At 39.9% G+C, this 576,716-nt stretch overlaps 4 protein-coding genes and 1 long non-coding RNA gene across 9 annotated transcripts; 3 read left to right on the top strand and 2 right to left on the bottom strand.

The window, feature by feature from the left end:
* Positions 1-26,647: 26,647 nt before the first annotated feature.
* SLC9A8 (solute carrier family 9 member A8) lies at positions 26,648-83,621 on the bottom strand. 5 transcript variants are annotated; one of them, XM_058178163.1, is made up of 17 exons: positions 83,429-83,507; positions 82,682-82,801; positions 78,958-79,136; positions 68,658-68,738; positions 65,378-65,436; positions 64,069-64,152; positions 62,941-63,042; positions 59,459-59,493; positions 58,502-58,645; positions 57,195-57,333; positions 48,884-48,989; positions 44,687-44,803; positions 41,375-41,457; positions 39,193-39,304; positions 37,872-38,092; positions 33,180-33,326; positions 26,648-27,396 (listed from the first exon to the last, which is right to left on the bottom strand). In XM_058178163.1, exons 1-17 carry the CDS (start codon positions 83,440-83,442, stop codon positions 27,289-27,291), a joined length of 1,851 nt encoding a protein of 616 aa, XP_058034146.1. In that variant the 5' UTR covers positions 83,443-83,507; the 3' UTR covers positions 26,648-27,288. The 5 variants fall into 5 exon arrangements, with proteins under 5 accessions (XP_058034146.1, XP_058034150.1, XP_058034147.1 ...); XM_058178167.1 differs by lacking the exons at positions 82,682-82,801; positions 83,429-83,507 and adding exons at positions 71,363-71,456; positions 80,657-81,450; XM_058178164.1 differs by lacking the exon at positions 82,682-82,801 and having other exon boundaries at positions 83,429-83,581.
* A 23,994-nt stretch (positions 83,622-107,615) lies between these two features.
* Positions 107,616-159,591, top strand: B4GALT5 (beta-1,4-galactosyltransferase 5). Its single transcript, XM_058178169.1, has 9 exons — positions 107,616-108,195; positions 131,857-131,991; positions 138,836-138,949; positions 141,518-141,642; positions 142,911-143,027; positions 144,010-144,197; positions 144,374-144,496; positions 150,372-150,473; positions 154,215-159,591. Exons 1-9 carry the CDS (start codon positions 108,072-108,074, stop codon positions 154,360-154,362), a joined length of 1,176 nt encoding a protein of 391 aa, XP_058034152.1. The 5' UTR covers positions 107,616-108,071; the 3' UTR covers positions 154,363-159,591.
* A 6,272-nt stretch (positions 159,592-165,863) lies between these two features.
* LOC131195879 (uncharacterized) lies at positions 165,864-186,664 on the bottom strand. Its single transcript, XR_009154565.1, has 3 exons — positions 186,291-186,664; positions 170,514-170,855; positions 165,864-168,532 (listed from the first exon to the last, which is right to left on the bottom strand). It is a non-coding gene; the product is annotated as an uncharacterized LOC131195879 (long non-coding RNA).
* Positions 186,665-243,386: 56,722 nt separating this feature from the next.
* On the top strand, positions 243,387-317,905 carry PTGIS (prostaglandin I2 synthase). Its single transcript, XM_058177408.1, has 10 exons — positions 243,387-243,753; positions 264,821-264,944; positions 272,517-272,695; positions 282,625-282,768; positions 290,333-290,487; positions 294,884-295,065; positions 303,390-303,561; positions 306,253-306,434; positions 310,898-311,049; positions 312,366-317,905. The coding sequence occupies exons 1-10, from the start codon at positions 243,656-243,658 to the stop codon at positions 312,511-312,513; spliced, it is 1,536 nt and encodes a 511-aa protein (XP_058033391.1). The 5' UTR covers positions 243,387-243,655; the 3' UTR covers positions 312,514-317,905.
* A 9,847-nt stretch (positions 317,906-327,752) lies between these two features.
* On the top strand, positions 327,753-510,223 carry KCNB1 (potassium voltage-gated channel subfamily B member 1). Its single transcript, XM_058178389.1, has 3 exons — positions 327,753-328,070; positions 330,629-331,293; positions 508,178-510,223. The coding sequence occupies exons 2-3, from the start codon at positions 330,727-330,729 to the stop codon at positions 510,221-510,223; spliced, it is 2,613 nt and encodes an 870-aa protein (XP_058034372.1). The 5' UTR covers positions 327,753-328,070; positions 330,629-330,726.
* The last annotated feature ends 66,493 nt before the right edge of the window (positions 510,224-576,716 follow it).

The raw sequence follows: 576,716 nt of genomic DNA, 5'->3' as shown, positions 1-576,716 counted from the left end.
CATTTGGTTGCCACGGTGTAAAAAAGATGTGGAGACTCTAGACTCTATTGCCTGACATAGTGTAAGCCGCCCTGAGTCTTCGGAGAAGGGCGGGATATAAATGCAAATAAAATAAAAAAAATAAAAAAATAAATAGAAAGAGTGCAACAAAGAGCAACAAAGATGATTAGGAGATTGGAAGCTAAAACATATGAAGAACGGTTGCAGGAACTCGGTATGTCTAGTTTAATTAAAAGAAGGACTAGGGGAGACATGATAGCAATGTTCCAATATCTCAGGGGTTGCCACAAAGAAGAGGGAGTCAAACTATTCTCCAAAGGACCAGAGGGCAGGACAAGAAGCAGTGGGTGGAAACTAATCAAGGAGAGAAGCAACTTAGAACTAAGGAGAAATTTCCCGACAGTTAGAATAATTAATCAGTGGAACAACTTGTGTCCAGAAGTTGTGAATGTTCCAACACTGGAAGTATAGAGCATTTTTAAGAAGATGTTCAATAACCATTTGTCTGCAGTGGTGTAGGATTTCCTGCCTAAGCAGGGGGTTAGACTAGAACTCTGTTATTCTATTCATATTTATGACCGTTGCTGTGTCCCTGTGTCATGTTATCACCTTTTGCAACCTTCTGACTAGCGAAGTCAATGGAGAAGCCAGATTCACTTTACAGCCGTGTTACTAGTGTAACAGCTGCAGTGATTCACTTAACAACTATGACAAGAAAGGTCATAAAATGGATCGCTTAGCAACAGAAATTTTGGGCTCAGTTGTGGCCATAAGTCTAGGACTAGCTATACACCAAAGGACATTGGTAAAAAGTCTGCAATCTTTTACACCTGTAAGCAGGCATCATGAAAAGCAGGATGGGACAACTCCTTTGTGGCTCCAGTGAAATGCCTCTTGACACGGCATAGTAGACTCGACATAATCAGAGAGCAAAAGTTGCTATCTGTCTTTTGGAAACTGGGTAGACTGAGAGAAAGAAGAAATTAGAAAAACTATTCAGGAATCAGGAACAGAATGGAATAATTTGGAAAAAGATGAGTCTGCAACAGTTTTTGGTCAGGTTTTTTTGGTGGCTAATCTCCCGAGACCATATGTGCATTAACAACTTCATGGCAGAATAAGTCCTGATTGGTTGGTCCATACCAGTGGTAGGTTGCTACCAGTTCACCCCGGATCAGGCAAGCCGGTAGCAGCAGTGGCGGGAGGCTCCACCCACCTGCACGGACATCTGTATGCATGCGCAGAAGCGTTGTGCGCGCATGCAAGCACATGCACATCCACGAGCGAACCGATAGCGACGGGATTTGAAACCCACTACTGGTCCACACCAACTAAAATCAAACTCTTAAAAAGGAGGTCCTCTCAATGATGAGGTCTTCTTTCTCAAAAGTTCCTCAAGAGACATTCATTTATAGCATTTATAGCAGGGGTGTCAAGCTCAATTTCATCAGGGTTGTGTTTGACCTCAGGCGTGGGAGGCGTGGGCAGGGAGACATGGTCAACTTGATGTCACTGGTATTGGGGGTGGGCTGTGGTGGCCCGAGCACTCTACTAGCAAAAATGGGCTCCTAAGCTCCGTTTTTGGCTGCCATGGCCTCCTGCAACCTTCTGCCAGTGAAAACGGAGCTCTGGAGGGCCGCTCTGTTTTCACTGGCAGAGGGTTGAAGGAGGCTGTGGCAGCCAAAAAGGGAGCTCAGGAGCCCATTTTTTGCTAGCAGAAGCACCATGGGCCAATCCTTCACTGTTTCCAGGGCAGATTGGGCCCCCAGGCCTTGAGTTTTACCCCCCCCCCGATTTAGTCTACATATTCTCTTTATACTTCTAATTGTTTCTCAAATATTTAGATCATGGTCCTCCAGCCTTTTGGCTTGTCTGCATTGATGAAGAGGGATTGTCTTGGGCTGTATATATTGTTTTAACTTTTTGTCTATTGGGTTTTTATTTTTATTTTTTTGTAAGCCACGCAGAGTCACGGAGTGGGCAGCCATATAAATCCTTTAAACAAACAAACAAGCAAAAATATATAATATAGTTTTATAATATAAAATCACATAATAATGTCAATAATGTTATTTGGGGTCACATTACTAGCTGTCCAGGGCTGCATGCAGACCACAGATTGAACACATTTTATTTAGATAAAAATCATGCTTATGCTGCAATTTAGCTATCTGTTTTGGGCTTTTTTCCCCATATATTTTAATTTAGTATAGAATAGAATAACACAGTTGGAAGGGACCTTGGAGGTCTTCTAGTCCAGGGGTCTCCAACCTTGGTCCCTTTAAGACTTGTGGACTTCAACACCCAGAGTCCCTCAGCCAGCAAAGCTGGCTGAGGAACTCTGGGAGTTGAAGTCCACAAGTCTTAAAGGGACCAAGGTTGGTGACCCATGTTCTAGTCCAACCCCTTGCTTAGGCAGGAAACCCTACACCACTTCAGACAAATGGTTAAGCAATCTCTTCTTTAAAACTTCCAGTGTTGGAGCATTCACAGCTTCTGGAGGCAAGTTGTTCCACTGATTAATTGTTCTAACTGTCAGGAAATTTTGCCTTAGTTCTAAGTTGTTTCTCTCCTTGATTAGTTTTCCATCCATTGCTTCTTGTCCTGCCCTCAGGTGCTTTGGAAAATAGCTTGACTCCCTCTTCTTTGTGGCAACCCCTGAGATATTGGAACACTGCTATCATGTCTCCCCTAGTCCTTCTTTTCATTAACCTAGACATTATACTAGACAATTTTTGGGGTGATGTTTTTTACAATTGACTCGGATTCATAGGACATGCAGACTGTTTCTGTGGCTTCCAGGCATCATTCTTACCTTGCATTATTTATGGTTCATTGTTGCACAGTCAGCCAGATGTTTAAATCCTTATTGTTAACATTATTATTACCTTTAAGATAGAGAAAGTAAACTTTGAAATTCAGTAACAAACTGTAATTTTCAACATTTGATGAAAAATCTTCTCATCAAATATCAAAATTATCCTGACATTGTTTTGACATTTTCAATAATTCCATTTAATCATTCTTATTTTATATAACTAAAAACATAAATTGTGCTACTACAATACAATCTTGAAACAGGGATTCTCTCCCTTTCTGGTGTGTGTGTGTGTGTGTGTGTGTGTGTGTGTGAGAGAGAGAGAGAGAGAGAGACAGAGAGAGAGAATTGTTAACTTGTGGTTTTTCATGATTCTCTCTCTCTCTCTGTCTGTCCCCACACACATACATTGAGAGAATGGGGGGAGAGAGGGAGAGGGAGAGGGAGAGAGAGAGATCCTGATTTTCCTGAGTTTTGAATATTACCTCATTCTATCATACGTCACAATTGCTGAAATACCTGTTTAAAATGACTGGATTTGAAAAGATTCGCTTAAGGAAGAGTCATATCACTCCTCCAAGGTAAACTAAACGGGAAAGACAACTAGATGAACCAATTCTACTTCATTGTAAGGCTATATTATCAGAATCTTTCAAGTTTGAAAATATAAACTTCCCACCACCACTTTTAACCGCTTGCTTCATTAGGGTGGGTCCTTCCTAGGTTTCTTTCTCTGAATGTTAAACCTCTGGAGAGTTCTTGCCTCTCTTGTTTGATTGTTTCCTGGGCAGCATCTTTTCCCTCCATTCCCCAAGGTCATTCGCACATGCCATATACCAGCCTCCAAAATTAATCACACACACACACACACCCCTTTGATGAAAGTACTTCTTAACTGAATATCACTTTAAAGCTGTGAGGCTCCTATTGGAAGGAAAATCCATCTGGTTCATCTCCAAGCTGGGAGAAAGACACTGGAAATAAAATGGAGGCTGGAGGTCTGATTGGAAAGAAAGATTCTGTTTATTGGTGAACAAAAACCACTATCTGGGGCAGCTGACCAACCAACTGGGTAAGAGGAAGGGTTCTTATATGATTCTATGTTTTTGAAGTTTTGGGATTTGTGCAATATGGGCTTTGTGTTTCAAAAAGGGTGTTGGGCAATTCCTATTGTGGCTAACAGCTTTTGTCTTGTGCTGGATCTTGGATGAGGGGCTGCTTGTTCTAATCCTATTGTTCTGCTTTTGTTAAGTGTCAAACTTTGCTGCAAGGAGTTTCAAAATATCCTGTCTAGAATGGACTTCTGCTGGCAGTATTTGTGTGGCTTATGAATGGAGCCATCAAGATAGTTGGCTTCCTCTTTCAATAAGCTCGTTATCTCTTAAATGCTGGCATCTGCTGTGGGCTATTAAGCAAGACTGTGGGCTGTTTTCTGCAGGTTTCTTCATTTCTCCTTTCGGGAAATATAATGTTCTGCCTCTTTAATATTTACCAAAATATTTCATTCTTCTAGGACAGGGTCTGTAAACTTGGCTCTTTTAAGACTTATGGACTTCAACTCTCAGAGCTCCTCAGCCAGTGGAAACCCACAAGAGCCAAGTTTGCAGACCCCTGTTCTAGGAGAAGGGGCTTCCCCAACCCAATCATTGATCAAAAAAGTGATCATAATAAACTTAATCTCCCCTCCCTTCTGTTTCTTTTTGCATACATTCAAGCAAAGGATAATTAAGGTAATTAAGATTTTTATTTTAATTTTTCAATGCTTTCATCTAAAACCCTACCCAAGTTCAGGAATAAAAAATGAAGAATGATAGTAAAAAGCCCTTTATGCCCCCAAACTGAAATGTGATTACATCCACCTTCTCCAAATTTAAAATCAGTTACATTTTGAATGAGCATGTTTACTAATTTGAGAAAAATTTGAATAATTGTTAAAAGGGACAATGATAGTTCTGAACACTGGAGCAAAAATGTAATACCTTTTTTTAAAATAGTGGGTCTCCCCTCATATATGTAATATATCTACTAGTAAGCTAACATATAAGCTAATTGTATACCAAGAACACTGCAGAAATTTGTTCAAGCAGTCTCTGAAAATCAGACACATTTCAATGGGGAAAGAATACTGTAGAATACAATGTGTCTATCTAAAAAAAATGGCATTCCTTACCACATATTATAAATTAGGGAACGATCCCAATGCCTTGAGAAAGAAAGCTAAGGTGGGATGTTGCCAATCTATCAAGAAAGAAATTTTGAGGCAGATACAGGACTATTTGAAGATGGCAAATGCCACAAAGCATGGCCCCCTCCCACTCAGGTTAGGAATTGCTTTGTTTCCATTTAAATCCAAGACATTCTTGTCTTTATTCCTTAGTCTTTCCTGGAGATGACAGGCTGAGGGAAAAGGAAACCAGTTAATGATTGGGAATCCTTACAACTGTGGGCAGAGTTACTTCTTCATTAATCATTTCATGCCTGTTTGTATAACAGGTCATAATATAGTAAGTCTGATTGGGGGAAGTTAATTTTTCTTAAGCTAGCTCTCCCACCCCCTTGCTAGTTTAAGAGAATTGTGTAAAAGGGCCATTTTATTATGTTTGGAAGAAATGCCCATCTGGGTTCAGTTCCAAGTGGGCAGAAAGACACTAGAAACATGGAGGCTGTTTGGAGAGATGGTTTTAATGGTGGACGGGATCACATGCCTTGAAGATGTTTGGTGAAGAAAAAAAGGGAAAAGATGCCGAGAGTGCCTGAGTTTTATACCCTCTCTGGGCTTTTGAATTTGAGCTTGTATTCGGATTGGTTGTCAGACTCCCAAAGGGCCATGCACGGCCAACTCTGTAGGCTGTCCTGAGTCCCAGGCTTGGTTGAGCCTTGCTGGGTGATGTAACTTTCCCAGGTGCCATGTGATGAGACGGGTAGAGGGCTAATCCTACCTTTGGGGGGCAAAGGGGGTCCGTGCTTATGATTTAAATCTTGAGTTAAGTCTTGGGGGTCCATGGCCATGGTCTGTAGCCACAAAAGGGCTTAAGGGGCGTGCATAAGAGCCCCAGAGTGCCTACCGTCCCTGTCCTAATGTTCCCTTTAGTTGTATTCATTTTATGTATTCAATTCATGCTTATACTTATATATATTATCTAATATGTACTCGATAAATAAATAAATAAATAAGTAAATAAGTAAATAAATAAATAAATAAATAGGTATTTAAAGGGGGACCATGGTGAAGAAAAGGTTGAGAACCACTGCCTTACTGTGTATCTTTGTCCTGCTCTACCGTGATGGATCTCAATGAGGAAATCTATTGTGCAAAAGGCCCCTACCTCTGCCAGTTGAATAGGAAGATACAAAGTCGTTCAGCTGTGCATAAGCTGCCTTGATATTGGCACCTTTTTTAATGTTATAGGTCAGGAAGAATGAAACCACGAGCATGGGTTGCCCTCTAGTGGTGCCCAAAAGGTAGCAAAAGATTTTCCTGAACTACTATGGCTTGGGTTTCTCGAAACTATTTGAAGTGTGCCGCAAGCTGTATATAAGATGTTGCAAGGGTGTTAGTGACCAGTGGAACAGGATGCGAGAAAGGAACATTTTGCTGCAGGGAAAATGATGATGGTGAAGGCAAAGGATCCCTCCCTTCCCTTCCCTCCCAAATATTGCAGATTGTGTCCTATGATACCAAAGAAGGAAGCGTGGGTATCCTTCAGCGTGTACATTTCCGACAGCCTTTGTGTTTGTTTGTAGAGCATACTAAGTTTTAACCCCGTGTGAACTGGACAAAAGGATGCAGCTGCCACCGCCCCTCTCCCCAAAATATAAGAAATTGGTCATCTTAGGGGATACTCCAAGAGCGCATCCAACCCTACGATGTCTGCCTAACTATTGTGGCCTTTTAAAAGAAAGCACACTTTAGTTCTAAGCTTGTTCTGAAACTTCAGGACACCAGCAAAGGCCTAGGGGAAAACAGCAAACAAAACAGGAAAGCGAATGAAGCAATCTCAGGAAATTGGTCTTGGTTGTGTAAAGACCAAGTGAGCAATCTGTTTTGAAACCAGACTGGACCACAAAAGTTGGGGGCAATACTAATTAAAGTATTGTTCAATAGAGGAAAGGCTGTTTTTCAGACCGACAACATCATTTCAATGCTTCACTTCTCCAAGAAGGATGTGGCAAAACTCTTCTCTGAAATTCGGAAAGCTTGCCACCGCTTATGTCACTGGGGGCATAAACAAATAAATGAACCGACAGGCTGGTGCATTATGGGACAGGTTCTTGTGTCCCAAACTATACTAAATTAGTGATCCCTGCATTAAAAGGACAGGTTTTGATTAGTTATAAATAAGCCTATTCCGGAATTTCAAATATTTTAACTTGCTTCTCTCATTCCAACAAATGCAAGCTAAGTAGAAAGTGGCAATAACAATAAAGTCCAGATGTATAAGTGATAACAGAGACCCCTAAAAATTGCAGTTCTCTGCAATCAGATGGCAATTGTGGAGCAAGCATCTTGGCTCTCATTCACAGAAGTGAAAGCCTCATTTGCAAGTAAACATCCAGTGATTATAGATGCAAATGGAGCAATTTAAAACCTTGCTGGTGCAAACAAATCTATATGGCATCAAACAGACGATATCAGCTTAGCCTGCCATCCCTGCATTTTTGCTTCTATTAACTTGAGTTTAAATTGAAATGTAGTTTCCACCCACCCACCCCCCAATATGTGTCGTTTGGATTAAGAGCTTGAATAATTTGCTGAGTGCACAACAGGCAAGGATGGAATTTTAAACTCGGCCTCAGAGTCAAAATGTTTGGATTCCGACAGGGTTAATAATTTAAACTGAAGGTTGGGAGAAAACAATCAGCAAGATGCTATCTCCTTACTGTGGCTGTTGGATGCAATTCCAATCTTTAATAGGACAGGCCTGCAGGAAAAATAAGTCTGAGTGAGAGTGACCTGATATTAAGAAAGACAGATAGGCTCCCTTCTGAAGTTGAGGGAATTATGATCAGTGCAGTTGGTCATACAAAGGTGAAACAGGTTTCCCCACCTGAAAATTTCTTTGCATAATGATTAGTTGGACAGGAGTTCACTTATGCATTGCTTAAAAAAAAAAGGACGACAAAGTGGGACACAGATTTGTGAAGGATGACTTTTTTATATATAGGCAGAGAAGCAGAAATAATAGAACTGAAATAGAAAGAGAAAGAGAGACTCTAGAAAGAAGGCAGAGAAGAGCAACAAAGATGATTAGGGGACTGGAAGCTAAAACCTATGAAGAACAGTTGCAGGAACTGGCTATGTCTAGTTTAATGAAAAGAAGGACGAGGGGTGACATGATAGCAGTGTTCCAATATCTCAGGGGTTGCCACAAAGAAGAGGGAGTCAAGCTATTCTCCAAAGCACCTGAGGATAGAACAAGAAGCAATGGGTGGAAACTAATCAAGGAGAGAAGCAACTTAGAACTAAGGAGAAATTTCCTGACAGTTAGAACAATTGATCAGTGGAACAACTTGCCTACAGAAGTTATGAATGCTCCAACACTGGAAATTTTTAAGAAAATGTTGGATAACCATTTGTCTGAAGTGGTGTAGGGTTTCCTGCCTGGGCAGGGGGTTGGACTAGAAGACCTCCAAGGTCCCTTCCAACTCTGTTGTTGTTGCTGTTATTATTATTATTATACAGTATATCTCATCATAGAGGAAAAACTAGATCATCAATAAATGATCTAGTTTGATTTTTATAGGTATCAAAATGACTTGGTGGCACATAATCAATAAGAGCAATTTGATGGGCAGTTACAAGCTTCTCCTTTATCATCGTTTCTTTTAGTAAGGTTATGGCCCTTTCTCCCTGGAAAATCTTAGGTAAGATAAAGGAGGCATATTTGGGTTAAAAAGTGCACAGTTGCTTAGTCTTATTCAAAACTATGCGTACATTTGTACGAGTCTCCTTGAAAAAGGAAAATAGAATTTCTGCCACTGTTGAAGTCTTGCATGCTTGCTATTAAAGTGCAGATTTCTTATGAAGGTTTACAAATAGGAGTATAAAATCCAGGGCATATGTGTATTCCATGCTATTTACAGTTGACATGTGTGTGAGGGGAGGGGAGGGAGAGAGTCAGTCTATGGCAGGGGTCTCCAACCTTGGCAATTTTAAGACTTCAAAGCTGCAAAGCTGGCTGAGGAACTCTGGGAGTTGAAGTCCACAAGTCTTAAAGTTGCCAAGGTTGGAGACCTCTGGTCTATGGAGATTCTCAATCATTTATTTATTTATTTATTTGTCAAATATGTACAAGATAGCAGGTATAGGTATAAACATAAAGGAAGGAAGGAAGTACAGATAAATGGGGACAGTAGGAACGCTGGTGTGCTGGTCCACTTATGCACACCTTCTTTATGGACCACTTAGGAATGAAGTGAGGTCCACGGTAAACAGTTTGAGGTTGAAGCTGTGAGGGTTTGAGGCTGTAACAACTGAGTAGTACATTCTAGGCATTGACCACTCTGTTGCTGAAGTCATATTTTTTGCAATCGAGTTTGGAGCAGTTTACCTTGAGTTTGTACCTATTGTTTGCCCGTGTATTATTGTGGTTGAAGCTGAAGAAGTCATTGACAGGTAAGACATTGTAGCAGATAATTTTGGGTACTATGCTTAGATTATATCGCAGGCAGCGCAGTTCCAAATTGTCCAAACCAAGAATTTCAAGTCTGGTGGCATAAGGGATTCTATTGTGAGTACAGGAGTGGAATACTTCTTGTGAAATACCTCTGGACCTGCTTAATCATTTTAATGTCTGATATACAGTGTGGATTCCAGGTGGGATGAGCTGTATTCAAGAACTGGTCTGGCAAAGGTTTTGTATGCCCTATGGTGCTTTTCCAAAAGGCCACTGGACTTTCTTGGTTTTTTTTCCTTGAAAGCACTTAGTTGCTCATCAAAGAATATTCTTCACTTCTTCAGTTCAGATGGGATGAAAAGTTAAACATTTTCAAGGGAAAAAAAACAAGAAAATTGAGTTGCCTTTGGGAAAAGCACCTTTAGGATAAGAGAGAGGAGGAGGGAGGGAGAGAGATTAGCTATGCTTTGGCAACAAAATTTCCATGAGTCTTCTCTGAAAGTATCTATAGTACTTGAGTTTATGGCCAATATTCCTTACCCAGAAATGCTATCCTCTGCATGGTATCACCTGAATTAGGAGAGACCACTTTTATCTTCAGTTGATCTTCTCACAGACTTTCACTCTTTCATTCTGAAGTAAAACACAGCAGAATACTGTGAAAACCCAGTATTTTGAAGCTGGCTCCTGAAGTGTTCTTTTCCCCTCCTGGAAATACACTGATTCTGCTATTAGTAAATCTTCCAGAAGAGAGAGTAGTTCTCATCCAGATGTACTCAGACAACCCCATGCCCACGTTGCAGGCCCTAGTCATCTGAAAAATCCCCAAATTGTCTTGCAAGCTATTCTCCTTCTAACTTTAGTCAGTAGCTGCTGGGTTTGCATCCTGGTTAAAAATAGACAATGGCAAGCAATTTCCTTCAATAATAGTCATTGAGCGTTTTAGACCTGTTGTTACCTGCTAAATTGAGCAACTGATGCTTGACCATTATCTATCAAAACATCTCAGTTCCAGAGCAATTCAAAGCATCTGTTTGCACAAAAATGGCACACGCAGAACGTGTATGAGTCTGCTTTACAACCCAGTTAGCATGATGTGCAAGCATTTGGGCATGAAGGCAGGACAATCTCTCAGATCATTTAAGTACCATCCACTCTTTAATAGAGTCAAACACAATCGAGGCATTATTGCTGAGAGCATGACAGGGAATGTGGAAATGGGGATCCATTTTCAGAGATCAGTTGCCAGGAACAAGCTTCTGAACACAGATAAAGTTAGCCCAAAAAGAATAATGTTTCCAGATGTTGCTGGTCCCTGCATTCATAACAAACAATTAGGCCAGTCTCACACCACTAGAGTTTGCCTGTGGAGGGGCATCTGTTGGCTTAAGGATTATTCTTCTACAATTTTGAAGTAGAAAGAACATGAAATTATAGAATAAGCCTTAATATAGATTTAAATTCAGTTTAACAATAACATACTTGGAAACTTCTCCCAAAGCCAGGGTAAGCAAGAACAAACAATCTCAATCTCAGCCTCTAAAAAGGTTGCCCATCCCAGAGCCTCAAGTCACACCAAAGGTATTTTGCCATCTTTAAAACATTCCCCACCCCCTCCAACAAATCCCTCCAGGCTGCTCTACTCCAGAGGTCTCCAACCTTGGCAACTTTAAGTCTGGAGGGCTTCAACTCCCAGCTTCAACTCCCAGCTTAAAGTTGCCAAGGTTGGAGACCCCTGCTCTACTCCATAGCTCAAGGGCATGTGAGACAGAGGACTGAAAGAGTGAGTCATTCGAGGCTAATGTCTGATTAGCAATTAGGGATGTTTTGCAGAGTGAGATAGGCGGCATAAAATTTTAATAAATAAATATGTTTATGTGTTTAAGGTGAACAACTTTCACTAAAAAAAACCAAGTATCTGCAGTTCTCTGAGTCTCATTTCGGAGTTTTTCAGATGGCTTGTTTCAAAGGTTCTTTGCAGATCTCTCAAAGTACATGTTGCCCTTGTCCAGTGGTGAAATCCAAATTTTTTTACTATCGGTTCTGTGAGCATTGGTGGGCATGGTGTGGCTTGGTGGGCATGGGAGGAGAAGGATATTTCAAAATCTATATAGGATAGAACCCGCTGAATACCACCACTTAATGCCCACAGACTACTACTATTCTGCATTTCAGCAATTAAGTGGATAAAAATCTGTATCATTTTACTTTGTAACTGCAGGGGATGGGGAAGAGGGGAAGAGAGAGAACGTTTACTTTTTACAGTTCTTGTCTGTAGGCATGTCTTATATGTTAGAACGCCAGAAGGCAAAGTGTACTATCTTACTTCAATATTCTTTTGTGCAAAGGCGAAGGTGGATAGTGATTGTACGCTAAAATCCAACCAAATCAAATCTGAAAGAGAGGCGGCCATTGAACGAAGGGAAAGAAGGTAGGGGCTAAGGGGGACCCCTAGTGGCATTTGAATTTTAGATAACAAGTTGATCAAGAAAAGTCAGGATAACAACAGAAGGGAATGAGGGAGAAATCCTGCCACCTGTTTTGAAGCTTGGAATGGCGTGATCTTTACATATGCAGCGCTTAATGCTATTGGAAATGGATTCTGTGCTTATTCTCCATCAATTTTGCAGTGACCTCAAGTGGCCTCTGTTTCTGCAGTAGAGCAAGGATTTTACTCATGAGAGTTTCATTTTGAGGACTATTTAGAAACAGCACAGACTGGCTTATATGTTTTTTTATTGTGAAAGGAACAAAATAAATTATTAATACTTAATTTTATAACATGACATACATATACGTCTAGCACTAGCTATTGCTTGGAATACAAAATCTTTTTGTATCTTTTTCTCCCCCTTATTGGTGTGTGTGTTTTCTTTTACACATATTTAAAAAGAAAAAAAAACTTCTCAGGAGTCACATTCCCAACCATGCGATTTAATTGGCCATTGCTGTTTTCTTATACAACTTGTCACATCCAGTGACTTATGACTATAGTGGACTCATTTTTTTTTAATCACCGTGAAATTTCCTCTTGCTGTTTGATTGCAGCTGTGGATATTTTAAGACCTGCTATTGTTGTGCATGGGTCAGTTCTTAGTTTTCTCTTAAAATAAAAACTGGGGAAGGGAAAATAAAGAAGTCTTAAGGTTTGTTCTTCTTTTGAAAAGTTGCCAGAAAGCATCGTTCTTCATAGGCTCCCTGCTCTACAGCGTCTCATCAAGGGCAACTTCACCTCCAAAGAAGATGAATGGCTACACATACAGCAGCAGGTTTTCAGAAGGGCCTTAAGCCTAAAATGACCAATGGGAGCTGTTCTGGTTTTGTTAACTAATCGACTGGAACCTCTTGAGCAATGGCAGTCATTAGGAACAAAAGTGCCACAGTACAGCGAGTAGGGAGGCTACTCTTTGAAAGACGCCATGACAAGCACTATATCCTAATGCTACCTGAAAGGCTCTGTCCCAGTGGGATGACCTGCCACATGGCTTTTCTGCCAGTCTCTGGCCAGTGGCCACCACTTGTAAGGAATGATCGACATTTGGGAGAGGAATTAGAGACTTGCACAATGACCACCAAATGGAGTTCTGGTTCTAAAGAAGAGCCAAGTTGAGAAGTGAGGATAGGGCAGCTTTAATTGCCCTTTTCATATGCCTTTTTCTCACTGTCCCCTTCCATGGTTTTTCTCTTCCTCCCCTTTCATTGGAAAACCTACTCTAAATATAAACTCTAAGTATCAGCAGTCAGCATCTGTAAATAGCTGCCAGCTCTTCAACTAATTATGAAGCCCCTTGTTATCCATATCTCTTCTTTAACTTAGGTGACTAACTCTATGAGCAATTTGTTTTCCCAATGTGTGTGTGTGTGTGTGTGTGTGTGTGTGTGTGTGTGTGTGTGTGTGTGTGTGTGTGTGTGTAAAAAAACTTGAAGTGTTTCTCAGAGCATTGCTTTTCAGTCAGGTCACCAAGCTGCATCTGGACAAGAAGACAGTTATACCAGGAAAGGATCTTTACCCAAAGCTTCTTAAGCATCAAAATAGTCCTCTCATTTCTATCCTTTGCCACAGCTACAGCACTCCTATCCCAGGCCATCTTTACATCTCCAAAGGAGAAAACAAATAATGGAAAGGCACCTAAAGTTCTTCATCGTATCTCTTTGCTTCTTGAGCACGATGGCTCTAGAGCAGGGGTCTTCAACGGTGTCAACTTTAAGACTTGTGGACTTCAACTCCCAGAATTCTTCAGCCAGCAACGCTGGCTGAGGAATTCTGGGAGTTGAAGTATACAAGTCTTAAAGTTGACAAGGTTGGAGACCCCTGCTCTAGTGAACACATTTTGAGGTCAAGAGATTGGGAAATACCACAGTGGGGTAAGGGATATTGGATTCAGGAATCTTTGTGAGCCAAAGAGTGAGAATGAACCAGTAGTGTGGTGTGGCTGCTCAAAAAGCAAATGCATTTACAGAATCATAATGACCAGATCATGGGATGCTGGAATTCAGTATCCATTTCTGATCACATGTTGAGCAAGAAACCGGATTTACAAAAGTGTAATGATGAAAACAAATCAAGTGCCCAAGGGGACCTTGTTTGCCATCTGAAGAAATCAACCTTAAACCAAGAAAAGCTACATCTGTGATACATTTGTTAGTCCTTAAGGTGCGATAAAAGTATACATGGTTTTAAACTGTAAAAGTATTATTTTAAAAACAGAATAACAGATTTGGAAGGGACCTTTTTTTTTATTATTTACATTTATATCCCGCCCTTCTCCGAAGACTCAGGGCGGCTTACAGTGTATAAGGCAATAGTCTCATTCTATTTGTATATTTACAAAGTCAACTTATTGCCCCCCCAACAATCTGGGTCCTCATTTTACCTACCTTATAAAGGATGGAAGGCTGAGTCAACCTTGGGCCGGGCTTGAACCTGCAGTAATTGCAGGCTGCTGTGTTCTAATAACAGGCTTCTTACCAGCCTGAGCTATCACGGCCCTTGGAGTTCTTCTAGTAGTCCAACCCTCTGCTCAAGTAGGAGACCCTATACCAGGGGTGTCAAACTCACATCGCCACAGTGGCGTCACATAATGTATCAGGACTTTCTCCCCCTTCATTAAACCGGGCTTGGGCGTGGCCAGCGCATGATGCATCTGGCTTGCGGGTTGCAAATTTGACAGCCCTGCCCTATACCATTTTAGACAAATGACTGTCTAGTCTCTCCTTAAAAGCCTCCAGTGATGGAGCATCCACAACTTGAAGGCAAGGCATTCCATTGGTTAATTATTCTTACTGTCAGGAAATTTCTCCTTTAGTTCATGCTCATTGTCAGCATGCTTTTTGAGACATACTGCTTCAGGCTAAGAACTTGATGATTTTCAAGCTAAGAACTTGATGTCCTTTTAATGTTTTGGTTCCTTAATTATGCTTGATGCAACATCTTTTTAAAAACCTGGCTGAACTCTTTCCTCACAAAATCACCACTAGAGGGCAGGAAATGACTAATCTCCATCTGATTCCTTGAATTACGAGTGTGTGTGTATGTGGACACACAAGTATGCATGCATTGTTCATTAATGCAAAAAAAAACTGAAGAGCATATAAATGAATCATACTTCTGCTTAAGTATAACAGTATTACAAATACATGTAGGACAAATGAATTTCCACACATACGTCAGTTTAAAAAAGGAAAGTTCAGTAAAAAAGAATTCCTAAAGTTAATTTTGCTATGTATAATGCCAAAATGCATGTAAGTCTTTTTATGACTCAAAGAAATGAGAATGACATTTGTTGATATTAACTTATGCTTCCATGAGAATTTTTGTACCAGCCAAATCAAATGATCTTTGAGGTTTAATTTTTAGACACCTTTAGAAACAAGGATAGATGAAATTTTTTATAAATAGTATTCTTGGTGACTTAACATGTAATGGTATTATTTCTAAACATTAGACTTTAAATCCAAGATTATTTAAAAATGCATGTCAAAACCTTTCAAAGACATCTGATGTGTGCCTTCTTACAGTATGTCTCTTTCTAGAAATAGGATGTGCCTGCTATAAGTTATAATAGGGTTTTATTCATTGGTGGGTTGCCCCCGGTTCAGACCGCTTCTATAGAACTGGTAGTAAAACCAGCAGGAGGCTCCGCCCACTGATCCGAACATCATCAAAAGTGATCTGCGCATGCGCAGAAGAGCATGTGGGCACAATGCATACCGGTAGTAAAGGTAAATAGAACCCACCCCTGGTTTTATTGTAACTTACTGCCTTGTGTAAATCCTACTAATTATAGTTTGTAAAGTATTGTTTAAGGTTTAGTATAATGCATGAACATATCCAATTCTTGTAGTAACCACAATATAATCCTCTTCTCTGAGCCTGGGAAGGAGGAAGCTTTTAAAAAAAAATAAGTTACAATATTAGCATATGTGGGGAGTACCTCCCGTATCTGGTAGGTGGCTGGCTACAGGTCCTGTTCATCCAGGGATAGTTAGCATAAGAACAATAAAAGCTCTGCCCTAAGGATAAACGTGGCCCTAAAAGAGAATTTATGTCAGGGTTCCTTGCTGAGATTTGTGTGACATGATCCACCTTTTTTTCCTTTTCAATAAAATGGCTGAATAAGCCATTGCGAGAATCTTGTGATGGAGTATAATCAACTGTCAAAAATTCAATACACATTCTTTAACTTTATTTATATAGATGTCCACTCTGCAACTGAGATTCTGGCAGTAAATGCAGGATTAGCAATCAACGAAGAACAAAAACAAAACAAATAATAAACAATAGAAGTAACAATAATAAGCATGACACCCAAAGCCAATGTTTTTCAAAATTGATAACTTTTAGAATGTAGCAATAGATTTAGATTTATATACCACTTATATAGATTTAGATTTATATACCACTTTACAGTGCTTTACAGCCCTTTCTAAATGGTTTAGAATCAGCATATTGCCCCAACAATCTGTGTCATTTTAACAACCTCAGAAGGATGGAAGGCTGAGTCAACCTTGAGCCGGGTGAGATTCGAACTGCCAAGTAGCAGGCAGACAGCAGTCAGCAGAAGCCTGCAGTATTGCATTCTAACCACTGCACCACCACACCTCTTGAAATGTAGATTTCAATTTCCAGAATTCCCCAACCACCATTTCATAACCACCATGCTGGCTGAGGAATTCTGGGAGTTGAAGTTCACACATCTTTTTTTTTTTATTGAAAAAGTTTTAAAAAACAAAAACATTTCCCCCCCTTTTTCCCCCCCTCCCTCCCAGAAAACCCCCTTCCCCCCTCCCCGGTTTCCCAGGTCAATCACAAGGTATTGTTATACATAAACCAAACATAGAGTAAAATTTTCCCTTCTAATCCAATTAACCTCATCCAAATCTTTTCATCTCCCAACCCCCTCCCCATTACATAAAATAATACTTCCTAATTATTCAAAGGCAATCTGATATTTCTTAATCTGATATCTGTTTTGTAGATAATCAATCCATTTTTTCCATTCAATTAAATATCTTTCCTGCGTATTGTCTTTTAAAAAAGCTGAGATTTTAGCCATCTCAGCCAAATTAATGACTTTCAATATCCATTCTTCTATTGTAGGTACCTCTTCTTTCTTCCAGTATTGTCCAATCAACAGTCTTGCTGCTATTAAATTCAGAATCAATTTAGTCTCAATGAAGTTCACACATCTTAATGTTGCCAAGTTTGAAAAACAATGCTCTAAATCAGGGGTGTCAAACTTGTGTTTCATGGCAGCATCACGTGACGTATCAGGACTTTTTTCCTTTTCGCTAAACCAGGCATGGGTGTGGCCAGTGTGTGACACATCCAGCCCATGGCCCGCGAGTTTGACAGCCCTGCTCTAAATCAAACCACACATTATTTATTTATTTATTTATTTTATTTAATCGTATTTATATACCGCCCTATCTCCCAAGGGACTCAGGGCGGTTTACAGGCACTAAAAACAGATAAATAGAATATAAATACAATATAAAACATTTAAAAAACTTATTCTAAAGCCCGTCCAATTAAAAATAGAAATAAAACCCAATTTAAAACCCAAAATTTAAAATCTAGCTCAGTCCTGCACAATTAAATAAGTATGTTTTAAGCCCGCGGCGGAAGGTCCGAAGGTCCGAAAGCTGACGAAGTCCGGGGGGTAGATCGTTCCAGAGGGTGGGAGCCCCCACAGAGAAGGCCCTTCCCCTGGGCGTCGCCAGACGACATTGCCTCGCTGACGGCACCCTGAGGAGACCCTCTCTGTGAGAGCGCACGGGACGGTGGGAGGTATTCGGTCGCAGTAGGCGGTCCCGTAAATAACCCGGCCCAATGCCATGGAGCGCTTTAAAGGTGGTCACCAAAACCTTGAAGCGCACCCGGAAGGCCACAGGAAGCCAGTGCAGTCTGCGCAGGATAGGTGTCATATGGGAGCCACGAGGGGCTCCATCTATCACCCGCGCAGCTGCATTCTGGACTAACTGTAGCCTCCGGATGCCCCTCAAGGGGAGCCCCATGTAGAGAGCATTGCAGTAATCCAGGCGAGACGTCACGAGTGCGTGAGTAACCGTGGATAGGGCATCCCGTCCAGAAAGGCGCAACTGGCCTACCAGGCGACCCTGGTAGAACGCCCTCCTGGAGACGGCCGCCAAATGCTCTCCTAGAGACAGCCGTCCATCCAGGAGGACGCCTAAGTTGCGGACCCCCTCCATCGGGGCCAATGACTCGCCACCGATGTTCAGCCGCGGATTTAGCTGACTGTACCGGGATGCCGGCATCCACAGCCACTCTGTCTTGGCGGGATTGAGCTTGAGCCTGTTTCTCCCCATCCAGACCCGTACGGCCTCCAGACACCGGGACAGCACTTGATAACCGTTGGGGTGGTTCGGTGTGAAAAGTACAGCTGAGTATCATCCGCATACAGCTGATACTTCACACGAAACCACTGATGATCTCACCCAGCGGTTTCATGTAGATGTTAAACAGAAGGCGAGAGAATCGACCCTGCGGCACCCACAAGTGAGGCGCCTCGGGGCGACCTCTGCCCCTGTCAACACCGACTGCGACCGGTCGGAGAGATAGGAGGAGAACCACCGATAAACGGTGCCTCCACTCCCAATCCCCCAACCGCGCAGCAGGATACCATGGTCGATGGTATCGAAAGCCGCTGAGAGGTCTAATAGGACCAGGGCAGAGGAACAACCCCTATCCCTGGCCCTCCAGAGATCATCTACCAACGCGACCAAAGCCGTCTCCGTGCTGTAACCGGGTCGGAAACCGGACTGGAACGGGTCTAGATAGACAGTTTCATCCAGGTGCAAGGGAAGCTGATATGCCACCATATTCTCTACAACCTTCGCCGCAAAGCGAAGGTTGGAGACCGGACGATAATTACCTAAAACAGCCGGGTCCAGGGAAGGCTTCTTAAGGAGGGGCCTCACCACCGCCTCTTTCAAGGCGGCCGGGAAGACACCCTCCACCAAAGAAGCGATCGTAATCGCCTGGAGCCAGCCTCGTGTCACCTCCCGAGTGGCCAGCACCAGCCAGGAGGGGCACGGGTCCAGTAAACACGTGGTGGCATTCAACCTACCCAGCAACCTGTCCATGTCCTCGGGAGCCACAGGGTCAAACTCATCCCAAATAATGTCGCCAAGACCACCCTCGAGCGTCTCACCCGCATCACCGCAATCTTGGTCCAGACCATCCCGAAGCTGAACGATTTTATCGTATAGATAACCGTTAAACTCCTCAGCCCGTCCCTGCAGCGGGTCATCCCGCTCCCCCTGATGAAGGAGGGAGCGAGTCACCCGAAACAGGGCGGCCGGGCGGTTATCTGCCGATGCAATGGGGGAGGAGGCGTAGCTACGCCTCGCTTCCCTCAATGCCACTAGGTAAGTCCTAGTATAGGACTTCACTAGTGTCCGATCAGCTTCCGAACGGCTAGACCTCCAGGAACTCTCTAGGCGTCTTCTCCCGCGCCTCATCCCCCTCCGCTCCTCCGGGGACCCAGGGGCCGGGTGGGGCCTGCGCGCGGTCAGAGGCCGCAAAGGCACGACTCGGTCTAAGGCCCCCGCCGCGGCCCGTTCCCAGGCCGCAACAAGTTCCTCGGCCGAGCCGTGAGCCAGACCCTCAGGAAATGGCCCAAGCTCCGTCCGGAACCCATCCGGGTCCATCAGGCGCCTGGGACGGAACCAACGTATCGGCTCCGTCTCCCTGCGGTGGTGAATGGCGGTCAGAAAGTCCAGGCGAAGAAGAGAGTGATCTGACCATGACAAAGGTTCAGTGACTATTTCCTTTAAGTCCAGATCTCTCAACCACTGACCAGAGAGAAAAATCAGGTCCAGAGTGCCGCCCCCAATGTGAGTAGGGCCATCAATTACCTGGGTCAGGTCCAAGGCCGTCATGGAAGCCGTGAACTCCCGAGCCGCTGTCGATGACGGGCGGAAGATGGCAAGTTAAAGTCCCCATGACTAAAAGTCTGGGGTCTCAACTGCCACCCGGCCAGCACCTCCAGGAGCTCGGGCAGGGCAGCTGTCACGTAGCAAGGAGCCAGGTACGCGATCAGCAAACCCATCTGACACCTATGACCCCATCTCACAAAGAGGATTCGCACCCGGCAATCTGAGGCACAGTGGTCTCCCTCGGCTCTAGACTCTCTCTAATCACAACCGCCACCCCACCACCCCTACCCTGGGCCTCGGTTGATGGAATGCACGGAAACCCGGCGGGGCACATCTCCACGAGGCACACCCCTTCCGTGCCCAACCAGGTCTCCGTAATGCCTATAAGGTCCATGGAACCCCCTGAATAAGATCACAAACAAGGGGGCTTTGTTCACCACGGACCGAGCATTGCACAACATCAACGAGGCCGGGCTCTGAGGATCCTGACCATCCGAGGCAGGAGAAGTCAAGGGGTCGGAGCGTGATCGCTTTCAGACATCGAGCACGCTCCCGAAACTTGGTATGACCCCTCGCTTCCGCCATATCTGCCTCTCCCACTTACCGTGTCAATAGAACCACCCTCATCAATAGGAACACCTCCACCCCATAACCTCCGAACCTGATAAAGAAAGACCGCCCATGAGCATGTGCAGAGACTGGCCCCTTACCCGACGGGTTACCCCATTGCCCGCCCTTACCCTCCCACCCCTTAAAAGTTCCTCTCTAAAAACCCCACAAGCTCTTCTTTTCGCATGCCACCTCTGTGGGTCCCAAGACCCGTCATGGAGGCCGGCCCTCGGTAGTGAGGAGGCCATTCCTGCGGCGGGGCACCTCGCAGGCGCAAGAGTTCCTCATGAGTATAGTGCGTAGCAGCTGAGACTAAGAATCGGCAAAAACAAAAGCTCCATCTCCGAATGGCAGGTGGTAGCAGATGGTACTAGTCCAGAATGAGGACGGACGCAGAATGGAACAGCGATAGGCACCAAATGACAGTCTAGGTGGTATTCTGTCGAGTGTATAGTCCAAAACATCCTGGAACCGGGGGTGAGGGGAGATGGCACTCCAGTCCTTGGGCACATCCTCCTCCGTCTTCCTCTGTCCCCAAATAAGTCCCATTGTCTCCCCCAAAAAGTCCTAATAGGACCAAAAACGGCCAAAGAAGTCCCAAAAAGGCCGAGGGGGGCATGGATGATGTTATCACAGTCACAACCACAGACTGGTTACAGGGGAACCGCTCCGGAATGCCTCCATCATCTCCCCCGCAAACCTCCAACAACCCTCTCCAGACATGGCCAGGAATAAATCCTAACCACCCCAGAGGCCAGGTCTCTCCAGCCTTATCCCCCCAAGAGGCCAGGCCCATATAAACTTCTCCGAGAGGCTGGAGGATATGAAGGCTGCCAAGTCCACAATCCGGCAGCAGGGAGAAAGCCAACAAACCGTGGCACAAGAGGCAGATGGCAGTAGTAAGGGTAGATGTAATACCTCCGCTCTCATCCAAGTTGCAGAGGCTGAAACCCCCAAAGTCCGAAGTCGATGGTCAGAAGAGGGCCGGAAGACGAGTCCAATGGCTAGAGGCCCGCCAGCGAAACGAATCGGCCGAAAAACGGCCGGCTAGAAAACGCCGACTCATCGCCCCACCTCCGAGCCTCAGAACATGGCCTCCGAATCCACCGCCAGCCTACCCGGCCTCGTTCTCGGCAGCCATGTATCAGAGAAGGTCCAGAGACCTCTCCCATGGCTGCTCGAAAAGAGATCTCCCGGGCCGGGGGCAGCAAGCGGCTAGACGGGCCGCCAGGACATTGCCAGCATCGGAGGGGCCTTTTTCTTCGCCGGAGCCGAGTCTTCAGAACAGCGCCATCTTGCGCATGCGCAGAGCTATTCAACCACACATATCAAGAAAAAAAATTGTCAGGCTCATCCAACCTGTCACATGATATGTAAACCCTTTTTCTGTTATTAGCCTGATTCCTCCAGGTCATTTATGCAACCATTCTTGTTGTGGAAGAAGTGACTGTTTCAAAGTGAGGCACAAGGTTGTTTGTCTTTCTGCTATTCTGACCAAATCTAACACAAACCCATATTTCAGTATGTGAGATACAGCTTACACCCAAAGGTGAGGAGTTCAGAGACAGCATTGTGAATTTTGGTGAGAGACACCATATTTTTCAAAGCACTCTCCTCCATCAAAACCTTACCTGGAATGTCTTGGAAAAACATCCTGGCAAAAAAAACAAAAACAAAAACCCAAGTTCCAATATTTAAAATTAACAAACCTGAAGGAATCTGTTGCAGTTCCTCCCAAACTCCCCATCCCCCCTGCTAAGGTGCTTTTTCAGAAATGTTTATTTAGTGCCTATTTTAACAAGGAAATCTTGTTGATGGAGACAGGATTTTTTACCAGCAATTAAAGGCAAGGCATCCAGATTATTGTCAATTAACAAGCTTAGTTATTCTGTGTCCCATCTGCATTGTAGGATAGCTATTTTCTAGGTATCCTGACCTCGTGAGAATACATTAGATATATACAGGAGATAGGTTTGTCTTTTTTTTTAATACGGTGCTGCAGAATTTTGCATTCAATCCATATTTGCCACATTGAACTCATTGAAACAGAACATAAATTAGACTGCACTATTGAAAGAGAAATTTTCTGAACCTACCAAAAAGCGCTCCTGTAGATTTTATATAAACTAGCAAAAATAGAGAATCTGCATCTGTGTTGTTTGTGGCTGTAGCTTTATTCACTTTTATATAGGAGTAAGCTTCACTGAATCTAGTCAGATTCACTTCCAAGTAGGCAGACAAAGGGATTACCTGGTTCTTAATAAAGGACAGGGGTTTGATCATACAGATGTGGTTGCAATCTTTTTTACTTTTCCCTTAAAAACACTCCTGCAACGAAGCAGCTTTGTTGAGTGACATCTTTACTTGTCTATCAGTTGGCAAATACTCTTGCTTATTATGTTTTTTCCATGGACCAGAGGGGGCATGGTTTCTTGTGCTGCCTGCATCCCATGGATGGGGCTTCGCTTGTTTGCACAGACCTGTTTCTGGGATGCTGTGGCCCAATGCCAGTCCACGGACTGGGGTTGGGAACCCCTGTCTTAAGCGAGCCTTAAAGACCTGATACTTCCCACAGATATAGCCCAGGAAGTTGCGAGATTCTACCACTTGAGATTGTAGTGTTATGTTTTCCACACACCCATCAACACGGCCAGTTTTAAAATGATTCTTTTATTAATTGTATTATTTACTTCAACCTTTGTAAAATGCCCAGAATCATAGGCAGCTCGGCAACCTTAGAAACTGAATGAATAAGATTTTTGGCCATTAAATGATCTTCTGAAAGCCTGTTGCAGTTTTACCACTTTGATTTTGTAAAGAAATAGTGCAGGGAGCTATTTTACAAATTTTTTTTAATAAAGATTATTTTTGAAAAGAATTAAAGTCAGGTAAGCAGAGAGCCTGGACGGTACCAGGTAGATGTCTCCAGGAATACTGGTGCCTATAAACATCAGGGAGGGCGGGGGGTGTCTGACATATGCTACCATAAAAATATTTATTTGCTAACCTCTTGTTTTAATAAACCTTATAGCTCAACACTGTAATTTCTATGAAATGACTACCTTTGCGGAATATACTTGCATAGGAAAAATGCTTAATGAGAAGAGTGTACTATTACTCTTTGCAGTAGTTTCAATCCATTATGTGCACTGGTAATAAAATTATATATGCCTACAAATGCACTATCTTGATGTTACAGCCCATGTCTATCTCTACAATAGGATAGAATCACAAAACATTTGGAAAATTGAAATAAATGTACAAATGATAATGTACAAATTAAATGAACAGCTATTAGCTGAACTTAATGAAAGACTAAAATAGCATCTTCCATAGCTACTGTACTGTAGAGATCGGCAGCTAAAGATCCCAAGGCTGAAAATGGCTTTAGTTGATCCTGCAAACTGGCTATTGAAATGTAACAGATATGAGAAGAGAAAGTATAGCCAGGGTATAATGTCACCTGCCAGCAACCCTTCTATGGTGGCTCTAGGAGCTCTCCTCTCCTCAAACCTCCCCTCCCCAGACACCTGGATGGTGTCTGTTTTTATTTTTTCCAACTGAGTGGGTTGGGTAGATTCAAGAGTAAAATGATTAGTACCTTAAGCCTTGAATTTTCAGCATGATTTTAAAAAGAACAGACTTTGGCACTACCCACTAACTACCCACTAATTGAGTGCTAATTAGTGGCACAAAGCCTCATATGAGCCCCGAGGTTTTATAAGATGTACTTTTCTCCATTAGATACAGAACAATTTATTTTATAATCAATAGTTAGAATCGCCTTCACCAAACTGGAGTACCCCAGATACATTGGAATGACAGCTTCTCAAAGTCCCAGAATCAACACTTATGGGGAACTTTGAAAGTTGTAGCCGTACACATATGAAAATATTCTTAGGGAAAGCTTGGCCAGGATATTACACCATCTTCATCTTCATCATGAAGGTAACTCACAAACCTATTTTATAACAGTGGCTGTCCTAGAACTCATGAACTGAGTAGTTTAGGAATATCTGATATTGTAATCAACATAAATTTCCAACCTGCTGCCATCTAATCCATACCTAGAATATTATGCCCAATTCCAGCTTCGCAATTCAACATGAACATTAACAAACTTGAATGTGTCCATAGGAAAATAACCAAGGGGGTAAGAGACTTGGAAAGAAAAAGTTCTGAGTTATTGGAATTGTGGAGTATATTGCGGAAAAACATGTCAGATGTCTTCAGATATCTGATGCTCTGTCATGTACATTACGATCAGTATTGTTCAAGAATATATAATAAGAAACCATGGATTGGCATTATAAGGAAAGATTTCAACTGGAAATCACAAAGTTTTTCTAATGTTAACAACTGTTCAATAAAAGAATCACTTGCCTTGGAAGACAATGAATTCTCCTTCACTGAAATTGTTTAAATAGACGGTAGATGGCCATCTGCTGAGAGTGCTTAGTAGTGGTCAGGTGGTTGGACCAAATACTTTTCAAGTGTCTTCTAACCCTTATATTCTATGCTGTATTCGCTATGTTGATTGGGGATTATGAGAGCCTTAATCTAATATTTTTGCTAGAGGCTAGATAGGAGTTCTAAATAAGCTTCTTTAATAGAATGCAGATTCCTCTGTGTTAATACTACCTTAGAAGTCTACATATGCCTAAATAGTTGGGTAAGCTAAACTGCATTTTTACTATATTTATATTCCAATAATTTTTAAAGAAATTCAGAAATCTATTTACATGATGTTGAATATTTCATGTATTTTGACCTTGTCATTTAAGTTGTCCGAAGTACAGTATAAACCTCAAAAAGAGATGGGTGAACTACGCTTGCACACTGGTAATTGAGCAAGCATTCTTCCACAGTTGGATGATAAAGCACCAATTCCTGTGCCATCTGCAACCTTCAGGGCTAATTTCATTCTAAATATGTGATAGTGTGATCAAGCTGGGGATTTCAATGCAAAGCAAAGCCCATGCACTGGTTGAATTAATCACTGATGGTAATTTTTTTTAACCTTATCTACTGATTTTATTTATCCAGTTTTTTATACTATTTTATGTTTTTCTATAGTTTTTAATTCCTACATGCCAAGGGTCATGAATTTATATGGGAATCATATAAACTGAAATAATAAATAAGGATATAACTTAATGCCCAACTTGCCTAATGTCATTTAATAAGTTTATTTAATGCCAAACTTGCCTAATGTTTCACAATGTGAAAGAACAATATGTCCCTATTCTGTAGGGGGGGAAAAGGAGAAAAGACATCCTCATTCACTTGACTTCAGAACAGTCCTGGCATGTATAGCCAGCAGAATCTGTCAGTAAGAAAAGTTGCTCTTTGCATCCTATAGAATGACTCAGTTTTACTTCCTCTCTTCCACCTTTTGAATTAAGAGTTTTCCTATAATCTCATCTTCTCGTCAGTACAGTGAAGGGTTGCTTAAAGATAGATTTTAAAATTGATCTGAAGTGCACCTACTGCAGCATTCCTGCTCTCAATATTATACAATGTTACTGAGAACATGCTTGTAAAAGAACGTCTGTGCAAGCTTTATCAGTCTGGCATAACAGTATGGCAGAAAAAACAAGGTTAGGATTAGTTACATGAGGAATATTTAGTTATGTTTGTTTTATAGGGCTGATAGGCCATTCCAACCACAACCAACTGAGGATACGGGACTTTCTCAATTCCGTATTTGTTTCTATCTGCAGTGAATCTTGAGACAGTTTTGTGTATGAGGAAAAATCATGTGGCATAAGCTTTCTGAGGCTTATTCCAGTTTGGAATACAAATGGGAATTTATGTGGTTTGCAAAAATATCTCAATTTTCCTCAGGTGGAAAAAAATGCATCATTTCCCCCCCACTTTTAGTGCGATAATATTCATGGCAAAGTTCTAGTAATGTTCCCCACTCAGCTTTTTAAAAAGGTACAGACATTGTGTGATTGATATTTTGCATGAGCATACATGGTTCTGCAAGCATCTAAAAAAAAATTAGACAGTATGTAAAATACAATCTGTGAATAATAAAACAGCAGATGAACTGTTTCCAGTCTTAGGGCTTTCCCAGAAAAAGGAACTCCTTGCTTATTTGCCTCTTCTATGCTCTGGCTTCAAGCCCCACAACCAGAGTTGTGCTATGTAGCTGTTCTCAAAGGAAGGGAGTGAGAAGGGTGGGAATTAAGCTTGACAGATTTCAAATAAAGCTTTATTCTGGAATCAAATGATCTGAAGTTATGGTATGGAACTGTGTGTCAAGTTGTTTCAAACTTAGAAATAACAAATTGGAATGAACATTTCTAGAAATCCCAAAGGCCAAGGGCCTTTAATTAGCTGCTTCTGTCTTCTGTCACTCTGTACCCTGAGTTCAATAAATATTTAAAGAGCAATGTAAAGATAAGCCTTAAATACACTTACTTGCTCACCGTCAATACAAATTCACAGCATTGTCCTTCCAGTACAGGGCCAGTATATTGGCAAAAGTACAGTAAAGTGCACTAATTTTTTTTTTAAAGCTCTTCTACAGAATTTTCTTTAACATACATTTACAGCCGAAAAGCAAAGACAGTCCCAACCATGTTTCTAATTACCCTATTATCCATTAATTATCCCATTGTATTTGGGAGAATTGCTGCCTGAACAGGTGCCATAATTTCAAAAGAGTTTTTAAAAATGGCATTAGAGATGCATTCCAGCACGTGACACAACTTTATACTGGACAAAGAGTCACTTGACAACAACCTTACCAAGTTGCACATGGTATGTGTGTGAGTGTCTGCCTTAAAATTAAAGTTGGTGATGCCAGCAGAAGCGCGCACGTCCAACAGCCTGCTACAACAACTCCTGCTCATCATCTTCTGATCCAGAAGGTCCTTGTCGTACCTCCTCATACCATTTGTTGGTAAGGCTTTTCATCTGTATGCGCCCATGATGTAGGTCCTGTGGTAAAGGGAAGATGCAGCCCCTTTAGAAAGTTAGAATTGCAGTCTTAACATTTTTTAAATGTTTAAAAATATGTCCACCAAATGTTGGAAATGTAATAAATAAACCAGGCACATATTATCACTTGTGGTGGACATGCCCAAAAGCAAAAAATTTTGGGGTGAAAATGCATACTTGGTTAGGAAAAATGTTAAGACAGCATATAGATTTTAAGCCAGAACTATATTTGTGAGGCATAATACCAGAAAAATATGATAAAGGGAATGTATATTTAATATTACATATTTTAACAGCAGCAAGAATTGTATTTGCACAACATTGGAAAAGTAAGGAAACACCTACGGAAGAAGGTCCGTTATTAATAAGGCCCCCCTCATTTCAGATCTGATACAGGAGGGGGGTGCGGACCTGATGGGCGTTACTGAGACCTGGTTGGGCACAGAAGGGGGCGTTCCCCTCGTCGAGTTGTGCCCACCGGGCTTCCGCGCATTTCATCAGCCGAGGGTTCAAGGCGGGGTGGGGGGGTTGCGGTAATTATAAATGAGAGTTTGAATCCGAGGGAGGTCTCTGTCCCGCAGAAAGCTGGCTGAGAGTCTCTCTTTGTGAGGTGGGGTCATGGGGTACAGATGGGTTTACTGGTCACGTACCTGGCTCCCTGCCACGTGACAGCAGCCCTGCCCGAGCTGCTCGACGTGATAGCCGAGGCAGCAGTTGATACCCCCAGGCTTATGGTCATGGGGGATTTCAATCTGCCGTCAGTAGGTGAGTCATCGTCATCAGCTCGGGAGTTCATGGCTTCCATGGCAGCCTTGGACCTGACCCAGTTAGTGAATAGTCCCACACACACTGGGGAACACACGCTGGACTTGATTTTTGTCTCGGGACAGTGGCTGAATGATCTGGATGTGGGGGACTTAGTCATTACTCCCCTGCCGTGGACAGATCATTCTCTCCTTCGCCTGGACTTTCGGACCGCAGACCTTCACTGCAGGGAGACGGAGCCAGTTCGTTGGTTCCGTCCCAGGCGCCTGATGGACCCGAGTAGGTTCCTGACGGAGCTTGGGCCATTTCCTGAGGAGCTGGCCCACAGCTTGGCTGAGGAACTCGCTACCACCTGGGAAAGGGCGGCAGCGGTGGCTTTGGATTGCGTCGTGCCGATGCGGCCTCTGACCCGGCGCTGCTCTCGACCGGCTCCTTGGTTTACTGAGGAGCTGAGAGAGATGAAGCGCCGGAGAAGACGCCTAGAGAGCGCCTGGAGGGCCAGCCGCTCCGAATCTGACCGAACACTAATACGGCCACATATTCAGACCTATCTAGTGGCAATAAGGACAGCAAAGCAAGTATACTTGGCTGCCCTTATAGCATCGGCAGATAACTGCCCAGCCGCCTTGTTTAGAGCGACCCGCTCCCTTCTGTTTCAGGGGGCTCAGGAGGACCCCTTGCAAGGTCGGGCTGAGGAATTTGGAAGTTATCTGCACGATAAAATCACTTAGATCCGGGATGGGTTGGACACAGATTGGGTAGATCCGGACGGGATGACGTGGGCACGTCTTGAGAACATTGTTTGGGCTGAGTTTGATCCTGTGACTCCCGATGACATGGACAGGATACTGGGGAGGTTGAATGCCACCACATGTTTATTGGACCCGTGTCTCTCCTGGTTGGTACTGGCCACCCAGGAGGTTACACGAGGCTGGCTCCAGGGAATTATCAGCTCTTCTCTGAAAGAGAAGAAAGAGGCGGTGGTGAGGCCCCTCCTTAAGAAGCCTTCCCTGGACCCAGCTATTTTGGCTAATTATCGTCCAGTCTCCAATCTTCGCTTTCTGGCGAAGGTTGTAGAGAGTGTGGTGGCTTGGCAACTCCCCCAGTACCTGGAGGAAACTGTTTATCTAGACCCGTGCCAGTCCGGCTTCAGGCCTGGGTACAGCACAGAGACGGCTTTGGTCGCGTTGGTTGATGATCTCTGGAGGGCACGGGACAGAGGTTGTTCCTCTGTTCTTGTCCTGTTAGATCTATCAGCGGCGTTCGATACCATCGACCATGGTATCCTGCTGCGGCGGTTGGAGGGCTTGGGGGTGGGAGGCACCGTTTTACGGTGGTTCTCCTCCTACCTCTCCGACCGCTCGCAGACGGTGTTGACAGGGGGGCAGAGATCGACCCCTAGGCAACTCACTTGTGGGGTGCCGCAGGGGTCGATTCTCTCGCCCCTCTTGTTCAACATCTATATGAAGCCGCTGGGAGAGATCATCCGTGGTTTCGGGGTGAGCTGTCAGCTGTATGCTGACGACACTCAATTGTACATCTCCACCCCGAACCACCCCAACGAAGCCGTCGATGTGATGACTCAGTGTCTTGAGGCCGTTCGGGTCTGGATGGGGACGAACAGGCTCCGACTCAACCCATCCAAGACGGAGTGGCTGTGGATGCCGGCGTCCCGGCACAGTCAGCTTACTCCATCGCTGACTGTGGGGGGCGAATCGTTAGCCCCCAGGGAATCGGTGCACAATTTAGGCGTTCTCCTGGATGCACGGCTGTCTTTAGAAGACCATTTGACAGCCGTCGCCAGGGGAGCTTTTCATCAGGTTTGCCTGATTCGCCAATTGCGCCCTTTCCTGGACCGGGACGCGTTATGCACGGTCACTCATGCCCTCGTCACTTCCCGTCTGGATTACTGCAATGCTCTCTACATGGGGCTCCCCTTGAGGAGCACCCGGAGGCTCCAACTGGTGCAGAATGCGGCCGCGCGGGGGATTGAGGGAGCTCCTCGTAGCTCCCATGTAACACCTCTCCTGCGCAGGCTGCATTGGTTGCCGGTGGTCTTCCGGGTGCGCTTCAAGGTGTTGGTTATCACCTTTAAAGCGCTCCATGGCATTGGACCGGGATATTTACGGGACCGCCTGCTGCCGACAGTTACCTCCCATTGTCCGATACGTCCAGTGCGCGCCCACAGGGAGGGTCTTCTTAGGGTGCCGTTGGCTAGTCAATGTCGGCTGGCGGCCCCCAGGGGAAGGGCGTTCTCTGTGGGGGCCCCGGCTTTATGGAATGAGCTGCCGGTGGGACTCCGTCTCCTCCCTGATCTCCGGACCTTTAAGCGCGAGCTCAAGACTTTCTTTTTTCACCAAGCGGGGCTGGCCTGATTGATTTTAGTATGGGGGTTTTAGTGGGTTTTAATAGGGTTTTACCAAGGTTTTAGTTTTGATAAATTTTGGCTAATATTTTAAGTTACAGCGATTGAATCAGTTTTTAAATTTGATATTTTATTTTAAATTTGTTGGGATTCTTGTGGTTTTATTGGCTGTACACCGCCCTGAGTCTTCGGAGAAGGGCGGTATAAAAATATGAATAAATAAAAATAAATATAATTAAAAAAATATTGGACTGTGCAGAAATGGACAGATTAACACTGAAGTTAAAAGAAAAAGAAGACACAGAATATTTTCGAACTTGGGATTTGTTTTATCAATGGTTGGACAACAGGAGTAGAAATTAGGAACTTAAGAAGTATTACTATGTAAACGAATGGACCCAGACGGTACGCTGTTCATTAAACACATATGTAAACAAATAAAAAATATAAAAAAGAAAATTAGAATTGCACTTCTCCATCTGCCTGTGCATAAGGCAGTACAACTTCAATTCTGCAGCACGCACAGAATTAAATACATCTGATACACTAGGTTTAAAGGAAGAAAAAAAATGCTACAAGACAGTACTATGACAACATTAACATGGATAGATGATGAAGAGTTCCACTGAAAAATCTCAGGTCTTTCTCTCTCCGTGTATATTTTGAAAGTGGGAAGCCACAGAGGGGGAAAAAAACAGAAAAGCCCCTCATTTGAAAATGTTGAATGGCAAGACAAGTCCTTTAGAAGTATGTGACTTTGCTTGCTTGGTTTCCTAGAATGCTTGAATAAAATTTTGTCCTTTTGTTACACAATGTTACTTGCATACACTCTCTGCAAAGTAGCTTAAAGGGATAGAAACAAAGCACATGGTTTGCTACATGCACATAGCACATACATATTATAGTTCAGACTTTTGGTCAGACTATTCCAAGTGGGTCAGGATACAACTGAAGAAAAAACATTTAGACTATTCCAGATTTCAGCTAAAACAAATCCAGAGAAGTCACAATGGACAAGCAAGGCAAGGCTGGTGCACCTCGCTCCCCTCCTTCCTATGTCCTGACCATCAATCTTATTAGCATTGCACCCAACCCTCTCCTTCCTATGTCCTGACCATCAATCTTATTAGCATTGCACCCAACCCTCTCAGCTACCTCTACACTTGAATTCAAGTACAGCACGAGGACCACTCATGAGGAGCAATTCAAGATCTGGCCAATATAATTTTTCTCACATCTTCCTTCTTTACTGCCCCTCCCTACCACCATGAAAGTGCTAGCTATTGACACCCATCCACCTAGTACACCTGACTCACCCACCCTACCTCTCCTGTCACTGCTTGCCTTTCTTCCCTGCTGCCACTCTACAACCACCTGCAAAACATCCCTAAAACCAAATGCTTTTTTTATTTAGTGTCTCGTATTCCAAGCTATTTCTGTTGAACCCTGTGCACTCTATATCTGTGCACAGATGAAACATGCAGTTAAGTACCAATTTTGACTGGTGTAGGAAAGTTGCGTACATTTCAATGCCCCTCTCCCTTTTTTTTGTAGCCTATGACTATCATTAAGTGTTATACCTTGATGAAGGTATCTTTTCTTTTATGTACACTCGGAGCATATGCACCAAGACAAATTCCTTGTGTGTCCAATCACACTTGGCCAATAAAAAATTCTATTCTATTCTATTCTATTCTATTCTATTCTATTCTATTCTATTCTATTCTATTCTATTCTATTCTATTCTATTCCATTCTTAAGATACCTAACGCAGACTCAGACTGATATGTCTCCTTTAATAAGGCATTGTATGGCTACTCATAGTGTTTCAATCATTTCTGTGCACATGCCAGAAAAAAGCATAAATAGAATCTACAAGGAACCACAGGGGGCTTTGTAGCAGAAAACTATCATTAAATGTTTCGATACAATCCTAGATGTTAAATGGCTACCTATTTTGGTGGGTTTGGTTATAATTCACCATAACTCCTTGAGGTTCATGAACAAGAAACTTATATTTGCATGAATTTCCATTGTGCTAAACTGCAATGTTTTTGGTTTAACGTGAATGGGTTGAGGTCCGTGGATTGTTTCAGCCTATTTTTAGCTTAGCTGCTTTTTAGCCTAATTTTGGTTTAGATTGCAACTGTTGTTTAAGATGACATGTGAATAGAGAGACGCATTCTATTATTCTTGTTGTGGTTTTGTTGTGGTTTTGTTTTTTTGCTCCCTTGTCAAGATTCCAATCAATGAAAAGGCACAAAGCAAGAAGAACTCAAGGAAGGAATAAAAGCCAGAAATCTGTCAACAGGCTATGATTACTCTAAGCTAGGGCTGGGCAACTATGGCCCCTTTATGACCTATGGACTTCAACTCCCAGAATTCCTGAGCCAGCATGCTGGCACAGGAATTCTGGGAGTTGAAGTCCATAGGTCATAAAGGGGCCATAGTTGCCCAGCCCTGCTCTAAGCTATGCTTAGAACAACTCACGGCAGAGGTTGCCTGAACTCTAGCCAGTTTCTATAAAGAGAAAGTCAAAATGTTAGTGCAGGAAACTTGGATTATTTTAATACAAATAGCAGTCATTGTATTTTTGGATATCAAATTAGATTGAAAGTCAATCTGCTGTAGGATTTGTTCAGGCTGAACCTACCTCTTGGGTGAGCCGTCTGGTAAAGAAAGGATTCAAATATTTGACATCAAGCCACATAAAGCCTTTGAGATCCTGCCGCTTTATATAATGAGCTTCATATTCTTCCTCTGTCAGTTCAGATAAGTGTTCAGATTCAATGGTGTTGCCCTGAGAGGAGGTGATTATAAGAATAAAAAAAGCAATAGTTTTCTTTGATGTTCCTTTGACACCCTGCTATTTTATTTACTGTCTTTACATGCAAATTCAATAAAAGTGTCAATAACTTTATAGTTATGATGGAAAAATTAAGAAAGTCACCACCGAAAAGTAATATTCAAAAATTAAGGATCGTAAAAGAAGAAAGAAGCCTTGACTGGCACTCAACCATTCTAAGAGCCAATTTCTGATTGCCACAGACTTTAAATGTGTGCTGTTTTATGACTTTGGCAGTTCACATTGCACCAAATGTGAACGAAAAGAAAGCAGCAAAAAACCTGCTAGGAACCAGTATTTCATTAGTCAGGTTATTAACACAAAAATAGCTTGTCTGTTTTGTGCCTTTACCTTCCAGCTGCCTTTTGCCTGATCTGAATTCATACCAGCCACCTCAAAACAAAAGGTGGTTGAAGAAAACGTTAGCAGAAAATGTCCACATTGCAAAATGACCAATGCTGTACATGCGGCAACTGCATTGCAGCACAAAGTAAAATATTTAAAGGGTCTGGGTGGAATTACATCTGAGGATTCCAGCACAAATACACATTTAATATGTAGAAATACTTAAGTGAGCATTGTACAGATTGACGTGCTTTCATATTACATTAAATATTACATATTAAACCTGCAAGTGCTTCAACAACCCTTTAAAAGGATGCAGATTACCAACGGTCTGCAAGGAATATAAATCTTTCCATTCCCCACTATCCTGTCAGAGCTGAAGAAGTTTCTTGGATGAGAAGCAAAATGTCTTCAAAAGAAAAAACAAAAAAGTCCAGTTGCTGCCTGAAAAAACACCTTTGGAACAACCATGACCTGGATGACTGAGATTCTCTACAGACTTTCATATTACAGTTTCAGAGTAAACCATGATTAATTTAACTGGGATTTACTGAAAGACAATACCTCACTAAGTGTATGGACTGGCATGATAGAGCTCCATTTGATTGCCTGCTAAGAGGACTGAAGAGATAGAATTCAGCTTTTATTTTTCCAACCTCTACCATGCATCTCCATCAGGGGTGGGTTCTACTTATCTTTACTACCGGTTTGCAATGAGAGCGTGCACGCTTCTGGCATGCGCAGATCATCCATGATGACATCCGGGTGGGTGGGCGGAGCCTCCTACCGCTTTTACTACCAGTTCACAAGAACCGGACCGAACCAGGAACAACCCACCACTGAACTCCATATATAAAACTAGTTCCATCTAGAGTCATTAGGAAGTTGAGTTTAGACTCTAGATAATTCTAATTTCTAGTTTAGCGCCAGAATATCAGAAATGCAGCATATTCCTTGACTGAGCAAAGCAAAAACCAGCTTCCACAAAGATGCTGCTTTTTATTTGTGCCTCGTTTCCTATAAAACTGGAGAGGAGTTGTCAGAGGAGAAGCAAGAAAAAGGAAAAGAAAGAGAAAGAGCAAAGAAACGCAAAGACCCCTCTCCAATCATCCTCTCTGCAGGGAATATCTGCCAAATGCCAGGATCTTATTGTTACGATGTAAGAGTAAGAGGGATCTCGTTTAGCTGAGCTGAATCTACTGATTTTATTTACAATTCTGTACATGTGGCTATTGCCTTCCCTTGTTTTCCGTATACACCACTTTTGCAAAGAATTCCTTTTATATAGAGAGATATGCAGTTTGATTAGTATGGAGATTTAATGGCATGTATAACATTACACAAGACTTGGGTACTAATGAAATCACATCAGAAGTAAAGGACTGGGAAGGAGACAGACAACAAATTAGTTTTATAACGGGGCTTCTCATTAAAACCTTCCTCTTAAAAATTTAACACTGCCCTGTGCTTCTAAACTGACACTAGATTTGTTATATTCTACGTTTCTGAGCTTTGGGAAAGAAGATCCAAAGCATCTTTCTTTCTATTTGCCTAGAGCTGGGCTGAAGAAATCATGGGTAAAAGATAAGCCCTCCCCTTTGGACAGACTAGGCCAGTGATGGCTAACCTTTTCTGGACTGAGTGCCCAAAGTGCGCATGCCTGTGCATGTCCAAACCCCCAAATTGCAATGCATGGGCCCCTGCATGCGCCCCCACACACGTGTGTGTCCCCACCCATATGCATGTGCGCCCCCCCCGCATGCAACCCCTGTGCATGTGCAGCAGAGACCCGAAGACCAGCTGCCCAGCAGGAAGTGCCCGCACATGCGCAGCAGTGCTGAATTGGGTAAAGGCTTGTGTGCCATCAGAGAGGGGAGTGCGTGCCATCTCTGGCATGCGTGCCATAGGTTCGCCATCATGGGACTTGGAGAGTTCTAACTGACTGATGGCTGCCTGTTCTTAACTTTTACTGGGAAACTCTTAGAAAGCAAGGTCTGCTGGGGAGGTTTTTAAATGACCCTCTCCTCCCAGTTTGTAAGACTAAGCCCTAAATTGTGGTCTATAAGACACAATGGATGGTTTACCCAACATCAGAAACTAACAAGCTATGTAATAACTGTAGATTGTCTGTGAACACTGCAACTGAATGCGTGCAAACATAATGCTAAATAGTACTATTGATGCTTCAGGAATAAGTATGGATGAACCTTAAGTATGCAGGCTGATTCTACTCCTTACTTCATATAGTATAACTGCAGAATTGGACGCTCTTGTTCCTGCTTTCAATTAACTGTCATTATGCATTTGGCCCACCATAAAATAATGATTACAGATAGTCCTCAATTTACAACTGTTCATTTCTCCATGGTTTGAAGTTACGGCAGCCTTGGAAAAATGGACTTACAAGTCTTCCTTGAAGTGACAATCATCATGCAACCTCCACAATCACATGATCACAATTCAGGTGCTTGGTAACCATTTGTATTTTCAATGGCTGCAGAGTTTTGCAGTCACTGGATCACAATTTGCAACATTCCCAGCTGGCTTCCAATAAATAAACTCAATTGTGGAAATCAATTCACTTAACAGACTGCTTGATTCACTTAAATACCACATTATTTGCTTAACAACTGTAGTAAAATGGTTGCAAAATTGGATCTGGTCACACAAAAACTTGCTTAATGACTGCACTATTTAGAAACCAAAATCTCAGTCCTAATTGCAGTCATAAATCCAGAACTTCTTGTAGCATTATTTATGGATTAGCTATGCTAATAAACCAAAGCTCAAAGATCTTGGGTTAACTTTAACCATGATTTATCTAGCTTCAAACATCATGAATAATGCTGATACGTATAATATTTCTACTATAGTATGCATCTTTGAAGTACAGGTATAGAATCAATTTATGAACAGCAAGCTGCATAAAACATATATTTGTATTTAGTTTAAATGCATTTTCAATACAAAATTATTTTCTCAGAATGCTAGCTTCCTCTGAAAATCTTGAGCACTCGATAAAAAGCAAGTCAGTGTCTCAGGTAAGTGTCTTGATTGTTTGACAGAGCTTCTGCTATGCCAAGATAGAGGCTTTAAATAAGCATAGGCCCCCTTCCCAACTTCTGAATATAGACATGCATTTTTTTTTCTTATTTTTGACCTGCTTGGCAGTAATTTACATCTGCAGCTTATCTGTGAAGTGCACCCTATCATCCTTTTGAAAGATGTGTGACTCACCATCTGTACGTTATCGACATCCACTTAGATGTGGCTCAGTCCAAATGGTAGCATTGTCTGAATTTCAATGGGAAGGTTATTTTACTTAAAGGTAGCAGACTGATCATTACACTGCGCTACGTTCACAACCTACCTGCTGAAACAGTGCTATGTGTTAGAAAAAAAGAGAAGTTTCCTGTGCAATAATATTCCAAAGACTCTCAACAGTTCTATCCCCCTTGCCTCTCTTCTGCTTCAATCTACAGAAAGCAGACTTACCCAAATTGGAGTGCTTTGGATGTACTATGGCTGCAATCAAAATCCTCAGCCAATAAGAAGAGTTCTGGTAGCTACAGGTAGTCCTCGACATACGACCATAATGGAGCCTGCCCATTACAATTGTAAGCTGTAACCGTTGTAAAATGTGTCGGTCACAGACCCAATTTTACAACCTTTTTTTTGCAATGGTCGTTAAATGAACACAGAAGTTATAAAGCAGTTAATATGACTGGTAAGCAAACACTGTGGTAGTTTAGCAAACCAATGGTTCACTATTGGCACAGTTTTGGTGAAAATTAGATGTGTCCGTTTTTGGCAAAATTGTTGTAAAACATTCTCATGTGACCATGGGATGCTGCAAACAGACATAAAGGAAGCTAGGTTGCCAAGTACCCGAAATTTAGTCATGTGACCACAGAAGGGACCTGACCATTGGAACCTCAGAACCAGATAGCCCCAAGGTAAGTCCATCTTAACTTCAAACAGTCACTAAGTTAATAGGTTGCAAGTCAAAGATTACCTATATAGAACCTAACGAATTTAGAGGATGCCAAATCAGGAAAAGCAAATATATGGGCATGAAGAAAGACAAAGAGGTTTATGCAAGACTCACATATAAAAGCATCTATCTCATTTAAACATGGAACATGGGAAGCTTACCATTTTCTCTGTTTTGCTGAGATTGATATCCTTCTTGTTCTTCCGCCGGGCTTTAGAGTCTTCAATGTCAATCAGCCTGATTAAAGGCATTGTTCCTCCACCCAGCAATAAGATTGTGAACAGCACAATGATGATTGTGGTAGTGCCAATCAACTGCCGCTTCTCAATTGGTTCCAGGCCCAAGTGGAGGCTCAAGGCATACGGAATTGCCCCACGTAAACCTAGGTAATGGGGAGGAACACAGGGAAGCATATAAGCATTCCTCAGTCCCTCTAGAACTAATATTCTTCAAAGCTATCAAAATGATGGTTTCTTTGTTTTCTGTTTCAAGATTAAGGGACAAGCATCCTGGTTTAGGATAGTCTACAAGGAATTGCTTGCAATGAAGCATTTATTGGCACAAAGCTATGTCGCTTCTACCTTCATAACCATTCATTCCTCTACTCTGTCTCACCACCACTGAAATCTGAGGTTGCTTATACTGCTTTTGACTTTTCTTCCTCCTATACCCAAGATCTATCTTCTCCAGAGATGGGCAGTCTTTTTGCCCTAATGGCTCTATATGATACTCAACAATGGACTGGAAATAAACTTATACGCAAATATATTGACACATAAATACAGAGCTATCTGCCTCCCAGGCAACACTTTCTCCATTTAAACTGAATTTTCAACTGCCTGACAATACGTGTATAAGGTGTCTATGTGCTGGGCAAAACCTGGGAGGAAATGTATTCTTACACATGCTATCAATGGCTAAGGAGGTACAGGAGAAGAACGATGGTGGGCTTGAGAAAAAGACAACATGTGACTTTAAGGACAACATGTGGCTTCAAAGATAACATGAGTGGTCATATGTCCATGTATGACTTGGGACAAAAGTTCCATCTGAGACCAGCAGAAGTCACTTTCATTAGACTTTTCCCACCTTGAAATCCCATATTCTTGGGCTCAAAATTCTGAATTCCCAGCTATTTTTGCAAATTTGCTAGGACAATATAGAAATTGTTTTTACATTACATCTAGATAAGATCATGTGGGGGAAAGCTGAACTACTTCCTATTTTATGCAAAACGGCCAATACAGAATTAGAAATGTACAGTGAAAGATTTATCCCAAACATTTTTCTCTCCTGAGCAGTTAAAGATAATTCCTTTGTATAGTGGGAAATAGCAATCAATCAATCAGTCAAAAATAGAGAAAATGAAAGTTTCTTATCCAGAAACTCAGCATATAGTTTTAACATGATCTTATGAAGACCAAGTTACAATTATGATGCTATACAGAATAATAACCAGGAATGAAAACAGCAAGAACTTACCACTAAACCACATGATGAACATCATTTTGGGAGTGATCTTGTGATCACGGAAGAAATTGAGCAAATAAGAGAGGGGGAAAATATTGACTGCTCTACCAAAAAGGACAAGCACCTGTCAAGAAAAGAAGCAAAATTGAGCTTTTAATAAGAGAAGTAAAAATGGGAAAATGGGGATTGGAATTCCTAACCTCTTTATGGGTCACCTCTATATTAGCATCGAGGGCTAATGTAGAAACAGAATGCTAGCTTAGGTAGCCCTTAGGTCGGATTCAATAGGACTTTATGAGTTGCGCTTAGTAACATACCCATTTTTCTTTTCTCAAATGTGTTGCATCCTTTATATACCTATGCTTATCTTTATTTTATTCTTATTTGGAAGGGGAGGGCAAACCCTCAGTTTGCTATCCCAAGGGTGCTTTTTCAAGAGGCAACTGGACTTTCTGGTTTTTCTTTGAAGATGTTTTGCTTCTCATCCAAGACGCTTCTTCAACTCTGAAGAAGCAGAAAAACCAGAAAGTCCAGTTGCTTTTTGAAAATGCATCTTTGGGACAACCATGATCTTGATGACTGAGAATCTCCATAGATCTCCATATGTTAGTTTATAACAGCTCCTGAATATGACAGAAAGCTTAAAGCATGGTTAAGCAATTATTAAGCTAAGGCTCTAGCCCACTATAAATTCGCTAAACAGCAAATGAAAATAGAAAGTCTTAACCCTCAAACAAACATATATGAGAGTATACTATATACAGTGAAGAGAGGGAAGAAAAGGAGCAAATTCATAGCAATCAGGTTGCATTCAGCTCAAAGAGTACAAGCAATATTTCTTAAATTCTGGGTGTTTTATACAGATAGTCCTCAATGTACGACCACAATGGAGCTCAAAATTTCTGTTGCTAAGCAAAATAGTTAAGTGAGTTTTGCCCCATTTTATGACCTTTCTTGCCACAGTTGTTCAGTGAATCACTGCAGTTGTTAGGAGTAACAGGATTGCTAAGTGAATCTGGCTTCCCCATTGACTTTGCTTGTCAGAAGGTCACATGACCACATGACCCCAGGACACTGCAACAGTCATAAATATGAATCAGTTGCCAAACTTTTGATCACATGACCATGGGGATGCTACAATGATCCTAAGTATGAAAAATGGTCACAAGTCATTTTTTTTCAGTGCCCTTATAACTTTGAAAGGTCACTAAACAAAACGTTGTAAGTCAAGAGCCTATATTGTGTTTTAAATGTTCTGAGCTGCTCAGCATCATGCCTTTGAGATGGGTGACTATATAAAGTGACACAGATAAATAGAATATATAGTGTAAATAAATGCAACTTCACGTTTACTCATTACTTATGAGTTCACAATTAATTCCTAACGAGGAAGTCCTGGGAGTAAAATGCTAGACCAAATTAATATTAGCCTGATTCTATGAAGTAAGTGTTTGCACTCCCCTAGCAATGAGCCTCCTTGTGCTGAGGCTTTCTTTTTAGCCTTGGCTGTCTCAGAATGAATAATAAATGAAGTGGAAATACAAAGCTGCCTTGTAACTGAGTCAGACCTGAGTTTGCTGAATACTAACATGTCAGGAGAAGAGCTATGCTAGTCTACAGTAATCAAAAGTTTAAAAAGAATTTAACTCTTAAGATTATCAAATGTTATAAGGATGCATGCAATTCAATGTCACACAGTTGTAAGGATAACCCCTCTTCTTAAGTTTTAAGACTACTATACAAATCAATGAACATCCTGGATAACACTGAGGTCCAAACTAAGGACCTACAAAACGGCTCACCACGACTTCTTGAAGTAGACCACCACATGGTTATACCAGCAAACCTTTAATTTCAAAACCCACTATTGTTCACCATGAAGACAGTGTCCAATGGCAAAATAATGTCCTATGCACCCACTGGCTCTTCCAGAAGAACCTAAATCGACTTTTAAGAGTCATTTTCGTAGATCTTTTAGAAAGCTATTGTCTACAGTGAAGGAAGAGATGGTTTAATTTGTGTTATTATACATACACATTGCAATGTTTTTTATATTGTAATCCAGCTAGAGTCCAATAAGCAGGCAGCATGCAAATAAATAATAAATAAATTAGAGTTCTCTGTGACACATATCCCTTCTTGCCAGACTGGGGTCAGGTGAAACAAATAATCTCTACTATAATTTGATACCTACTATGCACCAGATGACAAAGGACATTTCAAACTTGTGAGGGAAGCTAAAAATTGACAGGCCCAGAAATGCAAAAACGCATGTTTCTGAAAGAGAAAAATCAGAAATGAGTGTTCACAAAATACAACACTGATCATTCGAGTCCCTATGTTTAATTTTTTAAAACTTCAGTGAAATATTTGAATCAGGTTCAGTCTCTTACATACCTAAACGACATAACCAAGAAAAATAAGAAAGAAAAATGTTCAAAATGACCAGATACATAACCTGTTTCTTCTGAAAGGAAAAGGGCTGACTAGGAGATTCTTCTCTCATGGAGTTATTGCTTTCAGAGGGCCTGGGCCTAGTCCAACAGAAACTTAGCTTCTTCAACAGAGTTTTATTAAAACCTAGCATTTGCTGCATAAGGTTTAGCAAGGGAGCACAGACTTTACAAAAATAAAAGACAGAAAAAACACGCACACAACATGTAACTGGCTAACAGTTGATTGGGGCCTGCAACAAAATACTGCAGCAGTATGATCTGTCTTGCCAGCAATTTTTTTTTTCAGGCTCTCCTGTTTCTCCCAGCTATTTCCTCTTTTCCTCTCTTAACAGATGTTCAATCTTCAGTGACCCTGCATTTTAAACATCAGAAAGCAACATTCAGATCCAATATTAATTTAGCCTTAATAGCTCAGTGAAATGCCCATGTTCGAAGGACAAGCAGCACCCTTAATGATGGGACAAACCACAAGTCTGTTTCTCACATGTTCTGGTCATGTGTCTCCTGGTAGTATCTAGCTGGCTATTGTGAAAGAACACAGGTAAAGAAAGGATAAGTGAAAATGTGATCTAGTCTAGCAATGCAGGTTTTGTGCTTGCGTTATCTTTTTTTGTGTAGCACTGCCTCAGATTCCTGCATCCATGAAATTGTAAGGTTTTCTTTTCATCTCTGGCCCTGTCATTAATACTGTGTTTAGCTTAATTTCTTCTAAATAATAAATACATTTAAAAACAAATACCAGCTAAGAAAGGACAGAATACAAAGGACCACATGCATTTATTGCCTGTAATTTTTTCCCCCTTTTCAAATAGCTTCCTGGTACTGTATCCATAATCCTTTAATGGAAATGAAGGGATGTTGCCTCTCTATCATCTAAAAGTACCCTGGAGGCGAGAAAAAAGTCAAAGAAATCTGTTTTGTTATTAATCTTGTGGCAAGACTTAGCCAGAGCTTGGAGGAGAAGTGAGGACAAGATTTACAGCACATTTTATCCCCCTTGTCAGTAAAGGTGACTTTTCTGCTTGGCAGACTCTATATTAGTAGGTCTGTTCTGAGAATTGAGGTGAAGAAATGCTCCCACAGTTAAAAGAAATAGCTCTGCTTCCTCTTACCCTTAATTCACATTCTGAATTTCTTTGAAATCACAAAAAAATATAGATCAATCAATGATTACAAATTGTAATGTTTAAGGCTGCAATCTTATGCATGCTTAGTTGGGAGTCCTATTGGATCAAAATGGGGCCTACCAAATGTCTGAGCAGTTACACAAGTCGTAATGTAAAATCTCCTTCTGAACCAAAGCAAGGACAGCAAGGTGCTGCCATCTGCTGAGATAAACTCTGCAACCTTCAAAACTATTTTTAAAATACATTTATCTGGCCAGGAGCATCTAAGACAGATGCTCGTGTCAAACTCGTGACATCATGTCATCATGTGACGTATCATGACTTTTCCCCCTTCGCTAAACCGGGGATGGGCGTGGCCAGCACGTGCTACATCCGGCCCACGGGCCGCAAGTTTGACACCTCTGAATTCTGAGACATTAGACTAGATGAGGGAGGAGGAACTCGAGAATGAGGCAGTCCTCACGGGAAAAAGACGCCAGGAACTGATAGGCATCTTCCAGACTGATACTCTCCATTTCTTGCAGGTATTGCCGACACACTTCCCAAATTCTTTCATTATTGACTTGGGTGAATGCAGGTTTACTATACTTCAGCCACACCTGCAGAATTGCAAGTTTCCATCAAACATGAATCAGGGGGAAAAAAAATTTTGATTGTATTCATGAGCTCATGTTAACATACTGCCATTCCTCAGCCTTAACACTGTAATAAAAATAAAAAATACTATATTATATGCAATTTATTGGCACATACATTCTTTGATGACTTGATGAGAAAGGGCCAGCTTTTCCTATGAAGTATAGGTAATAATATGAAATCAAATCCAATCAAGCTGGTCAATAACAATTTACTGGTTGCAATAAAAGTAGGCTTCTGCAATAGGGGCCGGAATTTCCATTGCTTAGCAAGGCAGTTGTTAAGTGAGCTGTGTTTGATTTTTAAACCTTTTATTTTGCCATAGTTGTTAAGCGAATCACTGTAGTTGTTAACTGAATCATGGATTGTTAAGCAAACCCTGTTTCTCCCATTGACATAGCTTGCAGGAACCAGCTGAGAAAGTTACAAGTGGCAATCATTGACCCCAGGGTGCTGAGGTCATTATATATGCATGCCATTTGCCAAGGGGGTCAATTTGTTTTCCCAAGCACCTGAAATTAGGACACGAAACAATGGATGGAAACTGATCAAGGAGAGAAGCAACCTGGAATTAAGGAGAAACTTCCTAAGAGTGAGAACAATTAACCAGTGGAATAGCTTGCCTTCACCTTGAGGGTGCTTCATCACTGGAGGTTTTTAAGAGACTGGACAGCCACTTGTCTGAAACGGTATAGGGCGGTGATGGTTAACCTTTTCAGCACTGAGTGCCAAAACTGGAGCATGCGCACCACAGTCTGGAAGAGAGCAGCTGGCCGGTGCACATGTGCACGGCGGCCAACTGGTCTTCTGGATTCCGTCACGTGCATGCATGTTGGCCAGCTGGTGTGCCATAGGTTTGCCATCATGGGTATAAGGTTTCCTGCTTGGGGTGGGGGCTGGAGGCTGGAATAGAAGACTTCCAAGGTTCCTTTCGGTTCTATTCTGATTGAAGTACCCATATTTTGATCACATGACTGCGGGGATGCTGCAATGATGCAAAGACCAGTCATAAGTCCATTTTTTCAGTGCTGTTGCAACTTTGAATGGTCACTAAATGAATGGTAGTTAAGGAACATCTGCAGAGATAACCCTCAACTCCACTGACCATAGTTCCTGGTCAACTGGCAGGACAAAAATGTGTAATCATAATTGAAACCTATTTGATGTTTAAATTAAAGTATTTCACTTATGTAGTATATTACCACTGCGAAAACTGGTAGGATAATCAGGAAGCATTTTGAAAAGTCTGCTTTGATAGTAAGAGTCCAAGCAATGGACAGCACCTACCACACATGAATGCAACAGTTCTCAGAGTCTGCTGCATTAGGATCTGTGTAACCGGAGAAAGATTATGATGGGTGTAGTGAGACATTACAATGCCGGAAAACAAGATAGCCATGATACCTGGAAGAAAAAAATCACCATTAGATATACTTATATATAAAATCAGGTTTTTCCTTAAACTGTTACTAATTGCAATCCAATAAATAATCAGAACTGTTCTGCAGCACAAGAATGGGAAAGGTAACGATTCAGGTTGGAAGCTCAGGTCTAGCAGTTGCACAATTCAACAACATGAGTTGGGCCAGCTGCCCGGAGTAGTTCAACCTTTGGCTCAACTGCTGAAGGAACAAAAGCACCTAAATATGTATATGCATATTTTGATTGTACTTCAAAATTGGGGGCAGTTCAGCACCTTTGAAGGACTGCTTACACAGGAATTTTCTATTTGCACTGGGAGTAAGTGCTTTCACTTAAGTCTGATGAATATCATTACTCTATGTGAAATATCAAATCTATGTTTTTCTACTGTAAATAAAGACCCAACCCTAAAAATTACAAAATAATTACCCTCCCAATTACATAATTCCAGTTATCAGAAAAGCAACATAGTATATATAAGGGACCCAAAATATCACCACACTTTGAAAGTTGTTTCCACTAGGCCAACAATAGGCCAATAAATACTAGTTAACAGACTCAAGGAGAATAGCCAAACTAAGGCTTAATCATAGATTATAGATATTGGTTTCATCATAAACAATATTCTCACTCTTTCAATGTGGAGAATGTGTTAATGTTTGCAGGAAAATAATGGTAGGATTGAAAAGGCCTCTTTGCGACCAACCTTCCTCTCAAATCTATTGAATTTCAACTCCTGAAGATTATATTCTCCACTTCCAAATTATACTCATACTCCCACATGACTGAGGGCTACAACTAACTATTCAGTATGTTAACTATTACTCTAACATACTGAATAATTGGATCTTTCTGATACAGTAGAGCTTAATCATTCAGGAAACATTTAGAATTGTCAATATTTCTGCATAAATATGCAGGAGATCTGGTGATGCACTGGTTAGAATGCAGTATTGCAGGCTAATTCTGCCCACAATCTGGAGTTCAATTCTCATAGGCTCAAGGTTGACTCAGCCTTCCATCTTTCTGAGGTTGGCAAAATGAGCACCCAGATTTTTGGGGGCAATAGGCTGACATTGTAAAATGCTCAGAGAGTGCAGTGGAGAACTATGAGGTGGTATATAAGTCTAAGTGCTATTGCCATAAAAATATAACCTGAAAGATGATCTGTTCTCCACACAAGTCCTAAAACTAGATAGAGAACCCAATTAAACAAATAATTCAAAAACATTATACTTGATTTATTGAGGGAAATGATCCAAAGCTACTACTTCCCTTCACATGCACTTCCTATATATTCTGTTCAGGGCTAGAAGAAAGTATTCAAGCTACTCCAATGCTGTAGAGACTGAATGGAGATTCCATGGAATCAGTATCATATGGATCATACTACCAGATCCCAACTGGATTTTATTTGACAGTGCTGTTTGTTTATTCCCAGAGTACAAAAACAAGTTTCATGCATAGAAAATGAAGAAGTCGTATTTGATATTATACCAAAAAAGAGAGATGGCAAAGCCGCTGCAAAATGAGAATACAACAGTGATCTGATAACAGCTGACAGATTCAGTGAACCTCAAACTCATCATAATCCTTTTAGTTGCTGCATTACATAATTCATTTTATCCAATTTAAATCTAATATTCCATTGAATGATTATGATCCTATTAGTGAAAGTGCTCCAGAATTTTAATTACTAGTTCCATTACAATTCCCAAGATATTATTTGGAATGAAACGGCTATTAAAACACACACACACACACACACACCAAGCATTGGCTCTCCAGAGGTTACTTCAGGACTAGAGAACAGCTGTAAAATCCACTCTGAGTTATATACGCAAAGTTGCAAATGCTATCATAATTGGACAGAAGTGGTTATAGCTATCAAAACAGATGGTTTCTGGTAAAATCAGCAGGCATACAAATATGTTTAGACTTTACAGTTGTCATTAAGTGTCCATTGTGTTTCTTAACCAATGATACAGCAACAACTAGAAAAGCAGGGGACAAACAGCTACTTGCAGGACCACATAAGTTTCACTCTGAGATGTTTGAGATTAATGAGAGGCACAGTGTACTTAGGGAGAGGCGTATTTGGGACCAAATTCTCCCTGCACCTGCAGATATATAAGAAGGCTTAAATCATAAACACATAGTTAATTTTAAATCTTGCTCTCTACAAGATATCATCGAAAATCTCTTTTGACTGAGGCCAAATCATATCTACAACATCTTTGTAGAAATGGTTTATTAGCTCAGACTGTAAAATAATGTACAGTGTAGGTTACTAAAATAACCACACTAGATACTTAATTTAGCATTCTGTGCAAAAGAAGTTGTTTCTGATTGTGAGAAAACTTTGGTCCTTCAAAACTGTCATCGTCTTCTTCCTTTTCTCCTCTTCCAGTCCAAGCAATATGATATACTTTCCAGATCACTTTTCTTCTTTTCTGGTTCAAGCAATTTGATATACTGCTAGTGTGTCCAATTAAAATAATTACATATTTTTCTATCTGCATACATTGCTGAAGTAAACATTCCAACTCCAAAAATACAAAATACAAAAATCCCAACCAAATAGAGTGCAAAAGATTTATGTACCTGGATTCTCACTGACCTCCAGGTGGCTTCTTCCTTTAATCTATGACTGAACAGTATCTTTAAATCCAAGCTTAGTACAATTTTATTTTAGCTTAGTTTCCAGGCTTTTATGCTGCTTCAATTGCAAACTGGCTCTGAGCAGCTTACATGCCTGAATTCAATAGTAAGATTAAAAACAACTTTTCTCTGCAGGAAGGACAAATTCAACACATTAGATCCCAGGGCTACCTTTAAAAGTGAAGTCTTAACTGTTTTACGGAAAACGCAAAAGTGTCAATTTAATCTCTAGGGCAGTGGTGGGATTCAACCAGTGTAACAATCAGTTCACTGAGCACGCGCTTGTTCTGTCAGGAAATTTCTCCTTATTTCTAGGTTGCTTCTCTCCTTGATTAGTTTCCACCCATTGCTTCTTGTCCTACCCTCAGGTGCTTTGGAGCATAGCTCGACTCCCTCTTCTTTGTGGCAACCCCTGAGATATTGGAACACTGCTATCATGTCTCCCCTAGTCCTTCTTTTCATTAAACTAGACATACCCAGTTCCTGCAACCGTTCTTCATATGTTTTAGCCTCTAGTCCCCCAAATCATCTTTGTTGCTCTTCTCTGCACCCTTTGTAGAGTCTCCACATCTTTTTTACATTGTGACAACCAAAACTGGATGCAGTATTCCAAGTGTGGCCTTACCAAGGTATTATAAAGTGGTATTAACACTTCACGTGATCTTGATTCTATCCCTCTGTTTATGAAGCCTAGAACTGTGTTGGCTTTTTTGGCAGTGCTGCACACTGCTGGCTCATATTTAAATGGTTGTCCACTAGGACTCCAAGATCCCTCTCACAGTTACTGCTATTGAGTGAGGTACCACATATACTGTAGCTGTGTATTTTGTTTCTCTTGCCTAAATATAGAACCTTACTTGTTTCACCACTGAATTTCATTTTGTTAGATACTGCCCAATGTTCAAGTCTGTCAAGATCCTTCTGTATCTTAAGCCTATCTTCCAGAGTATTGGCTATTTCTACTAGCTTGGTGTCAACTGAAAATTTCATGTGTTCCCCATCTATCCCCTCATCCAAATTGTTGATGAAGATGTTGAAGAGTACTGGACCTAAAACAGAGCCTTGGGGTACCCCACTGCATACTTCCCTCCATGTAGATGCAGTTCCATTGAGGACTACACGTTGAGTGTGGTTGACCAGCCAGTTACGAATCCATCAGGTCATGATACTGTCTAACCCACATTTTTCTATTTTATTTAGTAGTAGGTTATGGTCTACTTTATCAAATGTCTTACTGAAGTCCAAGTAAATGTACACACACACACACACACATATCTAGTGTGTGTATGTGTGTGTATAGTATATATATACTAGAAAGTTTGAACACTGCTTGAGCTCTAGAGACATAAAAGCTGTTTCAACACTGTCAATAACTTCAGGGGAAATTGTTTTGCAACTTACCTGAGAGAGAAATTCCTTCTGCAAGTCCATAAGGAAGATATGCAAAGATAATCATCATTCCAAACTCCAGGGAAGGAGTTTTTCGTAAATCAATATGTTTCAGTACGTTAATTACAAACGGTTAAGTAAAATAAGAAGAAAGATAAAATGGGAAAGTCAGATAATTAGGAAGTTTTCATTTGTCATTAGAGCTCCATTAGAAAGCTTAGCATTTCATGTTGAATCATACAGTGCAATTATTTTTCTTCATACTGTTTAACTGATGGATTTTTTCAAGTGGAATAACGGAAGCTACCAGGTCATGATGCTCAGTGCAACACAGAATTATTTTTAGAGAATTTGTAAAGCTTCTAACAAAGTGCATAGAAAAAAGATTTTATTATAAGAGGGCCTTTCATTTTATAATATTCTTAGCTTTACGCCTAATAATTATATTTAAGAACTCACTTGAAAATAATGTTGTAGTTGTTAAGCTTCTTAAATTTTGCAGACTTCAACAAGGTTTAAATATCCTTACATACAACTGTTAACTCTCAGTATATGAGATGCTGCAAATATAATTATCAGTGATCATCTTCTAACAGATTACGGTTCTAAGGACAGATGGGTAAATGTGTCTGGATTACATATTTTTAAGATAGAAAACAATTCCACAGTTACTTTCTTTGTGACTCTATATATGTGGTTTTAACTCATTTGAAAGCATTATCTAGAAAGCATTATTTATTCAATAGAATAAAAATCAACTTACTTTCTCTGTGATGAACATGGATTTTTTTCTATAAAGAAGCCACTTAATAATTTTAGTGGTCAAAATAGCTACAAAAAGAATAAAGATAAAAACAGGGGCCACATTTATGCTTGTTGGCTTGAATAGTCAATCTGACTTTTCAATTATGATCCATTACTATACTTCATATTCAAGGCTAAGAATGGATATGACAAACATACTGCCTCCAATAAACTGCTATCAAAATTCTTTTAAAGACTCCCCTTTAAATTTTTCAGATCTTTTGACTGAAAAAGTACCTCTGAAATTCACTTTTAACAGGTATTTTGCCCAATGTAATATTTCAGTCTGTCCAAAGATCTGCTTTCAAGAATACTTGAATAATTACAGCTTCATAAAGTTGGAGAATCACTATCTAGGAATCACTTTGTCCAATCCTGCTTCTAAACAAGGTTAACCCTGCCTTGATGCTGTTCTAAATCTACTTTGAAACTCTGAGCATTGGCTACTCTAATCTTCCAAGTTGCTCTATAAACTAATTTATATTCTGTTTTAATAGTAGCTAATCCAATGTTGTTGACCTCCCACTCCCTATAGCTCCAGGCACTAGGACTCGTTATTAGGGGTGATGGGAAGCTAAATCTAATGATATTTCAAAAGCCACAGGCCCTTCATTCTAGGCTTGAAAACATCAAAAAGGATTGCTTCAATCAATACATATAAAGAAATAATTTTAAACATTTTATATGCCTTATATAAGCACATTTGAAATATTCTAGACTGTATGCCTACCTAAATCAAGAATGAGATACATTCAATTTTTCTTCTTAAAGAAAATTTTTCTTTAAAATTTTAAATTTTAAGATTGGAGTTAACCGCTCCAATCTTGATTGCAGAAAATATGACTTCAGTAACAGAGTTGTTAATGCTTGGAATACACTACCTGACTCTGTGGTCTCTTCCCAAAATCCCCAAAGCTTCAACCAAAAACTATCTACCATTGACCTCACCCCATTCCTAAGAGGTCTGTAATGGGCGTGCATAAGAGCACAAACATGCCTACCGTTCCTGTCCGATTGTTTTCTTTTCTTATATCCAATTAATATAGTTATTACATACTCATACTCATATATATGCTTATATATTGTATAATTATTTCATGCTTATGCTTATATATACTGTGTGACAAACTAAATAAATAAATACAAAATTAATAATGTGACTCAAACTTTCCAATTAGCATTGCAATGATCTGGCATTGTGTAACTCTGCGGTCTAAAACATTAATTTAAAAGTCTAAAGACAACAAATTGTCTGATCCTGATCTAAAATCTTGATAATACACAAGTGTAATTTCTCACACAAATTTCTAGTTACCAATTTGAGATAACACACAACTCCTTTAACAAAAAGTTAAAGTTCTAATCCGAGATAAAACACAAAGCATGAATAGCTAGAACAAGCTATGATCTCAGAACACATAAAAATGCTGACAACCACCATCAAGATTACATCCTTAACAGAAGCTAAAAAAAGGAAAACAAAACTCCAAACCAAAATGCTCAAGGTGAACTCTAGAAGCAAAGAGGACAAACCTGAACAGGTTATAAAAATGTCCAGTTGCTCACTATCTATCACAACACACAAGATCCCACAGAAAGGCCTCAACTTTAACATAAAGTATGCTTGTTGGTTAGAATTTGCAGCCTTAGAAGCACCATTTAAAACCACAGGCCTTGCCGCAGAGACCTGACAAAACATAAAGCAGACAATCAGACCATCATCAAACAAAGAATCAGAACCAACTCAAAGTAGAGAACAAAGCAGCCCTCAAAAAAACCTAAAGAAAGACCCCAAAGTACTTTTTCAAGAGGCAACTGGACTTTGTGGTTTGTCTTTGAAGACACTTCGCTTCTCATCCAAGAAGCTTCTTCAGCTCTGACTGGATGGTGGGGAATGGAAGGATCTGACCATCTGACTCCATCTAAGAAGCTTCTTGGTATGATAAATGAAACGTCTTCAAAAAAAACCCAGAAAGTCCAGTTGCCTCTTGAAAAAGCACCTTTGGGACAATCATGACCTGGATGATTGAGAATCTCCATAGACATCTAAAGAAGGACCAAACCAACATCCTCTCGGCAACAAAAATTATTATGGTCAGATCACAATACACACAAAAAGCCAAAGAATTACTGGAAATCAGAAACCTACATACCAATAAACATCAACTCAGTACAGGCAGTAGATAACCTAATAAAGAAAACTCTAAATAATCCAACCAAGGTCAATCAGAAAAAAAGAACAGTGGATGAAAAGCTCTCATATTCCTACACTTCTTGGACACCCCAAAATATACAAGCCTGAATACTTCTTTGTCCAATTGTATCATTTACCAAGGACTCCAAAATACAATATAGCTAAAGAGCTTACAAATTTTTTTGGATAGTTAGTTCGCAGAGGGAAGCAAATGTTCTATCAAATCACCACAGTACCTACAGAAAATCAAAGACCTAAAAATAGAAGAAGATGAAATGATTTTATTCAATGTCACAGCACTTTTTACATCTGTAGACACAGAACAAGTGAAAGAATCCATGGCAGCAGTACTACACAACACATTCAATCTAATCAAATATGCAAATATCAAAATACAGAGAATCATGGCATTCATCAACCTCTGCCTCACTCTCTATTTTCAATTAATGGAGAAATATATCAACAAATCAGAGGAATACCTTATATGCAGAAAAGTGGAAGGTCTTACAAATAAAAACAATGGAAGAATGGATGATTAACCTGAGGGATTGGCAGGAATGATGAAACTGACAGCTTTAATTACAGAAAAAGACTTTAACCAATTTTATTTTCATCAGGAAACCACTGTTGGAAGAAATATCCATCTGGGTTCAGTTCCAAGTGGGGACAAAGACACTGGAAACATGGAGGCTGCTTGGAAAGATGGTTTAATGGTGGTCAGGGGGTGGGGGTCTTAGCTAGCCTTGCTGGCTGTCTCTCAAGCTTGCTTGAGCCTTGCCATGTGGTGAGTTTCAGTTGTATTGTGTTGCAAATCATGGGGGGATTGAGTGAGCTTGGTTGAAGCCTTAATTGCCCATTGACAAAGGTGGGGAGAATGAGTGAGCTTAGCTGAGGCTTTTAATGGCCCATTGACAAAGGTGGGGGGGAGTCAGGAAGTTGCAGGGAGCTCCTTTGTCTTTAAAATATGTTTCTCCATTTCTCATCCAGGAAGGTATAATATTCTGCTTTTTAAAATATTTCCTAGAATATTTCATTCTTCTAGGAGGGGGGTGGGTGCTAAATTCCTACACCACTTTTGGACTTTTTAAGGAAAGAAATGAAAGAAATGAAATTGTGATTTTGGAAATAGAACATTAGAATTATATATTAGAATCATATGGCAGTACAGAAATAATGTGGACTGTTGTTAATTTTAGAGTAAGAGTTTGAAGTATTCTTCATCTATATCTGTATCAAAAAAAGTTGGAAGTCATTATTTTTCTATTGTCTTTACTTTTTCATTCCTTTTTGTTTCTGCACTTTTATTTTTTTTCCTTTTAAAACTTTCCTTTTAATTATTTTTCTTTTTGCTTGTCTATTTTTACTATTTTTAAAAACCTCAATCTATATTATGTATATGTATATGCATATGTATATATATTATATATACACAAAAAAGAAGAGCTGTGTAAGAACGTTATTTAGATGATCACCAACACATTGCAGCAACTCAGAACACCAGAAAAATTTAAACAGACTGCCTATACAACTTCCAGCAAAATGGATACCCTTACAACGCACAATCAACTCAAGCTATGAAATGGTTAATACTATCATCCATCAAAAGCATCTCAGAAACAACAGACTATCACAATCACATGGCATCACATAGTGATAATGATAGCATTTAGACTTATATACCCCCCCACAGTGCTTTACAGTGTAGGAATTTAGCACCCACCCCCCTCCTAGAAGAATGAAATATTCTAGGAAATATTTTAAAAAGCAGAATATTATACCTTCCTGGATGAGAAATGGAGAAACATATTTTAAAGACAAAGGAGCTCCCTGCAACTTCCTGACTCCCCCCCACCTTTGTCAATGGGCCATTAAAAGCCTCAGCTAAGCTCACTCATTCTCCCCACCTTTGTCAATGGGCAATTAAGGCTTCAACCAAGCTCACTCAATCCCCCCATGATTTGCAACACAATACAACTGAAACTCACCACATGGCAAGGCTCAAGCAAGCTTGAGAGACAGCCAGCAAGGCTAGCTAAGACCCCCACCCCCTGGGAGTCTGACAACCAATCAGGATACTCTTCCTGTGCCCCAGAAAGGTCAAAGCTCAGAAAAATCATAAAACCAGGGAGCACACAGGATCTCAGGCCCCTTTTCTGTTCAGGATCTCAAGCCATGTGATCCTGACCACCATTAAACCATCTTTCCAAGCAGCCTCCATGTTTCCAGTGTCTTTGTCCCCACTTGGAACTGAACCCAGATGGATATTTCTTCCAACAACAGTACTCTCTGGGTGGTTTTCAATGTCAGCTTCATTTGCATATTGCCTTCAACAATCTGCTCCTCATTTTACCCATCTTGGCAAGATGGAAGTCTGAGTCAAACTTGAGCCCTGTCCAGATCAAACTCCAGGCTGTGGGCAGAATTTGCCTCAAAGATTGCACTTAACCACTGCGCCACCAGGGCTCTTTATCCATAAAAGACACCAACTAAAACCCTCCAAAATATTTGAAGTAACCCAAGACCCAGTAACCCAAGAAGTAAAAAGAGGAGCAATCTACAACTACAATGTAAGGACTGTAGCAATCTATGTATGTAACAAGCAGTAAACTAGCAAAGTGCATCCATGAATACTAACTAGGAGTCAGAAGACATGATGAAAACTCCATAATTTCACAACACATGGGCAGCCCTCACCATAGTTTCAACTCAAAAACTGTGAGCATCCTAGACTAAGCTAAATCCAAAACAGCTAGGTAATTCCTAGAAGGTTGGCAGTCAGACAAATCAGCCATGAAGAGGGTCATAAAGATAAATAAAGTTTACATGCCATTCAAAAGAAATAATAAAAAAGCTAAACAAGAAACAAAGAACAAAGTAATCACCACCCAGATAAAACGGGATTAGCAGGATTAACACTAGACAAACAATGGATCAATAATCAATACCTTAAATCAAGGAACTACAACTCAGATAAACAATCAAGCAGTAAACAAATCAAGTTACTACCAAGGAAAAAAACAACATGCCCACCAACTCTGATAGCTTTGTATATAGCAATAACACTTACACTTATATACCACTTCACAGTGCTTTACAGCCCTCTAAGCAGTTTACAGTGTCAGCATATTGCCCCCAACAATTTTAGTCCTCATTTTACCGATCTCGGAACGATGGAACGCTGAGTCAACCTTGAGCTTGTTGAGATTCGAACTGCCAAACTGCAGGTAGTCAGAAGTCAGCAGAAGTAGCCTGCAGTAAAGCATTCTAACCATGCGCCACCAGAGCTCATATAAACAGAGCAAACCCCATTTCTTTCTAGCAGTGAAGATGTTATCTAGTTTGGTAATGAAATATCTGCAAGAAAACAACCAAATTCAGAGAACATCAAGATTTACACAGTTCAACCCTGAGCTACATATAAACATTCCTTAGACAACAAGGCAATGTTATCTATTGAATCCACAGAAATAAAAATGTTTTTTTACTGGTTTATCATGAAGGGGGGAAAAAATCACTAAATTGTCCACTGCATCCCTATTTGCTCTCAACCAGCCTCCCAATGTGAGATACTCTGTTCCAAATGTTCCAGATGTCAACTATTACAATCTTTGGCTAAGGGCAATGGTGGTTAAAAGGAGAGCTAAACTATTTGGAACTGTCCAATTAATGTTTTCCTTTGTTAGTCATAATGCCTTTTGTCTAATAGATGGAATGCATAAAGCACTAAAAATGACAAAAAAATAAACATGAATTTCTCATAGCCACAGTCCAGCCATAGCAAATAACTTTACCTCCACCACTATTTAATACTCCTGCTGATCAGTTATGTGAAATTTGACTTACATAACATTACTGGAGGCTTTCTTTAATAAATGTAAAAAACAAACAAACCCAAAGATAATTGAAAGTATAATTAAATGGGAGGTGATGAAGCTGAAGTCTGCTTCAATCTTTGGCATCTACAAGGAAAATCCTGAGAAGTGGCATAAAAGTCTTCATGGCCTCAAGCATATTAAGCATAGCCTAACAGTTTTCTGTCCATTGACAGCTGCCAGTCAGAAAAAACAGAATAGAATTCACTGCTTAAAAGGCTAAGCAATAATAGGTTGAATCTTCATGAGAAGATGCCCAATGTCCTTAATATACTAAGTAGCCAGATTGTGGCTCAACAGAGAAGTATTAACATTAATCATTAACCAAATAATAAAAGACTGATAGGAAGGCATGTTCAGTGACAAAAATAAATCTGAACTATGAGAACAGTTCACAATAGAACCAATTAAAGCAGTGGTTCTCAACCTTTCCTTCGCCAGGGACCCTCTTTAAATACCTTTTTTGGCCACAAGGTTGAGAAACACTGACCTAAAGACATTGTGGGCTTCCTTTTACTTCATGTGAAGCTGAGGGATATTTTAGTTTCAATTAATGACCCAGCCCAACTCTGTGATTCTATTATTTTCTATGTTTTCATACTGTTTAGCAATTGTCTTAATAAAGATTACACTTGTGTTGTTGGTGCTGTTATTATTATTCCTGTGTTCCTACAATTCTCCTTCCAATCTACACTGTAGGAGTAATGTAAGTTTTGTTACTTATCACTAGCATCTTAACCATTATCAACTCTTTGCACACAAAATAACTAAACTAAACATATATTTCAACAACAACAAAAGAATTATGGAATTCTACTGATTATAGGAAAAGAGAAACTCAGACCATAATGGAACAATGCTTTAGTTGACCAGATACTACTGGAAGAGGAGAAAAAATAAAACATACAGTACATGTTATAACAGAAAATCAATTCAAGCTGCTATGAAAAATCAGACCCTTTGTCTGACATAAATTCTACACTAAAGGAGTCAGGCCAATTAGCTGGATAGACTTTTGATATAGGATAATTTCAGGATTCAATTCTAAAGCAGCCAACATGAAAATAAAATCAGATCTAATGCATTTGAAAACTGAAACATGCACTAACATGTTATTGAAAATATAATGAATTTACTAAAACTACAGCTGGAAAATCATATATTAGTCTCATCCGTTAGCATGGTGTTTCTCAACCTTGGCAACTAGAAGATGTGTGGACTTCAACTCCCAGAATTCCCTAGCCAGCAACACTGCATCAACATGAATGATGAATTATTATAGAGCAACTTGGCCCTTAATGAAAGTCTTGTACAAATATAAGTTTTACGCAAATCTGAAATTGTTACTAGCTAACACTTGGTATGAAAAATGTTGTTTTAAAAGAATAATCATCTTTAGAAATGGGTTATTATTAAAGAGAAAATATTTATTTTATCTAAAAACAAAGGATATTAATGCAGAAATAAGACCAGTCAGTGTCCCCAGTGCGGCAGAACCAAAGAACATCTTCAGAAAGTAAGCCAGTGCTTGTAAAAACGTTTGCCATCCATTTACATCAGATGTATGTTCTCTTGTCAAACCTTCTGCTGTACTGAGAATGATAATAATAAAAAAACAAGGACAACCAAGGGAATTAGAATCTTAAGTCTGGGATACGGAATGCAGAATGCGTAAATACTTTATTTTTGTTGTTATTGTTGAAACTGCTCTTAAAATGCTTTCACTGTAATATGTCTAGGGGAATGACAAAAGACTATTTTTCAAAGGGAAACAGCTGTTCTAAAGATCTGGAAGCCTACACTTGCTTTTTCTAATGTTATTAACAGTGGTACAAAATAAGCCAGGAGGGTACCTACATTACAAAAGAAATGAAATCCTTCTAACAGATCTTTCATAGACAAAAAAAAAGGCAGAAGGTACACTATTACAGAATCAAAAATAAGATGTTTGCTCTTCTGATCTTCAAGCAAATGAGAAAAATGGGAGAGAAATAAGCTTATATTTTGAGGGAGAAAAGGAAAAGGAAAAGGAAAAGGAAAAGGAAAAGGAAAAGGAAAAGGAAAAGGAAAATACTTCATGAAAGTACCTCCAGATCCTAATATGACTAAGGTGGGAAGAATTAGATCCTTGACAAATCAGTCAATATTAATACGTATGCATGGAAGCCATATATAGAAAGCTTTTAAAGATAAATAAAATATAATGATATCCTTAGGCATAGCATTCAATTAATCAAGAATATTTACTTTCACCTATATGACTTTCAAACCAAGCAATCAGAAAGTACCCATTTTGCCCAACATATCCTATTGACTTATTAAAAACTGAGCTTTGTAAACACCTACAAAATAACTCCATTCCTGGTCTCAAACCCAGAAACTAATACTGAAACAATTATAAGCCATGAAAGCAGAATCAATTTACACACTAGCTTCTCACAGAATTTTTAAAAGGAATTCATAAAGACTATAGTGCTGAAGAATGTTCCCAACACAAATTCCTGCCCTTATGTGTAATTAAATATAGGTTGTACTTCTGTAGCTCCTAAGAGAAAGAATAATTGGGGCTGTTTTATATGAGAGTGGGTGGCAAGCATCAATGTGACAATTAAGGAGGAGTGATGGAAAGAGCATAAGTGCATATTATGCATGTTTATTGCATTAAAATAAGTAGTGTGTAAAGAAACACATTACTCTTTGTCTAAATGAGCATTAATTTCAAAATATTTTTTTTCCTTCCATGTATATGAATTTACTTACTTTGTCAGGACAATTGAGACTGCATCATTGAGAATGCTTTCTCCAAAGACTAGCATGTTAAGCACAGGGTCCACATTAAGAGCATTAAAGATAGCAATAGTAGCTACTGGATCAACAGCAGAGATCAAGGAACCAAAGGCAAAACTGTTAGGAAATATAATAAATACATTAACATAATGTCTGAATTATTAAATGCTATTGAGGTTTGAGGCTTACTCAGCAAGCCTGAAATGCATCAATGGATTTAAATCATCATTATCCTGGACTGCATAATGTTTTTTCTCATTTTAACAGAAGATGAATCTGAGCTCATATAAACTAACAATTATCAATAAGAAAAATAAAAATAGCATATTTTTTCAAATATTTAAAAGCAACCTGCTCAATGGCAGATATTCATTATATCTATCTAAATTTTTAATTTAATATTTATTATTAACAGGTTGCTTTCTTTTCTGGTTTAACAGAATGTCCAAGACATCTTTTGAGAACTTTTATCCCTTCTATTTAAACATAACATTTAAACAAACAGTACACAATATAATATATAATTACAATGGTATCTGTCTAATCATTGCTGTTAATTTCTCTCTTCTAGTAATCTTTCAGCCATTCTCTAGGATTTTTCAAAACTAATAAAGATTTAGCCAAACCATGTGATGCAAGTCATCTGGTGCTGTAAATAAAAATTAAGAAATAATGACCTCTTCTTTATATTTAAAAGGCAGAAGGCACATTGCTATGCCATATCCTCTTTGATTCACATTTCCATCTACCCTACTTAAACCTTAGTTAAGCATTATATCATCACGAACTTAACATTGGCCACAAGAATAGTAACCAGCATCCTGTCTAACTATACTGCTCAATAGATAAATGTAGTAATTGTGTTCACTGCAGCAGCTTAAAGACTCTTACAAACACAAAAAGGTTATATAGATTTCTCTCAAAACTTACCTGTCAGTCATATTCAGTTTATAAATTACATCAGCCTAGAAAAATTGAGGAAAAAAAATCTTATAAATGTTAACTCCGGTCTTTTCCATCTGTTAAGGAACTAGCATATTTGCTCAAGGATCACAAAGTGAGTTTGCTTGTTTGAGTTTACAGATGGATTCTGTGTTTTCAAAAATGAGGAAACTGCCAGATTTACTTCCCATGAAGATTTCTTGGAACATAAATCTTCCACTCTCACCAAGGTATTGCCCTGATATAGACTTTTGTATGTTTCAAGAAAAGCTGCCTTTTGGTCTCCCTCAAGAGCCTGGTGTTCAATAAAGCTGTGGTTCTAACTAATATAATATGCTGTCATCAAGAAGGGTCATAAAATACTGAAGACACTCGTACATTCAGCATGAAATGCAAAAAATTCTAAAATTACTAATTTATAGTTCAATAAAGCACATATCTGCTCATTGCAGCAATTTCATTTTTATAAGATCAGATATGGAATTAAAGAATGGAATTAAATCAATGTCATTTATGGCCAGACCAACAAATAGCGCTTTCAGCACATCATATCATCTTCAGTCAGAACTGAAGAAGTTTGTTGGATGAAAAGTGAAACGTCTTCAAGGAAAAACAAAGTTCAGTTGCCTTTTGAAAAAGCACCTTTGAGACTGTCAAGTCTGAATATCGAAATTGAAAGATTATGGAATTAACCAGTTATGATGGTCCCAGCGGTTATTAACACACTGGGTGCCATTTCCAAAAATCTTAGACAATACTTAGAATTTCCATCTGTCAATTACAAAAGGCTATACTGCTTGCATCTGAAAATATATTACATCAATACATTACAATACCCTAAGTTCTTGAGAAGAACCTGATGCATATAAAGGCTAACACAGCTATAGTACTGGCAACTATGATTTCACATTGTTCTGAACAGATAATCATATTTTTAAAAAAATTATATGCCACCTGACACTCAGCAATTACAAGTGGCGGGAACAATCTAAATTTAATTACAATATGTCTACAAAACAGCATATAGAGTTAAAATATGAAGCATAAACTAATAAAATGAAAAAGTGAAATGAAAACTAAGATCAGAGTCATACTTGAAACAATTGCAAAATGATATAGGATCCTTTGCAAACTTACACTTTTCTAAGACGACTAATAATAATAATAACAGAGTTGGAAGGGACTTTTAAGAATGTAGCTCTTGCCTCTGAAAAGCTCTACACCTCTGGACTAGATTATTTTGCGGTCCCTTCCAACTCTTACCTTTCTAAAATATTACACTCTCAGCACAAACAGTCCTATCTTAAATTTAAGCACCTTCTTATTTACTACAAATATTAAATGCTGGTGCTATCACCTTGCTTTGCATTATGTTTGATAAAGATGCAGTCTCTGCTGTGGCAGTAATTAATTACCTGGGAGTTCCCCAGTGGGGATACTCTGCCTTTCCGCTGCTGCTCTGGGATTTAATTAAAACCATCTGAAAGTCAGACTAGAGTACCTGCTTTAGCTAGGGAAACAATTACTGTTGTTTCCTTATGTAAAATGCCAGTAACCTGAAAAGGAAAATGATGTCTATGATGTAGAAGATCCAAGGGAAGGGAGGTAAATAACTCGGGGAAATCAATTTCAGATTTTGAATAGCCAAAGAAGAGAATATGTCATTGGTCAGATATGCAAGATTCTGAAATGCAGTAATTCCAGGAAACTATAAAAAGCAAATATCATTGTATCAAGAACTACTTGATTGATTGATTGATTGATTGATTGATTGGGCCTTCAAGTTAGTCTTGACTCCTAACAACTACCTACATTCTGCAGTTTTCTTGGCAAGATTGTAATAATCTTGTAATAATCTCACTGTAAATCTCACTGTAAACAATCTCGCTGTAACAATCTCACTGTAAAGATTGTAACAATCTCACTTTAACAGCATTGCCAAAAAGGCATTAAGAGTTGTTAACCTAATTTTGCAAAGCTTCTTCTCCAGTAACATTGTACTGCAAACTAGGGCATACAAAACCTTTGCCAGACCAATTCTCGAAAACAGCTCATCTGCCAGGAATCCACACTGTATATCGGACTTTAATACAATTGAACAGGTCCAGAGGTATTTTATGAGAAGAGTCCTCCACTCCTCTGCTCACAATAGAATCCCTTATGCCACTAGGCTTGAAATTTTGGGCTTTGACAACCTGGAATTACGCTGCCTATGGTCTGACCTAAGCATAGTACACAAAATTGTCTGCTACAATGTCCTACTTGTCAACGACTACTTCAGCTTCAACCTCAATAATACACAGGCAAACGACTGATACAAACTCAAGGTAAACTGCTCCAAACTCAATTGCAGAAAATACGACTTCAGCAACAGAGTGGTCAACACCTGGAATGCTCTACCTGACTCCGTTGTTACATCTTCAAACCCCCACAGCTTCAACCTTAAACTGTCTACCGTGGACCTCAGCCCATTCCTAAAATGACCTTAAAGGGGACTTGCTAAGCACACCAGTGTGCCTACTGTCCCTGTCCTATTGTCCCCATTTATTTGTACTCATTTCATATACTCAGGACCATGTTTATACTTATACCTGTTATCTTGTACATGTTTGACAAACTAAATAAATACAAATAAAATAAATAAGATTTTGGAAATGGTTTGCCATGGCTTTCTTCCTAGAGATGAAAAAGGCTGGCCCTTAGGTCACCCAGCTGGCTTCATCCATAAAGCATGACTAGAACAATATCTCGTTTCCGAGCCTGGTGCCTTAATTACTACACCAAACTGGCTCTCAAAACATTGCTTTGATCTAAAAATAATTGTATTTTGTTATTAGCTTTTGCATATATGTTTAAGCTCTTACGAAGGGATTCTCCAATAAAAATACCATTACAAAAGTGTATATTAGAAGAAAGATGCAAAAGATGGAGATTTTCATAAGGGTAACATTAAAAATGCATTAGGTAAAGTTGCTTGCAAAGAATGTGTGTGCTAGGAAATCCATATACAAAATCCATACAGGAAATTTTCAGTTCCAACACTACATGAATAGACTTCCTAACCATACAAAAGTGTTTCTCTTTCTTCTTCATTCCCTGATTCCATGTTGCCTAATCTGCTCTAAATAGAGGATAAAGGAAGGCAGTAGGCTAAGAGGAATTCCTTTTGCCAGTGATGAGTTCACTCCTCTGTTAGGAGAAACGCATAGGAAAATGCATTCAATTATTTTATTTTATTTTTAAAAAAGGAATGCAGCAATGAAGAAATTGAAAGAAACTTGGAATGGGAAAAGTATTGGGAGAAATCAAAATGGATATATTCATTTACCTTTACCAATTATTCCAGCTATTCTCCTATTGCAAATATTTCTGTCATCGGTTAAATTCCCATTCTACATCCTTAATTTCTGGAGAGCATTCCACACCACAATGAAGTTCATGCATGCAAAGTTCTCCATGCACATTCTTACCTGACCAAGAAAGTAAATTCCTCCGCCAACTATGAAAGCTGAAATAGCTGTCCCAATTACAGAAAACAAGGTGATGGAGCCTATGTTTTGGAAGAAGTTCCCCTAAAATAAGAAAATGCAAGAGAGATATAACAAGAGAGAGTTTTGAAAAGGCTATAAACCAAAAATCACCTGCAATCAGTATCAGGTCCTGAATCCAAGCAAATGTAAAAATTAATATTGTACACCACATAATTAGGATAAAAAAATTAATTTAATAAATAAATACATGGATTGGAGAAGCACAGGAAGCATTTCCTCATCCTTCTCTAAATATTGGTAAATCATAAATACCTGGCATGAACAAACTGGACTTTCAGATCCAGGGACATTACTATCTTTGAGGCTCACCTTTGCTTTCTTCTTTCTTGTTTAATAAAGTTGCCCTACTCAATGACAAAGCTGGGCAGAATAAACCAATAATAAAAACCAAAGCAGAAAAGAAGGGACTGATTCTCTATCCCCCACGCCCCCAAGAAGAGAAAACCATCCAGGGAAAAAAAACTGTAAGAGTTTTACCACCCACTCTAATCCAAGACCTGGGAGTGGGGGAAAAACCATACATTGAACGGCCTTTAAAAATAAGAAAAGAAACAATATGAACTTCTGGGAAAATGCTGCTCCAGAAGACAGACTCAGCATGCCAATTGGGCCTTTCCATAAACTGGCTATCTCTGATAATTTCTTTCCATTACTGAATGGACCCAACCATGGCACCCTATGTGTGGTCTTCAGCAGCTAGGGAAAGTGTGGGTCTAATAAAAAGTTGCCCGGTTTGTAATTTCAATATCCCTTTCCACTTCTTCAGGAATGACACATTCAAACTCATTCTGGCTAACCACAGAAACCAAATATAAAGGGCAAGCCTGGCATGTATTGGTCCATCAATGATTTGGGCAACATCAATGATTTCCATTAATTCCTAAGCTTTTAAGTGTTTTAGATGTTTTAAAATTTTAATGAAATGTAGTATTGTTTCTGGTTGGTGGATTTTGCAATATTATTTTCTCCTTGTTCTACTATTGTAATTAACCTTGAGTAGGCTGTATACAAATCATTGTAACGAACAACCCCCCCAAAAAAACTCACTTTGTGCAATGAATACCCAGATTCAAATATAATCGGCGGAAGTAAAAGAAGAAAAAACATATTAGGACGAAACATTTCTTCTTCCTGCAAAAAAAGATGAAGGAATTATGAGATATATGAGAAAGGAAATAATATCATATTGGAACAAAGGTAAATCCAGCACTCTAATAAAAAATAGGAACATTTTATTACAGTATGTGGCACCAAATGAGTGTTGATTCCTAGTCATCATACAGATAGATTTTCTCCAGGATAATCTGTTCTTAACCTAGTCATTTAAGTCTTCCATTGCTATTTTAATTCACCCCATTCATCTTGTTGCTGGTCGTCGTCTTCTTCACTAGTCCCACTTTAGGCATGATAGCCAGCTGGGTGATCTTGTGACAGTTATTCTCTCTCAATCCAACCCATCTCACAGGGTTGCACTTGGAAGAAAATAGAAGGGGGAAGAACTGAGAAACCTCAAAGAATGAACTGTCAAAACAGGCAACATGATAACAAGGATAACATAGTGAAGTAATGTATTATTATTAAGTATCACCCTCTGGCATGAAGAATCTAAAATTCTATATTTAAAATTAGGGGTCCTGGAATTCAAATATCTAATAGGGCAGGTCTTTTGATTGTTCAGAATGCAGTTTTTAATTGAACGTGACTAGGGTGGATTTTGGTTCTTTCTCACATTTTGGTGGGCTTTAAAGGACTAAATATACTTATTTTCCCTCTTAACCTACCACAAGTAAAACAAATCTTAATCCTTCCCTTCTTAATTCTTAAGTCCCCTAAATTAGTCTGAAAATGCTGTCCTTGTTCAGTCCATGAGATTGCTAAAGGAGTATTGCTGACTGCAGGTTGCCTCTTGGTAGCTTAGGAAATCTGTTTTATAAAAATTCGAAAACATTTTAGGATTAACTAAAAGTGCAAAGGAGAAAATGCTCCCCCCAAAATTCTCAATAAAAACTGAGTGATCGGTGAGTCCCTGGGAAAGGACTTTGTGAAATTTGAAAGAGTCATACTCCATTTCACAATGTTTATTAGGCATCCTGTTTTCATGGCAGAATAGAGCTCAATTGTATGATTATAATTATGCCGGCTATCTCTGATGTGATCTATGTGTTGGATTATAACTCCTAGAATTACCAACTAGCCATTTGTACATCTTATTGAACTGAGACGTTTTAAAAAATTCTTCCTCCTTTAGCAATGAAGAAAAGAATATTAATTTGGAGTTGGGCATTCAAGCTGAATTATTTAAAATAAATATGGCATCAATTATATGATAAATGTATTGTAAAAATTGCTGATATACCTTCCAGTTGGCCAGCTTTTGAGATTCTATAATTTTTATAACTGCCCCCATCAAGATACCTAAAAAGAAAAAAATAGACAAAGAACAATTCATCTGTTCATGTGATAATTGAAAGTTGTAAAAGCCACTGCATATGTGTCATCTAAAAATAAGCATAGTCTCAAACAGTGGTCCTTCCTTCTCATCCTCATTATGCCTGCAATTATCTCATAAAGCTCTGACATCTGGGCTTATCCTATCTGTCTTTAACAGATTAACAGAGTTGGAAGGGACCTTATAGGTCATCTAGTCCAACCCCCTCCACCTAAGCAGGAGACCCTACACCATTTCTTGATGTTATTAATAAGAGATCCAATCTGCTGAGAGACCAGAACAGGAAACTGAAAACAGCTCTACAGTTGTTATTACCTGCTCTCATATCAAAGAACAATTTCACAACCCTTCGAGTTGGGCAACTAAAGTACTTAGCATTTATTTATTTATTTATTTATTGCATATACACAGCAATTGTTTTGTAACTTTAGGCAACTGACAACAAAAACAACCGAGGAATATGAAAAGTAAATAGGGAAATAAGGAAATAAATAAGGGAGGGAGGAAATCACATACAAATACCTATAGTTGCTAGGGTCAAAATTCACCTTGCCCATATTAACATACACTGATGGCTCATGCCTTAGTGATTGAGGGAACAGTCACGTTTTCAGGGCCTTTCCTGAGGCTAGCAAGCTTGTTATCTGGACCTCTGTCCAGCAACAGAGAAGGAATCTCAGAATTTTAATTTTGAGCTTTTTATTTTGATTACAAAACGAAGTGAAGAAGCTAGCTTCAGTTATGCTGTTTCCAATTCAAGGGAAAACTGGTATGACACTACCATGACCATATTCATGTAAGTGATTTCCCTTTCCTGTTATTAAAACTGTCCTCAAAACAGTTACAATGTTTATAGCAAGGTCTTGGGAGAACGGGATTTATATAAAGAGGAAGAAAAGGCACATATATCGATGACACAATAATGTTGTTAATTGTAACAACTATTTCTATGTATCCAACCAAACTATGGGACAAGCAGGTGATTCATCAGGATCATGTGGAATCATGATCATGCTTATTTTGCTCTTCCCTGGAAACAAAACTGCTAACATTACCTTTTAACTTATTTGCATTCCCACCTTTTGACAACAGCAATTGCAATAGCATTTATATACCGCTTCATAGTGCTTTTACAGCCCTCTCTAAGCGGTTTACAGAGTCAGCATATTGCCCCCAACAATCTGGGTCCTGATTTTATCCACCTCGGAAGGATGGAAGGCTGAGCCTGGTGAGATTCTATCTACCAAACTGCTGGCAGCCAGTGATCAGCAGACGTAGCCTGCAGTACTGCACTCTAACCACTGCGCCCCCGTGGCTCTACATAATTTTCTTTGAAGGGCTCTGGAGTAGCACAAGAGTGCCACTACAACATCTCAAGGAGATAGTAAAGAATTCAGACTGTAGATTACAAAATGTAATGTGGATTACATTTTGTGGATTACATTTAAACCAGTTTCATTCTATGTTTTTTAATATTGGCCCATTTCTCTCTGCCAGAAGACCAGCAATGGCAAATCACTTCCATATTGTGGCCAAAAAAACCCCCAAAACAGAGTATCCATGGTGTCCACACGAGCCAAGACTGATTCATAGTCATCTTTAGTTCCACCAAGCAGTAAATACTGTACCTAACTATTCTGTCCATGCTTATAAACTAAATAGAGTTGAGTTTAAATGTACTTGGACGGGAGACTATTACAAAATTCCAGACTGTAAGCTAGCCTGGAAAGTCCCAAAAATAACCAGCCAGGCATGAGGAGTTGAGCTCAACTTAAGAGAATTAATATATTTACCTAATCACAAATGAGGGGGAGAAAGGACCACAAGTTTATCTCATCATAAATTCTTTAGTTCACTGTGTGAGTTCTGTACATAAGAATTCTGTCTGCCTCCAAGAATAGAATAGAATAGAATAGAATAGAATAGAATAGAATAGAATAGAATAGAATAGAATAGAATAGAATAGAATAGAATAGAATAGAATAGAATAGAATTCTTTATTGGCCAAGTCTGATTGGACACACAAGGAATTTGTCTTGGTGCATGCGCTCTTGGTGTACATAAAAGAAAAGATACATTCGTCAAGAATCATAAGGTACAACACTTAATGATAGTTATAGGGAAACAGTCAATATAAATCTTAAGGATACCAGCAACAAGTTTACAGTCATACAGTCATAAGTGGGAGCATACATACTGTTTATGATGCAAGTTACCAAATTTTATACTTTTTCCTGCTGATACCCTAGAAATGTAGCACAGCTGTTCATATATTTATAGGAACAATCTGCACAATGGCTGGAACAACAACCATAACCCAGAAAGGGATGGCTTTCTGTTTGCTACTAATGTTAGGGTTCTCAAAGACCAGCTAAGACCAATCTGATTACTTTGATATCTGTTGGTCAATACCATCCATCATGTGCAATAGTTTAGCTAATAGTCACACTGGTTGATGACAATGAGAATTATCGGCCAATATCTAGATTTCAAAAAAAAAATGTAAATCATATAGGATGAGGAGAAATAATGCTCAGACTCAGCTGGGGAGATGCTCTTCCATCCCAATTCTAAAATAGCAAAGCAAAATGCTCCTATGACAGCTCTCAGAGTATCAGTCACTTATTAGGCACGGTAAAAAAGAGTCCCAGAACGCTCAAGATTACGGTATATATTTCACAGCTCTGATCTACCTCAAGCAGAGAAGATGTTGAAACTGCCAACAGCAGTGCCAGATCTACTAAGAGGGTTTTGGATATTGTCATTCTTCCTTGCACAATAATAATCTGCATCCTTCACTCTCTTAAAACAAATATGTACAATCATCATGATTAAAGAAACTTCAACCTGAGGGATGTAAGTTAAAATCCTTGTTCAGTCATGATAATCAGTGACTGTCCTTTTCACAGTCACCCATGTCCTGGCTATATAAATCTGTCTCATAAATTGTTTAATGAATTGACTTGGATCCAATCATATATTTTTCCTCTTCACACTAGTGAACTTCACAGGATTTTTCTATGGGGTGTGGGGGGAGGGGGAACTACTTACACTGTGTTGAATCTTACAAAGGAAATGTATTATAAAGGCAAATAACCAAAAAAAGTAAACCTTGGATTAAATACCAGTGACTGACATTTATTCAAACAGAACAGTATAATTTTTCAAAATAACTATCAGTACTTACCTAGAGAAACAACAGCAACACTCTCTGGCAAGAAATGCAGTCTGTATCTTATCAATAAATGCACCAATATGATGCAAATAGCTGAAGAGAAAGCAGACAATATTTAGAATATTTAACAACAAAATTCTTAATCAAACAAACTCTGCCATTATCCTTTGAATTTAAAATATGAAGCTTGGAAAAAGTTGAACATTTCTAAAAGAGAGCCAGTTAGTTAAATGCTATCTATAATAACTTTTTAATATTTTATATGGGCTTACAAGCACATTGTTCTATGAGTTCTGATCAAAAACAATATAACATGGTCACTGTCAGCTTCATGTCAGTTTTGGATAGAAGAAACATTGATGGCTTTGATCCAAACAATTCTTTCACATAACGTATTATATTTGGGAAAAGCCACTTCTAGGATTATTCTAGAACAGTTCACAAAGAAATGTGCAGAAAAGAACAATACCGGCTCCTATTGAGGTAGGAGCAGTTAGCTGCTAGGAGGAAGAACCTAACTTCTACCATTTGGGCAAGAAATTCTAGGATCCAAAACTACGTATCTTATTATAAAAACTGTGTAAAATCTTGCAATCTGTTATATTTTTAATTAACAATCCAGGACAACAGATTGTCTTCCATGTAAACACTGAAGAAAGTAGCATGACTAAAAATGAGATATATAGATCAGAAGCAGCCAATCTTTTTTAGATCAGCGGGCACATTTGTTATTATGAGAATCTGTTGGAGCTCCTGTAGCAAAACATTTGCCATAATGCACATGGTGAACCATAAAAACACCTGTTTCCAGATTATCTCCTCCAGTATGGTCTCTGTTGTGGGCTCCTTGATGCTCTCTGAACTTGGATGCTTTCTTGCAGATATTGCATTACCAAACTAGATACCAACATCAGTGCTAGAAGGGAGCAGGGATTGCTCTGTATTTATATATGTTTTTAAAAAGTTGGCAAATTTTAACTGTTTAACCAACTATCCCATCTTTCATATTAAGAAACATAAGTAAATTAATTGTCAGATCAGTTGTATGGTCATCCACTACCTGATCTATTTACTTTTCTATAGATAATTGGATTATTTTTTTAAAAAAATGTCTTAACCTAAAGCTTCATCTTATTGCTTCTGAGAATTTTCCCACTGAATTAATACAACTGAATACTGTGAAATGCCTCTAGCCAATATTTCTTAATATTTTGTGAGCACATAACAATATGAAAGTTACTCATTCATTTTCCTGTAGACATGTGGTAACAAATCTCAAGGACTATACAATAACATCAACACAAGTAACATAGGCAAGCATCTACCCAGTTGTGAAATGTTGTAATTATTCTTGTGCATGTAGCATTGTGGGGTTTTTTTTATGCTACAAAGGATTCTCCAAAATTTAATGTTGCAAGAATTTCACCACTCATGATAAAGGCTCTTACAATTACAGTATGTTAAAGGTAAAGGTAAGGGTTCCTCTCACACATACATGCTGGTTGTTCCCAACTCTAGGGGGTAGTGCTCATCTCTGTTTCTAAGCCAAAGAGCCAGCACTGTCTGATGACGATTCCGTGGTCATGTGGCCGGCATGACTAAATGCCGAAGGCGCTCGGAGCACTGTTACCTTCCCACTGAAGTGGTCCCTATTTTTCTACTTGCATTTTTACATGCTTTCGAACTGCTAGGTTGGCAAAAGCTGGGGCAAGTAATGGAAGCTCACTCCATTACGCAGCACTAGGGATTCGAACTGCCAAACTTTCTAATCGACAAGCTCAGTGTCTTAGCCACTGAGCCACTGCGTCATATAATAACCCATTTAAAATATCCCCATAAAACAGTGAAATCATAAGACTGTGAAATCAGCAACTTGGTCAATTCCATCTCCATTTGCGGTCCCCAAGCCTGCTGATGAAACCACGGTTTTAGGGTCTTTCAGAAAAAGCAACAAGCTGGGAGGGTAATCGTACCTTGGAGGAATGATGTTCCATAAAGAATGGACTACCCCTGACAAGGCCCTTTTTCATGTTTCCATTAGATGTACAGGTAGTCCTTGACTTACGACCACAATTGAGCCCAAAATTTCTGTTGCTAAGTGAAACATTTACTAAGTGAATGGTGCCCCATTTTACACCTTTTTTTTGTTTTGCCAAACTTGTTAAGTGTATCTCTGCAGTTGATAAATTAGTAAATTAAATTATATGACAGATTTTTTAAATGTTGTAAGCTGCTCAGAGTCACCTATCTGAGAGTTGGATGGCTATAAAAATTTGTTAAATAAATTAATAACATTTTCAGAAAATAATTTTACTCAGTAAAATGCAGTAATCTTACTTGCAAATGTTACTCTGTTAGCATTATAGGTAGTCCTTGATTAACGACCACAATTGAGTCCAAAATTTCTGTTGTTAAGGGAGACATTTGTTAAGTGAGTTTTGCCCCATTTTACGACCTTCCTTGCCACAATTGTTAAGTGAATGACTGCTTCCCCGTAGACTTTGCTTGTCAGTAGGTTGCAAAAGGTGATCATGTGATTTTGAGATGCGGCAACTATTATAAGTATGAACCATTTGCCAAGTGTCTGAATTTTAACCACATGATTATGGGGATGCTTCAAAGGTCATAAGTGTGAAAAATAGTTATAAATCACTTTTTTTCAGTGCTGTTGGAACTTTAAATGGTCACTAAATGAAGTGTTGTAACTCAAGGACTACCTGTGTATCGCATTTATTTTCACAGCATTCTTGTGATATATTTCATTCTGATATACATGGATACAGTTGTTACTTCTATCCAATTGATTCAAATCTGAATGTGGTACACAAATGAGAAAAATGAAAAATGAAGGCTCAAAAGGTTTTATATCAACTTTCAGAAAAGCATTTTTATGAGAAGATAAAACAACACACATTCAAAAGTTTTATATTTTAAATATAAAAAGCATATCAGGTAACCACAGCCATAACCCAATCAAAGAAGAAGCCACTTTTTCTCCCAATAAACTGGGAAAAAATGTCCAACACATGAAGAGTTATTTTATCCAGAGAGCATCCTAGTATGGTAAAGACCAACTATGCACTGGATTTTACCTAAACGAATTACACCCTATCCTAATCACATATATCAGAAGGTAAGTACTAGTTTATTTTGGAGGACGTTAACTTCCAGGAAATAGGCTCTCCTATTTAGATTTGAGAACAAATTCTCCTTTTTAGCTTCTCTTATTTGGTAAACAAACCATCCCACAAAGAAATGGACACTTGCTAAAAGGTACACCTCTTCTCAAACAAAAAAACCCCAAATCTTTTTACTTATCTTCGGCAAATAGAAATAGTTTTCTATTTCTGCTCTGTCAACATTTTTAGCTAACAAAGAGTTCCATCTTATAAACAGCACATGTAGACAATGGATCCATTTCATAAGTAGCAGTAGAAACAATAAATATTCGTTTTAATCCAAAAATGTTTTAGAATTCAAAACTTGCAGGGCATCCAAATCAATAGCAGCTTCATGCTAGTAACAGTAAACCAAAAAGCAACCAATATTCACCAAAATGTTGGGGGGAAGGAAAGGGGTTGTAAGAAAGTCTGCAAAACTCTGCAAAAAAGAGAAAAGCAGGGAGTATTCTAATGAGTAAATTTAGTAAACTTAGATAAAAATGCAAGTTATTAAAATATTTGATGAATTTGTCAAAAGAGACTAGGCCATTCTAGCCAGGCTTCTTCAAAAAGGCCTTATCCAGAACTGTTAACAGCGTGAATAAAAAGAAAAGAAAAGAAACCAAATCCCAGTTGAGATATAACTTCTTCTGACATGTCTATAATGGCCAAAGCTGCTCTTGCATAGCACAGGACGATGCATAGCATAAAATCACACACTGAGACCATTTGGGGGAAATTGGACGTGGCACAGAATCTGGACAACTCTCAGCAAGAAAAATCTAATAACATTTATTCAACAATCAAACCACAACATCCTGTCCCAAGACAAGCACAACCCAGGTCTCATGAGATAATGGGGGCTCCGTTTAGTACTGTAGAAGATATTATTGGACATAGCATGTGACATTACTGTGACAAGTGACACAACAGTCAAGTGAGAAAGACTCATTCAACAAGAAAAAAAGTGCCAAAAGAGAGAAAGAGATTACCCAAGCAGCCATGTTTATCTAGAACACCGATTATTTTAGAGGTTATTTTGATATCTATTTCTCTTCATCAATATTTTTTTTAGGAAAGTGTCTAGGTCTTGTCTTTAATAAGTCATTTGGCAAAGGGGGAAGCCATACAATGTTTTCTATGCCGAAGTGCTTTCCCACAAGCACTGGACCTCAAGGTATAATAATGTACCATCAAAAACAAGATTTCCTAGCCCCTTTTTTTTTGCCATTGTTTCAAAAGCAGCCTGTTCAGCTTTAATTTGGACTAAATTTACCAAGTGTATTAGCTGGTTTAAATAAAAGTTTCCAGGAAATAGTCTCATCATGAACCAGATGGCTAATACAACTCCAACTTTATTGTCTGCACTGTTGTCAGGGGCTCCTATAGTTTCATGCCCAACCTAGTGCTGTCATGGATTGAATTGGAAAGGTATGTGCTTTATTGATGCTTTCTTAATCACTGCTTGTTTACAGTATTTTTTTTACTATTTGCCCCTTCACCACAAATAGTAAAGAGTCATTGCTGAGACACATTCTGCAGTCAACATCTACCAACCCATTTGCAAGTTGTCAACCCTGGAGCTTGAATAACAACAAACTCTTTTGAGTACTAGGATAACATTTTTCTGCATCTTACTTTCTCTGCGTATTTCAATATAGCCGCTCCTATACTTTGGAATTTTATTTGGGCTGAATTGACATAAAAATTGTAGGAAGGGAGAGAAGGGGTTGGTGATAATCATAGATAATGTCAGTTTGGGGTAATGACGACGGCATCAGTAGAACCAGAGAGACCAGGAGTTCTAGTCCTGCCTTATGCACAAAGCCAGATATGGAGCCTTGGGTCTGTCTCTCAGCCCTAGGGGCCGGGATAGCTCAGGCAATAGAGGCAATAGAGAAGCCTGTTATTAGAACACAAAGCCTGCAATTACTGCAGGTTCGAGCCCGGCCCAAGGTTGACTCAGCCTTCCACCCTTTATAAGGTAGGTAAAATGAGGACCCAGATTGTTGGGGGGGCAATAAGTTGACTTTGTAAAAAATATACAAATAGAATGAGACTATTGCCTTATAAATTGTAAGCCGCCCTGAGTCTTCGGAGAAGGGCGGGGTATAAATGTAAAAAAAAACAAAAAACCAATGGCAGACTACTTCCATAACTTTTGCCCAGAAAACTGCCCAGACTCATGCAAGCAGTTGCCAAGGGTCAACGCTGACCCAAAGACATTCTCCTCCAAAACTCTCACCCCATCAAACTAGCATCTGTACAAGGAACTTATTTTGTTGTGACATATTTTATGAACTTATTACACTATGTTTAGTGACCGTTCAAAGTTACAACAGCACTGAAAAAAGTGACATGACCATTTTTTACACTTAACAACCATGCTGCATCCCCATGGTCCTATGATCAAAATTCAGACGCTTGGCAACTGACTCATATTTATGACGGTTGCAGTGTCCTTGGGTCACCTTTTGCAAATTTCTGATAAGGAAAGTCAGTGTGGAAGCCAGATTTACTTAACAGTGTTACTAACAACTGCAGTGATTCACTTAACAACTGTGGCAAGAAAGCCTGTAAAATGGGGCAAAACTCACTTAACAATTGTCTTTTAGGCTCAATTGTGGTTGTAAGTCGAGCACTACCTATATAGAGGTAACACGTTGGTACAAAACGACTGTCAGGAGGATGTGGGGATGGTAGAATTGCCTGTTTTCAAAATAATTTTACCATACTTAGGAATTTAGTTCATGATGCCAAATGTGAAAAGGAAAAATATCTTTGTGTTATACATACATACATACATACATACATACATACATCACTTTCTTTCACAAGATCATCTCCTTTTTTTCTTTAGCTTTAAATATTTCATTTAATGCTTTTCAAATATTAAGTTGGTCTGGACTTCTTAACCAGAGTTAGGTCAACGCAAGGGTTGAGTTTGGCTTTCCACCCGGCAACCAATGGGGCTGCGGGACAGACAAATGCCATGATTGCACGATACTTGCGCTGTTACATAAGACATGGACAGGATGATTGGGCCGACCTCCTTCCATATGCCAAGATTGCCTATAACAATGCCATACATAGTAGTACGCGGTTTACTCCCTTCCGGGTGGCTACAGGTAGGGAGTTTGTTCCGATACCCGAATATTCCCGGATGGATCCTACAGATGTGGGAGTTCAAAAGTGGGTGGAGCAAACCCAGAGTATCTGGCCAATTGTAAAGGAAGCGCTCCGATGGTCTGCTAGAAAATATAAGAGACAAAGGATAGGAAACGACAACCTCATCCACCCTTCCAAGTTGATCAGAGGGTCTACCTATCAACCAAATAGAATTTAGGCCTTCCCAAGTTTATAGGCCCATTTGCCATTGAACAGATTATAAATCCAGTAACTGTTAGGCTGCGGCTACCCCAATTATTAGGGAAAACACATCCTCTTTTTCATTGTGGCCTGCTGAGACCTGTAAAATCAGAACAGATAAGAGGGGTCCCAGATGTACCACTGCCTCCTGTGAACAGTGGCCTACAATATGAGATAGAAGAAATATTAGACACCAGACTGCATGGGGGAGGAGTCCTACAATACCTCATTTTGTGGAAAGGGTATCCCTGGTCCGAGGCTTCATGGGTTCAGGACGGTGATGTGACCGCCCGACGGCTTGTTGCCAAGTACCACCATCGATACCCAGACAAGCCAGGGCATCTATTGTCTTAAAGCGCTTTCTTTTGTTCCTATGTTTTAGACACCATTTCCATGGTAGAGGGGGCCACATGTCAGCCCCAGTCCTGCGACAGTTTCTTGGGGCCGCCATTTGTGTGGGGATCGCCATTCCACTGCTGCACACTTTTGCCGACGACCCTTACTATGTGCCTGCTCTCCTGGGTCATCAGCCCCGAGGCATGCCTCTCACTTCGACTTCCCAGCCACATGCTAGATGACGTCAGGATCTTGCACTGAAGCAGTTTATCAACCTTATCACTTTAAGGAAAGACGGAGCAACCGGAACAACTGAAGTGGCTTGTGATGGATTGGGGAGGGAGAGGGAGGATATGGAGTAATTGGATAATTGAGTGATTGCACTGGGTGGAGCTGTATGCTGATTAAAAGGTGATAGGGAGCACAGAGCGTCAGCTCCAACAAAGATTCCTTTCTGTAACAATTTAAGGTGGTCAGTTAATACCGATATCAGGAAAACAGACTTGGTTACTGCTTTTGCGTAATGAGGTTTATTTTTCCAGTCTTTACGGAACCTGACAGTATTTTCACACTTGGGGCTCTTAAAAACTCACCCCCAAAATTTAATGGATTTGCTTTAATGGATCCCATTCCTGGGAACAATTTTTTCTATGTCAGCTATGTCAGATTACGCAATTGCATATTATGAAGAAGCTCACTCTATATTTCTAGACATATTTCCTCAAAAAGAAGTCACCTTCGGTTCCCAAGGAGTAGGGATAAAGTTAAATCAGATAATTCCTCCTGCAACAGAAAGTTCAAGGAAAAACAAAAGAAATATGCCTTTACATTCCAAGTGCAGTGATGGTACAACACCCTTTAATTTTAAGTCTGGAACTGAGGAACCAATTGCAGGATTTAATTAAGTAAAAATATAGCTATGTACTCAGGTTACACACTGTCATGGTTGAATAAAACATGAAGCAATTTTCTTTCAAAATTATGGTAATTCAATAAGCAACATGGGTTTGGAGCACTGACCTGCTGCATTCAGGCTACGCACAATTCTCTCTGTTTTTATAATGGAATTTTTATAAACGATTAATTTATACAGGGCATTCCTGTGTATTTTGTTTTGTAGAAGCTACCATAAACATACAGAGCATCAATGTAAACATACAGACTCACATAGTAACTTTCCTGGAAAGATCATTAATTTTAGAACGCTCACATAGTTCAAACTGGCAGTGATCCCGTTCTAATCTTCTTCAACTAATTCTTTTAACAATAACGTTTCTAAAAAATGATATAAACTTTTCTTTCACATTGAGAGATGCACAAAAAAGCAATTACATTACAACTCAGAAGAGCTTTGTAATGCATTTATATTCTTATAGGGATCTTTCTTGTTAGAACACTTAAGCTGTGATTAGTCCAACCTAGAAAAAGGGTTAAAGATACTTCTTGAAACTCATCTTCTTTATACCAAGAACCTGAAATAGACACCCCAACAGGCTGTCTAAAATTCTTAATGACCTAAATCTGCCTTACAAAAATTACTAAATTATCTTCAGAATATTTTTAAAATGTAAGAACTGATCCTATTAATTACCATTCCTCGATATTTTTTGCAGATTTTTAAAAATATCACCAGTGCTTCTTGTCATAATAGTTCCACCCCTAACAATTGTTGTTGTTATATTTTTAACTCACCTTTTTTTCTTTGTTTAAAAATTGGTAAGGTACAGTTAGGAAGAAAATGACTCTAATAGTAATATAATATTTTTTATTGTAATTAAAAGTTCAGGACTGTGAATTTTGTATCTTCATTAGGAAAGTTATCTTGTCATTAAACATAACCTTGCTAAATAAATCACAATTGGCTGAATCTACATACTATATTAAATCCTAATTAATGATTTACAAATTTTACACAACATGGCTAAACCAAAAGGAGAACGCAGCCTTTAACTGCACTTACACATTATACCTCATCTTAAAATATTTATATTTTCATGTAAATGTAAATATTTTTTACAAGAACGCAGCTTGTAATCAGCTACTTTCATGTGCAGCCATAGTAGTTTGCTAAATAGTTCGAGAAGCCAATGTGGCACAGGTTACTTTTAGTTAATTGTGCTATGATGCTATTTCCAGAAGACTGAACTCGAACCTTCATATAATGCACTAAGACCAATGGGCACACAGAGTGGTTTGTGACAGACAAAATCATCAAGAATCTGTAAACATTTAGCAAACCAGAGATAACATTTGCCAAAATCTCCAGGATGGGGAATTTGACACATTACACAAGGTATAGATCACTTATGAGCCACATGTAATTTCTGAATTGCTTATTTCATATCCGATTTGATTACTCATATCCCATTCTGGCAACACAAATGAACACTGACAGTACAGTTTTCCATCATTTTTAAGGGGGAAATCAAAACTCTTAGAAAAAGTTGCAATTCTCAAATAGCCCCCACCCTGCCAAAAAAGCTTTCTGGAAATTTATGAGTATACTTATTCATATGGCATAATCCTCTCAAATTCACACCTTTATCCTAATGAGTAAAATGAAAGAAAAAAAAAACACTCCCAAAGTGTTTTCTTTCCCTGCTCTAACCATGTAAAATGTGATGTTCCTGCTACTTACTTACATGCATAAGCAATAAGGTAAAGGAGTTCCTGTGGATTTACCCTGCTGGTCATTGCTGACAATAATAGCAATAGCACTTAAGACTTATATACCCTTCACAGTGCTTTACAGCCCTCTCTAAGTGATTTACAGAGTCAGCATATTGCTCCCAACAATCTGGGTCCTCATTTTACCCATCTCGGAAGGATGGAAGGCTGAGTCAACCATGAGCCTGGTGAGATTTGATCTGTCAAACTGCTAGCAGCTGGTGATCAGCAGAAGTAGCCTGCAGTACTGCACTCTAACCACTGCGCTACTATGGCTCTTATAAGCATTATAAGGGGTAATGCTCATCTCCGTTTCAAGGCCATTGAGCCAGCTCTGCCCGATGACATTTCCATGATCTTGTGGTCAGCATGATGTCAAGAAACACTATTACAATATCTATTTATCTACTCAAATTTGCATGCTTTTGAATTACTAGGTTGACAGGAGCTGAGGCAAGGACAGGAGCTCACCCTGTCATGTGGTGCTCAGATCTCAAACCTGGGCTGCAGCTTTCCAGCCAACAAGCCCAGTGTCTTAACCACTGAGTCACTGCCTCACCCTGCATGAGTAAAAAGGTATGCAAATTTTATTTCAGAAAGAAGAAAGCTAATGTTCACATCTGCTTCCTTCCATCCTGGAAATTAAAACAACAACATCAACTCTTCCATTCCACTTTTTCTTCATACTAGCAATACAGATCAGAAAGCATAACTGGAATTGTGTTTCACAACTTTCATTTTTCCATGATTGCTATCAAAAGTAATTAATAAGAGATTACCTAGTACAAGGAGACTAAAGAATATAGTCATGCCACTCGACTGTTCTTCCTGTTGAGCCTGGACACCAGTTTGCACTGGGAGGATTGGTTTGGCAGGTGTAGGAAGCACTAGTTTTGTGGTGAGGGCCAGGGTGGTATGAAGGGTGAAATTGAATACATCATGGGTCACATTTGGGAAGCTGTAAAGGGAATGCAAACCCAAGTCAGACTGCATAGAAACAGGACTAAAAATAAAAACAATGTCTAAAACACAGAACACTTGGAAAAACTGTTATTTAAGAAACAACTGCCTAACATTAACCTGTCTGAAAAGAACTGTGCTTTAGTATAGGTCTTGGATAATTGCAGTATAAATACTGTGACTCCAAAATCTCTTGGGAAACTATTGCAATAAAATGGTTAAAATAACTGTGTGAAGACTACAGTACCTGAAGGAACATTTGCTGCTTTTAAGAGTAAAGACATCAAGGCAAAATAGAAGTAAAAATAAAGATAAAGACACCTACAAGTATATAATCTAGATTCTAAAAGAAACAAAGAGTGCCTAAGAGACTCAACTTCTTCAGGATGAATGGATGGTGCATATTATATTAGTGTTCTAGATTATCAGTAATAGCTATGGGATAGTTATTATAGCTATGCACACTTCAAAACTGATTTGGAAGAAATAATATTGGACACAAGTACATAGTATCTCTCTATTTGTTAAAATAACCTCATTATATTAACTTTAATAAATTGACTCCTTAAATCAGGGCCCCCTTTTTCAGCTCACTCAGAAGTCTCATTCATGGAAGAAGAAATCTTAAATACAAGGTGTTACAAGATGCACAAGAAAGAGGATTGAATCTATCAGTTTGGAAATTATACTTTGCTGTCTGCTGTCTAGCTTGAATGAAAGAGTGGATGTCCGTATGAAATAGAAGGCTAACAGAAGTATTATGTTATATAATACAATACCAAAAATAAAGGAATGGTTGGTGATCATGATAGAATTTGCAGAGATGTCTAAATTGAACTTCTTGATTAAAGAAAAGATAGTATTTACATTTATGGCTCACTATAAACCCTTTATTATAGCCTTTTTGCATGAACCAGAAAAATGCACTTGGGACACGTGGTTTTGATGATTAGGAAAAAAATGAATTAAAAAAAGTGAGGGGTTTTTTTGTTTTGTTTTTTTGGTAATCCTAGAGTAAGAAATTACTTTGCAATCGTATTTTTATTTGCTGCTAAGGAAATCAGAAATTTCTATTTTTATCTTTTCTTTCTGCACTCTTATATTTGTTTTCTTTTTCTTGTGTTTTAGTTTATGTTGGTTTTTATAGTTTGTTTAAAATTTTTAATAAATTTATATAAGGAGAAGTTGCTTTACTGCAGTAAAGAGTAGAAAACCATGTGCTCATGAGAAAATCAAGTATTCTTTAACAATAAAAAATGAGGGAAACATTTCATGTAAGACCAATTGTGTTCATTCATATTTTTGCACTAATGCAAAGTCTGAAGTAATGCTATAATTCTTGCACTGATTCTTGCACTGATATCCAAAAAAGGATGTTATTCTTTTAATTATCATTGCAACCTGTAAGTTTCATTGCAACTTTCTTTTCATAACCTGGCAATATATCTTTCCTCTTCTACTTAGGTTGCTCTGCTTACAAATAATTATCATAAAGTAAGATAAAGGTTCCCCTCATACTTAAGTGCTAGTCGTTCCCGGCTCAAGGGGCGGTGCTCATCTCCGTTTCAAAGCTGAAGAACCAGCGCTGTCTGAAGATGTCTCCGTGGTATTGTGGCCGGCATGACTAAATGCCAAAGGCGCACGGTATGCTGTTACCTTCCCACCAAAGGTGGTCCCTATTTTTTCTAGCATTTTTTACGTGCTTTCGAACTGCTAGATTGGCAGAAGCTGGGAGAAGTAAGGGAGCTCACCCCATTACACAGGACTAGGGATTCGAACCGCTGAACTGCCAACCTTTCGATCGACAAGCTCAGCATATTAGCCCCTGAGTCACCGCTTCCCTATAATTATCATATCATGGTCAATATTTATTTGTAGCCAGCATTTATTGTTTTTACAAATAACTCAATAACTGTTCCTATTTGCCCCACAACCACCCCATGAGAAAGTGTGTGACTGGCCCAAGGTCACCCAGTTGGCTTTCACAGATAGCTAAGGCTCACAGTCTCCTGCTTTCTAACCTGCTGACATAACCACAAGACCAAATTGGCTCTCATATATGTGTTTAAACAGTATCAACAGTTTAACCCAAAGATGTTTTTTCAAGAAGCAATTGGACATCAGAGCTGAAGAAGCTTCTTGAATGAGAAGCGAAATGTTTTCAAAGAAAAAGAACCAGAAAGTCTAGTTGCCTCTTGAACAAAAAGCATCTTTTTGACTGAGAATCTCTATAGGTACCAGTAGATTAACTTCTACATTTCCTGGAAATTGTCTGAACTTGTCTCAGCCTTCCACACCTCCAACACTGAAGTCACCTTTCAACTTCTTGTCCCAAAGGTGCTTTTTTTCAGGAGGCAACTGGACTTCTGAAAAATTCAGTTGCCTCCTGAAAAAAAAAAAAAGCACCTTTGGGACAACCATGATCTGGATGACTGAGAATCTCTACAGACTTTTAGCTATACAATTTGGGATGAACACCCTTTAAATAGTGTGGGAATAGGGATGGATTTCCAGACGGAAAAAAATTGCAGACTACAGGAACCAGGAGCACTACTTCAGGTGACCCTGAGGACACAGATAAAGTCCAAGTGCTTCAAAGACCCTCTAAAAAGATGCAAATTTATTTATTTATTTATTATTTACATTTCTATACCGCCCTTCTCCGAAGACTCAGGGCGGTTTACAGCCAAGTTAAAAAGACATATACAAAAATTAAAACACAATATTTGAAATTTAAAAATCTGAAACCATAAGGCCGAATATTAAAATAACAAGTAATAAAACCACTCAATTAAAAATTACTCTTAGGCCAACCCTGCTCGTTGAAACAAAAAAGTCTTGAGCTCGCGCTTAAAGGCCCGGAGGTCAGGAAGGAGGCATAGCCCCAGAGGCAGTTCGTTCCATAAGGTAGGTGCCCCCACAGAGAAGGCTCTTCCCCTGGGGGCCAGCTGTCTGCAAGGAATGTAAATCCTTCCATTCCCCACCATCCTGTAGAGCAGTGGTGAAATGTAAAATATGTTACTACCGGTTCAGTGGGTGTGGCTTGGTAGGGGGGTAATGTGACCGGGTGGGGGTGGCCAACTTTTTTTTTTTTTTACTTTTAAAAACATGTTTTCTACAACCTCTTCGGCCGAAGAGATTGTAAAAACATTCTTTTAAAAGGCACCTCTGGTGATCCCAGCTGAGTTGCCTGATCGTCAGAGGCTTTTCTTTTCTTTTAAAAGCATTTTTTTTGCCTTTAAAAAAAATGCTCTTGACGATTATGCAACTCAGCTGGGATTGTCAGAGGAGCCTTTTAAAAGCATTTTCTACATCTTCTTCAAAGAGGTTGTAGAAAAAATGCTTTTAAAAGGCTCTGATGATCCCAGCTGAGCCGCACTGAGCCTTTTTTTTTTACTTTTAAAAGCATTTTTTCGGCCAAAGAAAAAATGCTTTTAAAAGTTTTTTTAAAAAAACCCTCTGATGATTATGCGGCTCAGCTGGGCATGGGGGAGGCAGGGATTTTTGCTACCGATTCTCTGAACCACCCGCCACCATCGCTACTGGATCAGGTGATCTGGTCCGAACCCGGAGCATTTCACCCCTGCTGTCGAAGCTGAAGAAGCTTCTTGGATGAGAAGTGAAACGTCTTCAAAAGAAAAAACCAGAAAATCCAGTTGCCTCCTGAAAAGAAAAAAAGCACCTTTGGGACAACCATGACCTAGATGACTGAGAATCTCTACAGCCTTTCAACTTCTTGTTTATATTTTATTTTATTCATTCATTCATTCGTTTATTTTGTCAAGCATGTATTAGATAACAAGATATAAGTATAAATTATGAATACATGAAATAGATACGAATAAAAGGGGACATTAGGCATCTCCCCTCCCCCACACACGCACCCCAGCCTTCCCCAATCAGGAGTTCTTCAGACGGGTTCGACTCCGTCCCTCACCAGCCAGCCCAGCAATGACAGCCGAGGTGTCAGGAGAGCCGTATGTATGTCAGCATACCAAAGAAGTCACCTGCTTGGTGGGATCGTAAACCTCCCCTATCTGGAAAGGCCCAGGTGGCAGGAATGATATGAAAGGAGAGTGACTGCTCCGTGGGGAGGCGGCGGTTCCATTAAAGGCGGCCCCCACCTCAAGGGCCCGGCGTAGGTTTCCCCCTCACGCCCTTCTTTCTTTCACCCATCGCAAATCTGCCACCGTTGACACCCCCCTCCCCCTCTCCTCAGTCCCGACAGGAATTCCCACCTCCACGCCTCTTCCCTCACGCCCAGAGAGCCCTTAAAGAGAAACCACTCACTCCGTTTGCGCCATTCTTCAACTATTAACGGTGGTGGGGGGGGGGGGAAAGAATTATGTTGTTTCTTTCCGCCTTCCCCTCCCCCCACCATAGAGCGTTATAGAACTCCACTAATCCGAAGCGGACTTCCGGGTTCTTGTTTGCGACGCTCTGGAACCGGCAATGCGCATCTCTATGGCAAGCAAGAGTCTGAGAAGGAGAGCGGAGAGGGCATTTGTGGTTCAGTGCCAGCTCTTTCTGGGTAGTTACGTCGTCGGGGCGTGGTTGAGGTGTTACATCATGGCCGAGATTTGCATATCCGGCCTTGTAGGGTGGCGCGTCATTTCACCAGCTGTTCAAGAGGCTTCCGAGCAGAGGAGCCGCACCTGCTTGCTCAGGGTGTGGCGGTTAAGTGGGAACGAAGAACCCTTGGTGTCGAAAGAGCGAAACTTTTGAGGAATCAGTCAAACATGATTACTTGGGAGTAACATAACCATGGTGTAGTCCATCCAATTTTCAGGATTAATGTGAAACGCCAAACCATATTATGTTGGAATTACCATTTATATTGGATAAATCCAATTACTGACTGGGTTCTCACAGCCCACTAAAATGTGATTGTTTAAATAGTGCTCTGTGTGGAATTCTAGCATGGGGGGTGGGGTTGTGCCTTTTTGATTCCTGGGACTACACAAAAAAAGTTCCTGGAGTTTTCTCAGCAAGGTTTTTTTGAAAGTGGTTTGCCATTAGTTCAACATTTATAGGATACTATTTTTAAAACCAAATGCAGGCAGTCCTCAATTTACAAGAGTTCATTTAGTGACCATTCAAAGTTACAATGGCACTAAAAAAAGTGACTTGTGACCATTTTTCACACTTGTGACTATTGCATCCCCATGGTCATGTGATCAAAAGTCAGATCCTTGATAACTGGTTCATATAGTGATTGCAGTGTCCCAGGGTCATGTGTTCATTTTCCACCATCTGACAAGCAAAGTCAATGGGAAAGCCAGATACATTTAAGAATGGTGTTACTGATTTCAAAATCAGAATAGAGCTGGAAGGGACCTTGAAGGTCTTCTAGTCCAGCCCCCTACTCAAGCAGAAGATCCTATTTCAGACAAGTGACTGTCCAGTCTCTTCTTAAGAACCTCCAGTGATGAAGCACCCATAATGTTTGAATTTAATAACTGCAATGATTCACTCAACAAACATAGCAAGAAAAGCCATAAAATGGGGCAAAACTCGAACAAATTTCTCACTTAGAAACAAAAATCTGGGGCTCTATAGTGGTCGTAAGTTGAGGACTATCTGTACTGTCCATAAGTAGTATGTGGCAATTTGCATCACTGCGTTTTCCAAGAGAATAGTCAAAGAAACTATGTTTGCACATATTTACACAACATGCAAGTCATAAATGGAGAAATCACAATATGGCTTAATATAATATGTGAACTGTTTAATTATTTTTAATTTGAATTATAATAACAAAAAACCATGAAGATTATCCATGCCTGGTCCAAATACATTGTTGGAGATATTTCACTCTGAGAAAGGTAAATTAAGAGATCATTAGAACATTTTTAACTTGGAATGGAAAGCAAACTAAGATTGAAAATGATGAATAGGAAATTTAGAGCAGTCATTCTTTTCATAGGTAATTAAAGGTAAAGGTTCCCCTCGCACATACGTGCTAGTCATTCCCGACTCTAGGGGGCAGTGCTCATCTCCGTTTCAAAGCCGAAAAGCCAGCGCTGTCCGAAGACGTCTCTGTGGTCATGTGGCCGGCATGACAATGCCAAAGGTGCACGGAACGCTGTTACCTTCCCACCAAAGTTGGTCCCTATTTTTCTACTTGCATTTTTTACGTGCTTTCAAACTGCTACGTTGGCAGAAGCTGGGACAAGTAACGGGAACTCACCCCATTATACAGCACTAGGGATTCAAACCGCTGAACTGCTGACCTTTCGATCGACAAGCTCAGCATCTTACCCACTAAGCCATCCGCGTCCCTCTTCATAGGTAATTAATAAGTAATAAAAATATAAATTAAAAAAATATATAAGTTTTTAAAATATTATTTTAGGCAAACTGATAAGTAAGCAACAGAATAGAAGTGTTCCTCTTCATCACCTAAACTGCATGGGTGGTAGACTTACAGGCAAGAGACTTGAAAAAGCGGAAACTGCTATTTATTTATTCAATTTTTTTCCTTCCTTTATTACTTCATAATTACTCCTTTCTCCTATTTTCATCACAGCAATAACCATCTTTCTCTTTCCTTTGAACCTAAAGTGAAGTTCTATTCTACTTCACAGTCTGGGTATATGGAACAATTCCTTCTGCTTTCATTCATTTCCTCTTTGAAGGTGGCTTTTGAAGGTGAAAGGAAACACAAACCATTAAAAAGTAACACAATTACAAAATTAAAATAAAAGCCTACAGTATAATAAAAAGTTGGATTAAATTGAGAGAGAAGAATTTGATGTTTCTGATTCAACAATATTGCATGCATTGGTCTTAACTGGTGCAATAGCAGTAACAAGAGGAATATGTAAAAGTACTGAACTTTTCAAAGAGACGATTCATGCATAGTGTTAATTCATAGGTTATTTTAACTATTATTAATTAATTTGCAATTGGCTAAATCTGTACTATATGCTAAATTATAAACCATGGTTTATAATGACAGGGTATGCATAATTTATAAAGTCAAAATCGAATCGCATTATGGGTTAGCACAATATTTGAATTCTGTTGTTTTAATTCTTCTTTGTATATCATGCCACATTATTGAAAGAGAAAATGCCTTTTTGCTTACTTACCAAAGAATAGAAAATGAATGAAGTAGCAGACAAACAACAAGTTTACCCCAGCTGTGGGATCTTCTCTAAATTCATCACAGCAATGCATAAAAGTAATCATTTTTGCAGAAGAGGTTCTATATAGAGCTTTCATTTGTGGTTGTCTGCTATGCAGTTAATAAGCATTAATTAAACATGCTAGCTAAAAAAAAAATTCTTAAATACAGTCACGAATTTCGTCCTCCAGTGCTAAAATGTGATAGTAAATTAGTTGTGTTTAATTTGCTAGGTAGTCTAAACAGATTCCCCTGATAGAATGTACAGAATTCTGAGTAAATAACTTGTTGTAGAGTAAGATAGTAAAACACTATTTTTTTAATCTGCATTGATATTTTTAATCTTCCAGAAAAATCCTAGGAATAAGAAAACTCAGGCATAGAATATAGAAAATAAGTAATCCTTCTTTAATAAATACACATTGCAGAGTATTTGGTATTTTCGGCTATTCAAATGAAGTTATTTGTCATCCTCTTTCCTCATATTTGGGAGACAGGAAATTTTCTGTAATTTCTGATAGTTCTGATCTTTCAAAAATGTAAAGATTCAAAAATCTTGGACTTCACTTGGTTTCCACAAACAAAATGCTTCGGCTTGCAAAGCAAATGGAAGACTGATTCATTTAATGTTAAACTGTGCCTGGAGGAAAGGAAATGAAACTGAGATTCACATTTAAATCAATTGCTTTTGTGTCAGTCATTTCGCAACAACCTTCAGGCTGTCCATAGAGAATAAACAAACAGGAAAATCATACTGAACAATGCAGGAAGTGCCCTACTTGAATTTAAAATCAGAAAATAGCCAAACACTTCATTAAAAAGTAAACATATAGTGGGAATTCAGAAATCCATTCCCTGATCATTTGTTTTTCTTCATATAAGTCATGTTAATGTGGCTTATTAATGAGGGCACATTATGTTCTACTTGTGCATTTTTTAAACATTTTTGTGTGTTATCACTACTGTAAAGTAAAGATAGTCCTTGACTTACAACCACAATTGGGATGGGATCTTCTGTTGCTAAGTAGGGTGGTTGTTAAGTAAGTTGCATACAATTTTACAATCTTTTTTTACCACATATGTTCATATGGTAATTAAGTGAATTCAGCTTTTCCCATTTGCTTGTCGGAAGTCTGCTGGGAAGGTCACAAATGGCAAACACATGATCCTGGGCTGCTGCAACCATCATAAATACATGCCGGTTGCACAGTGTGCAAATTTGGATCACGTGACCATAAAGACACTACCATGGTTGTAAGTATGAGGACCAGTTGCAAGTCACTTTTTTCAGTGCTATTGAATATTGAAAAGCAAAAGCACTAGACTTATATACAGCCCTATAGTAATTTACAGCCCTCTCTGGGTGATTTACAGTGTCAGAATATTGCCACCAACAGTCTGGGTCCTCATTTTACCAACCTTGGAAGGATGCAAGACTGAGTCAACCTTGAGCCCCTTCCAAATCAAACTCCAGGCTGCAGGCAGAGTTTGCCTTCAATACCGCATTCTAACCATTGCGCACCAGGGCTTCTTGAAACCTTGAGTCGTCACTGATTAAATGGTTTTAAATAAAGGACTACTTATGTTTATCACACTATAATAGCCTGTGATACAATGGTGGGATTCAAAATTTTTTACTACCGGTTCTGTGGGCGTGGCTTCGTGCACGTGGCATGGCATAGCTTGGTTGGCATGGCAGGGGAAGGATACCGTAAAATCTCCATTCCCTACCTACTCCAGGGGAAGGTTACTGCAAAATTTATTTATTTTATTTATTTATTAATTAAATTTCTATACCGCCCTTCTCCCGAAGGACTCAGGGCGGTGTACAGCCTTATTTAAAACACATAAATACACAATATAAATCCCAAATTTAAAATACATTTAAAGCAAAATATTTAACAGGCCAAATTAACTAAAACGGTCATAACCGATATAAACCCTTAAAATTTAAAATTATAAATAGATTAATACATTAAAATTAAGTTAAAACACTTAGGCTAGTCCCGCCAGATTGAATAATAGAGTCTTCAGTTCCCGCTTGAAGGTTCGGAGGTCGGGAAGTTGACGTAGCCCTGGAGGTAACTCATTCCATAGGGTCGGTGCTGCCACAGAGAAGGCTCTCCCCCTGGGGGCCACCAGCCGACACTGTTTGGCTGATGGCACCCAGAGCAGGCCCACTCTGTGGGAGCGCACAGGTTGTTGGGAGGCTATCGGTGGCAGAAGGCGGTCTCGTAAATAGCCTGGTCCTAAGCCATGGAGCGCTTTAAAGGTGAGCACTAATCCCCATTTCTTCCCGATCAGCTGGGACTCAGGACACAAAGAATAGATGGGGGCAGGGCCAGTCAGAGGTAGTATTTACCAGTTCTCCAAACTACTCAAAATTTCTGCTACCGGTTCTCCAGAACTGGTCAGAACCTGCTGAATACCATCTCTGCTGTGATATACTGTATAACATAACATAAAAGTAAGCAGATCCACTTGTATAATCTCCATCCCTTCAAGTGGATGTATCTAATAATACTAGTAGAAGAAACCTATACAAAAGGCATAGTTGTGTTCCTTACAAACTTTGAGGTGAGAAAAATCATTGGTTGCCTATTTTGTCTCTAGTAAGAACCCATAACAGCTTGACATTTTTTTTCTCTGTCCTTCCTTCCTTTCCAGTGGTGGCAGATGGGGATATATATTGATGGTAGGCTATGGACGTTGGTCTTAGAAGTAGGTTGAAGGGATTATGCAGATGTTATTGAGGGATCAGAGAAAGTACAGAGCAAGGGTCTCCAACCTTGGTCCCTTTAGGACTTGTGGACTTCAACTCCCAGAGTCCCTCAGCCAGCAAAGCTGGCTGAGGAACTCTGGGTGTTGAAGTCCACAAGTCTTAAAGGGACCAAGGTTGGAGATCTCTGGTATAGAGCCCGGGTATCAAACTCGATCGCGTCACAGGCCAGATTGCAACTTTTTTGCCTTTGCGGAGCCAGGGTGGTGACGTATCCAGCCCGCAGACCTCCAGTTTGACAGGCCTGGTATAGAGGATCTCTGGATGTGATCATATAGCTGGGATAGAAAGTGTTTGCTGCAGCTGTCAGGATCACTTAGTGGGAAGGTGGTTCCAGCTCAATCAGTAAACAAGGATGAGCCAGGGAAACTAGGTTGGGCAAAGAGCCAACATCAGAGTAGCAACAGTGTCAAAACTATCTAACTTGATTCTGATCCGTTTGCATATCCTTCATCGAACCATCCCTTTGAAGCAAATCCCAGACGTGGTCATTTAGTGACAAGTTGAAGTTACAATGGATCTCCCCAGAGCTACTGCCAATCTATTTTTGAAGTTCTGACAGCTGCAAAAAAAAAAAATCCACCTCTCCCTCAGTCATGTGGTTTCATTTTAGGAACTTGGCAACCAACTTGAATCTGAACACATTTTCAGTATTTTTTGGCTGTTTCCAGGGTTTACTTCTGGTTTTTGGAAAATAACAACCAACCACCCTGTTGGGGGAAATGGATTCACTTAACGACTGCTGCAAAAAATGGTCATAAAATTGGGCATGGAAACATGGTGACCTGCTTAACAGCCACCATAACTTATGACTATAATTTCAGACTCAATTGTGTTTGTAAGTGAAGGACTCTGTACTTACCCACCAAAAGAATTTAAGAATGTCCTCACATTGTTATGGTTAATCAAAAGTACAGCTTTTTGTACTAAGGCAGGGCAGTGCTTCAGATTCAAAGGGGGGAAAAAAATCAGAGGGAGGCACAGAATAGTGGCATGGATGTAGACCTAGTCTGCAGAGTCTTAGTATCTTTATTTTTTCTTGGAATTTACATCTGCTCTCCAAAGCTGCAGCACAATCTCAGGAAAACCTGTCTGCTCTAAAAGTTGCCAAGAGGTACTGCACGTATGCTGATGCACATGATCTGAAGCAATTTTTCTCTTCAGATCTCTTCACATCCTTACTTTAATTGGGATAAGGAGAGAATATACACGAAGTGGAAGACACATGCAGGTATTTTGTACTCTCTGTGCAATTACGAACAAGAGTCTGGAGCAACTCCAAGCGCATGATTAAAAGTGTAATTTATATAGAACAAATTGTGAGGGTGGAGAAAAGATATAATAGCTCTGCTGTTGGGGGGGGAGCCCTACTTTACAGAATGGTAGCTGAATAAACATTTAAAAGAGTGATAAAACCCACACTGAAACATTCTGTTTTGGTAACATAATGATGGGTAAATAATTTTGTTTCAGCAACTGCTGCTACTGAAGAATTTGAACTGTCTTTTTATTTCCTTAGTGGTTATAAAGTAATGCATACTGGTAAATGCAAAAGAAGAAGTGTTTGGGAAAGTACAAGTCGGTTTCACCACAGAAACTCAGCCCTTGTTTGTTGTCATTGTTCTCTGTGTGTACTGTTTCCCACAGTGGCTTGACTTTCTGAAATTCTGTCACACTTCAGTCTATATCAGAACTTTCAAACTCTCAGGCCATGGACCAGATGCGTCACGTACTGGCCACGCCCATGCCCAGTTTAGCAAAGGGGGAAAAAGTCTCAATACATCACGTGACGACGCTGTGACGACGTGAGTTTGACACCCCTAGTCTACATCAATGATTTTGCTGACAGAAGTCACATTCATTCAATGCACAGAACACAAATCACAGCCATGTACTTCATGTGGGCCCAATTCCTCAAACTTCTTTCTCAAATGTCTTGGTTTTTCTCATCCTGCAAGAAAAAAAGAATGAAATCTAACCTTTAGAGTCAAGAGAGAAAGGGACAATACTAGATTTAAAGGGTGTTCAGAGAAATCCTAATCAGTAGCATTGCCCTTCTATCAGCTAGAGTCATTTCAGGAAATAAATAAGGAGTTCAGCAGCATAAGCCACATGGAATTCCTCTTTCAGTTAAGAGTGCTGCATAACTTCAATAGGGAGATGTGTTAGTTAAACATGCTTCTGGTTCTCTTCTAACTTGGATAGCCCTGTATCCTCCATATACAATGACTCCCAAGATATCTGGCTAGCAGCTATCTAGCCAGTAGGAATTCTGGGAAGGGTCATCTCAACACATCTGGACAGTACAAACCTGTAAAGATTAATCCAAGTCCAGTATAGCTCAAGCCAGTCTTGAGTCAATCGCAGTAAATCTGGATTTTTACATATACTTTGGGAGTTGCAATACAGTGCCCATCTAACCTTCTCCTGGTAAGTCTCCAAACTCCTGTGAACTTGTCCATCACTATTCTCCTTGACTTTCTTCCTTTCTACCTAACACTGTAGTAAAGCTGCTAACGGGATGAAAAGAAGGCTGGATGATATTTCTCCTCTTCAGTATCTCTGCTAAGTGTGCTAAAAACTACTTTCCCTAAAATCCTAAACGAGATTAGGAAAAGAGTGATGGCTTCTGTACCCTCCATTGCCACATCAGGTGCACTGATTTCTGTGGGTGGATGGTGAGTAGGAAGGATATGGCAGGTTAGAAATTTGACTCAATTGGCAGGCATTGCCTATACCTGTCATTTGCCTTCTTTTCCTGAGATTGCTTATCTCAGGTCACTTTTGTCCTTGTTTACAGGCATACTGTATGTGCCCATTGCCCACTGCCCACATAGCTGCTTTTTAACTCTCCTGCTTCTGGTATCCGGTTATCTAGCTGTTAAGCTTCCCCTATCATAGCTTCTAAAGCTATCCCTATCATTTACTTAACGATTAAGTACATTTCCTTTTTCTTCTACTAATAAAACCTGTTCTTCAGATCCAAAGAACTTCACATAAAGTAAACATTGCTTGAGTTAGATTCCTCCTTTCCAGAATACTGAAAGATCCACATGCAAATATTTTTCCTCCAGCAGGCAGAAAACTTGGCAACATTTTAGGGCATTGCCTTCTGATCTGAACTGCAAATGATGGGCAAATTATGACCCCTAAATATTTTGTGTGTGGACCCAGGATGGAGTCATGATTAGCAAAAGTTGGCAGCAGCATTTCCAGCTATTTTGAGGCAGGAAACATTTAAACTGGATTCATAAATAAACATAATTTGTATCTGGGTTAACACAGAACCCAAATTTTGGAAATCATAGTTAATTTCTTACTGTAGTGGTAATTTGGCTGAGGCACTAATTTTAATACAGATATTTCTTGTATTAAAATTAGTAGAATTCCCAGAAAGCAATTTTTCTGGTTCAACAATATGTGAAGCTGGAGTGCCAAAGTTTGGCTTAATCTAGGCTTAGCATGTTGGTTGACCCGTTTGTTATGGGTTATTTAATCCTCCCCCTCTTAAATGCCCATTCCCCATCTATGAGTGAGACATGGACATCTTTAATTTATATCAACACTTCATCCACTATGTCCCTCACTCCCCCTAAAATTGTTGTGAACTTTCTAATTGCCAAACCTCTGGAAATAGTACTCTTTAGTGCCTTGTTTCTTTCAGACTGAAAAGCAAATTCAATTAGATTTTGAAAATGCAAATATGGGATGCCCATGAGCAAACTGCCTATGCAAATTTGAACAGTATTTTATGTTAGCTTTAGCACTTTAATTCAGTATTTAGCTTAAATTTAGCTTAAAACTTGATCATCCACTTTTAAAAACTTTAGTTCAGTAGCAATCAGGCCAATATATATTTAATATAAACTAGGTACACTTTTATAGGTCACATCCTGTTCTCTATGTATAATGTTCCTGTTTGGAACCCTCACCATATCTCTGACATCAATACAATTGAACGTGTCCAGAAATATTTTACAAGAAGAGTTCTCCATTCCTCTGTAAACAACAAAATACCTTATCCCACTAGACTTGAAATCCTGGGCTTGGAAAACTTGGAACTCCGTTGCCTTCGACAAGACCTAAGTTTAACTCATAGAATCATCTATTGTAATGTCCTTCCTGTCAAAGACTACTTCAGCTTTAATTGCAATAATACAAGACCAACCAATAGATTTAAACTTAATGTCAACCGCTTTAATCTAGATTGCAGAAAATATGACTTCTGTAACAGAATCATCAGTGCTTGGAATACTTTACCTGACTCTGTGGTCTCTTCTCATAATCCTAAAAGCTTTAACCAAAAACTTTCAACTATGGACCTCACCCCATTCCTAAGAGGACCATAAGGGGCGTGCATAAGCGCACAAACGTGCCTACCGTTCCTGTCCTATTGTTTTTCTTTTCTTCTATACCTTTATATACTATATAACCTTTCTGTATGATAGTTACATATATTGTTGTGACAAAATAAATAAATAAAATAAATAAATAAAAGTACAAGGGCTTTTAACAAGAGGCAAGAAATGGTTGGGGGAGGGGAAGGTGTATGTCAATTCTGAAGCAAGTCTTTAGCCGTGTTTCTTAAGTTCCTGGTTAGGTTTACATAATAAATAGTATCACAAAGTAGATAACCACATATTAGCTTAGTACATTGTTAGTTAGTACATTAGCCATTGTTTAATTAATATCTGCACTTTATTTTGATCTATAGTTTACACATTAGGCTTAAACATAGTGATTTTCGACCGGGGATCTTGTACAACTCTAATCTATTTATTCAGTTGTGGGTTCAGTGCATCATGTGAATGCAGGCAATAGGGTTAACTGAGTAAACTATGGTTTAATTCATCATAAGTGAACATCTTGTGAGAAAACAAATAAGCATATTGACTATCTGAACCAAAATAATGGGATTCAACAGAAGAACTCAGACATCCCTCCCCCAATACCAAAGAAATTATTCTGGTATACTCCACAATCAAACCCGATCAAACCAAACATTACAAATTAAAGGAAGACTTTATTAAATGCACAACTGAAAAGTAAGCAAATTAATTCTATATTTAATTTTAATTAAATGCAAGTACAAAATTATTTTGATATACATCCCAGTGGGACATAAATTAAAACATTACAAATAAAAGGGCATTATTAATTGCACAAATAAGATAGTAAACAACTATATGTTTAATTTTAATTAAATGTAAATATATAATTAAGTTAAATTTAGATTTTTGGAATACCACTGTGGATTATCAATTGAAGACCAAATATAGCCATTCTGGAAAAGATTACATACCTTTTGATTAGCACATTGTCGAGTGGTTTTACTCTTGATTGCATGAAGATGGCTATGCTATTTAAAACTACCATTTGAAGAAATTTTATTTTAAATTGTCCGTTTCTTTCTTACTTCTCCCTGAATTTGTGTGTAATATTATCCAACCAGTTTCCTAGATGATGTATGTGACCCAAGGTCTGCTTTGATTGCTTCTGTTGAACAACTAAAACTATTGCTTCTATTTTGCTTCTCCACAAATCTTACCTACAATCATAATCCTCTCCTTCTATACCCTAATTACACACCTGAATTTAAATAAAAGAAAGCAAACCCAAACCTATATGGTACTATATGTAGAATAGATCAGTGTGTTCAATGAGAGGCACCCCTAAATATGTATCCACAAAACTGTCTGTCTTTTAAAATTAATACATTATATGGATTACAGATTATAACATTTTTATAGATGTCCATTAGAATGAAAATGCATGTATCCTGGACATTCTCAATATTTTTGTTGTTTTGTATTCATGAGAAAAGCAGAAGTAGAAACACTTAATGTACAGCTTCAAGTACAATTCTATTTTGTTACTCTTTTGCAGGTCAAAGTACAGCTGGTTGTCATATCCTTGAGAAATTGACAGTTTGGAATAATTACTATATGAACAGTAGGTCATCTGAAGTTCATTCCCATGAATATTCTATAGAAGGCAAAACTATTTGAAGGCAATATAGTTGTGGCCTCCTATAAAAACATTTATAGCTACAGTAAATGCAGATTGTTATGAAAGAATAAAGGCCTATATAATATTACAAACAACAATTCAGTGAGTGGAGGCTTTTACTTATCTTAAGTCAAGAACAACTGCCCTTGATGTGAAAATAGGGAGTCGGTTCTGAGATTTTTATGCTTATAATATATTTTACAAGCCAGTGTTGGAATCAATATCATTGGTAAATCGATATTGTGACAATCTCAGTGACAACATCTGTCTGTAAAAAATTCACCATATAAGCCCATGAAACAAATCCCCAAAGCAAAATAAGGCATCATAATGCAAAGTAAGGCAATACAATGAAAGACAATAGTCACTCAGTCAGAAGGAACATATGCTGAGCAGGGAGATGGGTGTCCTGTGTGTTAGTCATTTATGGACTGATCAAATCCTTGGACCTAAATCTGAATTATCTGGGCAGCACACGAGATATTCTTAGGTGGTACTAACCAATTACTGTATGATATTCTTTTGATATTTGTTTGATATTTATCATGTAGGGCTTCCTGGACTAATCATAAATGCAATGTTCTTAAGAATTCTGAACAGTCTCAAAATACTAGAATTTCACTTAAAATGGTATAGATGTAACTAGAAACACGTCTTTCTCTCATGCACGTATAAACCAGTGGGCATTCTTTCATTTAAGAGTAGATATTTTGAGACATTATTTATAATACAATATATAAAATATGGTATGCAAATTGTTTTTTCACATAAATTACTACTATTATCAATTTAAGGAAAATGTAGCCTTTCTCGTTGTTTTAATACTGTATGAAAAAAGCTTGGTTTTTAAAGTATGATTTAAAACCTAGATGGTTAGGTTAAAATTTCATGCCAAAACTGATGTGTGTACTTAAATAAACCACAAAATTCCTTTGATGGGAATTCAACTAACTGTGACTCATTCACAAGTTCTATCTTAGAAAACTGAGGCTGAATCAAGGGAAAGAAGAAATAATCTCTGCTATCTACAGAGGAATTATTGAGTCTGTCATCTGCACCTCTATAACTGTCTGGTTTGGTTCTGCAACCCAACAAGATAGACACAGACTTCAAAGGAAAATTAGAACTGCAGAAAAAACAATTGCTACCAACTGCCTTCCATTGAGGACCTGTATACTGCACGAGTCAAAAAGAGGGCTGTGAAAATATTTACAGACCCCTCACATCCTGGACATAAACTGTTTCAACTCCTACCCTCAAAACAATGCTACAGAGCACTGCACACCAGAACAACTAGACACAAGAACAGTTTCTTCCCGAACGCCATCACTCTGCTAAACAAATAATTCCCTCAACATTGTCAAACTATTTACTAAATCTGCACTACTATTAGTCTTCTCACCATTCCTACCACTCATCTCCTTCCACTTATGACTGTATGACTGTAACTTTGTTGCTTGTATCCTTATGATTTATATTGAGATTGTTTCCTGATTGCTTATTTGTACCCTATGACTATCATTAAGTGTTGTACCTTATGATTCTTGATGAAGGTATCTTATCTTTTATGTACACTGAGAGCATATGCACCAAAGACAAATTCCTTGTGTGTCCAATTACACTTGGCCAATAAAAAAAACTCTATTCTATTCTATTCTATTTGGGGGGGGGGACCCGTAACTTCTTTCCTCAGAATCTGCAAAGGGATCTGAGTAGCGTTAGGTATAGTGATAGTGATTCAATTTGTGGATTTTCAGAATAAAAATACCAAGTTTCATATAGGCAGTATTTTATATATGTGGTACAGGTATTGAAATATATTTTAAAATGTTGGTAATACAGGGTAAGTGCATTTTTCAAATGTACAGTATCTTTCAGCTGAGTGGGGGATAGGCATTCTGGAGTAGTGTAAACTAATACAAACACACAGCAACCACACGGCAGCTGTCTGTAGTGGTTGAGATCAAGTAGGATCCATATGGGGAGTCAGAGGTGATGCAAGCTTTGTGTCCCTTGTATCAGATTTATTTTTTTAGATTTATTTATTTGTCACTACAGTATATATAAGCATAAGTATGAAATAACTATATGATATATAAGAATATAGTATAAGCATAAATATGTAATAACTATATTAATTGGATATAATGAAAGGGAACATTAGGACAGGAACGGTAGGCACGCTTGTGCTCTTATGCACGCCCTTACAGACCTCTTAGGAATGGGGTGAAGTCAATAGTAGACAGTTTTTGGTTAAAGCTTTGGGGATTTGGGGAAGAGACCACAGAGTCTGGTAGTGTATTCCAAGTATTAACAACTCTGTTACTGAAGTCATATTTTCTGCAATCAAGATTGGAGCGGTTGACATTAAGCTTAAATCTATTGTGTGCTTGTGTATTGTTGCAATTGAAGCTGAAGTAGTCTTCAACAGGAAGGACGTTCTATGATTCTATGTGTTAAACTCAGGTCATGTCGAAGGCGGTGGAGTTCTAAGTTTTCTAAATCCAGGATTTCAAGTCTGGTGGCATAAGGTATTTTGTTGTAATCGGAGGAGTGGAAAACTCTTCTTGTAAAATATTTCTGGACACGTTCAATTGTATTAATGTGTGAAATGTGGTATGGGTTCCAGACAGGCGAGCTGTATTCAAGAATTCGTCTAGCAAATGTCACACTCAAGCCCCAAGAGCATGTAGGTTGCAGCACCATGATGTGGCACTATTGATGTTCTGCTAAAAGAAGCAAGATTTTGCAGATACTCTCCTTCAATTTCTTACAATGTAATGTATGTGTCTTTCTATGAGAAATCTGGGGATTGAAATCTGGCAGATCTGAATGTTACCTTGCTGAGGACACCTGGTTAATAATTCATGCAGGATATAAGGGTTTAAGTCTCTAAGTCAGGTTGACAGTCTCAATATGATCAAAGCTCCACTTGTTTTTATGAAAAAACAACATGAAAAAAGATGACACTTTGATCACACCATTACAGCTGCCATCTTGACTTTTTTGACCTTAGCTTGAGGACACCCTGGCAGGATACCTGGCTCATGTAGGACCATTTATTGTGAAGAAAGTTGGAGATTATGCGGTTCAGTAAAAGATCAAGGTTATGCTCCTCTATTATTTCACATATAAATACCAGTCATTGGGGCAGATGTGGTTTTTTTTTCAGTGTAGGCATCCATTCAACCTAAGAGAAGAAATACCTTTAAGGGGCAAAGAATAGAACAGAACAACAGAATTGGAAGGGACCTTGGAGGTCTTCTAGTCCAACCCCCTACTCAGGTAGAAAATCCAATACTATTTCAGACAAAGGGTGGAAACTAATCAAGGAGAGAAGCATCCTACAATTAAGGAGAAATTTCCTGATAGTTAGAACAATCAGTGGAACAGCTTGCCTGCAGAAATTGTAAATGCTCCAGCACTGGAAATTTTTAAGAAAATGTTGGATAGCCATTTGCCTGAAATGGTGTAGGGTTTCCTGCCTGGGCAGGGGGTTGGACTAGAAGACCTCCAAGGTCCCTTCCAACTCTGATATTATTATTATTATTATTATTATTATTATTATTATTATTATTATTATTATTATTATTATTATTATTTATTATAAATGGTTGTCCAATCTCTTCAATAGGTCTCATTCCTCATCTCAGCATGTGCTGGCTGATGAATTACTTCATCATTCTGCCCAATGGCAGAAGACTGGCTATAACGTTACTGTGGAAAAAGGGGAAAATGTTGATTTGCTGCTGAAGTGCAAGAGAACAAAAATGTTTCAATTGAGTTTGTTAGAATTTGGATTAAATTTAGGTCGAAATGGGCTAGGATGTTCCCAACTATGCCTCTCTAACACATTTTTTAAAAAATTACTACATAACATTGTATGTACAGAAGTATGAGCTATGACTTAACACTGAAAAATCAAGTTCAGCCAACTATTTATGAATCAAAATATATGTAGCTTTAAGGGATGCTAATTTTCCACCGGTTTCTTGAAGAGTTGATAAAGCTAAACTTAGCATTTTCGGAGAATTTAGCTTTTCTAACTTAATCCATCCATTAATGGCTTTAAAGTAGGGGATTAGTCTGGGCCTGAGAAAGATAAAGTAAATGATGATGGGCTTCTAAAGGAACTGTTCACATTTCCCCTGGGTCAGAACGCAGATCCCTCAGATGAATTGAGTGATCTCTGAAGAAAAGCATATTATCTGTTACAGAAAACACCAGGTGGCAGAGGCTGTGCTCTCCTGAAATTTATCAGGGAAGAAAGCTTCTAGAAACTCCTAAGAAAGTGGTAAAAGACAAATGGCACATCACTTTCGATTAACCATTGATTAAGTCTTTCTCAAAGTCTTTTAAGGAAGAACATTTTCTTTTCTTTTTTTCTTGCCTTTAAGGAGCTAATTAAGAACATGAAATAGAAATAATAGAAACAAGCTTAGCAGCACCCTCATAGACTGAGTACTGCTTTGGGGTTATGCTTAAGCAACTCAAGAGGGAGGCTGGAAGGCATACTGGACTATGTCATGGTATGCTCAAGTTTTTAAATAGATTAGATTTGGTTGGGTCCATGAGTATAGGTAGAGCACTCTGGGCCCCAACATAGTTGGAGCACCCATATCTATAACAGTCATTGGTAGAATGCTTAGTGACTACATGCAAGGGGTCTGTAATGGTAGTGGGAATGGCCTTGAAAGGTGAGGGGAAGAAATGCTGCCTAAAGAGCCGTGGTGGCACAGGGGTTAGAATACAATACTGCAGCCAAACTCACTGCTCACTCCAGGAGTTCGATTCTGAGTGGCTCAAGATTGGCTCAACCTTCCATCTTTCCGAGGTCGGTAAAATGAGGACCCAATATGCTGACTCTGTAAACCGCTTAGAGAGGGCTGTAAAGCACTGTGAAGTTATATACAAGTCTTACTGTTATTGCTAGGGAACAATCAGCCAAGAGAGGGAGGAGCTCTCTAGAAAGAAACTTAGGAAAGACCCATCCTAATTGATCAGGCTATAAAAAGAGACAGTGGGACATTTTTACTTGCAGACTTGAAAGATTCTGTTAAAATAGAATTAGTGCATCTGGTCATGTTTCCTCCTTAGGGCGCCGTCCGCCAGGCAGTGCCGACTGGCGACACCCAGAGGAAGGGCTTTCTCTGTGGGGGCTCCCACCCTCTGGAACGAGCTTCCCCCAGGGCTGCGCCAACTTCCCGACCTCCGAACCTTCCGCCGCGAGCTTAGACACATCTATTTATTTGCGCAGGACTAGCCTAGGGTTTTTAGTTTTAAATTTAGTTTTAATGGGGTTTTATACTATTTTAGTGATATTTTAATTTCGGCCTAATTAATAAGTTTTTAAATTGTTTTTATTTGTATTATTCTTATGTTTTTATTTGGCTGTACACCGCCCTGAGTCCTTCGGGCGGTATAAAAATTTGAATAAATAAATAAATAAATAATAAATAAATAAATCTGGTTTACCTGGGAAGGCTGACAGGATTTAATCTGATGCCTAGCTTCACTACACTAGTGTATCACCCTTGCCCAAGGTTCCATGCTGGGAAAGCTGCTTTGAATCTTGCCAATTTGATGTTCATGTAAGTGAAATAAATAAATGCAAATATGATTCAGACTAAATCTTTATGTAATACATAAATGCAGTTGTTTTAAGAAGTAATTGTTACATTATGATAAGATTATTTCTAAAAGATTAGGCATTAAGCCAAGCATAATAGTTATAAAGCATAAAATAAACAACTGCCAATATTCATTATACCTTGTTCTCAGTTGTTCTTAGCAGTTGCCAAAAAAAAGGACCAACTAAGCCAGTTCTACTATAATTAGGCACTCATAGAAAATTTGTTTTGTTAAGAGCAAGCAAATGCTGCCAGCACTAACATAACCAAAATCTATAGAGTTGTTTTAAGATACTCCAATTCTCCTTTTTTCTCATTAATTAATTAATTTAATATATAAAATAAACAAAAATAGAAATAGGAAATTAAGGGAAGGAAAAGGAGAGGGGAAAAGAAGGTGTGTGAGCTACAAGAGGAAAAAAGAAAAAAAAAGGCGTTGACTTCAGACTTTTTTAGCATAGTACAAGATAAGAACACTCCAGCTTCAACTTTTTGCTTTTACACATTAATATATAACTAGCCATTTCTATAACGACAAATCTGAGTGACAAAACCAAAGTCAAAGTTTCATTTTTTTCATCACAAGTACAAAATCCAGAGGTGATACCCAAGTGAAAAGTGTACTTAAATATATTCTCTTTGAATAAAATAATCAGTTTAACAATTTCTCCTTTATCTTCCTTGTTATGGAAATTGTATGTATTTCTATTTGCACCTAATAATTTTTGTGAACTATCGCCATCAATTTTCCTGACTTTTGAGCCCAAAAGTTGCATCCTAGTATCTGTACAAATCATTTTGAAGCTCTAATAAGCTGCAGGACCTACGTTCATTATTTTGCATACAGATAGTTCTCAACTTACAACCACAACTGTCAGTAGAATTTCTGTTGTTAAAGAAATCATTCCCGATTTTATGAGCTTTTTTGCCTCCCTCATTGATTTTGCTTGTTGAGAAGGTCGCAAATGGAGATCACGTGACCCCAGGACACTGCCACTGTGGTGAATACATGCCGGTTGCCAAGTACCTGACTTTTGATCATATGACTCTGGGGATGTTGCAACAGTGTGGATCAGCCATAAGTCACTTTTTTTTAATTTGAATTTATATCCCGCCCTTCTCCGAAGACTCAGGGTGGCTTACACTATGTCAAGCAATAGTCTTCATCCATTTGTATATTATATACAAAGTCAACTTAACTGCCCCCAACAATCTGGGTCCTCATTTTACGTACCTTATAAAGGATGGAAGGCTGAGTCAACCTTGGGCCTGGTGGGACTTGAACCTGCAGTAATTGCAAGCAGCTATGTTAATAACAGACAGACTTAGTCCGTTGAACCACCAGAGGCCCTTCTTTCGTGCCGTTGTAAGCAGTGGTGGGCTGCTGCCTGTTCAGGCAAACTAGTAGTTCTGACGATCAGCTGGCCCCAGCCCTGCTCTATCCTGTCCTATATTGCCTTCTTTCTGGCTCAGCTGATTCACCCAGCACAGCTATTTCCGCGCCTCCACTGTTTTACTTACCGGGGCAGCCTTAGAAGGTAAGCATCTGAGCTTCAAATTGCTGTATTTTGAACACTGCATGCAAGCGTGTTAGGTGTGCAGCAGGGGTGAAATGCTCCCGGTTCGGACCAGATTGCCCAATCCAGTAGTGATGGCGGCAGGTGGTTCAGACAACTGGTAGCAAAAATCCCTGCCCCCCCCCCCACACCATGCCCAGCTGAGCTGCCCAATCATCAGAGGGTTTTGTTTTTTTTACTTTTAAAAGCATTTTTTCTTTGGCCAAAAAAATGCTTTTAAAAGAAAAAAAAGCCTTTGACGATCAGGCAACTCAGCTGGGATCCTCAGAGCCTTTTAAAAGCATTTTTTACAATCTCTTCAGCCGAAGAGGTTGTAGAAAAAATGCTTTTAAAAGTAAAAAAAAAAAAGTTGGCCATGCCCACCCAGTCACATTAAACCTCCCCCCCCAGCTACGCCCACAGAACCGGTAGTAACAAATTTTACTTTTCACCACTGGTGAAAAGCATGCCTGTGCACACAAAGCACATGTTCGCAGAACCAGCTGTTAAACCAGCTGCAGCCCATCACTGGTTGTAAGATTGAATGGTCACTAAACTAATGGTGGTAAGTCAAAGATTCCTGTATTGCTTCTCCTGTTCTTTGTACACACATTTAGCTGTTTTCATTTCTTTCTCATTTTTCAGTCTAGAAAGTCATGTATTAATCTGGGAAATGGAAACCAAAAGTCATATATTGTATGATTGGTTGCTTTGTGTGTAAAGGGAGGAGTTTCCCCTTTTCTCACCTTTTTCATCTGTGTGCTCTGTATGCTGTCTGAAGTTTTTACCTCATGATGTTCCTGTGTACCTGAACTATCCTGTCTGCTGTAAATATAAATGTTAAATATATTTATTTATATAAAATTACAAGTTCATGTCAGTGTCTCTGACTTTATTTGGACACTTGCTGCGCAATTCCCTGACATACGTAGATCTTCTAAACAGTCCAATGGAAATGACTCTGGGGGCAGAGCGCACGAGTACACCAGTACAAAACTAATATTTCTTAAGATCCCTTAAAACTTGACAGCTCAAAATCACAGTAAAAACAATCACCAAACCAATAAGGGTAGACTTCCACCTATACATGAAAGACTCATTGAAATAAAATCATTTTGAGAACATTCTTGAATACAAGACTGGTGGATGCCAAATGGAATCAGGGAGCATAATCTATAAGGCAAGGGCCACTAATAAGAGAGACTGACTCTCTTCAGTTCAGGTACACAGGAACATCATGAGGTAAAAACTTCAGACAGCATACAGAGCACACAGATGAAAAAGGTCTAAACCCCCTTAACCTCCCATGGGTGAGAAAATCCAAAAAGTGTCTTTCTCAATGTTCAAACTGGATGGGCAGTATTGTATTTGGCAGGATAGTCCCTGATCTCTCCGGACAGTAAGGTACACTCTGTGAAGTTACTATTTGTTTAGCCAGTATTTTGATACTAAGTCTGGGTTTGCAGATCCATAGTATCCCATAATAAATAAACAAACCACACATGCACACACACACACACACACACATTTTAATACAAACATTTCACAGGCTTCAGAAGACACTTTGACACTATGCTGAGGACACAGATATGATGTTGGATGTGTGTCAGGACTTTGCACCATTTTGTGTTATACTAACTGCCAGTAAGCTTGCAGATTCAGCTCAAAATACAATTTTAAGCATTCCAGGTTGCATGGCTAAGATAGGATCATTCTCCAGTTGGATTCTACTTCACCCATCCCGTGACAGAATCTAGAGAAAACTTGCTAAAGATGCCATTTTGTGTAACGTGGAAGGTGTGTAGACTAGAAGGGAGGCTTCTTTGTGGTTGTCCCATACTGTGGACTACACTTTTCCCATAGTTTTAGATCCCAAAAGCATGATTATTATTTCTTAACACAATATTTTGATTATCTAGAAATACTGATAGATTTCATGCATGTCTGGCCAAATACATGTGTGCACAGGATTGTGTGTCTGTGTCTGTGTGTGTTGGCCAAGATCTGAGTTCAAGGCCACCCTCACTTTAGCAGGCGGCTTTGAAACTGTCACACTCTCTTACCTCAATTCCCTCACAGGACTGTTTTTGTGAGGGGAAAATACTATGGTTTGTCACACAGTCAGCCAGATGTTTAGTCTAGATTAGCTACCCAACTCCCACAATGCTGAGAAGATAGAATGCTATATTATATATGCCTGTCTGAGTTCTGGAGCAAATGCAAGCTGTATATCTAATAATTAAAATAACTGCACAGTAATTTAAGGTAGACAACAGATGTGCATCTATTCCTTCTTCCGTGAGGTGACTTTCTTGTTGCTCAGTTACATTAAGCTAGTTTATGACTTCTCTTTGGCATCTGCTAGATTAATTTGATTAAACCTGGTTAATGAGGCAGTATAAATCAGTAATTATTTGTGAACAGTCATGAGTAACAAGCCACTGCTACATTAATTTGCTTCCATTAAAGGGCATGCAATAAAATATGGCTGTTAAAGAAGAATGCAACAAAGTTTGAAACAGGATAGTTCATTGTTTCTCAGTCTTGTCAACTTTAGGACATATGGGCATCAACTCCTAGAATTCTCCAGCCAGCATACTGACTGGAGATTTTTGGGAGTTGAAATCCACACATCTTACAAGTTGACGAGGTTGAGAAATACTGGGATAGTGTTTTATTGTCATGGATTCACAGAGTGAGGCATCAAACTCTCTTACACTGTTTCTCAACCTTGTCAATTTCGTAACATGTGGACTTCAACTCCCAGAATTCTGCTTGGGAATTCCTGGAGTTGAAGTTCACTTGTCTTAAAAGTGGCTAAAGTTGAAAAACACTGCTCTACTATCAGAGGTGGTATTCAGCCGGTTCAGACTGGTTCACTCAAACTGGTAGTGGAAATGCTCTATGGCATCCTATTTAGTCACGTTTGTGAGGCTGGGCGCATGCCACATATGTGCACCAGCAAAGCACAAGTGCAGGAGGCCGGGCACATGCGTGGATGGAAGGAACCTGTTGTCTTCCTTCCAGACCCCCACAGACCCCAGGTACCACGAGAGAAGCGATAGCAATCCTTTCTTTACCCCAGGATGGAGATCCAAAGTTGATCTCTACTTTAGTTTCCCAATTGGGAGAGTGCCAAATTCAGTGCTTCCATGCTGGTTTCTCAAAACAGTTGTTCATCACATATATCTTTTATAAGTCAACAATGACTGCCAATTGTTCAATATTTTTATTTCACTAATCTAAGAATTTGCCCACAAAATTTTAATACATTCATCTTGAACTTATTCGAGCACAGATCTTTTACAACACAGGTGTCAAACTCGTGGCGTCATGTTGTGGAGCTGGGATGGGTGTGACCTCCATGTGACAAATCCGGCCCATGGGCTGCCAGTTTGACACCCCCGTTTTATGATAATATTTCTGTAGGCCAGCTGAGCTATTTATTATTCAAGTTCTTTGTAAAAGTATTTAGTTTCATTGTTGTAGTGACTATTATGTGGAACACAATATTGGGCAATGAGCCCAGGTTTATTTCTCCCTTTATCTCCAGTTTGTTGTTTGCAAAATATGGAAGATTATTTGCAATGAATACATTTAGAATGTGTTGGCTAGAAACTATGAAGATGACTCCAGCAATATGCATTTCATCATCATATTTTTTTCCATTTTTGTGTGCTTCAGTTGATGCTCTAGTTTCCACACAGGTTGATATGGTAGTTGATTTCCCGGAGTTCTTCCATGAAATGGTTTTGGCACATAACTCTAAATGTACTCCAAAGTACATTTGCACTTGTAGGAGAGAATATATTTATTTATTTATTTATTTATTTATTCACATTTTTATACCGCCCTATCTCCCAAGGGACTTAGGGCGGTTTACAGCTGATAAAAAACATATAGATACAGAATAAAACATCGATTAAAAAACTTATTAAATAAGGCTGAATATTTAAAATAGCAATAAAAGTAATAAAACCCCAATTAAAACCAAATTCAAAATTTAAAATTCTAGTCCAGTCCTGCGCAAATAAACAGATGTGTCTTAAGCTCGCGGCGAAAGGTTCGAAGGTCCGGAAGTTGGCGAAGTCCTGGGGGAAGTTCATTCCAGAGGGACGAACTTATAGTTAGTTATAAATATAGACTTTGACCTGGGGCATTCCATAGAATTTGTGCTTTTCTTCTCTTTGTTTATATATATATATATTGCTCTATATATTTATATATATATATTATATATTTTGTTCTATAAGTGCTTCTATAAATTGATGCTGCCGTGTCTCCTTTAAGTTACCCTTCAAATCTGTTGTTTGTTTTCTAATGTAGGCAGGTGGTTTCCTACTTGCTAGTCCTAAAGGTGCAACTCTGAATTTTTCAGCCTTCCAGATTTTCCCAGTTGATCTTTTGTTTGTCCTTTTGTGGTGGTTGATTAGTAGATCTAGACCTTGCCATGGGGTGTTTTCCATGGCCACCAGTTGGAGGAATTGATAAAATACATATTGTGCTTTTTGCTCTTAGAAGTTAAATGATTTCAGATAATTGGATCTATAGAATCAATGTCATGAACTAGTGATAACATCTGAAATGTCTTTAATCATTCCACAAAGGGCTAGGATGGTAAGAGTTTGCCAATAAAAGTCCCATTTTCCCCAGTTGTTTTTTACCAGTCCAGCCTGGTCTCTACAATGTGTTAGACTCTACAATTGCATCATTGTTGCAACCATGTCTGCAGTTTTTGTTTAATTAGAAGCTTATGAAGCTGCCCAGTTCTTTAGTCATTATATAGACCATGCTGATTTGGAAAATGATGGAAATACATAGGGAGGGTACAGAATCAATAAAGACTATCCTAATAGGACTTTTCATACAACAAACTGATTTGCCTACAATTGATTGTATAAACCCAAATTGGTATGTAGTGTTTACATTTACAAATAAATGAGGCACAAATATTGTGGCTGGGCATGTTGTTAACCGAATCGTTTTGCTATTCAGTAACTATTTTAAAATGGTGCCTTAACTAAATGTGTGGACACAATCTATATTTAAAGGTTCCTGACAGGGCTGCTCTTCTCATGCATGGTTCAGATAATTCAGTGAAGTCATTACAGGAGAGCTGTTAGTCCATGGCAGGCAAAAGACTGCCACATTTATATATGTGATGAAATGAGCTGCTACCTCGCAGAATCTTATGCCGTTTAATACAATTTATTAGTCAGGAAAGCCGCTGCCGGATGGGGTTAAGTGACTAAACCCTAAGCCATGGAAGCCACACGCTTTTGAAGCAGAAGGTCGAGCGAGGCTGCCCACGAGACCAGGAAGAGACCAGGAAGAACGAAAAGGGGGGAGTTTGCGGACGGTCCCTGAGAGGTGGCCGGCCGAGACTGAGGGAGCGCGTCAAAGAGCAGGTCCGCTTTTGACGCTCCGAAAAACGGGATTTTGCAGAGAGCCCCTGAAGGCCCCGCTTTCCCCGCCCTCGCCGGCTCCTCCCCCTCCGTTTGCCGGTGCTTCGAGCCTCGGGAGCGGCCAGGAGGAGGCTATAAGAGAGACCGGAGGGGCTCGTCGGGCGGCGCTGCCGGCCGACTCTTCACTCATGCAGCGCCGTCGCCGAACGGGGGGAGCCGCGCGGAAGCACCGAGGGAGCAAGTGAGGCAAGGAGGAAGGACCCCCCGCTGCTACACCGCCACCACGTCCTCCTCCTCCTCCACCATCGCCGCTCCCGAGTCAGCCGTCCCCTCAGTTAGCGCCGCCGCCGCCATCCGCCTCCCTCCTCTTTCTACTCCTCGCCTCAGTCGGCTCGCCTAGAAGCGAGGCGAGGAGGGGGCGGACCATGCGGTGGAAGCGGAGCCCTTGGAGGCCCTGGCGGCTTCCCCGGCGATCCTTGCTGGCCGCTCTCTTCTTTTTCTCACTCTCCTCTTCGTTCCTCTACTTCGTCTATGTGGCGCCCGGCATTGGTAAGGGTCGCGCGGCGCGGTTGGGAAGAAAAAAAAAAAAAGGCGGCTCAGTCGTCTCCGGGTGGGCGAGGGAGGGGCGGCGCGCGCGGGACGGAGACGCGCTCGCTCGCTCGCCTGCCCGGCCAGCCTTGCTTGTGTGAAAGATCAGCGGGAGAGAGCGAGGGAACGTCGGGCAGCCGAGGGCGGGGGGGTCTTTTCAGGGAGATGGGGGCGATTTTGGCGCGTGCGCCCTCCGCGGGCGAGGCGGGGGTTGAGAGGAGTGTAACGGTAGCGCAGGAAAGGGGAGGATACTGAGCGCCGCCTGAGGTGGTGAGGGGCACCCCGCCAGATTCAGGCCGCCGCTGCCGCTATTGCAGCGCACGGGGGAAAGCGGCCGTGTTTCCCACCCCTTTCTCTGCCTCCCGCCCGCTCCAGTTGCCGCAGCCAGGGTGGGGGCTCGGTGCCTGAGGTCTCTTTCCTCTCCCCCAAATTTCGCCAACGGGTGTCGATGAAGCGCGCTCTTTCTCTTCCTCCCCCCTCCCAAAACACATTTCCTCTCCCCCCGGAGTAGTTATTGGCGACATGGACTCTTGGAGGCTGCGCTCCTGGGTCGCGTTTCCTTTTTGCAGCCCACGAGAATTCCTGGTTCTGAGCCTCAAAAGCGAGAGTTCTCGTAAGGCTGCAAAAAGGAATATACTTTGCTCGCTGAAGCGCTTTTCCTGTTATCTGGACATTATATATATATATATGGACTACAGATATATATAATATATATATATGTGTGTATGTATGTATGTATGTATGTATGTATGTATGTATGTATGTATGTATGTCTCTAGTCCATTCATAATACAGTCGTGATGGTGGTTTTTTTTAATTCGTTGAGTACATGTCAGGTCTTTTTTTTTCTTTTAGAATATTTTGGTGTGTGGGAGACATTTTGTCATTTAGTATCTCTCTTACTTTTATACATGGTGGTGAACATATCTAATACTCCTACCCCCTATTTTCCCCATGACAACCCTGTAAGGTGGGTTGGGCTGAGATAGAGTGACTGGGCTAAAGTTACCCAGTCAGATCAGTATCAAACATTTCCCTGACATTAGCAGAAGCCTTTTTTTTTCTTCTCAATACCGAATTATTTTTACATTACTATTCTCTGGCTCATTTAATTTTGCTCCTGCTCTTTTTATCTTTGACCTTGATTAATTTAGCTGTTTATTCCCTTAAATTCTACATACAAAAGGAAGGTATGATTCAGGCGTTGAATTGGGAAGATTAATTTTTAAAAGTATGTTTGTATCCCCCCATTTTTTTTCTTTTACAAAAAAGCATCATGGAAATATTTGCTTGATCTATTTTTTAGCTCATATTATGGTATAGATAGACAGTATAAAAACACAGCAGAAGCCTTTACATTGACTGCAGATTGTGATCAAAGTTGGTTAAAGTGATTTAAAAAACCAGTAATGCTAACTGCTATTTTCTCCCTTCTACTTTTGCTCATATTATCAAGTGTCAGTATTCTGCCAATAGTCAATTGTTAGCTTTTGGCTAATAGAGGTGTTCTGCTAATTTTCAGATATTTCTTGCAAATAAATTATGCTCATGTTAAAATGATTTACAATTTCTTTAACAGATGATGCTTTTTGGGCTGCTTATTTCTTTGTGGGATAGATTTTGAGAAGTTTCTCATTGCTCTCTGATGTTCATGCATATTTTTATGTGGCTTCAAATTACAGAATTCAATCTTAAATTGGTCACATTTTACCCTAAAGGACAGCTTTATTCAATGCCAAAATAATTTCCTAGAGATGAGTAGTAGGCAACAATAATGGCTTGGAAGTATAGTGTTCTATGCAAACACTTGCAGGATTCAATTTGGTCTTGATCCAGTAAAATACTAGTAACTGTCTGTCTACATGTCTCGGCACTAGGTTGCTTTCCTAGTATGGGTACCCTGTAGATGTCCTAGACTATTCACCCCTTTAAGTCATTGAGTGAGGAATGAGTAACTGAACAGGGAATCAGAAAATTGGTATAAGAACTGCCTTATACAATAAATTGCTTTTACTCAGGAAAAAGTTTCTAAATAACAATTTTTCTGATAGTATGAATCTTATTTATACGATGCAACATTTAAATTTAATTTAGTTTTTATTGGTATTTTAGAATAGAGCATCAGATCTAACCATTTAAAGTCAAGTCTCTGATGTAGTGGATTTTTTCAATGTCACAAAAGATAGCCTGATAATATTTGCTTTCTTAATTGATTACTTTTGGTGGTAGTGTTAATTAATCTTAATTGATTACTTTTGGTGTAACAGCAGTGTTACACAAAAACAACTGTTGCTCAAGACAATGGTGTATAACCCGTCTATCTTGTATTCTGTGGAACACAATATCCAACAAGCAAAACTGCAGAAAGTTTAATAAGCTTGAATGTTTTTTTTTCAGTCTGCATTGACTACATAATAAATATATGATACTGGATATCTGTGTTAACTATGAACAATTTAGAATTACTTATTTGTTAGACTTAGAGCTTTCCTTTGTGGTGAAAAATAAGTTCTAAAATAGTTAAAAACAGAATGAATTAATAAAGAATTCATAAACGAGTGCATAACTTGCCATAGAACAAATATATTTTAGACACCTCCTATGTTGATTCTTAGTTTGCTTTTAAGTTTCTTCCTGGAGGGAAGGCATAGTTTCATATTCAAAGTGGCCTTTGAATGCAATTTTTTATAACTTTGTTATATGAGAGCTTCTCTAGAGATAAAAGTGTCCTTGGACTTGCAAAGCCAAGCCTATTCGTACTATAATAATACTTTTTTCAACAGAATCTTTACATAATTATTTCTTAAACTTCCTTTTTGTCCTATATAGGAGACTTTTAGATATTTTACTGCCTATGATTTTAGATGGAAAATTTAATAACATGCTATTGTTAGATCTTATGCTGCTGTTTAGACTGATTGAGATAGTATGACATGTTCAGATGTGGTGCCTTTTGTAGCAATCCTTTTAATCTGAACTGATAGACTCTTTTATTAATTAACTATTTGGTTCAGATAGCATAGGAGTACACTTTATTATTGCTCTTAGATTGGTGTATAGAAACATCTCTGTCAAAATTTGACAATTTTGTTTGTAATTGTCATAAGAAGACTGTAAGCTTAATACTGGAAATACCTGCTGAGTAATTTATTGTTGCCTGGAGAGTTTGTGATACATTTAGTTAATCCTTTAGTTTTTTTTTGTTGTTGTTAGTCTCCCTTTTTTTACTTAACTACTATATTCAACATTTTTGATCTTTGACCATCATTTAATTTATTCACACACACAGCATTAACAGCACTGCTTTAAAAGCACTGCTAAAGTGATTTAGAAGACCAGTGAAAAGGAATATATTCCAAAGGCAATTAACCATGAAAAGGCAGGACTATCAACAAGATCTGTTGCTGGTTGAAATTCTTCTCCTTTTTCTGTTATTACTTTAACACAAGGGAACATTAGGGAATAAGGTTATAATCCTAGAAATATTTTTATGATTTTTTTTATATCTGAGCCATGGTAATTGGATGGTTGTCTGAAATATGGGATATTGATATGGAACTGAACCTAGTCTGATTGCCCAAATTCTGGGAGGTAATAAGAATTTCACGTATCCTTACACATATCACTCGGCCAATTCAAGCAGTGTACTGGATCTCTTTTGTGCGTCTAGAGATAGTCGACCTCTTTTCGGAGGTCACAGTACACCTTAGCGACAATAGCAATCATCAGCCTGTAAGCGTGACATTGTGAGGCCGCTCAGATTTAAGACCATATAACATGGCTGACAGATGGCTCTCCAAAAAGGTAGAGCTGACCCAAAATAAAAGGTTAATTTGGGCCAAAGTTGATACTAAAGCAATATCAGACTGCCTTAAAACAGAGAATGCTACCAAGTGGGCTAGAACAATCCAGTCGTCTACTACTGACTGGCTGTCAGCCTTCAATGCATTCTCTAATCTCTGTAATAATCTGAAGAAACACCTAACAACTAAACCTGCTACAAAAAGAGCTCGAGTGGGTAGACCCCATTGGTTTGATCCTGAATGCCAGCGACTGAAAAAGAAATTGAAGGCCGCCAAGAGGCTTGCCCAGAGGAATCCTACTGCTCATAAACAAGCTGAGATGTTGCACACAAGAGGGGAATATAAAAAAATTATAACATTAAAGAAAAAAGGTTTTGCTATTTCAATCTGGTCAGAACTTGAGTTGGCTGCCAGAAGTCATAACTCAGTAATATTTTGGCACTCTGTAGCAGGTGTCCTGAAGGAACAGAGATTTGCTTTTGACATACCAATCTTTGCTGAGGACTGGGAGAATTATCAGTGTTTGTTTGCTTCCACGGAACCTGCAGAGGAACTGTCTTTAAGCAATGATCTAGTAAACCCTAGAACCCCCCCCCCCCTTGGCCACCAGTCTTGGAAAAGGAGATACAATCCATTATTAAAAGCTTAAAGAGCAATAAAGCCCCAGGTGAGGATTTTTTCCAGCAGAATTATTCTGCTTATTGGTGAGGTCCAGTATTGGCAGGTCTTTTTACACTATAAATAACACCTGCCATATACGAGATGGGTGGAAGATGGCAATGGTTGTCCCCATATATAAAAAAGGAAATAAAAAGGATCCTAATAATTATAGCCCCATTAGCCTGTTTGACATTGTAGCAAAAATATATCCTAGGTTCCTTTTGAACAGAATTGAAATCTGGGTACAGAACAATATCCTCACAGAAGAACAAGCAGGTTTTAAACAAAGCCGATCTACTATAGATAACTGCTTTGTCATGAACCATCTAATTGCCAAATATGCCTATATGAGGAGACCAGTTTGCTGCTTTTATAGACCTTACAGAAGCATTTGATATAGTAAACAGAAGTACTGTGGAGTAAACTGACATCTCTTAAAATAAAACCTAGACTGCTGGCTTTGATTAAAGCCCTTTACACAAGTACCTGTTTGAGGGTGCGGTTTGGGGGTTAATGGGGCTCTGATTAACAGGATTCACACAAAGGGCTAAGGCAAGGGAATATCCTGGCCTTATTATTATTTAGCTTATATATCAGTAACTTGCCAGGGTTAATGAAGGATCCCATGGTACACATGCCAATGATCCTAAATACTTATTGTAACAGCTTGCTTTATGCTGATATGATTTTATTATCATATTCACTAGTAGGATTATGTAGGCTATTAGGAAGATTCAGCTCTTATTGTCAGAATAACTCCCTAATCATTAGTAAATCTAAATAGAAAATAATGGTGTTTGGAAAACATCAGAGACATAGGTGGCAATTAGACTGTGAACCAATTGAAAGGTTTAACACCTTTGTATATTTAGGTGTAACCTTTTCTAAGACTGGATCTTGGGCTTGCCTTCATCAACGGAGTAAACTTAGAACAAAAGCCCATTTGAATTTACTGCTTAAACTAAAGAACCATAGTTACCCAGGGTCCCTAGCCCCATTAATTAAAGTATATAAAGCTAAGGTTGCCCTTATGCTCTTGTATGGAGCAGAGGTTTGGGGTCTATATTCCACCACAGTCCTAGAACAAACACAGTCCCAGCATTTGAAACATATTTTGGGTGTAGATTCAAAAACATCTGCTACAGCAGGTAGAACTGAATTGGGAATTCATACAGTTCATGCACTATCCAAAATTAGAGCATATAACTACTGGTGCAAAGTCAAGGAAATGGAGGCTGACAGACTCCCCAAGTTATGTCTACTAGACCAAATAAAATTAAAATCACAAATCTGAATCATCAAACTAACAAATTTGTAAGAAGCTCTGGCCTTCCTGTCTCTTGTGTAGCAGGAGAACAATATTTAAAAAAGAGCTGCCCAAAGAATTAAGGATGTAGAAGCACAAAATGATATAGCTATCCTTAGTAAGGTGGGTAACTTGAAATGGCTGAGCAAATACAAACATACTTTTCAAGTAGACCGCTATTTGAAGTTACAATTGCCAAAACATCTTAGGGAGATATTTACGCGAGCGAAATTCGAACAGCTTGACACAATGGTCAGATATGGGAGATTCCATTCTATACCCTACAATGAGCATCTCTGCATTTGCGGAGCGGCAGAGGTAGAAGACCTGGCTCACATCCCATTTAATTGTTGCTTGTATAAGGGGGTGAGAGACAGATTCCTTGGTCCATATACCAAACAAATGGCCCATTGGGATCCCCATATCAAAACAACTTACTTTATGTGTGGCCAGAACCTGAAAATAACACAGCACAGTATTTAAAACAAAATGGTTCGGTTGAGATCTGCATACATGGGACTGATTGGGGTAGATTGTAAGGGTGTCACCAAAATATAATTTTATGTTATTCTATTTTATATATTTATGTATTAAATTATATTGTATCTTATCCTATAACTATTGTATCAATAGTTATACTAATTGTATTACCCTACTCTTTACCCTTAAATTGTATAGAATTATATTGGTTATATGTGTTTGAACTTTGTGCTTTGATATGGCCTATAGCCGTGGTGGCGAACCTATGGCATGCGTGCCAGAGGTGGCATGCAGCGCCCTCTGATGGCACGCGAGCAATCGCCCCAGTTCAACTCTGCTGCGCATGTGCGCGTGCCTCCTGCAGACCAGCTGATCTTCAGGTCTCTGCCCTGCATGCACAAGGGACGAGGCGTGTGCAGGGGGCATGCGTGCATGCACGGAGTGGGGCACATGCGGGAGCGTGCACACATGCATGGTGGGTAGGGCCCATGCGGGGAGGGCTGTACGTGCATGTGCGGGGGAGTGGGGCACATGCAGGGGGCTGTGCACATGCGGGGGCCACATGCACATTGCATTTTGGGGGTTTGGGCATATGCGTGCGCATGTGCACACATTTTGGCCACTCGGTCCAGAAAAGGTTACCCATCACTGGCCTATAGGCTAATCAATAAAGCTATCTATCTACCCAGGTGGATGACATAGGAATGATGGTTCTCTATTCTAGGAAGTTTTTGCAGGTGATTTAGAGGCCAGTATATCCTAGTTCTATCTTTTGTCCAAAAGATAGCATTAGAAGACTATGCTATGCTTCAGTGCTTGTTTATAACACACTCCCTCAACTTGAAAAACTCAAAATGTGTTGCACCATGGGAAGCTCCATTTGTGTGAATGGGGGGCACCTGCCAGTTGTGTAAATGAAGTGTGCACGAGTGCAGGCACCCACTGCTTGTGCAGAGCCATCCTCTCTCCCTCCTCCTTCTGCCGGACCATAAAGCCGGAAAGGTTGAAGACCTCTGGTTTAACACATTTGGAGGGCTTCGTGTTGAGGAAATCTAACTCATGATACAATGTATTTTTTCACCTATGTTACTAAATAACAAATTCTCATCCAAAACTTTGAAATGATGTGCCATCACTATCTCAAGGCATTCTTTATTTAACCTCAAGTGAACAGTGGAAACCTGACAGTGTTTCCTGGTTTCAATTTACTTAGATATTATGATTAAGTCTGTGTAGGAAGGATATATATTTTTGCTTAAATAATCAGGTGTGCATCTTGGGACCATTACTTTATTAAATTGCTCCTGGAGGTATACATAGTGGTATTGCAAAGAGTGCATTTGCAAAGCTAGGCTTAGTATATTGGTTGTGTATACTTGACCTGGTTGATCTGGCAATAGTTATTTGCATTTGCCCACATATCTTTTTAAATTTGCATTGTTTACTAAGGATACTTGAAAAAATATCTAGAAATTGTGTGGTTTGTTCAAAATTTAATAGGTAAACATTATTGCCTATAGGTGAAAGTCATGCTTGTTAACTAGTATTGGCTACTACAGGTAGTCCTCAACCTATGACCACAATTGAGTCTAAAATTTCTATTGCTAAGAAAGATAGTTATTGCCTCATTTTACAACCATTTTTCCACAGTTGTTAAGTGAACCCTTGCAGTTGTTAAGTTAGTAATATGGTTATTAAGTGCCTCTGGCGTCCCCATTGACTTTGCTTGTAAGTTGAGGTCTACCTGTAATGTGTGTTTTTAGATTTAGTTTTAAGGTTTTACTTGTGACATCTATAAAAAAATGTATACAATTCTTTGGAACCCAAAGGCCATTGACTTGAGCTTGGATAAAGATTGGATATTTCTGAACTAACTCAGTGCTTCAAAGTCTTGGAAAACAAAATGTCCTACTGCTTTCAGCATACTATCAAAGAGCTTCCATTTCCCAGTCAATTTATAGACTACCCCAAAAAACACGTTGGTTTTTGAAAACACTCTAGGTTTCCCCTATTATTTGAGGAGCTGAGTCAGTGACTAGGATAGCCTACATTAATGGTCAATTGGGTATTTTATGAAAATAAAAATGAAGTAACTTTTTAGTACAAATGTATCTGCAAAGCATTTACATTGCAATTGGAAAAATACAGGTAGTCCTTCACCACAATTGAGACTTCCATTGTGGTTGCCAAGTGATACAGTTGTTAAACAAGTCATCACATGGCCAGCCCCAATTTTGCAATCATTTTTACTATAGTTGGTGACGAATCAGAATTCTCCAATTGACCTTCCTTTTTGGAAATTGCCTGGAAAGATTGCAAATCACGTTCTTGTGACTAGAAGACACTACAACTGTTGTAAATCCAAACCAGTTGCCAAGTGTCTAAATTGTAATCGCTCACCACTGGTATGATGGTGGTAACTTTGAGGAGGAGGCATAACTCACTTTTTCCAAGGATGTTGTAACTTTGAACCACCATTAAATGAATGGTCTTAAGTTTATAAACTTTTTAGTACTGGGTTTCCCGGAAAATAAGACCCTGTCTTATATTTTTTTGAATCCTGAAATAAGCGCTTGGCCTTATTGCCATGCTCTCAAAAGCCTGATTGGGCTTATTATCAGGGGATGTTTTATTTTGGGGGAAACAGGGTATCATTATTAACACTTGTAGATACTCCTTTAATTCTCTTTTGCACTGAGTATTGATTCTCAATCTTTAGTATAGCATGAATAATTTATAGAGGACATTAGTAAGTGTGATATGCTCACTAATCTCTTTATAGAAATAGAAATATATTTAATGTTTTGAAATTTTTAAACAATTTCACTATTTCTCTTGAATTTTTATTTTATTTTTCATTGTTTTAGAAGTTAATATTTGGATATTTTAAATATATATATATAATATGCAGAACCTTTTGTTTATATTTAGGTCATATCAGTGATTTTTGTTATTCCTAATATTTTGTTATATGAAGTCAAACTTGGATATATTGCTATAGAAAAGATACTTCAAGAATCAACAAGATGTCTACTTTTAAGCACTGACCTATTGTTTAAATCTAGATTTATATAGAATGCTTCCCTCTATGAATGGGATACAAAACCCATCATCTCTGTTTCTTGGAATTACTTTAGATATATACATGTCAGTAACAATGTAAATTAAATCTCCAGGCAAGCCAATTTAGGAAACAGCTGTTAGTCAGAAAATTTTCTTTACTGTTATAATAGGATTCAGTTTATGTGTGATATTATACTGTTGTATATATACAGTGACTTGCTCTGCCATTGTTGATAGGAGTGCAGTTTTCTCTTTGGTAGTTCCTCGATTAAGGTGGTATTTTCTTGATTGTTTGTCTGATATTAATCTCTGCTTATCTGTATGCAGGCTGTTCGAGAAGGTATGCTCTGTCTTTTTGTTTCATCCGTAGTTTAGAATGCAGGGAAACTGAACATCATAGACCAGGCTAAATTAATAAACACAAGGGAATTCCTGGAAGCATGGCATTCAGACAAATCAGCCATCAATAATCACATATAGATAAATCATACACACACCCAACACACACACACACCCCATTCAAAAGAGATAGTAAAGAAATTAAAAAGGAAACAAAAAGATCAGGCTACATGCTAGCCAGCAGCCAATTATAAATAGTGAATTGGATGCACAACCTTCTATAACAGGGGTCTTCAAACTTGGCAACTTTAAAACTTGTGGACTTCAACTCACAGAATTCCCCAGCCAGCAGTGTCTGCGCTATAATATAAATTGGTAAAGCTGGAATCTACATTTATCTTTTCAAAAGATATCTTTAATTGAGACTTCAAGGGGGTGTTGAGATCTAAAAGCTCATATGATAAATGAAGATGGTTTAGGCATGAATAGACTCATAGTAGAAAAAAAGGCAGGCAGTTATAATTGTGACCCTGGGAAGGACATGTGTAACAAAAACACTGTTGTATTTCTAATGAAATGAAAAGAGGTAGTATGGATACAATAATTAACATTGTTTGTAGTACATTATGATAGAATCTACAAACAAGAGTAGTATGCTGTTCAAAGGAATGCAGAGTAGAGTAAGGTCACACTCAATAATATTGTTAGACACATTCCAATTGTAGAGGTCATAAGATATATATCATTTTCTTAAACTCTTCTGTGTGACAAAAATGTATATAACCTGTAGCCTTGGTTTGTTCAGGACTCTACTTTGTGCCTTTGGTGAGGAACTGAGTGGTTACTAGAGTTATGCATGCCAATGAAGATCCTTTGTTTCATCCATTCCTAATTTCTTTGATTTAAATGGGCACTTTTCCCATGACAGCTAGATGCAGTCAGCAGGTTTGGAAAGAAAAGAACATGAGCATAATATCTTCACAAATTCATGTTTATTGCCTATAGCCTCCTTCCCCTCTGATCCAAAATCTGGAGGGTTTTGGAGACTTAATTGAGTAGACTTTACAGGAGGGTATTTGGGAGTGTGGTGAATCATACTGCTACTGCTACTTCAGAATGAACAGTGGAATACTGGCTTATGTGAGCATTGGTGAGCAGAAGGGTATGGAGCTAGATATTCATTGTCCGTTGTCTGTCTGAATCAATTTCTTATTGTTTGTGTGTGTACATGTGTTGCAACTCCTTAATTGTCCAGCAGACTGAGCATTCCTGCTTCTCGGCCATCCTACACATGCATCTATGAAATTTTCTCACCCTGATTTCTAGGTCATGAAAAAGAAAGGGAAAGATTCCTATGTCCCTACAGGGCTGTGAGAAGTGAAGTGAAAGAATAAAACAAGGAGCCTTTACCATAACTGCCTATTCCCAAATATAGTTCCCACTGTTGAACAGAGCTGCCTACTCAATTTCCAAGCTGCACCCACCGAGGGCTGAAAGTGATGCTTGTTTTTTGAGAAATAGTAGACTGCAACTATTATTAAGACAAGAAATGCAAATTAGAAGGCTCCCTAGCAATCTGGATAAACAGAAATGCCTTGGGAGGAAAGAAGAAAATAATGATTGTCATTTAAGGAACAGGTCTTCATCAGAAAGGCTCTTTCCACATCAGATACCCTATTCTTAAGAAAGACATCTGCCCTGCTGCTGGAGAACTCTAGACTTACACCAGGAGAAAATGATGTCCTCAACTTGTGTGCCATAATCTTCCTTCCATCTCCTCCATCACTAGCAGTGACTGATGAAGGCTGGAAGGTATTAGTGGAGATTAAAGGAGGAGACAAAAGAGATGCTCTTAAAAGAAGAGGATGAACCAAGGACATTTCGTGTAGGCATTACATTCCAAATTCTGATGAGTTGCCTGGACCACCTGGATTACAAATGAAATTCATGCTGCAGGTGCCAGACCTAGGAGTTCCAGGAAGAACCATATATAAAAATATGTATGTCAGATATGTGCACCTTTGTCCATATGTATTGATTCTGGGAAGTTCCAACAGGAATTAGATATTGTTTTCAAGACATACTGCCCTACCTACGATGGTGGTAAATGAATTACTGATCATGAATCCCGATCAGGTTAGACTATAAAGAGAAGCAGCTTGGCCAGCTCAGACTCTCTCACCATTGAAGCAGAGCTGACCCAAGCAAAGGATAATCTACTGACAGCGCTGAAAGCTTTGTACCCAATAAAATCAGATTGGTGTAAAATTGCTGCTTGTTTCCAAAGATATGATGAGCATGCCAGACACTATTATCTGAGAGTTTTATTAAGTATTCCTAATTTAAGTGGATATTTTTCCACAACATGAGGTAAATTGTTTCCACAAAGGTTAACTATGAAATTATATATAAAAAGAAAAGGAATAAAAGTCCACAAAGTGCCAATATCTCTTATGTTTATTAAAGATGAATGAATGTATGAATGACTATACATGTCCTATAATTAAATTATTAACCTAAATTACCTACTGAAACTTAAATATGTAAGCTAGTATATCCAGTTATCTGCCAGCTATATATTTGATGTATTTTTAAAGTTATTTTCTGCCCACAGTCTCTTTGTTGAGATAATCATATAAATTGAAGAAAATAACAAAAGTGTAAATAGATTGTCTCTAAATGAAGGAATCTCATCTATTAATGTTGATAGGACAACATATGCTTAGCTGCTGAATGGTGTATGATGATTTACAGTCTTAAAAGAGTAAATTTTATTTCAGAACTACACTGACTCAATAGGTTCATTGCTCATAAAGGAAAAACCAGTTATAACATATAATTCTGGTGGATTATTTGCTGTTAAATTAGTCTCAACAAAAGGAATGCCTGACAAAGTTAAAGAAAAAGTCATCTTTAGGAAATCCCCAATAGTTTTAATTTACTTTTATAACTGCAATATTTAACAGAAGCTGAGCAAACAACTATTATATGATTTGAAAACTTTTTGTTTGGAAGGCTCTTTTATGTCAAGTATTTAGAGAGAGAGAGAAGAAAGAAACTGTGTGTGAGAGTGGGAGGGAGAGGGATAGAGGTTTTGGAGAAGGAAAATGGAGAAAAAATTCATTTGGAAAAATATGGATCCTTATGAGCAAAAAAAATATATATTCTGGTAGCATTATTGAAGTTTTGTAACGTTCCTTTGAAATTTTAAAAGAACTGTTTCTATATCTTCAAATCCAAATGTAAATATTCAGGTGATTTATTTCATACCTCATTGGCTCTTTTCCTATTGAATGCTTATAGGTAGTCCTCAACTTATGACTGCAACTCGTTTCCGGGCTCCGGAGGGTCTCGGGAGCGGGGGGGGGAGGCAATTTTCGCCCTCCCCGGGGTCCTAAAAAGGTTCTGGAGCCTGGGGAGAGTGAAAAATGGGCCATCTGGTCCCACCAGAAGTCGGCAAACAGACTCCCAGGAATCTACACAGCCCCCCCTCAATGTAAAATGGGACAGGTTCCTCTCTCTTTCTCCAGAAGTCCAACACCATCTCCTTGGTCTTGCCGCAATCAGATGCAGATTGTTTTTTAAGCACCATTGGAAAACTTTTGAACCTCCCCCCTGTACTCTGTTTCGTCTCCACCTGTAATAAGACCCAGTATGGTGGTGTCATCTGCAAACTTAATGATCACAGTAGATGGGGCTGACGGTACACAATCGTGTGTACAGTGAATACAAGTAGGGACTGAGCACACAGCCCTGTGGGGAGCCAGTGCTAAATTTAAGGATTTGACAGACCCAGCAGACCTAACCCTCATTATTTGTGGCCGATCCCTCAGGAAGTCTTTGATCCAGTCATAGCTGGAAGAGGGAAAATCCAAATCAGTCAGCTTTTTGATAAGGATAAGGATGCTCGGCAGAATGGTATTGAAGGCCGAGCTATAGTCTATGAAAAGCATCTTGACATAGTTCCTGGGTTTCTCCAGATGACTCACTACAGAATGTAAAGCAGTAGCTATGACGTCATCTGTCGACCTATTCGCCCTTTAAGCAAACTGATATTTATCGAAGTCCAGTGGGAGGCATGTCCTAAGGTGTTGGAGAACCAATCTCGAAGCATTTCATCACTACAGATGTTAATGCGATAGGTCTATAGTCATTTAGGCAGTTAATTGCTGTTTTCTTTGGGAGTGGGACAATAGTGGCTGCTTTCAAGCAAGATGGAACACAAGCCGTTTGCAAGGAGATATCAAAGATCCTAGTTAGGACCCCTGCTAATTGATCGGCACAATTCTTTACAACTATCCCCAGCACCCCATCTGGGTCTGCAGCTTTGCAAGGATTCATAACCTTCAGTAAGCTCTCACTTATTGTGAGAGCTTATAGAGAGTGAGTGGCTGGGAATCCAAAGGCTGTTGGGCAGCAGCTACGGGATCTGGTCTTTTCACCTCGTAGTGGGAGAAGGTGTTCAACTCCTGTACCAACGAGGCATCAGCATTGACTGTGTTCCTTGTGTTGCCCTTATAATTAGTTAGGTGCTGCAGCCCCTGCCACACTTGCTTCAGGTTGTTGTCTGCTAGATGGTTCTCCACCTTGTGTTTATATTGTTTTGCCATCTTAATGCCTTTTCTGAGGTTTGCCCTCGCCTCTCTCATATCTCTCACTGTCCCCTGCCTTAAAGGCAGAATCCCGGGCTCTCAGAAGCATCCGTACCTTGGCAGTCATCCAGGGTTTACAGTTCCCATGGACTTTGATGCACCTGTTGTTCATGCTATGAATATGGTATCTTACCTGCATTCCATGAAAAAGAAAATGTGACTTGGATAAAAGTGAAGTGGAAGTAGTTTTGATTGTCAAGGTAATAAAATTAGCCTATTTCAAGTCATAGTTGAAGACTAAACCATTAAAAAGGATATAAGCATAATACCTGCAAGAAGAAAAGTCCAAAGCCAGTAACGTACAGAATGTTAGGAGAAATAACCATTTTTTAGAAATATTTATGGCATGCAGTTTTTTCTTCTGTATCTTACACTTTTAATGCATCAAACAAAAATGTGAAGTGCTACCTGAATCTGAAATGGCAATTATATAAAAAAGGATGAAAACCTACCTAACCAAAGGCCTGCCGCCTTCTCTATCTGAAGCTCTATTTTTCAGTGTTTTCCAAGCTCATTGGCTTTCTGACAAAGTTTACATTACTAGTGTATGGTCCTCCTTTCCTAGCCTCTCTGTGGTTGCTGAATCAAAGAATATAATTCTAGTGGCAATCTCTAAAGTTACAGAAAGCAGTGAAACCCTGGGGCAGAGCAATAGGAAAACTCCTGTTTAGATCCCTTGTAAGTTTAGATAACCTCAAAATTCTTATTTCCCTCCCAACATGTTATCTGACTTTAAGCCTATCTGTAGAGTGTGTCTTTCTTTAGAAATCTTTTGATTATATTTCTGCAATATATCATAACAAAATTTAATATTTCAAGCTTTTAAAAGAAAGACTTGGGATGAGGGAATGGCTTTGCTTGGTTATAAGATATTGGCTACATGATCCCACCTAGGAAGAGCATTGTAGCAAAAAAACCACCACAAAGTCCTTTATCCAAACCCTACCACCTGTTTACACTCAATCTGTGGGGGATATCATTTTGAAAAACTTAAAGAGGTGAGACTATGAACAAGTATGCACTAGTAGAGGTTTTTAGATGCCATTGATTGGCAAGGAAGAGATCATTTAATGATAACATAAAATAGCTTGACTTTATATTATTATTACTTATAAATAACATTACTGTCTTTGTAATTTTTGTTTAAAATCTAAAATGTAAAGGGGATGTCAAACTTCTATATTAAATAATTTAAATATTGCTTTGAAAACTCTATATGCTAGTGTCATTTGATGGTGAGGTTTAAATTTGCTTTTTGTAGTTTTTTGAAAGTGTTTTGAAATGATTGCTTTCTCATTTAGAATATTCCTTATGATTATAGTGTGTAATATTCCTTATGATTGGAAACACAAAGAATTAGCTCTGGTGCATAAGCTCTCTCTGTACATACAAATAACAAAGTGATATAAGATACTAATAGGAAGATAATGGGAGAGATGAGAAGGCTAATAGTAATACAGCCCTAGTATGTGGGTAATAACTTTATAGCTGTAAATGTACTTTTATATTTGTAAATTCAAAAAAAATTACTAGGGGGAAAAAATACTCAAATTAGCTGGAAGACTAAATCATTTAGATTTGTTCAGAGTTGGTCTGATTGGCCAGGTCCAAGTGAGCTGCCTGATGCAAAGTCTTGATATCAGGATTTCCTTCAAATGTTCTTGAAGTCTTGGCTTTGTTCTCAGATCTGAGGTAAGGATTTTAAGGAATCCTGGCAATTATTCGTGTGCTGCTGGTGTGGTGTTATTAATGTGGTTTTTTACAGAAAGTCATGTTCCTTTTAAATTATGTATTCCTTTAAATATTGTAAGCCACCAAGAGGGTTTTTTTTTTTACACTTGGGCTGCCTCAAAGCCTAATAAATGAATAAATGTAAGGCCAAAACCACAATTCACTCCAGTTCAAAATCAATATTAGGTTTTGCCTTTTATCTGCATTATTAAATGCCTGTTGTATTGCTAAGAAAATAATAAAGTCATTTTAGCATCTTTCTGCTTTCCATGCTGCTTTCCATTATTGGTTAGCAAACTGCTTTTGTAATTAAACATTTTTGGAGAAGCAGAGAACCTGTGTTTTGTCAGTTCACAAAACATTTCATGTACCCTCTGTTTCAGGGTATTCAAAATATCAACTAGATAGCATTATCAGCTTCTCTTTTTAGCAGTTTTTTATTACATCAAATATCTAATTGAATAATTCAGCTAACATAGAAGGCAAGCATCTGATAATAGGGTGGAAACTAGTGCTGTCATTCCACTGATGCAAAAACATTTCATCCACCAGATGATTGGCAGAATGAAATAGTGAAGGTGATTTCCCCCCCCCTTCTCTGACATCATTAATGTAAGAGTCTGCTGCTCTGTACTTTTTTCTCAAATATCTATTCAACCATTACTGAAATAGATAAGAATGTTGCAGATTTTTCTGGTAGTTGCCATCTTTTGTGTATCTTAAGTTTACATTTTAGCATTGTTCTAGCCATTTCTAGCAAACATTTTTTTAGTTTGAAAATCTGAAATAAGTAATGGTTCACATGTATGATTTTAAACAGAAATCCTAATTAAATGGGTTTTTTAAACATACCAACATTATGCAGACGGAATTAATTTTACCAACTAGAGAATCAATGGACTTAGTATAAGTGGATTGTGCTGCACATATAATCCAAAAATGAGTTTACTGTTTTGCTTAGAAAAAATTATACAGATCTCATTATTCAAAAAACTAAATTGCTTACACGTATTTACCATATGATGGAATGACTTTTAACAAAGAATATCATGGGAAAGAAATAATGTTGGTGATTACAACAGACAAAACATCATTATAAAAATGACATGAAATTAATGGCCCATCTAATTCAGTGTTCAACATTTCTGTTTATTGTGAGACAAGTTTGCTATGAAGGCATGTCTGTGTCATTGTAAACATGTACATATACTAATTGCCTGCTTTAAAAAGAAAACATTGCAAGCTGCTACATCTATCAGAGTGGACAATTTTTAAATGGGGGTGGATCATTCAGCAGTTTCTGTATCATGCCAGCAATATACATAACAATCTGAAAGCTCCTCTGAAATGTAGTCATTTTCTTGTTGGGGACTCGTGACTCCAGCCATGGGTACTACTCTGTCCTGTAGCTCTATGGACCGGCTTGAGTTTGAAGAGATGCCACGCCCCTTCTGCTGGTTTCCCAATTTCAACTCTGTCCACAAACTTATAGGACACATTTTGGGTTGGTCCTCAGCACCTTGGCTGAGGTTTGAGGTTTGCTTTTAAAAAAGTTTTTTCCCTTTCTTTAGGATTACTTCTAGGATTTCTATTCAGTCAGGGGAGGCTGCAGAAGGGCTGCGGGGCTAAAGTAGAGCGTGCCTCACCACGGGGGGGGGGGGGAGGGGGCCTTTAGCGGCGGTTTGAACCGCATGGTAATAGCAAGTGCTTGGGAAGGCAGGGGAGCCCCAGGAAGCTTGAGGGACCATGCGCCGCCAAGAGGTGGCCAGGGGATCCCAAAACGGCACAAAAATAAATGGCAGCTCTGCCAGCATTTTTGGCTTGCCACGGAGCTAGGCAGAGCGGAGACAAGCTGCAGGACCCCTGGAATAGCCCAGGCTGCAGCAGATTGCCTTCTCTCCTATGGGAAATAGAAAGTGAAGGAGAGAGGGCAAGATTTATTCCACAGCTGGCTCAAGGCATTTATGTGCCAAAACCAGGAGCTGTTTTTTTTAGGCAGCTGGGCTCGGTGGCCATTTTGGGCAATTGGGCCGTGTGATTCAGGCTGGTTTTTTGGGGTCCACTTTCGGCCTCAGCCACATGTGGAGCATTTGAGCAGTTAGCCAGCTCCTAAGGCCAATAAGCATCTGGATCCAGGCTGTTGTGGCCTGGACATTACCAGCAAGTATCAATAATTTTTTTTCTACAATATTTTTTCAGACAAATTGCTGGGCCTGCGCCTGATTGGGGGTTTACCCCACTATTACCTCCACAAGCAGCTGGACACGGCTGGTGGGAGTAGAAGGTGGACAGTGAAAGCACATCCTTGCTGTGAGTTGACTGGCAGTTTTGCGGCCTCAGCAAGTCACACACTGTTCCTATGAAGTTGGGTGAACCTTCTCAACCCCAAAGGTCATCTGGCAGGGATTCCAGAGGTTTTCGCTATAAGACCAAGCGGGGGAGCAAGTATCCTTCCAAGGCACAGGAGAAAGCAGAGAAGAGACTACATACTGCCTTAGAGAGGCAAGTTCAGAGGAGCCTCAAGGCAACAAAAAAGACTAAACATATCTGTTCAGGCAGTGGTACACCACAATATGGCCTCAGACACCAGATCATTGTCACCTACACCTGTGGAAGTAGAACAACAGACGGTTAGCTTGTCTGTTGTCTACCCTTGGGGAAGGGGAGCAGTCAGGATTGGTTGAGTCTCTTCCTCAACCAGAAAGGGAGGAAGGTGCAACTGGGGTCAGAGAGGCATCAGAGATAAATGTAGAGATGCCTCAGATGGTGCAGCAATGGATTGATGCAGCAGTACAGAAAGGCTTTGAGGCAGGTAGAAGGTTTAAAGAGAAGTCCTCTCAGAAAGGGGAGGAGACATCTAGACAGAAGAGTCATGTAGTGGCTAAAGCGGAGTAGACAGGAGGAGTCTTCAGGGGCAGGGTCAGACTCTGAGGACTCCCTCTATTTGGAAGAGGGAAAGTAGGAACAGGAATTATCAGAGGAGGAAGGTGAGCAGTCGGAACAGCCAGCGTTCAAAGGCTTGTTTCGCCCTCATCTCTGTAAGCATCTACTTATAAAGACCAAGGCTGCCACAAAGCAAGGAACACCATCAGTTTTCACTGGCAGAGATGCTATGCAGGATCCGGCTCAATTACTGTTTTCAGAACCAGCCGTGGAAGCAGAAACTATCCCTGCTCCACAATTGTTTTTGAATGTCATCAAGAAACAGTGGGATTTTCCAGGCACTTATCAGAATTTGACTTCTAATGATCGGCGGTTCTTTAATCCGTCACCAACTCTGGCACAGTTGCTTAAGGTTCCGAAAGTAGATGAACCAGTGTTAGCCTTATCGACGGCATCTGCCACTGGCCGAACCAGAAGAGGTACTGAGGCCGGATGAGTGTAAACTAGAGTTGGCCCTAAAGAGGGCACACCAAGCGGCGGTCTGGGGATCAAAGCGGCTATGGCTGCTTCCTTTTTCACTAGAGCCTCGTTACTGTGGCTCAAACAGCTACAGAAAAAGGTCCCAGCAACGGATTTAAGAGTACACCAGGATTTCAATAAGATAGTGGCAGCAGCAGAATACACCGCAGATGCCACCTTGGCCTCGGTTAAATTCAGGGCGAGGGCCATAGCTTCCACAGTAACAGCCAGACGGCTTGTGTGGCTAAGGAATTGGCAGGCTGACACAAAACGCAGGTGGAGGCTGTCCTCGGTGCCCTTTAAAGGTTCTAAATTATTTGGGGCAGCATTAGATCCTTTGTTGTCTGAGCCGAAGGAGAAAAAAAAGGTTTTGCCTGCCGTTGGTTGTAGGACAGAGACACGGGGAACCACCTCCGCTAAGCGGCCTTATTTTTGTCCTTATGGAGGATATGGAGGTTTTAGAAGCCAGAGAACCGTGTTTCAAGGCCTTTGGGGCAGGCAGGTCAACCCTCTCAATCAGGATCAGGATTCCAGGATAGGAACAGATATCGAGCCCAACCCAGACGTTCTTTCCGAGGAGGGAACAATTGTTCCTTTAGAGGAAACTGCTGACAGGGGAAACGCTCCCATTGGTGGCCGGTTTGGCCTCTTTGCGGACCAATGGGCGGCAACGACCACAGACGCCTGGGTAAGGTAGACCATTTCATCAGGGCTCTCCCTGGAATTCTTCGCAGTACCTCCAAGGGTTTTCATGAATTGCCCGATGTCTCTTTCTTAAATGGCTTCTAGGTAAAATGCTTTTGAAGCTGAGAACAACTGTGTAAGATGTTTATGACAGTGGATGTTTGCCTTTTAAGAATAAATAATCCATCAACTATGCATACAGATTTGAGATGTCCCAAATACCTGTTTGAATAGTAGTAATCCAAAATCAGTGGAGATGGTATTTTTCCTATTACCAGATGAGCATCCAGGCAGATTAGGATGATTTGGCCAAATAACTTCCTTATTATTGGGTATTTACTGTCTCTGTATTTAGGGTTTTAGAACAGATGGACTTAAGTATTTATTGGTGTATGGCTGAAGGCAGTGGTGGGCTGCTGCCAGTTCTGACCGGTTTGGGTGAACCAGTAGTTCCGACCAGCGGCTGGGCCCACCCACCTGCCCTATATAATCACCAGTTTTTTGATGTCCCCCGTGCTTACCTTTTCGGTTCTGTTACAGTATGTGATGCCCACCTCTGGCTGAAGGTTTGTATCTGTAAGAATGAGTATGCTGATACAGGTTCCTTAATGTTAGAAGAACTTCCAACTGACCTAGAAATGGTGTATCTCTTAATTACTACCATTTGAATATCATATCTCAGTGTAATAAATTTATTTTATTGAATTGTAACTTTTTAAATAGTTAGCAATTTAGAAGTGAATGAGAGTTAGATCAAATTAAAACGTTGATATAATTTTGTGAAGAATATAGGAGGATAAAGATGCTGTTTTGTTAATGGCTTCAGGCTTCTTAATGCCTGGATTTGAAATCTTTTTGAAATCCCCTTTTTGCGAAGCAAGAAAAGAACATTATCTTAAGCATTTAGTCAGGGCATCCTTTTAATTTTGATATTTCTATGGCTTTTTCAAGTGGTCACATCTATATTAGAGCTGCAGAAAGTGTTTAAACCTAGTTTTAATGTATAAAATTCATTAAATACAATCAATAATATTTGAAGACTGAAAGCAGACATAAAAACGTTACAATTGATGATGATGATGCTATCTATTCAATCGTTTCTTGGCAATTCTATGAACCAGGTCTCTCCACATCTTCTGACCTTGCATTACTTCTTTGAGTTTTTCTAAGCTGTGGCTGGTGTCAGCTTTGATGGTGTCCAGCCACCGTGTTCTTTGACAGTGGCCTAGTTTCCTTTTTTTACCGCTAACTCTTCCAAACATACAGTTGGCCCTCAACTTAACGAGCACAATTGAGCCTAAAAGTTATCTTGCTAAGTGAGAATTTTGTTAAGTGAGTCTTTCTCCATTTTACAACTTTTCTTGTCTTATTTGTTAAATGAATCACTGCAGTTGTTAAATTAGTAACACGGTTAAGTGGATCTGGTTTCCCCCTTGACTTTGCTTGTCAGAAGGTTGCAAAAGGTGATCACAAGGGCCCAGGACACTGCAACCATCATAAATGGGAGTCAGTTGTTAAGCATCTGAATGTAAATCGCATGACCATGGGGATGCTGCAATGGTCATAAGTGTGAAAAACAGTCATAAGTCCCTTTTTTTCAGTGACATTGTAACTATGATTGGTCACTAAATGAAAGGTTGTAAGTCAAGGACTACCTGTAATGGTTTTCTCCAGTGAACTTCCCTGCATGACTTGGCCAAATTAAGCCAGTCATGATTTTGCCTTCTAGTGACGTATTCGGTGTTATGCACTCAAATACTTGCTTGTTAGTCACCTTTGCTGTCCAAGGAACAAAATTATACAGTATAATGAATGTTATTGTATAAATTATAGGCTATAAATTGTCTGGTGAACACACTCTTGTTTCTCTTATGAAAAAAAATGAAACATCTCAGCTAAATTGCCACAGAGCCTGTATTGAAGGGCTGCTCTAGGAAAGGGGTGGGGGATCCATCTGACATTGATTTAAGGTAAGAAAGACCGTGTTTTATGAGGGTTGGCTTATTCATAGTTTGGGGTTTGTTTTTTTAAAGTCAAGAATACTAGAAGACTTTTTTAAAAAAGGTAGAAAGAATGTCCATGTTTGTAATGTGACTTAGATTATAGTTTTGCGTTTCTAATTATAATATTTAAAGTGACCTTTTGCTGACCTGTCAAAGCTCAAAATACAACAGGGATCGCTGAAGCCACAGATCTCTTGCATAGAATTGTCCTTTTGTTTTCCTTAATGTAATTCCTGTTTACATAATGTTGGTGTAAGAATTGGAATATTTGGTTCATTTTTTTCTGAGTTGGGCTTTCTGTACTTTAGAAAACGTAATTGAATATAAAGACAGTAGCTCAAATAGCCCAATTGTATTTCTATCTGTACAAATAAGCTGAAAAATATTGAGATTTGGAGCTTCCTGATACCAGCATATGTCAGCCTTTATTACCAAGCATAACGAGCTCTTGACATGCAGAATGTTACTGAACCAAATAGCTGAGTTCAGGTTCCTATATTCTTCCTTCTCTGTGCTCTGACCTCTTTTCAGTATTTTGATCTTGTTTAAGTTCTTATTTCTCTATTTCCCTCTGTTAATATTTTTACCATCTTAGCCTCTTTTATTTCTCTTTCATTTTCAACAATCATTTTCTAGAACGTCAATAATACTTTCTTTTTTGCAGAAAGAGTTCTAACTTCAAAATGGGCATATTTCAAGATCACAATGCCTCTATAATTTAAGTGAGGAATATTTCTAAAAAGTTCAAAAGAGTTCAAACTTAACATACTTAGTACTGTACATGTTATCAAGTTAATACTAATGCGTTCATGCTACTAGCCCACCCTCCTCAAGTCTTGCTTTTACTATTTTTATATATCCAAAGTAGAAGGTGGTAAAAATATTGTTTTTGTAAAATTCAAATTAGTTTATTAAAATAAAAGTTATTATCTCTCTGGATTTCAGAAGTAATAAATGGAAATTTTAAGGTAGAGAACTGAAGCAGCTATATCAGTTGTATTAAGTAAGGAATGAATGGACTTCATATGCAAAGGGCTAACTATTGATGCTTTTAAAATGAGCTGTACTCTTGCATTCACAAGAACTTACCAGCTGTAATAGTTGATCACAATTAGGGAAACTTAAGTTCATGTCCTTCAACTATGGAAAGTCACTTAATAAATTTAGATTAATTAGTGCATTGCAGCTGAAACTATCCAACAGGTTCAGATTATAAAATTAAATAAACGGGAGGAGAAAAGATGGGAACTGAATATAACAAAATAATGTCTATGTTTCTTAGTATACTATTGTTCTGGGATGATTTGGAATATAAATTTCTAGAATTGTATTACTAGAATATAAGTAAATATATTTATTTTAAATTTATTTTAAAATACTTAAATTGCATGATAACGTCCTAAAATATTGGTAAAAAGGAAGAGTGGTTTCTGAAATACGTCAGAATTCATTCTCTTTTTCAGAAGGCTATAACTAGTCTCATCTTTGTTTTCTTGCAGTGAACACCTACCTCTTCATGATGCAAGCCCAAGGTATCATGATTCGTGAAAATATGAGAACGATAGGAGCACAGGTTTATGAACAGGTGGTCCGCAGTGCCTATGCCAAGAGGAACAGCACTGGAAATGACTCTGGTATGTTTTGTGAGAAATGGGGTAAATAAGGATTGCTGTCATATATCATCAGGGCCTTTTGGAATATTAGAAGGGAAATAGGTAATTAATTTCGGAGGAAAGGATGTTACTAAAGCTAGCTAGACAGAGAAGGCAGTGGTGGGATTCAGCCAGTTCGCACCACTTCGGGAGAACCGGTTGTTAACTTTCTGAACAGTTTGGTGAACTGGTTGTTGGAAGAAATCATTAGGGCAGAGAACCGGTTGTTAAATTAGTTGAATCCCACCACTGAGAGAAGGCACATCTTCTGGGATCTAACAAATGTAGTTCTCCAGCTGGTGGGATCTGCAACATGAATTCACTGCTAGATCTAATAGGGCAGACTGATATAATTGGGGAGAGATAGTCCGTCATATATCACAGTTCCGTGTCATGAAGGGTTATTTATTTTAACACCTTGAATTGGACCTGGAAGCAAAGTGGCAACCAATGCAAATCACGGAGCAGAGGTAGAATATGCTCTGTTCCAGGAGTGCACATAACCGCCTGCACTACTGAATTTTGAATTAGCTGAAGCTTCTGGACACTCTTCAAGGGCAATCCTCTTATTCACTAGAGGTGGAGTACCTCAGAATGTTGAAGATACCTCAACACAGCTACCTCATAGCAACAAATGAGTTCACACAGGAGTCTCATGTAGATGATAAGAAGGTGTTCTGCCCCCTCCCTTCCTTCCCAAAACAATACACCAGCCGAGGTGGCCTGCCTGCAATTTATTTACACTTGGCAGGGTTCCTTCTGGCAATAAAAGTTCTGGCAACGTTCCTTCACGTGCCAGCCAAGTCCTTATCACTTAGCAGCATGCCGACAGATCATTGCCAGGGCAACCAGGAGTCTGCAGGATGATCTAAAGTACTCACAAGTAATCCCAGCCTTCAGTCCAAAGCAGTCAAAGAGCCAGTAGTCCGTAACATTGTCCAACACAAGGGCCTACGGAGCACTCTCCCTGCTTTTATCTCCTGTGGGGTGTGGCTCTATGACTCAGCACTCCCTTCCTCTGCTGCGCACGCTTCTCTCGGGGTCACTGTTTTGCATCTAGCCAAGATTGATCTCAGCAGCTGGTTCTTGGGGCATTGCCAGGGAAGAGGAGGGTTCGGGGGAAAGAGGCCTTGTCAGCTCCTCCTCCTCCTCCTGGCCTGTAGCTGGAATCTGGGACGGTGCCAGGGAGGAAGAAGATCCGGGGGGGGGAGGGAGGCCTTGCCAGCTCCTCCTCCTCACTCTCCGAGTCATCCGGCTCCAGGAGGCCCGGCCTGGGGGCCGGAGCCACAACAGAAGGAAAGGACAAAACACCGAATCCTGTGCCACTACATAGTGGGGGGAGCAAGGGAGGGACCTCTCCTCCCCAATCATCAGTGCAATTGGTCCTAGAAGAAGGAGATGAATCAAGAAAGCACCATGCTGCTCATTTCCAATCCTCTCAGCCAATCCAGAAGAATATCATGGTCAATAATATTGAAAGCCACTGAGAGGTCCTGTATGGCAAGGATTGATGCACTACCCCCATCCTGTCATGTCAGAGGTCATCCAAAAGCACAATCCATGCAGTTTCTGTCCTTTAGGTTCCGAATCCTGACTAAAATGGATCCAGACACATCACCAGATGTCTTTGATAATTGCTTTAGAAGTTGAAGTGCAGCTGATAAACCAAAGTGGAAGACACAGTTTCTTTGCAAATTAACATAGTTTCACTACTTCTCAGCTATTCAATAAGAACAGCAAAAGTCCTGGCTTGTTTAGTGTTTCTCGCTTTTCAACTGGCTTAGATGGCGTGTGTCAGGCTGCCTCTGATTATATCTAGGAAAGAATACATCTTGACTTCATTTGCAAATAAAGAAAAGTACTTTTACTAGATACATCTTGACTGCAGCAGTATAAAGTTGGATCTGAGACAAAATATGGCTAACATTCCATATCCCCCCATTTGTCCTGTCCTCAGGAGGTCAGGCTGGTCTGGTCCAATGCCAGCTCCTTCTCAGGCCCCGTGGTAATCTTCTTCCGCCGGTCTCTAGCTGTTAATCATCTCAGGAATGCAGTGTCTGTTGAAAAAGCCTGTGCTCTAACATTCAGCCATTAATCACCCCTCCCCCACTGTTATGTCAGACGACACTCTTAAAGGGCCCTCTTCCCTTACCCTGTATGGGGCAATGATACATCTTACATCCTTGAACTATTTTACATTACAGAAAGAACCCTTTACATTCTAACTACTGAATATAAATTGTACAAAAAATATGTGAGGATTGGAGTGGAGGCTGACAGCATGACTATGAGATCCCTGACATAAAACGTAGGAAATTTTCCATTGCAGTAGTAACCAATTTTGGAAATGTAAATATTTATATTTAGCACAACCAATTTCTACATTTGCATAGTACCTTGTTCCAGCCTTTAGTTATGTGGGTGGATCATTATCAGATCATAATCCAATTATATGGGGAGCCATAAAAATCATATACTTAAATAGTTGTGGCTTTTAAAAAGAGTGCTTTGTTTTAATTTTTTAATTTTATTTTCAACGCCGCTTGAACACTAAGTTTTTACCTGTAATCCACCCAATAGCCAAATTCTCTGCGTAAAATTATATAAATGCTAATGTAAACAAAAAAGAGAAACAGGAAAACAGTAGTATACAGGAAAGATATAAAACACATAAAATGACTGTTTTAGGACGAAGCAAGGACTTTAAAATTAAACTGAATATTAAAATATTAAAAACATCTGGTTATATCTGTAATACTACTATAAATAATATAATGGCTTGACTAGAGAGTACGATGCATCAGAGAAAGTTTAAAAAAGCACCTTTGGGACAACCAAGACCTGGATGTCTGAGAATCTCTATAGATATTAAATATATTACAGGCTCATTTGTACTGCAGGAACACTTTCCTGCTCTTGTTTCCTGTTCTAGCTTCATTTTTTAATTATAAAATGTTATATGTCAAAATAATTTATGCATGGTTGTGGAAATGCTATTATCTGGGATGTTGCATTGCACTGATATCTGTCCATGGTATTTCACCCTAAAATGAGTAAGCATGTTTTCACAGAAACTGTCCCTTGTGTTGACATGTGTTTCTTGAATTATTATTCATAGTAAAATGCACTGTTCATTTTCTCGGTACCGTCTCACAATAACGTCATTCAATTTCCTTATAAAAGGAACTACATCCAAGGAAAACGGAAATCATTTCTATTTTCTTTTTTGCAAGGTTTTTGGTTTCTATAGGTATCAAAATATATAACGCTATCTATGAAATCACATAGCTTTTTTTCCAGATTTCCCAGCCAATTTTCTTTGAAAATTTCAATTGTCTCCATTTCTTAAAGTATTTTCTTGAGTTAGTTAGAAAAAAAAAACACTCTGCAAGTTGATATGCAGTAAAAGAACTGCCAAATGTATTGCTAGGATACACCATTCAAATTGTATCTTTCATCTGTTTGAATCAATTCCCCTTCAGTAGTTCCCTTGTTCCAGCTGAAATTTAAAAATGATAAAACTTACATTAAGAGCGCAGTCACAGTTTCTATATGAAAGAAAAGTTTAAGGTATCTATGGAAAGAGCAACTTAATTTATGTACTTTTACTGCTTTTATTGCTGATAATACAATAGTACCAGCAAAATAATTTTATTCTCCATTATTTCCTCCCTAATAATTTTACAATACATAAAGAATTTTGCAGTTCTTAATTACTTTGCTTTTACTTTAGACAACTTTGAAATTAATTTAAGGCCCTATAGCAGTTAATTCATAAAAATGGGAAAAAAGATTTGGAGATTTGAATTAATATCTCATATGTTTACTCTGAACAGGAATAGGAATAGGAATAGAATAGTTAGAAGGGATCTTGGAGGTCTTCTAGTCCAAACTCCTGCCTAGGCAGGAAACCCTACACCACTTCAGACAAATGGTTTTCCAATATCATCTTAAAAACTTGTGTTGGAGCATTCACAACTTCTGTAGGCAAATTGATCCATTGATTAATTGTTCTAACTATCAGGAAATTTCTCCTTAGTTCTAGGTTGCTTCTCTCCTTGATTAGTTTCCATCCATTGGTTCTTGTCCTGCCCTCAGGTGCTTTGGAGAATAGCTTGACTCCCTCTTCTTTGTGGCTGTGATATTGGAACACTGAGATATTGAAACACTGCTATCATGTCACCCCGGTCCTTCTTTTCATTAAACTAGACATACCCAGTTCCTGCAACCATTCTTCATATGTTTCAGCCTCCAGTCCCCTAATCGTCTTTGTTGCTCTTCTCTGTACTCTTTCTAGAGTCTCCACATCTTTTTTACATTGTGGCGACCAAAATTGGATGCAGTATTCCAAATGTGGCCTTACCAAGGCATTATAAAGTAGTATTAACACTTCACCTGATCTTGATTCTATCCCTCTGTTTATGCAGCCTAGAACTGTGTTGGCTTTTTTGGAAGCTGCTGCACACTGCTGGCTTATATTTAAATAGTTGTCCACTAGGACTCCCAAGTTCCCTTTCACAGTCACCACTATCGAGCGAGGTACCACATATACTGTACCTGCGTATTTTGTTTTTCTTGACTAAATGTAGAATCTTACTTTTTTCACCATTGAATTTCATTTTGTTAGTGCCCAATGTTCAAATCTGTCAAGATCCTTCTGTATCTTAAGCCAATCTTCCGCAGTGTTGGCTATTCCTGCTAGCTTGGTGTTGTCTGCAAATTTGATGAGTTCCCCATCTATCCTCTCGTCCAAGTCATTGATGAGATGTTGAAGGGTACTGGGCCTAAAACAGAGCCTTGGGGTACCCCACTGCATACTTCCCTCTATGAAGATGCAATTCCATTGAGGTGCGGTTGGTGAGCCAGTTACGAATCGATCTGATGGTGATGCTGTCTAACCCACATTTCTCTATTTTATCTAGTAGTAGGTTATGGTCTACTTTATCAAATGCCTTATTGTATGCCGTATTATCTCATTGCATTTAGAGGGACTATGCAGCCTCTGAACTCATTCACAACCTGCTTTATTTTTGCATGTAATTTTCTCATGAAAATCAGCATATTGTCACATGAACATTAACAGGCTCATTTATAAGAAAGCCACAATAGTTTCATTAGAAGTGAAATGGTAAAATTAAAAAAATGAGCATTCTGAGTAATATGTTTTATATCAAGGAAATTCAAGAGTTGAAATTCTAGTTGTCTAAATATGCATTCTTCAGATCTGTATAAAGTACAGATCATAAAAATTAAGATAAGCAGAAAAAATGAATTAGTGGTTTGCTATTTATAAGAATATATGATGGTAACATGTAAGCACAATAACCTTGCTAATATAGATACTAATGGAGTGCCTTGTTTTATTTAATTTCAGTCTCATGTTGGCCTCCTTCACGGTGAAATATGAGCTTGCTGCTGCAATTATTACACATTCTGATAGCTGAACTCTTTAACACCGTGACCTTGCTGAAAAAAATAAAGGACAATCTGAATTTTGAAAAAAACAATTAGAATATTTTTATTGTACTTTAGTCTGCATGTCTTCATAGATTTGATATGTTAGGTTAGAACAAAAAAATATTCATCTTCAGTGCTAGGAAACATAAGGCATTTTACATCACATAAGGCATTTTAAAAACAGTTATGTAAATAACTGCAGCTACCTGGAAAATTTGTTCACATTTGTCAACAACATAGAGCTAGTCTTTCCTGGATCATCAAAATTCTTTTCCTTCTGAAGTGAAGAGGGTTTTATGTGTTGGAAGCAAGTGAAGACCATTCTCTTTTGTTTGCTCTTCAGCAGATAGATTGAAATTGTTGAAAAGATAAACATCCCTGTTAGTTTTGATTTGATACCTGTTACTTATTTTGATTATGTTATTATTTTATGTTTTACTTTCACAGGATCTTGCAAAGTAATTGGTATATATTATTGAAAATGAAATAAATTAATCATATGTTGTAACAAAATGGGCCCAGATTAAATATCCACTCAATGGATATTAGAAATGGGAAAATGTGTCATTGATCCTTAGGATCAACCTGTTCCTCTTAAATCAGTGTTAAGGTCTTAACAATATACTGTAGCTAATGGGAGAGTGAGTAGATTATTTGTTTGAGTTTTATTTGTGTTGATGCATTACAGACTCTTTTAAACATGCAGTCAGAAACATCAAGAAATGATCTTATTATGTTTTATAATTTTGTCTAGTTCAGAACACTATACAGTGCTTGTCCAAGACATTAAGAGTTTTTTTCCAGCCCTATTTGGAAACATTAGGGATTAAACCTTAAATACATTGTGCAGGTGCTGGATTAATGAACTAAAATCTTTTTTTCTTAATAAAAATCTGGTTTGAAAGGAGAATGGCTTGTTTATCAAAAGAGATAGGTCAGTTAATATTTTTATAGCCACTATCAAATACTTTGGATGAATTACGTTTCCATAATTCTGTCTGCTTCTGATTTCCATTTTACATAATAAAATCCAAATGTTGCTTTTATGGTGCTGTTGACATATAAATTATGAGCACAACATGGCAAATCCTAAAATAAGCGTTAGGAATTCCTCAAATGAATAAAATAAACAAAATTATGTAGTGTCTTACTGGCTTTAAAAGTATTTAATGCATTAATTCTGGAATTTCTTTTCTTTCTTTCTTTTCTTTGGGAGGAAATTTCATTTCCTATTGATAAAATCATGAAAGTTATTGTTTATGTTGCATAATATTAAAGATATTAAGAAATAAACCAAATGACTTGGCTAGTAATAGTAAATAATGAAATACTTTTGAATAGGAGTCTTGTTTTCTCACTCTTCCATCAGATTATCCTCTTGATTTGAATCACAGTGAAAACTTTCTGCAAACAACAACTTTCCTTCCTGAAGATTTTACTTATTTTCCAAATCATACTTGCCCTGAGAGGCTTCCTTCTATGAGTAAGTTCTATTATGATTTACATAATAACTTTTCTCCCTTTCCAGTTATATGCTCACATAATATAAAGTCATATTCTAGCCAGAAATAAATTCTTTGATACCTTATTTATACAGTGTTGCTCCATATATTTTACATTTTTAATTGCATCTGAATTCAATTTGTTCAACCTAGAATTAATTACTCGTGTATAAGTAGATTGCTGAACTAAGTTTATATCATGGAAGAAACCACTGCTTACTTCCTTGAATTGCTTTATACTGCATCAAGGCTTCAGCTAATGCCTCCAGACTGTTCTGAAGCCACTTTTTGAAATGCTAAATAAACCATTGAATTGGTACCAAGTGAAGAAAGATAATTATTTTGTTCATAGAAAGGGAGCAGGTTCTATTGCTTAGCAAAATAGATTCAATATTACATTGAACGTTCCTTGTGCGAAGCATCCCTTCATGGCTTTACATGGCCCAGACATTATTTTGTTTATTAATGAATAATCTATTAATAAAATCTGCTTAATTCATTCACGTCCAGATTTTCTCAACTCTGGGATGGGGGAGAAATAGAGACTCTTTACCGCGTTATCATGCATAGATTGGAAGTACTCTAATATTTAAAAGTAGTTTATAGTCATCAAAAACATTTTATTTCCTCCATTGGCACATGGAGACTCTTCTTAGATATTCATAAAGGAACACCTTAAAGAATATAGGTCGTTCAAGCTTAATGTCTGTTTGTAAATAACTGTTCAAACTTATGTCAAAGTTTAGGCCATACATTTCAGGCATTACAGGTAGACCACACATAGGACTGGCTGCCATTATTTATGATGATTAATGTCCCTGCAGTCATGTGATCACCATTTGTGACCTCCTTTGTTGACTTTCTACAAGCAAAGTCAATGGGGAGACCTGCAGGTGTCACAAGTGGCAACCATGTGACTTTGCACTTAAGAATGGCATTGGATTTGTTTAACAATGACAATCAAAAGTGCTAGAATTTCCATTGTTTAGCAGTGCGGTTATGTGTTGTTGCTCTATGTGCCACATTGCTAAGTGACAGAAATTCCAGTCCCAGTTACTATCATTAATTGACGACTGCCTGTAATGCCTGAAGCATATGGCCTGAACCTTAAACTGGATTATCCTAAAATGTTGAGTTCCGTCTACTGTTTCTAAAGTCTGGTATATCCAATGAAGCATTATAAGTCCACATACTTGAAAGATTCATGCTTCAGTAGTGTTTGCTGAGTTTCTGTGCTCTACATTTGTGAATAAGCTGTCTTGGTTGGTGAGCATGATTATATCGATGAAGGATAATGAGGCCTAGTAAAATTACTGTCACCCATCATAAATAGCAATTGTTCTCCAGCAAATTTGGCAAATCCAAGCACACAAATTTGTTTTATGTGGAGTTTATATGCTTCCTTTCTTCATACTCAGCACTACAGTAAGAGTGTGATGCTGTTACATGTTAGTCATACAGCTTGTTCTTGGTTATTTTTCCAAATGAAGTATACAGTACACACTGTACACAGTAAATCATCAACTTAACCATTTGTTCAGCAACCTGAACAAAAAATTACAATGGTGCTAAATAGTGCATGAGCTGAAAGCTTTGTTATGTATCCAGTCACACTTGGCCAATAAAGAATTCTGTTCTGTTCTGTTCTATGAGACTTTTGACTGATGCTCAAAGTTATGGCCATTGCATCTCCTCCATGATCATATGATTATGATCTGGGCTCTTGGCAAACCATTTGCACTTACAACAGGTTACCAAGCTCTCCACGATCATGTGACTACCATTTGCAATCTTCTGTGCTGGCTTCCTCAGAAAGCCAACAGGGAAACCAGCCAGAAAGGTTGCAAGCCACTTCATTTCTCTGGGCAACAGTGTGCTGCATGGAGAAATGAAGCTTGGAGTGTTTTGCTTCTCCATGCAGCACACCGCCTCCTCTCCCTGCCCTGAGACTTTTTAACTTTCTAGCACATGGCAGGGAGAAGAGCCAACATGCTGAGCCAGAGAAAAGAAGCTCTGATCATTTGTAGCCGAGCTTTTTTTCTCTGGCCCAGATCTGCACATATTGTCCCTTTCTTTGAAGATCCATGTAATCTCCTGCTCCTGGGAAAGCCAGGTCACCAATCGTTGAGCAAGACAAGCACATGTTCCTTGCTTAACAATAGCATTGACTTATTACTGTAATAGGCAGGCTCCATTTCAATTGTAACATGTAGACTATCTGCAGTACCCAAGTACTCCTTGAATGTAAGAGGCTTCTAATTCTTATATCATCTAATTCTTGTACCATCAATAACCTACGGTAGTAACCCTCCAAATTTTATTTGCAAGGGTATGGTATCTCCTGATAATCTATAAATTTAGGTAAATTTATTGGCTTAGAACTTTGATTAAAATGGTAAAGGGAGGAGTTAATTCCAAAAATTACAATTGATTGCAAGATAACAATAACAGTAGTATAGCAACAAAATGCATAATATGGTGAGAGATTACAAAATGTATTTTCTGAGCTGTGCTTGCTGCTTCTCATTTTCTCCTTTTTACATACACAGAGGGGCCAATTGATGTAAATATGAGTGAAATCAGTATGGATGAGATACACCAGTTTTTCTCTCAAGACCCTACTATCAAATTAGGAGGCCACTGGAAACCTAATGACTGCTTGCCTCGCTGGAAAGTAAGCTACAGAAAGAGAATGTTGAAAATAATAATGCCATAACATCTCAAATCCTGAGTTTGTTATGTGTAATATAAAGGGCTTATGTTTTTCTTTGGCCTTATAATTCAGGGGTTTTTATTTTGGTAGCTGTTATAATAGAAGAGAATATTTATACAGTAGAGTTCTTAGTGCTTTCTGAGCTTAGTTGTCTGCAAACATTTTATTACTCAGCTAGCTAATATTGTTAGTGTGTCTCGCATCCAAGTTGAAAGCAGAGTTTCTAGCACTATTCATTCTCCACTTTGGAAATCTCACTTCAAGAACTGATCCTAGGAATATTAAAAATAAAATTAGGAATCTGCCTTGAAGAACTGGAGTTCAGTATGATATTTTAATGTAATGCAAGTTCAAGAACCAAGCCTGAAGCCACATCTTTAAAATATTATTATTATTTATTATTATTTATTAGATTTTTATACCGCCCTTCTCCCAAAGGACTCAGGGCAGTGTACAGGCAAAAATAAAACAGATAATACAATATACAATTTAAAAAGCAGATTAAAAAACTTATTTTAAAATTAGCCTGATAGGTTAAAATATACTAGACTAAAAAACCCCATTTAAAATTAATTAATAAAAATTTAAAATTTAAAATTAATAAAATTCAATTCAAGCCAGCCCCGCGCGAATGAAAAGATGTGTCTTCAGTTCGCGACGGAAAGTCCGAAGGTCAGGTATTTGGCGTAAACCCGGGGGAAGCTCGTTCCAGAGTGTGGGAGCCCTCAAAACGAAGCCCCTTCCCCTGGGGCCCCCCAGCCGACATTGTTTGGCGGACGGCACCCTGAGAAGTCCCTCTCTGTGAGAGTGTACGGGTCGGTGGGAGGCATGTGGTAACAGCAGGCGGTCCCGTAAGTACCCAGGCCCTAAGCCATGGAGCCATATTAAATGATATTAATTATAATCTAATATTTAGTATTAGCAGGCAATGAGGTTTGTTTACAAGGACTGAGATGATGAGCCCATTTAACCTGTAAATCAGAAGTGCTGACACATGCACTTGGTCTCTGGAATGTTATTAGGGTAAAATAAATTAATTTGAATTTTATTGTAACATATTCAAACACAATTTTGCAAGAAAAGAACATTTAGGCAAGCCAGTTCCCACTCTTAAGGATTTTACTTACAAAAATAATGTCCATGTGAGGTTTATATCTTTGCTTATTTAGTATTGATAGCTTAGGTTGCTTGCAAGATCTTTGAAGCACTCATGATCTCTCTCCTTGTAGGTGGCTATTCTTATCCCATTCCGCAATCGTTTTGAACATTTGCCGGTTCTCTTTAAACATCTTATTCCAATGCTGCAACGCCAACGTTTGCAATTTGCATTTTATGTCATTGAGCAAGTAAGTTTGCATTTACTGTTTCTGTTTTCAAGGTTAATTTCTAGATTTCTGAAGATTAGTTGTGTTTTGATAACATTTTGTATCAAAATACTGAAGTAATTCTTTTAATGAGGCAACTCATGTCATCCTGAAGCCTTGGCTGACTGTTCCCCTAGCCAGCAACTTCTACTCATGCAGAGTGCAAATATAAAATATTCTTCCATTTACTGGGACTGCTGGAGGAGGTTTCAGGAGAGAAATGAAATGATGCATCCATTTCATTTTTAGAAGCATCCATTTCATTTTTAGAAGCTTTACAAAACATCTTCAAGGAACTGTTTTATTTAAACTTATAAAATAAAACTTTTAAGGACTTGCAAGGCTGTGCTAATTGCTACTCTAGTGATGGAAGAATGCTGATCTGTTGTATAATAGCAATACCACTTGGACGTACACCGCCCCAAAGTGCTTTACAGCACTCTCTGAGTGGTTTACAAATGTCAGCATATTGCCCCCAACAATCTGGGTTCTCATTTTACCAACTTCGGAAGATGGAAGGTCAACCTTGAGCCCGACGGGATTGAATTCCAGGCTGTGAACAGAGTTTGCCTGCCATACTGCATTCTAACTACTCCGCCACCAGGGCACCAAAAACCCTATAAGAAAGATATATTCTCCTATTTTTCAAGAATTATCCTGGCAACAATGTGTGTCTTTTTTGGTATTTGTAGTTAGGTTTTAGAGTGATCCTACAAGCCCACATATGTCTATCTGCAGGCCTTAATTTGCTGATATGTCAGACATGTCAATCTAATGAAACAACATTTTCTTAGGCAAAATTTGAAAGAAAAATCTTTGTGTCTTTGAAAAAGAAAACTTACCATACTGTAAGATATGAAGCAACTAAATGCACCTATTCATCCACTTCAAGTATTGGAACTTAGGTTGTCTTTTGTATGAAAGTAAATGTTATTTTTTTTTATATACTGGGCTTTTCTTCTAGGCAGGTAATCAGCCCTTTAATCGCGCTATGCTCTTTAATGTTGGCTTTCGGGAAGCTATGAAGGACTTGGACTGGGACTGTTTCATCTTTCACGATGTGGACCATATACCTGAGAATGACCGTAACTATTATGGATGTGGACAGATGCCAAGACATTTTGCTACTAAGTTGGATAAGTACATGTATATGTAAGTAAGTGTAATTCCCTAGTGAGTTTAATGCTGAAAGTAGAAAATTAATTAGAAGTAGATACCACTGTAACTAAAACTAATTGAGACAAGCTACAACCACATATTTGCTGTGACCATTAAAAACTGTATTCATTTCAAACTTGACTAACACTTTTATTTTCATCTATCCGTAGCCTTCCATATGCTGAATTTTTTGGTGGAGTGAGTGGCTTGACAGTGAAACAGTTCAAAAAAATCAACGGCTTTGCAAACGCGTTCTGGGGCTGGGGTGGAGAGGATGACGACCTTTGGAACAGGTACACTGCATGCAGGAAATGGAGAGGGTTGGTTGGCATGTAAATTCCAATTGACCGGGCTCCATGATTTAGTTTCAAATTCCACAAGACTTGTGAACAAAAAGAATTGCAATATAAAATTAAAAAGGAGTGACTTTTGTCAGTTTTTTCAGAAAATTTATATCCTTGGTTACATCCTGCATTATATACTCATCTTAGCAATACCAACTGCCGGAAAGTCTTCCCTATTTTCTTTTTATGCTAATCAGCCCTGTTTTGGCAGCTGCCACTCTTACAACATAAAATCTAGATAATGCCCACCCACCTCCCCAGCCATGTCATTACAACTGATACAAAATTAGCCTTCTTTCCCATCGTTAATTTTAAATCAATTTAGTGTTACCATTTATTGTTTTAACGTTTCATATTTTTGCTTTTATTGATTGTAAGCCGCCTAGGCAAGATTTATTTATTTATTTATTTATTTTTATTTTATTAAATTTTTATACCGCCCTTCTCCCGAAGGACTCAGTACAGCCAGAATAAAAACAAAATATATACAATTTAAAACAACATTTAAAAGAGCAAATTTTAAAGGCTGATTATTAAAATTTAGATTTAAAAATTTAAAAATATTAAGAATACCCAATTTAAAATTCAACACAAATTATGCCAGTCCCGCTTTAATAAATAGATATGTTTTGAGCTCACGACGGAAGGTCCGAAGATCAGGCACTTGACGCAGGCCAGGGGGAAGTTCGTTCCAGAGCGTCACTGCCCCCACAGAGAAGGCCCTACTCCTGGGGGCCGCCAGCCGACACTGTTTGGCGGACGGCACCTGAGAAGACCTCTCTGTGAGGCGTCTGGTCGGTGGGAGGCAAAGGGTAACAGCAGGCGGTCTCGTAAGTACCGGGTCCTAAGCCATGGGCGCTTTAAAGATAGTTACCAAAATCTTGAAGCGCACCCGAAGACCACAGGAAGCCAGTGCAAGCTACGGAGCAGCGATGTCACGTGGGAGCCACGAGCGGCTCCGTTACTACTCGCGCAGCCGCATTCTGGACTAACTGCAGCCTCCGGGTGCACCTCAAGGCAGCCCCATGTAGAGAGCATTGCAATAATCCAGCCTAGACGTAACCAGAGCGTGAGTGACCGTGCATAAGGCATCCCGGTCAAGGAAGGGCGCAACTGGCGAACCAAGCGAACTTGGTAAAGGCCCTCCTGGCGGCCGCCAGGTGTTCATCAAAGACAGCCGTCCATCCAGGAGGACGCCCAAGTTGCGAACCACCTCCTTTGGGGCCACTAACTCGCCCCAACAGTCAGCTGCGGTGCAGCTGACTGTACCGGGATGCCGGCATCCACAGCCACTCCGTCTTGGAGAGATTGAGCTTGAGTCTGTTTCTCCCCATCCAGACCCGTACAGCTTCCAGGCACCGGGACAGCACTTCGACCGCTTCGTTGGGGTGGTCCGGGGTGGAAAAGTACAGCTGAGTATCATCAGCGTACAGATGATAACTCACCCCGAAACCACTGATGACCTCACCCAGCGGCTTCATATAGATGTTGAACAGGGTAGGCGAGAGAATCGACCCCTGAGGCACCCCACAAGTGAGGCGCCTCGAGGCCGACCTCTGCCCCCCTGTCAACACCGTCTGCGACCGGTCAGAGAGATAGGAGGAGAACCACCGATAAACGGTGCCCCCCACTCCCAATCCCTCCAACCGGCGCAGCAGGATACCATGGTCGATGGTATCGAAGGCCGCTGAGAGATCTAATAGGACCAAGGCAGAGGAACAATCCTCTGCCCCTGGCCCTCCAGAGGTCATCCACCAACGCGACCAAAGCCGTCTCCGTGCTATAACCGGGTCGGAAGCCAGACTGGAACGGGTCTAGATAGACAGTTTCCTCCAGGTGCCGAGGGAGCTGCCATGCAACCACACTCTCTACAACCTTCGCCACAAAGCGAAGGTTGGAGACTGGACGGTAATTACCCAAAATAGCTGGGTCCAGGGAAGGCTTCTTGAGGAGAGGTCTCACCACCGCCTCTTTCAAGGCGGCGGGGAAAACCCCTTCCATCAAAGAAGCATTTATAATCCCCTGGAGCCAGCCTCGTGTCACTTCCTGAGCAGCCAGCACTAACCAGGAAGGGCACGGGTCCAGTAAACATGTAGTTGCATGTAACCTCCCCAGCAACCTGTCCATGTCCTCGGGAGCCACAGACTCAAACTCATCCCAAATAACCTCAACAAGACGTGTCTCTGTCATCTCAGCTGGATCATCGCAATCTTGGTCCAAACTATCCCGAAGCTGAACGATTTTATCGTATAGATAACCGTTAAACTCCTCAGCTCGTCCCTGTAAGGGGTCATCCCGTCCCTCTTGATGGAGGAGGGAACGGGTCACCCGAAACAGGGCGGCCGGGCGGTTATCTGCCGATGCAATGAGGGTGGAAACGTAGGAACGTTTCGCCTCCCTCATTGCCACTAGGTAGGTCCTAGTAAAGGACCTCACTAGTGTCCGATCAGCCTCGGAACAGCTAGACCTCCAAGTACTCTCTAGGCGTCTTCTCCGGCGTTTCATCTCTCTCAGCTCCTCGGAAAACCAGGGAGCCAATTGAGATCTACGCCGGGTCAGAGGCCGCAAAGGCACGACACGGTCCAAAGCCCCAGCCGCGGCCCGTTCCCAGGCCGCAACCAGTTCTTCAGTCGTGCCGTGGGTAAGATCCTCAGGGAACGGCCCAAGCTCCGTCCGGAACCTCTCCGGGTCCATCAGGCGCCTGGGACGGAACCAACGCATTGGCTCCGTCTCCCTGCGGTGGTGAGCGGCGGTCCGAAAGTCTAGGCGAAGAAGAAAATGATCTGACCATGACACTGGCTCTTTAACTATATCTCCTAAATCCAGATCATTAACCCACTGACCAGAGATAAAAATCAGGTCTAGCGCGCCTCCCCCAATGTGTGTAGGGCCATCAGTTACTTGAATCAGGTCCAAGGCCGTCATGGAGGCCTGGAACTCCTGAACCACCGTTGATGACAAGCCGGCTGATGGCAGGTTGAAATCCCCCAAGACCAAAAGTCTGGGAATCTCAACCGCCACGCCAGCAAGCACCTCTAGTAGCTCAGGTAGGGCTGTAGTCACGCAGCAAGGAGCCAGGTACGTGATCAACAGCCCCATCTGATTCCGGTGGCCCCACTTCACAAGGAGGGATTCACAGCCAGCTATCTGAGGAACAGTGGACTCCCTCGGCCCTAGACTTTCTTTAATCACAACCGCCACCCCCCCACCCCTACCTTGGGCCCTCGGCTGATGGAATGCACGGAAACCCGGAGGGCACAGTTCAACCAGGGGTACACCCCCTTCTGTGCCCAACCAGGTCTCCGTAATGCCCATGAAGTCCGCGGACTCCCTCTGAATCAGATCACAAATCAGGGGAGCCTTATTGACCACGGACCGGGCATTGCAAAGCATCAGCCGAAGACCCAAGCTCTGAGGGTCTTGACCTTCCGGGGAACGAGTGAGGACTGAGGGGCCGGAGCACGTGATCGCTTTTAAACATCGAACACGTGCTCCCGAAGAACGATACGACCCCCCGCCTCCGCCATATCTGCCTCTCCCACTTACCGTACAGATGGAATAATACTCTCTGCTCTGCACATACCCCTCCCCCCCTGTCTTCGGACCGGCTGTAATAATGTCGTGAGCGTGCACTGGGACTGGACATACCCTCCCCGACGGGTTTCCCCCAACACCCGACTTTACCCTCCCCCCCTTTAAAAATTCCCTATTTAAAAATCCCCAAAGACTCTTCCTTGACGCATGCCACCTCTGTGGGTCCCAAGACCCGTCATTGAGGCCGGCCCTAGGTAATGTGGCAGGCCATTCCTGCGAGGCGGGGGCACCTCGCAGGCGCAAGAGTTCATGTGGCGAATAACGCATGGAATCAGTCGACAGCTGACTATGTCCCCTTTAGCAGCTGAGATGTTATACTGAGATGTTTTTCCGGGGTCCGGTATCAGATGGAAAAAGAAAACAGGCAGTCTGTCCTGGATAGATGTAAAATCCATTAGATAGATGTAAAATCTATTGCTATCCTGGTGGATTAACAGACAAAAGATCGTAAACCGTCTTAACCCAACCCGGATGGGTTGCATATATGTGGCATATATGGATATATGGATATATAGATGGGTGGCATATATGTTTAATAAATAAATAATAAAAAATAAACAAAGTCTACTTCATCTTCCACCTTTGGATTTAAGGTGAAACATGAAGTACTGTTTATTTCTTGGGTATAGTTAGTTTAATGTATTAGATAAGCTGTTTTTAGAAGTACATAACAACAAGATTAGAGGGATGCTGTCAATATAATTTACTTGGACTTCAGTAAGGCATTTGATAAAGTAGACCATAACGTACTACTTGATAAAATAGAAAAATGTGGGTTAGACAGCATCACCACCAGATGGATTCATAACTGGCTGACCAACCGCACTCAATGTGTGGTCCTAAATGGAATTGCATCTATATGGAGGGAGGTATGCAGTGGGATACCCCAGGGCTCTGTTTTAGGCCCAGTACCCTTCAACATCTTCATCAATGACTTGGATGAGGGGATAGATAGGGAACTCATCAAATTTGCAGACGACACCGAACTAGCAAAAATAGCCAACACTCTGGAAAATTGGCTTAAGATACAGAAGGATCTTGACAGACTTGAACATTGGGCGCTATCTAACAAAATAAAATTCAATGGTGAAAAAAAAAAAGGTTCTACATTTAGGCAAGAAAAACAAAATGCACAGGTACAGTATATTTGGTACCTTGTTCAATAGTGGTGACTGTGAGAGGGATTTTGGAGTCCTAGTGGACAATCATTTAAATATGAGCCAGCAGTGTGCAGCAGCTGCCAAAAAAGCCAACATAGTTCTAGGCTGCATAAACAGAGGGATAGAGTCAAGATCACGTAAAGTGTTAATGCCACTTTATAATGCCTTGTTAAGGCCTAACACTTGGAATGCTATATCCAATTTTGGTCACCACAATGAAAAAAGATGTTGATTCCCTAGAAAGAGTGCAGAGAAGACCAACAAAGATGAAAGAGGACTCGAAAACATATAAAGAACAGTTGCTGGAACTGGACATGTCTAGTCTTCCGAAAAGAAGGACTAAGGGAAACATAACAGTGTTCCGATATCTCAGGGGTTGCCACAAAGAAGAGGGAGTCAAACTATTCTCCAAAGCACCTGAGGCAGGGGTGAAATCCAGCAGGTTCTGGAGAACCGGTAGTTGAAATTTTGAGCAGTTCAGAGAACTGGCAAATACCACCTCTGGCTGGCCCCAAAGTGGGTTGGGAATGGAGATTTTGCAATATCCTTCCCCCAGGAGTAGGGAGGAAATGGGGATTTTGCAGTATCCTTCCCCTGCCATACCCACCTAGCCATACCCACAGAACCGATAGTAAAAAAAATTGGATTTCACCACTGACCTGAGGTAGGACAAGAAGCAATGAGTGGAAACTAATCAAGGAGAGAAGCAACTTAGAACTAAGGAGAAATTTCCTGAATTGTTAGAACAATTAATCAGTGGAACAATTTGCCTCCAGAAGTTGTAAATGCTCCAACACTGGAAGTTTTTAAGAAGAGATTAGAATACTCATTATAGCTATGCCCCATAGCTTCATAGTTATCAGTAAATAAACAGCTTATTCCACTTTCTAACTGGAATATAATAAGTAGCCACACAACTAAATTCAAATGAAAAAGTGTATAAATAAGATAATTTAGGAGATACGTTAGGATGCTTGCTTATGAATATTGTTGATATGATGTTTGCTCAAATGATTGGTGTTGGCAAATGCTAAATTCAAAGCTATGAAATGATTCCCTTTCTCCTCCAGGGTTCACTATGCAGGCTACTTGGTTACTCGACCAGAAGGCGATACAGGGAGATACAAGTCAATTCCCCATCATCACAGAGGGGAAGTTCAATTCTTAGGAAGGCAAGTTCTTATAAATATTGTATATATGCAGATTTTCCTGTCCATTAGATTCGAGTGGATTTCATTCTAAATGCTAAAACTCTGCACCTTAAAAGGTATGGTGAAGTTTAACAGTCTAAAATCTCCAGTGTATTTCTTAAACAATATAGACAAGCTATTGTCTGCATTCACCAATTAGATGGTTGAGCCCATTAAGTCTTTCATCTTAAAAAGTCTTATGGATCTTTACTTTGTAACCCCAGGTCATTGCATTGCTTTTCTTTATGATTTCTGGTCATCCGACTATATTTCAGTTTGAGTTTAAAATGATTCTAAAATAGAACTAACTTGCTATCTCTGCATAAAAATACATGTGTTTGTGGGATAGGTAATTATAGTAGTTCAGATTACCTTATATCACAAACTAATTCAGTTCTCCTTGCTTTTCCAGTCAAGACATATTTGTCCCCAGAAATTTCCTAATCCTAATTTGGCCTTGCAAATGTTCAGATGTTTCTACTGGAAAAGCACAAACATGGCTTATTCTCAGGCAGATTTCAGCAAAATTTTAAGATCCCCTTTCTCTTTAGTTGGCAAACTTAAATGTCTTTGTGACCTCCACGTTCAAGGATATACATGTAGTCCTTGATTTATGATCAAAATTGGAACTAGAAGTGATGCATTCATTAAGTGAATTGCACCTGATTTTACAACTTTTTTGCAACAGTCATTAAGCAAATCACATGAGCAAAACAGCTTCCTCCTTTGCTTATCAAAAACCTTCTGGGAAGGTTGCAAAAACAGTTGCCAGATGCCCGAATTTTGATTGTGTGACTATGGGGACACTGAGATGGTTGTAAATGTGAGGACCAGTCATATGTCCCTTCTTTTCAGCACTCTCAAAACTTCGAATGATCGTTAAATGGATGGTCATAAGACCTGTAGTCCAGATATTTTCCCAGTTCTGGCTTGAGTTGTAATTTCGACCATTGGGAGGATACTACTTACTGCCTACTGAAATAGGCTGAAAAATGATGCCATAACTTTATCTTCCTTATTTTTATATTCATTTACATATGGTTGTATGAAAAGTTTGTGCTCATAGTAAATTTTGCATCAGGGTTTCTCATGCAGTACTGAATTGTAATAATCTTGAAAATGAATTGCAGTTAGATTCTTGGTACTGAATGCTGCATCTTTTAAAGTGGCCTCTTTATATATCAAGCTTATAGATATTTTAAAGGTCTGTTTTAATGTAAAATACTGATTTCATATTGCAGTATATGCTTCCAGTTAATTGTATTCTGAAGCACAAAATGAGTTTATAGTATACAATGTTCTGCTTTCTGACCTTTTCTTCTTTCCAGTCAACCATTCCATTTTTTTGAAATGATGTTTCTTTCCGTTTTTCTGTTAGCCTTTACTTTGCTGTTGAAGTTCCTGTATAGTAATTGTGTTTAACTGGGAATTAGAGCAGTTATAATTTGGAGGTTTTCTCCTTAGCCTCAAGTGTTTGTGGGACATTGATGCTTGTGTGGAAAGGAAAGCAAAGGAAAACTTCAATACCCGGAGCTGTTTTAGTAAAAAAAAAATATTATTGCTTTGGGCCAAAGCCTATTTAGGGCCCATTAAATCATGAATCACTACTTCATTTCAACCTTAAACATTTAAACAGTTTTTAAGGATAGTTTCTAGAGTACCATCTTTAGGGAAAATTTGCTTTCAAAGGCAGCTCTTTAAAATGCTTTCCCCTGTGGATTAAATTGTTGCCTTCTTGTTTTCGAAGTAATCCTCAGTTTTTAGTTGCTTAGTTGATTTATTCAAAGACAGCGCACCTGAATTCTCACACGGCCTCTTCTCTTTTTTCCCATCCTCCTTGTTCTGTTATGAAACTGTTACCTGTTTCAGTTCCAGCTGCTAACAAGTAAAAGCAAGCCAGTCCAAGGGAGAAATTTAGACTGTAATTTGCAAGTGATAGAGCATTAAATGATTTATTTGACAAGGAGTTCGCTAAAGGGACTTCTATCCCAGCAACATATTTCCCTTTGCCCTTACTGAAGGAGATGGAGGGGAAAATTGTACCTTCAGTAATTATGGGATTATGAACATTTACGCCATACACGTGTCGTTACCTGTTTTTGTTCTTCTGGTTAAGCTTTGCTAGTAGAGAATATATGTTGACAGAGGTTATAGCTCCATCTATGCTGAAGGTGTGACATGTTATATCCCAATGAAGTGCAGCTAGGGATCTCTAGTATGAAATTATGCCATATATTGTAGCTTCAGGTTATGGAACAAGAACTAGGGGAAGCTGTGTTTGTCTGTATGCACGCAATATGTATTATGTACACATGAACACACTCCCAATTATATTTGAGAAGAGAAAGTTCTCAGCTTTAGTATCTCAAACTTCAACAAGCAATAAATGTATAAAAAGGTCACTGACTATATATAAAAGTGTCAAGTGTTATGGAACAAAGAGGACTATCAGGAATTATTTTGTAACAGCCTATCTGTGCATCTGGAAGATCATTCAATGTTGTAGTGGAGTCATTTTTCAAAATGATTTTAAATTTCTTTAAACTGGCAGCATAATTTTATCTTGCTTTGTTCATTGCTGTTGACTTGGACCCGCTGATAACTACCGTATATCCTTCCTTCTGCTTATATTGCTTTTGCTTAATAATGTTTTGAATTGTAACTCATTTGTGTGGCTTAATTTCTGTAAAATAACCACAAAACTGGTAGTATCCATAAATAACTATTAGAACTTTTAATTATTAATTTAATGGTTGGAAACTGATCAAGGAACCTAGAAATAAGGAGACATTTTCTGACAGTGAGAATAAGTATTTGTGCTTCATCCTTTCTCGTGAATGTAAGAAAATAAAAGTGTCAGAAAAAGAGTTTTCATTCTTATATATATTTATAAAAAATGTCTGAAATCTATATAAAGAATGAATTTTAGCAAACAAAACAATTCTTTGAATCCATGTTCAGAAGTGATTTCCATTCATTGACCATGCTGATTATATAAAATGAAAATAGGATTTTTAAAAAGGGAAGTTTATGATTCAGAATGAGATTTATGGAAAAGGAAAAATGAAGCAATAGTTTTCTCGTCAGAATTGGTTGGAGCAGATCTTGGGCAATATGTTGGAAATTTATGCTTTCATGAGCAATATTAGAAAATTCAGTGAAGTGGAAGAAAAGAACTGGGCAATTTAAAATAAGAAAGCTTTTTAATAGTTTGTAATGTTTTAATTTTTGTCTGTTAAATTTGTATTTTGGTGTTGCTTACGTATATTTTCTTTGCAATATTTATTTATCAGGATCTGAGCATTTCAATAGAAATCCATTATTCTAGTTTAGATATCCAGCTCTGAAAAATGATTGTGTTCACATGATGTCCCTACCCATGGTTAATTTATCTATAGTTTCCTCACTTAATCCAATTACCTGTGTTCATACTTTATATACATACTTATGTACTATGTATATAAACTAATATAAATACAAAATGAAGCTACCAGTAGGATGTAAAGTTTTGGAATCCGGGAGATTCTTTATTCTGCCTAGAACTCAGACCTTTTAAATTGGACATGAATGGACTTCTGATGCCTGTAAACTGCATAGGCTGATATTTTTTCATAAATTAAGAAACTATTGATATTCAAAATGTAATCATATTAATAGTCTTTTATGTTATATGTTGGAACAATATTGATTTTAATGTTTTCTCTTTTTTTCTTTTTCTAATAGATATGCACTGTTGAGGAAGTCCAAAGAGAGGCAAGAATTGGATGGCCTCAATAATTTGAACTATTTTCCAAATATTACATATGATTCTTTGTATAAAAATATAACTGTCAATCTATCACCAGAGCTGGCTCTGGTGAGTGAATACTAAGAGAATATGAGAAGAGAATGTCAAGAGATGGTTTTATAGATGTCTCCTGGACAAGAATAATCTTGTGTCTAATGAAGGATCACAGTGTTTTGAAGAATAATTTTTCAAAAATACGCACAGAGATCATCAGACTGTAGACATATTCACACTGTCAGCGAGTTCAGACTTACTTGCTTTTTGATTTCTTTTTAAAAAGAACAGTGGTGTGACCTGCTGCTTTTGTCCCAGCATTCCATTTCTTTAAGCAATCTCCAGTAACAAATAGAAATTGAATGTGCTTTCCTGCTCATAAAACCAGTTTGGCTTAAAAGAAAGAAAGAAAGAAGAAAAGTCTTGGTGTCTTGACTTACGGTTCTGGAAGCTATCCTGTAAGCAACTGGTGTCAAACTTGCAGCATCGCGTTGCCATCACGTGACATATTGCGACGTTTTTTCCTTTTGTGGAGCTGGGGTGGGTGTGGCCTCCGCGTGAGGCATCCAATCCACGGGCCGCCAGTTTGACACTCCTGCTGAAAGCTATGGCCATGATTGGAGATGAACTGCTACCTAACAGTGACACCATTCTTTTGCATTTGTGTTTGCATTGGTTTTCTAATTGACTTGCTTGAAGGAAAAAAGATATATGTATCTATATATATCTATAGATCTATAGATACACACAATCACTTCTTAAAGAAGTATAGATGTAGATAAGCTGTATAAATTGCTTTCCTTTATTTTTTAAAAAATGCAGTTCAAAACTGAAGTTGAAGGTTTACAACTTAGCATAACTCAAGTAAGCCCTCAACTGTGCGAGCACTTCAGTACATAAGGATGACATGCAAGTAATTCTCTTCAGGGCTATTTAAGCAGTTGTTAGTGGGATAGAGACTCTCAGTTTATTGGTTATTTTGGAAACAATAGCAGTGTTTACTGGAAAAGGAGGAATCTGGCATTGGGAGAGTGAATTTTATTCATGAAAGTGCAAAGGCCAATTGTATTTTGGGGATTGCATAGTCTTTCTGGGTTTTTTGTTTGTTTGTTTGTTTGTTTTTGTGTGTGTGTGACCCAGTGCATTTTGTCCCCGTATTCCAAACTGACAGCAAAAACATCAGTGAAAATATTTCCCTGTTTCATCTTGGTAAGAGACAAAAAGTCTCCAGAAAGTTAACCAAGTTTCCACGTTGTTTGGTTAAAGTTTGCAAATCATTCAGTCTGTTGTTGGAAAAGTCTATAGTGATTTCTGTAACTTTAATTGGGGGGGTATGAATAATATTTTGATATATTTATTGTGTAAATGAAACTGAACTAACATAGACTAAAACTGTAGGTTGAAGTTCTTGGGTATGATTACTAACCAGAAAAACATTGCACAAGTACAAGTACTGGGATAAATGTATCCAGACTCCAACTCTTAATTAAAAGAATGAAGGGCATTGAGATTAGTTTTTAAAAATGTGAATATCAGGCAGAATTGGTTGGTCCATAATCTCTATCTAGTTTTTGTTTTAACCTACCATAATAAGTTTGTGCCTTTGTTTTGTTTTGTTTTTCTGGTTTAAAACCAGTCCATCTCTTTATATAGCATGTACAGACTTTTTAAAACCGGGGTATTTACTCTGGTAAAACAAATTGTTCTTTAATATATATTTATAGAGAGAGTTTAATGTGAAAAGTACTTTAATCTCTTTGATTGCATTGTTGCCTTCAGTTACTTTAACTTGTATAGGGTTGTGGTGGTGTTTGTTTTTTTAAGATTTTGGGTTTGGTAGATATATGACCCCCCCCCCCATATACAACAGTTGTGGAGGTGATTAACCAGACCCATTTTCTTGAATCTCTAGAGCTATGAAGGGGTGAGTGTGTGCTTGTGCGTGAAAGAGAAAGTGTGCATCTTATTGGCTGATATGAAAGGGCAGGAAGTCTGTTCTTGAATTTGCTGATAAGAAGGCTTTAAAATGTTTCATAATAGTACCTTTATGGTTGCTGCAGAGGGAATAACTTCGCTTTTATTCTTTTAATGGCACATGAAGCAATAAAGACTTCTGCATTTTGATAATTTTCAGTTGTGAATAATTCATATGTATTTTTTTTAACTTGGAAGGCTAGTAGAAATTAACATTTTATTTAATGGTGCTTTGGTTGAGAATGTGTTTCAATCTGTCTTAATTCACCTTGACATTTCCAAACATCTATTTGGCAGTGCTGCACACACACATACACAGATAAACACACACACACACACACACACACACACACACACACACACACACACACACAAAGAGATTGTGCACCCTTCTACTATACCCCCTGAATTACCTCTGCTAAGAAATGCACTTGTTGAAGATTGGTGTGAAAGAGTCAGTTTCACTTCTTAATTATTCTGGATTGATTTTTTTCTCCCAAAAAATTATTTTCTTGTCCTTCCTTTAAAAGCGTGGAATATCTTTTAAATGTGCACTGTTGCTCTTATCAGATAAGTCAGCTATTGTATGGTAAATGTAATTGTTGGAAACATAACTGTCAAGCGCATGTATTGTTATGGTGTTTTAAAAAATCATTTAAAATGTGTACATTAATAGCTGAAATTTCAACAGAGTGCTCCCCATTTCCATCAGCACTATCAGCTAATATTGCTAAGGGATAGAACACTCATTACAAAAATGTATGTTTTATATGAGCCATGTGGATCTTTATTTGGTAAACCTCTTTTTTGTTGTAAAAACTGTTTTGTATTCAGTTTAACATCTGAGCAACCACTGTGCATTGCCAAACATCTGCTGTCAAAGATAGAATTGAATCATATGTAATTTCTTTCTTTCTGTTGTTTTGAGCTTCTCTGTGTTTTCTGTGAGGCTCCAGGGGTATATTTTTGCACTGAAATCTAGTGTTAAAACACACAATTTTCAGCAATCCATTGTATCATTGCATTTATGCACCTGTGTGTTTGTACATTTTTGTATTTGTTAACTTATGAGTGATTTTTTTCAGTAAAAAGAATACATATTCAAGAACCAAGAAATGGTAATGATGTTACTTTATTTATGAGTGAATTACTAACCTGCAGTTCAGTGTAGTGAAGAGCCAGATTTATAGGCATGCCTTAATGCACAATTGGATCAATTTTACAATTTAAAAAAGATAATGCTTTTAGATAGTTAATTATTTGACTCAGTTTCCTTTCCATTACAGAAATCAACACATGAACTTCATTTATTAAACTTATTTATATTTATATGAAATTTAACTTTCAAATTTCTGCTTTATAAAGAAAAAATTGCTTCATTTTTTTTAAAAAAAGATCATATAAACAAATCAGATTACTCATTATTTGTACAAGCGCCTAGATAATTTCAGTAGAATGTATGAAATAGAAAAGGCTTTCTATTCCCTGAAGTTTAATTTATCAATGATTATTGTCTTCGTTAACCTATTTACTGACATTTTAAATTGGACCTACCAATTTATTCCCAACATTTTCATAAGTACCTTCTTTGGAAAGTTTCTTGGATCTAAAGGTAGGATAATTCCAGTTCTTAGCACTTAGGCATATGCCACTTCATGGTGCTTTACAGCCCTCTGTAAGCAGTTTTACAGAGTCTGCATATTGTCCACAACAATCTGGGTCCTCATTTTACCGACCTTGGAAGGATGGAAGGCTGAGTCAACCTTGGGCCGGTGAGGATCGAACGTCTTGCAGAATTAGCCTGCAATACTGCATTCTAACCACTGTGCCACCACAGCTCTTCCTTATCTTCCTGCATTAAGCTTTTTATTCATAATATTTGTGCCCCAAATTCTGAGTATTTATATAAAAACACTTGAAATCCTTGTGACTTGGTGTGGTCCTTCTTGTATTTGCATCCTTGTCATTGGTTGCCGACACATCCTGCATACTCCATTCAGTTCCATTCCCAGTACCATTTCAATTTAAAGTCCTCTGGATCAGGTTAGTAAAGTACTTTTTAAACACCTTCTGCCCAACTCTTGTGCAGTGTAGCCTATCCTCTGCCAGGACTCTCCTGTCTTGGAAACATGTTTTCTTATTAAAATCTAAACCATTCCTGTTAGCCTTGTCTGTGTAGCCAGATAGCTACACTTCTTGCTCTTATTGGGCCACGTCCTTGGATGGATGGAAGGAAGGCAGGCAGGCAGGCAGCAGGGAAACATCATCTGTGTCCCAGCTCTATCACCTTTCTGCTATTACCCTTTGTTGTCATAGCCATCTTTAAGGATTTGGCTGGCTGTGTCATATAGACCAGAGGATATTTATGCATGCCACACCTTTCTTATGATCATTGCAACATCCCCATAGTCACATGATCAGAATTCAGCTGCTTGTCAACTGACTTCTATTTATGATGGTTGCAGTGTGTCCCAGGGTCTTGCAATTCCCTTTCACAACCTTTGGACAAGCAAAGTCAATGGGGAAGCGAGATTCACTTTAACAATCACATTACTTAACAACTGTGGTGATTCACTTAAGAACTGTGGCAAGAAAGGTCATAAATGGTGCAAAATTCACTTAACAACTGTCTTGCTTAGCAGCAGAAACTTTGGGCTCAGTTGCAATCATAAGTTGAGGATGGCATTAAGTTGGAGGTGAATTGGGCTATTTGCATGCACAATGTCTTAATGCTAAGCTCTTTTCTGACTCCAGAGACTGGTATGAGAAGGGATTAGCTGGTCTCTGTTTAATACTTTGGGAGTTTAACTAATCAGATTATCCAGCAGTATGAATGTAATTAGAAAGGATCTATTAGCTTATGGAGCCTTGTGCATTTTTATCATTTCTCTTTTCTCAGCTGATGAGCTTGTGATGTTTTGCATGAGTTATTTTACTTGGGGGGGGGACTTGTGGTTTTCAAATTGTGCTTTTTTTGTTTCACTCATGACCATTTTTGGCTTTCTGCATCTCCCATTTACACACTGCACAAATGCTTTCTGTTGCTTTTAAATTGTAATATATATGTACAGCAATAATGATCAGCCAATACCTGTGACTTCAGGAAATTGAATAAACCAAAGAGATACACAAATGCTATGTACTGTAGTTGTGATTCAGAGATTTACAGCCTAGATAACAAGGTTTAAAGTAAACGTTTAAAGCTTACTTCAAAAAACAAGCAAAACTTGCACAAAGAAGAAAATAAACTATTTTGATAAGTTTCACGATATCAGCGATTTCTGATGGGATGAATGAAGGAGAGGCTTCTGAATGGAGGCTGCACAATGAGGGTGTTGCAGAATTAAATGACACTGATGGGTTTTTTGCACTGCTCCGAGCCAGATTTGAAGACCCAGACTGTATCAATGACAGTGAAGCCACCATTAAGTGGGAAGATGGATATCGGAAAATCATAATGGATATCGGAAAATCATAATGGATATCGGAAAATCATAATGGATATCGGCCCCTTGCCCCCTCCACCCCTCCTCCCAAGGAATGGCCAACCCATGAAGGCCAGCTGCCAGAAACAGCAGCCACTGGGTCAGACAGACTTCCAGGTGAAGTCCAGATTCCTAAGGCATATATAGACTTGGCCAAAGCGTTTAGCGAGGAGGAATGTAACATCCTCCCCCACCCCATTGGCCCACAGATTGTGCCATTGAATTAGAGCCGGGAGCCAAGTTACCAAAACCCAGGATGTACTCCATGATGCCTGCTGAAATGACTGAGTTGAGGAGGTACATCGACACCAACCTAGCCGGAGGGTACAGCCTCATGAAATCCAGAGTGGCCGCCCCCGTATTGTTTAAAGAAAAGAAAGTTGGGGGCTAAGATTATGTGTTGATTTTCAGAATGTCAATGCCATTTGAATACAAAACACTTACCCCCTACCACTAATGAAAGATTTGCTGAACCACCTGTCAAAAGGCAAGATTTTCACCAAGCTAGATCCAAGGGAAGCCTACTACTGGGTCCGCATAAGGGAGGGAGACGAATGGAAATCTTAACTGCCCCCTGGGCAGTTTCCAATTCCAAGTCATGCCATTTGGACTTCAAGGGCCCCCAGCAGTCTTCATGCAACTGATCGCATCCTGGACATAAACTGTTTCAACTCCTACCCTCAAAATGACGCTATAGAGCACTGCACACCAGAACAACTAGACACAAGAACAGTTTTTTCCCGAAGGCCATCACTCTGCTAAACAAATAATTCCCTCAACACTGTCAGACTGTTTACTGAATCTGCACTACTATTAATCGTCTCATAGTTCCCATCACCAATCTCTTTCCACTTATGACTGTATGACTATAACTTATTGCTGGCAATCCTTATGATTTTTAGTAACTCCAAAGATGTCAGAATCTATCATACTAGGCCTGGCTTGGCTGGACAAATGGGCCCCCACCATTAAGTGGGAAGATGGATATCGGAAAATCATAATGGATATCGGAAAATCATAATGGATATCGGAAAATCATAATGGATATCGGAAAATCATAATGGATATCGGAAAATCATAATGGATATCGGAAAATCATAATGGATATCGGAAAATCATAATGGATATCGGAAAATCATAATGGATATCGGAAAATCATAATGGATATCGGAAAATCATAATGGATATCGGCCCCTTGCCCCCTCCACCCCTCCTCCCAAGGAATGGCCAACCCATGAAGGCCAGCTGCCAGAAACAGCAGCCACTGGGTCAGACAGACTTCCAGGTGAAGTCCAGATTCCTAAGGCATATACAGACTTGGCCAAAGCGTTTAGCGAGGAGGAATGTAACATCCTCCCCCACCCCATTGGCCCACAGATTGTGCCATTGAATTAGAGCCGGGAGCCAAGTTACCAAAACCCAGGATGTACTCCATGATGCCTGCTGAAATGACTGAGTTGAGGAGGTACATCGACACCAACCTAGCCGGAGGGTACAGCCTGCGAAATCCAGAGTGGCCGCCCCCGTATTGTTTAAAGAAAAGAAAGTTGGGGGCTAAGATTATGTGTTGATTTTCAGAATGTCAATGCCATTTGAATACAAAACACTTACCCCCTACCACTAATGAAAGATTTGCTGAACCACCTGTCAAAAGGCAAGATTTTCACCAAGCTAGATCTAAGGGAAGCCTACTACTGGGTCCACATAAGGGAGGGAGACGAATGGAAATCTTAACTGCCCCCTGGGCAGTTTCCAATTCCAGGTCATGCCATTTGGACTTCAAGGGCCCCCAGCAGTCTTCATGCAACTGATCGCATCCTGGACATAAACTGTTTCAACTCCTACCCTCAAAACGACGCTATAGAGCACTGCACACCAGAACAACTAGACACAAGAACAGTTTTTTCCCGAAGGCCATCACTCTGCTAAACAAATAATTCCATCAACACTGTCAAACTGTTTACTGAATCTGCACTACTATTAATCATCTCATAGTTCCCATCACCAATCTCTTTCCACTTATGACTGTATGACTATAACTTATTGCTGGCAATCCTTATGATTTATATTGATATATTGACCATCAATTGTGTTGTAAATGTTGTACCTTGATGAACGTATCTTTTCTTTTATGTACACTGAGAGCATATGCACCAAGACAAATTCCTTGTGTGTCCAATCACACTTGGCCAATAAAATTCTATTCTATTCTATTCTATTCTATTCTATTCTATTCTATTCTATTCTATTCTATTCTATTCTATTCTATTCTATCAATGAAATTCTGCATGACTACATATATAAGAGGGTTCTTGTCAACTTGGACTATATTCTTATATTCAGCAAAAATATGGAAGTACATGTCAAATTAGTCAGGCAAGTGCTGAAAAAACTCTTTAGCAGCCAAACTTTACGCAAAGCTGTCAAAATGCAAGTTCCATAAGGAGTCCTTATGGGATACCTGGGCTACAGGGTGTCGAATCAAGGAATTGAAATGAACCCGGGGAAGGTGAAGGTGGTACTAGACTGGCAGCCACCACGAACACATAAGCAACTTCAAAGCTTCCTGGTTTGAAGTTGCTTATGTTTGCAAATTTTTACAGACAATTCATCCCTTCCTTCGCCGAGGTTGCTCTCCCCTTGACGGAATTACTAAAACTGGTCCATCTCCCGGCAAGCCAAAACCCAGGATGTACTCCATGATGCCTGCTGAAATGACTGAGTTGAGGAGGTACATCGACACCAACCTAGCCGGAGGGTACAGCCTGCGAAATCCAGAGTGGCCGCCCCCGTATTGTTTAAAGAAAAGAAAGTTGGGGGCTAAGATTATGTGTTGATTTTCAGAATGTCAATGCCATTTGAATACAAAACACTTACCCCCTACCACTAATGAAAGATTTGCTGAACCACCTGTCAAAAGGCAAGATTTTCACCAAGCTAGATCCAAGGGAAGCCTACTACTGGGTCCGCATAAGGGAGGGAGACGAATGGAAATCTTAACTGCCCCCTGGGCAGTTTCCAATTCCAAGTCATGCCATTTGGACTTCAAGGGCCCCCAGCAGTCTTCATGCAACTGATCGCATCCTGGACATAAACTGTTTCAACTCCTACCCTCAAAATGACGCTATAGAGCACTGCACACCAGAACAACTAGACACAAGAACAGTTTTTTCCCGAAGGCCATCACTCTGCTAAACAAATAATTCCATCAACACTGTCAGACTGTTTACTGAATCTGCACTACTATTAATCGTCTCATAGTTCCCATCACCAATCTCTTTCCACTTATGACTGTATGACTATAACTTATTGCTGGCAATCCTTATGATTTATATTGATATATTGACCATCAATTGTGTTGTAAATGTTGTACCTTGATGAACGTATCTTTTCTTTTATGTACACTGAGAGCATATGCACCAAGACAAATTCCTTGTGTGTCCAATCACACTTGGCCAATAAAATTCTATTCTATTCTATTCTATTCTATTCTATTCTATTCTATTCTATTCTATTCTATTCTATTCTATTCTATCAATGAAATTCTGCATGACTACATATATAAGAGGGTTCTTGTCAACTTGGACTATATTCTTATATTCAGTGAAAATACGGAAGAGCATATCAAGTTAGTCAGGCAAGTGCTGAAAAAACTCCTAGCAGCCAAACTTTACGCAAAGCTGTCAAAATGCAAGTTCCATAAGGAGTCCTTGGACTACCTGGGCTACAGGGTGTTGAACCAAGGAATTAAAATGGACCCAGGGAAGGTGAAGGCGATGCTAGACTGGCAGCCCCCAAACGAACATGTAAGCAGCTTCAAAGTTTCCTGGAGTTTGCAAATTTTTAAAGGCAATTCATCCCTTCCTTCGCCGAAGTTGCTCTCCCCTTGACGGAATTGCTAAAAACCGGTCCATCTCCCGGCAAGCCAAAACCTAGCCATTTCCACACCTGTCTCTCCCTGCAGCTGGAAACCTAGCACATTAGGGAGCAAGCTTCATTAATGTCATATAACCTTTCTATGTGCTGGAAAACATTTCATTAAAGAGTAGTGAATGTGTTTTTTAAAAGCTCTCACAAATAAGATTTTTCAGGGTGTGTTTTCTTCTGCAGGGGGGGACGCCTGTCAGCTTTGGAAGCCATACTAGTCCGGAAGCTTCTGTGCTGCCATTTTTTCATGTGTGAGAAAGTAGGAGGAGGAATTTAGTAGAGGGGTTGCTATTAGACATAATAACATTCTTCCTGTCGGTCAAGGTCAGGCCGGTCCTGCATCTGGAGAAGGAGTGGTCGGAGTGATGTCTCAAGATGGGACGGTTGGCGATTGAAGCATGTGATCGGCAGAGGAGTCGGGGTGGTTTTGGGGGTTTTGATTTACTGAGGGAAAGCTCGGATCTCTCAGATTTGGATTTTCCCAGATATGCCAGTTTACCTATCCTAGTAAAAGAACTTTGAAAGATGCGTGCTTGAGTTTTACTTGGCGAGGGGTTTTGCTGGAACACTGACAGGAGACTTAACAGCAGTTACAAAGAAATCAGCATATCTAAAACAGGTGCTATCAAAGCAATGAGATTCCTGGGAGGTGGGTGATTTTTTGTGTGTGCAACTTTGCTGCAAAAGAAGTAAGACTGCTATGGGTGCCTGAACTAATAAATTCAACATGCAATTAAAATGCATAATATTAGAAAATTACTAGGCAACTTAGAGCACTTTGGAACACACTGTTCCTTTTACCGCACACAATGAAAATATTTAGGAGGAAATTACTTCCGAATTCATGCAAGCAGAGCACCCCTCTATTACTTATCCAAAAGCTGCTGCTGTTTTAAACTCCATGTATTCTGTGTGTCAACTCACAGTGCAACTCTTTTAAGTAGCAACATTTTTTAATCTCATGGGTAAAAAATAGATTGCTTTAATAAGTGGCAGACAAGCATAGTGTTCAAACATTATAACACCTTGTAAATAATATGTTTACTAAACCAATAAATTTCAGGATGTGGCTTGAATGGCTGCCAGGACTTCTCTGTTCACCTGTTACTCATTTCCTTTCTGCGCTCTGCATTCCAGGGTCTGCAGGAATGCAAAATATTTTACTACTAGCTTCAGCATAGTTTGGAGGGATTGTAAAAGTGATGTATGTGTGTCATCTGTTATTATTTATTTATTTATTTATTTATTATTATTTATTTTATTTTATCACATTTATATACCGCCCTATCTCCCAGGGGACTCAGGGCGGTTCACAGGCAAGTAAAAAGCACATATAAATACAGACTAAAATAACAGTTAAAAAACTTATTCTACATGGCCGAATTATTAAAAGCAATATAAATAATAAAACCCATTTAAAACCAGTATAAATTTAAAATCTAATCCAGTCCTGCGCAGATGAATAAATATGTTTTAAGCTCGCGACGGAAGGTTCGGAGGTCCGGAAGTTGACGAAGTCCTGGGGGGAGTTCGTTCCAGAGGGTGGGTCAACTTGGACTATATTCTTATATTCAGTGAAAATACGGAAGAGCACATCAAGTTAGTCGGGCAAGTGCTGAAAAAACTCCTAGCAGCCAAACTTTACGCAAAGCTGTCAAAATGCAAGTTCCATAAGGAGTCCTTGGACTACCTGGGCTACAGGGTGTTGAACCAAGGAATTAAAATGGACCCAGGGAAGGTGAAGGTGGTGCTAGACTGGCAGCCCCCAAACGAACATGTAAGCAGCTTCAAAGTTTCCTGGGGTTTGCAAATTTTTAAAGGCAATTCATCCCTTCCTTTGCCGAAGTTGCTCTCCCCTTGACGGAATTGCTAAAAACTGGTCCATCTCCCGGCAAGCCAAAACCTAGCCATTTCCACACCTGTCTCTCCCTGCAGCTGGAAACCTAGCACATTAGGGAGCAAGCTTCATTAATGTCATATAACCTTTCTATGTGCTGGAAAACATTTCATTAAAGTGTAGTGAATGTGTTTTTTAAAAGCTCTCACAAATAAGATTTTTCAGGGTGTGTTTTCTTCTGCAGGGGGGGACGCCTGTCAGCTTTGGAAGCCATACTAGTCCGGAAGCTTCTGTGCTGCCATTTTTTCATGTGTGAGAAAGTAGGAGGAGGAATTTAGTAGAGGGGTTGCTATTAGACATAATAACATTCTTCCTGTCGGTCAAGGTCAGGCCGGTCCTGCATCTGGAGAAGGAGTGGTCGGAGTGATGTCTCAGGATGGGACGGTTGGCGATTGAAGCATGTGATCGGCAGAGGAGTCGGGGTGGTTTTGGGGGTTTTGATTTACTGAGGGAAAGCTCGGATCTCTCAGATTTGGATTTTCCCAGATATGCCAGTTTACCTATCCTAGTAAAAGAACTTTGAAAGATGCGTGCTTCGGAGTTTTTACTTGGCGAGGGGTTTTGCTGGAACACTGACAGGAGACTTAACAGCAGTTACAAAGAAATCAGCATATCTAAAACAGGTGCTATCAAAGCAATGAGATTCCTGGGAGGTGGGTGATTTTTTGTGTGTGCAACTTTGCTGCAAAAGAAGTAAGACTGCTATGGGTGCCTGAACTAATAAATTCAACATGCAATTAAAATGAGAAAGTTTTAGATCAGATGGGTAACTGTGGCCAATATTAGAAAATTACTAGGCAACTTAGAGCACTTTGGAACACACTGTTCCTTTTACCGCACACAATGAAAATATTTAGGAGGAAATTACTTCCGAATTCATGCAAGCAGAGCACCCCTCTATTACTTATCCAAAAGCTGCTGCTGTTTTAAACTCCATGTATTCTGTGTGTCAACTCACAGTGCAACTCTTTTAAGTAGCAACATTTTTTAATCTCATGGGTAAAAAATAGATTGCTTTAATAAATGGCAGACAAGCATAGTGTTCAAACATTATAACACCTTGTAAATAATATGTTTACTAAACCAATAAATATCAGGATGTGGCTTGAATGGCTGCCAGGGCTTCTCTGTTCACCTGTTACTCATTTCCTTTCTGCGCTCTGCATTCCAGGGTCTGCAGGAATGCAAAAGATTTTACTACTAGCTTCAGCATAGTTTGGAGGGATTGTAAAAGTGATGTATGTGTGTCATCTGTTATCCTAGCAGTCTTAAGAAAATGACTTTAAAACGGGCTTGACTGTAAGGAGACTAAATCCCTCAGAAGCTACTGATTGCCTAAGTGAAACTTACTATGTACGGACATAGTGAATTCTATAATATGACTAATACTAAGTTCCAATATAGTTAGATTTCATTTAGCATAAAATCTAGGATAAACTCACCCATTATTATTTAGTGAGTATAAAACAAGATGTGATAGCTTGCAAACCGATCAACCCACCCATAAATTAGTTTGACATTGTATGTGTACATTGGTAGTTCATATTTTGAGCTAAGCCATAACACAGTGTGCTGTGTAAACAGCAAATCATTAGGCTTTGTGAATCACAATGTATGGTTTAATATGGTTTGATTAATAAACTATAGTTAAACCATGGATATATGAAATGAGTGAAATGATGGGTGGATGGAGCATCCCACCACCGCCTCTAACAGTTCGCCTGATCTGGGTGACCCACCACTGCAAAAATTCATCCTTCAATCTTTCATTATTCATTGACTCAATATACACTCCTAGTACCAATCACAATCATTAATACGTAATTTTATGATACAGAGTATAATTCTATTAATATACATATGTATATTAAAATATATTTTCATTGTCTAATCACCCGTTTTTTATTTCTAATGTCATTCTACTGTTAATACGCATGTTTACTTTAAAATATATTTGAAATATGTTCTTTCATTAGCTAATCACCCATTACTTAGTTCTAATATTTCACTGCTAATCATATTTTTATGCATCTTTAATATTTCAAATTCTAGTTTCACTTATTGTTTTGTTCTTATCATAAGTGGTATTATGTTGTTTGAAGAGCTCACAGTCTAATCTTAATGGAGGTCTACCTAATTCAGGGGTGTCAAACTCATGTTGTCACAGCAGCATCATGTGACATATTAGGAATTTTTTTCCCTTTTTGCTAAATCAGGTGTGGCCATCATGTGATGCATCCGGCCCGTGGGTCGAGAGTTTGACAGCCCTGATTTAACTGCTGCATTTCAGTTCCTGGTGAACTATAGGACTAATTCAGGATGGAAAAGGCCCACCTCTATGTCTAATATCCCTGGCTATTGATCGCTTCAACAATGGATATCCCTGGCTATTGATTGCTTCAACAATGGATAGTTAGGAAGAGGCAAGGCTGAAATTTATTATGGTTGGTTAGAATCAGCCATATGTTTAGACTGGATTTCTATTATAGTGAGATAGTGCTTATATTCTATAGTACAATATTGGCATCTTTTAATATTTGTGCTAGGTATTTCTTTGTAATGTATTTCTTTGTAATGTAGGCAACCTTATTATAATGTTTTTGTGCTGTTTTAGATATTCAGTTATTCTTTGTTTCAATTCCTGTTTTTTTTTCTTCCTGGAGGGCTTTTCTTTTTCTGTGGAGAAGGCAGAGAGATGGTTTGAGAATGAAAATGATTCAATAGCTAGTCCTTTACTGCTGATTCCCTCTAGTTTGCCTCTACAATCTGAGTTACTTGTGGCAAGGCTTCAATTTCTTTGCACTGGGTAGATCATTACAGTTTGATTCTATTTCTGTGAACACTTTATTTCTATACCGTGCTAAAACCATAAATCGATACTGATGTCCTAGTTTCTGTTATTTCCAATTCTTGATGTTGTTCTTTCCTGAACTTGGTGCATTGTCTTCATGTGTACTAATTTTCAATTCTTGTTGACCTAATTTGTAACAGCAAATAATAATTATTTTTTTTGTTTCCAGTCTTTATATATTTGCAATGAGTAAGCAACATTTCATCTCATTGTCCTACAGTTGCTGGCCCTGGTCAATAATCCTAAATCCTGTAATTCACTTGTCACCAGATATCCAGGATCTCCAACACTTCATTGACTCAGCCACAACTGATATAGAAAGGGGTTTGTAAGTTACATGTCTGACTCCTCTGATTTCTCTGATGAACCCATCCAGTACAATTGAATCTCTAACATAGTTCTCGTCTTTCTCAGATTGGGCATGGATAGCATTTCTGTCTAAATTTACTTGGTGATGGTATATTCCAGGTTTGCTTAATTTCAGGCATTTTAATCTGCCTTGGGCCTTCCACCTATGGCCTCTTTTTAACCCTATGGCTCCCCTGCTAAAATCCTCGCTTCTAAACCCTTATATATGGAAGCTCTGTTCCAAAGTTATCTGTTCTTCTCAGTTCTTCCCAAGTTATATTGACTTCAGTCTAGAGCAGGAAATGTTCTGCCTTGTGAATAAGAATACTCCTTTCCTCTGAAGTTGGGACAGCATTAAAAAAAAATATCACAGGGTTCTTCCAGATCTCTACTTCTTATTTTGATTACTACAAGGTCTGGAAAATATTCCTGGAAATATAGGCATGATTCAGAGCACAGCCTACTTCTTCTCGAATATTTAGTCTTTTTGCTTATGCTTTCTTCCTTCTAATGTTTTGTTTTTTTAACAATATATTGAAGTTCCAATGCAATACCATACAAGGACTCCGTTCCCTACACACAGCCTTCAGTTAACATTTTAGATGAATTGTTGTACAATGAATTCTTAAACCATGGCATTTGGAACAAAATGCCCAGATAGCTTAAACTAAAAACGAAAGAAGAAATATATTGGTGAAAAAATCTAAGTGCTTACTATTTTCATTTTCACTGAACTATTGTTCTCCTAGTGGGATGCAGTGGCTCAGGGGCTAGGACATTGAGCTTGTTGATCGAAAGGTCGGCAGCTCGGCAGTTCAAATCCCTAGTGCTGCCATGTAACGGGGTGAGCTCCCGTTACTTGTCCCAGCTTCTGCCAACCTAGCAGTTTCGAAAGCACCTAAAAATGCAAGTAGAAAAAATAGGGACCACCTTTGGTGGGAAGGTAACAGCGTTCCGTGCACCTTTGGCGTTAAGTCATGCCGGCCATATGACCACGGAGACGTCTTCCGACAGCGCTGGCTCTTTGGCTTTGAAACGGAGATGAGCACCGCCCCTAGACCTAGACCTAGAGTCGGCAACAACTAGCACGTATGTGCGAGGGAAACCTTTACCTTACCTATTGTTCTCCTATAAGCTGCTAAATGCTGTTTTCTTTTTTTTCTGTGCAAAACTATTGTAGCCATTTCCTTCCATTAGCTACACAAAGAGCTATTCTAGTTCTAGAACTACTATATTAATAATCATTTATCTCTATTTCCTGCCCTTTAGCCAGCTACCCTGTTTCCCCCAAAATAAAACATTCCCTGATAATAAGCCCAAACGGGCTTTTAAGCACATGGCAATAAAGCCAAGCGCTTATTTCAGGGTTCAAAAAAATATAAGACAGGGTCTTGTTTTCGGGGAAACACAGTAGCTATCTATTAGTAGACCTGTGCTCTTCATCCCAAATGACTAAATTTATGCAAGGGAAACATGTTTCCTTTCTCACAGATTTCATAATATGTTACCACAACTGCCTTTTTATTTTGTTTCTAAGTTTTGAAATTTATATTTGTTTTGTAATTACCAGGTACAATGGTACTATGCCTAGTTTCATATTGATACTGATATTGATTTTTTTTTCTCTTCTCCATTTTCTTTATATTTTTTTTACTCTGGTTCATTGTTTTTGCATTTCTTGTAGCTAGTGATTTTTTTGTTTTGTTTTTTTGTCCTTTTCTACATTAGAACCAGTAATGCATTTCAAAATTTAACTTACCCAAATGTCAGATGGATGATCTTTCCCAAAGCATTTTGTAACGCCGCATACAAAGAATCAGTGGATCACCTCTACTTAGGTAATTCCTTGAATCTCGCCTTCACTTTCTGGGCATGCCAAGAAGCCTAAGGGAAGGGAGGTGTGGAAGATCTGGCCAGCTATACATGGGACTCCCAAGGGAAGAGCCCTAGCAGGGGGGGCAGGGTGGAGGGTCACACCCTTCCCAGTCTCTCCTTGCAGCTCCCAACCAGATGTGGTGAGGTGTGTGGGCTGTGAGAAAGGCTGATCATGAGCTGGCAGTGATCAGATTGCTTGCAGAAACTCTTTCTGTTATTTCCAATTCTGCATGTTGTTCATTTCAGCATTGGAAGGAGGGTGAGACAAAAGAACGGGAAAGAGTGATGCTTATTTTAAAAAACTAAATGCACTTAATCCTTGACTTACAACCATACATTTAGTGACGATTTGGTTACAATAGCACTGCAAAAAGGATTTTCACCCTTACGACCTTGCAGCATTCCCCCATGGTCTTGTGAATCAATTCAAACGTTTGGCAACTGACTCATATTTATAACAGTTGCATCAACAGGGGTCATGAAATTCCCCTTTTGCGACCTTCTGACAACCCAAGTCAATGGGGAAGGCAGATTCACTTAGCAACCACTTTATTAACTTAACTGGAGTGGTTCACTTAACAACCGTGACAAGAAAAATCATAAAATGGGGCAAACCCACTTAACAGCTGTCTCGTTTACCAAGAGAGATTTCAGGCTCAGTTGTCATAAGTAGATAGGCACTCCTTGTTTGTTTAACAATCACAACTGGGACCAGCAACTCAGTCTCTAAGCAAAGCGGTCACCAATGAAGCATCACAGTTTTATGACTTTACTTCAACTTTCCAAAGGTCATAAATGCAAGGATTGACCCCAAAGTTATTTATTGCAAATGGTCACTTAATGAGACAGTTGCTAAACAAGAACTACCTGTAGTTCCAAATCAAAATTACCCTAACAAAAAAGTAGAAGAGCAAGTCTTTCCTAGCCATGAATATCCACTTTGCCCTGAGACAGGGGGCAGGATGCACAATGGCCATCTTTTCCTACTCTTCCTTATAAAGCTGTGTTCTTGGACCATTCTCAACTAAATAAATCCTTTTATTTTGACTGGTTGTGGTATTATACTGGGACTGGGAGATCCAAGTTCTACTCCACCTTCAACAACCTTCACAAACGGAAGCTCACTGTGTGACTCTGGGCAAGTCACTTTCAGCACAACCTACCTCACTGGGCAAAATCCATTTCTCCCCTTACCTTCAAAATTTAAGTAAGCATCACGCTTGTCTGAGTCACACAACTTACTCCATCCTTTTCTCACATCCACACCCATTTTTCCCCAAACTTCTTTCTCTGCCCTTCCTCTTCCACACTCACACCCACACATATTTTCTCCCCACTGATCAGTCATACACATGATCTCTCAATCTCTCTCTCCGTCTCTCTCCCTCCCTCCCCCCCCACCTACCTATCTACACACAGTTGCATTGACGCCAAGTCATATTCCATATACAAAGTTGGGAGGCCCATCTACTTCCCAAAATATGCAAATAAGGTAAGCCATTGTCTCAAGCATCAGAACTATCACAGCTGAAATATCAAATCTTATGGATTCTGTTTTCAGACCGCTTATCCCCAGCACCCCAACTATCTAAGAGACTCCACAGACTCCCTAAGACTGAAATCCATGAGACATCATCTCCCCAAGATGGCTTTCCCCCTATAGTGCAGAGGTGAAATGCTCCCAGTTCGGACCAGATCACCCGATCCGGTAGTGATGGCAGCGGGTGGTTCGGAGAACTGGTAGCAAAAATCCCTGGCCCCGCCCCCTGCCCCAGCTGAGCCGCGCAATCATCAGAGGGTTTTTTTTTACTTTTAAAAGCATTTTTTCTTTGGCCAAAAAATGCTTTTAGAAGTAAAAAAAAAAGCCTCTGATGATCGCGTGGCTCAGCTGGGATCGTCAGAACCCTTTAAAAGCATTTTTTCTTCGGCTGAAGAGGTGGTTTTAAAAAAAGTTTTTAAAAGGCTCCTCTGGCAATCCCAGCTGAGTTGCCTGATCACCAGAACCTTTTAAAAGCATTTTTTACAACCTCTTTGGCTGAAGAGGTGGTAAAAAAAATGCTTTAAAAAAAAAAGTTGGCCACGCCCACCCAGTCACATTACCCCCAAGCCACGCCCACAGAACCGGTAGTAACAAATTTTACATTTCACCCCTGCTATAGTGTGTGTAATGTCACACATTAGTGACTGGACCTGAGTAAATTCTTTCTCCAAAATCTTTGGGAAAAACCAGTTGCCAGAGCTTATTCTCACATCTTGCTAACTCCCCCACTAACTTTTCAGAGACATGACCAAGTCTTTGTCTTGTCCCTAGCCTTTTCTACACATAGCTCAAATTTGTCCTTGCTGCTCTAGTTTTAAAGTAGTATTTTTAATCTTCTTTCAAGTCAAGTCTTGGCATAGGAAGGTTTTCAGGATGGCACAATCAGGACTGGATTTTGCTGAACTCCTGTTGATCAGTTGAATCTGCTATGGATTCTTCACGTCCCTCTGGTCACTTATCTGTGTTTTCCATGTGCGTTTTAGCTTAATTATTATTTTATTAGTTTTCTTAATACTTCTGGTAAACAAAATAGAAAAACAAGGTGTGAAAACCAAAACTATCCATAAGAGGAAAGCCTCTCAATAATAAAGATTAAGCATCTATTTGTTGTTAGTTGCGAAGTCATGTCTGACTCAGCATGACCCCATGGACAATGTTCTTCCAGGCCTTCTTGCCCTCTACCATCCTCTGGAGTCCATTTAAACTCACACCAACTGCTTCAGTGACTCCATCCAGTCACCTCATTCTCTGCCGTCCCATTCTTCTTTGCACTCAATTGTTCCCAGCATTAGGATCTTCTCCAGTGAGTCCTTCCTTCTCATTAGGTGGCCAAAGTATTTGAGTTTCACCCTCAGGATCTGGCCTTCTAAAGAACAGTCAGAGTTGATCTCCTCTAGAACTGACCCTTGCAGTCCAAGGGACTCGCAGGAGTCTTCTCAGCACCATAATTCTTTATTTGCCAGCAAATTTGGAAAACTCAACAGTGGCCACAGGATTGGAAAAGGTCAGTTTACATTCCAATTCCAAAGAAAGGCAATGCCAACGGATGTTCAAACTATCGCACCATTGCACTCCTTTCACATGCTTAGTAAAGTTATGCTTAAAATCCTACATAGATACAGCCATTTTAACACTATAAGAATCAGTATATGATATTAAATCTTTCCCTGCTTTATTAAAATAAGAAATCAGAACTCTGATAATGGATGGCCAGATATGAGGTTAAGATAGCCCCAGATCCTTAGGATCTAATCAACCCACCTAACTCATGTAACCAACCCAATGCAATCAACCCATCTGCTAGTTGTTCCATGACATGCTTGCTCCCTAACATTCCCCCCAACCACCACCTTAAAGCCTTTTTTCTGAAGCTACCAGAAAGAAAGCCATTATTTCAACCTACTAGGCAATTGGTAAGACTGGCAAGGAATGGATGCAGTAGATGTTCTACCACAGTCTCCATGGTAGGAGACTTTAAAGATCGATTAGTTATGTCATCAGACACGAATAGTTTCTGAAATCTCTGTTCACAAGTCGTAACATGATTGCATGAATTGGAATGTAATAATGAAACCACCACTTCATTCTGGAACTATGCTGCCAAGAAAGGACATGATTAAATGCAAGAGAGAAACTCGCCCTCTAAGCAAGCTTACGTCTCATACCAAGTCTTGCAGGACAAACCCAATATTCTCTTTCTGATAATGCAAATATTAGTTTTAGATTCCAGGCTGGATGGTCTTGTGATCGAGAGGGAGAATGTTCATATGACAGCACAAGTACAGCACATTTTTTGTTGCTGCCCTACCACTCCCAACATCCGTCAGGGCAGGGAATGCTGGCTGAGGCCAATGAGGGTATTTTAACATCCTGTTCCCATGATGGCAATGATTGAAGGTGATGCTGCATATTTCTCTTTAAAAACTAAATAAAAACAACAGCCTGTTGCAGTTGTAGGGCTCTCTGGAACCTACTCTTGGAATTTGGATTTTTTGCCCCAGCATCTTCTCTCCACTAGGACAGTAAAGCTGGATCCTAACACAGGATTATCAGTTCAAAATATCCATCCATGGTAAAAGAAGGCCAACCGATAACTGAGTTGCATAGGGATCTACTTGGATACAAGCTTTCACCTAAGCATATCAACAGCTAACTAGCTCTGACAAATCAGCCATCAATAGACACATAGATATTAACAACATCTATAGACTATGCAAAAGAGACAATCAACCAGCCCAAAAGAGAAAAAGATTCTAGCTCCTCTTCACCCGTAATCAGCCCTCAGATTAGCCTATATTACCTCCAAGGTTAACTTCAGGCCAACAATCAAGTAAGCAATACCCCAATCAAGAAACGACCAAAGAGCCATCAGTAACAGCCCAACCAAAGAATCTCTAAGACTGCCCCCACCCACACAGACAGGCAAGTCACCAGAATATAAACTGACAGCAAACAACACCCCTTACTAGCACTGATGATGTTACCTAGGTAGGGTAATAAAACATCTGCAAGAAAACGAGCAAGCTCAGAGAGTACCAGGGACCCTTCATTTCAACCCTGAGCTACAAATATTCTCCTCTATTGGCGCATTATCTTTTTAATTATTTGACATCAAGCATGAGTGTCCTTTTCTACTTCAAAATTATATTTAATTCAGCACCGTAGTGTCAGAAATAAGTTCCATTTTATTATGATTGCCATGATAGTATACAGTAGTAATGTAAACAAATTCGAAGTCTGAAATTGCACAGATGCGATTATTGTTGGGGGCCTACAGTGTTTGAAGATTGTTGGGTAGTTTTGCTCGAATCAGGTAGCAATATAGGAGCAAAAGTAATTGTATAGCTGTCGATCTAAAGCCCTTGTTGCCTTGTTTAAAGTTAACAAGTTTGAAAAACACTGAATTAAGAGTGTCCTGCTTCCGTGTTCTTTTGTTAATGATTCTTAAACTCAAGAAAGGGGGAAGTGAGAGGAACAATAATGTTCTGCAAATTCCCCTTAATCCTCCCACTTGATTCAATCATGCAGCCATTGTGACCAAAGAACAATTCTTGGGGATTTTGTCAACATTTATCCTATCAAAAGTTAGTCCCGGGGGCGGGGGGCGGAAATCCAGAGAAATACTTCCTTAAAATTTCTGCTTACATGGAGATCCAAATTCCTTGTGTATGATGAGCTGTGACCGTGTTATGCACTACATGAGAAGGTTTGGTATTCATAGGACGTCAAAATCTAAATGTTTCTAATATGGGAACAGAAGCAACTCCACTTTACTTCAACATACACCAGCCCTTGAGTTGGCAGAAAACTATACCCTAGTTATGATAATTATAATTATGGTTATATACACTAACCTTTTCTGGACCGAGTGCCCAAAGCGGGTGCATACCCCCAAACCCCCAAAATGCAATGCGCGCACGGCCCCGCATATTTGCATGCGGCCCTCCGCACATGCGTGCATCCCCCTGTACACACCCCACCCCCTGCGCATGCACGTGTCCCCCCACATGCAACATGCCTCCTGCACATATGTGGCAGAGACCTGAAGACCAGCTGGCTGGTGGGAAGTGTGCACGCATGGACGGCAGAGCCGAACTGGGGCAATGGTTTGCGTACCCACAGAGATGGCGCTGTGTGCCATAGGTTCGCCATCACGGTTATAGACTATACATTTATGATCATTCCCATAAATGATCTCTGTCTCCTTGGCCAATGGTAGCTTCCTTACTTAAAGGAGACATGGCACATTAAGGATCCGAATTAGTGGGTCCTGTTTGTTTTATTATCCTCCCTTCGCACTGCATGTCACCAGCCAGTAAGAAAATATCCACAAACACGTTTAATGTGGCCTAATTTATAGGGTGCATTGAATAGAATAGAATAGAATAGAATTTTATTGGCCAAGTGTGATTGGACACACAAGGAATTTGTCTTGGTGCATATGCTCTCAGTGTACATAAAAGAAAAGATACGTTCATCAAGGTACAACATTGGAAGAGCATTTCACCATCCACTGCTTCGTCTGAAAGTCAGGTTCCTTTTAAACATGGCTTTAGCTCAGTTGCAGAAGACTGCTCAACTGGTCTTTAAAAGCGGCCAAAAAACAGGAGAGTTCAGCATGAGGCCGTGCTTTTCCACTGCAGCTTTTCCACTGCCGCTCTTGGTTACAGGCTTTTCAGACTAATCTGGGCCTTTGAGTTGGAGTTCACAGACCTTGGATGCATTGCACTACAGCCTGTCTAAAAGAAGTGGCCTGTTTGGCTGCAAAGCAGAAAGGTCCCAGGTGAGGGTGCCCAGGGGCCAGAGGCAATTGGGGCCGTGATAGCTCAGGCTGTTAAGAAGCCTGTTATTAGAACACAGAACCTGCAATTACTGCAGGTTCAAGCCCGGCCCAAGGTTGACTCAGCCTTCCATCCTTTATAAGGTAGGTAAAATGAGGACCCAGATTGTTGGGGGGGGCAATAAGTTGACTTTGTAAAAAATATACAAATAGAATGAGACTATTGCCTTATACACTGTAAGCCGCCCTGAGTCTTCGGAGAAGGGCGGGGTATAAATGTAAACAAAAAAAATATATCTTGAAGTGGCCAATAATGGCAAAGGGATACTGCATGGATCCCAACTTGTGAGGCCAGCTGCATGAGGCATCAAATGAATAGTTGTGAAGCATGTTGGATTGCACCGATGGTGCAATTTCCATAGCTCATTGCCTGCTTAAAGAAAAAAAAACACGCTTCGTTTAAACCTAGATATTAATAGTTTAAATCTGCCTCTGTTAGGACCTGGGGATGAAATGAAGGCATAGTGAAGATGTAACAAGAAAAGGTTGCCAGGGCATGTTTACACCATGGTTAGATGCAAGCGAGGAAAGGCCCGCATCATCTTTGTTCTGCAAGAAATTTTGACACACCCAACTATAAATTTTGCTAGATAACACTGATCGTTATTTCCATGGTATTATTTCATGAGACTTTGAACTCTTTAAACCTTTTGTGTGTTCCGCAATCAAATGAGATCTTTATTCACATCTCAATACTTTGGTAAAATCTCTTGGTATATTAAAAAAAAAAAAACCCAGACAAGAATTTTCCTTAGTACAAGATACTGGAGTGTCCCAGCTTTGTTTGAAAGATACCATTTATTTTGCTTTCCAATAGAAACAACTCACTTCTCAAAAGCCTCTTATTTAAAATCAGGAATGCCAAGGTTGCAATTCTGTTGGCATTGATTTAAAATTATATTTATTTCAGAACATAGGATTTACTTTTGGCAGACCGGGATGCCCTATGCACGGTCACTCACGCTCTTGGAGAATAGGTTGACTCCCTCTTCTGGTTGGCAACCCCTGAGATATCAGAACATTGCTGTCATGTCTCCCCTAGTCCTTCTTTTCATTAAACTAGACATACCTAATTCCAGCAACCGTTCTTTATATATTTTAGCCTTCAGTCCCCTAATTATCTTTGTTGCTTTTCTCTGCACTCTTTCTAGAGTTTCAACATCTTTTTTACATTGTGGTGACCAAAACTGGATGCAGTATTCCAGGTATGGCCTTACCAAGGCCCATAGGGGGCTTAGGCTAGTGTAAGTTTCTATGCCCCAAATTAGAATAAATTTTTACATTGTGTGCTCCAATTGTCTTGATCTTATCAATTAGCTGTGGTGACACTGTGGTTACAATGCAGTATTGCAAGCTAATTCAGTTCACTGCCAGAAGTTCACCGGCTCAAGGTTGTCTCCGCCTTCCATCCTTTCGAGGTCGGTAAAATGAGGACCCAGATTGTTGGGGGGGGGGGGCAATATGCTGACTTCATAAACCGCTTAGAGAGAGCTGTGAAGCACTATAAAGTGGTATATAAGGCTAACTGCTATTGACATCAATTAGGTTTAATTTAAAAAAAATCAAAGATTCTAAGAAATCCAAAATGGATCAACTATCATTTCATCGTTTGATGTCAGAGCATATCATGAGCAGATAAGGACTTGACCAATTTATTTATTTGGTTATTATATAGAAATATATAGAATAACAGAGTTGGAAGGGACCTGGGAGGTCATCTAGTCCAACCCCCTGCTTAGGCAGGAAACCCTACACTACTTCAGACAAATGGTTAGCCAACATCTTAAAAACTTCCAGTGTTGGAGCATTCACAACTTCTGAAGGCAAATTGTTCCACTGAGAAATTGTTCTAACTGTCAGGAAATTTCTCCTTAGTTCTAAGTTGCTTCTTTCCCTGAGTCCTTTGGGAGAAGGGCGGTATAGAAATCAAATAAAAAATAAATAAAAAATAAAAAAAATAGTTTCCACCCATTGCTTCTTGTCCTGCCTTCAGGTGCTTTGGAGAATAGCTTGACTCCCTCTTCTTTGTGGCAGCCCCTGAGATATTGGAAGACTCCTATCATGTCACCCCTGGTTCTTCTTTTCATAAGACTAGACATATCCAGTTCCTGCAACCATTCTTTATAGGTTTTAGCCCCTAGTCCTCTAATCATCTTTGTTGGTCTTCTCTGCACTCTTTCTAGGGAATCAACATCTTTTTTCATTGTGGCGACCAAAATTGGATATAGCATTCCAAGTGTGGCCTTACCAAGGCATTATAAAGTGGTATTAACACTTCACCTGATCTTGATTCTATCCCTCTGTTTATGCAGCTTAGAACTGTGTTGGCTTTTTTGGCAGCTGCATCACATTGCTGGCTCATATTTAAATGGTTGTCCACTAGGACTTCAAGATCCCTCTCACAGTTACTACTATTGAGCGAGGTATCACCTATACTGCACCTGTGCATTTTGTTTTTCGTGTTTTGCATCTTCACTGGTGCAACAGCAGTCACACAACTTTCCTTTATAGTGAAAGTCATATAGTTCATGCGTAGTATACACATGCAAAACTATCTCTGACAAACAAGCATATCCAACATGCCTCTACAAGGCCAAACTAGAATGAAATGCTATGAAGAAATATAGGAAACTGTCTCTCTTTCTTTCTTACTATGGGTTACGTGGGAAAAGACTCACCTAGCTGGCCTTGCATTTGTCTGCCATTAAATGACTATCTAGAGCAGGGGTGTCAAACTTGATTTCATTGAGAGCTGCGGCAGGGTTGTGTTTGATCTTTGGGGGCTGTGCTGGGGGCGTGGCCAGCTTGACATCACTTGTATCAGGGCATCTGTGGTGGCCCAAGTGCTCGGCCAGCGAAAATGGGCTCCTGAGCTCCATTTTTGGCTGTGACAGTCTCCTGTAACCTTCTGCCAGTGAAAATGGAGCTCCGGAAGGCCACCCGCAGTCCTTGCGAACTTCGTTTTCACTGGCAGAAGACCGCGGGCCGGTCCTTTGCTGTTCCCAGGGCGGCCCCGCAGGCCAGATCTAAGCATTCAGTGGACTGGATCTGGTCCCCGGGCCTTGAGTTTGATACCCCTGATCTAGAGGAAGTAGATCGGGAGAGACATTTTGCTTTTACAACAAAAGTTCATTCAGGTTCAGGATATTTGCTGTTCACAATCAATATCATTCTGGGCAAAGAGAGCTTTCAGTGAAGGGAGAGTAAAGTTCAAAGGCAGAGCATTGAATAGGGAAAAGATGAGCCACTTGTCCTGGTAAAAAAGAGAACATGAGGCAGAGGGACAACAAAACTGACTTAGTATCAGGGCTTCTCTAGATTGTCAAAAGAATGAAGATGACGTTCCAAGTGAACCTCCTCTTCAGAGTAACTTCATGAAGTAGTCCATCCATTGCTTCTAATCAGCCGAGTGGCCACAATGCTTCACTCTGCCTAAACAGCAACCACTGGTAATTGTGCAGTTGCAGAAATCACTGTCAGTGGGACCTTAACTTAATTCTCTATGAAGATAGAAGAACATATTGTTGTGACCCAGGCCCAAGTAGGTAGTAATAAACTCAGTCAGTTTAAAAACAAGCAAACTTTATTAGAAAAGCTGAGAATTAACTCATTTTCAGCGTAGTCCAAACTAAATCAAAGCAAAATAACACAATTCCTCAGGCTTATCACCAACCTTGGTCTTAATTAGGCAAACTGCCAAAGGCCTTTCTTGGCCAAAGCTCAAAAGCAGAAGACTCCGATGAGAAACAAATGCAGCAAGACAAAGCTATCAACCTTGTTTTCCAGCAAAGAGCCCAAACGCTGTTGCCAGTCTTTTAAGCCTTATGGGAGGGGCCAATCATCTCTTGGCCCTACCCCCGAGTCATAAAGCTTTAGCTCCTCTTGCCTTCTGTCAGCTCTTCTCATGCGTGCATTAGGAACAGTCTCCTCCTGTTCCTCTGCCTCACTACTGTCAGCCTCTGGAGGTCCAGAGTCCGCACATCACTCTCCGATGGCCCTGGCCCCACCTCTGCCTCCGACGCAGAGCCCTCATCCGGGCCTTCCCCAGCCTCCAGGACTGGCACATGTTCTTCCTCAGACTCATCGCTGTCTGACTTGTTGCCAGCTCCACAGGCTGCTGGGAGTTCACAACACATATGCACTTTGCCATGTGAAGGCAGAATACCTTGCTGAGGGGCACACACACATACATCAGGTCATGTATGGGAAATTGATAGCTGTTATTTTTCTTTGGGCTTGGCTTAGGACTGTTAGCCATTATGAACACAGCTAATATGGCCTGAAAAGCTGTAGTGTTGTGAGTGAATGAGGCAACTGTGGTTTCTTCAAAAAGCCGTAGTTAAACCAGGTAAATGCAATGTGGAAACTCCAGCAAGTGGGGATAATTATTAAACTAGCCTTCCTCAGATGCTTTGGCTTACATCTCAAGTCATTCTACCCAGCAGGTCCAACCATTAAATATAATGTGTATTGTAAACAAAGGCTGGGCAGAATATGTTGAACTACAGGGCTTGGGATTATTCAGTACAAAAAGGCTGCAATTATCTTTCTCTGTTTCAGATTGGGGAGGCAGGGGTGCTATTCAGCAGGTTCTGACAGGTTCTGGAGAACCATAGCAGAAATTTTGAGTAGTTCGGAGAACCAGCAAATACCATCTCTGGCTGGCCCCAGAGTGGGGTGGGAATGGAGATTTTACAGTATCCTTCCCCAGCCAAGCTATGCCCACAGAACCGGTAGTAAAAAAAATTGAATTTCACCACTCTGATGTATATGCAAGGGGGACTGAATATGAATCTTGCTCATGCTGGGTGGGGACTCTGGGATTTATAGTTCTGATACGTTTAGAGGTTGTTAGAATCAGAAAATGTGAATTTGAATTTAATGGCATGGGAAAATACAACTTTATCTCCCCAGTTAGCTCCAGACCTTTTGGGATGATCATAAACCATCCCCAACTGGTCTTAAGCTATTATATGATTTGGTTACATGAACATACTGTAGTTTACAAGCCATAATGCATAGGTTAGCATGTTGTGTGAAAGCCAGGTTTTGCAATTTATTAAATATATTATGGCTAAATATATCAAATCTTGGATATGTGAAACCAATATTTCAGGTTTGTTATAAAGAAACGAAATAGGGGGTAATTACATTTACTACTCCAGGAGACTGGCAACATAAACCATTGCGATCCCAAACTTTCAATCTTTCTCCTATATCCAATTAGAATCACATAATCACACCATTTCTCCCTATGGTTATGAGTCTGGGCTGGGGGAACCAGCATGAGAGGCCAATTAAGAGAGAGTCTGTCCGTCTTAATTGTTTTGGTGTGAGCTTGGTCACCATTTAAAATTTTATACTTTGTATGTATATATTGTCTGTAGTTTGGGGTTTCTTTCTTTTTAATTTATTGTGTGCTTATGTAATATGCCACCCAGAGTTACATGTCTGAATTGGGCACCCTTATAAATCTTGAACTCAAAGAAGTGGTACAAGATCGAAAGATGTGGAGAGACCTGACTCATAGAATCATAGAATTTAGACATGACTAAATGGATAGTATCATTTTCATCATAAATCTTGAAATTAATAAACACCTGTATAGGCCATCATCTGCTTTACCATTCTGCGTATCTTGCATGAATTGAACCAGCCTTCTTCAAACATTTCAGATGTATTGAACTCCAGCTGCAAATCTTCCAACTAGTTGAATCAAAGACTTAATGCTGAATAAGCCAGTCCCTTTCTCCTATAGCTTCTCTTATAGCTTCAACCTTCCCTTTTGGATTGAATTAAGCATTTACTCATGCTATTCTTGTGCTTGCCAAAAGACAGCCAACATATGGAACGTTGGAAGATGGATGGAAATATAGAAGATGAATAATAATGAGCAAAGATAATTAAAACACAATTATCCTTTGTCCAGTGTAACAAAATGCCAAAATTGAAATAAGCTCTCCCCGAGCTATGCAAGCTAAAAGGCTCTTGAGTTGATATCTTGGGGACCTCGTAAACATGTCCATGTAATTTTGTGGGCAACAATAGTGGTTTATCTTTGCCTTCTTTTAGAATTAAGATTTGTCATTGCAATTCTTCCAATTGCTTTAGCTTTTCAAGTTTCTTCCAGATAAACTGTGGGCTTCGGAATTGCCTGCCAATCCCACCCAGGCACTCATCAGACCTGACATTGCTTAGTTTTTTTATGGTCAGTCAAGGTCAACAACCATCTGAGGATAACAACAAGACATTCATTTCTCTAAATGATTTCTATGACAACTAGAAATATGACTGTGTATGGTGCTGCATGGGGAAAAAAAGCAAGGGGATACGGCTTTGAGAGATTACTTTTGTTTTGTTTTGAGCCCTTCCTTCCTTCCTTCCTTCCTTCCTTCCTTCCTTCCTTCCTTCCTTCCTTCCTTCCTTCCTTCCTTCCTTCCTTCCTTCCTTCCACAATATTATCTGCTTCAGGGTAATTGATGTAATTGCTCTAGCACGGGTGTCGGCAACCCACAGCTCCAGAGCTGCATGCGGGCCCTCTGCTATGAATCCCTCTCAGGTGATTCCACCACTGGCTGGCCCTGTCCCTCACCCTCCCCTCCCAGTCACTCCTCACCTGAGAAGGTAAGGGCGACAGTGGTGGATGGAGACTCACTCCACCTCCAAGACCTGCTCATTGCTCTTGCAGCACCTTGTGCAGCAGACTTAAATTTAGTGCGCTTCACAATGGGAGAGATGACATCCCTTCCTCCTCCTGAAGCCCATTACGAAGTGGAGCATTGGCTGCAGCCGGGCCGGGCCAATGACTTGGGGCAGAAAGAAAGTTGCATGTCTCCCTGAGCGACCGAGGTGCACATAGCACCAATAAGGGCTGGAAAAAGAGGCAAGTACAAGGCTGCTTCGCTCCCGCTCTGGAATATGGAGCGAGTCTCCATCTGCCTCCATTGCTCTTATCTTCTCAGGCGAGGAGTACTGGGAGGGGAGGGTGAGGAGTGGGGCCAGCCAGTGGTGGGTTCAGCTGACAGGAAGCCACAGCAGTGAGATGAAAGAGCTTCATTTATCTGGGAACCTGAAATAATTCTTGATTTAAATCATATGGTAAAAAGCACCCAAAGAAGAAGAAAGAACAACATCAGCAAAAAACAACAACCAACGCTCGCCTGTTATTGGAAATGGTTTAAGCGGGAAGACGAGAGAGAGGGGGGGGACACAGAGAGAGAGAGAGAGGGAGATACTTGTTTCTCAGAAAAAAGAAAATACCAGGATCCACAAAACCTGGGTAGGTGTGGCTGGGGAATGTCATGTGACTGGGTGGTTTTGTGGCTCCCAGTGTTTTCTTTTCTGTGGGAAATGGGTCCAAATGGCTCTTTGAGTGTTTAAGGTTCCAGACCCCTGCTTCTAGCAAGTAAATACATGTGAAGCCAAGGCAGGAAAAGCAGAAATTAGAGAAGTCTCTCCCATCACTACTAGTAAGAACATTTTGTAGAAGTTGGTGTGCATTTAGGAAAGCTGATTAAAAAGAATATATGTGGAAATATTTGAATTTAAATAGACCTATGATATGTTGTATCATAGCAAATGCGTAGAAACACGTCCACCTTTCCATATTAGAAGAATCTGTAGGTAAAAGAAAAAGAAAAGAACAGAGCAGAACCTATAACTAAATGGTCAACATAAGCTATCTTATTCAGAAATTAAGCTTTTAACTGTAAATTCTAGATGCAAGATTAATATAGGCTGGATACCTGTTACAATGAGTGAGATAGCTATCAACGACAAGAGTATATATTGTAAGCAATTGAATGGCTACATACACTAATGACTTGGAAGAAGAATAAAGAATCTGAAATGATTTAAATTGGTTGAAATCAAAAGGGGGGACAGGCATTAAACACGTAGTTCTTGTTCTGCATTAACCACAGCGACGAGCCTCCAAGAATCCATCCTGACATTGAAGGCACCAAACCTTCTGCTGCCTCCTCCTGCCTTCATTTGCACAATGTGAGTCCTGCAAAAATGTCAGCCTTGATGAAAACACAAATACTGTGCTAGAGATGGTGAGGAAAGGAACAGTTTGGTCTAATGGTTAAAATAGCTAGAAACCAAGAGACCGTGGGTGATATGAGCAGCACGAGGTGACTGCAGTTTATCTTGCTTGTGGGCTTCTCAGAGCCCTTTGGATGGTCACTTTGGCCTCAAAATGCTGGACCAAAGAGGCTTTTGTCTGACCAAGCAGACAGAGTCATAATCTGTTAATTAAGGGTTAAACCCATTGATCTTAGCCTGAAGGACAAAGTGCCAATGTTGTCATTTCATTGACTTGCAGCATGTTATTAATTTGCTAATAGTCTCATAGTCCAGTTTCATAGTCCAAAGTTCTAGACAAACTGATAACTTAAACAATAAAGGGAAGCCTGTTACAGCCTGTAATGAACACAAAGAGGTTGGAATTGTGGGTTCTTCACCTTCAATAGGAGTTCAAAACAGGCAGTACAACATGTGGTACTCCATTCCCATGCCTCCTCAATAGAGGTGGATTTCAGCAGGTTCTGACCAGTTCTGGAGAACCGGTAGTGGAAATTTTGAGAGTTCAGAGAACCGGTAGTAAAAATTTTGACTGGCCCCGCCCCCATCTATTCTCTGCCTCCTGAGTCCCAGCTGACTGGGAGGAAATGGGGATTTTGCAGTAATCTTCCCCTGGAGTGGGGAAGGAATGGAGATTTTACAGTATCCTTTCCCTGCCACACCCACCAAGCCACACCCACCAAGCCACACCCACCAAGCCATGCCATGCCCACAAGCCACACCCACAGAACTGGTAGTAAAAAATTTTGAAACCCACCACTGCTCCTCAAGGTACCTAATACTCAAAGCATCAAGGTTAATTTGGCATGCAGAAATATTACAAGCCTTTCTATCCATTTCTGATGGTACAAATAAAACAATAAGAACAACTAAGTAATACAGTAGTTTGCTCCCTTTTCAGAAACACACAGCTTGTCTTACTGATTTTTCCCCCCCTCAATACCGGCATCTTTAGTAATATCCATTTTATGTAATTAAAATGTTTTATCTTTGTGCTTTCTTCAGAAAAAATATGTCTGATTATTTATGGACAGGAAAATGTACGTTTACAATATGTATATAAGAAAATAAAAAATAAAAAACTTTTTCAGAAAACAAGTAATACCCATTTTATCCTTTGGCCAATTGTATACATAGGCATTTTGTTTGTTACATACTTATTCATATAATCAATATCAGGGATGAAATCTACTTACCTTCCTTACCGGCTCGGGAGTGCACATGCCATGTGCATGCACTCGTTTCACCCGCGCGTCACATGCATGTGCAGACCTTCTGCACATGCGCAAAAAATTCTGTGCATGCGCAGAAGGTAAAAAACACATTATTTCCTGGTTAAAACCAGAAAGTTATGACACTCAGGTGGGTGGGCAGAGTTTTACTTCGCCATCGCTACCAGATCGTCGAACTACCAGCCATGATCACTACCGGATCGCACAATCCAGTCCGATCCGGTAGCATTTCACTCCTGATCAATACATTATATACATACCTACTACACATTTATTATTGCATTTTCACTATAATTTCTTCTCTTAACAATCACTATACATTAATTTTAGGGTTTTTTTCCAGCCAACGGTACCACCTATTCCATGTTTCATAATAAATTGTTTCCTCTCTATCTTTAAGTCCCATCGTTAACTTATCTGCCCTGGTGATTTGAATAGCCAGTTCTCTCAGCTCTTGTATGCTATGCTGGATGGTGTTATGAAGCCAAAAGCTGTACTGAAACTTGTAAGGATGATTGAGCAATGCAGTTACATGGAATCACACACTGCATTCAAATACATATTTCCAAATATGACAGTGGATTCTTCATGCTCCAGTTTGCGCAACATCTTCTTTAAAAGTCAGATTTGGAAAAGTAGAGCAGCAAATTATTTCCATGTAAGTACAGGCACACCACCTGCTGGTAAGAATTAAGTATGGAAGGGCAGACAACCACAAGAGAGCTGGACTTCTCCTAGCCAGCATAGACTAATAGAGAGTAAGCCATCTGCAGCTTTGTCAAACAGGCATGGATGACCAAAGACAGGGGAACCTGCTTGCAATCCAGCCTGCTTCTTTTCCTATACAGTCATAATCTAAGTTATGAGTTGCCTTTTCTTAGCCTAGGACAAATTCTGCTGCAAATCTATATTAAGTGCCCTGTCACTTAATATAGATTGTTGTATAGATTGTAATATATAAAAAGGTAAAGGTTCCCCTCACACATACGTGCAAGTCGTTGCTGACTCTAGGGGGCGGTGCTCATCTCCGTTTCAAAGCAGAAGAGCCAGCGCTCACCGAAGACATCTCCGTGGTCATGTGGCCGGCATGACTCAATGCCAAAGGCACACGGAATGCTGTTACCTTCCCACCAAGGTGGTCCCTATTTTTTCTACTTGCATTTTTATGTGCATTTGAAACTGCTAGGTTGGCAGAAGCTGGGACAAGTAATGGGAGCTCACCCCGTTACATGGCAGCACTAGGGATTCGAACCACTGAGCTGCCGACCTTTCGATCAACAAGCTCAACATCCTAGCCCCTGAGCCACCGCGTCCTTTTGTAATATATACTGCTGTATATAATCTGGTGACAATCCATCAGAGTTGTTAACAGCTACACAGACTCCAAATTCCTTAAAAACAGGACCAGGACCATGCAATTCATTAGATGATTGCCATTCCTTTTTTTTTTCAAAATATAAAAATATATTTTTTTCTGAAGGACTGTGCTTAATTGCTTCCTTTTCTTTGTATATGAAATAGAAATAGAATGACCAGTATTAACCTCCTCAATTGCCTTAGAATAATGCATCTGTGCCCCCACCCCTTTATTGATGAGTGTGTGCAGGGGTGAAATGCTCCTGGTTCGGACCGAATCACCTGATCCGGTAGCGATGGTGGCGGGTGGTTCAGAGAATTGGTAGCAAAAATCCCTCCACCCATCCCATGCCCAACTGAGCTGCACGATCATCAGAGGTTTTTTGTTTACTTTTAAAAGCATTTTTTCTTCGGCCGAAAAAATGTTTTTAAAAGTAAAAAAAAAGCCTGTGATGATTGTGCGGCTCACCTGGGATTGTCAGAGGCTTTTAAAAGAATTTTTTCTACAACCTCTTTGTCTGAAGAGGTTGTAAAAATGCTTTTAAAAGGCTCCTCTAACGATCCCAGTTGAGTTTCCTGATCATCAGAGGCTTTTTTTCCTTTTAAAGGCAAAAAAAAAATGCTTTTAAAAGAAAAGAAAAGCCTCTGACGATCAGGCAATTCAACTGAGATCATCATAGGAGCCTTTTAAAAGCATTTTTTTCAATCTCTTAGGCCAAAGAGGTTGTAGAAAAAATGCTTTTAAAAGTAAAAAAAACAAAAGTTGGCCATGCCCACCCAGTCACATTATCTCCCCCACCAAGCCACACCCACAGATCCAGTAGTAACAAATTTTACATTTCACCACTGGGTGTGTGTGTGTGTGTGTGTCCAAGACCAACTGTGAGGTTCCTCTGCTTCCCGAGAGGAACATGATGAAGCGGCCTTTACATGAGCCACAGAAAGAGCAGTTGCAGATAATTTACTTTTCTCTTCCCCACCAGAATGAACCCTCTTGCTACTGACAGTTATCCCAGCCCAAAGAACAAGAGCTGCCAATTGCTGGTTAAAGCCAAAGCAAAGGATGATTGCCTTGGCCTGAACCAGATATATAAACAGTTGTATAAATGCTGCTTTGAAAAACTGATATCCCTTCTCTCTTCGTCCCTTTTGTAGCTTGTCTTTTTTGGCGCGAGCTAGAAGGAAGGGACTATCTTTCATTTGTAAATGAATTGAAGGACCGCGACTGTTGTCCAACATGCAGGATAAAACTATGGGAAGTAAATAGTCAGTTGAATGAGGCACATACCTCAAGGGATGGATGGTAGGCAGGGTAGTCTTATTGGAGGGCAGAGCAATGAGTACTACATCAGAGGTGGTATTTGGACTGGTTCACCTGAACTGGTAGCAGAAATCATGGGTGGGCTCGCTCCCGCCTCCACCCTGGCTTTATGCCATCCTATTTAGGCATGTTTTTGAGGCCAGGTGCATGCGTGGAAGGTGCTGTGCAAGTAAAGTACATGCATGGAAGGCCGGCGCATGCGCGGAAGGCAGGCATGCATGCAAATCAGGCATGCGTGCGCATGAAGCAAGCATGCGCGCGCAGGGTGAACCGGTAGTAACATAAAGTGAAACCCACCGCTGTGCTACATGGTTTAAATGGAGGAATATGTTTTATACCCAGTATGAAAATAAGATAGACTCTCCATTCTAGTATGTTTCTAAGGAACATCTTTAGTTGTTATAATAATAAAGAGCTGTGGGGGTGGTTAGGACGCAGTATTGCAGGTTAATTCTCCCGAATGCCAGCAGTTTGATCCTGACCAGCTCAAGGTTGACTCAGCCTTCCATCCTTACAAGGTCGGTAAAATGAGGACCCAGATTGTTGGGGGCAATATGGTGACACTGTGAATCACTTAGAGAGGGTTATCAAGCACTATGAAGCAGTAGATAAGTCTAAGTGCTATTATTTATTTATTTATTTATTTATTAATCATACTTTTATACCGCACCATCTCCCGTAGGACTCAGGGCGGTTCACAGGCATATTAAAAGACAATATAATAAATAAGCATTAAAAACCCAATTAAAACTAAATATTATCATAGCCAAATCACTAAAAACGGTAAAAACCGGTTAAAAACCCCATTAAAATTTAGCTAAAACATTTTATTCTTAGGCTAGTCCAACGCGCTGAAATAATAAAGTCTTCAGTTCACGTCTGAAGGTCCGGAGGTCGGGGAGTTGTCGTAATCCCGGAGGAAGCTCGTTCCACAGGGCTGGTGCCACCACAGAGAAGGCCCTCCCCCTGGGGGTCGCCAACCTACATTGTTTGGTTGACGGCACCCTGAGGAGGCCCACTCTGTGGGAGCGCACGGGTCGTTGGGAGGCAATCGGCGGCAGAAGGCAGTCTCGAAGGTATCCCGGTCCTAAGCCATGGACCGCTTTAAAGATGGTAACCAAAACCTTGAATTGCACCCGGAAGGCTACCGGTAGCCAGTGTAGACCGCGCAGGATGGGTGTTATATGGGAGCAACGCGGTGCTCCCTCTATCACCCGCGCGACACGGCCGCATTCTGGACTAACTGGAGCCTCCGGGTGCTCTTCAAGGGGAGCCCCATGTAGAGAGCATTGCAATAGTCCAGGCGGGAAGTGACGAGGGCGTGAGTGACCACGTGTAAGGCTATTGCTATTGTTAGATATATATCAGGTTTGAACAAGTATTTTGAGGAGCATTAACAATGACCATTTTATCATTTTTCATAAACACACTACTTCATTAGCAAACCTGGATCACATGGTGCAGTGGTGGGTTCTAACTGGTTTTACTACCGGTTCGCTTCGTGCATGCACTTTGTGCACCAAACGTGCACTTCGCGCAAGCGCATTTAATAAAAATACAGCTGAGGCATGGCAATCCACTCTGCCGCGCCTTACAGCTGGGCTAAAAACAAAGGAATAAAGGTATGTATAGAGCCCAATTGATGGAAATCTTGATGTGTGAGCGAACCGGTTTGCTTCAACATCAAGATTTCCGCTACTGGCTCTCTCGAACTGGGGAGAACCAGTAGCAACCCACCACTGATCTGGTGTGATAATAAACTTCTCTGTCAATAATAGAGCACCTGCCATTAGGGGGAGCCAGAGATTGAGAAACATTCAGTGACTTGACGAAGTTCAGAAATAACAGCAGCATCTATCTAAAAATCGGCAAAGAGGCCTTCTGCAGTATGATAATTAATTTCACACAACAAATCATATCCTGAAGTATACTTTATGTCAAATCATAAGTTATGTGGAAATCTTGTTTATCTTGCCATCAAGGAGAATGGAATGGAATGGAATGGAGAGGGGAGGAGAGGAGAGGAGGAGAGAGGACCTGACCCAAATCTTTTTATCCGAAACAAGAAAATGCCAAAAATCATGAGTTTATTCCCCTGGCATTATCATCTCATTCACTTTAGTCTTTTCCATTTTCAAAAACTTAAGTGTAAAATGCAATGCAGCTGTTGCTTGCTCACACGATATACACAGACACAGCTACTGCTGAAAACAGCTGCTTTGAATGTTCCTTTCCATAAAAAATTATTATGTGATGCCTGTCTCAACTTTCTGGCCATGCTTGATTGGCAACTCCATGAAGAGGATAGGAAAATTAAATGTTCCCATGAAAGATAATACCTAGCTCGGGCTCAAACTATAAAGTCCTTGGTGTTCTCTAAGCTTGGTTGTTTGCTTGTAGATATTTCATTACCCAACTAGATATCCATGTTTCCCTGAAAATAAGACCAGATCTTATTTTCTTTTGGGCCCCAAAATAAACACTAGGTATTATTTTGGAGGTGTCTTATTTTTCTCTCTTCATGTACAAGAGGCCCATTTCTTCTGCTTGCTCATGACAGGACAGGAGGACACATGGCGTGCCAATGCAGCTGCTACGAGGTAGGGGAGTGAAGCTGCTCCATGCGCCCTGAACTGGCTTACCTCAGGGCCATGCAGCAAAACCTGATACCTGCCTCGCACCATGGCAACAGCTCCAACAACCCCATCCAGTAGGACCCCACGTAGCCACCGGCCCACTTCTTCTGCTTGCTCATGGCCGCAACAGAGCAGGAAGCTGAATGACATACCAGTGCCACGGCCATGAAGCGAGGCAGGAGTGGGTGAAGCTGCCCTACACAATTGGCACCGGTTTACCTCAGGGCTTCGCAGCCAGGCCATCCACTCCCAACAACCATGGCATCAACATACCAGTCGCTCCATTGTGGCCGTGAGCAAGCAGAAGTGGCCAGCAGTCCCATGCCATGTTCCTGCTGCACATGGGTGCTGCTGCTGCCCCTGCGAGGCAGCTGTCAGGGCATGGATGGTCTGGCTGTGGGGGCCCTGAGGTAAGCCTGTCTAGGGTGCATGGGGCAGCTCCACCACTAACATGCCTCGCCTATGGCTGCAGCACCACAAGCAACCAGACAGAATGGGCAGGTGGACGGCTGCACAGACTCTTACGTACGGCTTATTTTGGCGTAGGACTTATTTTAGGGTCACATGTAAAAACGTGCTAGGTCTTATTTTTGGGATAGGTCTTATTTTCAGGGAAGCACGTTAGCATCATCAGTTCAAGTGATGATGCCTGTTTGCTGCCTGTTTATATATATAGTAGATTGCCTCTACTAGATAGTAGTGTAATGTCCTCCTTGGTAAAAATGACCACCAATAGTCACAAAGACACATGTCTATACTTAGCCATCAGCCTCAGAGTCATGCAAGCCATGGTATTCCCTGTGACACACTATAGAAGTGAAAAATGGACTTTAAAGAAACATGGGAAGGCTAGGGAAAGTGGATGCCCTCGGTCCCACTCATGCGAGCAACAAAACCATTCCCTCCTTCCCCCCTCCAGGCCACCAATCCAAAAAAGTTGGGGAACTCTGCTGTAAACCATTTTTTCTTTCTCCTTTGTCCCTGGAAGCCGTGAATGCCATTTTAAAACATGGAGTAAGAGCTGATACTATGAGCAGATAATAGGCTATGAAACTTTGCTTAACCACATAGAAAACATTAATGTTCGGTTTTCATGAAAATAATAGTGTTTCATGTAATCTGGTGGATTTCAAATTCAACCTACGCAGCTAAATGTTTTCCTGTGCTAGATCCTAGTCTGGCTTCTTCCTGTTGCAGAAAGTTTAAAAGAGCTATCCAGATCATAAACTTTAGTGATATAAAGCTGCCAACAGCCAAGCAGTCACGTAAATCTCTCTACTGAAAAGTAGATAATGGAAAACTTTCTACTGTAAAACCTGAAGGCCAATTTGTTTTTCTCCTGGCAAATCTCTTGTCCTGACATGTTTTGGTTTCTTTCTTGTAATTGTCCTCCAACTCTCTTTGATAGCAATCCGATCAGCTATCCGGAAGGAACTCTTTTCCAGCTTAACCACAATCAAATTCGTTCAGCATTTTTATTAAGTAAATCCTTTGGTGCTCAGCCCACCCATGTGAAACAATGCAGTGCTGATCTACTAGATTTGTATGGTTTTCAGCGTTCACTATATACAACATTTGCATAGTGGAAAAGAAGTGACTCTCAATTTCTGTTTCCAAAAAAGAAAAAGTTTTTGACAAAAGGTTCATGGGTGGGGTTCTTTCACAGCTTGCAATGATATAGTAAGCCCAAACCCAAAGGAAATTTCCAAGTAAGTTCTAAAGCAACCCCATATTGGTATGGAAAAATAGTACTTTTGACAGAGGGAAAACTTTCGGGAACATGGGAGCCAGAGTGTGATATAGTATTATTTGAAATAACTATAATAGCTGTTATTAGACGATGGATCCATTTATTTGAATGGTTCCTTTGTCCCTTTCAAAATTAGATTAAAATTTACATTGGAAAATGCATGTTAAATTAGTGTATGAAATTAGTGTATGATATCTGTTCATATGGTGTATTTTATTGGACATGCCTCTATTATTCCTAGGAGTGAGTTCATGTATATGCTTCTCAGTTGCACTTACTGGGTTGAATTAAAAGAATCACTGAACCTTTTTTATGATTTGTTTACTCCAGTATCCCTGAGTTACCTTTCTTAAGCCAAGAAGTAGAAGTCCAACAACACATCAGAATTCTCAGTCACAACTGAATTGTTTGACCTGGGAGGATACAGTCCAAATTTATGGTTCACACATGATGGTAAACAAATATATAATAACAGAATGGAAAAAGTCACTGAGGGTACTAATGTTAGTCCAGCAAAAGTTAGATTTTGAAGAAGCAGGAAGAGTACTGATTATTTGAAATTTGGGGTTGGAGAAAACCCCTGAGAATGTTATGGACTGGAGGCTAAAATATACAAAGAACAGTTGCAGGAATTGGGTATGTCTAGTTTAATGGAAAGAAGGACTAGGGGTGACATGATAGCAATGTTCCAATATCTAACGGGTTGCCACAAAGAAGAGGGAGTCAACCTATTTTCCAAAGTACCTGAAGGCAGGATAAAAGCAAAGGATGGAAACTAATCAAGGAGAGATTCAACCTAGAACTAAGGAGAAATTCCCTAATAGTGAGAACAATTAACCAGTGAAACAGCTTGCTTTCAAAAGTTGTGGGTGCTCCATCACCAGAGCACCCACAATTTTTAAGAAGAGATTGGACAGCCATTTGTCCAAAATGGATTGGTATATGCTCTCCTGTTTGAGTAGGAGATTGGATTAAAGGAATCCTAGGGACTCCAAAGTCCTTTCCAACTTTGTTATTCTGTTAAACAAATCTGTTAAACAATGAGTGCACCATTGGAAGACCTGAAGGACTAACACAGATCTTGGAAAAAACCTGCCTATGTGATCACTAAGAATTGACACTGATTTGATGTCACATAACCAATCAATTCCTATTAGAGGGTAAGGAAATTACTCAATGTTAAAATATAATCCTAGAGTACTTTGAAAGGACAAATCTATAATGACTTCTTGTAATCATAGAATTGTTTTCAACGTATTTGATCTTTTTTTTAAAAAAATCTTTTTTTAAAAAATCTGCTCAGAAATATCCCAAGTCATGATGACAAATTATTTGGCCTTGACATTCCCTAGACTTGAATTCAATCAAAATCATTTAAATCGTTTGACCCATACTATTCCTTGGCTAGATTTTTATCAGATTAGTATTAGAATTCTGTGTCTTAACTAAACTTTCAACTCCATGATAAAATATTTTATTATCAGAAATGGCTAAGACTAAATAGGAGCATTTCTGATTCTTTTTTTGGTGTCTTCGCTGAGGAGCAAGTTTATTCTGTCTTTTATTTAAAATATATCAGCAGAATTGCTTATGGTTTTCCTGACACATCTCCACAAATCTAACTACATAAAGAACTACCACAGTTTGTTTAGCCTACCCTGATTCTTGAAGAACAGGGAATGGTTGAAAATTATAGTACAATGTCCTTTTGTTTTAGATAATTCTTTTGAAGTTACTATGATGGGTGAACATAACTAGACCCTTTGAAATAACAGCACATATTTATAGCAGATGCTCCTAAAACCAAATATGCCAAATTAAAGATGTAACAGCATTTGTGGATATTGTTACGTTTGGGATTTCAAAAACTCTTTAACAATTTCCAGCTAACTATTTCTTAAAGACCAACCATTTAGTTTCCTCACCCTGATGCAAAGATGTATGTACCATGGACAACGTTGCCTTGATCTTACTTTCAGTTTAAGGCAGCTTAGTGCAGTTTGAAGATGGATTAGATGCTCCTGCAAGGAAATGGTATATTCCATGTTACACTTGCTCAAAATTTCCATGCAGATAAGAGTGCATGGAGAAGGAGGTTAGGTCCAGTGAGAAAAGCAGATCAGTTATGGGACTGTTCCCTTGTATCTACAACAGTCACCAGGTTCTGCGACTGTTCTGACCAGAATTCCAGTTTCAGTAGCCATTTCCCCTGCACTTCCTGATTCATGGACACCCATTCATCCAATTCTTACTCTTGGTACCAGTTCCACTTGTGCTGTCTATGGATTCGGTGGTGCATAGGACTTTATGTATGCATTAAAGGCATTAAAGCATTAAATCTTTAATGCATACATAAATAGCATTAAATCAGGGGTCTCTAACCTTAGTAACTTTAAGGTTTGTGGACTTCAACTCCCAGAGTTCCTCAGCCAGCAAAGCCTTAAAGTTACTAAGGTTGGAGACCCCTGCATTAAATGATAGCATTAAATAGGACTATCCTATACATTTATAATTGCTCTTATTGTAAGAGAGACTAGAATCACCAATTCCAAGGCCATCTGAAGTACAGACCAACTTATCATTTGTACCTGCCGATGCAGAACATTTCAAACTCCCCATTTTCGGTGGCATTTATCCAGCAGCTACATCTCCACTGCATGAATCTGGACTGTCATTGGTTGATAGGCAAAAGTTTTAAAAATAACCCTCTTAACTCTCTGCTGCCACTTAGTATTTTGTAGGCTCTCTGGTAGACAAATGAATAACCAGAAAATTCATCTGGATTCCTCTGGAAGCGCCCCACAGCTTAATATATATATATCTATATATACTATGAATCCAAAGAACACTTATGCAATGGCTACCTCTGGACAACACAGATCTGGACAATTACTAGTTGCAGTTAAGAGCTGAACTTTTTATTGCCCTATAGTAGCTGATAAATCACCAGGTCCTTCAAAACAGGGGGGATGGGGAAAAGGGCAGGTCTATACAAGCATTATTCTGGCAGATATTTTGTTTAGTGATTGGTGATGGCTTTTCTTTTAATTTGTAATTTTTGAATTTCACTCAGGGGAAACCACCAAGCCCTATGAACAACAGCAGAACACAGTCATATTATGTGCTGTAAGAACACTCTGTTTGACCAGCCAGATTTAGATTTTAAAACTTGGCAACTCTAAGATGTATGGACTTCAACTCCCAGAAGGCTGACTGGGAAAATTCTGAAAAAACACTGTTCTAATTCAGCTAAGACAGGTTGGGCAAGATTTTTTTTAAAAAGTTTTTTATTAAATAAACATTAAAAACATTGGACACAGTGTGACCACCTTGGTCTTGTCATATCCATACAGATTTTTAACATAACAACAAATAACAAAACAAACTTTGATCACTAGCCATGGTCATCCCAGTCTTCAAAAAAGGAGACCCCAGCCTAGTTGAAAGTTACAGACCAATCTCTCTATATTGCGTCACCTGCAAAGTAATGGAATCTATCATCAACCAATCCATTACTCTCCTAGAAACAAACAACCTACTCTCTAATAAACAATTTGGTTTCAGAAAAAAATTATCATGTAATTTACAACTTCTCCACTGCAAAAACATATGGACTACAAATCTTGATCAAGGCAAAGCAATAGATGCAATTTACATAGACATCTGTAAAGCTTTTGATTCAGTAGTACATGATAAACTCCTAAAACTAAAATCCTACGGCATCTCAGGACCCCTCCACAATTGGATAACAGCTTTCCTGTCAAACAGACAACAAGTGGTCAAAATTGGCAATGCTCTATCAAATCCTGTTCCTGTCAAAAGTGGCGTTCCCCAAGGGAGCGTTCTTGGACCAACGTTCTTCATATTACACATTAATGATCTCTGTGACCATATTACAAGTAATTGTGTTCTCTTTGCTGACGATGTCAAACTATTTAACACCACCAACAATACAGCTACCCTTCAAAAAGACCTTGACTTTGTGTCTGAATGGTCTAAAACTTGGCAACTCCAAATCTCAACCAGCAAATGCTCAGTCTTACATATTGGAAAAAAGAACCTAAATACTAAGTACAAGCTTGATGGACATTACCTTACAGATGACCCCCACCCTATTAAAGACCTTGGAGTTTTCATATCAAGTGGATCTAAGTGCCAAAGCCCACTGCAACTACATCGCAAAAAAGGCTTTAAGAGTTGTAAACCTAATCTTGCATAGCTTCTTCTCCAAAAACACTACACTACTAACCAGAGCATATAAAACATTTGCTAGACCAATTCTTGAATACAGCTTGACTGTCTTGACAATTGAATGTGTCCAAAAATATTTTACAAGAAGAGTTCTCCACTCCTCTGAATACAACAAAATACCTTATGCCACCAGACTTGAAATCCTGGGTTTAGAAAATTTAGAACCACACCGCCTTCCATGACCTGAGTTTAACTCATAGAATCATCTATTGCAATGTTCTTCCAGTTGAAGACTACTTCAGCTTCAGTTGCAACAATACACGAGCACACAATAGATTTAAGCTTAATGTTAACCACTCCAATCTTGATTGCAGAAAATATGACTTCAGTAACAGAGTTGTTAATACTTGGAATACACTATCTGACTCTGTGGTCTCTTCCCAAAATCCCCAAAGCTACAAGCAAAAACTGTCTATTATTGACTTCACCCCATCCCTAAGTGGTCAGTAAGGGGCGTGCATAAGAGCACAAGAGTGCCTACAGGTCCTGTCCTATTGTTTCCTTTCATTATATCCAATTAATATAGTTAATTCATACTCATGCTTATATATATACTTATATATTGTATAGTTATTTCATGCTTATGCTTATATATACTGTGTGACAAAATAAATAAATAAAATAAATATTTAACATACATTGCTACTTTGTTCTTATATACATCTCCCTTGTCCTCATTTACATATTTGTCTAAGTATTATCCAGTATTATTTTTTTATTTTATTTTATTTTGTCACAACAGTATACGTAAACATCGACATAAAACAACAACATATCATAAAAGAAAAACATATATATAAGTAAAAGTATGCGATAACTATATTAATTTGATATAATAAAAGGGAACAATAGGACAGGAATGGTAGGCACTTTTGTGCTCTTATGCACGCCCCTTATAGTCCTTTTAGGAATGGGGTGAGGTCAATAGTAGACAGTTTTTGGTTGAAGTTTTTGGGATTTTGAGTAGAGACTATAGAGTCAGGTAGTGAGTTCCAAGCATTAACAACTCTGTTACAGAAGTCATATTTTCTGCAATCAAGTTTGAAGCGGTTGACATTAAGTTTGAATCTATTGTTTGCTCTTGAATTATTATGATTGAAGCTGAAGTAGTCTTTAACAGGAAGGACATTGCAATAGATGATTCTCTGTGTTAAACACAGGTCATGTCGGAGTCAGCGGAGTTCTAAATTTTCTAATCCCAGGATTTCAAGTGTGGTGGTATAAACCCTAAATCTTTTTTGTTCCAACTCCTTTTTTCCTTTTCCTTTTTATTTTATTTTTTATTTAAGCTCATAGTCTTTTGTAGAAAAGAGGGCTACATGTTGCAAGACTAAAGCAAAGCAGAGTTGAATCAGACCTAACTTTATCCTGACTGGGGAATTCTGGGAGTTAAAATCCACACACATCTTAAAGCTGCCAAGTTTGAAAAACGCTGATTTAGGGTGACAGGAGCCGTTCCCAATTCTGGGACTTGAGGAAAGCATAGCAAAAGTGGTAGATGGAAACTGCAAAAGCAAAGATGGAAATTGCAAAGGCAAAGAATCTTCTACAGTATACTGTTTTCTGATTGCTAATGAAATTCTTGGGTGTAATGTAATGTAAACATGCCTCAGGCCTTCCTAAGTCATTCTGACATTTTCTTGGCAAGTCCAATTTTTTCTTTTGATCCTGACATATTAGCACTATGTATTAATATCAACAGTATCTGTGTATTATAACAACGTCATATTTCACACTGTTTTTAAGCAACCTTGTATTAAGATTTGTATTCCTAAGATCATCAGTGTATCATTGCTAAGTGAGACAGACATTTTTCCGGGTTAAACAAAGAAGTTGCAAATTTAGGCAGACCAACCTATAAAGACTCAAGCATTTTTGGGGGAAGTTGGGGGCTTTAAAAGGATCACTCCTTACATGGGTAAAAGGGGCTGTTAAGAGTTTGACATATTAAAAAAGCATAACTGTGTTTTAGTGATGGGCTAAAGCAGTGTTTTGTCAATCTTGGCAAATTGAATATGGGCGGGTGCTGCTGGCTAGGGGATTCTGGAAATTTGAAGTTCACAATTGAAGTCCCTGGGGTAAAGGTTGCCCATCTGAATCTCTGCTGATTTGTCATGTTTCAGGAACATAAATTTACTGCCAATTGATAATCAAGAGGAAGAAAGAGAGAGAGCATTTTCTTCTCTTGCAAACTAAAACGTAAAAGTCTTCATAATGAAAATGTGCATTAGAGGTAGTTCTCATTAAATAACCACAAGGTTACTTCTGCTCAATTTTGATCAACAACTTGGTCATTACATATAGTGATTGCTAAGTGAAATATCATGATTTTACTTCATGACCTTACTTCAGCTTTCCTTATGACCTGTGAACGCAGAATCCAGGCACAGAAATGGAAAAACGAGGGGGGAATGGGGAGAAGAAGGTGTAAAAAGCAGAATTCAGGCTCAGAAATGGAAAAACGGGGAGGGGGGATTGGGGAGGAGAAGGTGTAATATGACATTTCCTTAGATTGCTGACGTTTGGCGACAGGGCGTGTGTGTATGTGTCCCTCTGCAAGAACTTGGAGGCAGACACTGCCCCTCTTAGGAAAAGAGGAGGTGGCAAAGCCCTAGCTGTCACCTGGGAGAGGAGGATCGAAGAGGGACACACACAGAGACACACATACACACAGACACACACACACCTGTTGCCCCCCCTGCTGCTACTTTTGCTGTTGGCTTCTCGGAGCTCTTAAAGTTGATCTTGAAGAGTTGGAAGACGTTTCCTTAGATCAGCGGTTCTCAACCTGTGGGTCGGGACCCCATTGGGGGTCGAATGACGATTTGCCAGGGGTCGCCTAAGACCATCGGAAATATGGGAAGTATACTTGCGAGTCGAAGAATCTCACTCCAATGGTTGACTCCACAAGCCAGCTGCAGGCTCTTCAAATCGCTAGCCGAATTCGGCTTCAGGCACGATGAATTAAAAAAGAGAGAAATCTTTGCTCTGATGTCTCCCTCTCAAGCCAGCTGCAATCACTTCCAATCGCTAGCCTAATCTGGCTTCAGGCGCAATAAACTTAATAGGGGAGGAGTCTCCGCTTTAATGCCTCCGTCCTCAAGGCAATCGCAAGCAGTTCAGATCGCTAGCCAATACGGCTTCAGGCGCGATAAATTCAAAATGAAAATAATTTTATGATTGGGGTTGCCACATCGTGGGGAATTGTATTAAAGGGGTCACCGCATCGTGGGGAATTGTATTAAAGGGGTCGCAGCACTATAAAGGTTGAGAACCACTACCTTAGATGCTCCGAACAAAGAGTTTGGCAGTGTGGAAAGCAGAGAAGCATGGCAGGGCTGTGGGTCGTGGATCGGTTTGGGGGCGTGGCCAGTCAGTAATTGCTACTGGTACGGCGAACCATCCCCAATCTCCGCTACCGGTTTTCCCAATCCGGTCCGATCTGGTAGCATTTCATCCCTGAACCAGAGGTCTCCAAACTTGGCAACTTTTAAGATTTGTGGACTTCAACTCCCAGAATTCCTCAGCCAGCTTTGCTGAGGGACTCTGGGAGTTGAAGTCCACAAGTCTTAAAGTTGCCAAGTTTGGAGACCCCTGGTTTAAACTGTTTCAAAGTACTTTTCTGCCTTCTCAAGACAATCTAAAGATTTCTGATATTCTTGCTGAACTCATAATAAATTCAGATTTTGTTCTTTATATTTGTTTCTCCAAATTAAAATGAGCTTGCCAGTGATGAGCTGATTCTTAGAAGGATTGTCAGTAGAGCCAAAAAAGGGGGAGAAAGGTAAGAATGAGAAGTAGCTTAATTAGACTTGTAGGTTGGAAGTTCACTAATTCTGGGCACTGAGGCGCTGTCTTAATGAGAGTTTTATTCTCAGTGTAAACAGACACAGATGGTAAAAGTCACTGCTGCCAGGAAAAATGCAAACTATGGAAAATAAAATACCAGTAAAAAATCTGAAGCCTTTCATGAGTATAACTCTGTGACTTCTGTTGGGGCCTTGTAGGAAAAGAGCCATGTTAGTCTATGGTGGCAAAAATCAGGAATCTGGAAGCACTTTTTCAGCTAATATTATTTATTAAAAGGCATCTAATAAATAAACTGCAGCTCATGGAAGTGTTTGTTTTTTAATCAAATTTGTGATTTCTGATTTCTCTTGGGGCAGTACGTCTCTCTTGGTGCAGAGGATGTAGGAATAGTAGTGGCTTTATTTATTGTGCACTCATTACAAAATATAACATAGAGTAAAATAAGAGTAGATAAAAGTAAGATATTATAAGGAATTATTATGCCGTCATATAAAATAATACAGAATAATAACCTCTGAACAAAGTGACAGATCAGACATTTATATGAATTGAAGTAATGAATAAAAACAATGAATAAATGAAAAATTCCAACATTCCATCATCTGCTCCAGATGTTTCTTTCCAATTCTTGCAAAAGAACTACCTCTTTTCTTGCTTCTCTTTCTCTCTTATTTTTGCACAGTGGCATCAAGCATCATGAAGTGGCATCAAGCTACTAAGAATACACCACTGCAGATTTTATGCCACTTCCAATTTAACCATTCTTCCATGCTATATGCCAGTAGTATCCTGATTCCAGGATCTGATGCCAGGTATCTGTTTCCTTTAAAATTTAGGGCAGTGTTGCTCAATATTTTACAAGAATATTTTATATTTATAATATTTATATATATATATATATATATATATATATATATATATATATATATATATATATATATATATATATATATATATGTATATATATATATATATATATATATATAAAATATATATAAATATATTTATATTATATAAATATATTTATATTTATATAAATATAAAATATATTTATATTTATATATATATTTTATATATTATATATTATATTATATTATAATATTTTATATTATATTTTATATTTATAATATGTTGCTCAATATTTTACAAGAAGAGTTCTCCATTCCTCTGAAAACAACAAAATACCTTATCCCACCAGACTTGAAATCCTAGGCTTAGAAAACTTGGAACTCCATCGCCTTCGACAAGACCTAAGTTTAACTCACAGAATCATCTATTGTAATGTCCTTCCTGTTAAAGACTACTTCAGCTTTAATTGCAATAATACTAGAGCAACCAATAGATTTAAACTCAACCGCTTTAATCTAGATTGCAGAAAATATGACTTCTGTAACAGAATCATCAGTGCTTGGAATACTTTACCTGACTCTGTGGTCTCTTCCCATAATCCTAAAAGCTTTAACCAAAAACTTTCTACTATTGACCTCACCCCATTCCTAAGACGACCATAAGGGGCGTGCATAAGCGCACAAATGTGCCTACCGTTCCTGTCCTATTGTTTTTCTTTTCTTCTTCCTATATATATATATATGCTTATACTCCTTATATTTACTCATATATGTGTTTATATATAATATATATAATCTTTTTGTATGATACCTACATATATTGTTGTGACAAAATAAATAAATAAATAAATAAACCTCAGCAACTTTAAGATGTGTGGATTTCAACTCCTACCACTTCCCTCCAGCATTTTCACACCAAGATGAACCATAGACTGCAAGGATCCCTACCGTAGCTCTAACCCTACCATCACCATACTTTCTGTGGGATGTTATGATTGATGCCAATTATAAAAACTCTATTAACTTTTTTGTCAATCTGAGACATAGGCTTGAAAAAGATGTTGAGACTCTAGAAAGAGTACAGAAAAGAGCAACAAAAATGATTAGGGAGGCTTAAACATATGAAGAACAGGTGTAGGAATTTGGTATGCCTGGTCTAGTGAAAAGAAGAACTAGGGGAGTCATGATAGCAGTATTCCAATATTTGAGGGGCTTCCACAAAGAAGAGGGGATCAACCTATTCTCCAAAGCACTTGAGGGCAGGACAAGAAGCAATAGATGGAGACTAATCAATGAGAGAACCAACCTAAAAATGAGGAGATATTTCCTGACAGTTAAAACAATTAATCAGTGGAATGGCTTGCCTTCAGAAGTTGTGAATGCTTCATGACTGGAGGTTTTTTGCATTTGTATTTTGCATTTTATAATACTTTATAATAAAAATGTTAAAAGGGGATGCATAATATTTTACTTTTTTATATCAGCATTTTTCAATCTTAGCAACTTTAAGATGTGCAGACTTCATGTTGTCTGAGGAATTCTGGGAGTTGAAGTTCACATAGTTTACAGTTGCCAAGTTTGAAAACGCTGATTTAAAATATTTGCGTAACTGCCAAACTTAAAACCAAACACTGGGCGGCAGTAATAAACAAATGTAATAGTTTACCTTGCATATATGAAAACAAAGCCCAGCATGTTGAGAAGTTAGCTGAAGTTCTCTTTTGTGAATGCAGAGTGGTTGAATTAAGATTGTACGTCTTTCTCTAGATGTCTTGCTCATATCTGATATTTATAGATCAAGCAGTTTAATCTTAACACACACTTCTTTCTGCTTTGAAGGAAGGGAAGCAGGCAAAGGTCACCACCTTACTTACTCTTCACTAATTCAACAGTAATTTAATGACTCTTGGGATTTGCTAAAAATGCTCTCAGAAGAATCGTGGGAAGAACTGCAGGAATTATGGGAGGCCTTTCTTGTCAGAGTTAGAAGGCCAAGCCTCTATACCTCAGAAATAATGTATAGTGTATTCCCATTTCTCCCTTGTTATAAAAGCATACCCTTCCTTCCTTCCTTCCTTCCTTCCTTCCTTCCTTCCTTCCTTCCTTCCTTCCTTCCTTCCATCCTCCCTCCCTCCATTCCTTCCTGAGTGCAGAGAAGAGCAACAAAGATGATTAGGGGACTGGAGGCTAAAGCATATAAAGAATGGCTGCTGGAATTGGCTATGTCAGTCTGATGAAAAGAAGGACTAGGGGTGACATGATAGGAGTCTTCCAATATCTCAGAGGCTGCCACAAAGAAGAGGGAGTCAAACTATTCTCCAAAACACCTGAGGGCAGGACAAGAAGCAATGGGTGGAAACTAATCAAGGAGAGAAGCAACTTAGAACTAAAGAGAAATTTCTGACAGTTAGAACAATTAATCACAACAGGTGTGAATGCTCCAACACTGGAAGTTTTTAAAAAGAGATTGGATAACCATTTGTCTGAAGTGGTGTAGGGTTTCCTGCCTAAGTAGAGGGTTGGATTAGAAGACCTCCAAGATCCCTTCCAACTCTGTTATTCTAATCCTTCTATTTCCTTCCTTTTATATAGCCAGTGTTCTCACACACATTAATGCCAATATATATCACCAAGAAATGGTAAAAAGTCAGTAAAAAGTATAATATAAAGCATAAAATCATAACCCAAAAGACACAAGGGCTGGGAAAAAAACTTCATCCATAAGTTTTACCATCCCATACCCAATATTTTAGGATTAAAAACAGATTTTTAATGCTCTATACCTGCAACGCAGATAAAAATGGATAGAGCTTCAATCATACCACTGTAGCCACCATCTTTCTTGACTTTATCACTGATATCTCTGATGCCTTTGAAAAGGCAGGCAGGCAGGCTCAGGGGCAATAAATTGTGTGACTACCAATTGTTAATTTACACATTGTTAATTGAATTGTCATGTTGTTAATAAAAAAAAAACACTACAAGAGACCTTCCCCTATGATGTGTTCTCTGGGATTTCATTGAAGTGAACCATCTGGGTTTACCATCTGGGGAAGCCCAGATGGTAAACCACAAGAGAAATGGTGGTCTAATGACAGCCATCCATACCTGTTAGTCAATTGGTAAATCAATATTAAATCATGCCTGGAAAATAATTGTTGCAATTCTCTTTTAACTCAGTAAGAATTTAAAACCAATATTCTTTCATCAAATTGACTGAGAACTGGTAGCAATAATGCAGATTCTTCTCTGCTTGGCTTTAATTAACCAACATACTGCACTACAGGTAGTCCTGGACTTACAACAGTTCATTTAGTGACCATTCAAAGTTACGATGGCACTGAAAAATGCAACTTATGACTGTTTTTCACACTTACAACTGTTGCAGCATCTCCATGATCATATGATCAAAATTCAGATGGTTGGCTACTGGTTCATATTTATGATGGTTGCAGTGTCCTGGAGGCTATGTGATTCACCTTCTGCGACTTTCTGACAAGCAATGTCAATGGGAAAGCCAAATTCATTTAACAATTGGGTTACTAAATGAACAACTGTAGTGATTCATTTAACAATTGTGGCAAGAAAAATTGTAAAATGGGGCAAAATTCACTCAAAAAATATCTCACTTAGGAACAGAATTTTGGAGCTCAATTGTTGAGGACTACCTGTACTAAATCATTTTCATGTTAGTAAATATGTTACAGTCAGTAGCTAGTTTTGTAAGAGAGTAGGGTAACTCAGGGTCTTTTTTCACACAGTTCTTTCAAATGGTGATTACTTTTTTCTTTAGGTTTAATACAAATGGGGTCTATTCAGTTTTATCAAAGATATACAGTAGCTACATAAAAGACCATTTTCTTTGAAGATAGATTTCAGATTCAGTCTCTGATGTCTTGAAAATTCCTTCCTGCATATTTGAAATGCCATTGCCCATCATTCTTGCTAATACTCCGCAAGATAAGCCAAGAATATGATTCAATATAAAGTAACAATTATAAAGTAATAAAAAGTACTTTCATTATTTTAAATATCTTATTGTAGTGGCACAGTTTTATATAGAACCCCAGCCCTAAGTAAAACAATGTTTTGTGTACCTTGGTTCACTGAACAAATTCCAGTTGGCTGGGTTTACACATTATGTTAAGCCATACAATCTGCCTTACAAATCAAAATAGTTGACTTCTTATATTTGCTAAATCTAAGTCAAAACAAAATCACACTGTATGAATCAAACCTTGAAGGAAACTATGCAAATGCCACAGGATTTATAAAAGGAAATCCATGAGAAACAATGCTATATGATTTGTCACATCCAAAAATCAAGCTATGAAGACAAAATAGCTACCCTCTTGGATTCAGTGACAACAAGTAAGTTCTTCTTCATATAATGTTGTTGGGATCATAAGCAAACACTGTCATGTTCTGAGACCATTTGAGGGCTCAAATTACAGAAGGAAATATTCCTTCACCTACAAGAGGCTATGTGGGTTAACGATGTTTCCTAGGATCTTAGCCTTTCGTTGTGGAGGAAGAAGGCAAGAAAATGAAATTAAGGGTGAAAGAAATTACATTGGGGCAAAAATTTGGTTTGTAGGATGTTTAATGTGAGGACACTTATTTGGAGGGTGATATTAAGAGGAACACATTTACATTTCAGGGACACATTCACACATGCATGTTTTATATGTGCTGGTGTAGTTCCCCCACCCCCCATTTTTCAGCCATGCATTTCTTTCTTTTTGGCAATGAATAATCACCACGTTGACAAGAAAGTAGATTGATAAATGAAGGTTTATTTATATATTCTGGGAAACAGTCCCACTGCAAGTTTTCTTGTCGCTTCACTTTAAATTTCTTTCCTTTCCCATTTTTGCAGCTAAAACTATCCTATATAGCAGTGGTTCTTAAATGGTTTGACCCAACAGTCCCCTATTTCCTAGTCATGAATAATGCCATTATGCCCATGAAAACACAGACTCTCTGGTTTTTACACATGCATCCTAGCAATGGCAGTCCCATCAACTCATAACTAACTAATTACAAATTGTTCCATCACTCTCAGAATATGCCCAGATTATCCTAGGGACTAAAGAACCCCTGCTTAAGAACCACCACTCTATTGTATCACTGGCTAAGAGACAGAGTTAGTCCAATGGTCTCCAGTTTTTAATTTGTACTGTAGTTAATTTCCAGAAGATCATAGGATTTTGACATTTTGATTGACTTTCATTTAATTCTTACCTCTTACCCAAAGCATTGCAATGGTGCACAGATTCAGTTCTTTCCAAACCACCCTAAAGAGCTAGGACTTGAGAATCATAAACAAAAACAAGAATTGGTCTCTAACATGTAAGCAATCATAAAATACTTCTGTGAGCTCTCCAATCAGATTTTATAATATCAAAAAATATATTGGTATTCTTAATAAAATATGTCAACACATCCAAAATATCACTTTTGGGCAATTTACAACATAGCTCTGTATTTCCTATCCAGTAAATACTCTATGATTTTATTGAAACCTTGGACGAATTGTAGATACTTGCCCTGGCAAATCCACAGCAATTTAAGTGACTGAGCTAGAACAACTTAGTTGCAATTCCATCCTATTATTTATTTATTTATTTATTTATTATTATTATTATTAATATTTATTTATTTATTTATTAATAGTCACTATTAAAGTGACTATAACTGAAGTCATTACTAACTTGTCATTCTGGTTTCTATGGACAAAACTTTCAATTAAATTAATTCCAATCAAATCCACCGAGTATTATGAAGGTTTTCAGCTAGCCTAACTAAAAATTACTTCTTACTCAATCCTGTAACATAACCAACTGTAGGCACACAAAATGAGGCATTTAAGCTGAATATGAACAAGAATGAACAGCAGAAACGTTTGACAGATTTACCACTTTCATCAAAATTCTGGAGAACTGTATAGCGGTAAGGAACTGGAGCAAGTCAAACATTGCTCCTCTATTCAAAAAGTGAGGAAAATAGGATCCCGGGACCTACAAATCAGCCTAAACAAATTCTAGATTACAGTAGAAAGAAAGAGATTGAACTGTAATTACATTAAAATAATAATTACAGAGGCCAGCATGGATTTGTAAACAGCAAGTAGTGTAGAACTAATCTTATCTGATTTTTTGATTGAGTAACTTCCTTGTAGATTATAGGAAAAACATTAGACACAGTAACCTGTAACTTTGTCATTAGCAAGCAAACTAATTAAACATGGACTGGATATATAGCTGGCTCAGAAATCTTATTCAAAGAGAATGTCTCAATGAATCCTTATCAAAAAATACTATGTGAATTTTGTGCCCTGATTCTTCAATGTTTGAATTAGTGACTATAATGAAGGAGAAAGAAAATGCTTATTGGATAGGATGGCAAATACCCTAGAAGATAAGAAATAAAATCCAAAATGATATTTATATAGTAGAGAAATTGGTTGAAAGTAATAGAAAAGCAAATGTGCAAAGTGGATAGACTCAGTAACAAGAGTCCACAAGGAATTGATGGTTCATAATCAGTCAAAGAGACGAATGCAACATCCTCCTTTTAAGAAACAACATCAGGGACATAGGTATGGAAGATTTGGTAATAATACTTGTAAGAAAAAAATGGAATAGCTAGTTCAATCAGAATAGTTCAATCAGAATAGAGCTGGAAGGGACCTTGGAGGTCTTCTGTCCAACCCCCTGCTCAAGCAAGCTACCCTATAAAATTTGAGGCAAGTGTTGTCCAGACTCTTCTTAAGAACTACCAATGATGAAGCACCCACAACTTCTAAAGACAATCTGTTCTAGTGATTAATTGTCCTCACTGATACAAAGTTTCTCTTTAATTCCAGGGTGCTTCTCTCCTTGATTAGTTTCCATCTTGTCTCTTGTCTTGTCTGGCCTTTGGAGAATAGATTGACCCCTTCTTCTTTGTGGCAGCCCCTCAAATACTTGAACACTGCTATCATGTCACCCCTAGTCCTTCTTTCCTCTAGACTAGCCATCTTATGCATAGACATTGAATACAAACAACAATCGTTCAGTTAAGAAGCATGACTACAAAAAATAGCCAAATAAAATTTTCTATATGTACCTTGAATATTGTATTGATTAGAAACAATTTCTTTTTTTTAAAAAAAAGGACAAAAAGATGACTTAAAGATTAAAAATTCTTATAAAGAAAGAAGAAGCTCAGTACTTGCTCCAAATAATTTGAAAAGCGAAACAAGAAATAAAGGACTAAATTACTGGAGGGCAAATTCTGGTTTAATGTAAAAAAATACCTAACAGTAAGAATGTTTAGTAATTCAAAAGAATAGAATAGAATAGAATAGAATAGAATAGAATAGAATAGAATAGAATAGAATAGAATAGAATTTTTTATTGGCCAAGTGTGATTGGACACACAAGGAATTTGTCTTGATGCATATGTTCTCAGTGTACATAAAAGAAAAGATAAGTGGAAGCAATTAATTTCTATCATGATAATTAATAAAATATTACTGTAATGCATTCTACATGGGGCTGTAATAAGAATTAATATAAACTAAATTAGAACTGAGAAAATGGAAGAGAGGGAAATAACAGAAAAAGCTAACAGTGCAATAAAAAAAGAAATTAGAAAAAAGTAGAAAAAAGAGAAAACAATAAAGAAAGACATAAAAGGTATATAGAAGTGATTTCTAATATTCTTCACAGCATTTATAAATACAATGATATTTTAACTTCTCTCAGGTTACATCATAACTGTCATTTTTCTATAATCTATCTTGCCTAATCATCAAAAGAGCACTGATGATGTTAATTTAGTTTGGGAATGAAATATCTGCAAGAAAACCATCACCCAGAAAGCTCCACAGACTCCGCAGTTCAACCCAGAGCTACAAATATTCTCTTTTATTGGAGCTATGATTTCTTCTTTGATTTCCTTCTCATATTAAAGTAGGTATATTTTTTAAAAATGCATTGCTTCCATGTGTGGTGTTGTGGATCCCAGTACAACGGGGGAGATAGAAATATTGAGAAATTAGGACTAAATGAACACAACAGTAATATTCTGTCCAAAATATGGGTTGAAGATAAAAGTGAAAATCTTTTCACAGAAGTCATACTTCACAGAAGTATGACTTGGAAAAATGTAACCCAGACTTAGTAAGAGATAATGAGGAAGCATGGAAGAAATCAGAGCCACATAACCTACTTTAACCACAAAGACGTTAAAGGCAGATTGGAATGGAAACCAAAGAAATTCACAACCATAGATGAGGAAAGCATGGTTTCCTAAAATGAAAAATTAATCTAACCACAACATTCCGTGCTATTTGAGTCTTCGAAACTAAGGACTTAGTGAAAGTTATTACAGGTTGAGTAACAAGTCTGACTAACTTCAAGATAAACATCCAAAAAAAGGTGAGCTTGAAGTTGTATTGTGTGGTAATGATGAACATGTTATTGCTAAGGTTTATAAAATGTTGAAATTGAACTTGGAAAATGAATATGTTGAACACTCTATGACTAAATGGGCAAAAAACATTAGTTTAATATAATGCTTGAGCAATGTGAAAATATGTGGACAAATGGACTGAAATTTATATTGAATCAGAAAATCAAAATCAAAACCAAAATCAGAAAAGGCAAATTACCCATATCAATAAAAAAAGCTTCAATCCAAAAAAAAATCCCTCTGGAGAAGAAACAAAAAGGGCTATGTAGCAAATTTCAAAAACGGCTACAGAAATATATCCAACCAAATAAAAACTGAATGCACCAATTACCACACCAAGCAAGAAGAAGACCTTCTGCGCAAAAATTCCAGTCGTGCTTTTTATAATGTTGTGAACAATAAACTTAAAGACTCGAGATCCATCCCACCATTAAAAGAATCTAATGGCAAAGAATGTAATGATGAAACAGTTAAAGGAAACCTCTTTAACACATTCTTTGGCTCAATCTTTGTTAACAGTAATGGCTCATACCTGACATTCCCCATTCGTACCAACAATAAGTACAACAATGAGTACTACGACCCAACACATATAGACTTCACAGAAGACAACATTGAAAAAGCTCTTCACAAACTGAAACCATCTCTATCTATTGGGCCTGATGGACTATGTGCATATTCTTAAAAAAACTTTCCACTAATATAGCAGAACCCCTAAGCATAATCTTCGAAAAAGCTTTCACGACCAGTTCCCTTCCCAAACTTTGGTCACTAGCCACAGTCATTCCTATCTTCAAAAAAGGAGACCCCAGGTTTGTGGAAAATTACAGACCGATATCTCTATGCTGTATCACCTGCAAAGTAATGGAATCTATCATCAACAAATCCATTACCCTCCACCTTGAAGCAAACAACCTACCCTCTAATAAACAATTTGGTTTCAGAAAAAAATTATGTAACTTACAACTTCTCCACTGCAAAAATATAGGACTACAAAACTTGATCAAGGCAAATCACTAGATACAATCTACATAGACTTCTGTAAAGCTTTTGATTCAGTAGTACATGATAAACTTCTCCTAAAACTAAAATCCTATGGCATTTCAAGACCCCTCCACAATTGGATAACTGCTTTCCTGTCAAACAGACAACGTGGTCAAAATTGGCAATGCTCTATCAAATCCTGTTCCTGTCAAGAGTGGCGTTCCCCAAGGCAGCGTTCTTGGACCAACGCTCTTCATATTATACCTTAATGGTCTTTGGGACCATATCTCAAGTAATTGTGTTCTCTTTGCTGACGATGTCAAACTATTTAACACCACTGATAATACATCTATCATTCAAAAAGACCTTGATCATCTAACTGCTTGGTCTAAAACTTGGCAACTCCAAATCTCATCCAGCAAATGCTCAGTCTTACATATAGGAAAAAAGAACCCAAACACTAAGTACAAGCTTGATGGACATTACCTTACAGATGATGACCCCCATCCCGTTAAAGACCTTGGAGTTTTCATGTCAAATGATCTAAGTGCCAAAGCCCACTGCAAATACATAGCAAAAAAGGCTCTAAGAGTTGTAAACCTAATCTTGCGTAGCTTCTTTTCAAAAAACACTACACTACGAACCAGAGCATATAAAACATTTGCTAGACCAATTCTTGAATACAGCTTGACTGTCTGGAACCCATACCACATTTCAGACATCAATACAATTAAACGTGTCCAGAAATATTTTACAAGAAGAGTTCTCCATTCCTCTGAAAACAACAAAATAAATAAATTATAATTTAAAATAAAATAAAATAAAGACCTTGGAGTTTTCACATCAAACGATCTAAGTGCCGAAGCCCACTGCAATTACATAGCAAAAAATGCTCTAAGAGTTATAAACCTAATCTTGCGTAGCTTCTTTTCCAAAAACACTACACTACTAACCAGAGCATATAAAACAATTGCTAGACCAATTCTTGCATACAACTTGCCTGTCTGGAACCCATACCACATTTCAGACATCAATACAATTGAACGTGTCCAGAAATATTTTACAAGAAGAGTTCTCCATTCCTCTGAAAACAACAAAATAAATAAAATAAAGACCTTGGAGTTTTCACATCAAATGATCTAAGTGCCAAAGCCCACTGCAACTACATAGCAAAAAGGCTCTAAGAGTTGTTAACCTAATCTTGCGTAGCTTCTTTTCCAAAACACTACACTACTAACCAGAGCATATAAAACATTTGCTAGATCAATTCTTGAATACAGCTCACCGGTTTGGAACCCTCACCACATTTCTGACATCAATACAATTGAACGTGTCCAGAAATATTTTACAAGAAGAGTTCTCCACTCCTCTGAATACAACAAAATACCTTATGCCACCAGACTTGAAATCCTGGGTTTAGAAATCTTAGAACTCCGCCTCCGACAGCACCTGTGTTTAACTCATAGAATCATCTTTTGCAATGTCCTTACTGTTGAAGACTACTTCAGCTTCAATCGCAACAATACAAGAGCAAACAATAGATTTAAACTTAATGTAAACCGCTTCAATCTTAATTGCAGAAAATATGACTTCTGTAACAGAATCATCAGTGCTTGGAATACTTTACCTGACTCTGTGGTCTCTTCTCATAATCCTAAAAGCTTTAACCAAAAACTTTCTACTATTGACCGCACCCCATTCCTAAGAGGACCATAAGGGGCGTGCATAAGCGCACAAACATGCCTACCGTTCCTGTCCTATTGTTTTTCTTTTCTTCTATACCTTTATATACTATATAACCTTTCTGTATGATAGTTACATTATTGTTGTGACAAAATAAATAAATAAATAAATAAATAAAATAAAGACCTTGGAGTTTTCACATCAAATGATCTAAGTGCCAAAGCCCACTGCAACTACATAGCAAAAAAGGCTCTAAGAGTTGTTAACCTAATCTTGCGTAGCTTCTTTTCCAAAAACACTACACTACTAACCAGAGCATATAAAACATTTGCTAGATCAATTCTTGAATACAGCTTGACTGTCTGGAACCCATACCACATTTCAGACATCAATACAATTGAACGTGTCCAAAAATATTTTGCAAGAAGACTTCTCCACTCCTCTGAATACAACAAAATACCTTATGCCACCAGACTTGAAATCCTGGGTTTAGAAAACTTAGAACTCCGCCGCCTCCGACAGGACCTGTGTTTAACTCATAGAATCATCTATTGCAATGTCCTTCCTGTTGAAGACTACTTCAGCTTCAATTGCAACAATACAAGAGCAAACTATAGATTTAAACTTAATGTAAACCGCTTCAATCTTATTTGCAGAAAATATGGCTTCTGTAACAGTTATTAATGCTTGGAACACATTACCTGACTCTGTGGTATCTTCTCAAAATCCCAAAAGCTTTAACCAAAAACTGTCTACCATTGACCTCCCCCCATTCCTAAGAGGTCTGTAAGGGGCATGCATAAGAGCACAAATGTGCCTACCGTTCCTGTCCTATTATTCCCTTTCATTATATATAATTCATATAGTTATTACATACTTATGCTCATATATATGCTTATATATTATATAGTTGTTACATGTCAATGCTTATATATACTGTTGTGACAAAATAAATAAATAAAATAAATAAATAAGTTATAATTTAAAATAAAAAATAAAATAAAATGTTACCTAATGCCCAAGAATTTATGAAAGATGAATAAAGGTGTCTCAGATGTTTGTTGGAAATGTAATTATTATTAAGGTAATTTTTTGTCTTAATTCAAAAGATTCTTAACACAAATATAAAGTTGAAACCAGAAGTTTTCTTTTTGGGGCTGTTGGATACAAGAACTTGAACTATATATGTTGACAGCGGTGAGAATTTTTTCTGCTCAAAAATGGAAAGACACGTCAGTTCCCACAATAGAAGTATGGATGGAAAAAGTGACGGAGTTGGCTAGGATGATAAAGTTAACTGTTTTAATTATAGAGAATAACTTATCCAGTTTTGTTTCCACTTGGAAACTGCTTCTGGATTTCATGCTTCAAATAGAAAAAATGAAACTGTGAGTTTAGGTTTTGATGAATAGATTAATTTTGTTGTTATAGAAATGGTTTGTACCAGGGGTGGGTTCAACTTACCTTTACTACCAGTTCACAAAATAGCCTTATATTTAGTATTGATCTACAGCAGACCTGGGCAAATTAAGGCCCGCGGGCCACATCCGGCCCTTTGTACGTCCCTGTCCGGCCCGCGTGAGGCCAATCATAAACACCATAAATTAAACTTTTTTTTTGTTTGTGGAGATTAACAAATTAAAAAATAAATTGCACTGGTTCAATAATTGTTTTTCTTATTTAACCAATAGACCACAGTTTCACATAACCTAATATACATATTTACAGAGTGCTTTATTCTTCTGATTATCAGTACCAGCTATTCAAAATATTTAATTTAAGTATTTTACAATGAAAGAAAGTTGGTGGCCCTCTGACACAATTCAGGCTTCTCATGCGGCCCCTGATAAAAATTAATTGCCCACCCCTGATCTACAGTATAATACAGTTTGGTAGTTGGTAGTTAGTCCAGGGCTGTCTTAACGCTTGGGCCTGATGGACACTTGCCCGTGAGCCTCACAAGCATAGGGGCCCCATACTAATCTGTCTATGTTAACCCTTCAATGCACCTTGTATCATATAAGTACAGCAACTGTACTGTATAGCTTACGGATTATTATTGTGTTTTTCAAGCCTTGTGTATTGTTCAAATGTTTATCATGTTGATTAGTTGTTGCTGCACAGTATGTTTTTAATGTCTCAACACCGATTTTGTTGGAAGTGCCAATAAAATAAATATATGTTTAATTTTATCGACCATTTACATTTTTATTCCTGTGAGTAGTTGTCGCAGGGGCCCCAGTACACTGTTTTGTATAAAAGCCCTGAGTTAGTGTCCTAGATAGATCTATAATGCAATTTGTTACCTGGCATCAGCCAAGGAAGGTATGAATAGAGGTATGATTGACAGAAAGAAAATATGTCTGGAAAAGATAAAGTGAAAACTGATGTTCAGTTTGAATTTGGAACTTGCATAGATAGAATCACAAAACTGGCAACAACAGAAGAGAATCGGATGGTCATCTAGTCCAACCACCTGCTCTTAACACTAAAATATGGAGCAATCTTGATAAACAGACATCCGGGATCTGCTTCAGTCAAGAGGCCTTTTTTCTCTAAGCTGCCATTATCTATCTATCTATCTATCTATCTATCTATCTATCTATCTATCTATCTATCTATCTATCTATCTATCTATCATCTATCTAATTTACAAAAGAATCTCCCTCATAAATCTCCCTCACAAAAGAACTCTGGGAAGTATACAAAGTTAAAAAAAGGTAAAACTGCATATAAATTTTTTAAAAACGGACGCCCTTTCTACCACCTTGGCGGACGTCTATGGGCCGGCTGCAGGGGACCCCCTTAAGATCTTCGGTCCCCCTCCCCCTGGACCTTGGGTGAGAGGTGGCTCTCTCCGGAGGTGCCAGTTGCCCGGCCTGGTTTGGAGGTCGGATGGGCCGGTTCGGCGCCGCTCGAGTGTTCAAGGGATGGGATGCTTCCCCCCAGTCGGGGGAGTTGAGGATGGTCCTGGACAATCCTGGCAGTGTCATTGTAGGACTCCATTTTTTCCCTCCCCCCACTCCCACAGACCACCCTTGGATTGTATATGAGGGGTGGTGAATTGACTGAACAAAGCGATTCTTCTCCATCTACTGCCTAAGAACTATTCTTCGACTGTTCTCATCCGGAATTGCTGGCGTTGTCATTTTACCATCTTGACTGGTCCAGGATGGGTCTGCTTGCCGGACTTCTTTTATGCAGACATTTACAGCGGCTGATCTTCTTGCCCTGCGAGATTCCCCTCTCTCGCAGGTTTGGCCCTCTACATTATCGAAGGCCCACCTTGAGGACGGGTTTTGGAACCCTGAGAGGTGGTGCCAAAAATAGGAGGCTTAGGGGATTTTTAATTAATTGTTTTAATCAATTTTTTAAGGGGAATTTTAATGGGAATTTTAAGGGGAGGGTGAGAATTGACGGGTTTGGGAGGGGAGGGAGGGAAAGGGCAGGTGTCGGGGGTAACCCGTCGGGGGAGGGGCCAGTTCCTACGTGTGCTCGCGGCAGTTTTCTAACAGGTTCAAAGGTAACAGGGGAGGACTGCGTTCCTATTTGTGAGGGTGGTTCCATCGGCACGGTAAGTGGGAGGGGCAGATATGGCGGAAGTGGGGGGTTGTATCGATTTCTGAGGGCGCGTGCTCGCTGTTTGAAAGCGATCACACGCCCCGACCCCTCAGACTTCTCCTGTTCCCTGGATGGTCAGGACCCTCAGAGCTTGGGCCTTCGGGTGATGTTGTGTAATGCATGGTCCGTGGTTAACAAAGCCCCCCCTAATTTGTGATCTTATTCAGGGGGGATCCGCGGACCTTATGGGAATTACGGAAACCTGGTTGGGCATGGAAGGGGGGGTGCCCCTTGTTGAAATGTGCCCACCGGGTTTCCGAGCATTTCATCAACTGAGGGCCCAAGGTAGGGGTGGGGGGGGTGGCGGTTGTCATAAAGGAGAGTCTAGAACTGAGGGAGACCACTGTTCCTCAGATTGCCGGTTGTGAATCCCTCTTTGTGAAGTGGGGTCATAGGGGTCACATGAGCTTGTTGGTCACGTACCTGGCTCCTTGCTGCGTGACAATAGCCCTGCCCGAACTGTTGGAGGTGCTTGCTGGGGTGGCAATTGAGACCCCTAGACTTATGGTCATGGGGGACTTTAACCTGCCATCTACCGGCATGTCATCAACGATGGCTCGGGAGTTCATGGCCTCCATGACGGCCTTGGACCTGATGCAAGTAGTTGATGGCCCTACCCACATTGGGGGAGGCACACTGGATTTGATTTTTATCTCTGGACAGTGGTTGAATGATCTGGATTTGGGAGACCTAGTTACCGAGCCTTTGTCATGGTCGGATCATTCTCTCCTTCGTCTGGACTTTCGGACCGCCACTCAACACTGCAGGGAGATGGAACCAATACGTTGGTTCTGTCCCAGGCGCCTGATGGACCTGGAGAGATTCCTGACAGAGCTTGGGCCGTTTCCTGAGGGTCTAGCCCACGGCACGGCTGAAGAACTAGTCGCGGCTTGGGAACTGGCCGCGGCTGGGGCTCTAGACCATGTCGTGCCTTTGCGGCCTCTGACCCGGCGTAGGTCTCAACCAGCTCCTTGGTTCTCTGAGGAGCTGAGGGAGATGAAACGCCGGAGAAGACGCCTAGAGAGTGCTTGGAGATCCAGCCGTTCGGAAGCTGACCGGACACTAGTTAGGTCTTATAGTAGGACCTACCTAGTGGCACTGAGGTAGCGAGACGTTTCTACATCTCCTCCCTCATTGCGTCGGCAGATAACTGCCCGGCCGCCCTGTTTCGGGTGACCCGCTCCCTCCTTCAACAGAGGGTGCAGGATTACCCGTTGCAAGGGCGTGCCGAGGAGTTTAGTGGTTATCTATACGATAAAATCGTTCAGCTTCGGGATGGCTTGGATCATAATTGGGTGGATTCAGGTGAGAGGTCGGAGACCCGTCTTATTGAGACTATTTGGGATGGATTTTATCCTGTGGCTCCTGAGGACATGGACAGGTTGTTGAGGAGGTTGAAGGCCACCACATGTTTACTGGACCCGTGCCCCTCCTGGCTGGTACTGGCCACGCAGGAGGTGACACGAGGCTGGCTCCGGGGGATTATCAATGCTTCTTTGTTGGAAGGGGCTGTCCCTGCCGCCTTGAAAGAGGCGGTGGTAAGACCCCTCCTCAAGAAGCCTTCCCTGGACCCATCTGTTTTAGGAAATTATTGTCCGGTCTCCAACCTTCGCTTTGTGGCGAAGTTGTAGAGAGTGTGGTGGCATGTCAACTACCCCAATACCTGGATGAAACTGTCTATCTGGACCCGTTCCAGTCCGGCTTTTGGCCCGGATACAGTACGGAGACGGCTTTGGTCGCGTTGGTTGATGATCTCTGGAGGGCCAGGGATAGGCGTTATTCCTCTGCCCTGGTCCTATTAGACCTCTCAGCGGCTTTTGATACCATCGACCATGGTATCCTGCTGCACCGATTGGAGAGTTTGGGAGTGGGAGGCACCGTTTATCGGTGGTTCTCCTCCTATCTCTCTGACCGGTCGCAGACGGTGTTGGCAGGGGGCAGAGATCGACCCCGAGACGCCTCACTTGTGGGGTGCCGCGGGGTTGATTCTCTCGCCTCTCCTGTTCAACATCTATATGAAGCCGCTGGGTGAGATCATCAGTGGTTTTGGGGTGAGATACCAACTGTACGCTGATGATACGCAGCTGTACTTTTCCACCCCAGGCCACCCCAACGAAGCTATCGAAGTACTGTCCCGGTGTCTGGAAGCCGTACGGGTCTGGATGGGGAGAAACAGGCTCAAGCTCAATCCCTCCAAGACGGAGTGGCTGTGGATGCCGGCACCCCGGTACAGTCAGCTGCAGCCGTGGCTGACTGTTGGGGGCGAATCACTGGCCCCGATGGAAAGGGTGCGCAACTTGGGCGTTCTCCTGGATGGGCGGCTGTCTTTTGAAGATCACCTGACGGCCGTCTCCAGGAGAGCTTTTTATCAGGTTCGCCTGATTCGCCAGTTGCGCCCCTTCCTTGACCGGGATGCCCTATGCACGGTCACTCATGCTCTCGTTACCTCTCGCTTGGATTACTGCAATGCTCTCTACATGGGGCTCCCCTTGAAGAGCACCCGGAGGCTCCAGTTGGTCTAGAATGCAGCTGCGCGGGTGATAGAGGGAGCCGCTCGTGGCTCCCATGTGATTCCACTCCTGCACAGCTGCACTGGCTACCTGTGGTCTTTCGGGTGCGCTTCAAGGTGCTGGTTACTACCTTTAAAGCGCTCCATGGCATACGGCCGGGCTACTTACGGGACCGCCTACTGCCACCGACTGCCTCCCACCGACCCGTGCATTCTCACAGAGAGGAACTCCTTGGGGTGCCATCCGCCAGGCAATGTCGGCTGGCGACCCCCAGGGGAAGGGCCTTCTCTGTGGGGGCTCCCACCCTGTGGAATGAACTTCCCCAGGACTCCGCCCACTTCTTGACCTTCGAACCTTTCGCCGTGAGCTTAAGACATATCTTTTTATTTGCGCAGGACTGGAGTAGGATTTTAGTTTTTAAATTGGGGCTTTATTGTTTTAATGATATTTTAATTTGGGCCAATTTAATAAGTTTTTTAAATATAATTTTTGTATTATTCTTGTTCTATTTTACCTGGCTGTTAACTGCCCTGAGTCCTTCGGGAGAAGGGTGGTATAAAAATCCAATTAAATAAATAAATAAATAAATAAATAAATAAATAAATAAATAAATAAATAAATAAATAAATAAAAAGAGGCAAGAATGGTTAAAATTCAGTGTTAAAATTTGGTTAAAAGGTGGAAAGAGGGCCTTCAGGATGCTAACCAGCCCCATGGCTAAGGCTGCAGGCTTCTCTATAGGCCCCAAACCAGGCCCCAAACCAGATGTCAGAATCTTTAAACGTTTCTGAAAGGCTGGGAGACTTCTCACAATGGTGGAAAAGGCTCTCTTTCTGGAATGGCCTACCATTCAGAATTCTTTAACCTGTGGGGTCTGCAGTATACCATCTCTGCCTGACCAGTGGGACAGACTAATGCAAAGATAGTTTTGTAGGTAACCCAGCTCCATGTCATGATGCCCAACAGCAATTATGGAAATATATCTAATGTTTTGCTGAAATATTTTTTTAATCAAGGTTAGTTCTGCTGCAACAGAACAAATCTTTTTGCACTAACAATTGAAATGTGAAAGCAATAAAGGCATATCTATACCATGTAACAACAATTTGTTAGAGTTGGCTAGCATATTGAACAGGTAAAATGATAAAAAACTATCCAGGGGTTAATTATCTTGTCTAATCCTGGAAAAGAGAAAGGAGCTTTTGAAAACACCTCAAGTTGAGAAAGGTGCTTTTTCAAGAAGCAACTGGACTTTTTTTGTTTTTCCTTGAAAACATTTTGCTTCTTATCCAAGAAGCTTCTTCAGTTCTGAAGAAACTTCCTGGATGAGAAGCGAAATGTCTTCAAGGAAAAACAAAAAGCTCCTTTGGGACAACCATGACCTCGATGACTGAGAATCTTCATAAACACTCAAGTTGAGAATATAAGATTCTTCCTTTATCTGATAAACAGCTGCATCTCCTATTTATCAAAGGGCGTTTACCAAAAAATATCTGCCCTAATGAACTCAGACATAAATAAGTTCCAAAATATTTTGTTTTTGAAATTTCTATAAAATTATGCTGCCCTTCCCTTTTCAATAAAGTTAAAGAACTCTCTCTGAGACTGTTGCTGTTGCGTATAATTGTCTATCGAAAGATTGATGCAAAGCTGAAGGTGTATCCATAATAAGTTCATGTGGTTTTCCATAATACATGGCCACAGTTCATTGAATAACTCAAAATTATCTAGGTTTGCATGACATAGCCATAAACCATGTTTTCCAAACCACTGTGGTTGAGTTAACACAATCCCTTTAGCCAAAAGCAAATTATTTTGATCTTGACTAACCCTTAATGTGTAATCTTGGCCTGAAGGTTAGAATATGTCACAACAAATAATTAAGACATAATGCAGGGGAGAATTCCAGAAAGATCTAGAGCCATGATGGCGAACCTAAGGCATGCGTGCCCGAAGTGGCATGCGGAGCCATGTCACCTGGCACACATAGCATCGCCCGTTGTTCTTCTGGGTTTCTGGCGCACATGCACGCGTGACGATTAGCTGACCTTTTTGCATATGGCAGTGTTGGAAACTGGAAGAACTGGTCTTCCATTTTCCTGCATGAACATGAGCGCTGCCCAGCTGATCATTGCCATGCATGCATGCCAGAAACCCGGAAGACTACCTTGCCGGTGGTCATACACACGCAGGAAACCGGAAATTCTTTTCGGCCATGCGTATGCGCCCTGGGCAGCTCCTCTTCCGGATTACTGCCCAGACAAGTGGGGCTGAAAAGGTTCACCATCACTTATCTAAAGTAATCTGAGCATGAAAGCTCGTTTAGAGTAAAGGAGACCAAGATTTAAGGGAAGGCGGGAGAATCTATAGTACATTTCTCAAATTTTAAAAGGTTTACTAACAGGGATTGTCTTCCAGAATCAGCTGGCCTGGTTCACATATAATCTTAAACTTTCATTTGATTTGATGGGTTTCAATTAGCATATCTTTATGAAAACAATAGGTTACTCAGGGTGATTGAACAAACTATATTTTTCCAATGTGAACGCTGCCTATGAATGCTCAGATTGAAGACTAGTATGTCAGTGTAGGTGGTGGCACTTCCAAAGACCAAAATTTATTCTGCAAATTGGTTATACAGAGTTCCTAGAATTGTAGAGTAGGAAGGTATGTATATAAGTGCTATTGCTATTTACCACTTGGTGCAGAAGAAAGGCAACTGATAAATATTGCTATATAGGAAATAGGAATGGTGGTTAACATGATCCTGGATACCAAAATGGATACAATAAGAGACAGAATAATATTATATAATGGAATAAAAAGTTAAGTTAATTATCTGGTTGTTCGATGAATCTGACTTCTCCATTGACTTTACTTGTCAGAAGGTCACAAGAGATGATCACATGACCCCCAGGATGCTACAATTGTCATAAATGTGAGTCAGTTGTCAACTGCCTGAATTTTGATCACTGGGAGGCTGGAACAGTTGTAAGTGTGACAAATGTCACTTTTTCCAGTGCTGTTATAACTTTGAACAGTCACTAAATGACCTGTTGTAATTCGAGAACTACCTGTATATGTTTCATATTTATAGCTTTTTAAAAAAAAATGTACACCCTGTTCTAAAAAGACATTCAGCTCATGGCCTTTTATTAAGCAAAAACAATGGACTAATTTGTAACATCTGTATGCCAGGAATAAGAAATGTTTCTGTCTTTTGATGCCGAGCCCTGCAGGCTGTTTCTTGTAGTGGGACTTTTTTGAACAATCTTTGCATTCAAAACATCAGTTGCTAGTTTCATCTGCCAGCTTTAAGACATTCTGCAGTTACCAATTAAGCTCCCAGTTATTCTATCCTGGAGGGGGGCAATTAAACAAATATTCTTTGCTTTCAAACTGAATGGATAAAGATGCCGGTAAATTGCTAGTATCAGGTCTTTGTTGCACCCTTTGCAATGTGGTAAGGATCATTAATGGTACTATTCTTTATGTCTTTGGTCACAGAATTATAAAATTATAGAGCTGTGGAGTTGAGTTGAATCACCTCATCCAATGTTCTGTAAAAGTTAGTTCCGGTCCATCTGACAAAGATTGAGTTACATTACATACATTACAGCAGTGGTGGGATTCAGCCAGTTCGCACCACTTCGGGAGAACCGGTTGTTAACTTTCTGAGCAGTTTGGTGAACTGTCTGTTGGAAGAAATCATTAGGGCAAAGAACCGATTGTTAAATCATTTGAATCTCACCCCTGAATTACAGGTAATCCTTAATTTACAATAGTTCATTTAGTGACCGTTCAAAGTTACAATGACATTGAAAAAAATGATTTATAACCTTTTTTCACACTTATAACCATTGCAACATCCCTGTGGTCATGTGACAAAAATGTGGCAACTATTATGTTGTGGGCTGCGGTAGGCAAGAACAGACAGCATAGATACAACAGCATTTATTGACTCAATTGGAACTACTGAACAACAGGCAAATTCCTGTAATTTATTCTCTGGACCCACAGGGCCTCAACCAATCATAATACTTGAAAACGCTTGCCCAAATATGAATGTTCTAAATTTTCCTCCAAAACAGTTGAAGTTAACAGTCAGGGTCATCTAAAAGTTAGTTTCAGTTTAATAGGCTTAACACAACTATGTGTATTCAATATATAACAGCAACCTTCTGACAAACAAAGTCAAAGCCAGATTCACGTGACAACCGTATTACTAACTTCACAACTGCAGTGATTCATTTAACAACTGTGGCACGAAAGATTATAAAATGGGACAATAGTCACCTAATGTTTCATTTAGCAAACAGAAATTTTGGGCTCAATTGTGATCGTAATTCAGATCGGACAATTGTAATTCAGATTGGACAATTGTAATTCAGATCGGACAATTGTAATTCAGATCGGACAATTGTAATTCAGATCGGACAATTGTAATTCAGATCGGACAATTGTAATTCAGATCGGACAATTGTAATTCAGATCGGACAATTGTAATTCAGATCGGACAATTGTAATTCAGATCGGACAATTGTAATTCAGATCGGACAATTGTAATTCAGATCGGACAATTGTAATTCAGATCGGACAATTGTAATTCAGATCGGACAATTGTAATTCAGATCGGACAATTGTAATTCAGATCGGACAATTGTAATTCAGATCGGACAATTGTAATTCAGATCGGACAATTGTAATTCAGATCGGACAATTGTAATTCAGATCGGACAATTGTAATTCAGATCGGACAATTGTAATTCAGATCGGACAATTGTAATTCAGATCGGACAATTGTAATTCAGATCGGACAATTGTAATTCAGATCGGACAATTGTAATTCAGATCGGACAATTGTAATTCAGATCGGACAATTGTAATTCAGATCGGACAATTGTAATTCAGATCGGACAATTGTAATTCAGATCGGACAATTGTAATTCAGATCGGACAATTGTAATTCAGATCGGACAATTGTAATTCAGATCGGACAATTGTAATTCAGATCGGACAATTGTAATTCAGATCGGACAATTGTAATTCAGATCGGACAATTGTAATTCAGATCGGACAATTGTAATTCAGATCGGACAATTGTAATTCAGATCGGACAATTGTAATTCAGATCGGACAATTGTAATTCAGATCGGACAATTGTAATTCAGATCGGACAATTGTAATTCAGATCGGACAATTGTAATTCAGATCGGACAATTGTAATTCAGATCGGACAATTGTAATTCAGATCGGACAATTGTAATTCAGATCGGACAATTGTAATTCAGATCGGACAATTGTAATTCAGATCGGACAATTGTAATTCAGATCGGACAATTGTAATTCAGATCGGACAATTGTAATTCAGATCGGACAATTGTAATTCAGATCGGACAATTGTAATTCAGATCGGACAATTGTAATTCAGATCGGACAATTGTAATTCAGATCGGACAATTGTAATTCAGATCGGACAATTGTAATTCAGATCGGACAATTGTAATTCAGATCGGACAATTGTAATTCAGATCGGACAATTGTAATTCAGATCGGACAATTGTAATTCAGATCGGACAATTGTAATTCAGATCGGACAATTGTAATTCAGATCGGACAATTGTAATTCAGATCGGACAATTGTAATTCAGATCGGACAATTGTAATTCAGATCGGACAATTGTAATTCAGATCGGACAATTGTAATTCAGATCGGACAATTGTAATTCAGATCGGACAATTGTAATTCAGATCGGACAATTGTAATTCAGATCGGACAATTGTAATTCAGATCGGACAATTGTAATTCAGATCGGACAATTGTAATTCAGATCGGACAATTGTAATTCAGATCGGACAATTGTAATTCAGATCGGACAATTGTAATTCAGATCGGACAATTGTAATTCAGATCGGACAATTGTAATTCAGATCGGACAATTGTAATTCAGATTGGACATACATTACAATTAAGAATACTAAAAATATTTTAAAACAATAAAGACGGTAAACGCAGTAAATACATCCAGATTAAATATACATGGGAACAAGATACTGATACTGTTTTTCTCTATACTAATAGATGGATATTTGTGAAGAATTTGTGTTTTATTGGGTAGTGGGATAAATTATGTATCTTTATTTACTGTACACAGATAACCGTTTAGTTCATTTGTACTAAGTTTCTGTGGTTTTTTTAGCTTGTTAATATTTGTATTTTTCCTTCAAAGAGAGGTTTAGCTTTATGACAATTATGTAAGTTAAGAGAATATTATTTGATTGGTTGTTCTAGCGACATTAAAAAATGTCCAAGGTTGTGAACTTGCATTTGCATTAGTAATGATAGTGATAAAGAATATCCAGGGAACTAGTAAGTATTCTAGTAAATCATTTTTGTGACTGATCAAATTCCACCACAACTGCCATTTTGTAAGACTGACAATTACTATGGTTTCAGAATTCCATATTCCAGCTGAAAAGGGTTGTCTACCCTTGTTTGGACAATTGTAATTCAGATCGGACAATTGTAATTCAGATCGGACAATTGTAATTCAGATCGGACAATTGTAATTCAGATCGGACAATTGTAATTCAGTCTATGACGTTGCTCACATACTCCAGTATTTCCAGTATTTGTCCAGAATTACGGAGAAAAAAGAGAAAAATTAAGTAAAATTGATAAGGGTTATGTAACTTAGGTCTGGCTCCCAATAATGTGTGTTTAGAGTCAAGAATGATCATATTAAATTGGCATTTATTTAAAATCCAATTAGCAAAAAACAAAACCCCAAGAAAAATGACCCCATTCATTTTTGTCTTGTTAAGATTGGACAGCAAAAAAAAGGGAATTATTAGATATAAAGGAAAACACCCGAGCTAGTTTAGACGAACGCCGTTACTTTTCTGCCATAAATCAGATATGAGTAAGAAATATGAACAAACATTACAGAAGAATGGTAAATTATTAAATTATGACTATGAAAAATAAGGTCCAACTTCCTCTCTGATATGAGCAGGCCTAGGAAAAGATTTACAATATGAAATTATTCACTGGAGCAAAGTATAGGATCATATTCCCTGCCTGCTAAAATAGTTTTCTCTTCCAGTTTCTACAATGAAATTATTACTTATGATCATCTAAATCTCTACACGATTTAGGATAGGGGTCAGCAACAATTTGAGCCATTGGGGCTCATTTTGGATTTAGAACTGTGGATGCCTCTCATCTCATCATCTCATTTCTCTCTCTATCTTATTTTCTGAGCAAATTGGCTGCATGTATCCTTCATTTTCCAGGTTAACTAGCAATAAAGTCTACCTCAACCATGATTTGATTATAGATGAATCCTGGTTGGCCACTGAAGGCTACCCTCTCTGAAATGTGCTTTCCTAGGACACCAGGTAGGGGTATGGCAATTGTAGTTCATAAATCTTAGCTGGCCACCAGGGGTCATGCCCTAGACAACACCAAATGTGAGATCCTCTTTGTGAGGTTGGGCCATAGGGATCCATGGGGATTGCTGCTCATTTTGTGACTCTGGTCCCTGTGTTGGTACACAATTTGGGGGTACTCCTGAACTCATGACTTCTGGTTGATGAGAAGATGATAGTCGTAAGTTAAGTGAGTCTTTGCACAGATCTATTTTTGTGCACCAATTGCACTCTTTCCGGAACTGGAAGACCTTGCTCATGGTTATCAATGCTTTAGTCACCTTCCAGTTGAACTAAGGCAATGCACTTTTCATGAGGGCTTCCCTTGAAGACCATTTGAAAGTTACAACTGGTCCAGAATGCAGCAGCACATGTAGTATCGAAAGCCCAAAGGTTGGACTGTGTTCCAAATTTATTGTGCAATCTTCACTGGCTTCAGGTTTCCTTCTGGGTGTAATTTCAGGTGCTGGTTATCACTTTTAAAGCCCAACATGATATGGGACTTGGTTATTTGTGGGATCGCTTCTCCCGAACAATATTTGCCTATCCCACAAGATCATATAGGATAGGAACACTCCGGGTCCCCTCCCTGAATTTTTGCCATCTCATTTGATCTCTGAAATGTGAAAATATGCCTTTTCTGTGGCTTTCCCAACATTGCAGAACACCCTCCCATTGATTTGACAGGCCCCCACCTTCTAACCTTGTAGAAGGCATTAGGACCTAGCTTGTCCTGGATATGGTTTAATAGGTAGATAATGCTGCCAATTCTCCATGGTCAACTCGCCATGGCCAACTCATCATAGGACAACTTGCCTCAGGCAACTTGACATGGAACAATTTGCTGCAGGATAAATTCAATTCAATTATTTAAAATAAATTAAAAATATTTTAATTTTTATCATTCACTTTTCATTTTGTGCCTCCTTTTGCATTCTTTTTTTAAATGATTCTATTCCACCATTTCTTTGATATTAATCTAACTCTTGTCCCTCAGTGAGTTGTCCCACAGTGAGTTGGCCATGGTGAGTTATCCCACGGCGAATTGGCTGAGGCAAGCTGGCCACGGTGAGTTGGCCACAGAGAATTGTCATAGATCCATCCCAAGTAGCTGTATCACTCAGTCATGCCTTTTTTTCCAAAAATAATTTATTTTTGCTTACTTCTATAGTTCTCTTCTGAAAAATTGTAGATTTGCTAGAGAGACAATATTACCCATTGCAAATATTGTATTTGTCCACTGGGCATAAATTCTTTGAATTAGCATTTTGATCTATTGTTGTTTGTCACACAGTGATGTTTGAATTATTGTAAACACTGTGAAAGTCATTATTAGGCAATTAGAATGGCAAAGTATGAACTCTCAAATAAAGTCAAGAAGTAATTAAGCATGGGTAAAACAATAAATAAAGCAAGCTGGTGTAATGCTCAAATTACGGGGCCAGCCATAATTCAATGTAATAAACATCATAATAAGAAGCAACACATCCGATGTTAGCTGCTTTTGTAAAAAGCTAAGTAGCATCACACCATGTTAGTGGAAGACCATAGAAATCCCAAACTAAACTAGAATGGAAAGTTGAAAGAACATCCTGGAATATTAACTATTTTTTATGAAGAAAACTTTTCCATGTGGGCAGGGGGGGATGGCTTTGCGTGCAACCTAGACCTGTGCAAGCACAGATGAAGTTTCACTTGCTCACCGGCCGCTTGTGCGGGCCATTTCCTAACAGGCTACAGACCAGTACTGTTGGGGACCCCAATATAGAGTACAGCAGCTTTTTTTTAGGCACAGTGCTACACTTTTAATGACATCTAATAACTACCAGGTATATTTATACTTGAGTCCAGGCAAAAGCTACAGAAATCACTTCTATGGGAAAACCAAACCAAACACTTTCCCAGTGTTGTTATTATTACATTTTCCCTTAAAGCTAGACTTTCATTTTCCAGCATCAAACAGAAACAAGCAGTCTTTGGAGACTGCCGTTCACAAAAAAGTATGCTGTAATAAATGTATTAGGTTTTTAAAAATCGTTAAGTCTTTTGCTATTTAATTTCCCTCTGGAAATATTTGTAGATGCTGTTATAAAATAAAAATAAGCAAATACTATTATAAAACATTTCTTTTAAATGAGAATTGATACGTATCTTTAACAGAGCAAAGAAATAATCTCAGTATTAGAATTAAATAAAAGCTTTAGGGGAAAAACAACAACAGACCACCAAAGTGAAAAAATCAATGAAGTGTCCTGTTCAAAGTTGATTTAGATAAGTGTTTTTCAAACTTGGCAACTTTAAGATGTGTGGACTTTAAGATGCTATTCAGAGTTAAATCTTGAAGTTACAAAGTTTGAAAATGCTGATCTAAAACTGTTCCCATGAAATCTCATAGGATATTCTTATAAAATTGTTTATTATGCTGCTATTGTTCTTTAGTTGTTTGTTTCTTCAGTTGAATTAACTGGTTTTATTTTCTTAGGACCATGTATTGTTGGATGTTTTGTAGAAAGCACAGATATACATTTCCCAAAATAAACATAATTGTATTGCATGTGGAACTCATATTTCATTTTTCTGCAGTTGCATTTCCAACTTTTTATAACCCTCAAGCTTTTCGGGGAGAGCTCTTTTGGAAATGAAAGGTTGTTCTGTAAAGCTCTCCTCCATAAAGAGAATTTGTAATGCCTGAAGGCTTTAGAATCAGATTCATGCCTCTGCACACTTAATATATATTTATGTTTACCAGTATACTCAGTCCACTTCTTTTTATTGCTTTTATACATATAGATAGGCATGTTTTTTTTCCAGAAAGCATAAGGTAGAAAACATGGATTTTATATTTACAACCTTTTATAAAGCAGGTCTGAGAAAAAACTGGTCAAAATCCCACACACATAGTCCATTCCACCTATTGCTCTAACCATTACACCACATACAGTATACTAAATATTGTTCATGGCCCTATAATTAGTAATCTTTCAGAATCTGATTTTAAATCCTTTATATGACACTGAGTGACAGTTCTTTTACATCTTAAAGCAGAGTGTTCAGATAACTTTGAAAGAAAAAAGATCAACCTGAGGCTTCCGCTGGCAACGCAGGCTTCGCGGACGTTCCTTTGGGATCGTCTGCCCTGAGTTTCGTCAAACCGTCCCTGACAGCGTAAATGGGCTGTCAAACGGTTTGGAATTTTCTCCCCCGGTTGAAGGGGGAGGGAAGAGGGGTCAGGTTTGGGTAGAGCTCCCCGGGATCCCCTGGAATTTAACCAGGGATCAAGGGTGAGAGCTCCCTTTAGCCTGACGAAACTCCGTGCCCAGGGTGCTTCTGTTTATACAGAACGAGAAGTGATAGGAGCCAGGTAATCCTTAATTTACAACTGTTCATTTACAAGAGTACGGAGTTATCACGGCCTCAGAAAAAAATGACTTTATGAGCCTTCCTTGAAGTTACAACTGTTGTACAACCGCCAAAGCCTCGTGATCACACTTTGGGTCCTTAGCAACCTGCTTGCTTTTACAGCAGTTTCAGTATCTGTGGACATGTAATTGTGACTCCCTCTATGAAGGAAAGGGGCAGTTTCAAAATTTGAGAAAGAAATAAAAATCACAATTTTAATATGATTAAAAATAAATCATATTTGATAATCTATGTTTCAATTTCTCCCTTTTGGGAAAGGCAATGAAAAATGGGGGAAAAGGGAAAACTTTCTCACCACCCAATTTTTCTTCGTCTTTTCCTCTTGTGCTTTCTCATTTCTCCTGTTGTCACTACATCCAAACATGGTACACAAAGCACTTAGCATAATTTTGGATCGGCTGGGCACACCCTAATTCTAGGGTATGTATTACCACTGAGAGTAATACATGGGGGCAGCTCATGGGGGCAGCTTCTTTAACAGGTTGTTTTATATCAGCATTTTTCAAACTTGGTAACTTCAAGATTTAACTCCAGAACAGCATCTTAAAAGTCCACGTATCTTAAAGCTGTCAACTTTGAAAAACACTGGTTCATAGGATCTTCAACAGATTATATAGAGCAGTGGTCCCCAAACTTTCTGGCACCAGGGATCGGTTTCACGGAAGAAAACTTTTCCATGTGGGCAGGGGGGGATGGCTTTGCGTGCAACCTAGACCTGTGCAAGCACAGATGAAGTTTCACTTGCTCACCGGCCGCTTGTGCGGGCCATTTCCTAACAGGCTACAGACCAGTACTGTTGGGGACCCCAATATAGAGTACAGCAGCTTTTTTTTAGGCACAGTGCTACACTTTTAATGACACCTAATAACTACCAGGTATATTTATACTTGAGTCCAGGCAAAAGCTACAGAAATCACTTCTATGGGAAAACCAAACCAAACACTTTCCCAGTGTTGTTATTATTACATTTTCCCTTAAAGCTAGACTTTCATTTTCCAGCATCAAACAGAAACAAGCAGTCTTTGGAGACTGCCGTTCACAAAAAAGTATGCTGTAATAAATGTATTAGGTTTTTAAAAATCGTTAAGTCTTTTGCTATTTAATTTCCCTCTGGAAATATTTGTAAATGCTGTTATAAAATAAAAATAAGCAAATACTATTATAAAACATTTCTTTTAAATGAGAATTGATACGTATCTTTAACAGAGCAAAGAAATAATCTCAGTATTAGAATTAAATAAAAGCTTTAGGGGAAAAACAACAACAGACCACCAAAGTGAAAAAATCAATGAGGTGTCCTGTTCAAAGTTGATTTAGATAAGTGTTTTTCAAACTTGGCAACTTTAAGATGTGTGGACTTTAAGATGCTATTCAGAGTTAAATCTTGAAGTTACAAAGTTTGAAAATGCTGATCTAAAACTGTTCCCATGAAATCTCATAGGATATTCTTATAAAATTGTTTATTATGCTGCTATTGTTCTTTAGTTGTTTGTTTCTTCAGTTGAATTAACTGGTTTTATTTTCTTAGGACCATGTATTGTTGGATGTTTTGTAGAAAGCACAGATATACATTTCCCAAAATAAACATAATTGTATTGCATGTGGAACTCATATTTCATTTTTCTGCAGTTGCATTTCCAACTTTTTATAACCCTCAAGCTTTTCGGGGAGAGCTCTTTTGGAAATGAAAGGTTGTTCTGTAAAGCTCTCCTCCATAAAGAGAATTTGTAATGCCTGAAGGCTTTAGAATCAGATTCATGCCTCTGCACACTTAATATATATTTATGTTTACCAGTATACTCAGTCCACTTCTTTTTATTGCTTTTATACATATAGATAGGCATGTTTTTTTTCCAGAAAGCATAAGGTAGAAAACATGGATTTTATATTTACAACCTTTTATAAAGCAGGTCTGAGAAAAAACTGGTCAAAATCCCACACACATAGTCCATTCCACCTATTGCTCTAACCATTACACCACATACAGTTTACTAAATATTGTTCATGGCCCTATAATTAGTAATCTTTCAGAATCTGATTTTAAATCCTTTATATGACACTGAGTGACAGTTCTTTTACATCTTAAAGCAGAGTGTTCAGATAACTTTGAAAGAAAGAAGATCAACCTGAATAGATATAGCATAAAGGATGGGACCTACGAAGGTTCCATAGTCCAGTGGTTATCAACTTTTTCTTCACCATGGATCCCCATTTAAATACTTTTTGTGGCCACGGACCCCTAAGACTCAAGATTTAAATCACAATATTTCTTCAAGCTTTCACAGTCCTTCTGCGATGACATTGGGGCCCCCCACCCCACCCCAGGCGTCTGTGGACCACAGGTTGAGAACCATTGGAGTAGCCCATAGTTCTACCTAGCATCTTTAAAGAACAGTCTTAGACAGTTCTTAGACATTTACATTTATCTTTAATATATATAAATTTCATGTGCTGCTTTTACATTTCTCAGGGGAAAAGCAGTTTGCTTTTTAATTTTTAGCAATTACATTTTTAAACAGAACTACCGGAGCAATCATGATGCAGTCCTATTTTTACCTGAATCCCATTTCAGAAGGTGAATTGAATACTTTATTTGGCCAAGTGTGATTAGACACACAAGGAATTTATCTCCGGTACAGAAGCACTCAACCCTCATTTCATCAGGTGCCAATGCAGGATGTCCTTTCCTGCCCTGGAACAAATGTTATGCTTCAAATAACAAGCACAAGCATAAATAAACGATGTCAATTTTATGAAGTTTTTGGCCTCGTTTTTTTATTGCAAACTTTCTTTTGGATAGGATTACATTTGTTCATCTTGAGAATATCTATTTTTTTTTTAAAAAAAATTACAGGGTGGTGGTTTTCCTTTCTTTTAGAGTACACAAATGAATAAAGGAGTTTATTCAGATTTCCCAACCTGGTGATCTCCAAGTGCTGTACCAAGAACAACCTCGCCCCATATCTTGTCTTCCATAATCTCATCTTACTTACATTTTGTTCCATACGAAAACCTCCAGTTACAAGTCCATGAAGTACATTTTGATATAGATATTCTCAAGCAAGCACTCCCATCACAAAATGTTCAATTTTCCTTAGATTAATCATTATTTAAAAGCATTAGTTTCAGGAGATTACCTAATGTGAAGTCCAACTTTCCTGACAAGCCAGTGGCTCTTAATGAAAGCCTTTGGTGGTTTGACATGGAGCAGCATCTATCAGAGATCTTTTAGCATGAATGAGCCAGCAATGCAACAAATACTTATAGCTGTTCAGGGGCTTGTGGTCTGAAGCTTAATATCCAATTACCTCAAACTCCTTTGCACCACAGCTCTTCCCATTCTGCACATGTTTCCAGGTTATTCTGGCTGACTTGTCCATAACATAGCATTAAAATTATTAAATATTGTAAAGGCATCCCAGGGGCTCGGCTGGTTAGGAGGCTTCTATTCTTTGGCTTAGATGGGCTTGCAGGGGGGCTTTTTCTGGGGCAAGCAGGTCAGTTTGGGTTTGATTAGGCAAAGAGATGAACTGGGCCTGATTACGGTTATATCTAAAAGACAGAGAAGGAAAAGAGGATGCAGCGTCCATTTTGTTTGACTGATTTTCTCCATTTCAGTGTCTTGTAAGCTAACACACCCACAAAAGCTATGAAAGCTGGAATGGGTTGGATCCACAGGGACTTGGCAAGTGAATGGGCAGCAGGTGGACAATACAGAGCTGGGCCATTACACAGCACAACAAAAATAAACATTGAGAGTCTGGTTCATAAGGAGACCCAAATGTTTACAAATATTGTAAATTACCAGAAGCAAAAAAAAAAGGGGAAGTTAAAAATGGAATAGTCTTTTTTCTTTTTTTTCATATTTAATTACTGTCAAAATTGTCTTCCTTTTTTCTTTTTTCAATATGCACCAAAAATATTAAGTAACATCACAGTGGAGTTTTAAGACTAAGTAATGAGCTTAAGAACAAAACCTTTATCATAAAACAAATACTTTGATGCAACCTGAGATACATTATTGATAACTTACAATGTTCTTTCAAATAATAACTAGACATTACATTTGGTTTAAAGGAATTTAATATTTTTTTTTACAAAGAGAACTAAATGTTGCTGAACTCTAATGTTGCATGCTTCATTATTGTGAAAAAATCGAATACTGAGAAAATAAAAGAAATCACCAACACTGTTGTGGTTTTAGAAATATTGTTTAGTAATACATTGTTATTATCATTATTATTAGGTTCTTATTCTACTCTGTTTTTAAATCAAACTCAATGAAGTGAACATACTTAATATTCCTTCTTCCTCCTTATTTTCTCCACAACATTCCTATGAGATGGGTTGGGCTGAGAGATAATGACTGGCTCAAAGTCACCCAGCTGATTTTCATGCTTAAGGCAGGGCTAAAACTACAGTTTCTACTGGTTTTTAGGCCAGAGCCACACATTTTGTCTTCTCTTTATATCACTTAAAAATAAAACATTGGGACATACTTGATAATCAATGTTTCAATTTCCCCCTTTTAAGAAAGGCAATGAAAAAGGGGGGGGGAAATGGGAAATCTTTCTCACCACCTAATCTTTCTGAGTTTTTTCTTCTTCGTCTTTTCTTCTCCTGCCTTCTCATCTCTCCTGTTGTCGCTACATCCAAATGTGGTACACAAAGCACTTAGCATAATTTTGGATAGGCTGGGCACACCCTAACTCTAGGGTATGTATTACTGCTGAGAGTTTTTCCGAACTATGCCAAGCAAAATAACATCTGGATTTTGTTTTAAGAGAAAAGCAAAAAGGCTTTCTCCTACAAATGAATGGAGGAGTGGGGAAAACAGATGTATTTACACAAAAACAGGGTAAGCTCACGAAAAGCTGCTTAAATTGTACTCAGGAGAATTAGTCACACTAGCTGCAATCGGATGTGGTTATAGGGTAAAAGAATTTTGGGAGGGTGCAATCCTGCATAGAAATCAAGCAAAGCTTCAGCCGCAGATGGTAGTTTAGGAAGGAGTGAGCACACCCACTCCTAATGCCTTCTTACATGCTTGATGATGTGGAATTTGGGAAGACGTTGGGGGAGGATGGATTTACTATATGAGTATTTCCTTATTCCTAAAGGTTCATTAATGAAACATGCAGAGAAGAGGGAAGTCCCAAACTGCCAAGGAATATTTTGTGAGGCAAGATCTGACTATCTTTTGAATAATGCTAGCAAGATAAGCTTATCAGGAAACAAGCTGACTATTGGTGGGCACCTTAAAAAAAAGAAGCATCAAAGATAAAAGTGTCTATGTGGTCTCTAAAAGTTGGCAGTGACTTCATGGTTTATATTCAATCAAAGGTAAATGATTCCAACTAGAAACATAATGTAGGGGTATGAGTGGGTCTGTGGTCCAAATGTACCACACGACATACATACAAACGGGAGGAGCTTTGATCCCAGCAGAAGAAGACAAAATGGATGCATAAAGTGGAAAATCTGAATGGATGAATTCTGAATCTGCATATAGACAGGGAATGGAAGGAGAATATACCCAGATGTGGCAGAAAGGCTTGTGCCCACAGCCAGTTGGAGATATGGGAATATGCTACAAACAACAACCAGCTTCTTTGTGTAAATTCAGATCATAAGACAATAGTGGCAAAATGTTAGCAGGAAACCACAAAAAGGTACAGGGCATAAATCCAGGTATATTTCAGTTCCATCTTCTCCAATAAGAAATTGGATGAATGTGAAGAATAGGTTGATCAAGAAGACTGTGGGACACCTGCCTTCTGTTTCCCCCTACCTGCTATCTATGTAGCAAAAAGAGAGGTACTCATTAATTATATTGATGCCCTTAATGTTAGATGTAGTTGGATTCTTTGGTGAAATTGGATCAAAGAAATTGTTCCCACCTTTGTTTTCCTCCCTTTCACCCCTAAATTTATTTTCCAACATTAGGAGTTTCCTGTTTGTGTAGAAGAAAAACCGAGCTGAGCTTATTCAAGCCATCTGTGTGATCTTCCGTAGTTAAGCTTATCTGTTAAATCATGCACCTAGGTGCACCAGGGAGTGGCTGATGACGTTTGCCAGGTCAAAAAGTTAACAGCATAGAAACTCCTCTATTTGGATTTATTTCCTTTTTTCCCTAATCATGCCTGTACTTGTTACTTGGCAAATTCAGTTTAGTGGGAAAAACTTTGGGAATATTTTGAATGGAAAAACTGACATGAGAAATAGTCACATGTTTCTTACGGAATCACTGTCCTAGTTAGTACTTTGGCTCCTGATCAAACTTTAATTCACTCCAGTTTTTTTTTTAAATCTAGTATTTTAAAATATTAAAAGGAAATTAAAAATAAATATTCCAGCCAAGCTTATTTGGGAGTATGCCTCATTCAGGTTAATAGAATTTGAACCTAGATAAGTGGATATATCCACTTACTTAGGAGTAAACTCCAACTGATCACAGTAGTATTCACTTTGCATGGAAATAGGATTGACATTTCAATAGTTAGGGTTTTTTTAAACAAAAATTCTAATGCCATATTAGCATCCTTTAGTTTCGCATAGTTAGTTCCAGAACATGTTTTAATAGTGGTGATGATAATAATAATAAAAGTCTCTTTAAAAATCACAAACACATTACAGTATAAAAAGCTGTTTTATAAATTGGAAAAAAATCCATATGCATTAATTCTTTATACATCAGTTGAACAAATTAGATTTCTAGATAATGGATACTACTTTATTGCCATTATTTCTACTTCTTAGTTTTTCAAAAATGGCTGTAATAAATGATAACGGCACTTCTGGCGACTTCTAAATCAAAGGACTTTGGAGATGGGGGGAGGAGGATATGAATTTGTATGCCAGATAATTACAACTTTATTTTAACTAACCTATAATGGAAATTCAGCTTTTCAACAATGAATGTCAGCAATGAAATTATTTTTTGGCTCTTGATTCCAAAAAGTATTAAATTTAATACATCTCACTATCAGAAACTATTATACACAAAAAAGCCTTGTTGAATTACTATTGATTCAATGCATTATTAAAGATGCACAGATATTTATATATTTTTTAACACTTCGATAAGTTTACTGGTGCATAATTGGTGTCCTTTGTAATATAATCCATATTCATGTATTCATATTTTTCGGAAGAGGAGTTTGAGATTTCAGACCTTTAAGACTTCAGATTTTTAAAAGGCTTCTGCTCTAAACTCTGATGAGCAAAAGACACAGCTGCTACTAGTCCTGCATAATAAAAAGCTACTCACCTGGGTTCAATACATAAGTGAAATAAATAAGTTAGTCTCACCTAAGTTCTTATTTCATACCGTGTGCATTTTCCTAACTTTCTGGAAAACTAAGCAGTTCCAGGATGGGGAATTGAAAGGCCATCAAGTCACCTTCCCCCGTAGAATAGCTAAGGGTGACATACATACATTTTTGAAGCCCAAAACCTGATAAGATAAAATGAATGGAGAGTTCCCATTGAAACTGAACATTCCCAAAATTCTACAGCAATTTAAAGAAAAGGTAGGTTTTAGTGGTGTTTTGAATACGCTTCCACTGAGACATACCATAAATAATTGGGTTCCACTGCTAAAAATAAATGAGAAGGTGGCATCACTGAAGTAGGGAATCAATTTGGATTCAGTGAGACATGTCCACTGGAAGTCCTTTATTTAAATCCCATCAATTAGCAGTGGAAATAAAACAGGCTTTTCTTACCTAACCTGACCTCACAAACATTTTGGACCAATCCTCATAACCCATGATCAGTTCAGCATGTAGCACCAGACTGAGGAAGATGTATGACTAACTTCTTCTAGTTCTAATTAACACAAGCCACACTTTAAGAGGAAGAAATGATATAAACCACAATGTTCTTGTTTGCTTTATGCAAATATCTTCAGACTGTGAGAATGATTAAGTATCTTAAATTAGCAAATTTGTTACACATGGAGGAACACCTAATTTCTCATTTAGCCCCTCCAGTTTTCTTTCTTTTCTCTTTTTAGCCACAATTTTTTTTATAATGTTTAAAAAGGATAAGATTAAAAAAAGAGGGTTATGGAAAAGAAAGATAAAAGCAAAAGAAAAAACAGTGTAAAAGGAAAGAAAAAGAAAAAAGAGAAAGGAAAAAAAAGAATAACTTCCAATTTTCTTTGCTACAAATACAGATATAAAATATGCTAACCTCTTACTTGAGAAACTACGATACACAGTATTTCTAATGTAACAAACAGTTTAAACATCAAATCCCAGAATTATATTCGACATTCCCTTATACATTTTTGGCAACTCTAATTTTCACTAAATTGATGGAGCAATTCATTAGGCATTCTTCTGTGGGGAATATGTGGACAGGGAAGTAAATATTCTTTTTTTTAACAGTTATTTGGTTAATGTTGTACAGTTGGGATTCCTTTTTTGCCTGTGAAGAAAACTTTACTAGCTCCCTGTTATGCAGCAAAATTGCCTGTGCTGGAATGGCTGTACAGATTTGGGACTTTTGTACCTGTCGTTATGGATCCATAGAATCGGAGGCATAATTCATGTTTTCTTCTTTTGTTAGTTCTATACACAGTTAAAGGGATAAAAGGTGATCTTAAGGATGGCTTTTTAAAAAATTCTTGCATGTTTTTTGAATTAATTGTTTTTACTATTGTTTATCTACTATTTTATCTAACGTTTTCATTGTTGTTTGTCTACAGACTCTTTGGAGAGGAACAGTGCTAGTAATAATAACAATGATAATACCTAGATTGGGATTGGAACCTGAAGAACCACTTGATTCAAGTGATCATTAAAAAAATTATCACAAAGCTAATTAGGTTCTACAAAGTGAAGTTTAACCCCATGGATTGATGCATACATCATAATTTGCTTCCCAGTCAGAATTTTTCCAAGGATAATTTTTCTCAAGAGTGATTTCTATGATATTATCAATCCACTGTATCCACTGCTTCCTATTTTATTTTTCTCAGTCGTCTCAACACATTTTTTTTTCTGGTACATCATATATTCAAAGTGTGTGAGTTTCAGTTTGCTGGTCATCAGACTGCCTAATTAGTATAGGCAATTTACAGGTTAAGGAAAAGAAAGTTATGAATCTTTTGAATATATTACTGATCTGTTCATGTTATACATGTGTTATTTCTGAGCATAGTTTCATTATCAGTATCATTCTTTTTTTCCTCCTGTAATGGTTTATTTTATTTATTTATTTATTTATTTTTGTCAATTGTATATAAGATAACAGGTAAAAGTATAAACATAATTTGGATATATGAAAAGAGTAAGTAAAAAGGAATATTAGGACAGGGACGGTAGGCATGCAGGTGCACTTATACACACCCCTTACAGACCTCTTAGGAATGGGATGAGGTCAATAGTAGGCAGTTTAAGCTTAAAGTTTTGGGGGTTTGGGGAAGAAACTACAGAGTCAGGTAGTGCATTCCAGGCATTGACCACTCTGTTACTGAAGTCATATTTTCTGCAATCAACTTTGGAGCAGTCTACCTTGAGTTTGTATCTATTATTTGCTCGTGTATTGTTGTGGTTGAAGTTGAAGTAGTCATTGACAGGTAGGACATTGTGGTAGATAATTTTATGTTCTATGCTTAGGTCAGACTGAAGTCTGGGTAGTTCTGAGTTGTCTAAGCCCAAAATTTGGAGTCTGGTGGCATAAGGTATTTTATTGCGAGCAGAAGAATGGAGGATTCTTCTTTTGAAATATCTCTGGACTCTCTTGATTGTATTTATGTCCAATATGCGGTGCGGGTTCCAGACAGATGAGCTGTATTCAAGAATTGGTTTAGCAAACGTTTTGTATGCTCTAGTTAGTAGTACAATATTACCAGAGAAGAAGCTATGCAAGATTAGGTTAACAACTCTTAGTGCCTTTTTGGCAATGTTGTTACAGTGGGCTCTGGCACTTTATGACCAAACAAAGTTACTTGTGCTTTCTGGAATTCATATCTCTCTCTTGATCATTTGGGAGATGGGAAGAGCATCACATTCTAAATCAGTTCCTTAAATGCAATATCCTATATTTTTTCTTTATCAAAGAATCTCCAAGTACTTTATATGGTAGATTGCTGAAGTTTACATGGTGGAAGGCTCAAATCTCTTCTCTCTGAAGTCTTCTGGGTTTTCATATCCTGACCCAACTCCTGGCTTTGAACAGTGGTCTGGCAGTTCCTGCTGTAATCAATTACCTTCCAGGTGACACCTTACCTAGTGCCCAACACACAAGCCCAAAGTATGAGAGAGAAAATAGAAGATAGACATCTTCTGTTATTTCCTTGGTGAATAAAAAGTCAACTTCTTTTGGCCATATAGTGAAGAGGTGCAGTAATGGGATCAATCTTTCCTTTGGGAACCAGCTCCATCTCACAAGAAAGAAAAAAATCTAATTGTATTTTTTAAAAAAGAAATAAAAACTAGAAAGAATTATGATTTTTTTACTAGGCATAATTCCAAAATGTATTAATAAAAAAAATCACAGTTTACTAAAATATATATTAACAACCTTGAGGATAAACTTACCACAATAGTTTGAAAAGAAATACATTACCAACAATATAAGACTTGGAACTTTAACTTGGAAAATACGAAGTAATGGGAATTCAACAGCACATATTCACAATACAGGTTTAACAATTTAAGCAAGAGTAGCTTCTATATATACCCTATATTATGCAGCAAGGCAAATATAAATATTTAAAGAATAGTTTTTAGGATGAAAAAGAATTGACTAAAGGACTTAGAATAGAAATACAGGGACATTTTAAATGTTTATAACATTGTACATTGTAGGACTACAACAAAGGGGAAGTTGGAAACTAAATATTTATTTATAATGTTTTTAGAAGCCTTTCTTTTTTCTTTGTATCTTTAAATACAAAATAGTGGAGATTTGGGCACTCAGATATTTTCTCCTATTGTTAAATAATTTAATTTACTTTGTTCTTTAAGGTCAATTTCCTTATCATTTGAGCACTAACTGTACAACCTTCATAATTCCTTGGTCCACTTACTGATATATTTCTGCATTAATTATTTTTAATCGCCTTTGTTTTTTCTTTTTATTTATTCATTCTCGATTCTTTTAAAAATGATTAATATGATTAAAAAGGCAAAGTATGAAAATGTAGTATCAACATAAATTATAGAACTGCCCAGATCATGTCATGCATCAGCTTACAAATTAATTCTAAAAGAAAAAATCCAAACAAAAATACCATATTCCAGACAAACCACAGAATGATTTGGGCCTGGGACAATGGAAAACTGTTTGCCTTAGTATCTTAAAAAACTAGAGTGGTTTCAGATTATTATCAGATCGCAAGAAGATTCTAAAAGAAAGATATATCATCCTGAACACAACCTGAAGGATGATGAAAGGCTGAAATTATACCCAGTTCTCCAAATTTTACAGAGTATAAAGCATCACACAGAAGAAAGAAAACCCTAAAGCAAATTCCTGACTATACAGTTTATCATTTGTTTGTGACTTCCAGTCAGTCCTGTCTTCTGGTGCCTGCCTGGATTAACCCTTGAAGTTTTCTGAGCAACATTTGTGAGGAGTTTTTTTCCTTGCCACCTTCTTCCAATGGTTGAGAGAGAAGGATTGGCCTAAGGTCATCCAACTAACTACATGATAAAGGCAGGAACAGAATTTCCAATCTCCTCTTCTTCCACCTGGTGCCTTCTTTCTTTAATCGGCTTGCCAAGAGAGGGAGGAGGATCACAATGTCACCTTGCTGCATTCCCAGAGTAGTAGCAACATTTGACCTTTGAGCACCAATTTCCTTAATGTAAGAATAAGGGATAATTCTTTGTTGGTTTCAGGAGGTCTCTAACACCTATTTTATGAACTGAAAGGATCTGAATTACTATACTGTACGTTCAAGTGAGATTTGTGCCAAATATCCTAATATTTCCGTTAGGAAATGTTACCTATAGACATGATAGTAACTGAACTGTTCCTCTAGGGCAGTTTTTAAAAAAATGTTATCTGAGGACCCCTGGGGTTCCCTCCAGACCATCTAAGGTCCAGGAAATCAGAAATATTTCCCTAATATTAGATACTTGGAAAGATATTTAAAGCTAAAACAGTCACTCTTCTCATGTTTTGTTAAATATATGGTTTTGTTCATGAAAATAAGTTGACTTTGTAAAAATATACAAATAGAATGAGACTATTGCCTTATACACTGTAAGCCGCCCTGAGTCTTCGGAGAAGGGCGGGGTATAAATGTAAACAAAAAAAAATATTTATGTTAATACTGAATAGGTTTAATATTGATATTTTTACATGATAAAATAAATATTCCATGAATACGTATTAACTTTTAATATGGTAAATATTGATAAATATAACCCATACAAGCCAAAGCTCTTTTGGAAGCCTCCACAATTTTTAAACGTGGGGATGGTCCCAGTTCTACGACATTTGGGAAGTCATTGAAGGACATCACATCCCCCACCTCGTTGATTGAACCATCTCTCCTGACATTCTGGAAGTCCCTTCAAACCTGGTCCAGTGTCAGGAGGCATGGGGAGCAATAATTTGATTAGGTGGCTGCATTGTTTGTAATTGGACGCTGTCTCTTAGCCTTCTAAAAAAATTTCTTTGTCCTTTTTGAATAGTTCTAAAATTGTTTTATTGTTTTGCGTGGCCCGCCCGGAGTCATGCCACATGCGATGTGCGGCCATATATAAAATACGATCAAGCCATCAATTTATGAGCTGTTTTTTTCTAGTGAATTGTAATTGGGGCAACCTTCTTCCATTTTACCCCCACTCCCCACGCCCTATCTCTAACCATCTGGCCTAGCTGTGCTCCAACGTAATGGGAGTTGAGGAAAATCTGGAGTCCCTGGGATTAGCCCACGGCTTCCTCTTTCCCGGGAAAAAAAATCCCTGCTGGAAGAACCGGAAAGAAAGACGAGGTGGAAATCTTCGGGCTGAGCTGAAGGCAGGTGAGGAAAGAGAAAGAGACGCGAAAGCCTGCTCTCCTTCCCCTCCACAAGCGCAGCAGTCTGCCAGGGGTCGAGCTGAGGTGAGGCCCAGCGGGGGCGGAGCGCTTCAAAAAGGGGCTGCGGGCGAGGAGAGCAAAGAAGGGGAGCGCCAGGAGCACCGGGGACCGGGAAGGAAGCGGAGGCGGCGGGAAAGCGGCGGAGACAGAAGCGCGTCGGGGAAAGGGCGAGAGAGCGTCTGCCTCCGTTCGCTCCTCCGGACCATGGGTGCCTTCGTCCTCAGCGCAAGCTGGCTGGGCTTTCTGTTGCTGCTGGTCCTGCTGTTTCTGCTGCTGGTGGCCTGGCTCAGCGGGAGGACTAGGTGAGTGTCTGGCGGGATCCATCCCGCGGGCGTCCAGGGAAGGATCGGGGCAGGTGGGATCTTGGACCCGCTACCACACCATAGCCCAGAAATAAGTTTGGGAGATCGGCAGCGAAGGTGGCTTCCATCCCTTACAGAATAGAATAGAATAGAATAGAATTTTTATTGGCCAAGTGTGATTGGACACACAAGGAATTTGTCTTGGTGCATATGCTCTCAGTGTACATAAAAGAAAAGATACGTTCATCAAGGTACAACATTTACAACACAATTGATGGTCAATATATCAATATAAATCATAAGGATTGCCAGCAACAAGTTATAGTCATACAGTCATAAATGGAAAGAGATTGGTGATGGGAACTATGATAAGATTAATAGTAGTGCAGATTCAGTAAATAGTTTGACAGTGTTGATGGAATTATTTGTTTAGCAGAGTGATACAGGTGAGATCGGTGCGATGGTTAGAGAGCTTACAGGTGGATCATTGTCATCATCATCATCATCACCACCTTTACGGTCACTGCCCAACATACGTAAAATGAGATTGGCGAATCACTTTACGATGCTTGGAATGGGTAGGCCGTGTAATAGAAGGCGAGAGGTTTGCGGGAAGGGAGTAATTTGATGGAGGGAGTAATTTGAATTATGAGGTGGAGAAACAGGATGGTTTAAGTTTCTCTCCTTCATCAGACTGGAAAACAAGCTCACCCAGCCTTACTGCTGGGAAAGTCAATGCTAGGAAAGGAAGTACGATACTTTATCCCATCACTAATTGCATGGTTGATCAGTAGAGCCTGGTTAGTAATTGGATGGAAAATCACTCGGAAATGCCAGGGTTTTTGGTGCAGGTAGGAAATCTCAAAAACATCCTCGATGAAGCAATGTCAAGCTAGCCTTGACAGCTACATGCACTTTTTACATATACAATCGTGTTTAAAGGACAACAAAGAATGTTCTTTCTGCGCCAACTCAGTAAGCTCAAACTGCCCAAGGAGCTGCTGATCCAATTCTACAGAGGAATTATTGAGTCTGTCATTTGCACCTCTATAACTGTCTGGTTCGGTTCTGCAACCCAACAAGAAAAACACAGACTTCAGAGGATAATTAGAACTGCAGAAAAAATAATTGCTACCAACTTGCCTTCCATTGAGGACCTGTATACTGCACGAATCAAGAAGAGGGCCATGAAAATATTTGCAGATCCCTCGCATCCTGGACATAAACTGTTTCAACTCCTACCCTCAAAACGACGCTATAGAGCACTGCACACCAGAACAACTAGACACAAGAACAGTTTTTTCCCGAAGGCCATCACTCTGCTAAACAAATAATTCCCTCAACACTGTCAGACTATTTACTGAATCTGCACTACTATTAATCGTTTCATAGTTCCCATCACCAATCTCTTTCCACTTATGACTGTATGACTATAACTTGTTGCTGGCAATCCTTATGATTTATATTGATATATTGACCATCAATTGTGTTGTAAATGTTGTACCTTGATGAACGTATCTTTTCTTTTATGTACACTGAGAGCATATGCACCAAGACAAATTCCTTGTGTGTCCAATCACACTTGGCCAATAAAAAAAATTCTATTCTATTAACTGTACTTTATAGAATAAATCACAATTGGATAGATTCATACAAATGTTAAACTATTATGTCGTGAGTTAAACTATTATGTCATGAGTTTTTAACTCACAATGTAATAGTTTAACATTTGTGTCAACCCAGCTAATAAATGAGAGTGCTTTTTAATTAGAATATTAGATGATTTTTAAAAAAGCATATTGATTTTGATTGCATTGTTTCCGGGTACAGAATCTAAGCCCATCTGCTTTAAATAGGAGCTAAAGGGTGCGACTATATAGAAGGGAGCTTTTATGTTTGACAGATTGCTGGGACTTCCCAGGATAATGTAGATAAACCTTTTAGGATGATCCGTTATGCAACTTCTTTGTTCATGTAGAATGTGCCCGTTACACAGCTCTCAAATCTCACCTGGTATGTGTGGGTGTGTGCTGAGAAATGAATTACCAGTATAGATTATCTAACTCCAAAATATTCTATTTTATGCTGGAGTCCCGAAGTCTGCCCACAGTATTTTCCTTGGCACACACCAGAGTTTCTACATTTATTGTTTGGTGGCAGTGGTATTACAGTACTGTTGTTCCAATACAAAAATTTTCCAGTCTGGAAAATCAAGTGACAACTTGTGATGCCATTTTTATGTCTAAGAACGTCTGTGGTTCTTGAGTGAGCAATAGATACACATTGTCATATGAAAATGCCACTCACAACTTCTTTTGAAAAGCATGGTTTGTACAATCTTAGAAGATTTAATTTAAGCCAGGTAAACCATGTCTGCTATATTAGTAGAGCATGTTAAGCTTGTTTGGTATTAACCATTGGTAGGAATTTGTGCTTTATGCAAGCTAAATTCATTTGGTGAGTTTAGAATACAGTATATTGTATGGACCCAAACATGGTTAATTCAAAAGCATCTACAGCTGGTATAGAATGCAGCTGCATGGGCAGTTAAGTGCGCTCTTCAATCAGTGCATGCTCTATGAGCTGCTGCTTTTAAACTGTGAAGCCCTTCATGGTATGGGGCTGGGGTTTTGAAGGGCCACCTCTTCTTCATTATACTGTAACTACCTGTCCCATTAGGTCCAACAGAAGAGGCATATTCCAGAGTATAAACAACATTAAGAAAGTTGTGCAAACAACATAGCCATTCTGCACAATCAAAAACAGACAAAATTAGAGTGTGTGAGGAGAACAGCTGAAAAGGAGATGTGCTAGAAGGATGCTATGGAACAGAACAGTTGTCTCCCCCCCTTTCCCCCCTCCCGACGTGGAGGGTTTTTGCCTTAGCTAATACACTATGTTTGTTTCTGTATGGAATCCATTTTCCATATTAGTTCAGATGTAGAATTCATATGAATATTGCAGTGGTAAATATTTCATCTGTTTTTCTTTCTGAGCATCATCCATTTGTGTTTGGCAAATTGAGTATTTTGTAATTTTTTGTAAGATTGAATACTTTATTTAGTACTTGGGACTTACTGTTCTTTATTCTGTTTCTTAACCAAATAACTTCTCTGCAGCCTTTACTAGTTTGCATCCTAGACATTGGGGGAAAAAATGAGCAAACAACCTATCAAAAATGGTTAACATGACATTCGGCTTGTGGTTCGTTCATTGGCAAATTATTTTTCATTAAAACTAACTTGGCATCCCATCATTTGGAAGGCACTCTGCCCCCACATCCCCAACCCCCTCACAATGCCATTTCATGGATATTTATTTATTTGTATCTTGACTTTATTGTTCTTACAAATAACTTAAGGCAGTGAATAAATCCAACACATCTTCCTACTCTTATTTTCCCCACAACAGCAATTCTGTGAGGTGGGTTGGGCTGAGAGAGAGTGACTGGTTCAAAGTTACCCAGATGGTTAAGGTGGGACCTGAACTCACAATCTCCTACTTTTTAGCATGGTGTCTTAACCACTAGACCAAACTGGCTCTATTGCTATTGAACTCATCTTGTTGGTTTTTTAGTAAGATTTTTTTCTCCAGTTTAGATTGATCTCAAATTTATCTGACCTGGATAAAGTGTACTTCTGAATAATATTTTCTTCCATTTAACATATAGATACAGTTTTCATATGCTTGTATTTGCAGTATGTATGAAAATGTCTAATTGGAACTGAAGAATTGAAAACTCCTTTCCTTCAACTTATTCCTTGAAAGCACAGGTTTTAACCTGCTGTGACAATTTATTCTCTGCAATCTTTTCAAATAGAAAATAGAAAAGCAATATGTACTATTTATGATTTTTAAAAAGCATATAAACAGCGTTCCGTGAGCCTTTGGCATTGAGTCATGCTGGCCACATGACCACGGAGACGTCTTCAGACAGCGCTGGCTCTTCGGCTTTGAAACGGAGATGAGCACCGCCCCTTAGAGTCGGCAACGACTAGCACGTATGTGTGAGGGGAACCTTTACTTTACCTAAAAAGCATATAATAATTTAATTTTATAATAGAACACTTATACTTTTCATGTATAATATCTACATTCTAAGAATGTCTTCAAGGAATTAGGCAGTGTTCCTTTACTGGTGAAGGGAGTGCTGATATTTTCAAAACTAGCATTGGCATCCTTCAGTCTCCAAAGACTATGGTATCGTGCTCTGTAAAGAGATCCTAAAACAGCTTCTAGTCTGGCTAAAAAGGCCAATTCGAGAAAAGCAATCCCTTCCACACTAGGGCAGATACATTCTGTCCCCTGCCCACCCTCCAGATTTCGCTGGTTCCGGGACTGCCTCTTTGTCTCAGCTTGCCGAACAAAAGTTTCTTCGAATTGGAGAAGGCCATGCTGTGTCTTTAGCCTCCAAGCTGAATGATCGGAGATCAAGGTTTCCCAGTTGTTAATGTCCATTCCCAGGGCATTTAGGTCCCTCTTGCAGATATACCTTACCCCACCAGACTTGAAATCCTAGGCTTAGAAAGCTTGGAACTCCGTCGCCTCCAACAAGACCTAAGTTTAACTCACAGAATCATCTATTGTAATGTCTTCCTGTTAAAGACTACTTCAGCTTTAATTGCAATAATACTAGAGCAACTAATAGATTTAAACTAAATGTCAACCGCTTTAATCTAGATTGCAGAAAATATGACTTCTGTAACAGAATCACCAGTGCTTGGAATACTTTACCTGACTCTGTGGTCTCTTCTCATAATCCTAAAAGCTTTAACCAAAAACTTTCTACTATTGACCTCACCCCATTCCTAAGAGAACCATAAGAGCCGTGCATAAGCGCACAAACGTGCCTACCGTTCCTGTCCTATTGTTTTTCTTTTCTTCTTCCTATATATATATATATGCTTATACCTCCTAATATTTACTCATATATCCTTATATCACAGCTGTGGTTTCCCTCTGAGGCGCTTTCCCTGCACTATTTCTCCATACAGGAGATCTTTCAGAATCCGATCATTAGTCATTCTCACGACATTCCCAAGCCAGCGTAGACGTCGCTGTTTCAGTAGTGTATACCTGCTAGAAATTCCAGCACGTTCCAGGACTGCGCTATTTGGAACTTTGTCCAGCCAGGTGATGCCAAAAATACGTCGGCGACAGCGCATATGAAAGGTGTTCAACTTTCTCTCCTGCCGTGCATAAAGGGTCCAAGACTCTTTTCAAAACTAGGTGTATATTACGTGTATACATACACAAATTAAGCCATATTGGCAGAATCTGACAGCAACATCTGGAAGCCCATATGACATTCCATATCATAAAAAAATTATTTCTCCATATTATTCATTTTATTAATGTTTTGAAACTCTAATCCTTGCTACTGTAGGAGTGGCTTCACTCATCCTTTTAAGTGCCATTGTGGTTTTAGGTCTAGAACAGGGGTCTGCAAACTTGGCTCTTTTAAGACTTGTGGACTTCAACTCCCAGAGTTACTCAGCCAGCTTTGCAGACCTCCCTGGGGTCCACAAGTCTTAAAAGAGCCAAGTCTGCAGACCCCTGGTCTAGAATATGTGAAACTCACCATGGGTTAAAATCATGGCTTAGTACAGTGTGCAAACCATACCAATGTGTATTAGAGGCTGTTTAAAAGTAAGCCATAAGAATAATATAGGAGAAAAAAATAGCCAAAATAAAATTGGTAAAAAAAAAGTTATAATAAAGCAAAGAAACTTTCTAAAATAGTTAATCGCTATAACCATAATCAGAGCAGTTTTACCAGCTGCTCAAAAGACCTTTTAGGAAAATTAATTGCATATATAAAGGTATTCTGTTACAATAACAGAAAATCTTACATCATCAAAATTCTCGGCTATTTCTGTTACAACAGGATAATATATTTGTACCTCTTGACAGCTATTTTGCTAAAAATGTATGCACTGATGTTTTTAAGTCTTTCCAACCCAATGTTGGAATGTTGGAAATGTATGTTGGAAAGTATGCAGTCTACTTGCCTGCATGATAAGTCTCTGGAAACTCAGCAGAATGGCTCCTCATTCAATCTGTGTAAGAGCATCTCAAAAGAAAAGCCAAGTTAAAAAACAGATGGACTCCTCCTAGGATCTGGTTAGGGGAGAAAAAAATCCAGGAAAAGTCAGCCAGTATGCACCGAATACTGCCAATTCCTCCATTCTAAGCTGTCCTCCCTCCTGGTTGTATGGTCCAGAGCAAAGAATATTTATCTAGTAGACCCCTACACACAAACACAGACAAAAGACAAAAAGAGAGCAGAAGCATGCACACAACACAAGCTCCCACAAAAATATGACATATTATTTCATCGAAGTAGTATGTTCACACAGATGCTTCTTTATGGCCAAAGAGTTGAGAACAATTCCAAAAGTCATGCTTCTCAATCTTGACAACTTTAAGATATGTGTACTTCAACTCCCAGAATTTCCCAGCCACCATGGGGAATTGCTAAGGTTGAGAAACACTGCTCTGTATGCTTTCCCTACTTGTATTTTAATTGATGCATTTAGGCCAGGGATGAACTATTTGCAGCTGCAGTGTAGCAACCCCCCATTTCTAAGTTCTTAGAGTCACAACTGCTAACAATTTGCATGATTGCTTCCCAAAAAAATGAAGTAAAAGCCCTAAAATAGACAAAATATTTGGAAAAGGAACCTTTCCAAACTTCATCCAAAAATCTAGAGAGCCACACTTCCTAATCATGATATAATGAGTATTTACAACAGAGCACCTATGGTTTGTACCCATCGGACAGCAAGCATCCCAGATGGGAAGAGGGCTCAAGTAGTGAATTAGCCTGGACTCACCACATAAGCACCAGAGGGCAAAGACTGATAGCAATACCCCCCACCACCACGCCTTTGAGCCTTATATAGTCTAGACTATAGTGACCAGACGTCCCACTTTTGGCAGGACAGTCCCGCTTTTTAATAATGTGTCCCTCGTCCCGCGGCAATTCCAAAAAGTCCCAATTTTTTTTTTGTTTCACTCCCAATCTGAAAATGGGAGGCGGCAACGCAAGAGGAGGAGGCGGAGAAGGGGGAGTGGCGGAGAAGAGGGCGCGAGAGGGAGGAGAGACGCCGCTTGACTTCACCCGAGAGGAAGAGAAGAGCGGAGAGGAGAGCCGAGGAGAGCCGAGCCTGCCTGGAAGAGCCGAGAGGAGAGCCGAGCCTGCCTGGAAGAGCGGAGAAGCAACAGCCGCCCATCCTCCTTCAGGCAGGTGGCAAGACTCAGCACGCATGCGCAGGCCCCCCCCCCGGTCAATGGTGTCCCGCTTTGTTATCGCTGAAATCTGGTCACTTTAGTCTAGACATGACCTGATCTTCTGTTTTATATCTCTGTCTCTGCAGTTTGTTAGATAATCTGACCACCAAAATGCTTTCCTTCAAACTCTTTTGAGTTTTGCACAATCTTGGCAAGCCTTTGGTAAATTAAGAATGGCTGGGTTCAACAAGAATTACTCATAGGTAAAAATTATAACAGATGGGTTTTATAACTCTTAATCTCTGAGATTGTATTCTTTGCTCTTCTATCACTACAGTATGTCATTGTTTCAGTTCTATTGATTATTTTGCCCTAACATATCTAAAATTACTCAAGCCATGCATGTTTCTTTTTTAAAAAGGCCAGCAATTGTATGTGGATATCAGTGGTGGGTTTCAAAATTTTTTTACTACCAGTTCTGTGGGTGTGGCATGGCTTGGTGGATTTTGCAGGGGAAGGATACTGTAAAATCTCCATTCCCACCCCATTCCAGAGGAAGGTTATTGCAAAATCCCCATTTCCTCCCTGTCAGCTGGGACTCGGGAGGCAGAGGATAGATGTGGGCGGGGCCAGTCAGAATTTTTACTACCTGTTCTCCAAACTATTCAAAATTTCCACTACAGGTTCTCCAGAACTGGTCAGAACCTGCTGAAACCCACCTCTGGTCCATATATGGATGATTTAATGCTGTGATGCTATTTTTTTGAACTTACATTTTGTATGTTCCACTGTTAGAGCTATCATTTATAAACAGAAAATAAACTGAGAAAATGTCCCTTTAAGTTTTTAAAAATTCTATCATATCTCAAATTAAAAGTAGCAAGCTATCTCTACATACTGAGTGACATTAAGCACTACTCAAGTCTTTAGAAACGTGGGTGGATTTTAGACTAAAGAAATTCTCTATTAACTAGAGGGGAAGCTATGTGTTTTTTTATAATAGCATTGTAATGCAATATTCTTCATGTTTATTCAAAATAAGTTCTATTGATTAAAGGTTGACTTACTTCCACCTATATTTATATTTAAGATTCAAGATTTATGAGCAAGTTTTTCAAGGATTAATTAGTTGTAGATTATTTTGGAATCTTGGGTCCATTTCTATGTGTGTGTGTATGTGTGTGTGTGTAATTACATAAAACAAGAATGGATAGGGAAAACCTTTACAGAATTTTAGCCATGTTATTCCATGTCTTGAAGGAAGTAACTGCAAACAAAAAAGGACAACCAAAAAATACATTTGTTCTGAAGGATTAAACATTCTGAACCTTTCTTGCAATGGGCATATGCCTTCTTTTACAAATGCCAAGTATTTATTTGAAAAGCTGCCAGATGATACTGATCTATTTAGTGGTATCCTCTATCCAGATAGAAAGTCTATTTCGATTGGAATCTCATATGGATCCTATAAATGAATAAACAGAAATGATGAAGGAAGAAAAAACAGCAGCAGCAACCTTAAATTGTCTGCTGACTCCTGAACAAGGTGAACAGAAGGCCTACAAGTCCTTTGGCTGTAGTCGACCCTACAGTTGGATGTATTGCATTTCCACCCTAATATTTGGATGGTCTCTGTCTTCCTCAATCTTGTGTCCCAAAGGTGCTTTTTCAAGAGGCAACTGAGCTTTCTTGTTTTTCTTTGAAGACATTTCGCTTCTCATCTAAGAAGCTTTTTCAGCTCTGACTGGATGGTGGGGAGTGGGAGGATTTATACTCCTTGCAGACAACTAGTCCTTTGCATTCTTTTAGCGAGTTGTTAAGCTTCTTGGATGAGAAGTTAAACGTCTTCAAAGAAAAACAAGAAAGTCCAGTTGCCCCTTGGAAAAAGCACCTTTGGGACAACCATTTTTTATTTATTTATTTATTTTTGTCATAACAGTATATATAAGCATTAACATGAAATAACTATATAATATATAGTTACTTTATAGTTATTATTTTTATAAATAAAAGTATTTAAAAAATTTAAATATTTATAAAAATATAAAAAATATTTATAAAAATATTAAATATTAAAATATTTATTAAAATATTTATAAAATTATTTTTATAAATAAAAATATAATTTTATAGTTATTTTATAGTTATTAAACCATGACCTGGATGACTGAGAATCTCCATATACATCAATCTTGGGTCCATTTCTGTCTTATATCTGAAGTGGGAATGCTGCTTTGAAAAGGTCAGCTCAAGGGTAAATGGCATCCCTAGGCCACATTAACTATGGCACCAACCTCCCGCTAATGTGAGGATTTCCATTTTTGGAATGATTATTTTAACATTTTTATGTCCCTACAAAATTTTTAAAGTTTAATCATTTTTCTTCTGGCCTTTGTTTGGAAGGACGAGAGTTGTTGATGCCCCCTAAGCTTTGGTGCCCTAAACCAGTGTCTGCTCAACCTATTCTGATTCTGATTTTTAAAGCTGGCCCTGGGGAAGACATATTGTATTATAATGTCCACAATGCCATTTCACACATGCCTCTCTTGTCACTAACAGACTCACTTCTTCCCTGACAGTTAATTTTAAAGTTTCAATTTTAATGAAGTGGTAATACTTGGGAAGAGGGTACGTTGCAGAACAAATTGCCAGCCTATATAAATTTTACATTTATTTCCAACAATCCTACCAGGTCCACATAGGGCCCCAGAGCACTGTTAGGAGACGAAAGAGATGGATTTCATAAATATATTAAATGAAGGGGATTAAACAGCATAGTGGACTGGCAAAGAACATCCTAACAGATTAAAGAAATTCACCAGTTAGCATGCTACTTAATAGAAATGACATTGTACCTAGCACTTATTTGTGACTCATCCAACCTCCCACATTACGATCAGTTCCGGAGTTAGAAGTTTTAACAAGCTTCCCCTTGTTAAAAAGTTACAGGTCTCACTAAGGTGTGTACCTAAACAGGATCTTGGATCACCACACCAACTTTTTCAGAGGAGAATACTGTGCCCCTGTATGGATTAACAGCTGCCATACTAGTAAGCTAGACGCCAGACTCAACAACACCATGAGGATTATAAGCGGATGTATTAAAACCACTCTGACTTGCCGGCTTCCTGTTCTGAGCCATATAGCACCGCCAGCTTTACAAAGGCAAGATGGACTTCTTCCTCCTCCCACCCTCCCCCTCCTCCTCCCCCCTCCTCCTCCTCTTCTTTTATTTATTTTGTCATAACAGTATATATAAGCATTAACATGAAATAACTATATAATATATAAGCATATATATGAGCATAAGTATGTAATAACTATATTAATTGGATATAATGAAGAGGAACAATAGGACAGGGAACGGTAGGCACGTTTGTGCTCTTATGCACGCCCCTTATAGACCTTTTAGGAATGGGGTGAGGTCAATAGTAGATAGTTTTTGGTTAAAGATTTTGGGATTTTGAGACGAGACCACAGAGTCAGGTAATGTGTTCCAAGCATTAATAACTCTGTTACAGAAGTCATATTTTCTGCAATCAAGATTGAAGCAGTTAACATTAAGTTTAAATTTATTGTTTGCTCTTGTATTGTTGTGATTGAAGCTGAAGAAGTTTTCAACAGGAAGAGCATTGCAATAGATGATTCTATGAGTTAAACACAGGTCCTGTCGAAGGTGGCGGAGTTCTAAATTTTCTAAACCCAGGATTTCAAGTCTGGTGGCATAAGGTATTTTGTTGTATTCGGAGGAGTGGAGAATTCTTCTTATAAAATATTTCTAGACACGTTCAATTGTGTTGTTATCAGAAATGTGGTATGGGTTCCAAACAGGTGAGCTGTATTCAAGAATTGGTCTAGCAAATGTTTTATATGCTCTGTTAGTAGTGTAGTGTTTTTGAAAAAGAAGCTACATAAGATTAGGTTTACAACTCTTAGAGCCTTTTTTGTGATGTAGTTGCAGTGGGCTTTGGCACTTAGATCATTTGATATTAAAACTCCAAGGTCTTTAACAGGGTGGGGGTCATCTGTAAGGTAATATCCATCAAGCTTGTACTTAGTGTTTTGGTTCTTTTTTCCAATATGTAAGATTGCTGGTTGAGATTTGGAGTTGCCAAGTTTTAGACCATTCGGATACAAAGTCAAGGTCTTTTTGAAGGGTAGTTGTGTTGTTCGTGGTGTTAAATAGTTTGACATCGTCAGCAAAGAGAACACAATTACTTGTGATATGGTTGCAGAGATCGTTGATGTATAATATGAAGAGCGTTGGTCCAAGAACGCTGCCGCCCTCCTCCTCCTCCTGCTCCTCCTTTTCCTCCTCCTCTTCTTCTTCCATATCCATCATCAGATATTGGCAACTAGTGAGAGAATACAGAAAAATTATGAACAACTCACTCCTACTGGTGCATGCTGACCTTTGTCATTTATCAGCAGGAAGACTCAAATCCAGGAAACCATGGCAATTGCCCAAGATCTGGCCAAAAACTTTAACATTGATTTCCAATAGAAAGCCAAATGGGTTGCTGAACATCCAGGCCTAGGAAGACCCCACAAAAAATGTGACATATGTGACCCCACAAAAAATGTGAAAATAAATGACCCCACAAAAAAGGTGCCAGGCTTTGAACTACCACGCCAGCAATGGACAATCCTGAATAGGATTTGTATCTCACATGGCATCTGCTGGGATTCCCTGCATAAATGGGGCATAACAGAAAATATGACTTCAGTAACAGAGTTGTTAATGCCTGGAATGCACTACTAGACTCTGTGGTCTCATCCCAAAATCCCCAAAACTTTAACCTGTCTACTATTGACCTCACCCCATTCCTAAGAGGTCTGTAAGGGGCGTGCATAAGAGCACCAGCGTGCCTACTGTCCTTGTCCTAATGTTCCCTTTAATTGTATTCATTTTATGTATTCAATTCATGCTTATACTTATATATATTTAATATGTATTCGAATAAATAAATAAATACATCCTCCCCTCAGTATGACTGTGGGGTCCCACGTCAAACTGTAGATCACATTGTGACAGACTGTAAGCTGAGGGCATATACTGGTTCAGTATCTAATTTTTTTTTCATATAAACGAAGCTGCACTTCAGTGGTTAGATGGCCTAGACCAGGGGAATCCAGCCTTGGCAACTTTAAGCCTGGAGGACTTCAACTCCCAGAATTCTGGCCTTGACATTATTTTATTTATTTATTTTATTTTATTTATTAAATTTTTATACCGCCCTTCTCCCGAAGGACTCAGGGCGGTGTACAGCCAAAAATAAAACACAATACATATACAATTAAAACCAACAATTAAAACCTAGCAAATTACAAAAGGCTGATAGTTAAAAGTTTAAATTTAAAATTATAAAAGATTTTAAAAACCCAATAAAAACCCCAGTTTAAAATTAAAACTATTAAAAAATTATGCCAGTCCCGCTTGAATAAATAAATATGTTTTTAGCTAACAACGGAAGGTCCGAAGATCAGGCACTTGACGTAGGCCAGGGGGAAGTTCATTCCAGAGCATTATAGATCTTTTTAACTTTTATATTTTATTATGTTTCATTAATCAAAGTGAAATGTTAATATATATTGCAAGTCCATGTACGATATGCCATACGCTAAATAAACAGCAAGGAATTTAATAGGAAAAATATAAATTAATTTGCAAACAAATGCATTTCCTCATTACATATTTATCATTTGGCTGGCTTGATTGTTCATAGATTATTATAATATGTATATACATCCTGGAAAATTATTTAAATGTAATTTTTAAAATAATTTTAAAATTGTACATCAATGTATAGACAAAATGTTGACAGTGAGACCGATGGCGCGTAAATTTAATAAAATAAATAAGTCAAAATGCTCTAAACTTCTTTTTCTGAGGAAGGCTATATATTTGACAAAGGAGGGATGGTTAATGCTCCACTGAGACCAAAGTACAAAAATTTACTTTATGTCTTTAGCAAACATTGTACCGATACTAGAAATCTTTATCTTATAAACTTAGAAAGCCATTCCTTCTTTCTGTCCTTGTCGAACTAGGAAACACCTTTTATAATTTATTAATCTCTGGGCTGAAATCTAGAGGAAGGCAGAATGGCAGCACAGCCAAAATAACTTTCTCTATTTTTAGAATCAAACAGCCCATAGTTTATATCAGTTAAGTTGTTGGTTAGCAACTGAGATCTCTATGTGATCTTTTGAGCTAAACAGAAACATACTTCTATTAAGAAATGCACTGAACTGAATTTATTCAGCAAATCTGGAGACTAAAACCTAGGAAAACATTGAATTGTGATTGCTTCAACCTTTTCATTCTTGGTCAAATAAGCAGCTGGCAACTTTATAAAAATAGTGATGTTGGTTTCACCCATACTTATAAAACTATTTTCTTTCTTCTCCGTGGATTGTTATATATTTCAAGGATGATAGTTGTATATGAACACATTGCTTGAAAAACACGAGATCTGTATCTGGGGCTGAACTTCTTCTCAGAAGAGGAGCCATGGTGGGACGGGTTCACCATTTGGGAAGATGTCAGGGGTAAAATGCTCTCGGTTTGGACCGGATTGCCTGATGGGTGGTGGGTGGTTCGGAGAACCGGTAGCAAAAATCCCTCCCCCCACCATGCCCAGCTGAGCTGCATGATCATCAAAGGTTTTTTTTTTACTCTTAAAAGCATTTTTTTTTCGACTGAAAAAATGCTTTTAAAAGTAAAAATAAAGCCTCTGATGATCACGTGGCTCAGCTGGGATCATCAAAGGCTTTTAAAAGCATTTTTTTACAACTTCTTCGGCCGAAGAGGTTGTAGAAAAAATGCTTTTAAAAGTTAAAAAAAAAAGTTGACCACGCCCACCCAGTCACATTAACCCCCACCAAGCCACGCTCACAGAACCGGTAGTAACAAATTTCACATTTCACCCCTGAAAGAAGTTCCACCTAAAGTAAGGATTAGATGTATGAAAAGAATGGAGAGACTAAAATGCTTTTCATTCAACGTATTAACTATATTTTATTTTAACGTTTTTACTGGAGGAAAGTGGCTCAGAACCCATGGAGGAAATATTTATTTATTTATTTATTTATTTATTTATTTATTTAATTAGATTTTTATACCGCCCTTCTCCCGAAGGACTCAGGGCGGTTTACAGCCAGATAAAACAGAACAACAGAATAAATACAAGATAAAATAATATTTAAAAAACTTATTCAATTTGGCCCAGATTAAAATATATTTAAAACAATAAAACCCACTAAAAATTAAAAACCAAATAAAATCTAAAATTCTATGCCAGTCCTGCGCGAATAAATAAATATGTCTTCAGCTCACGGCAAAAGGTTCGAAGGTCAGGAAGTTGGCGGAGTCCTGGGGGAAGTTCATTCCAGAGGGTGGGAGCCCCCACAGAGAAGGCCCTTCCCCTGTGGGTCGCCAGCCAACATTGCTTGGCGGACGGCACCCTACGGAGTCCCTCTCTGTGAAAGTGCACGGGTCGGTGGGAGGCAATCGGTAGCAGTAGGCGGTCCCGTAAATAACCTGGCCCAAAACTATGGAGCGCTTTAAAGGTAGTAACCAGCACCTTGAAGTGCACCCGAAAGACCACAGGTAGCCAGTGCAGCCTGCGCAGGAGTGGTGTCACATGGGAGCCACGAGCGGCTCCCTCTATCACCCGCGCAGCTGCATTCTGAACCAACTGGAGCCTCCGGGTGCTCTTCAAGGGGAGCCCCATGTAGAGAGCATTGCAGTAATCCAAGCAAGAGGTAACAAGAGCATGAGTGACCGTGCATAGGGCATCCCGGTCAAGGAAGGGGCGCAACTGGCGAGCCAGGTGGACCTGGTAAAAAGCTCTCCTGGAGACGGCTGTCAAATGGTCTTCAAAAGACAGCCGTCCATCCAGGAGAACGCCCAAGTTGCGCACCCTCTCCATTGGGGCCAATGACTCGCCCCCAACAGTCCAGCCGCGGCTGCAGCTGACTGTACCGGGGTGCCGGCATCCACAACCACTCCATCTTGGAGGGATTGAGCTTGAGCCTTTTTCTCCCCATCCAGACCCAGATGACTACACGAGCATAGATTGAAGACTGAGTTCATTCTGAATCTGGTGATATACAATATGGTGAAGCAACGGAAATAGCGTAAGACTGGCAAGAGAGAATTTCTTGGAGCCTTGAAAATTCTGGCAAGAGAGGATTTCTTGGAGCCTTGAAAATTCTGCTTTGGGGTTATGATATGCCGAGCACTACAGATTAATATTAGTAGTTTAGTATAAATGCAGTTAATATGAGACTTGGTTGAAAAATCTCACTAAATCACAAGTTCCTTAATTATGTTTATAAAACATCTCAATAGTGATCATAAACCGAGGACTATCTGTATATGGACATATCCATGATGTCAGTGTAACCTAAATTCACCTCAAAGAAAATTCTATTTTCCTTCCAGTAATAGGAATAGATTAGGAACGAATAGTTATATTTCATTCCAACAGATATAAATTGACAGTATAAAGTGACCGTCAGTCCTTATGCTTAATAGCAGATATTCAAAGTGGAAGACATCAAATGCTTACAATTAAAGTTGCCGTTAATTTTGGCCAAATTATGTTGTGTTCTCAGTTCGATTGGTTGAAATATAACCCTCTCCCATGCTTAATTAAATAGAAACAATGCTATGACTTTATATAGCGATACATAGCTTTTATTTCTTTCATAAGATAGACAAAAATAAAGCATCTCAGGTTGTTTTCCATGTTTTTTCCTAAACTAGGAAAAACTACATCTGTTAGACTTCCACTTGTAGTGAAATGTTCGCCTGCCCAGCAAGCCAGAACTTCAACACATCAAAAATGGTGCTGAATCAATTTAAGTCTGGAGAGATTTATTGAGGCAGGGTAATTCCTTCATTTTGATTCTTCTATTCAGGATTGCGGCATTTGTTTGGTACTGAGGACTACGTTAAATATATACAAACTTTTTCTGATTTATAATGTGCTTTCAATTAATTTCAGACATCTACATTCCATTAAATTAATGTTCATACTGGCAAGATGCCGCAGTTAAACATGGCACAATTACTTTGGGAAATCCATCTGCTAACCACAAACATGAAACATTTTGACAGAGGTCTTTTAAATTGTGATGCATTTAATCTAAATTATAATTTATCTGACTAGGGCTTTGTCTTCTCAATATGGAGAATAGTTAATAATAATAAGCCAATAATTCACCCCTTAAACAGTTTCTTAATTTATTTTTCTCTTTAAACTTCTGCCATATGATGCCAATTACCTCTATCATAATGAGAGGGATTTTGGGGGGGGGGGAGGGGAGGATTTTTGATAAGCTAATATAGCTGACATGCTTCACCAAGTTTAGCACTAGAAGCAAGTCACGCTGCAGACTTAGCTATTCTTATTCCCCATCCCTATCATGGTTAATTTGCTTTGTCCTGAGGATCCTTGATATTCCTAAGCATTTTGGATATTTTCCATAAAAGGTTGCCGGTGATAGGAGCACAGGAAGCTGCCACGGACTGCTTTGGACCTTCCCCAATTTTGGTAGTAGGCAAATTTGTGGATTTCAGTTTCTACAATTCTCCATAATGGCTATTCTAGGTGTTAGTCAACATATGTCCAGGCTGTCAAGATAAGGAAAGACCGATATAAATTAATTGCTTCAATGTTGTCTGAGTTGACTGAGTCAGAAGAAGTCTACCTCAAAAAGAAGTCTTTCTTGGGCCTGAAAACCTTCTATTAGCTTTCTATAAAGCCGTTAGGATTGAACCTGGAAACTTCAGAGATAGAGTGCTGGGCCACAGAAGAATTTCTTTTCCACAAAGCTTGTGCTTCCTTGTGATAATTTCACAATCATTGCCTTGTATACCTGCAGCAAGCAACCTACTTTATTTTGTATAGCTTAACCTCATTTTGATAGGGTTGAGAAGACAATCCTCTGCTGTCTTTAAAAATGAAAAATAAAACTCTCTATTTAAAGGCCGTTCGTGCTGAGGTTCAGTATGGATATTTCAATGCTATCTTTCTCTTATTTTTATTTATTTTATTTTATTTTATTTATTTGTCAATCATATATAAGATAGCAGGTAAAAGTATAAACATAATTTGGATACATGAAAAGAGTAAGTAAAAAGGAATATTAGGACAGGGATGGTAGGCACGCAGGTGCACTTATGCACGCCCCTTACAGGCCTCTTAGGAATGGGGTGAGGTCAACAGTAGACAGTTTAAGCTGAAAGTTTTGGGGGTTTGGGGAAGAAACTACAGAGTCAGGTAGTGCATTCCAGGCATTGACCACTCTGTTACTGAACAAAGTAATATTATGGCCTTCTTGGTGCACCAAGGATATGCTGCATGCTCTGTTCTGCATGCTTTTCTTATACAGGCTGTCCTTGATTTATGTCGTAATTGGACCCCAAATTTCTGTTGCTAAGCAGGACAGTTATTAAATGATTTTGCCATATTTTACAACCTTTCTTGCCATAGTTGTTAAGTTAGTAACACAGCTGTAAAGACAACTTTACATGCAAGTAGAAAAAATAGGGATCACCTTTGGTAGGAAGGTAACAGCGTTCCGTGCGCCTTTGGCGTTGAGTCATGCCGGCCACATGACCACGGAGACGTCTTCTGACAGTGCTGGCTCTTTGGCTTTGAAACGGAGATGAGCACCGCCCCCTAGAGTCGGCAACGACTAGCACGTATGTGTGAGGGGAACCTTTACCTTTACCTAAAGACAACTTGGCTTCCCCATTGGTTTTGCTTATCAGAAGGTCTCAAGAAGTGATCACATGACCACGGGGCACTGCAACTATCTTAAATATGAGCCAGTTGCCAGGCATCCAAATTTTGAACATGTGACTATGGGGCTGCTGCAGTGCAGTGGTGGGTTGCACCTGGTTCGGACCGGTTCTATAGAACTGTTAGTAAAACCAGCGGGAGGCTCCGCCCACTGACCCAAACATCATCAAAACTCTTCTGCGCATGCGCAGAAGCTTCGCACAATGTTTAATTAATAAACATTAATAAAATTATTAATTATTACAATGTGAACTGGTAGTAAAGATAAATAGAACCCACCCGGGGTGAAATAGAATAGAATAGAATAGAATTTTATTGGCCAAGTGTGATTGGACACACAAGGAATTTGTCTTGGTGCATATGCTCTCAGTGTACATAAAAGAAAAGATACGTTCATCAAGGTACAACATTTACAACACAATTGATGGTCAATATATCAATATAAATCATAAGGATTGCCAGCAACAAGTTATAGTCATACAGTCATAAGTGGAAAGAGATTGGTGATGGGAACTATGAAACGATTAATAGTAGTGCAGATTCAGTAAATAGTCTGACAGTGTTGATGGAATTATTTGTTTAGCAGAGTGATGGCCTTCGGGAAAAAACTGTTCTTGTGTCTAGTTGTTCTGGTGTGCAGTGCTCTATCTGGTCTGCAGTGCTCCCAGTTCGGATTGGATTGCCCGATCCAGTAGCGATGGCGGTGGGTGGTTCGGAGAACCGGTAGCAAAAATCCCTGCCCCCCCCCCCAGCTGAGCTGCACGATCATCAGAGAGTTTTTTTTTTTACTTTTAAAAGCATTTTTTCTTTGGCTGAAAAAATGCTTTTAAAAGTAAAAAAAAGCCTCTGATGATCGCGCGGCTCAGCTGGGATCGTCAGAACCCTTTCAAAGCATTTTTTCTACTACCTCTTCGGCCGAAGAGGTTGTAAAAAAAAAAAACTTTTAAAAGGCTCCTCTGGCGATCCCATCTGAGTTACCTGGTCACCAGAACCTTTTAAAAGCATTTTTTACAACCTCTTCGGCCGAAGAGGTTGTAGAAAAAATGCTTTTAAAAGGTTCTGGAGATCAGGCAACTCAGCTGGGATCATCAGAACCCTTTAAAAGCTTTTTTTCCTCTGGCAATCCCAGCTGAATTGCCTCATCATCACAGGCTTTTAAAAGCATTTTTGTAGAAAAAATTCTTTTAAAAGTTAAAAAAAAAGGTTGGCCCCACCCACCAAGTCACATTACCTGCCCCCCCCAAACCACACCTACAAAACCGGTAATAACAAATTTTACATTTCCCCCCTGAACCCACCCCTGCTGCAGTGGTTGTAAATGTGAAAAATGGTCATCAGTCACTTTTTTTCAGTGATGTTGTAACTATGAATAGTCACTAAATGAAAGGTTCTCAGTCAAAGACTACCTGTATGCAGTTGAGATAAGATTCAGACCCACTAATTAATTAGACTTTGGGAACTCCGTACATAGAGAATCCTACCTAGTTAGAACAGTTTTCTTTTTTAGTAAAGCTGCCAAAAACTCCACCCAACTTCCTTGTTTAGCAAAACACCTGGGCTATGGATTTCTCAGTTGGCTGTTTTACAAATATCTCTGTCACAGCAGCTGTTTCGCAAGGGTGGGAATTGACACGGAAATATAAGACAGTGGAAACTTTTATCCTTTTTAATATATACCGTGACATTGTTTACAATAGTAATATACAGCACAGGACTGGTATTCAGGCAGTGTCAGGTTTCCTCTTAAGACTCCCTCCTAGAAATTCCCTCTAGTTCTCCTGCTTCCTCTTCCTTCCTCTGAGTCACTTTTCATGAAGAAATTGGACAAGCATTTCTCTGAAATGACATAGGATTTCCTGTTTGAGCAGGGGGTTGGACTAGAAGACCTCCAAGGTCCCTTCCAACTCAGTAATTCTGTTAGTCTCCTTCCTCGGTTTTTGGCCCTGACAGGAGAGAGAATGAAAAGAGACAATGGGCTAGAATTTGCTGTAGTGAGCTCAGCATGCATTGACCTCTTCCGACTACCTTCTGCTGTCCATTGGGGGAAGAACCTTCTCAGAGTCAGCTACCCAGTGTTTCTCTGAGACCATAGCTTATCCATTGACATCTACCCTTTTTGGCTCTTTGGTGAAGCCACTGCCTATGGCCAGTCAGGTCCCTCCTTCTTATTCTTGGCATTGGTTGGAGCTTTCATCTCATTGGGTCTTCATTTTCTGTCTTCCAGGGAAGCCACCCCTACACTTTTCTTCTCTACACAAGGGACTAACAACTACTGAACACTTATTTTTTTCTCTCCAGACCATCTTTCTAACTACTCTATCCCCCCCCCCGCATAATGTTTCTCTCTCTCCTCTTCTCCTTCTTTCCTCTCTTCTCTCTCTCCAAGAGAGTAGCAGCATAGTAATTGAGGAAGTAGAACGCTCAGGGCTCTAGTACTGCCTACCTTTGCATCAGGCTGGACCAATGGGTCTCAACATCTCCCCACAACAGCCCTGGATAGCCCTGGCCAGATTCCTATTCCATTGGAGGACTCACGCTAGCAGAAGAGCAGCCATGCCACCGCAGTAAAACACATACGCCACAACAGGGGTGCTATTCAGCAGGTTCTGACAGGTTCTGGAGAACCAGCAAATAGCGGAAATTTTGAGCAGTTCAGAGAACCACCTCTGGCTGGCCCCAGAGTGGGGTGGGAATGAAGATTTTGCAATATCCTTCCCCCAGGAGTGGGGTGGGAATGCAGATTTTGCAGTATCCTTCCCCTGCAATGCCCACCAAGCCACACCACAGCACGCTCACCAAGCCACGCCCACAGAACCGGTAGTAAAAAAAATTTGAATTCCACCACTGCGCCACACCCTCACTTTCAATTGTCGCTAGAGCTGTCACATGGTAGCTTCCGGCTTTTGTGTTATTTAACTTTAAAGTTAAGACTTCAGGACAATGTATTTTATGAAACAGTGGGGAATGATTAAATAGTAACGTGGTTAATTGTTTATCTCTCTTGATATGTTTTCCAGGCGGCCTGATGAACCTCCACTTGATAGAGGTCACATTCCTTGGCTTGGGCATGCATTGGCATTTGGTAAAGATGCTGCCAAGTTCCTATCTGAGATGAAAGAGAAGCATGGTGATATTTTCACAGTGAGTATTTATAGGACTTACATTTTCCAAGGTGCCACGGTTCATCTCCTGCAGGACACAGTGTTGATAGGCATTCACTGAATGCTACCTTGAAAATCTTGTATTTATTTATTTATTTATTTATTTAATCGCATTTTTATACCGCCCTATCTCCCGGGGGACTCAGGGCGGTTTACAGCCTAATAAAAACATACATATAAATACAAAATAAAACACCAATTAAAAAACTTATTAAATAAGGCCGAATATTAAAAATTGCGATAAAAATAATAAAACCCCGTTAAAACCAAATTTAAAATTTAAAATTCTAGTCCAGTCCTGCGCAAATAAATAGATGTGTCTTAAACTCGCGGCGAAAGGTTCGAAGGTCAGGAAGTTGGCGAAGTCCTGGGGGAAGTTCGTTCCAGAGGGTGGGAGCTCCCACAGAAAAGGCCCTTCCCCTGGGTGTTGCCAGTCGGCACTGCCTGGCTGACGGCACCCTGAGGAGTCCCTCCCTGTGAGAGCGCACGGGTCGGTGGGAGGCAATCGGTGGCAGCAGACGGTCCCCTATGCCATGGAACGCTTTGAAGATAGTTACCAAAACCTTGAAGCGCACCCGAAAGGCCACAGGTAGCCAGTGCAGTCTGCGCAGGGGAGGTGTCACATGGGAGCCACGAGGGGCTCCCTCTATCACCCACGCAGCCACATTCTGGACCAACTGGAGCCTCCGGGTGCTGTTCAAGGGGAGCCCCATGTAGAGAGCATTGTAGTAATCCAGACGAGATGTCACGAGAGCATGAGTGACCGTGCATAGGGCATCCCGGTCTAGAAAGGGGCGCAACTGGCGAACCAGGCAAACCTGGTAAAAAGCTCTCCTAGAGACGGCCGTCAAATGGTCTTCAAAAGACAGCTGTCCATCCAGGAGAACGCCCAAGTTGCGCACCCTCTCCATTGGGGCCAATGACTCGCCCCCAACAGTCCAGCCGCGGCTGCAGCTGACTGTACCGGGGTGCCGGCATCCACAGCCACTCTGTCTTGGAGGGATTGAGCTTGAGCCTATTTCTCCCCATCCAGACCCGTACGGCCTCCAGACACCGGGACAGCACTTCGATAGCTTCGTTGGGGTGGCCCGGTGTGGAAAAGTACAGCTGAGTATCATCAGCGTACAATTGGTACCTCACACCGAAACCACTGATGATCTCACCCAGCGGCTTCATATAGATGTTGAACAGGAGGGGCGAGAGAATCGACCCCTGCGGTACCCCACAAGTGAGGCGCCTCGGGGTCGACCTCTGCCCTCCCGTCAACACCATCTGCAACAGATCAGAGAGATAGGAGGAGAACCACCGATAAACGGTGCCTCCCACTCCCAATCCCCCCAACCGGCGCAGCAGGATACCATGGTCGATGGTATCAAAAGCCGCTGAGAGGTCTAATAGGACCAAGGCAGAGGAATAACCCCTATCCCTGGCCCTCCAGAGATCATCAACCAACACGACCAAAGCCGTCTCAGTGCTGTATCCGGGCGGAAAGCCGGACTGGAATGGGTCTAGATAGACAGTTTCATCCAGGTACTGGGGTAATTGACATGCCACCACACTCTCTACAACCTTCACCGCAAAGCGAAGGTTGGAGACCGGACGATAATTACCTAATACAGCTGGGTCCAGGGAAGGCTTCTTGAGGAGAGGTCTCACCACCGCCTCTTTCAAGGCAGCCGGAAAGATCCCCTCCAACAAAGAAGCATTCGTAATCCCCTGGAGCCAGCCTCGTGTCACCTCTTGCGTGGCCAGTACCAACCAGGAGGGGCACGGGTCCAGTAAACATGTGGTGGCATTCAACCTCCCCAGTAACCTGTCCATGTCCTCGAGAGCCACAGGGTTGAACTCATCCCAAACAGTCTCAACAAGACAGCTCTCCGACATCTCACCTGGATCCACCCAATTTTGATCCAGACCATCCCGAAGCTGAACGATTTTATCGTATAGATAACCAGCAAGCACCTCCAGGAGCTCGGGCAGGGCTGCTGTCACGCAGCAAGGAGCCAGGTACATGACAAACAAGCCCATCTGACACCTATGCCCCCACCTCACAAAGAGGGATTCACAGCCGGCAATCTGAGGTACAGTGGTCTCCCTCGGCTCTAGACTCTCCTTAATAACAACCGCCACCCCCCCACCCCTACCCTGGGCCCTCGGCTGATGGAATGCTCGGAAACCCAGTGGGCACATTTCCACAAGGGGCACACCCCCTTCTGTGCGCAACCAGGTTTCCGTAACGCCCATAAGGCTCGCAGAAGCCCCCTGGATAAGATCATATATTAGGGGGGGGCTTGTTAACCACGGACTGTGCATTGCACAACATCAGCCGGAGACCCAGGCTCTGAGGGTCTTGACCATCCGGGGAACGGGAGAAGTCTGAGGGATCAGGGCGCGCGATTGCCTTCAAACATTGAGCGCTCCCCCCCAAAAAACGATGCGAGCCCTCACTTCCGCCATATCTGCCCCTCCCACTTACCGTACAAATAGGACCACCCTCACCAGAAGGAATGCAATCCTCCCCCATAACCTTCGAACCTGTTAAATGGGCGCCGCGAGCACACGCAGGAACTGCCCCCCCCCGACAGGCTACCCCCAGCACCCTCCCTTACCCTCCCACCCCTTAAAAATTCCCTATCTAAAAAACCCCAAAGGCTCTTCCTCGACGCATGCCACCTCTGTGGGTCCCAAGACCCGTCATTGAGGCCGGCCCTCGGTAATGAGGCAGGCCACTCCTGTGAGGCCGGGGCACCTCGCAGGCGCAAGAGTTCCTGTACCGAATATCGCATAGATAAGATAGAAGTCGGCGAGAGGTGATACTGTCCCAGGATGGCAGAATATTACACAACAGTTCCTCAAATGGATACCCATTATCTGATGACTCTTCAAATGGTGGCTGGCTTATGATGACAAAAATAATATAAAGATGGAAAAAAGATGGAAGAAAATAGGCAGATAGCATTTATGGCAACAAGTCCATAATAAAGTCCTGGTCCAAAGATCTTAATAAGTCCAGGATATACTGCTAATCCGCCCATAGCTCAGTCCTAAAATCCTTAAAAATGAGGTAGGTGGCTCTTCTATCACCACCATTGGTGTCCACCGTTGTTTCCGGATAAGTGCCCCAGCAGATCGCAAACCGGTCTCCAGACATCTTCCACAGCAGTTCCAAGGGAACAATCATGGCCAAAGAGTCCCAAAAGGCCATGTAAAGTGCAGATGACATTGCACATCGTAATAATGGGAAGAAGCAGGCCAAAGTAGGCCAGGACTCCTCCGACGCCTACCACACCGCTGCCCTCCGCCAAGATGGTCCAAGGCTAAAACCTCTCCAAGGCAAGCCACTCGCTCCAAAAAATCCAGGTCCTGTCCAAAGTCCTGACCACTCCACAGGGCCAGGCCTTTTCCAAGAGCCAGGCCAGGCACCTCCAAGGAGGGCCGGCACGCTGTAAAATGCCGCAGATCCCAACACGGCAAGGAGCGGAGCATAACATCCTGGTAGAGAGTCTCAGGCAGGGAGGACGATAGGAGAACTGGCAACAACCCTTCACCCCCATTGCCACTCAAAATAAGGCCGGGGGGAAGGTCGGAACACCGCAGATGTTCCACTGCGGGAAGAAGAACAAGCCGCGGCCTCGTCTTTCATCAGCAAACGACGAGCTGCAGCCTCACCTCGCGCCCAGGAAAATGGCTGCCGTCCGCTGCTCGCCCTCGCCCTCCCGGCCTCGTTCTTGGCAGCTGTGAGTCCGAGAAGGTCCGCAGACCTCTCCCACGGCTGCCGAGGAGATGGTACAGCAGGCCGGGGGGCGCAAGCAGCTCGGCTTGCCACCAGGACGCCGCCATCCACCGCAGATCAACCCATCGTCGGCTCCGATCTTCTAGCAAGCCGCCATCTTGCGCATGCGCAGAGCCTAGCCTGTAAACTGCCTGGAGTCCTCAACTTACAAATAGTCCTCAACTTACAACCACAACTGAGCCCAAAATTTATGTTGCTAAGTGAGACATTTGTTAAGTGAGTTTTGCCTCATTTTACGACTTCTCTTGCCACATTTGTTAAGTGAATCACTGCCGTTGTTAAATTAATAACACGGTGGTTAAGTGAATCTGACTTCCCCATTGACTTTGCTTATCAGACGGTCGCAAAAGGGGACCACATGACCCCGGGACATTGCAACCGTCATAAATGTGAGTCAGTTGTCAGGCATCCGAATATAAATCACGTGACCACGGGGATGCTGCAAAGGTCATAAGTGTGAAATATGGTCATAAGTCATTATTTTTCAGTGCCATTGTAACTTTGAATGGTCACTAAGTGACCTGTTGTAAGTGGAGGACTATCTGTAAAAAAGTACGGTATAAACCTAGTAAATGATTTAAATAAATAAAGGTGCAATGCTTCACTAATGGAGTTTTACACGGCATCCGGATGACGTCACTTTTGAGTTGCAACCCGTAGGAGTTTTCCCACTGATGCTTTCATGTTCTTTCCCATTGAAAATCTGCAAGAAGGCGGCGGCTGCATAGTTGTGTCACTGCTAGTACTGCTCCCATCCATCTAAACGTGTTAAGGAGGTCAAGTGTCATTGGCCAGGGAAGGGAATTATTAGCAAATAGGGATGTGGTGGCTCAGTGGCTAAGACACTGAGCTTGTTGATCGAAAGTTCGGCAGTTCAGTAGTTCAAATCCCTAGTGCCGCGTAACGGGGTGAACTCCTGTTTCTGTCCCAGCTTCTGCCAACCTAGCAGTTTGAAAGCATGTAAAAAATGCAAGTAGAAAGATAGGGGCCACCTTTGGTGGGAAGGTAACTGTGTTCCGTGCACCATTGGCATTTATTCATGCCAGCCACATGACCGTGGATATGTCTTCGGACAGCGCTGGCTCCTCGGCTTTGAAACTGAGATGAGCACCGCCCCCTAGAGTCGGGAACGACTAGCACATATGTGCGAGGGGAACCTTTAGCTTGAGGGATACCTTTACCTTTAGCACTTGCTCACCCTTGTTACTTAGGGAACCAAATGAAGCTGATGCAATGCTGTAAAGTTCTCAGACTTGCTGTTCTCCCCCAATGGTTTGGTAATAGTCTAGCCCTTTGTGCTGCCATTTCGTGCCAAACGCTTAATAATATATCAGCCTTTGGACTGAAGCATCTGCTAGCATTTTATGGGAATCTAATGCTGCTCATTTTGCCACCAAATGGTGAAAAGGGAAGATAAATCAAAGGATTGACTAAAAGGAACAAGAAAAGAAAAGAAAAAAAAGGACCGCTGCATCCTGTCCTGTTACATTTTAAAAATCATCACCTCTAGAGGATGACCTGCTAATCTTAACTGAAAGGGGATGTCTATTACAGAAGGAAAGGTGCTTTGATTTTAGGTTGTCAAACACTCTTATTTGATGAAACCAGGAAAGGAAAGTTTTCAAAAAGAAGAGTTCCTTAAATGACCCATTAATTAATTAATTAATTAATTATAATTTTTAGACTTCCCCTGCAGGGGGAAAAGAAATTCCAGGGCAGTTTATCCAAAATTTAGAATACAATTCCAGTGGAAGAGAATACAGTTTTTCAATCATTTTCCAAAGCAAAAGCACAATATAGCCAGCCTATTCCCATATGCAGGTGCTTGCGATGATATCAGAATGATGAAGCATAAGACATAATGTACTGCAAGTCCCCCCCCCCCTTTTAGATCATGGTTAAAGAGCAGAATTTGGAGCAGGGGCCATGTTTGGTTGTTTGCCTTCCTTGCTCTCTTTCTATGGATGCCCATTAGCATTCTTGGGAAAAGAGATCAAAGAATCACACATGTGATTACCATGTAATCAAGGTAAGGCATACATACAATGATTACAACTAATAATAGAATGAAATGGAACACTTGAGACTTTTGTTGGGATTCTTTAGAATATTTAGTATTAGCTACCAGTGTTCCTCAAAATTTGTGAAAATTTTAAATAGATAAGGATTCAAATAAAATAGAAGAAAGGAGACCCGATGGAATGTAGCCAGTTGATTTTGAATAAATCTCCATCTTTAACTCTAAGATGTGAAACGTCTATTCATTCCTTAAAGCCAGAGCAAAATCAAAATCAATTAAACCTGAGGTGGGTGATACTTCATCCTGCATGTGTTCCTGAATAACAGCTCTCAGCATTCCTCAGCCGTGGCACAATTTCTAGGAATCAAAGTTAATCCTTGATTTAGATCAGGGGTCTCCAACCTTGGTCTCTTTACGACGTGTGGACTTCAACTCCCAGCTTTGCTCACTGAGAGACTCTGGGAGTTGAAGTCCACACGTCTTAAAGGGACCAAGGTTGGAGACCCCTGATTTAGTTCACTATACGGTGCCAAAAATGTTAGTCAAATGTTTTTAATAGGAACACAGAAATTGTGTAGTTAGACATATGCAAACATGTATATATGCTAAATCTGGAATATGAATTGAGTTTCAATTGAAGGAGTCTTTATGTCTCTTTCCCTCCTTCCCCCTCTCCCCCCCTTTCTTTTCTTGCTATAGTAATCCCTATTATCCATGTTTGGGGGAAGCATCCTTTATTATTTTTTTATAATTAACTCAAACTGGTGAACATATATAATGCTCTTCCCTTCTCCTATTTTATCCCCATCAACAACCCTATGAGTTGAGTTGAGCTGAGAGAGAATAACTGGCTCAGAGTCACCCAGCCAGCTTAATTGATACCATTAAGGGACATGACCTATTTCTCTTATTTCCAAAATTGAATGATGAATCAATCATTTGTTCTGATCATTGTTCATTCAGCAATTCTAAGGGCCTTCTTTATATGGGAATTTCATTACTGAGATTCAGGAATCATAATAAGAGCTGAGGTGGCGCAGTGATTAGAGTGCAGTACTGCAGGCTACTTCTGTTGACTGCCGGCTGCCTGTAATTTGGCAGTTCAAATCTCACCAGGCTCAAGGTTGACTCAGCCTTCCATCTTTCCAAGGTGGGTAAAATGAGGACCCAGATTGTTGGGGGCAATATGCTGACTCTGTAAACCACTTAGAGAGGGCTATAAAAGCACTATGAAGCAGTATATAAGTCTAAGTGCTATTGCTATTTAAAATGTATCCTAGTATAAACATATCCTCTAAAGTTGCCCTCCAGGTTCATCTTTTTAATATAATGCATTAGATGCTGTGATATGCAAACTCACAGGCACTACAAAGACCACTGCTTGATCCTCAGGACAGTCAAGGCAGTCTATTTAGCATACCCTCCAGATCTTGTTCACTCTTCAGTTCCAGTTCACAAGTTCTCCATCCTTGAAGCAGGGCCTGGTTTTTCATTGAGCAAAATGTTGGATTGGGAGTCTGTTAAAAAATTTCATGCAAGACTTTGGATAAACTATAAGATCTCAATTCAGTCTTCCGTTTAATAGGAATCATTAGATTTCTAGGGGTCAGGGTTGGAAGCAATATAGCAGTATAGAGAGATGAAATCTCTCTCCATATATTTTCAAAATTCATTGCTTTCTTTACATTAATGTACTAGATTAATTTTTCTACATGACTAAATGTAATTGTTTGTTTAAGGTTCAAGTTGCAGGAAAATTCGTAACCGTCTTATTGGATCCGCTTTCCTATGAAGTGGTGCTTTGGGAATCATGTGCCAAGCTGGACTTTGGCCAATATGCACGTATTTTAATGAAACGGATGTTTGATGTGACGCTCCCGAATTATGATTCTAATGAGGAAAAGGCCATGCTAAGACCGTAAGTGTAAATTTTATAGGGGAAATGCATGTATCCAAGAAAGCCATGATATGTTCTATGGACTAAGTATTCTGAACACACATTTCAGGGAATTCAGCATATGAGGTAGCATCTTCTTTTAAATATTGAAAAATTGAAAGTCAAGTGTTCATCTATAATGTGTGTTGGAATGCATAAATCAGCTTTGTCCAGTTTTGTTAAGAAAACCTTGATCAGGAATTATACATAGTAAATGTTTCTTCAGTTACATTACATTCTTCCTTCCAGTCAAAGGCGTTATAAATCTTGAGATAGTAAACGTATTATCACCTTTACATTCTGATAATAGGTCTGGGCTCTGCTTCAGATTTTCTTCAGATTAGGTGTTTCAAAACATGCAGGAGCATGAAGACAGCACTTATTTTGGTAGAGCCCCTTGTGGTGAGTGGGGCACCAACTTGTGATTTTATCGTTATCTCACGTTGATTTGTGACCTCCAAGGAAGTGGATAAACGCTGACTAGGTTCTCATTTACCACTTACCTTTTGTACCCCTGCCCATTTTCACTGTTGTGAAGAATGGGTGTAGAGGTAACTACCGGGTCTGACAGATTTATTTTTATTTTATTTATTTATTAAATTTTTATACCGCCCTTCTCCCGAAGGACTCAGGGCGGTGTACAGCCAAAGATAAAAAGTTGATATACATACAATTTAAAACCAAAATTTAAAACTAAGCAAATTACAAAAGGCCAATATTAAAATTTAAAAATTTAAAAGACCCTAAGACAATAAAAACCCAATTTAAAATTAATAACACTATTATGCCAGTCCCGCTTGAATAAATAGATGTGTTTTCAGCTCACGGCGAAAGGTCCGAAGATCAGGTACTTGGCGTAAGCCAGGGGGAAGTTCATTCCAGAGCGTCGGGGCTCCGACAGAGAAGGCCCTGCTCCTGGGGGCCGCCAGCCGACATTGTTTGGCGGACGGCACCCTGAGAAGACCCTCTCTGTGGGAGCGTACGGGTCGGTGGGAGGCATAAGGTAACAGCAGGCGGTCTCGTAAGTACCTGGGTCCCAAGCCCGTCAATGCCTCTTCATGATTGTCAATGCCTCTTCATGAAAGGATTCCCCAGCAGTCTTGAAGAAGCTTTGATGCACCCCCATGCTCACTCCTCCTTCCAGGAACCCTGACACCCATCTGAATTGAGAACAACCCTGGATCCAGGATTGTAGATGAAATGAATCATTTGGACCCTTTTCACTCTATATTGTATGGTGGCTGGTCCTAATTCCCTGACTCTTTAACTTCTAAATCACAGGTGTCAAACTCCATCACATCACATGATGTATCATGATGGTTTTTTGCCTTTGCGGAGCTGGGGTGGGCATCAGGGGTGGGTTCTACTTACCTTTACTACCGGTTTGTATCATCCCCGCGGACATGCACGCGCCACTTGCGCAGGTGCTCTTCTGTGCATGTGCAGAAGCTTCTGCGCATCGCAGATCGCTTTTGATGATGTTCGGGCCAGTGGGCTGAGCCTCCCGCTGGTTTTACTACTGGTTCTATAGAACTGGTCCGAACCGGGGGCAACCCACCACTGGTGGGCATACCCTGCGCGTGAAGCATCCGGCTTGTGGGGCCCCCAGTTTGACACCCCTGATTTAAATGAACCTCTTGGTGAGTCCATTCAATAGCTCACAGTGAGATAACATCAGGAGTTGTTTAATTGTGGCAGGATAATAGTAATAATAATAAAGAAACTAATAAATCAGATCCAGGGAGAACAAGCCTGTTTCAAAAGCTCTTTTATAAGTAATCTTAAACGAAGCTAACAGCCTATCTTTCAGTAAGGAATTCCGTTAGGTAGGGGCCTGCTGCCTTTGAACTGCCAATAGAAAGGAGAGGGCTTGAACTGGGAAAGAGTGCTGGGCTAAGGTTACTCTGTGACTGCATGGCACAGCTGAAATATGAACCTGGGATTTCCTGATGAGAAAAGCACTTACTACTATAGTTTGTTTATATGGGTGAAAAAGACTGATGACATCGGGCATCTTCTGATAATAGTTTGTAAGAGTTTTCTTAATGTGGGGTCCTTGGTGTTCTCTGAGCTTGCTTGTTTTCTTGCACACGTTTCACTACCAAACTAGGTAACATCATCAGTGCTAGTAAGGTGGGGGTTTGCTTAACTCCCCACCCCCCACTAACAAACCCCTGATGATAGCCTGATGATGTCACCTAGTTTGCTAACGAAATATTTGCAAACAAAAAAAAAAAGCAACCAAGCTCAGAGACCACCATTTAATCCTGAGCTACAAATATTATTTTCTATTTGTTTTCTTATTGGAAGGATTTCGGCATTGTGGGTCACTAAGGATGTTAGATGATAGATCTTCTGCCAACCTAGCAATTCGAAAGCACATAAAAAATGCAAGTAGAAAAATAGGGACCACCTTTGGTGGGAAGGTAACAGCGTCCCATGCGCCTTTGGCATTTAGTCATGCCAGCCACATGGCCATGGAGATGTCTTCGGACAGCGCTGGCTCTTCAGCTTTGAAACAGAGATGAGCACCGCCCCCTAGAGTCGGGAATGACTAGCACTTATGTGCGAGGGGAGCGTTTACCTTTATCTTAAGGATGTTAGATGAAGTCCAGATGAATTAATGTCAGGGAGCATGACTTTCCCATGCATGTTCCTTATGAAAGCTTGAGGAAGTTTCCTGCTGCCTGGATAATCCAAAATAACCACGGTAACTGGTCCCTTGGAATATTACTGGAGCAACATAGGGAACAGCTGGTGCATCTTTGATTCATTAAGCCAACATAGAATCAGTGGTGGGTTTCAATTTTTTTTACTACCGGTTCTGTGGGTGTGGCTTGGTGGGTGTGGCCTGGTGGGCATGGCAGAGAAAGGATACTGTAAAATCTCCATTCCCACCCCACTCCCACCCCACTCCAGGGGAAGGTTATTGCAAAATCTCTATTTCCTCCCAATCAGCTGGAACACTCTGCGCATGCGTGGGGAATGGAGGCTCGCGGCTGAGTCGGGAGACAGCGAGGGACATTTTACCTTGAGAATGGAGGCTTCCTGAGACTCGCCGAGCCGCCTATACCCCCTGACCCGCTGGATTGTCACCCCAGCAGCCGTGGGAGGGTTTCTGGACCTCTCGGGTTAGCGGCTGCTGAGAACGGGCAGGGGGCGATGCGGCGGCGGCGGCCCTTCCGTTTGGCGCGGCCTGCTGCGACCGGCCTGCTGCAGGCGGTCTGTGGTCGGACGGCTGTTTTTCGGCCTGTTTTTCGGCCCGGGAAAACAGCGGCCCGTGAAAATAGCGGGCGGCTGTCTTCCGGCCTGTGGCCTGCTGGCGACCTGCTGCTTCCTGATTCGGACGTCTTGGACTGGCGTCCTTGGCACCGGACGGTTCCATCTTCCCAGCAGCCCGGATGTTTGGGCTGCTGGGGGTTGTGTCCGCGGAGGTGGTGGACACGAAGACCGGGCCTGTTGGGAGTCTGCAGATGGTGGCGGCCATGGCGCGGGCGGTTGAGGGCGACGGGTGGAAGGACACGGCCCCCGCCCGCGTTTGTCTATCGGCGCCTGGTCTGCTGAGTTTACATCTACGCCCACCCTCATCATCGGTGTCGGAAGTTTGGACGAGACCGCGGCATGGACATAAGGCCGCGGGGGGGGGTGAGCTTTGAGAACGCGCCTCTCGATCCCATATACTATGCTCCTTGCTGGGTCATTGTTGCTTGACGGGTTTTGAACTCCCCGCCTTGTTTGAAGAGGTGGGGAGGATTCCACCGGTCTTGTAAGAGCTGTCGGGGTTTCCTTTCCGGGAATTGACAGTGCCAGCGATGGTTGGGGACGATGGCGCTCTCACCTTCTTGCCATATGGGTGTTGGCCTATTTTGACTTTGACTTTCCATCGGACAAAGGGCCTCCCATTGGTTGGACCAGCTATTCTTGCCTTGTCCATTCTGAGGAAATGTCTTTCTCGCTGTCTCTACTTTTCAACATGCGATACTCCGCACATGAACTCCTCTGCCTGCGAGGTGCCCCGCCTCGCAGGAATGGCCTCTGCACTACCAAGGGCCGGCCTCAATGACGGGTTTTGGGACCCACAGAGGTGGCATGCGTCGAGGAAGAGCCTTTGGGGATTTTAAATAGGGAATTTTAAAGGGGAGGCAAGGCGGGTGATGGGGAAACCCGTCGGGGAGGGTATGTCCAGTCCTAGCGCGCGCTCACGACACTATTCTAGCTGGTCCGAAGACAGGGGGGAGGGGCTTGAACAGAGCAGAGAGTATCATTCCATCTGTACGGTAAGTGGGAGGGGCAGATATGGCCGAGGCAGGGGGCGATGCGGCGGCGGCGGCCCTTCCGTTTGGCGCGGCCTGCTGCGAACGGCCTGCTGCAGGCGGTCTGTGGTCGGACGGCTGTTTTCGGCCTGTTTTCGGCCGGAAAACAGCGGCCCGTGAAAATAGCGGGCGGCTGTCTTCCGGCCTGTGGCCTGCTGGCGACCTGCTGCTTCCTGATTCGGACGTCTTGGACTGGCGTCCTTGGCACCGACGGTTCCATCTTCCCAGCAGCCGGATGTTTGGGCTGCTGAGGTTTGTGTCCGCGGAGGTGGTGGACACGAAGACCGGGCCTGTTGGGAGTCTGCAGATGGTGGCGGCCATGGCGCGGCGGTTGAGGGCGACGGGTGGAAGGACACGGCCCCGCCCGCGTTTGTCTATCGGCGCCTGGTCTGCTGAGTTTACATCTCGCCCACCCTCATCGCCGGTGTCGGAAGTTTGGGCGAGACCGCGGCATGGACATAAGGCGCGGGGGTGAGCTTTGAGAACGCGCCTCTCGATCCCATATACTATGCTCCTTGCTGGGTCATTGTTGCTTGACGGGTTTTGAACTCCCCGCCTTGTCTGAAGAGGTGGGGAGGATTCCACCGGTCTTGTAAGAGCTGTCGGGGTTTCCCTTTCCGGGAATTGACAGTGCCAGCGATGGTTGGGGACGATGGCGCCTCTCACCTTCTTGCCATATGGGTGTTGGCCTATTTTGACTTTGACTTTCCATCGGACAAAGGGCCTCCCATTGGTTGGACCAGCTATTCTTGCCTTGTCCATTCTGAGGAAATGTCTTTCTCTCGCTGTCTCTACTTTTCAACATGCGATACTCCGCATGAACTCCTCTGCCTGCGAGGTGCCCCGCCTCGCAGGAATGGCCTCTGCACTACCAAGGGCCGGCCTCAATGACGGGTTTTGGGACCCACAGAGGTGGCATGCGTCGAGGAAGAGCCTTTGGGGATTTTAAATAGGGAATTTTAAAGGGGAGGGCAAGGCGGGTGATGGGGAAACCCGTCGGGAGGTATGTCCAGTCCTAGCGCTCACGACATTATTTTAGCTGGTCCGAAGACAGGAGGGAGGGTTTGAACAGAGCAGAGAATATCATTCCATCTGTACGGTAAGTGGGAGGGGCAGATATGGCGGAGGCAGGGGCGTGTCGTTCTTTGGGAGCACGTGGTCGATGTTTAAAGGCGATCACGTGCTCCGCCCCCAGTCCTACTCGTTCCCGGATGGTCAAGATCCTCAGAGCTCGGGCCTCGGCTGATGCTCTGCAATGCCCGGTCCGTGGTTAATAAGGCTCCCCTGATTTGCGATCTGATTCAGGGGGAGTCCGCGGACCTTATGGGCATTACAGAGACCTGGTTGGGCACAGAAGGGGGTGTACCCCTGGTAGAACTGTGCCCGCCGGGTTTCTGTGCATTCCATCAGCCGAGGGCCCAGGGTAGGGGTGGCGGGGTGGCGGTTGTGATTAGAGAGAGTCTGGAGCCAAGGGAGTCCACTGTTCCTCAGATAGCTGGCTGTGAATCCCTCCTTGTGAAGTGGGGCCATCGTAATCAGATGGGGTTGTTGATCACGTACCTGGCTCCTTGCTGCGTGACTACAGCCCTACCTGAGCTACTGGAGGTGCTTGCTGGCGTGGCGGTTGAGATCCCCAGACTTTTGGTCTTGGGAGATTTCAACTTGCCATCGGCCGGCTTGTCATCAACAGTGGTTCAGGAGTTCCAGGCCTCCATGACGGCCTTGGACCTGATTCAAGTAACTGATGGCCCTACACACATCGGGGGAGGCACGCTAGACTTGATTTTTATCTCTGGTCAGTGGGTTAATGATCTGGAATTAGGAGATATAGTGAAAGAACCATTGTCATGGTCGGATCATTTCTCCTTCGCCTAGACTTTCGAACCGCTGCTCACCACCGCAGGGAGACGGAGCCGATGCGTTGGTTCCGTCCCAGGCGCCTGATGGACCCGGAGAGGTTTCTGGCGGAGCTTGGGCGTTTCCTGAGGATCTTACCCACGGCACGACTGAAGAACTAGTTGCGGCTTGGGATCGGGCGCGGCTGGGGCTTTGGACCGTGTCGTGCCTTTGCGGCCTCTGACCCGGCGCAGATCTCAATTGGCTCCCTGGTTCTCCGGGGAGCTGAGAGAGATGAAACGCCGGAGAAGACGCCTAGAGAGTGTTTGGAGGTCCAGCAGGTCCGAGGCTGATCGGACACTAGTGAGGTCCTTTACCAGGACTTACCTAGTGGCAATGAGGGAGGCGAAACGCTCCTACGTTTCCACCCTCATTGCGTCGGCAGATAACCGCCCGGCCGCCCTGTTTGGGTGACCCGTTCCTCCTTCAACAAGAGGCGGGATGACCCCTGCAGGGTCGAGCCGAGGAGTTTAACGGTTATCTATCGATAAAATCGTTCAGCTTCGTGATGGTTTGGACCATGATTGCGATGACTCAGCTGAGGTGACAGAGACTCGTCTTGTTGAGGTTATTTGGGATGAGTTTGATTCTGTGGCTCCGAGGGCGTGGACAGGTTGCTGGGGAGGTTGCATGCGACCACGTGTTTACTGGACCCGTGTCCTTCCTGGTTAGTACTGGCTGCTCAGGAAGTGACACGAGGCTGGTTCAGGGATTATAAATGCTTCTTTAGTTGAAGGGTTTTCCCGCCGCCTTGAAAGAGGCGGTGGTGAGACCTCTCCTGAAGAAGCCTTCCTGGACCCAGCTATTTTGGGAAATTATCGTCAGTCTCCAACCTTCGCTTTTAGCGAAGGTTGTAGAGAGTGTGGTTGCATGGCAGCTTCCCGGCACCTGGAGGAAGCTGTCTATCTAGACCCGTTCCAGTCCGGCTTCCGGCCGGTTATAGCACGGAGACGGCTTTGGTCGCGTTGGTGGATGACCTCTGGAGGGCCAGGGACAGGGGCTGTTCCTCTGCCTTGGTCCTATTAGATCTTTCAGCGGCTTTTGATACCATCGACCATGGTATCCTGCTGCGCCGGTTGGAGGGATTGGGAGTGGGAGGCACCGTTTATCGGTGGTTCTCCTCCTATCTCTCTGACCGGTCGCAGTCGGTGTTGACAGGGGGGCAGAGGTCGTCCTCGAGGGGCCTCACTTGTGGGGTACCCCAGGGGTCGATTCTCTCGCCTACCCTGTTCAACATCTACATGAAGCCGCTGGGCGAGGTCATCAGTGGGTTCGGGGTGAGTTATCATCTGTACGCTGATGACACTCAGCTGTACTTTTCCACCCCGGACCACCCCAACGAAGCGGTCGAAGTGCTGTCCCGGTGCCTGGAAGCCGTACGGGTCTGGATGGGGAGAAACAGACTCAAGCTCAATCCCTCCAAGACGGAGTGGCTGTGGATTCCGGCACCCCGGTACAGTCAGCTGCATCCGCAGCTGACTGTTGGGGGCGAGTTAGTGGCCCCAAAGGAGGTGGTTCGCAACTTGGGCGTCCTCCTGGATGGCCGGCTGTCCTTTGAGGAACATCTGGCAGCCGTCACCAGGAGGGCTTTTTACCAAGTTCGCTTGGTTCGCCAGTTGCGTCCCTTCCTTGACCGGGATGCCTTATGCACGGTCACTCACGCTCTGGTTACGTCTCGGCTGGATTATTGCAATGCTCTCTACATGGGGCTGCCCTTGAGGTGCACCCGGAGGCTGCAGTTAGTCCAGAATGCAGCTGCGAGTGGTAATGGGAGCCGCTCGAGGCTCCCACGTAACACCTCTGCTCCGTGGTTGCACTGGCTTCCTGTGGTCCTTCGCGCGAACTTCAAGATCCTGGTTACCACCTTTAAAGCGCTCCATGGCTTAGGACCCGGGTACTTACGAGACCGCCTGCTGTTACCGTATGCCTCCCATCGACCCGTACGCTCTCACAGAGAGGGCCTTCTCAGGGTGCCGTCCGCCAAACAATGTCGGCTGGCGGCTCCCAGGGGTAGGGCCTTCTCTGTGGGAGCACCGACGCTCTGGAACGAACTCCCCCCTGGCTTACGTCAAGTTCCTGATCTTCGGACCTTCCGTCGTGAGCTAAAAACATACTTATTTATTCAAGCAGGACTGGCATAAATAGTGATTTTAAATTGGGGTTTTAGAGATTTTAAACATTTGTAAATTTTTTAATTTTTAAATTATCGGCCATTTATTAATAGTTTCTTTTAATTTCTTTTAATTGTATATACTCTGTATTTTATTTCGGCTGTACACCGCCCTGAGTCCTTCGGGAGAAGGGCGGTATAAAAATCTAATAAAACTAAAACTAAACTAACTTGGGAGGCAGGTAATAGATGGGGGCGGGGCCAGTCAGAATTTTTACTACCGGCTCTCCGAACTACACAAAATTTCCGCTACCGGTTCTCCAGAACTGGTCAGAACCTGCTGAAACCGACCTCTGCATAGAATCACCAAAATGTGATGAAGACCCATTTTAGCAATGAACTCTCAGTGGCCCTGCCACTCCTCATTTCACAATCTGACCTCCTCAATAGAGCAGCTGTGAGGATGAAATGAAATTCAATCCAAGGATTCCTCTAGAACTGTTATCTTAAGAATGGCACTGAGAGCATCGTATGTCAAAGTTTTCCCATGATTTTCTTCCCATTCATGACATGCTCCTGTAGAAGCAACACAGAATGTCATGCAGTTATTTTTGCCGTCTCTGCAGTTCATCCAGAATTAGTATTAGCACCTGGCAATTGGGCCTCCAGCACTTGGGAAAAGCCTACAAATAACACCTGCAGATTGGTATAAATGTAACCATGTTGTGCCATTGTGTTCAACAGTTATTCTTTTTTTGTTGTTTTTGTAGTGAATCCATTTTTTAAAAAAAGTTCTACAAAATTGCCTTTCCTCAGTATATCCATTCTTGTACTTTTATGAATACAAGATTATCTGTAATTCATGTTTAGGATATTTATCAATCCACATGTACCAGCTCTATGCTATTCTGGAGTTATGCTGATTTTATACACAACTTTCCCAAACATACACTTTTCATTTGCAAATTTCTGAATATTCCACATTCTATATGGAACTGTCCCAAAGACTTACTTTTGTTAATTAACTTTTCCAGGAAAGGATGGATTTTCCAGCTAACTCCATTTGCTTCTATACTGAAATTTGCATATGTGAATCAGACTCTTTTTAGGTTTCTTTTACCACTATATCTAGCATTCCTAAGTTCCTCTTCCTGTGCATTTCCCATGGCCCTGCTTGCATGGATTTTTAACACTGCTGTCTTTGCTAGGCACTGTCACTGCTTACAAAGTATTGTGGATTGCAGAAACTTACTCAGAGGCTGAATTCAGGCAATGGACCACTGGCTTAGGACCCCCAATAAATCCTCATTGGAGAAATTATTTTAAACTGCAATCCTAAACATACCTGGGACTAAGTCCCATTGAGTTACAGTGCAATCTCTGCGCTGCACCAAAATCTTTAATCATTTCTGCATAAGGCATGAATGTTCTCTTTTTCCACTGTAGCAAGGTTTTTGTTGAGTCAGACTCACAGTGGCTTCTAGCTAAGTTGCTAAGTTTGTAAGTTTTATTTAAGAGACCTCCGTGTGGGGAATCCAAGCGGGAAGCAGAAAGGAGTTTCACAAAGTTTTCTTGTGTGTTTCCTTCTACAGCACTCTGAAGGACAAGAATCTTCAGAGCCTGACTAAGGCCATGTGCCTTAACTTACAAACCATTCTGCTTCCTGGACCTGATGGAGCCAGTGGGCAGTGGAAAGAGGAAGGCCTGTTTCACCTCTCCTATAGCACCATGTTCAGGTGGGTGTAACGTTTCTAAGTCCTTTAAAAGAATTTTTTTAAAAAAAAATATTGGGGTTCTTGGTACTCTGAACTTGGTTGTTTTCTTGCAGACGTAGCTGTTCTGACCTGGGCTTCTCCAAACCACAAAGCAGACTCCTTGTCCCAACAAAAACAAACAAACACCGTTTTATTAAGTTACTGTGAATTCCTCTCATTCACATCCAGCAAAGTCTTTCAAGGGTAAATTTACAATCACAGACCTTATCTGGCTTGGAGAGCTGCCAGGCTGATATCTTCAAAACAGAACATTGTACTCGGCAAGGAGTCTTTGAGAGTCACGAACCAATTAAGTGAACTAATTGACTCCTGCAAACTCCACTCCTCTTTATTCCTTATGGGAGGGGCCATTCACCGTTTACCTATGCCTTTACTCCCGAGTCGGCCCTTGTTCCTTAGCTGTTCCCTTCTCCTGGCAGTTCTGCATATGTGCACATCAGGAACAGGCTCCAGCTGTTCTTCTGCCCCACTGATATCCAACTTCGAAGGCAGCTGATACCTGTCATACAGCCCTGGCCCCATCTTTGCCTCTGACACAGAGCACTCATCAGAGCCCTCCCCAGACTCCAGGACTGGCCCATTTTTCCTCCCCAACCTCCTCACTGTCTGAGTCTGCCACCAGCTCTGCTGGCAGGCCACAATAGCAACTAGATAACGTCATCAGTGCTCTAATGCAGCAGTGATGCTGTTTCCTAGTGCAGCACTGATGAAGTGTTTAGTTTAGGTAATGAAATGTCTGCAAATAAAACAGCCAAGCTTCAAAAGCATCAAGGACCCCTCATTTCAACCCTGAGCTACAAACATTCTTCTTTATAATATTTTTTAATTAAGTTTCATTGTAAGATAAAAGTGCATAGGAACAAAAGTTTAAAAAGTAGAAAAAAGAAAGAAAAGTGCAAAGAGAAAAAAGATAATGATTTCTGACTTTCTTCAGTGCAGCAGATTACAAAAATAATACAATCTGTTACTTTACGTTTGACAAGATTTCAAGCCATTTCTATAATCACAAAATCATTCCAATCATCAAAGCTAAAACCAAAGTTTCAATTTTATTTTCCAGATTTGAGTAAAAAGTCCAAAAATGATAATAGAAACAAAGCCAGATAAATACTGTTTTTAAAATTAAAACAATGAATGTTGCTGTTTCTGCTAACTCCATCACCTTTACCATCCATTCTTCCATTGTGGGAATTAGTGTGTTTTTCCATCCTTGGGTATATTAAATTCTTGCTGCTGTCAACACATACAGTAACAAAGTTTTGAATTTTCATTCAAATTCCTTCTCCATCAGACCTAAAAGGAAAAATTCTGGTTTCATTATTTATATTTATTTTAAGAAACTTCTGAATTGAAGCAGACACTTGGTGCCAATATGCTTTATCATACATTCACCAGAGATAATAAAAAAATACCCTCTTTGCAGTCGCATTTCCAACATACATTTGAAACTCTCTTACACATTTTTTTGACAACTTCTCAAGTGTTAAAAACTAGCAAGACACATCTGTACGTCCTGAGCAAGTTTCCAAGGAGGTCTGCTTGGGTTCAACATGAAGAGTTGACAGGGCCTCCAACAGGACCTCGAGTGAGGGATCCAAGGCCAATGTCTCAGCCTTCTTGCTCTTGTTTCCTTTTCCTGCTTCTCCGTTTTCAACAGCTTATTTAATGACTGTTCAAAGTTACAAGGATGCTGAAAAAAGTGACTTAAGACTGTCACTTTAAGACTACAACCATTGCAGCATCCCCAAGATCAGGGGTCTCCAACCTTGGCAACTTTAAGACTTGTGGACCTCAACTCCCAGAATTCCTCAGCCAGCTTTGCTGGCTGAGGGATTCTGGGAGTTGAAGTCCACAAGTCTTAAAGTTGCCAAGGTTGGAGACCCCTGCCCAAGATCATGTGATTAAAAATTCGGACACTTGGCAACTGTCATATTTATGACAGTTGCAGTGTCCCAGGATCATGTGATTCCCTTTTGTGACCTTCTGACAAGCAAAGTCAATGGCGGAGCCAAATCCACTTAGCAACTGTGTTACTCACTTAACAACTGCAGCGATTCACTTAACCATGGTGGTGGTGGTTCGAAGACAGTAGTGCAGGCTACTTCTGCTGCCTGCCGGCTGCCTGCAATTTAGCAGTTCAAATCTCACCAGGTTCAATGTTGACTCAGCCTTCCATCCTTCCGAGGTGGGTAAAATGAGGACCCAGATTGTTGGGGGAAATATGCTGATTCTGTAAACCGCTTAGAGCAGCAGTCACCAACCGGTGGTCCGTGGAGAAATCTTCATATTTTTGCTGAGAAAGAGAGAATGAGAGTGAAAGAGTGGGAGAGGGGGAGGGGGGAGAGAGAGAGACGAGACAATGAGAGACAATGAGTGGGAGACCGCCTGCTGTTACCCTATGCCTCCCACCGACCCGTACGCTCTCACAGAGAGGGTCTTCTCAGGGTGCCGTCCGCCAAACAATGTCGGCTGGCGGCCCCCAGGAGTAGGGCCTTCTCTGTGGGAGCATCGACGCTCTGGAATGAACTCCCCCCGGCATACGTCAAGTGCCTGATCTTCGGATCTTCCGTCATGAGCTAAAAACATATTTATTTATTCAAGCGGGACTGGCATAAATAGTTTGATTTTAAATTGGGGTTTTATTAATATTTTAAATTTTAAATTCATTTTAATTATCAGCCGTTTAGTAATTGTTATATTTTAATTTCGTTTTAATTGTATATATCCTGTATTTTATTCTGGCTGAGTCCTTCGGGAGAAGGGCGGTATAAAAATTTAATAAAATAAAATAAATAAATAAAATAAATAAAAGAGAGAGAAAGAGAGAGGGGGAAGAGAGAAAGAGAGAATGAGAGAGAAAGAGTGGGAGAGAGAGGGTGGGAGAAAGAGAGACAGAGTAAAAGAGAGAGGAGGGAGAATGCCTGAAGGGCCCCATCCCATCACTGGGAGTCCAGGCACTTCAGCAAGTGGCGTGCTGGATTTGTATTAGTGGTCCACGGGATTTAAAATTATGAACTTGGTGATCCCTGAGGTCCAAAAGGTTGGGGACCCCTGGCTTAGAGAGGGCTGTAAAAGCACTGTGAAGCGGTATATAAATGCTATTGCTATTGCTAACAACTGTGGCAAGAAAAGTCATAAAATTGGGCAAAATTCACTTGACAACTTACGTTTAGCAACAGAAACATTGGGCTCAATTGTGGTCATAAGTCGAGGACTACCTGTTCCTTTTTCTTCTCTCTGAGTTAAACAACAGAGTAGTGCCAGAAGGAAAAAAAAATGTGGCACAGCTCCCACTTGCTTTGCTTGCTGTCTCAATGTCTGTATGTGATCAAAGTATAAAAACAAAGAAACGGAAAAAAGCAGAACAATGAGTTGGTTTGGCTCTCCTGGTATCTGGAAGGGGTTCTGCACTTTTTCATTAAACAAAGAAATCGAGTTCTCTTTCTTATATTCAAGATTTCAATGATCTCTTCTCACACACAATGGAGCTACCAAGCTGCAGAATGTTGATAAAAATGTTTATTGAATGGCTGCATGTGAATGAACTTTATGCAACATGCACAGGAAATGTCATGAAAAAGCAACATACAAATTTCAGCTGAACATTTTAGGCACATAGGGGATCAAAGAACAACCATGATCACATTTCAGCATGTAGAATCCAGTTTCCATACACAATCCAATTTCTTGTCCAAAACATACTGCAGATTTCATTGTAAGCTACTAAGACATGTGCTCAATTATGGCTTTTAGAATTATTATTAAATCATTCTTCTCTTTCTGATTAATTTCCTAAAGGTCTTCCAAGTACTGCTATCTTGTATATAAGGATTAGAAAGGGAGCTTGGAGATCATCTAACCCAGGGGTGGTATTGATTTACCGTCACTACCGGTTTGCAAATGTGAGCGCTCGCGCACAACACCTCTGCGCATGCGCAGGACCTTCGGGTGGGTGGGCGGAGCCTACCGCAGCCGCCACTACCAGTTCACCCGAACCAGATAGAACTGGCTGAATACCACCACTGATCTAGTCCAAATCTTTGCCCAGTATAGAAATTCATTATTACAATATGCCCCACAGTTGGCCTCTAGACCAGGGGTCATCAACCTTTTGGACCTCAGGGACCATCAAGTTCATAATTTTAAATCCCGCAGACCACTAATACGAATCCAGCGCACTGCTTGCTGAAGCGCCTGGACTCCCAGTGATGGGATGGGGTCCTTCAGGCACTCTGCCTCCTCTCTCATTCGCTCTGTCTCGCTTTCTCCCACCCTCTCTCTCCCCTCTCTCGCCAACTCTTTCTCTCTCATTCTCTTTCTCTCTCTCTCCCCCACTCATTGTCTCTCATTCTTTCGTCTCTCTTTCTCTCTCTGTCTCTTCGTCCTCTCTCTCCCACTCTTTCTCTCTCATTCTCTTTCTCTCTCTCTCCCACTCATTGTTTCTCATTCTCTCATCTCTCTTTTCTCTCTCTCTCTTTCCCCCTCTCTCTCCCACTCTTTCTCTCTCTTTCTCTCTTTCTTTCTCTCTCAGCAAAAATAGGAAGATTTCTCCATGGACCACCAAAATTTTCACGGACCACCGGTTGGTGACCGCTGCTCTAGACAATCTTTAAGATCTCCAGCTATGGAGAGTCCATTATCTCCTGAAAATTTCTGTTCCACTGTTGAACATTTTTTTGTTATTAGGAAAATGCTTTCCAGTTGAGACCTACTCCTCTGCAATTTAAATCTATTATCCCTATCCTCTTTTCTGAACAATTCTGCCTGGCATCCTTTGAGACACTCAAAAATTGCTATCATGTCGTCCTGAAGACAGCTAAATAGATCCAAGATCATTCCAAGTTTCTGGTTATCATATTGTTTGTTTTTCTATGGACACATGCTGGGACACATTAACATAGATAGTTTTTGTTGTTTTAATGTTTTATGTTTTAACTGATGCTTTATCGTTTTTAAAGTTATCCTCTGGTAAAGTTACCCTGTGATAAGATAGGTGGCCAATAAATTTGGCAGAAAGACAGACAGAGAAGCAGACAGGCAGTTTTATAGTTTTTAAAATAAATGTATATTTCTCTTAATTTTTGATTGGGTACTGGCCAAAGTTTTCTGAAGATGGGTGACTATATAAATGTTTAAATTAAATAAAATAAATGCTCCAGTTTGTCAATGCCCTTCCTAAAATATAGTGCCCAATACCAGACACAATATTATGTCTGTGGTCTGATCACTGGTGAATAGAGCAGTGTATCAGCTTGTGATACACCAAGATACCCAGAACCTTTTATGCAAGTACTGCTAACCATACTGGATACCATACTATCGTATACTGTTTCTCAGGGTTGGTATTTGCTTCTGGTTCACAAATGTGAGCGCGCGCCCACCTCTGTGCATGCACAGAGCCTTCCACACATGCGCAGAGCATCAAAAACGGGACTTGATGATGTCTGGGTGGGGGGGTGGAGCCTCCCGCAGCCGCCGCTAATGGTTCACCCGAACCGGATAGAACCAGCTGAATACCACCACTGCTGTTTCCTATCTAAATGAAAAACTCTGTATTTGTCTTGAAATTCATTTTTCTGCTTCCTAGCTATTATTCTAGCTCATCTGGAATCATCCAGAACCCTGACACTTCCCCTAAGGACTTTGCTATCCATATTTCTGGAAATATCTGCAGATACTTGATATTTTGCAAGCTAGATATTTTCTAAACCTTGATTAAGTCCTTTATAAATGTGTTGAACAATCCAGAGCCAAGACTGGAGACTTGCTGTATGACTCTTGATGTAGTGATGTAGAATCATTGACATACATTCATAGGGTACAATTGTTCAACCATGCTGAGTCTCCTACTATTTGGAGTCTCTTAGTCACTAAGAACTGCTTTCAAAGGAATAAATGTTGACATGTAAACACAGCACGGCTCCTTTTGCCAGAGGAAGTGCTTTCTTTAATGCAAGGTTCAGAAATGAATCCAGCCCAAGATTTCAATTTTACATGTCTCATTAAGTGAGCCAAATAATGTCTGGGTAAGGGCTTCAGGACAGACACCCTACGAACAAAGGCAAATATATGTGTCCCAGGATAATGTTGCAGGATCCAATCTAGGTCAGTTACTGGGACCAAACATTTTGTCTTCTGAACTTTCGGACTCGTGCCGGAGCCCTTTTTCAGGACTAAACAGAAGTTTCCTGAAGATGGGCTCCAGCACGAGTCCAAAAGGTCAGAAAATAAAACCTCTAGTCCCGATGACTGACCTAGATTGGACCCTACAGAAACCCTACCTCTATGATTAGAAACCCTACCTCTGTAGTTAGAAATCCTACCTCTACGTTAGAAACCCTACCTCTAACTCCCTACCTTTACCTCTAACTCCTCAATCTTTTTGACACCGATTTTGTGCAAGATAATTTTTCCACAGACCAAGGAAGGGGAAGACCATGCAACCTATATCCAGTGCATGCACAGTTTTGCATGCCTGTCACTCACTTCCAGCTGGGCAGGTCGGTTCCTAATAGGCCACGGACTGGTACCAGTCTGTGGCCCAGGAATTGGGGGTCCCTGCTGTAGTTTCAAGGAGCTGTATTCGAATTGAGAGAGAAGAAAGAGAGACTTTCACTTAGTTGATAGAGTGGCTGGTTATATTTTCAATGAAGGAGCTTGTTTAGCATTGTGTTGTAATCCCAACACATCTGAAAGATACTGGAGAAGCAAAGAATAGAGGACGAAACATTTATACGGGTGGGGGGGGTGGAATATCATCTCTATACAAAGCAAATGGTATAAAATGTTAGGGATTTACTTTTTCTACAGTAATGGCCAAAATTGTGGAAACCTTTTGGGAAAAGTGTAATTTTGAGGTTTGATGGCTAATAACACCACTTTTTGGGGGGGAGATTCAAGATAATCATATTCCACAGTTGGAATGGCCTGGGAATAGCCCAGCCCTTAACCCAATTGAAAATCTATGGAGCCGGCTAAAGAAACTTGTTAGTCAGAAGCAAATGAGCAATAAAATCCAGTTAATAGAAGCAATCATTCAATCTTGCTTTTACATTATAACAGCTGCAGAACTAAAAGACTTGGTTCACTCCATGGGAAGACGTTGTAAGGCTGTAATTCAGGCTAAAGGTGACCCAACTAAGTATTAATTGATGTGATAATTTTTGTTTATCTCATTTTTTCTATGGTGATAATTTTTGTATATCTCATTTTTCTACGTGTTTCACTTTTCTTCTTTATACTGTAACTGCTATTCTAATAACAATAAAAGTATTGCTAAGTATCCTTCACAAAAGTTATTGCATTACATTTTTGATTAAATTATCTTTCCATTGATATATAATTTTATGGTATTACTCCCCCCAAAAAGTGGTGTTATTAGCTACTTTTAGAAAATATACTTTTCCCAAAAGGTGTCCACAATTTTGGCCACTACTATATTCCTAAGAATTGTGATATCTACAACATATTGTATAATGGCATTTTTAAATAATTGTTTTAATCGCTTCCGTTCCTAACCCTGCAGAGCTGGATTCTTGACATTGTATGGAAATGAAAGCAAGGATTATGAAGATGTTAACTGTCAAGCTAAAGATCGAGCTTATTCGATGGAAGTTTATAATGCATATTATAAATTAGACCGGTTTTTGATGAAAGCTGCCCGGTCAACTTTAAGTGGAGGTGGGTGTCATTGGTAAAGAAATATCACTTTTAAAATTTCAATGCTTTGAAACCTAGACAAAAGTGAATTTACTTCTTAGAATCAAAACCAGAGCTTCACTACATATCTGCAGTGTGTTTGTGCTTCTTATTTAAATGTAACTATAATTTAATTAAATGTAATATTTAGATGTTAGAGTGGTATGTGCAGCAAATAATAATAGCTAATTATGAGCAAGTGCTGATTAATAGTTAGAGTATTGGAAACCAGGAGACTGTAAATTCCAGTCCCTTCTAGAACCTTGATGAAGGTATCTTTTCTTTTATGTACACTGAGAGCATATGCACCAAGACAAATTCCTTGTGTGTCCAATCACACTTGGCCAATAAAAATTCTATTTTAGGTATGAAAGCCATTTGGTAACCAAGGGCACATCATTCTCTCTCAATACAAGCCATCTCACAGGGTTAAGTTATTCATAAAAATAATAAAGGTAGGATACATTTTTTTTTAAAAAATAATGTCACGTTAGGTTAAAATAATAATGTGCCAGCAGATTGATAGATTGTTCATAGTTCACTTTAGAAGATGTATCTGATCTAGATAATTGTAGTCTCCAAAAACATGTTATATAGAAATATAAGTAACGGAAAGTTAACTGATGTGATCATTTTGAGATCTATTTCAAAGGATAAAGGGTTTTTTTTTGCTACAGATTATTAATTTTTCAATGGGACACATCTGCCTTTGGAAGAACATGGTGTTAATCCATTCAAACCTCACCCCCAGTGTCCAAAGTTCAGTTGGGATCCATGATATATATATAAGTAGATAGTTGAGATGGGTGGGTGGGTGGGTGGATGGATAGATGGATAGATGGATAGATGGATGGATGGATGGATGGATAGATGGATGGATGGATAGATAGATAGATAGATAGATAGATAGATAGATAGATAGATAGATAGATAGATAGATAGATAGATAGTATAGAGCTTCCATGTTTAAATTCATGTTTATATTTACACTATACCTAGTATTTTAATAGGAATACCGTAGCTGCTACTTCTCTATTAAAGAGGTTTTCCCAGGAACAAAAAAAGCAAAAAACCCTATAAAACTACTGAGTAAATGTGATTAATTAATAGAATAAATGCAACCTTATAAAAGAGGTAATGGTACTAATCTTATTATTTATTGATGAAGCTTTTTCTTCCTGAAAGAGTAGTAAACAACTACATGGCACTATTGAGAAAAGGAAATTTAACAAGAGGAAATTTACAAACAGTAGATGGTGCCATTGTGCAACTTTTTAGATCCTTTCATTACAGGCAGTTCAAATGGTCCATCCAGCTTTCCTCCTCCATCAGGATGAGATAATAAGATAATTTTATAACGATTCTGTCAGTGTTTTCAGTCCAAGCTTACAAAATAAGCAGAGCTCTCTTTCTTGCCAGTGTTTAAATTAGTAAAAATGTTTCAAAGAAAAAAAAATACTTGTAAGTAGGATATTATGCTTTTCAAATCGTAATGTACCCTTTCATCATCACCTTGAGCTTTCTTGCATCTATCATCACGTTCCGATAAAATAAACATCTTAAAATGATTGCTGTCATTGACAGCTGCAGAAATGACTCAAATGCAGAACCTCATGTATTATGGCCACCATTTCTCCTGCATGGTGATCATTTGAAGGTCCTCTGATCTGTACAGCTCTGGACCTGCACCTATAGTTGGCTAAGACCTACCTGCAATTTGTTTCACCCTTAAAACTGAAAAATACCTAATGAGAACTAGAACATACTGTATTTCCTCCCCAAAAACTAAGAAGCACCTTAGTTTTTGGGGAGGAAAATAAGAAAAAAGCTGATTGGTGGGTGGATCGGCCTCCCGGAATACCCCCAATCAGCTGTTCCCAGAGGTGAATTTAGCAACAGGTTCATTGGTTATAAGCTCTGTGCCTTGCTTCTTTTTCAGTCTCTGAAACTTCTGAAACTCCGTTTCAGAAAAAACTTCTTTTTCTGCCTCTGAAAGCCTCCGAAACAGAACTTCAGAAAAAAAGCCTCTGAAACTTCATTTCGATGCCCTGTTTTGGAGACTTTTTTTCTGAAGCTTCATTTCTGAGGCTTTTTTTCTGAAGCTCTGTTTGGAGGCTTTTTTTCTGAAGCTTCATTTCTGAGGCTTTTTTCAGCCTCTGAAACTTCCTTTGAGAGGCTGGCAGGGCTAATATTCAGAGTATAAGATGCACCCAGATTTTCACCCTCTTTTTTGGGGGAAAAAGGTGCGTTTTATACTCCGAAAAATATGGTAAACCACAGAATAGAGGTCTAGTCTAGTCCTAATTAGTACGTATGCCTTGTTTGATAACAAAATGCATACTGTTTGAAAAGCTGAGACTGACCCTCTTGAGGCTAGTATAATTGAGGCTGGACTCCTATACCTCTAACTTCTGGAGAGTTGAAATTACTTCTGAGTAGATATGCCTCAATGAGAGCCAGATTGATGAAGCACCAGGCTAGAAACTAGGAGATGGGAAAGTCTAGTCCTGCTTTAGGCACAAAACCAATGGTGGAATTCAGATTTTTTTACTACCAGTTCTGTGGGTGTGGCTTGGTGGGCATAGTGTGGCGTGGTGGGAACGGTGTGGCTTGGTGAGCGTGGCTTGGTGGGTGTGGCAGGGAAAGATACTGAAAAATCTCCATTACCACCCCACTCCAGGGGAAGGATACTACAAAATCCCCATTCCCTCCCCACTCCTGGGGGAAGAGACTGCAAAATCCCCATTCCCACCCCAATCAGGGGCCAGCCAGAGGTGGCATTTGCCGGTTCTCTGAACTACTCAAAATTTCCGCTACCGGTTCTCCAGTACCTGCTGGATTTCACCCCTGCACAACCTGCAGGGGTGTCAGAACCTGTTGGATTTCACCCCTGTACAAAACCAACGTCAGTCCCTCTGTCTCAGCTCTAGCAAGCAAGCAATGGCAAATCTTGCCAAGAAAACTGAAGGGATTTGTCCACCATCCAAGCAATCTCACACAGAGAGAGGGGGAGGGGGAAGAAGAAGGAAAAGGAAAAAGAAAAGAAAAAAGAAAATCCATAGATTGCATTATTTAGAGGAGATAGATAATGTACAGTGAAATCATGCGTAAATATCTATCAATTATTACAGCACCTTCTCAAACAAACACAGAAAACATCCAGCACAAATAATTGTGCAATTTACCTGGGGAGTACAGTTTATAGAGAGTGAAGAAATAAACTTGTATATGCACTAATTCTCTTAATGAATGTCTGTAAGAGACTCTGAAGATGCCACTATACTTCCTACCTGTGGTCCCAGGTTGATAAGCAACAGCACCTGCCTCACTAATCACATACAGTTTGCCTCCATCCCTCCCTTTTCTCTCTTTCTTCCTCTGAGTTCTTGATCCCTGATTTAATCATAGAAAAGTCTTTCTCAGCCTGATACCTAGATGTAAAGGATGCGCAAGTAATTAAGATATACAAGCCCTGAAAATAAATACATCCTGAGTGATCTGAGCTAAAAACTCAGACATAATGTTTGGCTTTGAGGATTGAATTCTTGCTCATCCGTGAAATTCACATGGTAGCATGATGGAAAGCTACTTTCATTTATTTATTATCCTTCTTCAGTAAGAGCCCCAAAGGCCCCTGCCAGAAGAAAGAGCGAGAATAGGGAAAATAGTAGTATACATATTAATAGATAATACAACTTACTATAACTAAAAATAAGTTAAGCTTAGTAGATGGAAGTTTAGGATTAGGTAATTTAATTGTATTATTAACAATAGTGTGTTAAGGTATATTGTGAATTTAAAATATTAAAGGTTTAAAATTGTGGGGATTTTGAGATACACTCCCAGGATTGATTAAATATTGTTAATATTTGGCTTTATTAGTAATCCTACATATTTGGAATATTGAAGTTATGGTGGAATAATGAGTAATTCTTAAAATATTAAATATTAGTAATTTAGTAGGGGATAACAAATACATGGGACGAACAAATGTTATCTATGTTTAAATGAATTAATGAGAAAAATGATAAAGAATTATGAAGAGAAAACAGTATTGTTGAAGTTGGAAGATTAGGATTACACGTACTTATTTTTATTATTATTGTTAGGGTTGTTTAAAAAAGATTTGACCCAGTCAATACACTGTCCACAAAATATATATGGTATGAAAAGAAAACTGCAAATAAAACATGTTTAAAAGAGAGAGAGAGATTATAAATTTATTTTCATAAAATATGTAATAAAAATTGAGAACACCTCTACTTTACATGGTTGTTTTCAGGATAAAATAAAATAGGCCTTCTGATTTTATTGGAGGAAGGCCCCAATAGTAACCACCTATCATCCGTATTTATATCTCTGGTACTTCTCTGTATAGTGGAAAAACAGAAATTTTACAACACCAGAAAGGATCTCTGGAGCTTTTTTTCTATGGAAAGACTGGACAGCAGAGCAAACCGAAGTGTTTGGTTGAACATCTATAAGGAACACTTGGTAGACCTTGGTGTGAATGAAGATATGCAAACTAGAGCCATGGTGCTGCAACTCTGGAGTACTCAGGTAAACATGCAATTTTACTTTCTGCATTTCATCCTCTTTATGGTTTCTCAGTCTCAAGTTCCATCCTCTTACGCGAACTATTTAGAAATAGAGTTTCTAAATAGTTTGCGTAAGAGGACAGAGTTTAGAAAAACATACCTATGGGCCAGAATCAATTGAAAATATAAATGTTGTATGTTAATATCAGTCTTGCATCATGGGCCACTTGTTCCTTAGTGACACTAATGGCAGGACATAATGTCTATGGAGTTTCTCAACCATCTAGGTCAGAGGTCTCCAACCTTGGTCCCTTTAAGACTTGTGGACTTCAACTGCCACGTAACTTGTTTCCAACCGCAGTACAAGGCAAAACTTGGCACAGCGTCTCTCAGAGTCATGGAACAAACGAATTGTTTCCTGCAAAAGCCCACTCCCTGTTCGCTCCTCTTTTGTTTCCTATGGGAGGGGCCAATCACCTCCAAGGTGTCTGCTTTCTGAGTTCTTCTTGTCTTTTGGCAGCTCTGTGCATGCCCACACTGGGAACGGGCTCCAGCTGCTCCTTTGCGTCACTGCTGTCTAACTCCTTCTCTGCCTCTGACGCAGAGCCCTCGTCTGAGGTTTCCCCAGCCCCCAGGACTGGCCCAAATTCCTCCCCCACCTCCTCACTGTCCAACTCTGCTGCCAGCTCTGTGGGCCACCGGCGGGCCACAACATTGGGAAAAGGTGCATGAGAATGAGCGGGAAGCTTGATGGTCTTGAGGGGCAAAATAGTTCCTCATTTATTGGTGATCATTGATGACAAATACCCTGATTTTATAACCCCCAAATACATGTGTAGTGTCAGTCTTCAATTAGGATAATCAATACTATGCCTGCCAACATCTCGGATAGTGGACTTCGTGTTTACATCTTCCTTTGATGTGTTCAGGTTGGGAAAAGGATCCTTGTATGGAAAATCTATCCATCTGCATGTAGATTATTGGAATTGGATTTATGTAATTAAAAGTAGTGACCCCTAAAAAAAATAATAGAGGATTGTTGTTGTTTTTCTTGATCCCTTTGAAATTATCTTCCTTTGACTGCCACAAGGTACATAAGTAAACTCAGAAAATATGCGAATTTCTATAGCAATAATTGCATATTTTTTTTTGTTTCAATGTTTGGTTTCAAACAATAAGCTCACGTCTATTTTCTACCTTCAGTTTTAGAAACATTGAACATGGCAGACTGTAATGAGAGATGCTCTAATTCAGTGTTTTTCAAACTCAGCAATTTTAAGATATGAAGACTTCAACTTCTAGAATTCTCTAGTCAGCAACCTGACTGGGAATTCTGTGAGTTGAAGTCCACACATATTAAAAGCTGCCAAGTTTGAAAACCCCTGCTGTAATTCATGTAAAACAGGCTGGGAAGGCTGTTTTTTAACCCATGTTAAGCTAGAAAAGAGGCCTGCATGCTGCAGAAGACAAAGTTGAAACAAAGCAGAGATAGATCAGATCTAACTCTCTGAACAGGAGGTATAGCTGAAAGAGAGGCTGCAGTGTAGAGACAGGATATGTACAGTAAATTGGATGTACAGTATATTGGCTTATTTCCCCATTAGGAAGAAAGATTGAAAATAAAATTGTTATAATAATGTTAATAGTATTATAATCATAATGGAAGAGAAGTCATTTATCAAAAGTAGAGTACTGTTACATATAAAACTTCTCAGTTGCAGTTCTTTATGTCTTTATGATCTAGTTAGAAAAGTTATTGAGTAGCTAACAGGAGAGAAAGCCTTGCATGAAATCTTAAAGGGGTGGTTAAAAATATGGAGCTAAATGGATAAGTACTCTGATATTTTATAAGATGGCTTATATTTTTTATAGTGACAAATGTGAATTTTACTCCCAGGAACCCCTTGAACCTGCATACCAAGGGCACACATAATACTTCAGTGGGTAGACCTCTTTTTTGGCACACCTAAAAATAATAATGTTTTTAAAAAGGACAGGTGAGATTTCTGACTCAAATATGAAAGAGCTGTTTCTTGTTCTTTAGCACAGGGGGTTCCAACCTTGACAACTTTATGACTTGTGGACTTCAGCATGCTGGCTGAGGAATTCTGGGAGTTGAAGTCCACAGGTCATAAAGTTGCCAAGGTTGGAGACCCCTGCTTTAGCATATGTGTTTAAACTGCAGTATCTGGAAGGTCAGGTCCACTCCATTCCCCCCATATCCTCAGCAATACCATCAATACTGTTTTTCATTCCTTTCTTATCTTGCCATCTTCTCTTACGTCTTATATATATTTTTTTTTTATTTTTATTTTATTTGCATTTATATCCCGCCCTTCTCCGAAGGCTCAGGGCGGCTTACACTGTGTTAAGCAATAGTCTTCATCCATTTGTATATTATATACAAAGTCAACTTATTGCCCCCAACAATCTGGGTCCTCATTTTACCTACCTTATAAAGGATGGAAGGCTGAGTCAACCTTGGGCCTGGTGGGGCTTGAACCTGCAGTAATTGCAAGCAGCTGCTGTTAATAACAGACTGCCTTACCAGTCTGAGCCACCAGAGGCCTTATATGGGAGAGTATATGTAGGAACAGAGAGCCTGTTTGGTGTAGAGGTTAGGTTGTCACCAACCTAGAAACAGGGAGACGTGAGTTCTTGTTGTCTTTACAAACAAAGCCAACTGGGTGACCTTGGGCCACTCACTCTCTTTTAGGCCTAGGAAGGAGATAGTGGCAAACCACTTCCAAAATCTTGCCAAGAAAAATGCAGAGACTGGACCAAGCAGTCACCAGGAGTCAACAATGACTCAATGGCACAAAGGGGGGAAAAATAGGCAGATACATTTTTTAAAAATTATTTTGCTTATGTGTTTCTAAATTTATTTTAAACTTGTGAATCAGTTGAAAACTGAGAAGATGGAAACTGCTGGAGGTGCATTTGTAAAAACATACGTTTATTATGAGTAATATTGTTAATATTTAATTAATTTAGTCACCTAAACCCTTTTTTTTTGTAGTATAGCCCGAAACTGCCCAGAGGGAGTTGAAGTCCACAAGTCTTAAAGTTGCCAAGGTTGGAGACCCCTGCTGTAGAGCATATGGCCAAAGTAATTTGAGCAATCCTTTACCTGAGCATAAGGGAGCTAGGGACTTGGTATTGGATTCCAAGTGATCCAGGCAACAAAGTCACAGTTATCAGCTGTCAAAAATTAAAAAAAATGTATTTCTTCTACATCTGGAGAGGCACAGATTCTCTAACCTTCCTCTAGGGAGATCCTTTAACCAGTAGTGGGATTCAAGTAATTTAACAACCGGTTCTCTACCCTAATGATTTCTTCCAACAACTAGTTTGCCAAACTGCTCAGACAGTTAACAACCGGTTCTCCTGAAGTGGTGCGAACTGACTGAATCCCACCACTGCCTTTAACTCAAAATATCCTGATTTCTGGCATGCAGGAACACCTTTATGGAAGCAAACAAAATCAAGAGATAGCGCACAAACATTTCATGCAGAGATCACCTTTATGCTTTTGCGTTCCAAACAGGATGGGAAGATGTCTCTGAAACACTGAAAAGCTGCTTCAGAGAGTGTAGAGGTACTAACCTAAAAGTACAAGCAGCAAGCTTTAATTTAAGGTATTGGTTTTGTCTAGACCAGGGGTGGGATTGAAAAATTTTAACAACTAGTTGTCTGCCCAGTTGCTGGGTGGGCGTGGCCATGGGGGCATGGCCTACTCAGCCTCCTGCACCACGGGGGTGGGTGGGTGGTATTTTCACCCTCCCCAGGCTCCGGATGCTTTCCTTGAGCCTCCCCCGGACTCCAGAGGCCGGAAACGGGCTGATTTCCAGACTTCTGGAACTTCCAGGAGGCCCATTTTTCGCCTTCTCAGAACCTCCGCATGGGCCCTGCACTTATCTTGCATCCAAAACAGGCTGTATGGAGACTCCTGGGAGGGAGGGGTGTGGTGGGCTGGGCCAGACAGTCCTTGCAACTACCGGTTTGGTAGTTTACCAGATGGAAAATTAGCATCTGGTTCGCCCGAACCGTTCTGAACCGGCTGAATCCCACCCCTGGTCTAGACTATTACTAATTGTTTCCCAACAGGTCCCTTTGTTTCCCAAAATATAACTGGAAGCCCTGCTTTAGAAGATTTGATTTCCTATCGCTCTCATAATTACCCCGACTTGTGTTAGCAAATCTGCTCCCAAAGACACTCCATGCTTTGGTTGTTACACATTGAAAAGAGACAATAAGAATTTTTAGAATGCAGCTGTCAAGGCAGGAAGAGAGACTCCCCCCCACAAATGAATAAATCCATTTGGTCACCACGTTTAATAATTAAAAACCTGGATGCACTTTGATTCTCTCGCCTCCACCCCACTTTTAATGGCTGCACTTTAATTAAAAGAACAGCCACGCTTCTAACAAAAAACAAAAAATCCAAGCAAGAACAAAATCTTGCATCTCTCTCACCCTTCCAAAATCAGCATGTATTATTTATTCTTTGCACTTCTCTCTATTGGATTTGATGTACTCTTGATGTACTTGCGATCAATAATAGTGCTATATTGCATTTCACTTAATCATCCCAATTTTAATAAGCAAGCAGAGAACAATAGAAGTGCTGGGGCTTCCTGTTTTCTGCTGCTCGGATTCTGAAATAAGAGCATTCCCATCAGATGAAGTGGTGGGAAAGAACACTGACTTGTTCCCAAGAACCAAATCTCCATATTGCACTGCTTAAAGCTGGCTAGCCAGCTTGCTTGCTTGTTTGTTTATTTGCTTGTTTGTCTATTTATTTACACTTACCATCTGATTCCAATCTGTTTGTTTATTAAATTTTTATGCTGCCATCTTCCCTATAAGGCAGGAGCGTCAAACTCGATTTCATTGAGGGCCGCATCAGGGTTGTGTTTGACCTCGGGGGCCCGGGGTGGGCGTGGCCAGCTCGACATCACTTGTGTTGGGGCACCTGTGGTGGCCCAAGTGCTCTGCCAGTGAAAATGGGTTCCCGAGCTCCATTTTAGATTGCGATGGTCTCCTGCAACCCTCTGCCTAAAATGGAGCTCGGGAGGGCTGGTGCCCTCTCTCGAGCTCTGTTCTTCGCTGTTTCCAGGGTGACCCCATTGGGCAGATCTAAGCACCCCTCGGGCCTGATCCAGCACCCGGGCCTTGAGTTTGACAACTCTGCTATAAGGTAACTCTTTGATGGACCATAACATAAAAACAAATCTAAAAAATAAATAAACAAAAGCATATAACAGTGCCAATAACAAAATGGCTAACCCAAGCAATGAAACGAACGTCATAGACCAGAAGGGACTTTAACCATCTTCCTGCTTATCTCGTTTTCATCTGAACTGAGAAAAGATCTTATGCACATAAGGATGACCAATATTATAATAGGATCTCTAACAACATACATGAGCCCTCACACAGGTCGTCTTTAGAATGCTATTGAATGCCTAGAAGATGGAACTAAATGGATAAGATTGAAAAGTGATACAAATTGAAAACTGGAAAATCAAAAACTTTGGTCTCTGGTATTTTACCATCATCCTTTAGTGAAAAAATGGCAAGATCCAGAATTTGAAAAGAGTGAGCACACAAAAAGCAAATGCAGCTCCTTGGAATAATGACTCTAACAGTAGAGACATCTTCATGAAATCTGCAGGTTTTAATAGCTAGACAGGTTTATAGTGGTGATAGACTATGCAAGAAGTTCCTTTTTTTAACTTTTGTTCTTAATTGTGGCCACTAGAAGTATCTCAGGACCACATGAAAGATGTTAGTGTCCAAAATGACCTGTCCAATCACTTTTTTAAGTTACCAGGGGAAATATAACAGCAGTCTCAGTAATGAAGAACAGTAGGAATACAGGTTCCTAGGAAAAATGGACATTAGGAATATTCTGAGTTTTAATATAATCCAGGGATTTATGAGGATTCCCACACAACTGCTGGTTCAGCCCAGTTGGATTGGAGGTGTCACAAATGCAAAATTCTCAAGAAGAGCACTTCCATTATTATTCCAGTTTCCAGGCCAAAACTTCTGTACATTTTTTTCTAAGTGCTAGGAATATAAATCATTTCAAAACTATAAAAATTTCAAAAATGATCCAGGAGAAAAAACAAAGGCCACTAGATCTCACATTGATTTAGCTAGTGCACAGTTTGCAGGCAATCCAGGTTATTTATGTTCAGATTTCCCCAGCATTTCTCCTCTTAGTAGATGCCTCCAAGTTTCAAAGGCTACCTTTGCAGTCCTGATCCTGGATAGTATAGTGCTGTTCTAATGGGTTTAATTTGCACCTTATAGCAAAATGTCTTGCTTTAAAAATCAAAAGTACTAGATAGAAGCACAGTCTATCACCATTACAAAATGACCAACTAGAGTCAGAATATTGCAGGATGGGCTGAGTAGAAAAAGACCTCCTTTAGCTTTTTTTAAAGTCTCCAGACTAGAGCTTTTCATCTAAATATTTTAAGGCCAGTGGGTTAAAATTTGCTGTTAAAGTGCAGCAGTGGTAGGTTTCAAATTTTTTTACTACTGGTTCTGTGGGTGTGGCTTGGTGGGCGTGGCATGACTTGCTGGGCGTGGCAGGGGAAAGATACTGCAAAATCCACATTTCCTCCCAATCAGCTGAGACTTGGGAGACAAAAAGTAGATGGGGTTGAGGCCAGTCAGAATTTTTACTACCGGTTCTCCGAACTGCTCAAAATTTCAGCTACCAGTTCTCCAGAACTGGTCAGAACCTGCTGAAACCCACCTCTGAAGTCCAGTGATAATTTGCAAAGCCCTTTAATCTCTGTATAAATCTTAGCTCTCCCTCAAATCACAGGGAGTACTGGGACTCCTGAGAAGGGAGAGGTTGCATGGGCATAATCTGATCCAAGATCTCAGCCACCCCCTTATTACAAGTGGCAGCCCGGATTTCAGACGGTTCAACCTCCCTGTGGTAGGTCATGACATTGGAGAATCCCAAGAAATCAGAATGTGATCCAACCACAACAAAGGAGGTAGCACAAGCTCCCACCATTTTGGATCACATTGCCACTGCTCTGACAGGAACATCAAATCTAGAATGTGACCATTGTCCCTAGTCAGGCTCTGGATGATCTGGAATAGGCCCAAGGCTGTCATGGAAGCCATCAACTTCGAAGCCACTCAGACGCCATTATCAGGGAAGGGAGATTAACCTTAGAGCTGTAAATCTGGGGACCTCCACGTCCAGCCTGAAAAAAAATGGAGTCAAAGAGCTCAGGCAGGAAAGTTGCTACGCAGCATGGAGGTTGATACAACAGCAATAATTCCAAATGATCCTTAGAGCCTAACTTAATAAACTGAGTCTGTGAGGCACAGCTCCTGAAGTCACAAGAGATTCCCTGATAACAATTGTCATAAATCTTCCCCTACCCCAGAGTTTTGGTTGATACCACATTGAAACTTAGCCGGGCAAATTTCGGAAAGGAAAACCCCATTTTAGAACTCAGCCAAGTCTTGGTAATACAGTGCTGGTTCACTAAATGTCTATGGAGATTCCCAGTCATCCCGGTCATGGTTTTTATTTTTTTATTTTTGTCACATCATATAAAAAGGATTATATAGTATATAAACATATATATGAGTAAATATTAGGAGGTATAAGCACCAATATATATATAGGAAGAAGAAAAAAAACAACAAAAAAACAATAGGACAGGAACGGTAGGCACGTTTGTGTGCTTATGCACGCCCCTGGCCTTCAGTTGCTGCTCCTGAATGCCAGCTCAGTCTGTAATAAGGCTTCTCTCATCCACAGTTAAATTATGGATGAGAGGGTGAACCAGCATTGTCCCAAAGGTGCTTTTTTCAAAAGGCAACTGGACTTTCTGGTACCAAAAAGTCCAGCTGCCTCTTGAAAAAGCATCTTTGGGACAATGCTGGTTCACCCTCTCATCCATAATTTAACTGTGGATGAGGGAAGCCTTATTACAGACTGAGCTGGCATTCAGGAGCAGCAACTGAAGGCCAGGTTGAGAATATGGTTAAATCAGTACATTAGGTATTATGAAATTCATTAGATTTCTAAAGCAGCCAATTAGTTCTGTGTATGGTATCATTAATACTGCAGAAGGCTTAGGGTTATTTCTCAGCTTTTCAAGGCATTCCTTCTAAGGCCACCCTGTTATTCATTTATCAAACTGCTAATGTGGAATTTTCTTATTGAAGGTGAAACAGACCCCGTTGATTTTAACTAAAAGGATATTTAAATTGGATCAGATTTTGTTGCTTTGTGATAAAGTTCTATACGTGTTCTCTGGCATTAAATTCTGTCTGATTCCTTTGTTGTTTCTTTTTTAGAGTAATGCTGGCCCAGCAGTTTTTTGGCTTCTCCTGTTTCTTTTAAAACATCCTCCAGTCATGGCAGCAGTTCAAGCTGAAATGGAAAAACTATTTAGAAACAGACGATTAGCAACCAGGCCAATTTGTGAGATAATCAACCAAGACGTTTTGGATAGCACACCCATTTTCGGTTAGTAACATGTCATTCATCTAGCCCTGAGCGATTTAATTCCTTAAGTGTCAGTTAAATATTTACCACTGTCATTACTGGATCTGGGAAAGCTTCTTACACCATCCTATCTGTCTCTTTGATTTTCTTTACTTAAAGCATAGCGAATATCAGATTTTTCCCTTTAGGTGTCTCCATGTTGTATCCAGTCTTTTTATCTTGGTAAACATGTAGATATGATCACCGAGAGGAAGACAGCAGTATGTGCCTGGGTGCCGTATCTTTCAAATTCAGGATTGGCAAAGTTTGAGAGAAAATCCCAAAAACATCCAGTGACATCCAAAATGACCTTGAAATGAGAACTGCCTTGGGCAGGAAAAGCACCCCTGCATAGGATATAATGGAATTATTTATGGAACCCATTATTATAGACTTTGTTTATATTATAGTGTGGGACTAACTTTCCATTTGGTTCACAGCCAGTCAAGTTAACCAGTCTGATCGTTGCTTCTGTTCCTCTTGCTGTATAAACCAGGCACCCCAACAATCTTTTCAATAGCCAATGTTTAACCTTTTTTAAAAAAATAAATAAAAATAAAAGTATTCTCTTATCCTGTTTGTGGCTATTCCTGCACCCTTAATAGTGGCTGTTAACCATGAATTAGCTATTAATTCAGGTGTAGAGAACCCCAACGAAGGTTGAGGTTATTGTTGAGTTAATCAACAATAAGCCAAAGTTGCAGGTGTTGATTTAAGAGAAATATCTTAACTATGGTCTATTGAGGATTGGGCTGCATGGCCAATTGAGGCTTATGCATATGACTGTATGAAGGCATATACTTAATCAGGAATCAATGTATTGCAGTGTCAAAAACTGTATCTCCTGCTCTCAGGTTAAATGGAAAATGTTCAGTATGTTTCATCTAACTTTCAAGGTCTTCTGCTATCACTGTGCCTTCTTTCTCACATTTCATCTCATCCCTAATCTGAGATTTGCAAAAAGTACTTTCAAAATGTAGTAAGGGAACCTCTGAAAAGACATAGCGACCTTTCAATAGAGGTCAGAATTGTAATTTTAAATCATGACATTTAACTCTCAGATTCCTATAATTTCTTCGCCCCAGTCACATCTCCTTTAAGAAAACCCAGATGATCTGTATTCAGAACTGCTATTAAAACTAGCAGTAAAGCATTTTAATTCTAGCCTTCCTGCTAAAGATCAGCATATGCCTCGCAAAAGCCCCAGAAATCACCAATAATCCTGTTAAAATCAAAGGCTAAAGTAAGTTCCATGTTGTCAGCATCTTAATACAGTATTAGTCTCAGCCATAGGTATATAGAAAAATGTGTTACCCCTCATACAAAATAATATCATCACATGGTGAAGGTAACTGCTTCAACACAACTGAACTGTATGATTGGAAACTGCCTTTTCTCCATTGGAAAATTCCCAACACAAAAAATAGCTGAAGGGGTAAAAGAAATTGTAGCATTCTCTTTGCCCTCTGCTGGTTCGCTTTGTATAGAAAGTTTTTTTCTCTCCCTATGTTCATTCTTCAACAGAATAGAATAGAATAGAATAGAATAGAATAGAATAGAATAGAATAGAATAGAATAGAATAGAATTCTTTATTGGCCAAGTGCGATTGGACACACAAGGAATTTGTCTTTGGTGCATATGCTCTCAGTATACTCTCTCAGAAAAAATAAAATATATTCGTTAAGAATCATAAGATACAACACTTCGTGATAGTCATAAATTACTAATAAACAATCAAATCATACTAGGAAATAACAAAAACAATAGTGGTTGTAAAGATACAAGCAACATGGATATAGCCATAAATGGGAAGAGTTAGGTACTAGTAAGGATGAGAAGAAGAATAGTAATACAGTCTTAGTAGTTAATTTGACAGTGTTGTGGGAATTAGTTGTTTAGCAGAGTGATAGCATTCGGGGAAAAACTGTCCTTGTGTCTTGTTGTTCTGGTGTGCAGAGCCCTATAGCGTTGTTGTGTGGGTAGACGTTGAAACAATTTGTGATACTGCAATACCACAAATATTACACTGCTTCCAGACCTATGGTCCAATTACACTCTGGGTATTATATATAAGAAATGTATAAAACAAGTATTAACACTTCTGCATATCATGCAAAGTTTTTCAACTGCACTTGAATAAATTACAGTTGACAAAGTTTCCATGATGTTCTAAGCCACCAGAAAAGAATGGGGGAAAAATTGTCCCCACAGACAATAAACTGGATGCAGCATGCAAACACTATTTATTATTAGATTTTTTTTCCATCCTGCCTTTATTATTTTTATAAATAAGGTAACAAACATACCTAATATTGCTTCCTCCTCCTATTTTTCCCCAAAGCAATAACCCTGTGAGGTAGGTTGGCTGAGAGAGAAGTCACTCACCCGGGTTTCGTGCCTAAGGCAAGACTAGCTAGAAGTAAGAAGCAGCGATCTAATGGAATTATATTCTGGCTGGTTTTCTTAGGACAAGAGTTTCTATTATACTTCCTTTATTGCTGGTCTCGTTTCTAAAGGATTTGGCAAGGTGGGAGTTTGGGTGGCAATTGCGGTACTGTAAATTGAGCTATGGTCTTCCCTGCACATTGATATCATGACAGCCTATCCACACCTTTGCTCCTGTGCTATTTTGGGTGCCATAATTTTCCCTGTGGGTTTTCTGTTTTTTACAGACAGTGCTTTAAACGAAAGCCTGCGTTTGTCAGCCGCTCCTTTTATCAGCCGAGAGGTCCTTCAGGACATGGCCCTGAAACTGGCAGCTGGCAGAGAGTACCACCTGAGGAAAGGAGATAGGCTTTGCCTCTTCCCATTCATAAGCCCTCAGAGGGACCCTGAAATCTATGAGGAGCCAGAGGTAAAACAGTGCTATTCTGAATCCCGTTTCCCCTGAGGACTTTGTTCTGATGTTTGTTTATGCTCTGTATCTTAACTCACTGTATTGAGCGAAGAACTGTGATTATTCTCAGTGCACAGCATTCTTAAGACTTGTCAAAACTACAGGGGATGACATAATGGCAAATCACCTGAGGGAACAGCTACATGTAGACATTGTATAAGTCAGGTTATGAAGCTAGAAGGCTGTGATCCCAGGAAGAGATCTGGCAGGCTTATCTTATAACTAACCAGTGGGCAGATTTTCTCCCTTCATTTGCGGTAGAGCAGGGCTGTCAAGCTCGCGGGCCGCAGGCCGGATGCGTCACGCACTGGCCACGCCCACGCCCACGCCCACGCCCACGCCCGATTTAGCAAAGGGGGGGAAAGTCCCAATACGTCACATGACGCCATCGTGTCGCCATGAGTTTGACAGCCCTGTGGTAGAACCTTAAAGATCCGGATCCAGGTGGACATGGATGTGTGGGTGCAGCTGGGTGAGTCTTACTTTGTCAGCATGGCTAGGTAACAGTAACAGAGTTGGAGGGCATTTGGAGGTCATCTAGTCCAACCCCCTGCTCACACAGGAGACTTGTACTAGGGATTCGAACTGCCAACCTTTCTGATTGACAAACTCAGTGTCTTAGCCACTGAGCCACCCAGTCATGCCCACCTTCCCACACCAACCCATCAACACCAACCTGGCTGTTATGAGTCGTCTTAGACCAGGGGTGTCAAACTTGCCTTGTCACATTGTTATGACGTGACGTATCGCGACTTCCCCCCCTTCACTAAAATGGGTGGGTGTGGCCAGCGCATGACGCATCTGGCCCTCGGGCCGTGAGTTTGACACCCCTGTCCTAGACTCTTAAATATCTCCCTTAAATATGGGAGAATTTCTGGAAATGTCACTGCTAAAGACTTCTAACTTTAAACACAGTGAATTCAGTACCCAGGTAATCTTCAACTTACGACCACAATTGGGACAGGAATTTCAGTTGCTGAGAAGTGCGGGTTATTAAGTGAGTCAACACATGACCCAAACCCAATTTTATAACCATTTTTTCTATGGTCTTTAAATAAATCATAATGGTTGGTCAGTGTATCTGTTAAGTAAACGATGCAGTGGTTAAGCAAACCCAGCTTCCCCAACTGACTTTGCTTGTGACTGCAGGATGCGACCACAAGATGCAACTGATGTACAGTAAATGTGAGCCAATAGGCAGGTGCCCAAATTGGGACCATGGGGGTGGGGCAATGGTTGTAACTTCAAGGATGGGTTGTAAGCAGTGGTGGGTTTCAAATTTTTTTACTATTGGTTCTGTGGGTGGGCATGGCATGGCTTGGGGGCAGTGGTGGGTTGCCCTCGGTTCAGACCGGTTCTATAGAACCAGTAGTAAAACCGGTGGGAGGCTCCGCCCACTGACACAAACATCATCAAAACTTTTCTTCACATGCGCGAAGAGCACACATGCGGGCACGAAGCAAAACAGTAGTAAAGGTAAGTCGAACCCACCCCTGGTTGGTGGGCGTGGCAGGGGAAGGATACTGTAAAATCTCCATTCTCTCCCCATTCCAGGGGAAGGTTACTGCAAAATCCCCATTTCTTCCCGATCAGCTGGGACTCAGGAGGCAAAGAATAGATGGGTGCGAGGACAGTCAGAGGTGGTATTTACCCATTCTCCGAACTAATTTTCGTTATCGGTTCTCCAGAACTGGTCAGAACCTGCCGAAACCCACTTCTGGTTATAAGTCACTTTTTCCAAGGACATCTCCGTGCCCTCGTTAAACGAACGGCCGTATGTCAAGGACTAACTGTAAAGTTGTCAAAAAAAATAAATTAGCTCCATATCTGGAGTAGAGAAAAAAAAATCAGCCCACCAATGCATCAATCTTGGGTTTTCTCTCTGCACTGAACCTGTGAACTGATTGCACCAAGCAAGGAATGCAGACCTTCTGTGGGTAACATTAAGATTTGTGATGGTTCTTTCATATCAGCTCAAAAATATATTTTTTTCTCACAAGACCGGCTCTCAAGAGTTTTCCCAGGAACAAAAATAGTTTGGATCCATATTTATGATATAAAAATATGATGATATAATAACAGTTAAGAATGTGAAAACCTATCCTGGAATTCCTGTTTGGCTGTTGCTATGGCAACCTATTGCACGTCTTTAAAAATATATCAGTATCTTCCCCAGTTCCGTGTTCCTAACTTGCTTCTCTTTTACTGCACCTTGATAATTTTTTCTATGTTGACAGGAGAGTCGCATTAGAACTGCTTCCTTTTATGAACAATTTCCCAGGAACAATGCTGAGAAAACCATGATAGTATTATAACCCAAGTCCAAAATAAACAGTAAATCCTGTGGTTTTTTTTCCCCCTGGGACTGGGAAAAAAAGAATCTAAATATAAAAATTCTGATTACTATCACACTTGAAGGAAGGTTAAGATCACAATACAAGAATTCCCACAAATATTCTACTAGACACCTACACAAAGGTGATCTGTGGGAGGAAAACTCTTTTATCTATCCTCCCTCCTTCTTCAGCACAGAAGGGAAAGGTTTGCCTCTTTGTTGAAGGCAAAGTAATACATAGTTGCTCATTTAGGGAATTGCTGTTCCTTTTACCAGTATAACAAATTATTTTCACAATGTTCAGCAAGGCTTTATGACTAAATTTACTTTGGAGTGGAGCAGTATCCAGAGTGAAGATTATTTTTAAGTAATTGCAATCTTCTATGTTGTTGTTTTTTTAGAATAAAAGTATAAGGATCTAGTCTCCAACCACCTTTCCGAATAGGAGATAAGGTCTATTTGTCAACCAAATACCTAAGATTGAGGTTACCTAGCAAGAAGTTTGGACCCAAATTCTTAAGTCCCTTCCCTATAGTGAAAGTGATTAACCCAGTGGCTGTCCAACTTAGCCTCCCTTGCATATTAGGGAAAATGCACCCAGTTTTTCACAGTAGCTTATTGAAACCAGCAAGAGGATCTAACTTAAGGCCCTTACCAGCTGCTCCCCCCCTCCTTTGGTAGTACAAGGGGAGACTCATTATGAAGTGATAGGGCTGTGATAGCTCAGGCTGTTAAGAAGCCTGTTATTAGAACACAGTAGCCTGCAATTACTGCAGGTTCAAGCCCGGCCCAAGGTTGACTCAGCCTTCCATCCTTTATAAGGTAGGTAAAATGAGGACCCAGATTGTTGGGGGGGCAATAAGTTGACTTTGTAAAAAATATACAAATAGAATGAGACTATTGCCTTATACACTGTAAGCCGCCCTGAGTCTTCGGAGAAGGGCGGGATATAAATGTAAACAACAACAAAAAAAAGTTAAGAAGATCCTTGACTCTAGATTATACAGGGGTCGGTTACAGTATTTGGTACACTGGAAAGGGTACCCATTGTCTGAAGCTACTTGGGTGAAAAGTTGGGATGTGAATGCTGATACTCTAGTAAAGCAATTTCATGATAAATTCCCTAAAAAACCAAAGGGTTTTCCTGGAGGGAGGTGAGGGGTTTAAGAGGTTTTACGTACAAGGCGTTAACCCCTTCTTTTGCGTTTTGTCTGTTTTATTTTTCAGGGTATGGTTTTGTTTCTGTGGGGTGGGGGGACGCCTGTCAGTTTTGGAAGCCATATTAGGTCGGAAGCTTCCATGCTGCTACCTTCTCATGTGTGGGAAAGTAGGAGGGGGGATTTTGTAGAGGGGTTGTCTTTAGACATAATAGCATTCTTCCTGTCAGTCAAGGTCAGGCCAATCCTGCATCTGGAGAAGGAGTGGTCCGAGTGCTGTCTCAAGATGGGACGGTTGGCGATTGGAGCATGTGATCGACTGAGGAGTGAGGGGATCATTTGGGAGGTTTTGATTTACTGAGGGAAAACCTTGACCTCTCAGATTTGGGTTTTCCCAGATGTGCCAGTTTACCTATTCTAGTAAATAGAACTTTGAAAAATGCTTGCTTCAGAGTTTTTACTTGGAGTTGGGGGTTTTTCTGGAATGCTGACATCTAGTATGTTGAAGATTCATTTCCTTCTCTATAGAAATGGAGCTCTCGTTCCTTTTTTGGAGTTATGGAGACTAAAAATAATAAAGGCAGGATAAAAAAAACTGAAATAAAATTGAAAAATCTAAAATAATACCTTATAGACTTTATCTTATGTAACTGCTTTCATTTCTTTTGCCGTGTTTTGCAAACAGTAAATATTTTTGATTGCTTCAAGACCTTATTATACTTAACATATAGACATTCATAGGGTTGAAGTTAATTAGGCTTAGTTTATACCAATTTCAGTGGGCCTGCTTTGGATCCAGTTCCATCATGTGTCACATAGCCATTTCCTCTCCCATTTATTCTAGTTTAAACTTTGGGATGGAATTTTATACAGCTAAATATCCCAAGAAGGATGTTTCTTTTTAAATATTGGTTATTTCTGTTTTTCAGAAGTTCATATATGACCGGTTTCTCAATTCAGATGGCACAGAAAAAAAATACTTCTATAAAGGAGGACAAAGGCTCAAATATTACAATATGCCATGGGGAGCAGGAATAAATGTCTGCATTGGAAAGTTCTTTGCAGTTAATAGCATCAAACTGTAAGTGAATGCATAACACTGATAAAATCTCTAAGCATAGTATTGATTAAAGGAAGCTAGGGTTGGCTTGTAGCAGAAGCTAAAGCTCTTAAAGACAAAACAAAGTGAACAGAAATGTTCATCTGATTTGGTTTCATGGTGTGAATTTGGATTGAATTGGGGTGAGCTGTTGGGGGTTCGCAGGAGTTCAGGAGGACCTCTAGCTAAGATTCTGTGCAGTTCAGAGAACCCCCAAATCCCACTCCTGGCTGGCCCCGCCCACCCCACCCCTCCTAGGAATCTCCACGTGGCCCATTCTGGATACAGGTAAGTGCAGGATGTGCATGGAGGCTCAGAGAAGGCAAAAAATTCAGCCTCCAGAGGGCCTCCGGAACCCTCCCTCTCGGAGGTTCAAGGAAAGCCTCCAGAGCCCGGGGAGGGCAAAAATGCCCCCCCCCCCACTGCTGTGGTACAGGAGACCGACTAGGCCATGCCCACCATGGCCACGGCCACCCAGCAACTGGGCAGAGAACTCCTTGCTAAAATTTTTGAAACCCATCCCTGGATTGAATCCATTTTTAGAACTCTTGATGAAGTCCTCATCTGTTACTCAGATGATACTCCATCTGAGATTACTCTATCTATTAGTTCCAGAGACACTGTTTATAACCACCCAGAGTAACTTCACATAAAATAAAATTTATATCTTGTGATCCATCAGACTGAAAGGAGACAAGGTGAACATTAACCACAAGTTCTGTTTGACATGCATGTCTGGTGTTACTTTGCAATTCAAAGCAGGCAGCAGACATTAGTTTCCTTATATATCCCAGAATAGATTACTGTTCATTACAGTTAATTAGTAATAGCCTATCCTCAGTTTGGTAGTTGGTCTGTTGTTCAATTTTGCCTTAGCAAAATTTCAAGGATTCCTTTACTGATCCATTTAGAGAGCTTAAGCTGATTGCCTACAAATATCTCAGCCCACACATACTGAGCCATAGTTTGTAAAAAATAAGTTTCTCTGGATCTTACTGCTGGGTAAATTTGTTAAGAATCACACACCTCTGGCCACCAGTGTCTTTTAGAAATATCCAATAAAGCCACACATTATTCTGAGCAAAGCTGCATAAGATCAGCTGCATAAGTTACATTTAACAGGATAAGGAATCACATTACAAATTTGCATGCTGTACAGCCTAGTTTTACAATTGTAATATTTGTTTAAATATCCCTTCTTTTTTTGGTTGAGGCTAGGTATTTCTACTTCTTGATATTAAATGCAAAGTCAATATCATTGACTACACTGATTTGTTTTTGCTTTCTCCTATTTACAGATGTGTTTTCCACCTCTTAAACTGTTTTGATTTGGAACTGATAGATCCTGCTAAGGAGATACCAGGCTTTGACACAGAGAGATATGGTTTTGGAATGCTGCAGCCAGAAACGGATGTCAGAATACGATATAAATTGAAAGACCAGTAAAGTGATGGTCCATTTCTCCAGTTATGCACTTCTGTCTAGTGCATAATCTGCAAACAAACAATGCTTGTTAGTTACCATTGGAATTAATTTTGGGGCCCCATTACTAAAAGGATGGCAAATGAGCTGTGGTGATGCAGTGGTTAGAGTGCAGTACTGCAGGCTACTTCTGCTGATCACCGGCTGTCAGCAGTTTGGCAGATCGAATCTCACTAGGCTCAAGGTTGACTCAACCTTCCATCCTTCCATGGTCGGTAAAATGAGGACCCAGATTGTTGGGGGCAATAGGCTACTCTGTAAATCGCTTAGAGAGGGCTGTAAAGCACTATGAAGCGGTATATAAGTCTAAGTGCTATTGCTAAATGTCTAATATTAGACCACATTCTGCCTTTCAATTTCCTGAAACTGTTTTCCCCTTATGAAAGTGGCTTCAGTTTTTCTACCTCATTTTCAAGGTGTTTCAGAAGTCATGAAGAAATTTGTTGTAATATAAGCTATTGAGGGTGAGGCTGTTACTTTTTCAGTTTGACCTCTCTCCCTCACTCTGTAGCCTGTCAGGCTTACAATGACTTCTCATCTGAAAAAAGCCCTCTTGTGAAAAACGAGGGGTGTGTGTGTGTGTGTGTGTGTGTGTGTGTGTGTGTGTGGGTGGGTGGGTGTGTAGATCGTAGGATGGATACTTTGGGTACATCATAATGGAATTAATGCAAAACACCACACTCCTTTTATATGGATTTAACTGAAATTCCTTTCTGTGTTTAAAAAAAAAGAAAAGAAAAGGCAAAAGCACTTTTTATAATCAGTTTGAACTCAGAAAAATATTCTGGTCCAGCGCTCCATCGGTCTTTTTCAACTATGGTCGTCCAGATGTGGTGGCTGGGAATTCTGAGAATTGTAGTTTTATGTGGCCGGACAACATCAAATTAGAGAAGCTGATTTATGTTTATCTATGAAAGTGCATTTTATGCTATTCTGCAAGTTGCTGATATTTTTGATCATATCTTTGCAAAACAGTATTTCTGAGAGAGGGGGAGAAGATGTTGATGCAAATAGGCCATTTCAAATAATACACGTGTGCATAATCCGTTTAGATTGGCCTTTTTGTGATTAGGAAGCCAACTAAGTTCTGAATGAATAATAAACATGAATAAAAATAGTCTGTTGGATTGAAAAATAATTAAACTATTAACTTACCCTTCTATTCTTAGATTCTTCAATGAAGATTTTGAAAAACCATCCAAAAAACCCCGTTATAATATAGAAAGAAGCAGATAGTAACTAGTAACTACATCAAGAACAGTGTATGCGTGTGTTTACATTCATGTATGTGTATGTATGAGAAACACACATACATTTTCCTGGCTGCAGGGGAATCAGTGATGTCAAAATGGCAGACATAATGGCCATATGCACTCCAGACAGATAAAGGGGGCAGTGGTTCTACCACTTGGTTGCACCTCCCATTTTGATCATGTTTATCTCCGCAGCAAACATAGCCATATAGCCAGTGGTGGGATTCAAGTAATTTAACAACCGGTTCTCTGCCCTAGTAATTTCTTCCAACAACCAGTTTGCCAAACTGCTCAGAAAGTTAACAACCAGTTCTCCCGAAGTGGTGCGAACTGGCTGAATCCCACCACTGCATATAGCCCTGGTGTTGTTAATTTGTGGCTATCCAGGATTTCCTACTGTTTGCCATGCTAGCTTGCTACTGTTAAGAACAGTATTCCAAAAACATCTAGAGCGCTACAGCTTCCCTGCCCCAAAACAATATTGAACACCCAACGACATCATCACAAAGCCACCTACTAAAAACAGTGTGTTTTTGAGCCAATATAAATAGTAAATAAAAAGCTCCTTTCAAGAGCAAGACCACAGACAGCTGTTCTGTACCGCAGTATTAAAATGCAGTTATTCAGCACAGGAACTAGCTTAAGGTATGTCAGCTTAAAAGAAATGTTGACCACACTTTACCAACATCTATTCTGCCCTGGAAGGGATGCAGCGACTTAGTGGGTAAGAGACGCTGAGCTTGTCAATCGAACGGTCGGCAGTTCGGCGGTTCGAATCCCTAGCGCCGTGTAACGGGGTGAGCTCCCGTTCCTTGTCCCAGCTTCTGCCAACCTAGCAGTTCAAAAGCACGTAAAAAATGCAAGTAGAAAAATAGGGACCACCTTTTGTAGGAAGGTAACAGTGTTCCGTGCGCCTTCGGCATTGAGTCATGCCGGCCACATGACCATGGCGACGTCTTTGGACAGTGCTGGCTCTTCGGCTTTGCAACGGAGATGAGCACTGCCCCCTAGAGTAGGGAACAGCTGGCACATATGTGCGAGAGGAATCTTTACCTTTACCTTTATTCTGCCCTGACAACAAAGCAGAATTGGGGTGCCTTTCCACACAAGAAGCTATGGGGAGAAGTGGCATAGAGAATGCCTCCTTTGATGCCCATTACTGACAGCAGAAGACCTTTAAGACTTCTACTATTGGTTGTCTAGCCCAGGGTATGATTTCTCTGTGGGACTAGAGACTTTTTTCCATCTTCTTTTCTTCACCTCCTTACTTCTGCCACCTCAGAAGCTTTGTTTCCTTCTCATCCAGTGTCAACTGTTATCAGGATATACCACCAACAACCACTTTCCTTAAATTGTGGCAGGGCAGGCTGGGAGAATATGTGTCTGTGCCTCGGGGGTGGCTTTTATGTGGGCTATTTCAGAATACAAATCTACTGGACCAACAATGGTCCAGCTAAATGATAGTGGGATTAAAGTAGGGATTTGGACTGTGGAGTAAGCTACCATATTGTCAATTTCATCCTGGCTCCTAACTATTCTAGACAAATAAATGTAGAAAAGAAATGCTGGAAGCAAGTAACCACAGCACCCTGAAATATCTCATGAAGACTGAAAAATGGTATTAGAGTAAGCCAACTGGCACTGTTTCACTGCAACAACATATGTTGACTATGATTGATTTACATAGCTGCCAGCCTTCAAAGTAGACCAGATCAGGAAATCCAAGTCATGTAGACCCATAGTATTTTTATTGTAAAAATACTGTATAGTAACATAACATTCCTTCAGTCCCTCAAGGCCATTCTTCATTCCCTCCATAATAGCAGAAAAATTAACAAAGCCTAGCCTTGGTGAGGTCCACAGCCAGGGGCAGCACTCAGTAATCTTTACTGATTTTGAAAAGATAAGCAGTATAGCTAATAGTAGAGGTAAGATTACCAGAAAATCACAGAAAATGAAAGGAAGGGGGGGAAATATCCTGGAAAAAATACAAAAGGAAACTACTCTCATTTTGTTGCCAAGAAAACTACATGTAAACAGCAGAGTCTTTCCATTTCCAGCCTTAATGAGACAACCCAGTACTGGGTTCCTCAACAATAGCTTTGTAAATATCTATCCAAGTTGTATGTCTATATGCATATGTGTGTGTTTGTGCTTCAATCTTCAGCTTTAATCTTAAGGATTACAATTGATCCCTACTTATTTGCAAACACACTTTACTGAGCATCAGTAGAATTATGCAGTACTTTATATGTTTAAATAAGACTGTTTTAACTGTAAGAGTAATTGGACTACATTTCATGCTATAATAGAGTTAGTTTATGGCTTATTGAACAACAAAGTGACCTAGTTGACACATGACAGCCATTTTGGTGTCTGTTTGGTTAAAGATCCTGGGCTAGAAATCCAGTTCTAGACCTGTCTTAAGGTGACCCTGGGCCAATCTATTTCCTTCAGGAGGAAGGCAATGGCATTTGCCAAAAATGTTGCCAACAAAACAGCATGGATTTGTCCAATGGAGTTGCTAGGTACACACAGACTTCATACATCCAAATCCCAGACCATGGTTTACAAACCATGAGAGCTAAGTTCATCTACTTTGAAACCGGTGTGACTTCATGAAAAGTAAGACTCTAGCCCTTGTGTCTAATTAGACTTATTTCCCAGTTAGTATATACAACAGTGTAGCCCACATAACCAGCAACACAAATCCTTCCATTCCAAATGTGCCTTTAGTTACAACCATGTTTTTCAAACTCGACAATTTTATGATGTGTGGGCTTAGCTATAGAGATTCTTAGTTATCCAGGTCATGGTTGTCCCAAAGGTACTTTTTCAAGAGGCAACTGGACTTTCTGGTTTTTCTTAGAAGATGTTTCATTTCTCATGCAAGAAGCTTCTTCAGCTTCTTGAATGAGAAGCAAAACATCTTCTAAGAAAAACCAGAAAGTCCAGTTGCCTCTTGAAAAAGTACTTAGGACGATGTGTGGGCTTCAATTCTAATGCTGCCTTGGGAATTCTGGGAGCTTATTTCCACATATCTTAAAACTGTCAAGTTTGAAAAACACTGGTTCATAGGATCTTTGACAGATTATATAGAGCAGTGGTCCCCAAACTTTCTGGCACCAGGGATTGGTTTCATGGAAGAACACTCTTCCACAAACTGCGGACGGGTGGGGGGGGAATAGTTTTGCACGCAACCTGTGCACCTAGACCTGTGCAAGTACAGATGAAGCTTCACTTGCTCACCTGCTGCTTGTGCAGCCCATTTCCTAACAGGCTAAAGATCAGTACTGTTGGGGACCCAAATATAGAGTACAGCAGGCACAGTGCTACATTTTTAATGACACCTAATAACTACCAAGTATGTTTATACCTGAGTTCAGGCAAAAGCTATAGAAATCACTTCTATGGGAAAACAAAACCAAACTGCAACAAAAACACTTTCCCGGTGTTGTTATTATTACATTTTCCCTTAAAGCTAGACTGTCATTTTCCAGCATCAAACAGAAACAAGCAGTCTTTGGAGACTGCCGTTCACAAAAAAAGTATGCTTTAATAAATGTATTAGTTTTTAAAAATCGTAAGAGTCTGTGTAGTTTTTGCTGTTTAATTTCCCTCTGGAAATATTTGTAGGTGCTGTTATAAAACAAAAATAAGCAAATACTATTATAAAACATTTCTTTTAAATGAGAATTGACCTACTGTATATCTTTAACAGAGCAAAGAAATAATCTCAGTATTAGAATTAAATAAAAGCTTTAGGGGTAGAACAACAGTGAAAAATCAATGAGGTATTCTGTTCAAGTTGATTTAGATCAGTGTTTTTCAAACTTGCCAACTTTTAAGAATGTGTGGACTCTAAGATACTATTCAAAGTTAAATCCTGAAGTTACCAAGTTTGAAAAATGCTGATCTAAAATTGTTCCCATGAAATCTCATAGGATACTCTTATAAAATTGTTTATTATGCTGCTATTGCTCTTTAGTTGTTTGTTTCTTCAGCTGAATTAACTGGCTTTATTTTCTTATGACCATGTATTGTTGGATGTTTTGTAGAAAGGACTGATATACATTTCCCAAAATAAACATAATTGTATTGGATGTGGAACTCATATTTCATTTTTCTGCAGTTGCATTTCCAACTTTTTAGATCTCTCTGTTATCTGATCAAACCTCAAGCTTTCGAGGAGCACTCTTTCAGAAATAAAGAGTTGTTCTGTAAAGCTCCCCTCCATAAAGAGAATGTCTGAAGGGTTTAGAATCAGATTCATGCCTATGCACATTTAATATGTATTTTACGTTTACCAGCATTCTCACTCCACTTTGTTTTATTGCTTTTATATGTATAGATAGGCATGTTTCCAGAAAGCATAAGGTAGAAAACATGCATCTTATATTCACAACTTTTCTATAAGGCAGGTCTGAGAAAAAGTGGTCAAAATCCCACACACATAATCAGTGGTGGGTTTCAAATTTTTTTACTACTGGTTCTGTGGGCGTGGCTTGGTGGGCCTGGCTTGGTGGGAATGGCAGGGGAAGGATACTGCAAAATCCCCATTTCCTCCTGATCCACTGGGACTTGGGAGGCAGAGAATAGATGGGGGTGGGGCCAGTCAGAATTTTTACTACCGGTTTTCCAAACTACTCAAAATTTCCGCTACCAGTTCTCCAGAACTGGTCAGAACCTGCTGAAACCCACCTCTGTACATAATCCATTCCATCTATTGCTCAAACCATTACACCACATACGGTATATTAAATATTGTTCATGACCCTATAATTAGTAATCTTTCAGAATCTGGTTTTAAATCCAGGGCTTCAGATGAAACCCTTTACATGACACTGAGTAACAGTTCTTTTACACTCTGCAAAATGTTCAGATAACTTTGAAAGAAAGATCAATCTGAATAGATTTAGCATAAAGGATGGGACCAGGGGCCGAAGAGGTTGTAGAAAAAATGCTTTGAAAGGGTTCTGATGATCCCAGCTGAGTTGCCTGATCGCCAGAGGCTTTTTTTTTTTTTTTACTTTTAAAAGCATTTCTTCAGCCGAAGAAAAAATGCTTTTAAAAGTAAAAAAAAACCTCTGATGATCGCACAGCTCAGCTGGGCATGCAGGGGAAGGGAGGACAGGGATTTTTGCTACTGGTTCTCTGAACCACCTGCCACCATCGCTACCAAATCGGACGATCCGGTCTGAACGGGGAGCATTTCACCCCTGGATGGGACCTACAAAGGTGAAGCCAATAACCCAGTGGTTAGCAACCTTTTCTTCACCATGGACCTCCATTTAAATACATTTTGTGGCCATGGACCCCCAGGACTCAAGATTTAAATCACAATATTTCTTCAAGCCTTCACAGTCCTTCTGTGATGACATTGTGCCCCCCACCCACCCCAGGCGACTGTGGACCACAGGCTGAGAACCACTGGAGTAGCCCATAGTTCTACCTAGCATCTTTAAAGAACAGTCTTAGACAGTTCTTAGACATTTACATTTATCTTTAATATATGTAAATTCATGTGCTGCTTTTACATTTCTCAGGGGAAAAGCACATTTGCTTTTTAATTTTTAGCAATTACATTTTTAAACAGAACTACCGGAGCAATCATGATGCAGTCCTATTTTTACCTGAAACTGAATCCCATTTCAGAAGGTGAATTGAATACTTTATTTGGCCAAGTGTGATTAGACACACAAGGAATTTATCTCCGGTACAGAAGCACTCAGCCCTCATTTCAGAAGGTGCCAATGCAGGATGTCCTTTCCTGGCCTGGAACAAAAGTTATGCTTCAAATAACAAGCACAAGCATAAATAAACGATGTCAATTTTATGAAGTTTTTGGCCTTGTCTTTCATTGCAAACTTTCTTTTGGATAGGATTACATTTGTTCATCCTCAGAATACCTAAATATTTTTTAATAAATTACAGGAATTGAGGGTTTTCTTTCTATTAGAATACACATGTGCTCTAAATACAAATGAATAAAGGAGTTTATTCAGATTTCCCAATCTGGTGACCTCCAAGTGCTGTACCAAGAGGAACCTCACCCCATATCTTCTCTTCCATATCTCATCTTATTTATACTGTGTTCCATATGAAAACCTCCAGTTACAAGTCCATGAAGTACATTTTGATATAGATATTCTCAAGCAAGCACTCCCATCACAAAATGTTCAATTTTCCTTAGATTAATCATTATTTGAAAGCATTTGATTCAGGAGGAGATTACCTTACGTGAAGTCCAACTTTCCTGACAAGCCAGTGGCTCTTAATGAAAGCCTTTGGTGGTTTAACATGGGGCAGCATCTATCAGAGATCTTTCAGCATGAATGAGCCAGCAATGCAACAAATGCTTATAACTGTTCAGGGACTTGTGGTCTGAAGGCTTAATGTATCCAATTACCCCAATCCCCTTTGCACCACAGCTCTTCCCATTGTGCACATGTTTCCAGGTTATTCTGGCTGACTTGTCCATAACATAGCGTTAGAAGCATTAAATATTTATTTAGAATTAGAATTTATTACCTTTTGCTACTTTGCATAAAAAAATAATAATGAAACAGCATAGGTTATGAAAACTGGACTGTAAAACTCCAGACATGCATGCACATCCTCTATGCTCTGCATGTCATAACACTGTGCATCTACATTAGGAAGACTCATTACATTTGTACCTGAAATGTAATTTATAATACAATGACCGTTGTGAAGTATTTGCATCCTCCAATACAGTACAGCGCTATAGCAATAGCACTTAGACTGATACGTTGCTTTATAGAGCTTTACAACCCTCTCTAAGCGGTTTACAGAGTCAGCATATTGCCCTCAAAATCTGGGTCCTCATTTTACCGACCTCGAAAGGATGGAAGGCTGAGTCAACTGTGAGTCACTGAGGATCAAACTGCTGGCAGTTGGCAGAGTTAACCTGCAATAATATATTCTAAACACTGTACCACCCGAGCTCCTTTACTTTTTTTGATCTTTTTGTGCAAAATACCAATGTGACTTTAAAAAAGTCACCCTTGAGCCCTAGAGAGAATCAGAAATCAGTCTGATCAACAAAAGGAAACCAAAGTGCTGCGGAGAACATGATGTTTTTCATGTAGAAGATCTTAAGCTCAACAGCCCCAGCCCAGGGACAGAATTTGAGATGTTCTTCATGCAAAGCAGGTATTTTATAGCTAAATCAAGAATGTTCCTTCAGGTACTGATGCTAGAACAATAAGTAAGGAGGTTTGACTGATTAATGGCTGTCTTGAGGAAGGAGGTTGTTAGCCCATAGTTATGATATACAAATGCAGCAGAATTGTGGACTGCAAGAATGTGGGAATCTCTGGTTTTCCAATGTTGCTGAACCACAACTTCTAGTATCTTTCAATATCAGTTCTGTTGCTTAGGGTTGCTGGATATTATAATCCAACATCCGAACAGCTATATTTTCCTTGCTCCTGCTGTGTATCATGATGCTCTTAATGCTCTCCTGTATCTTTCTCTACATATACATCAAAGAAATGTCTTTTTTAAAAAAGAAGTCCCCCAAAAGGAACAATTCCTCAAGAGGAAGAATGAACTTACATCACTGTGATACTGTACTTGTTTTGTCTTTTCAGGGAGATTTTGTAAAAAAAATATATATATCTTTCATCTCCTTCATGAAAGCTCTTCCAGAACTCTGCAATCTCATTCTCATCACACAGCAATACAATATACAATGAGAAAAAAACCCTGTCTGCCTTCCAAAAAGCAAAGATTTATACAGATAATCCTCATTTAATAACCCTAATTAGGAACAGAATATCATTCACTATGCAAAGTGGCCATGAGGCACAAAAAACCATTTGACTGCACTGCTTAGCGACAGTAGTTTTGATAGTCCTGATTGTGGTTGACCTTACACTTCTCCTGTGTGAGGGGAAAGCTCATCTCCATTTCACTTCACCCCCCAACTTCTCTTCCCCCCCCGCATCTACCCTTTTGGCTGCCTTGCGTCACCACAAGCCTGCACTCCATTTATTTTATTTATTTATTTATTAAACTTTTATACTGCCCTTCTCCTGAAGGACTCAGGGGGGTGTACAGCCTGCATTTAAAACAATTAATATACATATTAAAATAACAATTAAAAAACTTATTCAATAAAAGGCCGAAATTAAAACCATCCAATTGACCATGTAAAATACCCAATAAATTACAATTAAAAAATTTAAAATTTAAAATTTAGAATTTAAAAATCAGGCCAGTCCCGCTTGGATAAATAAATAAGTTTTCAGTTCCCGGAGAAAGGTCCGAAGGTCGGGCAATTGGCGTAAACCGGGGGGAAGTTCGTTCCAGAGAGTAGGTGCTCCCACAGAGAAGGACCTTCCCCTGGGGGCCGCCAGCCGACACTGCTTGGCGGACGGCACCCTGAGAAGACCCTCTCTGTGCAAGCGTACAGGTCGGTGGGAGGCATGTGGAAACAGCAGGCGGTCCCGTAAGTACCCGGGCCCTAAGCCATGGAGCGCTTTGAAGGTGGTAACCAAAACCTTGAAGCGCACCCGGAAGACCACAGGTAGCCAGTGCAGACTGTGCAGGAGAGGTGTTACCCAGGAGCAACGTGGTGCTCCCTCAATCACCCGCGCAGCTGCATTCTGGACTAACTGAAGTCTCCGAGTGCACTTCAGGGGTAGCCCCATGTAAAGAGCATTGCAATAATCCAGGCGAGAAGTGACGAGAGCATGAGTGACTGTGCATAAGGCATCCTGGTCAAGAAAGGGGCGCAACTGGCGGACCAGGCGGACCTGGTAAAAAGCTCTCCTGGAGACGGCCGTCAAGTGATCTTCAAACGACAGCCGTCTATCCAGGAGAGCGCCCAAGTTGCGCACCCTTTCCGTTGGGGCCAGTGACTCGCCCCCAACAGTCAGCCGTGGTTGCAGCTGACTGTACCGGGATGCCAGCATCCACAGCCACTCCGTCTTGGAGGGGTTGAGTCTGAGTCTGTTTCTCCCCATCCAGACCCGGGGTGAAATGCTCCCGGATCATGCAATCCAGTAGCGATGGTGGCGGGTAGTTCGGAGAGCTGGTAGCAAAAATCCCTGCCCCCTCCATGCCCAGCTGAGCCACGCGATCATCAGAGGTGGGTTTTTTTTTACTTTTAAAAGCATTTTTCTTCCACCGAAAAAGTGTTTTTAAAAATAATAACTAAAAAAAAAAGCCTCTGATGATCATGCGGCTCACCTGGGATTGTCTGAACCCTTTAAAAGTATTTTTTTACAACCTCTTCAGCTGAAGAGGTTGTAGAAGAAATGCTTTTAAAAGGCTCCTCTGGCAATCCCAGCTGAGTTGCCTGATTGCCAGAACTCTTTAAAAGCATTTTTTTACAGCCTCTTCAGCTGAAGAGGTTGTAGAAAAAATGCTTTTAAAACTAAAAAAAAAAATTGGCCACGCCCATCCAGTCACATTAACCCCCCCCCCAAGCCATATCCACAGAACTGGTAGTAACAAATTTTACATTTCACCCTCATCAACCCAGCTGACCTTTCATCATCTTTTTTCTCCCACTGCTGAGTCATACATGACTGGCCCTTTAAGAGGCAGCTGCTGGCTAGGCAAAACTTTCCCAATATTGGCTCGGAGCAGCAGGGGGCAGCAGAGTGCAGGGTCACCAAAGGGCAGAGATGGGAGAAAGAAAGGTGGGGTTGGGGGGGGGGAATTGAAGCTCACATTCCAGTTATAAACGTGGGTGAACGGCCTAGTGGCCAAATTTTGATCAAGTGACTGCTGGATGCTACAATGGCTGTAAATCTGACGACCGATTGCACATACTTATTTGCTCAGCACCATTGTAACTTTGAATAGTCATTAAGCAAGGACTACCTGAATGGAATTTGTGTGCTACAACGTGGGAAATCCAAGAGATCCAACGTGCTGAACCGAGTTTGGAGAAGCTCTACACATCCTTGAACCTGTGGTGTATTCTCTTGTCAGGCAAATGGGCATTTGTGAGGGCGGGTAGCAGAGCTGAGGAAGTCCATTGTTAAAGGAGATGGAATGTGGAAGCCATCACTGTCAGAGCAACCTTGAGAAATCTAAGATGCAGGCACTAAGATGCAGGATTGACTGGCAGGGTTGGGAACTCTGGGAGTTGAAGTCCATGCATCTTACAGTTCTCAAGCTGAGAAGCACGGAGAAAGATCAGCGTTTCTCAACCTTGGCAACTTGAAAATGTGTGGACTTCTGGTCCCAGAATTCTACGACTGGAAGTCCACACATCTTCAAGCTGTCAAGGTTGAGAAGCACTAGGAGAGATGATGGAAGGGTTGGGGTTTCTCTGTGTTGCAATTTCTTTGCAAAGGCATCACAGGGGCTTGGCTGGTGAGGAGGCGTCTATTGTTTGGCTTAGATGGACTTGCAGGGGAGGTTTTTTGGGGGCAAGCAGGTCAGTTTGGGTCTGATTAGGCAAAGAGATGAATTGGGCCTGATTATGGTCATATCTAAAAGACAGGGAAGGAAAAGCGGGTGCAGCGTCCATTTTGTTTGACTGATTTTCTCTATTTCAGTGTCTTGTAAGCTAACAAACCCACAAAAGCTATGAAAGCTGGAATGGGTTGGGTCCACAGGGACTTGGCAAGTGAATGGGCAGCAGGTGGACAATACAGAGCTGGGCCATTACACAGCACAACAAAAATAAACATTGAGAGTCTGGCTCATAAGGGGGCCCCAAATGCTTACAAATATTGTAGATTACCAGAAGCAAAAAAAAGGGGGAAGTTAAAAATTGAATAGCCTTTATTCTCTTTTTTCCCCTTGTATTTAATTACTGTCAAATTTGTCTTCCTTTTTTCTTTTTCAATATGCACAAACAATATTAAGTATCACTACATTACTTTAATATACATTAAAGTGGAGACTTTAATACTTAGTAATGAGCTTAAGACCAAAACTTTATCATACAACAAATACTTTGATGCAACCTGCAGTGGTTTTTAAACATTATATTCAATTCTGGATGAAAAAGCTAAATAATTTTATGCTCATTAATGCTGCAGTTTTAAATCATAATGTCGATATATTTTTTCTTTTTTAATTTTCAATGGTCTGTTATCTCAACGTAACAATGTTAATAATATTTTATCTATATTATATTATACTGAATAAACAGCTTTACTAAAAAAATAAATGCAAAATCTATGTTTCATGACCATAAAAATGCTATTTAAAAAACCCACAGAACTGGGTTAAAAAGCCTACTCATAAAATATGGTCTACCAGTCACAACAGCTAGCTTCACACTTGGCAGTAGTAAACCAAAGAAATAGTGGGTTTTTTTAAAAAAAAAACACTTCATCGAATTTGCATATGGACCAAAATTGGGTGATAGAACTAATACAGTAAAAAACAATTCCAAAAGAAAATAAATAAAAATGCTTTTGATAGATGAGAGAAGTGAGGTGAATATACAGTAAGAAGGACAGAAGGAATGGGGTGAATTTAACCTTGAGAAAAGATCAATGTGAGGGAAGGGTATAGAAGCACTTTTCAAGTACATAAACAAACGTCACACAAAAGATGATCGAGAGCTGCTGTTTCTTATTCCAAGGCGTAGAACATGAATAATAGCTTTAAATTATGGAAAGCAAGAACAGTTTGATAGTGCAATCAATTATTAGGAAAAGGGGTGAGCTTGTCTTCACTGGATTGTGTTCAACCATTTGCCTGGTATGCTTTAAAGTGGATTTTCGATGGAACAAGAAGTTGGCCTTGTCATAGGTTCTTTTTTAAAATGTACCCAATTACACTGACCCAGATTTAAGAATTGGTGGTTTTGTTATATCTCACTATAAGGATTGGGAAGAGATCGTATGTTGTAAAGCAAACATATGAAAGCGATACACCAGTGCTTCTTCTCTTGTGTTGCTATCTGTATACCATTACTGTTCAATTAATATTATTATGACAATGCTTATACTATACTCCATACTATTACTACTCAATTTTATTATATATGTAATAAAACCAAAGACCTACATATACATATATATATATATATATATATATATATATATATATATATATATAGGTCTTGGCATTTTTGGGTCTTTTCCCGTGTAAGGTTGAGAGTATCTTGGTGACGTTTCGACAAGGTCTCACTCATCATCTTCAGGCTGGTGTCTTCGGCTTCGTGCTTCTCGAGTAAAGTTTGCTCGAGAAGCACGAAGCCGAAGACACCAGCCTGAAGATGATGAGTGAGACCTCGTCGAAACGTCGCCAAGATACACTCAACCTTAGAATTTAGAATTTTTTTTTTAGAATTTTTTATTTTTATTGGCCAAGTGTGATTGGACACACAAGGAATTTGTCTTGGTGCATATGCTCTCAGTGTACATAAAAGAAAAGATACGTTCATCAAGGTACAACATTTACAACACAATTGATGGTCAATATATCAGTATAAATCATAAGGATTTCCAGCAACAAGTTATAGTCATACAGTCATAAGTGGAAGGAGATTGGTGATGGGAACTATGGTAAGATTAATAGTAGTGCAGATTCAGTAAATAGTTTGACAGTGTTGATGGAATTATTTGTTTAGCAGAGTGATGGCCTTCGGGAAAAAACTGTTCTTGTGTCTAGTTGTTCTGGTGTGCAAAAGACCCAAAAATGCCAAGACCTACATACCTATACCCGTGAAAACCTACGAAAAGATATATATAACCTCAGAAAACAAATACACACACACACACACACACATAGATACATACATACATATATACATACGACTGCTAGTATGCATCAATAGTTCTTAAGACTGTTTCTGTCTTGCGTCCCTTCTATCTGAGAATTTCTTTTTCTGTTAATGGCCAGCATGTAAACCTCCTGCACCTTTCATGTTGTTGTCTTGTCTTGCTGTGATACTACACTTCTTTTCCCCCGTTTTGGACCATCCAATCCTTCTGAAGGAACAAATGCCTTCTTTCAATAGGCTACTGTAGTCTACTGTTGGTTCCAAAACACGCATCTCCTCTGCTCTCTTCCCAATCTTCTCTCACACCTGTTTTAAAGGCGCAGCTTTATTAGCAGCTCCACTATGTTAACGCTGGGGGAAAGGCTCAACTTGGCAGAAAATAAAGGCAGAGCCCAGGCGCCTGCAATTGTTTCTAAGCAGCCTGTTCATCCGCAGGCCTCCATGGCCTCCTCTGCTGATGCTTTTCTCTGCTGCAAAAATTACTCCATGTCCATCAAGCCCAACTCAAGAGACAGTCTGACTCTGAACCATCAGAGCAACTGTTCGAATTGATAGCAAGTTCTCAGAAGTCTTCCACTGCCCCTGCCTGTTAGGTGACAAGGTAGAAAATAAATGTGATTTTTCCCCCCCACTGTACTGTTTTGAATGCCAGGGCTCTGTTTCTGAACGAGAATCCTTCCGCCAAGACATCGAGAATCCAAAGATGGTTCAATCCCCGCTTTAAAAACCAACCAACCAACCAACCCCGCCGTGACCTGCCTTTCACTCTCGATCCGTGTCCACATTAAACCTGGCGCATTTTGCCGGCTTCCCTCTTGTCGCATCCCCTCCAAGGAGAGCGCCAGCGTTAAAACTCTCGCCGCGTAATGCCGCGTCCGAACTCGAGATGGCGCTCTTTTCTTCTCCTCTTCCCGTGTTCCAACTTCCAATTCCCCGGTCGCAAACTCCGGGACAGAATTGCTAGGGGGAGAGGAAGGTTCACCGGACTTGTTGATCTCCGTTAAAAACGAGGAGAGCGAGCGAGATAGAAAAAAAAAAACAGAGAAGGGAGAGGCATTGCCTTGAAGCGCTGCCCGGCTTCTTGATTCTCAGGGAGCCCGGGGACCCATTCACACGTTCGAGGGAAAATCTGAAGCTGAAACCCGGGAGTTCAAAAGATCCATTGGAGGGCCCTTGATGGGTTGTTCCCCCCCCCTCCTCCTCCTCAACGATCTACCTTTCGGGAACGAGCTGTAGGTTTGAGACTTTTTTTGGGGGGGGGACGTGACGCCCCTCCCCGTCTGCTCGACTGTCCCGGGATTTGGTGCGCGGAGGAGGGGGGGGGTTTCCACCGCGGTCCCCCCCACCCCCTCTCCTCGTCTGCCGCCACCTTCCACTCCGCCTTCCCGGCTCGCCAGGAAGATACCCGCCGTGGCCGCTTTGCTGATCTCGTTTTCTTCGGCTGAAGCAGGATGTAGCTTCTCTCTACCGATGTCCGCCTCTCCGCCGCAGGCTCGCTCCGGCGTTGCTCTGGGGTCGTGGGAAAGGAAGTAAGTGGCGAGGTGAGAGACGGCGGGGTGGGGTGGGGGAGGGAAGCGGAGAAATTGGGGGCAGCGTCGGAGGGAAGAGATCCCGCGATCGCCGTAGGGAGCCGGGGATCTCGCCTCATCCCGAGGCGACGCTTTGGCCGGCCGCGGGAAATCTGGGGCTGGGAGAGGCTTTGGAAGGGTGTCTGCATCTCCGGAAGGATCGCTGGATCGCTGTGGCTGAGGCCATCTGGGAGAAAGCAACAGTGCGAAAGGGAGGGAGGGTGGAAGGCAGGCATCCCGGGGTTGACGGCGTTTCCAAATATATACATATAAATATGCATACATGCACCCATGTATATTTTGTTGTTATGACGACTCTCTCATTCCCCGGTGTGGTGGTGAGGAAGGATTTCTCTCCTTCCAGAGATCGATAGGGAGATATATGCACATCATTGTTTCCATTAGGCTAAAACTCCGTTTAGCTACTTCTCCTCCCTACCACGCGAGCCTAATTGCTCCCTCCACCATTGCCAGGTTGTTTGGAAGCGCTGAGCTGATGGCTCCCGTTTGCCACAAATGCATTTATGGATACACACACACTCACAGAGAGAGAGAGAGAGAGAGAGAGAGAGAGAGAGAGAGAGAGAGAGACGCATACACACCCCTTTCCATCCTGTTTTTTTTTTCAACCCCTGCTTGATGCAGTCTCCTAAAAATTTAAGCAGACTGGTTTAGCTTTTGTCTTCCTCCCACTATACCGTGTTAAAATTTTAAAAATCCCATCCTTCTGTTTCATGCAAGGCATTAACAGACCTTTTAAGAGCACATTATTCTGTCTCTCCTCTCCGCCCTGATGTTTTGTCATCCCGTGAGCTACCTGTAGGCCAATCTTTAAAAATAGGTATCCTTCCTTAACTGAGATGGGTTGGGTAAGGATGTTTAAAATACTGGAGGGGGGGGGAGATGGATGATTTTCCGTATGCACATTATGGGCCTGTGTGTGTGTGTAAGTGTGTGTGCACACAACATGTGTCTGGGGGTTTGTTTTGACTGCAACCAGTTTGCCATTGCATTGAAAAAACTACCGCTTCCAGGGGGTAGGAATATAATGATGTGAAAGTACCATGGTTTTCTTCTGTGTTAGATGTTCTTCACGTAGAAGGAAGGCTATGTAAGTTTTAAAAGCAAGGTTGCTGATAGATGTACTATTGTAAATTGTTAATGTCAGCCTGGGCTGCTACAAAAAAGAGGAGAAGCGCACATGGAAGGAATAAAGGGGGAAATGTCCGTTTTTCTTTAAATTGTTAAATATAATCTGCTCACTGTTTAAAACATAATCCATCCCTTTGGAAAGGAGAACTTATGTGGAAAATGTAGCTGAATGCATAGGGGAAATGAATAATGCTTTCATATTTTAGAACTAGTGAATACAAAATACATATTGATATTTCAGTCTCAAAATGCATGCATTTTAGCGGACAGATGTTCAGGTAGGTCTTTTGAAATCAGTAGGTAATTGTACTCATATCTGCAAAACAAAAAGGCCATGGGAAAACTTGGTGTACAGTTTATGTCAGCATTATTGCAAAATCTTCTTTCCCTCTCACAGGGAAAGTATAATATATAGCATATAATGTGTTTTCTTAAGATTGTATATGAAAAAGTACATATTTGAATAATGGATTATATAGTTTGGTATTTCTTTGTATTTTTCTATATATACTTTATGGGTAAAAATGTTTGATGGTTGGCCTTTCTGGATGAAACACTGAGAATCATATTACCTCAGGGTAGTAAACTAACAGATCCTTTAGCTTCTTCCATAGGCCTAATTTTCTACACATCCTTCCTTTTCCCAAAGCCCAAAGCTTCTAATGATAATAGAAAACATCATATCAAGAAACAAGCTCCTGCTTGGAACTTCTGCTTATATGTGACCGTGAAGGAACTGCAAAAGGACAGAGAGAGGCTAACTGGCATTAAAATGACAAATGTTAACATGGCTTGAATGATTGGCCAGGGTAAAACTTTATGCCCTTATCTGTTCAAACATGTCCACAGATTTATCTTAATTTTTAATCTAAAAGGAGGATAGGTAAAAATGAAATGTGATTATGGAATGCTTTTGAGAAAGTTGAAATGAATTAAAATGGATGCTGGATTTATGAGGATGATCTATCTTCTCCAGAAAGACACAGCACAGATAGTTGTGCCTTTGGGAGAAGATATGTAAAAAATTTGTCTTCAGCACTTAGGTAGTGGACAGCTCCATGTCACTAAAATGTATGGAATTGACAAAGTCTGTACTAAGGTTTTGTTCGCTCAGTGGCTAAAAGCCCCTATTAGTATCCTCTCCCTTCAGTTCACTTTCTTTAGGACTTTTCGTTCAGTTTCAGCACCATGACACTGAACAGCAGCCTGTGCTCTTACAGCCAATCTCCTGTCTCTGTTGCTCCTTTCAGCAAACTAACTGAGGTATTTGTATATCTCCTTGATTAATTGAACAAACAGGCAGTTTGCAAACAAAGGAAGAAGATTTCCATTTGATTTGCTGAAGTTACCAGTAATTCTGTGGATTATTTTCTTTACAGGCATGGAGGAGCAGGAAAACAGATGAAGAGAACCTGTCTGGAACCCTGAGACCCCAGGAATCACTATCAGCCTGTTTCAGTCTTTTTAAAAATAAGCAATGCCTGCAGGCATGAATAAACATGGATCTCGATCTACTACCTCTTTGCCCCCGGATCCCATGGAGATTGTCAGGAGCAAAGCTTGTTCCAGAAGGGTCAAGCTTAACGTGGGAGGCTTGGCACATGAGGTTTTATGGCGAACCTTGGACAGGTTACCACGGACAAGATTGGGTAAACTCAGAGATTGCAATACTCACGAATCCCTAATGGATATATGTGATGACTATAACTTGGAGGAGAATGAATATTTCTTTGATAGGCACCCGGGGGCATTTACATCTATCTTGAACTTTTACCGCACGGGCAAGTTGCACATGATGGAGGAAATGTGCGCCTTGTCCTTCAGCCAAGAACTGGACTATTGGGGAATTGATGAAATTTATCTAGAGTCTTGTTGCCAGGCAAGGTACCACCAGAAAAAGGAACAGATGAATGAAGAGCTCAAGAGAGAAGCAGAAACCATGCGTGATAGGGAAGGAGAGGAATTTGATAACACTTGCTGTGCAGAAAAGAGAAAAAAACTCTGGGACCTTTTGGAGAAGCCCAATTCTTCTGTAGCAGCCAAGGTAATATCCAATCTATCCATTTTTGATCTGTGATAGATAGGGCTAGAAAGATGACACTTCACATTTTCAGTTGTACCTTCCTGGTGATTGCCCTTGGCTATTTTTGATGCACAAAGAGATAAGAAAAACTCAATGATTGTTTAGTTCTTTAAAGTGCTTATGTTTTTCAGCTTGACAAGGAATTATGTTCTGCAATTACCGGTATTTTTAATAGAGGTTTCTTTGCAACAGTTATACAGTAGAAATAGGATTGATATTGCCTTATTTTAAAAGGTTCATTCAGAATCCCAGTCTAACCTTGGAATTATGTGGAAATCTTTCATCTATATAGTAACCAGATTTAATCCTACTTGGCTTTTAGAGTCAATCAATGTCATCTGGGTACCGCTATGTAGCAATGAAGTGAAGTTGTTGAAACAAAGGCAAAAAATATCCCCTATGAAAATGTCCAGTTATGTGAAAATGTGACATAATCTCTGTTTGATTAGAACCTTGTTGTTATATTTCCTTTCATTACTTAGGAGGATTAGGGATTGAAGTAATTTTCATATTCAATTTTCATCTTGGCAGTCTATAAACCTTGTTTTGTTTTCACTAGATTTCCAATAGATATCTTTTTCTAATTCTAAATCCCCCACTCCCTTCTAATATATTTGTGCAGGTTTTGATGATTTCATTGTAGAGGAAGTCAGAAACCTCTAAGAATTCCAAGCTGCCACTTACTATGTCTGGGTGTAGTTTGAAGATGATTCTGAAAAGGTGCTGTAAATAGATAGATCCTTCTGTGTCAGCCTGAAAAAAAGATGCTACTATTTTAAGGAGTTTCCTTAGAGTAATTGACTGCATCATTGGAAAACCTTTGATATGGGCCAGGTCAGAAAACAGACACCCCATTGATTACAGGAATTTGACTTTATTGTTGTACACTATAATAACAGAATCTTGAAAACCTGCCAATTTACCTTTGCCCCCTCTTATACTAAACAGAATCAAAGCAGGGTTGTTTTGAATTTCTTCCTCGGGTTCTCTCCTTCCTCAGAACTAAGTTGTCATGTATTTTCTCTTAATGATTCTACTAATGACTCTTGTATTCCTATATCAAGATTATCTCTGCACCCCATTATACTCAGTTGACATGGTCGAGAATTCAGTTAGGACTATGCTTGCTTTGAAAGTGATTTAAAGAAGTACTTTAGAGTTTGCACAAGCATTGTATCTCTCTATTACTAATTAAAGCAGCCACAGCATTTTTTGGGGGGTGTGTGTGTTACATGAGCTTATAAAAAATGCCAATAAATCTATAAAAAGTCAAATCATTAAAACAACTTGATTTTTTCATACTTCACATGGAAGCCTGGAAAAAGACATGACTGTTTCAATTAATATCAAAAAAAGGCCCCAAATACTTCTTCCAAACAGGTTTTCAAAGCTGCATTTATACAGCTTGCATTGAGGCCACTAGGCACATTTCCCTCATAGATACTCTTAGCTATTATCTCAATTGTTGAATCCAATTTTTTTTAAAATATATTTTTTTTTTAATTTTGAGGTCCCACTTGGTAGAAAGCTGGCCTAGCTGGTCTTTTGGCTGAGGAATGAACTGTTGAAGACCTGGAGTTCCATTTATGGCCTAGCTGCTTCACAGTCTAAGTGAAAGCACAACAAAAAATGGATAGTACAGGTGACCATGAGAAGAAGACATGATGTTCAGTGAGGATGGCTTTTAGCAGAGCTCTTACTTTTCCTGTAATTTATCCCAGGTTCCACCCTTGGCATCTCTGTTTTAAAAAGGAATTGGGCAACAGTGAGGCAGGTTGTGCCTAAACTTGAAAAGCCTATGTCAGGCATAGACCAGAGGTGCATCTTTTAACCTTAGAAGATCAGATGGCCAACAGAACCTTGGGTTACACTTCTAGAATCTTCCAAAAGTTGTTGCCAAATTTTGATGAAGGGGAAAGCTATTTAGTACATGATCCTATTACTGTACTTGCATTTAACTAATTGTTAATTGTAATTAATTAACTAATTACATTATATGAAATTGAGTGGAATTAAGTCCAATGTTCTATTTGTCCTAGTTTGGCCTACTCTTTGGACTATGATCCTATTAAATGTAAGTGGCAGTCCTTGACTTGAAAAGGATGTGCAGTTCCGATTGGAGAATATTTAAAAAAATCCTGTCAACTTTAATGCAGAGTAATGGTCCTATAAATACAGCAGCATTTTTTTCTTTTAACCACCCTGAAATCCCTTGCATCAGAGTGGAGTCGGGGCAACTGAGTGTTTACTGGCTGGATGCCCTTCCTGACCCCTATGTGGATATTTTGCTCTTTGCACCCAGAGAGAGTACCCAGAAGCAATTAATTAATTGAATCCCAAATGTCCTTAGTAGGGACCCTTGCCTTTCCCTGATTTTATAGATTTTCATGATATGTAATAATTTCTAAATCATTTATAAAGTGTAATGGAGCTGAGCAGACCTGGAGATGTGTAGCTTTGTTCAAGCCCTCAAAGCAGGGGTGAAATCCAGCAGGTTCTGGAGAACCGGTAGCAGAAATTTTGAGTAGTTCAGAGAACTGGCAAATACTACCTCTGGCTGGCCTCAGAGTGGGGTGGGAATGGAGACTTTGTAATATCCTTCCCCTGGAATGGGGTGGGAATGGAGATGTTGCAGTATGCTTCCCTTGCCACACCTACCAAGTCATGCCCACCAAGCCACACCCACAGAACTGGTAGTAAAAAAAATTGGATTTCACCACTGCCTCAAAGATCTGTATTCACATAGAATTCTGCCAAGTTAGACTAACTACTTTTTATATCCCATCCTGAGAAACTTAAATCCAATATTCATGTAAACTACATTGTTTCTAAAAGGATACCAGTTTATCCTTTATAAATAATAAAAAATAAATAAATAAATAAATAAATAAATAAATAAATAATAAATAAATAAATAAATAAATAAATAAATAAATAAATAAATAAATAAATAAATAAATATATATAAATCTTCTTTCTATTAAGAATACCTAGAAACAATAATTCCATCCTCTCTCTCTCTGGTGTCTGAGATAGAAATATTAATTTACACCTCTTTTATATATGTAAATACAGAACATATGTATCGAAGGATACTACAATTATCTGTATTGGTACCTCTCAGCAAAATGCAATCTGAAAAGCCATATTTTACATTCATTTACTTATTCTTTCTTCCATAGAGAAGTGTGGGGGGTACATGCTGGAAAGATTAATGCTAAAAAAAAAAATCACTATCCTACTTGGAAGCTAATTAAATATTTCATGCTGCTATAGAAGCTACATGTAACCACTAGCAACAGCATGCCTGCAAAGAAACTGGGCACAAATATGGAGACTAATACCGGCAACATGTAATTATTAAAATTGGCAAGTGTTAAGATGGTCAAATATCAGGCTCTTGTAGAAAAGCAAGGATTTTGAAATAGACTTCAGGGTAATCCAGGAGATTCTTGGAAGCTTATCAAGTATCACTAAGGCTGAATTTGCACAACATGTTAGGCTAAGCATTAGATGTGCTGTGGTTCTGCATTTACTTATTTCATGTATTTAGCAGTGTTTGTAACCCGTCCAATTCTGGAGGTCTCTGGTGGCACACTGCAAAATAAAGAGAATAGAAATGTGTAATTATAAAACCCCAAAAATAAATGTAGATGAATACCCCCATTCAAAACTACGAAGGGCCATGGCTGCACTGATATAATACAGCGTGACTTGCTTATAGAATATTAACAAGGTGGGAGTTGCATGTAAACTGGTGTTGCCACAAAGAAGACCCATATTCCACAAAACTGATAGGTAGGGTCTTTCAACAGGATCTTTCTAGATCAGGGGTCTCCAACCTTAGCAACTTTAAGACTTGTGGACTTCAACTCCCAGAATTCCTCAGGCAGCAAACCTGGCTGAGGAATTCTGGGAGTTGAAGTCCACAAGTCTTAAAGTTGCCAAGGTTGGAGACCCCTGTTCTAGATGACCAGACCAACCAACAGTTTCTGTTCTGGCAGATCATGTTGTACAATCAGGCCACTATCTTAAGCCATAATCTATTTTTTTTTTGATTGGGTATGACATGTCATGTAAAGATTGCAGGTGTTCAGTTAACCTACCAAGTTTAGGATTTAACATGTGATCTCATTATTGTGGAGAAAATTTATATATTCACTAAGAGTTGCAAATAGCTTGATGGCACATAATTAATCAATTAATCAAGGAACTCTGTCTCAGTTTTCAATGATAAAAGCAAAGAAACTTTTTTTTCCTGGCTGGATTCCCACAGTGTGCTTAACTAGGTCAGTGAGAGACCTGGCAGGAGAGAGAAAGAGTCAACTTAAGTGTTACCTGACTCCAGACTGACTCTGGAGATAAGCAAGGTGGAAAATCTGGCCAAACAACACTAAAACATACACAAAACGTAACTGGCAAAAGATCCTGTTCTCCCTTGGTCCAAGGCTTTGGAGAACAGAGAGTGCTTTATGGCTTTCCAGGATTCCACCGGGACTCAAATAGAGGTTTTGTATGTATATATGTGTTTATTTTTGTCTTAACACGTTGTCCAAACAGAGTTCATTTGCTGGGTTAATAATTTGGGGTGTTGTGCTGATATATTGCACTATTTAAGTTAAGCATGATGTGCTAATGTGGCTATAATCTCAACCTGTTAGGTGAGGATTGGTAATATTGAAGGTCAAAGCATTCCAGGGTGTCAGATAGAAGGTCAACCAGGTACATCTATGAAAGTTGAAGTGGAAAACTCTTCCACTCTGAATTTTTCCTGTTTTCCACATAACTGCCTGCTCACACTATCTCCACTCCTTTCCATGGTGCATCACAAGAGATGTGATCTAGGGATCCCACTGAGTTAAGAGACGATGGTGATGAGATTTAAATGCCTTGGGAAGAACAGCATGCATCCCAGAAGCAGGATTTGACCGTGTTACTTAAAAGGCTTTTTGCCAGACTGATGAGTTCAATGTTTTGTGTAGAGTGAAAGCTGGAAAACCAAGGCAAGCCAAAAAATAGATTTGAAAGTTGAATTGGTTTTCTCGGCCCCTACCACCAGCCAATGGAGTCTCCTTGAACTACATTTCAATACATTCATGTGAAAAGCCTACAAAACATTTTGGGAACTGAGATTCTTCGACTTGATGGGACAATATTGAAAGAAAGAGTTGTTTTTCTTTGCTTAAAGTTCTGGAAGTCATGTCAAAGATTTAGGGGTCTTTGGGAAAATAAATGTTGCCATTTTTATTTTGCGCTGTAACTGGGTCCCAACTGCCTTTGCTTCCATTTCAGGTGGCATTGCACTGCATCTGAATAATAAGATCTTCTCTGACATAGTATCAAAATCCATTAGAAGCTCTATACATTGTATTGATTTACTGTATATGAGGATGATCATCCTTGCCAAAAATGTTGTTTGTGATTTATACATTATATCCAGGTTTGTCTTTAGGAACAAACAATCCAGCACAAATACCTTTAGCAATTGAAGACATGCATATCAATATCATCATTCATCATTGTTTTCAACATTGTCTATCCAGTCTCTTCCACATGTTTCCAACTAATACGATCCTGAGCTTTCTTTTGCCAATTGGGCCCGTAATACTTGCTGAAGTTGTCAATCCAACTTGTTTTAGATCTCTTTTGGGGATACTTTTTATCAAGTGGGATCCATTCTATGACTGCCTTGGTCCATCGGCTATCTGTTCTTCTTGCTTGTGATCAGCCCATTTCCTTCTATGATTGGGGCTTGTCAAGTTGAAAGGGCTTGTGTGGGTAAATGAAATTGTGGACTATGTCATTGGACATGTATATGTCCAGAAAGGTTTCCCACGGTGAACAGGGCATGATAGATATCCCAAACTAACGTTGATCACATCTGCACATCTGCCAACCCGTATTGAATCAGCGTGATAGATTATCATCTATATTCATTCCACATATCAATATCATTATTCTTTAATTTATATTGTTGCTATCCCACTTTTCATCATTTAAATCATCCCAACCTAGGGGACGAATATCGTCCTATATTTAGAAATGTTTGCAGTAAAGAGTCTGAAAAGATGTAGTTCCAAAGCACTTCTATGGAAATGCTTAAAAATGTTCTCATGAGTACAAAAACAGAATGGAACAGATCAGTGAGCATGTGTGAAAGCAGTATGGGACTAGCAAAATGTCCTCTCATCTAAGTAAATCAAACAATGCAGATACAGTTGTGAAATGTTTATATGTTTCAGGAAAGCAAAGTCTTAGCTTCTTATATTTTAGGAAAGTCCAATGTATTGTAGTTCTTCTTAACAATTAGGAAACGAACGATTTGTCAGTGTTCCAGAAAACCCCCTCCTGCAGAAAAGACTCCAAAGCAAACATCTTTCAAAGTTCTTTTACTAGCATAGGTAAACTGGCACAACTGGATAAAATCCGAATCCGGGTTTTTCCTCAGTAAGACAAACTCCAAAATCCCCACCCGCCTGACCCCTCTGCCAATCACATGCTCCAATCGCCAACCATCCCATCCTGAGACATCACTCCGACCACTCCTTCTCCAGATGTAGGCTTGACCGGCAGGAAGAATGTTATTATGTCTAAAGGGCCCTTCTACCAAATCCCCCCTCCTACTTTCCCACACATAAGAAAGTGGCAGCACTGAAGCCTCCGGCCTAGTATGGCTTCCAAAGCTGACACGATTGTTCACTCACAATTCCTATCCATCTTTTCTGTGTCTGTCTTGAATGGGTTCAGAATCTACTACAGCAGTTCTTTGGAAAAAAATCTTTCCTTGATATTTAATGAGGAAGAGGAAAAGGAAATATTGAATTATTTTCCAGATGGTTTAAATGGATCATTTGTTCGTTCACATACACTAAACATACTGTTATTAAAATCAGGGATTAAAAGAAAAAGCTAAAGGAGAATAGCAGGGGTGCCATTAATCATTTCAAGGAAAATGAAATGCTTGATTTCAATGGGGAATTAAGGTTTAGTTTATTTCTTTTTCTCATTGAGCCAAATGAGACTTTGCTGTGCCTAAACTTTGGCACACATTAAAATTGTGTAGCACAATAGCAATTATGAGAACTTTCCAAGCTAATTAACCTGTAATTAAAGAAAGATGGGAAATGTGTTTGGTTCACATTTTAATGCGACCTTACTTAATTTCATATTCTTGAATAAACATGACAAACACAAAGATTCAAATATTACTTTTCATACTGCCTAATGTTCCAATGCTGATCCTCCCTGGAAAAGATAAAAACAAGAAATGCATTTATTAGGGGAAAAAAAACATCCAGAAAATTGTGTACATTTCCGAAACAGCATCCAAAAAATGCACTTCAGAGAAGAAAATGATTTGCAAAAAGTACACGTATTAGACAAAAGTACTTACAAAACATGTGTATTAGAAGAAAAAAAGCATAAATAGTTGCAAATTATTTCATGCACTTATCTTTTTTTCTCTAGCTCTCCCCTTCCCTCAGTTTGCTCAGTTAATTGAAGGGAATGCAGAAGCCTCTAAATTTGAACTCAGAACCATTCCTGGGGAGGGAAGAAAGGAGTATTTAATATTTATTACCCATGCTATGTTCTAAATTTAAAGACTCTTGGAGTTGCTATTAGTTCCTGTAGGTAAGTAAGAGGAGTGTTCGCAAAAAAACCTCCCAACCCTACTAGCATTAAAATTAGAAGATATTTAACATGAGGAAATATCAGAACGAAGAAGGATTAAAGGGGAGGGGGAGTGGAAGTAAGAGGAGGAGAGGAAGAGGAGGAAGAAGAAGGGAGGAAGAAAAGGAAGAAGAGTAGTTATGTACCATGTATGGTTTGTCCTTATCAAAGAGATCCTCTCCTACAAAGAGGAGGCTCTGAACAGGCGTTACGTGTGAAGCAGCTGCACTTGATTATTATAATTTAGTGACTGCAATCTGCACACATTTCAAGTTCATTCCATCCCATTGCAGGCAACTTACTTCATAAATATCATCCATTGTGTGGAGTAGGTGGTATTGTTCTACAGAGCAACTACTGACTTTCCTTCCTTCTCTTTCCTTAATCTCGCTCTCTCTTGCACATTTTATAAATTTTCTTTTGGTCTTGTTTTTTTATTGTCAGCAAAGCATATTATTCTTCTGAGAAACTTCGGTTATTGACTGATTATGGGGAGAATTTCAGGATTTGTGGGGGGAGGGCAGGAAAGGGAATTGTCCAAATTTAGCAGGGCATTCGGATTGAATCCACTATAACTGCTTTCCTGACCTTTTGTCTCCATGCATCTATGATCTCTTCCAGTTATCATATGAACAAATCCATAGCTAATTGTAGCCCACTACTACTTTTTTTTTATAAAAAGTTTTTTATTTTTTAATTGCAAAGCTAAACATTCCATCTTTCCTTATGCAGTGTGTTGTCTGGGTACAAACATCTCTGTGCAACATCATTCCTCATTTGCCACATCTTTCACCTTCATCTTATTTCTCTAAACTTAATATTATAAGACATTAAACATTTAAACTTTGTAAAACTCTCCATTTTCTTCTTAGTATCTTCTAGTGATAATACCATAGGAGTGACACCACTCCTGCGCAGACTGCACTGGCTGCCTGTGGCCTTCCGGGTGCGCTTCAAGGTTTTGGTAACCATCTTCAAAGCGCTCCATGGCTTAGGGCCGGGCTACTTATGGGACCATCTACTGCCACCGATTGCCTCCCACCGACCCGTGCGCTCTCACAGGGAGGGACTCCTTAGGGTGCCGTCCGCCAGGCAGTGCCAATTGGCGACACCCAGGGGAAGGGCCTTCTCTGTGGGGGCTCCCACCCTCTGGAATGAACTTCCCCCAGGACTCCGTCAACTTCCTGACCTTCGAACCTTTCGCCGCGAGCTTAAAACACATCTATTTATCTGTGCAGGACTGGACTAGAATTTTAATTTTAAATTTAATTTTAATGGGGTTTTCATCATTTTAATTGTAATTTTAAATTTTGGCCTATTTAAATAAGTTTTTTAATTTAGTGTTTTATCTTGTATTATATTTGTATTTTTATCGGGCTGTAAACCGCCCTGAGTCCTTCGGGAGATAGGGCGGTATAAAAATTTGATTAAATAAATAAATAAATAAAATATTAACATTAAACATCATATGGTCAGCAAAGCATATTATTCTTCTGAGAAACTTCGATTATTGACTGATTATAGGGAGAAATTCAAGATTTGGGGGCAGGGCAGGGCAGGGAATTGTCCAAATTTAGCCGGGCATTCAGATTGAATCCACTATAACTGATTCCCTGACCTTTTGACTCCATACATATATGATCTCTTCCAGTTATCAGATAAACAAATCCATATCTAATTGTAGCCCACAATGCATTGTATGCATTTCTTCTTTCTTTTACTTTCCCCCCCCCATATTTTAAAAATAATTTAGAATGGTATAACATGCCTTCTAAATTCCACTGCATGTCCATCATGCATAGACGAGAACAGTTCTGTTTATTGTAAGCACAAGAATCCTTTGAGAAAAGGCATGTTCCAGCGCCTTATTCATTTAAGAAATTAAATTTAGCTTGAATGCTTTGGAATGATTACTGCTGAGAGTCTAATCATTCATTCTGAGAAAAGGTGCTGGAATGAATAAAGGCTTCCCTATTACAAACAGTATTGTAGAATACAAATCATTTGATTGCATTCCAATTCAATATCAGATCCATTTAATATGTTTCTTATATATAATTAGTTAAGTTTCGGTGTGTAGCTTAGAAACGGGCTTCTTGCTGACAACTTCTAACATTCTAACGCTGACTGCTGGGGGTGGCTTGGCTGTGTGATACCACAATATATAAAAGGTTTCCTCAGCTCTGAGCAACTGGACCGCACACTGGATGACAATATCACAATAAAGCCAGCATCGGATTATCTCCAGGCTGGAAATTGCACATTACTCAATACTGAATATTGAACCTCCAAATGTGTATGTCTCATTATCCTAGGCTTTCAAAAACTATTTTGATGAGTGACAAAATCTCAGCGAATCCCAACCGTCATACCATACGTATTGTGTGAGCAGACTGGCCACGTTCCCAAGTATATCTGGCAAACCTGGATAGCTTTCATTCATAATTGCATCCTGCCACAATGGCCGTTGCCACAAGCTGTGAATGTGAAAATTGCAGGGATGGAAAAAGTCAGAACTCATGGTGCAAATGCCAGGGTGCATTCAAAGAAGTTCCATTTCTTTCTGAAGAACCAAATTTCATTTCTGTTTATTAATGTGTCTTTGTTGGGAAACTAAATAGATTAATCCTATCTAGTTCAGTTCAGCAGAGAGGTTTTCATAATAATTGAAGTATGAGCATTGGCAGTGTCAATTTGTTTGGCAGTGGTCCTTAGTCTTCAAAGCTAATTAACATGCCTTCATGTTTTGTTTTAGGAATTGCTTAATGCTTAGTGCTACCAGTGATCAGTTTCTTTAGACTGAAGGGGGTGGGTTTACAAAACCTAATGTATTTCTTTGAAATGATTCCCGCTAATTTTAGAAAAGGAGGGGGAATTTTTTGGAATATGAATTGATCCGATGTAAGTTTCCAACTAATACAACAATGTGGAGAGAGTTATATGGTGTAATCCAAACAATTCCAAGTTTTGCAATTCAGTGCAGAATTGAATAGTGCATGTATAAAGAGAAAATGTGTTTAAAACATTAACCTTATGAAAAGCAACTTTAAAATTAATACTGTAGGCTATTTTTTTTAAAAAAATTACAATTTGTTGTAGAAATGGGAATGAACTATCCAATAATGGATAACATAATGATGCCTAACAAGTTCAACTTTGCTTGGTTGTTGCCTCTGAGATGTTGCCTCTGAGATTGTAGTTTTAGCTTACTCCTTTCCTATTTTTGTGGGGATGCGGTGGCTCAGTGGCTAAGACACTGAGCTTGTCGATCAGAAAGGACCGCAGTTCAGCAGTTTGAATTCCTAGCACCACATAATGGAGTGAGCTCCCGTTACTTGTCCCAGCTTCTGCCAACCTAGCAGTTCAAAAGCAAATAAAAATGCCAGTATAAAAATAGGGACCCTTTGGGGGGAAAGTAACAGCGTGCCATGCGCCATTGGCGTTTATTCATGCCGGCCACATGACCATGGAATCGTCATCAGACAGTGCTGGCTCTTCGGCTTTGAAACGGAGATAAGCATCGCCCCCTAGAGTCAGGAACGAGTAGCACATATGTGTAAGAGGAACCTTTACCTTTACTGTTCCTATTTTTGGAGATATGGCTGAATTATAATTATCATCATCCTTGTTAGAATAGTTAATGCACAAACATGTAACTAATATCTGATTGGAACAGGATGTTCCTGTTTTTTCTTCTTTCCCTTTTCCTAGCATTCCTAGACCTTCTCAGCCCTATTTTTTTAAAACAATTTTTTTTTCTTTCTGCTTCTAGATCCACTGGTCACTATCTGCATTGAATTACCTTTGCTTCTGTTGGCTTTGCCTGTGGGATTGGATTTGGCTGGAGAAAAAGTGTGTCCATTTCCTGATGTCTCTCTTTCCTATGGGACACAGAGATTTCCAGTGAAGGCCACTTAGTGCTCTGCAATGATGATGAACATTAGTATGCTGGGTTTAAATCAGGGGCGGGTTTCAAAACCCGTTGCTACTGGTTTGCTCGTGGGCATGCACACTCTCTTGCGGGTGGGCAGGTGGGCAGAGCCTCCTGCCACTGCTGCTACTGGTTTGCCCAATCCGGAGCGAACCGGTAGCAACCCACCACTGGTTTAAATGCATTTCAATATTTGATACTTGAAGCAGAGAATTATTTAGAAATGCTGATATCACTCTAGAGTTGAAGTAGGCTTCTTCTTAACATTGTCCTTTGTGAATTTTGTGTTTTAGACGCAATTACCAACCAAATGGAGGTTGGTTAAATATTATGCATTCATACCACACACTTAATGATGACTGTTAACTACTTTTATAAGGTGGATAAGAAGTTGCAGATACAATGGATCATATTTATTTATTTTTTAGCTTTATTATTTTTAGAAATAACTCAAGTAAAGCTGTGTTTTGCAATTGACTGCTGGCGATTTTGTCAATGCAGATGGTGTGCAAGTAATGTTCTTTGCATATTCGTGATGGGTAAATATTTTTTTTTCCCAATAGTCCTTCAATTGCTGGCCCTGGTTGCTCAGCCAACAGTCCTAGGTCCTGTAGCTCCTTCGTCACGAGATGTTCAAGAACGATAACAACTAGTGTGGTCCTTGAAACATGCCTAGTGTGATTGAACCTCTGACATAGGTCTCATCTTCTTCAAAACACACAAACCCCACAAACAAAGTAATAAAGGCAGGATACAAATAACTAAAAAATTAGCCTAGAGTAAAACTATGATCCAGGAACCTATTTTTTAATCTGCCATGTCAAGCAAAAAATGTCCGTGTGATTTCTTGGAATTCATTTAATACAGACAGAGAAACAAAGTGACTTTGCTAGATCAGATGGTTATGTGAAATACTGTAATATTGTCAAAAGACAATAGCTATGCTTTTATAAAAGCTTAGTAAAGTCTACCAAATTTATTCTTATAAAAACGCTGCCCTCTGGCTCTGATCCAAAAGATGAAGGATCACACAAACCCCGTTCTCAAAATCTGAATATATGCAAAATGCGCTCCCTAACAACAAAATCTCAATCCCTGCTTTAAACTTAGTGGAGCTCATCTCCATATATTTATCTCTGGTACATTATATGACACAAAGCAAGAGTTTTCTTTGCTATGACACCTGAGACAGAGGAAGTAAATGTTGAATCATTTCTTTTTCATTTGCTAATGCTTGATTTATTTTCCAACTTCAGCTTGTCTCTGTTGGATGTATTAAGTAGAACTGTGCAGTTCTTTGGAAATAAGTGCTTTGGGGAGAATAGGAGCATGAATGCAGCACCTGTATGCAACTATTTAAAGCAGTTGCATCTTTTTCCAGAGTCACATGGCTATCCTCCATAGTTGCCACGTGATCCTGGGAAAAGAGGTGGCTGCTTTAAAGAGTTTGTGATAGACATTACAATCTCATAGAATTTTATTTAGAGTGTTAAGAATATAGACAAACCAATCAGAGCACAATCATTTTTAACCACTTCATTGGAACATGTTCTACAAATTCACACGACACAATATACTGTACATGGCAAAAAGGAAAAAGAGGGAAAGAAGGAATAATTTATTTTCTCAAGGAAAAAAACATGTTGATTAGTCCTGGCTATTCAGTTGTGATAAATAGATGTTCCCTTTAGTTTGTTTCCATTTATCAGCTTTAAATGGTGCCATGATGGTGATGGATTAGTCTGTATACTTCAGTTCTGTTATTTTCTTCTTCCTTTGGCTTCTGCTTTCTGGGCGGATAGTAATAGAAGGAGACAGAGAATACAACAAAGAATGAAGGATGGAAATATCATAACAAATACAAGTAGACATTTCATATCGCAAATACTTTGTGTTCTTTTATGCTCTGCAATACCCTTTTGGAATCTAGATGATAAGTAGATTGATGATAGATGATAGATAGATAGATAGATAGATAGATAGATAGATAGATAGATAGATAGATATTGCTTTAAGATCTTTTTAGAATAAATAAGAGAATAAAAGCTTATAAAGTGCTAGCATGAAATAGTTTTTTGCTTTACCACCAAAATCTGAGCAGCAGCCCATTTGCAAATAGTTTGGGATTTCTTTGCATTAGCATCCACTAAGAAATGACAAAACCTCATTTCTTGCCCAACAGCTGCACACTATATTCAAACAGAATCCTATGTAGTGATGTATTTGGGTAATTTTAGATTCTGTGTGTAATGGTCTTACAGGGTGCATTTTCAGTAAAAGGCCACATGTGTTAATTGCTTAAGCTGTGAAATGTACTACTCTCATTCCTCTTCTTCCCACTTTTCTCATCAATTCACATTTTAGGTTAGAAGAAAAGCAAGTTTTTAAAAAACCCTACTATAATTAAAATTGCATTCTGACCATGTACAATTTTCACATATAACATCATTCTATCACGAATACAAGAATCAAGTGAATTTTGTTTTTGATTGCTAGGCTCCTCTACATTTCCTTGAGGAGCAACATCATTTTATTTATTTATTTATTTATTTTTTGTCACACAGTATATATAAGCATAAGCATGAAATAATTATACAATATATAAGCATATATATGAGTATGAGCATGTAATAACTATATTAATTGGATATAATGATAGGACAGGAACGGTAGGCACGTTATAGCATATTTTACAAATGTTAGCAACATCTGTGGGCATTTGTTGCCACATACACACACTTCACGCACTCAGTCTGAAATCTAAATATGGGCCTAAATATGATCAGATGGATCAATAATTCTTGTTCAATGCAGCAATATTTAAAGTTAGAAAAATTTATAGTTAGAATATAATTCAAAAGTTATTTTCGGTATTTTGAGCCTCTTGTCCATTTGTACACATGGAGCCAGTGATTTAAGTAGAGGAAAACCTTAACATAACATAGGAGGTATTGAAAAGAAAATGGGAAGGTGGCTCAAATGAATTATTGTGTATCCCAAATTTTCAGAGTCTAACAAAAGCCTTGAACGCTACACCATATCAGCCAAGCTCTCACTGCTAAAGACTGCTTGCCATTTTCCTATTATCTGCAGTTCTCCTAGAGATGCCTTTGGTCCTCCTTGGGATGTGCGTCAGGCTTCTGTCCCAGCCCCATTGCGCCACTGTCTGTACGTGCTATCAATTGGATTAAATGTACTTTACTGAAATTACTGTCATATTTTTAAAATGGAAAATCCTAGGCAATAGCAAAGTACACAAAATACCCTCAAGAGAAAGGCTAGCAACAAGAAACTTTGCCTAAAAATAGCAGCCTGTTCATTGGGAATATTTTCTAATAAGTCTTTATGGTTGCTTTCAATTTAATGCTTTTTTTTTTAAAAAAACCTTATCTTCTTATCATGACACAATCACAGTAATATTGTAATTAACTTGGAGGCATGAGTGAAAGATGAAATCTGGGTTTCATTATAATTCAGGAACTGCAGTTATTGCTAATGGAAGGAAGAAAAACATTGAATTGACACTAGACCAGGGGTGTCCAAACTTGGCAACTTTAAGACTTGTGGATGTTAGGTGTCCATTTTAGGTCTTAAGATATGATAGAACCTAGAACTTTGAAGGTTTCTACTGTTGATACTGTGTTGTCTAGTATTGTGAGAGGTGAAGTATGGAAGGGTTTCTCCTAAAGTCTACCACCATTTCTACACTTCTGAGGGTGTTCAGTTCCAGATTGATCTGGTCGCACCACAAGTCTAGTTGTTCAACCTCCTGTCTGTATGTGGATTCATCATTGTCTCAAGACCGATCACTGTTGTGTCATCTGCGAACTTCAGTAGTTTAACAGATGGATCATTAGAGATGAGGTCATTGGTATGCAGAGAGAAGTGGGGAGAGCTGTTGTGGTCCGCCAGCAACCTGTGGAGCTGGCAATGGAGTTGGACAGCGATGAGGCGGAGGTGAGGCCAGGGCCATCGGGGAGTGAGAAGCGGACTCCAGAGCCTCCAGAGACTGATAGTAATGAGGCAGAGGAACAGAAGGAACCTGTTCCTAATGCACGCATGAGAAGAGCTGCCAGAAGGCAAGAGCAACTCAAGCAAAAAAGGACAACTAGGGAGTAGGGCCAAGAGATGATTGGTCCCTCCCATAAGGCTTAAAACAGACCAGCAATGGTGTTTGGGCTTTGCCAGAAAACAACGTTGGTAGCTTCATCTTCTGCTTCAGCTACGTCTTGCATTTATTTTTGTGACTTCTGAACGTTTGCCAAGAAAGGCCTTTGGCAGTTTGCGTAATTGGACCAAGGTTTGAGATAGGACTGAGGGATTTGTGTCGGGAGGAATTTGTTTTAATTTGAGTTGAACGATGCTGGGAATGAAGTAATTCTCAGCTGTTTGAATAAAGTTTGCTTGTTTTTTCATGGACTGAGTTTCCTACTACCTACTTGGACCTGGGTCACAGCAAGAGCATACAGCCTTGTGAGGCCCCTGTGCTAATTGTACAGGTATCTGATGTGATTCTGCTTAGCTTCACCTGCTGCTTCCTGTCTGTTAGGAAGCTTATGATCCATTTATAAGTGTGTTTAGGTACCGCTAGCTGGTTTAGCTTAGTTAGAAGAATGTCTGGAATGATGGTGTTGAATGCTGAACTGAAGTCTATAAAGAGAACCCTTGCTTAGGTCTTTGGAGATTCAAGATGTTGTAGGATGTTGTGCAGAGCCATATTTACAGCATCATCTGTTGATCTATTTGCTCAGTATGCAAATTGCAGGGGGTCTAACAGCGGATCCATGATCGTTTTCAAGTGAGACAGCACTAGCCTTTCAAAGGTTTTCATAACTACAGATGTTAGAGCAACCCTGTCTGTAGTCATTCAGTTCCTTGATGGTGGGCTTCTTCGGCACTGGGATGATAGTAGAGTGTTTGAAGTAAGGCGGAACATAACATATCTCTAGTGATTTACTGAAGATATGGGTGAAGATGGGGGCCAATTGGTCAACACAGACTTTTAAGCAAGAAGAAGTTATCTTGTCTGGGCCTGGAGCTTTTCCTGACTTTTATCTGTGAAATAGGTCTTGCCCTTCCTTTTCTGTGATCACTAGGGGTTGTGAACCCAATGGGGTGGGGTCAGTTGTAGGAGATTTGGCTGTTGTTGGTGTGTCTGAGATGGGGTCAGTTGTAGGAGGCTGTTGTTGGTGTGTCTGAGATGGGGGTTGTAGAGATAGGTGGCTGTAGTTTCCTTTCAAACCTGCAGTAAAACACGTTCAGGTCATCTGCCAGTTGTTGATTTCCTTCAGCCTAGGAAGGAGGTTTGCCATAACCAATCATATTTTTAAGAGTTTTCCACATGTTTGCTGGTTCATTTGTTGAGAACCAATTCTTTAGCTTTTCAGAGTAGCTTCTTTTTGCTGCTCTGATCTCCCTTGTTAATACATTTCTGGCCTGATTGTACAGCATTTTATCACCTTTTCTGTAGGCTTCCTCTTTGGAACGACGTAGCTGCTTAAGTTTAGCTGTGAACCAAGGTTTGTTGTTACTGTATATTCACAAGTTCCTGGTCAGTACACATAGGTCTTCACAGAAGCTGACATATAATGTTACAGTATCTGTGAGTTCATCTAAGTCTGCAGAGGTACTTTCGAAAACATTCCAATCAGTGCAGTCAAGGCAGGCCTATAGCTTTAACTTTGCCTCCTCAGTCCAGGTCTTCACTGATTTAATTGTTGGTTTTGTGGTTTTTTGCCTGTAAGCAGGTACAAGGTCAATCATGCAATGATCAGAGTGTCCCATAGCTTCTCATGGTAAGGAGCGATAAGCATCTTTTAGTGTTGTGTAGCAATGGTCTAAAGTATTCTTGCCTCTAGTGGGACAATGGACATGCTGAAAGTATTTTGGTGGCTCTTTTCTTAAGTTTGCTTTGTTTAGATCTCTCATAATAATTGCAGTGAATCAGGATATAGACCAATATGGCAAAATGTCATACACATTAGTACTACAGTGGTAAAACACTGCAGTAGAGAATTGGGCCAGAGTAAATTGATTCTGGATGGAGTAATCCAGACTTGGAAATTCTATAATCCAGGAAATTGCAGAGCAGATAGTTCTCAATAACATGAGAAAAGGAGCCAAGCTCCATGATTTGAAACAATAAGTGGGAGACTTGTCTTGGAGTTCACATCCCATAATTTACAGCTCTGTGAATTATGGGAGAATATCACTTGGGGATGCTAGTAGAGCTAAACTATATATGTTTTTAAAAATCACTGTTGGTATTTTCATGGCTATATCAATGGAGCTTTCTTGGCAGCACTACATAAATATTTTGTGACTGCGTTCTACTTATCAATTTTTAGTTTTCTTGGCAACATTTTTCAGAACTGCTTTGCTATTTGCCCTCTTCCTAGGGCTGAAAGAAGAGAGTGACCGAGCTGACTTTAATCTACACACCTGCTATTCTAACTCAGTTCAACTGGATTAAGTATTTAATGGTCAGACACATTTACTATTACGGTGTATTTATTGCTACAAATTTTATGCTACTCTATTTATGGAGATTCTGAATGGATTACAGAATTAATTTAATAAAAAAAATAATTCAGTATAGAGTATGACACCATCTAGGGACAGCATATCATTGTTCCCCAGATGTCTTTCCCTAAGAGCCATGCTTTTCACCAGTTGGCACCACTTGATGAGATGTGACTTACTACATTTGATTAGTGATATAACTGATATAACTGAATTGGCCATGCAAACTGTTTCTGTTAACCTGTAACTGCTTTTTGTAGAATTAAACCTGAAATAGTGCCCTGTGCCTGTGAGAATCAGGCTTTAGATTATGTCAAAATTCAAGAGGGATTTATTGGTCTTATCATCAGTAGGCTGCCTCTACTTCTGAAAGGAATCTTGGATGAAGATCCATTGAGTTGAGCTCAGTTGCTAAAAAATGTTGTAGAAGAAATGGTGTAACTACTCATAATCTTGTTCCAAAGATGCTTTTTCAAAAGGCAACTGGACTTTGTTTTTCCTTTACCAGTTCAGTTTGCTGTTCCATTTGGTTCACAAACTTCATAACTATATTTGTATGAATCTTGGGTCATATGGTCGTTCTTATTCTTTTTTGCCCCGCCTCCCCCAGTTATGGTCTGATTAATCATTGCAGGTGCTGCAACATAAGATCCTCATCATGTACCTCTTTTTACTACTTAAATACCGATGTACTTAATGTTCCAAAGAGTCCTCTAAATTTTCTTCTATCCTCTGTCTGTAGTTTATCCAGACACCATAAATATTACTGCCTCTGGAAAATATGACAGGGTAGCAATGTTGGCCTCAGTTTGGAAAATTCTCATTATCCTCATATCCCAGGGGGATTGCAGACTGAAAAGCAACTTTGAACGTTCCAGCGTTTATTTCACTTGTTTCAAATGAGACAATCCTGGAATGAATTGCTCAAATGGGCTCAATCCTATAAGTTGCTGAGTTGGGAAACGAGAATCAAATCCAATATATGTAGTGCTTTTTGTTTTTGTTTTATTGAGCTGCTTCAAAAATGATTTTTTAAAGCTAAGAAAAAACGTTACTCCTTCATAATTCTCCTGGACTACTGATCATATTCACTCATGCCCCAATGCTGATATTAAGTTCTGTTTTAAAGTACATTTTCCTATCATCTCTGATTTTCCATTACATCAGAGATCCTAATACCATCAAGTTCTTACATAAGAGCATTCCCTGGGATGTCTTCCAACACTGGTCATAGCGGCCTCTTTATCAAGTGCTTCTTTCTGGTCCTTCAAGTTCTCATAAACTCCGGATGATAATAAATTGGACATCGGCAGTGTAACATCAACAGAACCGTTTGGCTTTTACTTGTTGTTGGGAGTCTGAAGTTCGTTTGTTTTTGTTTGGATTTTATGGGAAGGAATTAAGATGTTGAATGTGGCAATTGGTATAGAATAGAATAGAATAATAGAATTTTTTATTGGCCAAGTGTGATTGGAGACATAAGGAATATCTTAATGATTAAGAAGAATGTGCCTTTCATGCAAGATATTAAAAGTTTCAGAATAATGAATAATGTGTTCAGGGTTTGGGGTGGAGGCTGTGCTACTTTTTAGATTTTTGCTATGGCCCAACCCATTGTTCCAAGGTACAATTCTTAGTAGCCAGTGTAGCCTTTATTTCAAGATGACAGAATTTGTGCTTGATCTAGCAAATAAAAATATCCAACCAAAATGGAGCAACATTCATTTTCAATTTAATTAAAAGTTTCTGGTTTAATAAATCAGTGGTAAGCTAAGGACATTACACATAAAGTAGCTCACTGTTAGATACAGATTACATCTATTGTTAACTTTTCCACTAGAATAAAGGGGAATAATTTATTTTGGCTTGATTTGGCTTCTTCCCTAGATGTCTAAGCCCCACTAAAAAAAAGTTAAACTATCTAGAACATTGTGACATAGAAAAGAAGAGAAGACAATATGGGAAGTGAACTCAAATTTGCCATTTTGAAACCAAAAAGTTTGTGTTGCATTTGGGCATGATGAATTACAGGTACAGGTAATTTTTTTTTCCTAGGGGGAAAAAAAGAAAGCAAATCATTGTTGGCTTAATAAAGGAATTGTCACAATGCGGATTTTTAAAATATAAATCTCATAACTAACTTGGATTTTCTTTTATTGAAAGAGTTTTAAAAAAAACAAAAACATTTTCCCCCTTTTTTCCCCCTCCCTCCCAAAAAAAAAAAAAAACATCCTCCCTCCCCACCCCGGCTTCCCGGTCAATCACAAGGTAAAGTCCAATCCAAATAACCACATCCAAAGCTTTTCGTCTCCCAACCCCTCCCATTACATAAAATAACTTTCTAATTATTCAAAGGCAATCTGATATTTCTTAATCTGATATCTGTTTTGTAGATAATCAATCCATTTTTCCATTCAATTAAATATCTTTCCTGCGTATTGTCTTTTAAAAACGCTGAGATTTTAGCCATCTCAGCCAAATTAATAACTTTCAATATCCATTCTTCTATTGTAGGTATCTCTTCTTTCTTCCAGTATTGTCCAATCAACAGTCTTGCTGCTGTTATTAAGTTCAAAATCAATTTAGTCTCAATCCCTGTACAATCCATTATAATTCCCAAAAGGAAAAATTGTGGCAGGAACTTTATCTTCTTCTTCAGTACATTTTGAATAATCCACCAAATTCTTATCCAAAAGACCTTAATTTTCTTGCAAGTCCACCAAATATGAAAATATGTAGCATCATCACAATCACACCTCCAACATTTCGCTTGGATATTAGGATACATACATGATAATTTTTTGGGATCTAAATGCCATCTATAAAACATCTTATAAAAATTTTCCTTAAATTCTGTGCTTGTGTAAACTTAACATTTCTAACCCAAATTTTCTCCCATGTTTCCAACATTATTGGTTCCTGAATATTCTGTGCCCATTTTATCATACAATCCTTTACCAAATCCTTTTCCGAATCTATTTCAAGCAACACATTATACAATCTCTTTATATGCTCGTGGGTCTGATTTCTAATTTGCTTTATTAAATTTTCCTCCTTTGCATTATACCAATTTTTTGATCTTCTTTCCATCTAGCACTTATTTGCCCATATTGAAACCAAGTATAATTCCTCCCTTCTTCATTTAATACCTGTAATGATTTTAATTGCAATCTACCTCCTTCAGCATACAAAAGTTCTTTATATGTAATCATTTCCTGTTTCTGTTCTATATTTATATTCTCTATTGCATGTCTAGGGCTCGCCCATATAGGAATCTTATAATCTAATTTATAGGAATATTTATTCCAGACCCGCAAAAGAGCACTTCTCAACACATGATTCTTAAAAGCCCTATCCACTTTTTTCCCATAAAATAAGTACGCATGCCATCCATATAACAAGTCATAACCTTCTATATTCAAAATTCTTTCCTCTGTTAAGTTAAACCAGTCACTTATTACTGAAAGGGTTACTGCTTCATAATATAGTTTAAAGTTAGGCATTCTTAAACCACCTCTTTCCCGTGAATCCTGTATTATTTTCATTTTAACCTCGCCTTTTACCCTGCCATATAAATTTATTAATCCCACTCTGCCAATCTTCCAAATTTTTATCCTTTTTAATTATAGGTATCATCTGGAACAGAAACAAAATCTAGGTAACACATTCATTTTAATAGCCGCAATCCTTCCCAATAGGGATAACTGCAATTTCTTCCAGCCATTCATATCATTCTGAACTTTTGCCATAGCAAGTCATAATTATTCTTATAAAGTTTCTTGTTCGATGAGCTAATATAGACCCTAAATATTTAACCTTTTTACTACCTCAAATCCTGTCATTTCCTCTAGTTTTTGTTTCTGTTGTATAGACATATTTTTAATTATCACTTTTGTTTTATTCTGATTTATTTTAAATCCTGATACCTTTCCATATTTATCAATTACTTCCAACAAAATCTACTTGAATTTATAGGATTCATTAACGTAACCACTACATCATCTGCAAAAGCTCTAACTTTGTACTCATATTGTCTAATCTTAATTCCTCTATTTTCATTAATTCTCGTATTTTATCTAATAATGGTTCCAGAGTCAAAACAAACAATAATGGTGATAAGGGACATCCCTGTCTTGTTCCTTTCGCAATCTTAATAACTTCTGTCAAACTACCATTTACTATAATCTGTGCTGTTTGCTCTCCATAAATCGCTTTAATTATTCTAATAAAACAGTCTCCAAATTGCATTTTCTCTATTAATTTAAATAAAAAATCCCAATGCAATCGATCAAAGGCTTTCTCTGCATCCAAAAAAATAAGTGCCGCTGAAGTATTCTTCTTTTCCAAATATTCCAATATATTAATAATCTGTCTAACATTATTCCTCATCTGCCTCCCTTTTATAAAACCAGATTGATCAGTATGAATTCTTTGTTGTAAAACTAACATTAATCTATTTGCTATTATTTTTACAAAAATCTTATAATCATTATTTAAAAGTGAAATCGGCCTATAGTTACCAGGTTTAGAGCAGTCTTGCTCCTCTTTCGGTATCAGTGAAATAAAAGATGTTTTCCATGACGGGGGTATTCCCACTCCTAATTGTATCTGATTAAATAATTCTTTAAGTGGGCCTAATATTTCATCCTGTGTTTTTTTATAATAAGTTGCTGTAAGACCATCTGTACCAGGGGTTTTCCCCATTTTTAATTGTTTAATTGCCTCCACAATATGGGAAGTGAACTCAAATTTGCCATTTTGAAACCAAAAAGTTTGTGTTGCATTTGGGCATGATGAATTACAGGTACAGGTAATTTTTTTTTCCTAGGGGGAAAAAAAGAAAGCAAATCATTGTTGGCTTAATAAAGGAATTGTCACAATGCGGATTTTTAAAATATAAATCTCATAACTAACTTGGATTTTCTTGCCTTTTCTGTAAAAGAATACTGAATAATGTAGCACATGTTGCTGGCATTATGTCAGTGATAAATGTGTAGTTAAAATAGGTGAGATTAAGAAACTGCAACAATCAAGAGACCAGATTCTTGATCATTTGACAGGAAAGCCCTTTTTGGGGAGTGTGGAGGGAAAGGTTAAATGAAAATAATATTATGAGATTGGAGCTTGACAATTGAATATTAATATTAGGTATGTAAACTTCCCATGTGAAATTTTGGAATGCAAAAAAAGAGAAGCCATTTGGAAATCATTTCCCAGCACATGATTATCTTGTTTCAAATGTTTTTAGCATCCAAGTCTTCAATTATAGTTCAAGGTGACCTTGGCCAACCTCCTTGCCATGAGGATATATTTTTGGTAGCTCTGCAGCATCTGAGAAGATTTATTTTTTCAGTCAGAGTTTTTACTCTTCTGAATAAAAACTATGCTCCTTTCTATCTGTATTTACAGAATTTTTTTTTAAAAAAGTAATTGAAACCTAACAATTTCATTTCCACAAAATGGAAATGAAATAAGATTACTTCAACTTTTCTGGCTGGATTGGTAGAGAGAAAACAAGTGTGAGAATTTTCCTAAAGAAACAACACAGCTAATAGGACTCAGAGAGAGAAGGAGAGAAAGAAATAACTATAACTAGTCAATTATAATCAGTCAGCAACTGTTCGCTGTAATCAATGGTGGAATATGGGTTTCCCCCCCCCCCCCAAGAAGTCCAGCTGCCAATCCTTTTTTTCTTACGCAATTACAATGTTTAGTTATTGCACATATATGGGTCCTGCCTGCGCAGGGGTAAAATCCAGCAGGTTCTGACAGGTTCTGGAGAACTGGTAGTGAAAATTTTGAGCGGTTCAGATAATGGCAAATACCACCTCTGGCTGGCCCCAGAGTGGGGTGGGAATGGAGATTTTGCAATATCCTTCCCCTGCCATGCCCACCAAGCCACACCACACCACACCCACCAAGCCATGCCCATAAAACCGGTAGTAAAAAAAAATTGGATTTCACCACTGTGTCTGCATCAAATAAAGCTTTTTGGATGAGTGGTGCTGGTTGCTCTTAATCAGTTGTAGTTTTATCTCGATAAAACTTTTCCATAGTGTAACAATGGTTTAAAAACTCATCTTTTTATTTCAGCATTTAAGACTTGCTTTGGATTCCGCCCATATGTGAAGTTGTGTTCTTGCAAACTATTGTAACTTATTCAATTACCATTATTTTTAAAAAATACACATTCAGCCATCTATATGTTTTTCTTGTTCTTTCATTTGAATAAGAGGATACAGGAACAAAAAAAATGTTATTCCATGAGAATCTGTTACAAATGTTCAAAATCTTTATATTTGGCTAAACGCATATATGGGGAGGAATATTGCTTTAAAATACTGATTTAGTTAAATAATTGCAAAAGGATCTGGATTTTATTTTCCATATAGAGTGTATGGATCTGTAGAAATACCATACAAAATATGCAATTAATCTTCTATTAAATATTTAGAAGCGAGTGCCGCTGACTTTAACAGGATTTGCTTCCTGGTAAGGACGCAGGGAATTGAAGATGAAGTGGGGTAAGCTGACCGTGGCTGGAAAAGTAACTGGCTAAATTGATGGATCGATTTAAGGAGATAGATGGCTTCAGTTCAGAGATTCAGTTGAAGTACTGACTCCAATTGACTTTCTGATTTGGATTGATGGGTCAATTTTATTTTCAAATCAGTACAAATTTTCACGTTGAATCAATCTGATTCTTTGATTGAAACTGTCAAATCAGATCAACTTTTTAACTGAGCTGATGATCCAAAGTTGAACTTATAATCTAGAGGGATGGCAAGTTCCCTTCATTAGATATAATCATGCAGAGGCTAGATAGCCACCTGTCTATAATACTTTAATGTGGATTCTTGCACTGAGCAGGGCATTGGACTCAGTGACTTAAATTGCCTCTTCCAACATTATAACTCTAAAATAAATGGTTTCTACACCCCTATAACTAAGCCATCCATTTAAACTAAAAATTAAGCAACCCATATGATGGCTTAATATGTTATGTGAAACAAAGCCCAAGAACAACACAAAGCAGTTCAACCAAAGTTCAGTTTTTTATTTGCTTACACATAAGAGACAGAATCTTGCCAGACTAAACTCTTATTATTTTCAGTCTAATGGATATACCCTGGGAGATTCTAGGAAATGGATATCCTTACTCTCTTCCTCTGTCTCCTATACAACTCCAGTCTGTGCTGCCTCTTGTCTCCCTCCCTTTTTGGTACGTGCTCCCTCCTTCCTGAGAAACTGCTGTTTCACTGTAGTCCATCATAACAGTTCCCACTCCATAGACACTGTCTTTCGCCTGTAGATGGTAACTGTGTGTTCATAGTGTTGTGATCCTTTGAGTTGAAATTACATATTCTGTCAGAGTGAAGCTCTAGGGTGACATCTGTGTTGCGGTCCGTCAGCAGCCTACTGAGCTGGCAATGGAGTCAAACAATGATGAGGCTAAGATGAGGCCAGGGCCATCGGGAAGTGAGGTGTGGACTCTGGAGTCTCCAGAGACTGATAGTAGTGAGGCAGAGGAACAGGAGGAGCCTGTTCCTAATGCACGCATGAGAAGAGCTGCCAGAAGGCAAGAGCAGCTCAAGCAGAGAGGACAACTCAGGAGTAGGGCCAAGAGATGATTGGCCCCTCCCATAAGGCTTAAAGTAGACCAGCACCGGCATTTGGCCTTTGCTGGAAAACAATGTTGTAGCTGTATCTTCTGCTTCATCTTCTGCTTCATATATATCTTTGTTTTTGTGGCTTTTGGACGTTTGCCAGGAAGGGTCTTTGGCAGTTTGCCTAATTGGACTAAGGTTTGTGAGATAACTGAGGAATTTGTGTTGGGGGGTATTTGGTTTACTTTGAATTGAACGACGCTGGGAATGAAGTAATTCACAGCTGTTCGAATAAAGTTTGTTTTTCCAGGGACTAAGTTTATTACTACCTACTTGGGCCTGGGTCACAACAATCTGCTTGTACTGTAGCCAAGTGCTCCCTTCTAAATTCCTCCCTCATTTTTAGCTCTGTTTCTAATGACTACATGGACATGTCCAAGTAGTTTTATTGCCAGCAATATGAATGTGACTTTCCACTGCTTTCTTCTGAAAAGTTGCTGTGACTCCACAATGCTGTTTACAATTTTGGGATTTGCTGCTTCTTCCATCCAAATCTTAAACAGATCTAACAGATCTAATCCCACTTAGCTCTTCTGGATGTCCATCAAGCTTGACAAAGGGCTGCCTCCTGCAGCAACTTCTGTGAATAGACTGCAACAGATAGGAAGTCCTCGGGTTACAATGGCAATTGGGACTGGAATTTCTGTTGCTAAGCAATGCAGTCATAAAACACAATGTCAGTTGACTACCTTGCTTAGCTGCAGCAATTCTGGCTATCCCAGTTGTCATCATTAAGGAAGACTATGCAGTAATTAAATAATGATCACATTATTAATGACCACCTGATTGCAATTTCAAATTCCTGCTTGTGGGAAGCCAGAGGGAACATCAGGGGCCGGGATAGCTCAGGCAATAGAGAAGCCTGTTATTAGAACACAGAGCCTGCAATTACTGCAGGTTCGAGCCCGGCCCAAGGTTGACTCAGCCTTCCACCCTTTATAAGGTAGGTAAAATGAGGACCCAGATTGTTGGGGGGGCAATAAATTGACTTTGTAAATATATATATATATATATATATATACAAATAGAATGAGACTATTGCCTTATACATTGTAAGCCGCCCTGAGTCTTCGGAGAAGGGCGGGGTATAAATGTAAACAAAAACAAAAAAAGAAATCATGTGATGTGGGTGCTGCAATGGCTTAGGATATTACGATGCTGGAACTCTGGGGACAGGTCATAAGTACCATGCATCCAGGGCCATCTTAGTTTTGAATTGTCACTGAATGAATAGTCATAACTTGAGGCCTACCTATTTGATGGCAGATTTTTTTTGATGCACTGAGCATTCTTCAGCCCTTCCTGCTTGAATTCTTCGGGGCCTCTCACTTGTGGGTCTGGATGGGGAGGAACAGGCTGCAGCTCAACCCCTCCAAGACCGAGTGGCTGTGGGTTCCGGCGTCCCCGTACAGTCAGCTTACGCCTTTGCTGACTGTTGGGGGTGAAGTATTGGCCCCCAGGGGGAGGGTGCACAACTTGGGCGTTCTCCTGGATGATCGGCTGTCCTTAGAAGAACATTTGATGGCCGTCGCCAGGGGAGCATTTTATCAGGTTCGCCTGATTCGCCAGTTGCGCCCCTTCCTTGACCGGGACTCCTTACGCACGGTCACTCACGCCCTCGTTACTTCCCGCCTGGACTATTGCAATGCTCTCTACATGGGGCTCCCCTTGAAGAGCACCAGGAGGCTCCAGCTAGTCCAGAATGCGGCTGCGCGGGTGATAGAGGGAGCACCGCATTGCTCCCATATAACACCTATCCTGCGTGGCCTGCACTGGTTGCCGGTAGCCTTCCGGGTGCAATTCAAGGTGTTAGTGACCACCTTTAAAGCACTCCATGGCTTAGGACCGGGATATCTATGAGACCGCCTTCTGCCACCGATAGCCTCCCAACAACCTGTGCGCTCCCACAGAGTGGGCCTTCTCAGGGTGCTGTTGACCAAACAATGTCGGTTGGTGGCCCCCAGGGGGAGAGCCTTCTCTGTGGCAGCACCGGCCCTTTGGAATGAGCTGCCTCCGGGGTTACGCCAACTCCCCGACCTCCGGACCTTCAAACATGAACTGAAGACTTTATTATTTCATCGTGCGGGACTAGCCTAAGTGTATTTTAATTGTAATTTTAAAGGGGTTTTATGTCGGTCTCTGACCGTTTTAGTTGATTTGGCCCACTAAATATTTGTTTTTAATTCTTTTTAAATTTGTTATTTATATCCTGTATTTTAATATGGCTGTAAACCGCCCTGAGTCCTTCGGGAGAAGGGTGGTATAGAAATTAAATTATAAATAAATAAAATAAATAAAAACTTCACATCTGAGGCTTTTGTTTTCCCATATGTTTTTCATTTGATTTTAACAAAGTCAATGGAGAAGATGGCAGGAGGGTGCAAAGGGTCATCATATGACCATAGAACACAGTAGTCCGATGGGATTCACCTAACAATGGCTACCAGAACTGCTGGAACTGCCATCATAAGTTGGCACAGTCACATGATGTTGTATCTTATGACCTCCTCATTTAATGACAGATTCCCTATTCCAATTTCCTTTGGCAAGGAAGTATTTATTTATGTCCTACCTTTTCTGCTGAGAGTTGAGATTCTCCCTTAAATTTATGCTCACAATATCATTTTGAAATAATTTGCACTGCGAGTTGTGTCAGGACTTGAATCTGGGTCTCCAGGTCCATCAACTCAGCCACTAGACCAGCATTTTTCAAATTCGGCAACTTTTAACATGCTGGCTGAGAATTTTGAGAGTTGGGAGTCCACACATCTTAAAGTTGCCAAGTTTGAAGTAAATTTGTTAGACTGTATGCCTGACTTATACTGTGCTCACCTAGTCAGGTAAAGATATCTTGGAGAGTAATAATGATTTACAAAGTTAAACCACAATACTATATGGAAAAATGCATTTTTTTTATTCATGTTTTTAGAGAGGAATTTGAGATATCATACCTATTCCGGCATAAAAAAATGACAATCTTGAATACTGTGTTATGGATCTTTGTTGAATAAAGTTTGTTGTTCCGTCTTTGATTTGTTTCTGACTGTTCATATTCCAATGAATACAATTATACTAGGACTGCCAGTCTGGCATTCATGGCTTCTTTGAATTCCTTTAAGCTTCTGCTCAAGATTTCAGAGGAAGCTATCACCTTACTTTCTATTGTCCTGTTTCTAAAAATTTAATAATGAATATTATCTATTCATTAAAGCTCTGAAATATGGCTAGTCCTCAATTTACAACCATGATTGAGCCCAGAATTTCTGTTGTTGACATTTGTTAGGTGTGTTTGTCCCATTTTATAATCTTTCTTGCCCCAATTGTTAAGTGAATCACTGCAGTTGTTCGGTTAATCACCACAGCTGTTAAGTGAATCTGATTTCCCCATTGACTTTGCTTGTCAGAAGGTAACAAAAGGTGATCACACAACCTTGGGAAAGAGCAATGGTCATAAATACAAACCAGTTTGCCAAACATTTGAATTCTGATCACATAATCATGGGGGTGCTGTAAAGATCGTAACTGTGAAAACAGTCATAGGTATAACTTTGAACAGTGACTAAATTAACTGTTGTTAGTTGAGGACTAACTATATCTAAACTTTAGCTTCATCCAGTGAGGAGTCATTAATTGCTTCATCTAGTGTTGAAGATTTCTTCTTGCCCTCCAAGATAGTCTCAATAATTTTCTCCATCAATACAATTCAAATGGATCGATTTTTCTTCATTAGGTCTTTCTTATGGCTAGACTTTCACAACCTCATGTTAATAATTAGTAAACCATGGCTTTGACAATATGTGTTTTATAATCAATATGACGTCTCTGCATTTTTATTTACATTTAAAAAAACATCTTTTTCCCAAGCTATGGATAACTCTCTTATTGTATGGAATAGCTAACATATGTGAGACTTCGAATGCCACTACTTCAATTTTTTTTTCTTGCCTATTTGCATTGCATGTTGACATAATCTTGCATTTGTTTGTTTTAGCAAAAAGGTAACAAAAACTGCTTGCAGCCATTTCACCTTCTTTTGCTTTTTGCATTTCAGAATATTTTTGTCTGCTTCATCTTTAATCATTTCACAAACCTGAGTCTGAGTTTTCATGCATTCTGCTGATCACATCTAATCCATCAAATATAACATTTACCTTTACTTTACTTTCTATTCATATGGGATATTGCTGGAAATATTGTTGATCTGATGATTTTATTTGTATTCTATAGTTTAAAATGTAATTTTACAAGAGCTTTATCTGTGCTTGCAGTACATAGAGCCAATGTGACTTTAGTATTTTTCTAGCTTGGGATATTCAACATACAGTCATTTGTTAGGTTATTGGAAGGAGCTATAAATATTCCATATTCTTGACAGAACTATATTAGTTTATTTTCTGTTTCTTTTGCACTCCGGGGCTGTATTTTTATTTTTCATTATTCCAAAACCTGTTTTCCCTCAACTTTAGCATTCCAGTTGTCTATAATTAGTATGAAGCTATTTGTTTTGTGATACGTTGACAAAGTATTCCATAAAACTATTCAAATTCCTCTTCATTTCCATTAAAGCATGGATTTGTATCATCCTAGCATTTTTGGCTTATTTGGAGCTTGAACTGAGATATGATTTTATTGTTTTGTGGAGTTTTACCTGAGCCCTGGAAGCCTTTTGTTAATAATGAAAGCTGGGCCTTTTTCTTTCCTGATTTTCTTGTCTGCAATAGAAGATCTGATGTGCAGTGACCCATTCCTGTCCATTTCAGTTATTGGAGTTCCTTCCTGAATGTTTAGTCTTGACATTACTGTTCTGGCATCAAGTTTGCCTTAGTTCACACTTCTGACATACCATGTATCAGTGGATGTACATATCTTTGCAGCATCAAACTTTGCCTTTGGGCACATCGTCAGCTAGATATTCTTTTGGTTTTAATTCAACCATATCATAAGCACCAGTAGTAGCACCCCGGGCCTCTGGTCTCCTCCAGTTCTCCGTTGGATATTTTCCAGCTTGGGCACCTCATCTCCCAGTATCATATTGACATTGTCTTGGTTCTGAATGTTCTTTTGTCATTATCATCTGTAAGCCCTATTTTATTAATGTTTACTTAGAAGCGAGCTTTAATATTTTCATTGACATATTGACCTAATTAAATTGGTTTAGTCATTTCTACATTTCAGGACTTATGCTGGCATTTCTTGTTTAGCAATTTTTAAATTACAAGTTTAGATCATTAAACTACAAGGTCCTGAATTCTTGTACTGATTTACACATTGCACTAAACCATGGTTTAAGTACAATTTATTAAATGAACATTAATTGGCTGAATTTGCAGAGGATGGTAAGCATATTTTACAAGCTGCAGTTGTGAGGTTCACATAAAATGCTAAGCTATGACCAAACAAATCTCTTTATGGCTCAGGATGTTTTATGAACTAGTCTTTGAGGAAAGCCAGGACCATCAAAGTGGCATGAAATCGTGGCTATTGTCCGAAGATGTTTCCAGTGAACTCTTAGCCTGCTGAATGATTGGGTCTTAAAATTGGTCCACTAATGTAATATTTTTTATTGTAAAGTGAAGTTATATTTCTCAAAGTACTTCTGAAGCATGCTGTTATATCTTTAGTATTACACAGGTTATTTCATTTCACTGATTGATGTATTCTGATCTGAATTAGTTTAAAGGGACTACTGAAGAAGAAATGGGAGCTCTTTTTCTATTACATTTCTTAAAAAGGGGACGGTGGTTTTATCAGGTGTTGAAAACTAGGTGGATTGGGGGATTTTTTTTAAAAAAAAATGCCTACCTTGCTACTATTAAAACGAGCAAATATGTGTTAACTCGGATTTTATTTGCCTCCAGAATGAGGGCTGTTATTAAAATAGATGAAAAAACTTGATGGCTATAGATAATGATTTAGAAATATTCTAACGGCACATTGGAAACCCTTAATGTTTAATACATTTTGGAAATCAATGTATTGTGCACATGGCTAATAGTGAGCTAAGCTGGAAATTATAATTCATTGGCTTCTGGAAGATCACACATTGTACAATGCTTAAGCTAGACCAGGGATGTCCAATTCAAGGCCCGGGGGCCAGATCCAGCCTGCAGGATGCTTAGATTTGGCTCATGGGGCCTCTGCCAGCAAAAATGGAGCACAGGAGGGCTGCCCTGTTTTCGCTGGCAGAGGGTTGCAGGAGGCCATCACAGCCAAAAGCGGAGCTCAGCAGCCCGTTTTGGCTGGCAGACCACTCGGGCCGCCACAGGCGCCCCTGACATGAGTGATGTCAAGCTGGCCATACCAGTAGTGGGTTTCAAATTTTTTACTACCGGTTCTGTGGGCGTGGCTTGGTGGGTGTGGCAGGGGAAGGTTACTGCAAAATCCTCATTTCCTCCCGATCAGCTGGGACTTGGGAGGCAGAGAACGAGTTTGACAGACCTGAGCTAGATGCTTCACAAATGAGCATGCTAATGTATGTCTACCAACTCCCTGCATAAATGGATGTGGCTACCAATCTGGTTAACCAAATTACCAAGTTGGCGTGATGGCTACATGCAGAAATCTGTCTTCATTTGTAAGGGTTAGTTTACAAGATAGACAAGATAGGAAATATGACCAAATTAATTAATTGTACTTTATTGCAAGACTACGCTAATAGAATCTTGCCAATCTGAAAGCACAATTCTTTGTCCATTTCCTAAGAAATCAGGGAGGGTCTACTCTAAGCCCATTGATTTTGTCTACTATCCAGCTGCAGACTATTCTCTCTCTTATCTGACCATTCCCTAGATAACATCTCTGGACCTAGTCTCCAAAAATCATTCCCACATACTATTACATCAAGTTGCCAGAAAACAAAAGCCTTTGTCTGTTTTAAGTTTGCTGATTGCTTCATTTGTTGGCTTCTTCCAAGCAGATAAAACTAGAATCCTGCATAAAGAACTCACATTCAGCTTAGTTACATGCCTTGGTTAGTCAAACAGACTTGTAACAAATTTCATTAGCCAGATGAACTTGATGCCACACAGAATTAAAGTCAATCCACCCTCAACTCTCACACAATTGAGATAAAGTCCTAGAGAAGTACTGTGGAAACTACCATTATGGCTACTTTGGTTGTAAATAACATGCCAGTTGCGGGATGCTTAGACAGTTGTAAGTGCAAGACCCAGTTGTAAGTCACTTTTTTCAGTGCCCTTGTAACTTTGAATGGCTGGAGAGATGAGGATAAAGTGAAAACAGTGGTGAAATCTGAACTAGTTAACTACTGGTTCGAGGCGCGCGCACGCAGTGCACGCCGAAAGGAGACATGCGGTAAGTAGAGCAGCACGCAGGGAGGCTGATCAGCTGTGGTGCACAATCTTTTTTTTTACTTTTTAAAAACATTTTAAAAATGTTTTTAAAATGCTTTTAAAAGTAAAAAAAAATCCTCTGACGAACAGGCAACTCAGCTGGGATTGTCAGAGCCTTTTAAAAGCATTTTTCCCCCATTGGGTTTTTTTCTGGAATTTTTTCTCTGAAGTTCCTGGCTTAACGTCATCCATCTTCCAACTTAATCTTTCTTTGGCTGGTTCTCCCCCTGATTCAGATTTGGTCATGTTCTGTTCAGTTTTCAGAGAATTATCATAAAAATAGGATGTTTATTCACAATGTGTTCATACATCTAAATAATTTTGCAAACTGGATTGAAAGTAGATAGACGAGAGTCTCAAATGAAGACTGAAGTAGAAGCAGTCTCTTTTCTGAGACAATAAGATTCTTACTTCTTATTTAAGTACTGTAGACATAAGGTTCCGTCTCTCAAAATGGCTATTGTGTAAAATAGATTCAAATAGATGATCTGGAAGATGTCAGCTTTCTAAACTCTAATATGATTTTCAAAAACCAGGACACCATCTGAGTCTAATCCTTCTTAGCTGACCATCAACAAATGCCTGTCTGTAAATATGCACCAGTGTAAATAATTGTTTAATAGCTGGAGCGTATACATTTAAAAAGACTTAAGGTTCTCTTTGTTTCATTTCTACCTGTTGTTATCCTGGTGAGAAAGTGAACAATCCTTCACACAACCATTCATCAAAGGCTTACTTAGTGAGAAGTAATGGGCACACATGGCCTCAGTTCAATATCTGGAGGCCGTGTTAATTTGAAATGATAATTCCCCATCATTAATTAGTACATCATGACATCGTTCTTCTGCAAGTAAAGCCATAAAAGTTCTATAATATAAACAAAGGGGGGCAGCTCAGAATTCTATTTGGACAGATGTATTGCTTGATTATGGAGCAGAAGACCTTGTCTGGGCTCTGAGCCATGAAAGATTAATATTCAATGCACACTGTTTCCCCTCTGGATAATGTAACTTTCTCTCTCTTTTTTTCCCCTTGATACTCTGGGATGAGAGCATGCTGTTTGTAGACAAGAAGATTTTTTTAGTAAAGCCCAGAACTATGTAGGTAGTCTTCTACTTATGACCACATTGGGCCAAGAATCTTGTTCATTGAGCCAAGCAGTTGTTAGGTGAGATGCCACGTGACTGCTTTGCTCAATGACTGCAATGTCAGCTCTACCAGTTGTGATCATTAAGTGGACGTAGAGAAGGTTGAGCCTCTCTGTGATAAGGCAGGGGGAGGTCCCACACTTCCCAACCCACTTGGGCGAATTCTTACCCCATTGTAGAGAATAATTGCAAAAATGCTGAGTGCTAGCACTTTTACCATCGTTCTGAAAAGCTCAGCACGCTGGTTTAACATTTTCACCAGATTTGAGGTCTGTTCCTCCAGCACACAGGAGAGGATTTCCCTTCCCCACACGAAGAAGAAGAGAAATCCCTCAGCATCCTGAGGGAATAAACCTCAAACCCAACATCCCGTCCATTTGCAACCTTCCCTGCCAGTTTGCCTGAAATGTGGTCATGGGAAGAACGGGATGTGTGCGTACATGCAGGCAATCTTTGTGTGTGTGTGTGTGTGTGTGTGTGTGCATGCGCGCACACGCATGCACGCAGTGTTTTAGAATGGCCTGCCGTACTTCATGGGCTACAACTCACTCTTTCTGAGGTCATTGTGACTGTGAACTACTTGTAATCACTTCATCGATCTGACAATTGCTGATGACTTTTTCAAGTGTGGCTTCCGTTTTCTCATGCAGCATATATAGTTCTGGTGTGATAAGATGTTTGCTGCTGTCGTTTGAAGGAAGTTCTTTTGCAAAAAAAAAAAAAAAAAAGGTGGATCAAGTTGCCAAAGAAGTAAACATGGGTTCATATCACAAATGAAGCAAATTTGCTCACAAATTTCGCCGTGAGCTAAAAACATACTTATTTATTCAAGCTGGACTGGCATAATGGTTTTTTAACATTTTAATTGGGTTTTATTGTTGTGGGGTTTTAAATTTTTAAAATTTAAAATTTAAATTTTTTAAACATTGGCCTTTTTGTAATATGTTTTATTTTAAATTTTGATTTTAATTGTATATATATTGTGTTTTATTTAGGCTGTACACCGCCCTGGGTCCTTCGGGAGAAGGGCGGTATAAAAATTTGATAAATAAATAAATAAATAAATAAATAAATAAATAAATAAATAAATAAATAAATAAGCAGTATTCCTAGGTTGAGTTATCCAGCTTTACAGTCCTCTTGTAAAGGCAGTTACCAAGAGTGCAGGCTGCCTCAAACATAATCCTTGTTTAGTGACTAATTAGGGCCAGCAAATTGGTCATTAATTGTTGCAGTCACTAAATGAAACCACGGCTGTGCTTTTAAACTGACTTCAGCTTTGCTTTGCAAGCCTGCAAATGTTGTAAATACAAGGATTGATTATGAAGTTTTACTTTTTCATCATTGCCGTAACTGTGAACAGTCACTGTCCAGGGCAGTTGCTAAACACGGATTTCCTATATATTGAATCAGGCCATCTGTTCCTGTAGCTCTGCGAGGTATAGGCCAAACATGGGAAATCTTTACCTTATAAAGGCCACTTACCCACAGGAGAATTCTAATGGAGGAGAGAATAGTTCACTAATAATGTTGTTGTTAGTCGCGAAGTTGTGTCCAACCCATCGCGACCCCATGGACAACATTCCTCCAGGCCTTCCTGTCCTCTACCATCCCCCGGGGTCCATTTAAGCTCCCTTTGACTGCTTCAGGGACTCCATCCAGTCACCTCATTCTCTGTCATCCCTTTCTTCTTTTGCCCTCAATCGTTCCCAGCATTAGGCTCTTCTCCAGTGAGTCACTAACAATAGTAGAGATTAACTACTTTAGGGACAGAGCCTATGGTACTGGTGTTAGAAATTTGGACTGGAATGCTCTTTCTTCCTCTGTGGCATTTCACCCTTCTTTAGCTGGATTCACCAGTCAGGTTTGGTGATTTGGTGAATCATTGGCCCCGATGGAGAAGGTACGCAACTTGGGCGTGCTCCTGGATGGTCGGTTGTCCTTTGAAGACCATTTGGCGACCGTCTCCAGGAGAGCTTTTTATCAGGTTCGCCTGATCCACCAGTTGCGTCCCTTCCTGGACCGGGATGCCTTATGCACAGTCACTCATGCTCTCGTTACCTCTCGCCTAGACTACTGCAATGCTCTCTACATGGGGCTCCCCTTGAAGAGCACCCGGAGACTTCAGCTAGTTCAGAACACGGCTGCGCGGGTTATTGAGGGAGTGGCTCGGAGCTCCCACATAACACCTATCCTGCGCAGACTGCACTGGCTACCTGTTGTTTTCCGAGTGCGCTTCAAGGTATTGGTTACCACCTTTAAAGCGCTCCATGGCTTAGGACCGGGCTATCTACGGGACCGTCTACTGCCGGCCTCTATCTCCCATCGTCCGGTACGTTCCCACAGAGAGGGACTCCTCAGGGTGCCGTCAGCCAAACAGTGTCGACTGGCGGCCCCCAGGGGGAGGGCCTTCTCTGTGGGGGCTCCGACCCTGTGGAACGAACTTCCCCTCGGACTTCGACAATTACCTGACCTTAGGACCTTTCGCCGCGAACTTAAAACTTATTTATTTCGTATGGCTGGACTAGCCTGATTTTTATCTTTAAATTTTAATTGAATTTGATGGGTTTTTAAAGTTTTGTGATTTTATGGGGGAGTATGTTATTTTAACATTTGGGCAAATTTAAATTAGTTTTTTAAGGGATGTTTTTAACTATTGTGTGTATTTGTATTTTATCTGCCTGTTCACCGCCCTGAGTCCTTCGGGAGAAGGGCGGTATACAAATTAAAATATTATTATTATTATTATTATTATTATTATTATTATTATTATTATTATTATTATTATTATTATTATTATTATTATTTGTTGATTTGGGCTTAGCATGTTGTGTGAATCCAGACATTATAGCTTCTTTAACAAAACATGGATAAAACGAATTATTTAAGAAGTGTTTGTACATTTCTCTCTCTCTCTCCCTCCCTCCCTCCCTCTCTCTCTCTCTCTCTCTCTCTCTCACACACACACACACACACACACACACACACAGAGTGAGAGTGAGAGTGAGTTATTCCCAGAGAAGCACTCTTGAGAAGCAAGGATGGACTTGTAGCCCCTTAGGGATTCATGCCCGTAATTCCCCATCCAGGGTCAATACGTTGACGTGCAGTTGCTTTTCCTGCAAATAACATTCCCACCTCTGTCAGCTGCAAAAAGCAAGGCCTGAATGAAAGTCCTTTTTTGCAAATATCAGGAATGAATACCACTGAGCTACTGACCATTTTAGGAGAGTGCCTGAGGACACTTTTTTTTTTTATCTTAACAAGTCAGAAGTCAGAGTTCTTTTAAGTCTCCAGCATTGCTCAGGTTCCTCAACCAGAGGTTGGATCCGGTTAAGCCTTCCAGTTCTCACAAGGATTCTGGGATTTGGGGTCTAATAACTGAATGTATATGATTAAATTGGGAGATTAGAACCGAAGCTCCATGATGCACGGAGGTGAGATAAGGACAGTTCAAAGAAAGTTGAAAAGATCAGAGACTGAATAGGAATAGGCCAAAGCCAATTAGCAGTGCTGATCAGCGATACTCTGCTGAGGGATTCTCTGTAGGGTTTTTTCCCTCATGATGCTTGTTGCCAAGCGGCTGTTATTTGTATTTCCTAGAATGACCGTGATAATAGTGTCATTCCAAGACCTTTCATTTCCATATATAGTATGAAGCAGTGCTAATGGCTATGCTCCTGTCACCTCAGCTTTCATCAGAGAGAATGGTATCACAGAATAAACTTTGCAGAAGGAATTGATTGCTAAAGGATGCTGCTAACGGACACTAGGGGGTTGTGGCCCCTCAAGCTCAGAGCTTCTGTGGTCATGAATGAATTTCTTCAAGCAATATGGATCCCTTAAATATATGGGATGGGGTGGGGAACCAGCGTCTTTTGTATTGAGGGGTCCTTGGTGCTCCCTGAGCTTGGTTGTTTTCTTGGAGATGTTTCATTATCCATACTAGGTAGCATCATCAATGCACTGTGCAATGAATCAGTGCATTGAGCGATAACATTACCTAGTTTGGGTATTGAAATGTCTGCAAGAAAACAACCAAGCTCAGAGAGTACCAAGGACCCCTCATTTTAACTCTGAGCTACAAATATTCTCCTTTATTGACATTTTTCACTGCTATATATAGAAACAAATGCTGGTTGATTTGGATTTGAATGCAAATATTTCTTTTTCTTAACTCATGCGCTCTCTTTAAAAATCCAGTTTTGATCATGTTTGACAAGGAGCGACTTACAGATCAGCTCTCCTTCCTACAGATCTAGGAAGGTTTCCTAATCTGTATTTTGGGAATGGCACCTTGGTTCTGTGTGTGTGTGTGTGTGTGTGTGTGTGTGTGTGTGTGTGTGTGTGTGTGGCAGGGAGAGGGACTGAGGAGTAAACAGACAGGTTTTATTTAATTGTGTCTTAGCTATGAAACAATGGAGCAATTATTTGTCCATTATATTTTCACCTGCTATCCCAGGATGGAAAAGGAGAGTGAAATATTTTAGAGGAATTCATTGAAAAAATATCTTTCAAATATAGCAACACCATAGGAGGAAAAGAAAAAAATTGACTATCAGGGAGGATATATATTCATACCTGTGTGCGGAATGTCTATTTCTGAGCCATTGCATAGTTTCTAAAAAGACATTGGTGCCCAGCCTAATGTTAAATTGCAAGATGCTTGATAAGCTTTTCTTGGTATATTTCTGAATGCTAGGGAGACTGTCTATAGTAAAAGAATAGCTTCAGGTTATTGGGAGTCACGTGCACTGCATTAAAATGACCCACTTGATCTAATTTTAGAACTGGCATCTGGGTTATAAATGATGTTTTCAAGCTAAGGCAGATCCACTGGGCTGTGAGAATGGGCTGGTGGGGAGGAGGGGGGTTAATATCTAAAATAGGCGTTCATATTTTCTGGCTATAGAGGAAGCAGTGTTAGCAGTCAGCAGAAAGTGGCAAGGTCACAGATAACATAGCAATGTTTCTAGGCAGATTCTGATTATCAGATACCCTCTTAATGCTGTACATCTGCCCTCTTGTCAGTCTATCCTTTCTGGCAACTTGCACACTCTGGTGCATTATTCATTTATTTCTGTTGGCATGTTTTCCTTTTCCTTCTCAATTTTCAAGAACGTGAAAGTCAAATGCAAAGAAAAGTGCATCAGGAAGTTCTGACGAACCATGAAGTTTATCTTCCATTTTCCCATGTTGGTATTCCTTAGATACATTTGGTTCTGTTGAGAATTCCCAACAGCATGACCAAAGGTCCCAAAACATGTACAATAGGCTGAAATTGGCAATCCTTTTTTTAAAAGAAATATCATAATGTAAGTATTCAGATACATGTTTTTGCCAAGTGTTCTAGCAATAATATAACTGTTCAGAATATCATCCTGAATATATTATTATTATTATTATTATTATTATTATTATTATTATTATTATTATTATTATTATTATTATCAACAACAACAACAACAACAACAACAACAACAACAACATGACCGAGTTGCTAAATTAATCCACTGGTCATTATGTAAAAAATGTGACTTGCCTGTATCCAAAAAGTCATGGGAACATAAAGTGGAAAAAGTTATAGAAAATGAGAAGGTGAAGATCTTGTGGGACTTTAGAATATAACTGATTGTCACTTGGAACACAGCACGCCAGATATCGCAGTTGTGGAAAACCGAAATGTACAATTTATTGACAACATGGTGCCAGAGTCGAAGAAAAAGAACTGGAAAAAAATCATGAAATATCGTGACCTGGCCATCAAAACTACACGGCTATGGATGAAACATGTAACAGTGGTACCCATTGTCATCGGGGCACTTGGTACCATGTCCAAGAATTTTATAAGATACATCAACAAATTGCAGCTTCCTGCAATAACACCAGCAGAACTGCAAAAAACTGCGCTACTTGGAACATCGTACATCTTAAGAAGGTACTTGGTTGATACCTAGGACACTGGCAGCAACCCGTATCAACCATTAGCACCAGTCAATGCTATTTGTGATGTATTTTTGAATGTTCAGTTGACTGAGTTCCATTTTTAACGAATAAAGTAAATAATACTATAATAGTAATAATATAACTGTTCAGAATATTAGCATCATGGCTGTGCTGATGATAACAGTAAAAGCAGAGCTCAGAACTGATGCACATATTTTTCCCATGATCAGTGACCAGGTGTCTTTCTACCCTACGTATCCACTCAATAATTTACTCCCCTAATAATTATCTGTGAGGAGGGAATCCAGCATCTTTCATTTGCTGAGAATAGAAAACAGCTGCTGGAAATAAATGAATGGCTGAGAGGCTGGATTGCTATGGATCTCTTTGAACAGGAGTTACATCCCTGCTGGTTGTGAATTTAACCCCTTAAAAGCTTCTCCATTTTCTTTTCCCTCTCTGTTTCCCTGTTTCCCCTCTCTTCATTTCTCCAAATATTTAACAACCTCTTCTTCTTCCCTTGCAGCTATCCTTTCTTTTATCCCTTGTCTCCGCCTTCTCCTTCTCTCTCTCCCCCTTCTGTTCCTCTTTCTTCTTCCTGTTTATGTATGGAGGGTTTTTCTGCACTGAGAGTGATTTGTGTACATGATAGAGGAATGCTTTGTAAATTCAGCGGGTGATCAGTTTTGTAAATTGAGTGCTTTGTTTATAGGCAGCTAGTCTGAATAAGCCCATATCAATTCAATTAATATTTAGGTTTTGTCTTGTTGCTGCCCATTTTTTCTAGCATGGCTTCTGGCAAGTATATACATAGATCTATGGAAATACACCAGTGGTGGGTTGCACCTGGTTCTGTCCGGTTCTATAGAACCGGTAGTAGAAGCGGCGGGAGGTTCCGCCTACCCGCCTGGACATCATAATTGACAATCTGCGCATGCGCAGAAGCACGTGCGTGTGCACGCTCCCGTTGCAAACCGGTAGTAAAGGTAAGTAGAACCCAACCCTGAAATGTATCCATATATACAACAATTGCCTATACGGAATAACAATAACAAAATAGCAGAGTTGGAGTTTTAAAATGTTTTTATTTACTAGAGTTTTATACCATCACAGTTGTACAACTCTCACAGTGCACAATATACATTTACTGATGGGAGGAAATCTCCAGGTTTGTATTTAGCTGGCATCCTTCTGCTGATGAGATGGGAATTGCCGTAAGATTTTGTCTGTATTTATAGGGGTTTCATCTCTTCTTCCTTTTGGAAAGAGGGATCATCTTAAGTGGCAGATCAGGGACAGTCCTTTATTTAGAGGGTCTTCAATTTGAACAACTGCCTGTCCAAGGATGGTTTAATCACAAGGGACCAGAAGAAAAATGATCTGATGGGAAGGATTTGAAGACTGCCACTCTAAGCAAAAAGAGCACCATTACCTAGGTTTTTTAAAAAAATATAGGAATTAAATTGCATTTTTAGTAGAAGAGAATTGTAATTAAGGGGAATTGGCACTAGCTGGCTAGAAGACAATCAGAGAGTGATCTGGCAATGGTAATCAACTAATGTTAATGTCCTTTATTACCAGATCAAATTGCAGCTGCCTTAAGACAAAATCCAGATCAAATGGGCAAACTCTTATATGTGCTGAGCCATGAATGACCTGGGATAGGCCCATGGTTTACACCAGGCTTGCCAAACTGGCAAATTGGCAATTAACAACTTTAATTGATATTCATTTTATGTATTCAATTCATGCTTATATATATTATCTAATATGTACTTGACAAAATAAAAAATAAATAAATAAAAATAAATAAACCTGTGGGCCGGATACGGCATGCGCAGGCCACACACCCCTGCCTCTGCAAAGGCAAAAAATGGAACGATACGTCACGGGATGCAATTGGGTTTGACACCTGTGGCTTATATGGAGGTCATGAACTCCTGCACAACCCAGACTCCATGCCAGCAGAGGGCACATTAAAATCCCCAAGTACCAAAGTTTCAGGGACGCCTTTGTCAATTCAGCATCAGAATCCAGTAGTGGCAGGACACCAGCAACAATCCCAACTATCCCTTGGGGCCTAACTTCAAACAGAAGTGCCTTAGGCCTAGTTATCTGCAGAGCAGTGACTTTGAGAGTCTTTGAGGACTTATGGATGACCCTTCCCATATCTCCCTCTCCTTCCTGATGAAAAACCAAAAATGAGATTGTCGCGATTCCGAGGCACTCCTGAAAGGGACTCCTTCTAAGGTACTATCCTTCTAATCCTAACTAGATTCAGAGAAAATGAAATCATGAATGAGGGCAGCTTTGCTATTCAGCAACCTGGCATTCAGCAACAACAGCTGTAGTCTAAGGACACCCGGGATCTACTAATCAAACATCAAAAGTGGACGTTTGAGGTCAGAGTAGCTCCCATGGCCCCAAGTTCAACTGGCCTGGATTCCTGATATACTTGCTGCTGCTCATCGCTGATGGGATGTCCCTACCTACCTTCTCAGCCCTTACTCATTGCTCCATGCCCTGGGCAAGGGCACACATACTCAAACCTGTATCCTCTGTAGAGATTAAGAAAAATGACATTGAGAGATACAGGTCATATCTGTTAACAGATGCAGAAAAACATGGATTAGATCCAAAACAAGAAGAAGGCATATGCAAGCAACTTAGATAGATACCTTCCTTATTCACTTGCGTATAAGATGGGGGAAGAATAGAATAGAATAGAATAGAATAGAATAGAATAGAATAGAATAGAATAGAATAGAATAGAATAGAATTCTAGAATAGAATTTTTTATTGGCCAAGTGTGTTTGGACACACAAGGAATTTGTCTTGGTGCATATGCTCTCAGTGTACATAAAAGAAAAGATACGTTCATCAAGAATCATAAGGTACAACTGTTAATAATAGTTATAGGGTACAAATAAGCAATCAGGAAACAATATCAATATAAATCGTGAAGATGCAAGCAACAAAGTTACAGTCATACAGTCATAAGCGGAAGGAGATGGGTGATGGGAACGATGAGAAGATTAATAGTAGTGCAGATTTAGTAAATAGTTTGACAGTGTTGAGAGAATTATTTGTTTAGCAGAGTGATGGAGTTCGGGAACAAACTGTTCTTGTGTCTAGTTGTTCTGGTGTGCAGTGCTCTATAGTGTGGTTTTGAGGGTAGAAGTTGAAACAATTTATGTCCAGGATGCGAGGGGTCTGTAAATATTTTCATGGCCCTCTTTTTGAGTCGTGCAGTATACAGGTCCTCAATGAAAGGCTGGTTGGTAGCAATTGTTTTTTCTGCAGTTGTAATTTTCCTTTGAAGTCTGTGTCTAACTTGTTGGGTTGCAGAACCAAACCAGACAGTTATAGTGGTGCAGATGACATACTCAATAATTTCTCTGTAGAACTGTATCAGCAGCTCCTTGGGCACTTTGAGCTTTCTGAGTTGGCGCAGAAAGAACATTCTTTGTTGTGCTTTTGGGATGATGTTTTTGATGTTTGCTGTCCATTTTAGATCTTGCGATATGGTAGAGCCTAGAAATTTGAAGGTCTCTACTGTTGATACTGTGTTGTCTAGTAAAGTACAGACAGATTTGCAAGATTATGCCACTATGGCCCAGTGTTTTTCAACCAGTGTGTTTATAGATATATACATGAAAGTTTTTAGATTTTAATGCTTTTTCCTTTCTACTAATGGCTTTTGGCTTTTGAAAACACACCTGTGAAGAAGTTGCCATTAGTCAAGGTGAGAAAGGACATAAGCAGCAAGACTTATAAAGAGAAAGTATCCATATAAAATAGAGAACATTCCCTTCAAATATACATGTCCAGTAAAATGCAGAAATCTACAAAAAGTTTCTAGAGTCTTTTTCCAGGTACTCAATCTGCCAAAATCTTTGGATGAGAAATCAACCCTGCTTGGATCTTTCCTTGGGAAAAATCACTTAAATGTGCAAATATTTCACCTAACAATTTATATCCACACCCCTATTTGCTAAGACGTGTTAGCAAATCTCTGTCGTTTTGGGTAATGCACAAGCGGCCATTTGATTCAGCGTGCCAGTTGCTTAGTTTAGCAGAACTTAAATAACAGACCTGGGGAAACGTTCATGCCAGAAAGTATGGATAGATTCTGTCAGTCAAGATACATATACATAAACGAAGATGTGATGCCTTTGTTTGGATGGGCTCATCAGGCCAATTAACTTACCATGGTCGAACTTTAACTGATGGCATTTTTCCAGAATGTCTGACACAGTTTAGATCCCAATACTTCTCATTTCAATTAAAATTGTTCTAGAAGGAGAAAAAGAAAGTAGACGGTTTTTGTATCCTAGTTTGTAAAAAGATACGGAATGGCGATGTTCCTAGTAATCTCGGGTTTGATAAACAATACTATAGCTTGAATCTCTTTCAAATGAAATTCCAGTCTGGTGACTTCATGGACACTTCCATGTAAATTTCTTGGTCACAATATGGACATTTTCTGCCATTGTCTAGTGGATCTCCTATCCAAAGATGAATCAGAATAGACTAGTATAACAGAGGTGGAAGGTCTTCTAGTCCAACCCTCTGCTTAGGCAGGAAACCCTACACCACTTCAGACAAATGGTTGTCCAATCCCTTCTTAAAAACTTCTAGTGTTGGAGCATTCACAACTTTCTGGAGGCAAGTTGTACCGCTGATTAATTGTTCTAACTGTCAGGAAATTTCCTCTTAGTTCTAGGCTGCTTCTCTCCTTGATTAGTTTCCATCCATTGTTTTAGGTTCAGCCTTGTTGAATTGTTGCAGATCAATGCAGTTCTGGAACAACTGAAGCCATTGATGGATGGTCTTACTGACTTTTTGCATAAAAAATTAAAAAAGCGTGTGATTTACACTTTTGATGATTAGACAGGAAAGTTTATAGAAAGAAGATATTATGATATAACTTTAGAGACCAAGGTTAAAATATAATAGTATTTGTAACTGCTGGGAGGAATATTAGAGACCACTACTTTCTATCCTTTTGCTTTCTTTTCTATTCATTAATTTTTTCTTTTCTTGTACTTTTTGGTTTCTCTTTGATTTCTTTCTTCTTCTTTTTTACTTTACATTAGTTTTTATTAGTTTTTATAAGGGGTGCTATTCAACAGGTTCTGACAGATTCTGGAGAACTGGTAGCAGAAATTTTGAGTAGTTCCGAGAACTGGCAAATACCACCTCTGGCTAGTCCCAGAGTGGGGTGGGAATGGAGATTTTGCAATATTCTTCTCCCTGGGGTGGGGTGGGAATGGAGATTTTGCAGTATCCTTTCCCTGCTACGCCTACCAAGCACGCCCACCAAGCCACACCATGCCCGTCAAGACATGTCCACAGAACTGGTAGTAAAAAAATTTGTAGTAGTGAATTCCACCATTAGTTTTTATTTTCTTTTTTTAAAGTTTCAATGAAATTATATTAAAAACTGAAATCATTGATGGAAGGAAAGAGGGAAAGGTTGCGAAGGATATACCATATGTATTGCTTGTTTTTCAGGATTTTATTGGTTTATTAGGTGGGGCTTTTTTTTAATCTAAGCTAGCTCTGTATTTGTCCCAATGTATATGATTATTATGTGCAACCAATCTGAAAATTGTATAGGTGCAATGTTTAGTTTCTTTCAAATGTAGAAGATTCTTGCTATAATAGTTTGCTGGGTACTGGCTCAGTGACCCTTGTGGCTAATCCTTTTCTATGCTTTCTAAAAATAGATAAGGATGCTTACTTATACATTTCTGGAGATTTTTTTGAATGTATGTTTTTCTCTTGAAGAGAGGAAGGAATGGAAATATTTCTAATAAGAGTGAGACAACACATGAAAGTTCCATGGAGATTTTAAAAAAAGTTCTATCGTTACTGTTTTATGATAGTTTATTAATGATGAACACAAAATGCATTTTTTTTCAAAGCAGCCTTTTTTTCTCTTGCCAAACAAGACTATCTTATAATTGCAGAATTGAGAATAGCAAGAGGATAATAATAATAATAAGAAGAAGAAAGCTCAGGATGCGAATCCGCCACAAAAGCATACTTTTGGCTTAAACATTCCCAAAATAGTTATTAACACTGGCAGTTCCAAGCATTATTTATATGGTTTAAGCTGGGTAATAAATGCCTTTAAAATATAGAGTGGATAAACTGATTTGCTCTAAACAAGGCTTGGTTGTATAATGTTATGCACATATGGACTTCTGAAACAGTAATCCCAAATGGTTTAGTGTCCCAGGACTTGCGGTGATGGCAAGGACATATTTAGGACAGACTAGAGCTATATTAATCTCTGCATCATACAGAGGCAAAAACCATGACACTCTCCTGTTACTCTGATGCTGTCACAAGAAAAAGAGGAAAGCTTTGAAACTTTTCATTTCAGGCTCCAAGTGTTCATAACTGCAAGCAACAATGGCAGTGATGGCTAACCTTTTTGCCAATGCATGCCAAAAGCAGGGGGAGCATGGGGGTGGGTGGGTCACATGTGTGCATGCCCATAATTCAATGTGCCCTGCCCCCCCCCCATGTACGCATGACCCCCCCCCCCGTGCTCTCTTTGCTTTCGGCACATGATGGCATGGTAGGCCAGGTAGGCCTGTTTTTCACCCTCCCCAGGCTCCAGAGCCTTTCTAGGAGTCCGGGGAGGGCGAAAATGGCCTTCCCCACCCTCCAAAGGCCTCTGCAGGCTGGAAATGGCCCATTTCCTGACTTCCGGTGGGCCCAGAAGGCCCAAAAATCAGCTGGCCGGTGTGCGCATGCACACTGGAGTTGAGCTAGGACAACACTCATGTGCCCACAGATATGGCTCCATTTGCCACCTATGGCACACGTTCACCATCATGGACCTATGGCAATGTTTCCCAATCTTGGCAACTTTCAGATGAGTGGACTTCAACTCCCAGGAATTCTGGGAGTTGAAGTCCACACATCAGAAAGCTGCCAAGGCTGAGAAACATTAACCAATCTCCATTATTTTATGAAGGAAACTCCTTTAACATAAGCCAAGTTACGGAATCAAGAATAGTCAAAGTTGTATTCCCTAAAATAACCATCTCCATCCTTTTGGTCTTCAGATTTTCCCCAATCAGTTTTGGATACCCAGGCTATGCAGGCTTGGAGGCCTCAGCACCAGTTCAGAGCAATTACAGACCGATACTAAATGTGTCCATTAATTTTAAAACTCTCATGCAGCCAAGATCTATCATTGACTCACTAGCTTTGCAGAAGTAAAAGCAATATTTAGAAAACATCCCAAAAGGAATAATGAAATGCTTAGTGAATTTTGGGGGGAAGGTGGAGGAGACAATTTAAAAAAAAAAGGGGGTGGGGAATAAAATAGAAAAGTAGTATACTTCTGGAGATTTTACAACTAAATATGTTTTAAATTAATTTCTCCCAAAAGTAGCTTTGGCCACCCACAATTTGTAATGTCTAAGAAGACTGGTTTTAAAAGGTTCAGAACTGCTTTCATTATCTTGATAAGTTATTCTGCCCTGCACTTTATTATAATAGCTTAATTCTCAAGTTACTAGTAGTTTATTTTTTATTACTGTATCTACTAGTAGCCTAACAGTAAGTTTACACATCCACAAACACAGGCGAATTTTTATCACCCCCCACTTCTACCACCTTCTGATTTTCTGCTTCCTAATCATGTCTTATTTTCACTTTCTGTCAAATATATAACAGCAGCTTTTTTTTTTTTTTGGTTTCTCTGCTGTTAGCCTTGTATAAAGTACATTTGTTATTTGAAAGGCAGGTACATAAATTAAGGCACAAATGATGTCAGGGAGAAGAAAACTGTAGTCTGAGACTCCTTGATGGATTATGGTGATTGGAAAGTATGAGTCACGATAAGATGGTTGCTTCATTTAGACTTGGCTAATACTGTACAGCTCCATGTAAAGCGTTCTGGAGAGAAGTATTGTACTTTAAACTGTTCTCTCTCATTTTACCTTTTTTAACTGGTGCATTTTCACACTTGAAATGTTTGACAAGGTTTCTATGGGAACACTGTGAAGCGCTATATAAGTCTAAGTGCTATTGCTATTTGCTAAATGTCTAGCAGGTTCTGGTGTAGGTAGGAGTAGATTTGGAACATTTTTTCAAAGCATAATCTAGGGGAGACATGATAGCAGTGTTCCAATATTTCAGGGGTTGCCACAAAGAAGAGGGAGTCAAACTATTCTCCAAAGCACTTGAGGGCAGGACAAGACGCAATGGGTGGAAACTGATCAAGGAGAGAAGCAACTTAGAACTAAAGAGAAATTTCCCGACAGATAGAACAATTACTCAGTGGAACAACTTGCCTCCAGAAGTTGTGAATGCTCCAACATGGGAAATTTTTAAGAAGATGTTGGATAACCATTTGTGTGAAGTGGTGTAGGGTTTCCTGCCTAGGCAGGGGGTTGGACTAGAAGGCCTCCAAGGTCCCTTCCAACTCTGTTATTCTATTCCAGGGGTCTCCAACCTTGGCAACTTTAAGACTTCTGGACTTCAGATTCCAGAATACCTTAGCCAGCAAAGCTGGCTGAGGAATTCTGGAAGTTGAAGTCCACAAGTCTTAAAGTTGTCAAGGTTGGAGACCCCTGTTCTATTCTATTCTATTCTATTCTATTCTATTCTATTCTATTCTATTCTATTCTATTCTATTCTATTCTATTCTATTCTATTCTATTCTATTCTATTCTATTCTATTCTGTTCGTAATCTAAGCCACACTGAACCTATCTGAGCTAAGGATCTTGGCTAGCAGGTCAGGAGTGGGGACAGAATAAAATTCTGTACAGCTGAAAATAGTGTTCATCTCTGGGAATTGCGACTTTGGGATCTGTCTGTGTCTTTGAAACTGCTGTGGGTGGAAGCCAGAGCAGAACCTCCAGAAGCAGAACACCATGTCAGATCTGACTTACCACCCCCGTTGGCTGTGAAGCTGCTGCACCCCAGGAGATCCAGCTAGCAAAGTTTCTGGCTTGATGCTCCACAGTTGGTCTGGCACTCCACCAGCCATGCAGAGGAGTTCCTCTGATGGAATGTCTTTGCTTCTGACTGAAATGCAGCAGTTATTACATTTCGCACAAAAAACAAAATGACAGAGGTTTTTAACATCTGGCTTGCCTGCATGCACAGTGCCCTGGTTTGCAGTAGCACGAAGCTGTTTGTGAACTCATGCTGGGCTAAAATTTGTGAGAATCCAGCCAGTTGTTATTATCAATAAACAATAATTATACAAGACGTAGCTTTGTGTGATATGGAAAACTAGTCACCAAAGCTGAAAGGAGGCCTTATAAATTTTTTTTCCAAATATTTACCAAGCCACATTTTACAAAGCAAGGTGACTGTCAAGGAAGTTTATGCTTAATTTATTTATTTCACTGTATTTATGAATTGCACCCAAGTATTCTATGGACTGCAAGCCAATAAGACAAGATATAATACAATAAAAATAATAGATTGTGTGGCATGTTCAGAATTTAAGGTAAATGATATGTTTGTCATACAAGGGAGCATTTTTATCTAGAAAAAAGGAAGTCCTTTAAAACCCACAGGCTCTTCATACAAACAGATGAAATAGGGGAGTAGAAATCTTGTATAACTGAGCAATTTTATTCATAGAATCAATTATCATTCTTTGTTGCTACAAATATGAACCAGCCTCGCATGTTTCATTTTGTGGACAGGTCATCCCAGAACATTTGTAAAAAACCAATTATGTTTGATGCAAGGGAACTTTCTTTGTATGATGTAACTTTCAACATGATTCCTCAGCCAACTAAAATACGTCCATGGCACTTTGGGAAGAGAGCTTGAAACCATGGACAAAAGGGAGAATTTCTCTATCTCAGCAGGAATTGCTTATTAGTGAATGCATGAAATCATTTATGTGAAGTATCTAATCTGATTTAGAATTTTGTGTCTAGTCCCCTTCCAAGAAAAGATATTAGAATATAAATGTTAAACAATGATCAAATTAAGATAAAAATTCAGAACTCTATAATTCAAAGTAGAACTATATAAATGAAATCAAAAATCCAAACAGCAATAATGTAAAAATGCATGGCAGAACACAAAGTCTTCTTCATCTTCTTGCAGTGCAGTATGAAGTCAGGGAATACAGTGCAGAATCATTGCAGGAATATGCTCTACAGAATTCCAGGGCCCACCATGGAAAAGCCCCTGCAATTGGCAGATGACAATTTTTCACACAAGATGCAATCTAAGTAGTTTACCATAAGATCTTAACATTCTGTGGGGATCATAAGAAAGAGCAGTCCATGCAGCAGAGACAAATAAGCTTGCACACACAAACACGCACACATATGTGGTGTACACACATATGCACAGGTACCGTATATGTGATACCTTGCTCAATAGTAGTACCTGTGAGAGGGATCTTGGAGTCCTAGTGGACAACCATTTAGATATGAGCCAGCAGTGTGCAGCAGCTGCTAAAAAAGCCAACACAGTTCTGGGCTGCATAAACAGAGGGATAGAATCAAGATCACATGAAGTGTTAGTGTCACTTTATAATGCCTTGGTAAGGCCACACTTGGAATATTGCATCCAGTTTTGGTCGCCACGATGTAAAAAAGATGTTGAGACGCTAGAAAGAGTGCAGAGAAGAGCAACAAAGATGATTAGGGGACTGGAGGCTAAAACATATGAAGAACGGTTGCAGGAACTGGGTATGTCTAGTTTAATAAAAAGAAGGACTAGGGGAGACATGATAGCAGTGTTCCAATATCTCAGGGGTTGCCACAAAGAAGAGGGAGTCGGGCTGTTCTCCAAAACACCTGAGGGTAGAACAAGAAGCAATGGGTAGAAACTGACCAAAGAAAGAAGCAACTTAGAACTAAGGAGAAATTTCCTGACAGTTAGAACAATTAATAAGTGGAACAACTTGCCTGCAGAAGTTGTGAATGTTCCAACACTGGAAATTTTTAAGAAAATGTTGGATAACCATCTGACTGAGATGGTGTAGGGTTTCCTGCCTGGGCAGGGGTTTGGACTAGAAGGCCTCCAAGGTCCCTTCCAACTCTGTTGTTATATTATATTATATATTATATTATATTATATCCACACACACCGATTGTTCTGCTTAAAACTATCAGAGCTATCTTCAAGGGCAGCTCCATAAAGTCCATTACGATAGTCAGCGGAGCGTAAAGTACAGTAGATTTCTGCTGTTAGAGGCACATCTGGTGAACCACAAACTACAACCGCTGCTTTTAAACTGAATTTAAATTTTAAACTATAGATCCTGGAACATTCCTAAATTGCAAAGATGTAGAGAGAAGAAGTATTGGTCTTTCTCAGTTGGATCCATATCTCTATAACATTCTGGAGCTAGCCAAGACTAGAATAGTACTTAGTAACATTGTCTGAGACATGGGAAGGTAAGCTAGGTCAAATGTTCTGTAGCTCCTACTGTATAATCCTTTACCATTAGTCTTTTTGGCTGAAAATAGTATCAGGCTGCAGTAAGGACATACCCGTATTTTTTGGAGTATAAAACACACTGGAGTATAAGATGCACCTTAGTTTTTGGGGAAGAAAATAAGAAAAAAGCTGATTGGCAGGTGGATCAGCTTCCTGGAATACCCCCCATCAGGTGTTCCCAGAGGTGAATTTTAGCAACAGGTTCATTTGTTGTGGGCCTTGTTTTTTTGTTTTTGTTTTTTTTTGGGTTTTTTTCTGTCTCTGAAAGTCTCCAAAACAGAGCGTCAGAAAAAAAAGCCTCTGAAGCTCTGTTTTCTGATGCTTTTTTTCACTCTCTGAAATCTCCATTTGAGAAGCTGGATGGGGCTACATTCAGAGTATAAGACACATCCATATTTACACCCGCTTTTTTTGGGGGGAAAGGTGTATCTTAGAAAAATATGGTAATACATACCAGCTCTCTTCTCCACCAAAGAATATGTACTTTATTCATGTCAAAATTCCCTTTACATATTACACTACCATCAAAAAGACCTTTGAAGATTCACTTCAGTTCTGCCAGACACATTAGGTAGAAGGCTGTTTTGTCCTAGAGACTACAATAAAAATAAACAATGGAATGAAAGTAACATTGAACAATCATGTTAGGAACGGTGGCAGCAGCTTTAGCAGTTTTAGCAATGAGGGGGAATGCTTCCACACACGTAACCTAAATCCTGTGCACGTGCAAACGAAACTTCACGTGCTCGCCTGATGCTTTGGCAGCCCAGTTTCCAATGGGCTGTTGTGTCTCGCCCAATCTCACCACAGCCGGGGCCTTCTTATCTGCTTCCGAACACGGAGGAATGTTCTAGTATGCCTCCCAGCCCCAGCCCTGGCTCCATGCCCAGACAGGCTGAAGAGGAAGAAATACCTCCAGCCCCCAGCTCTGGCTCCATGCCCAGGCAAATGGAGCAACTAGACCCCTCCCGCTCCTCCACAGCATGTGAGCCTGAGGGAGGTCTATTGCCAACAGCTGCCGACTGGAGTGACCCTCGCGTCAGAAGACTTGATAGGCGGAGGCAACAGAAGGAAGGGAGGGGCAGGCCTGGATAAGTGCTGAGTCATGGAGCCACATCCCATGGCCTATATAAAGGATCTGCTTTCTGGCATTCTCTGAGTCAGGCAAAGTCTGAAGTCACTTTCTGGTCTCCTGCCTGCCCTGAGGACTTTGCTAGGACTTTGGCAGAGCTGCAGAGGCACGCCTGATTCGGATTTCCCTGACCCGGCCGTCAGTGAAGGAGTGGGACACGACATGGGCCACAACCTGGTAGCAATTTGGGTCCCAGGGGTTGGGGACCCATGATTATGCTCATAGCAGCTTGTCCGTTGCTATTATCATTCACCTAACACCTGTTTTTTCATTCTTATTGGATTAGTCAGATATTATCCAGTGGGCCATCATATGGTGAGTCAACATAATGACCTTCTGCAGCTATTTGGATTTGGGTGTTTGCTGGCATTGGTAAGATAAGGGAAGATACTTGGAAGTTAAGTCATGTAGAGCAATAGGGAGCATTTTTATAAAAGCCTCGGTTCATTTTTTTTCCCCCAAGGAAAGTATTGATTTAAATAGTGCTGATACAGAAAAGATTGAGTATGGATCCAAGCTTCTGAGCACCAGGAATCTGTCAAGATGGCTGGGCTAGTGGGAGCAATAGAATAGCATTGTTGGAAGAAAAATCCGGTCTGGTGCCAATCCAGAAGAAAGACGTTGGAAATAAAATGGAGGCTGATTGGAAAGAAAGTCTCTGTTTATTTGGTTTTCAGAAACTTCAGTAACAGAAGCAATGTTTCTGGCGTAGTTGAGCCCTTGGCTTAGGAATGGATAGATCTTTATAGGGTTCTGAGATGCTCCAGGGGTTTTTACAGTGTAGTGAGCCTTGTGCCTTTTAGTATTTCAATGGTGGTGTGTTAATCTCACTACGTCCTAAAGGTCATATCCTGTTCTTAGAATTTGGGTGATGGGGGATGTCAATTCTTAATCTCAGCCTGGGGGAGCTGGCTGAAGGAGTTTGGCTTATAAATAGGATGTCCCAGTCTTTCTAAATGGATATAAAATCTCCATTCAAAAAGACCAGTCTCTTCTGCTTGTGGCTGTTTTCCTATGGCAGGAAGACTGGGGCTGTTTCTGCCTTTAAGAATGTGTTTCTCTGTTTCTCCTTTGGGAAATATTCTATCCTGCCTCTTTTAAATATTAAGAATCTAGAATATTTAATCGAGGGGAGTGTGTGTCTCCCTACAGCATCATTTGAAAACCCGGACGCTCCTTATTTTAAATTTTCCTTGCAAATTAACAATACCAAGTACATTGGCCTTTATTTATTCATTTCAAAAGCCTTCTTCCAATTATGTTGCGGAAAGAATGAAAACGTGAAAGACAAAATGACAATGTTTTATGTTGAAATCGTTTAAAGTATTCATTTCCCCATCAGCTAGAAAATTACATACTGGGTCTTTAAAATATCACCTGAACTTTGCAGATTAATATATTATGATCTTTCCCAGTATTGCATGCCTTGAATGAGCAGAGTATCTATGACATCTGAGGGCACTAAATTAAACAAATAAATAAAACAGGATCAATTCTAGATTGATGCTTTATTTATTATAAGCCTCCTTAAATTTGGAGCTGTTCTTGCCAGATGTCTGCTGGTATTTCTTTTACTATCCAAAGAGTTTGTTCACTTACAATCAAGAGCCACATTCAAGAGAAATACAATCTTATAGCCCTTCCTTAGTCACATAGTGCTGTTGCTTTCAAAGGATGCCACAGTTCTGAACTGGATGATTATTTTTTGGTTAAGTCACTTGTCAACCTCTTTTATTAAAATTCAAAGAATTTTGTAGCTCTTACATAATCTAAATAATTTAGTTCCAACCAGCAATCTATGGTATGGTTGGATTCAGGAAAGACGCAGTACCAAAATCATTATTGATTACTTTGCTTAAGGGAACAAGCTTTTAACAACAGATTGCATTTATGTATAGAATATATACAAATATCAAAGTCATTATGAAAGTAATAACAGAAAAAAAGCAATACAATGCCAGAATTGTAAAAGAGAGGGAGGGAGGGAGAGGGAGAGGGAGCACTGTATAAATAAATCTTGCCATAGATAGAAATAATGTGAATTAGTAAACCATGTATCTCTTATTGAAGTGTCTGCTGTATATTCATTCTTAATGGGCAGCACTGTATTTCATAATGTTCTCACTTTTGTGCCTATTTTCTTTTCTTTCTTTTTTTAACGCTAATCATATAACCCTTCAGATAGTGTGTTCACATGCAGGGAAGGGAAAGAGGAGTAGGAGAGAAGGTTACAAAAAGGGGGAAGAAGAGAGGAGTGGGGGAAGGGAAGGGGAAGTAGGAAAGAGAAGGAAAGGAAGAACGAAGAAAGTAGGAAGAGATAGAGGAAGGAAGAGAAGGGGAGGAGAAGAAGAAAAGTTGTGGTAAAATAAAGAAGGGTAAATGGTAAAAGAGCAGTCCCAAACAATTAAAAATAAAAATGAAAGTTAAAAGATAAGACGAATGGAAAATGATGGTAAGAAGACTGTACATTTAAATATGTTTATGAGAAACAAAAAGAAAAACTTTTTTGAAAAAAAAAAGATAGTGTGTTCACATGCAGAACTTCAAATGGAGAAGTGTCTTCTGTAATCCGGAACACAGTATTTTCCCAACTACAAGAGTCTGTACAATCCAGACTGAATGTTTAAAAAAAAATATTCCAGTTCAGTTTAGACTAGATTAGAGACTCCTTTTTTGAGTTGAACTAAGGAAGGGGCAACATTTGGGAAACTGAAGCTTCTTGAGAGCATGAGGAAGCCACAAATGGCTATAACTCTTGGGCATATTGATGTCTTAAGGGAGCATCATGACAGACTCAGATTGATAGTTGCAAAATGACTGTATAAGAGGACTCTGGAGAAATTATTTGGAGGTAACTATCAATGAAAATTGACCCTTGACTGGAAATTAGAAGACATACTGTTTCCTAGAAAGGTCTAGGTTGAAAAAAAACTGGCTTACAGAACAATCCATTTGTTAGTCTGTTAAAATACTTGAAGGTACTTCCGTTTTTTGTTTTGCTACAACAGGCTAACAAGGCTATAACTCTGCAAGTGAAAAAAAATAAGAGTAATATCTCTAGGGAAACTTCCATGTTATCTACACACATTTCAGTTGAAAATGGTGTTGATCTGATGTAAGGACATTTTTTTTCCAAATGAAAAGCCCTTTAAGAAGCCATATTATGACAGTCCTGGGGGGTGGGTTCCCCTCGCCTATGCTTGGACATTACTGAGGTTTTCAACGTTCTGCTTGTCAAGATCTTTCTCTTGATGGTACACTGTCAAAAGCTAAATAAAAACTTATTATGAGAACTGAAAGTCCACAGTGTTTTCAGTGTCAAACGTATCTGTGAGATGACATTACAAGATGGACAAATGTAAAACAGCATTGAATGACATTTAAGCAGGGGGTATTACAAGGTGAATGCAGATAGAGATCAAATCTCAAAGAATAAAATGAACAGCACTAATGGAAAACAAGGAGAATTCTCTTTAAAATAAAACCAGCAACCTAAAACAAAATCCTGGGGTAAGAGTGGGAATATGAAAAATCCCCATGGAGATGAGCTTGACAGTCAAATTTTCAGAAGTTTCATGAATATGGAAGTTTTCAGGATGGTTTTTTCCTACTTTTCAGGAAAGTCTAAAGCCCTGATATATTCTGTTGGTCTTCCACTGAAGTACTAACCAGGACTAATTTTGTTTTGCATTTTTGAGATCACTAAAGTTTGACTAGGTGCTATAACCTGCAGTGAGATAATTTATGCATCTATAAAAAAAGTAGGAAAGACAATAATCCTGTTCATGTTTTATTTCAATATCTATTGTGCCTGCCATTGTTATGGAACTCTTAGAACAGAGGAAGAGTAAAAATTTAAAGCAGCATCATAAGCAACAGGGTGCTCCATTGGGTGTATTAATTAATTCACTTGCATGTAATAATAACACATACTATGAGGAAAGGATGGATCTGAGTAAAAAATAAACACAACCCAGGTTAGAATAACAGAGTTGGAAGGGACTTTGGAGGTCTTCTAGTGCAACCCCCTACTTAGATAGGACACCCTATACCACAAATGGCTATCCAATCTCTTCTTAAAAACTTCCAGTTTTAGAGCACTCTGGAGGCAAGTTGTTCCACTGATTAATTGTTCTAACTGTCAAGAAATTTCTCCTTAGTTCTAAGTTGTTTCTCTCCTTGATTAGTTTCCAGTGTCCACCCATTACTTCTTGTCCTACCCTCAAGTGCTTTGGAGAATAGCTTGACTCCCTCTTCTTTGTGGCAGCCCCTGAGATATTGGAACACTGCTGTCATGTCACCCCTAGTCCTTCTTTTCATCAAACAAGACATACCCAGTTCCCTCAATTGTTCTTTATATGTTTTAGCTTCCAGTCCCCTAATCATCTTTATTGATCTTCTCTGCACTCTTTCTAGAGACTCAACATCTTTTTTACATTGTGGCGACTAAAACTGGATGCGGTATTCCACGTATGGCCTTACCAAGGCATTATAAAGTGGTATTAACACTTCACGTGATCTTGATTCTATCCCTCTGCTTATGCAGCCTAGAACTGTGTTGGCTTTTTTCCTGCACACTGCTGGCTCATATTTAAATGGTTGCCTACTAGGACTCCAAGATCCCTCTCACAATCATCACTATTGAGCAAGGAACCACATACTGTATACTGTACCTGTGCATTTTGTTTTTCTTGCCTAAATGTAGAACCTTACTTTTTTCAGCATTGAATTTCATTTTGTTAGATAGTGCCTAATGTTCAATTCTGTCAAGATCCCTCTGTATCTTAAACCTATCTTCTGGAGTGTTGGCTATTCCTGCTACCTTGGTTTAATCTGAAAATTTGATGAGTTCCCCATCTATCCCCTTATTCAAATCATTGATGAAGATGTTGAAAAGTACTGGGCCTAAAACAGAGCCTGTATACATCCCTTCATGTAGATACAGTTCCATTGAGGAATATATCTCCCCAATGAACACAACGAACAAAGGAAAACATAAATAAATTTAAGAATCTTCATTATATAGCAGTAGGTATTCTGTGCTTTATTTTCCCCCCATAAGCATTGCTTTGGTGTTCAGAGTAGACATGAAAAGGACAGTAGTATAAAGCATTTTAAGTCCAATAAACTTTTTGGTGGCAATGCTTGATTCACATGTTTATTATTAAGAAAAGATTGTCTGAAACAGTACAGGGTTTTCTGCCTGAGCAGTAGGTTGAACTAAAAGATTCTAAGGTCCCTTCCAACTCTGTTATTCTGTTATTTATTTTTATTTATTTATTTTATTTATTTATTTTGTCAAACACATAAGTATAAGCATGAAATAAACACACAAAATGAATACAACCAAAGGGAACATTAGGACCGGAACGGTAGGCACGCTGGTGCTCTTATGCACGCCCCTTATTACTTTAAGCTATAGAAGGTCACAAGGTTCCCGCCCCATTTCCTCTCCAAAAGCATAAGAGATGCAAGGACTGTAGAAAACTGAGGATGCTTGGGGATTATGGGAGCAGAATTGGAAGGGCTTATTCAGGGAAAGTGCATGATGGTTGCTTGATTCCCAATCAAACCCACTCTGACACAATATATATTTTGTATAGGTCCCAGATTTTGTTGTAGTTGTCATTTTCTCAAAATCATATTATTAAGGTTAGCTCTATCATGAGATTTGGGGGAGCAGTAGATTGTGGGGGTAGGTTCCTATTTGGCAGTGCTTGACTTGCATTGCTTCTGAGCTGTTGCAACTCTGGTCATTTAATCCACTGCTACCATGTGAATTATACAGTAGCTTTGCCCCCACCTCTTCCCAATAACTTTTTCTCAGTCTTGTTTGTCTCCGCAATCAATTACCAGGCCTTGCTTACAAACCTTCAAACATTGCAGAAGACTGTTTTACCGAATAGGCTGGTTGCTAAGGGACCATCTCAGACAGGACTCCTCTCAGACACAAATCCAATCAAAAATCTTCATTATGGTCTTCGACCAGCTTTTACAGTAAAAAGAATACAGTATAAATAGTTTAATAGAAATAGTTTAGAGCAACAATTTGTTATTTGAAAGGGAAAAATAATACAACAATAAAATAACGTATCTAATTATACGCTTTGTGCAGTTATACAATTTGGTGAAGATGTTTGGTTATCTGATATGTGAGAGTGGGGTTGGCATCCCTAAAAAAACACATAAAATTTATCTGTGTGGCCCAGTGGTGGGTTTCAAAATTTTTAACTATCAGTTCTGTGGGCATGGCTTGGTGGGCGTGACATGGCTTGGTGGGTGTGGCAGGGGAAGGATACTGCAAAATCCCCATTTCCTTCTGATCAGCTGGGACTTGGGAGACAGAGAATAGATGGGGTTGGGGCCAGTCAGAATTTTTACTACCAGTTCTCTGAACTACTCAAAATTTCTGCTACTGGTTCTCCAGAACTGGTCAGAACCTGCTGAAACCCACCTCTGGTATGGCCCTCATATTGTGTTGACTCCCCCAGTCGCTTCCCCAGATACCTCTCTAGATATCAGCTCGGGGGAGGATGAACCAGTTCCTGGCATTTCAGGAGCTGAGTTGATAGATGGCTCCGAGCAGGCATCTGTGAGGAAGTTGGTTGAACCACAGCTGCAGCAGAACAGTCCTGGGGCTCCAGATGGGAAAAGCATACAGCTGCAGCCAGTCAGTGATGAGGAAGAGGAGCTGCCTTCCGCTCCTGATCCAAGAACCTGTAGGGCAGAGAAAAGGCAGGGGCAGAGAAGGTCAGTGAGATTACTCACGAGGAGAAAGCCTCACCGTTCTTGATGGGCTGCACAGCAACTGGCTATTTAGCAGAGCAGACAGATGGAGACACGATGCTGGGAACACCCACCCTAGCTGGGTGTTTTCTAGCCATTGTGATTTCCTGTCTCACTTTGGATTGACACTGTGCTTTGACTTGGATTGTGCTTTGGAAATTCTGGACTTTTCTTGCCTCATGAGCTCTCTTGTGGATTTAAGTTTGCCTGGTGGATTTGTTTTGATTAAGAAAGCCGTGTGGATCGGGGTGCTATTCAGCAGGTTCTGACAGGTTCTGGAGAATTGGTAGCGGAAATTTTGAGTAGTTTGGAGAACCGGCAAATGCCACCTCTGGCTGGCTCCAGAGTGGGGAGGGAATGGGGATTTTGCAGTATCCTTCCCCTGCCATGCCCACCAGCTCACACCCACCAAGCCACACCCATAGAACCGGTAGTAAAAAAAATTGAATTCCAACACTGATGTGGATTCTTTGGCCATTGCTCTGTGGACTAGCATTGATCTGCTCGTGGCTGGACTTAATTGGAACAGTTGTGGGGGTTTGGTGAAGGGAATTACTGGGGAATGTTAATAAACCCACTACATGTATCTGTGAGTGAGTGGGACAGCACACATATTTGGAAATGATTGGGCTAATCAGAGCATGTTTTGGGGCATCATAGAAAGCACATGTGAATGTATGAGTAAGAGTTTGTACCTCTATGGATCCAGAGAAGCAAAGTCTCTGCAAATAAATCTTCCCACCAGTAGCTCTCAATGAGAGACCTTCAAAGCAGGTGCTGTAGGTGGCTCAGGGTTATATTGTAGAGATACAGTTTGTGATAGAATTCCGGGGCACTGGTGGTATCATTTTGACAATCAGTGTTCCTGATTCTCTCTCTTACTATTGATTTGGCCTTCTCCAGGGTTAATTGGCCTAAATATTCAGGAGAGGGGCCAAGAGTAAAGTTCTGCTACATAGATAGAGTGCCACTGAGATTGGCAATTGTCTATCAAAAGCAGAGGCACCACTTCTGTGAGGTCAACATGATTCTAAGTTCTCAGACAAATCACTAAGACCTTCATCTATGGCTGGGGTATCAAACTCAATTTCATTGAGGGCCACATCAGGGTTGTGTTTGACCTCGGGGGTGTGTGTGGCCAGGGGGCGTGGCCAGCTCAATGTCACTCATGTCAGGGGTGCTGGTGGTGGCCCTAGCACTCTGCCAGTAAAAACAGACTCCAGAGCTCTGTTTTTGGCTGTGACGGCCTCCTACAAAATTCTGAAAACAGAGCTTGGGAGGGCTGTAGTGGCCCACCCAAGCTCCATTTCGCTGGCAGAGGCCCCCGTGGGCTGGTCCTTCGCTGTTTCCAGGGTGGCCCCACAGGCCAGATCTAAGCCCCACCCCCACCCCCACCCCCGTGGGTCACATCCAGCCCTCGAGCCTTGAGTTTGACACCCCTGATCTATGGAATCAAAGATTGCTATATCCTGTGCATTATGTATGCTTCTGGGATACAAAGCTAGATCCAGGCAAGCCATGGCAGGGAGGTTTCTGGTTAGCCTCTAGGTTACCAGGAATGTCTCCAGCCTGTAAGTGATCTTCAGCTAGACAACCATCATCATTACCATTTCAGAGTTTCTTTTCTTTCTTTAGGAGAGATAGGCACGAGGACTGCTTGTCTCTCCTTACATACACACATATACACTCAAAATGATGGGAAACAAAGGAAGGAGGGAGGGAGGGAGGAAGGAAGGAAGTGATGGCTAACCTTTTTGCCATCGTGTGCCAAAAGTGGGGGGAACGTGGGGGGAGGTCACATACCCATAATTCTATGCACCTCGTGCATGCACACGTGACCCCCCCCCATGCTCCCCATGCTTTTGGTACGTGATCTCTCGAGGCTCCAGAGCCTCTCTAGGAGCCTGGGGAGGGTGAAAAGAGCCTTCCCCACCCCTCCAGAGGCCTTCCGGAGGCCAGAAACGGCCCATTTGCCGACTTCCAGTGGGACCGGAAGGCTTGTTTTTTGTTCTCCCTAGGCTCCTAGAGAGGCTCTGGAGCCTGGGGAGAGCAAAAAATTGTCCTTCCCCATCTTTCCCATGCCCTCCGGAGGCAGGAAACAGCCTGTTTCCCTACTTCTGGGTGGCCCAGATCCACCCAAAAAACAGCTGGCCGGTGCGCACATGTGCGCTGGAGCTGAGCTTGCATGCCCACCGATATGGCTCCACGTGCCATAGGTTACAGGGTTAGTTAATAGTTAATAGCTTTTCTACCCCAGGACCATACTTCCTCCCTAGCACTTTTCCTTTATAGCTTGCTCCAGTATCAATTTGGATTGGTGCTTGCCCTGTTCAAAACCAGGACAGTGGCAATAGCAATATTGAGGCTGGAATACTTTGTGATAAACAAGAGCTGCAATTGTTGCTATGGCAATCAAGCCAGCTCGGCAAATATTCAAAAGTTATGGATTATCTCTAACAAACCTGTGAATTTCATATGGCAAAACTCACCTCCTTGTGGTCTTTTGCTTGAATATTGATTCCTTTAAGACTTTCCAAAGAAATGGTGACTGATTTTAAGACAGAACAAATGTTTGTTTTCTTTATTGTGTTGAATAGAGGGCTGTGGGTGGGTGTGAATTCTTCATTTACCCTGGAAATTCTAAGGAAAAAAAACCCAGCCAAAATGATCCCTCTGCCTGGACATGTCCTTCAGATTAATTGCTTTTCGGAGGTATCTGGTGCCCATTATTTATTCAAACGCTCAATCGGAATCCCTGTTGTAACTAAAAGGTCAGGATCTGGCTTGCTGCAAATACAATGACACAGCATTCCAAAATGTCATATATAACTACCGCAGACTGGTAGTTCAGAATTATATAGAAAAGAAAATGCACGTGTGTAGAGGCGTGCATGTTTGCAAGTGTTAGTAGGAGAAAGAGAATGGCCTTTCAGAAGATGAGGTCGGCTGTAGGAAAAGACATTTAAATACGTATTTTGTTCTGTTTTCCTCTTCCTTGCCATCATTTGGCCTTTCGTGCTTGCATTAGCTTTGGCTACGGTTATAAGATGCTCCAGTCGTATTTATGCCAATACAATTTAGTCTTCTATGCGACCTACGTTGCACAAAACATGTTTCTGAGCAAACTGTCTTATATTCTAGTTGACTTTCAAAATGTTTGGTATTTGTATCTTAGTATTTGGTATCAGTGTTTTAATAATAGCATCCCTCCTCTTCCAGCCTTGTTCAGGAAACACATTTGCAACTATAATTCATTCTTTCTAAGTGCTTTACTCTAGGGCTCTTACCAATGAAACAATGCAAGATTAAGGGTGATATGATAGCAGTGTTCCAATATGGGCTGCCACAAAGAAGAGGGGATCAACCTATTTTCCCGAACACTTGAAGACAGGACAAGAAACAGTGGATAGGAACTAATCAAGGAGAGAAGCATCTTAAAAATAAGGAGAATTTTCTTGAGAGTTAGAACAATTAATGGAATGACTTGCCTCCAGAAGTTGTGGGTGCTCCAACGCTGGAGGTTTCTAAGAAGAGATTGGGCAGACATTTGTCTGAAATGTCATAGGGTTTTCTGCTTGAGTAAGGGGTTGGACTACAAGGTTCCTTCCAACTCTGTTATTCAGGTGTGTTAGACCCAGAATTCCCAGCATTTGGGAAATATAGAAGCAGGTAGCTCCAACATTTCTGGAGGACAGGATACTGGGATGGAGCAGATACTTCTCCTGTGTTCTTGGCTATATGGAAATGAACAGACCTTTACTGTGATGGCACAGTCTAACTTCGATGATTAGGGAATCTTAAGGACTGCTGTCAACGATCCATCAAATGGGTAGCCCAAAACAGTGAAACAACTTTTGAGATTGTATTTTAATTTATTAGTTCAGCTTCCTCATAGGGAAACTACGGCTTTGTTTTAAATCCTGAAACATACTTCGTTTTTTCCATTCCAGAATCTTGCCCTGATATACTGTGAGAAATTACCAGGTTATAGATCAAATACTGCTTCAAAATATTGGTTCTTACTGTGGGAGGCATTAATTAACATTTTTCTCCAGAGAGCAAAATGTCTTTTGCATAGTCTTAAGGAAGAAGCAAAAACTTCCCCTATTTCTGTCATTCCTGAAAGATGACAGTCATTTTTCAGACACATGGGTGAGCTGAACAGAAAGTAAATGTAGATGATTGGCGAGAACAGAGTTCCTAAGCTATCTCATCTAGCCAGAGGATAGCCCTTCAGATGCTCTTAATAGTTCAACAATAAAAAGGAGAAATCAAAAATTCACCACCGTGCCTCTTAAAAGCAAGACACTGAGCTCATTATTGTTTGATGGAGAGCAGGATAGAGGCAAGTTGCAGGCAGGAGCCATTATGGAGAAGGCTTGTCTGCAGAAGACGCAGGGAAGCGTCTCAAAGTATTCATCTGGTTGCTCATCCAGGAATTGCTTCTGGCCGCCAAAAGAGCCAAATAGCCCTCCAAATGATATGCTGTCTCCAGAAAATATTCTCAATAGGAAGATAAAAGCTGCTTGTTTTCAGTCGTTCATTTTAACAGCAATCCATTTCTGCAGCTTTTTACTTCCCTTAAATAGAGGTGTCATAAGCATGTACATGTACCTCTCATTTAAAAACCACAATTGGGATCCGCAACTCTGTTGTTAAACAAAGCAGCTGTTAAGTGAAAGTACAACTGTGTATACCAGAAGTGTCAAACTCAAGGCCCAGGGACCAGATCCGGCCCATGGGATGCTTAGATGTGGCTTGCAGGACCGCCCTGGAAAGAGCAAAGTGCCTCTGCCAATGAAAATGGAGCTTGGTAAGGCTGTGCACAGGAGGTCGTCGCAGCCAAAAACTGAGCTCGGGTGCCTGTTTTCGCCAACAGACCACTCGGGCCACCACAGGAATCCCCCCAACACGACTGATGTCAAGGTGGCCACGCCCACCCTGGTCACACACACACACACACACACACATACACACACCGAGGTCAAACACAACCCTGATGCGGCCCTCAATGAAATCGAGTTTGACACCCCTGGTGTATATGATCTCACTTCAGCTGGGAAGTGGGTTGAATTGTGGCTTAGATAAAATGTCTCCCTTCCATCCTAGTCACATCGCCGGGCATGTGCACCATGCTTTGCAATTCTCAGTGCATGTATGCATATATCCAAAGGCAAACATTCTACAGATAGTACTCAACTTACAGCAAAAAATTTAGCGACCATTCAAAGTCACAACACCACTGAAAAATTGACTTATGACCATTTTTTTTACACTTACAACCATTGCAGCATCCCCATGGTCGTGTGATCAAAACTCAGATGCTTGGCAACTGGTTCATATTTATGACAGTTGCAGTGTCCTGGGGTCATGCGATCGATCCCCTTTTGAGAGCTTCTGACAAGCAAAGTCAACAGGGAAACCAGATTCACTTAACAACCGTGTTATTAACTTACGAACTGCAACAATTCACTCAACAACTGGGGCAAGAAAAGCCATAAAATGGGGCAAAACTCCCTTATTTATTTTATTTATTTATTTATTTACATTTTTATACCGCCCCTAACAAATGTCTCACTTAGCAACAGAAGTTTGGGGCTCAATTGTGGTTGTAAGTCAAGGATTACCCATATTATGGAAGCACAAAAAGACTCGCACATTATTTTACTGCACAGAAGAAAATATGGAGCCTTTGTGGCTGCTGTTTAAGTTATTGATTGCTGTTGGCTTTTTTTATATACCTTAGCTACAGATTGTGTAGTATGGAGTGTTGTTTTTTTAATATATTGTTTTCTGTGTTGGTATTGTTTTTAATTGCTGTAAGACACTCAGAGCAGTGGTGAAATGTAAAATTTATTACTACCGGTTCTGTGGACGTGGCTTGGTGGTGGTGGGTAATGTGATTGGGTGGGCGTGGCCAACTTTTTTAAAAAAAACTTTTAAAAGCATTTTTTTCTTCGACCGAAGAGATTGTTAAAAATGCTTTTAAAGGGCTCTGACGATCCCAACTGAGTTGCCTGATTGTCAAAGGCTTTTGTTTTCTTTTAAAAGCTTTTTTTTTTTGCCTTTAAAAGGAAAAAAAAAGCCTCTGACGATCAAGAAACTCAGCTGGGATCGCCAGAGCTTTTTAAAAGCATTTTTTTTGCAACCTCTTCGACCTCTTTAAAATGCTTTAAAAAAAAAAAAAAAAACCTTCTGATGATCGCACAGCTCAGTTGGGCATGGGTGGGGGGGAGGGATTTTTGCTACCAGTTCTCCGAACCACCGGCCGCCGAACTGGAGCATTTCACCCCTGACCCAGAGTCTTGTATCTGAAATGGGTGGCTACCTAAACTGAATAAATAAGTAAATGAATATTAAAGATAGAAATAATTTTGAAAGCCGTGCTCTGTATCTTTTCCCTGTCTTAAAAAAGTCTGGATGTATTTTATTATTTTATTTTAAAACAATAAAGAGAGGCCTAAATAAGAGGCAGATCATCTTCTCTTACAAACATTTGGACAAAATTACACTATTCTTAGCAGCGGTATAAAATAGTGACTTTAGGGTCCTGCAATCTGAAAGGAAATTGGAACAGGCTGAGCTGCAGATGGCTGGGCGGGAGTTTGGTCTTAGTGCTTATCAAAGCAACCATCCAGCCCCTTGTGCAATCATGTGGGGACTCGATCTCACCGATTTAAAAGCCAGTGCAAATGTTGCACTCAATCCTTTCCCTTCCCCATTCCAATTAAATCCGTTAAAAGTGCTTTTCACTAGTTTGATGAAAAAGCAGCTGGAGAAAAGGTTTGTAGTCAACTTCAAATGGCTTGATACAATATTCTGCGGCAGATGTTTGACAGTTGTAAGAACAAAAGCGTTTTAGTTTTTCTAGGTTGCCTTTTTTTAATCAAGATTTGCATGTCAAAGTTCTTATAATCAAAGAATTTGCTTATAAGAATTCCTTCTCTTTGCTGAAATTTTCTAACAAAGCAGCTTATGCATTTCATCACCACTACATTGCTGATAGAAATGCCAATTTTATAGATATTACATTTCAGGTCTTCAGAAGCTCATTGTTCCGACCTACATTGAACTGCATATGAAACCCAGTTAAGACCTGTCAGCTTAAATAAACTGCTGGAGTTTCAAAGCATCGTAGAGGGGAAAGTATTGTGAAGAATTTGGTATTTGTTTTAGAAAAACAAACAAACAGAAGAAGACAAGGCATGTTGTCATTCAACATTCCCAAATACCTTCTTAAACTTTTGACCATATTTCATAAAAAACATGCCCACCTCTTCCCTCCTCCCATTTCTTCCTATTTTTGGAAAATGTGTGGATGCCTTCAACCTTCTTTAATCTGGCATTCTCTAGAAATCTTAGATTATGACTCCCATCACCTCCCACCTTTATAGGCAAACCTATCAACCAATTTCATGCATCTGACAAAAATAAGTTCCGGCTTCCAAAAGCTTTATGCCATAGTAAATTAATTAGCCTTTTTCCATGCCATAATTATGGGAATTGCAAATTGACAAAGTACATATCAGTCATAGCAACCTAATGCTAGGCAAGCTGTAAAAGTCCTGCTGAGCTCAACAGGAACATTACAGACTTAACCTTTTAGACCAACCGTATGAACTGACAGTAGTTTCCATTCTGTAGATAGTCCACTGATACAAGAAAGTTGATCTGTAGCATAACTACTGGGTTGACTTTTGATGAAAATTGAACCCAAATCTAGTTCTAGTCAGGGGTGAAATCCAGCAGGTTCTGACAGGTTCTGGAGAACTGGTAGCGGAAATTTTGAGCAGTTCAGAGAACCGGCAAATACCACCACTGGCTGGCCCCAGAGTGGGGCGGGAATGGAGATTTTGTAATATCGTTTCCCTAGAGTGGGGTGGGAATGGAGATTTTGCAGTATCCTTCTCCTGCTACGCCCACCAAGCCACGCCCACCAAGCCATCATTTGAATGATGGCATCATGACACTTGCCATTTCAATGAAATTGAAATTTCAGTGATGCCTACAAAACCAGCCAAATTGCATAGAGTTCAATAAAATATGGAGAAATAAAAATTTTCCAAACATCAAATTCTGGCTAATGCCGATTACTGAGTCTGGTGGCTACAAATTAGGCAGCTCTGGGCTATAGAGTATACTGAGTTTTTACTATGGCATCCTTGATGCTCTCTGAAGTTGGTTGGTTGCTTGCAGATGTTTTGTTCCCCAAGTAGATACTATCATCAGTATGAGTGATAGATAGTGGGCTTTAATTCCTCATATACAATTTGTCCTGTCAGTTTTGGTTGGGGGTGTGGATTTTTTTTTCGGTAGTTCTTTGTTTAGGGTATTGTTTTATGCTTGTTTGCCTGTTCTTAATCCTTGCCTATTTGCGTATTGGCAGCTGGAGAGTATATGTTCTGGTCTTTTTGTTTATTTCTTAGCTTTTTTTATTGTCTCTTTTGAACGGTATGTAAATATGGTTTATTTCTGTGTGTCTGTTGATGGCTGATTTGTCTGAATGCCAAGTTTCCAGGAATTCCTTAGCATTTGGAGTTTAGCTTGGTCTAGGATATTCACAGTTTCCCAGCATTCTAAGCTCAGGAGGAAAAAGAAAAAAAGACCAACCATTCCTTCCATTCCCTTATCTGCAGCCAACGGATTGACCCCAGTCAATGAAGCGGAAATCAAGTAAGTATCAAGGAGAAAACTACATTCCACCAATCAGAACTAAGAAGAAATTTCCTGACAATTAATCAGTGGAACAACTTGCCTCCAGAAGTTGTGAATGCTTCAATACCAGGGGTGAAATCCAGCAGGTTCTGACAGGTTCTGCAGAACCGGTAGCGGAAATTTTGAGGAGATGCAATTGAGAGGGATGGTGCAGCAGCTACCAATTCAGCAAAATTCATTGCAGTCATAGAATCTAAAATATGGAATTTGAAACAGGGATTCCGTGTGCTACATCACAGGACTTCCCAAACTTGGTGCCCTCCAAACAGGTTAGATTGTACCAATAAAGGTTAGGCTGTGGTCCTCACAATCTCTGTCTAATGTTGTCTGAGGATGATGTGAGTTGTAGTTCTAATGTAGAATAACAGACTGAGTAAAGTTGCCCCATTACATTTCCACATCTGAATCTGTCAGCAGATTTGGTGTCAGATAAAATCTGTGTCCTATTCATTTGCCAAACCTGAATGATAAACCAAGTTGTCTGAACTGGCTAAGCTACCATACATGTAGCAGCCCCGGCTGTTTGCGGAGATCACTCTTATGTGCCATTCCCATTTTTTACAGGAATTAAAACAGCTGAGTATCAAGGGTAGAGCTTTTTCTCCTGTATTTCTGAGTTCAGTGATCTCTTGGAAAAAGAAAAATCTGTGATTGACAGTCCAAGGACTCTGCAATGATCTAAAATAGTCAAAGTTGGGCAATTAGCACTTAGAGAATCTCAGATGAATGGCATATAATTTGATATGATTAAAGTCAAATTAGCCAAGCACAACAAGAGAATAAAGAGGCACGTACGCAGGATGCATACAGAATTTATGAATTGCTTCCACTGAAAAATTCCTCATCCATTCTCAGGCTTTTGCCTTTTTGATGTATTTCTTGCAAATATTTTATAGAATATTGATATTTTTAAAAAACTGCAAGCTATGTTGATGTTAGATTAGGAATAGGAATAGACAAATATGCCAAAACAAAATCTTTGTTTTGGGGTTTGGAAATCAAGATCATTTAAACATTGGACTACAAGTTGAAATGTCCATTTCTGTTATTTGATTGCCTACAGTATTCTCATCTCTGTAGTCTTTTATACATGAATCACAAGAGATTTTAGCCAATGCATCCTGTACACATTTGTAAAATTGTGTAAACAAAGCATAATTTCTATTCAGATGGTGCACACATAGTCTAACAAGCATCATTTGAGAATAAAAGTGAGTAGCATTGATTGACCAGGGGATGGAGTTGGGGTTTACAAGACTTGTACACATGTGTATCTCTCATATCTCCATACTGTTGAAAAGTCAGACTTCACCCTTCTTATCAGTACCCCTGCAATACCAAATGTTCCCTAGCATCTTCTTATTTTCCCATCAGCCTTGCACATGGGTGAAATCCAGCAGGTTCTGACAGGTTCTGGAGAACCGGTAGCGGAAATTTTGAGTAGTTCAGACAACCAGCAAATGCATCTGTGGCTGGCTCCAGAGTGGGGTTGGAATGGAGATTTTTCAATATCCCTCCCCTGGAGTGGGGAGGGAATGAGAGTTTTGCAGAATCCTTCCCCTGGAGTGGGGTGGGAATGGAGATTTTGCAGCATCCTTCCCCTGCCATGCCCACCAAGCCACGCCTACCAACCACACCACGCCCACCACACCATGCCCACAGAACCAGTAATAAAAAAAATTGGATTTCACCACTGGTCTTGCAAGGTAGTCTAGATAGGAAGTTTGCCCAGATGAACTATTTCTATTTTATTGTAGGACTACATGAACAGAAACTTGCAAATATGAAAGTACATTTCTCCCCCATCATCTTTCTAGCTCAAGAAACTAAGAACATTTGTCACATTCACATTCCTTTTGTGGGCTAACCCAATCTTTCCCGTGGCTATGAGTTTTCCCCATTTACCAAGGTCTTTCTCACATTTCATTATAGTTCCCAGTTGCTAGAAAATATTTAATTAGGGCATCCATCGGAACCCTGATTGCTTATTAGAGAGTTTCACTACAACCCACCAATCAACAAATGAGAAAAATGTTGGGGACCAAGAGAGGATAGAAATACTGGTGGCAAGGCACAAAAACTATCTGTGCCTTACAGGTTCCTGCCCCTACTCACCTTTGGAAAAACATTTGCCTCTATAGGTGTAATTGACCAGGTTATTCATTTACAGAATAACAGAGTTGGAAGGGACACTGGAGGTCTTCTAGTCTAATTCCCTACTCAGGCAGGAAACTACCATTTCAGACAAATGTCTGTCCAATCTTTTTTTTAAACTTCCAATGTTGGAGCATCTGCAACTTCTAGAGGGAAGTTATTCCACTGATTAATTGTTCTGACTGTCAGAAAATTTCTCCTTAGTTCTAAGTCTGGATGGGGAGAAACAGGCTCAAGCTTAATCCCTCCAAGACGGAGTGGCTGTGGATGCTGGCACCCTGATTCAGTCAGCTGCAGCCGCAGCTGGCTGTCGGAGGCGAGTTACTGGCCCCAAAGGATAGGGTGCGCAACTTAGGTGTCCTCCTGGATGATCGGCTGTCGTTTGAAGACCATTTGACGGCCGTCTCCAGGAGGGCCTTCCACCAGGTTCGCCTGGTTCGGCAGTTGCGCCCCTTCCTTGATCGGGATGCCTTATGCACAGTCACTCATGCGCTCGTTACCTCTCGCTTGGATTACTGTAATGCTCTCTACATGGGGCTCCCCTTGAAGTGCACTCGAAGGCTTCAGTTAGTCCAGAATGCAGCTGCGCGGGTGATAGAGGGAGCTACGCGTAGCTCCCATGTAACACCGCTCCTGCGCAGACTGCACTGGCTGCCTGTGGCCTTCTGAGTGCACTTTAAGGTGTTGGTTACGACCTTTAAAGCGCTCCATGGCTTAGGACCTGGGTACTTACGGGACCGCCTGCTGTTACCACACGCCTCCCACCGACCCGTACGCTCCCATAGAGAGGGACTTCTCAGGGTGCCGTCCGCCAAGCAATGTCAGCTGGCGGCCCCCAGGGGAAGGTCCTTCTCTGTGGGGGCTCTCACACTCTGGAACGAGCTTCCCCCGGGTTTACGCCAAATACCTGACCTTCGGACCTTCCGCCGCGAACTGAAGACACATCTTTTCATTCGCGCGGGGCTGGCTTAAAATTTTATCGGTTTTTTAAATTTCTTAAATTCTTATTATTAATTTTAAATGGGATTTTAGTTTTTATATATTTTAAAGTTTTCAGGCTAATTATAATAAGTTTTTTAAATTTGCATTTTAAACTGTACATTGGTATTGTCTTTTTTACTTCTGCCTGTACACCGCCCTGAGTCCTTTGGGAGAAGGGCGGTATAAAAATCAAATAAATAAATAAAAAAAATAAGTTGCTTCTCTCCTTGATCAATTTCCACCCACTGCTGCTTGTCCTGCCTTCAGGTGCTTTAGAGAATAGGTTGACCCCCTCTTCTTTGTTGCAGCCCCTGAGATATTGAAATGCTGCTATCATGTCACCCCAATCCTTCTTTTCACTAGACTAGACATACCCAGTTCCAGCAACCATTCTCTCTATCAGGAATGGAACATATGAAAAGCAACAAAAAAATCAAATAGGCTCAAAATAAAATAAACAAGATCAGTATTCTTATTCACATTATTTATATAAACATATGCAGAAACTTCCTTGCCATTCCTGCAGGTCAGCTGGCAGGAAGTAGAAATAGGAGTCCGCAAGATGGGGAAAAAAGAGGAGGGGAGAGTGAAAATCTCGCTTTGTTGAACTGTGTCTGAAGAAACAAAAAACTGGAAGTCTAAAGGAATTTGGATAAAATGACCATAGCAGAATGACCGTGGTGCCTGGGTCAAAGCGCTTCTTTGGAGCAGGGGTCCTCAATCCCCGGTCCATAGTCTGGTACCAGGCCATGGCATGCCAGCAACCGGGCCATGCAAACAAGCAAAGCCCCTTCCGCGGGATGCAGGCGGCATGCAAACCATGCCCTCTTCGGTCTGTGGAAAAACCTTTCTCCACAGAACCAATCCCTGATACCCAAAAGGTTGGGGGCTGTTGCTTTGGAGCATCCATATTTACTCTCTGTTATTCCTAAACTTTTCAGTCTCAATATTGCAGCCACACACACATAAACACTAAAAGAATTCTAGATTGTCTGAGGAGACGAGCAAAGATGAAGTCATATTTTTTACATAGCTGCCAGGAAATTAGTTTCTTCCACAGTGTTTTAAGAAATAACTTACACTCCCTCCCCCCCCCCACGCACACACGCGCGCGCGTACACACACACACACACACACAAAGGAGGGCATTTGCAAGGTTTCCATGGCAGCTGATTCCTGGTCTCAGAGTAAGGAGCTATGATTGGAGATAATTAAAGGAAGAAAAGAGAAAACAGAACTCAAAATATATCTTTTAAAACCATCCTTCAGATTCTAGATTGCACCCATCTCACCCATCCCAATTTTAGACTCTGCTTTGAGTTTTAGTTCTGTTTATACACAGCAGCTTTTTTGCTTATATATTGGCACCCATATTCACACTCTTGCAGTTTAAAATTGGGGTTGACAATTTTTGTGGGCCAGAGATTCTGCTTGACCTTTGTGAAAAAGAAGATAGATTAAAAAAAAAACACCAGAATTTTAAAAAGTCTGAACTGGTAGGCATTAGAAAATCAGTTAAAAAGCATTTGTAACATTTTAAAAAGACATTTCACCTCTTTAGGTTTAATGGCAAACCTCCCTGTCAAATTATAACAGAAAATTGCTGAATTTTGGCAGCAACGGAGGAAGCGGTCCATCAGACATTAGGAAATTCCTGCTAAAGACTACTTCAGCTTCAATCACAATAATACAAGAGCAAACAATAGATTCAAACTTAATGTTAACCGCTTCAATCTTGATTGCAGAAAATATGACTTTTGTAAGAGAGTTGTTAACGCTTGGAACACACTACCTGACTCTGTGGTCTCTCCTCAAACTCGCAAAAGCTTTAACCAAAAACTGTCTACCATTGATCTCACCCCATTCCTAAGAGGACTATAAGGGGCGTGCATAAGTGCACAAAAGTGCCTACCGTTCCTGTCCTATTGTTTCCTTTCATTATATATACGCTTATATGTTGTATAGTTGTTTCATGCTTATGCTTATATATACTGTTGTGACAAAATAAAAAAAATGCATGCAGTCCATCCACTATGCTAATTTTTTATTTGTGTGTTTGTTAGAAATGTTTCTGTGCGTCTCTCTCCGATCTCGCTTTATAAGTCTTAAGCAACTTACAGCAAAATGTACTTTACAATATTTCAGAAATTATCAAAATTAGTGAACATATCAATCAATAATATCATTATCAACAAGGATGCAACATAATCATAATATCATCACAAAATGGTAACGTAACACTAGAGCAGCCAGATTCATTCCAAAGGAGGTACGTCTTCCATTCTTGTCTCTGTCTCTAAATGTGCATGTAAAGAGCCAAGTTTTAATAGCTTCCTAAAATAGACCCTGTCTGTTAAGAAATTCCACCTGGTTGGGTCAAGGAGAAGAGCCTTTTCTGCTGTGCCCTCTGGAACATTCTGCAACTGGAGATGAGAACTGTTCCTTCCCACCTTTCTGGCCTTCTGGAAAGGCTTAAAACTTTGTTTTGCCTGTTGCCTTGAGGCTGTAGGGCAGGGGTCTCCAACCTTGGCAACTTTAAGCCTGGCAGACTTCAGTTCCCAGAATTCTGGGAGTTGAAGTCTGCCAGGCTTAAAATTGCCAAGGTTGGAGACCCCTGCCATAGGGGACACTCTTTGCTAGAGATGGCTGATGGGGTAAGATGGTGTCATTCCATGGCATCTATCACCTTCACTCTACAGGTATTTATTTAATCAATTTATTTATTTATTTAATCAAATTTTTATACCGCCCTATCTCCCGAAGGACTCAGGGTGGTTTACAGCCCGATAAAATACAAATATCATACAAGGTAAAAACATTAATTAAAAAACTTATTTAAATAGGCCAAAATTTAAAATTACAATTAAAATGTTAAAACTACATTACCTAAAAATTAATAACTAACCCCAGTTAAAATTAAGTAAAACTTTTAATCCAGTCCCGCTTGGATAAATAAATGCGTTTTCAGCTCACGGCGAAAAGTCCAAAGATCAGGCACTTGGCGTAAACCAGGTAGTCCTTGACTTACAAAAGTTCATGTAGTAACCATGCCACCATGCAACTCCTACCCTCAAAATGACACTACAGAGCACCGCACACCAGAACAACTAGACCCAACAACATTTTTTTCCTGAATGCCATCACTCTGCTAAACAAATAATTCCCTCAACACTGTCATACTAGTTACTAAGTCTGCATTACTATTAATCTTCTCATCGTTCCCATCACCCATCTCCTTCCACTTATGACTGTATGACTATAATTTTGTTGCTCATATCCTTATGATTTATATTGATATTGATTGTTTCCTGATTGCTACCCTATGACTATCATTAAGTGTTGTAGCTTAGAATTTTTGATGAAGGTATCTTTTCTTTTATGTACACAGAGAGCATATACATCAAGACAAATTCCTTGTGTTTCCAATCACACTTGGCCAATAAAAAACTCTATTCTATTCTAAAGTTACAACGGCAGTGAAAACCGGCACTTATGGCCATTTTTTACACTTATGGACATCATAGCATCCGCATGGTCCTGTGATTTACATTCGGATGCTTGGTAACTGGTTCATATTTATGATGGTTAGCAAATCTGAAACCATTTAACAACCATGTTACTAACTTACGAATTGCAGTGATTCACAAATGTGGCAAGAAAAGTCGTAAAACAGGGCAAAACTCACTTAACAAATTTCTCATTTAGCAACATACATTTTGGGATCAATTGTGGTCATACATTGACATAACATAACATCAGAGTTGGAAGGGACCTTGGAGGCCTTCTAGTCCAACCCCCTGCCCAGGCAGGAAACCCTACACCATCTCAGTCAGATGGTTATCCAACATTTTCTTAAAAATTTCCAGTGTTGGAGCATTCACAACTTCTGAAGGCAAGTCGTTCCACTTATTAATTGTTCTAACTGTCAGGAAATTTCTCCTTAGTTCTAAGTTGCTTCTTTCTTTGATCAGTTTCCACCCATTGCTTCTTGTTCTACCCTCAGGTGCTTTGGTGAACAGCCTGACTCCCTCTTCTTTGTGGCAGCCCCTAAGATATTGGAACACAGCTATCATGTCTCCCCTAGTCCTTCTTTTTGTTAAACTAGACATACCCAGTTCCTGCAACCGTTCTTCATATGTTTTATCCTCCAGTCCCCTAATCATCTTTGTTGCTCTTCTCTGCACTCTTTCTAGAGTCTCAACATCTTTTTACATCGTGGCGACCAAAACTGGATGCAATATTCCAAGTGTGGCCTTACCAAGGCATTATAAAGTGGTACTAACACTTCACGTGATCTTGATTCTATCCTCTGTTTATGCAGCCCAGAACTGTGTTGGCTTTTTAACAGCTGCTGCACACTGCTGGCTCATATCTAAATGGTTATCCACTAGGACTCCAAGATCCCTCTCACAGGTACTACTATTGAGCAAGGTACCACATATACGGTACTGGTGCATTTTGTTTTTGGCCTAAATCTAGAACCTTACTTTTTTCACTGTTGAATTTCATTTTGTTAGATAGCGCCCAATGTTCAAGTCTGTCAACATGTTTCTGTAACTTGAGCCTATCTTCTGGAGTGTTGGCTATTCCTGCCAGCTTGGTGTCATCTGCAAATTTGATGAGTTCCCCATCTATCCCTCGTCCAAGTCATTGATGAAGATGTTGAAGAGTACTGGGCCTAAAACAGAGCCTTGGGGTACTCCACTGCATACTTCCTCCATGTGGATGTAGTTCCGTTGAGGACTACACATTGAGTGCGGTTGGTCAGCCAGTTACGAATCCATCTGGTGGTGGTGCTGTCTAACCCACATTTTTCTACTTTATCTAGTAGTAGGTTATGGTCTACTTTATCAAATGCTTTACTGAAGTCCAAGTAAATTATATCGACAGCATTCCTCTGGTCTACTAATTTTGTCATTTTGTCAAAGAATGCGATAAGATTAGTCTGGCATGATCTGTTTTGACAAACCCATGTTGGCTTTTGGTTATTACTTTGTTTGCTTCTAGGTGTTCGTGATTCGTTGCTTGATTATCTTTTCCAGAATCTTCCCGGTATTGAGGTCAGACTGATAGGTCTGTAGTTTCCTGGATCTGTTTTTCCTTTTTGAAGATGGGAACTACATCAGCTCTTTTCCAGTCCTCTGGCAGCTCCCTGTGCTCCAGGATCTTTGAAAGATATAGTTCAGTGGTTCTGAGATCACGCCTGCCAGTTCCTTCAGAACCTTGGGGTGTAATCCATCCGTCCTGGTGATTTGAACTCGTCTAGGGTAGACAGGTGTTCACTTACCATTTTCTTCCCTATTTTAACTTGTGTTTCTAATCTGTTTTTGTAGTGCTGTTTTGATAGGTTGGATTGTTTTTCCTTTTGTGTAAAGACAGATGCAAAATATGAGTTAAGTAGATCTGCTTTCTCCTGTTGCTTGTCATCTTCTTGCCACTTTCTCCCAGCAATGGGCCAATTGTTTCCTTGACTTTTTTCTTGTTTTTAACATGTTGGAAGAAGCTTTTTTTGTTATTTTTTACTTTTGTCGCTAGCCTTTGTTCATTGTGAGCCTTAGCTTTCCTCACTTCATCTTTACAGGCTCGGGCTATTTGCTGATATTCTGCCTTAGTTATTTGCCCCTCTTTCCACTTTTTATATTTGTCCTTTTTGTCTTTCAATTTGTCAGATAGTTCTTTATGCATCCATGCTGGTTTCTTTTGAGATCTACTATTTTTCTTCTTCATTGGTATTGTGTTAGACTGTGCTTTTATAATCTCACTTTTCAAAATTTCCCAAGCTTCTTGAGTTGTTTTCCCCCTGAGGATTCTCATCCATTGAATCCTTCTCAAGCTCTCTCTAAGTTTATTGAAATTAGCTCTCTTAAAGTCCAAGACTCTAGTTTGACTTTGTTCTACTACTTGTATTTGCTTAATGTCGAATTCCAATATTGCGTGGTCACTTGCCCCCAAGGTTCCTGTAGCTTCATTGAGCCTGTAGTTCTTTATATTTTTTCTTATTTTAAATTGTTTTTATATTTTATATATATATTTTTACTGTTTGTAAGTTGCCCAGATTTACCTGTACGTTACTGAGGGTACAATTCTTAGGTCTGATGGAAGGTTATTCCACATGAGTGGGTAAGTGGTTATTCTTGCAAATAATTTTTTTGAGTCCTCTATTGACATACTTCATGAAATATAGGGACTTTCCACCAGCCCCCCTTGGGTGAGCAGATTCTATTTGGTCGTGTAGTCTCAGAAATAGTTGGCCCCAAACCTAGAACTTTAAAGGGGATCAACAGCATCTTGAATTGCACCAGAAACAAAGGATTGTGGAGTTTAAAAGCTAGCATTTACACTCATGGGAAGGCCTTTAAGATCAGTCATGGAACATCTGCTTTGTGTGCAGAAGGATGACATAAAATATTGGGAAATCTAAGCGGTGGCTTAGTGGGTAAGACAGCTGAGATTGTCGATCGAAAGGTCGGCAGTTCAGCGGTTCGAATCCCTAGTGCTGTCGTGTTAACGGGGTGAGCTCCCATTACTAGTCCCAGTTTCTGCCAACCTAGCAGTTTCGAAAGCACGTAAAAATGCAAGTAGAAAAAATAGGGACCACCTTTGGTGGGAAGGTAACAGCGTTCTGTGTGCCTTTGGCGTTGAGTCATGCCAGCCACATGACCATGGAGACGTCTTCGGACAGTGCTGGCTCTTCAGCTTTGAAACGGAGATGAGCACCACCCCCTAGAGTCAGCAACAACTAGCACGTAAGTGCGAGGCGATCCTTTACCTTTACCTTTTAAAATAAGTGGAAAAACTATGAAATAGGAATTTTGCACTAGAGGGATTGAGAATTAGGAAGGTCCTTCCTTCCTTCCTTCCTTCTTTCCTTCCTTCCTTCCTCCCTCCCTCCCTCCCATCTATTTTTTCCTAGCTTCTAGGGATATAAACCATTAGTTAATTCTGCAAATAACAGAAGGTCCCATCACTGATTCTCAACGTGTCTGAATTGTGGTACTGTGGTCAGACAGGAGCTCTGGGTCTTAGCTTATCTGCCCTTTGCGTAAGGCTTCAATCCTAGATAATGTCTGGGCTTCTAAGACGTCATTAACAGCCAGACTTGTAATCACTGTGAAAATAGGTAGATACTTATACCAAAGATTAAGCTACTTCAGGATAGCCAGTGCCTGAACTCTCATATGTAGGAATGAATCTGTTAAATTAAATGAAAAGTTGCTCTTCTAAGAATAGGAAAGAGAGAGATTATCCCATTGTTTTGACATTCTGTTGCCTTTTCCATTCCAAACACCCTAGGCAAATCTCTACAGAAAATAAATCATTATCTTGGAAAGATAATCCAGAAAAATATTATCTACTGGCAATTGCTAGCCATTAAACGTTCTTGGCAGCAGTTCCCAGACTTCAGTCAGGGTCTACTTCTAGGAAAAACTATAAGCAGATGCTAGACTAACAAGGGGCTCATATTCAGCCCATCATCTACCTATATTACAGTATTGCAATTGTTGGAAGAAAAATCCAGGTCTAGTTCCAAGCCTGGAGAAAGCCACTGGAAATAAAATGGAGGTTGACGGCTGATTGGAAAGAAAGGTTCCCTTTATTGATGAAGAAGAACGATTCAGGGACAGCTGACAAAATGGTTGAATGAGTGGATGGATCTTTATAGGTTTTGAAGTTTGAGCTGTTTCGGGGATGGTGTATTCTGAAAGGAAGTTGGGCAATTCCTATTGCAGCTAATGTCCTGTGCTGGACCTTTGGTGAGAGGCTGCTTTCTAATCCTACCATTCTGCCTTTGTTAGCTATCAAACTTTTTCTGCATGGAGTTTCAAAATATCCTGCCTTGAATGGATTACCAAATCTGCATTTCTAAAAGCTGGCCTCCTCGGTTTCTGCTTGGGGACAGGGAGACTGGTGCTGCTTTCTGCCTTCCTTAAGGTTTTTTCCCCCATTTCTCCTTTAGGGAAATATTCTATCCTGCCTCTTTAAATATTTCCTGAAATATTTTGTTCTTCTGGGGTGGGGGCTTCCCACACAATATTTTATCGTCAACATCTTCACATCAGGGAGCACAAACAAGCTTCCGTCCTTATAAAGAGGAGCTTTGTACATCTGCATAAATCTTCCCTACGAGGGATTTCCAGTCACTTTGAAGGTTATGAGCATTTTTTTTCTCTTGTAAGTACCATACTTGTAATATGCAGATATTACAATTGGCATGTCACACTGGTGATTGGATCAGAAGGCTACATGTCACTATAGTGCTTTGCGTTTCTCCTAAAGTCTACCACCATTTCTACGGTTTTGAGTGTGCTCAGTTCCAGATTGTTCCGGTCACATCATGAAGCTAGTGGTTCAACCTCCCGTCTGTATGTGGGTTTGAGATAATTTGTCAGTCTAGTTGATGTCTAGCAGTCATCAGGAATTAAAACTAAAAGGGAAACCATCCAGCATGAGGCAGCAACAATAAATTACTAAAGGTCACTGGAGCATCTTTGTTCATTCATCACTTATTAAAGTAGCCCATATGGAACTCCTTTTAAATATTGCAACTAACTGAATAGTCTTCAGGCTATATTTGTTTTCTGCTTCATAAAAACATGAAAACCCATAACACCCTGAGCCTCAAAGTAGCCAATCACTTTTTAAGTTTTTAATTTATGATTCAGCATGTTAGTCTGAATGTAAAAAAAATTCAGTTATTGAGTGGACTATGGATTGGTGAAGCATCTTGCATGAACATGATCCTTGGTTGTTGATTTAGCTGAAGCAAGTAATAACCTTCAGATCCAAATAAGCAAAAGCAAAGCTGTTGTTATCCAAAATTTGTTTCTTTATAAACTGTAGAAGAAAAACAAATATGTATCCTTGATGCAATTATTTGTTAATGATGTATCTGTATGCATGCTGCTAAACTACCCAGCAAAACGGAGATATTTTGGATCATTCCTGGAACGCTGTTTGCTTAATATATGCACGTATACACATACCCAGATTTTAATGCTTCTGAATATTTTCATCCATCCATCCATGGACACACGGTACATCAAACAAATGGAAAAATCAAAATGCATAAGTCAGATTGAGTTAGATGTTTAATAAATCTGTAAAACAAAAGCTGATATTTGCTTAGCCCTGTCTCTCAAATTGCATTTGAACGACGTATTATTAGCAAAATTGGAGTGACCATGATCTACTTTTTAAAAAGAGGTAACCGTGGTGATTTGAGTTAAGGTTGGAGCTGGAAGCGAGGAAATGCCTTTATTCCAAAATTCTATTAAATTTCTTTTGTTCTTTAATTTGTCCAAATGCATCAATCTAAATGATGCTTGACAAAGAACAGGCCCCATGTTGGTAGGACTGGTAGTCAACTCAAAGAGATAATTAACGAGGGAAAGACAGGATAAACAAAAGAGGATTTACATGCCTTCAAAACAATCTTGATTCTTGGCAACTGCCCTGGCATGTCCCTGCAGTTTTCTGGGCAACATTTTCAGAAGTGGTTTGTCATTGCCTTCTCCCTAGGGCTGAGAGAGAGCCACTGTCTGCCTTTATGCCTAAGGCAGAACTGGAAGTCAGAATTTTACAGGTTTTTAACCTAGTGCCTTTAACCAGTACACCAAAATGGCTCTCTCAATTATGTACGTTGTTGTTGTTCTTAGTTGCAAAGTCATGTCCGACCCATCGTGACCCCATGGACAATGTTCCTCCAGGCCTTCCTGTCCTCACCATCCTCTGGAGTCCATTTAAGCTCACGCCAACTGCTTCAGTGACTCCATCCAGCCACCTCGTTCTCTGTCATCCCCTTCTTCTTTTGCCCTCAATCGTTCCCAGCACTAGGCTCTTCTCCAGTGAGTCCTTCTTTTTCAGTAGGTGGCCAATGTATTTGAGTTTCATCTTCAGGATCTGGCCTTCTAAAGAGCAGTCAGGATTGATCTCCTCTAGGACTGACCAGTTTGATTACGTATACCCAATCTGAATAGGATATGAAAGGCTTAAGAAGAGTTTGTCTGACTCTGCCTCACCCTTGCTTGTACTTCACCTTAGTTGTACCTCACCCAAACAAGTATTAGGCTTAAAGAAAAGAATGATACTTCAAGAGGGGTAGGTAATCAAAGGAACGGGGTAAACTATGCCATATGGAGATTAATACTCGGAAAAAAGTTAATTTGGGCATGTTTTGAGCACATAGAAAGTAAAAATCAAATGCTAATGCCAATTTCTCTGTAGTGATTCATTCCACCTGGAGATACGAGTTACATAAGATTGTCCTAAAAGTTTTCACGTTACAACCTGGGTGGTCTATGGAGATTCTCAGTTATCCAAGTCATGGTTGTCCCAAAGCAGGGGTGAAATGCTCCTGGTTCAGACTGGACCAGCCAATCTGGTAGCAATGGCGGTGGGTGGTTCAGAGAACCAGTAGCAAAAATCCCTGCCCCACCCAATCGCCCGGTTGCCTGCTTGCCCGCTTGCTGCTTCTTTCTGTCTCGCTTACTTTTCCCACCCGAATGGTAGGAATAGGTTGTAAAAAATGCTTTTAAAAGGTAAAAGAAGGCTCTGACGATCACAGCTGTGGCGCGGGATCCTTGGAATCTTTTTTCACTTTTTTAAAGCATTTTTTATTTGCCTGAATACGTAGTAAAAAATGCTTTAAAAATGTAAAAAAAAAGAGGCTCCGACGATCCTGCGCCATAGCTGATCAACCCCCCACGCGTGCTGTTCTACTTACCTTCCTTTCCATGCCTCTTTTTGGCATGCACTGCACGTGTGCACACCTCACATTTGGTGTGTGCTGCGCACTGCACATGTGCGCATGCAGCGTGCCTTTGACGCACAGAGCGCATGCGCAGCCACCGAACCAGTAGTAAACTGGTTCAGATTTCACCACTGTCCCAAAGGTGCTTTTTCAAAAGGCAACTGGACTTTGTTTTTCCTTGAAGATGTTTCACTTCTCATCCAAGAAGCTTCTTCTGTTCTGAAAAAGAAGAACGGAAGAAGCTTTTTGGATGAGAAGTAAAACGTCTTCAAGGAAAAAACAAAGTCCAGTTGCCTTTTGAAAAAGTACGTTTGGGATTGGGTGGACTTAGTTTCTTTTCCACAGTCAGCGGCTTATCCTGGGGAGACCAAAAAAAAAACAAAAACCCTCCAGCGAAACTTTCCATATTATTTAATCTCATGGTCACAGAAGTAGTGTTTGCTCTACAATTTATCCAATTGACCTTCATAAGCTTCCTTACTAAAGGTGGAGAGGATTCACCTATATCTCAGTTGTGTGTGCATTCTAATTGAAGGAGTATTTCTAGAAACTGCGTTAGTACTAGGCAACGTGTTCTGGGGGTACCATTTTAAAAGTTATTTGTTTGCTCGATATTTTGATTTATATTCTGGCTTGCCTCCAGGAACGCAGTGTGAGGTACAGAGTGTACCTCCACAGCAACAACTCTGACTAGATTCAGCTAAAGGAAAGAATGGCTAAAAATTACTCTGTGAGCTTCTAGGGCAGAGAGTAAACTTCAACCTGGGTCTCTCGGTCACAATCCCACACTACTGCGATATAATGGCTTTCTTATCCAAAACATTTTACTTTTAAATTTTTTATTTTTCTGCTATGCCCAACAAGTTATCAGAGCAAAAGTAGCTCATCATAATCTGCAGATATGTAAAGCTAAGTAAAAACCAAACTGTATATATTTCTTCTAAAACGTGTGACTTCTCAGTATCTTGTGCTATAATTAATGTCCCAAGGGAGCATATGCATATTGCCAAATGTAGGATAAATATGGAAAGTTCCCACTTAGGGAGCATTTTAAAATCTTGACTTCAGTCGGTTAGATTTCATGTTTTATTTAAATGTATTTCTTTGTTTGGATTCAGAGAAAATTGTTCCTATACCATAGTACCAAAGGCTACTTCAGCCCAACTTAGATTTCACTTATTATTTACACATCCAGTACTGTATATCTTAATCTGGGTTTGTGAAGAACAACTCTCAAAATGCCAAATAATTTCTCGTTCAAGTTCGCTCTACCCCTTAGAGATAAAAATGCATTCAGGGGGTATTGTTCTTAGTATAGTGCATTGCAGGACTACGATCTTATTTCGAATCCTGATAAAAGGACAGATATGGTAATGTATCCCTTCTGCATCAGATTTATGAAATCACAAACACTGATTTTTAGCAATTTAATAGCTATAGATGTCTATGTAAAAAAGCAACCAAAATAAAGGATAACTAGATGTCAAATACTGATGTTTGAATATCAAAGATTCAAGGAATATCTAGAAAATATTCAGTATCAGAGTTGTGCTTCCAAAAACATCAGGAGGAAGATGGAGGCAGGAGGGGAAAAGGAGAGGCAGACTGTCCTTTAAAGCAGGGCTCTCCAACCTTGGCTACTTTAAGACGTGTGGACTTCAATTCCCAGAATTCCTCAGCTAGCTTTGCTGAATACCAGCCAGCTTTGCTGGCTGAGGAATTCTGGGAGTTGAAGTCCACACGTCTTAAAGTGGCCAAGATTGGAGACCCCTGCTTTAAAGCTTGCCTATAGTGTCATGGTTTTAAAGAGTTCTCTGTGATTGGTGGTATGCAGGGGTGGTATGCAGGGGTGGTATGCAGGGTCGCATCGTGCCCGTGCCTGTGCGCGTGCCTGTGCGCGTGCCCTCTTTTGCGCATGCGCAGAAGGGCACGATGCGAACTGGTAGTAAAGGTAAGTAGAACCCACCCCTGTGACAGACCATCTAGGTTCATAACTATCTCTCTGAAGCCTCTCCATGATCAATGTGTCAAGCATCATTGACTAACTGTGTCTGGGTTTTTTTTATACCCAGTGGGCCAGAGAGGCAAAATTAATGAAGTTTAGAATGAAGTAGGCATGGATTTGAATCCTCCCCACCCCAACCCCCACCGCTTCAACACTCTGACCCTAGCCCATTTCCTTGATTGGTGCACACAATCATTTGCACAAGAAAGCACTTTTGATATAAAACCTGAACTCTTCTGCAGAGTTCCTAGGACCGTGATGGCAAACCTATGGCCCTCTCTGATGGCACATGAACTGTCGCCCCAGTTCAGCTCCGCTGCGCATGCCAGTGCGCCTCCCGCAGGCCAGCTGGTCTTCGGGTCTCTGCTGCATATGCATAGAGGGGAGTATGTGCAGGGGGGGCGTGTGCATGCATGGGGGCGGGGCACATGCAGGGGGCCTCTTGCACGGGCAGGGTGCACGCCCGGGGCTGCGCACACATTTTGGGGGTTCAGGTGGGTGCGTTCGTGCGTGCATGTGCTTTGGGCACTCAGTCCAGAAAAGGTTAGCCATCACTATCCTAGGACAATAATATTTATAAATGACTTCCTGTCACTGCCTCTTTCAGTCACCATGTCTCTAGGCTGTTTCAGGAGCTGTAGTAGTCCAGGTTTTCTTGTGGTGTCTGTGTGTTGGATACAGAGAAATATTTTAGTGGACACTGCTAGTCTTGATAAAACCGTTTTCTTTTGTAACATCTTTCTTGGTATTCAGGCGTAGGCATTTCTCTGCAGGATTAAAAGCCTCCACTCCATAACAATTAGCTGCTACTAGGAGGTGGGCACTTAATATTTAATACTATTATCCTGTGAGCATCTTCTTGAATTATTGTCAGCCCTTCAAGGTAGACTACACAATGCTATGTAAGTCGGGACTATTTTTATTGTAACAACTACAGGAATGGAATTTTGCAAGTTAGAATGGGTAAGTTTCCCTTCCCCCCTTAATCTTGCTGTGAATTAGTAAGAGACTTGTCTGAGAGGTTTTCTCAAGTTGGCCCAGTCTTAGAACACTTACCTGTTGTTGCCTTGGTAACAGCTCTTCCACCTTTCCCAGAAGGCCCTCTACAAGTGCAGTGTATCTGAATGTACTGTATCTTTTCTTTTATGTACACTGAGAGCATATGCACTGTTATGTCTAACAAAGTCCTCGGGGTTACGACCCGTATATTTACCCAACTGATCACTGAAAACATCAGCGAAGTCACGGATGATACTCTCGTAACAGTCGGGAACAGTGGAATGGACCCCTATGACATTCAGGCGGAAAGCCCTGAACCAGTCCAACCCCAGTAAGGTTGGCAGGTTACCCCTCACCACGATTAGAGGCAACCCACCCGAGAACCCCTCATGAGTCACAGGGACATTGCAACAACCCATAACTGGAATAACCCGCCCCTGATAGTCTTTGAGGGTGACAGGGAGGAGAGGGTCGTATTGAACTAGAACCGCTTGGGAAGTCAGAAGGCCTTTAACAGCCTTGAATGAAGCGGCCGCTTCTTTACCCCACTTCCAAGGCGCATTGGCCTCTAACAATCGGTGCAGGGGCTCTGCCAGGGTCGCCTTATGGGGCAAAAATACCGCATAAAAATTCAGGAGCCCCAAAAATGCCTGAAGCTCCGTCTTATTTGAAGGGGTGGGGGCTTGTAAGATAGCCTCGACCTTAGAAGGGGCAGGGTGGATTCCTTGGGAGTCCAGGAGGAATCCCAGGAATTCCACTTGTGGCACTCCAATGTGGCACTTCTCCCTTTTTAATTTAAGTCCCGCCCTCCTGAACTGAGACAAAACGGCCCTCAGCTTTTCGGCCAGGTCCTCCGGACCCGTAGCCGAAATGAGGACATCGTCAAAATACGGGACGACACCCTCCAATCCCTGGAGCAATCGCTCCATCAGGCATTGGAACAACCCGGGGGCAACGCTAACGCCAAATTGCAGGCGCGTGCATTTGAATGCCCCCCGATGTGTCACAATTGTCTGGGCCAGGGCGGTGGACTCGTCTACCGGCAATTGCTGGTATGCTTGAGCGAGGTCAAGCTTCGCAAAAAGGGTGCCCCGTCCCAAGGTGTGGAGCAGGTGCTGCACCACAGGAACGGGGTATGGATTGGCTTGCAGAGCCTTATTAAGCGTCCCCTTATAGTCGGCACATAACCTAACCGACCCATTTGATTTAAGGGAAATCACTAATGGCGTTTCCCAGGGGGAATGATCTATGGCCTCTAGCACGCCCTGGGAAATGAGTTTGTCCAATTCCTCGTCAACCTTAAGCCTCAATGCAAGTGGCACCCTCCTAGGTTTTAGGCGAATCGGCGCTATTTGGGGGTCTTTCCGCTTTCCGCCTGAATGTCATAGGGGTCCATTCCACTGTTCCCGACTGTTACGAGAGTATCATCCGTGACTTCGCTGATGTTTTCAGTGATCAGTTGGGTAAATATACGGGTCGTAACCCCGAGGACTTTGTTAGACATAACATGCACCAAGACAAATTCCTTGTGTGTCCAATCACACTTGGCCAATAAAAAATTCTATTCTATTCTAATTTTGAAATTAATATTTTATTAATTTACAGGCTGTGTAAGATAGTTCATGGTTTCTTGGAACATGCCAAATGTCATTTACCAGTCAATGTTTTTTTACTGTATGAGCTTCCAGTTTAGCAGCAAAACAAAACAAAAGCAACAGAGAGATTTGTAGCAGTTTAAAGATTATCAGAGTTTAGGATAGAATTCTGTATATAAGTACAATATCTGAGAGTACATTCACTGAACTCAAATTTCTTAGAAGACAGTACAGATAGACCACAACTGAGCTCAAAATTTATGTTGTTCAGTGAGAAAGTTGTTGAGTTTTATCCCATTTTATGACTTTTCTTGCCACATTTGTTAAGTTGTTAAATTGATAATTTGTTGTTAAGTGAAACTGGTTTCTCCATTGACTTTGCTTGTCAGAAGGTCGTAAAAGGGGATCACATGACTCCTGGCATCCATCATAAATATGAATTAATTGTCAAGTATCTGAATGTAAATCACGTGACCATGGGGATGCTGCAACCATCATAAGTGTGAAAAATAGTCATAAATCACTATTTTCAGTGCCGTTTGTAACTTTGAACGGTCACTAAATGAATTGTTGCAAGTCGAGGACCTATATACCTATATTGCTCTGATACAATTATGCCAGTGTAATAGAAAAAACACATTATGTCAGTGTTTCTCAACCTTGCCTGCTTGAAGATGCATGGACTTCAACTCCAGAATTCTCCAACTAGCCAAGCATACTGGCTGGAGAATTCTGGGACTTGAAGTCCACGAAGCTATAAATTATCTCAATTGAGAAACATTGCCTTAGGGTCAGTTTTATCCGTTTGGCTCTTTCTTCATTTCTGGCATGAACTGTTGTGCAAGTTGCAAGGAAGAGGTATGTGAACAGGATATGTAGTATGAGACATGTCCAGAGATTTCAGACAGATGGAAAAAATTGCACATACAGACCCAGAGCAATCTCCTTACCTAATACTGAAATAATCTGCTTTATCCAAATCAAAACATAAGAAGAATTTTGTATGGTGGCAGCTTTTGGCACAGCCAGAAGAGAGAGAAATAAGATATTTCTGAGCTCTACCATCTCACTCCTCTCTATTTACCTCATAAATAAATGTTTTCTTTCTTCTGGCAAGAGCAGGGATTCCTTAGCAATTTGCTCTGAGAGTAACTCCTTTCTTTACTTCAGAAAATCCCTCAACTGAATAGGAAATCTCATCTGTGATTCAGAAATGCACTTTATGCCTATCTTTAGAACACAATTGTGCACGACTTGCATTAGCAACATCCATGCATGCAGGAGATGTAAATCATGAGGAACCATATTTTCCAGTCGTATGTATGGAAGAGAGGAAAACATAGCACCGTTCCTTTACCTGCAAAAGAGCCCCTTTTGGCTGGGCTCTTGTGTGTTTTCAGGTTATCGGTCTATCTCACACTCTTCGTTTTTTTCCCCTCCTGCTCTTTTCCCGTAGAGTTGGCGGGTGTTCGGATTGAGTTACAGTATGTTCCTCTGGCAAGAGTCAGAGCTGTGTCCTTTTGACCAATTTCTAAAAAGGAATTATTTATGTCTCCTGCATATTTCTGGGATCAACTGCCAAAAATGGCAAGCAGTACTAGGGCGTGCTGATAGCAATAGAGAGAAAGCATCACGGCTTGTGACCAGCAAACAAACAACCCACAAGCTAACTGTATCTCCCAATCTCTTGGGTTGTTTTGTGTTTTTTTTAAATGGGGGAGATCCCATCAGCTCTGTGATTTGAAGAAAAAAAGGCAATGTAAAAGACCAAGAGAAACTTGATAGCGGGAAGCTTCTTCCTGGGGTTTTTTTCCCCCACTGCCTCAAAATAATGTTTAAAAGATCTCTGCCATTCTGTTGTCACAGAAACAAGATTTTCCCAACTATTATGCAACAGGCACAATATCTCAACAAGTACTATGCCAATTTTATTGCCAAAAGGTTATTAAAAAGAATTAGAAAATTGAGATTTGCTCTCTCCAATAATGTCCAATTTTGTAAACTTCCCTTAGAGAGTGGGAAAATATATGTGACCACTGATTACATATATTTGAGTCTTCGGAGAAGGGCGGGATATAAATGTAAATGTAAACAATTAAAATTTACACTAGTCTTCCACAATGTGGGCATTCTGATATGTAGCCTTCAGCTCCTTCAATTTCCCTGCAAGCATGGCCATTGCCAAGAAGTTTAGAAGCTGAAATCCACATTTTTGTGCAGGTTAGTGGAATTGCCAAAGGCTGAAGGATGCCATGCTGCGCACCACACAATGAACAAGTCAAGTATCATGAATTTTCAACAATCTTCTTCTGCATCAGGAATAGAGTGGAGAAAAGTTTTCTCAAATCACGGAGGCATGGTGAAATCCTCCTTGACACTTGGCAAGATGATACAGAGAACCTTTTAGACAATCCAACCGAACAAAACACAATTTGTATAAATTTATTGCTAGCAACATTTCTGTTGGCAGCAGCTTGCAGAAGACTTTGAAAGTGAATGTCTCAGATAAGGGAGAATCAGCTTTAAATTGCTTTGTGAGATGCCGGGGTACAGCCTTACATTTAGAACAGCCTCTGATCGATATAATTGAGACATTAAAGAAAAAAAAATCACAAAAACTGCCCTTCTCCTATATACAGGGTAGCCCTGATTTCTAGGATTATTTGTGTTAAAGCGTCTTGACTCATTATATGTTTAAGTCCCAACTATCCTTCTCTCAAATAACATATTTACAGATATTCATCAGTTATTGTAAATTTTGGACCATAAAATGATAAGGCTGTTGATAATAATGTTTAGAGCTTTAACTGCAAAATAAGCACAGAGAGTTAACTCAAGCTGCAAATTAACTCAAGTTTGCCACTATAAGAAAAGTGTGCCCTGAACCCCAAATCAAAAAATATACTCACACAACGAAATATTGCATTAGTGCAATATTTTATTTTATTTTATTTAGCTCTTCATCTCAAAGTATCCAGACTCTGTTCCAGCTAAAATGCTCAGTAGAGTATGCCTATTGCTCTCTGTCCTCCTTTATTACTATTTAGTTTTTAATTTTTATAATGTTTTTAATAATAATTAAAATAGTTCTTAGTTGTGGAAGTCATGAATGTTTATTTTTTTATATGTTAATCAAATGTTATGTGAAGAAATCATAGGACCTTTGGTTTCTGAAGATGTGATAGACCTCTTAACGTGGTCCATTTTTCTCTTGCATCCCCATAGACCAAATAGAGAGCAGGCTACACCCCTCTTGGGTTTCTAAATATAGGAATAAAAGTCATTATGACCTAACTCAGATTTATGAGGAATGCTATTTAAAATAAGTATATAAAGCATTTTAAAGACTTTCTAGTGTAATAGAAACTATTCATAAAAGTACAGGAATATTACATCAGTGCTGCATGCAAAAACAATAATAAAATAAACATATCAATAAATATTCATTAATCCAAACAAACTTGACAGTTGCTGGTTTCCATACTGTATTGTATTTAAATTGATTGTGCATTTGGTCATATTTATATATTTTGCTTTGTTTTTCTTTTTGCTTTGCTTCGTTTTGTTTTGTTCTGTTTTTATGGTCTTTGATAACATCAGGGATCAATAAAATGAAAGAAGTAGAATAAGAAATAAATGTCCCAGTACTAAGCGACTACTCCAGAGAATGTAGATCCAACAGTGAAGCTTGACTAGGTCATCAGCAGAAGACTATACTATATAGTCCTATGATAATTCACATATAGTCACCAGATGCTACACATATAGTCACCAGATGCTACAAGTCAGGGACAATAGTTTATGCTGTTCTAAGCACAGGTAAAAGATATAGTTGTTGGACTAGCCAAAGGCTGGGTAGAAACTAATATAGGACCTGCAAGGGCAATTTTTTTATAACCCAGAGAAAAAAGCTGCTTTGCCAGTCTTAGACAAACCAACATAGCAGTCTGTCTGGCCCCAATTGACTTTGCCTTTGTCAAAAAGACCCCATTTTCCTGAAGATTTAAACAAAAAATCCTTTATTCGAGAGACAAGCCTTTCTGAATCTCAACACCCTGCAGATTTCTTAAAGATGCAACTCCCAGAATTCATTGTCAGAACGGTGGCAGAATTCTGGGAGCTCACTTCCCACAAATTGGGAACAAGCTGCCATAAACAAACAATGGGAAACAGCTATCAGTGTATTGCAATGGTGGTGAAAGAAAGAATCTTGAATGAAGCCATCTTTTTTTTAAATATGAGAACAGATCTACTATTAACCTGTCCATCTTCGAGATTTTGATCTGTAAAGTGCTTTGGGTTTGAAATTATTTAAATGCGTGTGTTATTAAATTTTTATTTGTTAGAGGAATTGATCTTTTTTTCCCCTCTCAAAGCCAACTAAGGTTTCACATCTGATGGTTTTGGTGTCCTGGCAGAAATCTGCCTTTCAGCAAGAGGAAAATAAATCAATCCATTCTAAGAAAGTAAAGGACTTTGGCCTATATGGGTGATTACTAAGGTTTTCCATCCATTTATGGTCTCTGTGGGGAAACCTTTTAGCTCTTTCTATTCAACAGTGAAAAAAGGCTACCTTTTCAATTCAAGAGGCCAAGTACGGTTGCTGTCAATTTCATTAATCTTTTTTCTTTGTTCTAAGACAGGGATGGACAACCTTTTAGTAACAAAAGGCCAAATTTAATTTTTTGATAGAGGAGGCCTGCAGCAGGTAGAGTGACAATGCAAAGCATAGAAGGCTGCGCCACACAAAAGAGCTAGATTAGGATTTTCTATTTTTTCTTGGTTTCTTAGAAGTGGGGAGGTTTCTTCTTTAGTTGGGTTTTATATTTTAAAGTTTCTGCCGTAATACTCATGCATTTTCTTAATCAAAATGACAAGGAATCGTGCACTCGTGTATAAGAAATCCACTAAAAAGCATCTGAAGATGGTATGCATGGCTGGAAGCATGAGTTTTCCTCAGTTCAAAGGGATGTGAGGAAATTATTTTATTCAATAATTTTTGAAATTGTTGAAAAACTGACTGTTCTCCAAGGAGTTGGAGACAGAGTTGTTGTAGAGCCTCTTTAGGTGCTTATACTCTTTTCTTTTGTATTGTTTTGCTTTGGTTTGTTTTGAACCTTGCTCTTCTGGTCTGTTGTATTCCTATGCACACAGAGAGATACTACATAGTATATACTACATAGTATGCACACATACCCATACATACATATATACACATTGTTTGTACTGTAGGTCTTTGGTTATTCGGGTTTTCTCCCGCGTAAAATTGGAAGTGTCTTGGCGACGTTTCGACGAAGTCTCATTCGTCATCTTCAGGCTTCAGCTTCGTGCTTCTGGGAGCTGAAGCCTGAAGATGATGAATGAGACTTCGTCAAAACGTCACCAAGACACTTCCAATTTTATGCGGGAGAAAACCCGAATAACAAAAGACCTACATACAACCACCCGCGAAAACCTCAGAAAACAAATTGTTTGTACTTTATATATATCATATATAGTGCATAATATATAGTATATTATTTCATACAGTTCTTCCATATGTTATGTCATTTCTTATTTATGTCATCATTTTCCAGAATCTTTGCTTTTTATGCACATTTTTTGCATTAAATATTGCTTTGTTTTATGTGATTTTCTTTAGGCTCTCAATCACAGATATAAACTATGATTCAGAACTGCCAGTCAATGTTATCAGAAATTACAAAGCTAAATAAGATATTCTAGCGTTAGGTGGTGGTTGTACTTCAATTCCAACTTTTGAGTCGAATGCAAACAGGCAAAATCTCAATTGGCCACTTTATTCCTACACACTAACAAAAAATGCCATCAGCTTAATTTCAAGGTATGCTTAGAATGGGCATGAATGCTTTTCAGACCACACAGCATGTTGAGGCTACCTGGCCTCTGATCAGCTGTTTCCTTTATCGTATGAGAAGTCAAAGCTCTATGGCTCCTGAGTTTTCATTCTCTGCTTATACAGATAATACATGTATATACACATTCTTCCCAGACTAATTAATAAGCATATGCAGATTGCAATGACTCATTTCAACCCACAGGTTCTAAAATGTGTCCAGCTTTTTTGTTACATTGCTTTGGTTCAATCCACCTCCACATTCCAAGAACATATTTTCATTAGCTATTTTCAGCACCACAAGGTAGTAAGATACACATCCGCTAACACTTGCCATTTAAATTATTTTAAAACTAAAAAAAAAAAAATCTTAAACTTCAGCATTAAGCTTAAATTTAATTCTTGAAATGGCAACTCCTAATGGAAAGTGCCATTCTAACAAATAGACTCAATTTAGATTTTGGAATGAATAATTTCCAGAGTTGTATCACAAAAACAAAACAATAAATAAATAAATAAATAAATAAATAAATAAATAAATAAATAAATAAATAAATAAATAAATAAATAAATAAATAAATAAATAAATGACATTGATAGCTCAAGGTTGAAATAATGGGTCCTTGGTGCTCTCTGAGCTTGGTTGTTTTCTTCTAGATGTTTCATTACCCAAACTAGGTAACTTCATCACTGCTAATCACCAGGACTAGCACGGATGATGTTACCTAGTTTGGCTAATGAAACATTTGCAAGAAAACGATCAGGCTCAGAGAGCATCAGGTATCTCTCAAAACAAAAACAACCACCCACCCACCCCGAAAAAAACTGATTACCAGTGATCCAGGGATACAGAACCCATGAGCTTCTATCCATCCTCTCCCCCACAAAGGGAAACGATCTACTTTGTGTCTAATACAGTACTACGTACTCAATACACGAACCTTACCTTGCCTTCTTCCATTATGTAGCAATTCCGTCTGAGACCTTATAGCAGGGGTGTCCAAACTTGGCCCCTTGAAGAGTGGTGGACTTCAACTCCCAGAATTCCCCAGCCAGCATGAGCTATAAATATGAGCAAGTTGCTGGCTGGGGAATTCTGGGAGTTGAAGTCCACCACTCTTCAAGGGGCCAAGTTTGGACATCCCTGCCTTATGGCTATCGGAGCAACGTGTAAGTCATAAGGTACCATTTACTCTCCTAGTCTACCGCAGTGACGATCTTGATTCCTCTCTGCAGTGAATTTGCTACTTTTGCTTAGATTATAATATAAAGTTTGTTCAGTGTCTAGTTTACTTGGGAGCATCAAGAAAATTATTCTATATGGCTGGAAGAAGTGCTTCACAGAGATAGTTTGGCATCATATGAAATAGACTTCTCTAATCTATTGCCCTCTGGATGTATTGGACCACAGCGTCACCTGTGAACAGGCTGGCAGACAAATAAATTTGATCTGCACAACCATATAAGACAGAGCAGGATTATTACTGTGAAATGTTGTTTCTCTGCTACAGTCAAATATTACAGGACTGAAATATTACTCTACCATTGGAGGGCAACCCCCTTTGACATCTACTGACCCCATTGTCTTCCTCTGGGCTTTACCTCTCCAAAATAGTGAATAGGATGATGAGAATATATATAATATAAGGGGCGTGCATAAGAGCACAACAGTGCCTACCGTTCCTGTCCTATTGTTCTCTTCATTATAATATTATATGCATACTTTTACTTATACTTTTACTTATATATACTTTTTCTCTCATGATGAATTATTGTTTATGTTGATGATTATATATACTGTTGTGACAAAATAAATAAAAAAAAGAATGAAGCAGTCATCTTTCAAAGGTTGGTCTTGTTAAAATGGTGAGGATTGAGCTCAGGAAATGAAAAGGGATTGGCCTTCTTAGCAAAAGGATTCACTGAAACTAGCTTCCTCTTGAATGTTGAACTGGCATGTAATAATAATATCTGTACCAGAGGTGGGTTTCAGCAGGTTCTGACCAGTTCTGGAGAACCAGTAGTGGAAATTTTGAGTATTTCAGAGAACTGGTAAATACCATCTCTGACTGGCCCTGCCCACATCTATTCTCTGCCTCCCAAGTCCCAGCTGATTGGGAGGAAATGGGGATTTTGCAGTAACCTTCCCCTGAATTGGGTAGGGAATGGAGATTTTACAGTATCCTTCCCTGCCACACCCACAAAGCCACACCCACAGAACCAGTAGTAAAGAATTTTGAAACCCACCACTGAGCTGTACAGTTTGTGATCACAGCTATTTCTTGGAGATAAATTAATGGCTTTTAGAATGAGCAAATTTGGCAGAAGGCTGTTTAAATGCCTTGTAGAATATTCTAAGAATCAGTGGGTGAGGTCTGTGAGATGAAGTGGTAAATCAAGCATTTTCCTACACTGAACAATCTTTTCCACGCAAACGTATGGCTGTGTTGAGACTGAAACACTTGTTTTATTTTATTATTTGCTCATAGCAAAGCACCAAGTCACAGAGAAAGTGAAGTATGAATACTTTTGAGATATTTTTTCCTCCCAGCTATGTTTATGTATAGAAAACCACTTGATTGTGCTGATAATACAAAGTGACTCACAATGTGTCTAATAACAAGTTCACTCTAATGTGGGAAAACATAAACAGCGTTTCTTAACCTGCTGATGTCCAAAACCCTTGAGATAAATATTTCTGGATGTCTTAAGTCCCAGTGTATCTGAAGGGCGTCAGATTGGAGATCACTCAATTAGATCTTGCTCTGGAGTGGTATTTACCTTCTTTCCTTCTATACTATTAGCTTATGCCTGGGAGTGGTTCACTTGAGGCTTAGGAGGTTTTCATAAGGCACTTAACACTGTCACTTATAAGCACAAGATGACACTAAAGGAGATAAGATTCTGTTAGCGTAGAAAGTCTGGATTTGGATCCAAGAAATTTACTTGGCCGCTAGTCAAATCCCTGCTCCCAGGCTTTGAATGATGATGATAATGATAATAATACTGTTATAATAGTGATAAATAGTGACTATCTACAGAGAATTGTTAACCATTTATCCACTGTATTTATTGGTTCGTGCCATAGCAAATCGTGCCATAGCAAATCCATCAGCCTTGTGAGAAAATACAGAAACATCCCTAGGACATTAATTGTGTGCAGAGATAGTTCTTCTTTGCATGCAGACAGTTCTAAGTTTAATTTAAATGCTCAGTGCAATGAGACCAGGAAACGGGCTTTAGTTAAACTGCAGTAATGAAGCAGGGAGTCAGTGTGAACTACACCTTTGAGTGATACATTCATGGATATCCTGTAACTTGTTCTTAAAACAATTATAAACCTAATAAAATCATTTTTACTCAATTACTCTTTAATTCAAATTGCCCTAGAACTACTTGATCTAGTTTAATTTCATGCTAAATATTTTTAACGTGCACCAAGACGGCAGGTAATTGACTGACTAAACATTACTGGTACTGGCAAAATAGCCTCTATACCCGTGATGGCGAACACATGGCACGTGTGCCACAGGTGGCACGTGAAGCCATATCAGTGGGCACGTGAATGTTGCCCTAGTTCAGCTCTGGCGCACCAGCTGATTTTTGGGCCTTCCGGGCATACCCGAAGTTTGGAAACAAGCTGTTTCCGGCCTCTGGAGGGCCTCCGGGGAGGTGGGGAATGCTGTTTTCACCCTCCCCAGGCTCCAAGAAAGTCTCTGGAGCTTGGGGAGGGCGAAAAGTGGCCCTACCAGGCCCATCGTGCCATCACGTGCCAAAAGCGGGGGGAATGCAGCGGTGTTGTGCACGCATGCGCGGGGGGCAGGGTGCATTGAATTATGGGTGTGGGCACGTCCGTGCGTGACCCCCCACACACACTCTCTCCGCTTTTGGCACGAGACGGCAAAAAGGTTTGACATCACTGCTCTATACAGTGGGAAAATTTGTGCAAACTTCATCTCCTGTCCTTGTGGATTTTTGAAAGTTTTCAGCGGATGAATATACATTTTGAAAATATCATTTTGAATATATTCAAGTAAGTAAGAAGGTTCTATCATTCTGGTATCTTATTCAGTTTTTTAATGTTAGATGTATGGCTAAAGATACATATGTTTAGAATGTTGAATATAGATAGCTTCCTTTAAATTTATCAGCTTTATTATTTATTTTATTTACTAGATACCACCCATCTCATTGTCTAGTTTTAATCTATCCAGTGGGGAGACTCACTGAATTTTAATTACCCAGCTGTCCCAACAATGTTCATGATTTCTAAACCCTTCAACAAGAAACTACTGATCCTGTCCTCTAGATATGCTTTAATAGAGAGAGTTTATTCTGTATTCACAGTCACCTTTCTGTCTAGTTGCATGTCATAGCAGATCTTGCAAGTATGATTCAATTTGCTGGCTATTTTAGCAGTAAAACACATATTATAGATAAGCTCTGCTTCTGACATGAAGAATGGAGGCTTAAATAATATAACACCTGCTTTTTTCATTGGCTCTCACATTCACAGGTCTTCAGGCAGATAGTCCCCGACTTATGACTTAATTACTGGGTAATTAAAAGTTACAATGGACCTCCCCAGAGCTACTTACAATTTCCCCATAAATACATCATCACGTTTTGGGTGCTCAGCAGCCAATCTGCATTTTCAGCCATTTCTAGTATCCCACGGTCACATGACCACAATTTATGACACATTTTGCCGGAAGTTGGCATTTCCTTCCACTACCCTTATATACATATGGATGTCATGGATCAGAACTGTTTAGAATTCTTGATTTTAAAAAAATATAACTATTTAGAACTATTTAGAACTATTTAGAATTCTGGTTTATTATGACTTAATAAGCATGCCAACATAGTCTCTATAGATTCTCAATCTCCAGGTCATGGTTGTCCCAAAGGTGCTTTTTTTAGGCGGCAACTGGACTTCCTTGTTTTTTCTTTGAAGACATTTCACTTCTCATCCAAGAAGCTTCTTCAGCTCTGACTGGATGGTGGGGAATGGAAGGATTTATATTCCTTGCAGACAGCTGGTCATTTACAGCCTTTTTGAGGGTGGTTGAAGCACTTGGAGATTTATCTGTGTCCTCAGGGTTACCTGAGTGGTACTACTGGTTCTTGTAGTCTACATTTTTTTTTGGAAATCTGTTCATATTCCCACACCATTCAAGGGTGTTCATCCCAAATTGCATAGCTAAAAGTCTCTATAGATTCTCAGTCATCCAGGTCATGGTTGTTCCAAAGGTGCTTTTTCAGGAGGCAATGACCCTCAAAAAAGGATGCAAATGATCAGCTGTCTGCAAGGAATATAAATCCTTCCATTCCCTACCATCCAGTCAGAAGCTTCTTGGATGAGAAGCAGGGGTGAAATGCTCCCGGGTCAGACCGGATCTCGTGATACGGTAGCGATCATGATCGGTAGTTCGGCGATCCGGTAACGATGGTGGAGCAAAGCTCTGCCCACCTGCCTGGGTGTCATTACTTCCTGGTTTTAACCAGGAAGTAATGTGGTTTCTTGTGTGCATGCGCAGAAGGTCTCATGCGTGGGGACTCATGCACTTCCGAACCGGTAAGGAAGGTAAATAGATTTCACCCCTGATGAGAAGCAAAATGTCTTCAAAGAAAAAACAAGAAAGTCCAGTTGCTTCCTGAAAAAGCAACTTTGGTGCATGCCAATGCAGGTTGTCCAATCCTTTCTGCCTGGTTCCTTAGATAATATAATAATATAATATAATATAATATAATATAATATAATATAATATAATATAATATAATATAATATAATATAATATAATATAATATAATATAATATAATATAATATAATAATATAATATAATATAATATAATATAATATAATATAATATAATATAATATAATATAATATAATATAATATAATATAATATAATATAATATAATATAATATAATATAATATAATATAATATAATATAATATAATATATTATATTATATAAGGCCACACAAGAATAGGATGCACCCTCCCACAACTTCTGCAGACTTAAAAAATCATGCAAGAATGGGATGTGATTTCACATGGGTTTTGGAGGCAGAAGAGCATTCTCTCAAGCTGCTTCAAGAACAAAAGCATCATGCAACCTGCAGCTGCCTTAGGTAGGCTGCAGGGCCTGTCAAGAGAAAGAGAACACTGCCTGAAGGTAAGTGGCACACAGCAGATCCTTGATATCACAGACATGATTACACTGTATTTTTTTAAAATGAATATATCAATATCTAGCTGGATGCCCATGCTTTGTTATGAAACTATGTGCTCGGGCTTGATAAATTGATACTTACAGCCTGAAACTTAATGTAGAATGTGTAACTCTGTAGCATCAGAGTGTGTTAATATAATGCAACTGGCAGTTGGAACAGAGGGGGAGGGGGAGTAGAATGTTCCAGCCCGCAGCATCCATTGGTATTCATCTGGCTAGCATTCTGTCCGTGTGTGAGAGAGTTGAAGGGTGTTTGGAAACTCAAACATTATTTGTTGTGTGAGCTAGAAGCAGATAGGAAGAAACCTTGCTGTTGCTTAGCTCAAGTGTTCTGTATTAAAGCTGCTTCCTGCTGTGAAAGTAAAACTGAAAGTGCAACTCCTCTCCTCTGCTTGTGTTTTGCATTTGGAACAGATTTCTTATCAGGTGGGGAGGGGTAGTTGAACTCCTTAGCATCAGAGCGTGTTAATAATAATACAGGAAATACTAATGCTCTGATGGTCCTTTCAAAAAATCCTTTCTTCGTGAGCACCTAGAAGCCAAGAGGAACATACATGGCAAATTTCAAGCTTGTAGGCTTTACGGTTCTGGAGATTTTGTGATTATGGCGTGAGTGATTTTTGTTTTTATATATATAGATTATTTCCCTTTTGTTCGGCAAGGGTAGGACATGCCAGTTGAGTCAAGTTAGGGATTTTGATACACTAAGTTCAAAAAAAATTGCCATCACTGTTTTAAAAAGTTCTGGCTTATCACAGCATCTGTTCCAGTCACTAATGATAACATATGTTTGTTTTACATTTTATGGAGCTTTATCTTCTTGAATTTATCTTTTTCTTGGAGTCCTTCTCGTTATTCCTGTTGCTATGCACAGCTTCTCCTTCTGTGCCCATCTACATAACTTTCTGGAGAACACAAAGAATAAAGAGATTAATATTCATTTTCCCCATATCCCTTCCTATTAACTTTAAGAAAGTAAAAGGTCAGGGAGAAGCAATAGGGCCAGAAAATTCAAAGGACTGGCTCTGAGTAGTATCTGAGAGTCCAAACATTTGGTGCTCATTTTAATATTAATTATTGTTTTTTTAACAATCTTCTGTTTATTATATTTTCCATAGTGAAAATAGGGAGGCTGAGGCTGAAAACAAGAGGCTTGCTAGCAGCTACATTGGAAATTAATGCTATCCTGCTTTTGCTACAACAGAACATTAGTGGCATAGAATAAATGTATTTCCTGGGTACCATTCTGTTTAGTACAAATAATTGATCCTGTTGATATCCACTAATTGGTTCATTTAAAGAGCATGACAATGTAAAAACTACCCACAGTTTTTTTCTGATTGGAGATAGAATTAAACACGGAAGAGACAGTTGCAGCCAAAAATTTCAACCGGCAGTATTTTGGGTTGTCTTAATAAAATAAAACTAATCCTCTGGAATGTGATTTCTGTTTTATTTCTGCCAAATGCTTGAACCCTGGCACTGCTACAGAAACAAATTCTGTATTGCTACCCCCCACCCTTTTTAAAAAAATAACTCAAGTCTTAATATATGTTTCTTGTACCTAGTCTTAGTGGCAGAAGTAATACTAAAAGCTTAAGGTTTTAAAACGGTATAAAGCATGGAACAACTGCCACTAAGCAATTTTGTTAGCTATAACCTTAGATGGCTCCAGTGTGATTAATGTTTTGCTCTCTGTGTGTAGTTTGTGTATTTTAAATGTTTTCATAATACTTTTCTTTTTAATAATATTTTAATATTTTATAGTGATCGTTTTTGTATCTGTGATTTTATTTGCTTGTACCTACTATTGTTACTACATTCGTGTCGGAAGCACCTACTGTACCAAGGCACTTCCAGGTTGCTATCCAGAATTGCTTTTAGTGAGATGGGGAGTTCTGTAAATATGATCAATCAATAAATAAATGCACTACTTTGCATGCAATATAATATGATACACTGAGAACTAAAATTTGCTAGAATACATGAATTGGAGAAGGAGACTAATTTAATTTTTAAAGACTTGCACAGAGAACATTGGCCAAGCAAGTGATGTTATGCCTGAGTTCACAATATACAACCCTAAAGTTGGGTTAACAAAGCACAGTAATTGTATTCATGTACAGTGCTATGCTGAAAGAAATAAATCATATTATAACTTAAAGAGTTATGGTGAGGACTACTTTATTTTGAACCTAAGGGAAGATGTAAGGCTAAGGTCAATGCAGAAAACTCAATGGTTTTGTTGAGAATGTTATGATTGATTACTTTACTATATACATGTTTTAGAATGCTGAGTATAATTTGACAGTATAGTAATTGAAATTATATAATGACTTAGCTACACGTTTTCTACCCATTCCTCTGAGTAAACTGCCTCAACAGAAACATAAAATTATGCAAGATGTGGAAAGACTGTTAAACCAAGTTTCCCTCATAATTTTAATCATTAGCTAAATAAATAAATTTAAGTGTAAACAAAATGTAATAAAAACCATGATAATTGCTAACTTTAAAATAGGATGAGACCAAATTATGGAAGACATACGACTCAATAGTATGTAGATGGTATCATTTCTTCTATTTCTAACAGAGTCTGACTGCCTTAGCTTACGCATCTATACATGGTTGAAAGAACCCGAAGTCTCAAAGAAATAAGCAATAATTGAGAAAAAGAATTGAAGGGAGGTCTAAAAACAACCTAAAGAATTTCACAAAATGTTATATGATTAATGTGTTAGAGGAAATAGAAAATGTGGAGGGTGGAGTAGCAGCTGGAGCTCATTAATGAGTGAGCAGGTAAGGAGAACTAATAAGAGTCTGGATAAAAGTTCAACAGAAAGATGTAGAGTGCAGCAGGGGAGACAAGTTATAAGAAAAGCTATATGGTCTGAGGGATTGATATGCTTAGCTATATGTTCTGAACAAGCAAGGACTATTATAGAGATTGTGGAAAGGAAGCCAGTTTCAGGGAGTGGCTTTACAGAGACTGTAGAGTTCTAAGTTCTTTTTTCTAAGTTCCCATTGCTGGCACTTGAACTCGCAACACAATAGAGACAATGAACAGAAAGAAGTAAGAGGAGTTGGACAGTGGAGTCCTGTGGATGAATTTTAGGAGGAATATTCATTAAATTTCCCCCCTAAGTAGAAAATATATAGCAATAGCAATAGCACTTAGACTTATATAGCGCTTTACAGTGCTTTACAGACCCCTCTCTAAATTTACAGAGTCAGCATATTGCCTCCAACAATCTGGGTTTTTACCCACCTCAGAAGGATGGAAGGCTGAATCAACCTTGAGCCTGGTGAGATTCAAACTGCCAAACTGCAGTCAGCCGGCAGTCAGTAGAAGTAGCCTGCAATACTGCACTCTAATCACTGCGCCACCAAGGCACTTGGTTATACTTGGTTATCTGTATCTGTCAGTAACAAGAGGAAATTTTTTAAAAAAATTCTGCTTAAAAAATTGGCCAAGTGTGATTGGACGCACAAGGAATTTGTCTTGGTGCATATGCTCAGTGTACATAAAAAGACAAGATACGTTCGTCAAGAATCATAAGGTACAACACTTACTGATAGTCATAGGGTACAAATAAGCAATCAGGAAACAATATCATAAGGATACAACAACAAGGTTACAGTCATAAGAAGTCATAAGTGGAAAGAGATGAGTGGTGGGAATGATGAGAATATTAATAGTAGTAGTAGTTCCGGAGTTAAAACTTTTTATTAGTTTATTGAAGTATAAAATAGAAAAAAAAACCATGGAAAAGTAAGAAAAGAGGAAGGGAAAAAGAGGGGGTATAGTGTAATGGGAGAAAAAAAAGGAAAAGGCACCAAGTTCCGACTCTCTTTGGCATAGTCAAAAGTAACAACATTACAACTATAACTTTGCTTTTACACACCACTATGTACAAGCCATTTCTATAACAATAAGCCTCTCTAGTTTACAAAAACAGAATCAAAGTTTCATACATATTTTTTCTCATTGCAAACACAAAATTCGGAAGCAATTTCAAACTAGAGACAAAATCAAATATAATCTCTTATTTGAATAAAAGAAACATTTTAAGCATCTCAGCTTCCGTGGCTGTGAGGAATAATATATCATTCATTCTCATACTTTCAAATCTAGTCCATAATATTTTACCAACTTTAAGATAGTGTTCAGCATTACTTAAAAAACCCGGCATGCCTGCGTATACATACATACTCCTTTTATACATACAAAACTAACTTAAAGCTAGAAACAAATTGAGATGTAATTCAAATTGTAGTGAAAATGTACAGTAGGTGAAAATGTAGATGTGGACTCAAGTGATTCATTGTGTGATGAACTGGTAGATTGTGATTGTTTCCCTATCTGTCTTCATTACAATGTGCAAAACGTATGATCATCTTGCTTTCTAAAGTATCGCACAGCTTATTTGCACCATGAGTTGATGTCCATGAAGGACTGATGTAGTTTTGACTGCATCAGTCCAATGATGAGATTCATTTGGAATCTCACTTTTAGTGTAATATTAACAAATCTAATGAACTGAAGGGATCCCACTGTGAATTGAAAGGACCATTAATTGGATTATCATCATCATCATCATCAAAGCCGTGGTGACACAGTGGTTAGAGTGCAGTACTGCAGTACTGCTGACTGCCAGCTGACTGCAATTTGGCAGTTCAAATCTCACCAGGCTCAAGGTTGACTCAGCCTCCCATCTTTCCGAGGTCGGTAAAATGAGGACCCAGATTGTTGGGGGCAATGTGCTGACTCTGTAAACTGCTTAGAGAGGGCTGTAAAGCACTGTGAAGTGGTATATAAGTGTACGTGCTCTTGCTATCATCATCATTATCACCCAGACTTGGAAGTATAAGAGAAGTACAGAATATTTTATGCAAGAACTGTGTAGAAACTAGCTTTTTTTAACCTCTTCCACCATTGAAGGTAATTGCTCTTTTACTAGAAATGGAAGCGCTTCTTTAAAAGAAAGATTGAAAGAGAAGTACACAATTAAATATAATGACATTTATTATTTCTTTATATTCATAAAAATAAGAGTACAATAATCCCTTCCTTAAAAATCCACATTTATATCCATTCATCTTTCATAGGGTGTTAACAGGGAAAAAAGGTAGGGGGTGATGAATTCCTTTCACTAGAAATGCCTCTACTTTATGTTACGTTTTGTAGATATTTGATAAAATATCTGCCCCACGTGTTAGAGGCAGATAGTAGTAGTAGATCGGCTGGAGAATCCTGGGAATCCATATATCTTAAAGTTCTCAAGTTTGAAAATCACTAAAGTGAATAATTACAACAAACAAGTTTCCTGGACTCTAAAGCTGAAAAAGAGTAGGATGGTTGGTACTCAGATGGAAATCTCAGCATCTGAGGACTATGAATTAGACTGGGAAAATGAAAAATATCACCGGGGGGGGGGGAGCTGTAAAAAGCTACATCTGCACTTGTGCTCCCAAAATAACCTGGTTAAGTCTGTGTGGTCCACCAGCATTGAGCTGAGTTCAAGGTTGCCTTTTCTTTCCATTTTTATTTTTTATTTTTTGCTCTTTTAACAACCGTGTAATCCCTTGCATTGGGGTGGAATCGAGCTGAGTGTTTACTGGCCAGATGCCCTTCCTGTCGCCAATGCGAAGTTCACAGCAGATATTTTCTCACTGTGCCCAGGGAGAGAAATATCTGCCGCTACTTAGGATTGAACTTTCCTTTGCCTTTCTTTCCTTGCCACTCTATTTCTCTTTCAGAATTTGTTTCTCAAACTGCTGATGCAGATAAGAGATTTTGACATTCTGAAAAAAAAAAATCTGTTTCATTACAATTTTGCTCCAAGCTAGTTGTGTATGAATGAAATTCTTTAATGGAACAGGGAAAAGAAATCAAAAGCACTATCCCATTATGAGCTGAGTGGGGCGATTAACCTCCCCCTACACATAAATCTTCATAGGGGGATTCATTTTTCAAGGCTGGAGTGCAAATCTAACAACATTTCAGGGCAATCCTAATCAATGGGCATATAATTTTCCTTAGCTGCAGATACGTTCTTGCTTTTACAGAGGTATTGATTGATTGAGGGAGGGAGGGAGGGATGTATAATCTTATTAAAAAATGGCTGACAACACTTGCACACAATATTGTTTACTAGCTGTTCCCCAATATTTCTCTTCATTGCAAAAGCTGAAAGGAAATTAGCAAATCATTTTATCTGACAATTTCTTCAGAAGTTGGGTTACAAAATGTTTTAACTCTCTGTCAACTTCTATAAATAGAAAAAAAGTTCTAAACTGAGTAACAAAACCTATCAAAAAGTTGAAGTTCCAATAAAAGTTTTGATATTTCTCTTACAAGCAGGTAGCAGAAGCTGAATGGTGGTAAAAACTGAGAACAAGGAATTTTTTCCCCCCGTAATAATTTTAAAAAATTAATGGGAATATTGAAATAGACAAAACTTGCATCAGAGGCCACTCACCATTGAAGTCTTGAGTGATTTATAGAGCAAACTATAAAAGCTGTATATATTTAAGTGCCAAGTTTATTGCATTTGGTTTATGCCTATTTTTTGGCATAGTGCACTGCACATCAAAATCAACTGTGAAGTTACGTTAAACCCAAATGTTGTCAGTTAAACCAGAACTCTTTGGGTTCCTATAGCAACTTTGTCAAATCTGGCACCTGCTTCTGCTAAATCCTTCAGAATTTACTATTCGAGAACTATCTGCTCTTGGGAGGTACCATCACAATATATCTGGAGAGCATCAAGTTGACGGAATATGCTAAAGACTTGGTGAAAAAACAAGATGAATACATTTAAAAAGTTGGAGGAAGGCAAGGATACAATGGATGGAAACTAACCAAGGAGAGAAACAGCCTAGAACTAAGGAGACATTTCCTAACAGTGAGAACAATTAATCAGTGGAATGGCTTGCCTTCAGAAGTTGTGCGTGCTCCATCACTGAAGGCTTTTAAGGAGAGATTTGTCTGGAATGATATAGGCACGAGTGGGCTGCTGGGGTTCGGGAGAACCTCTAGCTAAGATTCTGTGCAGCTCCAAGAACCCCCAAATCCCACTCCTGGCTGTCCCTGCCCACCCCACCCCATCCCTCCCAGGACTCCCCACGCAGCCCATTTTAGATGCAAGTAAGTGCAGGGTGCATGTGGAGGCTCGGGGAGCGTGAAAAACGGGCCTACCAAAAGTTTGGGAAGTTCCTCCAGAGGGCCTCCGGAGCCTGGGGAGGCTGTTTTCGTTCTCCTGGAGGCTCAAGGAAAGCCTCCAGAGCCCAGGTAGGGCAAAAACACCCCACACACACACACTGTGGTGCAGGAGGCCGACTAGGCCTTGCCCACCAAGGCCACAGCCACCCCGCAACTGGGCAAGAGAATCTCTTTCTAAAATTTTTGAAGCCCACCCCTGCATATAGGGTCTCCTGCATGAGCAGGGGGTTGCGCTAGAAGACCTCCAAGATCCCTTCCACCTCTGTTATTGTTAAGTTCTTTATCTTACTTACTGCATATTTGGACTGATGAGTTATTTATGTTGAAACAGGCAAATACCAGGACCTCTCTTGCATACTTCAGCTCCATGGTTGCCATTTCATCTGAACTCAAAAAGCAGCTATTCCAGACCCTGAGCTCCTTGAACAGGTCTTTTTTGTAACTTTGTTTTTTTGCACAGTCTTCTGGCTCGCTATTTCTTTAGGCTCTCCCCCACCCCTTTTCAAGATAGGTTTAAAGGAAAGGGGAATCCTCCAGCATTTTAAAAGCAATTTATGTGGACTGAAGCATGAAGGTTAGACCGGATTTTAAAAAAAAAACTTGGTTAATTTGTAAGGAAAGAAGCAAAAATGATCATGCAAAGATCTGGAATAAAGAATCAAGAATATTAGATGCTGCTTGTTGGCTCTGGCCAGCCGTGGGTGGTTTCACAGCTGCAAAGAAGTAATTTGTTTCCTTGGCTGAGCTTCCTTAATGTACAGAGAGCATAATCTCTGCTTTTGCATTTACCTTAAAGAGTGAAGATTTTTCTTCATACAGAATCAGTGACGCCTTCCTCGGGAAGAGTGCAGGACACTTGTGGCCAAAATCAGTACTTTCATCACAAGGAATGAACCAAAAACAATATAAACTGGCAAACTGAGGAAATAAAAAAAAGGAGTTTATGTAGGTAACCAATAAAGCCTGGCTCTGTCAGCCTTACTAGTTCCTAGCATTTCCAGCTGCACAAATGTAGCTGAGAATTCAAAACCACAGCATCCTTCTCTTACAGTTTGCAAACTTCACTAAAAATCAAGCCATGCAGCTAATCCTGGAAATGTGTATTGAGTTGAGCTAAACTGTCATTACCAAGGATTAGACAAATGAGGGTAATTTGCTTTAATAAAGGCACTAGTCCTTACTGACCTCTGCCACACAAGTTCCATTAACATGACAAAGACTATGGAGGACCATTTTCCACATCTTCCAAAAAAAAAAATCATTTGTAATTTGTGTTTTCTGTTGGCTTTTCAATCTCTCAATTATTAGTCATTCATGAGGTTAATCATATACTGTATGGTGTGGGGCCAAGGATGATTACTATTCATCCTACATGTAGCAACAAAAATAGCGTCTGAAAAACATTCCAGGTTTGCAATTGTGGTGGGTGTGGGCTAAAGTGTGCACCCACTTTTTTCCATCTCACCTGCAGGCCATTTTGCTTTATCTGCACAAAGCATGCCAGTTGTCATGGCAACTGTTTAAATCTGCATTTATATAATGCTTGGCATCATTCTAAAAAAAAAAAAAAAAAAAAACAGAGTCCAAATGAAATCTTCCACTCATCTGTATTATGCCATTGCTGCTTCCACTTGTGACTACATGAGAACTTTTTCAGGAGAAAAAGTGGGAAAAGCAGTATAAATTCTCCATCTGGAAATATGCTTCCGATTCCTCCATGCCCTCCCTTTCTTCTAATCTTTCTAATTTCTAATTTAATTGAGCCATTGCAGAGCCCAAGCTGTTAGAAAATAGGATAATACTATCATGCTAGATAAACCCATTTCTTTTCTTCCAGGAAATAACCATTAATCTCCTGAAAAAAATTAATGGGCAAAGAGCATTTGTTTTGCTTTTCTGTTTGTTATATTTCTTAATGTTTTTAGAAAACACTATTTTCTAAGTAACCTATAAATTTAAATAGCACACACACTTTAACACACTTTAAATTATTTAAAATATAAGAAAGACATCCCAATATAAAACAGGTAAATGTCAGTCACATAAAAAAAATTTTTAAAAAATTCATACAGTAGAAAAGGATGTCAGCATCCAATAATTATTGATGCTGTTTAAAAGGTTGAAGGTAGTAATAGTATTGATAAAAGATTTTCTTGTATCATAAAGAATTGAAAGTAGGCAAATTCCTTTTAACAGGCACTTGGACAATCTTAGATGATTTTGAAAAAGCAGAATAGAGTCAGACCTACTTGCTCTTTAGTTAAGAAATCACTATGACATCCCAGGAAGGTAGGATTAGGCCAGTGGTGGGATTAAAATAATTTAACAACCGGTTCTCTGTCCTAATGACCGGCTGGGTGGGCGTGGCCATGGTGGGCATGAACAGGGGGTGTGACAGGCAGCACTCGGCCTCCTGCACCCCCCTGGAAGCAAAAACAGGACGCAGGGGGACATCCCACCCACCCCTGCTTCTTTTAGACCTAGTAGGCCTCCCTGCAGCCTCCTGAGATCCAAAATGAGGTGTGTGGCGACTCCTGGAAGGGGAGGGGGCAGGGCGGAGCCAGCCAGCAATTTAACTACCGGTTCGCCTGAACAGGCCCGAACCGGCTGAATCCCACCACTGGACTAAGCTGAAAAAAAGAAAGGGGTCAAGGAGAAAGAGGAAGAGAAAACCACAACAATGATGAATCCATTTCCATATTGTTGCCAAGAAATCATCATAAATATGCCCATGTAGTCATCCCAAATCGAATTTAAAGGAGAATTGTCTCTCACTTTACATGTTGTTGTTGTTAAATAAGATGGTTCTTTTTACCCAGCTTCTAAATTTTTTGGAAAACCTTGCTAAGAAAATTGCAAGGAAGGACTTCTCGAGGCAACCCTCAAGAATTCGATACAATTGAATGGAAGAAGAAAACATTATGAATAGACTGTGTTAATCAGTTTAAATTTGAAATGAGTGCAGGGAGAAGCAGTCAGAGAACCAAATCTGAATTCAGGAAAGTAGGAAGGAAATAGAGGTGGGTTTCAGCAGGTTCTGACCAGTTCTGGAGAACAGGTAGCAGAAATTTTGAGTAGTTCGGAGAAGCAGTAAAAATTCTGACTGGCCCCACCCCCCATCTATTCTCTGCTTCCCAAGTGCCAGCTGATCGGAGGAAATGGGGATTTTGCAGTAACCTTCCCCTGGATTGGAGTGGGAATGGAGATTTTACAGTATCCTTCCCCTGCCACACCCACCAAGCCACGCCCACCAAGCCACACTATGCCCACCAAGCCATGCCCACAGAACCGGTAGTAAATTGAAACCCACCACTTGAAGGAAGGTGCAATGTTAGCTCCTGTTCTTAGCAGATATTCCCTCATTTCTTGTATTATTGCTTTATTGGGCAATTGCCTAAAGAATGAGTCTTCTTGGTTTGTATTATGTCTGGTGTCCGATACCAGGAAGAGTCCAGTCAGGAACTGCTTTTACAACTTTATTAACCAACGGAATAACAACAAGAGAACTCTGACTAAAAAACTAGGAAACCCTTGACAGCTCTTATATACCGGCTGCCAGAGGGGCTGCACCAATGACAGGGCTCCAAATCTCCCGCCTTTCTTGTGGCGCGTCTCATCCAATCAGCAGACGCCTGGCTGTTGCCAGGCTAGAGACGCGTCGTGACTCTGAGGACTTTACACCCTTCCCCTCCTGGACCGCGCATGCGTAATCGGCCAAGTATGTAGGCCGACGTCGGCTCCGCCCAGATCTTCTTAGTGCAGGGGCGGCAGCTGCCGGAAGAGGAGGAGGAGTGGCTGAGTCCTCTGATGCTTCTGCTGGGAACGACAACTCCACCCCTAAAGGAGGCCTGGCCCACGCGGGAACTTCAGAAACTTCAGGTACGTTTCTCGACGAGATCAATCCGCGTCTTGAGGGTTGGAGTCCCTCCCCGGCCTGCAAGTCCGGAAGGCCGGGTTCCCGGAACGGGCCGGCATGGTCGTGGTTTCCTTCCAGGGCTGGTGGCCTGGGAGGTGGAGCTGGAGCGGCCAGCTCCGAGGTTCCGGGGTAGTCCTGGTCATAGATGGGCCCCTCCGTGCTAGCTGTCCGCCGTCTGAGTTGGTTTATATGGCGGCGCCACTCGTCCATCGGCCAGCCGGACCCTGTAGGAATAGGGCCCGGTTATTTGTATAATGGTGCCTGGCACCCACTTGGGTGATGACCCAAAGTTCCGGATAAACACGGTGTCCCCTCCTTTGAACCCCCTAGTTATGATTGAATTGTCTGGCCCCCGCTCTGTGTCATATTGGGGGTGTAGCCTATCCAGAGTCGTCCGCAACCGCCTCCCCATCAGTAACTCGGCCGGGCTGAGGTTGGTGACCGGGCACGGTGTCGAGTGTTGTGCCAGCAGGTACCGGCAGATCTTGTTATGCCAATTCGTGGGTCCCATGCGACCCAACGCCTCCTTGGCCGATCTAACGGCCCGTTCTGCCCGTCCATTCGCCACCGGGTGGAACGGCGCCGTTGGTGCATGGCGAATGCCATGCTTGGCCAAGAACATCTGGAAGGGTGCCGATGCGAATTGGGGCCCGTTATCGGTAACCACAAGGTCTGGTAGCCCATGGGTCACGAACAATCGTTCAAGCACCCTAATGGTGGCTTCCGCAGTGGTAGATGACATGTGTGCCAACTCCACCCACTTGGAGTAGGCGTCAACTACCACCAAAATTGACTGCCCTAAATATGGTCCCGCGTAATCCAGGTGGATTCGAGACCAGGGTGAGTGGGGGGCCTCCCATTCCCTGACGGGTACAGCTGAGGGCGCTGCCCGCGATTGCTGGCAGCTCAAACACCCAGCCACACATCGTTCGATGTCCTGGTCTACCTTTGGCCACCACACATAACTACGGGCCAAAGCCTTCATTCTAACAATGCCCGGGTGGGCTTCGTGGAGCGTTGTAAGAACGCTCCCCCTTAGCTCTTGTGGGACTACTATCCTATTCCCCCACAGGAGACAGCCTTTTAATGCTGACAGCTCATGTTGTCTGCGCCGGAACGGAAGGAATTCTTCTGGAACCGGGTCCCTTGGCCACCCCCTGCGCACCCAGTCCAGAACCTGGGACAGGATCCGGTCTGAGGCAGAGTGGTGCGCAATATCTGAAGAGGATATTGGGGACTGCCATTCATCAATGAGCAAGACTAGCTCTGCAGGTGCTGGGTCTTCAACAGGGGTAGGTAGAGGGCACCGGCTCAGGGCATCAGCATGCCCGATCGCCTTCCCCGGCCGATAGAGTAGCTTGTAATTGTAGGCGGCCAGAAACTCCACCCAGCGTGACATTCTTGGGGATAGGATTTGAGGACTGCTTGTCCCGGCCAGCAGGCCAACGAGCGGCTTATGCGCTGTAATCAGCGAAAAAAAAACGGCCATAAATATAGTGGTGGAATCTTTTGATTCCTGCCACGGCCGCAAGAGCCTCTTTGTCCAATTGACTATAATTCCGCTCAGGCGCCGAGAGCGTCCTGGAATAATAGGCAATTGGCACCTCAGCTCCGCCAGGCAGAACATGGCTCAGGACCGCGCCGATGCCAAAAGGGGAGGCATCACACGTCAGGGTGACCGGTAGGCGCGGATCATACTGGACAAGAACTGCCTGGGAGGTGAGGAGGCTCTTGACAGCCTCGAAAGAGGCAGCTGCCTCCTTCCCCCAATACCACGGCGTGCTAGCTGACAGCAACTTGTGCAGGGGCTCCGCAAGGGAGGCTTTATGCGGCAAGAAAACGGCATAAAAGTTTAGGAGCCCCAAAAAGGCCTGGAGCTCCGTTTTATTCGTGGGGACAGGGGCCCCACGTATAGCTTCAATCTTCGAAGGGGTAGGGTGAATCCCCCGAGAGTCCAACAGGAATCCCAGGAACTCCACCTGAGAGACTCCTATCTGACACTTCTGCCTCTTAAGCCTCAAACCAGCGGTCCGAAACCGGGACAAGACGGCCCTCAACTTCGCGGCCAGGTCCTCAGGACCGGCAGCGGAAATGAGGACGTCGTCAAAATAAGGGACGACGCCCTCTAATCCTTGTAGCAACCTCTCCATTAAACACTGGAACAACCCGGGGGCTACACTGACGCCGAACTGGAGTCGGTTACACTTAAACGCCCCCCGGTGCGTAACAATGGTCTGTGCCAGCGCCGTGGCATCGTCCACCGGCAACTGCTGGTAGGCCTGCGCCAAGTCAAGCTTGGCGAAGATAGAGCCCTGTCCCAGGGAGTGGAGCAGATGCTGCACCACCGGGACAGGGTATGGGTTCGCCTGCAGCGCCTTGTTAATCGTGCCCTTGTAATCTGCACATATTCTAAGTGAGCCGTCCTGTTTAAGGGAGAGAACAATAGGGGTCTCCCATGGGGAATAATCCACTGGCTCAATGACCCCTTGAGAGAGGAGTTTATCCAACTCCAAGTCGACCTTATGCCTCAATGCGAGGGGCACCCTTCTAGACTTCAAGCGGATAGGCGCAATGCTGGGATCCAGGTTAAGCGAAACCGGGAACCCGTATATCTCCCCAGCTGACCACTGAAGACATCGGCGAATTCCCGGGTGATGCCTTCCCAAGAACAGGGGGTGGTGGAGTGGACCCCTAGGACATCAAGTTTGAGGGCATCAAACCAATCCAACCCCAAAAGAGTGGGCAGGCGCCTCTAACCACAACGAGAGGCAAATACCCGAGAACTCCCATGGCGAATATGGAACTCGTAGCACCCCAAAACCGGAATAGCCCCCCCTTGATAATCATTTAGGGTGATGGGGCATGGCCACAATTGAGATTTTGAGAAATTTGGCAAAAGTCGTTTGACGGTGGACCAGGAAATTAAGGACTTGGAGGACCCAGTGTCCACTTCCATCTTGCAAGGAGAGCCTTCCAGATTTACCGTGAGGTAAATCTTATTACCATGAGGGGCCGCCGATGCATGGCCAATGGTAAAACAGTCTTCCGGCGGAGGCGGTCTTCAAGTCATCTTCTTACGGGTGGCAGGTTCCGCAGGAGGGTCAGAAACCGGCAATGCGGCCCGGCAGACGCGGGCGAGATGGCCTTCTTCCCACACCGGCGGCAAGTGGCAGCCTTGAAGCGGCAATCAGATCTGCCGTGGCTCCTCCGCATCCCAAACAACCAGCGGGGACGGTTTGGGCAGAGGCCACCCTTTCTTGAAGTGGCCTTAAGACGGCGGACACCGCTGTCATCGTCAGAGGAATCTGATGGGTCCGGCGACCTGAAGGACAGCTGAGCCTTTCCGGAAATAGCGGGGAAGGTTGGAATTTATGGATCTCCGTCGCAGACTTCTCAGCCATCTCAGCTGCTCGGGCTTCATCAATTGCCGCGGCCAAAGTCACATCTGCGCGCGCCAGTAGCCGCCTTTGCAACCGCAGGTCGGCAACACCGCTCACCAGCTGCTCCAGGAGGGCCTCGTCTAGATCGTGGAACTCGCACTCTAAGGCGGCCGTGTGCAAAGAAGCCATATAGGTGTTAATCGATTCACCCGGTTGCTGAAACCTTCGCCGAAACGCGTGCCTTCGGGCAATACGGGAGGGAGTGGGGGAGTAGTGGCTCCGCAGCTTGCCTAGTAGAGTGTCCCAAGGCACCTCAAACACAGGAATGGGAGCGGCCAGAGCTCTGGCCGTCCCAAACATATCTCTTCCACAAAGGCTGAGGAAATAGCCACGCTTCCTTTCAGCTGACAGCTCAGCGTAATCATTTGCCCGCAGGAAACATTCAAAACGGTCGAGGAATGCTTGCCAAGTTTCAGCGTGAGGCTCGAAAGGAGCGAAAAACGGCTGAGTTGCCATCTATGAATTAATTCAATTTCAGGATACAACCTTGCAGGTCCGACTTGACCTTCGTCGCCAGTATTATGTCTGGTGTCCGATACCAGGAAGAGTCCAGTCAGGAACTGCTTTTACAACTTTATTAACCAACGGAATAACAACAAGAGAACTCTGACTAAAAAACTAGGAAACCCTTGACAGCTCTTATATACCGGCTGCCAGAGGGGCTGCACCAATGACAGGGCTCCAAATCTCCCGCCTTTCTTGTGGCGCGTCTCATCCAATCAGCAGACGCCTGGCTGTTGCCAGGCTAGAGACGCGTCGTGACTCTGAGGACTTTACAGTTTGTTTGGTTCTCTGAATTAGTTTCATGGGTGTAATTTTGCATAATGAAAAATTAAGGCCTTTATCTCCTGTTGTTATAGCTGAAGTTCTAAGCTCCAGATAAAGCATAAGATGTGTCTTAGGTTTGGATACATGATGATATGTTGTCTTCTCCACTTCATAATGCCTACACCCACACTTTTCTCCCCTAGCTTTGAGGCTTTACCAAGTCAGGCTTAAAGTAAGAAAGTACACCCCACTCTGAATGGCGACCACTGATGGATACCACGCCTTCAATATATGTCCCTTACTTCAAAAACTCTGTTCTTATTTGTGCTGCTTTATCAAGAGCCTTTTTTGTTATCATCAAGGGATATATAAGATTGTTTGTCACACATACCATTCTGTTAAGTGTTGATGATGGGACTGAACTTTAATTTCCCCAATTTCCCAACTGATGTGCAAATGTATGAAATTAAATATTTTGAAATTAAAAATATCAACTTGTCTAGTGATGTGCAAATGTATGAAATTAAATATTTTGAAATTAAAAATATCAACTTGTCTAGTGTTTATATACATTCTATGCTAAAATAGTATATGATGAAATTGTTTTCTATACTTTCATTGTAAAACCCTGGAGTGCCACTCTTTGCACCGTAGGCTTTTGTTTCTGAGCAGAGTCAGCCAACCTTCATGCAGCATTTGCCATCCCACTATAATAGGATGTGGGGATGATCTTGGGCGGGGGTGTCAAACTCAAGATGGCCTGCAGGGTGCAGGGTAAATCTGGTGCTAAAACCAGATCAAGCACTTAATCCAGTCCAATCCAGTCCTCCTGCAGCGTTCTGCTGGCTGATAACGGGCTGTGCAGAGCCCCGCTTGGCTCGTTTTTGGCCAGCAGAATGGTGCAGGAGGCCGGCAAGGCCAAAAACGAGCCTTGCAGGGCCTCTGCACAGCCTATTTTCAGCCAGCAGAGTGTTGCAGGAGGACTGGATTGGACTGGATTACAATTATGTGGCCTCAAGTAAATGTCTGATCTGGATATAAAACAAGCAACATCCTATGTTAACACTACAGTTTAATGCCAGATTTTACATACTGTAGGTCCATTTAATCTTCAATCAACAATGTATAATTGACAGCCATTTCTATTTACTAGCCTACTAATTAGTTAAATTTACCTCTGCTGTTAGATCTTGTATTATCACGTTATTTATGCTATTATATTTTTATTATTAGTTGAATAATAAAAATACAGTAGTATAAATAGCTTTTCTGCCTGGAAAAGCAATTTACTAGTACACAATGAGGTATAAATTTAGAAACAAAAATTTTAGTTGAGTATGAAGAATAAGTAATAAATGCTTGCCAGTAATATCTGGTAGAAGAGATAGGAAAATGTTTATAGTAAAGAACTGTGGAAAGAAAGAAGAAAAGGGGGGGGGATGCATCTTGAGCCTGTGTCAAACACCCACCATGACCACGACCACCCCCAGCCACACACCCCCCAGCCCAACTCTCCGAGGTCAAACACAACCTTGATGCAGCCCACAGTGAAATTGAGTTTGACACCCCTGATCTTGGGAGACAAAAGGATAAGAGGCAGACTAACCCGCAAAAGGACTGGGGGCATGGAAAATGTCTCAGAAAAGACCCTCCCTTATTTCTTGGATTGAAAAGGCAAGGGGGAGGATGCATTTTTAGACTTGCAAGATTGATGACAACCCTGTGAGGTAGTCCAGACAAGAAGCAGCCTCAAAAGTACTAGCTCTAACTTTATTATAAGATTACATTAACATAAACTTGGAAATCTGAAAGTACATCTTTGCCCCCTCGCCTTTATAGTCCAATAAATCAGGGAAGATCCATTCTGAGTCCTTTGCCATGCCACCCCCCCTGCCTCCACTGCTTCTGCCAGCTATGCTGCCTCTTGTCTGATTGTGATCTGGTCTGCAGCTCCTCCTCCTGTTTCTCAAGGTCATTAAATGTAGTTTTAAATGGGGTTTTTATTCTTATTTTAGTTTTTATGCCATATATTGAATAAGTTTTTTATATTGTTCTTAATCTGTATTATATGCATTTTATTGGCTGTGAACCGCCCTGAGTGTTGGGGGTTCGCAGGGGTTCAGGAGAACCTCTAGCTAAGATTCTGTGCAGTTCAGAGAACCCCCAAATCCCACTTCTGGCTGGTTCCACCCACCCCGCCCCACCCATCCCAGGAGTCCCCTTATGGCCTGTTTTGCATGCAGGGCGCGCACGGAGGCTTGGGGAGGGTGAAAAACGGGCCTATTGGAAGTTCAAAGAGGCCAGAAACGGGCCCATTTCCAGCCTCCAGAGCCTGGGGAGGCTGTTTTCGCCCTCCCGGAGGCTTAAAGAAAGCCTCCAGAGCCCAAGGAGGGCTAAAATGTCCTCCCGTCCCCACCTCGGCCATGGTGCAGGAGGCCAACTAAGCCACGCCCACCATAGCCATGCCCACCCAGCAACTGGGCAGAGAACCCCTTACTAAAAGTTTTGAAGCCCACCCCTGGTTAGTTACCCATCTTTGCCTTACTCTCAGATAATAAATCCCTCTTGGATTCCCCTTACCAAGGCTGTGGGCTCTGGCTCTGAATTCTGTGAACTGTTTATCTGTTTGATGAGTCATGTTTGGCTTATTTAACTGTTCTTTACCTTTCTGCTCTTGTCGGAGCTTTTACATTTTCAGGAGTTGCCTTGGAGGACTTTATCGGGTAAATTGTTCCCTGTAGCACCTGGTATTGACCATTCTTTTCATTCAAATTCCTTTAGGATGAAAATACATTTTTTTTATTAATACAGTCTGTTATTAAGATTTACTGAATAATTCGTATTCATCAGCATATTGTTAGCAAATGCATTTCTTCCGGCTTGGAAAATATAGTCTGATTTCCATGGCAAAGAAAGTAGTGTTCTTTATATGGTTTTTATAATTTATCCATCACCTCCATCCAAACAAGTTTTAAGTTGCATGCACAAATGTGTGTTGCTTTGTACAAATATAGTGTACAAAGTAATAATAATTATAATATAAAATTCATAATTAAGTCCAGTGGGTTTCATATTAATCAGTTATAGAAGCCGTCCAGAAAAGCCAATATTTTTAGCTTCTGAAGACCACAAGAGAGAAGCCATTATCATGTTAAGGAGTAAGAAGGAGGGGAGTCCACACGAAGAAAATGCACTATAATGTTCTTTGGCACTGCATCGCCCAGCAGGAGGGGACTTCAAGCATTCTCCAGTCTCAGCCAGGGTGAAAAGGCCTATTGAGGAAAGGCAGCCTGTGTACCATAAAACGTAAATGTAAAGGTTCCCCTCACACATATGTGCTAGTCGTTCCCGACTCTAGGGGCACTGCTCATCTCCGTTTCAAAGCCGAAGAGCCAGCGCTGTCCGAAGACGTTTTCGTGGTCATGTGGCCGGCATGACTAAACGCCAAAGCGCATGGAACACTGTTACCTTCCCACCAAAGGTGGTCCCTATTTTTCTACTTGAATTTTTTACGTGCTTTCGAACTGCTAGGTTGGCGGAAGCTGGGACAAGTAACGGGAGCTCACCCTGTTATGAGGCACTAGAGATTCGAACCGCTGAACTGCCGACCTTTCGATTGACAAGCTCAGCCACTGAGCCACCTCATCCATACTGATCCATATGATCCATACAGGGCTTTAAAATAGAGGCCAGCACTCTGTATTGTACTTGAAAACAACCAGGTGGTTTTACTCCCAAGGATAAAGCAAAATTATTATTGTTGTGCCCAAAATGGGTCCTAGCCTGGAGCCAAAGGCAATAAAGACCACCAGACATGAGGAATCAGCTTCTTTTATGTAAGTGCTCCAGCAAAAGGATCTCAATAGCTGAAGGAGCCAAGACCTCGAACAATGCAGAAGCACAAATATTATACAGTTATGATTAAGGAAGTTAACACCCTAAGAATCACACACAATCCTTGACATATATTTCCTTTGATTGGGTTCTTCTGCTTTACCCTCCTTCTTCATACATTGCATGTTTATGTTAATTAATAAGCTTTCTTATCAAAAGAGGTGTGTATTTTCACTATTATAATAAGTTATAGGTTACCAAAGTTTATATATCTATGTGCCTTAGCTAGCATCCTTATAGCGTGTCCTAACTGGTAACTTTCTTGTTGCTAGTCAGTTGTGTCCCACCGTTTGTTAACCCTCATCACAACTGCAACTTTCTGTATCAGCAATTCCTTTAACAAACTTTCCTAATTCCGACCTGAGTCCTTCATTATCAATAGCAGTGAATCCCCGTCTAAAAGTACTTAGAGTATGATGATGGTTCTACAGAGGAATTATTGAGTCTGTCATTTGCACCTCTATAACTGTCTGGTTTGGTTCTGCAACCCAACAAGAAAAACACAGACTTCAGAGGATAATTAGAACTGCAGAAAAAATAATTGCTACCAACCTGCCTTCCATTGAGGACCTGTATACTGCACGAATCAAGAAGAGGGCCGTGAAAATATTTGCAGATCCCTCGCATCCTGGACATAAACTGTTTCAACTCCTACCCTCAAAACGACGCTATAGAGCACTCTACATCAGAACAACTAGACACAAGAACAGTTTTTTCCCGAAGGCCATCACTCTGCTAAACAAATAATTCCCTCAACACTGTCAGACTATTTACTGAATCTGCACTACTATTAATCGTTTCATAGTTCCCATCACCAATCTCTTTCCACTTATGACTGTATGACTATAACTTGTTGCTGGCAATCCTTATGATTTATATTGATATATTGATCATCAATTGTGTTGTAAATGTTGTACCTTGATGAACGTATCTTTTCTTTTATGTACACTGAGAGCATATGCACCAAGACAAATTCCTTGTGTGTCCAATCACACTTGGCCAATAAAAATTCTATTCTATTCTAAAAGTTGGACTTTCCATAGCAGTCATTGAAATTTTCCAAGTTTAACTATCTGCTAAATTTTCCTCTGTGTACAAGATTGCAAAATAGCAACAGCACTTAGATGTATATACCACTTCACAGTGCCTTATAGCCCTCTCTAAGCTGTTTATAGAGTCAGCATATTGCCCCCAACAGTTTGGATCCTCATTTTACCAACCTTGGAAGGATGGAAGCCTGAGTCAACTTTGAGCCAGTCAGGATCGAACTCCTGGCAGTCAGCAGTGAGTTAACCCGCAGTACTGCATTCTAACCACTCCACCAACATGGCTCTTGAATAACCCACAGTAGGAGGTAGCAGGACTCTACTATCATGAGCCGCAGCAAATGTAGGATAAAACGGAAATGCAAAGCATTGCTCCAACAGAAGTTGGTTAGACCCATTTTTCAATGGATAGACTGTAAAAGTTTAATGATAAATGGAATCTGGTGGCATTGAAGCATTTATACCCATGTCTTCCACACCCATGTCTTCTACAAATTTTACCATTCTCCAGAAAATACGGAGAGTTTTCTAAACACGGACTTTCAATTGAGAAAAGAATAAGGTAATCTGGAGCTACTTTTCTGCAAGTCTTCCTCAAGTGGATCATGTTCTCTATGGTTGAGTTCACACATTCCAAACTTGGATCTCTTTTTATGGAAATTGCTGAGATCTGTCATTTTGATTTTTCACAGTATCATATAGTAATGCTCAAGGGCATTCTGGAATTAAAACAGAACCTCTCACATCCATATGTATGGCATTTGTTTCGGAATAGCTGAATGTTGGAAAATAATTCTACTAGGTCTTAGGGTGGGAGTGCACTGGAGTCAGTGCAGCTGTGTGGTGATGACTCGACATTCAGAAATTTAGCGATATCCATTTTGAAAATCACGTGTTTTCCAAGAAACTTTTATATCCACAGCCTCAATCCTGGTAATTGGAGCAAGAAATACGTAAGAATGTTTTAAATGTCAGGCTTATGCTTACTCACAGTACACATCAGAACCAGAACAATATGGCTTGTGTACATGAGATGATCAGGACAGTAAATATTTAGAGCAGAAAATCATGGTGAATGTAAAACAAGAAAATGCCATGAGGATAAACATTCTTCAGATAAAAAGCCTTTCCTTTTCCAGACTACCTTACAGCTGTAAATACTTTTCCAGGAACTTCTAGCCAATAGCAAAAAACTTATTATTCTAAGTGAAGTTACTACCTTATTATGATTAAATCAGAATAAATACATGGAACAATACAAACGAATGCATTTTATATATATTAAAGAAAATTGAAAAATGTTTTATAGCCCCAATTTATAACAATGCCTTAAGATTGATGGTTTTATTTCCGCAGTTAATGTTTTCATTAGCAGGACCTAGTGGTTCTTGACATTTTAGATGTGATTGCATTTTCCTATATGTCTAGTTTTAGAACACTGCAAAAAAAAAAAATTTTGATTGCATGAAGCTTAATCCTATCCTTGAACGGGTTGAGTTGATAACCAAAGGCCGTATCAGCATTTGAATAGTTTATTTTTAAGAAAAGACCACAAGGCTATTGCACCTCTTTTCAGAAATGGTATCAGAAGCATTAAAAATATAGCTCAATAGGACATACTTTGAATAAAAAACAAACCAATTCACTCAGTTGATTGAGAGATATTTCTAGGAAACTCAGGAAAGCCATTCTCAGCTCTACTTAAACAATATTAATCTTATGCGTGGGCCAGTCCTTTGATATTTCCAGGCTGTATTTAAGCACCCTGTGGGCCGGATCAGGTCCACAGGCCTTGAATTTGACACTCCTGACATGGATGATTGACTGAGAATCTCCATAGATACTAAGTACTACTGTTTAGGATGAACTGGATGTGTGGGGTGGGAGGAGGGAGGGAGGGAGAAAGAGAGAGAGGAAGGGAGGGAGACCTGCCAGCTGACCTCCCAAAGCCACCTGAGGGCAGGATAAGAAGCAATGGGTGGAAACTAATCAAGGAGAGAAGCAACCTAGAACTAAGGAGAAATTTTCTGGCAATTAGAACAATTATTAATCAGTGGAAAGACTTGCCTCCAGAAGCTGTGAATGCTCCAACATTGGAAGTTTTAAAGAAGAAGTTGGATAACCATTTGTCTGAAGTAGCGTAGGGTTTCCTGCCTAAGCAGGGGGTTGGACTAGAAGACCTCCAAGGTCCCTTCGAACCCTGTTGTTCTGTTCTGTTCTGTTCTAATAGTCAACCTAGGCATTTTCTGAATGTTTGACATGCTGAGCCTTAAAGTTTCGCCATCACTGTTCTAGAGAGTTACGTTACAAGATTATCTAATACTGGCTTTGGTTCCCAGAGCCTGTTCTCATTTCCTAGTATCTTCTACCATCCTATCAACATTCCTTGGCTTTTAAAGTGTTTTATGGCTGAGTCTGACAGTGTGATTATTTTTGCCAAGTTCCTGGGAAAGCAATTAGGAAGATGGTGTGCTTTGTCTTTTAGCCATCCACATAGTATCCTTTTCAATAGCTCCCTTTAATAACGGGGATGAAAAAAATAAAATGCCTGTGATCTGTCCTTAGCATAGAGAAGGTTGTAGTTCAAAACCCAACATTTTTTTTAAAATACAATTTTATTTTCTTAGCTACATAGTTCCCCCCCCCCCACACACACACACAAATAATAAGTCCAGGATTTTTGCAGTACAATCTGAGCTCCTAAATAGCTCATCAGTTACTTGCGATACTGGAAGGCTGGGAGTAAAATCTTGCTAGTATAGCAGTATAGTAAACCCCTGGATTTTTTTTCTTTTCTTTTTTAAGAGCCCAAGGATAGAACTGTTTAAAGAAGAGAAAATGTGTAATTAAAATCAAATGTTTCTGCCAGCTTTTGAACTAGCAACCTTTGCTATGCAAATATTATAACTAGTACGCTATTTTAGCAGTGGTACAAAAAGAATTTATGGAGCCTATTAGAATGTAATGTAGCAAAAAAGGGAAGGTTTTTAAAAAAAATACTTTTAATGACTGCATGAATCTCTGTCTTGATATTTTAGCTTTATATATAAATTTAACTTAAGACTTGTTGTATGTATATACACACACATTCACACAGGCATACACACATAATAAACATCCCTCCCTCCCTCCCCCTCTGTGTGTGTGTGTGTGTGTGTGTGTGTGTGTGTGTGTGTGTGTGTGTGTGTGTGTGTGTAAATAATTGGGAAGAATATACTATAGGAATTGCAGAATTGCCAGGTACCTTTCCTCAAAGAGAAAGGGAAAATTGTCCAAAGATAGCTCATGGCAATCTGCAATCTTGAAAATCTTAAAAATCCTGTCAGTCATTTCTCAACCCAGACAGGAATTTCTTAATGCAGTTTAAAGTTCACCTGGCATGAACATAGGCTAGGAGCAGTTTATATGATAAATGTGAATATACCTTGAATTGGTGACTTGATTTTTAATGTGTCATAATGTACAAATTCCCACCTTATTGATCCAGTGCTATAGGAATAGAACAAGTTAGTTGCAAAGTAATCAAGGAATATATGAGATAAATGGTTCTTGTTTTTCATCATAGTGTCAATTTTCCTGAACTGAACTGCAGCCTCTCTGGTTCTTTGTGGTTCATTTAAATCTTAAGAGGATACCATAAAGGAACACATTCGATTAGGATATTTTCAGATTGGAAAGACTGCGCAGCCAGAGATGATACATTATGATAGACCAATGTATAATAAAAATCTCCAACCATTTCATATAATACAATGTTCTCCAAACAACACAAAGTGAGATTCAAAAGAAATTCTCAAGCACGCTGAGAATAAAGTAGAGAAAATTAAGCCTCTTTTACAGAAGAGGAAAAGGTTTTTTTAAAAGGCTTTTTTATTAAATAAACATTAAATACATTGGACACCATATGGCCATCCTGGTTTTGTCCTTTCCATACATATTTTTAACATAACAACAAATATAATTACTACTTATCATACATTGCTACTTTGATCTTATGAACATATCCCTTGTCCTCATTTGTATATTTATCTAAATATTATCCCATTTCAGTTCTATGAACCCTAAATCCTTTCTGTTCCAACTCCTTTTCCTCCTTTCCAACCATTGGTACAATTTGTTCCAAATTTTATTTGAGTTATTTGAGTTTATTTGAGTTCTAGTGTCAGCTTGTCCATTTCTGAAGAGGAAAAGTTTTGAGATATTACAAGGTAGATTTCATCAGGTCATTATATAATAAGTACAAATAAGAGCAACAAAGATGGTTAGGGGACTGGAGGCTAAAACATAAAGAATGGTTGCTGGAATTGGGTTTGCCTAGCTTAATGAAAAGAAGGACTAGGGGAGACATGATAGCAGTGTTCCAATATCTCAGGGGCTGCCACAAAGAAGAGGGAGTCAAGCTATTCTCCAAAGCACCTGAGGGTAGGACAAGAAACAACGGGTGGAAACTGATCATGGAGAGAAGCAACCTAACCTTCCGAACTAAGGAAAAAATTCCTGACAGTTAAAACAATCAGTGGAACGACTTGCCTCTAGAAGCTGTGGATGCTCCAACACTGCAAGTTTTTAAGAAGAGATTGGATAACCATTTGTCTGAAATGGTATAGGGTTTCCTGCCTAAGCAGAGGGTTGGACTAGAAGACCTCCAAGGTCCCTTCTTAGTCCAACTCTGTTATTCTGTTAATGATACTGAGTTAGAGAAACCGTGGACTGACTATATAAGGAAATTTTCCAAATTCATATATTTGTAAGGCAGTTGGATAACCCAGAAGGAATGTGTGCATTCTTATGTCATCCTTGACATTCTTGTTTTTAAAGATACTTCACTCCGATATTGAATAAGAATAATTCACTTTCTGGAAAACAATTATGACACTCAAGTTTACAAATTCCAAAACCGTCAAATGATAGGATTATGAGATCAGTTTAGAAGATTTATGTCTGAAAATACATTTTTAGTAACATATTAACTTTATATGGTGACTATGATGACAGATCTGGATTTTAATTTTAAATGCATTTTTGTCATTTTTCTCTTATAGAAGGCTAACTGTAAAATTATAAACTGTCTAAATTGCATATAGGCTAGTAGATTATAAGATAAATAAAAGAATCATATCCAAAGAAGACTGTCTGGTTACCATCTTACAGTTAGAAAGTTTAAGTGTCAATCATACTATATATCATAGTGGACTACATTTATTTTCAAACATGTATCGTATTTCCTACTGCCACTTGACTTGATAAGACAATTTTTGATATAGTATTTTTTTCCTCAATTATCAGAGTCACTGAGTACCTAAAAGCATATAATCCATTCCAGAATACTATACTATGCTGTCTTTTCGGCCACTGGAAAGATGATATTTTACTGAAATTTTGATGATCCCCTTTTAATGCAAGAGCTTGTGGGATAGTGGGCATTTTTTGGAGAAAGTATAGAGAGTTTATTGAGTTTTTTAAATGATTATATTTTATTCAATTAGTGTGATTATGTGCTGCAGGATTACTGGTAAGAAGATTTCCCTAGGTTAGTCACTGTATTAAACATTTTGTAGGGACAGATTTCAGTTAGATATAAGCAATGAAGCCTAATTAGGACTGTAGATTGTTCCAGGTGGCTGTGAATACAAAACCTATCTGGAGATCATTAAAGCAGATGCATCTGCTTTCAGGATCATGTAACTGAAGTGGAAGCTTCTCCTGGGAATTAGTGCGACTGCTTTAATAAGTTGTAGAGAGTTGCTACATTTGTGTTCCCACCAATATCTTTTTCCCCCCAAGTTTTTTATTTTTTTATTTTTTACAAACATATCAAATCAATGAGTGAAAGTGTGGCACCTGGGTGTCATACATTCTAATGCAGGGGTCTCCAACCTTAGTAACTTTAAGGTTTGTGGCAGTGGTGAAATCCAAATTTTTTTACCACTGGTTTTGTGGGCGTGGCTTGGTGGTTGTGGCAGGGGAAGGATATTGCAAAATCCCCATTCCATTCCCACTCCTGGGGGAAGGATATTGCAAAATCTCCATTCCCATTCCACTCTGGGGCCAGCCAGAGGTGGTATTTGCCAGTTCTCTGAACTACTCAAAATTTCCGCTATTGGTTCTCCGAACTGCTCAAAATTTCCACTACCGGTTCTCCAGAACCTGTCAGAACCTGCTGGATTTCACCCCTGGTTTGTGGACTTCAACTCCCAGAGTTCCTCAGCCCGCAAAGCTGGTTGAAGAACTCTGAGAGTTGAAGTCCACAAGCCTTAAAATTACTAAGATTGGACAGCCCTGTTCTAATGCAAATAAAACTAGTAAAATTAATCAGAGTTATTACAATGAACGTATGTTTCTAATAATGATACACAATTATATTAAGTTGCAATCTGTCATTATTCAATTATTCCATGTTTTTTCTTATTTTTATTTTATATTATTATATCGAAGTGTATACAGTCTTATTTCTATTGCTTATTCTAAGTTTCAGTCATGTCACCCTTTACTAAAAACATTTTATTTCTATCCTACCTAACTTCTAGTCACCAATATCAATGGAACTGTTTCAAATTGAACCTGAACCCTTGGTTCCAACAGTATTAAAAAGAAATATTTTACTGTGGATTTGGTGTTGTAAATGAAAGCAATCTCAGTTGTTTACAACTGAGGTGCACTCCAAATAAAATAAAATAAAACAGAAGCCATATGATTAATTTGCCACATTATTAGGTCCATGGAGGACTTCTTCATGTTGGAACAAATGCTACTTATTAGTTTCATAATTAAGTCCATTCGTCTATGAGTTTCAAAGCCTTCTAAATGTGCAGTTTAAGACTGAAAGACTGCCGCTTTAATGCAGAAATGTTTCATATGGTAATTTCACACTCTAGGAAGATTTTAATCCATATATTATTCAGCATTAGCTTTGTACATAGTGGTTCAAAACAATAAAAGCATGATTGTGCCAAACGGTGCAGGCAACATCAATAAAATATGAATTATAGACTCGGGAAAGAAAGAACCTACCGTACTGATTTATGAAGTTTTTCAATACCTGGGTTGCATAAACAGCACTCTTGCCTTTGACATCTCAATAAGAACTTAAAATCCATGGGAAGGACTATCAAGACAATCTTACACTGCAAAAGTGTCTTCCATTGGCCGGAACAAATACAAGGGGAGGGATTTTAATTAAAGTTCCCAGGAAAGCTACTGTGGAAGAAGAATGAAAACAAATGAGAATCCATACCCATGCTGAATATGGGTAAGTGTAGTGTAGTTCAAAATATTACACACTGAGTTAAAAAGTCTGTGTTTAAGGGTAGGAGTTCTCCTTTGAGAAGAAGGATTGAGCAGCGGGTTGGACCTCCAAGGTCCCTTCCAACCGTGTTACTGTTAGACTCAAAAGCAAGTGAGAATGGAGAAAACACGCTGTTCATTTGTAACATAAACAGATTGTATTTGAATCACCATTTTGCATATGAAACCATCCATAAGGCATGGTGATCAAATGCAATCAACCAAGTCTGCATTAGTAAATAATAGAGATAAATTATTCTTGACCTGAGGACATATGGTGGAGTGGATGTTGATTCTGATCATCATCTCTCGTCATCATCCAGCTAAAGAGAAAGCAGCAGTTACGCTTGGTCTGCCCTTTGGTTGTGGAAGAGCTGAAGGACCATTATCTGCTACCAACCAATACAAAGGGAACCTGGAGAATCATTTCTGGCAACAGCAGCATTAAGTTGCCCTCAAAGTTATGTAGATAGACAACATTTTCCACCCAAAAAACATTTGAATTGGTTCCCAGAATCCCTGGTTTAAGACACAGAGATGGGATTTCATTTTGATATGGATCTTTATTATTAATGTTGCAAAGTTTATTCAATTCCTATCCCTACTTTTCAGAACTACAAAGGTGATGAAGGATGTTGTACTTAATACAACATCTTGCCTATTAATAATTTATTTGGGGAAGGGGATATTTCAGGCTGCAACTTTGGGGAAATCTCACAAACAAGTACAGGGAAGAGTGATCCCCTTGTGTCATTTGGAAAATTATTTTGCATATTCCTTTTCAAAGCTTTTTTGTACACTTTCTACAAGCTGATGACAAAAATGTAGGTCACTTTGAAGGTCTTGATTTCCAGCAAGAAATGGCTTCATTTAGCATATGATGGGTGTAATTTTAGAGCAGGCTGACAGAATTTCAAAAGTAATTCATATTATAAAGCACCAGGAAAGGCAATTTGACTGATAGAATCTCAATTCAAAATACTATATTAAACACATAATGAGCCTGCTGTTTGGAGGGCTTCCATCTTGCCTTTTTCGTATCTCATATTAGCTATTTGGATTAATATAATTTCAGTACCTATTATTGTGGTCAAAATGGAATAATGAACATGTACATTTATTTCATCTTTCTCATCTGTTTCTCCTCAAGACTATGCATGATGAAGCTGTTCCTTTTTATCTGCACTATAACAGAATTAGCATAAGACCATTCATCTACTTATCAGTCAGATTCCATGGCTGAACAAAGAGCTGAATTCAATATCTCTGATCATATTATCTCGGTATTGTGCCAAACATCTATGTGGCATTTAAATAAAATCATTCCCATTCGGTGTGATGGGCAGAAGGGCCATTTAAAGGAGAACCAGAACCATTTCTGGTTGGGGTGGAGAAATTCTAATGGTTCTGTTAGTTACAAGATGGCAAGGGCTGTGGGAGAAGGTCTTATCTTTGAGGGTATAATTATCTCTGCAGTGGTTTTCAGCTTTCCCACGTATCAGTTAAATCCCCCAAACCAGTGGTGTGTTGCCCCCGGTTCAGACCGGTTCTTGCAAGCTGGTAGTAAAACTATGGGTAGGCTCCGCCCACCGACCCCAACATCATCAGGAAGCTTCTGCCCATGTGCGTGATCCCACTGTGAACCGGTAGTAAAGGTAAGTAGAACCCACCCCTGTCCCAAACTGTAATTCCTTCTATGGGATTTTTCCTTCTATGGGACTATTTTTTCACATAGGTTGCAGTGACAGAGAGTATAACTTAATATTAACAATATCTTCAGTCATCTCTCAGCAGTTAAAATATGGGGGGGGGGGACAGAAACTTCTCTCAAAAATAAATTGCTAGGAAAACAGGGAAAGGGAAGAAAGGGAGTAAAAATATTCCTGGGAACTTGAAAGACAGATTTCAACACAATGTCTGTATAATATACACTCCTTTCAAAACCCCTTATCCAGAATTGATTACTGTATGTCATAATAAATTGTGGAAATCTCAAGTTCAAATATCAGCAGGTGTCTGACCTAGCAAAACAGTGACTTCATTAAGCTGATGTAGACATTCCATATACAAACTGAACAATGCCACAGTTCGGAAATAAAGCTTCCCTATTTCTATGACAAATGTTGGATCAGCTTTAGTAAAAAAGATTCTCAGGTAGTAAAACTGGAATACATTCTCTAGATGTAAGGACAGTGGTGGGATTCAGCCAGTTTGCACCTATTCGGGAGAACCGGTTGTTAACTTTCTAAGCAGTTTGGAGAACCAGTTGTTAGAAGAAATCTTATTTTGTTTTTTTCCACTTTACAGGGCTAATCCTGTAAGGAAAGCAGAAAGGAAACATTCTGGTGTTGTTTCTAGCCTAATCTTTATTGCCCTGCTTACAGAAACTGCCTCTCTGGTTAACCCTTATTACATTGTAATAGCTAAGGCAAAGCGCCCATCGACATGAGTGACGTTGAGTTGGCCATGCCCACACAGTCACATGACCACCGAGCCACGGCTTCCCAGCTGGTCATTAGAGCAGAGAACCGGTTGTTAAATTATCTGAATCCCACCACTGTGTAAGGAAGACAGAAAATTGTATGCTCTTTGAAAGAAAATAATAGATCCTATAAAAGTGTTTTGCTCTCTGCCAAGTGAGTTGCACTTCTTCACCTGTTCCTCCCAAAAGACCTATTAGGAAGGTCAAACCATCACTCATTGTTCACCTAAAAGCTCATGTGGCTTTTAGTGCTCTCACATACATCCGCTTCATAGCAACAAGGTTGCTTCCTTTTTCCTTAATGCACCTCTCTACTTTTCCTTCCCCCACTTTCTAAAATGTCTCCACTTGGTAAGTGAAACTTGGAAACCAGACAATGCAATCAGCTTTCGTCTCAAGTTCTTTCGGTGGGGGACTGAAACCTTTCACATCACCTACCTTTAAGCACACCATCAAGAAGCACTATTATATTTTCTATTCAAGCAAACTGCCGTTTTAGAACCAACCAAGACTTAGTCATTTTTCTAATTTCTTCTTTCTGGGGAAAAATGGTTTCAACATTACAGTAAAAAAGGTTGAATAGCAATGTGAGTTGATCCCTTTTAAAATGTTAATAACTCTTCCAAGGCCTGCCTTTTTATACCCAGCATTGATGTAATCCAGGAAATAAGGTAATTTACTCAGTCCCTTACTTTTACTTGATTAGGGATAAGCTTCCTTATTTAAAAAAAAAAAATGTTATTATTCCTTACAGTGGTGGGATTCAAATTTTTTTACTACCGGTTCTGTGGGCATGGCTTGGTGGGCATGGCTTGATGGGTGTGGCAGGAGAAGGATACTGTAAAATCTCCATTCCCTCCCCACTCCAGGGGAAGGTTACTGCAAAATCCCCATTTCCTCCCGATCAGCTGGGACTCTGGAGACAGAGAATAGATGGGGGCAGGGCCAGTCAGAGGTGGTATTTACCTGTTCACCGAACTACTCAAAATTTCCGCTACCGGTTCTCCAGAACTGGTCAGAAACCTGCTGAAAACCACCTCTGATTCCTTAACATTGTTGCCATATATGTTGAAAGCCAGGAAATTCTACAGAGTCGTCTGGCTGCCAGAAGTTGCCTAGTTCGATTAGTTCACGTTGTCACGCTATCCAGGGTGCACCACAAGGAGGCCAAGTAGCATCACACCTAGACATTGGTATTTGAACGTAGATCTTTTTAACATTTATATTTTATTGTGTTCTACGACTCTAGATGAAATGTTAATATATGTTACTAGTACATATACGATACGCCATACACTAAATAAAGAAATAAATCTAAATGAATGGCATCAGGGGTTTTTTCCAGGACTTTGCCACTTTTTTTTAAAAAAAGAAACAAGCTTGCATAATATGGATCATCTTGGCAAGTTACATGAAAGTAATAGTATAGAATAGGGGTGTCAAACTCACAGCATCACATTGTCGTCATGTGATGTATCATGACTTTTGTCTCCTTTGATAAAACAGGTGGGTGTGGCCAGCACGAGATGCATGCGGGTCACGGGCCATGAGTTTGACACCCCTGGTAAAAGATTGTCCCCAGTTTGTCTAATGGTAGTTCTCTGACTGATCTTCCCTAACACAACACTGAACAGATACTCCCAAAATTCCAAATGTGCTCTCAAAATTCTAACAAGAATCAGACCTGGCAGCAGAGTCGGACAGTGAGGAGGCAGGGGAGGACAATGGGCCAGTCCTGGAGTCAGGAGAAGGCCCAGACGAGGGCTCTGCATCGAAGGCAGAGATGGGGCCAGGGCCATCTGGGAGTGATGGGCGGACTCCAGAGCCTCCAGAGGCGGACAGCAGAGAGGCAGAGGAAGAGGAGGAGCCTGAGGTATGAGAAGAGCTGCCAGAAGGCAAGAGCAGCTGAAGCAAAAAAGATGACTTGGGAGTAAGGCCAGAAGATGATTGGCCCCTCCCATAAGGCTTAAAAGAGTAGCAATGAGCCATTGGATTCTTTGTAGAAACGCAATGTTGATTCCACTGCTTCTTGTCAGTGTCTCTTGAATTTTGTGGGGGTTTTGCCAAGAAAAGCCTTTGACGGGTTGCCAAAGACAACAAAGTTTGGTGATAAAGCCGAAGGACTGTTTATGAAGAATAGTTTTGGACTAAGCTGAGAATGAATTAATTCTCAGAGGTTTTAATAAAATAAGTTTGGTAATCACTACTTGGGTCTCGGTCACAACAGAATCCCTACCTTTTTGATGATCCACAGTGGCTCTTTTGATGAACATTCTAGTCTTGTGCGCAACTACATCAAAGCCCAACATCCCTCATCCCACTCTACCACCTCAAAATCCATATAGAAAGGCTGATCAGTTTGATCAATGAATCTTATTTCAGCATTGATGAGTGAGAGAAAAATAAGTTCCATTATACATGAAGGCAGCATAGTTGAGGATTCAGAATATGTTTTGTGACACCTACTAGTCATGACAAAGTATTGATGCACCTAGACAGAAATCATGAGGAAACTGAAAACAAATATCTGTATACAGACAAGTTTTATTAACTGCCATTGAATAAAGTGCAATACCAGTAGTCCTTGACTTACAACCATTTCTTTAATAATTATTTGAAGTTACAGAGATAGTCTCACACTTATAATGATTGTAGCAGCCCTGTAGTCATGTGATCAAAATTTGGGTGCTTGGAAACCTGCATGTATTTATGAGAGTTCAATTTGCAATTTTCCCAGCTGACTTCTGACAAGCATACACAATGGGTGAAGGTGGATTTGCTAAATGACTGCATGATTTACTTAACAATTGCAGGGATGCACTTAACAACCGTGGCAAAAAAGGTAGTAAAATCGGGCACAACTCACCTAACAACTGTCTTGCTTAGCAACACAAATTCTGGTCCCAATTGTGTTGGTAAGCTGAGCGTTACGTGAATGTCTGGTTTAAACTGATAGTCCTGCTTCTCAGCAACAGTATCTTTTGACATGAATGCTTTACAACAGGGGTGTCAAACTCACGTCATCATGGCAGCATCATGTGACATATCGGGACTTTTTTCCCTTCACTAAACCGGGTGTGGGTATGGCCAGCGCATAAGGCATCAGGCCCGGAGGCCAGGAGTTTGTCAGCCCTGCTTTACAACAAAGTTCTAAACAATGATCTCCTTAGAGTTTTTACTCCCAAAAAATGTATTGTTTCCAGAAAAACTGGAAAATACATAACAGGTAGAGCATACTCTGAAGCTTAACTGTTCACAAAAATATGTGTGTCTTAACCAAGTAGGTAAAGTGGCTCAAATCAATGCAAGCCTAGGCTGCATTAATTAATAGCAGGATAGAATCAAGATCTCATGAAGTTTTAGTACTGCTTTACAAAGCCTTAGTAAGACCACACCTGGAATACTGCATTCAGTTCTGGTCACCACATTACAAAAAAGATGTTGAGATTCTGGAAAGAGTGCAGAGAAGAGCAACAAAAATGATTAGGGAGCTGGAGGCTAAAACATATGAAGAATGGTCGCAGGAATTTGGTATGTACAGCCTAATGAATTGCTTACATGAATTAGTTATGTCTAATTGAATGAAAAGAAGGACTAGGGATGACATGATAGCACTGGGGGTCAACATTTGACAGGGTCAAACTATTTTCCAAAGTACCAAAAGGCAAGATAAGAGACAATAGTTGGAAATTAACCAAGGAGAGAAGCAACCTAGAACTAAGGAGAAATTTCCTAACGGTGAGAGCAATAAATCAATGCAATAACTTGCCTTTAGAAACTGAGGATGCTCCATCATTGGAGGCTTTCAAAAAGAGATTGGACAACCACTTGTTTGAAATGGTATAGAGCTGTGATGGCGAACCTATGGCACGTGTGCCCGAGGTGGCACACAGCACCTCTCCGATTGCACACGAGCCATCGCCCCAGTTCAGTTCCATTGCACATGCACGTGCACCTCCCTCTGTCCAGCTGGTCTTTGGGTCTCTCCTGCGCATGCACGGGGTTGGGGTACAATGCGAAGGGCCGCGCATGCACATGCATGGGGGAAGAGCGTGCATGCGCAGGGGATGGGGCACATGTATGGGGGCCGTGCGCAGATTGCATTTGGGAGGTTCGGCCACTTTGGCCACTCAGTCCAGAAAAGGTTAGCCATCACTGGTATAGAGTCGCCTTCTTTGAGCAGGGGGTTGGACTAGAAGACCTCCAAGGTCCCTTCCAATTCTCTTATGCTATGTTCTGTGTTCTATGACTTTTCTTCAAATGTATTGCTTAAGTGCTTTTCATTCAGAATCTGTTGGGAAATTTGTGGCAGCTTAAACAATTATAGATATTGCCTCTGATATACAGCTGCAAACCAGGCCTCTTATTATATGCTCCCTGTTGGCAGTCTGACTTTGCTAATGACAGGATCAGGTGCCCTATTAAAAGGCAGCAATTTTATTTTGAAATGTATTTTTCCCCCAGTATATTACCTAAAGGAAAAAAAGCATTGTCTTAACGTTCTCTGTTATGCCCTTTGGAAAATCATATTATGATTTTATTATCTCATCCTACAACTATTGCAGAATATGTTTTAAAAAAAGGCTCTGCCCCCAGGCCTGGGGTTAGGGTAGATGCTGAGGGTTGTTGTTGTTTTTTGGTTGGGGCAAGATTGCTTTATTCTGCAAATCTTCCATTTTTTTATTGTTTGGTCTTTTTTTTGTGGATATCATAAACTACCCACATATCATAAGTCTTTTGAGATCAGGCAGTGACTAAATCTAGTAATAAATTTAAAAACAAACAAATATTCTCTTGCTCAGATAACTGGAGGGGGTGAGGAAAATCAGAATGTTGTGGCTTGTAGCCATGATGCTAGGGAAAACTGGAAATTGCACTCCAAAATCTTTTGAGGTTAAATCTAGGCTAGAATGACATTTGGCTATAGCTTTTTTTTAAAATATTAACAACCTGAACAATAACAATCTTCTGCTTAGTCATTTGACTGTATCAAGAAACTGTAGAAAGAAAAAGTAGGAACATATTCACATTACCTTGGCTCAGCCCTATACTGGGTTCGTTATACCTGGTGCAATTTGAATCAATTATCACGTTGAGAGAGGAAACTGGGGTTTGTGCAGTTTCAATTTCTGCACAGAATTGAAGAGAGGTACATTGGGACCCCTTGTGCAAATCAAGAATGTCTGCTGATATTCAACAAGCTGTTTTTATACCATAAAACTACATTCAGGTGGTCCTTTACTTACAACCATTCATTTGCTGACCGTTCAAAATTACAATGGCACTGAAAAAAAGTGACTTATGACCATTTTCCCCCACTTACGACTATTGCAGGATCCCCATGGTCACCTGATCAAAATTCAAATGCTTGGCAACGGGCTCATATTTATGATGGTTGCGGTGTCCCAGGGTCATGTGGTCACTTTTTGCAACCTTATGACAAGTAAAGTCAATGGGGAAACCAGATTCACTTAACAACCATGTTACTAATTTAACAATTGCAGTGATTCACTTAAGTTGACTTTGTAAAAATATACAAATAGAATGAGACTATTGCCTTATACACTGTAAGCCGCCCTGAGTCTTCGGAGAAGGGCGGGGTATAAATGTAAACAAAAAAAAACCAAAAAAAAAAAAAAAACCAATGTGGCAAGAAATGTAATAGAAAAATGGGACAAAACTCATCAACTACTCAACAACTATCATCTTAGCAACAGACATGTTGGCCTCAATTGTGGTTGTAAGTTGAGGACTACCTGTATGGGCACCAGAACTTCCTAAATATTTCCATCACTTGTTCCTGAATTTTTTTTTATTTATTTTTTTTACATTTATATCCCGCCCTTCTCCGAAGACTCAGGGCGGCTTACAGTGTGTAAGGCAATAGTCTCATTCTATTTGTATATTTACAAAGTCAATTACATGCGCAGTTTAGCCTAACATCCTGCAAGAAGCACAGGATGCCCCTAATTAGCTAAGCCAGAGGTTCCCAATCTTTTTCGCCCGCGGCTCCCCCGGAAATCCGACCTGCAACTGCGCATGCGCACCAGACACGCCCGCGGCTCCCCGGAAATCCGACCTGCAACTGCGCATGCGCACCAGACGCCCCAGAAATGGCGCATCAGCGCCGGACCCAGCGGGCGCAGATATTCCGCGGCGCCCCCATGACGATAGCGCGGCTCCCTGGGGAGCCGCGGCTCACAGTTTGGGAATCACTGAGCTAAGCTCTTTACCTATGGATGTTTTTTAACATGTTAATGATGAACTTTGTATCTCTGGAACTTTGTCCTGAGATTCTTAAGTATAATTTAAGCAACATGCCACAGTTGCTTAAATTATACCTTTTCTTGTTATTGAAATGGGCCCACTTGCAAAATTCTTCAGCACAGTTACAAAGCCACAATCAGTTAGCTTGACTAACGCTTCCTATAACTGAAGCATTTGTGGTCAGCCTTCTTAGTGTCTTCTAGTAAATGTCAAAATAGGTGTAGCTAACTGCTGATTTTAATTATGGCTATATGAAGCAAAAGCATAAGTGACTAGCTCTTGTTGAAGTTAATTCATGGCTCACTTTGAAAAGCCCTTAATAGTTTGCTAATACATTCATAGGCCAGGCTTCAGATCCTCAAATTATCACCACTTCTGTGCTCAAACCCGCAATCTGTTCTAGCTGATCCATACTCTTCTGAATTGTCTTTGATTTAAAAAAAACACAGTCTTTCTAGTAATGTACAAAAAGTGTGGCAATTTATTCTCAGTGTCTCAGTATATCTTAATTTTTAAGAAAGACATAGCAATCAGCTCTTACTACAGATTATAATTTACAATCAAACAAGATATGTGCAACATTTTTCACAGCTACAATAGCAAATACGCACGATCTTTCCATGAAACAACTCTGTGAAACTTCCCATGTCTTACCAAAGAATCAAGTTATTCTGTAGAGAGAGCTCTTCTAAGGGGTTGGCATGCAAATTGCTAAATATTTCTTTACGTGGAAAACTGAGAGGAGAAGGGAGGAAAAGAGAGAGAGGGGGATAGAAGAAAGGGAAAAAGAGAGGAAGAAAGGGAGTGGAAATAAGAGTAGGAGAGAGGGTTAGAAAAAGAGGAAGAAGGGAGGAGTGAGGGAAAGGAAGGGGAAGGAGAGGAGGGGAAGGAGAGGAAGAAAGAAGAAAGTTGAAAAGAATAGAAGAAGGGAGGGAAAGGTAAGAGGGGAGAAGAAGAGGAATGGTTGTTGTGGAAGAAGGGGAGATATGGGATGGTAGAAGAGCAACTCCGAATATATTTTAAAGTTTTAGGATGAAGAATGGACCAATATGGAAACTAAGCGATAATAAGTGTGATAAGAATGGTTAAAGAGATTGTACATTTATATATGTTTTATGAGAAATAAAAAACAAACAACTTTTATAAAAAAAAGAAAACTTGATTTTTGTTTTGCCAGCTACTTCAAGGCCTTTGTATGCTTAAAAGATGCTAGACCTCTTTGAAACTATTGAAACTGTTTGTGGCCTTCAGGTATGTTTGAACTGGGAATTAAATAAAAAATCCATATTGTAAAAAAAATGGGTTTGTAATTTGAACAGCCGAAGTGTAAGAGGACTTAAAAATTTGCTCTTCAAAACACAGCTTTGATAGTCTGAGTTCATTGATAGAAACTTCAGTCAGTAATTTAATACTTTAATTTTGAAATGACTTTGCATTGGAGATATTTCCAGCTCTTCCCCTAACTACAGAAGCAAGAATGGATTTACTGACCTCCAAGATACCTTTTAAAAATGTGGACAGTATAGGCAGCAATAAGACAACATTTATGAGACCTCATAGTTTTGTTACCATTTGTTATCATAGTAATTATTTCATCGTGATCATCATTTTAGCCACTGTCTATCCACTGCAGGATGAAGGCCTCTTCTGCATGCCTCCAACCAATACAGTCCTGAGCTTTCTTTTGCTGCAATATTTGCTGATGTTGTCGATCCATCTTGTTTTAGGTCTCTTTCGTGGATGCTTTTTATCAAATGGGATCCATTCTGTGACTGCCTTGGTCCAGCTGCCATCAGTTCTTCTTGCTATGTGACCAGCCTACTTCCATTTCCATTCTTTTACTCCCTTGATGATATCATATACTTTCATTTGTTCTCTAATCCATGTGTACTGCTGGGCTTTCTATGTATGAAGTTGGAATGGGCTGAAGCCTTCAATGAGTTCCTCTTAAAATGCCTGCAGACATTGTGGATGAGCCATCATTGGAGGCTTGTAAGAAGAAACAGGACAGCCACTTGTCTGAAATGATATAGGGTTTCCTGCCAGAGCAGGGTGTTGGACTAGAAGACCTCCAAGGGCCCTTCCAACTCTGTTATTCTGTTAACTATTAGACATATATCTGATTGCTGTACTGTTTTTAGGTTATTTGATGCACATTTAGACTTTGACTGTGATGCTGTTAATCAAGAGACAACTAGGAATTAACAGGAACAAATGAAATGAAATTAGCAAAATTACAAATAAATTGAATTAGGCAAAACTCATTTATTTCACTGTAGAGTTATTCAAAATCTAGAAACATGTCATTTGTGCCAGAAGTTACATCCAAGACGTTGTTAGCAGAGCAATGGAATTCTATTCATTTAACTGGAATACAAACATCACTCCAGAAAAGTGGAGGAACCTACAGATAAATTCTTAATAAAGCAATAGAATTTATAAAATGAATTAAAATGAAAAATACAAAATCATCTGATGAATGTTTCTCTTATAGAAAAGTCACTAATTCAAGGAACCCTCTGGAGCCACCCCTCAAAACCACAAAGTGGCTATAGCCATTTCAAAGCTTGGTATGGCTACTTCGAATCCCTTCCCAAGTCTTCTGGGACTGTATGTGAATATCTAAAAAAAACACTTGTGATGGGATAGATGGCAAAAATGTTATTCTTACATAGATATCTTTGGCTCTGCCAAGCTTTAGGGACAAACTTTAAAGCGTTTTTAATTTCAAAGATGAGATCCTGGAATGGTGCAAACTGCCAGCGTAACCATTTTCAATCAATCAATCAGAGTAGAACTAGATGGGACCTTGGAAGTCTTCTAATCCAACCCCCTGCTCAAGCAAGAGACCATATACAATTTGAGACACGTGGCTGTTCAGTCTCTTGTTGAAAACTGCAGTGATGAAGTATCTACAACTTCTGAAGGCAAGCTGTTCCACTGATAAATTATTCTCACCATTAGGAAATTTCTCCTTAATTCCAGGTTGCTTCTGTTCTTGATTAGTTTCCATCCATTGTTTCTTGTCTTGCTTTCTGGTGCTTTGGAAAATAAGATGACCCTCTCTTCTTTGTGGCAGCCCTTCAAATACTGGAATACTGCTATTATGTCATCCCTAGTTCTTCTTTTCTCTAGACTAGCCATACCAAATCCTGCAACTGTTGTTCATATGTTTTAGTCTCCAGGCCTTTAATCATCTTAGCTGCTCTTCTCTGCACTTTTTCCAAAGTCTCAACATCTTTTTTTCAGATGTAGAGACCAAAACTGGATGCAGTATTGCGGGTGTAGTCTTACTAAGGTTTTATAATGTAATACTAATACTTCCTGTGATTTTGATTCTATGCCTCTGTTTATAAATTTTCATAAATGTTCTGAAGCGTCTAGGCTTCTAAACATAGAGTTTAAAAACAGTATTGGTTATAGACTAGTATTTTGGAACATATTCACCTGCCTATAAAAAAAATGCAAGATATATTTAGCAGTGGTCAGCAGAACTGTAAAGATAACTCTGATATATGAGTATTTTATCAATCATGCCCACCATGGCAGTCATTTTATGCTTATATCCAAACATCTTTCCAAGTGTCTCCACCACCAAACAAAAGTTAACTACTATATCCATTAATTAAGAAGTAAAGCTGCTTAAATCTCACTTCCTAAGTTCCTAAAAAGTCATATGCTGCAAGTTAGCTTTAATAAAATAACTGCAGTACTTTCATTTATGAAGTTAATAAGTCCTGGTCTTATTTACAGCGCAAAGCTAGGTCTCCTGGCATTCCATATAAAGTCTTGCATAACATAGTTTGCCCTCAATGCTTATCCATAACTGAGATCTTGTTGAAATAACAGAAGGTAATATTTCCAATGGTCAGACTCCTACCTTCATTTACTAATATTTACTAATCCGACCCCCTTCTCAAGCAAGAAATCCTACATCATTTCAAACAAATGGTTGTTCAATCTTCTTCTTAAAAATCTCCAGTGTTGGAGCTCCCACAACTCATTCAAGTCATTCCACTGATTAATTGTTCTTCTCTGTCAGGAAATTTGTCCTTAGTTCTAGATTTCTTCCATCCATTTTCATGGTTTCCATCCGTTGCTTCTTGAGCAGAGTCATGGCATCACGACGCAAGCATTGCCTCTTTTGAACATACATTGTACCAGTGCACAGATGTACAAAAAGAGCAGAACCTCTTCCCCATGAATGGGGTGAAATTTAGGAACACTATCTACCACTGTGGTTTTGGAAGAATCAAGCACTGATGGAAACTCAAGGATAATTATTGGCCTAATTTTCCAACATTTTTATATAAGCTATAAAAGTTTGAATTTCATTTCAGTAAATAGAGAAGCTGCTTGAAACTTGTTTGTTGTTTGTCATGCATTTAAAAAAAAATAAATCAAACAGTGACATAAATTTGGAAGAGCCGTCTCATTCACAGGCCCATAGCTCCATGGTTTTATGCAAGATGTATAGAATCTGAAGAGAAATCAGAGTATTATATGGCCTTAAAGTGAAACTTTCTGGTTTCAGTCTGCACTTAATTGAGGTATTTTATGTCCATTTCTAGCGACTTGCATAGACAGGATTGTTCATTTGCATTTAAATTTTTAATGCCACTTTCATACAAATTGTAAATAAGCTGGGCAAGTAATGTCCTACACAGGCATATTATCTATCTTTCTGAAAATAAATAAACTCACAGCTTCTTCCCTGCCACCTTCCTTCAGTGCTCGCTAATCATAAGGGGGGGGGAGAATTGGTGAAGCTGCTAGCTGGTAAATGACTTTCCCTTATATGATAATTAGCTGAATTTAACAGTGTATTAAATTTCATCAGCTAGAACCTTTTGCTTTTATTCTTGGGGGAAATACCTTCTAAAAAGCGTAGAAAATAACTATAAAAAAATGTCCATTGCCTTTTTAATTATGTTAAATTGCTGCCACCCATGTATAATATAATTCAGTCCTGATTTGTTGATTGAACCGGGCATAAAACAGATACTTTTTTGAATCCATCATCTTTTACTGCAAAAGTCTGGATAACTAGTAAATCATAACAAAAAGGTTAAAAAAAACCCCCACCTTTGACTAGAGGTCCCAGATTTTGGTAGCCTAGCTATAAACGCCTTCAGGAAGAGTGCTTAACATTCTTCCTTATAAAATCCAAATGTATAAATACAATCAGTCAATTTATTAATAGAATAGAATAGAATTTTTTTTTATTGGCCAAGTGTGATTAGACAGACAAGGAATTTGTCTTGGTGCATATGCTCTCAGTGTACATAAAAGAAAAGATACGTTCATCAAGGTACGACATTTACAACACAATTGATGATCAATATATCAATATAAATCATAAGGATTGCCAGCAACAAGTTATAGTCATACAGTCATAAGTGGAAAGAGATTGGTGATGGGAACTATGAAACGATTAATAGTAGTGCAGATTCAGTAAATAGTCTGACAGTGTTGAGGGAATTATTTGTTTAGCAGAGTGATGGCCTTTGGGAAAAAACTGTTCTTGTGTCTAGTTGTTCTGGTGTGCAGTGCTCTATAGCGTCGTTTTGAGGGTAGGAGTTGAAACAGTTTATGTCCAGGATGTGAGGGATCTGTAAATATTTTCACGGCCCTCTTCTTGATTCATGCAGTATACAGGTCCTCAATGGAAGGCAGGTTGGTAGCAATTATTTTTTCTGCAGTTCTAATTATCCTCTGAAGTCTGTGTTTTTCTTGTTGGGTTGCAGAACCGAACCAGACAGTTATAGAGGTGCAAATGACAGACTCAATAATTCCTCTGTAGAATTGGATCAGCAGCTCCTTGGGCAGTTTGAGCTTACTGAGTTGGCGCAGAAAGAACATTCTTTGTTGTCCTTTTTTAATGATGTTTTTGATATTAGCTGTCCATTTGAGATCTTGCGATATGATAGAACCTAGAAATTTGAAGGTTTCTACTGTTGATACTGTGTTGTCAAGTATTGTGAGAGGTGGAAGTATGGAAGGGTTTCTCCTAAAGTCTACCACCATTTCTACGGTTTTGAGTGTGTTCAGTTGGCGTATCCATTAAATGCAGATTAAAGATTATGATAAGTATAGAAAATCTGAGGAAAATTGTTAGACTGAGCTCAGGATCTGGCAAATGTTTCAGGCGTTTCAAAGCCCACACTCAATTTTTCATATATTTTTGTGGAGTCCAGTGGAGCCCAACTGGGCAAGAGAGCATTATTAGGATTGTAATCCAAGCTTATTCTTTTCTATGTACGTGCAATCATGACATGCAAACTAGAGGTTTGAGATGGATCACAATGCCATAATAGCCATCTTAACTATTTTGACATCCTTTTTCACTGGAGGTCACACGAGAATATCAAAAACTTGCAGGATTTCACATAAAGATAAAGGTTTTCCCCTCGCACATATGTGCTAGTCGTACCTGACTCTAGCAGGTGGTGCTCATCTCCGTTTCAAAGCCGAAGAGCCAGCACTGTCCAAAGACGTCTCCATGGCCATGTAGCCGGCATGACTAAACCACCAAAGGTATATGGGATGCTGTTACCTTCCCACCAAAGGTGGTCCTTATTTTTCTACTTGCATTTTTATGTGCTTTCGAACTGCTAGGCTGGCAGAAGCTGGGACAAGTAGTGGGAGCTCATCCCGTTATGCAGCGTTAGGGATTCAAACCGCTGAACTGCCAACCTTTCAATCGACAAGCTCAGCATCTTACCCATGAGCCACCACGTCCCTTCAGATTTCACGTATATGCGTACAAAAAACGTGCAAGATTTGGCAACCTCCCAGGAGGTCTTCCATGCTTTAAATGTTACTTTTATGTTCATTTTTATATAATATCAGAGAGTTGAAGCTGCTGCAAAAAAAATGTCTTAGCATCAGTGGAGTCATCTAACAGATTCAGCTCAATTCCTGAGAATGTCTGATAAATTCTTATGTCATAGCTAAGCCAAAACCTCCCATTTTTTTCTGCTTCTCCAGTCAGAGCGGGAAGGAAAGCTCAGATTGTATCTAACAGGGATCAGACTTTTCAGAAATAGCAAAAGCCACAGATTTGATAGGATTGTGTTGCAGGTTTCCTGAGTAGCCAGTTTATCCAAGCAGAGAAGGGGATTTCTTTATATTTTATCTCTAACTGTATTAAAAATACTGGACTTTAAATAGCTAATGAAGAATTTAACTTCTACTGTTTCCTTTTACTATAACCTGATATTTTATGTAGGTTTTTTTTGTGTGTGTGTGTATAAAATTGTATTACATAATCCCACTTCTAAGCAGAAGTGTGGCCAATGCAACTGAAATTGCAGCTGATGCCTAATAAAGCCTTTAAATTAATTTTAATCATCAAGTGTGTCCCATAACAACATTATTAAAAGAGGAAGGAAATAAAGTGGAGGGAGGGAACTGAGCTCTTGTATTTTCACCTTCTACACTCTAGAAGGCTATTAAGCTATATCTCTTTATGTCTTTAATTCTCTATGTAAAGCAACCAGGGCCAACATTTTATAACCCTCCATTAGTTGAAAATGGCATCCTGTTCAGAAGAAATTATTTATGTAGATTATTTATCTGTCAGTCATCAACTTCCAAGCCCATTTCCCAAGACTTTTACATTTAGTTAGGGCTTTTAGTAAGACTTAAACTGCTTTCTATCATTCTCAGAATAATACAGCTTTTTAAAAGATGGGTTGGTGTGTAATCTTTGTTAGTTACGATGATGCTCCAAAAATTGTTACATGGAAATGATTAAAAAGCAAAAATTAAATCAAATGTAGCATGTGATAACAACATGGGATGGCCTTACTATGCTTTGACCCAGTACCTTTAATTTCTATATTCCTACAAGAGCGCCAAGCCTGCTGTTTTCTACTAATACCTGCACCTTCTAACATAAATTTGGATTTGGTTGTATATTTGTTTATTTGAGATTCAGCTTAATTTGATGGACATACAGCCTGATATGAATCAAAGCAGAATTCATGTTTCTTTCAATAAGGGGCCGGGATAGCTCAGGCTGTTAGAAGCCTGTTATTAGAACACAGCAGTCTGCAATTACTGCAGGTTCAAGCCCGGCCCAAGGTTGACTCAGCCTTCCATCCTTTATAAGGTAGGTAAAATGAGGACCCAGATTGTTGGGGGGGCAATAAGTTGACTTTGTAAAATATACAAATAGAATGAGACTATTACCTTATTCACTGTAAGCCGCCCTGAGTCTTCGGAGAAGGGCGGGATATAAATGTAAATTTAAAAAAAATAATAATAATGGCCAGATCCCAGGGCAGCAAAACCTCCTACAAACATGACAATTGGCATGAGATCCTAATTGTAGAGTGTTTTTCGCTTCTGCCAAACTTAATGACACCCATGTAAGTTACAGTTGTGACTAATCTATCTATGGAAGATTCTTCCAGACACTAGAGAACAATCCAGGTACTTTTTAACAAACATGAACAAACAAACATGTTCTCACTAATGAACCATGGCTTCTGCTTCCCATGACTCTCTCCCATGAATTCCCTTTTTGCCTAGTATTTTTCTGATAGAATCATGAACACTGACTTTAGCCAGGACAAGAGAGGCCTGCAGAAGCCTGGAGGATGTTCCAGGTTTCTTTGTGACAATTTTCCTTGACGATTTGAGGTGATATTCTTGGAGTAATTTTGACAGCAATTTTGACATGAATTATTCTATTCTATTCTTTAAAAGAATGAATAGAATAGAATAGAATAGAATAGAATAGAATAGAATAGAATAGAATAGAATAGAATAGAATAGAATTGGAAAGGACCTTGGAGGTCTTCTAGTCCAACCCTCTGCCTAGGCGGAAAACCCTATACAATTTCAGAGAAATGGTTATCCAATCTCTTCTTGTTGGAGCAAAACAATTATTATTGCTTCTCTCTTCAAGATTATGCCTTTGACTGTGGATTGGTAGAGCTCCAAAACTTTAAAAATGCTTTTCTCGCCATGTTTTTTTAATATGAATAGGTACTAATGATTTTTTTTTAAATAAAGATCCTGAGAAATTTCTTTAAAGTAGTCATAATGTGTGGTGGAACTTCATCGTGATGAAGTTTATTAGATTAATATAGGGCAGAGTTGGCTCGAATCACTCCTGCTTGCATAGTGGAGTAGTTACAAAATTAGTTCTCATTATGCTTCTAATTGAATGGATTGAAAGAGGAGGCCATTCATTTTTATGCTGGTATTTTGTGTTTAGGTAGTCCTTTTCACAGGATTTGTTTCATTTATTTCATAAATATTTACCCTATACACAAAATAAATAAAATCCTGTAAGTCTTAACATACATCATGGATGATATTTCTTTTGGGTACATGTGGTTCATTAAGACCAGGGGTAAATTGGACTTTTAATTATAATTTATGTTGTATTCAAGTCCATAGTTAGTGAAGCTAGCATTGGCTGCCACTTCTTAAATGTCCATCATCCATCTCTAAACATTTTTGGTTAAATAGTGTGGTCTGGGCAGCCCCATCCTTAAATATTTGGCTACTGCTGCCTCTCTCCCCCCCCATACACACATATGTTTTGGAAAGCGATGGGGCTGATTAAACATTGTAGGCAATATATAACTGTAGGACTTGGTGTCTAATAGGCATTAAAGAAGTTTAAAGATTAAAGAAGACTGCAGTTCAATGTTTTGCTGCCCAAAAAAAAGATCTATCTATCTATCTATCATTCATTCATTCATCCATTCCTTCATTCATTTTTGTATGCTATCGAAGGAAAAGCGCTATCTATAATTTTTATCAAAAATAATAATAACAATAAGGTTCTTGCAGCAGGTTCCAAAGCAAAACATTCTGAATTCCGGGCTAGCAAGAAAGTTCGTTTCCTGATCTTTCTAGAAGCAGGTGATGCCGCCAAACTCGGCAACTATTGAATTATTAGTTGGTAAATAAAAATGTCAGTGATTTCAGGCTAAAAGCTATTTAAGGACAACTCAGAGAAATGCAACAGCAGCAGATAATATAATGTACATTTAATTCCAATTTCAGTTCTTCTGCCTTTTGAACCCTGCTACCTAGCAAGAGGCAGAATTGATTTCATAAATTTAGCATTAAGGGAATGCCTTGTTTTCTCTTGGCCAATTTTTTTACAGCCATTTAATAAAGGCAGTTTCATGCAGTTCATCATCTCTTTTGCATAGAGGAAGACATCACCCAGCTGTTTTCTATACCTTGCCTGATGGCCAAAAATAACTTGGGTGGCTGCCAGCATCACAGTCTCACTAAGAAAATCCTGCTGTTTGCTGTTTAGTCATCTGATTTGTCAATATTTTCTTCAAGCAATATTATTTTGTCTGTAGAGTGACTTAAAATTTGACATTTATAAATGAGAAAGGGAACAGCTTAATAAGAGATTAGGTATATTGGATGGATGGATATGGTTGAGCAATTTCCAAACTTCACAATAATCTTTAGTTTTGAAAAAAAAAAAAACATCATTTCCCCTCTCCTGCAGTGTTGTTACCAATGATGGGAACATTTAATACCAATAAAATACAATAATTGTATTTCATCTATAAATCAACTGTGGAATGGGCTGCCCTCAGATGGGATGGGCACCAATTTAGAAATGAGAAATTCATTAAGGATTAACTGTCAGTGGCTGCTACTCATGATGGTTATTTATGACCTCCAGAATCATAGTCAAATACCTTAAATACCAGCCACTGTGGTGCAGGGATGTCATTCCTGTCTCCATGGGTTATGAGCTTCATGAATTAATCTGGTTAAATAAGAATGCTGATATAAGATAGACAACACATTCAACCCTCAAGCTCATGTTATGTTTGAATCCAAAGTTTGAGCCAAAGTCAGGCAAGTCCAATCTTTTGGATTGCCTGGGCCACGTTGAGTGAATTGAGGGATTCTCTTGGGCTGCATATAAATATTAATGGATATACATAATGGATATAGATAATAATCTTCCTTTTATTTCCTTTTATTTTATTACCGTGTTTCCCCAAAAATAAGACCCAATCAGAAAATAAGCCCTAGCATGATTTTTAAGGATACTTGTAATATAAGCCCTACCCCAAAAATAAGCCCCAGTTAAGATTGTCAACCAGACAGAGGTGTTTAGTACTATATTTTCCCCAAAATAAGACCTAACTGGAAAATAAGTCATAATACTTCTTTTGGAGCAAAAATTAATATAAGACCTGGTCTTATTTTGGGGAAAACACAGTATAATTAAATTACATAGCAGGATCACATTACTACCTGTCCAGGACCACATGTTACCTGCTGTGGGTTGAACATATCTGGGCAACATTATCAGCCTGGCCAATGGATCCAAAGAGATAGATTAAATTTGAAAAGATGGCGGATGCAAACTCTCAATACAAGTTCAGTGGAAGTACATAGGCAGCCAGTGTGGTGTAATAGTGAAGATACTAGATTGGAACGAGATGATCCAGATTCTAATCCACCGTCTGCCATGAAAACTGACCCAGATCCATCTTCCCATCACAGAAAAGCACATAAATGAACAAAGACTGAGTCAGCTTCTTTGGTGAAATATTCTTGTACTAATTTAGTTAAGAGGTTGAAGGCATCTATTTAATTGCATGGATTTTTTTAAAGAATTGTTGAGGCTATGGCTGGATGTTCACATCACACTGAAATAATAAATAATATTTTCTCTGTGTTTTTGGTCACAGAAGAATATATAAATAAGGGCATGAATAAAGCATAGTTTCTTTTAGGCCAAATAAATTATATGTATTTTGAAAAGTAATGTAATGTGGAAATGAAGATGTGCATTTTGGCTTCTCTGGTTTACTTCTGCTTTGTCCTTGTGCCATCCTTTGGAATTCTGGGAGTGCACAGCTACACATCTTAAAGTTGTCGAATTTAAAAAACCCTGCTCTGGCCAAAAGGCAGGTTATATCTATTCCATCAAGGCTGCACCAGACCTTGCATGACAAAGTGCAACCTCTGCTTAAGAACCAAACAGAATATATTGTGGTAAAATATAAATGGCAAATATGGAAGAAGGATAACTTTTGGCTCTTTTTTTAATTTGTTTGTTTGATTGACTTCTGCCTTTCCTCTAGGAGCTCATAGCAGTTTATCTAGAGCAGGGGTCTCTAACCTTGGCAACTTTAAAACTTGTGGACATCAACTCCCAGAATATCTCAGCCAGCAAAGCTGGCTGAGGAATTCTGGGAGTTGGAGTCCACAAGTCTTAAAGTTGCTAAGGTTGGAGACCCCTGATCTAGAGCATTTCTTTCATTGTAACTCCATAACAACAACCCCATGAGAAGGGTTGGCTCAGACAGAATGATCAAGCCAAAGATGCCCAGGGAAGTCTTCATGGCTGTAGATAAGCTTCAACCATGATGCGCCTAGTCCTGTCTTATTAGATTAGGAGGCATGGGAAGATTCATTGTACCATCAATACCCAATTTTTCCTAGAAATTGTCTTGTTCCTCAAGCTTCTATTTGCCTACATTTATAGATAATTCTATATTAATCCATGGTGCTGCGGTGGCATAGTGATTAGAATGCAGTATTGCAGGCTAACTCTGCCCACAGCCTGGAGTTTGATCCTGACTGGCACAAGGTTGACTCAGCCTTCCATCCTTCCAAGGTCTGAATTATGAGGATTGTTGGGAACCATGTGCTGACATTGTAAGTGTTAGAGAATACTGTAAAGCACTGTGAAGCAGTATATAAGTCTAAGTGCTATTGCTATATTATCAGGCTATTTTACCCAACAGGACAAACTGAAAACATAACATAGAGGAATGATTTTGATTTTTTTTTCTAGGCCTCTATGTTTCATGTTCCATTTAAATCTTCTCTTTGCAACTACACTATACCTTAAAACAAAAATTTTAATCAGTTTTCTAAACTTTATATTTAAATGGTCATCTCCATAGATATACTGGTCAGCAGGTTCTGACCAGTTCTGGAGAACCAGTAGCTGAAATTCTGAGTAGTTCAGAGAACCGGTAAATACCACCTCTGACTAGCCACACCTGCATCTATTCTCTGGCTCCCGAGTCCCAGCTTATCAGAAGGAATGGAGATTTTACAATATTGTTCCCATGCCATGCCCATCAAGCCACACCCACCAAGCCATGCCACACCCACCAAGCCATGCCCACAGAACCGGTAGTAAAAAATTTTGAATCCCACCACTGATATACTGTATATACCTTCTGAATCCCATGCTAGGATTATGGCTACACTATCAAATTAACCTTTCAGCCAATTGTTAGTTTGATGTCTGAGATATATTTTAGAAACCAACACTCAGTCCTGAAGAGATATCAATCCTTTCTAAATTCTTGTTCACTACATTTTAATCAGTACTGCCTTTCTCCTAATCAGTATTTATTAAAGCCTGAAAGAAAATTAAAAAAAATAGTCCTATTAATTAACTTGCAGTCTTTGTCAACCATAATTCTAGTCCATGCAATATATTCTTGACTGACACTGAATTCAGATTCTCTATTCTTCTTAACTCTCAGGATAATTCTTCAACAACAAAAAGAATGTTTTGACAGGATAGACTTGAAGCAGTCTATTTGCTTCTGAGTGATTTGTTTTACATTTCTTTATCAAATGTATTGTCCTTACTATTGTTTTGTGATAGCTCCTAGGAGAAAAACAGACATGGCATAATTTATGGATAATTATCATAATGAACTTGAGATTTTTAGCTGCTTAAACAACTATCCACGGGGGGGGGGATTGGAAAGAAATAATTTGTTTCAAAGTCCACATTTTGGACAGAGAGGACTGCTGGTTTGAAAGGAGTCAAAGAGGCCATCTGTGTCAAAATTGAACAGCCCTCACTCAACAAATTGGGGAGGGGGAATGTGGCATCATCTATCTCCAGCCTACAACACAGTCCTTTCAGCAGTTCCAAGAAGGCTCCACACCTATTTGCACTACTCAGGTGACTCTAAGGACACAGATAAACCTCCAAGGGGCCTCAATGACTCTCTAAAAGAATGCAAATGACCAGCTGTCTGCAAGGAGTCTAAATCCTTCTATTCCCCACCATCCAGCCAGAGCTGAAAAAGCTTCTTGGATGAGAAGCAAAACATCTTCAAAGAAAAACCAGGGAGTCCAGTTGCCTCTTGAGAAAGCATCTTTGGAACAACCATGACCTGGATGGCTGAGAATCCCCATAGACAAATTAGTTTCGTGCTTGTTTCCTACATTGATTACTTATGGAAGGACATTATTTGTGATTTGTGCCATTTTGTAATATCTGTTTTCTTACAATGATTCGCACTGACTAAGCGGGTAGGACTTTGGCATTAATGTAGGCAGTGCTAATCCCAGCTAGGCAGCAGTCAGCAAAGATAAAATCCATCCAGAAACTGCTTAGCAACCTACTTCATCACAGCTATAGCCTGATAAGGTGAGGGAGGAAATGGAAGTTTCCCAACAACAATGAAAAAGCATGCTGTTGTTGCTCCACTTCCTTCTCTGAGTTTGCCCATTCATTTATCCTCCTGTAAAAAAAATAATAACAGGTGTCCCTAAGCTGTCTAGTAGAGCTGTGCCAGTTTTTATGGTCAAAGCCAGCACTTGGCATTCTGCCTAACCCCAGGAGCAAAATACTTCTTAGTAGCTTGCAACACTTGGAGCTAAATGCCATCGTTATATTGAATACCAGCTACAGATACAAGCTGTTACCCAGAGATATGCTGTCCACGATTGCATGGTTCTGAACTCCAGTCTCAGATTTAAGGCACAGCAGTCAGGAAAAGAGTACAAAAAGAATTTTCTTACAACATAGGACACATCTGGGCCTGTTAGCACTCAGCAGTTGCATGAACATTGACAGACAAGAGAAAAATCTGAGGGCTGCAAGTTGAATTGGTCAGGGAAAAATGAACATCATCATTAAGCATGGCCTCAAAATTCACAAAGCTGGTTGACATTTGTACGGTTTGTTCATTACTGTTGCACCTACTTGCATTTAAATCTGCAAGCCTGAGGCAGGGGGTTCAAGTCACAAAAATAAACTAGTGTATATTCCTTGTTAGCGAAGCTGTCCTATACTAAACGAATATTGGATGAATATTCAAGAGTCAAAATATCTGCCAAAGAATGTGTAAATAGTTGGCATGGAGAATAAGGATTTGCTTAATCTCTTTATTCATGCCATGCAAATTCAGATAGGTGGACGAGCTGAAAATCAAATTCCTTTATTCGTCAAACTGAATACTGAAAAACTGGTGGGGTTTTTTCCCCCATTGTTTTTCATGGCAAATAGACCAGGGGTCTCCAACCTTGGTCCCTTTAAGACTTGTGGACTTCAACTCCCAGAGTCCCTCAGCCAGCAAAGCAAAGCTGGCTGAGGAACTCTGGGAGTTGAAGTCCACAAGTCTTAAAGGGACCAAGGTTGGAGACCCCTGAAATAGACCATTTTGCTTACTGCATTGGAGTGAAATTCACAAAGATAGAAGTGATTTTATAGACACAAAGGAAGCTGTTGTTGTGCTGGTCATTACTAAGAACAGCACCCATTTTCAATCAGCTTAACTTTTCTGACCATTACAGTGATATAAATAAAGCAAATATTGTAATGCAGATTCTAGCACAAAAGCTTATGATTCAGTTATGTATGGCTAATAATATCTGACTTACTGGCTGATCAAGGCAAGAGCAAAGTATATTTTGCATTCTTCTATTCATTATGCCAACCTGCAATGATTGTAGAAGAATTCTATATACGTGTGTGTTGGTAGATGTGGATCTGAAGATGTAGCCAAATCTGCTATAAGTATAGCACAAACATATACATCCCTCCATTTGCCTGCATATAATCTAACTTGCAACCCACCTAACTATGTCACTTAAAGACCTACTAAATATACCTGAATTAAACTTGATTTGCTTTAATCTTGGTTTATTTTTATGCCTTAGAACAGGGGTCTCCAACCTTGGCAACTTTAAACCTAGTGGACTTCAACTCCTAGAAAAGCTGAAGTCCTCCAGGCTTAAAGTTGCCAAGGTTGGAGACCCCTGCCTTAGAACGTTGTATGAACCATTCCCTGTTTGAGTAGATTTTTCATTTCCTATCTTTGTCTGATGCTAAGATCTCTGCCTTCTTCCTTCATTCTTTACCAGACCATCTCAGATCGATTTATTGCCCTCCTGATAACTCAAGTTCCATTCAAATCTAATTTATCTGTCCAAGAAAGGCACTTTTTTTTAGTGCTGCTGTTGACCGGTTACTAAATGAACTGTTGGAAGTCAAGTTGTAAGTTGTAAGTCGAGGACTATCTGTATTTGCAATTTGATGATATCAGATGCCCAAATATTTGGCAGGCCATAATTCTAATAATGTCATAGGAGATACGGCTTTTTTTCTTTCAATCATACCAGACCCATTAATTAGTAGATTAACAGTCTCCTAATGTAATCTAAAATTCTTGACTTCTTCCCAGAATAGATCCCAACATTTTTGGAATGTGACCATTGGTGTGCCTTCTCAAGCCTGGTGTAGCCCCTTGAGCAAACATAAGTTGACTCCCACTGTAGATCTTTGGCCACAATGTCCTGGAATTGAGAGGTACATCTGGTAATTACAGAGTTGGAAAAGGTTGCCACCTGGATTTTTTAAAGGTATTTTGTAGTACGCTGTTATTTCCAAATATGGATAGCAAAAGTATTCATTGTCTTCATGAGTATACAGTAATAATGCTGCATACCATTTGGAAATGTCCTGGATACAGTACAAAACTGGCTAGTCAAGCAGAACTTTGATTAGTATCTCTGATAATTGCAGTGCTCATCCTTTGGAAATTTAAATAATGCATAGCAATCCCCATAGCTGTTTCCAGATGATCTCCTAGGAATTTCTATGACATATGTTCTTTCTCATAAAAATGTCACAAGAAATGTGGTGTCTGCTTTGCTAAAAACACATAGTTAAAATTAAAGGCCTGGACATATGGATCTGCCGGTAGCCTTTGGCAAAGTAGAAATAAAAGCAATCAGTAATATAGGGTTCAGGAGGCTGCCAGCATATGAATGAAGGTACTCAATAAAATTTTAATACTATGCTCCAATCAGTGAACGGAAAAAAACTTTTATGGCACCTGCAGTTCCAGCCTGCTCAATCCTCTCTTTGGGAATCCAAAAATGTAGATTAGGCTGCAGGACTTGAAAGGGAAAGAATAACTTTCAAAAATCAGACATACCCTACTGTGAAAGTGAGATCAGCAGCTCTCTGACTTTCTGTACTCTGTACAGAGGCTCAAACAGCAAGGTTTCCAAAGGTTGCTGAGATGCTTGTACTGGTGACAGATGAAATCCTTTGCAGAAGGGTATAATGGAAGAGAATGTTCCGTCTCTTGATCGCAGACTCAATCTCCTATTCTTCCAATGAATTTTCCAGTTAGCTTCCATTGGGAGCATCTCTTGTTTGGTCAAAGACCATATCAGAGTTTGTATGGGATGTTTGAGGTTGGTTTGAGATTTCAAGGGACACAATGGATGCCTTAAGCCTCTCCAAGGCTTAAAGCACTTGTTTGGCTGCTTAAAACAATTCAGTTGTCCAAATGCAAAAATGGTCACTCTTTGGAACCACTCATTCTTAGGAAGTGGGGGCATGGGGCAGAATAATTATTAACAGACTGAACATAGTTCTAGGCCAGAGGTCTGCAGCCTTAAACACTCAAAGAGCATTTGGACCCGTTTCCCACAGAAAAGAAAATACCGGGAGTCACAAAATCCTTCCCGTGCCTCACTATTTCTTGGGTAGTTGAATTAAATGTTCTGTTTTCTTCTGAAACTTTTCTTTTCTTGGATTTATCATCCATGGTTGGCCTACTGGGAGTTGAAAAGCTCAATAAATTCCGTGCCGGTGGGTGTTGCACATTGGCGGTTGTGATGCATATTTTGAGTGACAGGGAGCTGCAGCAGAGGGATGAAAGAGCCACATGTGGCTCCTGAGCCACGGGTTGCTGACCTCTGTTCTAGGCTATATTCTTTGCATCCTGCCTTTAATGGGGAAGCAGTGGAGACTTATACTACTGTTGTAATAGATCAGGAGTATCAAACTGGTGGCCTGCGGGCCAGATGTGTCACGTGCAGGCCATGTCCACCCCAGCTCTACAAATGGGAAAAACGTCGTGAAACATCATGTGATGGCAACATGACGCCACGAGTTTGACACCCGTGTAATAGATCTTTTCATTTACAAAAAGCACGAGTGAATTCACACAGACACTTTTAAAGACAGAAAATATTCAAAGAATTAACACTTGCAAAACCTCTATTTTTGATGTTTCTTTCATTTCTTCCTGGATTATTCCAAAATGCCAACACTCTTCCCTCCCTCCATATCTCTCTCTCTCTCTCTCTTATACACCCACACATGCATTAATGAGTCATATCACACTACACAGAGGCCCAAAAACTTTCATGGACAGACTATCTTTCTTATTGTGCTTTTCTTATTCCTCTTCCTTTAAAAATCTCTCTCTTTTCATTTTTCCTACACATTCTCTGTCCTGATTAGCATGACAGCTAAGAGTAATGACACTCAAATTCCATATTATCCTGCTCTGGTTTGTGAATTTTAGTTATTTGATTGTAAGCAGATGGTAGCTGGATCTAGCCTACGACTAATTCATGAGGTTAGTGCTGAGGGATGGGGAAAATACCATTTTCTATACACAGTTATCATTCATAATTTATACATTTCCAAATACTGCAATATAATTTTTCAGATTGGGTTTTTTAAAGAAACACATGAAAATGTTTGCATCACAGAGAAATCGTCTTACTGAAAAGTATAATTAATAATGTTAATTATAGGAACAACTCTGCAAAATATAAGCATGAGGCACAGCATTCTGCAAAAAAAAATGTATATATTTGGAGAATATCTTAAAATATCTTATAGACATACATGTAGTTCAGATTTCTTAATTAAGCTAGAACGCAAACAAAAACAAGATTTGGGGGGGGGGGGGAGATGGGAAATTGAGAGAATCCAGAAATGGAAAATTAATCCTTTCCTAGTTTCTGCTTTATGTTCCCTTGCTTTCTGAAGATGGAGTTGCAAACAGAAGATGGAGTTGCAAACAGATAAGGTCAAGGGCTTAATTAAGTTGCCACTGCCCTTTACAAAGTTCATTTCACTGCTACACAAAGGGCATTTTTAGGATAAGCCTAATAAGATTACTATTTCTATATACAGATGAGTAAGCCCGGAAGTCCTCTTAATGGGCCTTTACACAGTAGGAAAATAAGGTGGTTTTATCTAATATATAAAACAATGCATGCTATTAAATTCTAGGAAGAGATTCCCCCTATTTTAATGCTACCGAGAAATGCTGCTTATTTGAAAAATGAAATTCCTAAACATGAACCTTAGGAATATACATCATATTGTCATGTTTATAGAATCCCAAGTAAGATATTTCAGACTTTGCTTCCTAGTAAACCTAGTAAACCATTACCAAACAGAGTTACTCAAAATCATGGAACTGTTGAATTCAAATGGGCCATTTAAGCCTCTGCTCATTGCAAGAATCCAAATTAAATCATTCCAAATCTCTGTCCGAGCAAGTCTATCTCTCCGGGTAATTGCTTTCGTTGTCAAATATGGCACCTGTCTGCCCCGAACAGAACCGGCTGCCAGAGAATTGGGAAATTCCCCAAATTCCTTTTAATCAAACTAAGTTGGATATGTTAAGCCTCTTTGGATTCATCAAGTGGGCCAGCCCAAAAAATAGCTGAATCCCACCTAAGTCACAGGTAGCTACCAGTCACAGCTGGATTAGGTGTGATCTGACTATACCAACCATGCGGGTGATGGAAATCTCACTCTCTGGATCTCAAGTCTGCTCAGAGACAAAGACAAAATTTAAAATGTGATTGCCCAAAATTACTCGAGATGAACCTGTCATTGACATTGGAGGACATGAACCTCTGAACTTTACTGGAGGGCATGCAGGTCAAAATCTCCCAAACCGAAAGGTTGTGTACTTCCGTTTAGAGACCAATGTCAGGAATTTGGAGCGGGATCCTGACAGGCATCAATTTTTTTTAAGTCTTCATAAATTTATTTTTAGCAATATGATATGCCTCTAGAAACTGTGTGGTGAGACCATCACTGTAATGCGAGCAGGCAGTTTTTGTGAGACTTATATAGGAGGGAGACAGACCTGATTAGCCTGGATTACCTAATGAAATAGTCAACCCATTGAATTCAGCTATTTAGCCCCTTTAATTAAGTTGATTGAACTGGGGGATGGGCTATTGCTTTTTTTACGTTGGCACATTGCACATTGGGCAACTTTTTATGGCATAATCACCAAATTCTGGTATTATTAATTCACTCAGATGGTCTTCGTATATCAGTAGGGCCCCCATGAATCTCTTGATAACATTCAAAAGCAAAGATATATTAAAAAGTCATAACATTTGCAAGGAGGAATATTTTTTTACAGAACTGTAGATAGGGATGAAACTTGCACGATGTAAAAAAAAAAATCATGTTAACCCAAACTACAGATTTACCAGGAATATCAAATAATGAAATTAACCATGCACAACTCATTTAACACAATGCATTCAAACTAAAAGTCCCTTTTTGTCCAGTGATTTTGCCTTTCAACTTGATGTTTCATAAGGACATCATTTTGACACATCCCAAAGAGCCAATCTTTCACACAATTTGTTTAAAAGATGATGACAACTGGTAAATTAGGATTTGCATCTTGAAAGTGCAAGCTGCATCTTGGAAGTCTGTAAGAGCAATGAAGATTTAGAAACAATACCAAATATACGGTACTTGATTCTCCAACCATTTATAATTCAGCCATGCATGCATATTTATTAATTCTGTGTATCTTATTTAACATGCTAAAAGCCCCTAAATTACTCTGTGGTTCCCTAGCAGAAATAACTAGTATTTTCTCTTTAACCTTCTCTTAAATAGTTATCCCTAAGCGGGGCTAAATGAAATGGCTTACAAGGGCTAGGATTTTTTTTTCTAACAATCCATTGGAATCATTGGGGGGAGGGGCAAATTATTGGTGGGGGGGAATCAAATCATTGGGGGGAAACTAACTTCCTGCAACTTCAATCCATTAATCTCAATCTTCTACTCTTAAATTGGTAAATAGATTTTAACTTTGTTTGAACCATTCCTTCATATCTTTGAAGAATACTATATTATTCCATTATATATATATATATAGTTTTAATTTTATTGTATGGGCAATGCTACATTGCCAACACAGTTGTGGCTAGTATGATTGGGATCCCCAACCCCTGGGCTGCCACCCACTAGCAGGTCTTGAGTCCTTTGGAACCGGACCGTGGAAGTGGCAGGTGAGTGTGTGCCCATGCAGATCCCCACTCTTGCAAGTAGCTCATACAAATGGAGCTAGACAGCCAGGCTTGCCCGCCCTCCCCCCACCAGTCTGCTGTATGAATTGTGAGAAGGACTCAAAAAGGAATTTTGCATCAGTAGTAATCAGACATGCTTTTCCCACACGGATATTTTTGTATTAACATACAGATTGGAACTATAGCATCCTTTGAGTATTCATTTGCCTAAGAAGTTATTTGTTTTCTTTTCCTACAGTTTTATCCCTAACTCTCATAATCTGGTTTATTAATACCTTTCATTGCAGCCGAGTAAATCAACTTTAAAAAGAGAAACAGAGCTACATATTAAACCAAAATGATTTATTTTCTTGGTTTTCTTCCTTTTCAAAACATTGCAGAAAAATTCACATGACAGTTCACCAAAAGATGTGATATCTTTCCCCAAAAGTATGGATTTAGGGACGAACGTTTCCTAATAAAAGTGATTTCTGAAGCCATATTTGCCTAGCATAATAGTTTTCTTGAAATGTATTTGAATATAAGTCAAATATGAGACCAAAAGCCCATAATAGTTTTCTCCTTTCCAAAATTGCATCCAATTTATAACACATATTCATTTGTAAGATACTTTTTTTTTTCATTATTATTTTTCCATTTCCAATTAAACAGTGTGTTGTCTGGGTGCAATTAGTTTCAGGAAATAATAATCAAAGTGTTTACAACATTGTTCATTCATTGGTATTAGTTCTATAATAATAATAATATTTGCTTATCCATTTTAACAAACCTCCCTTGTATCATTTGTCCTTTTCTTATATTTCCATGTTTCTAACTTCTGTTTTTATTAGCTAACCATGGATAAAATAAGTCCCATGTCAAAAAGCATTCAGTTTCTTTCTTTTCCTTAATTGTAAGTGTTAGTCTATCCATTTCTGCACATTCTAGTATTTTTTTAATCACATTTTCATCTGTAGGGATCTCTTCACTTTTCCATCGTTGTGGAAATGCAATTTTAGCTGCAGTTAATATATGTAAAATCAAATATGTATTCCTCTTGTTATACTTATCCAGTAAAATGCCCAACAAAAATATTTCTGGTTTTAAATCTATATGTTGCTTTATAATTTTTTCCAACCATGTATTTTTGTCCAACATTTTTCTGCTTTTGGGCATGTCTGCCGCATATGATAATACGAACCAGGTATCTGATGTTTTAGCAGACATGTCCTTAAACAACTTTGCCAACCTTGTGGGTGAAAAATGCCATCTATAAAACATTTTATTGAGATTTTCTTTATATGCAGTTGACATTGTTAATTTATAATTCCTATCCCACAATTTCTGCCATTTAGATTTATCTAACTCTATTGTATAACCAAAAATTTTAGCCCATACTATCCTTGTCTCCTTTACTTGCTCATCTTCCATTTTAATATTTAATAGATAACTATATATTTTTTTTATTAATTTTTTATCCATCCTTGTTAATATCTGATCTAATTCTATTGTAAAACACGTTTTGATGGTGATGATGATTTTGTGATACCTAATCAACTCCAGGTTAGGTGCATTGCAAAAAATAAAAAATAAAATCAGAAGTACCCAGATTTTAACCAACATGCGATTTTGAGTCTCTTTGGAAAACGTCAATACAGCATTTGGTGGAATTACTTTTTCTCATCCATCCTTTAGTATGAGTGACTTTCATACCCACCAGCCTTGCTCCAGAAAGACAGAGTTAAGCAAAGCAATCCCAGTATAAGGTAGCTATGAATCATTCACTTTACAGCTTCTCTTGACAAGCCAATACAACAAGCATCTTCCATTAGCTCATGAGGGTTCCAATTATATCACAGTCCTCTTTATTAACCCCAGTGAGGAAGCATGGGAACCAGTTGTGTGCCATTCAAAGTATTATGTGTATCACACAACGTTACCAGTCATCAAGGAGCTACAATAGCTGGAGGAGCAACTCAAGTGCTGTTGGTTTGATTGCTCTAGTCTAAAGTTTGTTCCAAGAGGTTTGCTCTTGCCCGTGTACAGAGATTAGAGCTGCAATCTTGTACACACTTAAATTCAATCAAGCTTCTAAGCTTGCAAATACTGCGCTATACTGTTTGTCTCTTGTTGATACTATTTATAAAGCAATGACTCAGCCTTCCCGGGATCTGGAACCCTCCGGGTGCTGTGACTGCATGTCTCCACATGCCTCATCATAATGAAGGGTCATCAAACTGAAGAAGCTTGAAATGGAATCTGTTGAAAGCACTACAGGTTTCTGGTTTTTTGCCCCCCTCTTTTTCATCTCAAGGTCAGATATTAATATAAGTTAATAAATAAATAAATCCATTTAAAACAGCAGTACAATCAGGTCTCCTTTCGATTTGGAGGACTCAAGAGAAAAATTATGGGCCAAGGGGAAGACCGTGTGCCTGGGGTTATAATCTGTTAACTATGCACACGTACACAAACACACATCTTTCACTTTTAATTAATGGTTCCCTCTCTGCCCCAAGCATCACATCTTGACAATATTTATATTGCAAGTTAGCTTTTCTTTTTAACCAGGTTATCATTTCTTGGCTCTTGAGATTAAATCAGGCATATACAAGGAATAAATCCTAGAATTCATATTTATATAATAGTTATCCCAGATCTCAGGGTAATTAAAAGCAATAAAGTGAAAACCAGCTGTGCAATGTTTTCTGATTCTTTTTCTTTCCAAAGTTTAATTCAAGGTAATTTAGAGACATACTTCATTGTAATCAATTTAATATACTGTACAATGTAATATAATTACACACTGTGATATAATGAAGTTAATAAAAATAACATTAAGCATCCTACAGATAAACCAGAAAAAATTGCTGGTAAATGAGCTGCTCCTCTCTTGGGGAACCCTAAGAAATGTACGGGTGAAATATTGCTCTAATTTGGCCTCTTCCAATCTTTTTTCCCACCCCAATATGTTTCAATGGCAACTCCTGTGAACCTCGGGGAACTTGGGAAGTTATAGTCCCAAGAGATCTGGAGGGATGAGAAAGGCTGCTATAAATAAATGTACAACCTAGAATTCCTTGAGGAAGCCATGATAGTTAATAGCACCATAATATCTGCACCAATTTGTAATGAGATAAGGTAAAGGTAAATCCTTTCCCTGCAGATTTTACTTCTAGTTCTTGCTGACCATACAGGGGCCAGTGCTGTCCAAGGACATTTCTGCAGTGATGTGGCTAGCATGACATCATGGAGCACTGTTACCTTCCCATTGAAATGGTACCTATTTATCTACTCGCATTTGCATGCTTTCAAACTGCTAGGTTGGCAGGAGACACTGTAATGAGACACACAGACTTTTTTAAAATAATATCCCAGTGCATTTTAATTTACTGCTGCTTCATCACACTATTTCCTTCTTCCAATAAGATAGAGATCTACTTTTTCTCTATATTTTAACATCCTTTCCCATTCATGTGTCAATTAACTCTACTAGAGATCGCCTGCTAGAAGACAGTTCCTGATGAATGGGGTGTCAGCACATAACTGCTCTACTGGTTGCTAACAGTCTTCACAACCTCCAGAGATTGAAATGGGACAACTTGCAACAGCCAACTCGCTGCGGACAACTTGCCATGGCCAACTCACCATAGCCAACTTACCATAGAACAATTTGCTGTGGTCAATTTTATTTAAAGTAAAATTTAAAAATATTTTAATTTTTGCCATTCACATTTCATTCTGTCTCTCCTTTTGCATCCTTTCTTCAATGATTCTATTCCATTATTTCTTTGATATTAGAGTCCTGCAGCAAGTTGTCCTGTGGTGCGTTGGCCATGGTAAGTTGGCCATAGCAAGTTAGCTATTGGTGAGTTGACTGTGACGAATTATCCTAGACCAGAAGCAATGGTGGTGAGAAATCAGCATTCATTTTCATTTCTTTGGGCACAACCTACTAAGAATTGAAAGGTATTCAAAATGGAAGAAGAAAAAGCAGCTAGAAAACAATATATCTGCACACAAGTCGTGGATGTTCTTAATTTTTGAGCGAGGTTGAAGGATGTAAAAAATGGGTTCTGCGTTTTTCCAAATGCCTAAAATAAACCTAAACAAACGGAGGCAAATTTTGAAAGGATGTGTTCAAAATGTGCATGATCTAATGCTGACCTTAAAATTCAGACTTCTGAACACCCTACAGTACTATTACTGTATCGCCCACTGGCAATGCTGTAATTAAGACCCATCAGTTTTCAGTATTTCCTTTTTGCACACTATGATTTTCAAAGGTATATAATTTGTGTGCCCCCATCTTTAGATTTAGATAAATTGAAACTCTTACTACAGGCAGAAAAAGGGAGGAATGGAAAGCAGTACAATGATTAAGATTGCCCTTTTGAAAAAAAATTAGCTACTTGTAAAATTCACATGAGTTCAAGTTGAATAGTCCATTTGCCAGTCTTTAGGGACCATGTTTACTCATCTTTCCACCTCACATTTGATGTGTGAGTGAAAGAACAAAACACAGAGCTTTATCACCTCTAATGGCATTATTTTCAGGGCATGCTTTAAGAGACCAAGTTATTAAAACAAGGTTATCAAGCTAAGAGAAATCAAGTGATGCTGATGTGTATAGGAAGCCGCTCATAATCCAATTCCCATATCAAGCTGTTACTTGATACACAGCTAAACAAAAAGCATACAGCTGTGGATATATACCACACAGTTCTTAGTAAGACTTGATAGTTCATAGTTAGCTAATTTAACCAAGTATGCTTTTAATTTATTAATTAATCCACTACGCTTGCTTCACATGACATAGTACACTGAAGATTAGTTATACATGTTGAGTTCCTACATTACACTGAGCAAAATTGGGGTTGGCTTTTCTGGACTCCATAGCTAGTTGATCAGACGTAGATTGGAGACTACCAAAAGTCTTACAATTCTAGACTAGACTGCGAAGTTGAGCAAACATTTCAGAAGGCAACAATGGCAAATCATGTGAAGCACAGGGGTGGATCTGAGTAGGGGACAATCTAGATCAGTGATGGTGAACCTTTTAGGCACAGAATGCTGAAACCGGAAGGCGTGCGCCACATGCGCACCAGAGCACTGGAAACCCGACAACCAGGTGGCCAACACGCATGCCTGCATCAGAAACCCAACGACCAGCTGGCTGAGCTGGGGTGACGTCACACGTGCCCAGAGAGAAGGCTTTGCATGCCTCCTTCGGCACACGTGCCATAGCTTCGCCATCACGGATCTAGATCATACCATGACTTCAGATTGACTAGAACTGCTGCAGCATTATTTTAAAAAAAAATGCATTATGAGTAATAATTAAAACTTCTATAATAACAGTTACCAACAAAATGTACTCTGCTTGGTAACAGCCTTCCCCAATATGACAGCACGTCCCAGAATATGTCCCAACACATATTAACTGGTGAAAGGCACTTTAGCTGTATAATGCTGATATTACATGCCCTGCATTGGTTGCCAACAAATTTCTGATTCCAGTTCAGAATATTGATAACACTATATAAAACCTTATATGGCTTGGGTCTGGCTTATCTATGGACTGTGTTCTTCATACAGAATTGGGAGAAGGCATCCAAAGCCTTCTCTCTGGGCATGTGTGATGTCGCCCCAGCTCAGCTAGCTGGTTGTTGGGTTTCTGACGCGGGCATGCGTGTTGGCCACCTGGTTGTCGGGTTTAAGAGATCACCTCTCTTAAAGAAACTGGGAGGGTAGGAGCCCAGAGACAGGATCTGCATAGCTGTTCCACCCCTGTGGAAGCATCTCCCTCTAGAAATCAAGTTGTTCCCAATGTTATTTATGTTTAGAAAAACCATGAGGGTTCTATCCTTTCAATAAGCACATGGAGCCTGAGCAATTCCCAATGCTGGATCAGTTATTCTTTTAACTCTTTTTGATACATTATGTTTTAATGATTATGTGTCCCATGCATTTATTTTATTTATGTATTCATTGTATTTTGTCAATCATATATAAGATAACAGGTAAAAGTATAAACATAATTTGGATACTTGTAAAGAGTAAGTAAAAAGGAATATTAGGACAGGGATGGTGGGCACGCAGGTGCACTTATGCACGCCCCTTACAGATCTCTTAGGAATGGGATGAGGTCAACAGTAGACAGTTTAAGCTTAATGTTTTGGGGGTTTGGGGAAGAAACTACAGAGTTAGTTTGACCACTCTGTTTCTGAAGTCGTATTTTCTGCAATTGAGTTTGGAGCGGTTTACCGTAAGTTTGTATCTATTATTTGCTCATGGATTGTTGTCGTTGAAGCTGAAGTAGTCATTGACAGGTAGGACATTGTGGTAGATAATTTTATGTATTATGCTTAGGTCAGACTGAAGTCTGCATAGTTCTAAGTTGTCTAAGCCCCAAATTTGAAGTTTGGTGGCATAAAGTATTTTATTGCGAGCAGAGGAATGGAGGACTCTTCTTGTGAAATAGCTCTGGACTGTCTCGATTGTATTTATGTCCGATATGCAGTGCGGGTTCCAGACAGATGAGCTGTATTCAAGAATTAGTCTATCAAATGTTTTGTATTGTCTAGTTAGTAGTACAATATTACCAGAGAAGAAGCTATGCAAGATTAAGCTAGCATTGTTTTAGATGTTTTTAAAGATATAAATCAAGTAAATCAATGAATGTGACAAATGAAAAACTATGATGGCTGATGTTTCTTACAATTGTAGACCACCACATCTGGAGGATCCTGAATTAGGGAACGTTTAGCAGCTAATATGTCTGGAATACTAATTATTTTTAAATTGCCAGCACGGGATCATAGTAACTACTAGAATTTATCTGATGTTGATTTCCCCTGAAGAAAGTTTTTCTGCACTGAAGAACCTAATTTTTAAAAAATGGTAACCCAGGCAAATTGGCTCACTTCTCTCATACTATAATTACAAACTTTAGGATAAGGGATGCCTAGTCTATCATAAAAAAATGTTTTGTGTATGGATGGAATGGAAACTTAAAAATAGCTCAAGGCATACATTGCGAATGTGATTTACTCATGCCCTCATAGATATAACTATGAAATGGACTGTATCCCTGGCACCTCTCATTTGTTAATGTTTGTCTACAAAAATGCCTATCCCAAAGCAACTGATAATAGCTGTTTACAGATACTTTATGCTGAATGCACAGCAAGTGGAACATGACATTATGAACTTGTTAGTTCATCGAAAGATGCACTTTGAATTTTCTTTCATGTGTGAGATGAAAAGGGACATAAAAGGCAGTGCAATGGAACATCTATTGTACTCACAGTGTGATGTGAACTGTGTATTTCATTAATGTTCATAAGCAGGAGGCGGGATAGGAAGATCGTGATCATGAGTTTTGCAAGTTTTTTTTTTTAAAAAATAGCAACCAATACCATTTCATTTGCATGCCAACTAGCTAATTTGCTTTGTTAGTCCCATTTTATGCTAATAAACGTGCTTGGCTTTCAAATGTTGTTTCTTATGTCTGTATGTTTGAAATATTGACAACAGTAATGGCTTGGAGGAAGTGGAGATCCTATGTGATCCTCCACTTCTTGTCATCTTATTGGTCCTTTGCTTCTTTTCTATGAGCTCATTTTAGGAGAAAACACAATCCAATCAATTTTGTGATTCTGGAATGTCATAACATCAGTGGAAGGATCCCACAACTTTATTAATCCCAGGTTGTACAAATAATGGGTGCCTTTCCCTAACAGCTAACTTGATAGTATCACTAATTAAAAAGGGGTTAGGGTCGGAATGTGAGCCATGTATTCAATGCTAGAAGCAGTTATAACACTGATGGGATGTAACACCCCAGTAGGTCTGTCCAATGTCACCTTCTATTTATAAATCCACTTCATCCGTTTTCCTTTTCTTTCTTTTTGTTTACCGTATCTGTTTTATTCTGGTTCCTATTTTTTCCACAAAGTAAGCAAAGGAAGATGCAGTTGAATCTAACTTAGAACATGTTTGCAACCTAGTTAGACAAATCTGTTTGGAGTATGAAGCAAATTTGGAGGTAAGTGAAAAATTAAAAAGCACCTATATTAGTCCATAAGGGACACGGTGGTTCAGTGGCTAAAATGCTGAGCTTATCAATCGAAAGCTTGACAGTTCAGCAGTTTGAATCCCTAGAGCTCCCGTTACTTGTCCCAGCATCTACCAACCTAGCAGTTTGAAAGCATGTAAGTAGAAAAATAGTAAGCAGTTTGAAAGCATGCAAGTAGAAAAATAGAGACCACCTTTGTTGGGAAAGTAACAGCGTTCCATGTACCTTTGGTGTTTAGTCATGCCGGCCACATGATCATGGAGACATCTTCAAATAGCGTTGGCTCTTCAGCTTTGAAACAGAAATGAGCACCACCCCCTAGAGTTGGGAACAACTAGCATATATGTCCGAGGGGGAACCTTTACCTTTATATTAGTCCATGAGATAGGAATCAGTTTGCTGAAAAATGCTTCTAAATGAAATTCTCAAGTGTTCCACCATGGCATCACAGATGGGAGGAATACAGTGTTAGCAGCACATTTCCTCTGCTAAATCTATTATTACTCTAAATCATTTAAATAATCCTTTACCAGCCTATTTGAAAATCATGAGAGTTGGAGAAGATAGATGAAGGATCTCAGCTGAAATTATTTTCATCTGCTCCAACCTTTCATCATTTGAAAGGTTTTGCAAAAAAACCCAGAAAAGGGGTCCTTTTATCAGCAGCTACTACTGTTGCCAGTGAATGATCATTACACGTATTTATTTTTCTCTGTTTAAGAAATTAAAACATTAATATTCCAAATGAGTCCACAGAATTCTTGTATTCCTTTGTTTTATAGAAAACTGGCAAATGTAAAAGGAGGATAGAAAATAAACAGTTTTAGGAGAATCATGAGGGCTAGGGCAGTGGTGGGTTTCAAAAATTTTTTACTACCAGTTCTGTGGGTGTGACTTGGTGGGCGTGCAGGGGAAGGATACTGTAAAATCTCCATTCCCACCCCACTCCAGGAGAAGGATACTGCAAAATCCCCATTTCCTCCCAATCAGCTGGGACTTGGGAGGCAGAGAATAGATGGGGGTGGGGCCAGTCAGAATTTTTTCTCCCAGTTCTCCGAACTACTCAAAATTTCCGCTACCGGTTTTCCAGAACTGGTCAGAACCTGCGGAAACCTACCTCTGGATTAGGGTTAGTAATTATCCTGCTGTACTCTGTCTTTACCAGGTGTCACTGGGAGTACTGCAAACAGTTCTGCACACCTTTAAAAAAAGACATTGACAAACTGGAGCAAGTCCAGAGAAGAGCTATCGAGATGGTGAAAGGACTGGCAAAGAGGTTCTATAAAGAATGGTTAAAAGCAGTGGTGAAATTCCATTTTTTTTACTACCGGTTCTGTGGGCGTGGCTTGGTGGGCATGGTGTGGCTTGGTGGGCATGGCAGGGGAAGGCTACTGCAAAATCTCCATTCCCATCCTACTCCAAGGAAAGGATACTGCGAAATCTCCATTCCCTCCCCATTCTGGGGCCAGTCAGAATTTTTACTACCGGTTCTCTGAACTACTCAAAATTTCCACTACCAGTTCTCCAGAACCTGCCAGAACCTGTTGAATTTCACTCCTGGTTAAAAGACCTAACTCTCAGAAGAGATGGTTGAGAAGAACACAATAGCTGTCTTCAGATATCTGAAGGGTAGTCATAACGGTATTGTTGAGAGTTCAGATTTATCCTCACGTGTTCACAAGGTAAAACTAGAAGGAATGCGATGAAGAATGTAGTACAGATTAGTCTTTAGGAAGAACATCTTGACAATAAAAGCTATTACTCAGTGGATCAGGTTACTGCATGAAGTGATTTCTTTCCCTTCACTAGAGGTTTTCAAACAGAATCATCTATCTATTGGGGTTGTTCTGAAAACCTGCAGTGTGCAGAAGGTAGGACTTAATGCTTTTTAGGTATCTTCCTACTTCGATTCTGTGAAGTATGATTGATTGATTGATCGATTGATTGATTGCATTGCATTTGTAAAGCTGCCCCTCTAAAAATTTGTAAAATTTCCTTGTAAGTTCACAAAATTTAAAACTGGATATCTTCATTAGAATCAATCATGATGACCTAAAGCAGGATGGGCAAAGGGTCTGATGTCTCCAAACTTGTCAACTGGAAGGATGTCAGCAAAATCAAGAATGGGGAAGAAGCAGAATGAAAGTCAAAACACAGTGTGCCTGTCACTAGACTGGCAATCTCCTATTTATTTATTTTTTATTTATTTAATTTTGTCATAACAATATATGTAGGTATCGTACAAAAAGATTATATAATATATAAACACATATATGAGTAAATATAAGGAGGTATAAGCATATATATATATATGTAGGTCTTTGGTTATTCGGGTTTTCTCCCGCGTAAAATTGGAAGCTGAAGCCTGAAGATGACGAATAAGACTTCGTCGAAACGTCGCCAAGACACTTCCAATTTTACACGGGAGAAAATCCGAATAACCAAAGACCTACATACAAACACCCGCGAAAACCTCAGAATATATATATATATATATATATATATATATATATATATATATATATATATATATATATATATATATATATATATATATATATATATATATATATATATGAAGAAGAAAAGAAAAACAATAAGACAGGAACGGTAGGCACGTTTGTGCGCTTATGCACGCCCCTTATGGTCCTCTTAGGAATGGGGTGAGGTCAATAGTAGAGAGTTTTTGGTTAAAGCTTTTAGGATTATGGGAAGAGACCACAGAGTCAGGTAAAGTATTCCAAGCACTGATGATTCTGTTACAGAAGTCATATTTTCTGCAATCTAGATTAAAGCGGTTGACATTAAGTTTAAATCTATTGGTTGCTCTAGTATTATTGCAATTGAAGCTGAAGTAGTCTTTAACAGGAAGGACATAACAATAGATGATTCTGTGAGTTAAACTTAGGTCTTGTCGAAGGCGATGGAGTTCAGTTTTCTAAGCCTAGGATTTCAAGTCTGATGGGGTAAGGTATTTTGTTGTGCAACAACTTCTGATTTAAGGTTTAGACTTTCTTCAAGAACCTTTCCAGTGGCAGTGAGCCCTTGGTTGTAATCCTGTTGATATCTGAAAGGGGGTTGCATTTAACCATAATGGAAGAAGGAGAGAGAGTGTGCATATCCTGCCCTTTTGTGAGGGAATGGTAGTTTTGTGATGTTGACTGCAGTGCAGTGAAGCATAGGTTTCATTGCCACTCAGTCACAAAGAGACCGCTGCTGCCATATTGTTATGCTTGTTAAGGAGGTTTTGCAACTTGGCATAGAAGGAGAGATATGCAAAGAACCAAGAAAAACTGACAGGTTTGATGATTCCCTTGTTGTCAGGCTTACTACTGGCTACACGAGAGTTTGTTTTCCGTTGTAGTTTCTCTGCTCATTCATTCATCTTGCCTCTTTCACTGATAATTGCCATTCAACATCAAAATGCAACAGAGCAAAATCCCTTAAATTGTAGTAGAGGATTATTTGGGAATGGAGCAAGAGTTGAAAATCTTTGTGTTGCCTCTTATGTAGCTGTCTGGTGGGAAACAGAAGGGCAGCTTAGTTTTTATTATCTCACAAAATCAGGGCGCTTTTTAAATCAGATGCATGCAGTCATTTCAGAATTATTTCCTGATTGTGATTTTTGGAACCAGTGGAATTAATGTGTAATGAACAAGGATGAAATGTGGTAAAGGTTAGATGAGTTTGGAAGGTTGTCATGACAACAGTAGAACATAATAGGCACAATTTTAGGTATCGCTTTAAGTTGTACCACCGCTTGATCGCCAATAAGTCAGTTTCTATAAATTTAAGAGGACCATCATGGTTAACAATTTGACTTTGAAATTAGGATTTACGAGGCTCAGACCTGAGATACTGAAGTTTCCTAACTAATGTACCCATGGGTATCTTTCTTAGAGCTTGCCAGGGTCCTATTGTATCTGTGGGGGAGGGAATCATTTAGTTGTATTCATCCCTCTAGATGCAGGGAAACCAAAGAGGAAATGGAGGACAGCAGAATAGATTGTATCTTTTAATGCTTGTTTGTGATGTTGTGATCCAACTACGAATTGGCAAAGTTTTGTTGTGATAGCTTTTCATCATGTTTGCATCATCATGGTTAGAAGCAATTGCCTATGGTGGTAATTGTACAATGTGTAGCATTCCCTAGCAATGGTGAGGACAATGCCAGTCTTTGGCTAGTATTTCACAAGTGCAGCTAAAGCTGCTTTACCCTTTTCTATGCAAGCTAGGATCATACACACATAACACAGGAGAAAGAGAGAGAATGAGCGTTTGTAAGAGCCGAACTGCCTTCTGAATTTCTTAGTGAACAAACGATGGTAGCAGGAATCCTATTCGATTACAGTCTTCTCATATGAGACTATATTTTTGGTATTTTTATTTGTTTTATCATATACTGATTGTCACTGACTTTGTTGGATTTCAAAAAGTGAACATTTTATACTGCTTTAATGATTAGGATGTTTGGTAGTTTGGACATTTCTTCCAAAATTGGATTCATCTTTTGATATAGTAGAAATCCTCTCTCTCTCTCTCTCTCTCTCTCTCTCTCTCTCTCTCTCTCTCTCTCTCTCTCTCTCTCTCTCTCTCCCTCTCTCCCTCTGCCGTCCCTCCCTCCCTCTCCCTCTCTCCTCCCTCCCTCCCTCTCCCTCTCTCCTCCCTCCCTCCCTCTCCCTCCCTCTCCCTCTCTCTTCCCTCCCTCCCTCCCTCTCTCTTTCTCTCGCTCTCAGTCTTGACTCCTGACAACTGCCAGGTTAAGTCTTCCAAGGTTTTTCAGAAGTACTTTGCCATGGCCTCCTTCCCAGGGCTGAGAGGGATTACATGGTTCTGATGCCCAAGAGAGGCATCACTCTCGCAGTTTCTACCTATTCTATACCCCAAATTGGTTTAGTGATTATAATTGAATTAATTGTACAATATGTACATAAAGAAAAGGTAGAAGTATGATTGTGAAAACAGTCCTAACCAACCAGCATAAAATTTGGACCAATGTAAAATTTAATAGACTAAGTTAGTTTCTGCAGCAAAGAAAGAATTAAGAAGTTATTTAATTTTATATTACCCAGATACCATCAATACCAAAAATGCTTGAAGCACTGCAAGGTAGGTCCTTTGGCATTGTCCATAGTACTTCGGTCTTTACATATATTTTCTTCAAGGGCATTGTTCTGCCCAACCTCAGACAGCTGCCAATTTCTATTTCCCATGATGTCCTGATGTCTGGAGCTACTACATAGGGATACAGCCACTGATCACAATACTTGTACCACTGTTGATGAACCAATCCTATCATGCAATGATATTAGAGAACCCCTACTGAAGATCACTTAGTCACTCGTTTCTAAAAGTTTTGACATATATGGGATAGTTATGCTAACATTAGAACTATATTGGTTAGAAATATGAACGTACTTTTTGTATGATTTTATGCATTGGCTGAAAATCTGAAGACTTTGCAGTATGATGCAAGTAGAAATTAATAGTCAAAGCTTAAGATAATTGCATGCAACAAGAAAAATGAAGTTAATATTTAATGCTAATATTGATACTAATAAATGATGCTAATATTTGTCTTGCATTGAGCGGGGGGAAGGAGGAGGAGGAGATAGATGATAGGAAGGAAGGAAGGAAGGAAGGAAGGAAGGAAGGATATATATAGAGAAAGGGGGAGGGGGGGAGAGAGAGGCAGGCAGGCAGGTAGCTAGAACCACTTCAGAGTGATATATTAGAAATATTTTATCTAAAGCATAGATCTTAGTTCAACATCCTTTTGACTTCTGGCCTTAGAATTGTGCAATGTTGGGAAAAGTATGTATAAAGAGGGAATGATATTGGAAAATGCAATAAAGGTAGTAAGGATTTGGAATACAAAACTGTGAACAAGATAGAAGTTTCAAATATGCAAAAAGCAGCTATAAACAGAATTTTACTCAAATTCTATCTGAAACTAGGGTCAGAAGTTGAACTAATGAGTTGAAGATGGTTCTGAAGTATCAGTATTTTCCATGCTGGGGGAAAAAAGGAGGTCAGTGCTGCGTTTTACAAAGGACAATTTTCTCTTTAAAAGTGTTCCCTATTTGAACGGCTGACAAATGAATCTTCTATTTTAAGGCTTCTTCCATTTGGAGGTCTGGCTTAAAAATAGTAAGGATTTTTAAAACAATTTTTTTGAAAGTTTTACAAAGAACATAAAAACTAACACAAAGAGTAAAAGCAATGAAGAAAAAAGCAAAAGGGCATAAAGAAAGAGATGGAATGAAGAAGCTTTTGATTTCATTTGAAGCAAATATAAGTATACTTGCAAAATTACCTTTTACTCTATGATTACAAAAGAAAGCTCTTTCTTTTCACTTACTCCGTTTTTTTCTAATCATCAAAACCACAAATCACAAGTACATTTTCTGTTTTGTGCAAGAAGTCTATGTAGGTTTTCCAGTCAGTCATAAATATAGATATTGTTTTTTTTCTCTAATCAAAGAAGTTAATTTAGCCATCTCAAGTTCCATCCGCTTCACCAACCATTCCTCCATTGTGAAGAGTGTTGTACCTTTTCACTTTTGTGCATATAATAGTCTTGATGCAATTGTCATATTCAGTGTAAGAAAAACGTTCCATGACTTTTTTCTACTTGTCTGTTTATTAGTCCCAAAATAAAAGTCCCTGATTTCAATTGCACTTTTATCACCAAGCATGATAAAATGTCCCTTCATGTTGTTCGCATTTCCAGCAAAGATCTGAAATGCCCTCTAAACCAGGGTTGTCAAATTGGCGGCCCACAGGCCAGATGCATCACGTCCATCCCAGCTCTACAAAGGTAAAAAAAGTTGTGATACTTCACGTGACAGCAAGGTGACATGGCAAGTTTGACACCTGTGCTCTAGACAATTTCTCTGATGAAAAATACTAATAATATTTAGACTAGAAGACATCCAAAATCCCTTCCAACCAGGGGTGCTCTTCAACAGGTTCTTACAGGTTCTGGAGAACCGATAGCGGAAATTTTGAGTAGTTTGAGTAGTTTGGAGTAGTTTGGAGAACTGCCAAATACCACCTCTGGCTGGCCCCAGAGTGGGAATGGAGATTTTGCAGTACCTTTCCTCTGCCACGCCCACCAAGCCACGCCCACAGAACCGGTAGTAAAAAAAATTGAATTCCACCACTGCTTCCAACCCTAGGATTCTATGACAAATCATTTTATAAAAATTCTCAGATTGGAACATAATGTAAATTTCAATCATTTCAACCACATATTTTCCTATTGGCCAACTGGTATATTATAGCCAAACTTCTTAGCCCATTTTATCATGGATTCTTTCAATTTCAGCAACAACATTTTAACAATAACGTATTCATCATTAGAATATAATTCTGTTTCAAACTCAGTCTTATTTTGTTTAAAACCATAAAATACTTTATCCATTTTAAACCTTCTTGTTAATTGCACATAAGAAAATTATTGGCAAATGTATCCTTCTGTTGTCAAATCTCCTCTTGATTTCATTGAACATTACAGTCCTCTTGAGAAAATTCTAACACAGGCTCTCTTGGCATCTGGCTGATTGAACCAAACTGAAAAGCACCAAACACCACATTTTGTACTTAACATTTTGTAAGGAAAGAGATGGGGAAATACCTTATGTACAGTACAGTACTGAAGCAGTCCCTTAGAAGTGCTACTTTTTGGTGTTATGATTACAAAAGCAACAGAACCTCTTGCTATGAATCACTTAGCCACATGCAGCCTTGCTATGAGCAATTGAACCTTCTTCACAACATACCATCTCTGATAAGTTCCTGCTGGGACTGGAACTTAGACAAGAAGTGAGAGTAGGTAGTGACAGAGCCCAAGCGAGCAACAAAAATACCTCTTCATTTGTGTTTTAAATCATCACCCATGCTATGGCACTATGCTGTCCTTATGTTTCCTGGGCGGGTTTTGTGTGTGTGTACAAATTTCATGGTCCCCGTAGGTGGGAATATGCACATTTTGAAGGAGTTCAGTTGTATCATTAGTGGATATAATAACCAATAGTCTGGTTTGATTCTGTGAACGCAGTATTTCAAAAGGGGACAGAACTGCAGTTAAGCTTTCATGTGGGGGCTGTTTAAGAGGAAAGGTGTCTCAAGGGAATAGGGAAACTTAAATTATGAAAGAAAGTGCTTGTACTGTAGGAGCATGGAATAAAATTGGCATTGCCGTGCATTTGGCTGCTGCTGTTATGTACTCCAACTGAAGAAAAGCTTCTACCCATACAAAAGCACGTAATTATTTAAAACGTGGGCATTTGGGACAAAGTGAGCAAATGATATGATTGTTTGATTATGCTGATGTCTCAACTTATATTTGTATCAGGCAGCAAGACACAAGTACATAGTTCCAGCAATGTATGATCGTATCTTCATATACTTTATGTGATATGATTGTCTTTTGTTATGGACACAACTAATTCTAGGTCAACTTATTTCAGTATCTTTGACAGAATACCCTATTGGTGTTTTTCCCCATTGGCAATAAACATATAAGTCAGATATAATGGCTAAAATGTTGAAGCTGACATTGAAAAGACCCAGATTCACCTTCAGTCACAGCAGGTCAGTTGGGCCACTCACTTTCTCTCAGCCCAACCTACTTTGCACGATTGTTATGGGAAAAAATTGGAGAAGGAGCACTGTGTATGCAGTGATGGGTTTCAAAAAATTTTACTACTGGTTCTGTGGGTGTGGCTTGGGCGTGGCATGGCTTGGTGGGCGTGGCTTGGCTTGGCCATGGCAGGGGAAGGATACTGTAAAATCTCCATTCCAGCCCCAATCCAGGGGAAGATTACTGCAAAATCTCCATTTCCTCCTGATCAGCTGGGACTTGGGAGACAGAGAATAGATGGGGGTGGGGCCAGTCAGAATTTTTAATACCGATTCTCCGAACTACTTAAAATTTTTGCTACCGGTCCTCCAGAACTCGTCAGAACCTGCTGAAACCCACCTCTGTATGTATGCCATCTTGAGTTTATCAGTGAAAAGTCCGTATCAATTTGATGCTGTGTTGTAACACTCATAGGAAGAAGGATAGATAGGAATATTCATCTTCCTATACAGCTGACCTGGCTTAATAGCAGTTTTACTCTAGGTCTTGTGACCTAGAAGGAAAATATGCTTGTAATGGAAAAATTCAGAAGAAATATGTGTTTGATTCATACAATCGATAGCCTTTACTTAGAAAAAAAAGTTTAGTGCTCCCGATCTCTTTAACGCTGATTGTCCCGAAGTTCCAAAATTAAATATGAGACATCTTGATTTACAAGGCTTAAGTAATTAAATGTGGAGAGAAGTTTTCCTGAAACCAGCTGTTACTTTGTGTTCCCAGAATCTGCTTGTCTACATATTATACTCCAAGACAGAAGTGCTGATAACAGCCAATATTTTTTTTTTTTTGCAATGGATTAGAAAATTATCTGAGGTTAAACTACAAAATCCATGCTGCATTTGGGTCAGATGAAGCATAATAACATTTGGTGAATAACAGCATAATAGGAAAAGATCCTAAACATTGTTTCCACACCTGTAATAAGAGTGATCTTGACAATACAAACAGAGTTACTATAATATCAGCAGTACTACTGAATCAGTGTAAAGGCAAAAACCTGGAATGCTTTAAATCATCCTCTTTAATATTATCATGGATTTAGTGCATTCAGTGTTTGATCATTTAAGAGGCTTCTGTTGATACTTAACTATATTTAGTCTACAGAAGGGAGCCGAATTTAAACTGATTTCCCTCTAAGAAGGGAAAGTAGACAGGGAAAAAAATAAGGATAAAGAAAAATCCCGTGCAATGATCAAGCATCCCATCTTGTCAACTTGGGCTTTGAAACTGCATCTGAAACTAGATCTCCTGTTACTAAATATGCATGTGAAACACACTCATACACCCAAGTATATAGAGAGGAAGCAGATCCAAAAAGAGGGCAGGGCAACGTCAAACTATTAATATTCATTGCGTTCACAATAATTAATTTAAATTCTCTCTAAAAAAAATAATAAGAAAGCCCATTTACTGAAAGCTGCCTGGGGCTACTAAACGGGGGAGCTTTAATAAATTTATATAAATAAATAATGAAGCCATTTCCTCCCATCTGCTTACTGTACATTTGAATTCTTTCACACACATATAGTTTTTTTTTTCTCCTCACATTGAAACTCACAAGCACAGACACATACACACATTCCCAATCTCATTATCCTACAGAAGCTGCACATTATAAACCCTGTTTCGGAGTTTTAAAAAAAATAAACATTCGCTGGACAAGTAATAGGGAAGAGACTCACTCTTCCCAATGGGATTTCTGCAGCCATTTTCACCTCCTGAGTATTAAATGTTTTCTCAGCATATCTTTTAAATAGAATTTATAAAAGAACTCCTACCAACTCACCAGGGATTATTCAGAGAGGGGAAACGCCTAAGGATGAAAGACAATATTAGTTACAATATGATGGTATTCATGATGCATTCAGGACAAGGGAAAGGATGTTCTTAGTAGCCACACCCAAATCTTGAAATAAGTTATCCGCTTTCACTCTTGTTTAATTCCACTGTTTAATGAAAAATTGTTCCATCCAGCTTTTATCTGATCAAGCTGATGATGTATGATGTGTTGGGCCTTAGCGCCGTGCTTTGATTGTGTTTTGTATATTATTTTGTATTGCTGTTTTATTAGGTGGCTGATATTTTGCATCACACAGTACAGTTTTATTATCTGTTTCTAGTATTTGTGAAGGATGTAAGCCATTTGAGTGGAATATAAATCCTCTGGAGAGAAACATATGCAGTGACTGTACAATAAGGCATTACTCTCGTGCATACCATTCACCTTTGAAGTAAACTTGGCTTGCATAAGAAAAAGTACTTTTTTAGACTTCAATGTTGTGAAAATATGCTGTAATGCCTTTTAAAGTAAATGGAGGAGCTACAGCTTATCCCTAAGCAAGGAAAATACAGATATAACTGCTTAGTCAACAGGCAGTTAACGTTTTCTCATCTCAAAAGCAATTTCTTCCTTTTGATTTCTAAAGGAAACCTGAGCTCCATTACCTATAGCAGGGGTCTGCAAATTTGGCTCTTTTAAGACTTGTGGACGTCAACTCCCAGCTTTGCTGTCTGAGGAGTTCTGGGTGTTGACGTCCACAAGTCTTAAAAGAGCCAAGTTTGCAGACCCCTGACTTATAGTAACTTGAGATCCTTTACCTATGAATATATACGCTTACATCCTCTGTTACTTATGCACTAGAGGTAGTCCTCGACTTATGACCACAATTGAGCCCCGAATTCATATCGCTAAGTGAGAAATTTGTTAAGTGAGCTTTGACCCATTTTAAGTCTTTTCTTGCCAGGTTTGTGAATTACTGCAGTTATTAAATTAGTAACACGGTTGTTCAATGAATCTGATTTCCCCATTGGTTGTCAGAAGGTTGCAAAAGATGATCACATGTCCCTGGGACACTGCAACCGTCATAAATATGAATCAGTTGTCAAGCATCCAAATGTAAATCCCATGACCATGGGGATGCTTCAGCAGTCATAAGTGAGAAAAATGGTCATAAATCACTTTTTTGAGTGCCATTGTAACTTTGAACGGTCAGTAAATGAACTATTACAAGTTGAGGACTACTTGTAGTCTTTCCTGCCTTTCTGAGATGTATACATATCTTTGTTGGGGGAAGTATCTATATACTTTAGGGCAGGGGTCTCCAACCTCTGGGAGTTGAAGTCCACAAACCTTAAAATTACTAAGGTTGGAGACCCCTGCTTTAGGGGGAATTAGAAGAGACTGGGCTAGTCACTTCTCTGAAATGGTATAAGATTTCCTGCTTGAGCAGGAGGCTGGACTAGAAGACCTCCAAGGTCCCTTCCAGCTCTGTTCTGATTCTAAAGAGTGCCATCAACAGTTTAAGGAACATTGCAGTAAGCCTTGATTATTTGCTTTGGGCCCTGGGTTTGATTTCACATTGGTCCTAATACTGTATGAAAAGACAGGCCTTCACAAGCTTCTTACCGTATTTCATGGACACACCCTTACTTCATCGATTTGTATGAAGCCATTTTTTTTCCCTTTGGAAAAATATAGCAAATGTAAGATGCCATGTGATTTCTTGGTGGCACTGACTACTTTTCTCCTTTCTTTTGCAGATTTTGGCCATTATTTCCATCATGTTCATTGTGCTCTCTACAATTGCCTTGTCTCTAAACACTCTTCCTGAGCTTCAGGACAACGATGAGTATGGAAATGCTACAGATAACCCACAGCTAGCCCACGTAGAGGCAGTGTGCATCGCCTGGTTTACAATGGAATATCTCTTGCGTTTCCTCTCTTCTCCAAAGAAATGGAAATTTTTCAAAGGACCCCTGAACGCCATTGACTTGTTAGCAATCTTGCCCTATTATGTCACCATCTTCCTCACAGAATCCAACAAAAGTGTACTTCAGTTCCAAAATGTCCGGAGGGTGGTCCAAATATTTCGTATCATGAGGATACTCCGTATTCTAAAGCTGGCCAGGCATTCAACTGGTTTGCAATCTCTGGGATTTACATTGAGGAGAAGCTACAATGAACTTGGATTACTTATTTTGTTTTTGGCCATGGGCATTATGATCTTTTCAAGCTTAGTGTTTTTTGCAGAAAAAGATGAGGAAGATACAAAATTCAAGAGCATCCCAGCATCCTTCTGGTGGGCCACAATAACTATGACAACTGTTGGTTACGGAGACATCTACCCTAAGACCCTTTTAGGTAAGATTGTTGGTGGGTTATGCTGTATTGCTGGAGTCTTAGTGATTGCCCTTCCAATCCCAATCATTGTAAATAACTTTTCAGAGTTCTACAAAGAACAGAAGAGGCAGGAAAAAGCCATTAAGCGTAGGGAAGCCCTTGAAAGAGCCAAAAGGAACGGAAGCATTGTGTCCATGAATATGAAGGATGCTTTTCCACGTAGTATAGAATTGATGGACATTGTTGTTGAAAAGAAGGGAGAAAATGCAAGCAAAAAGGATAAAGTTCAGGACAATCATTTATCCCCAAGCAAATGGAAATGGGCCAAAAGATCAATCTCTGAAACTAGCTCCAATAAATCTTTGGAGACAAAGGAACAAGGGTCACCTGAAAAAGCTAGGTCTTCCTCCAGTCCTCAGCATCTGAATGTTCAGCAACTGGAAGACATGTACAACAAAATGACTAAAGCTCAGTCACAGCCAAACCTCAATTTAAAGGAGACAGCTCAACCCAGCAAGCAAAAAGAAGAACTAGAAATGGAGGCCATTCCTGGCCCAATGGTCCCTTTGTTGACTACTCGGGCAGATGGAATAATTGACATGAGAAGCATGTCGAGCATTGACAGTTACATAAGCTGCATGACTGAATTCCCCGAAGCTGGGAGATATTCTCATAGCCCACTGACTACATTGACCAGCAAAGGTGGAAAACTTCCCATTCAGGACTCATATAGACTGGAAGGAAGTGGGTCCAAATTCATGGAAATAAAACCAAATCTGGAAAGTGGCCATTGCTCTACTTTTTTCATAGATAGCCCCAAAAGTTCAATAAAACTCATTAATCCTCTAAAACTGAGGTCTCTAAAGGTTAATTTTATGGAAGAGGATGCTGTAGGGTCAGCAGCTTCAAATGTCCTAAGAATATACCCAGATACCATCAAGAACAGGGGAGCTACAGGTGCTGCCACAGATAGTTCTGGATATTCTGATCGGTCTCTGATGAGTCCAGAAACTTCTGTCTATACGACTGCAAGTGCTAGAACCCCTACAAAGTCACCTGAGAAGCAGGCACCGATTGTTCTTAACTTTCATGATGCTGGCATTCATAAATTTATCGATGCTGACACAGATGATGAAGGTCAGTTGCTCTATGACTCAAGTCCTCCAAAAGCCTCTTCCGGACATACTAGCCCCAAATACAGCATTTCTCAGAGAGGCTATATAAGGCAACGAGATAATGTTTGTAAAACAGAGAAGGACCGCTTAGCAACTGCTGCTTTATCCTCTACACCCAAGCTTTTAGGGCAAAATTGCCTTTATTCCGTGGAAAATATCACTGGAAGAATCCATGGTAACCAGGAAACTATCAAATTAGATAATCATATTTCACCTGAGGTTCACATATTACCAGGTGGTGGAGGAGGAGGAGGAGGAGGACATAGTAACAAACATGATCAAAATATCTGATCAGTGCTGCAGAATGTTGGTTAACAACTGACAGGAATGCCTTTGCACTCGACACACCAAGAAAAGATTCTGCATGGCATGAACTTTTGACTGAACAAGCCACCTGTTTTGTAAAAATCAGAAGGATGTCTTGAAATGGGATTAAGGATAATACCTCCTCTGAATCTACTCCAAATTCCGACTCCAACCACACAACAGTCATTAAGCAAAATGAAGTTTGTGCACATCTTGATCATAAATTGATCTCCTTTCAACTTCCTTTACAGAAGTCAGTGTGACCAATTCTTCCATTCATTTACTCCTTTAACATAGACCTCTTTTATGGCAATACCAGTATCTGAATTGCATTGTCATCTTAATGTGATCTAGACATCTATAGTCAAATACTGGAACAAATGGTAGATGTGATCAGAAATGCAACACTTTATGCTTAAAGGTAACTATTCCAAACATCCCCATCCATGCCTTTTTCTCTGATGAATACAAGGTCTGAAGACAAACAGGGCTCGGGTAGGCTTATTAAATCACAAATGCAGTGAATTGAGAAATAAACTTTTAAACATTTCTCTCTGTATTTCTAGATGCATTAAAATCTATTTTTTTATTTTAAAAAAAATCAGCAGGGTGAGTTGCACCACTTGTACTAAATCCAAAATATCCCTTCAAAGTTATATGTAAAAAAACAAAAACACTGACTCTGCTTAAAAAAGTCATACAAAATCCGAGATCAGGGATGTAGTTTTTAACTTGGGATTAGGACGATAGTTTTCAAACTTAAATATGGTAAGATGTTTAAAAAAGAGATTTTCATACTTTTTTATGAATGGATGTTTTTATGTATTCTTGAAAATAAATAAATCAGGTGGATCGAATCTTTTGTGTGTTGGAGAAAGGTATCCTTGGAAGGGATCACCCAAACCTCAACAGTTGGGAAACTAAGGAACAGCGACAAAACAACAACAAGAAAAAAGCCAAAAATGGCAGCCTGAACCAAGAATCCATATTAGCTTTGAGAACAATTCCAGCACAAAAGAAATTAAGTAATATTGGAAAGATATTCCATTTCTTCTCCCTGAATTATTTGCACATCATTGAGAGGGGAGGGGAAATGAGTTACACCCAACCTGTTCACTAAGCAACAAGTTTATTTCTACCACATTTTGCACTTAAATAATGTAGAATGCAAAAATATGCAAGTTATAAATACATAAATATGCAAAAAAAAGTTATTTCCAAGGAATGATTCTCCTGCCATCTGGAGTGGTATACATCAAGATAGGAATTTCTGGAATTTAACCATAGGAAGGAGGGTATAAATATCAAGAAAATAAAGGCCATGAACTTAACACATTTCCATTTTATTTTGAAACAGGTCGTTTCTGACAAAAACACAAAACAGTTACACCAGCTTGGATTTATAATTCCTACTATTTCTTTTCATTTTGCTGGTATTACAAAGCACTTTATGTTAATGTTGTGACAAAGGTAGAATCAAGAAGAACAGAGAATGTATTTTTAAAACACTAGCACTTTAAAAACAAACACTCCTTATTTGTGCCTCGTCACATCTGTGATTTGTTACCCATCTGGTAACAAGCTGCACCATAACTGTGATGATAACACATCATGTTTGTCCTTTGTTACTGTAATATAGTGTAACATTAAGATACATGCACACCTATAAAACCTTTGAAAGCTTGACTTCTTTTTGTAGAATAGTGCACTCAGATACAGGGGACAAGGTGATGTAGGGGTCTAGCCAGTCTAAAGGATAGGCGCCTTAATTCATGGCCCTTCAATGTTGACCAAGGAGCACATATGAAAGGGTAACTCAAAGTCAATGTGACCTGAAGCTAAGAACAGCCTAATTCAAAAAAGAAAGTAAAGCATTTTTTCTTTTTTCTATTTCATTCCCTGAGAAAAGGCTTACAAAGATTCATTCAACTTGATTGCCCATGTCAGTAGATAGAAAACCTTTTTAACATAAGCTGTTTATTAAAAAGGAAGGTAGTAAGGCAGGCCCTGGGGGGCGGGGGGGGAGATTTTGTACCAGATTTTCACAGTTTGGAGACATTATAAGTAGATTGCACTGCACTTATCTATCATGAGTAATTACATTGCAAATAACAGGACTTGGCAAACTGAAATGGATCTCTGTAAATAATGCACTGCATCCATGAAAACAACTACCCGTCACTTGTCAGACCAGTATTTTTTCTGGTGTCAAATAGCTGTTGGTCTTGAATGTAATTCTTGTCAATTCGAGCTGTACTGACTGTCCTTCCACTTCTAATGCACACACCATGCACAGACAAAAGCAATAAGCACATGTTTATCTTAAAAACTGTTATGGGTTGTAACAATCCTTTGCACATGATTTTGCATAAGTGTGGATATTTCTCACATTTGCTCAATTATCCAGTTACCTAGGAAGCCCTTCCAATATTACTGTATCTGTTCATTCAAATTGCCAGTAAAACAAACTGAACAATTTCAGCCAGTAAAATGTTCATTCCGTGCAAACAAACTAAACCAAAGGGGCATATGCTTACAGAAAAAATACCAAGAAAACAGCATTCTAGAAAGGTACAGATAGTTATCAGCTATCTATAGGGTGAATTTAAGATACTATAACTAATATAAAAATATGTGGGAGCCCTGAATTGTCATTAAAAATAGTAATGCACCAAATAAATTTTGCACACAATATTGCAGAGATGATCTTTAATGCAACTGCTAAGTTCCAGTAACTCACTGGGCTTACTGGTTGACAATGTGTTTCAGACTCAACACTAGACGTTATTATTGTAAGGGCAAAAAGGAATTACTTTGGCAACAGTACCATGAAACTGAGGGATACTTTAAACTTCATTAATATTCAGATTAACAATTTGCCAAATTGTGTGGCTTGATGCAGAAAATGAGTCTAGATTAATGCATGCTGGCTGGAGAATTCTGGGAGTTGAAGTCCACAGGTCTGAAAGTTGCTGGGATTGAGATATGTTAATCTAGATGTAAGATACCTCAATTCTAACCTGCTGATCTGTTAGGATACATCTCCTCTGGCCACTGTCTGAGAATTGTGGGCCTTACGATCCCTACATACCTGAAACGCATCGGGCTGGGGAAGGCTGACATATTCTGAAATAAAACAGCCAAAGAGCACCCATCATAAAGCCTCTGCTTTAAAGAGGAAATAGTCAGTCAATAAGATTAAAATATACTCAGATATATTCAGACATATATGATTTCATGTAAGATATTTTATTAGATAACCTTCCCCAACCATTTGCCTCCAGGTGTTGAAGCTGCAACATCCAAGATTCCCAGCTAGCATGGTTTGGCAGATTATACAAAATTGCTCTACGGAAGCATGATATGTGGAGCTTTTGGGTCTCTTTTATTAACTATCAAAAATGTTAATTCCTCTTCATTATTTGTTCCTTAGTTATCTCCTTTTTGTACCTTGCGATTCCAAGCTTGTCTTTTTTTTTTTTTTTGCATTTATGCTTAAATTCTACACCAACTAGACTAAAAGGAAGCAAGCTCATTATGTACACCCCAAGTCACCCCCCCTACTAGTTTATGTTACAGGTTTTGTGTCATGTCCATCATCAGCACAAATGGTAAATAAAAATAAACAAATACATTTTGTGGATAAAAATCAGGGAAAATATTTTTATTTCAAAGAATGACTCAAAAGAAAGCTCTGTGTGATATATTTTAAAACAGATTCTTTGTGTAGAAACCTTTCAAAGAAATTAACATTTTTTCATATCAAGAAAGCAAGCGCATGTAAAAATAACCATTTAGAGAAATTATCTAGCAATCTCAGTTCAAAAGTATACATTTGAAGCATGGAGGACAATCAATAACCGTATTTAAAAACAAATCTTAAAAAAAAAAATCAACTGGTGCAACTCTCCTTGTACCCAACCCTCCCCCCCTCTTTTTTGCCTTGCATTGGCAAATGAGAAACAAATCTTTCATATATCTAGCCATGTATTGGGTCACTTTTGACAGATGTTTCAAAAGTATCATAAAATATGTATCTTTGAGTGTGAATTGACAACTTCCAATGGATTTCGGATAGGGATTAATTAAAACTGCATTTCCTTTGTGTTTGTGATAGGGTAATCTATTCTTGTTTTGTCTCCAATGATGAAGTGTGTATGTCCAAGGCAAGCCCCATTGACATGACTGGGAATGGCACAAATCACAGTGATGCTCTTGCACATATCTGCCATTCATTTCTGTGCAGCTTGTGCTGGAAACTCAATGAATTATGCTCCTGTGTCTTAACTGAAAGTTAAACTGTATATATAGAACATGAACAGACATGGGAAATGTGTTCTGCATTGAAATGCATTTGAAATCCAAAGTGGAATTGCAGAGTCTGTGTTCGGTTGAACTGAAGTCTGTATTTGGTTCAGGACTTTGAAAAACCATAGCACAACCTTACATAAGCTTTTAAATGATAGCTCGTAGTCAACTCTATTGCTAATCCCGCCCAGGTTGATTTCCATTGGCAGGATGAGAGAAGAAGTAAAAAAACAAAACAAAAAACCCCACAAATATTCATTGTGGTAGAACTCTTTTCAAGCTTAGAGTTAAAAAAAAAAATAACAAGCAGAAGTCTCCTATAGCATACTACTTGCAAATTGTAGGATCTCAAACTATTGTTGTTACACTGAGAGCTTTTACTTAGAATTGGGGTGGTCCCAAATTCAAATACCCAAGTCTGCAATCTTCTAATCATTCGGTAACCTGAGGCCAATCACTCTCTCCCAAACGAATTTGCCTAATACGATTGTTGTCAGAATAACATGAAGGAAAATAATGTATACCAGCTTGAAAAAGGAGAAACATAAGTCTAAGATTCTGATTTAACTCCCCCCATTTTATTGTTATAGGGTTATATGTAGATGGCTATTCAAATGGAATGATTGGAAACATTCTAGGATTCTTGGCCAACAGCTCTCTGGTGAACCTTCTCAATGGCTTCCTGGTGGATTCACCTCAGCAAAGTATGACTGAACATAGCTGCCATTTACAGTTTTCATTCTGCCTTGATAAAGTGTCGTTCTTGGGAATTCTGAGAAACTAAGGTGGCAGCCCTTTCTAAGCTACATTTTTTAAAAATTTCTCACAATGCCTCAGAGTGGCAGCATTGTGGGAAAACTAAAATGGCAGCTAAATTCAGCCTCTTTGACTATATGAGGTGGGGATTAAAACTGAGTACAAAACAGGCACGACTGATAGAATGTATTAGGATGGTTGAGGCTCCAGGAACTGCTGGATGTTCATGACAGCCCTGGAAATTATGCAACCAACAAGACATATGCCTTTGGAACTTTACATCTCTTCGCTATGAAGGTGAAGAGATGGGCAAGAAAAAGAAAATCCAGTTTAATAGCTGGGAAGAGTTGTGCAAAAGTGGAATACATTTTCTTGGACATGAATCATGGGTATGGTAGTTGGTATGGCAAGAGGTTGCTAAGCTTTCCTTACTTCAATAGATTTGAATAACAGGGAGAGGGGAACATTACATAATCGCTTGCAGTTTGTTCAACTATATATTTAATTGTGCATCCTGTATCAAATAAAGCAGAAAATGAATTAGTGTTTCTCAAACAGTATGGCCTCATGCTTCTTGCCAGCTTTTACTTGCTTTTTACAGAGCAGAAATCAACCTCTTAGTTCTATGGACTGAAGGAATGGCTGCAGACCTCGCAGTTATTGGCAGGCGATGTTCTCTCTTCTTGCTTTTGCTTTTCTATGAGAAAAAGCAACTGTAATGGTGAGTGTGATAGATTTCTCAGTGCCTTTTCTAAGCACATTTCAGGAAAATGAAGAGTAACGTAGCCAGTTGGGTGAATATCCACATTCAAAAAAATAAATAAATGAAGAATCAGTTGCAGCAGAAGAAGCAAAAGATGAGCCCATGGGATACAGGTTTCCTCTCGGAAGACTATGTAGGCCCAAAGCAAATGCATTTTTCCTGCACCTAACACACTGCATGTAATCCAGTGTGACGTGTTTCCCTTAGCTGCTGTTGCTAAAAATGGGAGCACTTTCTTCCCTATCCAGCTAACAAGTTACAATATTTTTAAGCAAAACGGTATTCTGTTTTGTTTTTTTGTTTTGTTTTGTTTAAAATGTATTGCATTGATACTCTTTGTACCTATTATTGTGTATTTATGTCTTGATAGGACAATAATTGGTACTAACCTATGATTCGTAGCAGGGTATTTCAGGCTCAAGTGGCTAGCACGAAAGTCACGTTTTCTCGACTTGATATGCTTGATGTGATATTTGGTCAATTGGATTATCTTCCAAAGCACCGAAACCATATCGTTAATAGAGTTGCCGAATAAAGCAACAACTGTAATGTTCATTGTGGGACACGGCTACTGTATATGCACTGTATATGGCAGAGGATGAATTCACAAATTTGCTCTTAACCCACTGGGCTCACTATATTTTGACTTTTTTTCCATTGCTAAAGCATGGCTAACAATAGAATAACAGCACTGGAAGGGATCTTGGAGGTTTTCTAGTCCAAGTAGGAGACCCTATACTGGGGCTGTCAAACTCGTGGCTCGTGGGCCGGATGCATTGCGCACTGGCCATGCCTACGCCCGGATAGTGAAAGGGAAAAAAGTCAAGATATGTCACAAGATGACGCTGTGACGATGCGAGTTTGACACCCCTGCCCTATTCCATTCCAGACAAGTGGCTTAATTTAGGACATTGCATTTCCTTCTACATCTGCTGATTTCAAGGGCTCCTGCAATGCATTCAGACAAACAAGGAAATTTAGCTATTGGGCCTTTCTAGAGGAAACTGATGGGAGAGGTTGCAGCTGTGGAACACCTCCTCCTATTACAAGTTCCACAGGGTCTCAGTCAGTTGATATGTATATATAAAATCTAGATGTTTCAAATTTTATATCTATATATCTATCAAAATTACTTAGTGGAGTGGAGCCATGAGCACCCACAACTCTTGCACGAGTGGGTCCCTGGGTTCCTGAGATGCTTACGCAAGTGGGGCTATGCACACACATGCGCACACTAGCTACCCAGTCACACAGTCCGATTACAAATAGGCCGTGGACCGGTAGTGGGCAGTCATCTAGGAGAGGAGATGCTTGCATTCCCACAATTAATTTTCTATTCCAAAGTTCAGTCCCAACCCACTAACCAGTTTCAGTTGGGTTGATAGTTTGGGGTCTCCAGATTGAAAAATATCGCCCATCTCTGTTGCAGGTAAAAGTTACTCAATTTTCATATATTCCAAAGTACTATAGTTTTCTGTTTAGATAAAAAGTACACACACACATTATATGTTTAGCAAATTTATAATTGGATAGGTAAAGGTAAAGGTTTCTCTGTCCAGTTGTGTCTGACTCTAGGAGGGCAATGCACATCTCCATTCTTAACCAAGGGAGCCAGCATTCTGTGGTCATGTGTCCAGCATGTGCTGAGGCTCATGGAGTGCTGTTACTTTCCCACTGAAATGGTACCTATCTATCTACTTGCATTTGCATGTTTTCGAACTGCTAGGTTGGCAGGAGTTGGGACAAGGACAGGAGCTCACCCTGTCGAGTCCCAAATCCAGACAATCGGCTTTCCAGCTGATAAGCTCAGTGTCTTTAACCACTGAGCCATAACACCCCTCATAATTGGATAATTAAGCTTTAAAAAGTCTTTTTTTGAATTACAGACTAGAAGATTAGAACAGCATCCCATTCCCATGCTGCTATGGAAATTTTAGTCAAATACATCTGGACATCCCCTATATTAAAGTTTTGTTGTCAAATATTTCCATAACTGAATATATGACCAACTCTAATGGGCATGTGTCTGTTCCAAAAGAATGTTGCAATCTCCGTCACTGAATTATGTCTGTAAAAGATTACAGACCCTGCTTTTACCATTTTTAATGTATGTCATGTTTTATCATTCCAAATGAAAGTTATTTTTTCATCCCCCTTTCCCTTCCCTCCCAGATGTGAAAGCAAAAAAGATCCATACACTGCTGAAAGCATAACACAGTCATTTAATCTCTTAACTTTATTCTTTGAAGCTGTAATCACTGAAGTTGTGATAAGGCAAAAACAGTACGAATACATGGCTAATATGAATCCCATACTTCATCTACAAGCAGATGATTACCAAGAGTCCAAAGAGTTTGGGAATCCGGCTCCTTGACTGTCGAGAAAGTGATACAGCAGTAGTTAGAAAGGGATGAAGAGAACACAGAAACTGGACAGGTCTCTGTGTTCTATATACCAAGGGTGTCAAACTCGATTTCATTAAGGGCCGCATCAGGGTTGAGTTTGACCTAGGGGGTTAGTGGGCATGGCCAGGATGGGCATGGCCAGCTCAATATCCTGTAGCCCTCTGCCAATGAAAATATCCCTCCTGAGCTCCATTTTTGCTAGCAGAGGCCCTGCAGGCCAGTCCTTCGCTGCTTCCAGGGCAGCCCTGCGGTCCAGATCTAAGCACCCCACAGGCCACATCCAGCCCATGGCTTTGAGTTTGACACCCCTGCTATATACTAACTGGGACATAGATGGGCACATTGTTTTCCAGTCTAAAAAAATCTATCATTTTTTTTCTGTCCTTATTTCTATTTTTTAAGTTCCTTTTTTGAAGTTGGTTTTCTGAACAGAACAGATTGCATTAGAAATGCCGACTTAACCTTCCATAGAATAATAAAAAGACAGTTTTAAATAGTTTTCAACTGGCTTTAATTAAATTTTTGAAGTCTTGTACTGCTAGCATAAAAGTAAAAAAAAGAAATATAATCGTTCTCTGCTGCTATGGGAACCTTAATTTTGTACATGTAGAATTTAAGATAAGATCATTACAAATGGTCATGCTGCACTGCACCAGCATCTAGGAGAAAACTTAAAGTTTGTCATGATATTTGGAAAACTCCTTGAAAAGTGGATGGAATTATAATAAGAATTAATACTCTTTAACCTTGCCACATATGCTTTTATGTGTTTCTTCATGTCAGTCCATTACAACTATCTTGAGAACCCGAACCCTAATACTTCCAACATCTATACCAGTGTTTCTCAACCTTGGCAACATTAAGATATGTGGACTTCAGTTTCCAGAATTCTCCAGCTAACAACTCCAATTTTGGAAACTGAAGTCCACATATATTAAAGTTGCCAAGGTTGAGAAACACCTATACAGTAAAACATAGGATTTACAAAAGATGGTCCCACTTACCTGATAACTTCCATTTTTCTGTTTCTTGGAGGAGAACAGGAGCAACGATAATAAATGCAGAATAATAACACAGGAAGAGTAGAACAGGGTGCATTAACAAGCTCAACAGTCCTGTTACTTCCTCAATGTTGGAATGTAAGACATGCTACTTGGGAATCGTGAGAAGTTGTATAGCCATCATGTGGGAAGAGGGCTCTGTTAGACTAGGATGGCAAAAAAAAATCAAGAGATACATCCTTTTAATAAAATGGTTAGTTGGAAAAGTTGCTATTGGCTATCAGCATTAGTAGCTGTTGAAAGTCTGATTCTCCATGAACATGTCTATTCTCTTTTAAAACCATCTGATTTGGCTGCCACTGCTACAACATAATTTTAAAATTGCTTTGTGTTCCACATGTCCCTGCATTCATTTTCATGGATGTCTCCCACAGACACTTCTCTTTCCATGTTATCTAGGCAATGCTTTCGTACTTAGGTAGTCCTTGATTTACAACCACAATTTGGGCCAGAATTTCCATTGCTAAACAAGGCAGTTATTGACTTGCAGCTAATTTATTTTACTATATTTTTTGCAACGGTTATTAAGCAATTCATAGCAGTTGTTAACTGCGTCACGCGGTCATTAAGCAAATCCAGGTCCCCCTATTAACTTTGCTGTTGGAAGCTGGCTGGGAAGGTTTCAAAAGGTGATCACATGAACCCTGGACACTGCAACTGTCATTAACACATGCCACAGTTGCCAAGCATCAAAATTTTAAGCATGTGATCTTGGGGATACTTCAGCAGTTGTAAGTGTGAAGACTGGTCATCATACATTTTGTGCTGGTACTCAGTGCGCAAGCTAGAACTTGTCAGTGTCATCTCCTTGTGACTCACTGCATTCTTTCTTCTGGAAAAAATGTGTTTGGTACTCATTGCATCTCCCAGAACCAATTAATGATGGGTACCAAGGTACCACTGTGTCTTTCTGTGTGTATATACAGACTTGTTAAGACATTGCTATTATTAAATCTTAAACTATTAACAGTCAGAGTGGGATATAATCATGACTGTGTCACAATGGGCAAATTATTAAAAGAACATCAGAAGCACCTACTAATTACCAGAGACCTATGACTAATTATCACACATGTTGCCAATCATATAGCTAATTCTACAAGGCAGGATTTTTAAAACATGAATATGTGGTTCAGCCGCCTGGGTTGAGGTTATAAATAGACTTTAACCCTTCTTCCATCCACAATTTGGGCAGAGCTGCAGTTTCTATCATGAATACCCATTTTCTACAAATGGGATCTTTTCTCCCAAAGCCAATTGTTATGAGCTGCCCAGAGTTACTTAAGATGGATAGCTACATCAATATTTTACATACATATATAAATGCATATATAAGGAGGTAATGGGGACTGCAACATTCTTGTTTGGTACAGGACCATCTTTCTATGTTCATAGGGATGCTCAGCTCTCCTACTACAATGAATTTGACCTAATTCAGAATGTTTCAGTGCCAGAGGCAAATACAGTAATATACATTGCCTTGAAAACACAAACTTTTGTTATCTGACCTGGCTGATGGGTCAGGTTATTTTTGACCGGGGATCCTTGTGCAGATATGTGCAAGTCCCTGATAACAAAAGGGTGTGTGGTTGGCAGAGCAACAGGAATTTATGATGACACCCTTGAAACTTCTGCACTTTTGCACAGTTTTACTGTAGCTCAGTCACAAGTCAGCTCAAGCATAAGACAATTTCATGGACAGGCAGGTTATATCATTTGCACAAGTACAAAGAAGTTAGGCTAGTATTATTACAGGTAGTTCCTGGATGGCATAGTGTTCTTACTTTCAGGATTACAGGCTCTTCTGCTAAGCCTCTTCAAGCTGGCTCCCTTAGTGAAGCAGAACCAGAAAAGCTAGTAATTGAATGGCTTATACTAGAGTTCTCCAAATTTTCTGGGTTGGCAGCCCAGAGTGAGGGGGGGGAAGAGGGATGGTTTTGTGGGAGGGGCAGGTGTGTGTACATGTGTGAGCACTGTTCGTTGCATGAGTGGGGCCAAGTGTGGTTGCGATGCTCATGATCTTGAGCACTGTGGGCACCCATGCGAGTGGGTCCCCAAGTGCCAGGACACTAATGTGAATGGGGCCATGAGCCCCCACAATGTTCGCACCATGTTCTCACAGCCCCAGCTACCCATTCACATGACCCAGTTGAAAATAGGCCATAGTTCAGTAGTGGGCCATGGCTCACAGGTTGGGGGCCCCGGCTTATACTGTTTTGCAACTTTCATCTTCTTTTATAGAAAGCCAATGTGATTATTTCAGCCTTCAGTAAGTTAATAATACATTTAAAAACAATTGTCCAATGAACAATTTTTAAACATGTGCCCCAAGGGTAGTTTCAAATTGTAAGGGGAAAGCAGAAACAGAAGTACATCCTGGGACATTTCAACAAATTGCAGAAAAAAAGGAAGGAAGGAAATTCTAGGGCTGGACTTGTACAAACCAGCCTGCTAAATTGTATACAGATTCTTTATAGTTGTAGCCCATCCTCTCAAATGGCAATGCATCAAAAGAGTTTAAAATCTTTGAGCATTAACAACTCCCATGTGTTTGGGAGGAAATAGGATATCATTAGCCATATACTAGTGCACTTAGAGTATTACTTTTTAAATATTTATTTTTGGTAACTTTAATTTAAACTTTACTTGATGAAGTTTATTTACCTCTCCTGTTGTTTCTGTAAAAAAGAAAAAAAAAAGAAACTTTTAAAAATTGTCTTTATATGCATGTAGTGCTATGAAACTGTGATCCTTGTGTGACATTCAAAAATTGTATTGTCTTGTAAAATAATGTCTAAAATGTCTACAGATTTTAAAGCAATGGACCCTCCCTTCAGATGACAGAAATAAAAAATGTGATTATTAAAATGAACATGGGGTTTCATGTCATATTTATTTTCCTATCCACATTTATTTCTACATACATTTAATTATTCCAAAGGTAACTTGCCCTGGCCAAGTGGCTCAAAACAACAGCTACAAAGAGAATGCTTTTGAATGCCAAATATTACAAACCATAAACAAGTATATAAATATGAATGTAGGCTATCATTTAAACAAATTAATGTCCCCTAGTTTTTTTCTACTCTTTCCCAAAGGAACTCAGAATTTTACTTCCATCACATCACATCACATCCTTACAATTTATATTGATATTGTTTCCTGATTGCTTATTTGTATCCTATGACTATCATTGAGTGTTGTACCTTACGATTCTTGACGAATGTATCTTGTCCTTTTATATACACTGAGAGCATATGCACCAAAGACAAATTCCTTGTGTGTCCAATCACACTTGGCCAATAAATAATTCTATTCTATTCTATCATTAGATAAGCACATTGATAGTTTGAATTAGAATGCAAGAAATGTAATCTTCTTAAGCAGTTCCCTGAGCAGTTTTCCCAGTGTAGGAAAAATATAACCCCTTATGTTCAAAGTATGCACAAGTGTGAAGGGCAACAAGAATAGAGGTCTGCCTGTCCCTGTACCCTTTGGGATTCTCCAGAGGCACACAATTGGCAAGTGTGAGGAGTAAGGCATTGTCCACACAATAGCTACGGTTTATGTTAAGTTCGGGAAGTAACGAGGCTGGAGACCGGGGTAGTGACAACAGCTCTTTAATATAGGGTGAACCCAGCAGCCTGGCTGGGGAAAAACATCCCTTTATATACTGTTTAACCGGTGGCTTCAACCAATCAGCAACGTGCTTGTTTCCCGCCAAAATATTTAAAGATACATAACACTCCTCCCCTCCCAGAAAACACTTTACCACTATTTACATATTATTTACATGTTATTTTTCGACGTAGTCACGCAAATAACCTGGGCGTCTCCTAATTCTTTCGGACCTGCACGGTTCAGTCCTGGGTGGTGTTTTGAGCTGGTCGGAGGGGCTGTTTTCTCCTCCCAGCTCTTTCTCTAGGCCATCGGGCCCTGGATTACTTGCAGACTCTTTTTCTTGGCCATCCGGCCCTGGATTACTTTTTGAATTTTCCCTGCTGTTTCCATCGGGAACCTGATGGCGTCGCTGGACCTCCGGGACCTCAGCTAAGTCTTGCGCCTCCCCCGGGTTATGGTCAGCTGTGGGTTCAAATAATGAGTGGTCATGATCTGTCTCATTTAGCTCGGGTTGTTCAGCTATTCGTTTCCTTATCTGATCTATGTGGCGCCTCCATACTCGGTTGTCTTTTAACTCAACCAAGTATGATTTTGGACCGGTTGCTTTTATGATTTGCCCTGCTAGCCAACTTGGGCCGTCCCCATAGTTGCGGACCCACACTCGGTCGCCTATGCCCATTTCTCTCGTCTTTTCTAGTTCCCCCTTGTAACCCTCTGGTGTGTAATGGGGATTCAAACGGTCAAGTGGGCACCGGAGTTTCCGTCCCATCAATAATTCGGCTGGGCTTCTGCCTGTAGAACCCCGTGCTTGGGGTTCTATGCTGAACGGCCAGAAAGAAATCTATCTTTGTTTGCCAGTCACCTGGCTTGAGCCTGGACAATGCCTCCTTAGCGCTCCGGACGGAACGCTCTGCAAGGCCATTCGACGCAGGGTGGAAAGGCGCAGAGAGGGCATGTCGGATGCCCTCATCTGCCAAGTATTCCTCAAACTGGGCTGCCGTGAATTGCGGGCCGTTGTTGGATACCAGCGTGTCAGGCAACCCGTGGGTTGTGAATAGGTGGCGCAGGGCTGCGATTACTGCCTCGGCTGTCATGGATTTCATGAGTATGATCTCCAACCATTTAGAGAAAGCGTCGACAACCACTAGGAAGGTTTGGCCGTGGAAAGGGCCGGCAAAATCAATGTGGATTCTTGACCAGGGCCCTTGGGGTTTTTCCCATTCCCTGACTGGGGCCGTTGGGGGTAGAGGTCTGGACTCTTGGCAAGCCTGGCATTTTCCTACCCTCTCAGCAATCTCTGAGTCCATGAGAGGCCACCACACATAGCTTCTTGCTAGCCCCTTCATCCTCACGATCCCTGGGTGACCCTCGTGGAGGAGGTCCAATACCCTTCGCTTCAATTTCTCCGGGATTACCACTCGATCGCCCCATAGCAGGCACCCCCCTTGAGCCGAGAGCTCCTCACGCTTTTTTACAAATTCCTTAAACCGTTCGCCCGGCGCAGCGGGCCACCCTCTTTGTACCCAACCGAGTACAGTCCTCAACGTAATGTCCCGGTATGATGCCCGAGCCACTTCCTTAGATGTGACTGGGCCAGAGTCCAAAGAGTCAATAAGCAGGATGGGCGTCCCCGGAGTGGGGTCTTCGATCGCCCCTGGTAGTGGGCATCTGCTTAACGCGTCCGCATGCCCCACTTCTTTTCCCGGTCGATGCTGCAGCTTGTAAGAATAAGCGGCTAAGAAAATAGTCCATCGAGTCAATCGTGGCGAAAGTGCCACAGGCGTTGGTGATCGCCAGCCAGTATTCCTAACAGCGGTCTGTGGTCAGTCACAATTTCAAAGTCTCGCCCAAAAACATATTCGTGAAATTTTTTTACCCCTGACACAATTGCTAGCGCTTCCTTATCTAACTGGCTATAGTTCCTCTCCGTGGAGGACATCGTTCTGGAGTAGAAGGCTATAGGGGCTTCTGTGCCGTTTGGAAGTCTGTGGCTGAGCACAGCCCCCACCCTGTAAGGGGAGGCATCGCAAACCAACACTAAGGGCAATGAGCTATGATATTGGATGAGCAGGCTATCGCTCGAGAGCAGGTTTTTTACTGCTTCGAAAGCCCTACTTTCCGACTTTCCCCAAGACCAAACAGTATTTTTCCCTAGAAGCTTATGCAGCGGTTCAGCAACGGTCGCTTTGTTCTTTAAAAAAACCGCGTAAAAATTCACTAGCCCCAGGAATGCCTGTAGCTCTGTTTTGTTTTTGGGCGCTGGAGCCTTTCTGATTGCCTTGACCTTGCTCTCAGTGGGGTGAATTCCTTTCTTGTCTATTCGGTAGCCCAAGAATTCGACGGATTCTACCCCTATCTGGCATTTGTTCACTTTAACCTTTAGTCCGGCTGACCGGAAAATGCCCAGAACCTTTCTCAGACGCTCCCCCAATTCCTCTACGTTTTCGGCTATATCAATACATCATCGAAGTAGGGAACTACCCCTGGGAGCCCTTGCAGAAGTCGCTCCATTAAGTTTTGGAACAGCCCCGGTGCCACACTCACCCCAAATTGCAATCGGGTACACTTGAATGCACCCCTGTGAGTTACAATCGTTTGGGCTTCGGCTGTGTTGGCGTCTACGGGCAGTTGTTGGTAGGCTTGGGCCAAGTCTAACTTTGCAAAGACTTGCCCTTGCCCCAAAGAGTGCAGCAAGTGTTGCACCACGGGAACCGGGTAAGCGCTTTTCTGTAAGGCTTTGTTTAGCGTCGCCTTGTAGTCAGCGCAGATTCTAATTGACCCATCTGGTTTTACTGGGGTGACGATTGGCGTCTCCCACTTTGCGTGATCGACTGGCACCAAAATCCCCTGATTTATGAGCTTATCTAGCTCCTTGTCAATTTTAGGTTTGAGGGCAAAAGGGACTCTCCTTGCCTTTAACCTAATGGGGGCTACCTGGGGGTCTAAGTTGAAGGAAATAGGGGTCCCCTTGTACTTGCCCAGGCAGTCCTTGAAGACATCTTCGAACTCGTTCATGAGTATGTCTTTCAGGTTACAGTCACTTCTGTAGATGCCAGTCACTCCCATGCCCAGTGCACGAAACCAGTCTAGTCCCAACAAACTAGGCAGGGTCCCTTCGATGATCGTGATTGGCAGGGTCTTCTTGTGTGGTCCGTACTCGACTCGGACAGAGGTGGTCCCTCGAACAGGGATGCGATTCCCTTGGTAGTCGTGGACTCGTAGCCGTTGTGTTTGCAGGTGGCGCTTCGCGACTGATGGCAACGACTTTGCCAACGTGTCCCAGGACATGATGGTGATCGCTGACCCGGTGTCCACTTCGAGTCGGCACCGTACTCCCTCTATTTTGGGTTTGGTGAAGATCTTTTTCTCCACCCGGGTTGAGGCGCGGCCTATGATCACAGTCGTTTGGTTCGAATTCGCGCCCTTTTTGTTTGAGCCAATTGCGGGTCGCCTTGCCGATCCCGCGCTCTGATTGGCCGATTTGAATTTTCGGCGGGAAGGTTGGGGAGCTCGACAGACTTGAGTTAGGTGCCCTTTCTTCTCGCACCGCCGACATGTTGCGTCCTTGAACTTGCAGTGTTGGCGCTGGTGTTGACCTCCGCAACTTCCGCATTCGTCCCGGTCCTCTTTGCCGCGTTTCTCGGTTCGGCAGACCCCTTCCTCATCCTCACCGTCAGATTCGGTTTGGATCTCTTCTTGGTGCACCGGGGTTGACTTTGTGCTCGCCTTTGGTGTGAGAGGCTTTTGCAGGGTCTCCGCCGCTTGGGTGGACATTTCATGCGCTCTGGCTTCGTCCAGAGCGTTTGCCAGCGTCAGATTGCTTTTCGATAGCAATCGCCTCCGCAAACGCATGTCTCTGACCCCCCTGATGAGTTGCTCTAGCAGCACCTCGTCCAGGTCTCGGTACCCACAGTCTTTGGAGGCTTTCCGCAGGGCGGCCATGTAGTCGCCGATGGATTCGCCCTCTAGCTGTCGGCGCTCTCCAAATTCAAAACGCCGCACGTATTTGGACGGCGTTGGTGCGAAATGGTTTTTTAGCAGAGTTTGCAGAGTTTGCCACGATACCGATTGTACCAGCGTTGGCTCTGCCAGGGCTTCCGCGATGTCGATGACCTCGGGACCGCAGTGGCTCAAGAAGTATGCCCTTTTGCGGTTGTCTGGAACTCCTTGCAGTTCGTTGGCTTCTAGAAAACTTTCAAAACGGGTCATGTACGTTCCCCATTTCTCTCTAGCTGGGTCAAACGGCGCGGGCGGAGTGTAACTGGCCATCTCAGCGGTTCTGCCCTGTGTTTGCTGGGTTCGGTTCTTCCGTGCTTCAGCTCGGTTCTGGTGCTCCTTAGCCTCGAGATCCCACCTTCGTCGCCAGTGTTAAGTTCGGGAAGTAACGAGGCTGGAGACCGGGGTAGTGACAACAGCTCTTTAATATAGGGTGAACCCAGCAGCCTGGCTGGGGAAAAACATCCCTTTATATACTGTTTAACCGGCGGCTTCAACCAATCAGCAACGTGCTTGTTTCCCGCCAAAATATTTAAAGATACATAACAGTTTATATGAGGGGATGCTTGGAGTCTACTCATTCAATAGTGCTAGAACACTCTTCTGGTTATATTAAACTCAATACCAACAAAACATTTAAGAGGTTTTAATAATAATATATAATAACATTTACCATTTGTCATTACTAAGATATAATTTCAATTTATCAGCCAAACAATTTTGGTCACTATACTACAAAAAAGATGTTGAGACTTTGGGAAAAGTTCAGAGAAGAGCATATAAGATGATCAATGGCCTAGAGACTAAGACATATGAAGAATGGCTGCAGGATTTGGTTTTGGCTGGAGAAAAGAAGAATTTGGGGTGACATGATAGCGCTATTCCAGTATTCGAAGGGCTGCCACAAAGAAGAAGGGAGTCAAATTATTCTCCAAAGCACCAGAGGTGAGGACAAGAAACAATGGTTGGAAACTAATCAAAGAGAGAAGCAATCTGGAATTAAGGAGAAACTTCCTAACAGTGAGGACAATTAACCAGTGGAACAGCTTGCCTTCAGAAATTGTGGGCATTCCATTACTGGATATTTTTAAGAAGAGACCAGACAGTCACTTACCTGAAATAGTACAGGTTCTCTTACTTTTTTTTTTTTTATTGAAAGAGTTTTAAAAAACAAAAACATTTTCCCCCTTTTTTCCCCCCTCCCTCCCAAAAACCCTCCCTCCTCCCCGGCTTCCCGGGTCAATCACAAGGTATTGTTATACCTAAACCAAACATAGAATAAAATTTTCCCTTCCAATCCAAATAACCACATCCAAAGCTTTTCATCTCCCAACCCCTTCCCCATTACATAAAATAACTTTCTAATTATTCAAAGGCAATCTGATAGTTCTTAATCTGATATCTATTTTGTAGATAATCAATCCATTTTTCCATTCAATTAAATATCTTTCCTCGTATTGTCTTTTAAAAAAGCTGAGATTTTAGCCATCTCAGCCAAATGAATAACTTTCAGTATCCATTCTTCTATTGTAGGTATCTCTTCTTTCTTCCAGTATTGTCCAATCAACAGTCTTGCTGCTGTTATTAAATTCAGAATCAATTTAGTCTCAATCCCTGTACAATCCGTTATAATTCCCAAAAGGAAAAATTGTGGCAGGAACTTTATCTTCTTCTTCAGTACATTTTGAATAATCCACCAAATTCTTATCCAAAAGACCTTAATTTTCTTGCAAGTCCACCAAATATGAAAATATGTAGCGTCATCACAATCACACCTCCAACATTTCGCTTGGATATTAGGATACATACATGATAATTTTTGGGATCTAAGTGCCATCTATAAAACATCTTATAAAATTTTCCCTTAAATTCTGTGCTTGTGTAAACTTAACATTTCTAACCCAAATTTTCTCCCATGTTTCCAACATTATTGGTTCCTGAATATTCTGTGCCCATTTTATCATACAATCCTTTACCAAATCCTTTTGCGAATCTATTTCAAGCAACACATTATACAATCTCTTTATATGCTCCTGGGTCTGATTTCTAATTTGCTTTATTAAATTTTCCTCCCTTTGCATTATACCAATTTTTTGATCTTCTTTCCATCTAGCACTTATTTGCCCATATTGAAACCAAGTATAATTCCTCCCTTCTTCATTTAATACCTGTAATGATTTTAATTGCAATCTATCTCCTTCAGCATACAAAAGTTCTTTATAAGTAATCATTTCCTGTTTCTGTTCTATATTTATATTCTCTATAGCATGTCTAGGGCTCGCCCATATAGGAATCTTGTAAAAATAAACCACAATGTCCCGAGGAAGCTTTCTCTGTCTTGCAATCCAGGAGTTAACTCTATATATTTTATCAATTTGGTAAGCTACCTCTTGGGGTTCCACTTCAATAAATTCAGCCAATGCTTCTGATATAATTTTTCTTAAGTCTTCTCCTCGCTCTTCTTGCATACCACGGATTCTAAGAGCTCCTTCCATAAGTTTATATTGTAATATCACAACCTGATCTTCATTTTGATCCACTTTTTTCTGAACACCTTTCATTTTGTCTTCTAAATGCTTATTTGACTGAGAGATCTGTTGCATTTCCTCTTCCAATCCCTCAATTTTTTTACTCAGTCCTTGAACTGCCATGAGAATATCTTCTCTTATTTTTGCATTAAAATTCTCCATCATCTCTTTTTGCCTATCTTCAGAAAGTTTTAATTGTACTTTTAATATATCCTCAAGACTTGGTTCAGATCCCCTTCTTCCAGAAGGCTTTAAAGGTTTAGCTGCCATTCTGTCTTCAAAAGAATCAGGAATTTAAACTTAACAACTTTCCTTCCCTCCTTTCAGTATAAAAAAAACTCCGTTTGTAACAATCCACAAATAACGCTACTTTATCGTACTAAAAAATTTACTTTCACTTTCAGACGCCATTTTAAAAGTCAATTAATCAAAGACAAAGAAAGGTTTCAGGTTTCAGAAAGGGAGTCGGTACTTGCCGTGCTGATTCTACATCAAAGATCGAACGCTTGTGAAATTCCCGTCTGCTTAGAAAATCAATCAATTTAATAAGTCCTTTTGAGCAGAAGCGACTCTCCAACTCCTTTTTCCTGATAAAAAACAGGAGCGTGTTTGAAGTTGGAGGGAGTGGAATTCGGTGGGACCATAAATCCAGGAAAATTCGCTCTTAAGAGCAAACCCCCTGTCAGATCTGCCACTTTTCCACAACTCTGCATAACCCACTTTTTCCCATAGGGTATGCTAAGCTCAGTGAACAGTGATTTTTTCTGTTTCACTGACTTTTACAATCTTCTAACACGGAGTGCTCTGTTAGAGCACCCAGCAGGAGCGGTGACGTCACTGGAGCCCCCAGGTTCTCTTACTTGAGCAGGGGGATGGACTAGAAGACCCCCAAGGTCCCTTCCAGCTCATTATATTCTATTCTACTTTCTGGGGCTGTTGGATTAAATAATGAAACAACAAGAAACCCATGTTCATCCATTTCTCAATGAGTGTTGATAGAGTGAGGTAAACAGTACAGGTAGTCCTTTACTTGCCACCACAATTGAGCCCAAAATTTCTATTGTTAAGTTAGACATTTGTTAAGTGAGTTTCGCCCTTTCTTGCCACAGCTGTTAAGTGAATCTGGCTTCCCCATTGTCTTTGCTTATCAGAAGGTTGCAAGAGGGGATCCCATGACCCTGGGACATAGTAATGGTCAGAAATATGAACCAGTTGCCAAGCATCTGGATTTTGATCACATGACCCTGGGGATGATGCAAAGTTCATAACTTTATGAAAAATTGTCACTTTTTTTCAGCGCCATTGTAACTTTGAATGGTCACTAAATGAACTGTTGTAAATTGAGAGGTGCTTCTATGTGAGATTACAACAGGTATAACTCCTTAATTCAGTTGACAGAGCAGAACTGACCAGCTCATGGCATTCCAGAAGGATACAAGATTTAACCAAAAACTTTCTACTATTGACCTCACCCCATCCCTAAGAGGACCATAAGGGGCGTGCAAAAGCGCACAAACGTGCCTACCGTTCCTGTCCTATTGTTTTTCTTTTCTTCTTCATATATATATATATATATATATATATATATATATATATATATATATATATATATATATATATATATGTATGTATGTAGATCTTTGGTTATTCGGGTTTTCTCCCACGTAAAATTGGAAGTGTCTTGGCGACGTTTTGAAGTCTCATTCGTCATCTTCAGGCTTCAGCTTCGTGCTTCTGGGAGCAATGTGTGATCGCAGCTGTTTCTTCCTTTTAACTGCTAGTGGGGGTTTGAATTGATTGGGTGGGAGCTTGGCTGTGCTCTGATTGGATGGGGGGTTTTTTGTGCTCTGATTGGATGGGGGTGTGTCCTGTGTTGGTGGGGGCTTGCTTGTGCTCAGTTTAGTCTGTGTTGCAGGGGGATTTGAGCTGGTGAGCTGCATAGCTGTTGTTTGGCTTTGTGGTCGTGCTACATCTTCATAGTGGGTGTCAGTCTGCTGCATGTATGGATTGGAGGGGTTTGAAATGGCTAATGTTGCAGCTGCGGTCTGGCTTCTGGTCCTTGGTCGTGTTTCATGATCAGTGTGGGTTTGGGTCTGCTTTCTGGGTGGATGTGCGGTGGTGACATCCTGTGTGGACCTTGTGAGTGTGGGTCTGGTGTCATTCCTCGTGTTAGGGACCCGTTTGTCAATAAGGGCGGGTTTCCAAATGGCTGGTAGGCGGGAGGTGTCATCTCGTTTGTTCATGCTGTGTGGGCGTTTTTCTATCTCAATGGCTTCTCTGATTATTCTGTTGTTAAAGTGTTCAGTTTTGGCGATAGTTCTGGTCTTTTTAAAGTCAATATCATGTCCTGTGACTTTAAAGTGTTGGACCAGGGAAGAAGTTGGTTCCTCTTTTTTGAATGAGTCCTTGTGTTCTTCAATGCGTGCATTTATTCTTCTGTTGGTTTGTCCAATGTATGTGGTGGGGCAGGCGGTGCATGGGATTTCATATACTCCTTGATTTTCTAACTCAATTTTGTCTTTGGGGTTTCTTAGGATGGTGGATATTTTTCTGTTTGTGCAGAATGCTATCTTGATGTTGTGTTTGTGAAACGTCGCCAAGACACTTCCAATTTTACGCGGGAGAAAACCCGAATAACCAAAGATCTACATACAAACACCCGCGAAAACCTCAGAAAACAAATATATATATATATATATATATATATATATATATATATATATATATATATATATATATATATATATATATATATATATATATATATATATATATATATGCTTATACCTCCTAATATTTACTCATATATGTGTTTATATACTATATAATCTTTTTGTATGATACCTACATATATTGTTGTGACGAAATAAATAAATAAAATAAAGTGTTGAGGATGTTAGGATTTGAAATTCTTCAACATCAGGATTGGCATAAGTAAAACTATATGAGTAACAGACCTTTATTCATTTCATTTCTCTGGAAGAATTCGGTCTTCTTTGTCAAATAGCTTTCTTTTCTCTGCAGACAAAAGAATGGCATATCCACACAAAAGAACAATTCTCATAATATTTACAAAGCAGCCATTACACTTCGAAATTAAAATTGTATGCTTGTATAGCTTTTACGAGCTTTCAGCCACTTCATTGAAAATTAACTAAAGGAGCTTTATTCCCCTTGTATAATTTGTAATCGGAATAATGTAAGATCATGTATCTCTGAAACTGCTCAAGAAAATATTTCAGTACAAGAAGGAAGCACAAAATATTAACATGTTCTCGTCTAGTGGCAAACCAATTCTGACCATATTTTAAGATGCACAAAGCAATTGAATTTGCAAAACATTTTACAGCATTTGGAATAAACATACAAAAGTTAAAAGGGAACCCAGAGGAAAAGTTCTACTAACCTGATAAATATCTGTGTGCCATATTTGTGCAACCTACTTCCTAAGGCAACCTGACTAATCATGGTTCTCATCCTGAGAACATTTCATTCTTAAAAGGTGACTTGCTTTGTAATGATTAGCATGCAACAGAAATAAGACTTGGCTTGCAAGCTATTAATGTGGTAACCTTAAACCCCATTTAATGTTTATTTGTTGGATTTATAACAAATCTCATGGAGGCATATGTAGCTATTCTTCCTTCAGTTTTCCACACGAGATTCCTGATGAATTGAGAAGTGATTGACTTAAAGGCATAGCATTGTAGCTCTGTATCCCTTTTAAACTATCATGTTTTAAAGAAAAAGTATTAGTGCATTATAAGAATTGAAAGTCTATAATACATTTTTAAGGGGGCAAGATCTGGTTATTACCATTAATTGTTCTATTAAAATGGTACAACTATAAAAATGGTACAACTATAAAAAATAAATGCCTTTATTTAAATGATTATTCTGTATAATGGTATAATACAATATGCAATTCTGTTTTTTTCCCAGATTTTTGAATAGATAGATAGATAGATAGATAGATAGATAGATAGATAGATAGATAGATAGATAGATAGATGATAGACAGACAGACAGACAGACAGACAGACAGACAGACAGATAGATAGATGAGAGAGAGAGAGAGAGATTTAAAAATTTCAAAACTATAAATTTGAATGTGATGTCATCGTCCCCACCATGTGAATTTAAGTTTGCTGCTGAAATTAATCCTAGAGATTCTCAATCACTGATACTACCCAATAAATAGGTGCATATGAGACATTTATATGTGTGCATATATGCTGGCCAGAATCCATGGAAGCAACAAGAAAATTTTAATCTGCTAAAACAGAGATAGAAAACTTGTAATTTTCCAGATGTTGCTGAAATTGGACTATAATTGGAATGGATTATAATTCACTCAATTTATATTAGCCATGCTGATTGAAACTGCTGGGAGTTAGTTTGCAGCTTTTTCATGTGCTACAATATCAAGCCATACAATATAATATATAATATAATATAATATAACACCAGAGTTGGAAGGGACCTTGGAGGCCTTCTAGTCCAACCCCCTGCCCAGGCAGGAAACCCTACACCATCTCAGTCAGATGGTTATCCAACATTTTCTTTAAAATTTCCAGTGTTGGAGCATTCACAACTTCTGCAGGCAAGTCGTTCCACTTATTAATTGTTCTAACTGTCAGGAAATTTCTCCTTAGTTCTAAGTTGCTTCTTTCCTTGATCAGTTTCCACCCATTGTTTCTTGTTCTACCCTCAGGTGCTTTGGAGAACAGCCCGACTCCCTCTTCTTTGTGGCAGCCCCTGAGATATTGGAACACTGCTATCATGTCTCCCCTAGTCCTTCTTTTTGTTAAACTAGACATACCCAGTTCCTGCAACCGTTCTTCATATGTTTTAGCCTCCAGTCCCCTAATCATCTTTGTTGCTCTTCTCTGCACTCTTTCTAGAGTCTCAACATCTTTTTTACATCGTGGCGACCAAAACTGGATGCAATATTCCAAGTGTGTTAATAAAAAGTGTATTAATAAAAAGTGTGTTTCAGTTGCATTTCCCTGCCTCTGCTATCATCTCTTAGTAATTAGTAAGCTTCTGCTGCTGCCTGTTCAAAAATGAATAGTCAGCTTCCTAGCCTTTTTCTAAAGTTGTTTTTTCACTTTAAAGATGCTTCTCTGATTTCATCCAGTAATCAGAATGCAAATTTCAGCTTTCTAATGAATGAAAAGTCAATTTATTCCATAGCAATCATTTAATTGTGGAGAAGTAATTTTAGTCTTTCTTAGACAGGCATCTCTCTGGAAAACCAAGCTACTTTTACAGGAAAGATTCCTGATAATAAGGATACCCATTGATCCACATAGTTCAATCCTGTCTGCAGTGATAAAAATATTTTTAGTTCCCAAATTCCCAAACTAAGCCTTAAGGCTAATAAGCTTAGAGTAGGGCAGATGGCTCTAAATCATAAAATTAGACACTGATATTTAAGCAACTGTCCATTTTTATGCAGTGGGTTGGCTGTATTTCTTAAAACCCTGTGCATATATACCATATTTTTGGGAGTATGACTCTGGAGCATAAGATGCACATTAGTTTTTGGGGAGGAAAACAAGAAAAAAAATTCTGCCTCTGCCTATCAACATCCATCAGTATTCATCTGGCTAGCATCCTTGCAGCAAACAGCAAACAGCCTGGTCAGTTTCAGCACGTTACAGCAGCCTGATTTAGCATGAACAGCTGATTGGCAGTTGGATCAGCCTCCTGGAATACTGAATCAGCTGTTCCAGGCTGCGGGGATCACCAGAGTCCTTCACTGCCTCTGCATGTCATGTTTTTTGCCTCCATGCATTGCGTTTTTGGCCTTCACATCTCCACCGCTGCTCCCCGCCGCCTGGAACTGGCCGAAAATGCAATGCATGGAGGCCCAAAATGGGGTGTGTGAAGGCTGAAAATGCGACGTGTGGAGGCTGAAAACTCGACGTGCGGAAACAGCGATCGGTGACAATGTGCTGTGGCGATCCCTGCAGCCTGGAAAGGGTCTAAAATGGGGTGTGTGGAGGCTGAAAACGTGACCCACGGAGGCCGAAAATGGCCAAAGGGTGTGGGCCGGTGGGTGAGCAGGGCTTCGGCAACATTCGATGTATAATTTTCACCACAATTTTCACCACAATTTTCACCCACAATTTTCACCCACTTTTAGGGGGTGGGAAGTGCATCTTATAGAATAGAATAGAATTTTATTGGCCAAGTGTGATTGGACACACAAGGAATTTGTCTTGGTACATATGCTCTCAGTGTACATAAAAGAAAAGATACGTTCATCAAGGTACAACATTTACAACACAATTGATGATCAATATATCAATATAAATCATAAGGATTGCCAGCAACAAGTTATAGTCATACAGTCATAAGTGGAAAGAGATTGGTGATGGGAACTATGAAACGATTAATAGTAGTGCAGATTCAGTAAATAGTCTGACAGTGTTGAGGGAATTATTTGTTTAGCAGAGTGATGGCTTTCGGGAAAAAACTGTTCTTGTGTCTAGTTGTTCTAGTGTGCAGTGCTCTATAGCGTTGTTTTGAGGGTAGGAGTTGAAACAGTTTATGTCCAGGATGCGAGGGATCTGCAAATATTTTCACGGCCCTCTTCTTGATTCGTGCAGTATACAGGTCCTCAATGGAAGGCAAGTTGGTAGCAATTATTTTTTCTGCAGTTCTAATTATCCTCTGAAGTCTGTGTTTTTCTTGTTGGGTTGTAGAACCGAACCAGACAGTTATAGAGGTGCAAATGACAGACTCAATAATTCCTCTGTAGCATTGGATCAGCAGCTCCTTGGGCAGTTTGAGCTTACTGAGTTGGCGCAGAAAGAACATTCTTTGTTGTCCTTTTTTAATGATGTTTTTGATGTTAGCTGTCCATTTGAGATCTTGCGATATGATAGAACCCAGAAATTTGAAGGTTTCTACTGTTGATACTGTGTTGTCAAGTATTGTGAGAGGTGGAAGTATGGAAGGGTTTTTCCTAAAGTTTACCACCATTTCTACGGTTTTGAGTGTGTTCAGTTCCAGATTGTTTTGGTTGCACCACAAGGCTAGTCGTTCGAATAGTATGGTATTTATGTTCACTAAGCTGTGGTGGCGCAGTGATTAGAATGCAGTATTGTAGGCTAACGTTGCCCACAGTCTGGAGTTCGATCTTGACTGATTCAAGGTTGCCTTCCATCATTCCAAGGTCGATAACATGAGGACCCAGATGGTTGGGGAAATAAAATGACAATGAAAACCACTCAGAGAGTGCTGTAAAGCACTATGAAGTAGTATATAAGACAAGTGTTATTTTCTGTATAGAAACAATTGAAGATTGTAGCATGTGCCCTCCTTTAACTTCTCATGTGCTATTATTACATAATCGAGTTCTAGACCCTCTATTAGTATATCTTCCCACCACCATCACCACTGGCATTCACTCTGCCTCTTAAATCCTATTGAAATGGTCTTTCTCACTGTGGGAACAGTGTTGTCATGGACAGCTGCATATATGTGCAGCTCAAGTCAGACTGTACTTGGACAGATCAGCAATGCATGGCTTCATGTTTCCCATACTTTAGTGGTGGCACAGTGATTAGAATACAGTATTGCAGGCTACCTCTGCTCACACTGCCAGGAGTTTGATTCCTTTGATCCTACCGGCTCAAGGTTGACTCAGCCTTCCATCCTTCTCAAGGTTGGCAAAATGAGGACCCAGATTGTTGGGGGCAATATATTGATTCTGTAAACTGCTTAGAGAGTGCTGTAAAGCACTGTAAAGCGGTATATAAGTCCAAGTGCTATTGGTATTGATACAATTGATACTCTTCTGAGCAGCTTTCTGCTTTTGATTAATTCTAATTAATCTTCCAGGAGAAAAGAGAAGATTTTCTTGATAGTGTCTCTTAGAAAAATAAGGAAATTGAATTTCTTGGGAATCAGTTGGATTCATTTTTCCCAATGTGCACATGCTATTTCTGAGAAAAGAGTACATCATATTTTCTTAAAGAGCATTGGGAAATTTGTATGTTTTACTTAAAAGAAAAACTTGGGACAAGGGATATCTAGAGGGGTGAAATCCAGCAGGTTCTGACAGGTTCTGGAGAACCGGTAGCAGAAATTTTGATTAGTTTGGAGAACCAACAGCGGAAATTTTGAGTAGTTCAGAGAACCAGCAAATACCACCTCTGGCTAGCCCCAGAGTGGGGTGGGAATGGAGATTTTGCAATATCCTTCCCCCAGGAGTGGGGAGAGAATGGGGATTTTGCAGTATCCTTCCCCTGCCACACCCACCAAGCCATGCCCACCAAACCACACCTACAGAACTGATAGTAAAAAAAATTGGATTTCAACACTGAGTATCTGATGGATATGGTACTTGGCTAGAAACCAAGGGAGTGTGAATTCTAGTCCCACTTAGACATGAAAGCCGGCTTGGTGACTTTGGGCCAGTCACTCTTTTTCAGTCCCACCCATCTCACAGAGATGCAGAAGGGGAAGGAATATTAGATACTTTATGTTTGCCACCTTGAATTATTTATAAAAATAATAAAAGCAGAATTAGGAATAGTTCCCAAAGTACAGAGTACCTCTCTTCTATTTTAAATTTTTGCAGGTAGCAGAAATAGGCAATTTGCCCTAAATTACATTGTAGAAGTCTTTAAATTCTTCCAAAGGGTCTTGTCAGTGGGTTGTGGGGGGTGGCTTTTGTACATGGGATATGTTGTCCAGATGTTTCATATACGCTGTCATTTTTCTGTTTTCCAACTATAAGCTACCCAGATTTGTTGTGGAATCAAGTAGTCTCCAAATCTAATAAACAACAAATAAATCTTTGAGCTAGGATAACTTAAGAAAGACCTCAGAAATTCAAACTGCACTCTTTAATCAGTAAGCTACCTAGATTAAGCAATTTAAAAATATGCAATTAAATAGGATGCTCTTATTATTCATATACTTATTTTAGACATATGCTAATGCAGACTTAGCAAAGTAATAAATTGCTTCCATTTATTCACTTAATCAACTCAGATATTTTAATGAGATAACAGTGCTACCATATATAAAAAGAATCCATATCAAAGCTTTAAATGGTCAAACCATCCATGAGAGCACTTTACCAATTATCAAACATTTAGTCACAAAAGTTCCTCTTGATTTTTAAAGCCATGCTCTCCAGCCATTTCTTGATGGGCTTCGTAATATATTGCACCTATGTACAAGTAATCCTTGACTTATGACCACAATTGAGCCCAAAATTTCTGTTGCTAAGTGAAACATTTGTTATGTGAATGTTGCTCCATTTTATATCCTTTCTTGCCACAGTTGAATCACTGCAGTTGTTAAGTTAGTAACCTGTTGTTAAGTGAATCTGGCTTTCCCATTGACTTTGCTTGTCAGAAGGTTGCAAAAGATTATCACATGAGTCTGGATCACTTCCACCGTCATAAATGTGAATCAATTGCCAGGCCTCAGAATTTTGATCACAAGATCTTGGGGATGCTGCCACAGTCATAAGTCTTCAAATGGTCACTAAATGATCTGTTGAAAGTCAAGGACTACCTGTACCTAGATCTTGTCTAAATTAGCAACATGACAGGACACTACTTTCTGGACCTACCTGTTTTAGAAATCCCTTAATAGGTAGGCCATTGGATGTGAAACTTAGCTTGCTATGGTGGAGGGGTACAGGGGGAGGAGTTAAGAGACTGGCTAGCCTGGACTTCCTGAGCAGGAAAGGATGGAGAGCAGACCCCTCCCTAGACTTCAGAATGCTTTCCTAAATAAATATTCTTTTCTGACCGGCTCTCAATGTATTTCTGGTTCCTTGCACTCAGGGGTGGGCTGCTGGGGGTTCGCAGGGGTTCGGGAGAACCTCTAGCTAAGATTCTGTGCAGTTTAGAGAACTCCCAAATCCCACTCCTGGCTGGCCCCGCCCAGCCTGCCTCTCCCCTCCCAGGAGTCCCCACACGACCCGTTTTGGATGCAGGTAAGTGCAGGGTTCGTGTGGAGGCTCAGGAAGGGTGAAAAATGTGCCTACTGGAAGTTTGGGAAGGCCAGAGTGCCTCTGGAGCTTGGGGAGTCCATTTTTTGCCCTCCTGGAGGCTCGAAAAAAGCCTCCAGAGCCTGGGGAGGGCAAAATGCCACCCCCACCACCATAGTGCAGGAGGCTGACTAGGCCACGCCCACCATGGCCACGCCCACCCAGCAACTGGGCAGAGAACCCCTTGCTAAAATTTTTGAAGCCCACCCCTGCTTGCACCTGATATTTACCAAGCATAGCTTTTCCTGGGAAGGAGATTAGGGACATACCCAGGAATTACAGAGCTCTTTACATAGAGATATACTGCTTCTCAAGAGACCCCATTGAGATGAACTCAAGAGATTCCCACTGTTAACGTCAGTGGGACAAAATGTGAAGAGAAATGACGGAAACACAAGTGGAAGTTGTCTGATCAGCAAGGTGAATAAGGATGGGGGCTTCTGCTTTGACTGGTGATCCCTGAGGGTCTGATGATGGCGGCAAAACCATGCTCAGCTAATTTATATTGATAACTACATGACTCCCCCAAGGAAACCCTGCAGGAACCACTATCTTTTTTGTTGGTGGTTGCATTGGACCACCAGGTATTGCCACCACTATGGCTCCTCCAAAACTCTGAGACATTTGACAATGGTTCTTTTTTTCCCCCCCCAGTTGGATGAACCATTTCTGGTTCCTGTGGAAGAGTCACTTGGAGTGAATTAAAGACTTTACTTACTGCATAGAACAGGGGTGGGTTCTACTTACCTTTACTACCAGTTCGCATCGTGACTGCACACTCTTCTGTGCATGCACAGATCACCTATGATGACGTCCGGGTCAGTGGGCGGAGCCTCCCACCGGTTTTACTACCGGTTCTTGTGAACCGGTCCAAACCAGGGGCAACCCACCACTGGCATAGAATTGCATAGAATTTATACATTATTAGCTTTACTCTTAGGAAAGGTGAGGAGGAGCTTTTCTGAATGCTTTCTGATAAGACAATCCTAAGACACCAGCAGAATGCTAAACACCAGTGAATATTTGTATCTAACATCTTTTATCTTGCCTTAATGGCCCTTGAAGACCACTGAAGGAATTACAGTACAGTCACATAGTTCCAAAGTGATGTTGTTTTGACAGCTAGACCTAACTGCCCATTATGGCTTCACAAGCTGGGCTGGGTGAAGAAAAAGTAAATGACTGGCATAACTGACAGGACGTATAGGATGTATAATCAGCTGATCATAGTATTTATATTTATTAGTTTGTCAAATATGTGCAAGATAGCAGATATAAATATAAACATGGATATGAACAAAAGAAATGAATACAAATAAATGGGGACAGTAGGACAGGGACGGTAGGCATGCTAATGCGCTTAGGCACGCCCCCTTTACGGACCTCTTAGGAATGGGGTGAGGTCAACAGTAGACAGCCTAAGATTAAAGTTTTGGGGGTTTGGGGAAGAAACTACAGTCAGAGAGTGCATTCCAGGCATTGACCACTCTGTTGCGGAAGTCGTATTTTTTGCAATCGAGTTTGGAGCGGTTTACCTTGAATTTGTACCGATTGTTTGCCCATGTATTATTGAGGTTGAAGCTGAAGAAGTCGTTGACAGATAAGATGTTGCAGCAGATAATTTTGTGTACTGTGCTTAGATCATACCGCTATCATACTGCTAGGCATTTGCTTTTAGAAGTAAATGTCTAGCAGAACTGAAATATTGTCCATTTCTTCAGCTGTTGATGGTATGAACAAAGCAATTAACAAATGGGAGGATTCTCCGGCAACTATAATAGAAAGATAGTTTCAGGTGTTCCTGGAATGTTCCCAGGGATTGTAAAAAAAGGCTGTGGCCTCAGGCCAGATATAGATGTTAACTGACAGAACACGGCCGTTGTTAGGATAGATTTCTATTTCAAACCTTCTAAATATGATAGTTAAGAATAACTGTTAAGACAAAGACTAATCTAATTAAAAGTAAAAAAATGGACAGTATTTTATAAAAACTAATTTCCATTATTGAGGCTTCCATTAGAGGCCTGTTTGCTGCCATGATCCACACTGCCAAATACTGCTATAAATTAGAAGCATTAAGATATTAGTTGTTATGCTCTGGAAAGTGGAGTCTTAAAATGCTTTTTTCTCTTTTGAAGCCTGAAAGTGACTTGCTTAAGATGTGGCTTGCTGGAACTCTTTGGCAATGCATCAAGAAAGGCATTATCTTCTCTAGATGGCGTGCCATTATCCAATCCCTCAAAATGGGTGATGGAGGAATAAACTAAAGTCTAATGGAATCTAAACACAGCAAAGAATCCAGTTTGAATAATGACAAGAATCCTAACCAAGCATGAATTCTAGAATGAATATTCTAATAGAATATGTCTAGTTTCTGGTTTTGATTATATTCTCACACACAGTTGCTATGGAAATTAACAGTTTACTCAAGGTCAAGGACATAAACAGCAGGCAAGGAATGCAAACCAAAACAGAATATCTGAAAGAAGCTCACCTGAAAGATTTTGCTTTCAACAGGAGCACAAGAATAGTCAAAATTTAATCCAGAGTTCTAAGATCCAAGTCAGGGTTGTCAGCTAGTCCAAAAGTCAGAATTTCACAAGCAGAATCTACAGAAACATTATGCAAGAGCCAAAGATCAGATGATTGATTCCGATGATGGATCAAAGGGCAGGGCTGCCTCTTAAATTAGTCTGCAGCCAGCTGATGTTTATCAAGGGATTTACTCCCTTGTTGAAGAAGTCTCATAGAACATTTTTGCTCTGCTTTTTGCTCTACTCGCCCAGTGTAGGGGTTGGAAGGTCTTACATCATCGTCATCTGACTGATCCAGCTGTTCAGATGGTATCTGATTAGCCTCAGATGATTCTTGGCTTTGTGTCTCCTAAGGCTCACATTCAACAGGTTCTACTGGAGCAGCTTATTCAAATTCAAACCTAGACTCAGTGTCTGAGTTCTGGGCCACGACAGAATACGCAAGAAGCATTAAAAATGAGAATGAGAAAAAAGACTGACCATGGATATCAGACTACTCTGCAAATTTATGAAGTCAAAAAAGGTCAAACTCAATTCTCCATTATTCCAGAAAACAGTAATAGTAACCTACATTATAGGAAATCAGAGTTTGGCTGAACACTAGAAAACACTTCTTAAACTTATTATTGAAAAGGTAATTTAGCTCTTTTGTGCTCAAACATTTAAGGACTGGACAACGACTGCGTTGGCTGTTTTAATTCAACATAGCAAGATATTATCACTTTGCTGTCCTCAGTCACAAACAATCTCAATGGTATTAAAGAGGGAAAAATAATCAAGACAGAATCAGAAAAGATTCTGTACTATGCAAACAGTTAGCTCGTTTTTTTATCTCTTCCTCTTATTAAAAGAAAATTTCAAAATTAGCCTTAATGATGCCACCATGCTTGACAGAGGGTGTAATATTATTAGTTCCCACCTCAAGAATTAAAGTCAAATCTTCTCATTTCCTGAACGTAACCTTGGGTATAATGTACTTCTTCACACCATAAGCCAATGTCGTTGGTGTCCTCTAATTAGGTTCTCCTCCCACAGTTCCCTTCCTCTGCCATCTGTCCTCTATTACATGACACATCTTAAGTTAGTAAGCAATAAGTTGGCTACCAGCAGGCAGGGATATACCGTATTCAGAATTACAGCAATCAAAAATGACTGGCCTGCCATTAAGATGCATGTTGTTGCTGCTGCTGCTAGTCTGTCAGGCAACCGAAAAATCTATATGGTGAAATTAATCTCCATTTTATAGGTCTTGTATATCATCTGTGTACTGTTGGGGAAACACATTTGTGCTTTTGCCAGCTTTAGTAGGATATCATGAAGCTGGTCATTAAGCAATGCAGTCATTAATCAAATCATCATATGACTGGACTTGATTTTATGCCTATTTTTACCATGGTTCTTAAACAAATCACCTGGGTTCCCCAATTGACTTTGCTTGTCAGAAGCTGGCTGAGATGGTCACAAATCACAATCATATGACTGCAAGGGGCTACAAATGTCATAAGTCGAGCTGATTGCAAAGCACCCAAATTTTGATCACAGGACCACAGGGGTAGTGCAATGGTTGCAATCTTGAGGATCAGTTGTAAATCACTTTATTAAGACCAACGTAACTTGAAATTTGTTAAACGAATGGCCATAACTCAAGGACTTAAAGGCATCAGTCTAGAAACCAGAAGATTGTGAACTCTAATCCTGCCTTTGGCATGAAGCCAGCTTGATGACTTTAGACCGATCACTCTCTCTCAGCCCTAGGAAGAAGGAACTGGCAAGGCCCTTCTGAAAATGTTACCCAAAAACACCATTGCCCATTCAGTTGTCAGAAGTCACAAAAAGGCACACGTTACCTTTTCAGATTGAGCAATCTCTGAGAAACCGTCACCCAAGTTAGTTCCTGCCTATATTCAGCCCTTGGAAGAGATTTTGTTGTTAGCTGCGAAGGCATGTCCGACCCATCGCAACTCCATGGACAACGTTCCTCCAGGCCTTCCTGTCCTCTACCATCCTCTGGAGTCCATTTAAGCTCATGCCGACTGCTTCAGTGACTCCATCCAGCCACCTCGTTCTCTGTCGTCCCATTCTTCTTTTGCCCTCAATCTTTCCTAGCTTTAGGCTCTTCTCCAGTGAGTCCTTCTTTCTCATTAGGTGGCCAAAGTACCGTATATACTCGAATATAAGCCGATCCGAGTATAAGCCGAGGTCCCCAATTTTACCCCAAAAACTGGGGTAAACTGGGGACTCGAGTATAAGCCGAGGGTGGGAAATGAGGCACCTACCGGTTGGGGAAAGCCTCCCTCCCTCAGCTGAGAAGGCTGGCGGCTCCCCCGCCCCGCCCTCTCACTGCACCGGCAGGGCTTCCGTCCGGTAAAATGTGAAAAAAAGAAGAAAAAAAAACTCGAGTATAAGCCGTATATACTCGAGTATAAGCCGAGGGGCTTAAAAAAAAAAAAACCTTGAGTATAAGCCGTATAGACCCGAGTATAAGCCGAGGGGACGTTTTTCAGCACAAAAAACGTGCTGAAAAACTCGGCTTATACTCGAGTATATACGGTATTTGAATTTCATCTTCAGGAACTGACCTTCTAAAGGCAGTCAGGGTTGATTCCTCTTGGAAGAGATAGTGGCAAGTAGCATTACTCTAACAAAATTTAGAACATTCATGATAGGTTAGAGAAGTTATCTCAGAGTAGCAAAATGAAATGTACAGAAGCAAATGCGAAGTTTTTCCCTCAGAAGAAAGAAACCAAATGTATAAGGTAAAGGATGGAGAATATTTGGCTTTGTCTTAGCACTTATGAAAGGGATTTCAAGATGATACTTGATCACAAGCTGACTATGAGCCAGGATTGTGGCATGGCTGCCAGAAAAATAAGGCAGGGTAGGTTGCATCAATAGAAATGTAACTACAGGAGTGTGGCTAATATTCAACCTAGCCTTGAATTCTCCCTTCTGTTTACATTTTTTCCTATTATAGCGAAGTTCATTTTCTCAATTTTATGTCTCATAGTTTTACAATACACAATTATGAAAGAAAACCTGAATCAAACTATTTTTATAATGTTTTTAAAAAATCAAGATATGTCTCTTTTCTTCTGCGGCCAATGTCTCTGCTGATCTTTACGGCTTCTTTCTTAAATATTAAGAGGAGGGGAAGCTAAGAATAATCATATATTGGTTGACAGAATAAAAAACTTCCTTTTTTATGTCCTGTAATTTCTTAATTCAGGGTAGAGTCAGGACAATTGGATGGAGCTGAGTGTTTACTGACCGGATGCAGGGGTGGGTTTCAGCCTATTTGGACCGGTTCAGGCAAGCCGGTTGCTCAGACAATCAGCTGAGAATGAACTGGTTCGCTTTGACAGTCATATGGGCCCGCCTGCCCACACACTATACTGACCTTTATTTTCTGTTTTTGAAGCCCAACTGATAGGTGCGGCAGAGCAGATTGCCACGCCTCAGTTTTACTCACGGGGCTACAGTCGAAGGTAAGTTTTAGACCGGTTTGGAAACGAACCGTGCGCGCATGGAGTGCGCGCTCAGCAAACCAGTTGTTACACCGATTGAATCCCACCACTGACCGGATGTCCTTCCTGAAACCACGTGGAATTTACAGCAGAGTATGTTTTTCTTTGCATCCTAGGTGAGAAATATCTGCCTCTTCACCACTTAAGCCACCACATCACTTTCATGGATGACAGAATAAAAGCACTTTTTCATCCAGGAGCAATCTACAAGGGGATTGAAAAAACTGTGGTAACTGTACCTGTAGGAGGCATGTTTAAAAGGGGATGGGCTTTGATTACATAATCACAGTCACCATCTTGACTTATTTTATCCCTCTCCCAATTCCCACTCTTTCCTGATGCTTTGAAAAGGACTTAAAGTTCTGGAAATCAGCATTCAGGTTTTGGGAAGTTTGTGTGATATTTTCAATCAAAAGCGGAGGAGCCAGGCTTTACCGTACTGGAACTTTCTCTCATGAAAATTTTCCAAAACTACAAGCTGTGAGAAAATCTACCTGTTTCACAAGTGAAGTGAGAAAACTTGGAAAATCAGAATTACAATTCAGATATCATAGGTTGTGGGAAACCAGAATGGAAATGGCATTTGTTTATTTCATCTACTTATTAATTTATGTATTCATTTGTTCATGCAATTTTGTGCTTCTCAGTTCCAAAAAATGTCTCTAGGTATCTTACAATAATACTGTTAGGAGAAATATCCAGGTCCATCTCCAAGCTGGGAGAAAGATACTGGAAATAAAATGGCAGCTGGAGGCTGATTGGAAAGAAAGGTTCCCTTTATTGATGAAGCAGAACCACCAACAACATGTGATTTAGGGACAGCTGATAAAATGGAGTTTAGAGTGGGTGGGTTTTTTTCAGTGGTGGGTTGCCTCCGGTTCAGACCGGTTCTATAGAACCAGTAGTAAAACCGGCAGGAGGCTCCACCCACAAACCCAGATGTCATCATAGGCGATCTGCGCATGCGCAGAAGCACGCACAATCCCGTTGCGCACCGGTAGTAAAGGTAAGTAGAATCCACCCCTGGTTTTTATACTTTTTTGGGTTACATAGGGGTCATAGCTGACTCTATAGGCAAAAGAGGAAAAGCAAATCCTAGGTGTTCATCTGAGCTAATTTTGTCAACCTTTAGTTTGTTGCTTATCTGAGTTTCTGTCTTGACCCAGTCTTTCTGAATGGATGACCAAATCTGCATTTCTAAAAGCTGGCCTCCTTCTTGGGGCAGGGAAACGGGCTGATTTTTTATTTCTCCTTTAGGGGAAATATTTTATCCTGCCTTTTTAATATTTCCCAAAATATTTCATTTTTCTAGCGGGGAGGGGGCTTCCTACACTACCTTAGCCATGAAAGCCAGCTGGGTGACTTTGGGCCAATCACTCTCTCTCAGCCTAACTCAGGGGTCTCCAACCTTAGCAAATTTAAGCCTGGCGGATTTCAACTCCCAGAATTCCACAGCCAGCATGGGCTGTGGAATTCTGGGAGTTGAAGTCCGCCAAGCTTAAAGTTGCCAAGGTTGGAGACCAGTGGTGAAATCCAAAATTTTTTACTATTGGTTCTGTGGGCATGGCTTGGTGGTGTGGTGTGGCTTGATGGGCGTGGCAGGGGAAGGATACTGCAAAATCCCCATTCCCTCCCCACTCCCGGGGGAAAGATATTGCAAAATCTCCATTCCCACCCCACTCTGGGGCCACCCAGAGGTAGTATTTGCCGGTTCTCTGAACTACTCAAAATTTCCGCTACTGGTTCTCTGAACTGCTCAAAATTTCCATTACTGGTTCTCCAGAACCTGTCAGAACTTGCTGGATTTCATCCCTGTTGGAGGCCCCTGGTCTAACTCACGTCACAGGGTTGTTGTGAAGAAAATAGGAGGAAGAAGGAGAACTAGCTATGTTTTCTGTCCTGAGCTATTTATTATAAAATATAATAAAAATATAAAAATAATATAAAGGTGGATATGATTATATAAATAATGAATATTTAAAATATAGTTTTTAGGAGAAAATGTTTGATGTAAAGCTAGTAACCAGAAATCATTTTACTGATTTTAGATAATTTGATATAAACCTCACTGAAGTAGAGTGGGAAAGAATCTAAAACTTAATATTGTTTTTTAACACTTATATTACTTTTTTCCTGCAATAAATTGTTTCTTCTTTATTTAAAGAAACCTATGCAATACTGTGACCTTGAACAAATACTTTTGTAGTACCTCATTTCAAAAACAGCGATATAATCAAGTTCCTGTTAATTAAAAAAAAAGGAAACCTATCTTCTGCTTAATAGAATCTTCATCATTCAACAAAGATATCGCCAGGACAATTTAAAAGATACGTTCAAATTAATATGAAATAACTTCACGGAAACATGGTCAGAAATAATCATAGCATTTATATTACTTGTCTAAACTTTAGATACCAAGAAATGAGATAGTAAAAAGTAACTTACATGAAAACAACTTCTGTGTATAAGTGGAAAGGAAAGTATAATCATTCTGGAAAGGATTAATGGAATGTCAACTATCTATTAAATTGAATTTGCACATATATATAATTCTACAAAATATATTTTCAAGAAAGTGATGAATAGCTTGACTCTAGTCCTTTTCAATTATGATAGGATCCATTCGCTTGTTATATACATATTGAACATCTCTATAAACAATTTGTAACCAGTAACATTAGTTTTTGTCATTCTGTAGCATACTATATCAGAGACAGATGGGGGATGGAATGGGATGGGATGGGATGATAGGATGGTATAACGTGCGGACAGTCCTCAATGTATATCCACAGTTGGAATTGGAATTTTGGTCATTAAACAATGCTATCCTTAAACAAGTCATCCCATGATCAGACTCAATTTTAGGACCACTTTTATCACAATTGTTAAGCAAATCATACCCTTAACTGTAGCATTCACTTTACAACTGTCACCAAAAAAGGTCATAAAATTGAGTCAGTCATGTGCGTGATCCACTTTAAAACCATAATGGGCAGGCTACATTAGCGTCAAAAGTCAAGGACTACCTGCAATTGCATATTTTTTTAATGGAAGGAAATCCACTTAGTTATCACTCACATATAACACCAGAAGTGATTCCAACAGAGATTGGCTTTCGAGAGCATCTCTGAACATTACATTTGTTCTTCTAGGCTTGGAAATCATGCCCAGTCCTGTCGCAGAACAGCAAAGCTTTCGGTTTAATTTTACAACATAAAGCAACTCAATGGAGTTTGTCTTAAGTACTTGATAATTCTCCTCGACGTAACTGTAGCACCAGCAAATAGAATGCCTGCCAAGAAAAGCACCTGGAACAAAAGGTTAACAATGCCTGACAGAATGATATGCATCCTCTGGACTAAAAGATAGACCTCTGAAATGCAATAGAGAAAGAATAAACTCATTCATAGGTAATGGAAACCACCAGCTGAATAATTCTTTCTGGGCATAAGAACCTAAGCAGCTGATACACCCCCAAGCCAAAGCAATCTTTTTTAAATGGTTTTCCAAACAACAATTATCTCTGTAGGTGACTCCTAGTATGAATCAATGCTCACTAAAGAGTGCTAAAATGTTTAATGGAACGTTCCTCTGCTGTTTATTTGATGGGACACTTTCTCCCCAATTATATCTACCCATCCCATTCAATCTAGCTAGAAAGGCGCGTTATGGGTTCCCTCTAGTAAGGAATGATGATACCAGGGGTGAAATGCTCCTGGTTCGGACCGGAACAGGCGATCCGGTAGCAATGGCAGCAGGTGGTTCGGCTGAATAGGTTGTAAAAAAATGCTTTTAAAAGTAAAAAAAAAGGCTCTGATGATAACAGCTGAGCCAAGCAATTGTCAGAGCCTTTTTTTTTTACTTTTAAAAGCATTTTTTACAACCTATTCAGCCAAATAGGTTGTAAAAAAATGCTTTTAAAAGTAAAAAAAAAGATCATGCACCACAGCTGATCACACACACCCCCAGTGTGCTGTTCTACTTACTCCATGTCTCCTATTGGCATGCACTGCGCATGTGCGCGCACCTCACATTTGGTGCATGGTGCGCACTGCGCATGCGCGTGTGCAGTGCGCATGCACAGCCAGCGAACCGGTAGTAAACTGGTTCAGATTTCACCACTGGACGATACCCAGGAGAAAACCCTTTCTTTGGAAAATTATTTCCCCAGAAGTTAGATTACAAACTAACCTTCTGGCTTTAGAAAGACCCTAAATATACTGCTCAGTCACCATGATTTAGGGTCCCGTTGTAGTGGTGAGCCACTCCAATGATTACACTAAATTGGATGTACTGGTTGTATTTACGTGCCAACTATGTTAATGGGCTGTAAAGAGAAAGAAGGAGAGATATATATTCAGGCTTGCAAGATTCTGTTAATGTAATCTTACAATGAAATTAGTACTTCAGAGTATGCTTCTTGTCTAGACTACCTTACAAGGCTAACATGAATCTTGCTAGGGTGAAAGTACATCTCAGGAAGGGAGGGAGGGAGGGAGGGAGGGAGGGAGGGAGGAAGGAAGGAAGGAAGGAAGGAAGGAAGGAAGGAAGGAAGGAAGGAAGGAAGGAAGGAAGGAAGGAAGGAAGGAAGGAAGGAAGACAGGCTTCATTCTGAGTCATGATCCCATTGCTTCTTGATAAGCTGCCCCTTACCTTACCTGGTAGGCTGCTCTTTCTCTTGTCTCTTAAGGTCATTCCTTCATGCCATTACAGTTTCCTTCAACAATAAACATCCATAAAATACATCAATCTGAGAGAGAATCAGCATGTGGATCATAGAAGCCAGGAACAATGAAGATGATAGACCAGATTCCTTAATTTAATTTTACCTTCCTGTAAAGCTAACCTGTTTGATACTAGAATAGAATAGAATAGAATAGAATTTTTATTGGCCAAGTGTGATTGGACACACAAGGAATTTGTCTTGGTGCATATGCTCTCAGTGTATATAAAAGAAAAGATACGTTCATCAAGGTACAACATTTACAACACAATTGATGATCAATATATCAATATAAATCATAAGGATTGCCAGCAACAAGTTATAGTCATACAGTCATAAGTGGAAAGAGATTGGTGATGGGAACTATGAAACGATTAATAGTAGTGCAGATTCAGTAAATAGTCTGACAGTGTTGAGGGAATTATTTGTTTAGCAGAGTGATGGCCTTCGGGAAAAAACTGTTCTTGTGTCTAGTTGTTCTGATGTGCAGTGCTCTATAGCGTTGTTTTGAGGGTAGGAGTTGAAACAGTTTATGTCCAGGATGCGAGGGATCTGCAAATATTTTCACAGCCCTCTTCTTGATTCGTGCAGTATACAGGTCCTCAATGGAAGGCAGGTTGGTAGCAATTATTTTTTCTGCAGTTCTAATTATCCTCTGAAGTCTGTGTTTTTCTTGTTGGGTTGCAGAACCGAACCAGACAGTTATAGAGGTGCAAATGACAGACTCAATAATTCCTCTGTAGAATTGGATCAGCAGCTCCTTGGGCAGTTTGAGCTTACTGAGTTGGCGCAGAAAGAACATTCTTTGTTGTCCTTTTTTAATGATGTTTTTGATGTTAGCTGTCCATTTGAGATCTTGCGATATGATAGAACCCAGAAATTTGAAGGTTTCTACTGTTGATACTGTGTTGTCAAGTATTGTGAGAGGTGGAAGTATGGAAGGGTTTTTCCTAAAGTCTACCACCATTTCTACGGTTTTGAGTGTGTTCAGTTCCAGATTGTTTTGGTTGCACCACAAGGCTAGTCGTTTGACCTCTCGTCTATATGCGGATTCGTCATTGTCTCAAATGAGACCAATCACTGTTGTGTCATCTGCGAACTTCAGTAGCTTAACAGATGGATCATTGGAGATGCAGTCATTGGTATACAGAGAGAAGAGAAGTGGGGAGAGCACACAGCCTTGGGGGGCCCCTGTGCTAATTGTACAGGTATTTGATGTGATCTTGCTTAGCTTCACCTGCTGCTTCCTGTTTGTTAGGAAGCTTGTGATCCACTTACAAGTCTGTTCCGGTACCTGTAGCTGGTTTAGCTTAGTTAGAAGAATGTCTGGAATGATGGTATTGAATGCTGAACTAAAGTCTACAAAAAGGACCCTTGCATAGGTCTTTGGAGACTCAAGATGTTGTAGGATGTAGTGCAGAGCCATATTAACAGCATCATCTGTTGATCTATTTGCTCGGTATGCAAATTGCAAGGGGTCTAAGAGAGGATTCGTGATGGTTTTCAGGTAGGAAAGCACTAGCCTTTCAAAGGTTTTCATGACTACAGATGTTAGAGCAACTGGTCTGTAGTCATTCAGTTCCTTGATGGTGGGCTTCTTCGGCACTGGGATGATGGTAGAGCGTTTGAAGCAAGAAGGAACATAGCACATCTCTAGTGATTTATTGAAAATATGGGTGAAGATGGGGGCCAATTGGTCAGCACAGACTTTTAAGCAAGAAGGAGTTATCTTGTCTGGGCCTGGAGCTTTTCCTGGCTTTTGTCTGTGAAATAGGTCCTGCACTTCCTTTTCTGTGATCACTAGGGGTTGTGAACCCAATGAAATGGGGTCAGTTGTAGGAGGCTTGGCTGTTGTTGGTGTGTCTGAGATGGGGGTTGTGGAGATAGGTGGCTGTAGTTTCCTTTCAAACCTGCAGTAAAACTCATTCAGGTCATCTGCCAGTTGTTGATTACCTTCAGCCTGGGAAGGAGGTTTGCCATAGCCGGTGATATTTTTAAGAGTTTTCCACATGTTTGCTGGTTCATTTGCTGAAAACTGATTCTTTAGCTTTTCAGAGTAGCTTCTTTTTGCTGCTCTTATCTCCCTTGTTAGTGCATTTCTGGCCTGATTGTACAGCATTTTATCACCTTTTCTGTAGGCTTCCTCTTTGGAATGTCGTAGCTGCTTAAGTTTAGGTGTAAACCAAGGTTTGTTGTTACTGTGTATTCGCAAGTTCCTTGTAGGTACACATAGGTCTTCACAGAAGCTGACATATGCTGTTACAGTATCTGTGAGTTCATCCAGGTCTGCAGAAATATCTTTAAAAATATTCCAATCAGTGCAGTCAAAACATGCCTGTAGCTTTAATTCTGATTCCTCCGTCCAGGTTTTCACTGATTTAATTATTGGTTTTATGGCTTTAAGTCTTTGCCTGTAAGCAGGTACAAGGTGAATCATGCAATGATCAGTGTCCTACAGCTGCACGTGGTAAAGACCGATAGGCATCTTTTAGTGTTGTGTAGCAGTGGTCTAGAGTATTCTTGCCTCTGGTGGGACAATTGACATGCTGAAAGTATTTTGGTAGTTCTTTCCTTAAGTTTGCCTTGTTTAGATCTCCCAAAACAATGGCCAGTGAATCAGGGTGTTTGGCTTCAGCCTCCATGATTTGGTCAGCTAGAGTTCGTAATGCCTTGTTTACACAGGCTTGTGGTGGGACATAAACAGCAATTAGAAGAAATGAGGAAAATTCACGAGGCGAATAGTAAGGTTTGCAGTTGATAATTAGAGTCTCTAAATTGTTGTCACAGAATTTGTAAATTATGTTAAAATCTTGACACCAGGTTCTATTAATATATAGGCATAAGCCTCCTCCTTTCTTTTTACCAGATGTTTCTGGAATCCTGTCTGATCGTTCAATTTGAAATCCTGGAATGTTCAGGCTGCTATTTTCAATTGATTCATTTAACCAGGTTTCAGAGAAGCATAGGACTGCTGAATTGCGAAAATCAGAATAGTATTTGTTTAATTTCATCCATCTTATTTGCAAGTGAGCGTATATTTGTTAGGAAAATTGAAGGCAGAGGAGTTTTAATGCGACTTCTTAGCTTGATTAAGATCCCAGATCGCTTACCTCTTTTCCTTCGTTTCCGTCGTTTGGTTTTTTTAGTAATCCATGGCTCCGTGGGAATTGCCTCCTCCTGTGTTAGAATCTCCTCCGTGTTTGTAAAGACAGGCGGGGGTGAGATTAAAGAAAGCTGCTCCTTAAAGAAATGTTCCTTAATTTTTAGCAGATGGTCTCGTGAGTAGGAAATCCGTAGTGAGTCACAGAGAACAATTAGAAATAAAGAAACAATTAGAGAGCATTTCACCGAGGCAGCCTTTGTCGGCACCATCTATTCTATTCTATTCTATTCTATTCTATTCTATTCTATTCTATTCTATTCTATTCTATTCTATTCTATTCTATCATAAACACGAGTTGGTTGTCAAGCAACCATGGGGATGCTGCAACGGTCATAAGTGTGAAAAATGGTCATAAATCAGTTTTTTCTGTGTCATTGTAACTTCGAACGGTCACTGTTGTAAGTCAAGGACTACCTTTACTTTCTCACAACCACTGAAGTGGATGTACTCCCATCACTGAACTACTGTCCTCCACCTTGAACTGAGTGGAGCAGCTGAGTTGCTTGTTTGTTTGCTTTGCTACAGAACAGAAGTTATGAGGTAGCAGGCAGACATGGATTTTCCATCAACCTACAATTACTTAATAAGACTGTAATCCATATCCTGAGAGCTAGTTTGATGTAGTGGTTAAGCCACCTGGCTAGAAACCAGGAGACCGTGAGTCTTCTTCTGCCTTAGATTCAGCCAGCAGGGTAAACTTGGACCAATCCTGCTCTTTCAGCTCTAGGAAGAAGGCAATGACAAATCACTTCTGAAATCTTACCAAGAAAACTTCACGGACTTGTCCAGGCAGTTGCCAGGAGTCAACACTGATTTGAAGGAACCAACACATACACACATACACACTACACACACTACACACACACACACACAAATATCCTAAGTATTCTCCAATTCTACTTTTCAAGCCATATTGATACATATATAAAAGAAGTATGCGTTGTGCGTTGTATCTTTAATATTTACTTAGTTTTATAACAAACTCTACCAACTTTTCTATATATTTATTATGATTCTCAAAATATTGAGAACCTCAATCCAAGAAGCATTGAACTGTCACCACTGATGCCCTGTGGAATTTAAACAGAATGCCAAAATGTTCTTCCTACTGCTCTATCCAATGTTTTAAATTAAAATGCCAGATATTATATCAGATTACTCAGCCACTAGAAGAAGAAAAAACTCAGAATCTGCCTTAATGGGTAACTCTTAGAAATGCAATACCAACAAAGTTAGATGTGAATCATTTTTGACTGATTAAAGATGATCGTTCCAGAATTTTGCTGTCTTAATTGTGTTGTTTTGACATACTGGTTTTAAAGCTGTCACTTAATTTAAGAATGCTTGCTGATACAGGAAGCAAGGACAAGTTGCAAAAAAGAAAAACCCCAATCATTTGAAATGGCATTTTAATGAGATAAATATGACACAAAATTAATCCTGCATCTGAATGTGTTTCCACATTTTGGGATGAGATCACACATAGTAGTCATTTGGTAATTTCCATCAAGTGAGGACTTTCTAATGGATAACAGTCATTGGAGATCCAAACTCATAAATCTATATTGTTATTGCTGTTCTTATTACCAAATGTATATATTTGCAGACAACATACATTGCTCTCTCCTTAACCATTTTGTCTTCACAATAATTATTTGAGGTAGATTAGACTGAGAGGCAAGTGGGTGGTTTAACTGCATGGCTGTAAGGAAATTTGTTCCTAGCTCTGTCAATCTTAATTGTATTTCTCCACCACACTGTTTTTTTTTACCTCAAACTCAATTATTTTTATACACTTGTTATTGAATTTTGAGAGAATAAAAATGATACAAATTCTGAAAAAAAAGGGTTAAGAGAATAAAGTAATAAATAAAGGAAAAAGGTGCTACGAAAGAAAAGAAAAAAATATAGAGAAGCTGTTTTCAATCTTTTTCACAGCCATTACATTTAGATATTACTCCCTCTCTCTAAGTTTGAAAGATAATTTTCTTCTTTCCATAATCTACCTTTTCACAAGTTAATTGTTTTTCTTTTTTTCCCAGCAAAAAGTATGTAAGGGGTTTCCAGTTGCTAAAAAATGTGATTACCTTTCTCTAATCAGGCAAGTCAATTTAGCTACTTCTGCTAATTCTGTCATCTCCCTCAGCCCTAATGGGTATTTCAGAGTCATAGTTGAACATTTTTGAGTGAAGTAGTTCAACTGTGTATGATCAGATAATATATTCTGCCTGTGTAAATTGGGATGGATTTCCCTGAATACCTGTAATTTCAACCATGATTTCAACTTGTACTTGTACTTGTCTGGGTTTTGTTCTAGGAGGCGCAATGAATACTAAAAACAACGAATACCAAGCAAACCATGTGATTTACCATGTGACCCTTTATTTTGGCCGGAAGGAATAGTGAGTCCTCAGGCAGCCAATGCCAGCAAGTTCTATCTTGCGTGTTGAGTACTGGAAAAAAGATGAGTACCGGGACAAGATTTTTTATTCAAAATGTGTCAAGGAGAGAAGCAACCTAGAACTAAGGAGATATTTCCTGACAGAACAATTAATCCGTGGATCAACTTGCCTCCAGAAGTTGTGAATACTCCAACACTAGAAGTTTTTAAGAAGAGATTGGACAACCATTTGTCTGAAATGGTATAGGGCCTTGATGGCGAACCTAAGGCATACATGCCAGAGGTGGCACAGAGAGCCCTCTCTACAGGCAAGCACAACATTGCTAGCTGGTCTTTGTGGGCACTGGAGCACTGGAAAATGGCTTGAAAAAGGCCTGAAAACAGCCCCAAAAATGGCCAAAACCAGCCAAAAAACAGTCTGTTTTGGGGCCATTTCCGGGCCATTTCCAGGCCAGTTTCCAGGCCATTATTCAAGCCATTTTCAGGCCATTTTTGGCCCCAAAAGAAGCCAAAAAACAGCCTGAAAATGTCCCAAAAAACAGCCAAAAAACAGGCATGAGCGTGCCAACCAGCTGATCTTTGGGCTTCCAGTACTCCGGCGCACACAAAGACCAGCTGGCTGGCACACATGTGTGTGCCAGAAACCCAAAGACCAGCTGGCTGGCATGCGCATGTGATCTTCAGTTTCCGGCATTCGGGCGCGCACACATGCATGTACATGTACGCATGTTCCGGTTTGAGCACTTGGTACCAAAAAGGTTCGCAATCACTGGTATAGGGTTTCCTGTCTGAGCAGGGGGATTGGACTAGAAGACCTCCAAGCTCCCTTTCAACTCTGCTATTCTGTTAAATACCGAATTCAATGAATTCTGAAGCAGTCGAGTAATGAGGTCATGATTTATTGAGATAAAGTGAATGAGGCATACATGTTCATGATGCAATCTAACATTCTAAATTCAAACACTAACTTGAACCACAAGCTTTGGTCTCAAAGGAATGAGAAAAGAATGCAGTGATGTGAAATATTTCTCTTTAGATAGGAATTAAGCTTGAAAGGGTTGGCTAAATAAGCTTTTGCTTAATTCAGAGCTTCAAGTAATTCCCTTTGCACCAAATGAGAGATTAGAATCTTTCTGTGTTTCAGCATTCTTGGTGTCAAGGAAAGGAGTTTTACAGGAAGAGAGGTTTTACTATTTTTCCCCTATGCATTGTGTTTGTTTCTGTCAAAGTCAAGTTTATTGGGGCTCAGCTTCTTACAAGAAGTTTTACAAACTGGAATAATGTATTAGGGCTATCCAATCTGGGCTATAGAAATATTGCTTAATAATTGGCAGAGAGAGAGACAGCCAAGTCTCCAGATTTTTGCAGTCCAGATCTCACTGCTCTAAAATATACAGAGCAATCTCCCCCAGTTTCCAATTTTCTTCTACCCCATCACACTGATCTTAAGAGCTAACCATGTCACCATCTCTTTCCAAGCCGGCCAGAAAATGTATAAAATGGAATATCTACATTGTACCTGAGGGCAAGACAAAAAGTAACCTTGTTCTTCTTGGAGGGTCAACCTGTCTTCTAGGGTCAGGTTGACCCTCCAAAGCATCTGAAGGCAAGACAAAAAGCAATAGATGGGAAATAATCAAGGAGAGAACCAACCAGAAATAAAGAGAAATTTCCCATCTACTTAGAACAATTAATAAGTGGAAAGGCTTGCCTTCAGAAGTTGTGGGTGCTTCATTACTGGAGATTTCTAAGAAGAAATTGGACTTCCATTTGTCTGGAATGGTATAGGGTCTCCTGCTTGAACAAGGGATTGGACTAGAATAGAATAGAATAGAATTTTATTGGCCAAGTGTGATTGGACACACAAGGAATTTGTCTTGGTGCATATGCTCTCAGTGTACATAAAAGAAAAGATACGTTCATCAAGGTACAACATTTACAACACAATTGATGGTCAATATATCAATATAAATCATAAGGATTGCCAGCAACAAGTTATAGTCATACAGTCATAAGTGGAAAGAGATTGGTGATGGGAACTATGAAACGATTAATAGTAGTGCAGATTCAGTAAATAGTCTGACAGTGTTGAGGGAATTATTTGTTTAGCAGAGTGATGGCCTTCGGGAAAAAACTGTTCTTGTGTCTAGTTGTTCTGGTGTGCAGTGCTCTATAGCGTCGTTTTGAGGGTAGGAGTTGAAACAGTTTATGTCCAGGATGCGAGGGATCTGCAAATATTTTCACGGCCCTCTTCTTGATTCGTGCAGTATACAGGTCCTCAATGGAAGGCAAGTTGGTAGCAATTATTTTTTCCGCAGTTCTAATTATCCTCTGAAGTCTGTGTTTTTCTTGTTGGGTTGCAGAACCGAACCAGACAGTTATAGAGGTGCAAATGACAGACTCAATAATTCCTCTGTAGAATTGGATCAGCAGCTGACCTCCAAGGTCTGTTATTTTGTATTCTACATTTGAAGATAGACCAATCACTGAGCAATTCTTCCATTCTGACATCAAATCACCTTATACCTCTATGTATATTTCCGGAAGGTCAGAAACATATAAAATTTGTTACAGAATGGGCCTTATGTTTTTTTCTTTTAAAAACAACCTTTACTGCTTCATAAGGGAAACAGCAAATAATTGCCTTTTTTCACCATTTAAATGGTATATACACCAGTTGTTTTCTTTTTAACTCATTTTCTGTTGCAGTGCAAAATTGTAGTTCCCATGACACTTTGGATACATTATTATACTGAGCTATGTCTTTTGGAGGAAAATCTAATTAACTGTGCCTGCTTGTGCCCAGCCTGCCAAATGCCTTGTTTTATCATTTCTGAACAACAGCTGATGTATGGTATTAGCAGAACTGTGCAACAGTAATGGGTGTATATAAAGGTCAAGGTAAGGAGCATATCTGATGCTTCCTTATTATCACAGCAATTATAGTAATGATATCTACATGCCTCAAATCTTGTTTAAAATTAATTGTCTTAATTAACCTTCACTCTCTCAGCATTGCTCCCTTTAAATTTAGCCAAATCTCTGAATTCAGTCACTGGCTGTATTCACTTAACTTAGTCAGATAAAAACCAAGTAGCTACTTTTGTAAAATCTGGAAACTTTGTTAGAATTAAGATTCCCACAGTTTTAGTGGGAGGCTTGCTTTTTTCTGGTGATGTAACAAGTTATTTGTAGCCAGTCTTTTTGGTTAGTTTATTATTTAATGTATTCAATTCAGAAAATGGATTAATTCAGTTATCAAGTTAAATGCATTGGGTTTAGACATCACACTAATCATGTAGTTCCTTTGTGAATAATTTGGTGAACTTCAAACTATGTAAACATTGCTTGTAAACTAGGGTTTATGATATCAATGTGTGAAATTTTTCATCTTGGCTTTTCACTGTATTACAGTAAAAACAATCCATGGCTTAGTATACTTTCTACAAAAGATCAAGGGGAAAGTGAATAAAGATAAAACTTGTTAATGGCTAACAACTGAAGCACAAAAAAAGCTGGTCTTGATTTTTGTCTCTGCAAGAGCAAACTTTTCAAATTAATGCCTTCAAAACCAGAACTGGAAAATCACCCAATGATTCCAAATGAAGATTATGCAAAGAAGCAGAAGCAACAATAGCTCATATACTCAGCTTGTGAAAGAAGTACAATCAGCCAGACAAATTGATTATAAACAACAATATAGCACAGTCACTAGAATGATTCATTGGAACATCTGTAAAAATTATCATGTGGCATTAATGAAAAATTGGTGGGAGTACGTAATTGAAAAAGTAGTCAAAAATGAGCAGGTTAAAATATTGTGGGGTTTCAGAATTGTTGTTGTTGTTAGTTGCGAAGTCATGTCCGACCCATCACGACCATGGACAACATTCCTCCAGGCCTTCCTGTCCTCTACCATCCTCTGGAATCCATTTAACCTCACACCTACTGCTTCAGTGACTCCATCCAGCCACCTCATTCTTTGTCGTCCCCTTCTTCTCTTGCCCTCAATCTTTCCCAGCATTAGGCTCTTCTCCAGGGAGTCCTTCCTTCTCATTAGTGGCCAAAGTATTTCAGTTTCATCTTCAGGATCTGGCCTTCTAAAGAGCAGTCAGGGTTGATCTCCTCTAGGGCTGACTTGTTTGTTCGCCTTGCAGTCCAAGGGACTTGCAGGAGTCTTCTCCAGCACCAGAGTTCAAAGGTCTCAATTCTTTGGCACTCAGCCTTCCTTATGGTCCAACTTTCAGGGTTGCAGAAGACAGATTGATAAAATCTTGGCTCACAATACACAGCAGCTATTTTTGAAAAGGCAAGTCTTTCATGGCAACTGGTGTTCTCTCGTGGTGGCTTTTAGTGTACCACCATATAGTCTTTAAATTTCAACTATGTCCCCCAAAAGACTGAGTGCCCCAGGATAAAAGTAAGGCAAACTAATGTAGCCACCTCTTATTATTTTTTCATTGGACTCTGAGTAAAAATGGCTCCTATTGTTAAGAAAAATCTTTCCCAATAATCGTTACCTAACTTTGGTGCAAAGTATGCTAGTTTCTTCAATAAACATCCTACTTTTATGCTTTTTTCCTGCCTACACATTTCTTATATTATGAAGGGAAATTCAAATCCTTTCAGGTAAATATTATCTCTTGCCAAATTACTCTGCTCTCTACTGCAATGTATTTTTCTACCAACTTCAAAGGGTTTAAAACAGAGTGGGGGAATTGAAGCAAGATATCAAGGCTTTGTACTTCTGCATTAACAACAGATACAGATTCTCTGAAGAACATCCAGAAGGTGAGGGGGGGTGTCTCCTTGAAAAAATGCTTGGTTTTTTCTTTTGTTTCTACTATAGATAGTCCTTGAATTACAACCATAATTGAGCTTGCCCATCATGGTCGTAATTTGTGATAGCTGTAAATTGGGTCACCAATGTGTCTGACCCAATTTTATGAAGTTTCTTTGCAGCAGTTGTTAAGCAAATGCCATGGGCATTAAGCAAACAAATGGGTTGCTATGGGTCAGCTGTGGCCTTTTGGCCACTAGCCCCTCCACAGCAGCCAAATCAGATGAGGAGGAGGCACAGAAGTCAGGGTCAGCATCAAGACAACCTGAGAGCTCCGAGGGGGAAGAGGGAGTAGAGCTGGCAGAGAGAGAGAGAGAGAGAGAGAGGTGGAGCCTGGGCCATCCATCAGCCCTAAGATGGAGAGTCAACAGCCCCCAGGTCTAGAGGTGGCTGATGAGGAAAAGGAGGAGCAGCTGGGTCCAGTGCCTGACACACGGATGCACAGAAGGCAGAGGAGAGGAGAGCAGTGGAAATCCGTGGGCTGATCCTTGGGAAGGAAGCACCACCTCTGCTAGTGAAGCCCCACCCTAGCTTTGGGGATAAAATGCAGGGAGCGGAGATGAATAGATGTGGCAGACAACTATTCATCTTCCAGCTGAACAGACTTGTTAGCTTGCATTGAGAGAGAAACTTTTTGCTGGGGATGCTGGCACTCCTAATAAAGGAATCTTTGAGTTAACATCAGAGGGTTTGTCATGTTTGGAGAGCTGGGTCAGAACATCAGTTTTGCCTATGGGCAAATGGTTGCAATGTCCCAGGGTCATGTGATTACTTTTTGTGACCTTCTGACAAGGCAAGTCAATGAGGAAGCCAGAGTCACTTTACATTAAAGTGACCAGATTTCAGCGATGGCAAAGCGGGACACCATTGACGGGGGGGAGGGGGGCTGCGCATGCGCGCTTAGTCTTGCCATCTGGCTGAAGGAGGAGGAGCAGCTGCTGCTTCTCGGGTCTTCCAGGCCGGCTCGGCTCTCCTCTCGGCTCTTCCAGGCAGGCTCGGCTCTCCTCTCGGCTCTTCCAGGCAGCGGGCGATCTCGTGTCCCCTTCTCCGCCACTCCCCCTTCTCAGCCTCCTCCTCCTCCTCTTGCGTTGCCGCCTCCCATTTCCAGAATGGGAGTGGAAAAAAAATCGGGACTTTTTTGAAATGCCGCGGGACGAGGGACAAATTATTAAAAAGCGGGACTGTCCCGCCAAAAGCGGGACATCTGGTCACTATACTTTACATCCATGTTATTAGCTTAATAACTGCAGTTATTAACAACTGTGGCAAGAAAGGTCATAAAATGAGGCAAAAATCACTTAACAACTGTCTTACTTAGCAACAGAAATTTTGGATTCAGCTGTGGTGGTAAGTTGAGGACTATCTGTATTACCATACATGTGCATTTTTATTTTTAAGTTGGTATATGGCAGTTGTACACTTGTTATGAGTTGTTTTGTGTCTGGCTTTGAAGCTGACTTTTCTCTTTGCTATGGGTCAGTTCTGCCTATGGGCAAATGGGTCGGTTTTCAGCAAAAGCATAGCAAAGCAAATTTAGAAAACTGCTTTTCTAAATTTTCTAAATTCTAAAGTAAATTTAGAACTCCGCCGCCTTCGGCATGACCTGAGTATAACTCATAAAATCATCTGCTACAATGTCCTTCCTGTCGAAGACTACTTCAGCTTCAATCGCAACAATACACGAGCACACAATAGATTTAAACTTAATGTGAACCGCTCCAATCTTGATTGTAGAAAATATGACTGCAGTAACAGAGTTGTTAATGCCTGGAATGCACTACCTGACTCTGTGGTCTCTTCCCAAAATCCCCAAAGCTTTAACCAAAGACTATCTACTATTGACCTCACCCCATTCCTAAGAGGTCTGTAAGGGGCGTGGATAATAGCACCAGCGTGCCTACTGTTCCTGTCCTAATGTTCCCTTTGATTGTATCCAATTCATATGGTTATTTCATGCTTATACTTATATATACTGTTGTGTTTGACAAATAAATAAATAAATAAATAAATAATATAAATAAAAAAGCACGGTCACATGACCATGGGATGCTGCAAACAGCTGTGAATGTGGCCCAGTTGCTGAGCAACCAAAGCGCAGCCATGTGCCCTTTGGGTGCTTTAGAACTTCAAATCCAGTCTGTAGAGAATACAAGTCATCCAGGTCATGGTTGTCCCAAAGGTGCTTTTTCTAGGAGGCAACTGGACTGTCTTGTTTTTTCTTTGAAGACATTTCGCTTCTCATCCAAGAAGCTTCTTCAGCTCTGACAGGATAATGGGGATGAGAAGCGAAACATCATCAAATTATAAACAAGAAAGTCTAGTCGCCTCCTGAAAAAAGCACCTTTGGTTCAAATCCAGTCATAACTACGGGATTTGCCAGGGAAGTCTGTTATAACTACTCTATTTTCTTTAACAAATCTTGACCTTAGCAGTTAATCAATTGTTAACTGAATGATCATAAGTCAAGGACTACCTGTACTCCATTTTCTGTTTAGCTCCATCTTTATGCTAATATACAAATGCCAGGTATTCCAACTAATCAAAATCAGATGTAAGGACTAACAGCTTGAATTGATTAATTGCTAAGCTCAACATTTGTTAAAAGAAAATAGAGACATAGACTTCGGTGGTCTATGCACAAAATGAAAAAGCAGCTTCTACAACTAGTAGCCCAAAACCGGATGTTTCAAAATGTGTAAAACAGTGCACCCTTTTTTTTGCCTCACCTACAATGGTGGGGGAGACAACTATGGCAACTCTGAATTCTGGGGATTTCAACTCTCAGTGGCTGACTCAGGAATTCTGGGAGTTAAAGTCCACGGGTTGTAAAGTTGCCATGGTTGCCCGCCCCTCACCTAGAACATGTTATATGTTGAGATTTTGACTGAAGCATTCAAATGACAGACCAACCAAAGCAAAGCAAAAGAGAAATCAGCTGGATAGAGGATGAAAGAGGGAAGGTTGGTAAATATATCTTTTTTATCATGGCATAATGAGGTACATAGGAAAAATTGGTCAGTGCATGAATAACCTGTTTATCCAGTCTTGGAGTAAAATAAGGCACCAGCCTTACTTAATTTGTGGTCTTACAAAGCACTGGACCTCCCAGCTGGCATGGCTATAATCATGCTAGCAAGATAGAATAGAAATTATATCTCATACATCTGGAGGATTTTATATTACAGAAATCTAGTCTAATCTATATTTTGTTTACAAAAGTAATTTTGTCTCTTATTCCTAATAAGAGCATTAGAAACTCTCTTATATAAGTGATCTTATTTGTCTCACTAGTTCCATGTTGTCTACTCGATTGGTGTCAGCTGCCCAAGGTCATGATCTATTGCCATCACTTCCTAAATGGAAGTGGAAATGGAGACACCAGAATTTAATTTTTTATCTGCAGAAGTTCTACGTTCACCTGTGACAAATTCAGAAAATTTTGCAATTTTTGGATGATACCCAAACCCTTGATTTCTGTATCAGATAAGGCTACAGCTTCTGGAGAACTGGGAAATAAGTTAGGTTGGGAAGTAGCTAAACAATCTTGGAAAAGTGGTTTTAGCATAACTGCAGGGCACAATCTGTTGTTGACTTCTAATTTTGAGATATAAGTTCAAAAAGAATTATGATAATTAAAGTTAGTTCCATAAAAATTGTTTTGCTATTTCAGAAAATAAAGTTAAAAATCTGAAAGGCTTTAACTACACATAACATTTTGAATTATAACTATCCATCTTTCCTGTTCTACATGTCTCATTCTGTAGATTCAAACAGCAGCAACATCCTGATAACAGATTCTGAAATCTGAGTCAAATCAGATTGCCTCCTGCTTCAAACTTTGTGCTACATGGCATTTCCTAATAAGTTTCAAATTCCCAGCAGAATTTGCAAGTATATTCTTAGTCTCATTTCTGTCTTATTTTAAACATTGCAATTTTTCCACCCAAACAAATATCCCTTTATTGATAATATATCTTTTTTCACATTGCCATTTCTTGCTTCCGGGAAACCTGTATTTTTCATTGTGGTTGTGAATATCAAAATGCAACCTGACAGATAATCTGAATGAATCTGCTGTCCTTGCTTCTCTTAACCATCTGTCTCTCTATTATGTGACAGAAACTCAAGCCAAGTGGTTGACATGTGCTAAGAACAAAATTAAATTGTCTTACCGACACTGAATTGACCCTGATTCTGTGCCATCTGATGTAGCTTACTTATGAGATTTTTTTTTTCAATAAGAGGATTAAAAAAGCAGAGAACATCATCTGAAAAAAATGAAATGTCTAAAACAACTTAATTTGCTGTGTTTTTTTAGTATCTCCATGGAAGATGAAAAAAGGCTATTTTTCCCAATGAAAATTAGACCATAATTAATTTAGGCAGTATTAGGAAATTCAGTTTCCCTTGTTTGTTTGTTTTTTCATATTTGTGGAAATTTGGCAAGATGGTTTTCTTTATCATTTTTGCATATCTATCTAAGCTCAAATATGTATTCTGCTACATTTTTTTTATGTATTCTTACAAATTTTACCTAAAGTACAATACTACTTTCAGCAATTTTTCCATAATATAGTGCATTGTTTTATACATTATTTTCATGAGCTCCACACACTTCTCATACTTTTAAAAATTATTGGTAAATTACATTGCAAAATTCAGAGATTTACACAAATTACATTGTCATTGAGGTTTTTTTTAATGTGTTTAAAAATGCATTGTTAGGTATATTTGAATTTGAATATGTAGTAAATGTAAAGCTCGCTGGTCCCTTGGTTGGTGCACTGATTCCCTGTCCAAGCAGCAGATGGAGGCAGAGGTGGGGGGAGGCAGATGATCCAGATGCACCATGCAAGCTACAGGAAAGCCGAGTTGGTGGGCCAGAGCGGGTGACCAGCCATGGGCCACCTTTGCATGGTGGCACCAGCAGCAGATGGAGGCAGAGATGCATGGCGGAAGGCAGGCAAACCTGATGCACCATGCGGGCTGCAGGTAAGCCGAGACGCGAAGACAAACCGCCTGCAGCCACCCGCTCCACCCCTCCAACTTGGCTTTCCCGCAGCTCACACAGCCCATCTGGATTGCCTGCCTTCAGCCCTGAGCCTCTGCCTCCATCTGCTGCTGGTGCCACCACGCAAAGTTGAGCCTCCCACACCACCAACTCTGGTGCTCCAGACCACCAACTCTTGGCTTTCCCACGGCTCATGCACTGCATCCAGATTGCATGCCTCCCCCCCACCATCTCTGCCTGCTGTTGGACAGATAATCAACTCACCTGCGCTGCATGAGCTGTAGCTGCTACCAGACACCATTGGCTTGCGCATGCTCTGACCACCACCCCCTTCACTGTGCTGACCACCCCACCCCCCCTTCACTAGGGCTTTTTTTGGGGTAGGACTTATATTAGGCACATGCTTAAAAGTCAGGCTATGGTTTATTTTCAGGAAAACACGGGTATATTTTAATTGCTCAACCATATGAATGCAATAAATTTGGGCAATTACCAGATATGAACAGTAATATGTCCATACATTCTCACCAATGCTTCCCTCCATCACAGCTCAAACATAATCCCTCTTCAAGTATTCACCTGAACATGTAAAGAGCTTGAAAATGGGCACAGAACTGTGCTGAATTCCCTGTCCAGAACCCTACTATTCCTGGTCAACTCAGAGTTCCCATATTAGTTGGAAAGTTACCCTGTTTTCCCCAAAATAAGACATCCCATGATAATAAGCCCAATCGGGCTTTTGAGCGCATGGCAAAAAGGCCAAGCATTTATTTCAGGGTTCAAAAAAATATAAGACAGGGTCTTATTTTCGGGGAAACATGGTAACATTTACATTCAAGCCAATATAACTAAGCTTTTCAGATCTTCCAGCTGTAGGTTTGGGGAGAGAAAGAGGTGGAATCAGCAAGTACATCCAGTTCCCTGCCCACCATATATTTCTCCAGGCATTCAGCAGAGAGCTGGAAGACTCCCATAGTTTGAATGCAATAGCTTTCCTTTTCTGTAGTCAAACTCATGATTTGTTTCTTCAAATTCCGACCGAGTCTAGCCACCCTTCCTCTTTCTAAAGTAAGATCTGAGAACACGATCACATGCCTCTTGTTTGATTTCCTATCAGATCTTTAAAAGTTTGATCACAAAAGCTCCAGTTTACACATTTTTATAAGCAGTGACACTGGGAAAGATGTAGGTTATTTTGTTGGAAGTATTGGATGGCTACTTGTTAAATTAGTATTGCTATTGGTATTCAGTGCAAGACCACGGACAGTACAGAGAGAGACTTAAAGGCATCAAGTAGGCTCATATTCTAGATACTCTATATTTCCCCATTTTCTGTTTAGAAGGCCCAAGTATGATTGAAAAGTATGTTCTGCCTGAAAACTCAGCAAGTCATTGCCATTTTGAATGGCACTTCTCATAATTCAGCATTATCCAGGTATTTTGAGCTATAGCACCTATGCAGCATAATCAGTAACTGAGATATGGGGATTATTATCCAAAATTTTTGGAGTCTGCCTGATTTAGGAAAAGTAATCGCAATAGCAGATTTATATACTGCTTCACAAGTCCTTTACAGCCCTCTCTAAGCAGTTTACAGAGTAATATAGAAATGATAAATAGCAATAGCAATTAGACTTACATACCATTTTAAAGTGCTTTACAGTCCTCTCTAAGCAGTTTATAGAGTCAGCACATTGCCCCCAACAATCTGGGTCCTCAATTTACCCAACTTGGAACCCAACTTAGACCCACCATAATACTAATTACTCTTTTTTTAGCTTTTTAAAGGTGAATTAATAGTATCTGTTTTTGTTTTGTAATTCCTCTAATTCCATAAAAAAAAAAGGTTAGTTATAGTTGTGGCATATCTAGAAAAGGAGAAGGAAAAGAGACATTGTTAATTCTGGATAATGGGAAAACATTTTTCAAATAAGGACACTAGAAATAGATTACCTACAATCTGGATGAAGAAATAACATTTCAATACTACATGACAGCAATTTGGAGTCCTTCCAAATATCAAATGTAGCCTGCGGCAACACTATCTTACAATAAATGTATTGCTCTACTGTATGTTGGTAAAATAAATTCAATGAGGCTGCATTCCTAAAAATACTAACTTTGGAATAAGCACTACTGTATTGTTTCTGTGTGACTTTGTTCCCACTAAATATTCATAGTATTGCATTGTTGGGTATTGTTGTCATACCATGCACATACTTTTTTAACTGTATATCAAATATCCAAGCCAAATATTCAAAATTATATTAGATTTTGGGGACGCAGTGGCTCAGAGGCTAGGACGTTGAGCTTGTTGATCGAAAGGTTGGCAGCTTGGCGGTTTGAATCCCTAGCGCTGCCATGCAACGGGGTGAGCTCCCGTTACTTGTCCCAGTTTCTGCCAACCTAGCAGTTTCAAAAGCACGTAAAAATGCAAGTAGAAAAAATAGGGACCACCTTTGGTGGGAAGGTAACAGCGTTCCGTGTGCCTTTAGCATTGAGTCATGCCGGCCACATGACCACGGAGACGTCTTCAGACAGCGCTGGCTCTTCGGCTTTGAAACGGAGATGAGGCACCGCCCCCTAGAGTCGGCATATTTTATATTAGATTTCAGGACTCTTTTGACTTCCTCATCTATTTCATTACTTCAATGCACTTACTTAATCATGGATTGTTGAGTGAGGCTCAGTAGCTTAGTTCACATTAATGATAATCTATAAATCCTAGTTACAAAGCAGAATGCTTGAGAGCTGTTGGACTCATGCTGGAGCCAATCCTCCAGCACGAAAATTCGGAAGACAAAACCTCTAACCGACCCAGATGGGATCCTGCTACATCCTGTCTCCTTCAGTAAATGGTTGATCTGCTCATACTATTGAGCAGCACTTTTGCTTTTTCTCCAATTTCATCCTGTTTGGGCTACTTCTAATATTTGATCAGCATCCCCTGCATTCTACAGAATCTCCCCAATATTTTTTAAAAACTACCTTTCTTGCTAACACGCCATTTGTTTGACAACTTCTCTTCTGAATTCCATTTTCATTATTCGTTTTTATTTAATTTCTATTTTTCCCCTGGCAAAAATCACCTCCAAGTAATGCAGTGGTGGGTTGCCTCCGGTTTGGAGCGGTTCGCAAGAGTCGGTAGTAAAACCAGTGGAAGGCTCCACCCACTGACCCAGACGTCATCAGGAAGCTTCTGCGCATATGCAGAAGAGCATGTGCTCCTGTTGCGAACCAGTAGTAGAGGTAAGTTGAACCCACCCCTGAAGTAATGGACTAAGATCAAGAATTCTAAATAAAGTCAAAACAATTAAGTGTTGCTCTATGAAGGAGATGGACAGTTTCTAAATGTGATACATCAGTAAAGGTAAGTCAAGGTAAAGTCTTCAAGTTGGTCTTGGCTCCAACTAGGATGACACCAAAATGTTAAAATTTTCATTGTCGCATCATAACACAAGTTCTACATTCTGTACTGGTATTATAGCATCGCAGACAAGAAGAGAAGAGGTGAATACATACCTTTCCACTTTCTTCCCTTTCGTCCTTTCTGCAGATGTGTAGTTTTCTTGACAATGGTATGAACCATGTCTGCAAGCACATTCTCCCAAGATATTTTTTTCAATTTCACAGTCAAACCTACAAACCTGAGATTTCCTGACAATTTCCCATCCGTGTGTACTAATGAAGTCCAACTTTGCTTGGCTTTTCAAAATAGCCAAGGTTGTCTAAGCATGCTCACACAGTAAAAATAATTGAAAACCATTTCATATCAAGCTAGCAAAAATAAAACCCAGATCACTGCTCAAACCTCCCAAACCATAGGAATTTGAGCAGAAGTGGCGCAGTGGTTAGAATGTAATGCTGGAGGCTACTTCTGCTGACTGCCAACTGACTGCAATTTGGCAGTTCAAATCTCACCAGGCTCAAGTTTGACTCAGCCTTCCATCCTTCTGAGGTCGGTAAAATGAGGACCCAGATTGTTGGGGGTAATATGCTTATAGAGGAGTATAAAGCACTGTAAAGCGGTATATAAGTCTAAGTGCTATTGCTAATTTAAACCATCTATTCCAGTACTGGGTACTGGGTCTCCTTTGCAATTAGAATCCTGAAAGAAATCCCTGGCTACTTTGACCCTTTCCTAAGGTCCTAATGTTCAACTCTTATAGCCTTGCACAATCAAGATCTTAAATGACAGGGGAGGTTTATAGAGGCAACCACCAGGAATAGTGCAAGCCAGTAAAGCTGATATCTCCTTCCCAAAACCTTAATTAAATAGGCACAGTAAGTAATGGGCATATTCTGAAATAAGGGGAGGGAAGGGCTTTGAACAATAAAATGTAAATATTTAATTTTTATCAACCTATTATAATATAGGATGCTAATCAATGAATGGCAGAAGAGGATTTCATTACCTTCTATGGGAAAACTCAGAAGGTCCAGAAACTGGAGTTAACAGATTAGATTAGATTTTGCACTGAAAGCAATATAGATGCTGTAGCTATTATAAATAAACTAAATGAGTGTTGTTTAATTGACTCTCAAGAACTTCTATATATAAAACAAACAGCCACGGACCAAGCTTCTCCAATATTATAAAGAATAAACTGACTGATTGCAAAGAGCTAAACAGTTTGCAAGAAACATTTTGGATATAACACTATAGAGTACAATTTGGATGAAGATAAGAAGCGGAGAGGCACAATAACCAGTAATCAGCTATGAGTCTAATTGTGCGGATGGGAATACAAACAATGTGCGTGACTCATGTGCATGATTGCACAGAAATTCCTTATATGTTTTAGAAATTTCTGTACATGAATGATGTGAGCATTATACATATAGTTTAGTAAATAGCAAGAGTGCAAATAATTGATGAAAATTACAAGAGCATGTGTACAATACAGGCATAAGAAAATCCTTGCAAAGGACTTGCAGAGACTCCTTGCAAATAAAACAAACATATGCTTCTTAGACTATGTTGTGTGCCTGTTTATCTCCTTTACATTATCTTCAGGTAGTATTTTGTCTCACCTGTCTACTGACCTTCTTTGGTGTCAGAGGATGGGCAGGATTAGGACTTGAACAGAAAAGCATAGGAAATATCAGTACATAAGGGTTAGGCTGGGAAGTGAAAAGACTTACAGCAAAGCTACATAGTTGTACCCCCTGGGAATCACTTTTGACTTTAGATCATCTTATCTTTCCAAATATAGCATGGAAAAAATACTATGCAGGCTTTTATTTGTATAGAAAGCATTAAAAGGGTTTTGAAAGAATTGTTTGTTATGATGTGTTTATCACGTAAACCAGGAGTGGTATTCAGCCGATTCTAACTGGTTCTGGCGAACTGGTAGCGAAAATTTTGAGTAATTCGGAGAACCGGCAAATACCAGTTCTGGATGGCCCCGCCCCTGATCAGTTCGCTGCGTCCTGAGTCCCAGCTGATCAAGTCCCACTGATTGGCTAGGTCTTCTTTTGTTGCCCTGCACAGGAGAACAAAGCAGGTTAGTGGGGTGGGGAGGGAATGGAGATTTTACAGTATCCTTCCCCTTGGAGTGGGGTGGGAATGGAGATTTTACAGCATCCTTCCCTTCCCCTGGAGTGGGGTGGAAATGGAGATTTTAAAAAAATTTTGAATCCCACCCCTGACATAAACGTAACCTGATACTAAATAGAAAGGTAATAGAAAGCCACTGAGATAAATGGTAAAATAAAAAAAACATTTTGCATCTCATTTTATCAGAGAAATAATCCTAATTCCACAATGAAAGAGTGAAATCAAATCTGAAAAGGACACACATGAGAGTCATCTGCAGTTTTAGATCAACAAAACATTTTATTTTATTTATTTATTTATTTATTTATTTATTTATTTATTTATTTATTTATTTATTTGTCAAACACAACAGTATATATAAGTATAAGCATGAAATAACCATACGAATTGGATACATCAAAGGGAACATTAGGACAGGAACAGAAGGCACGCTGGTGCTCTTATGCACGCCCCATATAGACCTCTTAGGAATGGGGTGAGGTCAATAGTAGATAGTCTTTGGTTAAAGCTTTGGGGATTTTGGGAAGAGACCACAGAGTCAGGTAGTGCATTCCAGGCATTAACAACTCTGTTACTGAAGTCATATTTTCTACAATCAAGATTGGAGCGGTTCACATTAAGTTTAAATCTATTGTGTGCTGTTGTATTGTTGCGATTGAAGCTGAAGTAGTCTTCGACAGGAAGGACATTGTAGCAGATGATTTTATGAGTTATACTCAGGTCATGCCAAAGGCGGCGGAGTTCTAAATTTTCTAAACCCAGTATTTCAAGTCTGGTGCCATAAGATATTTTGTTGTGATCAGAGGAGTGGAGAACTCTTCTTGTAAAATATTTCTGGGCACGCTCAATTGTATTAATGTCCGAAATGAGGTGTGGGTTCCAGACAGGCGAGCTGTATTGAAGAATTGGTCTAGCAAATGTTTTGTATGCTCTGGTTAGTAGTATAATCTTTCTGGAGAAGAAGCTACGCAAGATTAAGTTTACAACTCTTAAAGCCTTTTTGGCGATGTAGTTGCAGTGGGCTTTGGCACTTAGATCGTATGATATGAAAACTCCAAGGTCTTTGACGGGGTGAGGGTCATCTACAAGGTAATGTCCATCAAGCTTGTATTTAGTGTTCTGATTCTTTTTTCCAATGTGTAAGACAGAGCATTTGCTGGTTGAGATTTGGAGTTGCCAAATTTTTGACCATTCCAACACAAAGTCAAGGTCTTTTTGATCTTATTCATCTTATGAAGCTTTCCAATCAGACAGCATTAGCTCCATCTCAGATTTAAATAAATGACTTGCAGACTCGAGGGGGAAATGAAAAATTGGCGCAATTGAAATAAGAATGGCTATGAACGTGGATAAATCTTGAGTCCATTAGCTCTGGCATTCTGCCACACTATCCTTCCAGTAATTCATGATTCACAATTATTAGTATGAAAGGCTACAAGGCAAAATAATAATAATAAAGTAAACAAGCACAAAGCACATAAGAAATCAAAATTTCACACAAGAAACTAAATTTCTTGACTCTGAAAAGCAGAAAGTTGACCTTAATACCAAGGACACTTCAGGGTGACAAAGAGATTCCCCTAGTCAGAGTGTGCTTATGCTGCTAATATATACTGTATTTTTCAGAGTATAAGACGCACCTTTCTCCCCCCAAAAAGAGGGTGAATATCTGGGTGCGTCTTATACTCTGAATGTAGCCCCGCCCAGCTTCTCAAACAGAGGTTTCAGAGGCTGAAAAAAGCATCAGAAACAGAGCTTCAGAAAGGAAGCCCCAAACAGAGCTTCAGAGGCTTTCAGAGGCAGAAAAAAAAGCAAAAAAAAGCAAGGCACAGAGCTTACAACCAAGGAACCTGTTGCCAATATTCACCTCTGGGTACAGCTGATTGGGGGTATTCCGGGAGGCCAATCCACCTGCCAATCAGCTTTTTTCTTACTTTCCTCCCCAACTAAGGTGTGTCTTATACTCCAAAAAACACGGTATATTTTGTCATATATACATTCTGTTATTTGAGGCAAGAAATAACATGGAATCCAGTTCCATATTAAGAAAAGGTGATCAAAGAACTAAGTGAATCGTATTTCAGCCCTGGTGATAGGTAGCATTCCTCATCATACTCAAGAACAGAAGACCAGTTTAGGAAAGCAGAAAAGTCTATACGTCAGAGGTGGGTTCCAGCAGGTTCTGATCAGTTCTGGAGAACCAGTAGCAGAAATTTTGAGTAATTTGGAGAACTGGTAGTAAAAATTCTGACTGGCCCCGTCCCCATCTATTCTCTGCCTCCCAAGTCCCAGCTGATCAGGAGGAAATGGGGATTTTGCAGTAACATTCCCCTGGATTGGGAAGGGAATGGAGATTTTACAGTATTCTTCCCCTGGAGTGGGGTGGGAATGGAGATTTTACAGTATCCTTCCTCTGCCACACCCACCAAGCCATGCCCACCAAGTCACACCACGCCCACCAAGCCACAGCCACAGAATCAGTAGTAAAAAAAATTTGTACTCCACCACTACTATACATACAGAATCTATATCTGTGTGCCCCTATGTACAGTATATGTGTCTATATTATATGTATAGATAGAGAAGAAATGAAAATCACTGGTTCAAAATAAACAAGGAATGAATTTTCACCATTGGTACCATTCATGGTACATTTCAATTTAAGACAAATGTCTCATTCTGCCTACTGATAGGCCAATATTGTTCAGAAGAGCCATGATTCATACAATTTTTACAGCAATAGATTGTGAAACAACTTGTCTAAATAATGTAGAAAAAGCTATGAAAATCTTTCATTTGGTCACCCCAGCCTTGTGTTTGTTCCAAGGATTCGTTGACCAACTTTGCAGGCCTTCGTATTCCAGACAGACAAATCCTGGCTTTATAACTTCAGTCAATTTGGCAGATGAGAAAAGCTGAGAGAATAAACTTGCTTTATGGCAACTTCTATGGTGAGTATGACATCTAGTGAGTAATGGAATCTTGGCTTATTAAAGTGGGGAGGAGGGAGGAACCTTGTCCATTCTCAATAACCTTTCCTCACACTAAGCCATAATCTTCTGCTTGAAATATCACAGCCGTCTCCTCAGCAACACCTTGCGTTGCCATGAGGGCTGTACATAATCATAGTGACATGATAAACTATGCCCAATGATTACCATTTCCGACATATTTCTGAACATAAGCTAAATGGGTTGGGTAACCAAAAGTCATGCAAACAGCTGTCAGAAGGCCATTTACAAGATGAGAAGCTTTTAACAGGCGTTTTGGCAAACATTCAGTTCTGGCAGGAAAGGGGCTTAAAAAAAAAACAGGCCTGTGATTACCACCCAGATCCTATGAGACTTGCCTTATATATTAGCACCATAATGTACAAGCCACAGCAGTAAACAGGCTGACGTTCAAAATCCGTGGCTACATTGCTATAGAATTTACAATGTTCGGTCAATGATCACCTGCAGAACTACATACACTCACTGGCATCATGCAAAGGCACTGATGGAGCAGGGAAAGGCTTATCTTTAACCTTAGCAATCCCACATCCATGCCACAATGTTATTAATTTTTTTTTTTAATTCAGCATGTTATGTATTCATGTTTGTGCCTTTAAATATTTGAGCGGGAAATCAGCACGTTGCTGATTGGACAAAGCCTCCAGTAGAACTGTATAAAAGGAGAGGTTTTTCTCCCAGCCAGTCGCTGGGTTCACCCTATATTAAAGAGCTGTTGTCACTACCCTGGTCTCCAGCCTCGTTACTTCCAGAACTTAACATTGGCGACGAAGGTGGGATCTCGAGGCTAAGGAGAACCAGAACCGAGCTGAAGCACGATAGACCCGAACCCAGCAAACTCAGGGCAGAAAAGCGGAGATGGCCAGTTACACTCCGCCCGCACCGTTTGACCCGGCCAAGGAGAAATGGGGAACGTATATGACCCGTTTCGAAAGCTTTCTAGAAGCCAACGAACTGCAAGGAGTTCCAGATAACCGAAAAAGGGCTTATTTCTTAAGCCACTGTGGTCCGGAGGTCATTGATATCGCGGAAGCCCTGGCAGAGCCAACGCCGTTGCAGTCGGTGTCATGGCCAACTCTACAGACTTTACTAAAAAACCACTTCGCACCAACGCCGTCCAAATACGTGCGGCGGTTTGAATTCGGAGAGCGAAGGCAGATGGAGGGCGAAACCATCGGTGACTACATGGCCGCCCTAAGAAAAGCGTCCAAGGACTGTGGATACCGCGACCTAGACGAGGTACTCCTCGAGCAACTCATCCGAGGCGTCAAAGACATCCGTTTGCGGCGACGGCTGCTAGCAAAGAGCAACCTAACGCTGGCCACCGCTCTGGACGAAGCCAGAGCACATGAAATGTCCACCCAAGCGGCGGAGACACTGCAGAAGCCTGTCCCACCAAAGGCGAGCGCGAAGGCAACCCCGGTGCACCAGGAGGAGGTTCAGACCGAATCCGACGGTGAAGATGAGGAAGGGGTCTGCCGAACCGAGAAACGCGACAAAGGGGACAGAGATGAATGCGGGAGCTGCGGTGGTCAACACCAGCGGCAACGCTGCAAGTTTAAGGACGCGACCTGCCGGCGGTGTGGGAAGAAAGGGCACCTAGCTCAAGTTTGTCGAGCGGCCCAACCTTCCCGCCGAAAATTCAAATCGGCCAATCAGAACGCGGAATCGGCAAGGCGACCCGAGATTGGCTCAAACAAAAAAGGCGATCACCATAATGTCCTGGGACACTTTGGCGAAGTCACTGCCGTCTGTCGCGAAGCGCCATCTGCAAGCACAACGGCTACGAGTCCACGACTACCAGGGGAATCGCATCCCTGTTCGAGGGACCACCTCCGTCCGAGTCGAGTACGGTCCACACAAGAAGACCCTGCCCATCACGATCGTCGAAGGAACTCTGCCCAGTCTGTTGGGACTAGACTGGTTTCGTGCCCTGGGCATGGGAGTGACTGGCATCTACAGGAGTGACTGTAACCTGAAAGACATTCTCTTTAACGAGTTCGAAGATGTCTTCAAGGACTGCCTGGGCAAGTACAAGGGGACCCCTATTTCCTTCAACTTAGACCCCCAGGTAGCCCCCATTAGGCTTAAGGCGAGGAGAGTCCCTTTTGCCCTAAAACCAAAAATCGATAAGGAGCTGGACAAGCTCATAACTCAGGGGATTTTGGTGCCAGTCGATCACGCAAAGTGGGAGACGCCAATCGTCACCCCAATAAAGCCGGACGGGTCAATTAGAATTTGCGCTGACT

The sequence above is a fragment of the Ahaetulla prasina genome, chromosome 3 (assembly GCF_028640845.1).
Source record: "Ahaetulla prasina isolate Xishuangbanna chromosome 3, ASM2864084v1, whole genome shotgun sequence".
Lineage (NCBI taxonomy): Eukaryota > Metazoa > Chordata > Lepidosauria > Squamata > Colubridae > Ahaetulla > Ahaetulla prasina.
This window is presented reverse-complemented; position numbering and strand designations above follow the sequence as displayed.

Coding starts and splice junctions, on each gene's coding strand:
- SLC9A8 (XM_058178163.1), bottom strand. Junction 63,043..64,068: donor CTGGGTATTCATTGCACAAA/GTGAGTTTTTTT, acceptor TTCTTATTTTAG/GGGAACTTCTTCCAAAACAT. Junction 41,458..44,686: donor AACTGTTGCATTCATGTGTG/GTAGGTGCTGTC, acceptor TTTCTCTTTCAG/AAACATGCGTTTTTGCATTT.
- B4GALT5 (XM_058178169.1), top strand. CDS start 108,072: ATGCGGTGGAAGCGGAGCCCTTGGAGGCCCTGGCGGCTTCCCCGGCGA. Junction 138,950..141,517: donor TGAGAGGCTTCCTTCTATGA/GTAAGTTCTATT, acceptor TTACATACACAG/AGGGGCCAATTGATGTAAAT. Junction 144,198..144,373: donor TTGGATAAGTACATGTATAT/GTAAGTAAGTGT, acceptor ATCTATCCGTAG/CCTTCCATATGCTGAATTTT.
- PTGIS (XM_058177408.1), top strand. CDS start 243,656: ATGGGTGCCTTCGTCCTCAGCGCAAGCTGGCTGGGCTTTCTGTTGCTG. Junction 272,696..282,624: donor GAAAAGGCCATGCTAAGACC/GTAAGTGTAAAT, acceptor TTCCTTCTACAG/CACTCTGAAGGACAAGAATC. Junction 290,488..294,883: donor CCGGTCAACTTTAAGTGGAG/GTGGGTGTCATT, acceptor TTCTCTGTATAG/TGGAAAAACAGAAATTTTAC.
- KCNB1 (XM_058178389.1), top strand. CDS start 330,727: ATGCCTGCAGGCATGAATAAACATGGATCTCGATCTACTACCTCTTTG. Junction 331,294..508,177: donor ATTCTTCTGTAGCAGCCAAG/GTAATATCCAAT, acceptor TTTCTTTTGCAG/ATTTTGGCCATTATTTCCAT.